The following is a 505,624-nucleotide window of genomic DNA, read 5'->3' as shown; positions in this document are numbered from 1 at the left end:
AAGGCCTAGACCGAGAGTGTCGAACCCACTAAACCAACAATACATCTTAGCATTGCGGGTCTAGTCTCAACCGCTCGGCTATCGTGGCGCCTATCATTCCATATATATTTAAATATTTTCTAGATTTTATGTTATTATTAAAATGAAACACCAGGCAGAGTAATTGTGGCAAGTGTCTAACCTAATTATAGTTGAAGTTTGTCAACATAGACGACTGATCATTAACATTTCACATGGTTATTTATCACTCTGGTGTCCCAGTCCTCCCTAACTCAATATTATTTTGATGCATCATGAATAATAAACTGGCTGGATAATTAGCATCAGGATTACCAAACAGGTAGGTTCCAGATCCAAGTCTGTATGTGCGATAGTTGTCCTTGATGCATTTCATTTATTTTATAATTTCACAACTACTTTATTTTATGTTCATGACGAAAACTTACTGTTTATAAAGTTAAGGGTTGATAAGGATTGAAACGACTAAAGATACACTAATCAGCAAGTATCTAACATTTCATTCGTACTTCAGTTCGTAATTTCAGCCAACCAGTAAAAGCTCATGCTTTTTATTCAAATTTGTTTACTACTATTGGGAAATACTTTAACTTCGCCTGAGAACGAAGTTTTAAATGAATATCCATATGGAAGATAAAAAAAAAAAAAATCCATTGTACTTTTAGAAATATTAACACATTTAATATCACTCAAGCAAGATTTTGCTGTATTAAATTTTCATTAATATTTTTTAGACTATACTGGATGTCATAAAATTTTAAGATGGCAGTTTCCATCTATTTATAAAATCTTTTTGCCCAGGAAAATGGTAAGCAAATCTTGATATTTCTCTTTGTTTTTTTTTAAATCGAAGTTTTTAAACTTATTATGGGCAGATTTTTGGAACATATAATATTTAGGTAGGAAATGGTACCTAAACTCTTCACAGTTTAAAATATACCCAAAATATCACTTACAACCTCTTGCTCTCCATTTATTGCTACGAGAATATGCTCTAGATTTTTAAGAGAAATTTGGGAATTTGATTTTTTTTTTATAGAAAATGAGAAGAATACATTTTTTTAAAAGTTGGCAATTTTTTGGGCAGTTTTTGACTTTTTTTGACATTTTGACATGTTTTTGACATTTATTGTCATTTTTGACATATTTACATAGTTTTTGACATTTTGACATAGTTTTTGACATTTTGACATGTTTTTGACATTTATTGTCATTTTTGACATATTTACATAGTTTTTGACATTTTGACATAGTTTTTGACATTTTGACATGTTTTTGACATTTATTGTCATTTTTGACATATTTACATAGTTTTTGACATTTTGACATAGTTTTTGACATTTTGATATAAATGTACAGCTGGAAAGTTTCAATATATAGTTTTATATTAAAATAAATAAATTAAACTTTGAAAACAAATTGTTCAGACATAATTTATTGGTACTTTTTTTATAGCTTTTATTTTTTTTATTCTTTATTTATTTATTTATTTTTTTTTAGAATATGAGTTTATTTTTTATAACCTTATCGACTGTAATTTCGAAAGTTCATTTTAAGCTTTACTCAGAGAGATCTTAATTAAAGTACAGAAAGTAATGATTTTGATTGCACTTTTTTGTTCCTTAGTTTTGCTCAGGTGGTTTATTTTTTGCCTAATTTCTTCAATTTAGTTTCCTCTTCCTGGAAAAAAGAAAAAGAAAACATGAAAAATTCATTTTCAAACTTTTTTTTTAAAGTTGTCTTAATTGTTACAAGTTTTTAGTAACCTCTGGTTTCTTCTTCAGTGACTGGTTTGTGGAGGTAGAGAAGATGAGAAAGATTACTCAAACAATGTTTACTATCCTTACTCCCACAAATCCAGGATCCCTGAAGAAGGAAGTGGTGTCCAAAACATTACTCAAAACAATGTTTACTATTCTTACTATCCACAAATCCAGGATCCCTGAAGAAGGAAGTGGTGTCCAAAAATTGCGTTTTATCCCAGCCAAATATTAAATTCTTATTTTTATTGTTAAGAACGAGCCAAAAGTCAAATTTATTCATCAGTTTATGGAAAAAAAATATATGTTAAAGGCGGAAGAAATTTTTGGATAATTCACCGGAAAATGACCGAGATCAAAAAATAGAAGAGGGATGTGTTGGCCGGAAGGATAAAATATACAAATATATTGTAAAGTTCTTCTTGTCCTTTTACTAAGAAAGAAGTTTACTTACACAACTAGTGCCTGCCACTAATTACTTTAAATAATATGTGGGTTTGATAAAATAATAAAACTCGCTAAATTTGTAAGTAATAACCTGATTTATTAACACATTACCTTTACTCACATTAACATGTACTAGCAACTAACGCTATTCATTACAGTCACCATTTACAACAGTCACAACAGTTTACTGTTACTTACTCACTACGTAACGCCACAAAACTGTTCCCCCACTGACCACTGGTCCGCACTGCACCGAATTGCACTAGTCTCTGCTACACAAACACAGCTCTACTCACTGACTGACTAACCGCCTGACTAGCTATCTCTGAAGCACTCCGCAACACTGACTCTCTCAAACTGTCACTTCCAAAGTGTCTCTCCAAACTAACGTCTCTCCAAGACTCACTCAAAACTAACTGATTAAAATTGATTAACAACTCTAATAACTCCTTAAAACTCGATTAAAAACTCTAATAACTCCTTTAAAACTCGTTAAGAACTGACTTCTCCAGCTGTGTCTGCCTCCTTTTAACTGCGTGCCTCCCTCCAACTGGGACTGCCCTCCTCCAACTCTCTGAGCATAAGTTTCCACGCCCTCCTGATGTTCATTGGCTGGAGAAAACATACTGCCACCACCTCAGCTGGGGCCGCCCTCCTCCTACTCTCTGTCTCGCTCCTACCTGTCAATCACTGGCTGGGAAAACACATATGCCACCACCCCAACTGAGGCCTTTCTCTTAGCTGGCTTTTACACAGGTCACTAACTCCTTGAACAATCTAGCCCTTTCCTTTCTAGTTCAGGTAAAGACCGGCCCTTTTGTCTACACAGTGGTGGCCTGATACCGACTTTGATCGCTCAACCCCTAGAACAATCTAGGCCTTTCTTCTCTGCCACAGGTAGATACCGCCCTTTTGTTTATGCAGTGGCAGCCTGTTACTGACTTTGATCGCTCAACCCCTAGAACAATCTAGGCCTTTCTTCTATGCCCAGGTCAACTTCGTTACAATATTTATATCTAAAAATATAACCTACGAGCTTTACCATAAAAAGCTTCGAAATTTCCTCCGTTTAATCCAATATTGAAATATTTAAGTAGAAATTTTCCATTTTCATAAATACATTTTCAATGGCGTGAATGAATTTTGAATAATTTCTACAATAAATTACGAGTGTTCTAAAATAGAAGACGCTACAGTGAAGTTTGGGTTTTACAATAAATCATCTTGATTCATCTATATATTTAGCAATCTAATTATACATTAATTTCGGGAAATACGTACCGGAAGAAGATTTATGGATAATGTTATTAATGGATATTATTGGATAATTTATGGATTTGTTTTGTTTTTTATGAGAAAATATTTTTTATTGGCTATAAATTATTTAATTATTAATACCTGATAGTCTAGTTCAAATCGGATATATTTTTGTGGGATAACTGTTACGAAATAACAACACAGCACAATCCTTCAAAAAAACTAACTTCCACAGATTGTAAGCTGTAAGAAACTGATAGGAAGAAAAAAAAAATCTAAGGGCTAGGCAGCTCTGGATTCGAACCCATGGTCTCCGCATTGGAATCCGCTAACCACTAAGCTAATTTTGCTTCCCCTCTCTTATCGAAGTTTAGGTACTTAAAAACTCAGGATTTGCTCGGATAAACTGGATATTTCCGGTTACAACTCAAACTCAAAATGACGTAGATCTTGATAGTTCCTGTTACTGATCTAGGTTAGAGGAAGTGTAACCCAGCGCCAAAGAATACCTCATAATCAACAGTCCCCACGAAGAGCAAAACCAATCAGAACATGATTTAACCAGAGTTTAAGTAATACTTCTTCAACCAGAAGTAATAATTTTGCCGGAAGTTAGCAGCATTCTAGGACTATACCAGGAATACTCATTTGAGGTGCTTCATAGATTCCGCTTAAAGTTTGAACACAAACCTGATTGTTTAACTGACCTTTAGTGAAATTAAAGTAAAGTAATGCCTATTTTTTCAGGCGGGCTTTGCGTCCTAATACCAAATTAGGTGTCGCGAACGGAGGCGACTAGCAAACTTACTTTACTGTAAATTTCTCATATTAACTATTAAATAAAGACCAAGGCCTAGACCAGGGAATCGAACCCACAAAACCAACAATACAACTTAGCATTGCGGGTCTAGCCAATAACCGTCTAACATACATTAGTATAAAGTTCTCAGATTAAACATTAAATAAATAACCAAAGCCTAGACACTGGGAATCGAACCTACTAAACCAACAATACATCTTAGCTTTGCGGGTCTAGCAAATAACCGCCTAATATACTTTAGTATAAAGTTCTCAGATTAAACATTAAATAAATAACCAAAGCCTAGACACTGGGAATCGAACCCACTAAACCAACAATACATCTTAGCATTGCGGGTCTAGCCAATAACCGCCTAATATACTTTAGTATAAAGTTCTCAGATTAAACATTAAATAAATAACCAAAGCCTAGACACTGGGAATCGAACCCACTAAACCAACAATACATCTTAGCTTTGCGGGTCTAGCCTATAACCGCCTAAAATACTTTAGTATAAAGTTCTCAGATTAAACATTAAATAAATAACCAAAGCCTAGACACTGGGAATCGAACCCACTAAACCAACAATACATCTTAGCTTTGCGGGTCTAGCCAATAACCGCCTAATATACTTTAGTATAAAGTTCTCAGATTAAACATTAAATAAATAACCAAAGCCTAGACACTGGGAATCGAACCCACTAAACCAACAATACATCTTAGCTTTGCGGGTCTAGCCAATAACCGCCTAATATACTTTAGTATAAAGTTCTCAGATTAAACATTAAATAAATAACCAAAGCCTAGACACTGGGAATCGAACCCACTAAACCAACAATACATCTTAGCATTGCGGGTCTAGCCAATAACCGCCTAATATACTTTAGTATAAAGTTCTCAGATTAAACATTAAATAAATAACCAAAGCCTAGACACTGGGAATCGAACCCACTAAACCAACAATACATCTTAGCTTTGCGGGTCTAGCCTATAACCGCCTAAAATACTTTAGTATAAAGTTCTCAGATTAAACATTAAATAAATAACCAAAGCCTAGACACTGGGAATCGAACCCACTAAACCAACAATACATCTTAGCTTTGCGGGTCTAGCCAATAACCGCCTAATATACTTTAGTATAAAGTTCTCAGATTAAACATTAAATAAATAACCAAAGCCTAGACACTGGGAATCGAACCCACTAAACCAACAATACATCTTAGCTTTGCGGGTCTAGCCAATAACCGCCTAATATACTTTAGTATAAAGTTCTCAGATTAAACATTAAATAAATAACCAAAGCCTAGACACTGGGAATCGAACCCACTAAACCAACAATACATCTTAGCTTTGCGGGTCTAGCCAATAACCGCCTAATATACTTTAGTATAAAGTTCTCAGATTAAACATTAAATAAATAACCAAAGCCTAGACACTGGGAATCGAACCCACTAAACCAACAATACATCTTAGCTTTGCGGGTCTAGCCAATAACCGCCTAATATACTTTAGTATAAAGTTCTCAGATTAAACATTAAATAAATAACCAAAGCCTAGACACTGGGAATCGAACCCACTAAACCAACAATACATCTTAGCTTTGCGGGTCTAGCCAATAACCGCCTAATATACTTTAGTATAAAGTTCTCAGATTAAACATTAAATAAATAACCAAAGCCTAGACACTGGGAATCGAACCCACTAAACCAACAATACATCTTAGCATTGCGGGTCTAGCCAATAACCGCCTAATATACTTTAGTATAAAGTTCTCAGATTAAACATTAAATAAATAACCAAAGCCTAGACACTGGGAATCGAACCCACTAAACCAACAATACATCTTAGCTTTGCGGGTCTAGCCTATAACCGGTCGGCTTTTACCTTACCTTTATTTTGTTCTGTAAATATTGTGTCTTCAATTTTTCCTGCTCTAATATCTCTTTAGTGATTAATATGCGTATTTTCTGCTCTTCTTTGGCAATGTTTCGCAATTCTTGATGATTTTTCGTCTTTGCCATTAATCTTCTTTCACGCATTCTCGCTGCTATCTGTATCGCTCTGTTTTCTAAAGGTTTTTTGTTGTACTGAAACATATAATATTTTTTCTTTTTTAATCTATTTTTTTTTTGTGATTTGATTACATAAAAAAACCATTCTGTATAATAGAATTTAATTAGTAAATAGAATTACTTTATGTATTCTCCCCCCCCCCCCAAAAATACGATTATAACAAATACATGCGGTGTAAGATTTGTAACGTAGGCTTACTGTACCAACAAATAACGCACACCTGGGGCCCTACTTAAATTAACGCTCAGTTTGGGGTGGGGGTCGCCTAAATCCTTACTAAGGACATGCGCAAAAACGGAAAGAAATGTTTTTGCTTTTAAAAAAAAATTATTTCTCTGATACCTAGGACATGAGATCTAAATTTGATTTGTAAGTTATAAACTTTGATGTTCGTTATAATCAATACTTAAAAAGTCAATGGTAAATAGGAAATGTTTTGCTTTGCTTTTGCCAGCTTTGCGAAAAAAATTACCACATTTTCAATAACATTTTAGTTTTCGTGTTCATGGAATGAAAACCAAGACATTGTTGGCCATAATTCCGCTTTCCCGGGAATAGAGAATAAATGGAAATACTCGTACATAGCATAGCACGATGAGTATTGGAGTTTAAGATAGGACTTGAAGAAATCAGTTTTTCTGAAGAAAGTACAAGGTAAGAAATAAGGGAATATATATAAAATAAAAAAAAAGGAATATTTAGACATGGAAAAGGAGGTAAAATTTTTGCATATAGCTAAAAGAATGCCCTAGGGATGAAAAAGTGACTGATAGCAAATGATTTTATATCCGTATATAAAACATGGTGCCAGCATATCTTGTGGCTGGTTGCTTTCATTCTTCTGCAACGTGAAAAGGAGGTCGTTACGTAGAAGGCACATGTATGATGATGTAAGAGGGAATCTGTAAAGGAGAGGGAGAGAGAGAGAGGTTGAGATTGAGACAGAGAGGGAAATTGGAGAAGAAAAAGGTTGTTACATATGTCTGCGGTGTTCATGTGATGGATGCTGCGGCATCATCATCAGCCTGATCATAGCGAATGATAACTAACTATAACAACATAACCAATGGCAATGCTTTTTTCTAATTATTTATGTAAATATTTTTTATTTACTTTTTACTAAACTTATCATTCACATTTTGTTTTCATCGTTTATAAGAATTCTGACGTCACTAATGATTATTGAATTATCGCATCATGAAATATCCTCTCTACTTTTATTAAGTTAAACCATAATTGAAGCGTTTTAGGTATATAACAATTTATGATTATTGAAGCGTTTAGGCATATATTTATGATTATTGAAGCGTTTAGGTATCTATATTTATGATTATTGAAGCGTTTAGGTATATATTTATCTTAGTACCTTGATAAGCGGACTTTAAGCGGAAGTCTATAATTATAAAAAAATTTATTGTATTTTACTTATTTATTTATTTTTATTGTATTACAGTCTTTCAATTCTCTAAATTGTTTTATTTGTAATAACCAGGCCCTGAAGAAGGCAATATATTTGTAGAAACGTTGGCAAAAAGACGATTTGTGGTTTTTTATTTGGACCGATTCTTCGCCAATTTGAATCCTTAATATACGCTTTTAAAAAACGGTTATGGGTTTATTTACAAATTATTTATAGAAAAAACAAAACAAAGTCACCGGAAACTTTATATTTCAAGTTGCTGCCCGGACTGTATAACATGGCGACTAAAGTCCCATTAAACCCGCCTTGTGCTTGTTTAACTGAGAATGTCTATTGTCCACTTTTTTTTCTTTTCATTTTGTTTGTTCTTATTGTGATAAAACGTAAGTACCACAAATACTTTTTATACTTCCTCTTCGTCCACAAAGTAAGGGAAGTTATTGTAATCGTGCCAAATTTTCAATTTGGAGTATTCACCGGAAATGAGGTCTCCTGAGTTCAAAAAAAAAAAAATTGCAGGAAGTCCCATTTAGCTGTTTCCTTAGATACAAACAGAGGCTAAAACAATAAGGTTTTGTACGGAAGTGCCATTATATTCTGCTAAATTCGTTTCCACCTTCTGTAGCATTTTCCAAAAAACAACACCTTTCGATTTTCTTTAAGCTTAGCGCACTAGTTGCATAACTTTTGCTGGAAAAATCGTTCCAGGAAAATGCGATTAAGGAAAACTTTTGAGAAAGAGATGTACGAGTGCCATTACTGTTTATTGTACTAACTAGTTACCTGTATGGTAGCAATAAGAATGAAATGTAGGTCTAGAATTTCGATTTTTTGAGAATATCAGTTGACACGGAAGTGGCACTTTTATTGAATCGGAAATAATTATTTTAATTTTATCGAAACATCACAAATATAAAAAAGTACATCGCTTATTAGGCGCCACGATAGCTGAGCGGTTAGAGGCTAGACCCGCAATGCTAAGATGTATTGTTGGTTAGTGGGTTCGATTCCCCTGGTATAGGCCTTGGATTTTATTTATTGGTTAATATGAGAATTTATACTAAAGTATGTTAGACGGTTATAGGCTAAACCCGAAATGCTAAGATGTATTGTTGGTTTAGTGGGTTCGATTCCCCGTTCTCTAGGCCTTGGATTTTATTTAATGGTTAATATGAGAAATTTATAGTAAAGTATGTTTGGCGGTTATAGACTAGACCCGCAATGCTAAGATGTATTGTTGGTTTAGAGGATTCGATTCCCCGGTCTCTAGGCCTTGGATTTTATTTAATGTTTAATATGAGAAATTTATAGTAAAGTATGTTTGCTAGTCGCCTCCCTCCGCGACACCTAATTTGGTAGTTGGACGTAAAGCCCGCCTGGAAAACTAGGCAATTACTTAACTTTCTTTTTTCTTTTTTTACATCGCTTACTTAAATCCCGTAAATATTGTATTCCGACGCGGAAATCTTGGGTTGGATTACGAGAGAGCGCGCTATTCGGATGCTGGCTTTGTACTGAAAAAAAATCACTGCTTGCTAATGTTGACTCGTCTTAAATAAAAAAAAAAAAGACAAAACACTTGTGGATGTTTACCCCAAGATTCATCGTGATTTTTTGTCAGCTGTTATATGATTCGTGGCTTTAAACGGATATTAAATGAAAATAAAACAACAAAATAAACAAATGATGCAATACTAGGAGGAAGTGCACTTTTTTATTATTTTCATCAATTTGCATACTAAAAGCACGACAATGAAACTTCCAAAACATTTTAGTAAACCCGGATTTTCTTCTACTTTCCTTTTTCCTCCATTTCCATGGACATGGACATCAATTTGGTGCGTAATTTTTCTTGATTTAACTGTTCTTTAGCAATGGCCACACGCAGCTTTTGTTCGGTCACATCTAAACCGTGTAACTCCATCTCGCATTGTGTTAGCTCTTTGATTTTCTTTGCTTCCAGCAATAGTCTTCGTTCGGCAAGTTTCCTTATCTGTAGAGAATAAGGTAATAATATTAAATTCTTGGATATATTTTTGATTAAAATCCTCAATTTTTGTTTTCATTACATTTGTTTGTGTGTATATTTCTTCATTTTGTACACAAATTCGAGGGTCATTCAATAATTCAACAGACTAATAGCTCTGTACATCAAAAATGGTTTATTAAATCGTAACAAATTTTTGTTTATTTTTCCGGGAGTAATCCCTACCAACTTCCTGAGCAATAGTCCCATCTTCTTGGGAGTTTTCTAATAGCCTCAGCGAAGAATTCTTTACCTTGATCTCAAACCCAGTTTTGTACTTTTTCCTTTACCTCTTCGTTGACGTTCATCTTGATGCAAAGCTCCTTTCATCTGTTCAAACAGTTCAAAATCCGATGGCGGAAAGGCGAGGACTGTAAAGAAGAATGAGGAGCTCCCAACCAGCTGTGCCAAGAGTTTCCAGGGTCAGTTGTGTAAGTATGAGGTCGAGCATTGTCTTCTTGAAGAAGAAGCACGCTTTTTTCCCTGCCATTCTGGTCATCTTCAGCGCGCGCTTGCTTTTGTTCTTAAAAACCATGGCTGTTGATGGCGCATTGTTACTCCATTAAATCACAGAAAATCTGTCCAAGGCCGGTGCCCATATCGCTTTTGCGGCCACTTTTTTAATCTTTTCCAGGAAAACTCGCCCGGTTCATGCAACTAAAGCCGTTTTTATGTGTATTTCTGACAGTTGTACACTTGCCGAAAAGTAAGAATCACGCCACAGAATAAAAATAAGAACTTTATTCGAGCGGCCAACCTAACTAAGACCTTAAAGGTTATGTTTACGTAAATATTAATCGAAACAGCTGACTGATACTCTTGGCAATGTTGCCAACTTACACCTGTAAACTTTTCATTTCCCTGCATTAAGCATCGTCATCACTAACTATGTTAGTCTGTTTATTTATTGAATGATCCTCGTAAATGGAAAATATTATATTTAATATTATATTTCCTTACTTCAATAGGAAAAATGTTTATTTGATTTTCTTTTTCTTTTTTTTTCATTTTAACATTAAAACTGCACGAAACTAAACAAGGAAATAGGCAGTAAAAAGGAAAAGTGGGAAATGGTGAGGACATAAAGCATACACCTTTACATACGTACGAGCATTACGAGCAACAGCGACATCCTGCGTTAGAAGCCATTAGCGCTGGTACCAAGAGCAGAAATGGCTAAAAGGCGTCCTAAGTCCTCCACCAACAAGCCACTTAGAACCACCCCAAATATTCTTATATTTTTAATACCTTTTTCTTTTTCATTTTTTTTCATTCATAAAATTTTCAAAAGATTTTTAAAAGCTTACATTCAATTTTTTTGTTTTTATTTTTAATTACTTATAGGCTCGTTAGACAATCAATATATTTCTTAAGATTCCGTTATTCTCAAGAATTAAATTACTTACATTATAAATTTTAAACTGGACACAATATCTGAATTTAATGCAATGGCTTTTTGTTTAAAAGAGCGCCTCTATAGCCAATAATGTTTAGAGGCTAGACCCGCAATGCTAAGATGTATTGTTGGTTTAGTGGGTTCGATTCCCCGATTTAAATCTTGGTTTTTATTTAATGGTTTAATATGGGAAATTTATAATAAAGTATTTTAGGCGGTTATAGGCTAGACCCGCAATGCTAAGATGTATTGTTGGTTTAGTGGGTTCGATTCTCTGGTATAGGCCTTGGATTTTATTTAATGTTTAATATGAGAAATTTATAGTGAAGTATGTTAGACGATTATAGGCTAGACCCGCAATGCTAAGATGTATTGTTGGTTTAGTGGGTTCGATTCTCTGGTATAGGCCTTGGATTTTATTTAATGTTTAATATAGGAAATTTATAGTGAAGTATGTTAGACGATTATAGGCTAGACCCGCAATGCTAAGATGTATTGTGTTGGTTTAGTGGGTTCGATTCCCCGGTGTCTAGGCCTTGTATTTTATTTAATGGTTAATAAAAGAAATTTATAGTAAAGTACGTTTGTTAGTCGCCTCCGTCCACGACACCTAATTTGGTAGTTGGACGTAAAGTCTGCTTGAAAAAATAGGCAATACATTACTTGTTTTTGATAAAAAAAAAAAAAAAAAAGACCCGTGTGACTCATTACGCCCAACAGGGGAAAACCTCCTGTATCAAGACCCGGGGAAACGAGCGAATCATGTGGTGAAGTTTGAAGCACATTTCACTATTAGACCTGTATAAAAATCCTCTTATATCACTGACATTGGGATCACCAGCTCTGATAGACTGAAAATTGGGTGGTTAGATGCTCGTAATCTTATTTGATTACGTTCGTTTTCTTAGTAGCATATTTAGCGACCACAGTTCACCGTATAAATACTTAGAGTCACGTAGCAGTCTTTTTATACAAAAATTTGGTTAGTAAACTAGTCATATTAGTCAAAACGTCGAAATCTCCACACAAAAAAAAAAGCACATAGCCAGATATTGGTTTAACAACGACGATATTAGCATTGCGGTTAATATGGGAAATTTATAGTAAAGTATTTTAGGCGGTTATAGGCTATACCCGCAATGCTAAGATGTATTGTTGGTTTAGTGGGTTCGATTCTCTGGTATAGGTATAGGTATTTTTTTTGTGTGGAGATTTCGACGTTTTGACTAATATGACTAGTTTACTAACCAAATTTTTGTATAAAAAGACTGCTACGTGACTCTAAGTATTTATACGGTGAACTGTGGTCGCTAAATATGCTACTAAGAAAACGAACGTAATCAAATAAGATTACGAGCATCTAACCACATAATTTTAGTTTCTACTGTTATCCGTAACGGTTTAGAAGGCTTTGACAGAGAAGTCTGTACTGCACGAACCTACCAGGAACTTACTATTAGTGTCCAAACACCGGGGACGCGCTACAGTGTCCAGTGGCGGACATCGGTGATTCCTGTAGATTTCTATGGATCTCTCGATGGGTACTGAATCCAGGAAGAGTCCCAAACTGGTGGTGGCACTTTTACAAAAAAAATAATAATAATGAAGAAGTTTAATATTCTATTACTATATAAAAATGGTAAACTTTAACGATTGGATTTTGTCCATCATAAAAAAAATATGCACGTTTTTATTGAAGTAATAACTCACTTTATTATCTCAGCCGAGATCATTTAATTTGTCCTTTTAAAACTTGCCTTTTAAAGTAAAGTAATCAAATTTAAGGAGGATAAAAAACAGAAATGGATTTAATTTTATTCTCCAGTCTAATTACGTATATTCAGTAAGGCTGATTTGGAGGAGTTTTATTAATTACATTTCCTTAACGTCTTCTTAACTTATCTGGGAGGGGTTTTTCATCATGGAAGTAAGTTTCAATTATGTAATTAAATTATAGAAAATTATTATTTTCTTTTCAACGCAAGATCTTTTGCAAAACAGATAATTAACTTAATATTAACCAAAAAAAAGTTAACTTGAAAATCAAATTACAAGGTACTTAGGCTACGATTATTATAGTCCGGGTACTTAACTAGGTTATCTATAGAGAGTGTTCCATTCCAGTTAAACCTTGGTTTGGCTGGAATTAACTGGAGAAAGGCAACTTCTACACTCCATAAGGCTTAGCTTTAACCATAATAACTCACTAAACCAGTACTTATAACACCAAAATAAAGCTACCATATTGTCCCTAATGAGATTGGGGTAATGGTAAGTTTAGTGACGTCAATGGCTACAAATATTTTGTGAACTGAAATATGTGTGTACGATTTTCTCTGTAACGTCATAAGTGTAAGTTGTTTACTCTGAGAACGGAGGCAGTGTTTTTCATGTATTAAGTTCATTAAATGGCCATGTAGAGAGACAGAAATTGAAAAATGCTATTAAGATACAACTTAGCATGAATTTTCAAAGATTTAGAAGGCTTAAAAGGAAGTAAAAATAAAATGAACTTGTGGTCAGATCTGTAATGCTGGATAATATCTTCGAGCTCCCTGTATCCCTGAACGGTTTCTAAAGGTAAATTAATTAGTTTGGAGCAGAGCTATGGACTTCCCTTTGGTTTCTGGCCGCACACAACACTAGCTCACTAATGAGAGTCGGAAACATAAATGAAGTACTCAATCAAGCTACACTCTGATGGTGGATGGAAATCCATTATCCGAAACCAGTCAGGGGATCCAATAAACACGCTTCTATATAACGATAAAATTCGCGGAAGCAGAAACGAGATCCTGCAACTTTCAAGACGCCCTTGTCCAGCTGGAATGGAGACGATAAACTGGGCAAAAGGTTTCAGAGGTTTTCGAAAGTCCATGGAAAATATATTGTAAAAAAGCTAACAGAAGAATTATGGGTCAATATGCTGATTTTATGAAGTCATACATCAAAAAAATAGCATCCAAATAATTAAGCTGTAGAAGAAAACAAAAAAAAAAGTAACATACTTCACGGCAAAAAGCTTGGGTACAGAACAAAAGAGTGGAAAACTGTGTTTTAAAGGTGGTCCGCAAAGAGAGTATGGTAGTCGTTAGAGATAAGAACATCATGGGGGTAAGAAAGATAAGAAAGATTATGGGGGCGTATTGAGAGGAACTTCCTGGTTTTTGGTGGAGTTCAAGAGTTTCTGAAAGAGAATTGGTCAGTAAAGATAAACCTACCTAGTATGATGATGTACAGTAATAAAGATGGTCGAAGATCCAGGGGGAACGTGTGGAGATTATATTGAGCAGAAGACGACACAGGGGGGGAAAAAAAGGAAAAGAAAAATCCTACAGGTCCTGTGAAAGCTTGGAAAACAGGATTAGGTGCTTACAAAGGATGAAAGAAACTACTCTATCAAAGGGTAAAAAAAAAAAAAATACTTGAGGAAAAACTAACAGTACCAGAATTATAAACAGGTATTTTTAAATAAAAAAAAATAACAGTTCCTAGTTTTAAAAGTAAAGTTATGCCTATTTTTTCAGGCTACCAATTAGGTGACCTGGACGGAGGCTATTAGCAAACATTACTATAAATTTCTCATATTAACCACATTAAATAAAATCCAAGGCATAGACCAGAGGAACCGAACCCACTAAACCAACAATACATCTTAGCATTGCGGGTCTAGTCTATAACTGCCTAACATACTTTACTATTAAATTCTCATATTAACCATTAAATAAAATCCAAGGCCTAGACTGGGGGAATTGAACCCACTAAACCAACAATACATCTTAGCATTGCGGGTCTAGTCTATAACCGCCTAACATACTTTACTATTAAATTCTCATATTAACCATTAAATAAAATCCAAGGCCTAAACCGAGTATAGAACCCACTAAACCAACAATACACCTTAGCATTGCGGGTCTAGTCTATAACCGCCTAACATACAATACTTTACTGTACATTTCTTTTATTAAACATTGTTTAAAATCCAAAGCCTAGAGACAGGGAATCGAACCCACTAAACCAACAATACATCTTAGCATTGCGGGTCTAGCCTACTCGTATAACCGCTCGGCTGATCTATATTATATACTATAAAACTTTATCACTGCTTTTAACAGAAAACATTCTTTGGTGTTTTCCGTTGAAAAATAAGAATAATAGACGTTTAGTACTAAAAGAAAACACATTCTAAAAACAAACCGGAAGAAGAAAACATTTAGCTTGGAAAAGGATCGATTGAGATAACTGGACCGGTTTTAAGGTTTACTTATCCGATGGTGGAGTATTTGAAGAAGGGAAAAGTACACAAAGACAAAAAGGAATAGAAGAATATTCTGGTTGAGTAAAGGCGGCCGACAACGAGCTTCGGCTATTTCCGCTTTTTCGTTTTTAAGATTGCTTCATTCTTAATTCTAATAACAAAACTTTTCAACGGAGAGTTCAATGATTAGTGCACCAGACAATTTGGGTTTAAATACAAGTGTGTGTCATTCGAGTTTTTTCTTATGAGACGCGATGGGGAAGCGATTAGCTATGCGGTTAGCGTATTGGATTCCCTCGCAGAGATCACAGGTTCGAATTCAGCTGCTGAACCTTAGATTTTTCTCTTTCTAGGAGCTTCTTACAGCTCCCTGTCTGGAGATTGGACAGTATCAACTGTAAAGAGATAAAACACTGTCAGGAGTCCGGCAGTGCATTGAAAAAAGCTTCGGGCGCCAATAACCTCAGATGAAAATGGTGCCCAGTGGGTGATAGAGCTCAGAAAATGGTCCAAGGGTGCTAATAACCACAATGTGCCTCAATTTGTGTGATTGGTCAGCATGACTTAAAAACGACAAATTGTTGAAATATTAAATTCAAAATCTGGTTTATGTATAACACGATGAGATTTGACAACAATAAACCATTGGCCATTCCTATTAAGCTGATGATAAGCTCCTACTAGTTAAGCTACAATTCTACCAGATAAGACTAACCCCAGTCTGAACACAGAGACAAAGAACTGTACGATACGTCTAAGCACTCCAATCTTAACCGCATCCAGTCCCACCCCAATTGAAAACCCTACGCACCATCCTTAGCAATCGCTGACCTGAAAATCCCTTTTGTCCTTTTGACCTTGCCAAATCCCCCTGACAAACCAAATTTTCCCACTCATCCACAATCTGTTCCAAACTAATCTCCCCTAGGAATCCAATCCCCAGAACACCAAAATATCAATGGCTACGCGATCACCTGATCACATGACATAGAAGGGCATCCATCCTTCTTAGGCACTTCTTTGACGTCATCGTTGGATGGCCCCTCATTCAGTTCTTATTCAATTTTAGTTTCTTCATGTTTTTTTTCTTGTAAGCAATCATATTTACTTGTTGCCAATAGGAAAGTTTTGTAATTTAAATGAAGTTTTACAGGAAAGATAAGATCGTACATTATTCTGAAATGACACTTTAGAGGTGCTTCTCTACTACCTTAAAATGGGGTCATTAAATGTCAGAGAAAATCGTTGAAGCCTTTTTTCCAGAAAATTAAAAAAAAAAAAGGAAAGAAAAGCGATTAGAGAATCATTTAGTTAGAATTTTTAATTTTCACATTGGAACTACATCTGTTTTTTGAGTTTCCCTAGGGATTCAAAATGGCTTCCCTTTATTTTTTTTTTTTTGGTCCAATGTTTAGTGAAGTTCAAATTTTAATTATTTAATGCCCCGGAAGTCATGAGAGTTTCATACAAAATTTTTTTTGTTTTTCGAACATTAAATTTTAGTAAATCTAGATAAAAATTACAACTAATATGTTTAAAAGTGAAATATGCATTCATGACTCCTGAAATGTCGATTTAGCAATGGTTAGTGAGTCATCAATTAGGCATGCTGTCCATTAGCGTGGTCCATAGTGTATTAGCGGTTAGACACTGCCAGCTCTATTGTTTGGTTAATTTTGAAAGGAAAATTTTGTTTAGAGCATTTAAGGGTCCTTTAGTCTGAATATATATTATTGTACGAGGGTCGTTTGAAAAGTCCGTGCAAAAATAAAAACTACTTAATTTTTTGGGGTAAACCTTTTTTATTTTTCAACACAGTCTCCTTTTAGGCTTATACACTTCGTCCAACGCTGCTCTAGTTTGTTGATCCCTTCCGAATAATAGGATTTGTCCAAGTCTGAAAATTAGCCATTCGTTTCTGCAATCACCTCCTCGTTTGAATAAAATCTTTTTCCCGCCAGCCATTTCTTCATATTGGGGAACAAATAGTAGTCCGAGGGAGCCAAGTCTGGAGAATAGGGGGAATGTGAAACGAGTTGGAACCCTATTTCCATTAATTTTGCGACCACAACTGCTGAGGTGTGAGCTGGTGCGTTGTCGTGATGGAAAAGGACTTTTTTTGTGGGCCAATCGTGGGCGTTTTTCTTGCAGCTCGGTTTTTCAAACGGTCCAGTAACGATGAATACTATGCACCTGTAATAGTTTTACCCTTTTCCAGATAGTCGATGAGGATTATTCCTTGCGAATCCCAAAAGACAGTCGCCATAATCTTTCCGGCCGAAGGAACGGTCTTCGCCTTTTTTGGCACAGATTCCCCCTTGGTAACCCATTGTTTAGATTGTTCTTTGGTCTCAGGAGTGTAGTGATGTATCCATGTTTCATCCACAGTGACGAAACGACGCTTAAAGTCCTGCGGATTACACGATTTCGTTTTTGGTTCAAGCGTGAGCAATCGCGGCACCCATCTTGCGGATAGCTTTGTCATGTCCAAATGTTGATGCAAAATATTATGTACCCGTTCATTCGAGATGCCCACAGCACTAGCAATCTCACGCACCTTCACTCTTCTGTCATCCATCACCATATCATGGATTTTATCAATGATTTCTGGAGTAGTAACCTCAACAGGGCGTCCAGAACGTTCAGCGTCACTTGTGCCCATATGGCCACTCCGAAAATTTTGAAACCACTTATAAACTGTTCTAATCAAAGGTGCAGAGTCACCATAATGTTTATCAAGCTTCTCTTTAGTCTCCTGAGGCGTTTTGCCTTTCATAAAGTAGTGTTTAATCAACACACGAAATTCTTTTTCGTCCATTTTTTGAAAATCACTCGACTTCCTCGATTCAAACGAGTGCCAAACACAAAGAAATAGACCGATCTGGCTGAAACTTGGTGTGTGTTCTTCCAAGAGATGCTACTAACTAAACATAACCTCGATACGCGCCAGTGGTGCTATCTCTCTGACTTTGCACGGACTTTTCAAACGACCCTCGTATTGCTGAAAATGTTTCAATAGATTCAAACTAATTACATTGTGATATTAACCAACCAGAATTCTCTTTTCAAAAACTCTTTCATAAGATCTACTTAAATCTGATCAAAATTTTGTATTTGTATTTAATTTTAAAAATACATGTATATTTAATGTATAAAATCGAAAACACATCTGTGGATAACAAGAAAGAAAACGATTTTGTTTTGTAACATTATTTTTCATTATCCTAAAAACACACACAATTTTATAATTATAAAATAATCCCACCATTAATTTGTGTGTTCTTTTATTTTTTAATTTTTTTTTATTTATTTCTAAAGATAGTCTCAACAATATGGCAGGGTAATTGCTAATATTACCTCATGTTACCCCAATTTGGTTTTGTGTTTTTCCCCCCCAAAGCATATTTTATGTATAATTAATATATTTTGAAGGATATTTTATCAGAGGATATTTTTCAGAGACTGAAAATTGGTAAATTAAGCAAGAAATGAAACCGATTAAGGGCACTTTTGGTTTCACTTTAGTTAGCGGAAAAACTATAGGCTCCTAATGATCACATCGGTGACGTGGTAAATGAATTAATATTCGACAATTGATGAGGAGTCTAATTTATTTACTGTATAGGAGCTTTTATTTAGGCAGTAACACTCAGGCCTCTTATTGTGTTTGGCATCCTAGTTTATGGTTCAAATTAAGAAAGAGCTTTTCTTCCTTAAATTCTTCCTCATTCTGTAATCCTATTTTCCTAGTGATGTTGTTCCATGAATTGATAGTGAGCTAAAAGTAAACAACAACTGGGATAGGCCTTCTTATTTTTTTTACTCATTGTCCTGAAAAACTGAGGGACCTTTTTACCTTTTTTCAGGAAAAGATGGTTTTGAGCTGAGAAAAACATGTGAAAAAAAAGGGGGTTTTTGAATTAAAGACAACGGTTATTTAGGAAACTAGTTTTCACTTTATTAGCCACATTTACAACTACATCAAATGAGGCATCAAGTAAATTTGATCATTACTGGTTCACAGTTCACTTGTAAATGTCATGGTTAGAGCAATCACTCATTGGTGAAAGTCTTTTACAATGAGTTAATCACCGCAATAGATCTCTTGGCCACTTTCGCTTTAAGTGACGTGGAGAATTGTCTGGAACGTTAGGAGGAGTTGTACAAGAGGATTAGGATGGAGAGAGCTAATAGGCTGAGGAATTTGTGGTAGCCTAGACTTTATTAGGTCAATCACAAAAGGGATGTGAAGGTCAGTGTGTATTGTAAGATTAGAAATGTAGTATGGAGCATTCAGGATTTTCTGTAGGATTTAAGGACTATAGTGTCTGCAGGCGTTTTGGAGCTGGGACAGTACTTAATGTTAGAATTATAGGGTAGACCTTTTCCAATGCACTCGTTGCGAAAAACTAGGGAAAGCTAAGAACTATCATCTAGTGAGGCCTGGGGGGGAAAAAATGGTGTTTTTGGGGGTAAGGACATCGCCTATAATAGACCAGAACTAAGAAATAAGATGAGCTTTCAAAAGATCTGTTCTTTCTAATTCAGAAGTGCTCAAAAAAATATATTTTCAAAAATTGTTCGTCAACGAACAGTTGGCAAGCGGAAGAAAATACTCACGGTTGCCTAACTTCTTTCCGCAGCAATGTAAATTTGTATTGTCTGTCTATATTCCAGAAAAAAAAATTCTGTATGTTCACGACGACATAAAAAAAGGACGGGGTAAATTTTGTTTCTTTGGCGGAATAGAATTCACTTTCGAACGCAGCATCCAAGTAGAATATCTTGGCTAGTAATCTCATACTATTCGCGACGCAAAAACAATCATTGATTTCTTGGTGAGAAAGAGTCTGTTTGGCCAAGTGGTTTTGTTAGCTTCCAGCTTCCAGACCAACATCTCGCAACCATCAACTGATTTTCTTTGTCTATTTGTGTTTCCCATATGGTGGTACTATTTTCTCAGAGGAGGAAATTTCACTGAATCCAATTGGTTTTCCACTTTTACTTACTGCAGTAAAATTAATTTTATGAAATCTATATTTTCCTTGATAACCCCGAGGAGTGAAAATATAAATTTATATATAAAAAACACAATCTGACAAAAGTTGACACTCTTTCGGGCTAAATGGAAAAATTAAATTTCCAACAGAAGCTAATAGTACGTATTACGCACTATGGAATGGAATTTTACTATTAAATTTAGAAAAGACTTATGCATACTATTGGGCAGTTTTGACTAATAAAAAAAGATTTGTGGCATAAATCTGACTGGATACAAAGGGGAATGTTGATAGGTTTCCATACTGGGTGTAAAGAGGAATGTTGATAGGTTTCCATACTGGGAGTCAAGAGGAATTTTGATAGGTTTCCATACTGGGTGTCAAGAGGAATGTTGATAGGTTTCTAAACTGGGTGTCAAAAGGAATGTTGATAGGTTTCCATACGGATGTAAAGGGGAATGTTGATTGGTTTCCATACTGGGTTTCAAGAGAAATGTTGACAGGTTTCTATACTGGGTGTCAAGGGGAATGTTGATAGGTTTCCATACTGGGTGTCCAAGAGAAATGTTGAAAGGTTTCCATACTGGGTGTCAAGGGGAATGCTGATAGGTTTCCATACTGGCTGTAAAGGGGAATGTTGATAGGTTTCCCACACTGGATGTAGGGGGTAAGATACTCGTATCTGGATGGGAAAAAGTGTTAGATCTCCCTCTTAAATTCTGCCATTTCCTGGATCTCTTGGGCTGAAGTGCGTGAGTACTTCCTAACGTCTTCCCTTGAAATCTGCAGATTCCAAATATTGTAATCCAATTGTAATCTGCCACAGTTTGTTTCTAAATCCTTTAGATCCATGTTTATTTGACTTCTTCTTCTTTCAGGGCTACTGTTTGGGGGAGAGGGATTGAGCACTTTTTACCAAGGGATTCCGCGGACCCAAAGAAGTCATTAAATAAAATCCAAAACTGGTACCATTAAATAAAATCCAACACCTAGACTGAAGGAATCGAACCCACTAAACCAACAATACATCCTAGCTTTGCGGGTCTAGCCTATAACCGTCTAACATACTTTACTATAAATTTCTCATATTAACCATGAAATAAAATCCAACACCTAGACTGAAGGAATCGAACCCACTAAACCAACAATACATCTTAGCTTTGCGGGTCTAGTATCTTAACCGTTCGGCTATCGTGGCGCCTGTATTTTTATTATTTAAATACTAATTATCCCAAGATTGGCAGCAAAGTCTCAAATTAATTGTGAGAGATCTATTCACTTCCGGTGCCGTGAAATTCTGTCACAGTATTTTTTTTTTTTTTGAAAATGAACTTTTATTATTATGTAGGTGGTAAGTCAGTACAGTAAACAGTAATGGCACATTAGAGAAAACCTTAACAATACCTCTCTCCCGGAAGTAACGACAATCAAATTTTTCTAGAAAAATGTTTTTCTAGAAAGAAAAAACTTTATTAAATGTTAAAAAACTTTGAAGATACCTGTATACAGATGTTTTAGAATAAAAATGTTCAAAGGAAACCGCGAAAGCCGTTTTTGGGAAAATCCTAGGAAACTGGAAAAACAATTTCGTAAAGTGATACATCCGGTGGACCCATTTGGTCGAAAACGTTTGTTTTTTTGTGGATCATTAACTAGAAGTCCTAAGTTAGGGTGTTTAGGAATACGAATCGAAAATAGGAGCACTTATCCCCCTGAAATATAATTTTACAAACTGAGAATATAATTTTAAAAAAATAAAAGTAAATGTTAATATATAAATGTTAAAGTCTGCGATTAAGTACAGTTAATAGTTTTGTTCAGAACGTTGAAAGGTTGTGAGGTAAGATGTAAACAAAGGTTACAATGGTGAAACCTCCCAACTCAGCTGTCAGCTGACATTCCCCAGCTGACAACACAGTCTTTGGAGAGAAACAACAGTTATCAGACGTCAAACTTACCCTTATTGAAGGGTGTAAAAGGGATAAACCTGTCCGCTTGTAACAGAACGTATAGATTTACAATTTTATACAATGTTCCATACGAAAGGTATTCTGCTTCTGCATCTTGGTGGCTACAAAGAAGCACTTCGTAAAGTAGACTGGTGACATAGTTACTTACTGCCAGCAAAATCTCTCAATCCGTTTATACTCGATTTTCCGATTTCCATCTGTGATTAAGTTACTTACTTTCCCTTACAAGGATAGGAAAGCGATCAAGTTAAATTTTCCCTATTCAGTTTTTTCCACGAAAATATCCGTTTTTAGGTTTTTCCTAAGATTAAAACAATGTTTTTTTTTTTTTTTGAAAATGGTCTGTGTTTTCATAAAATTTCCCAAAAATGGGAAAATTGCCGGAAGATAAAACTTCCTATTTCGATTTAGTCCAAGGAACCTCAATGTAAAGAAAAAATGAATCGAAATTACCACTTTATAGAATCGATTTTTCCCCTTTTTTTATTTTTTTTTATCGATTTTGACACCAACGATTTTCTTTGACTTAGTACTTACTTTTCTTACTTACCTACCAAGTTTAATTGCCTAATTTTTCACGTAAAATTCCATTTAAGGGCATTAAAACTGATTTACAACTACATGATAATTTCGTCGTTTGTGGAAAAATAAGCCCATGATGTCATGTGAAAGAAACATTCTAACATTCATTAAATCCAGATCAGAATCTAGAGTTTAATGAAACAATGAACTTATGGTAAACATAGATGGGTTAGGAAATAAGAGAACTGTGTTTAAAAAGAAGTAAGCACAGTAAAGTATTGCCTATATTTTCAGGCGTGCTTTACGTCCAACTACCAAATTAGGTATCGTGGATGGAGTCGACTAGCAAACACACTTTACTGTAAATTCCTTTTATTAACCATTAAATAAAAATCCAAGGCCTAAAACCGGGGAATCGAACCCACTAAACCAACAATACATCTTAGCTTTGCGGGTCTAGCCTCTAACCGCTCTGCTACCGTGGCGCCTAAAATGCGTTTTCAGTGAGTTTTAACCAAATAAAAGCCCATTTCTATCCAACTATAAGCGCTCGATCGCTATTTCTATAAAAATTAGTGCTTGTAGGTAAACAAAAAAAAAAAAAAAAAAAAAGAGAGAGAGAGATGAATCAATCTAGGCGCCACGGCAGCCGAGCGGTTATAGGCTAGACCCGCAATGCTAAGATGTATTGTTGGTTTAGTGGGTTCGATTCCCAGTCTCTCTAGGCCTTGGATTTTATTTAATGGTTAATAAAAGAAATTTTTCAGTAAAGTATGTTAGGCTAGTCGCCTCCGTCCACGTCACCAAATTTGGTAGTTAGAGGTAAAGCCCGCCTAAAAAATAAGCTAATTTTTTTAGTGGCATATTACTCAAAATATCAACCAATCTCACCAATATCTGGAAAAGATAGAAATTTTTACACCAATAACAGTGAGTTTAAAAACCAGTTCAAGCCAATCGAAATATGTAAATTAAAAAAAAAAATTTCACTTACCTCATTTTCATTAATTTTCATATTGCTGCGTCTTAGTTTAGTCTTAAATTTGTCTTGCATGAATGAATCATCGGTAAGATATTGGTCGCCAGAACCATCGTTATGTTCGCTGATTCTCGGATCGGTAGTCCACTTCTTTGCTTGTTCCCAAGCTTTACGCATTTGATCGATAGTTCGCTTTAAGTATAAATTATTTATTATTATTTTTTGTATATATATACTTACTTATAAAACTTTAACATCGATATTATACAATTAATAATGATCGATTTACCAACCTTTTTTTCTGGAAAATGAGCATTATATTCATTGGTAATTTCTGCCCATTTTTTACCTTTAAGTGCTACACTTTGGGGATCATTTTTAGGACTATCTAAGATATCGCGGTTTTTCTGGAAAACAAACAAAAATGTTCCAGAAATATTGAATAAAATTAAGAAATTTGTTACTCAAAAAATCAATGAAAACTATCGATCAATAATCGAACTAAATTATAATTACCATAACTAAATCGACAATCAGTTTCTTTTCATTTTCGGAAAAATTATGTTTATCCATTTTTTGCACAAATTATAACTAAACTGATATTTAATGAATTAACGATTGTTTCATAAATTTGTTTGCTTTCAGATGATTTGCAAGTTAGTAAGATATAAAACAAAACATGAAAATTATTAATTTCTTTAAAGTCATATGTTATTAGTTTAAATAAAGTTTAAATAATGTTATTATTCTATGATTTATTTCTAACATATGCCAACTCATTTGATTCTAGCCAGTACGACAATGGGGAATTAAATATTATATAAAACTATAAATAGATTCTGAATAGAATGTTTCAAAACTTAAAATAATAACATAATTGGGTTAAATCCGACTGTAAGAATCGGTCTTAATGTTAGGAAGTAATCTTATCTGGGCGACTTAAAACAACAAGTTTTATAAATAGCAAAAATAGTGAGTCTATTGAGAAATTAAACTAGCTTAAGCTTAAGATACGATGGGGGGACAAACTCTGAATGGACTACGCCTTTGGCATCAAAAAAGCAAATCAGCATTGTTTGGATGTTTGACTTGACTTGACGGCATTTTTTTGGTCGGGGTGAAGATGACGTCTTCCATTGGCTCGACTGTTGCTTTGTTTCTGGGTCATAACCATAGCACCATGGCTCATCACCAGTAATGATGACCTTTGACAGAAAGTCTGGATCAGTTTCAAGCTGTTGTTTCAAAGCACGACATGTTTCAACTCGATGTTCTTTTTGATTGTCAGTCAGAACTCGAGGAACAAACTTGGCAGCAACCCTTTTCATCCCCAAATCTTCCGTTAAAATTCGCTGAACCGAGCTCCAAGATAACCCACTACTCTCTGACAGTTGATCAATTGTCGTGTCGACGGTCTGTGAACACCAGCTCTCGAATTTTTTTTCAACATTTTCGTCGATTCGGGCAGTTGATGGACGTCCAGAACGAGGTTTGTCATCAATCGATATGTCGCCATTTTTAAACCGAGTAAACCACTCGTATACTTGAGTTTTTCCCATAGCGTCATCTTTGTAGGCTGTTTTCAACATTAAAACACTTTCAGCAGCATTTTTGCCGAGTAGAAAACAAAATTTCAGAGCTGCACGTTGTTCACTTAAACTTGCCATCATAAAAAACGAAAAAAGAACAAAACAGCGCTGGTAAAAACAATCACTGCAGATGAAAAGAACAAGCCAGGCAGACAACACAGGCAGGACTGAACTGGCAAGGAATTGCGCTATACACGTCTAGCGGCAGAAATGCGTACTACATAAGCTCCATGCGCGGCAACGCAATTCCGGTTTTTTTTTGGGTACCCCCTCGAACGTACGTATTTAGCTTAACTACACCTTGAGTAGTTTAACCCGAAAAAAACAGTAGCATTGTAGTTTTCATGTAGCCACAAGATCAGTTTGAAAACAGGGAAATGTAACAACAGGAGAGAGGGGAGCACCTTTGAACATATTTCTCGCCAAATATTTAAAACATTTATGATTGGTAATTTTCTCCATATGTTGTGGTAGACCTGTTGTATAATTGACAGAGTTTCCCTTCGTTTTCATTGTTTTGGTAAAGTCCAGAATTGAGGAATGTTACATTTTTTGTAAGGTGGAAGTAAAATTTTTTGTTGCAGATTTTGGAAGTGTATTGTGATAAGATTGTAGTGGACAAGGTGTAAAGTATTGGTAGTCCATATTAACATTTGGAATTCTTATTTTTAAATCTAGTATTTACAAAAATCTATTCGCTCACACAAATTGTTGGATATTATATTTTCTTTTATGGAAGGGGAGGGGGCACCACATTTCTACATCACCAGTTAAAATGTGCCGCCCTAACCGACCTGCAAGTTTGTGACTTTCTTTGTTTAATCGCCGAGAAGGGGAAAGTGGTCCGAACCTACTACATTAAGAAGCGCAACAAACCCGAATATTTTGTTCAAACTTCCTAAACCCATCAACACTTCGGGTACAACATCCCGAACTGAGTCATTCTTGATTTTTTGGACTAGATTTCACAGTGGTTTAAAAGAGAAAGTAATGTAGTAGTCGAGAGAGAAATACGAGTAACTGATAGAAGGTAGATTCAGAGTAAAGTAATACCATTTCTTTCTATTTTATATTGTGTTCAAAGCTACCCCACCAGTGGGGCAGATATTAACATTGGACACAAAAATTTTTAAATTAAAAAAAAATATAGATATGTATGTAAAGTACCGACTGTTTATTGATATAGATCTGTTAAGAAGACTTGAAAGTTGTAGAAAACAAAATAAAAAGGTTCAATAATACGATTCTGTGCGCACTCTGTAACAGAAAATGTGAAACCTGTTCAAATGTGCCCCCTCTCCACTACTTTGCTCGCTTCTTTAAAATGTATAATTCCAGTGTAACAGGGATGCTGTATAACCACTCTTCTCCAAGAAGGGCTCTTAATGTATCAACTGCTCCACAATAATGAGGTACTTCCTGTAGCAAAAGTTTCGGTCCCTAAGTTATAGCCACTTCCTCTGATGGGAACCAATAGAAATGTTACACTTACATCTTTCTGCAATCACTCGTTATTTCAGATATTTTCAAAAAACATACTGAGGCCCATATTTTTCTGCATTTCCGGAGAATACGTAATTTCACCAAAAGATAATTGCTGATAAATGAATGATAAAATGCAAAATAATATTACGTACAAAAAAAAAAAAAATTGTAATCTTGCAAGGGGCCCTATCATCCCTTATCTTCCTGCAGAAGAAAATTAGGTATACGATAGACTCGTGCTCCGATTATTGTATTGAGAATATCGCAGACCGGAAGTTCGAATCATTAACAATGGAGAGCAGTACCAGAAGAAGGAAATTGAAGAGATCATTACCCTCTCGTTGGAACTGGAATGGACCAAAAAAAGAAATCCGTGCCCCTCTCTATGTATTGTGTCCATTATCATGCAAATCCTACTTCCGCTATATACTTGCATAATCAGCTGTTCCTAGTTTTATGTAATTTAATTTTTTTCTTTCTTCTTATTCTTTTCATTAGTTAATTCTTTTTCTTTTATTTAGTTCATTCTAATTAAAAAAACAAATTTAATTAAGTTAATTTGAAGTTAATGCAAAGTTTTCGTACTTAAGATGTGAGCTTTATTATATTACTTTTTGAAAACTTTTTGTACGTAAATATGTACGAATATTTTAGTTAGATTTTCTAAAATTCTTAATTTTTTTTCTTTGAATTTCTTTTGAACTTTACATTTGTACTTCAAATTAGTAAATTAAAACTGTCCGGTAGGACAGTTGTACGAGGGTCGTTTGAAAAGTCCGTGCAAAGTCAGAGAGATAGCACCACTGGCGCGTATCGAGGTTATGTTTAGTTAGTAGCATCTCTTGGAAGAACACACACCAAGTTTCAGCCAGATCGGTCTATTTCTTTGTGTTTGGCATTCGTTTGAATCGAGGAAGTCGAGTGATTTTCAAAAAATGGACGAAAAAGAATTTCGTGTGTTAATTAAACACTACTTTATGAAAGGCAAAACGCCTCAGGAGACTAAAGAGAAGCTTGATAAACATTATGGTGACTCTGCACCTTCGATTAGAACAGTTTATAAGTGGTTTCAAAATTTTCAGAGTGGCCATATGGGCACAAGTGACGCTGAACGTTCTGGACGCCCTGTTGAGGTTACTACTCCAGAAATCATTGATAAAATCCATGATATGGTGATGGATGACAGAAGAGTGAAGGTGCGTGAGATTGCTAGTTCTGTGCGCATCTCGAATGAACGGGTACATAATATTTTGCATCAACATTTGGACCATGACAAAGCTATCCGCAAGATGGGTGCCGCGATTGCTCACGCTTGACCAAAAACGAAGTCGTGTGAAGTGTTGCAAGGACGGTTTGCAGCTGTTCCAGAAGAATCCGCAGGACTTTAAGCGTCGTTTCGTCACTGTGGATGAAACATGGATACATCACTACACTCCTGAGACCAAAGAACAATCTAAACAATGGGTTACCAAGGGGGAATCTGCGCCAAAAAAGGCGAAAACCGTTCCTTCGGCCGGAAAGATTATGGCGACTGTCTTTTGGGATTCGCAAGGAATAATCCTCATCGACTATCTGGAAAAGGGTAAAACTATTACAGGTGCATATTATTCATCGTTATTGGACCGTTTGAAAACCGAGCTGCAAGAAAAACGCCCACGATTGGCCCACAGAAAAGTCCTTTTCCATCACGACAACGCACCAGCTCACACCTCAGCAATTGTGGTCGCAAAATTAATGGAAATAGGGTTCCAACTCGTTTCACATCCCCCCTATTCTCCAGACTTGGCTCCCTCGGACTACTATTTGTTCCCCAATATGAAGAAATGGCTGGCGGGAAAAAGATTTTATTCAAACGAGGAGGTGATTGCAGAAACGAATGGCCATTTTTCAGACTTGGACAAATCCTATTATTCGGAAGGGATCAACAAACTAGAGCAGCGTTGGACGAAGTGTATAAGCCTAAAAGGAGACTATGTTGAAAAATAAAAAAGGTTTACCCCAAAAAATTAAGTAGTTTTTATTTTTGCACGGACTTTTCAAACGACCCTCGTATAAGGGTTGATCGTCAAAAACTGCACGAAAAAGCTGTAACGTTGAAAAACACCCAACTTTGACAATTTTTTTTCTCTTTTTCTATAAAAGATAAAATTCCCAAATTTTCTTTAAAATATTGGGAAAATCCTCCTTTATAACTGTAATTTTTTTGCAACAACATAGATATAATAGTGTTGCATTACTGGAGTAATAGCCTTTGTAAAAACTATAATGGAAACTGTCCAAAATAGCTGTTTGCAATTGGGTTAGTTAAAAGATAGTTTCAGTCGAATTTTTGGTACTGTTAACTATGAACTATTAACTAATAAATGGGTTGTTACGACAATAAGCAGGTTGGGAGGAGCGAACCACGCGGTGTGTGGATCGTATCTACACAGGATCAACAAAAGGGCGATGAGGAGGAGGAGGATTTCAAGGCAATATAATAAGGATATGTCCCCGTTATGTAGTAGAAAGAAAACACAAATGTTTGACGACTTATACAGGCATTTAGATGCACCATTTCGCTACGAAGACATAATATTCTCCACCAACATCTTAAATTTGTAGCAGAGCTAGCTGAGGAAATATGAGTGTATTTAAAAGTAGATAGCCGAATTAGAATGAATGGAAGAAAATGATTAGAGAAGGATTACGGTGATTTTAATTTCGGTTAAGCTATAAGAATGGCAGGAATATAGAGTGTACTGATCCATCCATTAGTTGTAAGTTTGTATGTAAATAGTTGTACATATAGTAGAGGGATGAATGTGTGTGAAGCGAATGTATTTATAAGTAAGAATGGAGAAGAACTATTAACTAACTAACTAACTAACTTGGGAATTTGCTACAACCACCAAAATCTGCATCATGATGACTCTACTCCTATCGTAAAACTATCATCAATTGGAGGAGGTCTCTTAAGCCAATGACTGAAGTTTTCCTTTGGTGTGAGAGGGAGTTTAACTGCAGGATAAGAGGATTTGTGTGCACCGCAAATCCTATGAAGTTCCTGAGGGTCCTCTATATATATGTGCCCTTCACTAATTCACAAATCGATTAACTTCACCTTTTTTGCGATATCTTAAATTTAAGGGTCAAAGCACACTTGGGTTCATAGTTTTTTTTGGTATTTATAATAAATTTTCCGAATTAATAAAGATTAATACCATTAAACGACAAAAACATTGTTTTGATCGCTGAATAATAAATAATTTATTTCAGAAGCCATTTTGATTAACTCAGTGCTCTAATGTTAATCTTTGCAATAATTCAACTCAACTTCAGTAGCAGGCGCTAAAATGATAACGGCTTTATATTATTTGAATTTATATTTTAAACTGTATAATATATAGTTATTTTTGTTGTAAAATTATATAGCTTATTTTGTTTTTTCAGTATATTTCATTCTAAATTTTGCTTATTTAACTGTTCATTTAATTATTTTAATTGCTTTTCTGTTTTTTCTTATTATTTTACATTCTTTAGAATTTTGTTAAAATTGAATTGTACAAATCGAACTCCAAAAGGAGAGCTTTTTCTCTGTAAAGGTGTCAATAAAGCTTTATTATTATTATAAAGAGGTATTTTTAAAACAATGTACAATTATTTCATCGTATTTCTCCATTTTTTTTTTGTTTTATGGTGTTAATCGAGTTGCGCAGTCAGCGACTTATTTAATAAGAAAGCAAAAAAAATAATAAAATAAAAAATAAACCAATAAGAAAAAGAGCTTTTTTCGGTGCTCTGCCAGCCTCCAGACAGTGTTCTCTCGTAACAGACAACGCTGTCCACAATCGGACAGTAAGCTGTAAGAAGCTCGTAGAAAGGGGATTTCCGCTTTTGAATTTGCGGAAAATAATTAGCTATTCCACTTCCCAAATTTTAATTTTTTTTTTTTTAAATATTAACAGTCAAATGTTCAGTTTAATACATAATTTACAGCTGATCTGCTAGGAATAAGATAACTCTAGCTGTCAGCTGATTAATGGATTTAATTATGATGACGAAGCCGTTATCAACTTATCGCTGTTAATACTCACCTAATTAATTTAAAATCATGAAGCAACTCGATCAGCTGTTGAGTTTGTCAGTGAAATTATCGGATGTTGACATAGTTGTTCAGATATTTTAGACATATCAATGTGGCTAAATATCATTAACTTAGACAACATCTAGTCAATGTTTTTTTTTTTAATACTTCAATTTTATTGGCTATAACTTTAGTATTTTTAGTAAGTATTGAGCCAGTAATAAAGTTTAATGGTGCTCAATAGGAGAACAGTTTTTTCCATTTCATTTGCCATCCATATCGCAAAGATAAGTTGGATTGATATGAAAATAAGAGCATAAATGATGCTGCAATATTCCACTGTCATGACAACATATTAACATGGTACTTAGCGGTGCGACATAATGGCGGAGGTTTATGTTTTCGTTTTTATTTATTTCATTAGGATACTTCTACAAGTGGTACAAGTACCATGGTCTAGACGATTCCGGTGCTCAATAGCCTGGATACTGCTTCCGGGCCCCTACTTCTCACTAACTATTTACAGCAGAATGGTAGTGATAAAAAAAATGACTTACAGCCAGTAAAAGTGTGTATGTATATGTCAACGTTGATCCCTACGGAGGAATTGCCTGTCCCAAGCAGGACGGGGACCCATGGGAGATGTTAGGGCTGTTTTGTAGGACCACCCACTCATGTAGTGTGGTCTAGTGTGACTGAGAGGGGGGGGGGGTCGACCACAGCTGGGCACAATTTCCAGGACCATCCTAGCCCCACTAGATGTGCTAGGTCTGTTAGCGGAGGTTTTAGTGCGAGCGTCCCGTTTGGGGAATGCCAGGCGACAGGGTGTGCTATACTAACGGGGAGGTCCTCCTCTTTAGATTTATATGGTTTTTAGAAGTCTATTGTCTGCTCATCCTCCTCCTTGATGTCCCTATGTCTGTCTGCGTTCCCAGTTTTATTTCCTAAAGGATTCTCTCTTCACCCTCTAACAATTTTTGACGTTCAGAAAACGAAAAAAAAAAATAAAAATCTTGACATCAACACTCAAACAACTTCTTCTTTTTATCATTTCCAAGACTCCAACTCATAAATATTTCCCAAAGTTGTGATAATCCAGCCACATTTAGTTTTCTCCAACATTGTAATTTGTAAAACAGTAATGTACTTTGAAATGCAACCTTACAGGAAGTCTAGTCCAAGCGACTTCCTGAAAACTGTCTTATAAAGACGATTTTTTTTTTTCTAGAGAATCTTTAAAAAAAAAGTCTAGGAGTAAGATTTAAGATTGAATTTTCCAGGTTTCACCTGGAACACTGACAAAGTTTACAGGAAACAGTAGGAACAGTTGTGCTGAGATCTCAAAACACAGGGGAAAAAAAAAGGCTAATCCTGTTGGAGTTCATGCCTTCTGCAAATATTCCAAAATAACATATTCTACGATCCTGGCTTTCCCTTGAGTACTCTTTGCTCCCTAAACAAGATGAATCCTTTTCCATTATCTATTTTTTCAGGTTTTATCTCTAACCTCTATATCTATCTTGTAGACAAAAGTTGGCTCTATAAATTGTATAAATTACATGGTTTTAGTGATAATGGTGAGAGAGATATAGAAGGTTGAATTTTGGAGGTTTTCAAATGCGTTAAATTTCAAAGCTCTATATCTATCTTCCTATTATTTAGAATTCAATCATTTCTCTCTCCAATTGTAGAGAAAAGTTGGCTCTATAATTGGTATAAATTGCATCGTTTTAGTGACAGAGAAATAGAAGGTTGAATTTAGGAGGTTTTCAAATACGTTAAATTTCAAACCTTTATATCTCTCTTCCTATTCTTTAGAATTCAATGATTTCTTTACCCAATTGTAGAGAACAGATGGCTCTATAGCTGGTATAAATTGTATCGTTTTAGTGATAATAGTGATAGTAGGTCGAATTTAGGAGGTTTTCAAATACGTTAAATTTCATACCTCTATATCTCTCTTCCTATTCATTAGAATTCAATGATTTTTTTACCCAATTGTAGAGAATATTTGGCTCTATCACTGGTATTAATTGCTTCGTATTAGTGATGATAGAGACAGAGAAATAGAAGGTTGAATTTAGGAGGTTTTCAAATACGTTAAATTCCAAACCTCTGTATCTCTCCACTTCCTATTCTTTAGAATTCAATCATTTCTTTACCCAATTGTAGAGAAAAGTTGGTTCTATAATTGTTATAAATTGCATCGTTTTAGTGATAATTGTGACAGAGAAATAGAAGGTTGAATTTTTGAGGTTTTCAAATACGTTAAATTTCATACCTCTTTATCTCTCTTCCTATTCATTAGAATTCAATCATTTCTTTACCCAATTGTAGAGAATAGTTGGCTCTATAACTGGTATTAATTGCATCGTTTTAGTGATAATAGAGACAGAGAAATAGTAGGTTGAATTTAGGAGGTTTTCAAATACGTTAAATTTCAAACCTCTATATCTCTCTTTCTATTACTCTGAATTCAACGAATTCTTTACCCAATTGTAGAGAAAAGTTAGCTCTATAACTGGATGGATGCGCAATGTTCTAGTGAACTTTGTTTAGAAATCAATTTCTTTATTATTTTACCCAGTTTCGAGTACCATTGTTGCCGTTTAGCAAGATCTTCATTGGTAATAGCAACTTTTGATCAATGTAATCGGACTGGTTTAGATTGATTTCTTTGATTTTTTTGTCGTCCCAAACATGTTTTTTTAGTGTTCTTGGCTGGTTTCGGCATTTCTTCCTTCATGAGAGATTACTTACGTTACCATCTCGAAATTAAACTTGATAAGAGCTATTAAATTATCCAGCACAGAGGAAGTACCTAATCGCATTCCCAGCTAAATCAATTCTTCATTGTCAGTCACAACGTACGTGATCTTCACACATACGCTGAAATGGTACCAATGGTAGCTCAGAAGGAGAAATGTTAAAGAAAGTGATCTTCAAAGACTACTTGCACTTCTTCAGGTACTTCATTGGATGTGCTTAGAAGCGTGGTATGATACGATGCTGTATTGATGGCATTAATAACGTTATGAAGGGTGGTAATACAGAAAATATAAAGCCACTAGCCGAATACGAGTATGAAGAAGATATTGGGCCGGGCAACTTCCAGTTCACAGTATCCATCATCCCAGCTCCTAGAGTGGAGGGAGGCGGTCTGTCAGTCAATGCACCTCCTCGCTAATTCTCTACTCTAGCATTAAGCTGGTTCTACATCCAACATCTCCAGTCGACTACTTCCTAAAATGTTATTATACTCAGCATAGTTAGTTCGCCTCTTTTCACTAGCTGTCGAGTGGAGGCGGTATATGTGCCCCGCCTCCAATGCCTTAATGACTATAGCCTAATTTATCTAACACCCACTCCAATCTTAGTTTGTCTTGCTTAACATCATTCTGTTTGCCTATTATATAAGACTATTATGTACTAGTAGAATGCTCTATTGTCCTATTTTCTAGCATTGTTCTGAATTTATATGTCCCTTACTTTGGAGCAGTGAATAGACAATGGAATTAGGTTTTTTTTTTGTTTTTTTGTTCTTTAACCTAAAAAGATGAACAAAAAAACATTTAGAGAGAAAACCGTGTAATGTTTTAAAAATCAAAAGGAAATAAATCAGTCTAACCAACTTGAGCACTGTAATTTTAAAAATGTACATCGACAAAAAACGTGGAATCCGCACACTAAACTGAAAAGACTTGAACTCAACCGACGAAACAAATTACTGTTACGACTAATTGGCAGACAATCCAAACATAAAAGACTAACTGACTGAGCGGAAGTGTTCGCCAAAACCCTCTCTCAGAGAACTGCCTTAAATCTCTTACGTGAAGGGATTACTTCCGGTAAAACTTTTAAACTTCTTTTTAAAGTAAAAAAAAAAAAGACATTTTTGCGGGGAAAACGAAAAAAAATCATTATTTGGAAAAAATTATATTACCACCAGGTGGAAAACAATGAAAATTCTCTAACACTATAAATTATCTGGATAGGAGAAATGAATCATTTTAATGTTACGAGGGTCGTTTGAAAAGTCCGTGCAAAGTCAGAGAGATAGCACTACTGGCGCGTATCGAGGTTATGTTTAGTTAGTAGCATCTCTTGGAAGAACACACACCAAGTTTCAGCCAGATCGGTCTATTTCTTTGTGTTTGGCATTCGTTTGAATCGAGGAAGTCGAGTGATTTTCTCACGCTTGACCAAAAACGAAATCGTGTGAAGTGTTGCAGCTGTTCCAGAAGAATCCGCAGGACTTTAAGCGTCGTTTCGTCACTGTGGATGAAACATGGATACATCACTACACTCCTGAGACCAAAGAACAATCTAAACAATGGGTTACCAAGGGGGAATCTGCGCCAAAAAAGGCGAAGATTATGGTGACTGTCCTTCGGCCGGAAAGATTATGGCGACTGTCTTTTGGGATTTGCAAGGAATAATCCTCATCGACTATCTGGAAAAGGGTAAAACTATTACAGGTGCATATTATTCATCGTTATTGGACAGTTTGAAAAACCGAGCTGCAAGAAAAACGCCCACGATTGGCCCCAAAAAAAAGTCCTTTTCCATCACGACAACGCACCAGCTCACACCTCAGCAGTTGTGGTCGCAAAATTAATGGAAATAGTGTTCCAACTCGTTTCACATCCCCCCCCCCTATTCTCCAGACTTGGCTCCCTCGGACTACTATTTGTTCCCCAATATGAAGAAATGGCTGGCGGGTAAAAGATTTTATTCAAACGACGAGGTGATTGCAGAAACGAATGGCTATTTTTTCAGACTTGGACAAATCCTATTATTCGGAAAGGATCAACAAACTAGAGCAGCGTTGGACGAAGTTTATAAGCCTAAAAGGAGACTATGTTGGAAAATAAAAAAAGGTTTACCCCCCAAAAAATTAAGTAGTTTTTATTTTTGCACGGACTTTTCAAACGACCCTCGTATTGTAGGTAACAGAGCGACAAACATCGTAGTGAACTGTTAAATTAACAATCATCATTTTTACCTTAAATATTAGCTGTAAATTTTTGTGATCATCCCATTACTGCTTTTAGGCTATTGTTTTAAAAATACTATGATAAGGGGGGGTCTTATTCAGCGTACATTTTGATCATCAATATTTAGAGGAAAATGTAATATGATTACTATGGAATGATGACATCATCGTTAAATTGGATTAAATTAATATGCTGTGGCCATGATTATGTAGCAAATTACCTGTCTGCATGCATATTTGCCCCTGACTGGGGCGAGAACAAAACCAAGCGATGGGATTTGATAGGTTCAAATTGAAATAGGAAAAGTTTAAAGTAAATAACTTATTTACCACATATATAAACATTTATTTTTCCAAACAAAACAAAAACTTTTCCACATTTTCTTTTCAACACTTATATACTCGTGTATATATATATAATTTACTTACAATGTTAAAAACTAGGATTCTCGCATAAAGATGTTTTTTCATTTTTTTTTTTAAACTTTTATATGAGAAAACTTAACCGCTTATAAGATACTATATACAGCATCACTGGGGTATTATCCAAAGTCGAGTTGGCATAGTATTTTCCCAAATAAATATGGGAAATTGGCCCAATACTCGATAAAAAAACTTAAAACCAAAAATAATTCCAAAAGTATTTACATTTTATATACAAAAAAAAAAATTTTTCTTTGATATGTGTCTTTCAAAATAAATATTTATTATTCAAACATATAACTATTTTTAATGAAAAACAGTTAAAAAATAAATGAATACATAAATCCATATCTATTGCATACATTTTTTATTCACTCTGAACTCAGTTCTAAAATAAAATTATGGGTTAAAATTTCTGTGCGTGCGTGAGTCCCCATATGTATCATTTCACGTGGAAACTGTAGGCTTACATTATTGGTAGATTTTTTGTACCTGATTTATTATTTATTGAAAGAGGATATATATAAGAGATTTACACTAAATAATACATAAAAATTTATTTCAATGAATGTATTTTAAATACAAATAATTTGGGTAACACGTATTTTTCCGCTTTGTTTTATTTGCTTTGTCATTTACTATGTTAATCTGAAAATGAAAGGAAGTGCCCCAAAAAGTTTAGACTATGTATTTTGATTAGGTTTTAAGCTGCTGCTGATTTTTGGTTTACGGGAAGAAATAGCTTGGAAGCATCTTAAGTTGTGCGTAGAGCTTCTTCTTCTTTTTTTTCAGGCTGATTTTTATTTTGAAGAATCAGCAATCCAAACCTAACTACATTCCAGTACTGACCAGAGCCATTCATAGAATGGCTGCAGAGGTGGGTAGTTTGATTTGACGCAACAAATTTTTGGGTTTTAGTGTACGGGGCTAGAATTCTCATAGTTCAACAATACACAAAATTTTATCGCTTTTCAGACGTATTTGCATCTTGTGACAAACCTTCTCTCACAGGTAAAAGAAAAAGCTCTATAACTGGCATAAATTACATCGTTTTAATAATAATAGTGACAGAGATATAGAAGGTTAAAATTTGGAGGTTTGCAAATACGTTCAAATTTCAAAACCTCTATATCTTTCTTTGTTCTTCAGAATTCAATGATTTTATTACCCAATTGTAGAGAAAAGTTAGCTCTATAACTGGTATAAATTGCATCGTTTTAATAATAATAGTGACAGAGATATAGAAGGTTTAATTTTGGTGGTTTGCAAATACGTTAAATTTCAAACCTCTATATCTCTCTTTCTATTGATCAGATTATAATGATATTTTTACTCAATTATAGAGAAAAGTTAGATCTATATCTGATATTAATAGCAACGTTTTAGTGATAATAGTGACAGAGATATAGAAGGTAAAAATTTGGAGGTTTGCAAATACGTTCAAATTTCAAACCTCTATTTCTCTCTTTCTGTTCTTCACAATTCAATGATTTCTTTACCCAACTGTAGAGAAAAGTTAGCTCTATAAGTGATATTAATAGCAATGTTTTAGTGATAATGGTGACAGAGATATAGAAGGTTTAAATTTTGGTGGTTTGCAAATACGTTCAAATTTCAAACCTCTATTTCTCTCTTTCTGTTCTTCACAATTCAATGATTTCTTTACCCAATTGTAGAGAAAAGTTAGCTCTATAAGTGATATTAATAGCAATGTTTTAGTGATAATGGTGACAGAGATATAGAAGGTTTAAATTTTGGTGGTTTGCAAATACGTTAAATTTCAAACCTCTATATCTCTCTTTCTATTGATCAGATTATAATGATATTTTTACTCAATTATAGAGAAAAGTTAGCTCTATATCTGATATTAATAGCAACGTTTTAGTGATAATAGTGACAGAGATATAGAAGGTTTAAATTTTGGTTGTTTGCAAATACGTTAAATTTCAAACCTCTATATCTCTCTGTCTATTGATCAGATTATAATGATATCATTACTCAATTATAGAGAAAAGTTAGATCTATATCTGATATTAATAGCAACGTTTTAGTGATAATAGTGACAGAGATATAGAAGGTAAAAATTTGGAGGTTTGCAAATACGTTCAAATTTCAAACCTCTATTTCTCTCTTTCTGTTCTTCACAATTCAATGATTTCTTTACCCAATTGTAGAGAAACGTTAGCTCTATAACTGGTACAAATTGCATCGTTTTAGTGATAATAGTGACAGAGATATAGAAGGTTGAATTTTGGAGGTTTACAAATACGTTTTGCATGATTTCTTTATCCAAACAGTTTTACAAACAGGCTTTACAGTGCCGAACAAAAGTCTACATACACCACAATATTTCGGGAATTTTCAAAATAAAGAATTATTAGAGTAAAAAATGTGTTACTAAATACGACTATATATATGAGAGATGAAAAGACCTCTGCCATCTCCCATTGCATATAAATAAAAAGATCGGAGTTCATGCCTGAACAAAAGTCCACATACAGAATTCATAAATTCAATATTATTGTAATACTTACTAGTTAGGGTAAATCTTAATATTTACAAATTTATTAGTTATAGTTGTAACGTGAATATAGGCGGATCTCAGTTAGTTAAGAATTTATTATTATTTAAAATGGTTCACCAAAGAAAGGAAATCCCTGTGTCAGCACGCAGATTAATAGTTAAATTAAATAATCAAGGATTTTCATATCGTAACATTGCAAACATTATTCAAAGAAGCCACGCGAATGTCCAGACTGTGATAATTATAAAAAAAAAACAAAAAAAATTTTGAAAGTAAGCCGAGAAGTGGGCCATCCGTCTAAGCTTTTCGACTGAGATAAAAGACAAATTTTCAGAGTGTATGCAGACTTTTGTTCGGCACTGTACGTATACCAGTTATATCTGGAAGACCTACTATGGGGGGAAAGATCTCCCTTTAGTTACGAGAAATTTTTAGGCAACTCAACTTTCAACATGTGTGTATTTACACCAAATTAAAACCTGGGCTACCTGGATAGCCCTCAAACTGGACCTGTTGAAACTGTAAACAATGATTCATTCATAAAACTAAATATTATAAGACCATTTAAGAGAATTAAATAAAGTGTTTGAACCCTTACTTGTGTTTAAAAGTAATGGCTACCTTCAATTTTCTATCACAAGTGATAAAATGTATCACTTTCATCACATTTACTATATGATTTCAGAAAAATAAACATTAAGTGATTATAATGTTCAACAAAATTAATTAATATTATGTTTAAAATCTAATTAAAACAAAAAAAATAGGGTTACAATTTATGTACACATACAAAAATGGAACTTATGTGTGCACAACTTAGCAAGTACTGAATACTTAATTTTAAAAAATAATTTCTCTTTTTATGATGTAATAAAACATTTAAAAATTCCAACATTTATAATCTTTAATAATGTATAAATATTATTAATTTATTAAACATTTGTTTTTATTAATTCTCTGTATTTGTTTTACATAAAATCTTCAAGAAATTGTTCGTTTAAAATATATTAATAGGAAAATTTTATATTGATTATTTATTAATAAATTTAGGCTATTTATAAATTTACCAAGAAAAACTTATGTATCTTACATATTACCTAGTATATTTACAAATTTATGAGCGAGTTAATTTATTTACATTATTATTGTAGCGGATTATTTTAATTGAAACTTATAAGATATTAAGTTATTTTCAAAAATAATTAAATGTTGTTAAATTAAAATAAAAATATCGCGCCAAATTATAGTGGCAGGGTGATACAGAATTTACTTTTTAAAGAGATCTGTTTGTCTGGCGCCATTTTGCTGATAATATGAATAAGTATACATTGTAGAAAAAAGTTTAAAAATAGCTATGCACTCTCCTTGAATGCTGTACATGACCATGAATAGTGCTGCAGGATGATGGACCCAGTGGTGTCTAAATCCAGTGCTACTGGGCTTGCCTTTAAATGAGTAACGTTTCCCAACTTTTTTTTTATAACATTCCATGAGTAGAGTAATCGGCTATTTTTGCAAAGCTGGGCTTAGCGTCCAATTAACTAAATTAGGTGCCATTGACGTCAGCGGAAGCTATGGTGTTCTTTTTTAGTTTTGTGTCGTAAGAGTGTTGGTACAGTCTTCTTTTTTTTAAATACTGTGAAGTTTTGCCTGTATATATATATTTTTTTTTTTTTTTTTTTTTTTTTTTGACAGTCTTTACATTCAATTTCTTATATACTAAGGTTTGATTGTTTGTCTTTTTTTTAGTCCAGTCTTTTAGATTCGAAAAAAAATTCGTCTTTTTGAGTTATTGGTGTATTTTTTGTAGTGAATATTGTATTTGTCGAGTTCTGTAGTAATGTTTTTTAATTTGTTTGTGAGTGGTTGTAAATGCAGTAGTGAGACATATTTTTTTTTGGTTCTCTGGATAGGTTGGTGTCGTTTTGTGTTTCTAAGTTTGTTGTTCTTTAAAGACAGAAAACAGTGTGAATTTCAAAACTGACACTAACAATTTAAACAACATATACGCCCAACTTACTACAAAATACTTGGCAATTGGCAACACTGACTTCTTTACAACCAAACACATATCACACACAGACCGATCACACTCAGTCCCATGAACAGACAAAACAGAAGACATACCCAACCCTCTAATGATGTAAAAACAGTACACTGTAAATTACGTAAATATTTTTGTAAATTTTCGTTACATTATCCCATATTCATTGTAATATAATTAATTGGTTAACACACCGTAAATATGTTCCACAGCCCTGTAGATGTGACCTAGTCACCCTAGGTCGAAAGCTCCGGCATAATTAGGTTTATAATGACTGAAACTGGCATTTATTTTTCATCCTATGCGATACTACGATTGATAGATTTTAACAATATTATCTACCACTTCATACCTAAATTGCCATTTTAAAGGTAGAAGCATTGGCTTTGATTGGATGAGAGTTGAGACTTAGAGAAGTTTTAGAGAGCCACTTATTATTAATCTCCAGAGCTTATCTCAGCATTCAATTAAGCAGGAATCAAGAAGGCCCAGGATAAAATGTTACTGAATAACATCAAAGTTGACTATTAAATTAAACTTAATTATGTTACAACATTTTTTTGAGGAGCAATGTAGCGATAAATTGCATTATCATGAACTAGGGATGGGGTTAAAAGGATTGATAAAAAAAACAGGCGTTTTACTCTTTTTGCTCAACAAAAAGTTAACCACCTGGGTGTCCTCAAATTCCCTGAGCTAATTTAACATTTTCTAATAGAGTTCGTACCTTTTTTCTCGCTTATTTTCTGGAACGAAATACAATTTCTATTAATTAAAAGTAAATACGATGACAAATAGACACAATATTGTACTGATTGGTCCTAATCACTAAGAGGCTACTTCCCTTCGATGCCCTTAGGGATTCCAAGCTTAACGAGTAACAATGTGTATGTGTGCGTTGGGTAGAGAGTTGTTCGTTAAATACCCAGTTTCATCTGCAAGTGAAGTAACACTTCACTTTTATTTGGCTTAATTTTTTTTTTGGAGTTAGCAGAAGGGTTTTTTTTTAGGGTTTAAAATATTTTAAGAAGGGCTTTAGGAAGTTATTGTTGTTAAAAATATGATATAGTTGTTTCTATTAAGCCAAGAAAATATAAAATTAGTATGAAAAGTTTTTTTTAAAAAAAGAAAAACTACAGACTGGGGTAAAAACTTTATTTTTTTTTTTTCAAGTTTCTTCATAAAAGCAGATGGAAACTATCTTATGTGGACTTTAGAAGTAAGAAGCTGCTTATGTTCTTGAAGGTTTATTAACTAACATAAAAGTGAAGTCCGCGTAACTGCAGTGGTGGAAGATTGTAGTAAAGTTACTAAGTTTTTAATGAAGTGTCAAAGCATTGGCAGGTAGCTAGCGACTTTCTCTACCTTCTCGGGCCAAAGAGAAGGCTGTGCTCTCAGATTGCTCAAGAGGTCTCTCTTCGAAGGGAAAAAATCGGTGCAGCTTTTCCCACTGAGGAAATTCCACACGATCTGTTCCTGGAAAATTATTGGAAGTCTAGTTAATAGATTTTCCTCATACTTGGAAGTTTAACTTTTTTAATTATCGCTGTTTGTTCTAGTAATAAGTTGTTTTTGTTATAATAACTCGCTATTTTGTTACAGTATTCTGAAGGGACACGCGGCAGTGAAGCCCAGCAAGAGCAGATCCCCGATTAGCCGGATTTCACAAAAATGAATTGATATTTTGAAGTGCAAACCCTAAGGAACATCCATGAAGCCAAACTCCAGAAACTAGTCTTGACGAAACTTAGCCAATACCTTAAATGTCTACCACAGATCAAACTGCACTAATTTTTGAGATATTATATTGAAACTCCCATTCTGACATGCGCTAGTAAACTTAAACTTTTTTCAGGCAGAACTTTACGTCCAACTACCAAATTAGATATTGGAGAAGGCGACCAGCAAACATAGTTTACTCTCAGAGTTCTCAAATTAAGTATTCAATAAAAATCCAAAGCCTAGAGACCGGGGGAATCGAACCCACTAAACCAGCAATACATCTGAGCATTGTGGGTCTAGTCTCTTAACCGCTCGGCTATCGTGGCGCCTTGCTACTATTAATTGAAACTAAATATAAAAAATTGGGAACATTTCAATGAGACATTTACGAAATAATTACGAGTATCGTATTATTGAAAAATAGCTCAATTAATTTTAAAAGATATTTTTTAAAATAATGTTTGACAATCTGTGTGTTAAAAGTGAATTATTTGGGAAAATTAAACAATCATATTTAATATGTTTAAATTAATAAGAAGCCATTAAATAAAATTAATTAATACAAAACGTAATATACAATAAATTTACAGTACACAATTTAATTTATTATACACATATTATTTAATATTTACATTAGGCATAGGTTGAGCAATATAGCAACGATCAGTGGAAACCTTATATGTGAAGTTACCCCATTGTTATAACTGTTTAGAAAATGGGTCAATGGAAACTCAGGAGAAGCACATTGCAATAATGGCGGCTGGAAAGATGTAGGCCTTTCTTTTAGACCAACTTTCCTTTCTTCAGATTGGCCTAATAATAATAATACATTACCATATTGATCCGGCTCTAATCTCACCAGTTCGTATTCCGTGGTGGGCACAACTATGCCAAGCGCTGGACATCCACCAGCTGGCGTTAAATCTCTGGCTACGCCAACCTATAAATAACAATAAGATTTATGGCACTACCAATAAATGGAATAAAGCGATTATTAATAAAACATTCATGTTAGAACATGTATAAAGTGCATAAGCTGCATAATCCTGGCTTAGTTAACTTTAATCGTATAATCCTTTGGAGTGTTGGCAAAAAAATAAATAACCATTCACTGAATATCGGATTAGAGTAAAACATTGCATTAAAAATATGCAAAGCTCTCGCATTGAGCTTTTCTCATTTACTAATTAAACATACAACATCAATTAACGTGAGCTTATTTTATTAAATAATATATTTATTTATATTTTCTGCTTAATTTCACATTTCGCCGTACACAAGATGTAAGGAGGACATTTACAGAAAAATGGTACCTTACAGGATATCCTAACAATCACCCTCTCTCAAAAAACAAATCAAATTTTTGGTAACACATGTTTTAAACATAAGTTATACGTTTAATTAAATGTTGGTATCGCTGTCACTATCAAAATACGGAAAAATCTTTTCCATAAAGTGGGGCCCTTCCAGACAGACGATTTTAAGTGAACTAAACAAATAAGCCATTTAGGAAAACGCCTAAAAGTGGCACTTCTGATCGATTTTTCATGAGAAAATGTTTCCCAAAAAGGGGAAAAAAAAATTTATAGATCTTTATATTCACCAAGAATATCGTTCGTACTATATCTGTGAGGAAAATCTACCAAAAACTGAGAAATTGATTTTCAGTAAATTGGTATTTCCTGTTTGAATTTTCTAAAATTTTTTATGACAGACAGACAGAAAATTATGTAAAAACCATTTATTTATTTATTTATTTATTTTTTTGCTGACTCAGCAGACCTCAAATCGGATACTTCCACTTAGAAACACGAAAGTCTGTAATCAGCACGATTACAATACCACCTCTTAGTGTAGGTGAGTGTACGAGAAGTAATCATTAAGCTTAAAAATAAACTTTTTACCTATTTATTATCGATGTTTTAGTTATTAATCTTGTTTAGTCTAGACCAGCGGTTGGTAAACTTTTTGACTCGCGGCGGGTCACCTAGTGACCCACTGGGAAAATTTTGGTGACCCAGAAAACAATCCTTAACTACGACGAGCGGTAGTTATTCTTTCCAACGTATTTAGATTTGTTGCAAAATGTGATTAAATTATTATTATTATTATTTTTTATTTATTTATTTTTTTTTTTGGCGCATCAACAGCTGAGGTCATTAGCGCCCGGAGCTTTTTCCAGTGCACTGCCGGCCTCCGGACAGTGTTCTCTCGTTACAGACAACACTGTCCATCACCGGACAGTGAGCTGTAAGAAGCTCCTAGGAAGAGAAAATTATTTTACTATTATTATTATTATTATTATTTTACTATTATTATTATTATTATTTTACTATTATTATTATTATTATTATTTCACTATTATTATTATTATTATTTTACTATTATTATTATTATTATTTTACTATTATTATTAATATTTTACTATTATTATTATTATTATTATTATTATTTCACTATTATTATTATTATTATTATTTTACTATTATTATTATTATTATTTTACTATTATTATTATTATTTTACTATTATTATTATTATTATTATTATTATTCAGGCGGTTATGTAAAAACCATTTATTTATTTATTTATTTTTTTTTTTGCTGACTCAGGAGACCTCAAATCGGATACTTCCACTTAGAAACACGAAAGTCTGTAATCAGCACGATTACAATACCACCTCTTTACGTCCAACTACCAATTAGATGTCGTGGACGGAGGCGACTAGCAAACATACTTTACTGTAAATTTCTCATATTAACCATTAAATAAATTTCAAGGCCCTATACCGGGGGAATCGAACCCACTAAACCAACAATACATCTTAGCATTGCGGGTCTAGCCTATAACCGCTCGGCTATCGTGGCCCTATTATTATTATTATTACTATTACGCAACGAATACACGTTTAAACATGTAATTTTGTGCTAACATTTTATGATTTCTATTAAGTTATAACTTAACATAGAATTTGATGATAATAAATTTGTAATTATCTATAGTCAGGTATATTAGATTATCCCATCGGTAATTTTTTTATTTTTATTTTCTGTACTCTGAGATAATACGTAATCTAAAATAGAAGTGATGTGACCCACCAGAAAACATTTTTTGTGAAAAAGTTTTTTGTTGCGTTTTTTTGGCCATGGCTTTCACCATACAGCCAGCATCGTCTGGGCGAAAAAAAAGTTGAAAAATGACTCTTGTAAGAAACGTTGCCGTCCAGTGCTCTGGAATAAATAACTTATTATGGAATAAATAATCCAGAAATGGATTGACTAATGAAAGGTCAGATAGAAGATAAATCTTTATTCATACTACGAGTATTTATTATTAATGACTAAATTCTCTTGAAGAATATTATCAATCGATTTAAACAGTAAAATAGATACTTATGGGAATGGTTTAGACATTACAGCGGAAGTGTCATTTAACAGATTGCTAGAGGATACCCAGACTACGAGGCTGCTGGTACTCTCAGTCGATTTTAAGATTGATAGTCGATAGCTACACCGCTGAGAGAGAGCGGCAGCAGCGCTGGTGGCTGAGTGAGGCTGAGAGAATTATGGGGGCTTAAGTTGAACGATTTAGTGCGGCCAGGGGTGTGTGGAGGCGATGGCGGAGGCGGCGGATATGGTTCTAGACTTGCTTGTTCTGGGTAATAAAAGAGTATGACACACACACACACACACACACACACCCACATAAAATGCCCATCACAAAACGATCGCTTCAATAATACTTCTATCGACGAAACGATAACAGCAAACTCTTCTACACCCCTGGGTGAATGATTGTTCACCAGATAATATCGGGAAAAGTTGCCTTTTTAAAGTTGGAAAAAAGGTGCGGGTAGTTTTTCTTATTACTTTTCTGTATTATAAAGAAAAGTTCCATTTATTGACCTACTTGAATGTAATGTCTTTGTTCATAAATTTTTTTTTTTTTTTTTTGTTATTACATGTTATAACAAGTTGAGGACAAGCATTCATGTTACAACAAGTTGGAGGACAAGTATTACGATCTTACCAAATTTTTGAAATCGAGTTTTCGACAGAAATACCCGCTTTGAGTTCCCCTCAAAATGGTTTTTTTAAGAAAATGGTAGGGATTTTGTTAGTTTTCGAAATTAATAAGGCAGTTCAAAAGCTCAGTTTGAAATACGTAATCCAGAAATTAACAATGAATCAACCCAAAAAAGAAATCAATGAATCAAAAAAAAAAAAAAAAAAAAAAAAAAATATTTTCTACGAGGTAAACTAAAGGAAAGCAAGGAATATAGACACCTATATTTTTTCAGGCGGTCTTTACGTCCAACTACCAATTAGGTGTCGTGGACGGAGGCAACTAACAAACATATACCTATAAAGTCCTCATATTAACCATTAAATAAAATCCAAGGCCTAGAGAATGAGAATCGAATCCACTAAACCAACAATACATCTTAGCATTGCGGGTCTAGCCTATAACCGCCTAACTTACTTTACTATAAATTTCTCATATTAAACATTAAATAAAATCCAAGGCTTAGACTAGGGAAATTGAACCCACTAAAACAACAATACATCTTAGCGTTGCGGGTCTAGCTTACCACCTCTCGGCTACCGTGGCGCCTTATACACACACCTATATTTGGTGCACAAATATAATAAAATTAGAAGCAATAAAAAAAATAAATAATGAACCCTACATGTACTAATAAAATAATCAAATCACCAACCTGCCAAACGCCTGGCGGACCACAGTTTCCATCATTCTGCAGACTTTCCACGAGTCCTTTTTCAAATAAAGTGAGAAATGCTCTTTCTAGATCAAAATTGAAATCTACCGCCCCTGGTACACGGCCAGTTGATTTCTCGGCTAGAGCGTACTTGCCTTCAGCAGCCGCCAACAGTGAGGGTGTGACACAGGTAGGATCGGAGAAGAAACGGAATTCTGCGTGCCATGATCTACCTGTTAACAGAGATTGGTTTTTGTTATTATGAGGGGATCCTTTTTTGTTCAATACAAATTTATTACAATTTAGCATTCGTTTTATTTCTGCATAAAGAAAAAAAGTTAAAAACCATTATAATTATCTCAATGAGCGCCAGAAATCGATTTAGATTAGTCTGCTACCGGAAGTCGAACGTTAAAATATTAAAATATAACGTTTCAGCTTCCTGCCATTTATCTTTTTGAAATATTTTGCTCACGCACATAATTTTCTAAAAATCACTTGTTGCGGAATCAATATTTCCGGATACAGCTTGATCGCAATGCTTTCTTTAATAGCACATTAAAATGTTTGTAAATGATTTTTAGGGTCCGACGTAAATACTGAAATACGCCTTGGATCGACTTATTGATTTTTTCAATTTCATACAAGAATCTTTAATAAATTAATGGAGCACAAAAAATAACTTTTATTTGTTTTTTTGGCAAAAAAAAACGAACGAACAGACAAACAAACGAGTCAAATTTTAATTTGATTTTTATAGGAATTGTTTGTATTAAAACTGTGAATGACTGAACAAATAAAAAAAGTAACAGACGAACGATCAAACAGACAACAATGTAATTGAATATAGTCACCATAGAAACGGCTTAGTGTAAACTCGCATCTCAGTTATTCAATATCATCCGCTAAACATGAAATTTTTGAGTAAAAATATATTGCTTATAGTCGTATTCAGATGGCAGTGGCTCCCCCAGGATAAAGAGGATCTCGAGCTGATGATGAGCAAATTTAAGGAAATCTATGCAGCCTGGTTAATTGAGAAAATTGAGACTGCAGCGAGAAAATGGAGAAGATGATCTTGTATGTGTGGGACACGAAAAGAAATGTGAAAGTAAAAGAGTCATTGTAAATATCCTGGTCAGAAGTGGAAGGATGCGCTGAGGAATCAGCTTGGCCCCGGAAAGATGTGAGAATGCTGCATCCAGAGCTGTGGATTAAGGAGTAATTTCCAATGAATAGGACAGGATTTCCTATTCATACCGTGGATGGGATTTCCACATATAGGATAGAAAACTCGGACGGTTTTGTGACAGAGTGAAAGTAGTGGAAATGGATTATTGGAGTATTCAGAAGACCAGAAGCGATAGGAGTAAGGAATGAGGGAAAATGGGATTTCAGAACAACAATAACAGAAAAATTGAAGAAGAGAAAGCTTATAAGTGGTATGTACACCTGCACAGATGACCAAAGGAAAAGGAACCATTCGAGTGGTACAGAGACGGGAGGATGAAATCGTCAAGCAGATGTCGAGGCGATGGTTACTAATGAAGTACAGCGTTTTGGAGACAGCTGGTGACCCTGACGGAAACCCATAGACGGGAAATCAGGTTTAAGTTAGTATAGTAAAATTTCTAAAATTGACTTAACTGTTAGAAACTTACAACCATCTAAAAAAATCATTAATTACTTAATCAAATATTTCTTCTAAGAAATCTTAATATGGGACAATATTAAGCGAAATGCTAATGCAGCATTTACCCTGGGAGTTTGTTTATACAGAGTGGAAAAGAATGCACATATTATATGCCACATGCATAGTCTTGCATTAGAATTGCAAATGTCTTACATGACTGTGCACAAATAAAAAAAGATGTTAGAATCTAGTTATTCTACAAACGGAGCTTAGATCTAGCACACTATTTTTTGAATAATATTAATGCATAAATAGTTTTTACAGATCAAAAAAAATAAATGTGCTAATAATTTTTTTTTTTTTTGTTATTCTGAGATATCTATATTCTTTTGAGTGGTATTTTCGACTTTTTGAGCTATATATTTTTTTGGGGGCAAAGGTAGCGAAATGTTTTTTTGATCCTTATTTAAGGCACATCAAGATCAGAAGTCACTGGTGCCCATAGCTTTTTTCCGGTGCAATGCCGGCCTTTAGACAGTGTTCTGTCGTTGCAGACAACCATTGTCCGTCACCGGACACTGAGCTGTACAAGAAAAAGAAACTCCTTGGAAGAGAAAAATCTATGAGGTTATCATAGCAGCTGGATTCGAACCTGAATGTGAAAACATATGTGAAGTCGAAATCTCTTCAACAAACTGATTAATCTAACTCTGATGATGGACGAAAATTCGAAACCGATCAGAGATGAAAAAGCAAACAAAAAATTCAACAACAATTTGACGTTAAGTTTTTTTTACAAATTTAGAGTTTCTAAGTCAAGCAATGGAAATTAGTCTCCTTCTAGGAGTCTGATACAAGTTCTCATTGTCCGATGATGGACTTCAGTTCGAAGGCTAATAAAGCCTGTTAAGTCTTAGCACTAGGAATTGAGCAGGACTTTGCACATCCTTAGAGATTACGACAAAATTCCCACCGCAGCTTATTAAATCATCCCGAACGCTATGGAGAATATTCAGAGTGTGCTTGATAACTTTTGTCTCCTCCTCCATTTCCGGCATTCGTAAAATAATTTACATGAATTTTTACAGGAACTTCCTTTTCTTTTTTACGCTTTAAAATTAATTTCCTAGATACTTAGAGCTCAAAATCAATGACTGTTGCTGGCTGTTATCATTAAATACATACCAAGGAAATTAAAAATTTTTTCCCTTTACAATTTTCCTCTAAGTAACTTAAGTTCTCATGAATAAGATAATATTTTCATGTTGAGGAAGGAGCAAAAAATTCAACAATCCAATTAAAGGAAGCCAAGTTATTAAAATGGTGGGTAGTACGATGGTTCTGCCGTGGCCTTACATAGTTTTTCATTCGACTCTTTTCACATTCAAGTAATCACCTTTTCATAAATGTTTTCTTTTTAATTGAAGGTTTTTCATTTCAATTTTTTTTTTTTAATTAGAATTTTCTTTGTAATGAAAACTTTTAACTCATTTTTAAATGGCTTGAAGTAATGAGCTTAATTATTTTAGCTATCAATATTTTACCATTATATTGATTCTGTGAAAAAATGTATTCTGAAAACTTAATTGGTCTCAATTAGGTTACATTATTAATAAATCTATTCTTAGACTTGTGGCATAGAAATATTAAAAACATCTGTTTTAAGTACTTCCAGCTAATGTTAAAAGTTTCAAAGAGATATTCAAAAAATGGAAAGTTTAAGCTACTTTGCGTTGTGCCTAGTTTTGAAGCCTAAGGACCCAATTACACGCAAACTGTAAACATGAAGTTGTTGTTTGTCCAGAAGTATGGATGAGAGACATGATTATTGAAGTATGAACCATTGCTGAACCCATATTTTGTACCAGGACGGTAGAAGTTTGCATAGAGCTTGGGAGAGAAAGATTTTTTAAAGGAAAAATGGCCTTAAAATTGAGGATGCAAAGAGAGAGAGGAAACCAAACAGGATCCTTCTACTGCAAAGGAACCAAAGAACCCTTCTACTGCAAAGAAACTAAAGGATCCTTCTACTGCAAAGGAACCAAAGGATCCTTCTACTGCAAAGAAACCAAAGGATCCTGCTACTGCAAAGGAACCAAAGGATCCTTCTACTGCAAAGAAACCAAAGGATCCTGCTACTGCAAAGGAACACCTGCCGCAACATAGTCTTCTACTGATCCCTGAAGACATAAAAGACGTAGCCATTGATTCACTCCTCGAGACATAGCTTCCTACAGATCCTTCTATCCCCTACCAACACAAAACACTAAAACACATACTTCTCTAACTTTCTACAATAGCTGCAGGTTTTTCCTCTCCTTTTTCTCTGCATTCTGTATCCTTCACACATCAAGCTTTCCCCATACTATTGTTATGAAGGTCGTCATGTATTGTTCATTGGTACTTCATTTATTGTACACACTGTACATACTTGTAATAAAGATTATCTATCTATCTATCTAAAGAATACCTACAATAGGGACTAATAGCACGGTTGTAAACACAGTCAAGAATCGTGCTCTTCTTCTTCTTGTTCGTCAAAAGAGTCGCTAAGAATCATTTGTGCAAGTAAGGACTTCCAAAGAGCAAGGATTTCCATCACTTTCGTCCATGTGATCGGCCCAAAACTGTAATCTGCTTGTTTTTATAGAAGTCACAGTATTATACAGTAAAGGGAATTTCCCGTCCTCGGTCAGTTCTTTGCCTTTAGGACATCACCATAGCTACTGGCTCCATAATTTTAGTTAAATCTATCCAACTTGAGAAAATCATTGTTTCTCATTGTCCAACATACTGAAGCATTCGGGATCATTGGTTTGATTACAGGATGTTAAGGATGTTAGGATTGTTCGTGCTGTTAAACTGGCATATCCTTGACAAAGTGGCCAGTCTACTTCTCCTCTTAGAAGTTGGTCAGCCAGATTACAGCAAACAAGGATAACAACAGTGTACAGTTTATCCTGGCTAGATAAACACAAATATATTTCAATGCTTAGCTCAAAAGGCCTTTTTGTATGAAGTGAAGGGATAGGAAATAATTCTTTGTTTTCTCCCTGGAGGAAAACAAAATGAAACTAGATGTGGACAAAGCGGGTAGGTGGTAGTTAGTGTTGGTTTATCTTGGAGATGACGGAGGTTTAGTCTTGGAGATTTCAAGTTTCTCACAATGACAATCATGAAGTTCACACACAAACGTTGTTGGTGTTTCCCTTTTCCTTACAACTTCCTCGGGGAACAAAACAAAACTTAATCTTTTGTCGCGCCCAATTCATAAACACTTGGCGAATTACTCACAACCACCACTTTAAGATACCAAGTTTCATTTTTTAACAAAACATTAGTTTTGCCAAATTGCAAAATTGTTTTAAAGTGGAAATCTGGGTTTAAATAATAATAATAATAATAATTTTTTTTTTTTCCGAGGGGGAAAAATGCCACAGGCACCTTCCAGATGAAGTCTGGGTGTGTGGGGTTCTACCCACTAAAAAACCCCCTCCTCTTCAGGCATGACGTCCACCCCGGAACCGCCATATTCATTACTTCAGGGTGGTGCCTCGTATGAAATGCATCTTAGATTTGTCTAATTGTCTGGGCCGTAGATCCTATCGACGGTCTAGCTCCCTCTTCTTACTTCTTAGCACAGACCTAACAAAGTACGAAACTTCCTCCCATAGGTCTGAGCGGACTAGTCCTTTCCTGCAATCTCGCTCTTTCCTCCGCCCATCTTTCACACTCGAAGAACGTATGATACGCATCATCGTTAGCTGAGCCCCCGAAAATACAATCCTTTATGGCTAATTTACCCATTTTGCCAAGATAAGAGCAAAAGTATCCATGGCCGGTTAGGAACTGGGTTAGGTAGTAGTCCACCTCGCCGTGTCTCCTATCCGCCCAAGCTGCAGGACTGGCTGTCCATCGACCCCGAGTATCAGCCAGCCATCGTTCGCGCCAAGCCCGTTTAGCGAACTCTCTAGCTTGCGCCTTAGCCTCGCTTTTCCCCAGAACATCCTTCTGCAAGTAGATTGACCTTCTAGCCTGAGCGAGCAGATCTATAGGTGTCACTCCAGCCACCACTAAAACCGCCGGTTCAGACACCGTTCTATATGCACTAGCAATTCTAAGTGCACCCCTTTTTTGCACCACAGCCAATCGCTTACGGTACTTTTCTTTGCTGAGTGCATCAGCCCAGATTTCGCTACCGTACAGCAAGATGGCATTGACAGTAGACATCAATAAGCGTCGTCTGCTAGCAATAGGTCCTCCTGTGTTCGCCATCAACCCGCTCAATGCGGAAGTGACTTTAGCGGCTTTCATTGCTGCATGATAATAATAATAATAATAATAATCGGTTTCAGTTTTTCAGATTCAGGTCCTTATCGGTTTCAGATAGAATAAACTAAGGATAAAATCAAAGAATAACTAAACATGAATATTTAAAAACCAAAAATTAAAGAAACCTTCATTAAAAACAAAAAAGTACATACTGACCTGAGACCCTGAAACGTCTTCTTAAGAAAAGACCCATGGGTCTGACCTCACATCTTGTGGAAACCCATTCTCCAGTTAAATGTAATGGCAATGCTTTACGCGGGCGTAGAACAGCTGGTCCGCCCAGGGTAGAACTGTAAACTTTGCTGCATATCTCGCATTCAGCCGTCTGAAATCAATATTTATATCTTAGGTCTGGAAATCTCTATAAAAAATATGAGAGAAAAGTTGTTAAAAAAAATTATTCTACTCTCTCTCTCTCTAAGAAAGCTTAACAGGATTATACTTTATGGGTTTTAAGCGTGGCTTTTCTTGTTTTTCTTTGTTTATTTCTTTACAGCTGGACAAAGAAGAACAAGTAAAATAGATCGCTGAGATAATAATAACACACTTGAAACACTTGACGAAGTACCCCCCCAATGGAATGCCTTCCTAACTAAAAATTTGCTTAATTGTAGTCCCTAGGCTTAATTGTAGTCTTTAGGCGAAGCTGAGAGTTTTTTTGGAAGAATGGTAGATGATAATGAGGATACTAAGAGATTGGCATAGATATAGATGTAAGGCTGGAGTGGAATTTCCTGTATCTAGATATAACCAGAGTGAAAACAAAAGGGATATAAAGGTTGTAGATTATAAAGATAAGAGTCTATAATTAGGAGGTGGATTTAAGATTAGGATGACTTGATTGGCGACAGGAATAGCAAGTCTTAGTTCAGGCTCCATAATTCCAGATAGGTGGAATAATAGTCAAGTAAATAAATCATCTGTTTCTATAGTATTAATATTTTCCTAGTAAACATTGTGATAGTTTTGTAGCGTATTTGTCTAGTAAACATTGTGATAGTTCGTAGCGTACTTTCCTAGTAAACATTGTGATAGTTCGTAGCGTACTTTCCTAGTAAACATTGTGATAGTTTTGTAGCGTATTTTCCTAGTAAACATTGTGATAGTTTTGTAGCGTATTTTCCTAGTAAACATTGTGATAGTTTTGGAGCGTATTTTCCTAGTAAACATTGTGATAGTTTTGTAGCGTATTTTCCTAGTAAACATTGTGATAGTTTTGTAGCGTATTTTCCTAGTAAACATTGTGATAGTTTTGGAGCGTATTTTCCTAGTAAACATTGTGATAGTTTTGTAGCGTATTTTCCTAGTAAACATTGTGATAGTTTTGTAGCGTATTTTCCTAGTAAACATTGTGATAGTTTTGTAGCGTATTTTCCTAAGTAAACATTGTGATAGTTTTGTAGCGTATTTTCCTAAGTAAACATTGTGATAGTTTGTAGCGTCTTGTCATATCTTGTATTCCAAGTCTGATTTTGAGGTTTCTCCTGAGTCGATAGTCTAAATGTAATCCCGGATATCTTTCTTACTTAATAAGAGAAAGAGTAATATGAAAGAGTGGAAACATGAAAATACGTTGATTGTAGCTTAAGATTTTGAAGCTACATCAAAATAAAGTAATACCAAGCACGCTCCGAGAAATTCAGTCAGAATGAAATCAATTACAAAATTAAATCTATTGTGTATTAATCCTTCTCCCCCACATGCTAAATCTATGTTGAGGATACCGCAATCCCTCGAACTCTAATTCTAAAGAGCCCGTCAGCTCAATAAAGCTTGGTGTACGAACTTGAATATAAAACATTACCTTAAACCAAATCTGTTCAAGCTGCTATCACTCTTCAAATTAACAAACATTCCATCTGGAACATATTTATTCTTGTACAGATGCTGCGTTAAACCCAAGGACCCTACTTAGACAGTGACTTAGTCTCTCTCTACACTAGCACTGAATAAACGTTACCATGTCTCCTCAGGACATGAATCTGCCACAGTAGATAACAAATTCACACTCTACCCCAGTACAGAAATGGGACATAACAGAAGAGAATTGTAGGGTTTTCCACCAACCCTTCATGTACAAAACCCTATTCAACCCTTTCAGGCCCAATGCCTTCGTCGAATAGTTAATGACACCCTATTACTGTGCTCTTCAATAGCAACCTCAAATGTACCATTTGTTACTGAATTAATCCAATTCTAGTTTCCAAAATTTCCATACCCGATCTTCAAGATCATCCTGACTAACCCTCTATAGACTGGCAGACACTCCTTTACCCTGGTAATCTATCATGATAAATATATTTTTATGAAACTATAAATATACAATGTCCCTAAAAAATCAGAATTTCACCCAGTTCAGGAAATATTTCTTCCCAGAAACTTCCTGATAGATTTTAGAAAATTTATGGAGGTAAAAGGGGAATATTAAATTGGCTCCAGGGAGTATTTACCACCCCCCTATTGCTAGCTCTCATTTCTCCTTGAAATTAGCTACGTGGTTCAGAGTTTCACCATCTGGGACGTTGCAGGATCTCATCAGGGAGTTTGGGGGGGGGTCATAATAGATATAATGAGCGGTAGCTATGCGAATACTCCAGAAAATAAATAGGGAATTAATATTTTATACAAAGATTAAGAGTTAAATCAATTAAATTAAAAATGCATAGAAAAGAAAACGCTGTTCTACACAACCTCTGCGATAAACACTGACAATTAAAAAAAATAAATAAAAATCTGAATACAAGCTGAATAAACGATAAATCTTTTTATCCCCTTTCAACGGTACGAACTCCCACAGGATGGTCAACAAACATGTGCTGACTAGATTTGTATGCTGATCTAGGATGGAAGATATTTAATTCCATTCAATGTAGCCCACCATCTGTGATCAGATTACTAATACATCCGCTAGGGGTTCGGGACCATGCCAAACTTCCGCCTCACCTCTTTTCGCCGCCCCCGTGGTGCACGCGCACACACACACACACACACGCACGCACACAATGGTTGACCTCATTCCTTCTTTTTGGTTGATCGAGTAGGCTGAATATGAAGATGAGACTAGCACACTGGAGTATCTCTCCCCTCCAGAGGATGTAGTTATTTGATTTGTATGGAATTTTTCAATATTGTAACAGGTGTCTTGCATAAAACATTAGACTGTAAACTGGTGCTCCCTGTATATTCACCTAATTTCCTGGAGCGAAACTAAAATTAAAATAGAAAAAGGAAAAAAATTTAGGAATTTAAAAAAAATTGAATAAACAAATTTCTTTTAAATTTTTTTGATTATTTTACGGGGAAGGGCCCCATTCCCTGGCCCTAAACAGGCAAAGGGCTCTTATTGTACCTTCCAAACGGTTTCCACGACTTCCTTCATGTTCACAATAAATTGTAGCATCTCTCTGCTTTATTACTTTTAATTAACAGTTTTAATAGTTTTAGAGAACTATCATCATTCAATAGTCTATATTTTGGAAAAGTTCTTAAACTTAAAAAAAACTATGATTTCTAGCAATAACTAAAGTTCCAGCCTTCAAATGTTTTCTTCAATTTGGGAATTTGCATATAAGAAGCAAAATTTGTTAGTGTACATCAAAATTTCCTTAAAAAACTTTAGGCATAAAGTAAAAGTAGTAAAGGTAAAGTAATTGCCTATTTTTTTTCAGGCGGGCTTTACGTCCAACTACCAAATTAGGAGGCGACTAGCAAACATACTTTACTACTAAATTTCTCATATTAAATAAAAATCCAAGGCCCTAGATCAAGGAGAATCGAACCCACTAAACCAACAATACATCTTAGCTTTGCGGGTCTAGCCTATAACAGCCTAACATACTTTAGTGTAAATTTCTCATATTAACAATTAAATAAAATCCAAGGCCTAGAGACAGGGGACTCGAACCCACTAAACCAACAATACATCTTAGCTTTGCGGGTCTAGTCCTTTAACCGTTCTGCTACCGTGGCGCCTAACTTTAGGCATAATAATCAGTACATTGCCTTGAAAATTTTATAAGCAGCAGGTTTATAATGAATTTCCCACTGTGGCCAAAATATCATTTGGGTTGGCCAACTCTGATCTAGCCAACTGATAATATAATCCAGCAACAATTATCACAGGAAGACTTATCGCTAATTTACTGCCAATCCCATTGCTCTATTCAATCACAAAAAAAGGTTATTACCATTATTTACATAAAATGTTCCAGAGTGTACTCAGAAAGAGTTGAAAAATGGGTTTTAGATTGGAGTTTCGATTCATCTAAAAAAAAAGGCAGAATATTTTACTATATAATGAAAATTTCTTATAATTTGTATTTTGATTTATGAGCATCTTTATGCGCAGATTCCTTTGGTGTAGCATTAAGGAGTAGAGCGGTAGAAGAGACTGGTAATCCTGGAAACTATTCATCACCCAGCGCCTCTACCTACAGGATCACCCAGCGCCTTACCTACAGGTTTCCTCAGTCTTAATGTGGAGGTGTAGGAAGGGACTGAAATTTGTCTTAAACGAAGCAAAGGAGGAGATATTTTATTTTATTTTTTGTTCACTTCGTACATCCACCATCTTCTTTGGTTCACTACTCTGCTAAGCTCAAAATCTCTTTTTGCTACGGCTATCTAGCAGGAAGTCTGTTTTTTGGGAGGGGGATTTATTCTAGTCTTTACCAAGTTTAGCATTAAAAAAATCTTTACAAATCGAAATACTCTTGTTATCTCATTAGCAAAGTAGACGAATTACACAAAAATATAGTTAAACAGAATTTCAGATAAAACTTACTCAATTTTATTGATCTGAAATCATTTAATATCCTGGACAACCATTTCACAGATCCTTGGAAGATCTATAGGAAATATCGTGTTAAGAACAGGACCATGCTATTTAAAAAAACAACATTCCTAACTTCAGAACATGTAATATTTTCCGAGAGGCTTGCTAAGCAGAATTTTTGCGTCAGAAGACATGAATATAGCTCTATTCGGGGTAACAGGACAACATATCAACAGGTGGAAGCAATCGCAGTAATAATAGAAATTTCTTCCTTCCTCTTCGGCGCTACAGTCCTGAAAGGAAGCAAGGCCTCCTCAACCAAGGCTCTCTACTGAGCTCTATCCAAGAGCCTTCCGATCTCCACCTTCGCACACCCGCCTTCCTCAAATCCCCCTCGACGTCATCAAGCCATCATATTGAACTTCCTTCCTTCCTCTTCGGCGCTACAGTCCTAAAAAGGACCAGGGCCTCCTCAAGCAATGCTGCTCTCCTCTGAGCTCCATCAAGAGCCTTCCGATCACCACCTTCGCACACCCATTTTCCCTGAAATCCCCCTCGACGTCATCAGGCCATCTCAGTCAGTCTTGGCCTACCTCTTCCTTCTGACGCCTCTAGGGGCCTTCCATATAAAAGGCGTTTAGGGATATGTGGTTATCCACCATCCTCTCCACATGTCCTAACCAACTTAATCTTCCTTTTTTTAATACATTGAACGATTCTGTTTTCCATAAAGAGTTAGCAGTTCCAAGTTGGTGCGGATTCTTCCCTCGTTCACAGGACCAAGTAAAAATAGAAATTACCCCCTGGATACAATTTTCTAAAAAGAACTTAGGTGGGAGTAAGATATTTAGCAGAGTAACTACAGAAAGGATCATCCTCAAGATTCCAGGAGAGTAAACTAAGAAATTCTTTATATAAGATGCGTTTTATCTGAAAGCATGAAGAGGAAGAAGTGAGTGTGATCCAGATATCCAGGAAAAAAAAAATGAATTTCTCTACCCTGGAGGTATGAAAGTTACAAAATGGAGGAACATCAGTAAAGTAAGAAATAACCAGCATCTGCCGTACCTACTCTGAGCCCGAGGGTGTACACCCACTAGTGACATAGATAAGAAGGTGGTAGGTAATCTTAGAAATGCTGTTTGTGGGCGGAAATTAAAAAAAGGAAAAAGGTTATGTGATTCCGGTGTCGCAACAGCTGTAATCAGTTAAGTGTATGTATGTATGTTCGTCTTTGGAATACCAACATATGGAAGCGCATAAAATATTTATGTATTTTTGTCATTTACATATCTAGTTTGCCATTATCATCTTCCTGTAACCCCTTTAAAAGATGGGAACTTGAAATATTTATTACATTTTAATGTTCCCAACTTGAAATTAATTTCAAAGTTTTCATTTTGAATCCATCCAAATCTCTCTAAGACAGTATCCTAGCAACCATCCTTAATTAGATACAATCTCCTAAACTAATTAATCATCTCAATATACACCTTTGATCCGAGTCAATTTATCCCATTCACTTGAAAATCACCTGAGTCCTATCTTTTAACTAGAAAATTATTGGAATTAAATAATATAAATATGCAACGTTAACTTTAAACAAGACAAAAAACAAAAATACTCCTTTTTAGGGATCTAAGAGGAACCATCAAATAATTACAATTAACTCCTGTCAATACATATAACACTACAAAATAATTTTATTTTTAACGTAGTACAAAAAGTGACAGCTGACACCGTCCACCAGAATGTGGCAAAAAAAAGTGAGAGGGGCACCTTTGAATAGTTTTAATTTCTCTCGCCAAATATTTAAAATAATTTATTATAGGTAATTTTCTCCATATGTTGTGGTAGACCTGTTGTATAATTGACAGAGTTTCTCTTCCGTTTTCATTGTTTGGTAAAGTCCAGAATTGAGGAATGGTTATATTTTTGTAAGGTGGAAGTAAAATGTTTTGTTGCAGATTTTGGAAGTGTATTGGTGAAGATTGTAGTGGACAAGGTGTAAGTATTGTTAGTACATATTAACATTTGGAATTCGTATTTTTAAATCTAGTATTTACAAAAAGTCTATTTGCTTGCAAAAAAGTGTTGGATATTACATTTTCTTTTGTGGAAGCAGAGGGGGCACATTTCAACATCACCAGTTAAAATGTGCCGCCCTAACCGACCTGCAAGTTTGTGACTTTTTTTCTGTTTATCGCAGAGAAGGGGAAAGTGGTCCGAACCTACTACATTAAGAAGCGCAACAAACCGAATATTTTGTTCAAACTTCATAAACCCATGATCACTTCGGGTACAACATCCCCGAACTCATTCTTGATTTTTGGACTAGATTTCAGAGTGGTTTAAAAGAGAAAGTAATGTAGTAGTGAGAGAAATAACTGATAGAAGGTAGATTCAGAGTAAAGTAATATTATTTCTTTCTATTTTATATTGTGTTCAAAGCTACCCCACCAGTGGGGTAGATATTAACATTGGACACAAAATTTTTAAATTAAAAAATGTAGATATGTACGAGTATGTTAAGTTAACTGTTTATCTGTTAAGAAGACTTGAAAGTTGTAGAAAACAAAATAAAAAGGTTCAATAATACGATTCTATAATAATTCTATCGTCTAATCTTTTACCCACATTCTTCTACAAGAGATTCCAATTTTGATGTTCCTGTTCAATCTGACAATTAGCACTGACACTTTTCACATTAAGCCCACAATGACGAAGGCCCCAGCCAACTTAAAACAGGTGGTTATCAATAAATGATTACCAATCAAGACAGTCAAGCTTAGTATCAACTTAAGTTCATCGCACTTACACAGTACAATTTAAAAAAACGAAGTTCTAAAACTGAAAACTAGATAATAATGGATTAAATTCATTGTTAGACGTAGACTCAAAGACTCTTTGTCATTGTCTCATTGTCTTGCCAATCTTTATTTCATCATCCCACGTTTTATATATAAATTCGCTGTGAGAACTAATTTTATTGATTCTGCCAATCAAATCAAACGAACAAATTAAGGTTACATCTGGTTAAACTTTATTGTACTCTATCGTACTTTAATAGAAGTTACTTTATACACAAAGGGATAGATGGAAAGAGGCAGTTAATGAAAATCGCTTTGAACTTCCAAAACTCGTTATCTATCTGGAATTTTATCCAGATATGTTGGTGATTATCTTTTGTAGATTGGGTAAAATTATATTAAAATGTTAAAATCGAAATCAGTTATTTGATAAAAGTTTCTTTAGTCATGTTTCTTACATTTTTTTGGTAAAAGAGATGAAATTAATTGGTAAAGTAAAGTAATTGCCTATTTTTTCAGGCGGGCTTTACGTCCAACAACCAAATTAGGTGTCGTGGACGGAGGCGACTAGCAAACATACTTTACTATAAATTTCTTTTATTAACCATTAAATAAAATCCAAGGCCTAATACCGGGGGAATCGAACCCACTAAACCAACAATACATCTTAGCATTGCGGGTCTCGCCTCTAACCGTTTTGAAATTGATTGGTTTATGGTAGTTTTTGTTCTTGTTTATTAAAAGTATACTTGACTACCGGTTCCCCTCACTTTCTAGAAATTTCCTGGAGATTTTTGTTTTGGATTTGATTTGATAGAAGTTATCCTTAAAACATTTGGGAACATTGGGAGATAAATGGGAATGTGTTAAGGCGTTTTTTTGTTTTTGTATGTCTAATAATTGATTAACTTAAGACATATTCTATTTTCTGTTCAGTGAATTTACGTAGTTTACCCGAATCTCAGTTTTTATTAATATTATAGGTTCCCGGAGAGTCTGGGTAGTTACCATGAGTTAGATGGGGAATATGTTCAGTTCTATTGTAGAATCCTTTTAAAGGGTTTTTAAAAGGATTTTTTTGCAGAAATTTAGGGAGAAAAAAAGGACGAAAAGTGTGGGTTGGCTCTCCAGGGAGAATCTCCAACAGCTTTCACTTCACTCTACAGTAATTCCCCTGGGGTATCCAGTAAACTGTTTCATCCCCTGGGAGTGATGTAGGATTTCGCCCAACTCTAGGTACCGTTTAAATTTTTTTTCTCTCTCTTTTAAAGCACAAACGCTAATCTGTAAGATTGCTATAAACATACAGAAATTTAAGAAATTTTTTAAAGAGAATCGAGGTTTTCCGATTTGATTTGATAATTTTTCTTTAACTCAATTTCACTCAATAATGTCACAGTAATTGTACACAAGAACAACTCTAAATTTTTCTATTCAAATTCAGTAAATTAATAAGCAGTTTTTTTTTAAAAAAAATAGTTAAATTTGGGGTTGTAGACGCCTCTACAAAACTGTTCAAAAATTTATAAGCAATAGTTTCAGTTTAGTTCATTCGGCCAACGAGTTCTGGACGTCAGTTAACCAGCTAACGAGAGCTTAAAGGAAATTGTACAGCCTAACGGTTAAGCGTTTACTTTTTATTGTGCTGAGCTCTGCAACTTCAAATGTCTGCAACCACACATTTAAGTTTATGTAATCACCAATCAGAAATGCAGGCTGTCTGTATTATACTCATCAGGAAATTTCTATTGTGACAGTTTATTGGTTAAGTTGTAAAATTTTTAAGCTTCTTAAAGCTCAAATCCCGGGTCATAATGAACTTTTTTAATTATTTATCTGTAAAGTAAAATTTAAAAAAAAAAAAAAAATCTAAAAGAACTTTGCACAGAACTTTCGTCTTACAAAGTTCTCTTTAAACTTAAAGCTCAACTTAACAAAAATGTCATCGTGGTAGTGAAGTTGGTAATAAATTAAATACTATCCGAAATATGCCCTGAATGTTTGGGCCAATTAAGGGCTAATATACGAGAATGCTTTCACCTGCCTCATATTTATTTCGGCCCTAGAGTATGTCCGCCCGGAGGTACGCGTCATAGCACGCTCAGAGCCTGAGCTGAAAATGGCCTTTCTCGCCCATCAATAAGCTGCAACCATTTGGGCCTTGTCGTAAGCCAGTACAATATGAAACCTAAGTATGTTGGAAGTGACAAAATCCATCTATTTCGGCTGGCAAGTCACGTCCACCAATAATATCTAAAGTATTATTATAATAAATATATACTATAAAGTAAAGTAATTGCCTATTTTTTCGGTTGGGCGGGTTTAACGCCCAACTACCAAATTAGGTATCGTGGACGGAGGCGGCTAGCAAACATACTTTACTGTAAATTCTCTCACATTAACCACTAAATAAAATCCAAGGCCTAGACACCGGGAATCGAACCCACTAAACCAACAATACATCTTAGCTTTGCGGGTCTAGTATCTTAACCACTCGGCTATAGTGGCGCCTATAAACATAATATTAGAAATCATTAAGAGCAAACTCGTGTGTGTGCTGAAAACTCCATCATTGCAGCACTTCCACTTACACCTGTAAGAGGAACGGTGACGAAAATAACATGACCATTACTCCGAGCTGTGACTGCAGCGTACAGACATACTATTAAGTATTTCATGAAGTATTTCCTTTCTAAACTCTCCCATAATCGTAAATGTACCCCATGTTCATCTACTATTTAAATAACAATTGTTGGGAATTACGTCAGTAAGTGCCAGGTGTATGATACCCAGTTAAAAATAATTGCACATTCTAACAAAACAAAAAAAAATTGTTTTTTTTAAACCTCTCGCTTGGTTATAAAAATTACATTTTCACACGCCAAGGCCATAATGTGTATGTTATTAAACCGAAAAATGCAATTTTGTAGTTGTACGTTAAACATCGTGGAGAGGGGAATTGGTATCATGTGTTGGGTTTTACTCCCCCAAACTCTACTGGTACAGACAGCGGGATCTTGCGATTTACGGTATTAAGTTCGTACCGGAAATATCTGCTTTTAGGCCGGAAGTTCAGTTTTATTTATTGAAATTTTCTAGAAAACGGATTCATCGATTTTTTTTTTTTAAACAGATTGATAACTTTTACTTGATACATCCCCCCACGATAGCCGAGCGGTTAGAGGCTAGACCCGCAATGCTAAGATGTATTGTTGGTTTAGTGGGTTCAATTCCCCTAGTCTAGGCCTTGGATATTTTATTTAATGGTTAATATGAGAACTTTATAGTAAAGTATGTTGGGAGGTTATAGGCTAGACCCGCAATGCTAAGATGTATTGTTGGTTTAGTGGGTTCAATTCCCCTAGTCTAGGCCTTGGATATTTTATTTAATGGTTAATATGAGAACTTTATTGTAAAGTATGTTGGAAGGTTATAGGCTAGACCCGCATTGTTAAGATGTATTGTTGGTTTAGTGGGTTCGATTCCCCCGGTCTAGGGCCTTGGATTTTATTTAATGGTTAATATAAGGAATTTACAGTATAAGTTAGGCGGTTATAGGCTAGACCCGCAAAGCTAAGATGTATTGTTGCTTTAGTGGGTTCGATTCCCCCGGTATAGGCCTTGGATTTTATTTAATGGTTAATATGAGAAACTCATAGTAAAGTATGTTTGCCAATCGCCTCCGCCCACGACACCTAATTGGTAGTTGGACGTTAAGCCCCTCTGAAAAAATAAACTATTACTTATCATCTACTGCTTCCTTTTATTTTCTGGTTATTGATTGGAAGTTGGGTGTATTACGCACCTGATGTAGTAGGCATAGTTTCACTTTTCTCTTAGACTAGAGATTTCTAAGAACCGTTCCTGGACTCACTTCCCCTGAAATGGAAGGACATCCATTGTGACACACATTCATCTCGCAAAAGATCTGGTACTTCAGAAGATCTAGTAGTAATCTGAGGGCTGTAAAACTTTCTGCGCATTGAACTTCCGATCTGGATTAAATTGTTTTAATTTCCACATCAAAATTAAGGAAGTTTTTCCTTTAGATGTAGAGCTACTTAATGCGTAAAGGAGTAACTGCATCTCTCGGCTTTGCAATCTGTGAGTGCAACATAATTATGCACGCTTTGCCATAAGCGGAAGTTGACGGGGGCGCCTTTCACTAAGTTTTGTTGCAATGAAATCATTAACTGTTTTAATAATATATATATTTTTTTTTTCCAACGCCGCTGTTTGCAAATCCCAGGAATTGAATGACATTGAAACCATTTATTCATTCATAAAACATTTCGCAGACAATTCATAGAATTAATTACTCGCCTCCGGAAATTTATATTTTCAGTAACCTAGGCAACCATTTCCATTAATAATACTAACCTCAGCAATTTAATGAATTTATTTTCCAATATAATAGCAGTAATATAACTTTTAGTTGTGGTAACTTTATTTATGTATTTATGTATTTATTTTTTCCCCCATCAAAATGAAGGTAAATAAAAGTTTGTTTTCCAAAACTCAGCTTGTTTAAATATCTTTTATTTACATGGTGAAATGTACAACCTAATGTAAATAGTTGTTCACGTCCTATCTTCAAACTAATTCTGTATGTTTTTTTATTCAGCAAAAAAGAAAAACGCCCTTAAATTTCCATATAAATTTTCCATTGCTTGTATTATCCAATCAGCTTGGAATTCGACTTCATCTACGTTACATTACCATAACATACTTCACTATAATTTTTTAATATTAAACACATTAAATAAAATCCAAAGCATAGGCCAGAGAATTGAAACCACTAAACCAACAATACATCTTAGCTTTGCGGGTCTAGTCTCTTAACCGCCCAACATACTTTACTATAAAGTTCTCATATTAATCATTAAATAAAATCCAAAGCATAGACCAGAGAATTGAAACCACTAAACCAACAATACATCTTAGCTTTGCGGGTCTAGTCTCTTAACCGCCTAACATACTTTACTATAAAGTTCTCATATTAACCATTAAATAAAATCCAAAGCATAGGCCAGAGAATTGAAACCACTAAACCAACAATACATCTTAGCTTTGCGGGTCTAGCCTATAACCGCCCAACATACTTTACTATAAAGTTCTCATATTAACCATTAAATAAAATCCAAAGCATAGGCCAGGGAATTGAAACCACTAAACCAACAATACATCTTAGCTTTGCGGGTCTAGTCTCTTAACCGCCTAACATACTTTACTATAAAGTTCTCATATTAACCATTAAATAAAATCCAAAGCATAGGCCAGAGAATTGAAACCACTAAACCAACAATACATCTTAGCTTTGCGGGTCTAGTCTCTTAACCGCCTAACATACTTTACTATAAAGTTCTCATATTAATCATTAAATAAAATCCAAAGCATAGGCCAGAGAATTGAAACCACTAAACCAACAATACATCTTAGCTTTGCGGGTCTAGTCTCTTAACCGCCCAACATAATTTACTATAAAGTTCTTATATTTACCATTACATAAAATCCAAAGCATAGGCCAGAGAATTGAAACCACTAAACCAACAATACATCTTAGCTTTGCGGGTCTAGTCTCTTAACCGCCTAACATACTTTACTATAAAGTTCTCATATTAACCATTAAATAAAATCCAAAGCATAGGCCAGAGAATTGAAACCACTAAACCAACAATACATCTTAGCTTTGCGGGTCTAGTCTCTTAACCGCTCAACATAATTTACTATAAAGTTCTTATATTTACCATTACATAAAATCCAAAGCATAGGCCAGAGAATTGAAACCACTAAACCAACAATATATCTTAGCTTTGCGGGTCTAGTCTCTTAACCGCTCGGCTATCGTGGCCCCTGATACAGAAGACGTGGTAAGTTTAGTGTGGAGACGGTAACATCAATCAGTTGAATCTACCGGAACCAGTTAGGGATGTCAATAAGCATGCGTGCTACTCCGAATCAAATGAAAGATATGGGTTAAAATTTTATTTCTTGTTTTCCCTGTGTTTTTCCAGAGAGAATATCTCAAAACGAAAATTCGGGTGTAGCTCGAACTTGTAACCAATTTTTTTTTTTGGTACTACTGCTCTTGCGATACCAAGGCTATGGAACAAGTCAGTTCATCCGCCATCTGACTACGTGATTTCCTTAAAAGACCTACTACGATGTTTACCTTGAAGACGATCATTTCAATTATTATTAAAAGTTCCCAAAGAACTTTAAACTTAAGCACCTTTTTAGGGCTAGAACTTAATATTGTTAAATAAGATTTTAAGTTTAGATGGGTAGCCCCCATGTTTGAAAAAAACTTGGTTTGGTCGAAAGTTTTGAACTTCAAAAAACTTAAAAACAGATAACTTTTACTTACACTCTTGTATAGAAGCCATGCATCTTGATATCTCTTGAAATAAAACTGAAGAGAAATCAAAGATAGAGTATTCCAAACTTACGTCACAAGTGAAATGATAAAAGACAAAGAACATTCAATACAATAAAGGAGAACAGTTGAAAGAAGGTTTAAAGGAGAAAAAAAGGGGACTAGATCCCTGGAGAGATTTTGTTCTTCAAAGTTTTCCTTTTTTATTTTTGTTCTTTGTGTCTATCCTTACAAAGGGACTGGCATGGACACGTAGAACAACATACGGCCTGCGCAATGTGCAGCAGTACACAAGGTAAGAAGGTTATAAAGGTAATGCATCGTATCGCATTATGGCTGTCCCTAAATCTTCATATATTGGATACAATGTGGGGCCAAAAATGTATTTCTAGAGACTTGATATCTGTCTACATAGAATAATGTAGTGACTTTTTAAAAATATTTTTATCTTCAAACGTATTTATGTATTTTATTATAAATAAGAGAAAAATATTGTAGAAGTGTAAAAGGTAAAAAATATATTAAAGTACCGCTTATTATTAATTCAGGCGGGCTTCGCATCCAACTACCAAATTAGGTGACGTGGACGGAGGCGACTAGCTAGCATACTCGTACTTTACTATAAAGTTCTCATATTAACCATTAACTGAAATAAAAGGCCCAAAGACCAGGGGATCGAACCCACTAAACCAACAATACATCTTAGCGTTGCGGGTCTAGCCTATAACCGCCTAACATACTTTACTATAAATTTCTCGTATTAACCATTAAATAAAAATTCCAAAGCTAAGACCGGGAGATTCAAACCCACTAAACCAACAATACATCTTAGCATTGCGGGTCTAGCCTATAACCGCTCGGCTATCGTGGCGCTTGATACAGAAGACGTGGCTAACATTCAAATGTTATTACTTTTGTTGCTTTTGATACAAGAAACGCTGCCATTAAAAAAGAAAAAGCGAAAAAACTGAAAAGTTAATTCAGTAGAGTAATATTTTTGGTCGACCGATTTTAAAATCAATGCTGCATTTTAGCCTACTCTGGCGCATAATTAGAACCAAATCTCATCATTCTGTGATTTTTTAGTTCTTGAACTGCGGAAGACAGACACAAATCTGTTTTTGGACCACTTTTTTTTTTTGGCACGAAACGAGTATTTCCGGTTTGCAAAGTATGCACCAATGAAATTACCTTCTCTTACTTTGTACACTAACTGGTAGTGAAATAATGAAGGTAATTAATGAATCAATAAATGAAAATAAATTAATTTTCCTCGCTTATGTCAGAGTTCTATTCAATCTGTTTTCCGAGAAATATTTCTCCAGCAAAAAAGAAAAGCCTTTAAGTTTTCATTACAAAAAAAAAAAAGAAGGTTATTTTTGGCTCTAGAATAATCCAATTGGAACAACTGCTAATTTTATTAACCATCAAGCCAGCCCATCTTCGATTGGATAATGGTTTGTGGTGGTGAAAGTGTAAAGTTTCCCAGAGTGGATTTTTAAGAAAGGAATGTTTGATTAGGAAACTTCGACAGGTACAGAAAGGATCTCTCCTTTAAGGATAAAGGAAAACTTTACAGACAGGACTTTCAACACACATGAAAAGGGGAGAGCATTGACTTTGCTAGTAGTCTGTAATTGAATTCAATTGAAGTTTCGAACGAGATTTAGGCCACATGTGATTTACGTCTTCAGTTTATATATTTGATTTCAGTTAGTGCATTTGGCCTAAAAAGTTTCTATTTGCACTTTGGCTTTTGTGCTAGAGAATTGTTTATATAAGTATATGAAATATATGAGGGCATCCTTTGAATTCTCTTCAAAAGACATCCTGTGTTAGTCGACTCTTGATAGTCTTACGACTTAATTTGTTTATAGTACATATTATTATACGATATCATATTTACTTCTTGCAATTGGCAGTCACAAACTACTAGCAAAGTCAATGCTCTTCCCTTTTCATGTGTGTCCTGTCTGTAAAGTTTTCCTTTATCCTTAAAGGAGAGATCCTTTCTGTACCTGTCGAAGTTTCCTAATCAACTGCCTATTAGTTAGTTTTATAGAAAAATCCCAGCATCAAAACAGGCCTCATTTATAACTTCTATGATTGCGTTAAAGATTAAGGTACTGAGAGTAATTTACTCAGAACTATTTCTAACTGCTTTAAATATTTTCATTTCCAAAGCTGGTTTTATCTTTTTCAAACTTCTACATTTAACAGCAAAGAGAAAAGTAAAAACAAAGATGTAAGATAGTCCAAAAGAAAAATATAAAGTATTAACTGTGTAACAATATTACTGACAGAATTTGTTGTTTTTTTTTCCTTACTTTAAATAAAAGAGGGAAGTGGACAAACTTTTGTCAATACTTTGGAGTATACTTGACTAAGAGTGCCTAACTTAAGTCTTAAGACTGCTTTTTATTGTTACTGTTAAAGTAAATTTATTGTTTTTTAAGTTCAGCAAACTAATTCATTCCTCTGCTCTACTAATAATACAAAATATTGTTTAAACTCATTCACGACCGTAATTCGCGACAATTATTAAGTATTCTTATTATATTTTCTAAATTAACAATTTTATCTATTAATAAATTTTACTGGGACAGTGTGTTCTCTCGTCACAGACAACACTGTCCATCACCAGACAATGAGCAGTAAGAAGCTCCTAACAAGAAAAAAATCTAAGAGCTATAAGGCTGGATTCGAACCCATGACCTTTGCTATGAAAACCAGCAATCGCTAACCACTCAGCTAATCTGAACGTTCACAGCTACCAACAGGTTTTGAATAATATTACATTGGCCACTAACTTTAGAAATTCAAATTTTATAATGTTAAAACAAATGTTTACAATTATTAATCTGCATGATTAGAAAAATTCATTGCAACAGAATTAAAAGCTATTTTAATTTCGAAATAATTACGAAACAAATTACTCTGATTAAACCAAATTCTAATCTCTGTTAACTATATTTAACCAAATTGTTAAGTAATTTAGGCAGAAATTGAAAATAATTAACAGCTGATAAAATTATTCAACTCATTAGGCACTTTTTCATTACACAACATCTAATTATATTAATGAATTAGTAGAGCGAACACATTTATAATTACGATTTGCTCATTTATCGGCGAGGCAAGTTCAAAGTTTATGGGCATGGTTGCCATATATATGTATATATATATTAAAGGAGTTTTGCTGATTCATATAACACTATTACATAATTACATTGTAATTAATTAAGCACTGTAATAAATCAAGCTTATTAATTACAACAAAAGGAGAGAAAGCTTAATGTACTTAGTGTGACTTAGTGTGTTCTCTGACTTCTGGCGGTACATTTTCCAGGTCCCGGGTACTGCCAATACATAAGAGTAAATCATAGCTCAATGTATTGTAAACAAAAACAGAATAAATAATATTTCTCTATTCCACAGTAGCCGAGCGGTTAAGAGGCTAGACCCGCAAAGCTAAGATGTATTGTTGGTTTAGTGGGTTCGATTCCCGGTCTGTAGGCTATGGATTTTATTTGATGCTTTAATATAAGAAATTTATAGTAAAGTATGTTAGGCATTTATAGGCTAGACCCGCAATGCTAAGATGTATTGTTGGTTTAGTGGGTTCGATTCCCCCATTAATATAAGAAATTTATAGTAAGGTATGCTTGCTAGTCGTCTCCGTCCACGACACCTAATTTGGTAGTTGGACGTTAAGCCCGGTCTGAAAAAAGAGGCAGTTATTCACTACTATTGAAAACTTTTTGGCAAGAACACGGATTCTGCCCTTAAGTATGCAAAATAATAAATTATTTATAATTTATAATTACAAGTGTTTTACATTTTTACTGTTTTTTTTTTTCTCCTCAGATTTACCATTTATGTAAATTTATTGTTTGTTTTTCCAAGTTTTCACACTTTAGAGTAACAATTTCACTCCGTAATGTTATTTTAATGACCGATAAATTCGCAGTAAAAAGTATTCTATAGAACTTCTATTCTAAAGCTGATTCTTCATGTGACTATTTTACAGCTCATTTAAACTGCTTGCGATGAAAAATAGGTACTTATTTATTTTTAAGTAAGTAAAGTACTTTTTTTTTTACAAATAACTTAAATTTGTTTCTTTGTAGAGCATTTAAATTAAAATAATTTAGCGCTAAAACTCTAGTTTAGCACCTACCCACAATTCTGGCCCTAAGGGGTCCTGCATGCAGCGCAGAGCTAAAAGTATGTTATACCATCACCATTATTTTATCAGCAAGTATGAAATCAAATTCGATAAACCAAGTTCCAGGATAGTTTATACTTTAATTTCTTGAAACAAGACTTCAATATTAAATTAGCCACAAGTATTGAACAATAGTTTGAAAAGTAGTTGGGAAAAATAGAATGTTAAAAAAAAAAAAAATCTGACATAAACCTTAAGTCGCCTGTCAAAAACTATTTCCTCAGGAAGTGGTATAAGATGAAAAACGAGTGTACCAATATCTGTTAAGAAGGCCATATCCGGTTACTTCTTTTCAGCAAATTGTTGCCGACAGCAACACAGTCCACAAGCCAATTTGATACTGCAAAGATATATTTACTGGAGCAAATTTTTTGTCTCTTGTTATTGTAAATAACAATTTGTCTTGTTATTGTATTCTCTGGAATATAACTGTCTCAGGAAGGAAAAGAGAATAACAACTAATATGATTATACGTTAGAATTCAACTACAACTCATTCAAGAGTCATGCTGCTTTTACAATGTATTTTTGTTTTGAACAGTTTGAACCCACTAAATTTTTTGTATTTGCTTTTTGACGTTGATGAATTAGTAATAGGCTATAAAGACCACGAAGGCGCTACGGTAGCCGAACGGTTAAGAGACTTGACCCGCAATGCTAAGATGTATTGTTGGTTTAGTGGGTTCGATTCCCTGTGTCCTAGGTCTTGGATTTTACTTAATGGTTAATACAAGAAATTTATAGTAAAGTATGTTAGGCATTTATAGGCTAGACCCTCAAAGCTAAGACGTATTGTTGGTTTAGTGGGTTCGATTCCCAGTCTCTAGGCCTTGCATTTTATTTAATGGTTAATACGAGAAATTTATAGTAAAGTATGTTAGTGCGGTTAGAGGCTAGACCCGCAAAGCTAAGATGTATTGTTGGTTTAGTGGGTTCGATTCCCAGTCTCTAGGCCTTGCATTTTATTTAATGGTTAATATGAGAAATTTTATAGTAAAGTATGTGTGTTAGTCGCCTCCGTTCACGACACCTAATCGGCCTACCTAAAAAAATAGGCAATTACATTACTTTGCAATAAAGACCACGATATCTTATAAATCTTGGTCATTTTAAGTCAACAAGAACACTAATATTAAAATGTCTAAACCAATGGTTCATAACTTTTTTTTTGAGGGGACAGTCCCCCCACCAAATCACCTCCAACATACTGTAATGTATATCCAAAGTACACTTCTGTTCAAAATATTGAATTCTAAAAACTTTAAATTTATGCTAGTGTGTAAAAGAACTTCGGTCTACGTTTAAAAGAAAAAGTAATGGCGCTCTGTAACAAAGTGTAGAAAATAAATAAATCAAAATGAAATAAATAATTTATGCAGGGAAGGGATTAGCTATGAGGTTAGCATACTGGACTCCCACGCGGAGGTCCCGGGTTCGAATCCAGCAGCTGACCCTTAGATTTTCTCTTCCTAGGAGCTTCTTACAGCTCACTGTTCGGTGATGGACAGTGTTGTCTGTAACGAGAGAACACTGTCCGGAGGCCGGCAGTGCACCGGAAAAAGCTCCGGGCGCTAATGACCTCAGCTGTTGATGCGCCAAAAAAAAAAAAAAAAAAAAAAAAAAAAAAAAAAAAAAAAAAAAAAAAAAAAAAAATTTATGCAATAACAATAGTATTAGGGAAGAAATCAGCTCAGTGGTTAGTGTAACGGGATCCCAACGCGGAGATCTCAGCTTGGAATTCATTCACTCTTCCTGGGAGCTTTTTACAGCTCACTGTCCGGAGACCAGCATTGCACTGAAAAAGCTCCGGATCCCAGCAAAACCAGCAAACTTTAATATAAATAATTTTATGGATGGTTAATAGCAGAACATTAAAGAAAGATTCAAAACAATGTAAGAAGTGAATGAAAATGTGTACAACGAAAATTGATTTGAGTTTTAAATTCTGTTTCCATAATAGGTTATTTGAACGCCAAAAGTTGATTGATTAATTATAATAAAACCATTTGATGATGATAATAATCACGAGATTATATTGTACCCAGTAATATGAGATTAAAAATACAACAGCTGTTTATGTACACAGAATATGAACCGCTGGGATATACACACAGAAGCCAGAGACCCAATGGGAGAGCGAGCTTTTTAACAAAAGACTCATGGTTAGTGTACATAAACCCAAGTAACATTAAGTATGTACACTGTACATATATACAGTTTGTTTTAACTCTCATACATTCTCGTGCACTTTAAAATGAAAAAAAATAAAAATAAATAAATAAATAATGTAAATAACTTAGTTCTAAAACGCTCCACCACTTAAAAATTAAATTTCCTTCAGCTGTTCGCCTACGTTCAGGAATCAATGACAACGAATAATTTGAGTGTGACTAAGGATTGAAGACGTAAGAGAGTGGAAAAGGAGAACTCATGGATGAAGAGATAGGAGAAAGGCGTGTCACTACTGCCGAAAGTAGAAGATAGAAGGATCGACTCAGGTGGGTATTTCCCATCGAAAAAAAAAGAAGTTAAAATGTCAAAGCTGCGGAGGTTGAAACAGACGAGATTTGGCGAGAACCTTAGACTCATCTGCGAAACACAGATGTAAGGAAGAAGAAGAAGGAGTAAGCACCAGGATAAGAGAATACTCCCGTAAAAGGAATTATATCATGGAACAAAAGTTGGTTTTTAAGGTCTCGGACAGAGTCAAGGAATTGTAATACAGAAAGGGAACCTCAGGACTGCCCTGGTCTATAAAGAAAAAGAAATAATTTTTCCTCCATCAAATACATAAAATGAACTACATTTAAAATGTACATAGAAAAGCTCGATTCAAGTATTCCTTGGGACTTTATAACATTTATATGAACATGTTTTGCAGTGAGCTGTAACCAGGTGGAATTACTATCATTCTACATCTGGGAATAGTTGAACGTAAAACCAATCTAAGATTTTTCTTCTCCTGGACCATATAAACAGGTATTCTTTAATATCATAAAAATTACTGCAGAACTCTGTACAAAGGATGAACTAAAATATATTTTTATGTCCATTCTCTAGTGGCAAGTAGAAAATCTCCTCCAACTTTATAGATCCTTTTAAAGTAGTTGCTTATATTATGCAAATATTCTTCTAGGATAAAATAAATTACTTTTTTTTTTTGCAATAATATAACAATATTTTAAAGTATTACAAAAAAAGAGTGGCTAGGCAAAAGAATGGGTAGGCGCCACGGTAGCCGAGCGGTTATAGGCTAGACCCGCAATGCTAAGATGTATTGTTGGTTTTTTAATTTACTAAAAAATCTAATTTTTCCCCCATAGGTATTTGATAAATTATCAAATAATGCAATAAAAATTGATATCCTAAAAGTATCCAAAATAAACATGTTTTGAACATTATATTTCCGGTTTCATACTTCAAATGTAATGAGAATCAAAAAAGTTAACGAAATATTTTCCTGAAGTAAAAGAAAGTAAAATCTACAACATTGAATGAAAGTGAAAGAGCACCATCTTATGTATTGGATAACTGTGCTTTTATTGGTGAGGGAGTGGCTTACTGCGTCACTACGTCATCAGCTACTCCGCCCACTTCACACATCTCGTTCGCCAATGAGATTAGTCAATCGTTTTTGGTAATTATTTCTAAGAAAAATAATATTTAAATTTTTTTAAATAATTTTTCCCCCATAGGTATTTGATAAATTATCGAATAATGCAATAAAAATTAATATCCTAAAAGTATCCAAAATAAACATGTTTTGAACATTATATTTCCGGTTTCATACTTCAAATGTAATGCAGAATCAAAAAAGTTAACGAAATATTTTCCTGAAGTAAAAGAAAGTAAAATCTACAACATTGAATGAAAGTGAAAGAGCCCCATCTTATGTATTGGATAACTGTGCTTTTATTGGTGAGGGAGTGGCTTACTGCGTCACTACGGCATCAGCTACTCCGCCCACTTCACACATCTCGTTCGCCAATGAGATTAGTCAATCGTTTTTGGTAATTATTTCTAGGAAAAATACTATTTAAATTTTTTTAAATAATTTTTCCCCCATAGGTATTTGATAAATTATCGATTAATGCAATAAAAATTAATATCCTAAAAGTATCCAAAATAAACATGTTTTGAACATTATATTTCCGGTTTCATACTTCAAATGTAATGCAGAATCAAAAAAGTTAACGAAATATTTTCCTGAAGTAAAAGAAAGTAAAATCTACAACATTGAATGAAAGTGAAAGAGCACCATCTTATGTATTTGATAACTGTGCTTTTATTGGTGAGGGAGTGGCTTACTGCGGCACTACGTCATCAGCTACTCCGCCCACTTCACACATCTCGTTCGCCAATGAGATTAGTCAATCGTTTTTGGTAATTATTTCTAGGAAAAATACTATTTAAATTTTTTTAAATAATTTTTCCCCCATAGGTATTTGATAAATTATCGATTAATGCAATAAAAATTAATATCCTAAAAGTATCCAAAATAAACATGTTTTGAACATTATATTTCCGGTTTCATACTTCTAATGTAATGCAGAATCAAAAAAGTTTAAGAAATATTTTCCTGAAGTAAAAGAAAGTAAAATCTAGATCATTGAATGAAAGTGAAAGAGCACCATCTTATGTATTGGATAACTTTGCTTTTATTGGTGAGGGAGTGGCTTACTGCGTCACTACGTCATCAGCTACTCCGCCCACTTCACACATCTCGTTCGCCAATGAGATTAGTCAATCGTTTTTGGTAATTATTTCTAGGAAAAATAATATTTAAATTTTTTATCCAAAATAAACATGTTTTGAACATTATATTTCCGGTTTCATACTTCAAATGTAATGCAGAATCAAAAAAGTTAACGAAATATTTTCCTGAAGTAAAAGAAAGTAAAATCTACAACATTGAATGAAAGTGAAAGAGCACCATCTTATGTATTGGATAACTGTGCTTTTATTGGTGAGGGAGTGGCTTACTGCGTCACTACGTCATCAGCTACTCCGCCCACTTCACACATCTCGTTCGCCAATGAGATTAGTCAATCGTTTTTGGTAATTATTTCTAGGAAAAATAATATTTAAATTTTTTTAAATAATTTTTCCCCCATAGGTATTTGATAAATTATCGAATAATGCAATAAAAATTAATATCCTAAAAGTATCCAAAATAAACATGTTTTGAACATTATATTTCCGGTTTCATACTTCAAATGTAATGCAGAATCAAAAAAGTTAACGAAATATTTTCCTGAAGTAAAAGAAAGTAAAATCTACAACATTGAATGAAAGTGAAAGAGCACCATCTTATGTATTTGATAACTGTGCTTTTATTGGTGAGGGAGTGGCTTACTGCGTCACTACGTCATCAGCTACTCCGCCCACTTCACACATCTCGTTCGCCAATGAGATTAGTCAATCGTTTTTGGTAATTATTTCTAGGAAAAATACTATTTAAATTTTTTTAAATAATTTTTCCCCCATAGGTATTTGATAAATTATCGATTAATGCAATAAAAATTAATATCCTAAAAGTATCCAAAATAAACATGTTTTGAACATTATATTTCCGGTTTCATACTTCTAATGTAATGCAGAATCAAAAAAGTTTAAGAAATATTTTCCTGAAGTAAAAGAAAGTAAAATCTAGATCATTGAATGAAAGTGAAAGAGCACCATCTTATGTATTGGATAACTGTGCTTTTATTGGTGAGGGAGTGGCTTACTGCGTCACTACGTCATCAGCTACTCCGCCCACTTCACACATCTCGTTCGCCAATGAGATTAGTCAATCGTTTTTGGTAATTATTTCTAGGAAAAATAATATTTAAATTTTTTATCCAAAATAAACATGTTTTGAACATTATATTTCCGGTTTCATACTTCAAATGTAATGCAGAATCAAAAAAGTTAACGAAATATTTTCCTGAAGTAAAAGAAAGTAAAATCTACAACATTGAATGAAAGTGAAAGAGCCCCATCTTATGTATTGGATAACTGTGCTTTTATTGGTGAGGGAGTGGCTTACTGCGTCACTACGGCATCAGCTACTCCGCCCACTTCACACATCTCGTTCGCCAATGAGATTAGTCAATCGTTTTTGGTAATTATTTCTAGGAAAAATACTATTTAAATTTTTTTAAATAATTTTTCCCCCATAGGTATTTGATAAATTATCGATTAATGCAATAAAAATTAATATCCTAAAAGTATCCAAAATAAACATGTTTTGAACATTATATTTCCGGTTTCATACTTCAAATGTAATGCAGAATCAAAAAAGTTAACGAAATATTTTCCTGAAGTAAAAGAAAGTAAAATCTACAACATTGAATGAAAGTGAAAGAGCACCATCTTATGTATTTGATAACTGTGCTTTTATTGGTGAGGGAGTGGCTTACTGCGGCACTACGTCATCAGCTACTCCGCCCACTTCACACATCTCGTTCGCCAATGAGATTAGTCAATCGTTTTTGGTAATTATTTCTAGGAAAAATACTATTTAAATTTTTTTAAATAATTTTTCCCCCATAGGTATTTGATAAATTATCGATTAATGCAATAAAAATTAATATCCTAAAAGTATCCAAAATAAACATGTTTTGAACATTATATTTCCGGTTTCATACTTCTAATGTAATGCAGAATCAAAAAAGTTTAAGAAATATTTTCCTGAAGTAAAAGAAAGTAAAATCTAGATCATTGAATGAAAGTGAAAGAGCACCATCTTATGTATTGGATAACTTTGCTTTTATTGGTGAGGGAGTGGCTTACTGCGTCACTACGTCATCAGCTACTCCGCCCACTTCACACATCTCGTTCGCCAATGAGATTAGTCAATCGTTTTTGGTAATTATTTCTAGGAAAAATAATATTTAAATTTTTTATCCAAAATAAACATGTTTTGAACATTATATTTCCGGTTTCATACTTCAAATGTAATGCAGAATCAAAAAAGTTAACGAAATATTTTCCTGAAGTAAAAGAAAGTAAAATCTACAACATTGAATGAAAGTGAAAGAGCACCATCTTATGTATTGGATAACTGTGCTTTTATTGGTGAGGGAGTGGCTTACTGCGTCACTACGTCATCAGCTACTCCGCCCACTTCACACATCTCGTTCGCCAATGAGATTAGTCAATCGTTTTTGGTAATTATTTCTAGGAAAAATAATATTTAAATTTTTTTAAATAATTTTTCCCCCATAGGTATTTGATAAATTATCGAATAATGCAATAAAAATTAATATCCTAAAAGTATCCAAAATAAACATGTTTTGAACATTATATTTCCGGTTTCATACTTCAAATGTAATGCAGAATCAAAAAAGTTAACGAAATATTTTCCTGAAGTAAAAGAAAGTAAAATCTACAACATTGAATGAAAGTGAAAGAGCACCATCTTATGTATTTGATAACTGTGCTTTTATTGGTGAGGGAGTGGCTTACTGCGTCACTACGTCATCAGCTACTCCGCCCACTTCACACATCTCGTTCGCCAATGAGATTAGTCAATCGTTTTTGGTAATTATTTCTAGGAAAAATACTATTTAAATTTTTTTAAATAATTTTTCCCCCATAGGTATTTGATAAATTATCGATTAATGCAATAAAAATTAATATCCTAAAAGTATCCAAAATAAACATGTTTTGAACATTATATTTCCGGTTTCATACTTCTAATGTAATGCAGAATCAAAAAAGTTTAAGAAATATTTTCCTGAAGTAAAAGAAAGTAAAATCTAGATCATTGAATGAAAGTGAAAGAGCACCATCTTATGTATTGGATAACTGTGCTTTTATTGGTGAGGGAGTGGCTTACTGCGTCACTACGTCATCAGCTACTCCGCCCACTTCACACATCTCGTTCGCCAATGAGATTAGTCAATCGTTTTTGGTAATTATTTCTAGGAAAAATAATATTTAAATTTTTTATCCAAAATAAACATGTTTTGAACATTATATTTCCGGTTTCATACTTCAAATGTAATGCAGAATCAAAAAAGTTAACGAAATATTTTCCTGAAGTAAAAGAAAGTAAAATCTACAACATTGAATGAAAGTGAAAGAGCACCATCTTATGTATTGGATAACTGTGCTTTTATTAGTGAGGGAGTGGCTTACTGCGTCACTACGTCATCAGCTACTCCGCCCACTTCACACATCTCGTTCGCCAATGAGATTAGTCAATCGTTTTTCGTAATTATTTCTAGGAAAAATACTATTTAAATTTTTTTTCATAATTTTTCCCCCATAGGTATTTGATAAATTATCAAATAATGCAATAAAAATTAATATCGTAAAAGTATCCAAAATAAACATGTTTTGAACATTATATTTCCGGTTTCATACTTCTAATGTAATGCAGAATCAAAAAAGTTTAAGAAATATTTTCCTGAAGTAAAAGAAAGTAAAATCTAGATCATTGAATGAAAGTGAAAGAGCACCATCTTATGTATTGGATAACTGTGCTTTTATTGGTGAGGGAGTGGCTTACAGCGTCACTACGTCATCAGCTACTCCGCCCACTTCACACATCTCGTTCGCCAATGAGATTAGTCAATCGTTTTTGGTAATTATTTCTAGGAAAAATACTATTTAAATTTTTTTAAATAATTTTTTCCCCATAGGTATTTGATAAATTATCAAATAATGCAATAAAAATTGATATCGTAAAAGTATCCAAAATAAACATGTTTTGAACATTATATTTCCGGTTTCATACTTCTAATGTAATGCAGAATCAAAAAAGTTTAAGAAATATTTTCCTGAAGTAAAAGAAAGTAAAATCTAGATCATTGAATGAAAGTGAAAGAGCACCATCTTATGTATTGGATAACTGTGCTTTTATTGGTGAGGGAGTGGCTTACAGCGTCACTACGTCATCAGCTACTCCGCCCACTTCACACATCTCGTTCGCCAATGAGATTAGTCAATCGTTTTTGGTAATTATTTCTAGGAAAAATACTATTTAAATTTTTTTAAATAATTTTTTCCCCATAGGTATTTGATAAATTATCAAATAATGCAATAAAAATTGATATCGTAAAAGTATCATGTTTTCATTCATAACTTGTAAAATATCGCTCACATAAAAAAAAAACCGTTCAAGTAAATTTTTCTTAAAAAAAAGAAGGAGGAATCTATTTCTTAAATAAAAACCGCTCCTCCCCATTTGAAAAAATGAAGTTGGTGCCTGTATCTCGCTTCTGGAAGCACCGAACAAAATTTACAAATTAAATTTGGATTTTTAACAAAAAAAACTAAGGGAACACGTATTTTTTAGTTTTTTTTTTCTAGCTATCTTAGTTTTCGAGAAAAAGTCGTCATCCATATAGCTTGGGACATACGTACGATATATATATTGTATATTTTTGTACATATTTATGTTGTTATAAAAATTTATTCTATTCTAGTCTTTAAATGTGGGAAACGAAAATGAAGTTAATCATTGAAAACAATTTTATAAATGACCTGAAAATAGGATATTCCTTTTAATAAGTTATTAATATTTAAAGCCCTCTTGCAAGGTTTCAAAGTAAAGGATGTCTGCGACATTAAATCCATATGATAAAAAGAAAATTTCAACAGAGATGAATGATGAAAGATGGGGGATGCTGTAATAGATAAATCATCAACTGGCTCACATATATATCCAACGAAGTTGGACGCCAAGTTGGATATAAATCCCAGCGCTCAGTTTGGCCGTCTCACTGAACCCACGCACATATTGTCCTACTAACTTTATCCTTCTTCTTTTGTTTTCCGCTTCCTTGGACTATTTCCGTTCTCCTACTCACTCCTTCTTGTAGAAAAGTCACTCCGTACTAAAGTACATTAATTGTTCACTGACGTCACACAATCCTGTTGAGAACTTAACACTATAGCGCGCCAAGTTAATATCATTTCACCAGTAATTTGAAAAGTTATTGCAGCTTCACTAACTGGCAGCTGGCTACTCTCAGTGAATGATCACCAAAGCGCAACTTTGTGATAACTAATGCTCCAGAGCAGAATAATAACTCCACTTTACCATTTATTCTATTTGTTAATAGATTCAATTTGCTCGATTATACTTAGAATGCAGCCTATCTAGTTTATTTATTTATTTGATTAAGGCGCCACGGTAGCCGAGCGGTTATAGGCTAGACCCGCAATGCTAAGATGTATTGTTGGTTTAGTGGGTTCGAATCCTCCCGATCTTTAGGCCTTGGATTTTATTTAATGGGTAATATGAGGAATTTATGTTAGGCGGTTAGAAGCCAGACCCGGAAAGCAAAGATGTATTGTTGGATTAGTGGGTTCGATTCCCAGTCCCTAGGTCTTGGATTTTATTTAATGGTTAATATGAGAAATTTATATTAAAGTATGTTAGGCGGTTATAGGCTAGACCCGCAAAGCTAAGATGTATTGTTGGTTTAGTGGGTTCGATTCCTCCCGATCTTTAGGCCTTGGTTTTTATTGAAAGGTTAATGTGAGAAATTTATAGTAAAGTATGTTAGGCGGTTGTAGGCTAGACCCGCAACGCTAAGATGTATTGTTGGTTTAGTGGGTTCGATTCCCCAGTCTCTAGGCCTTGGATTATATTTAATGGTTAATATAAGGAATTTAAAGTAAAGTATGTTAGGCGGTTATAGGCTAGACTTGCAATGCTTAGATGTATTGTTGGTTTAGTGGGTTCGATTCTCTCGGTCTAGGCCTTGAATTTTATTTAATGGTTAATAAAAGAAATTTATAGTAAGTATATTTGCTCTTCACTTTCGTCCACGACAACTAATTTAGTAGTAGTTGGATGTAATGCTTGTACCCCGAGGTAAAAGAGTCACTCTTTCATTTTCTAGGCAGCATCTCTTAAGATTAAGGGAGCTCCGCATTAGGTACTTGAGTTTTTCTGTACGATTTCCAGTTATGGCCAGATATGGTCCAACTGCGACCCTTTCTACCCAATTGTACTCTTACGAAATTTCACTATAAGCACCTCTAGCTTTAGATATAGCCACTTCTTCACAGATCTGCGGGTTCTCCAGTCTAAACAATTCATTTTTACTAACACCTAGCACATTCATTCAAATACAAATGCAGGCCTGCGCAGAGAGTGGCTGATGTGGGCAACTCCTGTGGGTTTAGTGAACCCACACCCACAACCACAGTACCCATTACAGGGAGGGGTCTACAACGTACGAACAATCACTTCTAATTAAGGAACTTGCAATAGATCTTTTAAGTCACTTTGGACTAGGCTTTATTTAACTACTCAGTACATAAATTTAAATTTACTGTAATTACTCACTACATTACGATTTTATGCTTCATGATTCTGAATTATTCAAGGAAAAGGTAATCGTATTAAGAACAGAAAACTGAAGGGCTATTATTAAACTGAACTATAATAACGCAAGGTCTATGGCATTTACAGGTACTATTCACGTTAAATGGTTAGATTCATTTCGCCCTACCAAGTAATTGTAAATGATATACATAACACTGTGGACATGAGCATCACAGTAAATTGTGCCTAGAGCTACACTAAACTCAAATAGAAGCACCAACTAAACCATACTTCTACAAAGCCCTTTGTGTGTACTACGAGTGTTAGGGCTGTCAGTGTTGAGTTCCAAGTTTTCCATATACTTGAAACTTAACATCACTTGAAACTTGTTAATGTTTCGCCCGCATGGAATCCCTTAAAATAGAGTCTAAAACTATAGGATTGTGTTTGTGAACCCTCTAGTATTCAATAATGAATGAATAATTTAAAAAAAAAAAAAATCACAGCTAAATACTTTAGAACAAAACTAAAGCACAATTACAGTTAACAAAGTTTTAATTTCCGTTATAAGAATTTTGGCATCATTAATGCTGGGAAGTCTGATTTTTTACACTACCATAAATTATTTATTTCAGGTCTCCTGGGTTCAGAAAAGTGGTGTTTATCTTTGAAAAAATAGGAAATCTCATGGAATTCAGATCGTTTTCTTAATATCTCCAAAACTACAGAATAGGCAAATCCTTGTTACATCACTTTACATGCCTTTACTGTGCTGTCTCGTATAAGCTGGCATTACGATAAACAGGAAATAACGGTACAGCCATTAGAGGAAGTCAGAGCACTAGTACAAGATGTGAAGCAAAGAGGATCAATTCACTGATCCCAGGTCAAATAATAGAGAAAAGAGAAATAATTCCCATAAATTACTGAAATCAGACAGTTGGAGGCGCCACGGTAGCCGAGCGGTTAAGAGGCGAGACCTGCAAAGCTAAGATGTATTGTTGGTTTAGTGGGTTCGATTCCCCTGGTCTAGGCTTTGGATGTTATTTAATGGCTAATAAAAGAACTTAATAGTAATGTATGTTAGGCGGTTATAGACTAGACCCGCAATGCTAAGATGTATTGTTGGTTTAGTGGGTTCGATTCCCTGGTCTTAGGCCTTGGATTTTATTTAATGGCTAATAAAAGAACTTAATAGTAATGTATGTTAGGCGGTTATAGACTAGACCCGCAATGCTAAAATGTATTGTTGGTTTAGTGGGTTCGATTCCCGGTCTAGGCCTTGGATTTTATTTAATGGTTAATATGAGAAATTTACAGTATAAAGTATGTTTGTTAGTCGCCTCCGTCCACGACACCTAATTGGTAGTTGGACGTTAAGCCCCGCCTGAAAAAAATAGGCGATTACTTTACTTTTTTTTATTTATTTTTATAAGACAGTTAGAATTAAAAACTGAGACAATTTAATACTAAAGCTCTATTTCGAACTGACTTCGGACCAGAATACAACATTATCATTAGAGTTTGTACTTTATTGTATAATCAGGTTATATTAATTTTTGTAAATATGTATAACAGCTGTGACGGCCCTTAAAAGGTTTTAAACAAAGAAAAATAATAATAACATAAAATTTATAGTGGGTTTTTGGTTTTGGATAATTTAAATCAGTTGTTTCGGATCGGTGGCGAACAGCATCAAATTTACATTTCAAAGTTTTAATTAAAAATTGAAGTTGGGAATCGAACTGTTAATCTCAAGTTATAAATTAGTTTGGCAACATCCCCTGTAACCGTTCGGTTACCTTGGCCCTAACAATTAATGTATTTATGCAAATATAATTTAGAAAACTAACGATTTAAGCAAATGGCAGATACAGCACTTACCTTAGAGATGGTTGATGTCTACGGTGTGTGCACAAGAACAGAAATGAGTCTCGAATGCATATTGAAGTTACTAAACTGCATACTGACTAGGGCCTGATTGAAGCCCTTAGGTAAAGAAGCCCATTATCGTCTTCCCCCACCATACAGAATGACTGACAGGTTAGCCCTTCTTTTAAACCATGTACCTTAAAAGGAGATGTAAACCAGCACCCTACCATGAAGTTCCTAAGTGCCTTGCTACCTACATACCAAATAACCGTGCTAAATAGGCTGTGAATGTCCATTAGTTATAGCCCCTCCAAGGGTCCCCTGTCAAACTGGGTGGGCGGGCCTATGTTCGACAAACTATAAATATTATAATTCCAAGAAACTTTAAAGTAAAACTTGATCTCCTTGATTCTGAGAGTTCTGACTCACCAATTTACCTGATTTCCCTGTATGGATTGTGGCTAGCATAAGAACGTAAATGGACAAGTTGCGAACACTTCAGAATAAAGTACTACTTATCACCTGGGTAGCACGTGGTACATACGAAACCAAATACTGATCATATCCACAGAGAAGTGGACCAAAAAAGAACTGGTATTAAAACAAGTTACAGACTGTGCTGGTAGGGCTATATTTCATTTACTTCTATCGTCACTATAGCCCTACAAAAAAAAAGAAGTGATGTTTGTAATCTTAGTACATTATTTATTTAGTTACTCATGGTAGACAAAGTTAGGTGATGAACAGTTTGTCGGAAAAATATGGAATACATTTTTTTTTTGGCGTTTATTTGTGCTACAATCAACGCTTAAGCGCTATAAGTAACAATGATAACAGAGCAACAAATGAAGCAAACGTGTGGAGAAGTTACCACAGAGGTAACACTCTAAAACATTAGACTATTAGTCAATCACTTCACTAGAGATCACGAGGCCACACTGTCTTTTAAGACGTCTTGCCCGGGTTATCAGGAAGAGTTCTTGAAGAAAGATTTTGTGCTAGAAGATTTATATGAGATTGGCAGGCTGAAGTGGAAGTTTTCTGTATCGTGTTTTCAGCGACTTGTGTGACAAAAAGGAATGTTAAGGTCAGTGTGTATAGTCCAGGTTGGAGACGTAAAAATGGAGCGTTTACTATAGTTCGAAGTATTTTATATTGAAGAGATTGAATCTTTTAGGAGATTGGAGCGTTTGGTTGAACCCCACAGCTCTATTCCATACGCCTAAGATGGGTTTCAAAATAGAAGTATAAATCGGTCTTTTGTTGTCTAGAGACAACTATCGTCTAAGAGTCTTTAGTTATGTTATTGTTAGTGTTTAGTTCTGTTCTTTCAAGTTTAGTGTAAAATATGGATATAAATTAAAGATTGAATATTGTAAATTCCAAAAATTATTCTTCCATTTCCAAGAAGCTTAGTATTCAATCAATCTTCTATGAAAACTGTTCAATCGAACAACAATGTGTTGCTTATTTTTAGATGACATCAAAACTCAAATTCATAAAAACAATCAATAATAAAGTATAATGTCCTTTTAAAAAGTAAAAAAAAAATTTATAACTTCATTACAAGGACGCCATTATATTATTAACTAAATAACATAGCGAAATTCTAATTTATTCTTACCACGGTACAGCCTATTCAAGTTGAATTTGCATAACGCAATTCAGTTTTAACTTCAAGAGTTCTTGATTTTCTATTATGGTAATTTACTGACATTAACAATGATGAACCAAAGATCTTCTCCAGCCGGACATAGTAATAATTTTGTAGACTATTTGTTTTGTTGTTTGTTTAATTAAACCAAATAATTTTTGTTAATTAGAGTAAATGCGGGTTTAAAGGAAAATCAAGGCGCGTCACGATAGTCGAGCGGTTAAGAGACTAGACCCGAAATGCCAAGATGTATTGTTGGTTTAGTGGGTTTGATTCCTCCCGATCTTTAGGCCTTGGATTTTATTTAATGATTAATATGAGAAATTTATAGTAAAGTATGTTAGGCGGTTATAGGCGAGACCCGCAATGCCAAGATGTATTGTAGGTTTAGCGGGTTCGATTCTCTGATCTATGCCTTGGATTTTATTTAATGGTTAATATGAGAACTTTATAGTAAAGTATGTTAGGCGGTTATAGGCTAGACCCGCAAAGCTAAGATGTATTGTTGGTTTAGTGGGTTCGACTCTCAGTCTCTAGGCCTTGGATTTTATTTAATGGTTAATATGAGGAATTTATAGTAAAGTATGTTAGGCGGTTATAGGCTAGACCCGCAAAGCTAAGATGTATTGTTGGTTTAGTGGGTTCGATTCCCGGTCTTAGGCCTTGGATATTATTTAATGGTTAATGTGAGTAATTTATATGAAAATTTCTTCTTGAGAAAGATAGTACAGCTGATTTAACCCGTCTTAGTGCGCATGTGCATTGAATTCCTGACTTCGTCCATGCTCAGAGATAGATCAATCAGTTTGCAGTTTGATGCAGTTTTGTCTTTGAAGTTTCAGACTACATTTGTCAGCAAGATCCCTTCGCAGAGAAAAAGTGGGACAAAAGACTGGACTCGAACTAGTACTTTGTTTCAGCAAACATGTTTCAGTAAACAAAGGAAAACTTAGGAACTTGTTTGGTCAGAGAAGTGGCATTTTGGGGGAATGACAACAACTACTTAGGCCAGTACTAATTGTTTCAGCTAGGTTTGATCCCTTTGCTGATTACTCTTAAATCTAATTAAAGAATTGATTCCTCTTTAGCCTTGGTGCCCAATACTCTATGTAAACATTCTAAATATGGTCCCCTTAAAACCAGTTCCTGCTGCTAAATCTCCGTTTTACTTCATTCGTATTATCTTTTTTTGGGGGTCCAACGATATTTACTTATCTGAGCTACCGCTCGTAAAAATTCTAACTTTGAAAATGTTTCTCTTGCTAAAATAGTAATATCTACTATCGAAGAACTATTATGAGAACATTTCTCACGAGACATTTTGGTTTTCTCTTTGACCTTTAATTTCTAACCCTTTCTATACTCTCAAAGAAATAAGGTTGAACTTGGAAATTGAGTATGTTTATTTGGTACATCTAGGTCCTCGTCCCCATCTTTTAAAGGTGGTTCCAAGATGAGGTTGACCTACTTCCACACTAAAAGGGATTTCCTACCCTGGCCCAATGCATTACCAGCCTCTACTAACAAAACATTCGCACAGACAAAGTACCTCTACAGCTATTTGTGTAACCGGAAGGGCAAATTCTTGTTCCGTTCCATCAACACGAACACCCACTCTCAATTTTCCATCAATACTTTCCTAGTCCAATCTATTGAGTGACTACACAATGATGTACACAAAGAGAGGAAATTAGGGCACTTTCAACAACACACAACTACTTGCTATAACAATTTGTGTTCTGGAATATTTTTAGATAAGGATGAGGTTTCAACGTTGAAATTGAGGGTCCCTTAAAGGCTAGAGTTCGAAACCATCCTAAAATATCATTTAACGACAATGCTGTTGTATCAATATCACCATGTTAGTATTTTTTTTAGCAGCTTAAGAAGAATAACTCCGGACATGAATTTGAAATTTATTAAACAATTTAAATCTGGACATTACAACAAAATGGCAATCATTGGTCTACAAGTTTACTTTATCATTGTTATTATTGTTATTTATTATCGTTATTATTGTGCAGATATATACCAATCGACCCTCATACTCTTTTCTGCACGATAAATGCAGAGATCGACACTGCCATCCTCTCCACTGTTCCTGACCCAGTAATCTCTTCCACAGAGAAATATGCAGAATCATCTTACAAGTTTAAGAGAAAGTAGTTTCTTCTTAGGTGGAGAATAAAAAGAATTTTTCGAAAAATAACACTACTTCCTCTACATAACTACGTTTTTTACCAAAAAAAAAAAAAAGGTAACAACAAGAAGATCGAAAACATTTTCAGAAAATGCCGTTTTTCCTAATTTTCGGCAATTTTTTTCTGGAAATCTGTAAGATCTGGTTTGTCAAAAAAAAATAAAAATAAAAATACAGTTATAAAGTAAGATTTGCCCTATATTATAAAGAAAATTTGGGAATTTTAACTTTTATAGAAAAAGAGAAAAAAAAAAATGGTCAAAGTTGGGTGTTTTTCAACGTTACGCTTTTTCGTGCAGTTTTTTGACGATCTCAAACCTTGTACAACTGTCCTACAGGACAGTTTTAATAGCCAAACTTCTCTCCCAACCTGTGACGATCCATTATATGCCAACAGGTTTTTTGGTCAATGTAATTTTAAGTATAATTTTTCTTTGCAATAAACCAGATCTTAATAGTTATGTAGTAGAAAGGAAACACAAATGTTTCGACGACTTATACAGGTATTTTAGATGCACCCCTTTCGCTACGAAGTCATAATATTCTCCAGCAACATCTATGTGCTTAAATCTGTAGCAGAGCTAGCTGAGGAAATATGAATGTATTTAAAAGTTATAGCCGAATTAGAATGAATGCAAAAAAAATGATTAGAGAAGGATTACGGTGATTTTAATTTCGATTAAGCTATAAGGATGGCAGGATTATAGGAATTCTGATCCATCCTTTAGTTGTAAGTTTGTATGTAAATAGTTGTATACAGGGTGTCCCAAGCTATACGGATAACGACTTTTTCTCGGAAACTAAGATAGCTAGAAAAAAACTAAAAAATACGTGTTCCCTTAGTTTTTTGTTAGGAATCCAAATTTACTTTGTAAATTTTTTTCGGTGCTTCCAGAAGCGAGATACAGGCACCAACTTCATTTTTTCAAATGGGGAGGTGGGGTTTTTATTTCAGAAATAGATTCCTCTATTTTTTTAAAAACATTTACTCGAAAGGTTTTTTTCTGTGAGCGATATTTTAGAAGTTATGAATGAAAACATGATTCTTATAAGAAATGTCAAAATGATAATATTATAACGGTTTTTTGATTGAATAAGAAGAAAAGTACTATTTTATCATAAATTTTACTCCTCATTAATATTACAGATCATGCTCGAAATGGCCTCCACCATTAGAGATGCATAGACATGCACTTTCCTGCCCCTTACTGCCAAAGAAATAGATTCAGCTTTAACCGACTTACAGGCATCTATTATTCTCTGCTTTAGTTCATCTACAGATGCAATCCCTGCTTAAGAAAGTACTTTTCTTCTTATTCAATCAAAAAACCGTTATAATATTATCATTTTGACATTTCTTATAAGAATCATGTTTTCATTCCTAACTTCTGATACACCTAGATTTAGAAATGCTTTTAGGTAAGCAGAAATAAGAAAAGAAAGAAAAAAGTTATGAATAAAAAGTTATCTAAAAGCATTTCTAAATCTAGGTGTATCAGAATCAAGCAGGGATTGCATCTGTAGATGAACTAAAGCAGAGAATAATAGATGCCTGTAACTCGGTTAAAGCCGAATGTACTTCTTTGGCAGTAAGGGGCAATTGGCAGGAAAGTGCATGTCTATGCATCTCTAATTGTGGAGGCCATTTCGAGCATGATCTGCAATATTAATGAGGAGTAAAATTTATGATAAAATAGTACTTTTCTTCTTATTCAATCAAAAAACCGTTATAATATTATCATTTTGACATTTCTTATAAGAATCATGTTTTCATTCCTAACTTCTAAAATATCGCTCACAGAAAAAAACCGTTCCAGTAAATTTTTCTTTAAAAAAATAGAGGAATCTATTTCTGAAATAAAAACCGCACCTTCCTATTTGAAAAAATGAAGTTGGTGCCTGTACCTCGCTTCTGGAAGCACCGAAAAAAATTTACGAAGTAAATTTGGATTCCTAACAAAAAACTAAGGGAACACGTATTTTTTAGTTTTTTTCTAGCTATCTTAGTTTCCGAGAAAAAGTCGTTATCCATATAGCTTGGGACACCCTGTATAGTAGAGGGTAGATATCTGCCCAATGTTAGATGTCTTAAGATCCAAGTAGCTACATATCACAACAACTATTCTTCCTGTATTCAACCAAAAATTGTGGAGAGTCTCTTATGTTTCGACTCGGTAGACAAAGTAAAATTATGTACTTTTTTATAATTAACTCTGTAAAATTTAGAAATTTGTTTTCATTAATTTAATAACTTTTTTTATTATTATTATTATTTAATTTTATTTGCAAAAGTGAATTTATTTTTGTTTTAGTTTTCTTTCTTTTCCCTTTTTTCATGTATTTTATCTTTTGTATTTTATCAATGTGTAAGAGCACGGGTCAACCCCTTGCTACAATTGTAAAAAAAAAAAATAAGTAAAGTAATCGCCTATTTTTTCAGGCGGGACTTAACGTCCAACTACCATTTACTAGGTGTCGTGGATGGAGGCGTCTAGCAAACATACTTTACTATAAAGTTCTCATATTAACCGTTAAATAAAATTCAAGGCCTAAGATCGGGAGTCGAACCCACTAAACCAACAATACATCTTAGCGTTGCGGGTTTAGCCTCTTAACCGCTCGGCTACCGTGGCTCCCTTGCTACAATTGTAAACATTATAAGCTAGTTACAATAAATAATAATAAAATATTAATAATAATGTAGTAGAGAGATGAATGTGTGAAGCGACAGTATTTATAAGTAAGAATGGAGAGTGAGTGATATTCTAGTGATAAGCACCTAGACGATGCTGGCTGTATGGCGAAAGCCAATGCCATAAAAAAAAAGGGGGAAAAAAACAGATCTTACAGATTTCAAGAAAAAAGTTGCCGAAAATGAGGAAAAACGGTATTTTCAGAAAATGTTCTTCTTCTTGTTACCTTTATTTTTTTGAAAAAACAACATAGTAATCAATAAGGAACGGATTTTTATGTATTTAAAAATGCCAAATATTTAATTAAAATATGCATTTATTTTCGTCAATTATGTGGAAAATATGTGATTTTCTTAAAATATTTTCTGGAATATTTAAGTAAAATGGACATTTTTTTTTATCAAAATGGATTTTGGGGGGGGAAGTTATAATTATTTATACAAGAAAAGAACATTTTTACAATTTATAATAATTTATTAGGAACAAAATAATTTGTTTTTACAAGTTATAATGATTTATACAACAAAGAACATTTTTACTATTTATAAAAAGATGTGTTAAATTTTCAATTTTGAAAACTTCACTCTTCGAAATTGTTTGCAACCACATGAAATTTCAAATGTTGGAACGTAAAGTGACGACGATCTGGGCGTAAGATGGACTTGTAACGACTAAAAGATCGTTCAACATCTACAGATGTTATAAGGTGCCTTGCTGAAAGAAGTTATCTCGTTGGTTGTAAAGGGTACACGATGTTCTGAGGTGACTTCTGTTCCACTGATAATATCAGAAATCAGGCAGATGGTCTCCCACCCTTTGTTCTTGCTCAGTACTTCTACCAGTTTTGATCTGATCAGATCTCCCTTACTCCCAGGTATTCCTTCCACCTTTTCGATGACTTTTTTAACGTTGGACACGTTTTCTGTCAGTCGAACATTTTGGGACTCAAGTTGGGTAATGGCTTGTGCAAGAAATACGCAATTGTCAGAAATGAATGCAAGGTTGTTCCTTAAAGTAGGTTTCTCGAATAAAGACTTGGCTGATATTTAGCAACCAGTTGTTTGTTTGAGGCCGATGTTCGTGGCATTTCACCCAAAAAAGAATACACTAAGTGACCGAACGAAATGAATTGGACACTTCAACGAACGAGCTGAAAGAACAGACAACGTCAGACAACTTCAAAGAACTAACAAGTGCCCGTCACTGTTTAGCAGCATTCTGTGTAAATTACAATAACCATTCACAGTTCCTGTCAACCACCTCCCAAATATGAAAATATGCCCAAAATGAAAAATTTGAAAAAATATGTACATATTTTGATTAAATATGTAGAAATATTTATTTATTTTAATCAAATATGTATAAATATGCGATAACATCCAAATATGTGGAAATATGTGAAATAAAAGTAGACTCAAACGGCTTAAAAAGTGTTAGTATGAATACTTCTAGTTGAAAAACGTCTGTAAATTGCCTAGAAAAAAATATGTAAATACATACGAATCCGTTCCCTAGTAATCACACTTTTTAAACTAATTTTAAACCAGCTCAGCATAAAAGCAAAACATTTAAAAATGATTCGTTTATTAATCACCAAAAATTAATAAAAAATCCATCTGCAGAAGAGACAAGAGCAAAGCCTAAAATAAATATCCACCCACCCGCCCCCCACCGGTGAATGGCCAAGAGCTTCTTCTCGGAGATAATAAAATTGTTAAGCACAATTAAAAGCACCATTCCGCGATGCTGCGCCACTTAAGATAATTGTTCTCCATGGTGAAAACAACTTCCATTTAATACTTGAAAACATTGGTAAGAAGGACGAGGGGGGGTGGCCAGGTTGGAGGCGGCAAATGGCAGTATCTTCGGCTAAAATATCGCTGACTTAAATAAACTGCTTGCATAAATTTTAATTACATTTATTATCTATTTACTTAAATGGTATTTTCTGCAATTGTGAGCATTCATATTTTATTATTATTATTATAGCAAAGTTGAGCTTACTTAAGAAAAGAAATAGTAACATAGGAAATACAAGAATTTACAACAATTCTCCATCTTAGCACTGTGTGTTTAGGTCCAAAATCCGGAATGGAGATTCCACATTTTTAAAACCTATGTACACGTAGCAAATATTTTTAAGCACATTCTCTGAATGAGCAGAAATCAAATGTGTGATTGAATTTCCCAAATTTTAAGATTTTATTTAAAAACTTTGTACAGTGATTACAAATACATAAATCTACAAAGAGATATTTATCCCGGAAATTGGATTTAGGGTGCCTAATGAGAGAGGCGTTAGGTGGATACCTTCTAAAGGTGATAAGAAAATTAAGGATAACACAAAAGCTCAAAGTAAGTTCAAAGGAACTTTGAGAGTTCGAACTTTGCGCTTAGCAGCAAGAGAAAGTAGCAACAGATTTTTCACTTCTTCTTCTAAAAAAAGTAACAAGTTCTTCTTTCTCTTACTAGCTGAATCGGAAGTGGCTCCCATGGCATATAAACTAGGCATTCTCCTAGAACTTAATTTAGATCAACACCTTTCTCTTGAAGGAAAATTCTATTAAGTACACCTTATATAATAGTCTATACTTAGAAGGCTAGCCCAGAAATTGTTCTACGGTCATTTCCGCTTTTCATTTTGGTTCTTCGAACTTTTTTTTCTTCTTTACGCGAATTTATTGTAATCACACTTGTGGCAATGCTGAAGATTTTGAAAAATCAGGAACGTCTTATACTTCTCAGGAAATTGGTAATAAGTGAAATGTTAACTGCATTACGTCTTCGAAAGTACTTTCTTCGGCTTCAAAAATTCAAGGAATAAAGGGAAACTTACTCGATAATGTTTTCCCTTCTTTTGATTAAATAAAAGCCACATTTTCTCAGATGGCTTCATTGCTTTCAAGCTTTGCGATTGGTGGCGCTTAGCTAATTCTCTAATGAACTTCGTATACTAATATAATAAAATAAAATTCAAAGACAAGATCGGAAATCGAGTCCAGTTCCTCCTTGGCTTAGCGATCTAAATTAAAAGAATCATCTAAGAATATTTCAAATAACCATTTTTCAGCACTGTTTTCTAAAATAAAAACTAAGATTAAGAGCAAATTGAATTTATTATAATAAATAATTTGAGATTTCAATTAGGTGACATGGACATGTATGTGTGTTAACATAGTAATGTTACATACTTTACTATAAAGTTCTCATATTAAACATTAAATAAAATCCAAGTACTAGACTAGGGAATCGAACCCACTAAACCAATAATACATCTTAGCATTGCGGGTCTAGCCTATAACAGGCTAACATACTTTACTATAAAGTTCTCATATTAAACATTAAATAGAATCCAAGGCCCTAGACTAGGGAATCGAACCCACTAAACCAACAATACATCTTAGCATTGCGGGTCTAGCCTATAACAGGCTAACATACTTTACTATAAAGTTCTCATATTAACCAGTAAATAAAATCCAAGGGAATCGAACCCACTAAACCAACAATACATCTTAGCATTGCGGGTCTAGCCTCTAACCGCTCAGCTAACGTGGCGTCTCAATTTTAGATTTATTAATATCTTATTTTACAGAGATCTATTCCAATTTTTTTCTTTATTCATTTTTATCAATAAATTAAATTTGAAATATAAAGAGAAGATTATTCGCATAATTTTTTTTATTATGTATCAACAGAAGTATGATGGGGGGGGGGGGAAATAGGAATTTTTATTAAGTGTAAAATTAGCTTTCCAGCATCGTTCGAGATGATGTTTATTAAAGTTACTTTAGAATTCATAAAGGGCCGCCATCATCAGCCCTATTCAGAATCTATGTCAGTAGTAAATCTCTTACAATTAATTTCTTTACTTATTAATCCCAACTCAACCAGAGGACACAATAAGCCTCTTGTGGCTGCGGTGCCGTGCTTTATCGGCCCCGTACCGCTTTTCTATTCCATTAATCCACTTATGCGGATTTCCAGTTTAGAGATTTCACCAGAAATATCTGTTACTGAGTTCCGCTGAGCAGGAAAAACTGTTGTTTCCTTTGTAATACAAACCTTTAGGGAAATTGCAGAACGTCCAAGTTTGGTATCTCCCTTACGTCATCATCAGAAGGAGAAGAATTTTGGTCGAAATCAGTCGACCGGAAGTATCAATTTATTGACTCTACATTTCAGATCTACAAATAAGAATTTATTGTGCAACTAAATTTACCATTGTGAAGAAAAACAGCTTTAGAGTTTTTCTCCAGAACCACTTTCTGCGATTTCCCATAACCTTGGCGAATTAATTGTTTATATGTCGATCTATCACTAATATCAAAATTTGTGCCGGAAAATTCGAACAAAGGTATATTTCTGGGAAAGAATATAGATAGATTTTCTTTGACGTGCCATTTTTCCTTAGTGTACTGTTAAGCGGATTAAATGTGTTACTAAAATCGAGGTTTAAGAAAATTCTTCGAACGGAAGTACCTCCGGTATTTTTATTTTTTGGAGTGTTGCGGAACTGCGTCCTTAAAGGTCTACTGGGCCCCCTTTTTTGAAGTGGCGAATAAATCCACAGAATATTTAAGAGGTTTTAAGAAGAGTACGTAGATTCTACTCTAACACTTGGTAACTGTCCAGCTAACTGAAATCTTTCTTAAATAATTACTTTGCACTCAGTTAGGAAGTGTATTTTGGAATTTCTTCCATCTCTCTTCAAGGGGCCAATCACGATCTAGATACAACTTCTTCAAGGGGCCTTCTGAGTTTACAATGCCCCTTGAGGGGGGGGAACACATCAGTTTGTGAAATTTCTCTTTATTTTTCAGGCCACTGTTACAGTTATGAATTCCATGCGCAGATTTTCGCCTGTCTCTGACCAGGACTTTCTAGCCTATAGTGTATGCCTCTACAGTTCCTCTTCAACACCTCACGAAGAAAACTACCATTAATAGAGTTAAATATACTTTACTCAATAGATTGCACGCATTTTTTGTAACTTCGTGTGTACATTACATACACATGTGGGATAAATATTTTAAGCGCAGTTTTCGGGGACGTGTATAGGCTACCTGCCTTGTAAGGTTCAATTACAGTGTAATATAACAGTTTTACAAACTGTATACACTGACTAGAATTAAATTCGATTTAAATTGCTAGAGTTAAAAAAAAAAATAGACTTCTAACCTTGAGAATAGAAGTTAAAGTCGTATGAGTGTGACATAAGATTATTTCCCCCTTACGACCCTTAAATTCTATAAGCTTAAATGTCTTCAAGCTTAATCAAGGGAGAATTACAGCTCTCCTAGGAATTCAGCATCCTTTTTTAGAATATCAACTTCTCTCTTAGGAATGGTAGTAATTTAAAAAAAATAGCATCCGTATTCTGGACCATATTCGCATATCCTTCATAGCATTCCGGAGTTTTCTTCATTCTAGCGGTTTCGAAAGTTCGATTACCCGGTCTCGGGTCTTGGTTTTTATTTAATGGTTAATATGAGAAATTTATAGTAAAGTATGTTAGGCGGTTATAGGCTAGACCCGCAATGCTAAGATGTATTATTGGTTTAGTAGGTTAGATTCCCCCGGTCTAGGCCTTGCATTTTATTTAATGGTTAATATGAGAAATTTATAGTAAAGTATATTTAATAGTCTCCTCTGTCCACGACACCAAATTTGGTATACTTGGATGACGTATTAATAAATCAATGTTGCCTGAAATAGTTTCCAATGGCCTTCAATGTTTTCCAGATACTTGCTCAGCACCCTCAGTGACATTTTAAAGTTAACAGACCAGTAAAGTTTTAGTGAGCTACTAAACATGTACCAGTTGTAGCTGAATTACACCCAAGGGGGCCATTATTTCGCATCAATTTGGCACTGCAAATTGGTTAAGATATTATTGCAAACTTTCTAATGGCGCAGGATTGCAAACCACTATAACTCTCCTCTATTCAATGATTTCTTTACCCAATTGTAGAGAAAAGTTAGCTCTATGATTGATATTAACAACAATGTTTTGGTCAAAATAGTTGATGAGATATTGAAGGTTAAATTTTCAAGGTTTTTAAGTACCTTAAATTTCAGACCTCTATAATCTCTCTTCCTATTTTTCAGAATTCAATGATTTCATTTCCCAATTATAGAGAAAAGTTAGCTCTATGATAGGTATTAATTGCAATGTTTTAGTCATAACAATTGATGAGATATTGAAGGTTAAATTTTGATGGTTTTAAAGTACCTTAAATTTCAAACCTCTATATCTCTCTTCCTATTTTTCAGAATTCAATGATTTCTTTACTAAATTGTAGAGAAAAGTTTGCTCTATAACTGAAATGAATTGCAATGTTTTAGTCATAATAGTAAATGAGATATTGAAGGTTAAATTTTGGAGGTTTTAACGGGAATAGAAAGAATATCGTAGCACTAGAAGGAAGTAGAAATAGCCTGGATTTCGAAAGGGTCTTGTCCCTTGATTTTCATGAAAATCTATTAAATGAAAAATTTAAAAGTAAAAGAATATATTAGACCAGTGACGTAATATACAATTTGAAGCCAAGCCCTTTTGTAGGAGCGGCAAGACAGTGTAAAGACGTGATAAGGAAAATGACAGTAATTCATCAAATGTTTGCTTTGTATGTTACTTCAATATAATGTAAAAACCTTCATTTGGCCCTTAAACTAATCTTGCTTAGCTAAGGGCGTTTTGGGGGCTACTAAGTAAACTAGTTGTAATAAGTTTTTAATGGTTTTTAAGCTTTAAACAGGTGATTTAGTTCTTGGTTAAACACGCTGAAAAACTACGAGTAAGTGAGAATTTGGGGAATTTAAAACTAAATAAATTTTGGAGAAGCTGCTAAGGGTTTTTTTAATTAAAGAGATTAAACCTAAGCAAACATCTTTGCCCTAGTAAAATTTAATAATAAAACGCTAATTTACAAAAAAAAAAAAGAAAAAAAAAAGTTTATTCTAGAACAAAATATAAGTTTAGAAAGTACAAACAGAAGCAATAATTAATCAACAAGGAAAGTAAAATACGATATGAAAAACTGGTCTGGACAAATTTAAACAAAAAGATAAAAACTAGCGTGCAGAATGCAGAAATATAAAAACTAGAGCGATAAAGTTTTGACATCAGTCAATAACAGCGTAGATAAATGCAAAAAAATGTTTCATACATGTCATCTGAGGTACAGATCAAAATACAGGCAAAGTTATCAAACAATAGATTGTTCATTTCCTGTGCCCCTTAAAATGGAAAAAGTAAAGCAACAATTTTGAAATCAAAGCTCGACTATTTGACAAGCGTAACGCTTTGAGGCAAGAGTAACCAATTAAATATTTTCTAAATACAAGGTTTTCCCCACATTTTCCTTTTTTTTTTTTATCTAAAACTTCCAGGTTTCTGAATTTAGAAAATTAGTGTTGCTCACATGAATTAAGTAGTTACACTAAAAGTAACCAAATCTTAACTTCCTTTGACTATACTTGGAAAGCGGAAATATTGTGGCAAACGTTTTATGAATCGTATTTTTTTTTTTTTTTACCTGAAATTTACCTAAACTGAAACTGTTGATAAGTTGGGGAAACTGAAAATGAAATGACTGAATGAAACTGAATTTAATCATAGTCAACTCTTGAGTAAATATTTTCCAAGTTAAATTTTATTTACTATTAATGGACTATAACTTATTTAGGCGCCACGATAGCCGAGCGGTTAGAGGCTAGACCCGCAATGCTAAGATATGTTGTTGGTTTAGTGGGTTCGATTCTCTCGGTCTAGGCCTTGGAGTTTATTTAATGTTTAATATGAGAACTTTATAGTAAAGTATGTTAGGTGGATATAGGCTAGACCCGCAATGCTAAGATGTATTGTTGGTTTAGTGGATTCGATTCTCTCGGTCTAGGCCTTGGAGTTTATTTAATGTTTAATCTGAGAACTTTATAGTAAAGTATGTTAGGCGGATATAGGCTAGACTCGCAATGCTAAGATGTATTGTTGGTTTAGTGGATTCGATTCTCTCGGTCTAGGCCTTGGAGTTTATTTAATGGTTAATATGAGAACTTTATATTAAAGTATGTTAGGAGGTTATAGGCTAGACCCGCAATGCTAAGATGTATTGTTGGTTTAGTGGATTCGATTCTCTCGGTCTAGGCCTTGGAGTTTATTTAATGTTTAATCTGAGAACTTTATAGTAAAGTATGTTAGGCGGATATAGGCTAGACTCGCAATGCTAAGATGTATTGTTGGTTTAGTGGATTCGATTCTCTCGGTCTAGGCCTTGGAGTTTATTTAATGTTTAATATGAGAACTTTATAGTAAAGTATGTTAGGTGGATATAGGCTAGACCCGCAATGCTAAGATGTATTGTTGGTTTAGTGGATTCGATTCTCTCGGTCTAGGCCTTGGAGTTTATTTAATGTTTAATCTGAGAACTTTATAGTAAAGTATGTTAGGCGGATATAGGCTAGACTCGCAATGCTAAGATGTATTGTTGGTTTAGTGGATTCGATTCCCCCGGTCTAGGTCTTAGATTTTATTTAATGGTTAATAAAAGAAATTTAAAGTAAAGTATGTTTGCTAGTCGCCTCCGTCCACGACACCTAATTGGTAGTTGGACGTTAAGCCCGCCTGAAAACATAGGCATATTATAACTTACTATAACTTAATTAAATATGTAATTAATATTCCAATTTTGAAGCATATCAGCTGACAGGAAATTTTTTACTGAATCAAATTTTCAAATTTTTCTAGCGATTTTATAGAAAATAATTATTACCTTAAAAATGAACATGTATTACGATGAAGTCAGTCGTGAATTCAATAGTGACTTTTGTGTGAAGTTTTAATGACGTAATCTGATGTAAAAGGAAGTCGTGAAAGTGTTCACATCAGATTTCCTCAGACTGTCAATGTTTAGAAAAGCTCCATTTAAACTTAAGTACGAACCTTAATGCTCTTAGAATACTTTGCCGGAGATTTCTTCAAAACTATCGTACTAATGTTGAAAAGGGAGAATACCGTTATATTGGCCATTTAAAGCTAGTCCAAAATCCTTCTTATAGAATAGAAGGGATATTTTAAATCTTCGTGTACACATGGGAAAAACGGTTACAGAAATTCTTCTTTAACTGTACAAGGAGATTAAAGTAGATAATCTCTTTAACAAAAACTTACAGTTTTAAAAGTGAAGTATAAAGGGTTGATCAAACGACAAAAGGTACGCAAATCAGCAATTACCCAACATTTCATTAATACTTCATTGATATCATTTAAATAATTTTACTGCTTTAACTTTTTATTAATATTTTTTAGAATTTATTACATGAAAAAGGCACTTTATTTTAACTCTCATCAAATATTAATATTGTGATTATTATTTTTTTTGTTTATGCACTTTTGTTCTGAATAATCGTCATATATATCTTCCTACATTTCCCTTAAATTACCCAGATTCCCCCATTATTTTGGGGAATGTATATAAGTTTGGAGAATTTGGGTAAAGTAAAGTAATTGCCTATTTTTTTCAGGCAGGCTTTACGTCCAACTACCAATTAGTAGTCGTGGACGGAGGCGACTAGCAAAACATACTTTACTATAAATTTCTTGTATTAAACATTAAATAGAATCCAAGACTCTAGACTGGAGGAATGGAACCCACTAAACCAACAATACATCTTAGCATTGCGGGTCTAGCTCTTAACCGCTCGGCTATCGTGGCGCCTAATTGTGGATAGGGTATTTCAGGTAATTTTTGAGGAATGTGGGTAATTTTGAACAATAACGTGGGTAGGCAATACTGGCGAATGTGAGTAAATTGTGAGGAATGTGGGTGGGTGGGTTCCTAAAAATGACCCATATTCCCCTTAAATTATCCACATTCATCACCCAAATTAACTCAAATTCCCTACAAAATAACCACATTCCCTAATATTATTCAAAAATTAACCCAAAATTACCTACATTCTCCCATAACTACCCACAAAAGCTGAAATAGACTTGAAACTATAATAAGAATAAACCAGATTAAGACTTTTGTTGGGTACATTCACTAGCGTAGGGTTTACTCCGCCCACTTCTTTACCAGTTTTTTAGCATTGGTTTTATTTACTCCATATAATATGATGTTAATGGAGAGTTAAGGATTTGACAGCTGAAAGAGACTATAGTAATTATTTTTTACTAAAGTTAATTCGAATTGGACTAGAGTTTATATGGCGCTATATAACTGGTTTAATAATATTAAAGTGCTGTAAAGAGCGTATGTGTGTAGAGGTGAGGAACTACTCAACAAGATAATGTAATAACAGGAAACTCTATGAGAACAGTTTGTGCGTGATATGGACGGAGGCGAAGAGATGGCATTCTAGGAAGTAAGTTTCAGCCTTTCCGGTCGGATTTATGACTGCAGCAAATTCACACCTCCTATGCGGGGTGGGTAGGGATTTGTAGGCTGCGCAATGGAAGAGGAGGTGGAGGCATGGTGGTCGAAACGAAAGACCAAGTGTTAGTGCTAAGAGTTGGCTGGAGTCCCAGAGAGGAGTCGTGGCTGTTGGTGGTAACGTGAGACCTCCCTCTTCCTGGAGCGGCTGGACTATGCCCTTTTGTGTTCTACTGGATTGTGACTGAGTTTGCTGGAGAACTTGCTCCTAGTTGAAGCTCCTTTTCTTTCTAATAGGAACATTCTCTCTCTCTCTCTCATTCTCCTTCTCTCTCACTCTCTCTCTCTTACATACACACACAGCCAGATAACATACATTAACTATACTTATGTACACATTACACAAAGAAAGTTCGGTCAATCATGTACCCAGAATCTCTAACATAGATTTACTAGCTAGACGCCACGATGTATACATCCTCTTTTAGTTTTAGTTTTTACTATTCTTTTATTTTTTTTTGCAATAACTATGATTTAGAAACTACATCACTATAATAAATCATATTCATGTTAACTAAAATTATTTATTACTCCAAACTACTAAATAATATTCCTAAACAGAAATTGCCTAGCCTTGAACGTCACTTTCAAGCCCAGACTTACCAGTTTGAATGAAATGGTTTATGGGCTAAAAATGATTTACTATAATGTTCATTTCATTTTGAGCACAATGGTTGAAATAATAATTTTAGAAGACACATGAATTAAGTCTGTAAACTTAGTATATTCTTTACATATACATATATTAAGTAAATTTTTTAAATTATTATTATTTTTTTTCTGAAGGGAGTCCTTGGAGAAGAATTGAGGGAGGCTTCCCTAAAAAATTACATTTAAGGGTAAATTACGGTTAAAAACTACATGATGTTGGTTAAAATTACATATGACTTAAATAATTGAAGTTAAAAAAGAAAAAAATATAAGTTGGTATCTTGAGCAAAAGATTTAAAAAGAAAAATTCATATGAGTTTGTTCACAACAAATTAATTCAAATAGTCATCAAATAATTAAGTACATTAAAAGATAGTATTTCTAGTAAAGTAAAGCCAATTTTTTTCAGTCAGGCTTTGCGTCCAACTACCTAAATTAGGTGTCGTGGACGGAGGCGACTAGCAAACATACTTTACTATAAAGTTCTCATATTACCCATTAAATAAAATCCAAGGCTTAGACCAGAGAATCAAACCCACTAAACCAACAATACATCTTAGCATTGCGGGTCTAGCCTATTACCGCCTAACATATTTTACTACAAATTTCTCATATTAACCATTAAATAAAATCCAAGGCTTAGATATAGGGAATCGAACCCTAGTGGTTTAGTAACCAACAATACATCTTAGCATTGCGGGTCTAGCCTATATACGCCTAACATACTTTACTATAAAGTTCTCGTATTAAACATTTAATAAAATCCAAGGCTTAGACCAGAAAATCAAACCCACTAAACCAACAATACATCTTAGCATTGCGGGTCTAGCCTATTACCGCCTAAGATATTTTACTACAAATTTCTCATATTAACCATTAAATAAAATCCAAGGCTTAGATAAAGGGAATCGAACCCACTAAACCAACAATACATCTTAGCATTGCGGGTCTAGCCTATAACCGCTCGGTTACCGTGGCGCCTAAGTATTTTGTACTAAAAATATTTTCAAATATTCCACAAATTAGTAGCATCTCTTGAACAGAATAACAAAGAAGTTTGCTTAATTTTATCACCAAAAGAAATTAGCTTTTAGAAATTATTTTTTAAAAAATATATAGATACAAATAATCAAATAAATAATTAAAAATCCCCCGGTTATGTAATAAAAGCTGGTTAACAAAGAGGATACGCTCATGAAACAAGCTTTTTTTAAAAACTTTTTTAACAAAACTTTAAAAGTAGAAATTTCAACATTAATGAACTTTGCCCAACTTTAACCATAATTCATATTATATAATAAAACATTGAGCCAGCTTACCCAAAGTCCTGCTCAACTTTTCCTTTTTTTTTTAGTGATTTTACTAATTTTTGTTTTTCCTTCTTCCAACTGCCGCTTTCTTTTCTTGTTTCTTTTAATTAAATAAAAAAGGAAGTTTTCCCAAGTTGTGTACAGTTCACTTATGTCTAGAGTTAGGCGGAAAAGCCACAACGCCTTGCTTAATAGATTTTCATAATTATATTATAAAAGATTCTGGGATTTGTTCCCAACTTTATCTCTTTCTAAATACCGAAAGTAGGGACCGTATTAAATGTAAATTCAATAAGCGCTGCCATTCATTCCAATTATAAAAATCTGGCCAGCAGCGCTCCTAAACTTAATACTTGAATGTAAATGTTACTGGAACGAGTTTTGTGGCTTAAAATTCCGCACTGCTGGAAAATATATTTAATTTTAATAAACTTATTAAGTCCTACCTCTGATGATGGGTGAATATTCGAAAACGGTCAAGGATACCAATAAACAAAACCAAAAAGTAAACCTGCAAAAATAAGTCAACACCCTAAAATAGTCTTGAAAAACAGCTACCATTGTAGTCATAAATTTTGTCCAGTTACTTTCAGTATAATGATGGCTAATAAATGTCAATAAACATGTCCAAAAAATGTCAACTGAACAGTTCACAAATATATAGTTAATGGAATAGACCAAGTAGGTAAAGTCTATATATTTTTAAAGTTAAGGTACATAATAAAAAGTCAGATTTATTACTTCAAATCATATTGTGTCAGACTAGTTTAGTTAAAGAATGACATAATTCTTATTTTTCAAACACGTCATATATTTGAGATGTCACTATTTAAATTGTGTTCTGTCTTGTTGAAATGAATGCTCTGCTTTGTCGTGTTAACCGGGTCACGAGGAAAAAAAAAAAAAAAATTAATTTAACTGGCTGTTAAAAAAATTAAATAAATAAGTATATATAAATTTTGGCTAAGTAGGGAATGATTTCCGTGACATGACAGGTTTGAAACTTCAAAAGGTTGTCATTTACCGTAATTCGCATAATGCTAATTTCATAAAACGTAAGTATTATCATCGAAAAATAATCAAATTTGTGCAAGAAAATGTTACTTCTTTTCGCACATTAAACTTAAATGAGGCGCCACGATAGTCGAGCGGTTATAGGCCAGACCCGCAATGCTAAGATGTATTGTTGGTTTAGTGGGTTCGATTCCTGGTCTAGCCTAGATTTTATTTTCATGGTTAATATGAGAAATTTATCGTAAAGTATGTTTGTTAGTCGCCTCCTCCCACGATATCTAATTTGAACATAAAGCCTGCCTGAAAAAAGTTAGACCATTGTTTTACTTACCCGCTTATCCATACTTTTACATATTATGCCAGACTTTTTTTCTTTTTTTGAAGATTACTATAATATTGGGTTTAGTTCAACTGCGTTCATAAAACTGTAACACCAAAAAAATAAATAACGCTCCATCATAATCGAGCGGAAGTATGCAGTTTTGTAGGAGAGAAATAAAAACAGGCCTAATTTCGAGTGTCTATCTTTTGATATGCAATCAATATCCGTTCTCCAGAACCCTCATCCGTGACAATCGATTGGAGACAATGAAGCTGGAAAAGTGAACCTGAAGATTCTTTTAGCTTTTCTTTGCGATACTTGAGATACTATTTTAACATTGGATCCCAGGAAAATTCACTTTTCTTTAATGGCTGCCTTGTGCAGAATAAAAATAATTATGTTTGGAGAGCTCTACAACGTAAGTAGGATCAATAAAGAAAATACTGCCCTTTTTTCCTTATATTTTGGTCATAACTTCCTCTTGGAGCTGTCAGAAAGGGCTGTAAAGGTTTTATGCAAATAATCTATTAATTTAGACTGAAGAAGAAAGAATTCATAGAAAGTTATTTAAAAAAAAAAAATCGCATAGTTAAATTTCTTATTAACTCGGATTTTCCGAATGAAAAACTCAAAATCTCAAAACTGTTTGTGTCAGAATTATTTTCTCTTTAAACGGAAGTGAAAAGAACTAAGAATTTTGAGACCTCCCAAAATTCTTTTAGTGAATACCTTTTCAAAGTAGGCCCGAGTTTCTCTTTGCCCTAAATTAATTGATGGGGAGAAAAATCTATTTTCATTAAAAAAGAAAAAAGTAAGTGAAGACAGATTAGTTTTTTTAGAAAAAAGAAAATTCATTTTCTGCATGGTTTAACTTGCAGTAACCCTATCCGTTTCCTGTACAGTGCACACCTGGAAAGAAAAATGGTTTTTTGATTGAAGCTGTTCATACAAGATTTTCCACGCATTGAAGACCAACTAGTGGAGGGGGGATGATTCCTTGATGAGGAGGTGAAGGATCTGGAGAGTCACGTGACTTTCTACTTCCGCTAAATTAATTAACAAATTAACTGCGATCAATGAAGATTGTCACGATCGTAGGGCTAAGCAATAGAAAATGTCACAGAATGAAAAGGCTGGACATTCTTAGCGCTTATATTCTTTATAATATTAATTTGGATACAATATTTAAGGCAAATTCTGAAAATAGCTTCAGAAACCTATATACTCGTATTCGTATTTCCATTCATCATCAGAGGTTGATTTCAAGGAGGTTGAAGCTAAATTCCCAACAATGAACTGATTAATCAACGTCAAATGATGGATGATACCGATCAGCGTTCTACGACGATCCAACGCTGCTGATAGTACCAACACTTATGATGAACGAAATCGCACTTCCAACTTCATCCTATAATATGTTTGTGGTTTCTGGAGATTTTTCTGTAAAAATCTTAATAAGATACTTTCATCATGGTAACAGGAAATCATGAGAATGTGCTTTCACTTAAGCAATCATTGTTACATAGTCAATATTTTTATTATTCTATTTTTCCGGCCACAATAATTGAATTAAGACTTTTTTTTTACGTAAATTAGAGTCCTTCAACAACTCTCACTACAAAAGTAAAGTAATTGCCTATTTTTTCAGGCGGGCTTTACGACCAACTACCAATTAGGTGCCTTGGACGGAGGTGACTAGCAAACATACTTTACTGTAAATTTCTTTTATTAACCATTAAATCAAATCCAAGACCTAAGACCGGGAATTGAACCCACTAAACCAACAATAAAGTTAAAGTTAAAGTTAAAGTTGCCATTTATTAAACATTATACATTTGAATACATAATATTTAAGTCAGCCGAAGCTGTGGCCACCATGGGTGGTGAAGTTGTTTGACTTTAACACAGATCTTACAATTTTTTTTTTTTTTTTTTTTTTTATAATAATTATTTATTTATTTATTATTTTTCTTATTTAATCGAATTTCACACATTTTTAATTTTGTTCTTAATATTATCATTCTAAAATTTACACATAAAATTAACGTATTTTTCTTTCCAATTGAAAATAAAGACAATAAAATAATTAACATTCTTACTTAACTGACTTAGCTCTCTCATTAAACACAATTTTTTTTTTTTTTTTTTTTTTTTTTTAATTTATTTATTTTTCCTACTTAATCGTATTTCCCAAATTTTAATTCCATTCTTAAATTATTATTCTAAAAATTTAACGCACACAAAATTAAAGTATTTTTCTTTTTTTAAAAAAAAATAAACAGCAAAACCAATAATTCAATTGAAAATGAAGACAATAAAATAAATAAAACTTACTTAACTGAGAACAGCTCTCTCTTTAAACACAATTAACTAATTTTTATTTTATTTTTTTTTTTTTATGGATACTATTGTACGACATTAACTAATAATTAATTTAGGCGATCATTCTGGTGGTAGCCATGCCTCTGCATATACTTGGCACATTCTTCTCCACTCAGATCTTTCGAGGGCCACTCTTTTCCAAGTAACACCACCGCAGCATTTCATCATCTCCTGGTCCCAACCGATTTTTGGTCTCCCACGTTTTCTTTTCTGTTCTCTGGGGTACCACTCCAAAATCTTCTTAGTCCATCTACCATCCTCCGACCGTACAATATGACCAGCCCAGTGCCATTTCCTCTCCGATATCACCCTCACTATATCCACCATCCCAGTCTGATTTCTGATCCACCTATTACTTTTCCTCTCTTTTCTAGTAATTTTTAGCATACTTCTCTCCATGCTTCTGACAGTTCTCCTCAGTTTGTTCATGTCTTTTCTTGACAGGCTCCAAGTTTCACTAGCGTATACCAAAGTAGGCCTCACAACACTGTTCCATAGTTTCTTTTTAGTTTCTATATTCACATTTGACCTGAACAGTTTTCTAAATTTATTATATATTCCCCAGCTGATTCCCACTCTTCTTGCTATTTCTTTTTCATACTTATCCTCTTTATCTATTAGCTGTCCTAAGTAAATAAACTCCTCCACTTCATCAATTGTTTCTTCATTTATTCTTATTGACATAACATCGCTACTGTTTATCCTCATTAATTTCGATTTTTTCGGGTTTATTTTCAAGCCTAATTCTTTTGAATTCCTGACCAAGTCATTCAACATATTTGATAATTCATTTTTAGTTTTTCCTATTAGAACCAGGTCATCTGCGAATTTCATCGTATTTAACCATTCGCCATTAACGTTTATACCATATTTCTCCCAATGGCAGTTTTTAAATATTTCTTCCAGAACAGTTCCAAATATTTTCGCAGAGGGAACATCTCCCTGTCTTAGGCCTCTTCTAATCTTAACGAATCTCTTCTTGTTTCCCAGGTTTATCTGCATCTCAGCTTTCCTATAAACGTACTCAAATATGTTGATGTATTCTTCTGGAATCCCATTTTTTCTTAAGGTCTTCATTATTACTCCAGTATAAACGCTGTCGAAAGCTTTTTCGAAATCAACAAATAGTAAAAGAAGCGTACTCTGATACTCCTGTGCTTTTCGTATTAAACTCCGAATTACTAAAATTGCATCACAAGTGGAGAAATTGCGTTTAAATCCTACTTGGTCCACAGGAGAATCCATATTCAGTTGGGCCTCTATCCTTCTCGTTATAATAGCCATAAATATTCTATAGATCACTGACAGAAGGTTAATAGGCCTATAGTTTTTAATATCATTTTTATCACCCTTCTTGAACAATATTATAAGTTTTGACTTAAGCCAAGAAAGGGGCACTCTTTGTTGTTGCAAACAGACATTAAATAGATGGCATAACTCTTTCTTCAATTTCTCGCCACCCATTTTTACTTGTTCATTAACTATACCATCTAAGCCACCTGCCTTTCCACTTTTCAGTTTATTTATAGCGAATTCAATTTCCTGCGGGAGTATCTGCGGCAGTTCGTGAGTATCATAGCTACCATTGTATCCTACTTCTTCTTTCTCTTCTTCTGGAGCACTATATAAACAGCTATAGAAATCATGAATAATATCGAGTATCTCCTCTTGATCCGTTTGAACAAAACCATTCTTGTCCTTCATCGATGTGATAATTTTTTGTCCCATTTTCTGGGATTTCATACATTTCTTTAGGCTGGTTCCCTTTTGAATAACTTCTTCCATTTCTCCTAAGTACTTTTTTGAGGACCATTCACTCATCATTTTTCTAATAGTCTTAGATATTTCAATAAATTCCACTTTTTCTCTTCCTTGTGTCTTCAACCTTCTTCTTTTTTGCATCAATTTTTTAATTTCTTTTGGAAATTTGGAGATTCTACTCTTATTCGGAGTATTCTTAAGTATATCTTGAGTACAGTCTGAAATGGCCTTTACTATTCTGCTTTCTAGAATATCAACGTCTGCTGTAACTTCATTTTCCCTGTTCAGGTATGAAGATAGTTTGTTTTCATAATCATCTACTTCAAGTTGGTTTTTATTAATTTCTCTCTTCTTATTCTGTTTGAAATATTTCCTTCTAGATTTCAATTTAATTATTGTTCTAATTACTTTATGGTCGCTGCCAATATTAATATTATCTTCGGTATCAACATCCATTATTATTTCTTTATTATTTGATACCACATAGTCTATCTCATTAAAGGTTTTCCCATCTGGGCTGATCCAAGTCCATTTTCTCTGTAGGTCTTTCTTGAAGAAGGTGTTCATGATCATCATATTATTTGCCTCTACAAACTCTATCATCTGATCACCTCTTTCGTTTCTTTCTCCCAATCCAAAGTTTCCTACTGCAGTATCTCCGTTTGATTTTCCGACTTTTGCATTCCAGTCCCCCATTACAATAGTGAATCTACATAAGTCTTCGTTAATAGCAGTCTGAACTTGATTATAGAATTCCTCTATTTCTTCTTCTGAGGCCTCACTTGTAGGAGCATACACCTGTATAATTTTTACTCTCCCATTTCCTTTTTTACCTGGTTTCCATATTAATTTTGATACCCGATGAGAGTAGTCTTTGAACGAGGTTATTTGACTTGAAATATGTGAATTCACCAAGAACCCAGTTCCTCCCATACTTCCTTCTCCGTTGTAGTAAAATTTCATTCCGTTTTTCAACATGATACACTCCTTTCCGCTTCTTCTAACCTCGGCCAAACCTATTAACTGCCATTTTACATCTTCCATCTCTTCTAAAAGTTCCCGAAGTTTATTATTATCTTTTAAAGTTCTGCAGTTGTGCGTATATATACAAACAGTCTCCTCTTCATTATTATTTTTCGTACTCTTAGTAATATTTTTCTGTAATTGCTATAATTCATTAGTTTCATTTTTCCTTCCCAATTGATTTTGATTTCTTTTGATTTTTGGTGTGTTAGAGACGTCAGTCAGAATTCTTTTCTTTTCCTTTTCGATTTTCAATTCTTTATCATAAACATTTATTTCAGACTCTTCCTCGCTTGTAGTTTCACTTTTTATAATCTCAGAGAAAGGCATGTACTTCCCGTCTATTAACAGTCCATGTTTCTTTATAATACTTGAATGCCCAGATTCTCTCAACTTAATATGGGTTTTAATCATACTTCTTCTCTGTAATAATTCTTCTTTACTATAGTCTTCAGTAATAAAGACATTAGATCCTTTCAATTTTTTTGAGTTTTGTAGAAGTTTTCTTTTGTCAATATTAGAAACACAAGACACCAATACTGGACGTATTTTGTCCTTATCTCTTCCAAACCTTCTCACCTAGTTCACTCTAGACTTGTCAATCTCCACTAGTAACTTATTATTACATACATCTAAAACAACATTTTCTATTTTCTCAATATTTTCGTTTTTATCCTCTTTTATTCCAAAAAATATTAGATTATTCTTTCTTTTAATACTTTCTATTTCCTTTTTGGATATTCTTAGCGCTTATATTCTTTATAATATTAATTTGGATACAATATTTAAGGCAAATTCTGAAAATAGCTTCAGAAACCTATATACTCGTATTCGTATTTCCATTCATCATCAGAGGTTGATTTCAAGGAGGTTGAAGCTAAATTCCCAACAATGAACTGATTAATCAACGTCAAATGATGGATGATACCGATCAGCGTTCTACGACGATCCAACGCTGCTGATAGTACCAACACTTACGATGAACGAAATCGCACTTCCAACTTCATCCTATAATATGTTTGTGGTTTCTGGAGATTTTTCTGTAAAAATCTTAATAAGATACTTTCATCATGGTAACAGGAAATCATGAGAATGTGCTTTCACTTAAGCAATCATTGTTACATAGTCAATATTTTTATTATTCTATTTTTCCGGCCACAATAATTGAATTAAGACTTTTTTTTTACGTAAATTAGAGTCCTTCAACAACTCTCACTACAAAAGTAAAGTAATTGCCTATTTTTTCAGGCGGGCTTTACGACCAACTACCAATTAGGTGCCTTGGACGGAGGTGACTAGCAAACATACTTTACTGTAAATTTCTTTTATTAACCATTAAATCAAATCCAAGACCTAAGACCGGGAATTGAACCCACTAAACCAACAATACATCTTAGCATTGCGGGTCTAGCCTATAACCGCTCGGCTATCGTGGCGCCTAACTCCCACTAGAATATGTGGTAATTTAGCGTTACTCCTAACTCCACAGATCCATTAGTGAATCCTGACTGTGGTTTGTACCTAAAAACAGTAGGATAAAAAGGGTAGATAAAGGGGACTAACCACTTCGGAAATCGTCCAGTTTCAATGGAAGTATCCGCTTCCTAAGAACACGAACAACACTCAATACAGATACCATCAACAGTCACACCCACAGAGATACATATGTGCAACTATTTTGGGGCTTAGCGAGCCCACAGGCAAACTGGAACTCATCACTACACACTACCGCTTTATACAGTTCACTGGCCTCTTCAAGCTAAGATAAAACACGGTAATTTAGAGGAAGCTACAATAGATCTTTTAGGACGTAGTGGTTTATTTTAACATTTTAGCCATTCATTCTACCATAAAGTGGGCTAACATTAAATAATATCTAAGCAGAAACATGTTTGTACATGTTTGTTTGAGATTTAATTCTCTCTTATGAAGTTACTATTGAACACCTTCTTAGAAGCAAGAAATAATAAGAGAAGGCGAAGCTGAATTCTATTTTACTTATCTAACAATTGCATTTCCTCTCTTAACCAGTTAAGCGTGGAATTTAGTTTTGAAAACCCCCGGAATTAAAATCAGACAATGACGTATGTATACACGTCGAACGCAGGGCAAAAAAACTAAAAGTTTACAATGTCGTAATAGTCACTGCAAGCGACTTTTTCTGCAATCTCTAGGGCTTGAGATTACCAGAGCATTCTGTGCTCTTTCAAAATCTTGCACCGCTTCTTCACGTATGCATTGCTCTAGTTAACTTTAGGGACGCCAAGAGCTTTTACAAGTAAGAAAAAAAGCTTTGAATTCTGTGCAAAATGAAATCATTCTCGTACTAAGGTCTGAATCTCTATCTAAAAGGTAAAAACGGGCATTGCACACGGGTTGAGAGCTTCTATTTGTGTGCGTAATTCCCCCAATCTCTAATGCGGAGACTAAACATGTGACAACCACTTATCATTTGGCTGGCTCCCACCAACCCTCTCTGTATAAAATACTAGTTCTGTTGGTAAGATAAAGGAAACATCCCACCAAATAATATTCTTATTGTATTTTTATTAAAATTTCGAGTTTTTATAGTAAATGGCAATTATCGAGTGTATACGTCGAACGCACTGTAATGGAGATTTGGTTTGACGTGTATACACGTCCAAACACGCTTAACTGGTTATACACTCAATAACACTTCTTTCTTTAGAATATCTTATTACCCGCATAAAACTTCTTGGCTATAATACTGTTATTAGGAATTCTTTGTACTATTAATTAACTTTGAAGTACAACTTTAATATAAATACTGAATCTACGAATTTACAAAAAAAAAAAAAATCTCTTCTTTCATTTACTTGAAAAGAAGCAGGTAATAGGCACTTCCTTTCCTCAGAAATGTGCGTGACCACTCACACGACATCCCGTACCATGGTTTAGTAATTAAATTTTCTAGAACACACAATTTGCACTGTATACATAGAATAATAACTGGAACATAGCACAAGTTCACTTCAAAGAAATCCACTGCCAACTAAATAGAAAAGAAAAACGTAAACAACAGGTATTTCCGGTCTGTCGATATTTTAAGAATTTAATATTTCATTTATAACTTTAATTAATATTTCATCTGAGGAAAGAAATTAGCTTAATGGTTAACGTAATAACATCTCCTCCATCTCTTTTACTTATGCTATTACAGCATCTGTGAAAATTAAATTGTTTTTAAAATAAATAATAAAGATTTTATCCAGAAACTGGATCTCTGTTAAATTCTTTTCATTTTGTCCAGTACATTTTTTTCTGAACTCCTTTATTAATTCTTGTTCCAGCTGGAAGAAGCACACGTTACTGACGGGTTAAATTGAAGTATTGCAAAGACTATGATTGATGAAGGTGCCCCTTTATTTTTTTTTTCTAGGACTTTCTAGGAGGCGGTAGTTCAGTTGGAGGCGTTAGTTTAAAGCATCAGCAGCACCTACAGCTTGACATTGACATAGAAAAATTCACTTAGATGCATACTTCAAAATTTAGTTTGGAATTCTCTTTTTTTTACAAAAAAAAAATTTCTGAAAAAATAAAATCTTTTATCCGTCGAATTCCCCGGAGGAGAAAGTGGATTAGCCACTTCTTCAGGGTACTTGGCGACCCTGCGGATATCTCAGCCTAACAACATGAACATGAGCAACATATACTGTTTACACCCCCAATACAATGAACACAGTACACATTGGGCATAGTCATCCTGTACAAGGTGGGGGCAGCTTATTAGCTCGTCGGAACCGTTGTGCAGATTATGGTCAGGATGAGGAGGAAACGGCCTCTCCAGCAGAGTTGGGCAAAAATTTAATCGATTAAAAAACAATTGAATTAAACCGAAATTTAATTTTAATCATGATTAAAATTAAAAAATTTAATCGCCCAAAATTAGTTGATTAAAATTAAATTCACTTCTAATTTAATCGGAATTTAATCAATTAAAATTTTTAATCATAACTAAAAATTAAGATTAAAATTAAAATTAAATAATCAGAATTTTAATTGATTGAATTAAATTCCAGATTTAGTTTTAATCACTTTAGACGATTAAATTTTTTAATTTCATCAAAATTTGAGAGATTAAATTTTTAAAACCAAACATTGCCAATGGTTAAACCAGAATCGGACCGATGCATCTTTATTCCGCCTAGCTGGTGCCTCTTCTCTATCAATATTATCACCTTTCCCAAACTTGGCACCTTCATTCTACCAGTCTGGTGTCTCATCTATACCATGTTGGTGACACTCAAGACTTACATAGGACCACTTTACACTCACATTTAACCATGTTTACCACTCACTAGACTTGGATAGGACCACCTTACACTCACATTTCACCATGTTTACCACTCATTAGACATAGATAGGACCAACTTACACTCACATTTCACCATGTTTACTACTCACTAGACATAGATAGGACCACCTTACACTCACATTTCACCATGTTTACCACTCACTAGACTTAGATAGGACCACCTTACACTCACATTTTACCATGTTTGCCACTCACTAGAATTTATATCTTCTAAAATTATAAATCTGTGCACAAAATAACTATAGTTTATAATTGAGAAAAACAAAATGTACTAGAGAACAAAATTCCATAACAATACGTGGTTCACCGTGGGAGATATAGAACGGCCACAATTTTACAGAATTTCATGACCCAAAAAATTTTCAACCCTTTATATCTTCTACATTTATAGATCTGTGCACAAAATAACTATAATTTATAATTGAGAAAAACAAAGTGTATAAGAGAAAAAAATTCCATACCAATACGTGGTTCACAGTGTGAGATGTAGAACGGCCATAATTTTACAGAATTTCATGACCCAAAAAATTATCAACCCTTTATATCTTCTACATTTATAGATCTGTGCACAAAATAACTATAGTTTTTAATTGAGAAAAACAAAGTGTACAAAAGAACAAAATTCCATACCAATACGTGGTTTACATAGGGAGATATAGAACGGCCATAATTTTACAGAATTTCATGACCCAAATAATTTTCAACCCTTTATATCTTCTACATTTATAGATCTGTGCACAAAATAACTATAGTTTATAATTGAGAAAAACAAAGTGTATAAGAGAACAAAATTCCATACCAATACGTGGTTCACAGTGGGAGATATAGAACGGCCATAATTTTACAGAATTTCATGACCCAAAAAATTTTCAACCCTTTATATCTTCTACATTTATAGATCTGTGCACAAAATAACTATAATTTATAATTGAGAAAAACAAAGTGTATAAGAGAAAAAAATTCCATACCAATACGTGGTTCACAGTGTGAGATGTAGAACGGCCATAATTTTACAGAATTTCATGACCCAAAAAATTATCAACCCTTTATATCTTCTACATTTATAGATCTGTGCACAAAATAACTATAGTTTTTAATTGAGAAAAACAAAGTGTACAAAAGAACAAAATTCCATACCAATACGTGGTTTACATAGGGAGATATAGAACGGCCATAATTTTACAGAATTTCATTACCCAAATAATTTTCAACCCTTTATATCTTCTACATTTATAGATCTGTGCACAAAATAACTATAGTTTATAATTGAGAAAAACAAAGTGTATAAGAGAACAAAATTCCATACCAATACGTGGTTCACAGTGGAGATATAGAACCGCCATAATTTTACAGAATTTCATGACCCAAAAAATTTTCAACCCTTTATATCTTCTACCTTTTTAGATCTGTGCACAAAATATCTATAGTTTATTATTGTGAAAAACAAAGTGTATAAGAGAAAAAAAATCCATACCAATACGGGGTTCACAGTAGGAGATATAGAACGGCCATAATTCTACAGAATTTCATGACCCAAAAAATTTTCAACCCTTTATATCTTCTACATTTATAGATCTGTGCACAAAATAACTATAGTTTATAATTGAGAAAAACAAAGTGTATAAGAGAACAAAATTCCATACCAATACGTGGTTCACAGTAGGAGATATAGAACGCCATAATTTTACAGAATTTCATGACCCAAAAAATTTTCAACCCTTTATATCTTCTACCTTTTTAGATCTGTGCACGAAATAACTATAGTTTATAATTGAGAAAAACAAAGTGTATAGAAGAACGAAATTCCATACCAATACGTGGTTCACAGTGGGAGATATAAAACGGCCATAATTTTACAGAATTTCATGACCCAAAAAATTTTCAACCCTTTATATCTTCTACATTTATAGATCTGTGCACAAAATAACTATAGTTTATTATTGAGAAAAACAAAGTGTATAAGAGAACAAAATTCCATACCAATACGTGGTTCACAGTGGGAGATATAGAACGGCCATAATTTCACAGAATTTCATGACCCAAAAAATTTTCAACCCTTTATATCTTCTACATTTATAGATCTGTGCACGAAATAACTATAGTTTATAATTGAGAAAAACAAAGTGTATAAGAGAACAAAATTCCATACCAATACGTGGTTCACAGTGGGAGATATAAAACGGCCATAATTTTACAGAATTTCATGACCCAAAAAATTTTCAACCCTTTATATCTTCTACATTTATAGATCTGTGCACAAAATAACTATAGTTTATTATTGAGAAAAACAAAGTGTATAAGAGAACAAAATTCCATACCAATACGTGGTTCACAGTCGGAGATATAGAACGGCCATAATTTCACAGAATTTCATGACCCAAAAAATTTTCAACCCTTTATATCTTCTACATTTATAGATCTGTGCACGAAATAACTATAGTTTATAATTGAGAAAAACAAAGTGTATAAGAGAACAAAATTCCATACCAATACGTTTTTTACGGAGGGAGATATAGAACGGCAATAATTTTACAGAATTTCATGACCCAAATAATTTTCAACCCTTTATATCTTCTACATTTATAGATCTGTGCACAAAATAACTATAGTTTATTATTGAGAAAAACAAAGTGTATAAGAGAACAAAATTCCATACCAATACGTGGTTCACAGTGGGAGATATAGAACGGCCATAATTTCACAGAATTTCATGACCCAAAAATTTTTCAACCCTTTATATCTTCTACATTTATAGATCTGTGCACGAAATAACTATAGTTTATAATTGAGAAAAACAAAGTGTATAAGAGAACAAAATTCCATACCAATACGTGGTTCACAGTGGGAGATATAAAACGGCCATAATTTTACAGAATTTCATGACCCAAAAAATTTTCAACCCTTTATATCTTCTACATTTATAGATCTGTGCACAAAATAACTATAGTTTATTATTGAGAAAAACAAAGTGTATAAGAGAACAAAATTCCATACCAATACGTGGTTCACAGTGGGAGATATAGAACGGCCATAATTTTACAGAATTTCATGACCCAAAAAATTTTCAACCCTTTATATCTTCTACATTTATAGATCTGTGCACGAAATAACTATAGTTTATAATTAAGAAAAACAAAGTGTATAAGAGAACAAAATTCCATACCAATACGTTTTTTACGGAGAGAGATATAGAACGGCAATAATTTTACAGAATTTCATGACCCAAATAATTTTCAACCCTTTATATCTTCTACATTTATAGATCTGTGCACAAAATAACTATAGTTTATAATTGAGAAAAACAAAGTGTATAAGAGAACAAAATTCCATACCAATACGTGGTTCACAGTGGGAGATATAGAACGGCAATAATTTTACAGAATTTCATGACCCAAAAAATTTTCAACCCTTTATATCTTCTACCTTTTTAGATCTGTGCACAAAATATCTATAGTTTATTATTGTGAAAAACAAAGTGTATAATAGAAAAAAAATCCATACCAATACGGGGTTCACAGTAGGAGATATAGAACGGCCATAATTTTACAGAATTTCATGACCCAAAAAATTTTCAACCCTTTATATCTTCTACATTTATAGATCTGAGCACAAAATAACTATAGTTTATAATTGAGAAAAACAAAGTGTATAAGAGAACAAAATTCCATACCAATACGGGGTTCACAGTAGGAGATATAGAACGGCCATAATTTTACAGAATTTCATGACCCAAAAAATTTTCAACCCTTTATATCTTCTACATTTATAGATCTGTGCACAAAATAACTATAGTTTATAATTGAGAAAAACAAAGTGTATAAGAGAACAAAATTCCATACCAATACGTGGTTCACAGTAGGAGATATAGAACGGCCATAATTTTACAGAATTTCATGACCCAAAAAATTTTCAACCCTTTATATCTTCTACATTTATAGATCTGTGCACAAAATAACTATAGTTTATTATTGAGAAAAACAAAGTGCATAAGAGAACAAAATTCCATACCAATACGTGGTTCACAGTGGGAGATATAGAACGGCCATAATTTCACAGAATTTCATGACCCAAAAAATTTTCAACCCTTTATATCTTCTACATTTATAGATCCGTGCACGAAATAACTATAGTTTATAATTGAGAAAAACAAAGTGTATAAGAGAACAAAATTCCATACCAATACGTGGTTCACAGTGGGAGATATAAAACGGCCATAATTTTACAGAATTTCATGGCCCAAAAAATTTTCAACCCTTTATATCTTCTACATTTATAGATCTGTGCACAAAATAACTATAGTTTATTATTGAGAAAAACAAAGTGTATAAGAGAACAAAATTCCATACCAATACGTGGTTCACAGTGGGAGATATAGAACGGCCATAATTTCACAGAATTTCATGACCCAAAAAATTTTCAACCCTTTATATCTTCTACATTTATAGATCTGTGCACGAAATAACTATAGTTTATTATTGAGAAAAACAAAGTGCATAAGAGAACAAAATTCCATACCAATACGTGGTTCACAGTGGGAGATATAGAACGGCCATAATTTCACAGAATTTCATGACCCAAAAAATTTTCAACCCTTTATATCTTCTACATTTATAGATCTGTGCACGAAATAACTATAGTTAATAATTGAGAAAAACCAAGTGTATAAAAGAACAAAATTCCATACCAATACGTGGTTTACGGAGGGAGATATAGAACGGCCATAATTTTACAGAATTTCATGACCCAAATAATTTTCAACCCTTTATATCTTCTACATTTATAGATCTGTGCACAAAATAACTATAGTTTATAATTGAGAAAAACAAAGTGCATAAGAGAACAAAATTCCATACCAATACGTGGTTCACATTGAGAGATATAAAACGGCCATAATTTTACAGAATTTCATGACCCAATAAATTTTCAACCCTTTATATCTTCTACCTTTTTAGATCTGTACACAAAATATCTATAGTTTATTATTGTGAAAAATAAAGTATATAAGAGAAAAAAAATCCATACCAATACGGGGTTCACAGTAGGAGATATAGAACGGCCATAATTTTACAGAATTTCATGACCCAAAAAATTTTCAACCCTTTATATCTTTTACATTTATAGATCTGTGCACAAAATAACTATAGTTTATAATTGAGAAAAACTAAGTGTATAAGAGAACAAAATTCCATACCAATACGTGATTCACAGTAGGAGATATAGAACGGCCATAATTTTACAGAATTTCATGACCCAAAAAATTTTCAACCCTTTATATCTTCTACCTTTTTAGATGTGTGCACGAAATAACTACAGTTTATAATTGAGAAAAACAAAGTGTATAAGAGAACAAAATTCCATACCATTACGTGGTTCACAGTGGGAGATATAAAACGGCCATAATTTTACAGAATTTCATGACCCAAAAAATTTTCAACCCTTTATATCTTCTACATTTATAGATCTGTGCACAAAATAACTATAGTTTATTATTGAGAAAAACAATGTGTATAAGAGAACAAAATTCCATACCAATACGTGGTTCACAGTGGGAGATATAGAACGGCCATAATTTTACAGAATTTCATGACCCAAGAAATTTTTAACCCTTTATATCTTCTACATTTATAGATCTGTGCACGAAATAACTATAGTTTATAATTGAGAAAAACAAAGTGTATAAGAGAACAAAATTCCATACCAATACGTGGTTCACAGTGGGAGATATAGAACGGCCATAATTTCACAGAATTTCATGACCCAAAAAATTTTCAACCCTTTATATCTTCTACATTTATAGATCTGTGCACAAAATAACTATAGTTTATTATTGAGAAAAACAAAGTGCATAAGAGAACAAAATTCCATACCAATACGTGGTTCACAGTGGGAGATATAGAACGGCCATAATTTCACAGAATTTCATGACCCAAAAAATTTTCAACCCTTTATATCTTCTACATTTATAGATCTGTGCACGAAATAACTATAGTTTATAATTGAGAAAATCAAAGTGTATAAGAGAACAAAATTCCATACCAATACGTGGTTTACGGAGGGAGATATAGAACGGCCATAATTTTACAGAATTTCATGACCCAAAAAATTTTCAACCCTTTATATCTTCTACCTTTTTAGATGTGTGCACGAAATAACTACAGTTTATAATTGAGAAAAACAAAGTGTATAAGAGAACAAAGTTCCATACCATTACGTGGTTCACAGTGGGAGATATAAAACGGCCATAATTTTACAGAATTTCATGACCCAAAAAATTTTCAACCCTTTATATCTTCTACATTTATAGATCTGTGCACAAAATAACTATAGTTTATTATTGAGAAAAACAATGTGTATAAAAGAACAAAATTCCATACCAATACGTGGTTCACAGTGGGAGATATAGAACGGCCATAATTTCACAGAATTTCATGACCCAAAAAATTTTCAACCCTTTATATCTTCTACATTTATAGATCTGTGCACAAAATAACTATAGTTTATTATTGAGAAAAACAAAGTGCATAAGAGAACAAAATTCCATACCAATACGTGGTTCACAGTGGGAGATATAGAACGGCCATAATTTCACAGAATTTCATGACCCAAAAAATTTTCAACCCTTTATATCTTCTACATTTATAGATCTGTGCACGAAATAACTATAGTTTATAATTGAGAAAATCAAAGTGTATAAGAGAACAAAATTCCATACCAATACGTGGTTTACGGAGGGAGATATAGAACGGCCATAATTTTACAGAATTTCATGACCCAAAAAATTTTCAACCCTTTATATCTTCTACCTTTTTAGATGTGTGCACGAAATAACTACAGTTTATAATTGAGAAAAACAAAGTGTATAAGAGAACAAAGTTCCATACCATTACGTGGTTCACAGTGGGAGATATAAAACGGCCATAATTTTACAGAATTTCATGACCCAAAAAATTTTCAACCCTTTATATCTTCTACATTTATAGATCTGTGCACAAAATAACTATAGTTTATTATTGAGAAAAACAATGTGTATAAGAGAACAAAATTCCATACCAATACGTGGTTCACAGTGGGAGATATAGAACGGCCATAATTTCACAGAATTTCATGACCCAATAAATTTTCAACCCTTTATATCTTCTACCTTTTTAGATCTGTACACAAAATATCTATAGTTTATTATTGTGAAAAATAAAGTATATAAGAGAAAAAAAATCCATACCAATACGGGGTTCACAGTAGGAGATATAGAACGGCCATAATTTTACAGAATTTCATGACCCAAAAAATTTTCAACCCTTTATATCTTTTACATTTATAGATCTGTGCACAAAATAACTATAGTTTATAATTGAGAAAAACTAAGTGTATAAGAGAACAAAATTCCATACCAATACGTGATTCACAGTAGGAGATATAGAACGGCCATAATTTTACAGAATTTCATGACCCAAAAAATTTTCAACCCTTTATATCTTCTACCTTTTTAGATGTGTGCACGAAATAACTATAGTTTATAATTGAGAAAAACAAAGTGTATAAGAGAACAAAATTCCATACCAATACGTGTTTCACAGTGGGAGATATAGAACGGCCATAATTTCACAGAATTTCATGACCCAAAAAATTTTCAACCCTTTATATCTTCTACATTTATAGATCTGTGCACAAAATAACTATAGTTTATTATTGAGAAAAACAAAGTGCATAAGAGAACAAAATTCCATACCAATACGTGGTTCACAGTGGGAGATATAGAACGGCCATAATTTCACAGAATTTCATGACCCAAAAAATTTTCAACCCTTTATATCTTCTACATTTATAGATCTGTGCACGAAATAACTATAGTTTATAATTGAGAAAAACAAAGTGTATAAGAGAACAAAATTCCATACCAATACGTGGTTTACGGAGGGAGATATAGAACGGCCATAATTTCACAGAATTTCATGACCCAAAACATTTTCAACCCTTTATATCTTCTACATTTATAGATCTGTGCACAAAATAACTATAGTTTATAATTGAGAAAAACAAAGTGTATAAGAGAACAAAATTCCATACCAATACGTGGTTCACAGTGGGAGATATAGAACGGCCATGATTTTACAGAATTTCATGACCCAAAAAATTTTCAACCCTTTATATCTTCTACATTTATAGATCTGTGCACAAAATAACTATAGTTTATTATTGAGAATAACAAAGTGTATAAGAGAACAAAATTCCATACGAATACGTGGTTCACAGTGGGAGATATAGAACGGCCATAATTTTACTGAATTTCATGACCCAAAAATTTTTTAACCTTTTATATCAGTGGTTCTTAACCTTTTCATAGACGCTCAACACAATTATATGTATATATTTTTCTCGCGGAACACTAACATTAAATAATTTGAAATTCGGTATTTAGCAAGAACTTAAAATTTAATTCGAATTAAAAAAAAGGAACAATTTTTTGTTTTTGTATCTTTCCTAAGTTTCTAAATTTTAATACATTTAAAATTGAAATTTCGTGGAACACCGGTTAAGAACCTCTGGTCTAGAGACTCGTGAAGAAGTCGAAGTCTACAAAAATTAACCGAAAAGTATTTATTGAAGACGCTTAGAAAAAGGGCCTCGCCAAAACGTGGTTCGAACCATTGGTTGAAAAGCCATAAAAGTGGATGATTAAATTAGTTTGATTAACGATTAAATCTGAAATTTAATTGATTAAATAATTGTCATATGATTAAAAAGTACGATTAAATTCTGATTAAAATTAAAAATAAATTTAATCAATTAAAAAATTTAATGAATTAAATTTAGAATTTAATTTTTTTTTAATCAGTGCCCAACTCTGCTCTCCAGTGGCTGTTCGATTGTGCTATGAAACCTTTGGATCTTTATCGACCAAAGGAGATAGTAGCGCAAAGAAGAACTAGTAGGGAGGTTTCGTCTCCTAGATCCAGAAGTGGAGGGCACAATAAGCCTCTTTTGGCTGCGGTGCCTTGGGGCATAGGTCCCATCCCGATAATCTAGTTTAATCTAATCTAATCTACGTATAATATTACTTGGGTCATTCATTGCACAACTCGATTAACTCCATAAAACAAAAAAAAAAAAAAAAAAAGATGGAGAAATGCGATGAAATAATTGTACATTGTTTTTTTAAAATTCCTGTTTATACCTAATATAAATGCAAATAATATAAAACCGTTATCATTCAGCGACTGCTACTGAATTTGAGTTGAATTATTGCAACGATTAGAGCACGGAGTTAATCAAAATGGCTTCTGAAATAAATTAATTATTCAATGGCCACAAAAGTTTTTGGTCGTTTAATGGTGTTAATCTTTATTATTTGGGATTTTTTTTTTTTTTTTGGCCTTATTGTACAACGCAAATTAGCCATTGGTAACGTGTACTTGCGATTAATTTAAAGTTGAACAGTCGGATTTGTGTTGAAACGTACACCTTGAAAGATGTTACGAGGGGATATAATTTATTTCTTTTATATTGTTATTTTGTTTGCTCGGATGTAGTTGTATAGTTCTCGGTAGATGTAATTCAATTACGTTAAACTCAGAAAAAACAAAAATTATCCCTTTTTCAAGATCAAATAAACCGAAAGTTTTAGGAGATGTATTTTACGAAGGTCAGCTAATACAGTTTTGTAAAAAATACGTTTATCTAGGAGTTCCATTCACATTTAATTGTAAATATAAAACAGCTGCTGATTATTTTGTGAGCAGGTCAACTCCACAGATGGGAAAAGTTTTGAGTATTCTTTGTAATGGTAGATCTAAATCGTGGGAAACTAAGATCAAACTGCTAGAAACCATAATTTCATCAACTCTCCTGTATGGATCAGAAATTTGGGCAAACAGATATTTGTATGTTGTTGAAAGGGTGCAGCTCAGGTTTATGAAAAAGCTGATGTGTTGGCCAAAGAACACTCCAGACTGGATGGTGAGGCTTGAATCTGGCAGGTTGGCATCAAGTGTACAGGTGTTTAAGAGGATCCTGGGTTACTGGTTGCGCATCATGAACATGAGTGACAACCGATTGCCTAAACTTGCGTTATGTAGAATGAGGGGTTTGAGTCAACAAGCGGGTAACAAAGTTGAGTGGAATTGGTTCTCCCAATTGCAGCAATGGCTTGCTGTTATTGGCGAATCTGACTTCGTTCTTTGTGATAATGAGAGGTGCTTAAAACAGAGGGTACCAGATTTGATCGAAAAGTGGACTAACCATGTTCTTTCGCTCGATGTCGATAGGGCTGTTCATTCTGGCTATAGTCGCTTGTATAGAGATATAAGTTTATTAGGTCTAAATGAGGATTATATTTACTATACTTGCGCTTTAGACAAACTCAGAGTGGTGAGCCAGATTCGAGTATCGAGTTGCAAGGCATTGAGAATCAGATCTAGAAATGGTTATTACCACATAGATACCAATTCAATCTGTACAATGTGCAATTTAAATAGAAATGAAACCCTGGAGCACTTTCTCCTAGTCTGTCCGCTGTATTCACCGATGAGAAGACACTACCTGGGAGAGTTTCTTCAAAAAGAGTCCCAGCTAATAAACATTCTAAAAATAAACACATATGACCGCCTAAATCAGATCTACTATTATATAATAGAGTCTTTAAAGCTGAGATCATTTGTGAAGGATGAATAAAGAAATAGAAATAGAATTTATTGCAGCTAAAAATGTTATATCAGTATGATTATTATTATTTTTTATTTTTTGTTTACAAAGAAAAGTTTAATTTTGTTTAATTATTTTATTACTATATAACAGTGGTTATTTAAAATTATTGTACTTTTCAGAACCCCTGTAATATGTTAATAACATCAAATACAGAAGTTTATCTATCTATCTATCTATCACTTGAGTGATTTTGCCAATTATTTTTTTTGTTTTTTTTTAATTAAAAGCAATCTGAAATAATTAAACAATTATATATGCAAATGAATGTAACAGATTCATATTAATGCGAACGAGATTCAAACCAGATTTGAGAGGATATGCATTCCCCCCTAACAGAGACAGGACACGCAAACTGCTAGCAATTCATGTAATTCAATTTTCAATAATATTCATCAGCCCACTTGCGTCTCTATTTCCGGCCGGTGAAATTATTTTAGCTTAATTGCCGCGAATAGCTTGAAACAAAGCTTTTCTTCAACTTAAGATTGACTTTTCATCATTTCCACCAGTCGATTTGAATGAATTTCAATCGATAAATTCACCCCCGTCAACACGAATTCAGTTTAGCACAATGCCCCTGCCTAGGAAATATAGACAATGCTTTATCTATTTGGTGCAGAGATGTGTGTTTAGAAAGATGAAATGATGAAGTGAGATAAACTAGATATTATTAAACTTTGGACAACGATACTATAGGTCAGTATTTGAACTGATGAGCACAGAGTCACGGACGGCTTGACTAATCGTGCTTAAAATTGAGCTGAATTGAGAATAGCAAATGATTGATTGTTAGGATTGATTGCACTACTCTAATTGTGAATCTGTCAGAGCAGATGGTGGCCTTTATTGTTCTAGAGTGGAGTCTTACTTTTCTTAAACCTCTGGTCTTCTTGTCTAATCGTTTCCCTCATCTTGGTAAGGGCGCACATTAGTTTCTGCCTTAACATGAAACAAAACAAAAGAATTAGGATTGCCTGTATAATTGGAAGAATTAGATCTGATAGAATTAAAAGGGAAGTATATTTCTTAAATCATTTTAGGCGTAATTGTACAGGAAGTGAAACTGAGAACATTTTTGCGGGTAAAGGTGTGGGTTTTTGCGGGTAAACTAACTTTATGAGGGTTCTGTCAGAAAGTGAATGAATCACAACTACGCAATAGTGCGAGCTATCCTATGGCCGTGCATAGCTTTCTCCAACGTTGAACTATGGCGCTTTCCTCCTCTTAGCTTTGTATGTTTGTCCACACGGCTATCTATCCCACGGCTGTGTCCTCCAGTCGTGTTTCTCCTGGACATGTAACTTTGAACTTAACAGCAGCAGTGTTGTACGGGGGATATAGTGTGAATTGGATCTGTCTCCGCCATGTACATGAATCATAGAATTGCGTCCATTTTCATGTGGGCTCCCTTGGGGGGCCGCGTACAGCCATTAGTTATGTATTGCAGATTTCCCTTGGGTAGTTCTACCACACGAAACAACCATTCGAAATTAGGTTTGTATAAATATAAAATTTAGGTATAAAATATCTCTGTATATTTAATATAATAAGCGTAAAATAATCTTAATTATTTTAAGTTTTATCTGATCTTAAAGTCTTACTTAACCGATCGGTACTGCCGCGTTCGTCAAGGGCAGGCTCTCTCGTCCTTAATACCTATAAAAGCTGGAGTCCCGCAAGGAAGCATACTTTTCCTTCCCTTTTTCTAATATATACTGCTGACTTACCTCTATCCCAAAATACAATAATTTCAACATTCCTCTGACGATACTGCAATTCTTTCATCCCACTCCGATCCGGTCCAAGCCAGTCAGAGCATTCAAATCCATTTAAATTTTCTCGAAACCTGGTTCCGGTAAAATGGAAAATAAAAATTAATGAGCAAAAATCAGTACACATTACGTTTACTCTACGAAAATCTGCGAGTCCACCTAGTTCGACTGAACGGTGTAACGATTCCTCAAGCTGACGTAGTACGATACTTAGGACTGTACATTGACAAGAGACTCACGTGGAACCCAAATACTCGACTGAAACGTGAACAGACGCTACAAGCTACTTAGTAGACTACTTGACCGCAGATCCAAACTCGACTTGAATCATCACAAACTGACTATTTACAAGACACTGTTAAGACCGATATGGACATACGGAGCAGAAGTGTGGGGCTCAACCAAACTCTCTCTAACTCCAAACGCCTGCAGACTACGGAAAATCTTGAATGCTCCATTTTTAACTTTACCATACACACTGACCTTCACATCCCCTTTGTCTCTGAACTAATAAAGTCTCGCTACCGCAAATTTCACAGCCTCCTAGCTCTCCATCCTAATCCTCTTGTGCAACAACTCTCCTTCCAGACAATCCTTCTAGTCGCTTGAAGCGGAAGTGGCCTAGGGACCTATTGATGTGATTGTAATATCCACCGAGAAAGAGTTCCACCGATGGGTGATTACTCTTATCACGACTTTCATGTGAATTTAAACTGTATGTTTTGTACTAATCTCTCTCTAAATGCTCTAATTCATTGTATCAGTTTCTCGCAAACAATCCCTGACAACAATCACATCGAATGAAAAGCCAGTGGCCCCCGAGACTTCCTTGAACATCGTCTTCATCGATTTAGAGTAGTTTCTCTCCAACTACTCATCACGCACCATTTCCTTCTTCAAGGCTCATTTAAATTTAAGGCATGTCAACATCACAGTTCCGGCCATCACTAACGGCTTCTGGACAGCATTCTCTCTTTACAGACAACATTGTTAGCCTCAGAAGCTCTTTGAAAGAGAAAAAAAAAAATCTAAGAACCAGCAGCTGGATTCGAAACCCGGGATCTCTGCGTGAAAATCCAGTACACTAATCCCTGCATATTTACTTATCGTATATATTTACATATAAATTACTAAATAAATAAATGCTAGTTTAATGTAATTATGCACAAATATTGCTTTCATAAAACGTTTGAATAAAACAGAAACAAGTAAAATAAAGCCCTTAGCTAGCTAATTATGGATTCATTTAAGGGAACTATCCCAGTTTCTGCGCCCAGATTTTCGTTTAGTTCTTCTCATGCAAATCACCTGGATGAGTACGTGCAGGAATAGAGAAGCTTTCAATTAAGGGCGCTCTTATTGTAGTTTCCTTCCAAAATAATTAGAGCTTCCACACATGTGACAATACAAAGCAATTGTGAATTTATAGTAAAGTGGGATAGTGGATGTGATTGTGTCCCCTGGGCGGTGCACAGGAGGACTTTGTGGGAGGATACGGAATTAGGATTTTAAATGAATGTTTTAAAGGAATGGGTTAAGTTGTTTCGAATCTCATCCTCCTTGGTTACATCGTTTTATGAAATCTTTTCCATTCATTAGATCGATGGTGAATGGGGAGGAAGATGAATAAGATTGTGTAGAAGGTGGTCCAGTTTGGTAATGAGCCTGTGCAAAAGGCAGTAGCAATCCCGCCATTGTGATCACCAGATTTTAATGTTCTACCACGCATAAATCATGCGCCTCTGACATCTCACCATAACAGCCAGTAATAAGAGGGATACATCTGGGCCCAAAAAAAAAAGATTGTGGCTGTGTCATGGACACGGCCGTGTGTTGTACGTGAATACGCTACTGGCTCTTCAGGGAAAGAATTATTAAGCGTGGTGTTTTTCTTTTGTTAGCTTCAATGAGCGCAGAAACCATAGACGATCACACACATCACACTTATGTCCGAATGGATTGTTGTCAAACGTCGCAGTGAAACGTGCACTAGCTGCTGCCCAATGTGCCTTCATAATCGACGATCGAACACAATCTATTCCTATACAGTCCGTTGTCGATGTAGAAGCGATTTCATCATCCACTTGCATAATTTCAACTGCCTCAGCTGCAGATGTACTGGACACCGTCGTTGATCCGTTAGGCCGCATTCATTTTTTTTACGTTCCCGGCACAGCTTGACTCGGTCATATGGTGTTTTACTATTACCATTCGATTGTTCTTGAGAAGCCCTTTCGATCTCTGTATTTGGTTTTGGCCAATAAGAGAATGCTTACAACTGACCAACCAGATTTCAAAACATAATTTTACCAAATTCTATTGGTTAATACGCCAATCCCTTTTTGTTTACAAAAACAAAAAGCCAATTATCCTAATTAAAGGCTTCTTAACTTTTCACTCTTCTGCAATCAATAAACGATAATAAAAACGAGCTTTTTACAATCTAAGTTGCTTATCGCCTCCTCTGGATCCGCGTTTGAGATCTCCGCGAGCGATTTCCGAGCCAAAAAAGGAGTTAATCCCTTCTCCTTAAAATCCGCTCTCTTGGTTTTTTTTTCAACGCCTCAAATGCTCTCTCAAGATATCCCATTATTTAATATTCGCTGAATACAAGAAATGGAGAGAAATATATTGAGATGTTTTCTCTTCTTTAGCAAAGTACCTTGGTGCATGATTCTTTCTTGGAAATGTAAGCATCTTTCTGTAAGGAAGGGATGGATGCAACAGAGATGGAGTCTGTGAGTGCGTTTGGACTTAAAACTGCCAGTTTCCGTTATTCAAGTGCTTTGAAGTCAAGAAAAATATCTAAGTATAACTTCTTGTATAAAAGTTTGTTTATTTTTTTTAACAGTTTACTAAACTAAATGATCATAAAAATGATCAGACAAAAATAAAGTAATAAGATAAGTTTACTGGAGGACGCCATAATCTTGAGAGTAGAGTTTTGGAGAAGCCCTAACAGCTGGGACTTGCACCACCTGTGTCCTACAGCCCATCAGCTAGTCCAAGACAGATAAACACTCACTTCAGACTGATTCCTGATTAAGCTACACTGCAAACAGCTGGCGCATTTACACATCTGTATCAGAAAATTGCGAGGAAATTAATAAGAGTTTTTTTTTATTACTCCTCAATTTCCGCCTAGAAGCTCTGCGAGTAATCTATCAAAGTCCCCCGAACATTTCACGCAGTACTTTATTTTAGTATATTTTACTGGAAGAACATATTATTTTTTCCAGTAAGCTATATTCTGTCCACCGAAGAGCCGAAAAATTCCAAGAACAACAGTGAAACGGAAAGAACTACTTTTTCCAGTTCTCTGTAATTTTGTGAGCAGTCGACGAAAAACTATTTTTGTAAATGATTGTAAAAGCCGTTTTTAAGGCAAAATCCATTTGTAACAAAAAACTATATTTTAGAAGGCGCCACGATAGCCGAGCGGTTAAAGGCTAGACCCGCAATGCTGAGATGTATTGCGGTACTAGTCTAGGCCTTGGATTATATTTAAAGGTTAATATGAGAAATTTATAGTAAAGTATGTATGTTAGGCGGTTATAGGCTAGACCCGCAAAGCTAAGATGTATTGTTGGCTTAGTGGGTTCGATCCCCCCGATCTAGGCCTTGGTTTTTATTTAATGGTTAATATGAGAAATTTATAGTAAAGTATGTTAGTTATAGGCTAGACCCGCAAAGCTAAGATGTATTGTTGGCTTAGTGGGTTCGATCCCCCCGATCTAGGCCTTGGATTTTATTTAATGGTTAATATGAGAAATTTATAGTAATGTATGTTAGTTATAGGCTAGACCCGCAAAGCTAAGATGTATTGTTGGTTTAGTGGATTCGATCCCCCCGGTCTAGGCCTTGGATTTTATTTAATGGTTAATATGAGAACTTTGTAGTAAAGTATGTTTGCTAGTCGCCTCTGTCCACTGTACCTAATTTGGTGGTTGGACGTAAACCCTGCCTGAAAAAATAGGCAATTACTTTACTTTATTTTCTACATTTTAAAGTATTCTCCATTGTTTTTAGTGACTGATTTCATATTCCAAAAAGAAGGAAAGATTATTTCTTTATTTATTTTATTTTACCAACCTTTCGAACTAGAAACTAGGCCATCTTCATTTGTTTTACAAAAATAGGTTCCAATGTTCTTGGTATTAAAAATAGTTTCACAATAATTCTTTATCTTATGCTTATTTCTTTTCGAGGCGGGCTTTACGTCCAACTACCAAATTAGGTGTCGTGGATGGAGGCGACTAGCAAACAATACTTTACTATAAATTTCTCATATTAACCATTAAATAAAATCCAAGACCTAGACCAGAGAATTGAACCCACTAACCAACAATACATCTTAGCATTGCGGGTCTAGCCTCTTAACCGCTCGGCTATTGTGGCGCCTTTATGCTTATTGACAGTTACAATATTTTTTTACATTGTTAACATCAAAGATTGGTCTCCTCTTTCCTAATAATTGTTAACAAGTATAGGACCCTGAAGATGAACTGTTCTAAGGAAGACAGATTAGGGGGAAAACAAACAAAAATTGATGCCTGAAATAGGCAGTAAGCTCCTTCCTGTTTAAAAGATCTACTGCAATATGGCTACTATGTTTGTTTTTGCCCGTAATTCGTCTAAATGAGATTGGATAACCTGATGGTGAGCTAGAGTCTGCCACTGTAGGTTCGCTAAACCTGCATCTGAACTATCTCTGCAGGACCAAATACGTGTATTTGGTGAGTGTTTGGGGAGGTTTTTAAGGGTAAATGTTTTACCCCTTCCCTAGTTGATGGACTGATATAACCTGTAGGGATTTCATGGTCTCAGAAGAAGTGACTAATCCGCTTCCCTCTCATGGGAGGATGAACCAAGTTAGAGTTTCCATTTAAGCTCATCATTAGGGTGTCCTCGTCAGTCTTAGGATAAGGGAAGTTTGTGTGTGTGTGTGTGTGTGTGTGTAGGAAGAAAAAACTATTGTCCAGAAATACTCATTCCCTTAGACAGGCCGGACTAGGTCCTAGAACCTAACTCCAGAGTACCTGCTCATAACGGTCTGTTTCTAAAAGCTGCAGTAAGATTGAAAAACTCCCTAATTCGTTAGCCGCACTTTCAATAGGTATAATTTTACAAAAACTATTTACAAAATAAGTTCATTACCCTTATTTTTTGTAAAAAATAAATAAATAAATAAATAAAAAATCCTTTATTTCTTTTTTTACGCCATTTTCTTTGAACGTTGCATTTTTTAGTTTTTTTAAATGTTATCAATATTAACTTTTATAAATTGATACTTATGAGGATAAACGTGACATATAAATTCTTCCAGACACTATTCCTGATAAAACTTTTAATAGAAAAGTGATAATTTATGATAGTTACGTACTTACTAAGTACACAAACTTAAAAGTTCGTTGGAGTTGTTACGAGAAAAAAAAAATGCAAACTGTAAGAATAGTTCTAGCAATTTCATTTTTCAAACAAATAGTTTCCTTCAACCTGCGAAGCTAAGATGTATTGTTGGTTTAGTGGGTTCGATTCCCCTGGTCTAGGCCTTGGATTTTATTTAATGGTTAATATGAGAGATTTATAGTAAAGTATGTTAGGCGGTTATAGGCTAGACCCGCAAAGCTAAGATGTATTGTTGGTTTAGTCGGTTTGATTCCCAGTCTAGGCCTTGGATTTTATTTAATGGTTAATATGAGAAATTTATAGTAAAGTATGTTAGGCGGTTATAGGCTAGACCCGCAATGCTAAGATGTATTGTTGGTTTAGTCGGTTTGGTTCCCAGTCTAGGCCTTGGATTTTATTCAATGGTTAATATGAGAAATTTATAGTAAAGTATGTTAGGCGGGTATAGGCTAGACCCGCAAAGCTAAGATGTATTGTTGGTTTAGTGGGTTCGATTCCCCTGGTCTAGGCCTTGGATTTCATTTAATAGTTAATATGAGGAATTTATAGTAAAGTATGTTAGGCAGTTATAGGCTAGACCCGCAATGCTAAGATGTATTGTTGGTTTAGTGGGTTCAATTCCCCTGGTCTAGGCCTTGGATTTCATTTAATAGTTAATAAAAGAAATTTATAGTAAAGTATGTTTGCTAGTCACCTCCGTCAACGACACCTAACTGGTAGTTGGACGTTAAGCCCCGCCTGAACAAAAAGACAATTACTTTACTACTTACTTTTAGTTTCCTTCAAATTTAAAATTTTGGCTACAATATTGATTTTTACCAATATTAAATACGATCTTATATATTAATAATTAAATATTAAATTTACAATAAATAATAAATAGTAAAGTAATTGCCATTTTTTTTTAAGACTGGCTTTACGTTCAACTAGCCAATTAGGTGTGACATGAACGGAAGTGGAAAACAGGTACAATACTAAATTTCTTTTTAACAAAAAACAAAAAATGACACGCAGGATTCGGTCTAGGGGATCTCCCTCTTACAAAGCCATACTTAATAACCATTACACCAACACCCTGTTTATATGAGCTTCATCAATTTTTTTTTGCTAGTTTCCTGTCGATAATTCTGATATTCTCGGAAGTAATTTAGTTGTTATATTTACGTAGCGGATTACTGCTTTATTGCGGATTAGATATATCCGCTCCGTATAAATGGCCACAATGCAGCCAACAGACAAACGGTTGTTGAATCCATTAGTTAATTAATATTTCCGCTTAATCTTTGTTTTAATTTTATATTTTTTTTATTTAATTTACAGCTGGCGATTGGCAAGAAGTAAATATAATTGCGTAAAAGGGCGCCACGGTAGCCGAGCGGTTAGAGGCGAGACCTACGAAGCTAATACCTCTGATAATGGATAAAAGAACGAACCTGGACATGAAATACCATAAACATGCGTGTTACAATGGATAAAACAGAGAAATTATGGTTGCAAAATTTAGAAAATATAATGTCTCAAAAGGATTTTCATTTTATTACTAACTTAATTAAATCAAAATAAGAGACTTAGCACTTAGGCATGCTTACTATTGCAATTTTGCTAACATTGAGAAGAAACATAATGAACAGGATGGATTTCCTCTAATGACTTAAAAAGATGGATGAAAATAAAGGTCAAGGGTTAGCCAAGTGGAAAAGTGATTTCCTAAATTGAGGTGATGAAGCAGATTTTTCTCAATATGGAACAAGAAAATTAGATCAGATCAAAATAAAGAAAAATGGATTTTGTTTTTGTAGTGGATATTGAGGAAAATTATAAATTTACCTGCTAGGAACTTTCCTTTAACGATAAAAGATTTTCCACTCTCCTTTTAGGACAAAAGAGTAAAATTCTTCTTACTTTCCTTTTCTTTAATGAGATAACATTCAATCGATAATCTTTCAGCCACTTATTGTTCGGTTAGTTAAAGTCTTTATCAGCTAAAGATGTTGTAAAGTACTTAAAATTTAGAACTTAAGTCGAGAAGCTGGTTTTTAAGACTGTATTAACTTTCAAGAAGGTATCATGATAGTTATTATTCAACGCAACTAATAATAACAAAAACAATGAAACTGAGTGGTTAGCGCAGTGAATTCCCTCCTGCTCGCCAGCTCCAGATTTTCTGCTTTTTAAGAGCTTCTTGAGGCACACAGTCTGGTGATGAGCAGTGTCACGAATGAATAATGTACAGAAGTCTGTATTACGTATATACTGGAAAAGGTGCGAGCGTATTTAAATAATGAAGCGGCAAATGTAATATGTAAAACGCCACGATAGCCGAGCGGTTAAGATACTAGTCCCGCAAAGCTAAGGTGTATTGTTAGTTTAGTGGGTTTGATTCCCAGTCTAGGCCTTGTATTTTATTTAATGGTTAATAAGAGAAATTTATAGCAAAGTATGTTAGGCGGTTAAGATACTAGACCCGCAAAGCTAAGATGTATTGTTGGTTTAGTGGGTTCGATTCCCAGTCTAGGCCTTGTATTTTATTTAATGGTTAATAAAAGAAATTTAATGTAAAGTATGTTTGCTATCCGTCTATGTCCACGTTACCTAATCGGTATTTGGAAGTAACGTTAGGCAGAAAAAATAACCATCAACTTTACTCTTCTGCTTTACTTACAAAGTTATTTCAACTATTTTTTCTTCATTCAGAAATGTACAATCTGTATAAAGATATAGTAAGTAAAGAAGTAGCAATGGTAGCACTCTCTACGTGAACTAGGTATTCTGGTCAGTCCCGGGCTTCCTGGAAGTTCATTCAGCCAAGTGGATTGTTAGGAATGTAAGCAGAGGCGAATGCTGCATGAAAAGATGAGATAGAGCCGTACGGTATTTACAGTATTTTTATCTTGGCGAGTTGTTACACGCAAGGAATGTTGAGATCAGTATGAAACGGAAAGATCCTGAGGTAAAAAAAGGAGTACCAACCATCTTTTGGTGTAACATAAGATTTAAATGTTTTTTTTAAATATTCGTATTGGTACACACAGCTCTAAGTTCTGGAAGCCCGCTGACCAAACATTGTCGCTTAGAAGCTGAGTAAGACTCGATCTGAACAGGTGGATGCAAGTGAATTCTCTCTCTCTTTCTAAAAAAAGAAAGAAATAAGTCCGTACCATACGGATTCTTTCTTTTATCTAAAAGTTGGTTAGTATATACAGTTCCTGGTGCTAGTAACTTATAAATGATAATTGAGGGGGTAACAATATTGCTGAAAATATGTGTCCTGTTATCCTGAAGGACGTGAGGAAACTGTACAAAAAAGGATCAGCAGCCGAAGACGAGGAATAGAGATGTTCTTCTGTTAATAAATCTTTAAAGCCAGTTACATTAAACGGCAAAGGTGGCCAACACTTACATTCCACAGATATTATATGATAATTGCACTGTATATTATCATCTTTTCAGTGGTGCTGTTAATTTAGATCGTCTTCCAAATATTGTAATTAGATAAAGAAGTTTGGAGCGTTTGGTCATTGCTTGTCATTTAAGTCTAGTGTGAGGGTTCTATGTCAGACGATTGTCAACAAAGAGCCTAAGATAGGGGATAACCAAGTGTGCGCCTAGAAAGATGATTTTTTTTAGAGTAGAAGACTGGAGATTGAATTACCGCTGTCAATATAAATTTAGTAGCCGCTATAAACCCGGTTAACTTTTCTTAAACAATAAAAAGGCCCCCCAGCGCATGGATTACTGCTTAAGACGAGATTATCCTATTAGAGCGCCGGGAACACTGTACCGATTAGTGACTGCCATATGAGCTTAGAGAGATAACAGGATGAAATGAAATTCTAAATAATAATTTTATTAAAAACATTCCTCTATTTTTCATACCCTGATAATCCATCCAGGATTATCTGATCAGACTTAGTGATAATGACCTTCAAACTTCACCCAAGAACAACGATGATAACACCGTCAAAGTACTAAGTCTTAAAATTTAATTTAGAACTATCAAATTAATTTTCTTCTTATTAAAACAGTACACAATATTTAGTAATGGAAAAACAAAAAGGTAGCCATATTTTGGAAAATGTAAGGTAAAATACAAGGGAAAAACACCGAATTGGCTTCCAGTACGTCTAGATTTCTACTTGTTTTGTCACTGTTATCTAGTTTTGAGACCAAAGCTAAAACAAACACAAAAAGTAGACTTCTTCTGGAAAATGTAAGGTAATATAGAAGGGAAAAACACCGAATTGGCTTCCAAATTTAAAGATTGCTGGGGGAACATTTAAATAACGTCTGTTCTGAGTGTGGGAAAAGTTTAGGCTTTCCTGCTGAATGGCAACGTGCCATTTCCGTAAAATGTATGCACTAATCACCTATTAAATATTAATAGAAATAAAATATGGATTTTTATTAAATAGCTTACAGAACTTTATAGTTCATAGTGTTTACTATAGGATTTAAATTGAATTAATAATTAGCAATTATAATAATAGTATTAATTATGGAAACCTATTTTAAAATATAATTATTTATGTACTTGATAGTTAGGTATAATTGAATATTAATTAATATTATAATAATATTATTTATGAACACTATGTTATTGTTTTCTCTGTATTATTATTTTCATTGATATTTATGCAAATAGATATTTGCAACAACTTAAATAGACTAAAATTGTTATTTTTTTTTTTCTTATTCCTGGAAAGAGAGAGAGAAAATAAAGCAGGGGGGTCTGATTTTTGGAAATGAGTTTACCAAAAACAGAAGAAAATATCTTAAGGTTCCCTGAAAGGGTTTCAGCGTAAGGTTCAGAAAAAACAAAAAATGGAACACGCGTGCATACCATTGAAATAACAAATATTGCTTTAGGAAGCTAGGCTAGGTTAGTATAACTTTCCAAGTGGAAAAACAGCTAACTAAAAGCACCTTAATGAAATTTAGCGTTTAACGTTATTCAAATAACGCTGACTTGTCTAGAAAAAATCGTACCCACTTGTTGATTAAACTAATTGTAAAGGCTTCCGAATACAGATCAATAAACAGAACTTTAAAAGCAATTTAAACGGAAGTCATGTAAAAAAGTACAAGTCGCCTATGCAGGAAAAAAACGTTTGTTGATTCCGGAAGTAAATAACGTGAACTGAAAATTAAAAACTACGCGGAATTTTTTAACCTTACTTAATCCTAGGCATCATGTTCAGAAATTAGACGAGATCGAATACTTTCTTCTATCGGACAAAAGAGAATAGAATAGAATAGGATAGCGGCATCTATAAGAAATGGATAAACTAACGATTCAAATAGTGTCGTAAGAAGAAGCAGTTTTCATAGTAAGTAAAAAAGTAAAGGTAAAGTAATTGCCTATTTTTTCAGGCAGGCTTTACGTCCAACTACCAAATTAGGTATCGTGGACGGAGGCGACTAGCAAACATGCTTAAATGTAAATTTCTCATATTAAACATTAAATAAAATCCAAGACCTAGACCGGAAAACAAACCCACTAAACCAACAATACATCTTAGCTTTGCGGGTCTAGCTTCTAACTGCCTAACATACTTTACTATAAATTTCTCATTTTAACCATTAAATAAAAATCCAAGGCCTAGACCGAGGACAATCGAATCCACTAAACCTATTTGGCTACTGAGGACCGTTTGGCTCACTCCTCTATAAGTAAAGTAATGCCTACTTTTTCAGGCAGGCTTGACCACCAATTTAGGTATTGTGGACTGAAGCGAATAGCAAACATACTTTACTATTAAATTTCTCATATTAGCCATCAAATAAAATCCAAGGCGTAGAGACCGAAAATCGAACCTACTAAACCAACAATACACCTTAGCTTTGCGGGTCTAGCCTCTAACCGCCTAACAAACTTTACTACAAAGCTCTCATATTAACCATTAAATAAAATCCAAGGCCTAACCGAGAGAATCGAACCCACTAAACCAACAATACATCTTAGCATTGAGGGTCTAGCCTCTCTACCGTTCGGCTATCGTGGCGCCTAGCAGTTTTCATAACAGATATAGTTTTCAGAAATCACTTGTGAAGTAGTAAGTTCTTGTAACAGTGTGTAAATGACGTGAATAAATGATCAAAATGTAATTATTTTATATAATTTATTAACGTCTGCTATTGATTAATTAGCATTTATATTATTGGCTCTAATCTCTCTGATGACTGGAAGCGATAAATAATTTTAATTATTGACGGCAATAAAAAATCGCATTATATTCCATTAATTATGGGCACTTCAATATCTTCATTGTTCATTGGTGGCTATAATGTAATCAATATAATACGCACTGATGCAGTCGCCTGGAACGGATGGTCGAAATAAATGTATTCGATTCAAGTTCATGGCGTTTTGGCGAACGCTTCTACTTAGTACTCATCTGTTTGTAAAGAGTTAATCATGTGTATTACATATTATTAAAATGACCGGTTATAGATTTTACAAAATGCTTTGTGCGTTGTGGTGTGGGCGACATTCTAAAGGAAAAACAATAGTCAAATTTCATAAATTCGATACCAGAGTGCAGTGGAGCATTACAGTGCAGTGGCATACCAGAGTGCAGAGCATACCAGAGTGCAGTGTCACATTAGAATGCTGCGGTGGCACTCTAGAATGCAGTGGTGCATCGGTTGTGGAATCCAGGATAACATTAATTTTCAGAAAATGAGAATTTATATTTTGTTATGGTTTAAAAGTTTATTTGTTTGTAAGTTCAGAAGTTAACATTTCATTCTGTTTGTTAAAGAAAAATTATTCTAGGGAGACTGGGTATTCAAGTATTGGCAGGAGAGAGAAATGAATATCTGGGCCACGAAGTTACGGCTAACTTCAACATACTTAACTAAGTATAAAGAACAGTACGGTGTCAAGTTTCAGACACACGTAGAGCTTCGCTGAACTAAAACACAAGACGACTCCAGCAGTAGCAGCTACTTGAAGCTGTGGAGATTCAGTCGCTCATCTGGTGAACATTCCAAAAGTAAAACTAAAACTTGAACTGTACTTCTGCCCCCCCTCTCTAAACACAATGAAAACCAGACAAAGATGGAATGCACAGGAGTTGCACTTCATGATGGCACTGGTGGCCAACAAGTGATGGAAATGTATTCCGTGCTTCTTCTCCATCTTTGCAGCTATGACGTACATTGTTGTGATCATAATTTTTTTAAATTTTAAACAGGAAATATCCGTCCGTTTTGAGATTCACTGAAACCGAAAAAAAAGCGATTTTTATAGAAAATTGTTTTTAAAAAAAATAATAAAAACGGTGTGAACGAAAACCAAAATCGCACAAAACTGAAATTTTAAATTTTTAGAGTTAAAGTTATTTATGGTCGTTCCTAATGTTTTTTTTAGTGAGTTGGCTTTCTATTTGTACGTTTCTATTCTCTCTAAGATGTCTTCCTTCCGGTATGTAACAGCATAATTGTGTTGTTGATACTGTACAGGGTCGGTGACTATTTTTGATAAGGAGCTTTGCGTAACTTGAGTCTATCTTGAGTTATGTTTGTACGAACGAATAGCGTTCTTTCTATCTGGTTGTTAATTTTTTTATACAGCCCCTGGCCTTTCTATAATTTAGAGGTTGGATGTAAAGCTGGCCTTAAAAAAAAAAAAATTGTTACTTTACTTTGATAGTCAACAAAAACAGAGCTGAGGCGCCACAGTAGCCGAGCGGTTATAGGCTAGACCCGCAAAGCTAAGATGTATTGTTGGTTTAGTCGGTTCGATTCCCGGGGTCTAGGCTTTGGATTTTATTTAATGGTTGATAAAAGAAATTTACAGTAAAGTATGTTTGGCGGTTAGAGGCTAGACCCGCAAAGCTAAGATGTATTGTTGGTTTAGTCGGTTCGATTCCCGGGGTCTAGGCTTTGGATTTTATTTAATGGTTGATAAAAGAAATTCACAGTAAAGTATGTTTGGCGGTTAGAGGCTAGACCCGCAAAGCTAAGATGTATTGTTGGTTTAGTGGGTTCCATTCTCCTAGTCTAGGCTTTGGATTTTATTTAATGGTTGATAAAAGAAATTCACAGTAAAGTATGTTTGGCGGTTAGAGGCTAGACCCGCAAAGCTAAGATGTATTGTTGGTTTAGTGGGTTCCATTCTCCTAGTCTAGGCTTTGGATTTTATTTAATGGTTGATAAAAGAAATTCACAGTAAAGTATGTTTGGCGGTTAGAAGCTAGACCCGCAAAGCTAAGATGTATTGTTGGTTTAGTGGGTTCCATTCTCCTAGTCTAGGCTTTGGATTTTATTTAATGGTTGATAAAAGAAATTTACAGTAAAGTATGTTTGCTAGTCGCCTCCGTCCACGACACCTAATTGGTAGTTGGACGTTAAGCCCCGCCTGAAAAAATCGGCAATAAATAATAAAATAAATAAAATCAGAGCTGAGGTTATTTTATAAAAGTAAAATAATTAATTAAATCCTTATATTTTAGACTGGCTCTAAGACCAAGCACCATTTTGGAGTGGTAGATGAAGTAATTGACAGGGCGTTTCAGGACGTCTTATAAATAGAAGAACTTCATAATTTTAACATCCCAATAAGAAGATGTACCGGGAGAATCGATTTAGCTGATAATGATAATAAATTATCCTTGGAATATGGCTGCCATGATAACCATCACCGGACATACGGAATGAATTTGCCCTCTCTTACTGCGCGAAAGCATTAGCCGTAGAGCGTCATCTTGTGGGAGTGGCTGAAGAATCAGAAGACAAATGGCGCCCCTAGCTACATACTGTCACGTACTGGGGCTGACTGAGATAATTTACAGAAGCACTCCAATTACCAATTTTGCCAGAGTTCTAATCACAGCACACTAAGGAAGGCCTCATTCCAAGTTTTGGGCGCGCAAGCATTAAAGTAGGTGATCCAATTTAGTCGTATGACAGACGACACACTTGAGCCAGTCGACGGATCTGGGTAAACTCCTAGAGTATATCTTCTGTACATTCTGCATGAATAATATTTAATAGTGACAGTAGGGCTGTCCTAGAAGGGAATGGATTTCTCTACTCTACTCTGTGTATGTAAACGAAACAGAGATAGCGGCAGTAGAACATACTGCGTAGCGGAAGCGACACCTCCCCAGCCACACAGGGTGACACATATGTTAGGTGGAACCTACGAGTCCAATATATGATTCCTCTAAACCCCCTCCGCTCACTCATCGCTACCCAACTAATCCCACACGTACATATCCATTCAACTGTGACCCGCTTCCGGCGGCCGAATTGCCAAAACCTGGAGCTGCAGATTAAATCTGAAGCGCGCACTACAGGTGAATGATTGTTCTACTGTGGGTCCAATGTGTTCAAGGAGTGTCCTAGACAGGAAACATCCTGGGAACACGTTTTTACCTGCCACCCACCCATCCATACCCATACACATTAATGCTGCACACGTGTGCACTGGGTTAATATATCAATGGCAATAGTTCGAAATTTCATAATTATTTACTCTTAATTTATGATGTAGTCAAAACCCATTTATGTGATAATAGTTCTTAAGACATTACTTAAACTTATTACTACAATTACTCGTTGCCATAGCATTAACGAGAACAATAAATTATATAGATCATTAATGATGATTAATAAAATACAAACATAATTTTTGGGTGTTGTAAAACTCCATTTCCAGACAATCTTTTTATAAAATTATTTGAATTTAATAAGATTTAAAGAATTATTGTGTAACGGTAGAAAAACAGGAACTGATCCAAATGCTGGACCAGGAAACATACTAGGCGGTGCTCAGAACTGACCAGAAGTCTGATAACGTTAAGTTTTTGCAAATGTTAATAACAGGGCTAGTTAGAATGTTACCCAGACTGTTGAATGTCAAGGAAGTCTATAGAGATGAAGATAGGTAGACGAATTGAAGATCAGGTCACCCTAGGCTGCATTGTGGTTTAATGAAATAAGATAGGATCTAGGCATGCAGAGAACATTGCAGTATATCTTTAAGGACCGCGGCTACTGAGGACCGTTTGGCTCACTCCTCTATAAGTAAAGTAATGCCTACTTTTTCAGGCAGGCTTGACCACCAATTTAGGTATTGTGGACTGAAGCGAATAGCAAACATACTTTACTATTAAATTTCTCATATTAGCCATTAAATAAAATCCAAGGCGTAGAGACCGAAAATCGAACCTACTAAACCAACAATACACCTTAGCTTTACGGGTCTAGCCTATAACCGCCTAACATACTTTACTACAAAGTTCTCATATTAACCATTAAATAAAATTCAAGTCGAATCGAACCCACTAAACCAACAATACATCTTAGCTTTGCGGGTCTAGTCTCTTAACCGCTCGGCTATTGTGGCGCCTCCATATTCTATTCTGATATCTTGGGCAATGGAACTTGAACGGCGGCCGCATTAAATCCTAAGACATCAAGTTGAACAAGAAGTTTAGAATAATTTATGATGCGCTGTGTAGGAGGAAAAAAGTTATTTTTCACTCATCGAGTCCAGATTTCGCCCACATGAGCTTAACGATGTAATGTCGTATTTTACAATCCATTAAGCCAACGATAATGCATTAAAGTTTGTAAAGATTAATGGAAAACTTTCTAATTAATTAATAGTTCACAAATCAAAGGTTAAACAAATTGTCAAGTCATCAATGATTGAATGTTTCAAGTTCCATTGTTAAATTCAGTGTAACAATGGGCCCATTATTTAGTGATTTCGGAGAAAAGAAAAACCTACTTTACTCACTCATTAAACTTTACCTTTTTACTATTTTTATAACCGCGTTAAATTGGTTGATTGGGTTACATGAATTGTTGAATTGAACAATGCAAACATTGTTACAGTATCTCTTTGTTTAATCAACGAAAATTTTAATTAAAACATAGGAGAAATAAGAATAAAAATAAATAAATAAATAAATTTACATGGTAGTCAGTTGCCATTACATTTTATCATATGTTAGTAAAAATACTAACTTTAGTCTCTACTAATGATAGAGTTATTGGACGCAGTTGCTGAGAGAAATAATTATGTAACAGATAATAGTTTAACTAACTAGACTAGAAAAATGGCCACGACTTAAATAAGTCAGATTTTGCCAGCTTAGATGTTTACAAGAGAAAAGTTATTGTTATCAAGACAATTAACATTAGGCGCCCTCTAATTCTTGTTTTATTTTTTTAATGAAGTAGTTTTAATCTGTGCTTTGGATGAGACACGTGGAGAAAATTGCGTTGAAAGGAAGTAGAAGAGCAATATGCTGAAGGAGGAGAGGATGCTGTATAGAGCATAGAGAGAGAGGGTGAAAACAGGCAAATATGTGGGCGAAGGAACATTCAGGAGCTTTGGTATTTAGTTCATCAAGACCTTTCTCATTAGAGGGGAGGCCCCTTTCCTGGATGGTTGTATAATGGCGAAGAAGCTCTGGTATTATACTTGCCTGCTATTCGGTGGTGTAAGCGGATAATGGCAATGGTAAACTGTGGAAGGACGTGTGAGAGAGACAGGCGTTACCAGACTACAACAGGAAATCAACAGTATGGTAGGTAGATGAGCGTCTGAATGGCGGAAAACGGAAGTACTATTTGACAAGATTAGCTCGGCAGGAAGTTCCCTGACACTCAGTGTTGCCCGCCACAATATGGTTATTTAGAGGTGAGACCTACTCCTATACAGCAGCACTCTCTTTGTCCCGAAAACCAAACTAACATCCGGTGCTCAGAAGCATGCTCTTTAAAATACGTTTTCATACTGAGTCGTAAAATAGAATTCAGCCCACTAATATTCTCTTCTACAGAATTTAGTCTTTTTGTTTTTCCTAATATAATGAAGTCGACCAAGAATTCTGAAGTCGATTATTGTTTTTCATTATCTCCTTACATCTGAAAAGCAATACAACGCCTGCTCTCAATTAATCTTAAGTTCTAGTTTCACAAATGTTTGAATATAATTAACCATTACACGTGTAAATTAGCAAGATTAATGATAGTGATTCTGCCCCTGAAATTCACCCAATTTTGGTTTGTTTTAATCTATTTTGTGCAAAATGGCACTTTTACTTAATTAACCTTCTTCCAGTTTGAAATATGATGATTATGTACTGGAATTTCTTTTCGTATTTTAAAGGTCACCTTCACTCTTCGTCGCATTACTCTTCCTCCAGTCATCTATAACCTAACACCTCTACCAGTAGTGAACGTTGCCCCCGCTACCTTGGGCTTTACTTAGACCGAACACTTTCTTACACTACCCCCACACTACACTTAAAAGAACAGAACTAAACAGACCGCTATCGACTACTTTAAAGACTCTAAGACGCTAGATCAAAACTCTCTCTGGACAACAAAAGACTGATTTATACTTCTATTTTGAAACCTATCTGGGTGTACGGAATAGTGCTGTGGGGTTCAACCAAACGCTCCAATCTCCAAAGGATTCAATCGCTACAATCTAAAATACTTCAAACTATCGTAAACGCTCAATTTTATGTCTCCTACACACTGACCTTAACATTCCTTTTGTCACCCAAGTTGCTGAAAACACGATACAGAAAAGTTCCACTTCAGCCTGCAATCTCATATAAATCCTCTAGCTAAAAATCTTTCTTCTAGAACTCTTCCTGACAACCCGACAAGACGTCTTAAAAGACAATGGCCTCCTGATCTCCTATCAAGTGAAGAAAGTGACTAACCATATAATGTAAAGTAAAAAAAGTGCTTTCCTCAAGTGCCAAATGCCTTTTATATTTTCATTGAAAGTGTCGCAGAATACACATAGTTTTCTGTGCATTACGAAACGTGATATTAACACTTTAAGTTTGAATGTGATGAAACATCCCTAAATTTTTAACATCCTGTAACTTGCTCCCTATTTCTTGATTTCCGTTGATATTCATCTCAATTGTAGAGTTTATAGTTATCTTTGATTGAGCAAAATTACATAGTTTTCTGAGCACTACGAAACGAGATATTGACACTTAAAGATTGTTATTAAAGTTGAAAGCAGGACTGGTGCCTCACCCCGAAAAACAAAAATAAATCAAATTTATAAATTGCAAAAAAAATAATAATTTTTTTAAAAGATAAATTGGATATATTCAAACAAAGTTAACATTATTGCTAATTATGTAAGAACTTAGAGAAACGAGCTCTTATATCTGAAAAATTTATTTCTTCAATTCAATTTATACAAATAATTTAGTAATATCATGGACTCTTTGGAATAGAAGCACGAATAAACCAACTGCACTGCGACAAGCAATAATTTCTACTGCAGCTGCTTTGCAGGCTGAATATGCAGTAGAATAGTGTAAGAGTGATGTTTCACTGCTGTAAATTTATGGGCAAAGTTCCTGGTTATATATGGGACAAACCCGAGTGACCAGAATAAAGAGGGAAATTTCAATATAAAGGCAATTAAAAATGTTATGAATTGATGTGATTCTGTTGATCTGCTGGCTAAGTAGCCACAGACCAGGAAATGGGTATTTATTGAAATAGCGTCCATAACGTCCATCATCATTCATCAAGTTGGAAAGGAGCTCGGGGGCTCAGTACAGTGAGTTGTAAGGAGCTCAGTACAGTGAATTGTAAGGAGCTCAGTACAGTGAGTTGTAAGGAGCTCAGATGTTGACGTGTCTTAAATTAAAATAAAAAATAACTCCGTTTTTTTATGTTATTTTTTCCTTTTTCACTCTAGAAAGCAGAAGCCATCTTTTTTTTTTAAACAGAATATATTGTTTAACATAAAAACATAATTACAAAGATAAGTTTTTCATTGAAAATGAAAATAGGATAATAATTAAAGAAAAAAGTGTTTATTCTACTGAATTTGTTTGGAAAAACTTTTTCAAGAAAAAAAAAAGGAAATCGAACGAATTCTAACGACTAGAAAATGAAAATTCCTGACGCCATCTCCTGTTGACTATATTTCAGTAGGAAGTAATCCAGTCGCAGTTCCAATTGGTATCAGGTAACCTTATTATCCTGGACTTAGCGCAAAGAAAATGTTTCTGAGAGAAAATGTCCTTCTAAAATTTTGTTAAGGAAATCTTCTTTTCATTGGTGAACAAGACAGGCTTTTCTTTAAGGAGATGGAAGTAAGAAGTAGGTTTCCTTTTCGATTTTTTCCCTTGTTCCTTTATTAGATCTTGGACTCCTCGTCCGCATAATTCAAGGAATTTAAGTTTTTCTTTAGTATTATTTAAAGAAAACCCTTTTGTATTAGAAAATGGACATCAACATATTAATTTATGAACAAACAATTAATATTATTTACCACTCATTGCAGCAATTATGTATCCGGATGGGGGGAAAAAAACGTGGATTTTAAAATTTGTAGGATTTGCGAGTAGCACCAATGATTTTTGAACGTAAGGGATTATAAGGGATTAACTCCCTATAAATCAATTTCGGTTTTTTGGCATCTCATTTCACAGTTCAATCACAATTCAGCAAACTGAAGAAATATCCTTCTTTCGAACGAAGTACCTTGCTCCTTTATCTCTTTGTATTGATATAACCGATTGCATCTTCCCAAATCAAGCAAATTCTGCAAAGAAGTAGCTGCCAAAGGGGTTACTGATTGGTCTGAGTTACTGTCACCGAAGATTGTGGAGAAGAAGAACACTTCTTAGATCAAGACTGTACTCGAATCTTCTTATTTACCTCAATTTTATTTCTACGTCAATCTTCTACAAAGATATCTTTAGATTCTGGAAGAAGAAAACTTAATATTATTAGCAAGTAAGATTTAGTCCTAAGAAAGCGCAGAAGGTCCACGATATCGGCGAATCTGTTAAGCTTGCTCGCTAAGCTCCAGTATGTTAACAGCCGGACAATATCTCTTCATGTAGATTCTGAAAGAAATAGATCAGTTCACTTCGTTCCCAGTTATGGATTATAATACTGCAAACAAGAGAGCACTGTCCAGAAACAGGCAGTGCACCGGAAAAAAAAAGCTCGGTGTGCCAGTAACCCCAGATTAATGCTACTTCAATTAAAATAATAATAGCAATAAATATCTATACCACAGGATGCTGACGTGGAACAAGTTCCTTGGAAAGGAAGAGCAATCTATAACCTACTCTAAAGAAAAATAACAATCACTGCCAGAGATGAATGTAACGTGAAATGTAACGTTCTTTTGTACAAACTTATTACTAATCTCATTGTTCAACGCATTTACACCGGAAGTAACTGATTTAATAAAAGAAAAAAAATATTCAATGATACAATGAACCAATGAAACGGAAATAAAATGAATTCAAGCTGTATACAAACTGTTTGAATACTGAATTATTCAAGCGAAAATTTTCCAAAGCAAGAATAAATTATAAATAAAGTTTAGCGAAAGCAGAAAAATTAAAAAGAAAAAGAAAATATGCATTTATTTGTGTTCTTTGGCCATGTACAGCGAGGAGAATGAACAAGATACGAGAACATCGCTGATAATATATTTACAATAGAAAGGAGAATGAAGGTAATGCTCGGATCAGAGGTAGAAGAATTGGATATAAAATGTATAATCCGATTTAATAACAATGGAGCTCTACTTTCTACAACGCGGATGACCCTAATGCTGTTTCTACGTTAAAAAAAAGAAAATCCTTATTTGTAAAATCCTTTTTTTTTAATAAAAAAAAACAATGAAATGAACCTAATTCCCTAAGGATATCTCTTTTTTTTGTAGTTTCATTCCTGATTTTAGGAGATCTTGTTAGGAAGCAAATTCCGATTTCAGTTGCCTTAAGGTGTCGTCTGGCAACACAGGCGGTTTGTTCCGCAGACGCAATCATTTATCACATCTATCTATTTTGCTTAGTGGGTGGGCAAAAGGAATAATTTTCAGGCCATTTTGGAAGAATATTCAAGATGAAAGTAGTCTACACACCCTGCAGGGATAAAAGTAAAGTAATTGCCTATTTCTACTACCAATTAGGTGTTACGGACGGAGGCGACTAACAAACATACTATACTAATTATTTGTTTAATTAACCATTAAAAAAATCCAAGGCCTAGACCGAGAGAATCGAACCCACTAAACCAACAATACATCTTAGCTTTGCGGGTCTAGCCTATAGCCGCCTAACATACTTTACTTTAAATTTCTCATATTAACCATTAAATAAAATACAAGTCCTAGAGACCGGGAAACCAACCCACTAAACCAACAATATATCTTAGCTTTGCGGGTCTAGCCTAACATACTTTACTACAAATTTCTCATTTTAACCATTAAATAAAAATCCAAGGCTTAGACCGGGGGAATCGAACCCACTAAACCAACAATACATCATAGCATTGCGGGTCTAGCCTATAACCGCCTAACATACTTTACTATAAATTCCTCATATTAACCATTAAATAAAAATCCAAGGCCTAGAGACCGGAAAAAAATAAAACCATGGTGGTAAACAGGACAGAAAAAAGGAAATTCGATTAAGTTAAAAGAAAAGCCAATGGAACTGAAAGATAAAACTCGGTAAATATTTAAGGGTATTAATCCGTTCCAATGGCAGAGTTAAATGCATAACGGCTGCTTGGTCAGGAAGGTTATTCTAACCCCATTAATAAAAAATTTGTCCTTAAAAGGGAGTTAGCGAAGAAGAAGAAGAAAAAAAAAGAAGCTGAGACTATGGATGCATCCTAACCATAAACCTATAGATGTGAGTACTGGGTTCTCAAGAAAAGCTGTGTGAAAATCGTGTCCAAGTGGTGGAAATGAGATTCTTCGAAGAAAAAGTGGTAAAAGAAGAAGAGACCATTTTAGGAACACCACTTTAGGAGCAGTTTGGGATACAAATCAATAACCGATCGAATTAATTTATTAAAAAGGAAGAAAACGGAACAGTAATAACGGAAGACCTACAAACCTTTACTGTTAGCTATGTAAAACAAATAACAGTTGTTAATGAGTTCTTGAAGATGACCCAGTCCGTAGGTGAAAGGCTTAACAAAATGATAATAATAATAATGACTGAAATTGGCAATATTCTCTCTTCCGTCGTAGCATGCATATTTACGAGGGGGTACCCAAAAAAAACCGGAATTATTTTTTAAAAGCTATTTATTGACAAATTTTTTACAGAACAACCTTATCCCCTTCAAAATACTCTCCATTACAACTAATACATTTGTCCCACCGGTGCTTCCACTGTTCGAAACATTTTTTGTAGTCATCTTTAGAAATGGCTGACAGCTCCTTCTTCGTTTTTTTCTTGACCTCTTCAATGTTGTCAAATCGGTGACCTTTCATGCCCTTTTTCATGCGTGGAAATAAGAAAAAGTCGCACGGAGCCAGGTCAGGCGAGTAAGGTGCGTGGGGCAGCGGAACCATGCCATTTTTAGCCAAAAACTGTGTAACAGAGATGGATGTGTGTGCAGGTGCATTGTCGTGGTGGAAGAACCAGTCTCCTGTTTGCCACAAATCGGGTCTTTTTTGGCGAACACTATTGCGCAATCTTTTCAAAACTTCCAAATACAAGGTTTGATTGACGGTCTGACCTGGGGGGACAAACTCTGAATGGACTACGCCTTTGGCATCAAAAAAGCAAATCAGCATTGTTTTGATGTTTGACTTGACTTGACGGCATTTTTTTGGTCGGGGTGAAGATGACGTCTTCCATTGGCTCGACTGTTGCTTTGTTTCTGGGTCATAACCGTAGCACCATGTCTCATCACCAGTAATGACCTTTGACAGAAAGTCTGGATCAGTTTCAAGCTGTTGTTTCAAAGCACGACATGTTTCAACTCGATGTTCTTTTTGATTGTCAGTCAGAACTCGAGGAACAAACTTGGCAGCAACCCTTTTCATCCCCAAATCTTCCGTTAAAATTCGCTGAACCGAGCTCCAAGATAACCCACTACTCTCTGACAGTTGATCAATTGTCGTGTCGACGGTCTGTGAACACCAGCTCTCGAATTTTTTTCAACATTTTCGTCGATTCGGGCAGTTGATGGACGTCCAGAACGAGGTTTGTCATCAATCGACATGTCGCCATTTTTAAACCGAGTAAACCACTCGTATACTTGAGTTTTTCCCATAGCGTCATCTTTGTAGGCTGTTTTCAACATTAAAACACTTTCAGCAGCATTTTTGCCGAGTAGAAAACAAAATTTCAGAGCTGCACGTTGTTCACTTAAACTTGCCATCATAAAAAACGAAAAAAGAACAAAACAGCGCTGGTAAAAACAATCACTGCAGATGAACAGAACAAGCCAGGCAGACAACACAGGCAGGACTGAACTGGCAAGGAATTGCGCTATACACGTCTAGCGGCAGAAATGCGTACTACATAAGCTCCATGCGCGGCAACGCAATTCCGGTTATTTTTTGGGTACCCCCTCGTATAGTATCTCTGACCGGGTTCGCACTTTCATCCATCAGCAGAGAGATAGAATAATCAATTTAGTGTAGAGATTTTGGACTTCACTTCCGTTTCCGATTCGCACTATACTTGCTAAGGGTCTAACGTGTTGAGTGAGCACTAGAAATCGGAAATGAAAAAAAAACATGCGTACTACGACGAAAGATGACCGAAAGATATCATCCAGCCCTGCGGACCAGCAAACAATACTCTAGAAGAATGACTTATACAATGGTTTAGATTCATAACAAGAATGGAACAGATGGGACATCCTGAAAGAGTGTACATGGCCAGTTTTGGTGGAAAGGAAGAGAGAAGAAGATGCAGAAGAAGAATGGTTTGGTTGGATAATGTAATAGAAAAACAGGATTTGTACATCATCCCAGGAAGTCAATAATAGCAAGAGAAAGTTTGGCGCCTTAGAGCAGGAAGTGAGTTAGTACCAATTCTTCGAAGGATGCTCAAAGCAAAAAAAAATAACAAACTAACGATATCAAAGTGAAGCTTTCTTCAACATTTTTCTTTTTTCCTGAAGAAAATTCGTTTATTTATTATGTAAATCAAAAACGCTCTGTAACGTTTTATGAAGTTGGATTTTAGCAAGAAAGTTAACACTTTGTGAACTTTAATACCCAAGTAAAAGAGCTCAGCTGGAGAAATATTACAAGGGGAGGGGAAAAAGCAACAACAACCACAACAAACAAAACTTTGAAGAAAGAAAAATTAAATTTACTCCAAATTTCTCTTCACACTTTCACATCAAAGTGAAAAAGATCTTCGGTTAGAAGAAAAACTAATTCGTGTTTCTGTCGGCACTCTTTGAGTGACGAGTCGTTTGGTTTTTCTTTTTAAACATATCGATTCTCACTGTAAATACCACCAGCTGAGTCTTTTTGTAACTTGTACCTACCACAATAAAAAAAATTATCAGCTGATCTTTGAATCTACTTCAAACTCTTTATTTATTTTTTTTACTTTGACTTTTTAATGAACTCTGAGTATTTATCTTTGGATCGTGGCTAAAGTTTTATTTTATGTTTACTTCATTTGAAATTAGGAATTCTTAAAAAGCGTTAGGGGCCAAACTTTCAAAATAGAAGGTTTATTCTGGAAAAACAAATTGCCGAGTGAAAGATCAATGTTAGTCTTTTCTCGATGAAAATTATATTTCTTGGCACTCCATCGTACTCTATCGTACTCCATCGTACTCTATCGTTCTCCATCGTATTCCATCGTTATCTATCGTACTCTATCGTTCTCCATCGTATTCCTTCGTTATCTATCGTACTTCATCGTATTCCATCGTAATCTATCGTACTCCACCGTACTCTATCGTACTCCATCGTATTCCATTGTAATTAATCGTACTCCATCGTACCCTATCGCACTCCATCGTTATCTATCGTACTCTATCGTATTCCATTGTAATCAATCGTACTCCATCGCTATCTATCGTACTCCATCGTAATCTATCGTACACCATCGTATTCATTTGTACGTATCTCTTAAATTCAAGTGATACAAACGAGCGCAGGTTATAGCTTCTTATAAATATCAATGTAGTAGATAAGGTTGTTGACGATGTGTACAGTCACGAAAAGAAGTAAACGTAAAATGTTGTTCTATTTACTGTTATGGTGGCCGAGTGCTAGACAGAGGAGACTCTGAGTTACAAAATACAAGATAAAAGAAGACGAATTTAAAAAATAAAATTAAAAAGTAAATATAAAAATAAAATAATAATTTACAAATTAGGCTAGAAAAATTAGCCTAAAAGCCTTTAAGTCATTATCCAAACTTAGCCTAATGTTACCTAAGTCAATAAAAAAAAAGACTTCAATTTAGAGAAATCAGTTGAAATCGAAAACCACAGTAAACAGGAAAAAATACATAAAAATGGATAGTCTTTCTCATCCATTTTGACAAAAATTACTTGGATCAAATTTATGTTTTGGCATGATTACTATTAAAAATCTAGAAATATATTTAAGTGCCAGACATTCTTAGATGAACAGAATATTTTTAATCGATTGTTTGACTTAAAAGTGTCAGACAAAAATATCGAATTTTCTGAATCAATCTCTTTTTAACAATAAGTTATTCTTGTGTGGATGTTATTTACTCCAAATCAATAGATTTTTAATTATTAATTTGTTGTTAGCTGTAGATGAGGTTGTTGTCGATGTGTTCAGCTATTTAAGTAGCGATTAAATTCAAAAGCACGAGCGGATAATTACATTTGTTTAGGGAGGCTGAAGGGAACCAAAGATAATGGCTAAGAGTTTAATGGCGTTAACACTAACTTAGAAACGAGCTAAAATTATAGCTAACTAGGGGTAAATTAAATACAAAACTATTCCTAATAGAATTGGTCTAAAATGAATGACTGAGTAGAGTTGACGTCGTTTAATCCTGCGAGAAGAATGACTGCAAGGAAGAGTGATGTCATTATATACTCTGATCCTTGGGCAGCTTCCACTGGTTCTGAGCCCTACCTGAACCTTTAGCCCTCTTTAAACCTTTCACAGCCACTTTTTTTCCCAATCTTTTGAAATTCCTAATTCTGGGGCAACATCAACTTCGAAATGTGTAAGATATAAATATTTAATTAATCATAAACAGAACAAAAAAAGATTTCTTAATTATTGCTGCTTACATCTTCAAACGGGAAACTTATTTTCTAATCACTAAGAATATTCAATAGTAGAAATGAAAAAGCCTGCTCCACAATATAACGCCTACCGACCAATAAGCCTGGGAGAAGCTATATTTGCTAACGGGGCCCAAAGTCGATAATATAGGATACGCAATTCCTGCAGGACCTCAATTTTACTTTTCATTTCACTCTGTCACACAACACTCTGGGATGAGGGCGGTTTGGAAATGGGATGCTGTGGCCCTTTATTAATACTGCCTCCCACCTCTAAAAAAAAACTGCCCTTCTCCTAAGGTTCCGTTCCTGTTCTAATGATGGCACACAAAGACGGTAAGTTCGTTGATAAACAGTCAGTCCTTCAAGGGCAATAGCATTAGCAGAGTTGAAGATTTTACTGAGGACTGAAGATGTTACTCAGTGCAGGACTGAGAATTACAGAACTGAGAATAACAGAACTGAGAATTACAGAACTGAGAATAACAGAACTGAGAATTACAGAACTGAGAATTACAGAACTGAGAATTACAGAACTGAGAATTACAGAACTGAGAATTATGGACTATGGTTTACAAGGATGATTTTACACGCTAGAGCTTTTAGAAAGAATTGAATATTACTTTCTACTCATATTAAAGTTTACAATCACAATACAACGAGAGGAATTAAAGAATGAGAATTACAGAACTGAGAATAACAGAACTGAGAATTAAAGAACTGAGAATTACAGAACTGAGAATTACAGAACTGAGAATTATGGACTATGGTTTACAAGGATGATTTTACACGCTAGAGCTTTTAGAAAGAATTGAATATTACTTTCTACTCATATTAAAGTTTACAATCACAATACAACGAGAGGAATTAAAGAATGAGAATTACAGAACTGAGAATAACAGAACTGAGAATTAAAGAACTGAGAATTACAGAACTGAGAATTACAGAACTGAGAATTACAGAACTGAGAATTACAGAACTGAGAATTATGGACTATGGTTTACAAGGATGATTTTACACGCTAGAGCTTTTAGAAAGAATTGAATATTACTTTCTACTCATATTAAAGTTTACAATCACAATACAACGAGAGGAATTAAAGAATGAGAATTACAGAACTGAGAATAACAGAACTGAGAATTAAAGAACTGAGAATTACAGAACTGAGAATTACAGAACTGAGAATTACAGAACTGAGAATTACAGAACTGAGAATTATGGACTATGGTTTACAAGGATGATTTTACACGCTAGAGCTTTTAGAAAGAATTGAATATTACTTTCTACTCATATTAAAGTTTACATCGAGAGACACCCCCTCAATAAAAATCCAAAATTGAATTAAATAAATCTTACTCAAAACAACTAAACTAACACTAACAAAGCACACATTCACATACTCTCAGAATTACTTCTTTAAAATAGGATTCGCAAATTCCCTAATGGACTGAATTTCAATTTAAAACATTTAAATTACAATTTGTTTTGCCAGTAATCAAGTGAATTTAAATTAAAATTGACATAAACAACAACAACAAAAAAACATGAGTAACATAAAAACAATCGATGTTAACTTTTTATTACAATCGATTTGCTGATTATGGTTTGATTGAATCTTTAAAAACAATTGCAAGATTTACATTTTAAAATGTTTTATGACCGAAATTTTGTTCCTATTTTTTTGTCATATTTGATCTGCTTTATGACTGAAAAAGTATTGAACAATTTGCTGTCCTTTTGAATAGTAACAAAACTGACGTAACAACTCGTTAAATTTTTTGCCCAATTCACACAACACTTAACGCGAATGGTAACTTGATTAAAGAGTCAAAGCCTCATACCTAAATGGTTGATTGATTAATTTTTTACTGTTGCGATTCTGTTCCCACTAGGATTCTAAAAGAAACAGGAAACAAGTAGCAGAGATGGATCTCAAATGACCGAATTACTGCAGGATCTGAAATTACTTAGCTTGGAAATTTGGGGCTGAGTCAGTCTTCCAATCAATGACCGGGAAGTACACAGAGTTTGGATCTGGCTTTTCCCTATGATGAAACAACTTGTCCAAGTATTCTAAGAATGTTCTAGGGAATGAGAAGTGGATGCCCACAGTAAAGCATGACTCTCTGGAGTTATCTACGCCTCCCTCGCCCCATTATCCTCTGCAAATGTTTGGTGGTAGAAATCTTACCGAAGAGAGAGGATTTCTAGATAGGGTACATTCCCGTCTATCACCTGGTTACTTCTCAAGTTCTACAGGAAGAGTGGGAGATCTACACTCCCACAATGCTGCCCCAGATGTTCCGAAGGATGGCTTCCTTAAATCAAGAAGAGAACGCCAAGCTCAGAGAAGTTCTAGGAAAGAGAGGGATGCTGTGGTCTGGAATAATATCCCTGGTGCCACATGCACTCCCTAGATATTCCAAAATTTTAGTCTAAAAATAATAATAATAATAACAAAGAAAAAAAATCTATTATCAGAACCTGGCCGAATAAACGCTGAACATGTTCTTGCATTGCTATTATAGAAATCTGCAAATAGCGAACTGTTCTTGCAGACGAGCGCATGCCAGACATTGGTCGTTGACCAAACTATCCAATCAGTTATCCAGCAAAAAAAAAAAGAAAAGAAAAAAGGACCTTGATGAAAATAAGATGAGGACCTAAAGAGCCTGGAACGTACCCAGTTAAAAAAACCCGAAGGAATGGCTAATAACTCAGATGAAATATTCGAATCCTGCCCTAAAGGCAATCACAAACCTAAGATGAATTTAAAACTACACCTATCATTAACTGTATTCATCAATTCGTATTGCTGCTCACTGTAATTGTAACCATTACTATTCATCCAGCGTTCATACTGTAATGAACACTGAAATTACAGCTTAAAATTAGGGCGAACCCAACTTTAAACACAACTGTGCTCATTGCAAAGGAAATATGATGTTCCCATTTCACATTTAAAGTAAAGCAACAATTGTTATTGTGGGGAATCAAACCCACTAAACCAACAATACATCTTAGCTTTGCGGGTCTAGCCTATAAGCGCCTAACATACTTTACTATAAATTCCTCATATTAACCATTAAATAAAAATCCAAGACCTAAGATCGGGGGAATCAAACCCACTAAAAACCAACAATACATCTTAAGCTTTGCGGGTCCTAGCCTCTTAACCGCTCGGCTATCGTGGCGCCTTTCATGTATTTATATGTTTCAGCTTTATTTGTTGCAGAAATGTACAGCAAGTCGTGGAAATTAATAAAGTTTAATAAAGTAATATTTTATTGTATTTTTAGGGGGCTCTCAAAATTTACAACTCTTTTTTTTTTAGAAACCTTTTCATCTTATTTCAAATAATAGGACTTTTTACTGGTTTACATTCTCACCATATTGTCAAAATCATTTAATACACAAATAACGCTAAATGTAAAGTGTTTACAACAACGTTTTACCTATTAAAGTTTAAAATCTAATTATCCAAGTTAACTAATAAAAACAGACAGTTATTGTAATGTAAACTTTGTCCTTAATGAACGAACGAATGAAAAGTTAATTATTTACGAAGTTGAATTTTAAGAGAGTTAAATATTTTTAGATTAGTTAAGTTTATGGTCTACTGTTTATAAGTGGATTAACCAAACTAACTTAACATTACTATTTTAGCCCGGTTTTAGTTTTACTATGTTTGTTGCTCGTAACTATTGTTGTTAGTTCAAACTTTGCGCTTTTCTACGCGTGCGCTCTGTGACAATGTTTATAAAAATAGATGGTTATAAAATTTTATAATCATTCTACTGTTTTTGTTTTACTTAATTGAACGATATTCATGTGAAAAGTTTTACTGGAATTAATTACGTAATAAAAAGTTTAAACTAGCATTTAGTAATAAAAATAAAACATTGAATGAATATAAAAGTTAATTAAAAAGTTAATTTTTTTAAGTATTATTTTAATTAACAGATTTGCATTAACCTAACCTATTTTGTGTCTAACAATGAGATATAACTAAATAAATGTATTAGTCTACAAAAGGTCTTGTCAAACTGGTTGCGAAGTTGGTTCCCTTTTGACGTGAATACGTCTTTAAATTTTCTATCATATGAAGGCAAACCAAAAAACCTAATGATAACAAAATCGGGAGATACAGTTTGGTATTATAGTTTCGAATCTATCGTCTAAATCCAAAATTAAATTAGACCACTGGATAGCTAAAAGATCAAAGAATTCATTACGATAAGCGAGGAGTGTGACGCATCGCGCGCGGTGGAGTGGGAAGCGCCGCCATTTTGAGATCATTTTGCTGCGTATCGAGATTTGCAATTTAGTATAACTTTTGACTCGGAGAAGCTACGATGTTCGTTTAAGTTTTAATCGTCAGCCGTCGTCACAATCTATCGATTGTATATAAAACATTAGTGTAAAATACTGACAGTGAATATAATAAGGTGTTAGAATAAAAAAACCTTTGTGTTCAGTTTGTGAGCTGTAGAAAGCTTCAAAGAAGACGAAATGTGGACAGCTGCACTCGAGCCCAGCATCTCCGTGTGATAATCTCCGATCAGGAAAACATGTGCGCTACCACGGATGAAATCAGCGAAAAAGGTGCAAGCTCGGACATTCCTTAAATTCTAAAATATAGTAGTAGTAGATAGCTTTATTTACATACAAAATATAAACATACAAAATAACTTATAAAATTTAAAAAAAAAGATTGCTCTAGGCATGGTATAAAAAACCGTCTGCCAGGAGTTGTTATATTGAACTAAACTCAATAACTCAAATAAAAACTATCGCTTGTATATGAAACATTAGTGTAAAATAGTGGACAGTGAATATAAATAAGGTGTTAGAATGAAAAAATATTATAATGTCGGCCTATACGCGTCGAAAAGCCAAAACCAAATACAGAGATCGTATACGGTTGGAAAAAGGGCTTCTCAAGAACAATCGAATGGTTATTAATAAAACACCATATGACCGAGTCGAGTTGTGCCTGGAACGTAAAAGAATGAATGCGACCGAACGGATCACCGACGGTGCCCAGTACATCTACAGCTGGGGCGGTTGATATTATGCAAGTTCGATCGTCGATTATGAAGACACATTGGGCAGCAGCTAGTGCACGTTTCACTACGACGTTTGTCAACAACATAAGTGTGGATTTGTGTGATCGTCTACGGTTTCTGCGTTCATTGAAGCTAACATATAAAGAAGAATATTTTATATAAAAAATATAACGTATTCACGTACAACACACGGCCGTGTCCATGACACATCCAACTACCAATTTTTTGTTTCAGTATTTGTTCATAGAATGTTGGTAGCCCCTGAAAAAAGTGATTTTTTTTTTTGCGCGCAAGCTAACAAATAAATGTTGAGCTAGAGTTTGCTCGGGGATTTTTGTTAAACCCAACTGTAGCTTCCGTTTACGGTCATCTTTTAAATTCTACATTCAAAATTGTGGAAAATAAAGTTATTCTTCCTTTTTAAAAGAGTTTCTCAAGTCGATTATGCTTAGCTTACTTTTCCTTTTGAAAACTTGTTTTTGATAGAAATTAAGTCCATAATGAAAACCGCGGAAAAGCTTTGTTCTTACAGTTTTTCTTTTGAGAACCATTCCTCTCAATAGCTGGCGTCGACAGTTATTCCACAGAGTTTCAAACAATAAGAGGTAAATTTTGGTAATAAATCCCGAAATAGAACTTGTTTGGAGAACAAGTATATGAAAGAGGTAATACGAGCGGAAACAGGAAGTTAACCAAAGGCTTTAGTTAGCTTGAATTTGAACAAAACTTTATAAATTTGTTTTAAAATAACTTTGTAATATTACATTCAAGCTGGTATATGTACATTGAATGGTACATGTTTCACGGGCTACAGATGTGGTAGTCCTTCTGTTTTTTTTTTTTTTTTTTTGCCGTCTCCAGTGTTGGTTTGGAACTTGAATGAAGGTGTCCGGGAGAGGCAGTGTCAGGATTAGCGGCAGCTAGCGGCTGTTTAACATAACTTCAGGCCCAACTTTTTGGAGCAAACTAACACCCACCGTCCCCGCCGCTCCCATTTCACTTTGGCCCCTTTGCATATAATACAGATACACCCTCCAACTAACTGGAGAACTTTGGAGCTTTAAATGAAAAAATACCTTGCCTACAGTATACAAACAGCACTTCGCTCCTGCTTTCTTTTATCTCTTCCGCCGCCGCCTCCGCCAGAAACTCTTTTCTCCTTTCCGCAGTACATTTACACACAAATACAAAACCCTTCAAGATCTAACTTCCTGTTTAGTCGCACCTGTTCGTCTATTTCTCTTCCACCTATACAGACTCTCTTAAAAAACTTATTTTGTTTGTAGCTTATTTTGTTTCCAAGATGAATGGCAGTTCTATTATTTAACCCAGACATTCTTTCCGTGGCTTCAAACTAGAACATATTTAGGGATAATCTAATTAAGATTTAAAGTGCTAAACAGGAAAATATAGTGGAAACTCATATGATATTTAAAGTTAAAGTTTAGTCCGTAGATACATATTTGGTTTGGGACTTTTTTTTTTTCTTTTTGTAATTCTATAATAGTCTACGTATAGAGAAAAGTAATAGTCTATTTTTTCAGGCGAGCTTTACGTCCAACTACCAAATTAGGTGTCGTGGACGGAGGCGACTAGCAAACATACTTTACTGCTAAATTTCTCATATTAACCATTAAATAAAATCCAAGGCCCATACCGGGGAGAATCGAACCCACTAAACCAACAATACATCTTAGCATTGCGGGTCTAGTCTCTTAACCGCTCGGCTACCGTGGCACCTAAAAAAATACGTATGTTGTATTATTATAAATAAATTCATTTTGATTTATTATTTTTTTATTTTTCATTTATTAAATAAATTCAAGTTTAAATTCTTCCCTTACAAAGAACAAAATGAATTGGGGTACACTTATTATTAAAATAATAGTATTATTATTTGTAAACTGTAAATTATAAATAACATAAATTATTTGAAATTATTAATTTTATTAAATACAATATGCAAATTCATAAACATTTTGCTAACCTGTACATGTGGAGAATAAGAGTTGGAATGGAATTAATAATAAGGTTATAAATTATTAAATGATAAATCAACAAAACAAATACTTTTTTACTTCTGCTTTTCAATAGATTCTATTGGCTGCATGTGGGTGAAAAGTTCACCATTTGTCCAGAAGGTAGTGCGTATATTATTAATTATGGTTGCTTTTATAATAATAAAGAAATAATTTTAATAAATAATTTTTCGCTAGAATTTCATATTCACGAAATGGTAAATTTAATTAAAATAATAATAAGTATAATATATGTATATGTAACGGCGGAATGTCCAATCGTGGCATCTTGTCTAACGCTTAAGTTACTTTGTAGAAAGATTTGCCGATTAAAGCAGTTTAAGCTAAGCAACTAATTCAGCACATTAAAAGAATGTTTTCAAATTACAGTAGTAATTAAGATAAAACTCATTGGAAAAGACATTTTAAACATAAACTTTATTGCAAATACTTGTAAGAACTAATAGTTATTAAATCTGTCCTGTAGCTCGGTTGTATAAAGATTGGTACTTAACTTTTTAAGTTTTTTTTTTTGTTAAGGAGATAATATTTACAAAATTCAAGGCTCAACGGTGAGTAGCATTAGGGGAAGAATTCACCCAATGGTGAATCGGGGCACTTACTTCATTAAGAATAAGAAGTTCGCATGGCCATCGGCACTTCAATCGTTTCTTGGAGGATGTCCTGGCAGAGCTGTAAGTTATGGGAAAACTAGAGAGTATAGACTGTGAGGAGAGGATACTAAGGCGTGGACTTCGGCATAGCGATGTATTTTATAGTTTCAGAAACAAAATGGAACAAGTTCACGATATGAGTTTGTAACAAAGTAAGGGGTGGCAATATCGTTTGGAAAAGAGCGTTTTAGTTTTGGGAAGGATTAGATTTTGTAGGAACTGCAGGATTGGATTCTATAGGATTTGGATTTTGGAATGATTCGAATCAATATTTAAAAACCAGAATTATAAATGTAGAAAATATCTAAATACTTAGGATGGATGATTTGCGAGGAATCGGTCAAATAAAACAACTCGTCTTTTTGCCAACGTTTCGACAAATATATTGTCCTCTTCAGGGCCTAAATATTACAAATACACAAATACACAATTCAGTAACACAGAAAATCAGTAAAAAAAGAGTACTATAAAAATACAATAAATTCCTTATAATTATTGAAAACTTACGTGGCTATTAGTGCTGCACGAGACCGAGACGAGGCGAGACTTTATGCAGTCTCGATCTCGGTCTCGGTCTCGGTCGCTCAAGTCTCGATCTCGGTCTCGGTCACGGTCTCGTCGAGATATCTCGGTCTCGGTTTTTTTGAATTTTTGTTTAAATATTAAAAGCGGTTTGCTATTAATAATCTTTTCAAAAATGTTATTATTTTCTAATAATTATTTTAATTTATATATTGGTAATGAAAATGTGTGTAAAAGAAGACAACTACTTACACTTCAATGCATCATATGTTACTATTACTGTTATATATCTTTATATAATTTCAAAAAGATGTTAAAAACGCGCCAAATGAAAGACCCAAATAACATATCTGCCTCCTATAACAAGTCGATTCGTGAAATAAAAAATACAACTCCCAACAAACTTCCCGCTCCATTAGTTATGGCTGTTGGTGAAGATAAAGAATCTGGTGATTCACCTTTTGACGATGACGAAGACTGCATCAATATTTTTGCACCATTTGCTCAAAAATCAGCAAATATCACCGAAGCATGGAAGACAGAAATAATTAATTATACCAAATTAGACCAAGCACCAGTAGACGTTGACATTTTAGAATGGTGGAAAACACTTGAGAATTCCTTCAAAAATTTGTCTAGAATGGCGAAAGATATTTTTAGTATCTGTGCAACTTCAGTGCCATCGGAAAGATTATTTTCGCAAGCTGCGATGATAATGACCAATAGAAGATCTTCTCTAACTTCTGACTCAGTAAAAGCTCTTTTATGTATCAATGCTTGGGCAAAGTGTAACTTAAAAACGAAAATTTGTGGCAATATTTTTTAGGTGCATAGATGGTCTTTTTTTCAAATTCATTAATTCTAAAATTCTAAAATATAATTCAAATAATATCTAAGTTCAAAGTATTAGATTATTAATAGTGAAATTTATGAAATTGAATGAATGAATGATATGAATAGTAAAATTTAGTGAATTTATGTAAAAATTAGGTAATTCGAAGGGGGCCGCCACGGTAGCCGAGTGGTGCGAGACCTGCGAAGCTAATGTGTATTGTGGTACTGGGTTCGATTTCCGATCTTAGGCCTTGGATTTTATTTAATGGTTAATATGAGAAATTTACAGTAAAGTATGTTTGCTAGTCGCCTCCGTCCGCGACACCTAATTGGTAGTTGGACGTAAAGCCCCGCCTGAAAAAATAGTCGATTACTTTACTTTGCTTACTTTACTTATGTAATTCGAAGTCAAATAGATGTAGTAATATTGAACATATGTAATAAAATCGTATCTTTTAATAATTAATTCAATACCCGTAATGATTATTTATTAATAAAGAACACAATTTTATAATTTTGTAGCTAAAAATTAATATTTGAAAAACCGAGACGAGACCGAGATTTCTCGACGAGATATATATCATGTCTCGATCTCGGTCTCGGTCTCGGTTGCTCAAGTCTCGTCTCGGTCTCGGTACCGAGACCGAGACCGAGACCGAGATTTGTCTCGTTTCTCGTGCAGCATTAGTGGCTATGCGGGTTGGTTGAGTTACAGAAACTAAAAGCCAGAACTGGAGAACAGGTATATATATACAGATATAGTGGGACTTACACGGGAATTTTGGTAATGACAATGGGACGGATACAATAGACTAATTACAATTTAGGATGGATGATTTGCGTGGAATCGGTCAAATAAAACAACCCGTCTCTTTGCCAACGTTTCGACAAATATATTATATATATCCAGGCCCTGAAGAGGACAATATATTTGTCGAAACTTTGGCAAAGAGACGGGTTGTTTTATTTGACCGATTCCTCGCAAATCATCCATCCTAAGTTTAACAATTTGCGGTCACGAAACCAATATATTCATATCTAAATACTTCAATTTTCATTACTTTAATTTCTGTACATGCTTTATTTACTTACTTATCATCATTAGTGGAACTAACTCTGCCCAAATTACTTCTGAGAACGTTTTGGACTTACGGAGTCAGTCTGTGGGGTTCCGCGAAACTACTTTTATTGAGACTATTTGATTATATTTATTAAAACTTCTCAACTTTTGTGTAACCATTTGTGAGGTAAAATAATGTAAATGTATCAAAGAATTTATTAAAGATAAAATGATCTTAATAAAGTCAAAAAGTAAAGTAAAACAATAAGATGTAAATTTTGATTGTGTATTACAACTTAAAGATTAATGTGGCCCAAGTAAATTAAAGCAGGCGAAAGTGTAGTTGAAGGTAACGAGACTAGAAGCGGCGAAGTTCAGCAGAAAGGGTGGCGATAATGATGTAGACTGGAGCAAACATCACACATTGCGGCTTCCCTCAACCCTGATGCTACTACTGCCGCTATACTGTTCATCTTAATTAATTTCATCCTCTAGTAAGCAGTTCGCAGAGTAGAAATCGCCGGTGGTAATGGAAACGGAGGCGCTAAAAACATACAGCCAACCTTTCAGCCTGGAATACATTGTGCCTTTATCAACTAACTGCCTAACTTTTAAACGTTATTAGCATCAGTAGCACTTAAATTTTCATCTGTTGGAATTTGTGAAATAATGTGACTTTCTAAAATGTGCCAGTGTTTTGTTATGTTTTGTTTGTTTGTTTGTATTTTAATGAAAGAATAAGGGCATTTGTAAAGTTTGGAAATGTAGTGTTTGTGCGTGGTGATGAACTTAATTTTGTCGGTGATTGTTCTAAGCCCAAATGCTTGGCTACAACAACCATCTTTGCTGGCCTAGAGTGTCTGTGATTGTTCTAAGCCCAAATGGTTGGCTGCAACAACCATCTCTGCTGGCCCTATGTGTCTGTGATCGTTCTAAGCCCAAATGCTTGGCTACAACAACCATCTTTGCTGGCCTAGAGTGTCTGTGATTGTTCTAAGCCCAAATGGTTGGCTGCAACAACCATCTCTGCTGGCCCTATGTGTCTGTGATCGTTCTAAGCCCAAATGCTTGGCTACAACAACCATCTTTGCTGGCCTAGAGTGTCTGTGATTATTCTAAGCCCAAATGCTTGGCTACAACAACCATCTCTGCTGGCCCCGTGTATCTGTCATCGTTCTAAGCCCAAATGCTTGGCTACAACAACCATCTCTGCTGGCCCCATGTGTCTGTGATTGTTCTAAGCCCCAATACTTGGCTACAACAACCATCTTTGCTGGCCTCCCTTGTGTCTATGAGTATATATTGTTTCAGTGTTAGCGCAATCAATGAAAATGGTTGTGTTGTAAAATCAGAAGCGGAAGTAATGTCCTCAGTATATACGCCAATATTACTAGAAGAAAAAGTAAAACCTAAAGAAGAAGAAGAAGGAGTTTACTTGAATACACTCCTACGTCTTCCTAAATTTTGATCAAAGGAAATTACTTTTTAATTACTAAGACTAATTATAAAACATCTAAAAATAATAATAATTGGGGAAAAACCCAAAATTAATGAATTATGGAAAAAAAAAGTTGATTGTATAATCAGATAGCTTCAATGAGATCTCATTATCTTAAATAAAAAATGATATAACACTAATTGCTTTCTTTTACAAATTCGATTGTACCATTAATAAATGGTACAATGGAAACGCAATTAATAATCCTTTAATCTTTGCAAACAATTCTCCTCCTTTTTTTACCCAATCCTATTTCATTTGATTAATTATTATTTCTTTTACTGAATAATTGGTAAGGGGCAGTTTTACAATCGTGTAAATGCTTAAAATGATCTATTTTTTTTAATCGAAAAATTTAATAATTAATTTTTACAAATTGGTATTAATGTGGGTAGTCCCTCCACCACCTAGGAATAGTAACTCTAACGTACATGTTCCTCTGCGAGGGTAACATTAATCAGAAATGTTAGTAAGTTAGATTATATTTGAAAACTCCTAGTTTAAAAAAAAAGAAAAAGTATGACGATGAAGATTGATTATTGCAAAATACCGAAAGCCTTGTAAATGATAAAAGTAATTTTTTATTTCTTTTAACAGCAGATTTATATTATTTATTCCAATAGGATGAAAAAAATAACTGCCAGTTTCAGTCATGGTAAACTTTATTATGCTGTTAGAGGAGCGGCTAGAGGCGATACCTGCGAAGCTAATATGTATTGTGGTACTGGGTTCGATTGCGGGTCTTAGGCCTTGGATTTTTATTTAATGGTGAATAAAAGAAATTTACAGTAAAGTATGTTAGGCGGTTAGAGACTAGACCCGCAATGCTAAGATGTATTGTTGGTTTAGTGGGTTCTATTCCCCCGGGATTTTATTTAATGGGTAATACGAGAAATTTGTAGTAAAGTATGTTAGGCGGTTAGAGACTAGACCCGCAATGCTAAGATGTATTGTTGGTTTAGTAAGTTTGATTCCCCCGGGATTTTATTTAATGGTTAATATGAGAAATTTGTAGTAAAGTATGTTAGGCGGTTAGAGACTAGACCCGCAATGCTAAGATGTATTGTTGGTTTAGTGGGTTCTATTCCCCCGGGATTTTATTTAATGGGTAATACGAGAAATTTGTAGTAAAGTATGTTAGGCGGTTAGAGACTAGACCCCAATGCTAAGATGTATTGTTGGTTTAGTGAGTTCGATTCCCCCGGGATTTTATTTAATGGTTAATATGAGAAATTTGTAGTAAAGTATGTTAGGCGGTTAGAGACTAGACCCGCAATGCTAAGATGTATAGTTGGTTTAGTGGGTTCTATTCCCCCGGGATTTTATTTAATGGTGAATAAAAGAAATTTACGGTAAAGTATGTTAGGCGGTTAGAGACTAGACCCGCAATGCTAAGATGTATAGTTGGTTTAGTGGGTTCTATTCCCCCGGGATTTTATTTAATGGTGAATAAAAGAAATTTACGGTAAAGTATGTTAGGCGGTTAGAGACTAGACCCGGAATGCTAAGATGTATTGTTGGTTTAGTGGGTTCTATTCCCCCGGGATTTTATTTAATGGGTAATACGAGAAATTTGTAATAAAGTATGTTAGGCGGTTAGAGACTAGACCCGCAATGCTAAGATGTATTGTTGGTTTAGTGGGTTCTATTCCCCCGGGATTTTATTTAATGGTTAATATGAGAAATTTGTAGTAAAGTATGTTTACTAGTTGCCTCTGTCCACGACACCTAATTAGGTAGTTGGATGTAAAGCCTTCCTAACAAAAATAGGCAATTACTTTACTTTTTTACATCATTAGAGGGTTGATGTGTCTTCTGTCTTGTCTGTTCATGGAGTATTTTTCTAGTTAGGAAAAACAAAAAAAAAAAATTCTGATGAAAATTGCCTTTAAAAAGAAAAGCGGAGTGCAGGTGACTCTGTGTGCAGGAAAAAAAGAAGGCTTTCATTTTGAAATAATTATTGTATTTTAAACACTTTGGTTATGTCTCAAATTATCTGATAACATTTTAAGATTATGGTACTGAATGGCTGGGGACTAGATGCATTGAAAAAGGACAAAAAGAAAATATTTAGCGACTATTTCATCATCTTTACGATATCATCATCACACAATAGGCGATAATCACATGATTGGGAAATGTTCATCACGTGTTTCCGTTATGGCCCGGCCTCAGAAGAGAAAATAATGGATATGGGAGTTTTCTTCCATTTTATCCAAATGCTGCTGTAGCTGTTTTGTTAAGTTGTTCCAGTTTCATCAGTGGAAGAAGTAGAAGATATATATATATATATATATTTAGAGAGAGAGAGATAGCAGGAGGAATGAAAGCTTAGGGAATGAATGGCCATGAAATGAAGATGGAGTTAAGAAACTCGTCGACGCCAAACATAGTGTCTGGAGTACAAGCGGGGAGCAAAAGTGGAGGGAACAAGTGGGATGTTCCTGTTGGCTACGGAGTACGCTCTCTACTTCCTGCCACAGTTGATTGCTTTTTCATTTCTCACCAAAACAACCTTGCAGGAGGGTGGGTCTTAAACCATCTTTAAACTACAAACCCGGGGTGAAAAAGCTTTCTTCATTCTTACCAATCTTATTGTTCTGCCGTTACTCGATATCAGATTTAGAGCCAGTAACAGAAGGAGCAAGGGCGTCTATTTCTCACAATATTGTGATTAGTCTCCCACCAATTGTCAAGAGGGAAATTATCAGATGCTGAGGAATAAAAGTGATTAAAATTTAGTAACATCTTTACAAAGATTTGGGTATTCATTGCAGGAAATTAATATTAAATTATTGTCTTCAAGGTTCCGGATACCTAGGCATTGTTCTTGGACGCGCAACTCGCACTACAATTACTCGACAAAAAAGCCTTCATCAAAAAAGCTGCAGATTTCTTTCTACACATTCCTTGACAACCGCTACAGACTTTCTCGACTGGGCAAAGAACGACATTATACTTCACAGCTTGCAGCCATCATAGGATGTACGGAACATTACGGTGCTACGAAACAGGCCACTCTTAGTGAAGGAAGCGAACCCTAAAATTCTAAATCCTCCGACATACTACACAGACAAACATTCCATTCTAAGTTACTGAACTCACAATTAACATAGCCCACAAAGAAAGAAAAAGAAACAGTTCTACAATAACTATTTTTATCACTTTGCCCAGTGAGATAAAAGTTTTAGTACGTAATTAAACAAGACAGTGATAATGGAGGTTTCAATAAAACGTTTTCAAGTATCCATATCATTTTTTTTTAGGCGCCACGGTAGCCGAGCGGTTATAGGCAAGGCCCGCAATGCTAAGATGTATTGTTGGTTTAGTGGGTTCGATTCCCCGATCTAAAGGCCTTGGATTTTATTTAATGGTTAATATGAGAACTGTATAGTAAAGTATGTTAGGCGGTTATAGGCTAGACCCGCAATGCTAAGATGTATTGTTGGTTTAGTGGGTTCGATTCCCCGATCTAAAGGCCTTGGATTTTATTTAATGGTTAATAAAAAGGAATTTATAGTAAAGTATGTTTGCTAGTCGCTTTCGTCCACGACACCTAATTGGTATTTGGACGTTAAGCCCCGCCTGAAAAAGTAGGCACTTTATTTTTTTACTTTAAAAGCGAAATTCCTTAAAGAACAGATTCTGTAGTAAGCTCTCGCTTCAACCTGAAACTGGGCGCATCTCAGTGGAAAAAATAATCAAAATCTGCAAATTTCCAAAGACTTTTCCTTTTTGAGTTCAACTCGACACAGATAGACAAACACACAGACCTTCTTGTAAAAACCACTTCCTCTGACTGAGGGTACCTTAAAAATGGATACTTCTGATGAATGCTAAATCGGAAATCTTCACAATTACGATGTCAAGTGAAGAACAGTTCGCTACGTATCTAACATGAATTATTCATATTATTAGTCTATACGGGACGTATTATAAGTTCTTCAACATCTCTTGTCAACTAAGAAACTGATGAAGACAATTCAGTGAGGGTGGCTCTCAGACCCTAATACAGTCATTGCAATAACACTGAAAATCCATCTGACGGAAATGTTTTGACTAATGCAGTATAACCAAAAAAAGCTCTTCAGATAAAAGTTATCCTTCTAAATATATCCTTATTAGGTTAAAACGGAAAAAAGGAAGCCGTTTACTAGCCTTCACTTCCTGTGTTTCCTTCCCGAGCATTCCCTGGCGGTTCAAAAAGTGCAAAGTTATGTTTCATGGAAATCCAACCTGTCACATTGATCCCGAGAATTCTTTTATAAAACTAAGTTATCATAACATCTCAACTTATTTATCAAAAATGTTCGTCTTGTAAAAGAAATACAAAAATATATCCAGGAAATAATAATAACTCTTTTATCGCATACACCAGGTGTAAGTCTAAGTAAACAATGATGTGATAAATGCAATCAGTGTTTAAACTTAAATTTTTTAGATAAAGTGAAAGTAAGGATTCCGTGTTTAAAGAAATAAAAATCCCTTTCCAGCGACTATTATCTCTTCAGAACCTTTGGTCTCTTGCTTTCCAATTACTTAGCTCAGTCCTCGAACTCACAAGTTACGAGTATATCATCCAGATATCTCTTTTTTTTTACACTAAGGCATTTAACATCTAAGGTCATTTGGCTCCTGGAGTTTGTTTCAGTGCACTGCCGGCCTCCGGACAGTGTTCTCTCGTTGCAGGCAACACTGTCCATCATCGTACAGTGGAGCTGTAAAATAACTTCAAGGAAAACAGGAATCTAAGAGAGCCAGCAGCTAGATTCGAGCCCAGGAAGTCCAGTACACAAAGCACTCAACTTATTTCTCTTCCTTTCAGCTGCCGCATATTAGTCTTTCCTAATTCCAAGCGTTCCACAGGGAATATCCTAAACTTTTGTGCCTTCTATCCCCGATCATGTCTGGAGTTCATACTTTGCCCATCGAGGTTAGACTATTTTCAGTAATTTTTTTCCTACATATGTTTTTTAAAAAAAGGAAAAATCAGCTTTAGTTTCATTCCCAAAATTGATGCATTGGAAAATAAAGCTAAAGATGGGAAATTTCTTAGGCCTTGTCTTTTATTTAAAGGTTAATATGAGAAATTTATAGTGAAGTATTTTCTAGTCGCCTCCGTCCACGACACCTAATTGGTAGCTGGACGTAAAGCCAGTGTTGTCCATAGGAATGTTATTCCCATGGGAAACGTCCCATGGGATGGGACAGCACACATTTGTATTTCCCATGGTAGTAGATACTTGATATTGTAAAATAAATTTAGGCTGAAATTTGCAGTTGCGTAAGTGCAACAAAATAGAATTCATTCATCATCTATGTAACTGCATGGTGCTGTGAGAAGGATTTCGAGTCTAAAGAATAATTCAGGTTTTCCTGGATTTTTTAAAGGCTCTGTCTAGGTATTAATATTATAATGGGAATCCCATGGGATGGGATGGGATGGGACAGAAAAATATGTCCCATGGAAAGCCTGCGTAAAGACCGCCTGAAAAAAAGAGCATTACTTTACTGCAATATAGTTTAGTTTACGATACTACCACACTAAGTCACTAATCACAACAAATATGATGACTTTTTACGTTAAACTTATGCCTTGCCAATGTTTGTAGCAACGTTCCTTTGTGGCTTTCCTTTTTGCTGCCCATTATTCCAGATTAAATGTACAGATTTCCACTGGCGTGAACGTCACTTCACATAGCATAACCTCCAGTTAGGTTACCTTAAACAATCCCGGCCTTAGAAAGAAGTCTTAAGGATCATATTGTGCTGTGATACAGCCCCGGTCTACACTCAATAACAATTGAGGCAGAAACATTATTCTCCTATTGGCTGGTAGAGAATTGAGAATTTTATAGAGGTTAATATTCAATACAGTGTCTATGTTAGAATTATAAGTAGCCTGAAATTATTCAGGTCATGTATAGCTGAAATCTTTTGTAATGTTGGTGGCTGGAAATAAATAACAAGTATACTGCCTCTTTATGACCAAAAACGGATGTATAAAGAGATTCAGTTAGCGTGATGTAGATGGGGGAGGGGTTTTCAGGCAATATAAAGATTTTTTTTAAAATAGCTTTATAACTGAATGAAACCTTATGAAACCCCGATCAGGTTTTTGGCCGTAACTCCGCCAAAAGTGAAGATACAGCATCGGGGGTGGAAAATTTGAAAACTAAACAAAAAAAAACATATAGTTTATTTAATGGGTTTTTGCGGATTTCCGCGTTCCTAAAAAGTTATTAGCGATTGGTGGGTTTTAAATGGATCACCCTGTATACATATAAATATAACGGGACTTATACGGCAATTTTGGTAATGACTATAAAGAGACGGGACAGATACAATAGACTAATTACAATGTTTAGTTTAACAAAGAAGTAAAATAGATAATGGAAATTTCTTTTTTTCTGCAACCATGCAGGAATGTTCTCATTACTCAATTAAAATCAGTTGTGTAATGCCCAACTTTACCTCACTAGTGGGGAAAAATTCCCATTAGTGTCACTTTCCTCACTAGTGAGTGAAAAAACTTTATTGTGCTTCCTTGATATAAGAAGTTTTGTTATTAAATATTTTCTGTAAAACTTTAATATTTTTTTAATATTTACATTAAATACCTCTTCAAACCAACCTTTTATTACTAATGCCAATAATTGTAATATAACAATAAATGTTTATAATAAATAAATTACTTTTTGTAGGCTGTAAAAATGAAATTTTTAATTTTATTAGTTAATAAATCTAATGGTCGCAGAAAAAATATAATATTTAACTCGAGTGTAAAGTATTTTCCTCACACTCGGCAATTTGCACTTGCACTCGCCTCGCTTCGCTCGCTCGTGCGTGCGTGCAAACCCTGCCTCATGTGAGGAAAAGTACTACTTTCCACACTTGTTAAATAAATAACTATTAATACACAAACATTAATGAAAAACATAGGAAAAACCAAAACTTTTATGTACAAAAATATGGAATACATATGAACTAAATCATTTTTTCTAAATTTAGAAATATGGTCCCACTTGAGTGGGGGGGCGAATAAGTTTCCAAATTAAATTTCATTGGCTTAAGAAGTAGCTTAATGGAGATTCAATGGTTCCAGCCAAAAAAAAATGTTTATAAAGTGAGACAAAAACAAAGACAAAATTTAGATGGATATTAAGTCCAGGATGGCTTCTCAGTAAGATTCAGAACAAGAAGCAATTATTCTACCATCTTCTTAAATTAAACAAAAAAGGTTGAAAAGGTAAACGGCCAAGATAAATGGAGAATTAAGGAATTGGAAGGTACTGGTAGACGGATGGAATTTAGAAATTAAATTAAAAACGTAAGGACAACTTCCGTTGAGTGTTAGCTTTAGCTGAAGAGAGAGAGAGAGAGAGAGAGAATAGAAAATTGGAGGATCCAAGAAGATAGGGGTGATCCTCACTCAGACAGGATGATGAGCAGTCGGCTGAACCAAGAAGGAGGAGATTGGCAGGATGAAGAGATGTTGGTGGTAATTTTCGCCATCTGATATAGCAGCAACGATGGAGGACTTGAACTGCTCAAGCTAAGGACTTGAGAATAACAAGAAAATGCCGATTTTCCTGGGTCTCTGAGGGGGGTACGTCTAAAACCAGTCATTCGCCGGATTATTCCGCATCACTGATTCATTCACTCAATTTCAGAAAACTCTTCACTGCCTTCCAAAGTTTAATGCTAAATCTTCCGGAGTTCCAAGTTTATTCATTGTCACTTCCTATTATAAATAATCTTGTGATTCAAGTTTCACTCAGATCGTTCAATTTTAAATTTCATGTCTCTATTTCTTGTTCATAGATAATTTTATCAGTCAAACTGTTTCTTTTTTACTTTTACGAGGATTAAAAAAAACGGAAACCCAAATTCAAAATTTGAAATCACCTGATTGGAGGTTAAGTTCAAGGATTAATTACGTAATCTGCGATAAGAAAATGTGGGTTTCCGGTATTATTTTTGTTTAATTAAAATTCCATCGTAATTTTTTTTTTTTTTTTATCTAAAAATATATATAAAAGGAAAGGCAATTATATCGTTCCATAAGATAAGAATAATGGCTTAACAGGAAGAAAATAGTGACGTAAAAGTCAATGGCGCTAATAAGATTTTCTGCATAATAACGGATGTCGCCAGAATGGAACAGGATTACATAAATTCTTCTCATCACTTCTTCCTTTTTACAATAGTTAATCTCTTCTTTACTAATTAGATATTATGGTTATTAATTTTAGGTTTATATAAAAAAAATAATAATAATTTTATTTATTGTTTAAACATTGAAAATGATTTATGGGGGAGGGCAACTTAACGACGTGACGTAATACTCTTAACGTGTTTAGGAGACAAAATGACAATTTTTATAACAGTCCCAACAGGTGAAAAACGACACAGAAAACGTCATAAGAAGGGGGTTTGATCTGGCTCAGATCGACCCCCAACTTTTGTTAAAAAGACCCCTCGGGGTCAATACAGACCACTTTGGCGACCTCAGAATAGAACCCACTCAGAGTAGAGTAGTTACCCAATTGGGTAACATCCCAACAACATTTCACTTTCTATTGACTCTCGGAGAGAGGAGATCTCGAGACGACTGCCTCTTAAGACGTCTTAAGAGTGTTATCTGAAAGTGTCCAGGAAGAAAAGGTTGTTGTGGATTGTGATAAGATTGTTTGTTAATATGGAATTTCCTAATAAGGGTCCATAAGGGCATCGGGTTTCAGCAACTTGTTTAACAAGAGGAATATTTAAGTCTGTTTGAACGGTTTTGATAGGTGACTTAAAAAAGAGCCTTAATTTTAGAGCGAAGAACTGCAGTCTGCAAGGATTGCATTCTTTTGTGGTTCGATCATGCTTATCCTTTAATATCTTCACTTAAATAAAGTCCTTTGTTTCCTAGGGAGAATTTTGATTTGTCTTTTGAGTTCTGTTCTCCTAATTTGAATATGGCGTGTCCAAGTAAGTCTTTCGTCTTTGTAAAGGTAAAGGACCACGGTGACTACAAGTAAAGGAATTAAATTGAAGAAAAACAGGTGTTATAATGATACGTATGAGCTAATGAGTTGAGAGTTTGTCTCGTACAATTTGATGGCTCTTTTTTTGTCCTGATAGAGGTCAGCTGGAGGTTTCTATGTACCAATAATGGATAAGGCTGTTGTATCTTCGGCTTAAGTAAGAAGAGCCGTCCTGAAGAGTATATATTGTAAATAGAATAAGTCCTAGAATGCTGCCAAGTGGAACTCCTCCGTGTTGGTACGACTGAACAAAGAAAGAATTTTCCACATGCGCTAGAAAGCATCTACCAGCAAAGTAAGACTATAAAATTAAGAAATCGGTAGCTGGAAGGACTCTATTGAGCTTCCAAAGAAATCCAGAGTACAAAACACGATCGAAGGCATTCTTTACATCAAGAAATCCTTAAAATTAAAGGAGATAAATAATAGGATTCTTTTACTTAAATCCACTGAACAGTATACCCAACTTGTTGGAAGTTGTTAAAGAGCTTATTTCATTCGAAAAACTTTATATAAAGATTACTGCATCCGTTCAACATACTTCCGGCGGTAGTACGTATAACAGGTGTGCCACATACTTTAATAAGAGCTAAAATTAATAATAATTTCTCCCAAGTTTTAGACTTAGCGGTCACCATGACTTTGAAAGTAAAGTTTTTAGATGAAACGGGTCACTTATAAAGCTCAACACGCTTTACCTGGAGCAAACTTTCAAGTTTGGGTGGTAGGATAAACCCCCACCACCACTGTCCATTACCTTTACAGGAAATTCCCATTAAAACTAGACGGAAGTAGTGATTACGCCTGCCATGAAGGGAAGTTAATACTTTGACCATTTTTTGGGTGAGAAAAATAAATTTACCATTAAAGTTTATAAATTTTTTGCTTTGCCCGTTGTAAAATAATAAACTCAAATTAAAAATAAAAAATCCCAAATTATTACCATATTTAGTTTTATTTAGTATTCTGTTAATTTTGTTTTAAGACGAAATATAAGTACTCGTATAATAGCTGAAGTATGTAGAAGAAATGTTGGGTACTTGCTGATTTAAAGTACTTTTAATCAATTTTTATCATTTAACACTTAACATTTTAAAATTGTAAGTTGGTTAAGGAGATAAAAGTGGCATTAAGAGAGGAGATGATGGAATGTTCCACGTTTCTTAAAGCATCTTATTCATCACTCTACTCAATCGAGTATGGACCTACGAACGCTGTGTTCGATCAAGCGTTCCGATCTTCTAAGGATCGATAGCTTTACAATCGAACAATCTTCTTCACCTTCTCTGTATCCAAGCGAACCAATCACATTGACCTTTTACAGTACTTTCCTCTCCTACTTAACCAAAATCCGCCAGTAAGAAATCCAACAATAAGCTTATCTACACACCCCTTAAGCCCGTCACCTCTTTCTCACTACAGCCACACAATACCTGACAATCCTCTTAGTGGACTTAAGCCACACCTCACACCACAATGGGCTTTGCAATTTACTAGCGTGAACTATTGTGCTTTAAAGTTATTAAAACACTTACGTAGAAGACGTATTCGTTTTAATATATCGATTGAGGTCATATATTACAAATTGGGAAGTTGAATATTACGGCAATTTGCAGAGATTGCTAATCCGGAAGTTTCATATAATAAATCGATTCAGTAAACTGGCACTTCGCTGAAAGCCTATTAACTACGTCTGTCCTATTACTGCGTCACGCTAGCCGAGCGGTTAAGAGACTAGACCCTCAAAGCTAAGATGTATTGTTGGTTTAGTGGGTTCGATTCTCAGGGTCTAGGTCTTGTATTTTATTTAATGGTTAATATGAGAACTTTATAGTAAAGTACATATGTTATACAGTTATAGGCTAGACCCGCAATGCTAAGATGTATTGTTGGTTTAGTGGGTTCGATTCTCAGTGTCTAGGTCTTGTATTTTATTTAATGGTTAATATGAGAACTTTATAGTAAAGTACATATGTTATGCAGTTATAGGCTAGACCCGCAATGCTAAGATGTATTGTTGGTTTAGTGGGTTCGATTCTCAGTGTCTAGGTCTTGTATTTTATTTAATGGTTAATATGAGAACTTTACAGTAAAGTATGTTTGCTAGTCGCCTCCATCCACTGCATTTAATTGGTACTTGGACGTAAAGCCCAACTGAAAAAATAGGCATTACTTTACTACGGCTCTAAATCTGTGCACGCAAATTTGTAAAAATCCTTTTTTTTTTGGATCGTAGGTTCCTAAAATCTGTATTTGCCTTGAAAACTCAATTTAAAATTTATGCCCAAAATATCTGTCGAGGAAGTAGAATATGAAAAAGTGAAAAATTAAATATTACCTGATATCCTCTTTTCAGACTCAAGTAAAAAAAAAAATGAAAAGCGGAAAAACTCTTTTAGAGCCAATCACAACGCTATATAGTAAGGTCTTAAATTACTGTAGACATGGTGATCTCACCAAAGCAGATGAGAAAAAGAATTCAAGACTTTCCCATCTGATTATCCATTTTTCCTTTTCATTGTAAAAACAGTGTACACGTCTTGGAATTTCCTGGAGATATCCGTGATAAAATCTGCATAATAATAATAAAAGAAAAGAAGCGGAGAGATATCCATTTTGACTCCATAACGAGTACCACGACTCGGTAACAGAATAATAAGCAAGTAATCCTCCTCTGTTAGATTTCTATTCTCCTGTCCATTCCCATCTCTCTCTCTCTCTTTGCAGGAGGAGAGAAAGCTCTTACTGATTCTGCGCCCCTTTTCCCGAAAAATTGCCTCAAGGTATTTTTTTCCCCCACCCTTTTATTAAAAAGTAGACTTTACGCGGAAAAGTGAAAGTTCTATCGCTTGAAAATTGTTGAGAGATAAACAAATATTTTGAATCTAGAAGAGTACTTTAAAAGTACTAAGGTTCAACAAGTATTTATGGTTATCCTGATACAGTATCAGGATGAATAGTAATATAGCATTGCATCATCATTTAATTATAAATACGATTTTAAGTTTTCACCGGAAGTATACATTATAAGGACCCCACTGATTCCGGAAACGTGATTTTTTTTAAGAAATTAGTCTGTGTGAGTTTGGACAAACAACAGACTAAAGAAAAATGGCAGGAAACTATAACCTAATAATTGTTGTTCATTCTTTTTGGTGACTGATTCCTAGTTTCAATAGGATGAAAAAATAATTGCCATTTCAGACGAGATACATTTATTCTGCCGAGCTTTCAACCTAGGGACTAGGTCATCTTCTGGGCAATTTACTGTTTTACATCATTACAGGGTTGGTGTGTCTTCTGTCTTGTCAGTCCATGAACAGACAAGACAGAAGATACACCAACCCTATAATGTAAATATATTACTTTGTAAACTAGCCCTGAAGATGTGACCTAGTCCCTAGGTTGAAAGCTCGGCAGAATAAATGTATCCCGACTGAAATGGCAATTATTTTTTCATCCTATAACCTTATATTTAGACTGGAGCCTCATCAGCGGACTTGACACCAATCTCGTGATGGAAACTCCTTCAAAAGGGAAGTACGAATTCAGTAAAAGCGGATATTTGCCTTTTTGGTAATTTTCTCAAAAAAATGATTCCAAAGATTTTTTTTTCTTTCAATTTCCGGCTCACACTGTAATTTTTGGTCTACAACCAGGGGGGGGGTAATAAAGGCTTACCCCTAAAAGGGAGCATTTTAGAGTAGGGAGTAGGGTTTTAGGGCTAAACATTTTATTTAAATATGGTTCATAATTTTTCAGGCATTAAATTACAGAAGAAACATTTTTACTGGGCAAAAGTCTCAAATTTACATTATAATTCTGCCCAATAAATAAATCGATTCAGTAAACTGGCCCTGCCCTGAAAGCCTATTAACTATGGCTTTCCTATTACTGCGCCACGAAAGCCGAGCAGTTATAGTTAATCATTAAAATGTGTCCTAAACATTATAAAGGAGAATTAAATGAGTTGTTTCAATTTTGAGTTTGATGAGAATTCCATTACCGGAAGTGCCCACTTTTCTGAATGGATTATCTACTATTTTAGGATTTTTTAAATTATTTATAGTTACTTAAACTATTTATAGGTTATAGTTAATCATTAAAATTGTGTCCTAAACATTATAAAGGAAAATTAATGAGTTGTTTCAATTTTGAGTTTGATGAGAATTCCATTACCGGAAGTGCCCACTTTTATGAATGGATTTTGGGATTTTCTTAAACTATTTCCTTTAAACTTTCTCTCCTTGTTGCTCTAGTCTTGGTCTACTACTTTTTTTTGGGTGTGAGGGATACATTTATCCAGGATCTTAAAGGACTCATAGGAAAGGGAGGCTGTTATTCATCCCTTTAAGTACCATTTCGGTATACTGTACGATTCTCCGTGTTTCGTACCATAAAGAGGAATTAAATGTCTTGATACATTCTAGTTCGTAGGGCACGCCAATACTACCGGAAGGAACACATTACTCAATAGATTTCTGAGATTAATTTTTTCGAAAATGTCTACTAAAATTTTCTTTAAATTTCATTTTAGAAGATTTCATTTTCTGGGGGAAATCCGTTTTGGGCAGTTTAAGGTTTGTTAAAAATTTTCTTGGAAGACAAGAACTTATCTTCTTTATTGAAAGAAAGTATGATCTCAAAAATTTCTTTGTTTTAATTTTTGTATTTACACATTTTAAATTTGTGTAAATAAGAAAATGCATAATTTATTATTTATTTACAATTTATCAACACATATCTTGTGTTTTCTTTCTTCTTTCTTCAATTTCTATTTGTGGTAAAGTGTACAAATTGAAGTAGTAGTATAACCTATTGGGAAACAAGAACGGCAATCCGGACAAAAGCAGGAACGTCTGCTAGCAGTTGAAGTGGAGTGTGCAGATGTACCACAGCTAAAGAATAAGAAGGGTAGTGGGGAATTTATTGAGTTTTGTGGATGCAGAGGATACTAGCAGAGGATAGTATAAAGGATAGAATATAGAGTTAGTGGTATGGGAGGATAAGAGGAAGACTCTGGGTTTTGTATGAAACGGAGAGCATGGAGCGGCAGGAAGCGACTCGGTAGTAAAGGCAAAAAGATGCTGGAGTAGCAGCGCTGGACTAGGAGAGAGACACGGGGTGGTTTCATTTATATCCGATTGTCGTGGCCACTCTGAGATCTGGTCACGCCTGAATCTTTCTGTTCTTTCATATAGTGGTATATTCCCGGGGGACTATTGTTTAAAATTTGTTCCATCCCATTTTGTTCAAAATCCTGGGAGATAATTATTACCTCAAATTGATCCACGCTCCAGAATTAGGGCATTCGGAGTTCACGCTTTAGATCTAATAATAATAATGCTGCATCTAAATAATATATATTTTAGAAGGCGCCACGGTAGCCGAGCGGTTCGAGGCGAGACCAGTAAAGCTAATTAATTAGTATTGTGGTACTGGGATCGATTCCCGGTTTTAGGCCTTGGATTTTATTTAATGGATAATATGAGAAATTTATAGTAAAGTATGTTAGGCGGTTATAGGCTAGACCCGCAAAGCTAATATGTATTGTTGGTTTAGTGGTTCGATTCCCAGTCTCTAGGCCTTGGATATTATTTAATGGTTAATAAAAGAAATTTACAGTAAAGTATGTTTGCTAATCGCCTCCGTCCAGGACACCTAATTGGTAGTTGGACGTTAAGCCCTGCCTGAAAAAATAGGCGATTAATTTACTTTTTTAATTTTTATATATTTTAGAATTTAAGGAATGTCCGAGCTTGCACCTTTTTCGCTGATTTCATCCGTGGTAGCGCACATGTTTTCCTGATCGGAGATTATCACACGGAGATGCTGGGCTCGAGTGCAGCTGTCCACATTTCGTCTTCTTTGAAGCTTTCTACAGCTCACAAACTGAACACAAACGTTTTTTTATTCTAACACCTTATTATATTCACTGTCACTATTTTACACTAATGTTTTATATACAATCGATAGATTGTGACGACAGCTGACGATTAAAACTTAAACGAACATCGTAGCTTCTTCGAGTCAAAAGTTATACTAATTGCAAATCTCGATACGCAGCAAAATGATCTCAAAATGGCGGCGCTTCCCCCTCCACCGCGCACGTCACAGTCCTCGCTTATCGTAATGAATTCTTTGATCCTTTAGCTATCCAGTGGTCTAATTTAATTTTGGATGAAGACGATAGATTCGAAACTATAATGCTAAACTGTATCTCCCGATTTTGTTATCATTAGGTTTTTTGGATTGCCTCCACATGATTGCAAATTTAAAGAAGTATTCACGTCAAAAAAAAAAAAACAACAACAACAAGTCATTAAATGTAATCAAAATTAGTTATGCCTAATTCTCAAGCTATGCCATATTAAAGTTGAATAATTTTAATATAGAATATTCAAGGTTCCAAATAAAATGTCAAAAGCACATGTTATTCAAGAACTCATTTAAGACTTCATCACATCATAACTAATAAAAGTTAAATGTTAGAAGTACTTAGAAAAGTAACATAAAACTTATTACATTAAGCCTTCTTGAACACGTCAGGTGAATTCTGTAAGTCCATTTTCAACGATCTCGCTAAACTTACTTTAGAAAATTCATCATGATTGACGGTTTCTATCTTTAAGTCTGCATTTAAGAAGAATCAAGTTGTAAATGTGAAATAATGAAGCTTTAGTTCTTACAAAACATTTGTGAAAGAAGTAAGATTTTTATATGTTTCTATTATATAAAATAATGTAAAATTACTTATATAATAATATTATATATAAAATTATTATATAAAAAAATATCTCTGATTAACTGCGACGGAAACAGGATGAAAAATAATGTTTGATAAAACTTCTCCTCAAGATGAAATTTCAATTGCAAACTACTGGAAAGTGGCTAAGATCAAGACCTGGAGATTGCTGGACCATAAAGGGCTGAGATTCATGAATGCTGAGATTCTTAGTGTAAGGAAGTTCAGAAAACGAAATGATGCATTTGACACTCTTCCCTCGATTTAACCAACATTTAGAAGATCAAAATTCGTGATCAATTTTATGAAGATTCTTGATTGGAGGGATTGAATGTAATTTAGATTGGAGCAGTTCCGTATTAGATTAGATTGTTTTAGACGGGCGGCTCCACTAGAAAGGGGATGTTCCCCGCCCACAACTAATCTCATAAGAGATACCGGGGCTTTAAAAACAAATCCGGCTAAAAGTTGCCAGATGCTAATATAATAAACTAATAAAGTAGTAACAGGACACTAGGGAGCATGGCGTCTCAATCGCCCAGTGCACTGAATAAACCTAGAAAGTACTGGTAAAGATTACCAGATGCCACAATCACAGGGAAACATTTAACCTCCCGAAGACGAGGAATCTAGTTTTAGAACAAACGTGAAACACCTATACAAAGTGCCGCACAGTCTCATCGGACTCACCACAGCCAGCACAATTTGGCGAGACTGGGTAAGGCCGCATTTGGAAAGATGATACGCTAAATTCGCATGTCCACTCAACACCTGAACCAACTGGCGGATCCGTATACGGCCAGTTAGACTATGAAGACCTTAGTTCTGTTCAGTAGAATCAATTTGGTTTAGTTTACTGGTATGATCATTCGGTAACTAAAGTTAAGTTTACGAGAGTATACTAGAGTCAGGTGAAGGAGATCTAGCTGAGGAGTATATGGAGGTAGAATTCCAGATTTCTTCTGGAGAAATAGGAATTGGTTCAGATAGATTGGAGTAAAAGCAATCCCAAGCATTACCATTTCCAAGCAAATGGGATTTCTCCTCGTTGGCGTTTGTCCTTGCTCTGGCAAAATCAGAGTTCGCGGATATGAACAGCGGAGTAGACTAATCGGATAAAAGTTGTTGATTGAAAGTAAGATGCTGCAATGGTTTTCTGCAATTACTGACCTTTCTGAGTCCAAGTTTCCGTCTAGCCCATTGTCTCTCGGTATTTACAACATTAAACTCGTTTGTTTTTCATAAATAACTTATCTAATAAATTCATTGATGTCCTTCTTATTTGAATCCCAAGTTTCGTACATTAAAAAAAAATATAAATATTTTTAAAAAAGTTAGCAGTACTTACCTGGTTTACTCTGACCAACGGGTCTTGAAAAATAGTTCCTTTACCACGTGTTTCTCCAACAATAAGCTCGTGTCTCCAGGCTGTCCGTTCGGGTGGTCCTGGAGGGCGAGATTGTACCCTCATGAAACCGACTTCCTCGTGATCCATTCCAACGGATCGCATACACGCTAGCTCCATTTCCAGCTCGTCTAGAAGTAAATATTACTAGATCAGCGTAGATTGTAATTTGTTTTTTTTTTTGTTTTTTTTTTTGTTTTAGGGAATTAATATAATTATTTTGTGTTAGACGCCACGGTAGCCGAGCGGTTATAGGCTAGACCCGCATTGCTAAGATGTATTGTTGGTTTAGTAGGTTCGATTCCCTGGTCTCTAGGCCTTGGTTTTTATTTAATGGTTAATATAAGGAATTTACAGTAAAGCATGTTTGTTAGTCCCCTCCGTCCACGACACCTAATTTGGTATAGTTGGATATAAAGCCGGCGTTCCATCTGTTTATCGGGGGTTTATCTTTATTGGTTAGCTTTGAAGAGCGGTTGTGTGTAGCAGTGTCAGTGGACATTCAATATTACAATATTGTCTATTGTAGTCTAATTAATTAGGTAAATACAGTGTTGTCTGTTTTTGGTATAATGAACTAGGTAATTCAGTGTTGCCATTTCAAATTGGCACGCCATCCCTTTTATAAAATAAAAACCTTACTTTGCGATTCCCAAACACTACTTATGGACCAAAATACTACATCACATTAAAGAGCAAGCTCATTGGTTAGCATATTCTGGATTCCAACGCGGAGATCCCGAGTTCGAATCCAGGCTGCTGCCCCTTAGATTTTCTCATGCTATTAGCTTCTTACAGCTCACTCTCCGGTGATGGACAGTCTGTTCGCCGGCAGTGCACTTGAAGTTCGAGACAATTCGAATAAGTACTCATCTTAGAGAATCAGGTATGGTCGGCTCACCCCTAAGTGTAATCTTAGGTCATATACTTAAGATTGATGGGTTAGTAAAAATGATGGGTTAGTAAAAGTTTTCAACTAGCAATAATCGCACCTCAGGAGACCTTCATTGGTTACAATATTGCCACTGCGCAAGGTTATAAGGCGATAAGTGATAAGGTACAAGATGATAAGGCGCCACGATAACCGAGCGGTTTAGAGGCTAGACCCGCAAAGCTAAGATGTATTGTTGGTTTAGTGGGTTTGATTCCCCCAGTCTAGGCCTTGGATTTTATTTAATGTTTAATGAAAGAAATTTATAGTAATGTATGTTAGGCGGTTGTAGGCTAGACCCGCAATGCTAAGATGTATTGTTGGTTTAGTAGGTTTGATTCTTCGGTCTAGGGCCTTGGATTTTATTTAATGGTTAATGAAAGAAATTTATAGTGAAGTATGTTTGCTAGTCGCCTCCCTCCACGACACCTAATTTGGTAGCTGGACATTGGTAGCCTGCCTGAAAAAATAGGCATTACTTTACTTTATTTTACACATACCTAAATGATGAATAAATGTTATGCTAAAATTTCGAGTATGACTTGACTTAATCAGTGTATAGTCAGCAAGTTCAACGCGAAACGGAAACAGAAATAAAGTTGAATGTCTCCCGCCAACTCTCCAGATTGATCCGCCCCTGACGATGAATCCAACTCCGAAACCAATCAGGGATTCAATAAGCGGAAGTATTACGACGATGACCACTTTTCACACCTTTCTAAATCTTAAATTAATCAAATAATCTGTAATCTAGTTTTTTAGCAGGTAGCATTTAGATTTAAATTAAGAAGTACATTTATCTTCTAAATATTATTGTGTCTGTTGCAGAAAAACATTAATATCGAACACTTTGAGGAAATTTATTGTTTCCACAATAATAAATTGTGCCAAAAAAAAAAGAAAAATTGAAATAATGTGATGGAGATAAATCGGAGTAGTTTTACCACTAAAATAGAGATCACTGACGGCCAGGTGTATTGGATATTGGAAACGAATAAAGGTGCGTTTAGAAGTAATGTAGGGCAAGTTGCGTTCCAAATAATAAAAATGTTTCCATTGATATTTATCTAGCAATGTCAGTTCTTTTTCTTTCTTTTATTAATTTTCATAAATAATTAAGAAATTTTGTAAAATTTTAAAATAATGGTAGATACTTCAATCAGTATTATAGAATAAAATAACATTGTTGAAGTTGATAAAACTTTCGTATAAGGCATAAAATTAAACATATGTTACGATGTGCTACCAAGCATTATAAGTATCTTTTATTATATTCCACAAGTTTATCCTGTTCTGCATATTCAATACACAAGAGCAAATGAAATATTCTGCAAGAATTATCATAGTAGCAGCTCTTGTCATACTTTAATTATGCAACCGCTTGTAAATGGCGTGCTCAAACTAGAATATCTTTACATTAATATCCACATGCTCATTATTATTATGGTACAACTTCATGCTCTGAAAAATTAAAAACAATTTTTTACTGCAGACGACTTTTTTTTTTGCAATAACTTAACAAACTTAAGTTCATTAAAATATCTAAATCAGAGTGAAATTAAAAGTACCCCCCCTCCCAGAACAACTTTGAATTTTCATGAATTGAATTTCCTCTTAGCTTACACTGGATACTGAAAAGAGAGTTGAATTTAATATTACAGGTCTTATTTTTAAGTTAAAATAATGATGTAACAACTAGGCGCCACGATAGCCGAGCGGTTATAGGCTAGACCCGCAAAGCTAAGATGTATTGTTGGTTTAGTGGGTTCGATTCCCCCAGTCTAGGCCTTGGATTTTATTTAATGGTTAATATGAGAGAATTTATAGTAATGTATGTTAGGCGGTTATAGGCTAGACCCGCAAAGCTAAGATATATTGTTGGTTTAGTGGGTTTGATTCCACGGTTTCTAAACCTTGGATTTTATTTAATGGTTAATATGAGAGAATTTATAGTAAAGTATGTTAGGCGGTTATAGGCTAGACCCGCAAAGCTAAGATATATTGTTGGTTTAGTGGGTTTGATTTCACGGTTTCTAAACCTTGGATTTTATTTAATGGTTAATATGAGAGAATTTATAGTAAAATATGTTAGGCGGTTATAGGCTAGATCTGCAAAGCTAAGATGTATTGTTGGTTTAGTGGGTTTGATTCCACGGTGTCTAGGCCTTGGATTTTATTTAATGGTTAATATGAGAGAATTTATAGTAAAGTATGTTAGGCGGTTATAGGCTAGATCTGCAAAGCTAAGATGTATTGTTGGTTTAGTGGGTTTGATTCCACGGTGTCTAGGCCTTGGATTTTATTTAATGGTTAATATGAGAGAATTTATAGTAAAGTATGTTAGGCGGTTATAGGCTAGATCTGCAAAGCTAAGATGTATTGTTGGTTTAGTGGTTCGATTCCCCTGGTCTAGACCTTGGATTTTATTTAATGGTTAATATGAGAAATTTATAGTAAAGTATGTTTGCAAGCCGCCTCCGTCCATGACACCAAATTTAGGTAGTTAGTCTGGGTAAAGCCCGCCTGAATATATAAGACATTACTTTTCTTTTTAAAGCTGTAACATTCAAGCCTGTTTTTATAAAGCTTTATTAATATTTTGAGAGACAAAAACTAATTACTGTTAAAGTACAAAGGAAAGCAGAAGAATTAAGAAGCTAAGATTCAGGAAGGAAGTGGTTGACAAGTGAATATACAGGTCCAAAGCTCACCTGATTGTGTTTGATACAATGCGTGTTATAATTTATAGCTAAGGTAATGGATCTGATCTAACACGGCAATAATAATAAGATCATCTTATGAATAGGGTGATGATCTATAATATACCGTGCTCCATTGAATAGACAATGGTTGAACATTCTGCGAACATCATTACTCCGACAACTCCAGAGCACAACAAAAACAATGGAGCTCAGATTTTCCACCCACAATAAGTGAAAAAAACACAATAACCGGCAAAAGGTAAATCTTCCTTTTATCTTAACTAGTCGTTTGGAGGATACGCCCTGCGCCTGTAAATCTAACTCCAGTTTGACGAGTATTTCTGATTTTGTGTGGGTAATGTGATGAGGTTGGACCGTTCTTTGTGTGAAGGAATCCAGTGTAAACGTTGACAGACTGGGAAATGTTGTTGTTGCCGCACTCTATGGAGGCTCTCTAAGTAGATGAACAGAGAGAAGTCACCAGTGTAATAAAGTAAATCAAAGGAAGTGAACTTGGAACTCGTCATTGGCTATCATTTCATGAGAGTCTGCTAATGCCAAAAAACATGAGATACTTCTTCAGCTTTTTAGCCATCTTTTTTTCGAGGACGAGCCAACATCACTTGTATAGGAAGCCATGTAGTGGATGATTTGGCTAACGTGCATTCTATTTATGTGGTATGGATACGCTCTAAGATGGCCATCTTCCCTTATAAAAAGCTTTAAGGCGGAGTAGAATACGAAGCTCTAGAAAGACTTGATGGTATAAATCGATCAAGAAAAATCTGGATAAATAAGTAATTGAAGAGCTTGATGCAATAAGGAGTTATCTACATTTTTTTCAGAAAATGTGTTTAGTGGCGCCCCCTATTGTATGTTCAATTCTACATCTTTTGGTGCATAAACGAGTCTTTGTGCAGACTCGTTTATAATTACTTATATTGCTTATTCTCTTACCTAGGTTAGATTTGGAGCAAAAATGAGTTTTCTACTGCAGATAACTTTCTTTTGCTCCAAACAGAAAAGATGACGCCATCAATCAAACAAAAATTTTTATATTAGGTATATTTAATGTTTATATTAGGTAGATATTATTATTTTTCTTTTTGACAGGCATAATAATATAACTAACATTCGCTCCGACAAGACACAAAGTGCCACTTAAAAGCTCAAAAACAAGAAATCTGTTGACTAAAGATGACCCTCAATATGTACTCAAGTTTTACTGAAAATTATGATTTTGGTACAAAAAAGAGTTAGCTGCCAAATAACTTTTGCTTATAGCAAGCTTAAAAAATGCCCTAGAAAGTTCAAATTGATCCCCAAATGACCCCATCACATTATATTAACTAATCCATACAGCAGACACAACGTAAGGAATACATCTTAAAGCTTACTTTAGTTTTTTGTACCTATTAAATTTTTTAAAAAACTGTAGATAACTTCTTTTTGCACCAAACTCTTCAATTAAGAAATTGACTACAATCATACTCTGTAATTAAGAAAAAAGTGCGCCTGTTACGAAGGAGTTAATAACTTTTAAACCTCCATGCAAATCAAATCTATCCAGATTAGGATAACTTGAGGAACGATTACTACCAGAATTCTCTAAAGATAATTTCTGTTAATGACGGAATCAAAAGAAATGGAAAATAGGAAAAACTTTCAATGGAATTCAGTCGCAGTTGATTTTATACAAAAGTCTTTGTTCGTTAGACGGCAGGCGAATTATTAGATCAATGATCTCACTATGATATCTCTCTCTCAGAGAGAGCACGCTCTCTTTCACATAAAGAGAGAGACAAAGCTTAACACACACACACAAAGTGTCATTTACTTTATTGGTGACAGAGAGAGAGAGAGAAAAGAGATTCAAAACTTTGGATGCTCATTTTAACTTTGATAACTCAACATATTCACTTTTATAAGGAAATATAATAAGATCACTTCCGCTTGAGATAAATCAAAATGGGAAAACTAATTTACGAATTTCCCATTCTTTTTCTTTAAAAAAAGCCTAAAATAATGGCAATAAAAACCAGCTAACTTACCGAACAATCGAACAACTCAGCACTATTTGCACTAGCGGAATACACTGCAACAACAATACAGTAAAATAAATTTAAGCCAAACTAGTTAACTACCCATGCCAATCTGTAGACACAAGGAAGTGAATTGGAACTGAATCTAGCACCATTTAAGCGTAAATGTTGCCAATATAGCGTTAAAATAACATTTCTATAGCCCTGATGTAAACACGAGTAAACCGTCCAAATAATCCTATCCAACGGGGAGTGGTACACGCTTACTGTGCCAATCAAATGTATTTGACAATGTTCCAATTCGTGACAATTTCACTATAAACTTGTATTACAAAATTTAGTGAATCGATAGATTTTTTTATGTATGTTCGTAAGTACTTAGGAAGTTTGTTTAAAATCACACTAAAGTAAATAAGTAAAGTAATCGCCTATTTTTTCAGGCGGGGCTTAACGTCCAACTACCAAATTAGGTGTCGTGGACGGAGGCGACTAGCAAACATACTTTACTGTGAATTTCTTTTATTAACCATTAAATAAAATCCAAGGCCTAATACCGGGGAATCGAACCCACTAAACCAACAATACATCTTAGCATTGCAGGTCTAGCCTATAACTGCCTAACATACTTTACTATACAGTTCTCATATTAACCATTAAATAAAATCTAGGTCAGAAATCGAACCCACTAAACCAACAATACACCTTAGCATTGCGGGTCTAGTCTCTTAACTGCTCGGCTACCGTGGCGCCTAAAATCACACTATATTGTTAGCCAGGAACTACTTCTGGAATTGGAACGTTTGTTCCAAAAATCTGATATCATACAACATCGTATTTAATTGTGTTGCTCGGAGATGGGTATGTTTTGTTTGAATAGTTCTATCACGAGCATTTGTTTTGAGGGTAGTTCTGGGGAAAATTGGGGGTAGGCTTCCCTCTAGCCATTTCATTGTTCGGAGTGAAACAACCATACTATGATTTAGCATTAAGTTAGAACTTTGGGAATTGCTGTGAAAGAAGATCATGTCTTTACACACCAGATATGTTTACTTAAACAATACCTAGTTTCGGTCTGTATAGGCATTAATATCTTGAGGAGATACAGTAGGATGAAGAGGTGAGGTACTCGGAGTCTTTGACTGTTCAATGTTAGCACCCGGATAGTGTTTTCAATCTGCACTGTCCATCACCGACTAGGAGGCAGTAAGAATGCATAAGGAGAGGCAATCTTGATTAGATTCTGCGAGGTTAGGTCCGATCTAGAGGATTTATTCTGGGTATAAAAGAAAAACTAATCGTCCTTTGGCGCTTTTATTTTAAAAAATAGCGAAATAATTGCCTATTTTTTTCAGACGGGCTTTACGTCCAACTACCTAAATTAGGTGTCGTAGACGGAGGCGGTTAGCAAACATACTTTAATAAATTTCTCATATTAACAGTTAAATAAAATCCAAGGACTAGACCGGGGGAATCGAACCCACTAAACCAACAATACATCTTAGCATTGCGAGTCTAGCCTCTAACCGCCTAACATATTTTACTGTAAATTTCTCATATTAAACATAAATAAAATTCAAGGCCTAGACACCGGGGAATCGAACCCACTAAACCAACAATACATCTTAGAGCATTGCGGGTCTAGCCTATAACCGCTTAACATACTTTACTACAAAATTCTCATACTAACTATTAAATAAAATCCAAGACTTAGACTAGTACCGCAATACATCTTAGCATTGCGGGCCTTGCCTATAACCGCTCGGCTACCGTGGCGCCTAAGAAAAAATGATATGGATACTTTAAAACGTTGTTTTATTGAAACCTCCATTATCAAAAGACAAGTTTGAAAGGGAAGTTAGCCACATTGCAGGTACATTGCCAATGCTTCAAGTTTTACGTACGTAATCTCTTTTGCTAGGCCGTGACGTCTTGTTTAATTACGTACTAAAACTTTTATCTCACTGGGCAAAGTGATAAAAATAGTTATTGTAGAACTGTTTCTTTCTTTTTTGGAATGTAACTTTTATCTATTTTCTTTTTTTTATGCATGCTAGGTGTGCTATCTTTAGTTGGGAAAAGAAATGGCAGAAAAACGCTAGAATGGTTTGGAAAACATGATAACAACAGCACTACAGTTGCTGCAAAAAGAATAAATGAACCCTTCTTTTATACAATAAATTCATTAAAATTCCCACCATTTAACGTGTTGTTTTTTAGTTTAGCTTTATTTTCAAAATAGAATTTTTGCCGTAGTAATTTTTTGGAATTATTGTGGTTTTATAGTCATGGCGAACTTTATTAAAATATTTCTCTTCAAAATGAGACATTCATTTTAGTTAATGTTGGCGTTAACATTAAAAATAAACAAAAAAGCACAATAAGCATTCCACTTCTTTGATGGAATCAAGAATGCTTTAAAGCTAAAAAAAGCTTGCTTGAAGGGTGGGGTGGGGGTTAGTTCCCAAAGCTTGTTGTACCATCCCTTGAAGGGTACACGTTTTTATTTGTAGTCTATTATTATAACCACTAGTTGTTTTTTTGGTGGTCTAAACTAGCAAGATCTTGCAATCAAGGAGGAGGTCCCACTTCCTCCTCTGTCTGGAGCACAAAGGCTCCAGATTGAACATCCCTATCCTGTAAAGAAAAGAAGTAGTCAAGTTATGATCCTGCCTTTCAATTAGTGGGATCCTGTCTTTCAAAACTGGTCTTCTTACAAAGGTTCACCTTTACCCAAGTATCGGTTTCAAGCATCATTTCCACTTGCCTCTAAGTACTGGAGGCCTAGTTGGAGGCCAACTAACGATTGCGGCGCAATCTGACAAGGGCTGGAACCCACCCATGACGGAAAACTCGGAAAAAAAAGGGTCGTTTAAGACGGTTTTAGACTCTATGGGGTCTAATGGCATTTTCAACTACCATTGCGTTTTACTATTTCAAGATTTCAACCAAAATCTGCCCCGGCCCCCCCCCCGCAGAACCTAAGGCCTAAGTCTTGGCTCTAACAGAACAGAGTTCATCAATGTGATCAAGTAACTCAAGTACAGTTTATGGTTTTATTTTATAAGAAGATAATGGGTATGAAGCTACCCAAAAATGAATTCATCAAAAATTGATGCATAAGATTTTGGAATGTGAATTTAGGTTGAAATAATATGGGATACATTATAGGAAGGAAATTCGACTTTTCTTTGTTGACAGGAATTTTTGAATAATTTGTATGAAATATATTGTCGAAGAAAGTACGACTCTTGATTCTAAGATTTCGATTTTTGATCGATTTAATATTGTCCTATTGACCTAAAACATAATATTAAAGAAAATAATTCTGATGTAAAGCTGAACAAAATCTTAACTCAAATTTCCTTATTGTTTTGATATATATACATACATATAACAAACAATACGAGATGTATACATTGTAAAAAGAACCTAAACATTCAAGTATACAACGACCTTAATTTCATCCATTTATTTATGTGTATGTATGGTTTATGTAAGCATTATGGCAAAACACAACTAATACGATACAATTACCTCATAATATGGCTTCCTCACTCCAAACCGACTTCTGAAAGGAATATTCCATATTGAGGAAACAATGTTTAATCAATATTCAATTGTTTCTACAGCTATGATTGTTGTTTTTTTTTTTTTCATCACGAAGCATGATTCTGCGCAACTTCGCTTAAAAGCAGTAACTGTTGCAGCTGATTGATCCTAAAAATTTATTTATTTATTTTTTTTTTAATTTGCAAATACTGCCTTCGGCATCCTGTAATGGCTCACAAGAAATCTGCAATCTCATCTCTTCTCATTAGAACACAGTGGTCCAAGAAATTGACTATTTGAGCTAAGTCTCGAAACATCACCTTCACTCTTCGTCGCATTACTTCTCCTCCAGTCTTCTATAACCTAACACCTCTACCAGTAGTGAACGTCGCCCGCTACATTGGGCTTTAGCTTAGGCCAGAAGACTTTCTTGGAATTTTTTTCCATACTAGAATTAAAAGAATAGAACTAAACTAACGCTTTTGATAACTTAAAAGACAATCATTAGAAGAAGAACTATAAAATACTAATTTATATTAGGCGCCACGTTAGCCGAGCGGTTATAGGCAAGACCCGCAAAGCTAAGATGTATTGCGGTATAGTCTAAGTCTTGGATTTTATTTAATGGTTAATATGAGAGAATTTATAGTAAAGTATGTCAGGCGGTTAGGAGGCTAGACCCGCAAAGCTAAGATGTATTGCGGTATAGTCTAAGTCTCGGATTTTATTTAATGGTTAATATGAGAGAATTTATAGTAAAGTATGTCAGGCGGTTATAGGCTAGACCCGCAATGCTAAGATGTATTGCGGTATAGTCTAAGTCTCGGATTTTATTTAATGGTTAATATGAGAGAATTTATAGTAAAGTATGTCAGGCGGTTAGGAGGCTAGACCCGCAAAGCTAAGATGTATTGCGGTATAGTCTAAGTCTCGGATTTTATTTAATGGTTAATATGAGAGAATTTATAGTAAAGTATGTCAGGCGGTTAGGAGGCTAGACCCGCAAAGCTAAGATGTATTGCGGTATAGTCTAAGTCTCGGATTTTATTTAATGGTTAATATGAGAGAATTTATAGTAAAGTATGTCAGGCGGTTATAGGCTAGACCCGCAATGCTAAGATGTATTGTTAGTTTAGTGGGTTGGATTTCCCCGGTCTTAGCTTTGGATTTTTTATTTAATGGTTAATATGAGAAATTTAATAGTAAAGTATGTTCACTATTCGCCTCCTTCCATGACACCTAATTCGGTAGTTGGACGTAAAGCCCACCTTAGGCATTACTTTACATTACTTTAATAATTTATAATTCTCTTTTAAAACCCATCTGGTTTTATGGACTAGAGCTGTGGGGTTCAACCAAATGCACTAATCTCCAAAACAATCTTTACCAAGTTAAAATACTTAGAACCATAATAAAAGCTCCTTCTGACGACTGTGTTAGTAAAAAGTCACCACTTAATTAATTATTTTATTAATAGAACAATACCATTGGAGAATTATTGTGGTCGTGGTTTTCGATAGTGATAATTTACCGGAAGTACGTATTAATGTAAACTTTATTTCACATTCACGTACGTTCGTATGAAATGAATTCAATACTTCTTTTTGCAATAAACAAAAAAATAATAATAATTAACCTTCTCCAAAAAATTATTTCGAATCTAAATTTACAAATACTGGCATTACTTTGTAACATCGCCATTTTGTTTCTGCGAAATTGTTTACTAAATGGTAAAACTGGCAAGCGGGCGGTGTAATTAGTATTTCACTAGAGAGCGTATTGTTGCGGGTTTGTATTACAACAGAAAATGGCTGCTTAGTATCGAAGAATAGAGCAAAATTAGCACATTTACTGTGTAATTGTGGTTTTAGTCTCTCTGCACTCTGTATATTTTAATATTTACCTGGTTTCACTTCTCGGGAGATGTTTCTCTCTTCCCTTTTGTAGACCGTGTACTCGATATTTCTTAACCACTTTTCTTGTATGGCATCTCTGCAGCTGCTGTTCGCTTTGTGTGACAATATATCTACCATCTGAAACCATATAATTTAACAAATTACATTTCATTCTCATTCATTCACACACAGCAACATATACGAGTATAAAGGGGTAAAACAACGATAGAGGTGCTTAAACATAAAATTGGTTTAATGCTGAACGAGCAGCCTATCATGTTCTAAGCCAGAGTTCGCCAAAGTGGTCGATATAGGGTCTATTTAACAAAAGTAGGGTGTTGGAACCCCAACTTCACTTTGCTGCATAATTGAACAGCTACATAATTTTTGTAAATAGAAAAAAATAATTTTTATATGTACATATGATTGCTTATCAAAGAAAAATAAAAAAGGAAAAGAGGCAAATAGCCCATTTTAAAAAGTCTTTCTCAAGACTCTGGAATGGCAATGTGGTTCTTTGGACGGTACAGAGATAGCGACGCAGTCGCGACGCCAGGGCGCAGCACGGTCGACTTCGCTATAAAAAGGGCAGAATCGGCCGTGTCTGCATCAGTCCAAGATAATTTTTCAACGGGAAAACATCCACAATAGCTACCTTAGCTGGAAGATTGCTGACTGGGCCTTACTCTCAACCTGGATCTCTGTACCGGCCAAAGGACCTCACTGTCCGGACCAGAACAAAAAATCGATCACTTAACCCCTGTATTGTGAAGAAAGAAGAAAGAAGGAAGTGCAGCACACGAGACGCCTTGGTTTACCAGCTACGAAGGCGAGCCGAACGCCAGCGCTGCCGCAGTGCGAGACAAGAGCCCATGGGCCAGCCCACTGCATGTGGTTGAGAAGAAGGATGGAACATTGCGACCTTGCGGTGACTACCGCCTGCTGAATAGCAAGACCGTGCCAGACCGATACAATGTGCCTAACTTGCACGACTTCACGATTCAGTTATACGGCACTAAGATTTACTCGGCTCTGGATATAAACAAGGCGTACCATCATATACCAGTGGCGGAAGAAGACATTCCGAAGACGGCTATAATCACACCGTTTGGCCTATTCGAGTTCGTCAAGATGACGTTCGGTCTAAGAAACGCAGCCCAGACCTTTCAGCGATACATGGACCACCTTTTTAGGGACCTACCATTCGTGTTCGTCTACGTAGACGATATACTCATTGCGTCCAAGGATGAGCGAGAACACGAAGCCCACCTAAAAGTAGTGTTCCAGCGGCTGAGTGAGCGAGGGCTGACGCTAAGGACTGATAAATGTGTACTGGGACAACCGACAGTCAGCTTCTTGGGGTACACCGTGTCACCAGACGGGATCTGCCCACTCCAGGAGAAGGTGAAAGCTATTCGGGAACTACCAAAACCAGCCACCATCTATGATCTAAGGAGATTTCTTGGGATGGTAAACTTCTACAGGAAGTGCCTTCCCAACGCAGCCACCGCCCAGAGAGAACTCAACAAATATCTCCACCACGCTAAACGCAGGGATAAGACGCCTATAGTGTGGTCGAGGGAAGCAGAAGCGGCTTACGAGAAGACCAAGGAGGACCTTGCGAATGCAACATGCATAGCACATCCTTCACCGGACTCTCAGCTATCAGTAGCTTGTGACGCCAGCAACATCGGCATGGGAGCAGTGCTACAGCAACAGGAAGAGGGCACACTACAGCCGCTAGGTTTCTTCTCTAAAGCGTTCAACAAGGCGCAACAAAACTACAGCACCTACGACCGAGAGCTTCTGGCAGTGTATGAGGCAATACGCTACTTCAGACCCATGATTGAGGGCAGGCATATCCTAATATACACCGACCACAAGCCACTCACCTACGCAATGCTACAGAGCAATAAGACCTTGTGTCCCAGGAGATTACGGCACTTGAACTACATCTCTCAATTCTCCACGGATATACGCTACCAGCGGGGAGAGGACAACACCGTGGCTGATGCTTTATCGAGGATTGCGGAGGTAACTGTACTGAACAACTTTCAGAACCTAGCTGAAGCTCAGAAACGGGACGAAGAAATCGATACCCAAGAGAAAAGGGAGACTCTTCGCCTCCAGCTAGTTCCGGTACCTGGTGCAGAGCACAGTCTTTTCTGCGAGACCACAAAGGGAACACCCAGGCCATACGTACCAGGGGAATTAAGGAAGCCAATCTACGAGAATCTGCACAGCCTTAGCCATCCAGGGATCAGAGCATCAAGGAAGCTGGTGACCGCTAGATTCTTCTGGCCAAACATGGAAAAGGACGTAGCATATTGGGCAAAACACTGCATACCCTGTCAACGGGCCAAGGTCAACCGACCCACCTCGACATCGCTTGGGTCCTTCATGCCGTCCAAGAAATTTGAACACGTGCACCTGGACTTAGTTGGACCACTCCCACCATCAGACGGGAAAGAATATCTCCTGACAATGGTCGACCGAGCGACCGGGTGGCCGGAAGCGATACCTCTGACTAGCATCACCGCTACCGCTGTGGCAGAGGCCTTCTATCGCCACTGGATAGCTCGATATGGAGTACCAGTCCGCCTAACAACTGATAGAGGAAGGCAATTCGAGTCGACGCTGTTCAACCAGCTAGCGCAACTTCTAGGGATCACGCATCTCAGAACAACGGCTTACCATCCACAAAGCAACGGAATGGTAGAACGATGGCACCGTTCCCTGAAGAGCGCACTTCGGACGAGGCTAGAAGAGGCCAGCAAATGGACAAAGACCTTGCCTACGGTCCTGCTAGGACTAAGGTCGGCTCTAAGGAGAACCACCGGGGTAAGCGCAGCAGAGGCAGTGTTGGGACAGCCACTACGTTTGCCCGGAGAAATATTCATGCCTCCTCGAACTCAAGAACCCACAGACGCCAGTTTGCAACTGTTACGGCAAGAATGGGCACGAACCATCGGTCCAACGCAAACAAAATGTTTTGTCAGCCCGGACCTGGAAAAGTGCACACACGTATTCTTACGAGAAGAGGTTCACAAGCGGTCACTGACGCCACCTTATTCAGGACCGTACCTAGTGCGGAAACGGGATGACAAAACGGCTACAGTGCAACTACCCGGCAGGGAAGACCGAGTTTCGTTGGACCGCCTCAAGCCAGCCTACCTACTGGAGGAGAGCCAACAGGATGCACCAAAACCTCCGGAGCCTTCCACCGCCAACGATGAAGGAAGCGAGCATCGGTCAACTAGACCATCGAGGACCATCAGGCGGCCAGTGCGATTTGCAACGTAGCTCTTCAATTAGGGCGGAGGCATGTTGGAACCCCAACTTCACTTTGCTGCATAATTGAACAGCTACATAATTTTTGTAAATAGAAAAAAATAATTTTTATATGTACATATAAAATAATGCTCGGTCGACCATTGTCAGGAGATATTCTTTCCCGTCTGATGGTGGGAGTGGTCCAACTAAGTCCAGGTGCACGTGTTCAAATTTCTTGGACGGCATGAAGGACCCAAGCGATGTCGAGGTGTGTCGGTTGACCTTGGCCCGTTGACAGGGTATGCAGTGTTTTGCCCAATATGCTACGTCCTTTTTGCCGTCCAAGAAATTTGAACACGTGCACCTGGACTTAGTTGGACCACTCCCACCATCAGACGGGAAAGAATATCTCCTGACAATGGTCGACCGAGCGACCGGGTGGCCGGAAGCGATACCTCTGACTAGCATCACCGCTACCGCTGTGGCAGAGGCCTTCTATCGCCACTGGATAGCTCGATATGGAGTACCAGTCCGCCTAACAACTGATAGAGGAAGGCAATTCGAGTCGGCGCTGTTCAACCAGCTAGCGCAACTTCTAGGGATCACGCATCTCAGAACAACGGCTTACCATCCACAAAGCAACGGAATGGTAGAACGATGGCACCGTTCCCTGAAGAGCGCACTTCGGACGAGGCTAGAAGAGGCCAGCAAATGGACAAGGACCTTGCCTACGGTCCTGCTAGGACTAAGGTCGGCTTTAAGGAGAATCACGTCGGGGTCACCACTTATTGTATACTAATGCGGCCGAGGGATGAAGTCCAGTATACAAGCTCTTCTTCTCACCGCTCGCAGGTACAAGTGACTGGATGGCCCTGAAAAGGACCGTTCACAAAAAAATGTGTCGGCGCTTGACTCGCCTATGGCGCTCCCCAGCGGGGTAGCCGTACAGTTGGGTGGCCCTGAAAAGGGCCGTTCACACTGTTGGTTGAAGTGACTGCGCCGCTCCGAGAATGGCTTGCTCCCAGCGCGAGGCCACAGCAAAAGTGATGTGAGAGGCCCTGAAAAGGGCCGTTCGCTAATACCAGTCAACCGGCTTTGGGAGCCCCGGCAGTGTGGCCAGCACCCCGATAAACCCCGGTACCAATTGGCCTGGTCCTCGCTCGTATCTCACACTGTGGCAGCGCTGGTGATTTGGCTTGCCTCCGTAGCTGGCGAACTGCAGCGGCTCGTGTGCTGGGCTTGGTCCTCGCTCTTGTCTCGCACTGCGGCAGCGCTGGCGTTCGGCTCGCCTTCGTAGCTGGTAAACCAAGGCGTCTCGTGTGCTGCACTTCCTTCTTTCTTCTTTCTTCACAATACAGGGGTTAAGTGATCGATTTTTTGTTCTGGTCCGGACAGTGAGGTCCTTTGGCCGGTACAGAGATCCAGGTTGAGAGTAAGGCCCAGTCAGCAATCTTCCAGCTAAGGTAGCTATTGTGGATGTTTTCCCGTTGAAAAATTATCTTGGACTGATGGTTCGTGCCCATTCCTGCCGTAACAGTTGTAAACTGGCGTCGGTGGGTTCTTGAGTTCGAGGAGGCATGAATATTTCTCCGGGCAAACGTAGTGGCTGTCCCAACACTGCCTCTGCTGCGCTTACCCCGGTGGTTCTCCTTAAAGCCGACCTTAGTCCTAGCAGGACCGTAGGCAAGGTCCTTGTCCATTTGCTGGCCTCTTCTAGCCTCGTCCGAAGTGCGCTCTTCAGGGAACGGTGCCATCGTTCTACCATTCCGTTGCTTTGTGGATGGTAAGCCGTTGTTCTGAGATGCGTGATCCCTAGAAGTTGCGCTAGCTGGTTGAACAGCGCCGACTCGAATTGCCTTCCTCTATCAGTTGTTAGGCGGACTGGTACTCCATATCGAGCTATCCAGTGGCGATAGAAGGCCTCTGCCACAGCGGTAGCGGTGATGCTAGTCAGAGGTATCGCTTCCGGCCACCCGGTCGCTCGGTCGACCATTGTCAGGAGATATTCTTTCCCGTCTGATGGTGGGAGTGGTCCAACTAAGTCCAGGTGCACGTGTTCAAATTTCTTGGACGGCATGAAGGACCCAAGCGATGTCGAGGTGTGTCGGTTGACCTTGGCCCGTTGACAGGGTATGCAGTGTTTTGCCCAATATGCTACGTCCTTTTCCATGTTTGGCCAGAAGAATCTAGCGGTCACCAGCTTCCTTGATGCTCTGATCCCTGGATGGCTAAGGCTGTGCAGATTCTCGTAGATTGGCTTCCTTAATTCCCCTGGTACGTATGGCCTGGGTGTTCCCTTTGTGGTCTCGCAGAAAAGACTGTACTCTGCACCAGGTACCGGAACTAGCTGGAGGCGAAGAGTCTCCCTTTTCTCTTGGGTATCGATTTCTTCGTCCCGTTTCTGAGCTTCAGCTAGGTTCTGAAAGTTGTTCAGTACAGTTACCTCCGCAATCCTCGATAAAGCATCAGCCACGGTGTTGTCCTCTCCCCGCTGGTAGCGTATATCCGTGGAGAATTGAGAGATGTAGTTCAAGTGCCGTAATCTCCTGGGACACAAGGTCTTATTGCTCTGTAGCATTGCGTAGGTTAGTGGCTTGTGGTCGGTGTATATTAGGATATGCCTAATACAATGGGAAATAGCCCATTTTAAAAAGTCTTTCTCAAGACTCTGGAATGGCAATGTGGTTCTTTGGACGGTACAGAGATAGCGACGCAGTCGCGACGCCAGGGCGCAGCACGGTCGACTTCGCTATAAAAAGGGCAGAATCGGCCGTGTCTGCATCAGTCCAAGATAATTTTTCAACGGGAAAACATCCACAATAGCTACCTTAGCTGGAAGATTGCTGACTGGGCCTTACTCTCAACCTGGATCTCTGTACCGGCCAAAGGACCTCACTGTCCGGACCAGAACAAAAAATCGATCACTTAACCCCTGTATTGTGAAGAAAGAAGAAAGAAGGAAGTGCAGCACACGAGACGCCTTGGTTTACCAGCTACGAAGGCGAGCCGAACGCCAGCGCTGCCGCAGTGCGAGACAAGAGCGAGGACCAAGCCCAGCACACGAGCCGCTGCAGTTCGCCAGCTACGGAGGCAAGCCAAATCACCAGCGCTGCCACAGTGTGAGATACGAGCGAGGACCAGGCCAATTGGTACCGGGGTTTATCGGGGTGCTGGCCACACTGCCGGGGCTCCCAAAGCCGGTTGACTGGTATTAGCGAACGGCCCTTTTCAGGGCCTCTCACATCACTTTTGCTGTGGCCTCGCGCTGGGAGCAAGCCATTCTCGGAGCGGCGCAGTCACTTCAACCAACAGTGTGAACGGCCCTTTTCAGGGCCACCCAACTGTACGGCTACCCCGCTGGGGAGCGCCATAGGCGAGTCAAGCGCCGACACATTTTTTTGTGAACGGTCCTTTTCAGGGCCATCCAGTCACTTGTACCTGCGAGCGGTGAGAAGAAGAGCTTGTATACTGGACTTCATCCCTCGGCCGCATTAGTATACAACATAGGGTTTTTTCTGAGCCAGGATCTAAGGGGGGGGGGAAACTGTGGCTGTGTCATGGACACGTGTTGTACGTGAATACGTTCACGTAACGGGTTATATTTTTTATATAAAATATTTTTATTTATGCATATAGGAGAAAATCAAATTTGTCATTATTTATCAACGTTGTTGAAATTAAACTCATTGAGTCGCGATTTAGAACCCAACAATGGTGCGATACAGTCCGTTGTCGATGTAGAAGCGATTTCATCATCCACTTAATTTCAACCGCCCCAGCTGCAGATGTACTGGACACCGTCGTTGATCTGCTCGGCCGCATTCATTGTTTTACGTTCCCGGCACAACTCGACTCGGTCATATGGTGTTTTATTAAAAACCATTCGATTGTTCTTGAGAAGCCCTTTCCAACCGTATACGATCTCTGTATTGGCTTTTCGACGCGTATAGGCCGACATTATAATATTTTTGATAATATTTTTTTATTCTAACACTGTCACTATTTTACACTAAAGTTTTATATGCAATCGATAGATTGTGACGACAGCTGACGATTAAAAATTAAATGAACATCGTAGCTTCTCCGTGTCAAAAGTTATAATAATTGCAAATCTCGATACGCTGCAAATTTATCTCAAAATGGCTGTGCTTCCTCCTCCACCGCGCGCGATGCGTCACAGTCCTCGCTTATCGTAATGAATTTTTTGACCCTTTAGCTATCCAGTGGTCTAATTTAATTTTGGATGAAGACGATAGATTCGAAACTATAATGCCAAACTGTATCCCCCGATTTTGTTATCATTAGGTTTTTGGATTGCCTCCATATGATAGCAAATTTAAAGACGTATTCACGTCAAAACAACGATAGAGATGCTTAAACATAAAGTTGGTTTAATGCTGAACGAGGTGCATGTTATGTTCTGTCAGAGTTCGCCAAAGTGGTCTTTGGACAAGGAGCAAAAAAAAAAAAAACCTGTAAAAAATATTAATACGTTTATTAAGACGAGATCGGTTATTACAAAACAATGGCCATATAGTAGTATAGGTTAGTTTAGTTATTAGTTTTTACATGACGTTTAGCAATCGATGTTTACACTAGTCGACTAGTCCACTCTATCGGTAAAACAGTTTGTGTTTTACGCTAAAGGTTCGTCCAAAGTTAATGTACACAGAAATTTTTTTTCTAAACGATTATTTGCGAACTTATTGTAAATTTATACTATATTTTTACATTCAAATATTAAATTTGAGTATAATTTAAATTTCATTGAAAAACAGTACAAATAAATAAAAAAACAGGACATTTATGCTAAAAAAAAAAAAAAAAAAGAACAGCGTCTTAAAAAACAGTACTGTCCTGTCAAAAACAGTACGAATGGTCACCGTATCTATATAGACCCCCAGGGGTCTTTTCTGAGCCAGGGGGTCGAAGGAAAAAAACAATTTCGAACCCAGTATAGCGGAACCTTGCAAAGAAACACCATTGCAAACCCATCTCATTAATTAAGAAGCAATACCTGAGGTTAATTTACTTATTTATAATTTACTTATTATTTAATAAATATTAAGGTATTTAAATTTCAACATTAAGATATTTTTCTACAACAACACTTCCTTCTGGCCCTCAACGCAGACTAAAGCGGCGGTGGCCACGCGACCATCTCAACACATAACGCAGACCTCCTAGGATGGTTGCTGTGTAAGCTTGCCAATCTAGCGAACTAACGGCTTCCAACACTGGATGGTCGTCGTTCACTCTACTCATGCCTCTTGGCGCACATGCATGTGCGCGCACGTGTATGTAAGTGCGTGCGCGTGTATTTGCGTCATTTCCTTACTCTCATCTCTTTTGCTTGTTATATCTATTATAGTTGCAAAATAAATGAAGATAAAAAACAAAAAAAATTCATAAAACTATTGTTACACAATGTAAAATTACTTTAATAAATCTTTAAAATCATAAGATAAATGTACAAACACAATACCTAATAGAAAGTTACATTTTAATTAACTGAAGATTACTTTTATGAGGGTCGATGGAGATTTCTGAAAAATTATATTGGGGGGTCCATGATCAGAAAAGTTTCGCGACCCCTCGAAAGCAGTCAGTCATGTTCAGGAGATGTGAAGGCTAGATGATGTATAAAAAGGTAGAGGATGAATTGGAACGACAAGATGGTACACCTGTACGAAGAGAAGAAGCAGGATAAACGAGTAAAAAAGCATTCCCCAAAAATGGGTGACCAGAAAAAGTAAAATAGTTTAATTTTATTAATTATATTTTCACCAATTCTGAGTTTGTCTTTGTTATTTTTAGAAGCGAAACAAGAAAACGCTGGAATTAAAATGTCTCTAAATGACAAAAAAAAATCTTCTCTATTCAATCAAGTTAGCAGGTCAAGATGAAATAATATACTTTTATTAAATCCTTGTCGGCAGGAAATTAAATATCCTTCTCATTTCCGGCCATTTCGCGTTCCAGTAATCTTTTTTAATATTTTTATTTTTTAAACTTTTATTTATTTAATAAACCTGTATAAACTACAATATGTAAAGTAGTCTATTTCGTGTAATCATGGATAGTTGCTGAATCGTGATGGATCCAACGCCACAATCGAAGAAGCATGATGAGAGGGGCCCCCACCAATGCTGGAACTCTCTGGAGGTTGTAAGGAAGGTTAGAAATGGAGATAAAAGATCGTTTCAGGCGTCGTGGAGAACTGTCAGGATGGGCTGTTGTGGATAAGGCTTGTGCTGTTGAGATTAGGATGTATGGGTTAGGCTTGTGTGGCTCTTCAGCCTGTCCAAAATATATTGTATATTTTAATTTTATTGAAATAAATGAAAAGTTCATTTATTAAAGATATTTTTCCAAAAAGAATTTTAAATGAGATTTGGTTAGAAATGGAATAGAATTATATTAAAATTAAGTACGTAATATATAGGACTGTCGCCATTTTCATCCAAACACAGGTTTAGTTATTATTTATTTGTTTATTTACTTTGCATTATGTGAAAATAAATATATAAAACATTTAAATGTTATTGAATATCATAAAATAATGAATTGTGAATACAAATGATCTACAGAGTTTTGTTTACACTATCTTCCTTGCGGCTCTTGGTAAGATTTATTAAAATTATTTAAGAAGAAATGGCTCTCTACTTAAAATAGGTTGCCGACCCCTGTATAGGCCATAGGACAAAAGGACCTCGTATATTGAGGTCTTGTATGGAGGTCTGAAATTGGATACATAATAAGGAGCGTTGACGATATGTCGAAGGACTTTAGATTGAATGGATTTGGGTTTCTTTGGATATTGGATGGTTTCCACAGTTCAGCTCCTTAGGTTCAGAAGTGTCTCAGTAGTGTCTTGTATAGTCAGTTTCTTCCGTACATTCATAGCGTATCTCCACCCTAGCCAGTCTTCGAATTTGTCCGTATCGTCAAACTTTTTATAATTAAAGTATCTTTCTATTCCGGAACAAAATTAATGATGAAAGAACAGACAAGGCACAAAAAAAAAAAAAGAATCATCTTAAAAGTTCAAGAAATGATTAGTTCTCGTAATATAAGAAACAACGAAACTCGTAATATGATTATGATTAATTAATTATAATACCAGCGATAAAAATCGATCTTTCTAGGATTATGGATAATTAAAATTGGTAATATGTAAACTTATTCAATTAAAATTTAATTAGTAGAGAATTCAACGAGAGGAAGTTTTGTCAGATTTCCGGTAAATGAATTATTGGGCCAATCGAATTAGCAAGTTAATCACATTAAGAACAGCTGGTAGACGATCATCCAATATTGGGCCAATATTATTGGCTAATTGTAACCGGCTCCAAGCGACGGAACTTCTTCCGCAATCGAGCCTAATTTTACTCATTTTTAATAAATACAAAATCAACCAAAAGTATTTTAACGCTTTTAGTTTAGCTTCTGATTACAGCCGCATAATATTGTACCGCGCCAGTAGCAAGATTATTAAAATAAGAAAACTGATGAGATCAAGTCGACTTTTTTTTAACTAAAAAAGAATTTAGGCCGGATATGACCCATTTGAGGGTTTCCTGTGTTCGAGAAACTGATTTTTTTTTTATAAAATGGTAGGTGTGTAGAATAGGCAAATTACCCAGTGATAAAGGGATAATGTTCAACCATCTGAAACTTAGTGATAAATGATTTTTTACCTATATATTGTACTCACGTTGCCCTAACAATTTTTAAGGGCCCTTCTCACGGTGAATAGTGGGGATGAGTACACTTTCTAGTGATTTAAAACCCCCCAAAAAAGGGTAAAGTCTCCTTTTATATTTTCCAAACTGGGACGCTAGACTTTTCCTGGCCGCCGTTCCAGTCATATCCAGCTGGATGAATTCCTTTCCAGTGACGCTAGAAATTACTTCTTTTTTTATTTCTTTATGACAAATATTGTCTATAAATTTTCAGCCAAACGAATTAAGTAAACATTAGGTTAAATTTTGGAGGTTTTCAAATACGTTCAAATTTCAAACCTTTATATCTCTCTTCCTGTTCTACAGAATTCAATGGTTTCTTTACCAAATTGTAGAGAATTGATAGCTCTATAACTGATATTAATTGCAATGATTTAGTCATAATTGTTAATGAGATATAGAAGGTTAAATTTTGGAGGAATTAGTCATAATCTTTACTGAGATATAAAAGGTTAAATTTTGGGGGTTTTCAAATACGTTCAAATTTCAAACCTTGATATCTCTCATCCTGTTCTACAGAATCCAATGATTTCTTTATCAAATTGTAGAGAATAGATAGCTCTATAACTCATATTACTTGCAATGTTTTAGTCATAATCCTTACTGAGTTATAGGAGGTTAAATTTTGGAGGTTTTCAATTATGTTTATATTTCAAACCTTTTTATCTCTCTTCCTGTTGTACAGAATTTAATGATTTCTTTACCACATTGTAGAGAATAGATAGCTCTATAAATGATATCAATTGCAATGTTTTAGTCACAATCCTTACTGAGATATAGAAGGTTGAATTTTGGAGGTTTTCAAATACGTTCAAATTTCAAACCTTTATATCTCTCTTCCTGTTGTTCAGAATTCAATGATTGCTTTACCAAATTGTAGAGAATAGATAGCTCTATAACTGATATCAATTGCAATGTTTTAGTCATAATTGTTAATGAGATATAGAAGGTTAAATTTTGGAGGTTTTCAAATACGTTCTAATTTCAAACCTTTATATCTCTCTTTCTGTTCTACAGAATTCAATGGTTTCTTTACCAAATTGTAGAGAATTGATAGCTCTATAACTGATATCAATTGCAATGTTTTAGTCATAATCGTTACTGAGATATAGATGCTTAAATTTTGAAGGTTTTCAAATAAGTTAAATACTATTTATATTTTGTGACTGCCTCAAATAAATTTATTTAGTGTTCTGTTTTTCCAGGCTTTTCGTGAAGCTATTTTTCAAGTTTGATATTGTAGCAACCTGCTGACTACGTCATAGTTATTAGTACCCTGGAGCAGTTAGCGTCAATAGAGAAGCAACAGAGCTTACTAATTAATTGATCTACTAATCAAACGTCACAGAACATGCAATTACACGGAGAACACGCTTGAAGCACGCTGTAATTGATTTTCGTCATACGGTTTTTTACTATATTGTTACTTTCATTCAATGAATGAAATAAATATTTTTTTGTACAAAACATAGAAGCTCCTTTTGTTTATGTTTTATTCATTCTTAAGTAAGTGGTGTTGGAACAGATTTTAAACGGTAGTAGATTTAGGGGCTCTTGTGCTTCCAGTTTTCCTGGTTGAATGTATGCGTGTGCGGTCAGCCTAGCCAGCCAGCCAGAGACTGTGCGACAGATGGGTGACATATCCGGACCCCGACTAGGTCGTTGCTAGTTTTAATGCCATTCGCATACATTACACGCTATAAACCCTTCGTAACCGCTGACAACGGGCCTACCCCACCGTACTCTTCCCACTAAAATCTTCAAAAATCTCTCCTCAGTTTCTCACTTTGCTGAGCACAATCGCCGGAGTGTCCCTTTGTTTGCTTCACGAAATATTTCAAATAACTATTTAAAAAAATATTTTTAATTTTATTTTATATTTTAAATTTATTTCGTTGTTTACAATCTTCAATCTGCACAATAAATAAATAGAGAAATTGAAGGATAAATGGATGCGTGAAAGGCAGGAGGAGAGAAACTACCCAGCGGTAGCACTCTCTACACTCTACAGGATATTAATGACAATGTTTATTATCTTTAGACTGTAAGGAGGTCGCGGAGCCATTGGCTATTCAGTCGGCGTGGAGTATTAAGGATGTCAGAGGAGGCGAGAGACTGCAAAAGTGAATTAGGAGCTAGTCGAGAGAGAGCTGTATGGAACTTTTGGTATTTAGTCTTGGCGAGTTGGTCCTACGAAGGGAATGTTGAGGTAGTTGTGAAGAGTGATGTTAGTCACCGTAGAAAGGAGCGTCAACTATCTTTCACAGGAGTTTTGATTGGAATGTTTTTACTCAGAGCCACCTCAGGGATAGTGGCTCCTAACCACCTAAGTGGTTTAAAACTGTAGCGACACGGTGACGTATATTTATAAAAAAAATATTAAAAATGTTTACCTCTTTGTAGATTGATTGATTAAATAGCTGTACTTGATTCATGTATGGGCTTAACGAATCTAAGTCGCAAAACATCACCTTCACTCTTCGTCGCATTACTCTTCCTCCAGTCTTCTATAACCTAACACCTCTACCCAGTAGTGGACGTTGCCCGCTACCTCTTAGACCGAAGACTTTCTTGGAACCCCCACATTAGACTTAAAAGAAAAGAACTAAACAGACATCTCTGGAGAACAAAAGACTGATTTATACTACTATTTTGAAACCCATCTGGGCGTATGGAATAGAATTCTGTGTGGTTCAACCAAACGCTCCAATCTCCGAAAGGATTCAATCGCTACAATCTAAAATACTTCGAACTATTTGTAAACGCTCCATTTTATGTCTCCCAACCTGGACTATATATGCACTGACCTTAATATTCCCTTTTTGTCGCCACAAGTCGCTGAAAACACGATACAGAAAAGTTCCACTTCAGCCTGCAATCTCATATAAATCCTCTAGCTCAAAATCTTTCTTCTAGAACTCTTCCTGACAAGACAACCCGGGCAAGACGTCTTAAGAGACAGTTTGGCCTCGTGATCTCCTCTCAAGTGAAGAGAGTGGGACTAACCATATAATGTTTTGGAGTGTTACCATTGGGTGGTAACTTCTCCACTCGTTACCTTATCATTTATTACTCTATTGTATCATTGTTACTTGGAACCCCCACATTAGACTTAAAAGAACAGAACTAAACAGACATCTCTGGACAACAAAAGACTGATTTATACTTTTATTTTGAAACCCATCTGGGCGTATGGAATAGAATTCTGTTTGGGCGCTGATTGTAGAGCACAAATAAACGCCCCCCAAGAAAATTTAGTGTTTCACAAATCCAAAGTGTTTATAATCCATCCCATCCCATAAATTTGAAATTTTATTTATCTGTTGAATCCGTATTTGTGTTCTAAAGTTGATGAGCACTAAAATGACCCTTTATTCTGAAGCTTAACCGCTAATTCCCTCTTCCAGAACTGCCTTGATAAGCTATAAAACATCCCCCCCCCCCAACTGCAGTATAATTTTGCAACAAGTGAAGCTGATACAATATGATACATAGAATAAATACAAGAATAGCATGAGGGGAGAATTCACCCATTGGTGAAACTCCCAAAGAGGTACAGTTCCACTATTGTACATTGGCTTCATACTTCATTGGGAAGATCGCGTGGCCACCGGCGCTTTAATCGCCTGGGAGGATTCCCTGATAGAGTAGTAAGTTGTGATACTAGTGGATTAGGGATGTGAGGTGGATTGAAGTATGAAATTTAATGTAACGGAATCTTACAGCTTCTGAAGCATAGGGGAACAAGGAAATCTCGGTGCAAGGTAAGAATAGAAAGAAAGTAAGGAGCATTAGCGATTCTACGGAGTGTTTTTGACTGGAAGGATTGGATTCTAATTTTTTCTATTCTATGTTTCTGAGGATTCGACTGATGTTGGGCGTCTTTAAAAAAGAAAACATTTAAAAAAATAAAGGGGTGATTAAATAATAAAGTTGGACATTATTTCCAGATCAATAAATACTTTTAAGAACTCTTGCGGTCAGAAATGGTACATTCCTTTTTTTCAACATGATTATGGTCTATTGGCTTCAAAGAACATAACTCGGCTTTATAGTAGTAAAACTGGATTGAGTAAATATTTCTTTGGAACCCAAACCATAATATACAATAAAAGTGGGTACATAAACAAATTGTTCTTGCCCCTCCCCCTAAAGTGACTTAAAAAACCGTTTTACTCTTTCAATCTATTTTCGCTCAACCAACCAGCATCCATTTATTCTCCTATCTCTCTCTCTCTCTCTTTCCACTTCAATTCAAACATTTCTCCCGTCAAAAACACTCTCTATTCACTTACTTCAACAAAAAAAGAATCAAGTAAAGGAGAAAACTATTGACCGAAAGTTACTTAGAAATGCGCTTTTCTTTTAAGCGCATATTCTTTTGTCATTGGCCTGGCTACAAAGAATATGCCAAAAAAAAAAAAAATGAAAATAAGATAAGATATGTAAAAGAATTATTGAATTTATTCCACGTTCATTATGGCTAATTCAATAAAAGACAGAGAGTTACTGACTTTACTGGCATCCTGATAATTCCTTGTTAAAAGCGATAAATGATCCCTAGATGATCATGGTAAACAAAAGATTTGAACTACGATACTACCTCTGCTAATTTTAGAAGACTAAAATCCAAACTACGGCTACATTACAAACGACTTATCTACTTATCCGAACTACAAAACCATCTTTGACATGGCCTTACATTTAGACAAGATCTAAACAAACGATTTGAACAACTAACTCTTCTATTTTTGGAAGACTAAGACTAAGATCAAAACTACCGCTACATAACAAACGACTAATCTAGTTACCTCACTGAAACAATCTTGAAAAATTTAGACAACAACTAAACAAACGATTTGAACTACTACCTCTGCTATTTTTAGAAGACTAAGATCCAAACTACCGCTACATTACAAACGACTTATCTATACTTAACCTTACTGAAACCAACTTGGGCATGGCCTTACATTTAGACAACACCTAAAAAAACGATTTGAACTACTACCTCTGCTATTTTTGGAAGACTAAAATCCAAACCACGGCTACATTACAAACGACTTATCTATACTTAACCTTACTGAAACCAACTTGGGCATGGCCTTACATTTAGACAACACCTAAACAAACGATTTGAACTACTATCACTGCTATTTGGAAGACTAAAATCCAAACTACCGCTACATAACAAACGACTTATCTATTTAACCTAACTGAAACAATTTGGGCATGGCCTTACATTTAGACAAGACCTAAACAAATGATTTGAACTACTATCACTTCTATTTTTGGAAGACTAAAATTACCAAACTACCGCTACATTACAAACAACTTATCTACTTATCCTAACTACAAAACCATCTTTGACATGGCCTTACATTTAGACAACACCTAAACAAACGATTTGAACTACTAACTGTGCTATTTTTGGAAGACTAAAATCCAAACTACCGCTACATTACAAACGACTTATCTACACTTAACCTTACTGAAACCTACTTGGACATGGCCTTACATTTAGACAAGACATAAACAAACGATTTGAACTACTGCCTCTGCTATTTTTAGAAGACTAAGATCCAAACTACCGCTACATTACAAACGACTTATCTATACTTAACCTTACTGAAACCATTTTGGACATGCTCTTACATTTAGACAATACCTAAACAAACGATTTGAACTACTACCTCCGCTATTTTTGGAAGACTAAAATCCAAACTACCGCTACATTACAAACGACTTATCTACTTAAACTTGGACTTGAACTTACACTGTTAAACTTTGGGGTACAACTAAACGTTTTGATTCCTTCAAGTTTAGTATTTTCATTTAAAATAAAACTCCAAGAACGGTTTCCTTTTTTTTTAGATTCCCTGACTAAGACTAAAATATTGTTTTCCATTCCGAGGTAGTCATAATTAAATATAATAAGTTATAAATATTTATTATTCTGATGCTTATTTAGCTATATTTCAGACAATTTCAGACAATCAACCAACCAGTTATTATTATTACTTTTTAATTATTTATTATCATTGAATTTATTAATTAGAGCCAAATATTAAATTTATATAATGAGTTTGATTGAGCCTTTTCTTTGTCGGAGGGGGTGTGTGGGGGGGACTGAAAATTTGTTAATTCACAGTGTCTCTCATTTGTTTGGGAAATGACAATGAATTTCATCGAGCACTTCTCACTTAACATGGCCGACTACCCCGTTTGCCCAGAAAGTATCCAATTTCCCCCCCCCCCATCACTATATATTTCAATTAAGGTTTTCTGTAATCAAAGTCACAAGTAATTAATTTAAAAGTATTTTATTGCCGGATGGGCGTTGCTATTAATGTCCAGAATGTAATTTAATTTAATCAAAAGTAAAGTGGACTGAAAGGAAGGAAAGATGGAAGGAAGGATTACTTTACGGAAGTCAAGTGAGTAACTTTTCTCAGTTTAACAGGAAGAGGGTTCCCGCATTCTTTCTTCAAAATTCTCATTTCCTGCTTTTAAGGAGGATAAAAGTTAATGAAGCAGATATTTTGGTCTGGGAATTATTTATGGATTATTACTTAGACTTGCTACACTGATAATTGTCATCCACCTGAAAAAGGTAACCCATCACTGGGTTAGGGTGTACAAACAAGCTCAGGTTCGCCAACAATGCAAAAAAAAAAAAAATAGCCGCTCTGATAGGTCATTTAAGCACAATAATTGCCTCAGCATGATAAAGCATGATTTAACCAGTTGAACTGTTTATGACGAAGATATTCGTCATGAAAAAAGTGTTAAAATTTTGTGTTATGACGATGTGATATTCGTCATGCGTTTTCAGTAGTGACCATCGGCAGTTAATTTTGCAATTTTAGTTAAAACTAAAATATATTCGTAAACTGCAAGAAGTTTCGAATATTTTAGAGGCCATGTCGAAATAAAAAGAACTAATAGTATAGATATAGTATGAATTAGTAAATGTATCCTTGTCTTTTATTAGTAATCACTGAATCAATAATGAATACATTTTATTGTGTTAGGCTAGACTATGCAGTAAGTGGCGCGCCTGTTGATAAAAAAACCAGGGATGAGCATCCTTTTGTTCCCTACTTACCTGGTATTCAAGAGGCGGAGCTTTTTTTTTTTTTTTGGCACATGTGCGGGGCTCATCCAAAATGCTGAGTCGCGGGGCTACACTAACCTGCCAAGATATTTCCCTGCATAACTGTTTGAACTGTTTGTACTTTTAACATCTGGTCGTCAGGGATTCATTTGCATAAATACCAGGTCTGTAATGGTGCGACCCTACTCGGGATAATTGCAGCAGTGTGCATTCTTTGTAATTTTGGTAATTTTTTCAGTCAGCTGTTTACATAGTGGCACAGGTTTTTTTCCCCAAGTTTTATGATTCTTTGTCGGATTTCCTCATAACTCTTTCATCATTTGAATGCGTATTTCGAGATAATAAAGTAATTTAGAAAATATTTTTGTCCAATCGAAGAAAGTAAATCAGCGTGTAGCAAGCTGTTACCAGATCATAGTATATTCCAGTGCAACGAAATTTATTTTTGATGTTTTTGGTTCCTATTTATGTTAATTTAAATAAATGTACATGAAATAAATAAAGAAAAAAAAAATATAAAAATCATTTCATTGCAACCCAATTTCATATCAAACATATTCTGGGTTTGACGAATATATTCGTCATCGGTTAATTTGTACGACGCACGTAGGGGACACATTTTCCAATAAGGTCGAAACAGTTAGCTGGTTAACTAACTTTGATGAGCGGAAGTGATCCTTTTTATTAAATAATTTGGTGACTTTTATCGATTTCTTTTCCCGTATAGAATAGTTTAACTAAAAAATGTCACAATAGATATCTAATTTGATTGGACAGTACTAACTAGTTACTATAAGTTCAAAAACATCCGTTTAACTCATTAAGAATGGAACAATTCAATTGGGTTCCTCACTAATCATGAGTATAGTCAATATGGCAAGAGGAATGGCCCTAAGGAGTTACCGGAAGGAGGCGTATCCCTTTGGGCTTTAACGCTGGTCTGAACCGTACATGTTCTAGCCCTTCCCTTCTTGAATAATAAATTGTAAGTTAGACAGCAAGCATGTATATACAGACACCTGCTGAAGAGCGTCTACTTGAGCAGGATATCAAGTCCCCAGGTACATGTGTCAACTTTACATATGTAACTGACGTCATCGGAGTGCACACAGACAGGAAACAAGGCGCCATGTTGAGCCTAATTTAAATTTTATTATCATGTTCATTTACAGAGAGGAAGGCAAAGTAACAGGTCTAACTAATTTCGCACTGAATAATCCGATTAGTGCACATATCGATGGTGAACAACAAAGTGTGGTCCCTTACCGCTTGGGCTGTTCAAACACGTAGCAACTTCCGTTTGCTGTATTATTCATCTTAAATTATTTACTCTCTCTTTCCATCTTTCTTTTTGCTACAAAACGCGAGAATAGCAGCTATCTTCATTCATTTAGTAAAACTTTGGGTTTTAATTAAAGTAATTGATTTTCTTTTAAAAGAAGAAGAAAATTATACAATTATCTCGCCTAAATTAACGCTTTTTCCGTTGCTTTGTGCAGCTATTTTCGCTTCTGCGTATTCCTTCTTTTTTTTTTTTTTTTTTGTATTCAGGTTTCCATTTCCAGCCTTGAGCTACAAAGTAATCATTAGCGGGAGCGAGAGAGAAAGGGAAACTCTACAAAGGCTTTTCTTTTAATTTTCACACTCCGTTCATTGGAAAATTTACGTTGAAAAATGGAATTTGTTAAATGCTTAACGGCTTTATAGTTTACTTAAGCGAAACGTCTCGTTTCTTTTATCTCTCTCATCGGCCAGTAAAATTTAAACTAAAAAACATCGGTATACGTATATACAGGGTGAACCAGTAAGTAATGTCCACAGTCCTACTGTATGTAGTACGTCTAAAGTGGAGTTCAATGAGTATTGGCCAACTTCATATTTACCACTGTCCTTGAGTGACGACACTTTAATTTTTTATATATAGTATTAAATAGTACTTGTTTAAAATATTTCCTACCATTTTCTCAAATATTTCGAATTTTTTTTTTTTTTTTTAGTGCAATTTGTAACCTTGGACTTCCTTATTTTAAGACAGCCTACTTTAAAATTGACTACTGGTCCATCTAAAAGAGTTTTCAATGAATTAAACAACTTGATAACTTAACACTGTTGAGAGCTCGTGAACACGTTTTCTTGCAAAACAAAACCTAATTTCTCATACGAAGATAAAAGGAATCCTGGAAACTTTTACTAAAAAGTGGCCAGCACCTACGTCTGATAATGATCCCCATAAGAGCCTAATGAGTTTTCTTAAAAATTTCGATTACTTTTATTTTTCCAGTATCCAGGAGGAAGATTGAGGCTGTTTGGAGAATAACTTATGCTTCGAAATGGTATCAGTTTTTAAGAAAATTCATCTGTCTTTCTAACCGTGTCATCAAGAATCGAATTCGGACTAAAACTTTCTGAGTAATAACATTTTTATTGCTAAAAAAAGTAATGTTTTTAGGAAAAAAAATTAAAGTGACGTCACTCAAGGACAGTGGAGAATATGAAGTTGGCCAATAATACGTCATTGAACTCCACTTTAGATGTACTGCACACAGTAGGCCTATGGACAATACTTACTGGTTCACCCTGTATATAAAAGAGGAAGTGCCTTCAATTGGTTTATATAAGGTAAAAAACTGGTGAAACAACTCCCACTCAATTCCCTTTTACTATACAACTTGAGCTTTCATTTGACACCAATGAAGAACTAGAAAGCATCCTGCTAGAAAGCACAAGAAATCTATGAAATTCTAAAAAAAAAAAAAAAAAAAAAAAAAAAATCTACCAAATTAAAGAAGCACTGAAATTAAGCAAATACTGAATGCGCTCACCTTGACACTATGTAGAATGATGCTGGCTATTTCCAAAGCAAGTTCAACTTGGCTACCACCCTGGGTGAGCAACGATTTCCCACGGACACCGCACTTTCCTTTCGCTTGCCGGGACATCAATGGCCTGGAACAATCTTCGTCAGCGTATAAATGTTCTATTTGTATATAGGTTCCGTTTTCTACATACAATTGTTTGCGTAGAACGTATTCCGGCCCGCTGCGTGTTTCACACCTGTAAAAAAAACCATGAAAAGGAAAAAATTTAATTACTTTGGGTAGAATTTAAATTCACGAATTTCCATTTATAGAGATAAGAAAAAGTTTTCTCTCACTGTTACGGGAACTTAAGGATGTAAAATTGAAAATTGTTCATTGATTCATCAGCTCATTTTTTTAGAAATTTATGATTTTGAAATATATTACTTACAGTAATATTGTTTATAAAATTTGAAAACTCTAAATTAGGTCATTTTGAACAGATAAATTTAGAGCTTTCCTAAATACCTCATACAGTGAACATTGTACAAAATATATGTGATAAATAAATAAATAAATAAATGAGTTTCCGGTTGATTAAAATTACGTAAGAGACTCGCTGCGGCGGTACATAAACTAAATTTATCTACGCAACGATCAATGGTTACTTAAGTTGGGAACCAATAATTCGATTACCAAAACTGGGATTACAAATATTTCGTGACATGGTGTCAAGTTTTTTTTTTTGTTTTTTTTTTTTGGCATTGGCTTCCGCCATACAGCCAGCATCGTCTAGGTGCTTATCACTAGAATATCACTTACTCTCCATTCTTACCTACAAATACATTCGCTTCACACATTCCTCATTCTACTATATACCGCTATTTACATAAACTACTGCTAATGAATGGAGCAGCACTCTGTGCTCCTGCCATCCTTCTCGCTTAACCAAAATTAAAATCACGTAATCCTTCTCTAAGCATTTTGTTCCATTCATTCTAATTCGGCTATAGCTTCTAAATACATTCATATTTCATTGCTAGCTCTGCTATCAACTTAAGCACATAACTGTTGGTGGAGAATATAATGTCTTCGTAGCGAAATGGTGCATCTAAATAAATACCTGTATATATCGTCAAACATTCGTTTCCTTTCTACCACATAACGTGGACATATCATTATTACATGTTTGAAATCTTCCTCCTCATTGCAATCTACGCAAAGAGGAGAGGACCTTTTGTTGATCCTGTGTAGATACGATCCGCACACCGCGTGGTTCGCTCTCAGCCTGCTTATTGTCGTAACAACCCATTTATTAGTGACAGTTCCCTTAAACCATGGTTGTCTAGGTAACTGATCTGCCATAGTTTTATAGAATCTACCTTTATCACCATTATTGTAATCTGTCTGCCATTTTTGTAGTGCTGCTTTTGCAATTATACCCTTGATATCGGTGTGTGGTAATTTATAATTAGCCATTTCCCCACTATTGGTGGCTTCCTTTGCAAGTGTATCAACAATTTCATTCTCTTTTATACCACAATGACCTCTTACCCACAAAAAATTAATGCAGACTCCCTTCTCTTTAAAAATGGCAATAGTTTCTACAATCTCTGCGATAATGTGATTCATTCCTGCAGACTGGTTGTGTATATGTGATAATTTACACAACGCACTCGGGCTGTCACTAATAATGGTATATTTTTTCTCCGACAACGAATAAATATATTCGTCATCCAGTATTAGGGTCGCCCTAGGTAAAAATATACACTTGGAGCCCAGTATTCCTCCCAGTATAACTTATATAATACATACAGTGGCTCACAGTCAAAATGATACACCAGGTTATTTGTTAGAAATTGTTGAATAAGTAGATCAAAATTATATTTAATTGAAAAAAAATTATTTATTTCAATTAATAAACATCCTAGTAATATGTTCTTTGTGTGAAAACAAATGAGTCAAGTTGTTGAACTGAATAAGGCTAGATACATACAGTGGCTCCCGGTGAAATTGATACACTTGAGTAGATAAATAAAAAGTCCTAAAACACCATAACACTGCCACCCCCAATGTTTCACAGTTGGGCGGAAATTTTGATTTGGCAAGTTCTTCTCCTGGTTTCCACCACAGATAGGAACGTCCATCGGACCTGAAAATATTAAATTTACTATATTACACTAGTACAAAACTCGGGGTCGTTTATTAAATATTCATTTGAAAATTATACCCTAACTGAAAGGTTTCTTTCGCGCTACTCTTCCATGAAATTTGTTTGTTCTTAGCACATGTCGAACTGTTTCTGGACTTACTGAGTGACCTAAATGTTTTGATAGTTCCACGGCTAATTTTTGGTGCACTCAGGAATGGATTTCACTTCTCTAAGGATCCATGACTCATCCCTATCATTTAATTTTTTTTTTTTTGTAGATTTAGTTTTTTTTTTCCTGGCAATGCGGTTTTCCTTTGTGTACCTCTCCGTTCAGCCATTTTCCATCATTCAAATGTTTAATTCACGTTCTTTAAGAGTTGTATGTACTCCCATTACTGGAAAAGTTCAAATAAACGGCAGATATTGTCTCTGAAGAGAACCAAATGATTTCGCCAGAAGAGTTTAGAAAACAATTTAAACAATTAAACCAGAGGAGAAAACAATTTAAAGTAAACAAATACATACAATATAGGGGCAAAGAACGTTGTATCATTTTCACTGTGATTTTAGTCAATTGTAAACAAATGTGTTTATTCTTATTAATAAATCATTGGTTCATTTTCATTTGTTTTCACACAAAGAACATATTACTAGGATGTTTATTAATTGAAATAAATAATTTTTTTTCAATTAAATATAATTTTGATCTACTTATTCAACAATTTCTAACAAATAACCTGGTGTATCATTTTGACTGTGAGCCACTGTATGTATTATATAAGTTATACTGGGAGGAATACTGGGCTCCAAGTGTATATTTTTACCTAGGGCGACCCTAATACTGGATTATTAAATAACATAAGGTCGGAGGCGACTAGCAAACATACTTTACTATAAATTTGTCATATTAACCATTAAATAAAATCCAAGGCCTACTAGACCCCAGGAATCGAACCCACTAAACCAACAATACATCTTAGCATTGCGGGTCTAGCCTCTTAACCGCCTAACATACTTTACCATATAGATTTCTCATATTAACTATTAAATAAAATCCAAGGCCTAGACCCAAGGAATCGAACCCACTAAACCAACAATACATCTTAGTGTTGCGGGTCTAGCCTATAATCGCCCGGCTACCGTGGCGTCTATAACTCAATTATGTTTATATACATATATATATGTTTTTTATAAAGAAAAAGTTCTACTCTTTTATCAATGTCCAAAACAATTACATTAATTAAATTCTAAACAACAGTCGAAAGAAATAAATGTCAAAAAGAATTTGTGGGGAGGGGGAGAAGTTTAGAAAGCCAACCAAGACTTAGCTTCCAAGAGTTTAATTAACTTTTCTTAGTTAACATTAACTTTTGTTTGACTTAGCATTCCATTCCGCCATTTACTTAATTCCCAGTTTTCTATTTTATTATTACAAGACTTGCGTCACTTCCGCCAAAGTAAGACGTGAGAAAACAAGAGATTATAATTTGGTTGTGCTTTCTTCTTCCTTGACATCATTCTCAACTTCTGATAGATTTAAGTTTACAGAGAGGTAAAATAAGACCGACCAGTCAAGTATTTTAACAAACTTCTTTCACATTCTTTTTACTGAACATTAGTTGGCATCAATGGAGTTTCCGCTTCTTACATATATACACTACGTCAGAATACTGCCAACAATACAGTACTACCATGGCCACCCATTCCATACAAAAAAAAAGTCTTTTGTACCTACACAAGTTCAGGGAATAACCTGAACACAGCCCTTAAAGGTCTTGAACCTGAGCCATTTAGGGCATTTCCATTTTCTCTCACAGTCTTATTCACTTAGTCTTATTGGTTTACAGAGGAAAATGCTTTATTTTCTATTTCCCAAGATTTGATCTCTTTTCTATGGCCAGCAATGATCTTAGCATCCCCTGGAAATGCTATTACCGACAATGGTAACATCACTTCAAGCATGTAGCTATCATTTTTGTTTTTATTTTCTAAAGGAAAACCAAGTTTCCAATGAAGAGTTCTTTAAATGACCCCCACCCCCAAACTGAGGTCGTGAAAAATCGTAATTGCGTGAAAAATATTTCTTAAAAAAAGAAAAAAGAAAAAGGAAAACTCACAGGATACTGAATCCTATATATTTCCATTTGAACCCACCAAATCCGGAAAATAGATTACGATAGAAACTTTCAAACGGAAAAGCCATTTTGCTTTCTCCCTTTTCTTCTTCTTCTTCTTCAAAGGACTTTGCCGAAAATGGTCTTATGCTGGACTTACCAAGTGTAAGAAGATGAATGTAGCAGATAAAAATGTATCAAAATTACACGTTAGAAGTGAATGCTTAGGGAATTATCATGAAAGGAAGTCCTGCGAGTGTTGACCACAGATTTATTCGTTATTCAGCCGCAGACATGCGCCACTACCATTTCCGGCTAGTTTCTAAAAATCCAATTTTTCCTGGCCGCTAAATCTCTTACCGAAATTTCCACGAAAACACTGATAAAGCCAAAGTATGAGCATATACTTTTTTTATTTTACAGCATTTCCAAAATTTAGTCCTTTTTTTTTAAGAAAATAAAAACTGAAGTAGAATTACTAAAAGCAACTCCTTGAGTATGGCTACAACAATCTGCTACAACCGACGGGTCCACCCTCCACAACTTGAAGTGAACATGCTATCCAAGTGGCACTGCCATCCATCACTGTGCCCGTACATCAGATCCTCTCCTGTTGGGTGATATACTATGTATGTACGAGCAATGTTGGTCCTGGTTTCTAAAGAGGCTAAGCTCAACTTGGACTTGGAAACTAGTCGTAAGTTCAGTGCACAAAAAAACTATCACAAGAACGAGATTAATCCAACTCAATTTTACTCTAACTGCAGTTTACGCAATTAAATGTCAACTATTTATACTGGATAAGCAGCTGATTTCAAGGTCGTGTTCACTTTAAAGAAACTATTTTCCGGAAAAAAGAAATCTTTTCAGCTAAATGGCACTTCCGCTCGGCTGATTCCCTCCTAATTTGGAATATATATATCTGTTTCGTCGCATTGAACCCCTCCCATGGCGGTGCCTTTGATCTTTCCTTCTCACTATTTCTCTCTCCTCTCTCTTATTTCTCGTATTAGACGTTATCTCGCGTATTCTCGCGCTATAGCCTTTTCTTGTAGCCCCCAACTATTTTATTTTCTTAAACTTTTATTGTGTTTATTTCTTAGTTCCCACGGTATCGAACCTTTCCTTCTTCTACTCTTTCGTAACCATATCTGTTCATTTCCGTTTGCAGTTAGTCAGTCGTCTCTTGGATCTGCTCTCCTCGATATATAGTGCGCATCCGCTGTACCACTGCTTCGTAAAGCATCCAAGAGTTAGCGGTGGCCGCCTTCCAGTACCATGCAGCTCATTAAAGAAAAGTAAAGTAAAGTAATTGCCTATTTTTTCAGGCGGGCTACCGAATCAGGTGTCTTGGACGGAGGCGACTAGCAAACATACTTTACTGTAAATTTCTCATATTAACCATTAAATAAAATCCAAGGCCTACAGACTGGGCATCGAACCCACTAAACCAACAATACATCTTAGCATTGCGGGTCTCGCCTCTAAACCGCTCGGCTATCGTGGCGCCTCGCAGTGCAGCTCATTATTTGCTTCGCTTCCCCCTTTCCCTCCTCAAATAAACGTCCTACGAACCACTTCTGGTCTATTTCCGCCTGCTCCGGTATCCCTTCTCACTAAGCATCTCTGTTCTAGACATACACACGCTCGCACATCCCTACACAACTGTATATCGTACATAAGCTCCTTAACAGTTCCAATTCCTTTATACCGCTTATTTAGCGTCTGCAGAGATCCACCTAGGTGGTGTTTGGTACTTAGTTCACTTCCGGTACTTCAAAGGTAAGTGCTTTCTTAATCTTCTCTTTGCTCCATTCCATCTATATATTTTCATTGCCTTATTTATTATAAATCGATTGTGGTACCTCCCTTCGGGCAGATTATTGCTCGAGAAAGATTATTGCCTATTTCAGGTGAATAAGTTTTTATTCGTTTTATTGGCAAGTTTACGACTTAGTCCCTAGTTCATCTAGTTCCAAGCCTGGCAATAAAACGAAAGAAAAATTATAAACTAGCAATAATCTTTCATCCTTATTAATATTTAACAGGTGGCTAAGTTCTAGGCTGTAATGGAAATTTACGAGGAAAGCCCAACTTGCTTAGAAATGCACATATAATACGTTTTACAGCTTTTCAATGAGTTCGCTAAGATTAAAGAAAAAAAAAAAGTAGAGATTTTCCGGTAAAAAGCTCAAGAAACTGGAAAATTGACTCAGTAAAATGTGAAAATTGATCTTCGATTGGCTGATTTTGTTCTAAAGCTTATTGACTGGTCAAATGAACGCATCTTTAGGGATTGGCAATCAATAGATATGTTAGGGGTTGTAGGGAGAGTTAAATTTAAGGTTAAGTTTAGTTAGGTTGTGTTATGGAGAGTTAGGAGTTAAATTTGACGGTTAAGGTTTCTATTGAGTAGGTTGTGAGGCGCCACGATTGCCGAGCGGTTAGAGGCTAGACCCGCAATGCTAAGATGTATTGTTGGTTTAGTGGGTTCGATCTCCCCCTGTCTAGGCCTTGGATTTTATTTAATGGTTAATATGAGAACTTTAAAGTAAAGTATATTAGGCGGTTATAGGCTAGACCCGCAAAGCTAAGATGTATTGTTGGTTTAGTGGGTTCGATCTCCCCCTGTCTAGGCCTTGGATTTTATTTAATGGTTAATATGAGAACTTTAAAGTAAAGTATATTAGGCGGCTATAGGCTAGACCCGCAAAGCTAAGATGTATTGTTGGTTTAGTGGGTTCGATCTCCCCCTGTCTAGGCCTTGGATTTTATTTAATGGTTAATATGAGAACTTTAAAGTAAAGTATATTAGGCGGTTATAGGCTAGACCCGCAAAGCTAAGATGTATTGTTGGTTTAGTGGGTTCGATCTCCCCCTGTCTAGGCCTTGGATTTTATTTAATGGTTAATATGAGAACTTTAAAGTAAAGTATATTAGGCGGTTATAGGCTAGACCCGCAAAGCTAAGATGTATTGTTGGTTTAGTGGGTTCGATCTCCCCCTGTCTAGGCCTTGGATTTTATTTAATGGTTAATATGAGAACTTTAAAGTAAAGTATATTAGGCGGTTATAGGCTAGACCCGCAAAGCTAAGATGTATTGTTGGTTTAGTGGGTTCGATCTCCCCCTGTCTAGGCCTTGGATTTTATTTAATGGTTAATATGAGAACTTTAAAGTAAAGTATATTAGGCGGTTATAGGCTAGACCCGCAAAGCTAAGATGTATTGTTGGTTTAGTGGGTTCGATTACCGATGTCTAGGCCTTGGATTTTATTTAATGGTTAATATGAGAAATTTATAGTAAAGAATGTTAAGCGGTTAGAGGCTAGACCCGCAAAGCTAAGATGTATTGTTGGTTTAGTGGGTTCGATTACCGATGTCTAGGCCTTGGATTTTATTTAATGGTTAATATGAGAAATTTATAGTAAAGAATGTTAAGCGGTTAGAGGCTAGACCCGCAATGCTAAGATGTATTGTTGGTTTAGTGGGTTCGATTCCCCGGTCTCTAGGCCTTGCATTTTATTTAATGGTTAATACAAGAAATTTATAGTAAAATATATTTGCTAGTCACCTCCGTCCACGACACCTAATTGGTGTTTGGATGTTAAGTGGCAAATTATAATCGTCAACCAAATTAAGGTCTTCCGAAGAGCGGTTATCGCTAATTGGAAACTTTTACGATTGAAGTAAGCTATTTTGAGCTTAAATCCTTAGACTATAATATTCTGTGATTTTCCTTTCAAGAATAAAGCTTTTCCACACTTTAGCTGGAAACAAGTACAAAAATCAGTATAGTGAACTGGCTTTACACATTCAAAATTTTGGTTACATATGTTAAAACGTGATAAGTTTATACATTATACTGTAAAAGCACTTTTGCAAAAAAGCTCTACCATAACCTTCTGTGCTGACTACAAAACTCTGGAGAGACAAACAAACAGACCCAAAAGAGAGAACGGAAGTGACCATTTTGTAAAATCACTTTTCCGCTCCTCTAAACAGTTACTTCTGGTGGAAAACTCAATTTTTGGAAATTTGACGCGCTCGTAACTAACTTTTTCTTCCCGATGTAAGAGAAAGTACAATGATGAGTTCATCCTATAGAAGAGAAAATTAACAAAGTACTTTCCCACCCAAGAAAAGGAAACGAAATATTTGTTTTAGATGTCGCCAGTAGGCCAAGTTTTACAATGGGGCTGACCGAAATGGATATGTGCCAATCTTGGATGTTGGATCTGGTGCCAATGTCAGCAACTTTTCCATTCTTCTGCCAGAGTTTTACCTTTATTGTTATGCTTTCTTTATAAAAAACAAAAAAACTATAATTTATAATTTTTATAACTCAAGTTATTTAATGAACTAAAATTGTTTCACTAATTTATGTTTTTTTTTGCGTTCCCCCAAACTGATTTTGGACGTTTCATGCATCATCAGAGGTAATCAGTTTGGTGGAGAGCAGAGGTTCTCAAACTTATTTCGTCTGCCGCCCCCACTTTGAGAATCAATTATTTTCTAGCGACCCCTGAAATTTTTAACTTTGCCATCTTAAAAAGTCGCAATCGTAACTATTACTTTCATTTAATTATAGCGTGCCATATGAGACTTATCCTGTTTCTGAGTTCGAACTTACATTTTAAATGAGACTGTTCTAATGAGAGCAATGAAATGCAACTTTATAAATAATATTTAGCAAAACTTTTATTTAAATTCATAACTGCAACAGCTGTTGCAACAAGAAAGAAATCGATATAAGGTAGCAATAACAGGAGTATGATCGGAGAAGACACTCAGTAGAGTTACTCCATTATTCTGAATATAGTAAGTACTACACCAGGGCGCCACAGTAACCGAGCGGTTAGAGGCGAAGCTACTATGTATTGTGGTACTGGGTTCGATTCCCGGTTTTAGGCCTTGGATTTTATTTCATGGTTAATAAAAGAAATTTGTAGTAAAGTATGTTTGCTAGTCGCCTAATTGGTAGATGGACGTTGATGAAAAAATAGGCGAATACTTTACTTACTTTACTTTTTTTAGTAAGTACGAGGGTCGTTTGAAAAGTCCGTGCAAAGTCAGAGAGATAGCACCACTGGCGCGTATCGAGGTTATGTTTAGTTAGTAGCATCTCTTGGAAGAACACACACCAAGTTTCAGCCAGATCGGTCTATTTCTTTGTGTTTGGCATTCGTTTGAATCGAGGAAGTCGAGTGATTTTCAAAAAATGGACGAAAAAGAATTTCGTGTGTTGATTAAACACTACTTTATGAAAGGCAAAACGCCTCAGGAGACTAAAGAGAAGCTTGATAAACATTATGGTGACTCTGCACCTTCGATTAGAACAGTTTATAAGTGGTCTCAAAATTTTCAGAGTGGCCATATGGGCACAAGTGACGCTGAACGTTCTGGACGCCCTGTTGAGGTTACTACTCCAGAAATCATTGATAAAATCCATGATATGGTGATGGATGACAGAAGAGTGAAGGTGCGTGAGATTGCTAGTGCTGTGGGCATCTCGAATGAACGGGTACATAATATTTTGCATCAACATTTGGACATGACAAAGCTATTCGCAAGATGGGTGCCGCGATTGCTCACGCTTGACCAAAAACGAAATCGTGTGAAGTGTTGCAAGGACGGTTTGCAGCTGTTCCAGAAGAATCCGCAGGACTTTAAGCGTCGTTTCGTCACTGTGGATGAAACATGGATACATCACTACACTCCTGAGACCAAAGAACAATCTAAACAATGGGTTACCAAGGGGGAATCTGCGCCAAAAAAGGCGAAGACCGTTCCTTTGGCCGGAAAGAATATGGCGACTGTCTTTTGGGATTCGCAAGGAATAATCCTCATCGACTATCTGGAAAAGGGTAAAACTATTACAGATGCATATTATTCATCGTTATTGGACCGTTTGAAAACCGAGCTGCAAGAAAAACGCCCACGATTGGCCCACAAAAAAGTCCTTTTCCATCACGACAACGCACCAGCTCACACCTCAGCAGTTGTGGCCGCAAAATTAATGGAAATAGGGTTCCAACTCGTTTCACATCCTCCCTATTCTCCAGAATTGGCTCCCTCGGACTACTATTTGTTCCCCCAGTATGAAGAAATGGCTGGCGGGAAAAAGATTTTATTCAAACGAGGAGGTGATTTCAGAAACAAATGGCTATTTTTCAGACTTGGACAAATCCTATTATTCGGAAGGGATCAACAAACTAGAGCAGCGTTGGACGAAGTGTATAAGCCTAAAAGGAGACTATGTTGAAAAATAAAAAAGGTTTACCCCAAAAAATTAAGTAGTTTTTATTTTTGCACGCACTTTTCAAACGACCCTCGTACTACACCGCTCTTATGAGGAGAGTAGAACGCGGGGCCATCTTCTCTTCAATCTCCTTGGAAGATTACCTGGTTATATGGAAGAAGATAGGTGTTCAGTTAAAGGATTAGGATGAGCTGATGTAAAGGAAGGAAATTTTAAGAAATCGAGTTTTAGCAAGATCTTTAACGAAAGGGATTTTGTGATCATTATGGATGGTGAGATTAGAAATATAGAATGGAGCAAAGTAGTTTCCGAAGTATTTTTGATTGTAAAGTCTCTGAATGCGTAAAGAATTGGAACGTTTAGTCGATCCCCAATACTTTGATGCCGTACGACCAAATAGGTCGCAGTAACAACTGGTAACATATAAGAGTCTTTTGTTTTGTAATTTAAGTTTCGATCGTTTTTCAAGTAGTCTTCAAATTAGTCTTTATTCAAATTAAAACAAACATTTAAATATAAATTTTAAAACTAATCTCAGGTGAAGGAATGAATCTGATGATTTTTAACAAGTTTGGTTAATATCAGGCTCGAATTTACTCCAAAAAAAAAGTAGCTGTAAGACACCGCATTCGGTAGCATGCAAACGATTTCTCTTTCTAGTTAGCAGCAGTAAGTACTACACTGAATTCACATAAGAATGAGAATGCTAAAAAAAAAAAAAAATCGATGAACAAATCGACTCACAAATCCAGGGTACAATAGCGGAATTGGCCTTTGTAGCCCAAAAATTAAAGAAACAACGAAATAATCGATTTAGAAAAACTCCATCAAAACTGTCTTAAGAAGTGTTTTCCTGGGGAAAATGCTTTTAAAACCACTGTTTTTGGGGAAAATTCCCGAAAAAAAAGAAAAATCAATTTTGAAAATTAGAACTTCAATGTGATTACTGTTTTATTAAAGCTTATTACGTCACCGTGAGTAATGGTGGCGCTAACCGGAAATAAAAATTTGATCTTTCTACGGATATTCCGCTTTGACATGAGCACCGACACAGAGATCAGATTTGAAAAATCTCAGAGGAATCAGCAAAGGATTACTTCCGGCGGAAAAGAAAAAAAAATGTCAACACGTTATTATTAGAAATTCAAAAAAAAAAAAAAAAACGGGACCTAAGCCTTTCAAGGGTCTAACCCTAATAATAATAAAAAAAGAAGAACTTCATTGAAATTGAATGAAACTAAAGAATGCTCAATTTCAAAAGAAAACTTTGATTTATAAATCATAATTATAAGAAAAGGTTGACACAACTAGAAAATGGGATATGTCAACGGAGAGCCAGAGCCATTACTTGAATTCAAGGGAAAAAAATCTAATTGGTTTTGGTGCACAACGGCCGGAAGTAATGTACGAAACTTTCTAAATAGACGAGAAAAACTCTGTCTAACAAGAATCGGGTTCCAGTCCGGAAACTTCCATGACAAGCAATTTAATTGACCATGTTACCGATAATGGAACTTATGTAGTGAACTAAGAGGCAGGCACTCAGAGAAAAACTTATACAATTACCTGTCTCAAAGCAGCTGGAATAAATTTCTACAGGAAAAATAAATAAATTGTTTTAAATAAAAATTATAAATTAAAATCTCTCGATTTATTGAATTTAAAGTAATCATTGTGATCAACTTTAAAGAAATCGATTTAGTACAAGCACTGACAGGATGCCCTTTTTACCCAGTTCTATTTACCATTGTAATTAAGGCTGCCAAAACGCTCTTATCTTAACCCCCCCCCCCCCGGCAACCAATCCCTTAAAGTTTCGATCAGTCTCCCAAATCTTCATGTAATATTTGAGCAAGATCATTGCCCTTCAGCTGGCTGAGATTCTCCCTTAATATCTGGTTAATACCAAGCATATTATGTCTAAATTACAGGAAAGCGAGGTCACTGAACCAGATATTGATACAAATTCGCCCGCACCACAGCCTCACAACACGTCCAGATGTCGTCTTCCTTCTGATGGTATCGAGGAGCACAGCTACAGCAGCATGCCCAATCATTACCGCTAGATCCAACTTATTAGTGTCCAGTTTAATACTTTCTATAAAACTCAAAAGCTTATCGACATCTTCTTAGAGTCTAGTAAGTAAAGTAAAGTAATCGCCTATTTTTTCAGGCGGGGCTTAACGTCTAACTACCAATTAGGTGTCGTGGACGGAGGCGGCTAGCAAACATACTTTTACTATAAATTTCTCATATTACCCATTAAATAATATCCAAGGCTTAGACCGAGAGAATCGAACCCACTAAACCAAAAATACATCTTAGCTTTGCGGGTCTAGCCTATAACCGCCTAACATACTTTTACTATAAATTTCTCATATTACCCATTAAATAATATCCAAGGCTTAGACCGAGAGAATCGAACCCACTAAACCAACAATACATCTTAGCATTGCGGGTCTAGCCTATAACCTCTCGGCTACCGTGGCGTCCTATTTCGTATTAATAAACCATTCTTTAGCAAAAATGTGGGCTTATAGCTAAAGTAATGAGATTCAAAATAAGCAGAGAACAAATAGTGCCTTATTTTCCTTACGCAGTAACAGTAAGGACCAATCATATTCTCCATGCATATGATCAAGATTAAATAACTAAACACCTGCTCTCAATAAATTGAGACGCGCTCTCAAATTATCCAAAAAAAATAAGAACTATCTCAAAGCGGCTTTATTATTGGTAATAAATAAAAGATGTGTCAGAGAATGATTTTTTTTTTCTATAAATTAGATTTCAGCAGATGGGATACTTCTTGAAGATTAAAGGCTCAGTATTAAAGCCAACGCCCTTTATATCCTGGTCTCCCGAATTATTTCTTCTTCAACAGCTCATCCTCCATGTTCCTTTAATATTACTCTGGCTGGAAAACATATTTTCTTTACAATTATTTATTCCTCTCTCTTATTTTATTTATTACTTTATTTCTTTTATTTTCAATCATTTTATCACGTTTTAGTGTTCAATATTCGAAATATATTGATCAATAATTTCAATTTACGTTTATTTATAACGAAATCGGGCGAAGATTTACAGAGTTATTGGTAATACAAGTTTAAGAATGGAGCCTTACACAAATGGGGCTAACTTCTGAATCACGAAATTCCGAATCGAATGACACGTGAAAATCATCAATATCAAATATTCATTTAATAAGTTAGTACTTCCGGTTACAGCAACAAAGAATCAAACATTACGGAAGCAACATTAGAATCAAAACGGAAGTTACAAAATTAATTGTACCTGTCACCGGTTTCGAACTTTCATCGACATTAGCAGAGTAATTAGTTTGGGGTTAAGAATTCGACAATATTTATCTTTCCATCTCTCACTGAACTTGTTGACTGCATCAAACTGTTTAATCTACTTTTGAAGATGGATGAAAGTCTGATACTAGTCATGGATCCATGCACCGACAAATAAAATCAAAGATATTATCCAGCCTTGCGGACCTAACCAAGTTTTCAGCTTATAAGACATATTGTTATACTGGGTCCGATTCCCAGTCTACGGCCTAGGATTTTATATAAAGGTTAATAAAAGGAATTTATAGTAAAGTATGTTAGGCGCTTATAGGCTAGACCCGCAATGCTAAGATGTATTGTTGGTTTAGTGGATTCGATTCCCCTGTCTCTAGGTCTTTGATTTTATTTAATGGTTAATATGGGAACTTTATATTAAAGTATGTTAGGCGCTTATAGGCTAGACCCGCAAAGCTAAGATGTATTGTTGGTTTAGTGGGTTCGAGTCCCCTGTCTCTAGGCCTTGGATTTTATTTAATGGTTAATATGGGAACTTTATTGTAAGTCGCTTATAGGCTAGACCTGCAAAGCTAAGATGAATTGTTGGTTTAGTGGGTTCAATTCTCCCAGTCTCTAGGCCTTGGATTTTATTTAATCTTTAATTATGAGAACATTATAGTAAAATATGTTTCCTAGACACCTCTAGAACGACAAAGGGAATGGAATGAAATGGAGTCATTATCCCACGCAACAATTTTAGCCAAAACTTCTAAACTTTAACGAAAATGTTAACTTTAATTAACTTGTAATAGTTTGAATCCAATATGAGAAATAAATTTAAATTCAGGGCCGGTGATTATTTCAGGAGAAAGAAACCTTCAGGAGGGCAAACAAATAATTACATAAAAGGGAGCTAAAAGAAACAAGATTTATTTATTTTTTGTTTTCTCCCTTTCTGTCGTACTAGAGGTAGACACAAGAGGTAGCCATATCGATAGAACATGTGAGTAAGTACACGAATGTAGCCATAACTTACAAGTATATTTAATACTACAAGCCTAACAGGAGTGTAGTGGAAATCTAGTATTGACAGAATTATGACGATTCGTTCGCTCTACAAACGGCCACATACTAGAAATATACTTCCATAAACTTTAGCAACATAAACCGATCTGAAGCACGCAGTTTCACAGGATTTATTAGTTTCAGTTCTGTGGGGGGGGGGGGAGGAGGAAAGGAATTAATTTGTTCCCGCTCAAATTTAAAGCACAAAACCTGGAGTGGACACTCATCATTCTCTCATCCAGGAATTTATTGATTGGATTTTCTTGGAACTGTATTTGTTGAAGTGAGTAAAGTAATGGAAGTGAAGTAAAGTAATCGCCTACTTTTTCAGGCAGGCTTTACGTCCAACTACCAAATTAGGTGTCGTGTACGGATGTGACTAGCAAACATACTTTACTATTAAATTCTCATATTTACCATTAAATAAAATCCAAGCCCTAGACCGGGAAATCGAACGTACTAAACCAACAATACATCTTAGCATTGCGGGTCTAACAAACTTTACTATAAATTTCTCATATTAACCATTAAATAAAAACCAAGGCCTAAGACCGGGAATCGAATCCACTAAACCAACAATACATCTTAGCTTTGCGGGTTTAGCCTATAGCCGCCAAACATACTTTACTATAAATTTCTCATATTAACCATTAAATAAAAACCAAGATTTAGACCAGGGGAATCGAACCCACTAAACCAACAAACAATACATCTTAGCTTTGCGGGTCTAGTCTCTTAACCGTTCGGCTATTGTGGCGTCTAAAATCTAAGGGTACTAATAGCAGCTGGAATCTAAGCCGGAATCACCGCATTTGAATCCAATTCGCTTAGCACTGAACTAATCTCTTTACCTTACAGTAAGTTCTGATTTTGCAATATGTGGTTATTTTTTGATGGTTAATAAAATTGTAAAGAACTGTAAAAGAAAAAAGCTCCGGGCGCTAATGAACTCAGTTGTAAGCGCGCCTAAAATAAATAAATGAATAAATAAATAAATAAATAAAACCTTATGACCAGCTATTAGCAGTGAGTCCGAACCCAACCCCCAAGCGTGTACGCTCTATATACCATGTATAGTAATACATAGAATGGTAGAATGTATTTTTACAATGTTAGGTTTTTACATAACAAATGTGTAGGGCTTCAAACATAAAGTAATTCCCTTTTTTTTCAGGATTAACCGCTCTTTGTGCGCCCTGAAAAAGTCCCCGTACTTTGTCTGCATGTATTTAAAGTCCTTCACAATTCTTTACTCTTATTTTTACTTGTGATGAAATTCAATGTATCTCGCTACTTCAATTTTTTCAGCAGAATTTTTTTACAGCTTAGAAACTTCTAATGAATACATACGTATTTTCTTGACTGAGTATTCGCTTGTGAAATATTTGGAACATTTACGAATAAAAATTAAAAAAATTCAAAATTATTGCATATTAATTCGTTTATAACATTAACTACAAATATATATATATATATATAATATATAATATTATATATTTAATTCTAACGTGTAGGCTTTCAAATAATATTTCGATGGGTAAATATCACTTTTAGTTATTACTGGATATGTTAGGTACACTGAGGCGCCACGGTAGCCGGGCGGTTATAGGCTAGACCCGCAATGCTAAGATGTATTGTTGGTTTAGTGGGTTCGATTCCCCCGGTCTAGGCGTTGGATTTTATTTATTGGTTAGTAAGAGAAATTTATAGTAAAGTATGTTAAGCGGTTATAGGCTAGACCCGCAATGCTAAGATGTATTGTTGGTTTAGTGGGTTCGATTCCCCCGGTCTAGGCGTTGGATTTTATTTATTGGTTAATATGAGAATTTAACAGTAACGTTTGTTTGCTACCTCCGTCGACGACATCTAATTAGACAGCTGGGTGTATAAAGCCCGTTAGGCATTACTTTACTTTTACTTTGTACACTTAACTTGCACATTTACGCTACTCCAGTGTTCCAGCCGAATTCTTCATTATAGATACAAACTGTGTTATATTACTCAATCTTTTCTGTATGTGTTACTTTTTGGTAAATTTTTGTTAAAATGAATCAATGTCACTGGTTAAAATGAACTCAATTCACTAAATTCTAAAACCAAAAATTAAAAAAAAAGAAGAAGTGTACGATTCACTAAAACAGTTAAAGCAGTTCACTAAATACGTAATTTAATCTGTGAAAACTTGAATAATAAAAATACTAGAAAAGAAATTTGATTTAGGAAATTTAATTTTCTTAAAATTTATTATTAACAAGTTTACGGAAGTTAATAAGACTCTGACATCTTTTCTTTCAGGTTGGCTGTTTGTCATTTAGTAAGTAAATCTAATTAAAAGTTACAATAGCTCAGCAAATTTGGTCTACTTTTTTTCTTTTTTTTTAATTTTTATTTGGGGGCGTTCTTTTGTTTTCCGGTCACAGAAATTTCCTGTTTTACAGTAACAGTCAAACTTTTTTTTTTTTATTTTTTATAATAAAGTAACTCGCCAAATTTAATTATGTCGTGAATAAAATTGCCCACTAACATCTGCAATTAAATTATTCTTTAAATTAAGAGAAAAGAAGATAAAATATTATATCTTCGCTTTTAGAGATACTATTTAAAGATCTAACCTTTCTTGTTTAGATAAGCCTGCAATAGATAAATATCCTTTTAAAATCTGTGAACATTTGGAGATCAGGTACACCCAAACTATTAGTACAGAGCAAAGGAAACTAAAAACAGGTGGCCGGAAACAACATCGATTTTCACGAAAATGTGCAGCATTGAATTTCCCCCCCCCCCTCATGAATCAAGAAATAATCCTACTTTTTTAGGTTTCCTACTTCCGCTCCCCGGATTTGTCGTCTTTCACCAATTGGTACCCCCCCCCCAGTATCAACATTTTCAAGTGAAAAACTACATCATGTGTCCCCCATCACATCAACATCAGTGACATGTCGTTAAGTTACCGTCAACCAAATCACCAACCCATAAAACGTCACTAACCCTAACCAACAATACATCTTAGCTTTGCGGGCCTCGCCTCTAACCGCTTGGCTATCGTAGCGTGGCGCCTATTATTTGTACCTCCATTTCCAGAGTTAAAAGAAAAATAAAAGTTTTTGAAGCTCAAATAAAACATTTCCACAAAAGCGTCATGGCCACTTTATTTTGAAGATAATAAATAAATAATAAACAAGAATAATACAACTTACATTTATTGAGCTGGATAGGAATAAGCTACTGCACCTTCTACAGCTTGGTTATCAAAAGTTAGTAACTTTAACCAACAAAACATCTTTACTTTGCGGGTCTAGCCTACAACCGTCTAACATACTTTACTATAAATTTCTCATATTAAACATTAAATAAAATCCAAGGCCTAGAGACCGGGGAATCTAACGCACTAAACCAACAATACATCTTAGCTTTGCGGGTCTAGCCTATAACCGCCTAACATACTTTACTATAAAGTTCTCATATTAACCATTAAATAAAAATCCAAGGCCCTGGACCAAAATTCGAACCCACTAAACCAACAATACACCTTAGCATTGCGGGTCTAGCCTATAACCGCCTAACATACTTTAATATAAAGTTCTCATATTAACTATTAAATAAAATCCAAGGCCTAGACCGAGAGAATCGAACCCACTAAACCAACAATACATCTTTGCTTTGCAGGTCTAGCCTCTAACCGCTCGGCTACCATGGCGATTAGCATACATACTTTACTGCAAATTTCTCATATTAACCATTAAAGGAATAGACCGGGAATCGATCCTACTAACCAACAATACAACTTAACTTTGCGGGTCTAGCCTCTAACCGCTCGGCTATCGTGGCGTGGCGCCTACTATTTATACCTTCATTTTGAAAACCTATCTGGGCATACAGAATTGAACTTTAGGGTTCAACCAATCATTCATCTTCAAAGACTATATTCTATACAATCTAAAACTCTGCGGCCAATGTTCTATTTAATGTTTACAAATTTACTAACGCCAGAAATCTTTCCGACTTCTTTCGTATGTATCTATCTAGTAGCCTAATCCCGTCACAAACATTTCCATAAACCTAATCCTTGGTCCATGACCTATCATCCCGCATCTTACCAGATGATCCTTACAAAAGATTAATAACCTTTGCGATTTACTTTTTTTTTCTTTTTTTTTCAAGTTAAGAGGACAACAGTTCAGTTTAAAGAGAGAGTAAGTTACCACTGGCTATCTTTATCTCTCCGAGCGTCTTCATGCGCAAATGCGTGCATGATGGGGTAAGTGCAGTTTTAGCTGTGTTACCTTCATTGCAACAGCGACAAAAAAATAAAATTAAAAAGAATTAAATAATTCTTTTAATAAGAATTAAATAATAAAGACAATGACAAACAACAGTGTTACAGTTATAAAAATTACTAATTTGCTAGCAAGAAATTCAGAGATAGGAGATGATTTTTTTTCAGGATTTAGGCATTTTTTTTGTTTCATTTTGTTTTCACTCTCCACGCACCTGTCACGCAGTGCATCCAACAATAACAAACGCTGTAACAACAAACCGGTGGTACTGCCACTACCTGAATGTACACCCAAAATAACAACTCGCATCAATCATGGCTCTCCACTATAGTAATTACTTCCTCTAGCTGTATTTGTTTTAGTCTTGTATTTTTCCGGTTCATGTTCATACCATGTTTTTCCGCTTTCAATTTTTCTGCACACTATTGACAGGTTAAACAAAAACAGCGATATCCCTCGGGGTGTACAAAGCTGGTTCCAGCCAGCTGACAAGATAAGATTGGCTATTGATTTAAATTATATTTTAACTTAGTTCCGATAAGAAATGTGTGTGACGTGTCTAATTTAAGAAAAAGAGTTTACTCCGGCAATGGAAACTCTCATTAAAAAAAAAAGTCGAAGGAAAAGAAATCAATCTTGATTTTCCGATTTGATACACTTGTTGCTTCCGGTACTGTTAGGCTGAAATCTGTTAAACCGGATTACTAAACGTGTCCAGTAAAATTACATATTAGCATGAAAATATTGGTATGATTAATACCGAATTCAGTCATTTTTTTGTGTTGCTAAACTTTCGACTTACACTTATCAACAATTGTAATTGCATTTACATGGTAGGTGTTAAGCGTTAAGGTTAGTGTGTCTTCTATTCTGACTCAGAACCCCAACAGCCAGAATAGAAGATACACTAATCTTTAAGCATTAAGCTAACCCACCGTCTAAAACCAATTACAATTGCTAATAAGTCACAAATTAACATAGTGGTTAGGTCTGCAGGGTTAGATAATATCTTTGATTTTATCCATGTATCTCTAATCGGTTTCGAACTTTCATCCATCATCAGTGTTTGATTAGTTTGGCGTAGAGATTTCGACTTCATTTATCTTCCTATACACATCTGACGGCCTGAGGAAGGTAACGTCGTGTTTATACCATGTATTTAAAATGTATGTAACTTGTTCAAGCATTTCATTAATTTGTATTCTTTATTAGACCAATTACGGATATTAGACCAATCGTTAGGATTAGGATGTTAGATAAATGGCAGAGAGAATATGATTCGATTGATAAAGGAGTTTTCTATAAGAAAAGTAATCCCCTAGTAGGTGTTAAACCTTGGTTTCTTGACCTCAATTTAAATAGAAGAAGCATCAGGATAATTAATAGAATCAGATCCAATCATGGACTCTGTGGTGCATACTTAAATAGAATAGGAAGAGCTAATACTAATGTATGTACAGTATGCGGTACACTTGACGATCTGGAGCACATTCTAATGGAATGTGAAAAATATAGTAGCTATAGAGTCAAACTGTTCAGCTCTCTTCAAAAAAAGATAAAAAGTCCATTTAATTATATTAACATTATACAGGAAGTTAGATCCACAAGTGAAGAATTAACAGAATTTATTAATGAGGAATGTATTAAAGTGTAAGCTTAAATGATTTAATAGTGGAAATGATAGTTAAATTTAAATATTGAACATACTGTTCTTGAATCGTTGGCTAATGGCCACAGGCATAGGCCCCCCCCCCAAAAAAAAGTATTCTTTATTCTTATAAAATTGTTTTACTGTCCACGGCGCCACGATAGCCTAGCGGTTATAGGTGATGCCCGCAAAGCTAAGATGTATTGTTGGTTTAATGGGTTCGATTCCCAGTTTAGGTCTTGGATTGTATTTAATGGTTAATATGAGAAATTTATAGTAAAGTATGTTAAGCGGTTATAGGCTAGACCCGCAATGCTAAGATGTATTGTTGGTTTAGTGGGTTCGATTCCCCAGTTTAGGGCCTTGAATTTTATTTAATGGTTAATATGAGAACTTTATAGTAAAGTATGTTTGCTAGTCGCCTCCGTCCACGACACCTAATATTGGGTAGTTGGACGTCAAGCCCGCCTGAAAAAATAGGCAAAACGTTTTACTGTTCATAAACATTTTGGACTACAAACACATACACACCGTGTAACGTTCCTCACTCAGTCAGCAAGTGTAGTGTGAGCCGGAAACTGATTAATGTAACTTTGATGATGGATGAAGAAAATCCCGCCAGAGTGCTACAAGCGTGCTGTGGTGGATAAAATCTAAGGAGATACAATTAATTGTTGTTACAATTGGAGTTATGCAGGTAATTTTTTTTGGACCCAGAATTCACATGTTGATACTACTTTTTGGATGATTTAAAGCATTAATTCAATTTCTCTTTAACATGAAAAATTCAATTTCGTACTTCTACTTTTATTTTTGTTATAATTTTATTCATATTGTGTTAGTTCTTTTTGTTGTTAATTGGGAGAGATTTGAACAAAATCCCTACAAAGAAATTACTTTTTGACAAAATGACAATTTGTGGGGGGCGGGCAAGGTTTTAGTAACCTCTTAGTTACTCAATAATGTATAACGACCTCCTCAGCTGATCATGCCTAGGCGACTGTTGATATGCTAATTTCTTTGAAAGTATTCCCCAGGTCTTGGAACTCTATTTGAATACCAGATCAGTATTGCTCCTTCTCACTATCAATCAATAATTCTCCTAAACTACCCTCCTGTTAATTGCCCGAATTCTCCAAAACCAATATCAGGTAATGTTCCCTATATTTGGAAGATATTTAAATGAAGAAATTTCAAAAAATTAATCAATAACTAGCCCAAATTCTCCAGAGATTTATGGAAGTTTTTGTTAAAAAATAAATAATAATAATGTAACAATTTCAAAATAGCTGCAAGCATGTCCAGTTGTAATATTCTATTAGTAATACTGATTGCACTGAATGCACCCCAAATGCACTATGTACACTCCTAGGGGTGAAGCTAACCCCAGCAGTAACTCTAACTGCTGAGCTAAATGCGCTCATCATTCATTTTTTCGAGAAAAAAAAAATCACGAGGCAACTGAAGTTTTCATCGCCAAGAAGGGTCATTTGATTAGAGGTGGCAAACCAAGGGATTAACCTGGAAATGCAGGGATTGGTAAGATTTTTCTATAACATAGTCGGGCTCCTATAAAGAATTTTAATATCTCTGTGGATGGTTAAATTTGGGAAACGTAAAAGGGAGCATTTACTATTACTCTACAAGAGAATTTCGGATTGAATCTGTAGAAATTTAAGATTAAATTATTATCAAGTGGTTGGTTGTCCCAGTTGGAAATTTATTCCAGTTTCCATATGTATATAGGTCATCTACAAATCTTTTAGTGCGTTGCCGAAGCTGTTATAGGTGATGCCCGCAAAGCTAAGATGTATCGCTGCTTAGTGATTCCATTCCCCTGGTCTAGGCCTTGCAGTTTATTTAATGGTTAATATGAGAAATTTACAGTAAAGAATGTTAAGCGGTTAGAGGCGAGACCCGCAATGCTAAGATGTATTGTTGGTTTAGTGGGTTCGATTCCCCGGTCTAGGCCTTGGATTTTATTTAATGGTTAATATGAGAGAATTTATAGTAAAGTATGTTAGGGGTTATAGGCTAGACCCGCAATGCTAAGGTGTATTGTTGGTTTAGTGGGTTCTATACTCGGTTTAGGCCTTGGATTTTATTTAATATTTAAAATGAGTAATTTATAGTAAAGTATGTTTACTAGTCGCGTCCGTCCTCGACATCTGATTTAGGTTGTTGGACGTAAGGTAGCCTGGAAAAAAAACACGCATTACTTTATTTTCATTACTTGTTACTAGTGCTTAATTTTTGAAAGAGTTGTAGATAGTTTAATTATTGATTACCTTATTAGCCTCCATTCAGACTGGGCAGGTGTCTGTCTCTAGATGTGTAACTATTGTAATGTAGAGTAGTGTCTAAAGTGTGTGGTTTCTGTGGTTTTGAGGTTTGAGTGAAGTCTGTTAATTATACAGTAGAGCTGTCTAAGGATCGGTTACAAAGGTGGTCTTATTGTTAATTTTCTTCATGTAGTGTCGAGGTATTGTATTTCGAGGTATAATTGACCAGCCATCCGTCATCTTTAACTATTCCTACGATTTACTTAGCGGTGCAGTTCAATAATTGACTCAAAGGAGAGCTAGTGATGGAGGTGTAATTTCTCTCATAACTGACACGCAAGTCATTTGATTTACTCGTTAAAAGGCGCAATTACAGTTGCAAAAAAAAAAAAAATTGTTTAGCGTAAAATATTTTGGGTAGACTCAGCCTTTGAGTTTCAAATTGAAAGCTACGCCACTGTTTAAACATTAATAAACGTATGCGCACAAGTCGGCGAGATTACTTTTTAATTTTTGCTTTCCCAGAAATGTAATTGATAACGGAATGCGTCCTCATTTTTTGTATTATTTTTTATTTTTATCTCCCAACCAGGAGGAAGGCCTCGTTTAGTAAGATCATAATCAAAAGTGGAGTGCTCATTTCCTCTGTGGAGCCTAAATTAAACAGTTTACTCCTGGATGTTCCCAAGTAAACTAGACCAAGCAAGCTTCCCCTTCACCGCTTGCAGATTGCCAGAATACAGACAGAAATTATATTGTGAGCTTCTGCAAATATTTCACCTACACCCGACGTCATAATATACGTAAGAGAGGAAAAAGTAATTTAACCAAGCAAGGAATACGTGCAAAGTTTTATCTCCATTTCTCTCTTATCTTTTATTTTTTGTTCTTTACATACGGCTTACATTAAATATTCCAACTGAAATTGTCTACTTCAGGTGGTGCATTATTTAATACGAATGCACTCTGGTTAATACGACAAATTAAAATAAATAAAATATTATGATAATAATAATTTTTAATATAATAAAGTGGAAATCTAAATGATGAAGAATCAATAATGAATTCATTGATTTGTATGGCGATATTAAACGCCAACCTATTATGGCGTTGAATTCAAGTGTATAGGTAAAGAAATTAATAGATGGAAAAACTTTTCTTTTTTTTTTTTTAAATTATCTTCTTGGAAGTAATCTACAGGTAAGATTGGTGGCCCAAGGACGAAGCAGTGATTAATGAAGGTTATGTGGCATGAAGTGCAGTTTGATAAGGGTCAGAAGAAAAAGGGCTGTTTTTTTTTATTTAGAAAGGTATCAAAGGGTTGCCACTTTGTTGCTTTCTCTGGTTAACAATAATTCCCTCTCCTCCATCCCCCACCCCCATTCAACTTCTAAGGATGAAGGAAGAGTTGAAGGAAACTTATTGCACCAAAAAAAAAAAAAAAAATTATCTTTAACATCTTTTAAATTAGGCGCCACAGTAGCCGAGCAGTTATAGGCTAGACCCGCAATGCTAAGATGTATTGTTGGTTTAGTGGGTTCGATTCCCCCGGTCTAGGCCTTGGATTTTATTTAATGATTAATATGAGAAATTTATAGTAAAGTATGTTAGGCGGTTATAGGCTAGACCCGCAACGCTAAGATGTATTGTTGGTTTAGTGGGTTCGAATCCTGGTGTTGTATAGGTATTGTATTTTATTTAATGGTTAATATGAGAACTTTACAGTAAAGTATGTTTGCTAGTCGCCTCCGTCTACGACACCTAATTGGTAGTTGGACGTAAAGCCCGCCTGTAAAAATAGGCAATTACTTTACTTTTACATCTTTTAAATTAATGAAAAAAAATTAACCTTTATTTTTCTTAATTTTCCGATAGAAATTTGTGGATACCAGTGATATCCTGATATTACAATCTTAGTGCTTGTGTTTGTTTAGCTATAATACTGTATCCTCGACTTCCGGCTGGCAACAAAAAAAAATCAGGAGCGATTAATCCACGATTCTCTGAAAACCATCCTCTTCTCGCCAGGTTCTTTTCTCATTAATTTTCGTCAAAATTCAAACTTTTCATTTTTTTTTTTTTTTTTTATTAACTTCATAGAGGTTTTGGAAGAATCATATATTACACTAAAATGAAACTTTACACGCAATACGACCCGCACACGCAAAATACCCTTTTCTCCAAGTAGTTCCCTGAATCCAATGTTTCTGGGAAAAAATGTTTTCTAAATAAAAATTATAAATCAAAATTTATACACGATTTGGTATATCAAATTTTAAGAAAATAATAAGAAATTATTTCGTGAAAATCTTTCCAAAAAAAAAATTGGAAAAATCAAGGCAGTACAACAGCACTTTAGGGAAAAGCCTAAACAACCCCAATTTTCCTAATAGAATTTTCTTGCAAAATAAATAAAACTTGTAAGATAACTACGCAATCGGACGATCAAATTTAGAAAAAAAAAATTATTGGAAAATTTTGTGAGAAAACCCCACTAAAACCAGTGGTGGGCAAACTTTTTTTAATGGGGGGGCCACAAAGTTTAAGAAATTCTAGAGGAGGGCCAGAATTATAGAAAAAATGCATTTTGTGTTAAAGCTTTTAATCATAATATTATAAAAACATTACAGCATTACACACTTGTGTAACTACGCGGCTAGTTTAGCTTCACCTATAGGTTATGCATCTATTATTCTACTAAGTAGAATCTACTTTATATTTCTCGACCGTCAAAACGTAATTATAGCGGGCCATATACTATCCATGTCGATGGACCCTCGGCTGGCCGGATTAAATACTTTCGCGGGCCGGAGTTGGCCCGCGGGCCGTACTTTGCCCATCACTGCACTAAACCAACAATACAACTTCAGTTTTTCAACTCCTTAAGTTTAAATCCTCCATCCATTCCCGTAACACTAGATCTCGCTCATCTGATCTTTATATTCCCTCTCACCGTACCTCATCCTTTGACAAGTCCTTCCTCATACGTGCTACCTCTCTATGGAACTCCTTGCCTTCATCTGTCCTATTATTCTACTAAGTAGAATCTACTTTATACTTCTCGACCGTCAAAACGTAATTATAGCGGGCCATATACTATCCATGTCGATAGACCTTCGGCGGGCCGGATTAAATACTTTCGCGGGCCGGAGTTGGCCCGCGGGCCGTACTTTGCCCATCACTGCACTAAACCAACAATACATCTTAGCTTTGCGGGTCTAGCCTATAACCGCCTAACATACTTTACTATTAAATTCCCATATTAACCATTAAATAAAATCCAAGACATAGACTAGAGAAACGAACCCACTAAACCAGTGGTGGGCAAACTTTTTTTAATGGGGGGCCACAAAGTTTAAGAAATTCTAGAGGAGGGCCAGAATTATAGAAAAAATGCATTTTTGTGTTAAAGCTTTTAATCATAATATTATAAAAACATTACAGCATTACACACTTGTGTAACTACGCGGCTAGTTTAGCTTCACCTATAGGTTATGCATCTATTATTCTACTAAGTAGAATCTACTTTATACTTCTCGACCGTCAAAACGTAATTATAGCGGGCCATATACTATCCATGTCGATAGACCTTCGGCGGGCCGGATTAAATACTTTCGCGGGCCGGAGTTGGCCCGCGGGCCGTACTTTGCCCATCACTGCACTAAACCAACAATACAACTTAGCATTGCGGGTCTAGCCTATAACCGCTCGGCTACCGTAGCGCCTACATCCTCTGATGACCTAGTGAAATATAATATAATTTCAACTTCTAGCGATTTACCAATTTTGAAATACTGAATATAACCTAAAAATAAATAAATAAAATTTAACATTTAGTTTGAAGTAAAAAAAAAAAAAATTCAAATCCCTGAAGATGAGAAATAAATAATCCTAAAATTTCTATGCCTAAATAACAATTTAATTTCAATTAAAATCATAAAATATTAGATGTAATTAAAAAACTACTTAACAAGCAATAAAATCTAGGGGAAATTAAAAACGAATTAAGAAAACAATTATGGCGAAAAATTAAAAGATTGTGAAAAAATACATTTCGACTAATTTTTCTTTGCAATACTAAAAGAAACATTATGACCATAAAGTATTTTAACAACCATTTAATCTCTAATTAGGAATGATTTAGATGGGTTCTGGGTAAGTAATAATTAAGTGTTTCAAAAAGAGAAGAAAAAAAAGCTTGTAATTTCATTCACGATTATATCCTGTTCCAACCTTGACCATTTCTGGAAAATCCATTGCAGTACACATGTTTTATTGTTACTGTCTTACATCCATCATCAGAGGATTGATTTATGAATTTCATGTAAAGAATTCAACTTTCACAATGATTCACTTTTATGGATTTAAGAGTCACTAAGATTAGTGTCTTCTTTTTTTCACTTTCCAATATGTATTGTACCATAGGATTACTTTCATATTTTTGGTGACTCAGGCACTCTGAAATGTAGGAGGCAAACAACTACTTAGGCTACAGCATATTTTGCTGTGCTCTTTTAGGCTGTTCATATTGTAACGAAGTTGACCTGGGCAGAGAAGAAAGGCCTAGATTGTTCTAGGGGTTGAGCGACCAAAGTCGGTAACATGCCGCCACTGTGTGAACAAAAGGCCGGTCTCTACCTGAGCCGAAAAAGAAAGGCCTAGATTGTTCTAGGGGTTAAGCGACCAAAGTCGGTAACAAGCCGACACTGTGTAAACAAAAGGCCGGTCTCTACCTGAGCAAGAGGAGAAAGGGCTAGATTGTTGTAGGAGTTTAGTGACCGTAGCCTGTAACGGACCACCGCTGTGTAAAAGCCAGCTAAGAGAAAGGCTCCAGTTGGGGTGGTGGCAGTATGTGTTTTCCCAGCCAGTGATTGACAGGTAGGAGTGAGACAGACAATTGGAGGAGGCGGCCCCAGTTGGGGGTGGTGGCAGTATTTGTTTTCCAGCCAATGAGCGGCAGGTGAGAGCAAGGCAGACGGAGTTTGAGTGTGACAGAAGGTTGGAAGAGGGCGGCCCCAGTTGGGGTGGTGGCAGCATGTGTTTTCCTCAGCCAGTGACCAGCCGGTGGGCGTGACACAGACGGAGTGGGGCAGTCGCAGTTAAAAGGAGGCAGACACAGCTGGAGAAGTGAGTTATTAGAGTTTAGAGTTTTTAGTGAAGTCTTTGAGTGAGTTTTGAGTCAGTCTTGGAAAGTTAGTTTGGAGAGACACTTTGGAAGTGACAGTTCTTGAGAGAGTCAGTGTTGCGAAGTGCTTCGGAGTTTGGCTAACTGGCTGTTAGGCGGTTGTCAGTTAGTGAGTAGAGCTGTGTTAGTGCAGCTGAGCCTAGCGCAATTCGGTGCAGTGCGGACCAGTGGTCAGTCGTGGAACAGTTTTGTGGCGTTACGTAGTGAGTAAGTAACAGTAAACTGTTGTGACTGTTGTAAATGGTAACTGTAATGAATAGCGTTAGTTGCTAGTAAATGTTAATGTTAATGTGTGAATAAATCAGGTTATTACTTACCAATTTAGCGAGTTTTATTATTTAATTAAACCCACATATTAAATTAACTAGTGGCAGGCATTAGTTGTGTAAGTAAAGTTTTTAGTAAAAAGATAGAAAAACTTTACAATATATAAGTTACCATTTCCATTAGTTTGCTCGATAAATCTTAATTTGTTTCTCTAAAATGTTTGAGGAAAAAAAGTGAAGTAATGCCTAATTTTTCAGGCAGGTTTTAAGTCCAACTACCAATCAGGTGCAGTATAGCAGAATCGCAAATATACTTTACTATAAATATCTCGTATTAACTGCTAAATAAAATCCTACAGGCAGAATCGTACCCACTAAACCAACAATACATCTTAGCATTGCGGGTCCAGCCTATAACCGCCTAACATACTTTACTATAAAGTTCTCATATTAAGCATTACGAATTATGCAGTTTTTGCTTCATACGAAGTACAAATGAATACCAGAGTTTCAAAGTATCCGTCCATTTAGGACATCAATATAAAGGTGTACGTGAAAATATCGGACCCTCTAGAGGGTCTAATTATGTTCTCTACACTAAAATGTTCACTATAATTACGATATATTAACCAAAAAATAAAATCCAAGGCCAAGATTCCGGGAAATCGAACCCCCTAAACCAACAATACATCTTAGCATTGCGGGTCTAGTCTCTTAACCGCTCGGCTATAGTGGCGCCTAAAACACTCCGTAATTCTGTAAAGCTGAAGTACAACTCAAAAATTAATTTAAAACTAAATATTTTATTCTGTAATCAAAAGATTTTAAAAAAAACAAATAAAAATTCTTTAATTAGTTAAAAAAAAAACAAAAAACATAAAAACGGCGTTTAACTTTATTTTAAAATATTATAAATTAGTTTCAGTTGACCGATTGCGATAAAATTATCTGAAAATTCAATATTCTCATTAAATTTATACTGTTCAATTACGTTTTCTCACTAAATTTAAGCTAAAAAAAAAGTGCTTTTTTTCTCCAGCTATTAGAACATGACCTTTCTGGAGCAAATTCGTTGTGGAAAAAAATCCTAAAAGTGACAATTATTGAAAAAATGTAACAAGCTAACCATTAAAATCCATCTATCATAAAACAGGTAAAGATCTTTTATACTTGAAAAGATATTTCCTTACCTTTCCGATACCCAATAGCCAATAATTGGTGGGGGGTTCAATATTTGCGTCAATCTGTCGGTGTCTGCTACCTTCTGCACCACCTCATCACAAGAATGTGCTTCTGGATAACCTGAAATTTTTAATTTCTGTTTTAATCAATAACTTGTTGTTAGGTTAGTAAGGGAGTCTTGTATGCGAAAATACCATTAAATCGTTATAAAACAGGGGGAAAAAGCAACACCAGGAACTTTTTTAGTTCACTTCCAGCCTCTGGACAGTTCTCTTGTTATAGGCAACACTGCCCATCATCAGACAGTGAGCTCTAAGAAGCTCCTACGAAGAGAAAATCTAGGGGCCAGCAGCCTGGAATTGAAACCAGAAGAAAGGGAATCCAGTACCCACTGAGCTAGTCCCTTCCCTTGGTGGGCTCTCTATCCACTGCACTTTCCGGAATAGAGAATCTTTACTTTGTCACATCGTAAGTTACTCAAAAGGGAGTTATAGAATAGAATAGAATAAACTTTATTTAACATTTTAAGGTATGTACGTACATATGTACATAAGAAGTGCCAGTATAAATACTATAACCTCCAGCTAATGGCATAAATTGTTACAGAATATAAAAGTATAAAAGTAAGTAATGAGGGGAAAAACAATGATAAACCCTCAGCCTCTAAGGAAAGTTCTACCTCAGGGAATCCCTAACTCTCCTGTGGCTGTGCACCGTGTCCAAACTATAGTCCTCTATTAGTCTGCATAGGTGGTTGTGACTTAATACGCACTTACTGAAGAAACCAGTAGCGAGGTACTTGATGTAGTGTTCTACATAGTCCATGTTGGTGTTAGAGTGTGTCTATAATACGCGTGTAGCTGGGGGAAGTGGTCGAAAGCCTGAGGAATTTATTTTGGATTATTTGCAGCGAGGCGATATTGGATAGACATGTCAGACACCAGGAGGAACAAGCATAAAGTAACATGGGCCTAACCACTACCTTGTACAGGAGGAGTGCCATTCCATTCTCTGGGTATAGTTTAGAGTCCCTGCAGAACATCGGGAATAGCTCTCGAATGGCGGCCTTGCCTTTATTTACTCTGTTCTTTATGTGAGGGGTAAAGGTCAGCCCACGATCCAGTAATATCCCCAAGATACTTGATAGTGGCAGCCCACCGCACAATCCGTACCCCGAAGTGGACATGTCGATACAAGATCGGCCTGCGCTCAGTGAAAAGGATAACCTCTGTTTTTAAGGGGGTTCAATTTTTATTTTCCACTTGGTGAAAAATCGGTCCATACATGGACATGGCCTTAGTAAGCCTGTTGACTATCGGTGTCCAATCTCCAGGACGAAGCATAGACAGCGACATCATCAGCATACAAGGCCAGTCGAACATCGTTTGGTCTAGGCATTCAAAAGGGAGTTATCCTCTACTTAACTTAAAAAGTATTTATATGATTTTTGCTGCTGTCCCTTTGATTTCCTCTTCCTAAGAGCTTTTTACAGCTCAATGCCCTGTAACGGACAGTTATTTGTGATGAGAGAACACTGTCCGGAGGCCAGCAGTGCCCTTGAAAAAAAAGCTCCGAGCACAATTGATCTAAGATGACGCACCTTAAATTGAAAAAAAAAAAAATTGCGTGTTATTGTTGTATTTTTTAAATATTTATTGAGGTTCTTATTTCAATAACTGAAATAACATCACGACATAGTTGTTAGTTTGTACGCATAAATAAACCAAATATTAATTAACAGTATTTAAATGAAATAAACATATTTCTAAGTAGAATACCTGTGAAAAAATACGAAATAAAATAATAATGACGAATCGATGTACGAAAGTGATGGAATTAATTTATAATTTAAAAAGTTTATAGTTGTTCTCGTTAGATGTAATGACGGGGGGGTGTACCAAATAATTACTTTAATTACTATTTCCATAATTATACTAACTTAGTTTATAAAATATTTACAAAAAAAACCCAGGGGTCACTGAGGAGTGATGGCGATATACTAGACAGAAAGATCCCAGTGAACTCCTGACCCAGTAATAACACATAACAGCGATGAAGTTCATCCAGAGAATTGACGCTGAAACTGATGATATAGTTTTGGCTCAGGCGATGAAGGAATATAGTTATATGTTACAGTTGAGTGCTTTGTTTGTAAACTTACGTCCAAAATGGCGCCTCTTCTCAGTAATACAATTTATTGTCTATTATTTACTAGCGATTTTCTTTCTCATCACTCTGCTAATCACGGCAACAGAATGGGAGAACGATATTAACAATACAACACAGGCGATTCATATTGCTGGCTTTACAATAGTTGTTTTGATTATTTTAACTGAATTTTCCGTGAAAAGAGCCGACTTTGTGGATTATCTAAGAATTGCTGCAAATAATTATTATATCTACAGCGATGGATTTCAATCGAAATACGCAACTAAATGGAAGAAAGATATAAGAAAAATGAAGATAATGGTACTAATCTTCTTACCTCTATATTATCTATTTTGCGCCTTTACAGCCATTTATTTAGCACCAATTATTGACGACCTTCAAGGATTCACTATCAAGGAAAGCTACATCAACAGCATTTACACAAGGCTTCCGGTTCCACTAGTACTTCCTTTCGAAGTGAATAATAACGCACTACATTATCTAGCATTTACCATGGAAGTAATAATGGCCGTACTTCTCGCGTCGGTGGTGGCTGGCGCTGATTTGGCCTTAATTTTCTACGGACAAGATATTGCTATACAACTTAAACTATTGAAAGAATCCGTACAGGAAATTGAGAACAGAGCTTTCTATCAATATAAAGAAATCAACGGAAATAATAAAGTAAAGAACTTAAAACAACTATATAAAGACGAAAAGTTTATGAAAATTATTAACAAGTGCATTAAACAGAATGTTGAACATCATAAAATAATTTGCCAGTAAGTAAGAGAATTAATTTATATTTGTCTTAAAAGTTATATAGTTAGTTTCCTTCTTTTTTTAAAAGGTGAAAGGATGTGAATAAATATTAGAGCTCTAGACCAAGAACGAGTGCGGGTAGCAATAACAATAAATTCTTCTCCATCAAACAATGTATGCACAAAGTGCGGTAATAAAATGGAACCACGTTAAATGAGGATTTTCACGTACTAAAGTAATCGACTAATTCTCCAAGCAGGGTTTTGGGGTCAAATGATCAAATTAGGTATATTGGACGAGGTAGGCGAAATATCACATTTTACTGTATGGTGGAAATACTATCTAATGTAAGAAAGAATTAAATATGACTTAAAAAATCGATTAAAGAAATTATAAGTAAAGCAGGAACAATGGGAATCGCTGTAACAAAAAGTTGAGTGCTTTGTTTGTAAACTTACGTCTAAAATGCCAATGGTGTCAAGGTGTCAATCTTCAAATTAATTTTCTGGGGTATCGATGTTGTTACTATTATTATTAAAGTAAGTAAATAAAGTAAACTAATATCTATTTATTTCAGGCGGGCTTTACGTCCAACTACCAAATGAGGTAACGTGGACATTTACTTTACGGTAAATTTCTCATATTAACCATTAAATAAAATCCAAAGCCTAAAGACTAGGAATCGAACCCACTAAACCAACAATCATCTTAGCTTTGCGGGTAGACCTAACTTTGCTTATAACTGCCTAACATACTTTACTGTTAAATTTTCATACTAACCATTAAATAAAATCCAAGGCCCTAGACTAGGGGTATCGAACCCACTAAACCAACAATACATCTTAGCATTGCGGGTCTAGCCTACAACCGCCTAACATACTTTACTCATATTAACCATTAAATAAAATCCAAGGCCCTAGACTGGGGGAATCGAACTCACTAAACTAACAATACATCTTAGCTTTGCGGGTCTAGCCTATAACTGCCTAACATACTTTACTCATATTAACCATTAAATAAAATCCAAGGCCCTAGACTGGGGGAATCGAACCCACTAAACCAACAATACATCTTAGCGTTGCGGGTCTAGCCTACAACCGCCTAACATACTTTACTCATATTAACCATTAAATAAAATCCAAGGCCCTAGACTGGGGGAATCGAACCCACTAAACTAACAATACATCTTAGCTTTGCGGGACTAGCCTCTAACCGCTCGGCTACCATGGCGCCTTACTATTATTATTAATTTTATTTTATTTCAGTCAGGCCTACTTGGATGTGTATTTATTTTTTATTTATTCAGAAGTCCATTACTAATGCCAGAATATCTGGTTTGTTTTTGCCCTAAAAAAACTTTATCTAATCATAAATTTCTTTGCAGTGCATTTGACATTATGTACACATTGTCAAAATGGCCGACCGCAGCGGCGTTTATGGTCGGATCAGCTGTAATTGCGTTGTCTCTATTCTCAATTGTATCAACCGTAAGTAAATACGATTATCAAACTTATAAAACGTAGCATTAGCTTAAAACTAAACTTTGTAACCAGTTTGAAATAAAAAAAAAAGAAAACATGGTTTCCGTAACGGTTAATGATGGAGTAAACCTGAAAGTTGGTCCGGATATAGCATCATATTTCGATATTTACAGGTCAAATTGCTAGTCACACTATTCGCTAAGGCGATTGCCCTAAAACATTGTTTGGCCGCCCTAAATTTTGAATTTACATTTCCCTTGAGGTGTCTCAGCTTGCTACTTTATTAGCCATCACAGATTTCGCTAAGTGTCTGCTCTGAGCCACCCTTGGGTCTTATAAGCTGCACTACTGAATGGTAAGCCTCATCACAAACTAAGTGTAGGGAGGGGGGAATATTGGCTAAGTCACTGAACTCTCTCATTCATGGAACCTTTTGTCCAGTTGCACATGCAGGGAATTTCTACTGAACTACTACCATTGCTAGACATAGATCGCTAGTCTAATTTGTATCCGGCAGATCAGCACACTTGAAGGTTAATTATTATTGTTATTAGGGTGTCGGCAGAATTGCCTCCCAGCTGTTCTCTATGGAGTTACTGTTGATTGAAATTGGAAACATGTTCATTATATGCTGGATAGGACAACAGCTAACTGATCTGGTCAGTGGAATTCAGAAAAATCGCTGGACTATATTTAAGAAAGTCTACTGCACAATATTTATTATTAATATTTTAATTTTCACTTGCAGAGCGCTGGATTATCTTATGAGCTGTACAATACAAATTGGATGCAATGGAATAAAAGTTGCAAAATGTCAGTCTTAATATTTAGAGAAAGACTGAAACGACCATTAAACATGAGCGCTGGCGGACTGACGCCGATCAACATGGAAACATTTGGAACGGTGAGTAGCTAGTACGAGTAAGTGATAAATAGCGCTATCGTTTTGCGAGCGCATGGGTATTTACCGAATTTCAATTCTAATTCGAATCCAGTTGGTGGCCATTGGATTTTCCCTATCTAAGTATAGTAAAGTTAAGTAATGCCTATTTCTTGTCAGGCAGGATTTAACTTAAATTCTCTTATTAACCATTAAATAAAATCCAAGACCTAGAGACCGAGAATCAAAACCACTAAACCAACAATACATCTTAGCTTTGCGGGTCTAGCCTATAACCGCCTAATATACTTTACTATAAATTCTCTCATATTAACCATTAAATAAAATCAAAAGGCTAGACACAGGTAATCGAACCCACTAAACCAACAATACATCTTAGCATTGCGGGTCTAGCCCCTAACCGCTCGACTGCCACCAAAAAATGTAGAAATAAATACTGACCTAAAATGTTTTTATTTGCATTTTTTAAAAAAGGATATTTCCTGTAAATTTGTTTTAATTTAATATTAATAATAATATTATTATTCTATTTGTTGTTTTTACAGATAATGAATACATCATACTCTTATTTCAATTTGATATTCGCCTACACGGACTCAAGCAAGTAGTGATAATATGAAATAGTAATGAAATGGATATTATTTAAAGTTTTTATTATGTTTAGTAATAAATTTGTAGTTACTGTAGGCAACAAAATAAAGTATGTATTTTATGGATGCAAAAATTTCAAAAAGATTTGTTGCATATTCCAGTTTTATTATGTCTTCATTTGCAAATTAATGGATTATTCATTATAAAATAGTATTGCAATAAATTTATGAATTGGAAAGTTAATTTTATCTCTCGTTACAGACAACTCAGTGAGCTTTAAGTCGCTTCTAGGATAAAAAAAAAAAAAAAAAAAAGGCCAGCAGCTGGATTCGAACCTGTGATCTCCGCATGGGAAACCTGCGAAATCTACCTGGAAATTGTTTATCACATCCCTTTTGACGTTCCATGTTCATCAGGTTTTTAACTAATAGTTTTTAGTGCAAAAGATAAAATACAACCTCCCCTACCCACCCAAAAAAAAGGGCCTAATTGAGGATATGGTCCCCGTAAACCCATCTAGAGATACCCAAGTATCCATGCGAGGGGGATAAACTGTAAGTTTTTGTTAAGGAGATTTTTGTACCTTTTGGATAGATTTTCCTTTTTGTCTATTAGCAAAGTTAGGTCTGCTTTACAGATTTTTTTAAAATTTGGAATAAGCTATTCTATCATTATAACCTGATAAGGTGTTAAATCGGAACCGTAACTACCACTGGAGAGATCTTTTTAAAGAATGGTTATAGTTGCGGTCCCCAAACCATCCTCAAAGGTAACCCCGTAAATTCTATAACCAGCCTCAATTGAATTATCCACTTGAAGTTTCACGTTCACTAATGCGTTCCAATTAATAAGTCTGAATATCCACCTTATGGCATTAAAGTCTCCAATAATCACTTTTACGTAATCCAATGAAAGGCGGCCATAAACTCTTTCTAGAAGATTGTAGAAGCTTCTCTTATTACACGTCATCCTCTCATTCAAAAGTAGATCAACTTTCATTGATAGCTTTATAATTTATCAGGGCATTTTTTTTCATTTTCCCGTTAACTGTAAACACTTTTCCTAAGAAATTTTCTGTACACTTTCGCGATTAATAATAATCTAATCTTTAGGCACCGAGCGGTTAGAGGCGAGACCTGCGAAGCTAATATATATTGTGGTACTGGGTTCGATTCCCCGGTCTCTAGGCCTGGGATTTTATTTAATGGCCAATAAAAGAAATTTACAGTAAAGTACGTATGTTTGCTAGTCGCCTCCGTCCACGACACCTAATTGGTAGTTGGACGTTAAGCCCCGCCTGAAAAAATAGGCGGAAAAAATAGGAAAAAATTTACTTACTAATAATCTAATCTTTTAATTCCGTTAATTTCCGCTTTTTCCATCTAATTTTTCTTTTTTGCGAAATCCAACTCTTGCTCCAATCATTACAAATATCTTTCCCTTTTAAAGTGGTTTCCAAGGTTCCAAGACGCCATTAAATAAGTCCTTTAGCCTCAGCAAAATATATAATTGTCATTGTCCAATCATTTCTTACTAATTTAGTGCAACAAATTAAATATAAAACCGAATAAAAAGAATGAAAAAAGAACAATAACCTAAAATAGATTAATTAAATTTTAATTTTTGCATGTACGACTATAGAACATGTTTCTTTTATTTGTGGCGAACTGACAAATGTACTTCGTAGAATTGTTTAAAAGGAGCTGAATATTTGATTTAGCCGTAGGTGACCTTGCTTCACCTGTCGGCCGCCATTAATAAGTAATAACTGAGATTTACATTTTGTATTGGTATCAGCCATACTGCTGTGATTTCAAACTAGGTATCTCCATCTTTCTCTCGCTCCCACACGCTTTGAGTGTGAGTATATAATTATATGAATATATATTTACTTATAAAGTATATACTGGTTGTGTATACACAGTGTAGAGGTCGCGAAACTTCGGGAGGTGATTCAGCAGCTCAAATGATACAAGAAAAAATATACTATTCACCTTGTCCCACATTCTCAATAGTGTCCAAGATATTTGCATTTTTAACTTTTCAGTCGATATTCGCCTTTTTCACTTTATTAATTATAGTAGCCTATAACTGTTTCCATTTTGAAAGCTGATTTTTAGTTTTCTCATCTTTCACTTTCCCGTCATTTCAAAAAAAGTTCAACCTCAAGATGGCCAACTTACTTCTTAGAACAATCACAAAACAGTTATCATTCTATCCATCCTTGCATCCAGAACATTAGGATGATTTAAAACAAACTAAAACTAAATCTGGTTTCCTAAAAACGCCAAGTTTCAAACTATGTTCTCAGCTACTTAGTCAGTAGAAGTAGTCCGACTAACTATGCTTACTCAAGTCCATACTTAAACAGGTCTTCCATTCCCGCAAAAGAAGTTTAATTAATTTGTGTACAACAATGGCAGAGTGAGATAATACCCTACTTCCACAAGAAGTGCTGGAGAACTATGGAGAAGAGAACGAAATAAGCACAAACTTCAAAAACGTGACCCATCCTCTGAAAAAACTTGCACTTTACAAATATAATAATTTTATAATTCAAATGAAATATCTAATATTATGCTGGAATAAAATTAGCAGGAGTAAACTCTTACCCAGCCTGGATTAAGGTGATTATCCTGTAGCCAACATACTAAAGACTAGTCCCGGTAGTTACCGACAACTGTTTATCCCTGTTCATACGCTGTAAATTCCTTTCTAAGGCTCACTTAGGACAAATGTTAATTTTGCTTGCTTGGTATAATGTGGCCAAAAATCAATTTATCTATAATAATCAAACTATTGATTACAGGTTAAAAAGAAAACGTTATAAAAAATACAAAAATATGAGGCTAAAAAATTCATAAATTTTTTTAAAAAATGCTTACACCAACAAACATCAATGATTTTATTTATTTATTTTTATTTTGAAATAAAAATCGTCGGTTTAAGTTCTTTCTTCGATTAAAGTAATTGTTATTTTATGTAGTAGTCAAACGTTTATAATAATAGGTAATAATTATCTGGCTTTATCGCAAATAATATAGTTTTCTTCAATTACATTCTCCATCTAGGTGTTCTTCCCACAATGTTGTATATATGTAATATAAAGTAAATAAGATATGCATATTTTTAGGACAGATAATTATTCCAGGATTTTACTATAAGTAAAATTAGGGGGACTAAATTAAATTACAATTGAGAAATGAATAATTGTTGTTGAATAATCTACTTGTTATTATCTGTGTGTTATTTGTGCTCTCGAATATTTCGGTAAGACGAATTCAAGACTGAAATATTGTTTTAAATCCTCCGTGATTCAAATTTAAACAGTAGCCGACTCTAAATTTGTCTTTTTCTAATTTAACATGCATGTATATGTGACAACTTCAGAATAAAGGGCACATTAAAGAGAAATCAGAAGAATAATTTGGAATAGAGTTAAAATAAAGTACCTATTTATACGAAGATATAATATACATTTTATCACAATTATAACTATTATGAATGAACTGGCCAGCATAAGGGTATGTGACATCTAATAAATTCTTAAAAAAATTAATGAAAATTAATGCAGTAAAATTACTTAAATAATATCAATTAAGTATTAATGAAATGTTAGGTACTTGCTAATTTGTGTACCTTTTGGCGTTTAATCAACCCTTATACTTAACTTTTTAAACTGTAAGTTTTTGTTAAGGAGATTTTTGTACCTTTTGGATAGATTTTCCTTTTTGTCTATTAGCAAAGTTACGTCTGCTTTACAGATTTTTTAAAATTTGGAATAAGCTATTCTATCATTATAACCTGATAAGGTGTTAAATCGGAACCGTAACTACCACTGGAGAGATCTTTCTAAAGAATGGTTATAGTTGCGGTCCCCAAACCATCCTCAATAACCATTTTTCTGAGAAAGCGTTTTGAATAAAATAGGAATGTATTTGTACGTAAATAGCAAAATTAAACTGCGATTTCAGTACTTCCTTTTAAGAGGAGCAAGAAAAATAAACTGCGATTACAGTACTTCTCCCTAAAAGGCAAAGATTTTGAATTGAACGACAATTCATTGATGTAAATCGGTTCACTCATTGATAATTTTAACGATTGCAGTACTTCCTCTTAGTAGGTGTAAGAGCATGATGGCACTTCACAGCCACGTAGAGGAGCTTTAATCACTTCTTCGTGCTAAATTTTATCAAAATCGGACTAAGCTTTGTAGAAATATTGGTAATAATAGTTTTAGAAAGGGCGTTATTTGGGTGGGGCGAACTCCCCTCCTTATGAGGCATAGCGTCATGACTTTTAAAGTACAAATCTGTACAAAATTTTGATTCGAATGACACTTCATTCATGAAAATCGGTTCACGTGTCGATAATTTGAAACGATAGCTATACTTCCCCTTAACAAGTGTAAGAGCAGATCGTCGCTTTATTGTTAGGTAGGGCAGCCCTAACCCTATCATCCTACCAAATTTTATCAAAATCGAGCCAAGATTTACAGAGTAATTAGTAATAATAATTTTGGAGGGGGCCTTACATAAAGGGGGCTAACTCCTCTCCCATTGATGTACAGCGTCGAGACCCCCAAAAGGCACATCTACATAAAATTCCCAATCGAATGACACTTCATTCATGAAAATCGGTTCACGTGTCGATAATTTGAAACGATTGCTATACTTCCCCTTAACAAGTGTAAGAGCAGATCGTCGCTTTATTGTTAGGTAGGGGAGCCCTAACCCTATCATCCTACCAAATTTTATCAAAATCGAGCCAAGATTTACAGAGTAATTAGTAATAATAATTTTGGAGGGGGCCTTACATAAAGGGGGCTAACTCCTCTCCCATTGATGTACAGCGTCGAGACCCCCAAAAGGCACATCTACATAAAATTCCCAATCGAATGACACCTCATTCATGAAAATCGGTTCACGCGTTTAGGCGCTACGTTGTTTACAAAAAAGGTAACAACTACAACAACAACAACAACAAGAACATTTTTTGAAAAAGCCGTTTTTGCTCATTTTCGGCAACTTTTTTCTCGAAACCTATTAGATCTGGGTGGTTGCAAAAAAATTACAGTTATAAAGGATGGTTTGGAGTAGATTAGATTAGATTAGATTCCATCGGGGGAATTGGCTATTCAGCCTACGCCACCGCGACACCCCAAGGATCTATTGTGGCATCCCCCTAGTTGAAGACCCTCTCCCTATCCTGTCCTTAACCAAACTATGGAATTGGGAGGGGGGGCTCCCAGGTGGTCGATCAGAGCACCTGCCATCAGAGCACCCTCTCGAGTTCTGCTTGCCTTAAAAGCCTTAATAGGTCCGAGAGAGTGCCCTGGCTGAGGCTTGTTGGCACCAGTTTCTCTTTGCCAAAGAGTCGGTACCTTAGCCAGACCAGCCCCTCGCACTGACATACCACATGCAGTGCCGTCTCCTCTTCTTCCTGACAAAACCTACACAGGCTATCCGTTGCCAGGCCCATGCGATGCATGTGCTTATTTAGTCTACAATGGCCAGTGAGAATGCAAACTGCTATCCTTATGGCCACCCGGCCTAGTTGGAGTAGTTCTGCAGTTAGCTTGGGCGAGTAGCTATGGATAAACTTTTTCGCCTGTCTCTGGCCTGGAGTTTTGACCCACCATTCCCTTGATCGGTCCTGCATCCATAGCTTAATGGATGTGCTCCTGAGGCATCTTGAGACACCGCAGAACGGCTCCGGCCCGATAAGCGCTCTCATTGAACCCTCCCGGGCCAGGCGGTCCGCCGCCTCATTGCCTCTGTGACCCGAGTGCCCAGGTACCCAAACCAGGAAGACCTTATTATGGCTACTGATTTCCTTCAGTGCACCTAGGCAGTCCCACACCAGCCTTGAGCTGATCTCCCACGAGTCAATTGCCCGCAGAGCAGCCTGGCTGTCCGAATAAATGACAACTCTGGAGTTATACACTCCCCGCCTTCTTATTTCGGTAGCGCAGATAATAATCGCGACTAGCTCCGCCTGAAAGACCGTAGCTAGCCTTCCCAGGCTCACCGAGATATTACATCTCGGATGAGCCCCGTACACGCCGGCTCCCACTCCGTCATCCATCTTAGACCCGTCCGTGTACCACATAGATTCGCCTGTAATTGGCGGCCCATTCTTCCATGCCCCTCTGTCTAAAATCAGGACTTTGAAGGGTTTTTGGAAGTCATGCCTAGGAGTCATTATGTCCGTAGGCAGGCCCAAAATCGGGTCCGCCTCCAGCTCCTCCCATAGGTCTTGATATTTCCCCGTATGCCTGGGATAAATGGGCGCTTGTCCCTGTTGTAGTCGTGCCACAACTGCTCTTGCCACGCCTTGGACGTGAATGTGGAGTGGTGGAAGGTTTAACAGGACCTCCAAGGCCGCAGTGGGGGTAGTCATCATGGCACCCGTCGTACTCAAGCAGGCCAGCCTTTGAATACTTCCGAGCGCTCCCGGCCCCCCCATCTGCAAGGTCTTCGTCCACCACGCCACCGCCCCGTGGGTTACCATTGGTCTCACGACACAGGTATAAATCCACAGAGTCATCTTCGGGCTTAATCCCCAACTTTTACCGCATAGCCTCCTGCACCTACCCATGGCGATTCTGGCTTTGTGTGCGGTAGCATTAATATGAGAATTCCATGTCAGCCTTCGGTCAAAGATAACTCCCAAATATTTGGCTTCCATGGCAAAGGGGATCACAACCCCTCCGAGCATTGGCTGTTGTAAGCCTTGTAAATTTCTCTTCCTTGTAAAAGGAACCACTTGAGTTTTGTGGGGATTGATGGAGAGACCCTCCGTTCTACACCATTTGTTCACAATATTGAGCGCCCCCTGAGTGCGCTCCGAGACGGTTACCGCGAACCGCCCCCTCGCCACGATCGCCAGATCGTCCGCGAACCCAAGGCAATGAAAACCTTCCGCGGTTAATTTGGTCAGGATTTCATCGGCTAATAACGTCCACAGCAATGGCGACAAAACGCCTCCCTGCGGACAGCCTCTGCTTACCCTGGCCACAAGAGATGAATTGTCGATGGTGGCTATATTAGTCCTTCCCAAAAGACTAGTCCTTATCCACTGACTAATCGTAGGGGGCGTGCCCCTTCTTGTCAGTGCACCAACAAGAGACTCTGAGGACACATTGTTAAAGGCGCCCTCTATATCCAAAAAGGTGGCTACCGCGATTTCCTTGTCGTCAAGCGACTTCTGGAGTAGCCTATTTAGGTCGTCCAGAGCCAAGTCTACGGACTTCCCTGCCTGATAGGCATATTGGCGATTATTAAGAGGCATGGTTTGGAGTAAGATTTAAAGAAAATTTGGGAATTTTATCTTTTATAGAAAAATAGAAAAAAATTGTCAAAGTTGGGTGTTTTTCAACGTTACGCTTTTTCGTGCAGTTTTCGATGGTCAACCCTTATACAACTGTCCTACCGGACAGTTTTAATACTTTCATTTATTTTAATGCATGAATTTGTTTATATTGAAAATGAGGTGATCGTTGAATGAAAATGGCGTAATATTTTCGGAAAAACTAAACATTCACACGCACATACAGCATAACATCGTAAAAATACATACATTTTTATACCTGCATGTCGATGCATGCCCGGTGATGTCCGGTGGTAATTTAACGTAAAAGTCGTCGTCCATCGTTAATGACCCCGACAGTAGTATTGTTTCAACTTCTGTAGCTGGTATGGTGTAAAACAGGTATTAATTAAACGTGATTATTACTTAATATTCCAAGAAAAATATATTATCGTAAAAACAGAGCATATCAAATTATTAAAGACGATCAACAAGTACCAGGGAGGGGCCTTCCACAGCCAATCAAATATTCAGCAGCTCTAAACGATGTTGGAAAACTTGTGACCTTGTGATCTAAAACCAATATTAACTTAGTAATTATCTGTATGTTTACATTGTAAGGATCTATATAGAATAATAAAATATTTTTAAATTATGGATTTACTTCTGCTACGCCTATAAATTACTTCTTCATTTAGTGTCAATTTCTCTGTCACTTGAGCAAGTTAAGTGAGTCCTAGATCAGTGGAGTACAACAATTATGGACCAAGATCAACTAATTTATGATACAGCGAAGAGAGAGTTCTGGTATTTCCTGCAAATTGGAGGAACATTTATTAATTTGCAACCAAAATGGAGAAGATATTCTATTCTACAAGTGGTCATATATTTAATAATTTTAGTATACCACGTTGGATTATTTGGCAAAACCGTAATATTGTCTTTGGAGAACCACGATATAGCCACCTTTGCAATGTCAGTCCATTTTTTTATGTTATCAATTTTAGTAATTATGTTTCTAATTAACATGAGTAATAACAGAGAAAATGTATCTATTTTCTTAAAAAATATTAACAGGGAATGGTACAAATATGGTGACAGCACCACAACGATTCTACAACAGGAATTGAATTTGGGAAATAAAAAATTTAAAATTAAATTGTTAGTAGCTCTACCATCATTCTTGATTATCCTAGCCACAGCTTGGATAGTGGTGGTACCAATAGTGGATCAGTATCAAGACGAAAAGAAAACGTATGAAAATGGTATCTACAAGAAAACTCCATTGCCCATGTGGTTCCCCTATCTGATCGACAGCAATTTCAAATATTTATTGTCAGTGGCATCTCAAGCTTCATTTGCGTTCGTCTTAATTGTTAACATAACATCCGGTAATGTTGGCATGATATTCTTTTCATTGGATTTGATAACCCAATTGAAAATACTGAATTATTCCATAAAATCAATGGAAAAAAGAGCCAGAATATTGTATGAAGAGAATGGAGGAAAATTTAAAGAAAATGCATTGAATTCAGATAAAGAGAAAACAGCTTATTCCAAGATTATAAATTATTGCATCCGTCAAAATGTAGAACACCATAAAGTTATCATAGAGTGAGTATTTGAAAATTATTAATTATTTAGATGGATTCTGGAGTAATTGGTTTTGATCTTGATTTTCTAGATCTTTCGATGCTCTGCATGCAATCGCCAAATGGCCGATGTTGTTCGTCTTCTTAATAGCGGCCTTGATTGTTGCGTTGTCATTATATATAACTGTATCAGTAAGTATTCTTTAGTTCGCCTAGTAAGAATAAAAATTACTGTTCAAGGGTTTTTTGGAGATGGCCGAGAGCTTTGATAAGTTATGCATCTGGTTGTCTACAAGCTTAAGAAGTTTCTTCCTCACTTATATTGTAATCGTTCGATTCGATTTAACCGGACATTTTAAAGCGCAAGTTAGCTTTTCCGGATATTCCCCAGTCGAACCCATCTTCACACTAGTTACAGAAGGCAATATCCTTGGTCCCATCTCTCACACTGCTAATACTACTCATTTCATATTTCTACTTCCAAGAATGAAAGGAACTTTTCAGGAGGTCTTCCTGGTGATCGTTCTGAGTTTTGATAAGTTATGCATCGGTATTCTCCACCAGCTTAATAATTTCCTTCCACTCACTTATTTTGTAATCCTTCGAGCCTATTTTAACTGATGGACATTTTGAAGTACGAGATAGGTTCTTTCGGATAATCTCCATGTTTGGGCGTTAAAGCGGAAATCAGAAAAGGTCTTTAAACGCTGTTTTGGACTGGGGTGTATGTGGCCCACTCCGCGCCGCTCGCTCGCCGTTCCTTCGCTTATCTTTGCCTAGAGTCGCCTAGTCCCATTACGCACTGACGACTCTCTACCTACCTGCCTACAATCAGTACGCTTGCTGCTAGTCCTGACGGTGGAATGGCATTCAGGGACATCACCCCAACTATTCTACGCTTTGCGGGCCCTCCGTAGACCAATTCCAATTCTCCCCAATTCCTCTCGTGCTTCACGTTTTACCAGGTGTTTCCCTCTTCCTCCACGGAACGCAACTTCCTTTAAATCTTTACATCCTATACAGTCCACTTCCGTCTCACGCCTTGATCTCCGATGGCTACGCAACGGAATAAAGGAGTGAGTGCAGTTTCGCACACGACCTTAAGCCGAGTGGTGCAAGGCGCTCGAATAACATTAAATGGTTTTCGAGCACAAATAGCTGAGATTTCTAGCGAACACCCGTAGGCGGCTGCGCGGGTCGCAGTGCTCCGCAAAGTGTCCCGCGGAGGTGCTCGCGGCCTTTATGCAACGCGCAGAAGCATAATATGAAGGTGGGCCCCCTCCCTGAGGGTCTCTCTGAGGAGCAGGTACTGGAAGGTTTCCGGCAGGTGAAGGCGCTGCACCAACAGATACGCTGCCTTCTCACTGGAACCTGCCCTATTGTGCCAATCCCCTTGCTACGCATATCCCCGTCGGCCACTTCCCGCAGATTCTTCTTCCTCTTTTTGATGGGGATTTCCGGCGCTGGATCGCTTTCCACGACACTTTCACCTTGCTAGTGGTTAACCCGCCTGGCCTCACCGACGTGGAAAGGCTGCTCTACCATTGCGGTGCGCTGCAGGGCGACGCTAGGGCCACTATCCAGCACGTCCCGGAGGGGGAGCGCTAATTTCAGACGGCTAGGCACACGCCAAGCGTACAACATCCGCCGTCAGTTCGCCCCTCTCTCAGCTGCTGACCCAGCCTCCCTTTTGCAGGTAAGACGACTGTTTACTCTATTACAATCTGTTACAATTCAGGAGGTTTACCTTGTCAACACATTAGCAAAAGCCTTGTCCGCCTCCTCGTCCGCCACTTTACATCTCCCCGCTGTTTGTCTCCAGCAAATCCTGCTTCCCCACTTTGATGGGAATTTTCGGCATTGGGTCGCTTTTCAAAACTCTATCACCGGTCTGTTGGTATGAATGATAAGTTACCACATTGCTTAGTGAATTTTTAGAATGATATGTTACCAAATTGCTTAGTGACTTTTTTAAGCAGATCTCTCAGACGTCGAGCGGTTACACTATCTGCGCAGTGCCCTGCAAGGCGAGGCTATTTAGCATATCATTCTAAAAATTCATTATCATTCTAAAAAGACACTGAGCAATTTAGTAACTTATCATTTTAAAAATTCACTAAGCAATATGGTAACTTATCATTCTAAAAATTTACTAAGCAATATGGTAACTTATCATTCTAAAAATTTACTAAGCAATTTGGTAACTTATCATTCTAAAAATTCATTAAGCAATATTGTAACTTATTTCCTTGAAAATTCACTAAGCAATATGGTAACTTATCACTCTAGAAATTCACTAAGCAATATGGTAACTTATCACTCTAGAAATTCACTAAGCAATATGGTAATTTATCACTCTAGAAATTCACTAAGCAATATGGTAATTTATCACTCTAGAAATTCATTAAGCAATATGATAACTTTTTATTCTGAAAATTCTAGGGTAAAATCCAGATGACACATCAGTTACTGTCATTAATGGTCCTGTTCACAGAGATATGCGATGAATTTATAGTGTGCTGGCTGGGACAACAAATATCTGATCTGGTTAGAATCAAGAAACATGATCTTATGATTTTTAGAAATCTCACCAACAAATTTGATACTCTCACTTCTGCTTACTCAATAAAATTGATTCACTATTTTATACTTTTTTTGTTTTACAGAGTAACTATCTATTTCACCAATTTTATAATATAAACTGGTTTCATTGGGATAAAAGCTGCAAATCGTCTATTATGATAGCGAGGGAGCGATATAAACAGCCAATGGTATTGACCGGTGGTGGCATGATTGCTACGAACTTCAGCACATTCTCTGATGTAAGTAAAAATTAAGTTTTATCATCAAAATTTGGAGCAATTAAGTGTAGAATAATGTTATTAGTTTAGTTTGGCGCAGCTGTCAAAGTATTGAACTATTTTATTCTTCATTGTTGAGAGTTTTAAATCTAAACTATTTTCAAGAAATGCATTTATACTGGGTGATCCATTTAAAACGCACCAATCGGAAAAAACTTTTTAGGAAAGCGGAATTTAGAAAAAACGTACGAAGTAAATTTTGCCAGGGATGGGTGGGTGTTCGTCTAGTGGTCAAGAGCGTGGCTTTTTAAGTGGGAGATCCCCAGTTCGAATCCAGCATATGACTACACTTTATTAAAAAAAGTATTATGATTCTTTAAGTAATAAGAATAACTGCATACGCGAGATTTGAACTGGGGATCTCCCTGACTTACAAAGCCACGCTCTTGACCACTAGACCAACACCCTGGCAAGATATTCTTACCGTAATCATAGGTCAAGAAGTCTTGCATACTGGGTACATTAAAATGATGTGATTATTGCTTTTATTTGATGATAATACAAATTTATTCTGATCCACCCATAACCATTACATTACACTACATGTTTTAAAATCTCCAATTCTTATTATTTTTGTTCTTTGCGTCACAAACAACATTTTTTGTAGTCAGAGGACCTTCTAAAACGTGTATTTCTGGTAGAAAATTAATATTGAAAACCGTTCACGAATAGATAAAATTGTAACTTTGATCTTAAATATCTCGACTAATATTAGGGATATCGAAACAGGGTTAACGACATTTTTCACAGTTTTTTATGTAGTTTTTATAACCATTGTCAAAACCAGTGGTCCTTATGTAACCCCAATCGGGTTTTTAGCCGTAACTCCGCCACAAAAAAAGATACACCATCGGGAGTGGAAAATTTGAAAACTAGACCAAAAAAAACATATAGTTTACTTCGTACGTTTTTTCGAAATTCCGCTTCCCTAAAAAGTTATTAGCGATTGGTGCGTTTTAAATGGATCACCCTGTATATTGTGAAATCCGAGAAATTTCATTAGAAGATAAATTGTTATTACAAAGGTGGTTTCAGTATAACTATTTTTGTTTTTGGCACCTTGGATATCCATCTCAGCTCCAGGATGACATTAAATATCACCAACCACTCAGGAGCCATAAATAAATAGTTGAAAAAGGACCGAACGTAAACTGAGTACTTGCGAATGGATTTCCCATTACAGAAGATTTTAACCAAGCTTTTCTCTTTTATTTTCCAGATAATGTCGTCAGCTTATTCTTATTTTCAATTAGTGTACGCCCTGGAAAATGAAACTAAATAAAATTTTATGTATTATTGACTAATGATTTAAGCCATAAAATAATGATGAATTGTTCTTTACTGCGCTCGACAAATCTTATGTATTCAATATTCTTATGCACTAAATAAAACTGTAATTTCTTGAAAGAACGAAATGTTGTTGATAATTTCCAACTCTTTAGACAATTTAGATTCCTATTGATTACAGCAGCTTATAACTGTTTCCATTTTGAAGCTAAACATTTTCATCTGCAAGTTTCCAGTCACTTCAATTGAAGATCAGAAATCACTAGATGATTTAAAACAAATTAAAACTAAATTTGGTTTCTTAAAACAGCCATGTTTCAACCTATGTACTTAGTCAGTAGAAGTAGTCCGTCGCACTATGCTTAAATCCATGCTTAAACAAATCTTCCACTCGGGCAAAGGAAGTTTAATTAATTTGTGTACAACAATGACAGAGTGAGATAATAGCCTACTTCCAGATAGGGCAACCTACAAGAAGTGCTGGAGAACTATGGAGGAGAGGACGAAATAAGCACGAACTTCAAAACTTGGCCCATCCTTTGAAAAAAACTTGCACTTTACAAATATAATAATTTTATAATTAAAATGAAATATCTAATATTATGCTGGAATAAAATTAGCAGGAGTAAACACTTACCCAGCCTGGATTCAGGTGATTATCCTGTAGCCAACATACTAAAGACTAGTCCCGGTAGTTACCGACACCTGTTTATCCCTGTTTATACGCTGAACATTCCTTTCTAAGGCTGACTTAAAACAAAAGTTAATTCATTCTTGGTTTTACAGAAAAGTAAATCTTTTCAATAACCAATTATTACAATAAAATACTATTATTTTCAAACAGGTTGCTGTTAAGTAGAAGCTAGTATAAGAATATTTTCATTTATTTTAATGTATGAATTTATTTATATTGAAAAAAGGTGCCACGGTAGCCGAGCGGGTTAAGAGGCGAGACCTGCAAAGCTAATATGCATTGTGGTACTGGGTTCGATTCGCGGTCTAACAGGTACAATGGAGAGGCTAGGCTACAGTCAATCAAATATTCACCAACTCTAAACGCTGTTCGAACACTTGTGACAATGTTATCTAAAACCAATATTAATTTAGTAATTACCTGTATATTTACATTATTAGGATCTATTTAGAATAATAACATCTTTTTAAATTATAGATAACTTCGGAAAAAACTAAGATTTTATCAAAACACGAGTGGCTGAACCTGATACCTTGTCTGACGCTACATTATTAACAAAATGGTGTATCCGAATGCGGAAACCACGGTGTCGAGCAGTGCTCAAAGCGAGGGCCGGTCAATAGGAGGATGAGGAAAGAAAAAAAGGGATAAGAGAACGTGGAGTAGACCAAAGCGCTTCCGGTGCAAACTAGGTGGGAGTAGAGCCTGGCTAGCCAACTTAACACTGGAATAGTAAAAAAAGCTTTGCACAGAATGGAGATTCTTTCCTCTAATGGGATCAAAGTCCATCTCCCAAGGAGCATTTATAAAAATACGTCAGAAAATAAAAATCCCAGGAAGCTAAACCATCACAACCGGATATCTACCCACCATATCACAAAGGACCGTAAGAATTCTGAACCTAATCTTTTCAAGGATCTGATCACAATTTAGGACTACCTAAATCTTAATTTAGAATACAATGAAAATAAAGACCTTAATATTTTATTTCTACTGCGCACAATTTTCAAACTATAGCCGCCATTGCGTCAGACACGAATTTCTTAGGCATCAATAATTTATAACAGAAGCGCTAAGTGGGAGAAAAGATTGGAAATCGCTCGATACTTCCACCACGACAATAAATGCTTTGTTTATTCAGTATTAATATCTCTGTCATTTGAGAAGGTTGAGTGAGTCCTAGATTAGTGGATTACATCATGGACCAAGATCAACATATTTATGATACGGCGAAGAGAGAGTTATGGTATTTCGGGCAGATTGGAGGAACATTTATTAATTTGCAACCAAAATGGAAAAGATATTCTATTCTACAATTGGTCATATATTTCATAATTCTGGTATACCATGTTGGATTATTAGGCAAAACCGTAATATTGTCTTTAGAGAACCACGATATAGCTACCATTGCAATGTCTGTCCATATTTTTACATTAGGAATTGTAATAATTATGATATTAATCAACATGAGTAAACACAGAGAAAATGTATCTATTTTTTTAAAAAATATTAACACGGAATGGTACAATTATGGTGACAGGACCACAACGAATCTACAACAGGAATTGAACTTGGAAAGTAAAAAATTTAAAATCAAATTGTTAACAGCTATACCATCATATTTGATAGTCATGGCCATAGCTTGGATAGTGGTACCATCACTGGATCAGTATCAAGGCGAAAAGGAAACATATGAAAATGGTATCTACAAGAAGACTCCAATGCCTATGTGGTTCCCGTATCTGATCGACAACAATTTCAAATATTTATTGTCTGTGGCTTCTCAAGCTTCTTTTACATTTGTCGTATGTGTAATCTCAACAGCCGCAATTGTTTCCATGATATTCTTTACATTGGATTTGATAACACAACTGAAAATATTGAATCATTCTATAAGATCAATTGAAGAAAGAGCTAGAATATTGTACGAAGAGAATGGAGGAAAATTCAAGGAAAAAGCATTGAATTCAGATAAAGAGATTGCAGCTTATTCAAAAATTATAAATTATTGCATCCAGCAAAATGTAGAACACCATAAAGTTATCATAGAGTGAGTATTTACAAATAGTTAATTATTTAGATGGATTCTGGAGTATTACCTGTTTTGTTCTGGTTGTTCCAGATCTTTCGATGCTATGGTTACAATCACAAAATGGCCGATGATGTTTGTCTTCATAATAGCGGCCTTGATTATTTCGTTGTCATTATTTATATCTGTATCAGTTAGTATTATTTACTTCACCAAGTCAATTCTACTTTAAAGAATAAAAAGTACTGTTCAGGGGGTATTGCAGGGGCTTTGATAAATTATGCGTCTGTAAGCTTAATAAGTTCCTTTCGCTCACTCACTTTGTATCCTTCGACCCTATTTACCCGATGGACATTTAGAAGTACCAAATTGCTCTTCCGGATATTTCCCAATCGAACCCGTCATCACAACAGTTAAATAAGGCAATATCCTTGGTCCCATCTCACATCACTAATGCTACTGATATTCTTACAGTACCCCAATTTAACTGATCGAACACTTTCCCTTTCATAAACCATCCTGAGAATAAAGTTGCGACGCATAAATTATAAAATTTAGTACGGTGACATCTAAACATAACCAAAATTATTATTATTAATTTTTAATTAAGTATAATATAATGAAAAATTAATTTTTTAACATTTCAATTTACTATTCAATATGGTAACGTATCACTCTAGAAATTCAGTAAGCAATATGGTAACTTATCACTCTAGAAATTCAGTAAGCAATATGGTAACATATTATTCTAGAAATTCATTAAGCAATATTGTAACTTATCACTCTAGAAATTCATTATCAATATGGTGACTTATCACTCTAGAAATCCATTAAGCAATATTGTAACATATCGCTCTAGAAATCCATTAAGCCATATTGCATATTAACTTATCACTCTAGAAATTCATTGAGCAATATGGTAACTTACCACTCTGGAAATCCATTAAGCAATATTCTAACTTATCACTCTTGAAATAAACTAAGCAATATGGTAACTTATCACTCTAGAAATCCATTAAGCAATATGGTAACAAAACACTCTAGAAATCTATTAAGCAATATTGTATGTTAACTTATCACTCTAGAAATTCACTAAGCAATATAGGAACTTATCTCTCTAGAAATCCATTAAGTAATATGGTAAATTATCACGCTAGAAATCTATTAAGTAATATGGTAACTTAATACTCTGGAAATTCACTAATCAATATGGTAACATAACACTCTAGAAATCCATTAAGCAATATGGTAACTTATCACTCTAGAAATTCATTAACCAATATTGTTATTTATCACTCTAGAAATTCACTAAGCAATATGGTAACATATTATTCTAGAAATCTATTAAGCAATATTGTAACTTATCACTCTAGAAATTCACTAATCAATATGGTAACATAACACTCTAGAAATCCATTAAGTAATATGGAAATTTATCACTCTGCAAATTCTAGGGTAGAATCCGGTTCACTCATCAGTTACTGTCACTAATGATGCTGCTTGCAGAGATTTGCATTATATTCATATTGTGCTGGCTGGGACAACAAATATCTGATCAGGTTAGAATCATGAACTAGGATCATATAATTTCCAGAAATCTCATAAAAAAAATTGATTTTCACACTACTGTTATATAAATAGTTCATTCACTATTTTATGCTAGTTCTTTTTATTTTTAGAGTAATTATCTATTCCACCAATTTTATAATATAAACTGGTTACATTGGGATAAAAGCTGCAAATCGTCCTTTTTGATAGTAAGAGAGAGGTATAAACAGCCAATGGTATTGTCCGGTGGTGGCATAATTGCTGCGAACTTCAGCACGTTCTCTGATGCAAGTACATATTAAGTTTTATCATCAAAATTTTGATAAATTAAGTGTAGAATAATATTTACTGCGATTCGGGAAAATCCACTTAAAAGTAGCAATTTTGTTGCTTGTTAACCATAATTAATATTTAATAGCACTGTTTTTTGAAACGGAAAAAAGTTGATTTGATTTTGAAAAAAGTTTGCAAATTGATTGAGTCCGTCGCTAGTTTTTTACGTTATCCTTATATAGCGGGCGAAACAAATGATCTTAATTTTAGTTTGAAAAGGAGATGACACAAAAAACGTATCAAACCGATCCAACATTTCAACGAGTTCATTGTGATTCGCCAAATAACTACGATAAACAAATAGAACCCTTACTGCACATGTTTCCAAATACAGGAATATAGGGTTTAGCGATGTCCTCGAGCGGACTTAGAAAAAGGATTCTTACTTTTTCGGCTAAGACAAGATTTAAGGTAAGCACATCTATTTCGTAATCTTCCAGTATTGGGAAGACACAATGTTCTAAGACAACGGTTAACTTTTGGTTACCCGAAGAACGTTAAAATAGATTCTTGCAGGCCACAGTGACTGTGGGTCGATTAACTCATTACTTCCTTGAAGTTGCTGGGTACACTTATCTATGTTGTGATATTGTGGGTTTGACTTAGGCGGAAGTTCAGGGATTCCCTTGACGAGTTTTGCTTGGTGTAGCTGTATCTAATGCTTTGTAAGAATATTGAAAAATTTTATTCTTTATTGTTGAAAGATTCAAATCAAATCTATTTTCAAAAAAATGCAATTACAATTTGCGAATTCCGTGGCATTTACTGAGGAGATAAATAGTAATTATGAGGGTGTTTTGTGTCCAACCATTTATTTATGGCACCTTGGATATCTACCTAAGCTCCAGGATGACATTAAATATCTCCAACCACTTAGGAGCCTTAAACAAATACAGTGGAGTCTCGGTTATCCGTCATGACCGGGACCGGACACGTGACGGATAGTCGAATAGACGGATAATAGAAAAAAACAGGAAAATTTCCACATTCTTTTGTTTATCGTGTATAAAACTTTGTATTAACTGGTATACATATTTTATACGTTTATACGCTTAAGCCTTAAAGGGCAGGTATCTTTCATTATTCAATTCATTCTATTGTGTATTAAAATTAATGAATACAATGTCTGCGACATCTAATCGGTCTTGTGGGCGGTTTTGTTTTTAGTTGATCTTTTTAGGAAAAATACCCACAAACAGTCGAGTGATGGACACCGAGTATGTACCTAAAAGACAAAGGAAAAAATCTCAAAAGAAAGTTTTCTTTTTTTTTCTTTTTTTTTTTTAATCTTTTATTGTAATTTACTACTGCAACAGTTGTTGCAACAAGCAAATATGGTGAAAGAGAAAAGAAATAAGGGGAAATCATGATTGGAGAAGGCACCCAGTGGTGCCACTCCAGTAACGTGCTCTTGCTATTTACTGCTCTCACGATGAGAGAAGATCACGAGGCCATCTTCTCTTCAATCTCCTTAGAGGATTACCTGGTAATGTGGAGGAAGATAGGTGTTCTATGAGAGGGTTAGGATGAGCTGCTGTAGAGGAATGAAATTTGAAGAAACGAGTGTTAGCAAGATCTGTAATGAAAGGAATTTTGAGGTCATTATGGATAGTGAGGTTAGATACATAGAACGGAGCGTTAAGAAGTTTCCGAAGTATTTTTGGACTGTAATGCCTGGAGACGTAGTGAATTGGAACGCTTAGTCGATCCCCCATACTTCGATGCCGTATGACCAAATGGGTCGCAGTAACATTAGATATAAGAGTCTTTTGTTATCTAGGTTAAGTTTCGGTCGTTGGTCAAGTTGTCTGGCGAGAAGTTTGTAGCGCTGGTTAGTTTATTGTCTTTTCCAGTCTAGTATGGGGATTCCATGTCAACCGTTTGCTTCTAGGTGAAGTCCAAGGTAGCGTACTTTGTCCACAGTTGGTATAGGAGTTTGGTCCAAGATGACAGGAGGTAGGATTTCCGTCTGAGAGTAAATACTATAAACTTAGACTTCGTAACGTTGGTTTTGATTCTCCATTTGAAAAGCCAATCCTGTACGTGGTTGATGTGTGTTTATAGAGTTCGTGTAGCGATAAGAAGTTCGGAATGTGGACATAAGATAGCAGTATCGTCAGCAAAGGTAGAGAGGATAGTATTAGGATGTTGAGGTATGTCTGCTGTATACAAGGAGTAAAGAATAGGACCTAGGACACTGCCCTGAGGAACACCAGCTCGAGCTAGACGGATATCAATGTCTACTGCTCCACAGTTGACTCTGAAATATCGATCTTTTAAGTAAAATTTGAGGATGAGGTAGTAAGTATGAGGAAGAATCTTCCTCAGCTTAAACAGTAGTCCCTCGTGCCACACCCTGTCGAAGCCTGAGCGACGTCAAGGAAAACACTCGTGCAATACTGCTTTCGCTCGAGGGAGGTAGCAATAGTGTCTCCAACGCGAAGCTTTTCTTTTTAAAATAATTTTTTGGGTTTTTTAAATTTTTAAATACTGAGGAGAGTGACGGTTAATTGGAATAGACGGATAAAAGGGTGACGGATAACCGCCGACTCCACTGTAGACGAAAAAGGACCGATTTATCGTAAACCGGATACTTCCAAATGGATTTCCCATTACAGAAGATTTTAACCATGCTTTTCTTTTTTTTTCCAGATTATGTCGTCAGCTTATTCTTATTTTCAATTACTGTACGCATTGGAAAATGAAACTTAATAAAATTTTATGTATTAATGTCTAAGCATTTTCATAATTCAGATATACTTAAGCAATTTTATGTGTTTGTTTTTTCAATTCTAAAAAAATTATGATAACTGAAATGAAGGAAGGGATTATTAGCTGAGTGGTTAGCGAATACAGGATTCCAACTCGCAGATTCCGGGTTCGAATCCATCTGCAGGCCCTTAGATTTACTCTAGGGGCTTCTTAAGCTCACTGAACCATAGTAGACAGTGTTGTCTGTACCGAGACAACTCTGTCCAGGGTCTGGCTGGGCGTTGAAAAAAGCTCCGGGCGTCAATGATCTCCGGGATTTACCATCACTAAAATAATAATGAATTGTTCTTTACTGCGCTCGACAAATCTTATGTATTCAATATTCTTATGCACTAAATAAAACTAATTTTTTGAAAGAACAAAATGTTGTTGATAATTTCCAACTCTTTAGACAATTTAGATTCCTATTAATTACAGCAGCTTATAACTGTTTCCATTTTGAAGCTAAACATCTTCATCTGCAAGTTTCCAGTCACTTCCAAAATGTCCACCTTCAGATGGCCTTCCTACTTCTTAGAACGATCACAAAATAGTTGGCTCGCTAACCAAAATTTATACTGATTTCTATTCTATTGTGCTTTTCACTACACTGCTTTGGGAGATACAATATATATATATTTGTGATTTCACAATAAAACCGAACAAACAGTATGGTTTTAGTATATACAGAGTGTTCATTTTAAGACGGCATTTCATGCTTAAACGGTTGGTCAGAGCGAAAAATGGTAGAGGAAAAATTTGTTGCCTGTCGCCTCTAGTTTCAGAATGTGTGTTTTGATTTTAGATTCCTGCCCGCATACGCTGCTGACGCGCGACCAGAAGTTGACCTCCATTTTCATATAAACCGCTTCAAAGAGTATAAAAAGTTATGAAAGAAACCGGAAACCGCAATTCGATATCTTCAAAATTAAAGGTGCTAGGCCATTTCAAAATCTGGTATTTATTAATCATGTTTCAATTTTTGTAACTTGTTATCAAAGAGAAAGAAGAGCACGTGATTGGTCATTTTTATGTTTTTTTTTCATACCCTTTCTACTAAAAATATTGCCAAGGGAGTAAAGCTAGTATTTTTCTTAATATCGGGAAATAAGTCGTTTTCCGAGTGATTTTTCTTAGAAAAATCAAATGTTAATAACTTTAGATGTTCTCAAGCATACACAAAATGGCTAAAAATTAATTTTACATCAGTTACAAACAAGAAGGTTTAATAATTATTTGGTAATTTTGGGAGAGTTGCGTTTAATTACCAAAAAATTGGAAACCTCCTGCCCCATATTTAAGTGATCAATATCTTTCATGTAAAGGATCAAACTTATTCCTTAATTTATCAAATAATGCATTTTACTCAACTTTAGAAGCATGTACTGTGCCTTCAAAGGTGCCTTCTCTGACTCGCAAGCCAGGTTAGCCAGGAGGTTATCAACTGCTCTCTGTATCTGAAGATCACTCGGAAAACGACTTATTTCCCGATATTAAGAAAAATACTAGCTTTACTGCCTTGGCAATATTTTTAGTAGAAAGGGGATGAAAAAAATACATAAAAATGACCTATCGCGTGCTCTTCTTTCTCTTTGATAACAAGTTGAAAAATTGAAATATGATTAAAAATACCAGATTTTGAAATGGCCTAGCACCTTTAATTTTGAAGATATCGAATTGCGGTTTCCGGTTTCCTTCATAATTTTTTATACTCTTGAAAATGGTGTATATGTACCTTACTTTTGGTCGCGCGTCAGCCGTGTATGCGGGCAGGAATCTAAAATCAAGTCACAAATTCTGAAACTAGAGGCGACGTGCAACAAATTTTTCCTCTACCATTTTTCGCTCAGACCAACCGTTTAAGCATGAAATGCATTTGAGCCGTCTTAAAATGAACACCCTGTATATTATTTATCGGCAGTGGAGAGGGAAACCATTTAAAGTCAGTCTGGCGTACCCTACAGGGGTAATAACCCAGCAGGAGTGTAGAATGAGAATGCACTCCCAGTGTTGAGCGACCTTAAGATATAATAGTGATGAGATATAACCTAAAATAGTTATTGACATTTGTAATTCTCCTTTTATTTGTGGCGAACTGACAAATGTACTGCGTAGAATTGTTTAAAAGGAGCTGAATATTTGATTTAGCCGTAGATAATGTTGCTACACCTGTTGGCCGCCATTAATAAGTAATAACTGAGATTTACATTTTGTATTGGTGTCAGCCATACTGCTGTGATTTCAAACTAGGTATCTCCATCTCTATAGCCGCCATTGCGTCAGACACGAATTATTTAGGTGTTAACAATTCATAACGGAAGTGCTAAGTGGAAGGAAAGATTGGAAATCGCTCGATACTGCCGCCAAGTCAATAAATGACTTCTTTATTCAGTGTTAATATCTCTGTCACTTGAGAAGGTTCAGTGAGTCCTAGATCAGTGGAGAACATCATGGACCAAGATCAACATATTTATGATACGGCGAAGAGAGAGTTATGGTATTTCGGGCAGATTGGAGGAACATTTATTACTTTGCAACCAAAATGGAAAATATATTCTATTCTCCAATTGGTCATATATTTAATAATTGTACTATACCAAGTTGAATTATTGGGCAAAACCGTAATATTGTCTTTGGAGAACCATGATATAGCTACCATTGCAATGTCTGTCCACATTTTTACATTAGGAATTGTAATAATTATGATATTAATCAACATGAGTAATCACAGAGAAAATGTATCTATTTTTTTAAAAAATATTAACACAGAATGGTACAATTATGGTGACAGCACCACAACGATTTTACAACAGGAATTGAATTTAAAAAATAAAAAATTTAAAATTAAATTGTTAGTAGCTCTACCATCATTCTTAACGGTGATTTGCTTAGCTTGGATAGTGGTGGTACCAATAGTGGATCAGTATCAAGGCGGTAAGAAAACATATGAAAATGGTATTTACATGGAATGTCCAGTGCCTTTGTGGTTCCCGTATCTGATCGACAACAATTTCAAATATTTATTGTCAGTGGCATCAGAAGCTTCCGATGAATGCAAATTCATCTTCTGTGTAACCATTGCAGCCGCAGATGTTGCCATGATATTCTTTTTATTGGATTTGATAACACAACTGAAAATATTAAATCATTCCATAAAATCAATGGAAAAAAGAGCCAGAATATTGTATGAAGAGAATGGAGGAAATTTCAAAGAAAATGCCTTGAATACAGATAAAGAAAATGCAGCTTATTCCAAGGCTATAAATTATTGTATCCAGCAAAATGTAGAACACCATAAAGTTATCATGGAGTAAGTATTTGAAAAACACTTAATTATTTAGATGGATTCTGGAGTTATTGGTTTTGTTCTTGATTTTCCAGATCTTTCGATGCTCTGCTTACAATCACCAAATGGCCGTTGATGTTGGTCTTCTTAGTAGCGGCCTTGGTGATTGCGTTGTCTTTATATATATCTATATCAGTAAGTATTCTTTAGTTCGCCTCTAGGCACTTCACTTCTACTTAATAGAATAAAAATTACTGTTCAGGGGGTCTTGCTGGAGATTGCCCAAGGCTTTGATAAGTTATGTATCGGTGTTCTCCACCAGCTTAATAAGTTCCTTCTGCTCACTTACTTTGTAATCCGTAGACCCTATTTACCCGATGGACAATTTGAAGTACGTGTTGGCTCTTCTAAATATTCCCCAATCGAACCTATCTTCACAGAAGTTATGGAATAGCAATATCCTTGGTCCCATCTCGCACCGCAAATGCTGTTGATATTCTAATTCACCCTAGCATCTATGCCTGCGACACGGCCATCCTCTTTAAAAACTCAGTACCATCCGAAACCTCTAAATTTCTTGAAAAGCATCTCAATATATTGTGTGCAACCCACTCAAGACAACCACTAAGCAAAAGGATCTTAGTGACTTTATATTTATTATACTGGTAGAAATAACCGAAGAAGGAAAAATTTAAGTTCTAGAATATTTCATTTATTATCACTATGGGAATTCATTAAGCAATATAGTAACTTATCACTGTGGAAATTCACTAATCAATATGGTAACCTATCTTACTAAAAATTCTCTAAGCAATATAGTAACTTATAAGCCCCATTGATAATGCCGTACATTGATTAATTACGCTAGCCTTGCCTTGACCCATAGATATCGCGCACTTCATCAGATGGACCTTATTTGAGATAATTATTTCTGAAAATAGAAATAATATTTAGATAAAAAAAGGAAGAATATTGTGTTTAGTTTCTTATTTTTTTCTTTTATTATGTTCTGTTTGCACCTTATATTGTAACCTCTTATTTATTTCTTATCATTTACTTATCACTTATTTATGTTAAGATTTAATTTTTCACCAGCGTATATCATAAATTTAGTTATGTACATATGTGTCGACCCCGGCTGACAGAGTATTCCAAGGAGTATAGTATTGTTTTTTGTATTCTGTTTTCTTTTTATTTTGTACATAAATGTATTAATAAAATGCTATTAAAAAATAAAAAAAAATTATCACTGTGGAAATTCACTAATCAATATGGTAACTTATCTTTTTAAAAATTCTCTAAGCAATATAGTAACTTATCACTGTGGAAATGCACTAATCAATATGGTAACTTATCACTCTAGAAATTCACTAAGCAATATGGTAACTTATCTCTCTAGAAATTCACTAAACAATATAAGTAACTTATCACTCTATAAATTCATTAAACAGTATAATAATTTATTATTCCGGAAATCACTGTCAATAATGATCCTGTTCGGAGAGATTTGTAATGTATTCATATTGTGCTGGCTGGGACAACAAATATCTGATCAGGTTAGATAATATGATTTTTACAAATCTCACAAACAAATTTGTTAAAATTACAACAATCTGATTTCGAGGTTTTCGATCTTTTATCGAAACTCACTTTAGTGTTATGGATATAATTGATTCACTATTTTTTATTGTTTTTTTTTTTTATCTGTTATTTTTATTTTTATGTTTTTTAGAGTAATTCTCTATTTTACCAATTTTACAATAAAAATTGGTTTCATTGGGATAAAAGCTGCAAAACCTCCCTTTTAATCGCAAGGGAGCGATATAAAAAGCCAATGGTAATGTCCGGCGGAGGCCTAATTGCTTCGGACATCAACACTTTCTCTGATGTGAGTGCAAATTAACTTTTATCATCAAAGTTTGCAGTAATTAATTGTTGAATAATGTTAAATTAGATTCGGAATAATCCATTGAGGAGCTAAATTGTTATTAGCTATTACTAGGATGATTCAAATATTTACAGTCCTACTACATATTTAATTGTGGCACCTCAAACTCCAGTTTGCTGGCCATAAATAAATGATCGAACTACAGTAAAAAGGACCAATTTAAAGTAAACCCAGTTGCGATTCGACTGTTGAACAGGTAACATCTAGTCTCATATTTTTTTCGAATTTCTCATTAAAAAGAACTCTGATTAATGTGAAAGTTTGTGAGAGGTACCGTTAGTAATTTAGTAACTTGGAAATTAAATTTCAACTAAAATACTAACGAGGGGTTTTCGTTTAATTCAACGAAAACTGAAGGTCAGCTTTTTGAAAGAAGAATGAGAATAGGTGAGTTTTGTGTTGGTGAGGGTTATGTGTTGGTCTGTAGGGGTTCACCCTCTCCTTCCTTTCCCCCCACTACATAGACTACCCTAAGGTATAATGATGCTCTCTAACTGTGTTGAGCAAGGGCAATGCTCGAATATGATAACTGGACCAAAACATGTCAGTTGAATTTGTGGAAGTGCCTTTTAGAAGAAAAGCCAAAAGAAAATTTTCCACCTGAAGAGCATCTGGTCAAAGACTGTAAATTAACTGAAACTGAAACTAATTTGTATGTTTGTGCGAACTGTGGAGGTAAACATCGTTCATCTGACACTAACTGTGAAGTCCTCCAGTTTGTAGAAGCTAGAAAAAATGCCAAAAATAAACTATAAGGAATACCCAAAACATTTGCATTGAACAATATTGAATTTCCTCAAATTGGAAGTGAGTATCAACATCCTACAACTAGCGCTAACAATGCCTGGACAAATAGGACAAACAAAACACTCCAGCGTTCACCAGAGGACTCAACAACAGCAAGAAAACTTTAGTTTAGCCACACTTTTACAAGATCTGCGAATATGTTTTGATTTCAAAAAAAAATTGTAAACACTTTTACAAATACTGTAAATAAATTAAAAAGCTCACCTGATTCAATATCCAAATTGTTGATTATAACAGAAGCTATTTTTTTTTTCATTTTTTGATTAATGTGTTCTAACTCTAATTATTATATGAACAATGATTGTAAAATACTTGAATGGAATGCAAACTCTGTAAAAACTAAAACACATGAACTGACACATACACTTACTGAACTAAACATAGATATCTGTGGTATAGTGGAGACTAAATTAAAACATACTGACACACTGACCATCCCAAACTATAGACTGTACCGCAGTGACAGAAATTCTAGAGGAGGAGGTGTAGCACTTGCTTTCAAACAAAATATTGACCATGAATACGTTCAACTAACGCAGGTAAAGTCCATGGAGATCATTGGCATAAAAGTTTACTTTCAAAACAAAACAATAATATTTATAGCTTGTTATAAACCACCTAACAGAAGAATCATTTCAGAGGAATTAATTAATCTTGTAACTATGTTTGACAAGGTAATCATTATGGGTGATTTAAATGCCAAACATCTAGCCTGGAACTGTCCCTGCAATAATGCTGATGGCGAACTAATTCTCGATCTGTCTCTTGATTACAATTTCTGCATTGCTGGCCCAGAACACTATACTTATTTTCCGGCTCCTAGTCATCGACCCAGTGTTATTGATATTGCTCTAGTTAGGAATGTCTCGCACTATACTGATCCTGTTTCTCTAAATATTTTAAGCTCCAATCATAATCCGATATTCTTTAGTATCCTTGCGAACAAAGTAAAACTTCCACCTAAGTATATTTTTGATTTTAAAAAGGCAAATTGGAAAAATTATAAGAAATATATATAGATAAAGAAATAAATCTCTTGAGAAATATTAACGATAAAGATGTTTTGAAGAGTGAAATCTTACAGTTCTCCTGGCTAATAAATAGAGCGGCAATTGCCTCTATCCCGTTACGTAATAATGCGTTGTACCCTAAGATATTGCCTGATTAAATAGGTAATTTAATAAAATTTAAAAACAAGATACGTAAGTTATATCAAAAATACAGAGGAAGTGCTTGTAAAAAACTGCTTAACTTTCTTCAAGATTTAATTAAAAAAATATTGATCTGGTGGAGAAACACTGAATGGAAAAAATATTTGTCCTCAGTAGACACACGTGACAATAGTCTGTGGAAGGTGACAAAGAGGTTTAAATCTAGTAGAGACTATGGTGAGTTTCCGCTTAGTGTTAACGGAACACAGTTCTATTCCGACAAACAAAAGGCTAAAGTTTTGGCTGAACATTTTGAGAAGGTGCATAAACAAAACGATGATCTAGGCACAGCCAGTCACATTAACAAAGTTAGTCGTTTTGTGCGCAACTTTATCAATAGTCATGATATCAATCCCGAAATATGCTCGCTTACTTCCCCTTAAAGAGGTTTCCTCTATAATTAAATCTAGAAAAAATAATAAATCACCAGGATATGATAAAATACAAAACATCTTACTCAAAAACTTACCTCGTAGGGCCATTGTCTTTGTAACTCTACTTTTTAACAAAATCATATGCTTAGGACACTTTCCAGAGAGTTGGAAAATTTCTAAAGTTATTAGTAACTCGCAAGCCCGGTAAACCATTTAGTGACCCCGCCAGCAAAATTCTAGAAAAAGTAATACACATTCGGATCTATAACCACTACAGTAATATGCCGCTTTTAAAAGAAGAACAATGCGGATTTAGGCCCGGTATGTCCACCATTACTCAGCTTACTCGTTTAGTTGATGACATTACGAGCAATTTCAATATAAAAAAGCACACTGGTCTTGTGTCACTTGATGTGGAGAAGGCGTTCGATACTGTCTGGCACGAGGGGCTACTCTACTGTCTTATTACCTACAATTTCCCCCCATACCTAATAAAACTAATACGAGTAGCTTCCTATCTGAGCTATAGAATTTTTTTTTGTAAATATTAATCAGAAAAATTCTTCCCTAAAACAAGTGAATGCCGGTGTACCTCAGGGATCAATTCTTGGCCCCAATTCTTGACATCATATTCTTAAATATGTTACCCAACCCTAAAGATGTAAAGCTTGCTTTATAAGCCGATGACATGGCTGTCTTCACCTCCTCATGGAGGACGGACACCATCGCAAAAAAGCTGACCAAAGCTCTCAATCAGATAAATCGGTTTTGCAACAAATGGAAAATAAGAATTAACGATGACAAGACTGTGGCCACAACTCTTTACAAAGCGAAGACCGGTGCTTAGTAAATCTGTCAAAATTAAAAATCTAATAATTCCCTGGAAGGCAGAGATTAAATATCTAGGTCTAATAATGGATAGGAGGCTGACTTTCACAGCTCACATTAATGATCGTGTGAATAAAGGGAAAGTAGCTATCAGGAAATTATTTCCTCTGCTATCAAGGGACTCAGATATTGATACCCAAAACAAGCTGTTAATGTACCGTGTAATTGTTAGACCAATGATGCTATATGCCTGCCCTGCATGGAACTTGACCTGTAACACCAACATCAAAAAGCTACAAATAATCCAAAACAAGTTCTTAAGACTGGCCACCGACTCACCCAGGTACACTTACATCGAGACGCTCTACAAGAATACAGACTCCACTTACATCAAGGAAATAGTTCGAAAAAGCACACACAGATTTTTCACCAAACTACATGACAGCGTCATACCTATTTACAGCCAAACAGGAACATATGACAGCAACTTACAATACGAACATAACAGAGTCAAGCACATACTTAGCCTATAATTTAGGATCATAATTAGGCTTAAACATTTTATTTTTACCTTTTTGAGGTTTTTATTTATTTTTCCCTCTAATTAAATTTGTACTTTCTTACTAACCTGTGTACATATCCGAAAACTGTGTAGGAGTTAGAATACACAGAATTGGTACTCCTGTAAATATTTTGTACTTACTTTGTAAATAAATAAATAAAAGGAAAACCGGATACTTCCAAACGGATTTCCCGCTAGAGATCATTTTAATCAAGCTTTTTCTTTTTGTTCCAGATAATGTCGTCAGCTTAAACTTATTTTCAATTACTGTACGCGCTGGAAAATAAAAAATGAAAAAATTTGTATTATATTTATATCAATTATAGTAAAATTATATATATATATATATACAGGGTATAAACAAGAAGGTTTAATAATTATTTGGTAATTTTGGGAGAGTTGTGTTTAATTACCAAACAAATTGGAAACCTCCTGCCACATATTTAAGTGATCAATATCTTTCATGTAAAGGATCAAACTTATTCCTTAATTTATCAAATAATGCACTTTACTCAACTTGTGAAGCATGTACTGTGCCTTCAAAGGTGCCTACTCGGATACAGAGAGCAGTTGATAACATCCAGGCTAACCTGGCTTGCGAGGCAGAGGAGATTAACCGTTTAAGTATGAAATGCATTTGAGCCGTCTTAAAATGAACACCCTGTATATATATATATATTTTTAATACCTAATGACTTTAGCATTTTTATAATACGCGTTAAAACTAAAAATAAAATATTGTTCTCAACTATGCACGACAAATCTTATGTATTCAATTTTCTTATACACTGAATAAAACTGCATTTTTTTTTTTTGGAATAACAAAATGTTTTTGTTAATTTCCAACTGTTTAGACAATTTAGATTCCTATTGTAACTGTTTGCACTTTGAAGATGAACATAATCATTTTCATCTGCAAGTTTCCCGTCATTTCCAAAAATGTAAACCTCAATATAGCGCTAAAAAAAATTTTTCATTAAGAATTAATAATTGAAGATCAGAAATCACTAGATGATTTAAAACAAAATACAACTAAAGGCAGGACACGAGTACTTAGTCAGTCGAAGTAGTCCGACACACTATGCTTAAATCCAAGCTTAAACAAATCTTCCACTCGGGCAAAGGAAGTTTAATTAATTTGTGTACAATAATGGCAGAGTGAGATAATAGCCTACTTCCAGATAGGGCACCCAACAAGAAGTGCTGGAGAACTATGGATGAGAGGACGAAGGTTAAACTTCAAAACTTGGACCATCCTCTGAAAAAACTTGCACTTTACAAATATAATAATTTTATAATTAAAATGAATTATTCTAATATTATGCTGGAATAAAATTAGCTGGAGTAAACTCTTACCCAGCCTGGATTAAGGTGATTATCCTGTAGCCAACATACTAAAGACTAGTCCCGGTAGTTACCGACACCTGTTTATCCCTGTTTATACGCTGAACATTCCTTTCTAAGGCTGACTTAAAACAAAAGTTAATTTTGCTTGCTTGTTTTAATGTGACCAAAGATTTTATAAATTCTACGTTATTTTTGGAGACGATAATATTAAAATGATGAGAATTTAGTTCAAGAAAAAGTTGTAAACGACTAGAATTGTTATTAAATGAAGGATATTATAAGAAATAATATGGCGGTAACTTAAAGCTCATTGGAAAGTATTAAACAAAAAGATTATTAATCAGCAGAATGTAGGCTGAGGAAATCAGAAAACAATAATGGTGTCAGTTCAGGACGTCTGGTGTGTCGACGTTTACAGCTAAATTAGCGTTCAAAATCAATTGGAATTTGATAACCTTAATAAAGATCAACCTGCTAATTCATATTTTAATGCAACTTTTTTTGAATTAATTATAAAAAGATAGTACTGTAATCTATGCGCTTCATTCTTTGTTTTACAGAAAAGTAAATCTTTTCAATAACCATTTATTACACTAAACTGCTACTTATTTTCAAACAGGTTGCTGTTAAGTAGAAGCTAGTATAAGAATATTTTCATTTATTTTAATGTATGAATTTATTTATATTGAAAATGAGGTGATCGATGAATGAAAATGGCGTAATATTTTCGGAAAAACCTAAACATTCACATGAACATGCAGCATAACATAGTAAGAATACACAAAATACATACATTTTTACATCAGCGTGTTGTGACATCCGGTGTTAATTAAGGTAAAAGTCGTCGTCCATCGTTAATGTCCCCGAAGTAGTATTGTTTCCACTTCTGTAACTGGTATAGTGTAAAATTGGTATTAATTAAACGTAAATATTTAATTAATAAGGTAAAACGTTTTCTCCGTTACATTCCAAGGGAAATATATTTATCGTCATAATCAAAATATATTAATTATTAAAGAGAGTCAACAGGTGGAGAGGAGGGGCCATCCACAGCCAATAAAATATTCACCAACTCTAAACGGTGTTGGAAAACATGTGACAATGTTATCTGAATTTTAGCGATTCCATTGTTAAGTTGGCAAGCCAGGCTCTACTTCCACGTACTGCGGACCGGAATCTGAGCGCCTAGGGCAATTTCACTTTATATTATCCCTTTATTCTATTCTTATCCTCCAATTGTCCGGCCCTTGCGTTCGTTTCCGTGGTTTCCGCATTTGGATACACCAATTGGTTGATAATATTGCATCAAATTATATTTTTTTCGAAGTAATCTATTATTTAAAAAGATGTTATTATTCTAAAAAGATCCTAATAATGTAAATATACAGGTAATTACTAAGTTAATATTGGTTTTAGATCACACGGTCACAATTTTTATCGTTTAGAGTTGGTGAATATTTTATTGGCTGTGGATAGCCCCCTCCACTTTACCTGTTGACCGTCTTGAATAATTAATATAATTTTGTAATATAAATGTTAATGCGATTTCCTTTGGAATAAAACGGAGTAAACGTTTCATTTTATGATATAATATTTACGTTTAATTAATATCAGTTTTACACCATACCAGCTACAGAAGTCGAAACAATACTACTTCGGGGACATTACCGATGGACGACGATTTTAACCTCAATTACCACCGGACATCACAACATGCTGATGTTAAAATGTATCTATTCTTTGACTCTACGCCTCTAACCTTTTCTATAAACCGGAAGTATTGCATTCTTGTACAGTTCGATTTTTCACTAGGACCCAATACATTTTTATTGTTTTATTTGTGCCCACCATATAATACAAGTCCTAAATTATTCGCAATCTCCTATTTTCAAAAAAACTAACCCAAAGTCTGGACTACGTATTATAATTTAGAATATAATTGAAATCAAGAACTTAATATTTTATTGCTACTGCGCACAATTTACAAACTATAGCCGCCATTGGGCGTGACACGATTTATTTACATAACAATTTCTATGGGTAAAGCGAAAAGTGGGAGAAAAGATTGGAAATCGCTCGATATTCCCACCACGACAATAAATTCCCTATTGACTCAGTGTTGATATCTCTGTCACTTGAGAAGGTTCAGTGAGTCCTAGATTAGTGGAGAACATCATGGACCAAGATCAACAAATTTATGATACGGCGAAGAGTGAGTTCTGGTATTTACTGCAGATTGGAGCACTGTTCCCTAATTTCCAACCAAAATGGAAAAGATATTCTATTCTCCAAGTGGTCATATATTTAATAATTGTAGTATACCACGTTGGATTATTGGGCAAAACCGTAATATTGTCTTTGGAGAACCACGATATAGCCACCTTTGCAATGACATTCCATTTTTTTACAATAGGAATTTTAGTAATTATTTTATTATCCAACATTAATAATCACAGAGAAAGTATAATTATTTTTTTAAAAAATATTCAAGCAAAATATTACAAATATGGTGACAGTTCCACAAAGGTTTTACAAGATAAATTGAATTTGGAAAGTAGAAAATTTAAAATAATATTGTTAACAGCTATACCAGCATACTTTTCTCTCATTGCCTTAGCTTGGATAGTGGTGGTACCAATAGTGGATCAGTATCAAGGAGGCAAGAAAACATATGAAAATGGTATTTACATGGAATGTCCAGTGCCTTTGTGGTTTCCGTATCTGATCGACAACAATTTCAAATATTTATTGTCAATGGCATCAGAAGCTTCCGTTGCATTCATCTTCAGTGTAACTATTGCAGCCGCAAATGTTGGCGTGATATTCTTCTCGATGGATTTGATAACACAATTGAAAATATTAAATCATTCCATAAAATTAATTGAAAAAAGAGCTAGAATATTGTATGAAGAGAATGGAGGAAAATTCAAAGAAAATGCCTTGAATTCAGATAAAGAGAATGCAGTTTATTCCAAGATCATAAATTATTGCATCCAGCAAAATGTAGAACACCATAAAGTCATCACCGAGTGAGTATTTGAAAAACCCTTAATTATTTAGATGGATTCTGGAGTTATTGGTTTTGTCCTTGTTTTTCCAGATCTTTCAATGCTCTGCTTACAATCGCCAAATGGCCGTTGATGTTGGTTTTCATTGTAGCGGCTTTGATTGTTGCGTTGTCATTATATATATCTGTATCAGTAAGTATTCTTTAGTTCGCCTAGTAAGAATAAAAATTACTGTTCGAGGGTTTTTTTTTTTTGGAGATGGCCGAGAGCTTTAGTTCGCAAAGACACTTCTTCTTCTAAGAATGTTCAGGGGGTCTTGCTGGAGATTGCCCAGGGCTTTAATAAGTTATGCATCGGTGTTCTCCACCAGCTTAATAAGTTCCTTCTGCTCACTTACTTTGTAATCCCTCGACCCTATATAACCGATGTACATTTTGAAGTATCAGTAGGCTCTTCCAGATATTCCCCAATCGAACCCATTTTCACACTAGTTAATGGAAGGCAATATCGTTAGTCCCATCTCACGCCACAAATGCTGCTGATTTTCTTTGAGAACCAAACTAATTTAACCTATTGAACTCTTTCCTCTTTAAAACCATCCTGAGAATAAAGCTGCGACTCGTTGATGTCTCCCAAATCTCAAAATTATTCTAAATTCAGCTGCAGGCACTCAGAAGCCCTAAACCCCCCTTCCCGCGATTAAGAACTACTGCTCTAAAGTACTCGATTATCATTCTTTTCGCGAATTAAAGTTATTGCCTTACATTACTACTCTTGTGAGCAAAAGTGGATAATTTTCATTGTGTGATTATCAAATTAAGTGAGCTGAATGTAAGAAAAAAGAATTAATTTTTTTTTTAATAAACTATAAATAATTGAAACCCTAATTAAATAATTTTGTTGGTTAAACTTTTAATTTCACTAAGCAATATGGTAACTTATCATTTTAGAAATTCATTAAGCAGTATAATAATTTATTATTCCGGAAATTCTAGGGTGGGGTCCGGATCGCTCCGCAATTACTGTCACTATTGATCCTGTTCGGTGAGATTACCGATGTATTCATATTGTGCTGGCTGGGACAACAAATATCTGATCAGGTCTGAATCAGGAAACTGGACCAAATGATTTTTAGAAATACCACACACAAATTTGATCTTCACACTACTGCTATCAATATAGTTGATTCACTATTTTATACTTTATTTTTTTTTTTTCAGAGTAATTATCTATTTCACCAATTTTATAATATAAACTGGATTCATTGGGATAAAACCTGCAAATCGTCTATTATGATAGCGAGGGAGCGATATAAAAAGCCATTGGTAATGTCCGGTGGTGGCATGATTGCTGCAAACTTGAGCACATACTCTGATGTGAGTGCAAATTAACTTTTATCATCAAAATTAGGGGTAATTAAATGAAGGATCATGAGTCGGAATAACCACTTAAAAGTAGTAATTACATCAGTAATTACGTCAGCAAAAAAATTAAATTTAATAGCAATGTTTATTGATATATTTGTTGGTTAAATTCAGGAACGAAGTACTAACTGATGCCTAGCGGTTAGAGGCTAGACCCGCAATGCTAAGATGTATTGTTGGTTTAGAAGGTTCGATTGCCCAGTCTCTAGGCCTTTGATTTTATTTAATGGGTAATACAAAAAATTTATGGTAATGTACGAGTATGTTTGGCGGTTATAGGCTAGACCCGCAATGCTAAGATTTATTGTTGGTTTAGTGGGTTCGATTCTCGCTTTCTTAGGCCTTGTATTTTATTTAATGGGTAATACAAAACATTTATAGTAATGTACGAGTATGTTTGGCGGTTATAGGCTAGACCCGCAATGCTAAGATGTATTGTTGGTTTAGTGGGTTCGATTCTCGCTTTCTTAGGCCTTGGATTTTATTTAATGTGTAATACAAAACATTTATAGTAATGTACGAGTATGTTTGGCGGTTATAGGCTAGACCCGCAATGCTAAGATGTATTGTTGGTTTAGTGGGTTCGATTCTCGCTTTCTTAGGCCTTGGATTTTATTTAATGGGTAATAAAAAACATTTATAGTAATGTACGAGTATGTTTGGCGGTTATAGGCTAGACCCGCAATGCTAAGATGTATTGTTGGTTTAGTGGGTTCGATTCTCGCTTTCTTAGGCCTTGGATTTTATTTAATGGTTAATATTGAGAAATTTACAGTAAAGTATGTTTGCTATTCGCCTCCGTTCACGTCACCTAATTGGTAGTTGGACGTAAAGCCCCGCCTGAAAAAAAGGACTCTTCCTCTTTAGACTTGAGCTAGATTCAAGTAAGATTCAAAAATTTCGTAATCTTCCAGTTTTGGGAAAACAAAGTGTTCTAAGATATCGGTTAACTAGGTTACCCGAAGAATGTTACAATAGATCCTTAAAAGCCACAATGATTATAGGTCGATTGATGACACCAGGTATCTCCGTCCAACGAGGAGCCTTAAATAAATGCTTGATCTATAATAAAAGGACCGATTTAATGTAAATTGATTGATTTTCCAAAAGGTTTTCCCACTACAGAAGATTTTAACCAAGCTTTTTCTTTTTGTTCCAGATTATGTCGTCAGCTTATTCTTATTTTCAATTACTGTACGCACTGGAAAGTGAAAAATAAATAATATTTTATTAAATTTATATCAATTATATTGTAGTCAACAAACACCTTTACAAATATTTTATTGACTAAAGATTTAAGCATTTTTATTATTCGCGTTAAAACTAAAAATATAATAATGCATTGTTCTCAACTGTGCATGACAAATCTTATGTATTCTATATTATGTATTTATTAGTATTTATGCACTAAATAAAACTGTAATTTTTTGGAATAACAAAATGTTGCACATAATTACCTTCAGCCCTCTAAGAATGAAGATCCCTATTGATTATAGTAGCTTATAACTGTTTTCATATTGAAGCTGAATATAATCATATTCATCTGCAAGTCAGTTCCAGAAATGTCAACCTCCAGATGGCCTTCTTACTTCTTAGAACGATCACAAAATAGTTGGCTCGCTAGCTATTCGTTATGCTGATTTCCATTCTGTTGTGCTTTTCATTCTACTGTTTTGGGAGATATAATTTTTTTTTTATTATTATTATTATTTTACAATAAAACCGAACGAACAAGATTGTTTTTATAATATATTATTTATCGACAGAGGAGAGGGAAACCATTTAAAAACACTCTGGCGTTGCACACAAAGAAAATAACCACAGCACAGACTGAAGGACTCAGGTCTGAGAGACGTGTAATTCACTGTAGTCAAGATGTTCTATGGTTGGTACCCCTAGTTGAAAGAGGAACCTAACATTCCTCGTAAGTTCTAGACAGGTAGGAAGAGGTATCTGCGTAATGTCGGGGTTTCATGACGTATCTTAATTATTGTACTAATTTCAGTTTAAGTCTTCTGTCGATACATTTGAATGCTTAACAGCACTAGCCAATCTAAAAGGCAGTATTAGAAGTTAGCTTATTAAACATCGTCTTCCCCGAACCCCAAGCAATCCTCTAATCTACCTTAAGAATTATCCTTCTGTTTATCTTGGAATTGTCTATTATCTATCTTGAATAAATATAATATAATTGTGGCTTAGAGGCGCCACGGTAGCCAAGCGGTTAAGAGACTAGACCCGCAATGCTAAGATGTATTGTTGGTTTAGTGAGTTCGATTCCCCCGGTCTAGGTCTTGGATTTTATTTAATGGTTAATAAAAGAAATTTTACAGTAAAGTATGTTTACTAGTTGCCTCCGTCCGCGGCACCTAATTGGTAGTTGGACTTAAAGCCTTGCCTGCCTGTCTGACAAAATAGGCGATTACTTTACCTTTTTTTTACTTTTACAGTTGAATGTCTCAATCAGTGGATTTATTCCAACTATCTCTTAGCACGTAAGTCATTAAAGGATTTTCGAATTTTCCTTTCTTTAGACCCTCTATCAGTCATATTTTTCCGGTGATTCTATCAAATAAATGGTACCTATTCTTCATCGTGAAACTTATGTTTTATGTTTATCTAGTATTTAATCAATTGTAAGCTTAGTTATTAAAACTGCCACTACCTTTAATGTAAATTAAAATCTTAAGTTCATTGCCCTTAGGCAATGATCCTAGTTTTTCAGATTCTCTGATTCTATATTTCGGATGTTATTATTTGGAAATATCCATTAAATAATAATGGAAACGTTTTCCCCGCAGGAGATAAGGAGAACATATTAATTATTCAAGACGGTCAACAGGTAAAGAGGAGGGGCCATTCACAGCCAATAAAATATTCACCAACTCTAAACGGTGTTGTGGAAAACTTGTGACAATGTTATATAAAACCAATATTAACTTAGTAATTACCTGTATATTTACATTATTAGGATCTATTTAGAATAATTATTATTATTGTTTTTCTTACGTAATGGATGTTGGTCTCTAGTAATAGGATTTATCATTATACATCATTAAACATTAAACGTTTGTACTCCCTAAAGAAGGTAAGAGTAGCAGATACTTGGGTCCAGTCATAGGCACCAACAAAAAAAAAAAACGTAGATTCTAACAGTAACAACGTTATGCGGGCTAAACAGTGGCGATACTATAGTTGTGGCACAGACAGACAAAATAGATGCCATATCGTTGACTGTGTCAATGGTGAACTGATTTGGATGCGGTGAAAAGCAGTACTATATGAGCTAGATGCGTGCACTAATAGATGCGCTAAGTAGAAGCGGGAAAAGCGGTCGCGCGCATTTGACGTGTAGCATAGCGGACCCAGAAATCGACTCACACTATACAAAAGAACGTATATGGAGGACTAAGAAGGCAGTAGAGTGCGGGGAAGGTTTTCTTAGCGTGGGAACTAAAAGCAATAATATATTTGGCGGGAACAAGAAATGAAAAGATTGAAGCGCGGGAAAGTTGAAGAGGGAAAGATAAAAGGAAGCCGACAAAAAACATTGTGTATGACCGGAACTATACGTACGAGTATATTGAACATGAATTCAAGATCTATAACTTCAATTTGAATAATTTTGAAGGAAAATTTGTTTTAGGCTATTTCCTGTTTTAGGGATTTAAAAAAGAAAACTATTGTTAAGTTTTCCATTATCTTCTAAACATAAATTATGGCCTACATTTCACTTTGAAAATTTTGTTATAACAGTAGCCAAAATTCGAGTATAAAATGTATTAGCGGTATTCAATAAAGTTCGCCTATATTAAAATGAAGCTAAGCTTGTATTAGTTGGAACTTGAATATTGTAGAGAGTTTTGTAATAAACAGGCCTCTAACTTTCCTTTGTAAATATTTACGAGATAAATATTAAATTTAATAACAACATCTCTATTAGATTATCTTATGGGTAATTAGAACCGGCACAAAATCTTCCAAGTTTTAGTATTTTTGTGGCTATAAATTGTTTATCGATTCGACCACAAGATTTAAATATCTTTTCAAAAAAAAAAATCGATTAATGGTACTTCCGTTGATATAGGGAGGGTAATGGGTGCCACTAAAGTGCAATTTTCTTGTTTGGGGCGCTGCTATCTCTTATGCACTGCTAACCAAATCTTGTTTGGAGAAAATTCTTCAAGCGGAATGTAGCCCTTTCACTTCCTTGAAACTTGCCTACTAGGCTATTCTGTAATCATTCGTATTAGTTGCGCTTGGCTTCTCTAAGATGAACTAATTCAGTGTAATTTCCGGTTTTACTGGAAAAACTGTAATGTCTATTTCCTCGGCTCTGGAACACGAAGAAGTACTGCCTGGGTGTCTTCCTCTTCGTGGCCCAGGCTTTCGACAGAGTTTGGCACCCAGGACTACTTATTTAAACTTAAAAAATTCCTCCCCATTCCTTTTTACCTACTCCTGCAATCCTACCTTACCGATCGTTGTTTCAGAGTGAGATGCGGTGGAGAGGTCTCTGATCTTCATATGCAATATACGGTCGGCGTGCCACAGGGCAGCATACTTGGACCGATCCTATACACCATCTATATACTGCTGACATTCCTACCCTTCGCCAAACCCTAATCACAACCTACGCCGATGGATACCGTCATACTATCTTCCCATACTGATCCTCTGCAAGTCTCTAACATTGTCCAAGAACACCTTGAGCTCATGGAAGCTTGGTGCAGAACTTGGAGGATTAAATTTAACACTACCAAATGTACTCAGGTGACATTCACATTACGAAGACGGACCTGCCCTCCACTAACTATTAACAATATTGACCTACCGACTTCCACACAGGTTTCTTTATCTAGGGCTCTACCTAGACAGCCGTCTAACCTGGAACCCTCACACAAGACTTAAAAGGACAAGAAATGAACAGACGTTACGGACTACTAAGAAGACTCCTTGAATCGAAATCCTCCATGAACGTACAAAACAAACTTACACTTCACAAAACACTATTACGACCAATAATGGACATATGGAGCAGAATTGTGGGGCTCCACTAAAACCATCCAACATCCAACCTATCCAATCTTTCCAGTCTAAAGTCCTCCGCCGAATCGTTAACACACCATTCTAAAGTCTCCAAACGTACCCTCCATCACGATCTCCATATTCCGTATGTAAATGAATTAATCCACACCCGATTCCTGAAATTTCCACAGCAAACTCTCGCGATCACCCAAATCCCCTGGCTCAATCACTATCCACATCGTCCCATCCTGCACAATCCTACACGTCACTCTTAAAACGGCGTTGGCCACGTGGACCTCATTGCTTCCTAAACCCCCAATAAGTTCCTAGAGAGAGTTCCAGCGCTGCATGGTTTCTCTCATCCCGTCATCCTGGTTGTGCCACTGAGCCATTTGCTAGATGTATATTTTGTACTGTTGCAAATAAAAAAAAAACTGTAATGTTGATTGAGAATTAATTTGGGTCAAATATTTCGTGTTTGAGGGAATATTAATGAGTTCGAAACTTTGAGAATAGTAGTAAAAGGTAATCGTGTATTATTGCCTTTGTCCAAATCTTCGAGTTTGGTTTTACCAATAACCATTCAGAGGTTTCCTTTTTCTCTTAAACCAACCATTGATTGATTTGCAACTGTAAAATTTGCCAACAAAAGAATGTGATAATAATTTAAAATGAGATGAGTGACAATTGAAGAAGATACTCAGTGATGGTGAAGATGATCACGAGGGCTACTGGGAACATTTTGGTAAGATAAGACTTGGAAGTTGTTAAAGCAGAAGAAGGAATTTGATGATAGGATAAGATGTGGGAATCATTGATAACGGAATTTAATCAGATCGGACTCAAAAAGAAACGGACAGATCATTATGTAAGAGCATTTTTATTGGAGCAGGACTTTTTGGATTGTAAAGGATTAGATTCGGTAAAGGCTGGTAAATGCTTTGTACGAGGGTCGTTTGAAAAGTCCGTGCAAAGTCAGAGAGATAGCACTACTGGCGCGTATCGAAGTTATGTTTAGTTAATAGCATCTCTTGGAAGAACACACACTAAGTTTCAGCCAGATCGGTCTATTTCTTTGTGTTTGGCATTCGTTTGAATCGAGGAAGTCGAGTGATTTTCATAAAATGGACGAAAAAGAATTTCGTGTGTTGATTAAACACTACTTTATGAAAGGCAAAACGCCTCAGGAGACTAAAGAGAAGCTTGATAAACATTATGGTGACTCTGCACCTTCGATTAGAACAGTTTATAAGTGGTTTCAAAATTTCCAGAGTGGCCATAATGGGCACAAGTGACGCTGAACGTTCTGGACGCCCTGTTGAGGTTACTACTCCAGAAATCATTGATAAAATCCATGATATGGTGATGGATGACAGAAGGGTGAAGGTGCGTGAGATTGCTAGTGCTGTGAGCATCTCGAATGAACGGGTACATAATATTTTGCATCAACATTTGGACATGACAAAGCTATCCGCAAGATGGGTGCCGCGATTGCTCACGCTTGACCAAAAACGAAATCGTGTGAAGTGTTGCAAGGACGGTTTGCAGCATGTTCCAGAAGAATCCGCAGTACTTTAAGCGTCGTTTCGTCACTGTGGATGAAACATGGATACATCACTACACTCCTGAGACCAAAGAACAATCTAAACAATGGGTTACCAAGGGGGAATCTGCGCCAAAAAAGGCAAAGACCGTTCCTTCGGCCGGAAAGATTATGGCGACTGTCTTTTGGGATTCGCAAGGAATAATCCTCATCGACTATCTGGAAAAAGGGTAAAACTATTACAGGTGCATATTATTCATCGTTATTGGACCGTTTGAAAACCGAGCTGCAAGAAAAACGCCCACGATTGGCCCACAAAAAAGCTCGTTCCAACTCGTTTCACATCCCCCCCCTATTCTCCAGACTTGGCTCCCTCGGACTACTATTTCTTTCCTAATATGGCTGGCGGGAAAAAGATTTTATTCAAACGAGGAGGTGATTGCAGAAACGAATGGCTATTTTTCAGACTTGGACAAATCCTATTATTCGGAAGGGATCAACAAACTAGAGCAGCGTTGGACGAAGTGTATAAGCCTAAAAGGAGACTATGTTGAAAAATAAAAAAGGTTTACCCCAAATAATTAAGTAGTTTTTATTTTTGCACGCACTTTTCAAACGACCCTCGTAGAATCCCCACGCCTCAAGTCTGTAGATCCACACAGTTCGCAGCTTAGATTTGTACAAAGTAAGTTTATTTTGTAATATACATATGATTAGAACTATGCTGCTTTTTATTCGAGAAAATGCCAAAAATTTTAAATAAATCAAAAAGTTTATTCTTTAAGCACCCCCATCCCCCAAAATGCACACTCAACATTAGACCTTTTTCTGAGAAGCACTTTTTCGATGTTTTTTTTTTTTATATATTTATTTATTTTTCATTTACGCTAAAAGATGAGTTTCCATTCCAGATGAAACAAATTCTTTTAAGTGAAATATTAAAATATTTTTCTCTCAAAATGAAATAAATTATTAAACCCCTTTTGATTAAAATTTATTATTTATCTTTGTGAACGGAAACGTGTGTGATCATTAAAGCGTTATTTAAATAGATCTTGCAGTCAAAAATAAAAAATACATTAGTGTATTTATCTAAAATGGAAATAATATACTTAAAAGACCGGGGAAAAAAAATCTGAAATTTAAAGGTTAAACTCAACTGTGATAATATCCGGTCAGGATTGTCAAATAAAATATTTAACTGTTTATACTCACACAACTTTCAACTTTATAATAACTCATTCATCTCAAATTTGGCGGTTTGGAAGTACAAAGCTCTAAATTCGGCCCAAAAAGGAGTGCGGAGAGTGAGAAAAACGAAAAATGAGGATTTACTTGCAGGTCTTACGCGTGGTTAGATTTAGATGATTGTAAGGGGTCAAATGGAGAGGATGCTTCAGAGCAGACTCCAGAGAAATTTTTTTAACATAGCTTGAGAACATAGAGGAAGACTTGCCGCAAGAAGATGGCACATAAAAAGCCAAAGATCGTCCAGTGGAAGGAAACTTATTGAGGAGGTCCAGTTACTAAGCTAAGGACCGATTAACTAAGTAAATAATAGAATGGGAATATTCTTAAAAATAGAAGGAATTCAGTCATCGCTCAGTTATGGCGGTTAATAGGGACCAGAGCCGGCCGCGATAAGTGAAAAACCGCGAAGTAGAGTCACCCTCTCATTTTTAACATACGTACATTTTTAGTGTATGTATAATATCAGTAAGTGTATATGAAACCATATAAGTGGATATGTTATCATTAGAACATTAAAGAATAGTTTCAAACGTGTAATTAAAATATTAATAGTATAAATAACATACATAAAATAATGTATAAATGATATTAATATGATACATAGATGAAACTAAAGTGTACATATGTTTTTAGAACTCTTTTATTTAGATTTTGAATTGTGCGGGCACTTCCTGCCTTCTGCTGGCGTGCGGCGGGCAACTTTCGCCCCATAATTCCTGAATTTTGAATTTTTGAACAATCCGCGATGTACTGGAGGCCGCGATAAATGAATCGCGATGTAACGAGGTATGACTGTACTAAATTAAAAAATAATAATAATAATTAGATTTAGATTAGATTAGATAGATACTGTATTTTATGTATTGACATATAATAGGGGGGGTTCTGTTTGTGAGTTAAATTTCATTAACAATCTTAATGGTTAGTGTTCAGTAAACAAATAAAATTATTCCTGCAGATACAAAAATAAATTATACATAAATAAATAATAATAAATAATATGCGTACATATAATGACAAGTAAATTAAATAATAATATAAAATAAGAATGGAGTAAACCGTCTCTCTACAAACAATTCTTAATGTTCCTTGAAGAAAAAGTAATAATAAAATACTTAACTAAACGCACGACTTACAAAATAAATAATATAAAAATTAATAAATTAATTCTGACCAAACTTAAAATATTACCATCATGTTCAGACTTGAATACATTGATTGTTCAATCAAAATTTCTAATTATTATCATTATTATTGTAATATTATTCATTTATTATGAAAGATCTTAACTTTAGTATTTCTATAATCAACTGTCCCTACCCAGTGGTGGTGGCAAGCCACCACTCCTGAGACCTAGTCTGCACCCATAGTTTAATGGCCGCCGTCTTCCTGCCATCCTTATAGCTCAATCGAAATTAAAATCACGTAATCCTTCTCTAATCATTTTCTTCCATTCATTCTAATTCGGCTATAATTTTTAATATTTCATTTGCTAGTTCTGCTACAGATTTAAGTACATATATACAGCGAAAGGGTGCATCTAAGGGTGCATCTAGTGATTGAGCAGATTGAGAGTATAGCAGTCAAATTGGTGTAATTATCTACATTGAATATTATATTTAGATAAATGATGTTTTCTAAGAGGTGAATATATTGGGCAGACAAAGAGTAAATAATAATAATAAATAATTAGTCACTTTATTTTGTATGCGAATATGAGATAGCCATTAATACGGAAATGATTCGCATTTTATACCCGGGGGTCTTTTAAGAGAGTCATTATGGTACATTTTGTTAATCATCACCCCCCACCACCAGCGTTGTCTTGGCGAATTAAAAAAGGGAGTTTCATTCATAACATGAATAACATAATGAGGAGGGATTTGTTCTTTACTATCTATTCTATCCCCTCTCACCCTCTATCCATTAGGCTGCTGTTTAATTACTATGTTGTGGGTGAGTATTATATATGTATATAACAGGGTTGGGATGGGTGGATAGAAAATTACGAGATAATGGTGGGTTAGCAGAGCAGAACCCTCGGGAGAGGAAGGCAAAGGAGGAAGCAGATGGCTCAACATGCGCAGGATTCACTGGAAAAAAAAGCAGCAAGTGTGTATGTACAGGACAAAGAATCCCCTCCTATCCCTATATATACTACTATCTTTGTTTATCTACTTAAAATTTATGGTTATACCGAATATTCAACCTACCATACCCATATTAACCGGAATGGGCCTAAAAATGCTCACAGTGGAAAATGTGGTTGAAAAAGTTGGTAATTGTAGAGAGACGCTCATATACATCCGTTCAAACTATAATATAATGACGTCATACAGGAAACTAGCGATCATATTACACCAGTCATGATTTATCAATAAAATGTTGATAGCTCTGTGATAAACCGCACAACATAATTTTGAAGCCACCATCATTTTAATGATGTACCAACGGACAACTTAATGAATAGTTCATATTTAAATTACTAGATTTTTCAATTCTGAGTTCCCGCGTTGGTTGCAAAAGTGATCATTACTTGCGGGAAAAGCAAGTGCCCTAATCTCTGTGTCCATATCTAGGTATCCCACCAAGCGGAATTGATATAAACCTCGAATCTCTTCTTGCTGAGAAAGAAAGACTTCCACAGAACATTAGAGGAAGATGTTCAGGAGAAGGAAAAGGAGTAGGTATATATGTTAGTGCTAAGCACCGAGATATTCCGAATAAGTTCTCATCACGTAGTCTTCCATTTGAATTCCCTTCTGTGTCTTGTTGACATTTTGTATTTTTCCCTTAGGAGCACGAAGATTACAAGAAATTGAAGTTACGCCATGGTTTATGTAGTAGAAAGAAAACAAATGTTTGACGACTTATACAGGTATTTAGATGCACCATTTCGTTACGAAGACCTAATATTCTATGTGCTTAAATCTGTAGCAGAGCTAACAAAGAAATATGAGTGTATTTAAAAGTTATAACCGAATTAGAATGAATGGAAGAAAATGATTAGAGAAGGATTACGTGATTTTAATTTCGGTTAAGCTATAAGGATGGCAGGAATATAGAGAGTACTGCTCCATCCATTAGTTGTAAGGTTTATGTAAATAGTTGTATATAGTAGAGGGATGAATGTGTGTGAAGCGAATGTGTTTATAAGTATGGAGTGTGAGTGATATTCTAGTGATAATGGCCTACCTATGTGATGGGCGCCACGGTAGCCGAGCGATTATAGGCTAGACCCGCAATGCTAAGATGTATTGTTGGTTTGGTGGGTTCGATTCCCCTGGTCTAAGCCTTGGATTTTATTTAATGGTTAATAAAAGAAATTTACAGTAAAGTATGTTAGGCGGTTAGAGGCTAGACCTGCAATGCTAAGATGTATTGTTGGTTTGGTGGGTTCGATTGCCCCGGTCTAGGCTTTGGATTTTATTTAATGTTTAATATGAGGAATGTATAGCAAAGTATGTTTGCTAGTCGCCTCCGTCCACGACACCTAATTGGTAGTTGGACGTTAAGCCCCGCCTGAATGGCCTACCCATGTGTATAGTGTATACTGTTTAGTGTAAATATGTATACATATAGAAATGGTCGTGCTTGTGTAGCTGTACATAGCTTCTAGTTTCAGTTATTAGGATGAATGTAATTTATTGAGAGAATGTGTTCGAATAAGGTTAGTAAGCACCTAGACGATGCTCTGGCTGTATGGCGAAAGCTATGCCGCCCTGGAAGGGCTTCTTGGAGTACGAATTGTGTTCGCTCCAGGCTTTAAGCCTCTGAACCGAACCTTTCCCACGATTCTGTATGGTATGGACCAGCAGGTTACCTCACAGTATGTAACTAATTTGACCTGGAAGATATTCTATTGAACAGTGAAATAGCAATCGAATATTTTAGAGGGGGGGGGGAAATAAATAAATTGAAATCAACTGAACGTGAATATTTTTCTTTACAAAATCGATACCTTAAATGATATTTAAATTCTCTCGTCTATTAGACATTTAAATTGTGATCAATGGTGAACTGGTTTGTCATAGAGCTTTAAAAACAGATTAAAAAGCAAATCGTTTAGTTATTACCGAATAAAAAAAACTACCACTGGAATTTACAGGTTAGAGGCAAATATGGGGTAACCAAATCGGGATTATTTCTGCAGGTATCCCTTCCTTTTTTCTTTTTTTGGATTTGCATTAACATTTCCCAAAAATTGTATTGCGTCCCTACGCCCGAACTGGCTTGAACTGAACTGGTTTGAACGGAATTGCTTTGAACTGAATCCTATTTTTTTTTTTTTTTTTTTTTTTTTTTAAAATCTTGTTTGGAAACTCATACCAATTCTATTTTACTCAAGATTCTAACTCACGAATTAATTTTAAAAATTTGAGTATTATCTTAATTCTTAACAACACTACAGTTTGTAACCATACAATTCACTGAAAAGAAACCTATCCTAACCCACTGAACAATGCATTAAGTAAAAAAAAAGATGTACTTACTTCTGGTTTAGAAATTTCCTTTAAATCGATTTTAACCACGTATTTAATTTCGTTAAACAGTAATAAACAAGCCTTAAGAGACGTGCATTACACAAAATAGCACTTTAGCCCTAATCTAGTCCACGCCCTTTTATCACTTTTTTACACTTAATCGAATTTTCCTGGAAAATTGTTTCAAATAAATGTTATAAATCTAACATGAATACAATTAGCACATCGATTTTAAAGAAAATCGTGTGAACCGATTTCGAAAAAATCCTAAATAGTGAATAATCGATAGTTTAATTGGTACTTTTAAAGAGCTAATTATTTTTTAATTTGATTCTTATTATTATTATTCAAGTGACAAGATAATAAATGTAAACTAAAAGAACACTTTAAAGAAATCATGAAAACTATCCCCCTACGCTCCTTAATAGAACCTGCCCTTAATCGATATTTCCCTTAATCAAACTTTCCCTTAATCGAACTTTCCCTTAATCGAACTTGCCCTTAATCGATATTTCCCTTAATCAAACTTTCCCTTAATCGAACTTTCCCTTAATCGATATTTGCCTTAATCGATATTTCCCTTAATCAAACTTTCCCTTAATCAAACTTTCCCTTAATCAAACTTTCCCTTAATCAAACTTTCCCTAAATCGAACTTGCCCATAATCGATATTTCCCTTAATCAAACTTTCCCTTAATCGAACTTTCCCTTAATCGATATTTGCCTTAATCGAACTTTCCCTTAATCGAACTTTCCCTTAATCGAACTTTTCCTAAATCGAACTTGCCCTTAATCGAACTTTTCCTAAAAGTTTCCAATAAAAGTTGTACCATTGATTTTTATCAAAATTACCCATTTATTATTAATCATCCATCATCAGAGGTAAGATTATTAATTTTAGTGATGAGAATACAATATATAATCGTACTTCTGTAATGGTTAGATGTAGCGAATAGAGGAGTAGTGGGGGCACATGCATATGGCGAGAGAGTGGGGACAGCGAGGTGCTGGTCAGAAAGGCCTAGGCCAGAGAGACGTGCAGATGTCTACGTGTCCCTAGACGCTATAAAAGATAAAAAAGGTTAAGAGAGAAATTAAGAGGAAGTCCCGCACTGGTATCCGACTTGAGAAGGCGTTATCGGCGGCGGTGGTTGAGTTCTATGTGGAGGTGGAGGATTGGCGAGAGAGACTTGGACTTTTCGCGTGTTTCTGTGCAGTTCTAGTATTCGTTATATTAGTTATTAGTTGTTGTAATATTTAAAGAGATGGTTTTCAGTTAGCATTAAGTTTATGTCATGTAATTAAATATATTAGCTGTAATAAGTAGTATATATTAGTCAAGTAAAAAGTACGTAGGTTAGTTAGGGCCGTAGTGTGGATGAGTGTGTGTCTGTCGGTCGTCGGTTAGGGCGGTGTGTTTGTTACTAATTAACTTGTAAGATAAGGAATTATTTGTAAATATTGCAAATAAACTAACTGATATAAAAGAACTGTTTTGTTAAAAGCCCTTGGCTCCGTAACCGCTAGTTTGGTCGAGTAGAGAGGATTTGGCGGTTCTGGCACACCTAAAATACAAAATGGCGGCCATCCCCTCCCCCTCCCCCCACCCCTCCTTATTGACCAATCATCGATTTCGACGACCACTTAGGCCACGCCCCCTACCCCCACCCCTACCCTTATTGACCAATCATCGATTTCGACGAGGGTTTAAGCCACGCCCCCTACCCCCTCCCCACCCCTTTTTGACCAATCATCGAACTCGACGAGGGTTTTAGACCACGCCCCTACCCCCACTCCACCCTTTTAATCGACCAATCAGCGAATTCGATGACACCCCTTTTACCCCCACTCCTTCCCCCACCCTTATTAATTGACCAATCAGCGAATTCGACGACACCTCATTACCCCCACCCTAGCCCTACTCCTATTACATGACACCTACCTTTACCCCCACCACCTCTAGGTCGTCGTATTCGTTGGCCTCTTAAGCTCCTCCTACAAGATGGCGGCTCTCCTAACAGCTGTAGTACACAAGATGGCCGACCTCGTACCAGCTGATGACCACAAGATGGCGGACCTCATACCTCCACCCCCCTCGCCCACTGATAGACAGGAGGGGGATTTTTTTTTTTTTTAATTATTTTTACTTACCTGGGATTCGATCCTACAACCTTCGTACTGATAGACACGTCATCTGCACCAGTCGGCCACAGTGGTAGTCTCGCTTACTCTAGTTTTGAATGTTCTCTTATGTTTTAACTAGGAATTATTTTTTTAAAAAAATCTAACCCCCCTCACCAATAATTTTTTTTTTTAAATTTAAATTACCCCCACTATCACAAAAATATTCAACTTAAATAAAAATGGATAACCTCACTTTAGGTAATAGAAAAAACTATTTACTTACCCCCTCCACCTGGACTGCTTCCGTTGCTGATGACGCGACCTACACTCACTGAAAACTAAACCCGAACTGACACTTGGACTGCGATACTAGCTATTACTAGCATTAACCCCCCACCACAATTACGTCACACTCTAACTAGCCAATAGAATTGCATCTTTTTTTCCAAATGATTACCTCTCTGGACAGGTCTCTGTAGCAAGCCACCCCCTTTCCCTTCCACATCTTTTATCATACCTGTTAATTTATATATATGCCAACATAGCTGAACATGCTCCAACAAGTCTGGACATGTAGCCAGCTGCCTCTTTCGCTTTAACCGTTTTTTTTTTTTGTTCTTATTGTTTCCGTTTACCAACTATACAAACCTGTATGAACATATCGTTATAGTCTCAATAGGGTGACACGTATGATTACCTGAACATGCTCCAACAAGTCTGGACATGTAGCCAGCTGCCTCTTTCGCTTTAACCGTTTTATTATTTCCGTTTACCAACTATACAAACCTGTATGAACATATCATCGGTGTAGTCTCAATATGTGTGATTACCTGAACATGCTCCAACAAGTCTGGACATGTAGCCAGCTGCCTCTTTCGCTTTAACCGTTTTTTTTTTTTTTTTGTTATTATGAAGTTAAAAGTAAATTGAACTTTGAACTTATTAATAAAATATAAATAAGTTTTAATTTACTTTTCTTTATTTATAAGTGTATAAAGTAAAAATAAGAATGAACAAACATTAATTAAAACATTTTATTTTTATTTAAAGGAAGTATACAAGTAAAATAATAACATTTATTTCACAGTATAAATTTTATTTAAATTCTATGTCATATCTTCCATTATTAAAGCCTTTGTACATTATTAACAGTTTTTTCTTTGATTGTTGGTAATCTTCCACCATTTCATCAGTTATCACTGCCGCAAATCTGCGTGGAAGGAAGATCCTCGTTGGGTAGTCCATTGTCGGGCCAATATAATGTAAATGGGCAACGATGGCATCTCCAAATTTAGTGTTGATTCTTTCGAATTGCTTCACTTCGTATGAGTATCCGGTTCTCAGATCTGATAATTTGCCAATGCCCACAGACCTTGTATTCACATCATTTAAAAAGCTTGCCAACTTAGACATCTAAAAGAAGAATATTATATGAAAGTATCACATCATTATCAATATATTGTTTCAATAAAAAAAAGTATTATTACTTACCTTTGAAGTATGAAGTTAACCTCTCGAGCTGTGGGCAACGAATGACGAATTACCTTACAAGCTTCACTACTCTACCGTTACGGATGTCCCCCCCCCACTCTATGACGTCACTTATAGTTAGCCAATAGAATTGCGCGCTTGTCTTCCCTCTCTCTCTCTTGCAAGTGTCTCTCTCTCTATAAGGTGAATCATACCTCCCACCTTTGATGCAGGACTCAACCTGTCCGTTAACTTCATATATGTTTCTTAGAAAAAACAATATTTTTAAAACTGAACTTTGCCCTTATTAGCTTTTATTGCTTTATAAATAATAAAACTTTGAATGTTTGTAGACTTAATAACTTACTTTTTAAAAAATGTTAACACGCTTGCACAACATGTTTGAACAGGCACTTAATAACTTACTTTTTAAAAAAATGTTAACACGCTTGCACAACATGTTTGAACAGGCAAGTAAAAATAATGATGACTCATACCATTGTCATATCCTCAACGAGCACAAACATGCTCCAACAAGTCTGGACATGTAGCCAGCTGCCTCTTTCGCTTTAACCGTTTTTTTGTTATTATGAAGTTAAAAGTAAATTGAACTTTGAACTTTTTAATAAAATATAAATGTTTTAATTTACTTTTCTTTATTTATCACATAATTTGTATATGGCTTAATATTGCTCAACTTGCATGTCTGAGCTTGCCCTGTTTGAATTGGTCAGTAACTAACTGATGTCTCCCACCCTTGGGCATGACGTCACTTATTGTTAGCCAATAGCATTTCGTGTTTTTATGAAAATGTATTAATTTTCAAATTATCTTCAAGAGAAAAAAAAGTTAAATTACCTGTAAAAAATATAAGTAAATCTATCTTCGTATTATTTATATTCTTATTTGTTTTTTATTTTTAGTATCTATATTGTATATCAAATATGTATATGTAATTGTTTGTGCAATATATATAACTTGATATATTTTGAAATATCGGAGCTCCGAACGCTAAGGAGTCAAGATTAAAAATGAACTATATTGTGCCTAGCAAGAGATTAACATGCCTGCACATGCCAGGCAAAACATGCAAGCGCAGGTCTGAAAAGTTTTGTGTCTGTGCTCCACTAAAAAAAAAAAGGCCTGCTCTGACATGCCGTTTTCAGACTTTTCTTTTTAAATATCATTATTCTTTTTAATAATTTATTTTATTTCATTATAATGTATTTATTCAAATATTTTATTATTTTATTTTCATGTTATTCATTTTTTTTTTTTTTAATGTATATTTTTTTATATAAATTATTTTATTTTATTATTTATTATTTTATTATCATTAGCAAGAAAACAGGGGAAGAAAAAATGAAATAAAAATTTTCTAAATGCATTTTTTTTTTTTATTATTAAAAAAAGAAATTAGAGATATTCACATTTTTTTTTTAATATAATCATTTACATTATCAGTTTAACCATTACTTATATACAAACATCTTTTATACAAATACAATACATATATTAAAATTAAATTTTTCTTAATACATTTGAAATTAATATCCAATGTGAAAGAGCATATACATGAAAATGGGTACACATCGTCGGAGTCTTGTTATGAAGAAGACACTGAGTACCATCGTTAAATGGTCTTAATTGGGAAATTTGAGGGCAATCGAATTCTTCTAGGTTGATTACGTTTCCACAATAATGATTTAAAAATTGTTTTTTCTGGAGTCCTTTTACAAAGATTTTGTTGTAATGGGTAAGATGTTTGTGTAGAATAGCATCTAATTCCACATAGTCCACCTCTCCTTCTTCCCATTTAATTTGATGAAAATTTCTAGTTAACCATGAATTTACTCGATAACTGAATGCATTTAATGACAGATTTTCTGGCGGTTTAAACAACCAGTGTCCACTTGAAAGATTCTCCATGTCTAAAATAGACAATTCTTTCACGATATACAGTTTTGAGTTGTCTATGAAGCACTGCATGTCTACGACACACGCACCCGACGAGGTCATGATTGCAATTGATACAACTGAATGAAATTTTTAATCGAACTGGCTTGTCTTAACATGTCCCAACGTGCACAAACATGGTATTGCAATTGATACTTCTGAATGAAATTTATAAGTAACTGGCTTGTCTTAACATGTCCCAACGTGCACAAACATGGTATTGCAATTGATACTTCTGAATGAAATTTATAAGTAACTGGCTTGTCTTAACATGTCCCAACGTGCACAGACATGGAATTTATTACATTTTCCTCTAAATAATTAAAATATTTTTTTTTATAAACTTAATTTTTCTTTCATTTTTTTTTTTTTTTTAACTAAATTATTTTTTTAATAATTTTATAACAGAAATCTTGCACTAAAAGTATTATTTTAAAAAAAAATATATATATATCTTCCAGTTTTACATAAATTAATTTCTTTCATTTTTTTTTTTAAACTAAATTATTTTTTCTTTTTTAATTTTATAACAGAAATCTTGCTCTAAGAGTATTATTTTTAAAAAAATATATATATCTTCTAATTTTACATAATTTCTTTCATTTTTTTTTTTTTTTTTTTTTTTTTTTTTTTTTTTTTTTTTTTTTTTTTTTTTTTTTTTTTTTATATATATCACATAAAAATAAAAATAACTTAAATAAAAATAAAATTAAAATAACACTTAAAAGAATTCCAAATCATATCGGCGATTTTTTATTCCTTTATAGAGCAAAGCTATTTTTCTGTTTGTAACATCATACTCGTCGATAATTTCTTTCGTAAACATGTCGGTGAATCTATTTGGCAGGAAAACTATATTTGGTTCGTCCTCAAACTGTGTAGGTCCAACATACGATCTGATGTGTGCTATTATGGCTTTTCCATATTTAGTGTTAATCTTATCAAATTTAACTATTTCATAGCTAACTCCTACGCGAAGGTCGGCAAGCCTACCAATCTGTGAGGAGCTTTGGTTAGCATCGTTGAGGTACGCTGCCAAAGTCGACATCTGAAGGGAATTTTGAAAAAAGTACATATGTAATTAGAAAAATAATATTTTAATTCAATCACTGTGAAGTGTATAAAGATTTATGTAAGTATAAAATAGTAGTATAAATACTTACTTTTAAGTATTGATAAAATTTAATTTAATCCGCCTGGGTCGAGTTCTAGAGAAGAAATGATGTTGAATCCTTTATCCTATACCCCCACTACCAGTCACAAAGCCGACATGTCAGTGCAAGTCTAATAACTAGTTCAAAATTCAATTGCTAATACAGTTGTGCATAAACATGTTTACACCTGCATAGACCTGATTAGCTTCAGTAATCATTTAATGCATGGGTTTTGTAAATTGTACGGAATACAAAAGTAATGATAGTAGTTTTAAGCACTCATTGTACATAATTTATTTTGTCTCTCAATTAAGATTACAAAGTAGAATATAAATATAATTACCATTAAAACTTGAAGTTGCTCAAAGAATAAAATAATGTTATTATCCAGAATATGGTCAAATATTATGGAATTTTGTACAGATTCTTAAGATTTAGCAATAAATGCAAGTGCTTATCATCGTCGTTGAAGGTTAATACTACTTTTTTCATGTCTCACCAGATTTTATTATAGGTGCTTGGAAAAAATTATGATAATAATCGGTATTGACAAATTGAATTTCACAATATATTATTTTTTATGAAAGACTTGCTTCTTTTTTCATCTCATTTTGCTTGGAGTAATCAATGACAATATAAAATGTTACAAATTAATTTGGTGAAAAGGATCTAAGAACTGTGAGTTAGCCTGTCTTTGAATTTGAACTATACATGACAACATAAAATATTCCCAGTACTACACAGAAGTACTTAATTATAATCTGTAACGTAATATTATATAAGAAAAAGTTTTTAAAAGAGGGTAGGCATGAATGAATACATAACTCAAAAGGTAGCGTACTATTTTTTCATATCTTAGGAAAAAACTGTCACTAAATATTTTCTTCTTCTTTTTTCTGGTGTTCGTGTCGTTTATGGCGAATGAAGAAGGCTGGATGAGATCTAGCAGTTGTTGCCTAAAGGTTGGAAATGATTCACTCTTAAGAGGACTCCATCGAACTTTTTGATTGTCCATCCACTTTCCTTAAGTGAGGATTCCTCCATTTCGGAAATCATCTTATCAAAGCCTTCTCTTAGAGACTTTTCAATAGAGGAGTCTTTGCAAATTATCTTGTTTTTTGTCTTGAATGCGCAATTAGTTGTTTCCTCTTTCATATTTTCAAATGTAGCCTCCAAAACCAAATTATATTTTATTGCGGTTTTATCGCCATCCATGGCACTTTCAATCAGTCGATGCAATGTTTCTTGCTTACCTGCTAGAAACTCCATTACATCAACTTCTCCAGAGCACGGTATGAAGAAGGTTCTCAGAGTTCCACCAAACGACGATTCCACTTCGTATAATTGTCCTTGTGCGGCGTCCAATCGTGCTTTTTTGGTTAAGTTGGCCGGCGCTTTCTGTCCACAGCTACGAATGTGACAGTTTAAAGTTTTCTTAGTAGAATAAAACTCGCCGCATGCCACACATTGGAAACGAGTCTGACGCTTCAGACATGTTTTTTCATGGCGTTTATTGGAAAATGCTCTTGAAAATATTTTATTGCAATGGCTGCATTCAAAAGACATAATGATAGAATTATTTGAACAAAGTTTAAAAATTAAGAAACAAATCTGTAACAAATTGTATGCTCAACTTAAGAATGTATGAATGCTGTAGCTTAGTAGATATAATTGCGGTTCTTGAAATCAAAGGGTTTAAGTGTACAAGTGTCTAACGAATTAACAGCTTGCGCACAGTCATAGAACTAATAAAAAATGCATACTTCGCAACACTTTTATCGTGCAAGGGATTAAAATCGATATTAGCGTTTCTGTCGGCAAAAAAATAATAAATAAATCTAAGATCTGAACTGGTGGTAACATGCATGTTATAGCCCCCCCCCCCCACTAACTTAGGTTAGGTTATGATAGTGTAAGTTGCGTTTGATTAGGTTGGATTAGGTTAGGTTAGGTTAGGTTAGGGTTCGGCTAAATTATCGAATTTACAATTAAATAGGCTAAATTCGATAACTTAGACTAACCCTAACCTAACCTAACCTAACCCAACCTAATCGAATTTAACAGTACTAAATTGTATTTAATTGTAAATTCGATAATTTAGCCGAACCCTAACCTAACCTAACCTAACCTAATCCAACCTAATCAAACGCAACTTACACTATCATAACCTAACCTAAGTTAGTGGGGGGGGGGGCTATAACATGCATGTTACCACCAGTTCAGATCTTAGATTTATTTATTATTTTTTTGCCGACAGAAACGCTAATATCGATTTTAATCCCTTGCACGATAAAAGTGTTGCGAAGTATGCATTTTTTATTAGTTCTATGACTGTGCGCAAGCTGTTAATTCGTTAGACACTTGTACACTTAAACCCTTTGATTTCAAGAACCGCAATTATATCTACTAAGCTACAGCATTCATACATTCTTAAGTTGAGCATACAATTTGTTACAGATTTGTTTCTTAATTTTTAAACTTTGTTCAAATAATTCTATCATTATGTCTTTTGAATGCAGCCATTGCAATAAAATATTTTCAAGAGCATTTTCCAATAAACGCCATGAAAAAACATGTCTGAAGCGTCAGACTCGTTTCCAATGTGTGGCATGCGGCGAGTTTTATTCTACTAAGAAAACTTTAAACTGTCACATTCGTAGCTGTGGACAGAAAGCGCCGGCCAACTTAACCAAAAAAGCACGATTGGACGCCGCACAAGGACAATTATACGAAGTGGAATCGTCGTTTGGTGGAACTCTGAGAACCTTCTTCATACCGTGCTCTGGAGAAGTTGATGTAATGGAGTTTCTAGCAGGTAAGCAAGAAACATTGCATCGACTGATTGAAAGTGCCATGGATGGCGATAAAACCGCAATAAAATATAATTTGGTTTTGGAGGCTACATTTGAAAATATGAAAGAGGAAACAACTAATTGCGCATTCAAGACAAAAAACAAGATAATTTGCAAAGACTCCTCTATTGAAAAGTCTCTAAGAGAAGGCTTTGATAAGATGATTTCCGAAATGGAGGAATCCTCACTTAAGGAAAGTGGATGGACAATCAAAAAGTTCGATGGAGTCCTCTTAAGAGTGAATCATTTCCAACCTTTAGGCAACAACTGCTAGATCTCATCCAGCCTTCTTCATTCGCCATAAACGACACGAACACCAGAAAAAAGAAGAAGAAAATATTTAGTGACAGTTTTTTCCTAAGATATGAAAAAATAGTACGCTACCTTTTGAGTTATGTATTCATTCATGCCTACCCTCTTTTAAAAACTTTTTCTTATATAATATTACGTTACAGATTATAATTAAGTACTTCTGTGTAGTACTGGGAATATTTTATGTTGTCATGTATAGTTCAAATTCAAAGACAGGCTAACTCACAGTTCTTAGATCCTTTTCACCAAATTAATTTGTAACATTTTATATTGTCATTGATTACTCCAAGCAAAATGAGATGAAAAAAGAAGCAAGTCTTTCATAAAAAATAATATATTGTGAAATTCAATTTGTCAATACCGATTATTATCATAATTTTTTCCAAGCACCTATAATAAAATCTGGTGAGACATGAAAAAAGTAGTATTAACCTTCAACGACGATGATAAGCACTTGCATTTATTGCTAAATCTTAAGAATCTGTACAAAATTCCATAATATTTGACCATATTCTGGATAATAACATTATTTTATTCTTTGAGCAACTTCAAGTTTTAATGGTAATTATATTTATATTCTACTTTGTAATCTTAATTGAGAGACAAAATAAATTATGTACAATGAGTGCTTAAAACTACTATCATTACTTTTGTATTCCGTACAATTTACAAAACCCATGCATTAAATGATTACTGAAGCTAATCAGGTCTATGCAGGTGTAAACATGTTTATGCACAACTGTATTAGCAATTGAATTTTGAACTAGTTATTAGACTTGCACTGACATGTCGGCTTTGTGACTGGTAGTGGGGGTATAGGATAAAGGATTCAACATCATTTCTTCTCTAGAACTCGACCCAGGCGGATTAAATTAAATTTTATCAATACTTAAAAGTAAGTATTTATACTACTATTTTATACTTACATAAATCTTTATACACTTCACAGTGATTGAATTAAAATATTATTTTTCTAATTACATATGTACTTTTTTCAAAATTCCCTTCAGATGTCGACTTTGGCAGCGTACCTCAACGATGCTAACCAAAGCTCCTCACAGATTGGTAGGCTTGCCGACCTTCGCGTAGGAGTTAGCTATGAAATAGTTAAATTTGATAAGATTAACACTAAATATGGAAAAGCCATAATAGCACACATCAGATCGTATGTTGGACCTACACAGTTTGAGGACGAACCAAATATAGTTTTCCTGCCAAATAGATTCACCGACATGTTTACGAAAGAAATTATCGACGAGTATGATGTTACAAACAGAAAAATAGCTTTGCTCTATAAAGGAATAAAAAATCGCCGATATGATTTGGAATTCTTTTAAGTGTTATTTTAATTTTATTTTTATTTAAGTTATTTTTATTTTTATGTGATATATATAAAAAAAAAAAAAAAAAAAAAAAAAAAAAAAAAAAAAAAAAAAAAAAAAAAAAAAAAAAAAAAAAAAAAAAAAAAAAATGAAAGAAATTATGTAAAATTAGAAGATATATATATTTTTTTAAAAATAATACTCTTAGAGCAAGATTTCTGTTATAAAATTAAAAAAGAAAAAATAATTTAGTTTAAAAAAAAAAATGAAAGAAATTAATTTATGTAAAACTGGAAGATATATATATATTTTTTTTTAAAATAATACTTTTAGTGCAAGATTTCTGTTATAAAATTATTAAAAAAATAATTTAGTTAAAAAAAAAAAAAAAATGAAAGAAAAATTAAGTTTATAAAAAAAAATATTTTAATTATTTAGAGGAAAATGTAATAAATTCCATGTCTGTGCACGTTGGGACATGTTAAGACAAGCCAGTTACTTATAAATTTCATTCAGAAGTATCAATTGCAATACCATGTTTGTGCACGTTGGGACATGTTAAGACAAGCCAGTTACTTATAAATTTCATTCAGAAGTATCAATTGCAATACCATGTTTGTGCACGTTGGGACATGTTAAGACAAGCCAGTTCGATTAAAAATTTCATTCAGTTGTATCAATTGCAATCATGACCTCGTCGGGTGCGTGTGTCGTAGACATGCAGTGCTTCATAGACAACTCAAAACTGTATATCGTGAAAGAATTGTCTATTTTAGACATGGAGAATCTTTCAAGTGGACACTGGTTGTTTAAACCGCCAGAAAATCTGTCATTAAATGCATTCAGTTATCGAGTAAATTCATGGTTAACTAGAAATTTTCATCAAATTAAATGGGAAGAAGGAGAGGTGGACTATGTGGAATTAGATGCTATTCTACACAAACATCTTACCCATTACAACAAAATCTTTGTAAAAGGACTCCAGAAAAAACAATTTTTAAATCATTATTGTGGAAACGTAATCAACCTAGAAGAATTCGATTGCCCTCAAATTTCCCAATTAAGACCATTTAACGATGGTACTCAGTGTCTTCTTCATAACAAGACTCCGACGATGTGTACCCATTTTCATGTATATGCTCTTTCACATTGGATATTAATTTCAAATGTATTAAGAAAAATTTAATTTTAATATATGTATTGTATTTGTATAAAAGATGTTTGTATATAAGTAATGGTTAAACTGATAATGTAAATGATTATATTAAAAAAAAAATGTGAATATCTCTAATTTCTTTTTTTAATAATAAAAAAAAAAAATGCATTTAGAAAATTTTTATTTCATTTTTTCTTCCCCTGTTTTCTTGCTAATGATAATAAAATAATAAATAATAAAATAAAATAATTTATATAAAAAAATATACATTAAAAAAAAAAAAAATGAATAACATGAAAATAAAATAATAAAATATTTGAATAAATACATTATAATGAAATAAAATAAATTATTAAAAAGAATAATGATATTTAAAAAGAAAAGTCTGAAAACGGCATGTCAGAGCAGGCCTTTTTTTTTTTAGTGGAGCACAGACACAAAACTTTTCAGACCTGCGCTTGCATGTTTTGCCTGGCATGTGCAGGCATGTTAATCTCTTGCTAGGCACAATATAGTTCATTTTTAATCTTGACTCCTTAGCGTTCGGAGCTCCGATATTTCAAAATATATCAAGTTATATATATTGCACAAACAATTACATATACATATTTGATATACAATATAGATACTAAAAATAAAAAACAAATAAGAATATAAATAATACGAAGATAGATTTACTTATATTTTTTACAGGTAATTTAACTTTTTTTTCTCTTGAAGATAATTTGAAAATTAATACATTTTCATAAAAACACGAAATGCTATTGGCTAACAATAAGTGACGTCATGCCCAAGGGTGGGAGACATCAGTTAGTTACTGACCAATTCAAACAGGGCAAGCTCAGACATGCAAGTTGAGCAATATTAAGCCATATACAAATTATGTGATAAATAAAGAAAAGTAAATTAAAACATTTATATTTTATTAAAAAGTTCAAAGTTCAATTTACTTTTAACTTCATAATAACAAAAAAACGGTTAAAGCGAAAGAGGCAGCTGGCTACATGTCCAGACTTGTTGGAGCATGTTTGTGCTCGTTGAGGATATGACAATGGTATGAGTCATCATTATTTTTACTTGCCTGTTCAAACATGTTGTGCAAGCGTGTTAACATTTTTTTAAAAAGTAAGTTATTAAGTGCCTGTTCAAACATGTTGTGCAAGCGTGTTAACATTTTTTAAAAAGTAAGTTATTAAGTCTACAAACATTCAAAGTTTTATTATTTATAAAGCAATAAAAGCTAATAAGGGCAAAGTTCAGTTTTAAAAATATTGTTTTTTCTAAGAAACATATATGAAGTTAACGGACAGGTTGAGTCCTGCATCAAAGGTGGGAGGTATGATTCACCTTATAGAGAGAGAGACACTTGCAAGAGAGAGAGAGGGAAGACAAGCGCGCAATTCTATTGGCTAACTATAAGTGACGTCATAGAGTGGGGGGGGGACATCCGTAACGGTAGAGTAGTGAAGCTTGTAAGGTAATTCGTCATTCGTTGCCCACAGCTCGAGAGGTTAACTTCATACTTCAAAGGTAAGTAATAATACTTTTTTTTATTGAAACAATATATTGATAATGATGTGATACTTTCATATAATATTCTTCTTTTAGATGTCTAAGTTGGCAAGCTTTTTAAATGATGTGAATACAAGGTCTGTGGGCATTGGCAAATTATCAGATCTGAGAACCGGATACTCATACGAAGTGAAGCAATTCGAAAGAATCAACACTAAATTTGGAGATGCCATCGTTGCCCATTTACATTATATTGGCCCGACAATGGACTACCCAACGAGGATCTTCCTTCCACGCAGATTTGCGGCAGTGATAACTGATGAAATGGTGGAAGATTACCAACAATCAAAGAAAAAACTGTTAATAATGTACAAAGGCTTTAATAATGGAAGATATGACATAGAATTTAAATAAAATTTATACTGTGAAATAAATGTTATTATTTTACTTGTATACTTCCTTTAAATAAAAATAAAATGTTTTAATTAATGTTTGTTCATTCTTATTTTTACTTTATACACTTATAAATAAAGAAAAGTAAATTAAAACTTATTTATATTTTATTAATAAGTTCAAAGTTCAATTTACTTTTAACTTCATAATAACAAAAAAAAAAAAAAAACGGTTAAAGCGAAAGAGGCAGCTGGCTACATGTCCAGACTTGTTGGAGCATGTTCAGGTAATCACACATATTGAGACTACACCGATGATATGTTCATACAGGTTTGTATAGTTGGTAAACGGAAATAATAAAACGGTTAAAGCGAAAGAGGCAGCTGGCTACATGTCCAGACTTGTTGGAGCATGTTCAGGTAATCATACGTGTCACCCTATTGAGACTATAACGATATGTTCATACAGGTTTGTATAGTTGGTAAACGGAAATAATAAGAACAAAAAAAAAAACGGTTAAAGCGAAAGAGGCAGCTGGCTACATGTCCAGACTTGTTGGAGCATGTTCAGCTATGTTGGCATATATATAAATTAACAGGTATGATAAAAGATGTGGAAGGGAAAGGGGGTGGCTTGCTACAGAGACCTGTCCAGAGAGGTAATCATTTGGAAAAAAAGATGCAATTCTATTGGCTAGTTAGAGTGTGACGTAATTGTGGTGGGGGGTTAATGCTAGTAATAGCTAGTATCGCAGTCCAAGTGTCAGTTCGGGTTTAGTTTTCAGTGAGTGTAGGTCGCGTCATCAGCAACGGAAGCAGTCCAGGTGGAGGGGGTAAGTAAATAGTTTTTTCTATTACCTAAAGTGAGGTTATCCATTTTTATTTAAGTTGAATATTTTTGTGATAGTGGGGGTAATTTAAATTTAAAAAAAAAAATTATTGGTGAGGGGGGTTAGATTTTTTTAAAAAAATAATTCCTAGTTAAAACATAAGAGAACATTCAAAACTAGAGTAAGCGAGACTACCACTGTGGCCGACTGGTGCAGATGACGTGTCTATCAGTACGAAGGTTGTAGGATCGAATCCCAGGTAAGTAAAAATAATTAAAAAAAAAAAAAATCCCCCTCCTGTCTATCAGTGGGCGAGGGGGGTGGAGGTATGAGGTCCGCCATCTTGTGGTCATCAGCTGGTACGAGGTCGGCCATCTTGTGTACTACAGCTGTTAGGAGAGCCGCCATCTTGTAGGAGGAGCTTAAGAGGCCAACGAATACGACGACCTAGAGGTGGTGGGGGTAAAGGTAGGTGTCATGTAATAGGAGTAGGGCTAGGGTGGGGGTAATGAGGTGTCGTCGAATTCGCTGATTGGTCAATTAATAAGGGTGGGGGAAGGAGTGGGGGTAAAAGGGGTGTCATCGAATTCGCTGATTGGTCGATTAAAAGGGTGGAGTGGGGGTAGGGGCGTGGTCTAAAACCCTCGTCGAGTTCGATGATTGGTCAAAAAGGGGTGGGGAGGGGGTAGGGGGCGTGGCTTAAACCCTCGTCGAAATCGATGATTGGTCAATAAGGGTAGGGGTGGGGGTAGGGGGCGTGGCCTAAGTGGTCGTCGAAATCGATGATTGGTCAATAAGGAGGGGTGGGGGGAGGGGGAGGGGATGGCCGCCATTTTGTATTTTAGGTGTGCCAGAACCGCCAAATCCTCTCTACTTGGTCGGTTACACTTCGACGGATTAAATCAAATATATTATTCAGCACGGTGGAGTTAAACTTTAAAAAAAATATAATTTAGATACATATAAATATTAAAATAATTAATTATTAATTAAAATTAGATTAGATTAATTTAGTTTAAAAAGAAAAAAAGTTAAAGCTAATTTAGAGGGAATCTCAAAGTACTGGAAAAACTGACAAATTAGTATTTCCGGTTGGTGAATTTTCACCTAAACTTAATTGAGGTACTTTCCGGTGTATATGATAAATATCAAATCTCCATTTGCTACAATTTTCCTGTACATAAATACATACGCACACGCATGTCCGCCGAGTGAAAGTCTCTGGAAATAATAGAATGACCGGAAATATATTAGCGGAAGTGACCATTGTTCAGACCAATCAAAAAAACAGATTTGTGATATTTTTCAGTTTAAATGTTTTTTTTTATATAAAAAAAAAGAAGTTATATGAACAAAGCGTAGGAATTTAATTAAAAGGTTAGCGTGCACTAGATTTTTAACGCAGAGATCGTAAGTTCGAATCCAACAGGATGGCCCTTAGATTTTCTCTTTCTAGGAGCCGCCTTTTTTTTTTGACCACCAAAGCTCTGGGCGCTAATGACCACAATCGTTGACGCGCCTTATATAAAAGAATAAATATAAATAAACTTGAAACTGAAATTGTTGCTATTTTTTTTACATAATATGATATGTAATGTTACCTTTGTGGCTAGTTATAACACTTATGTCGGTTATTGTTAACAGTGCCCAAGAGATTATGATATCAGAGAGTGGGGGGAAAATGTAGTAAAACTTGCACAATAACTGCAAACGACACTTATCTTCTCAATGCGTATAAGTTTGCTAGTTAGTGGTACTCAACGTCAGTCTGTCTGTAATGGTTATTTCAAAGCTGTCCGCGTTCAGCCGTTTGTGCCTATTTTTGGCAACCCTTTTTTTTTGATCTATTTAATCTACGATGTTGCAAAAAAATTGCACTTATAATCGAGGATTTGTTCTACGTTTTAAAGAAAATTTAAAAATTGTATCTTTCTTAGTAAAAAAAATGGCAAAGTTGGGTGTTTTTAAACAATATGTTTTTTTCTTACAGTTATTGTTAAGTACCATTTTTTATACAACTATCCTATTGGCCAGTTTGGTTATGAAAGAAAAGTTATGATTAAAAGATGCAATTGGTTTGAATTTCCAATACAAAGAATTATTTGAATTATACATGAAAATAACAGATTATTCTCGTACGCTGCCGACAGTACCACGCCCAGTTCGGCAAATAGAATTGATATAAAAGGATCAGTCACTGTGACAAATATATATATAAGATATACATAAGAACAACTGAGAAAGAGAGACTCTGTGTGCGAGAGAGAGGGAACGAACGGAAATTTGAATATGATAAAATGAGACGTCTGAAACAAAACTACTTCAAATGCTTTTCCGAATAGAGATTAAGAGAGATTTTTCCATCATAAAGACGGAATGGCGGATATTAAAAAGTGAAAATGAAAAGGACTGTAAAGGAACTGATAGTTGACGGAAGTAAGAAATTATATACGCTAATGAAAAAAATGGAGGGAACAATGGGCATTTTGGATTACCTGCGTTCCTTCCCCCTTTTTGGTAGAACCGCCCTTCTAATAACAATCTACAATGGAAAATGGATAACAAAATAAATTTCACTTTTATATCAATTTTATTGCACCCCACTGGCGCCCGATTACGATTATCCATCCTAGAGCACCGGATGTGATGAAAACATTCGGCCAGATTCTTTACGGAAAGTTCCACTCAAAGTGAGCGATGGTACCAAAACATAACTATCTCACGCGCCCCAGTTGCAATTGAGCGACTGCGCTACCGATATCTTTGGAACTTTGAGGCAAAAAGGAGATTGTATTAGACTCAAAAGGGGAAGGCACAATAAGCCTCTTATGGCTGCGGTGCCGTGGGGCATGGGTCCCGTCCCGTTTTATAATCTAATCTAATCTAAGCGCCCAGTTATCCCGAAAAAGACTTAAAAGAAACTTAAGAGGATTCTAATGAGGGTATATCCTCCAGATTTACCAGGTAACTTCCCATGCGCGTACCTAGGATACCCTTTGGAAGTACCAGGAAGTCTGCAGCTGGAAATAACTACTGCCTGATGCCAACACACCTTCTCCTTTTAATGTCTTTTAATGTCTTTTAATGTATATACAAGCCATCTCGTAAGTAAAGTAATTGCCTATTTTTTTCAGGCGGGGCTTAACGTCCAACTACCAATTAGGTGTCGTGGACGGAGGCGATTAGCAAACATACTTTACTGTAGAATTTCTCATATTAAATAAAATCCAAGGCCTGGACCGAGAGAATCGAACCCACTAAACCAACAATACATCTTAGCATTGCGGGTCTAGCCTATAACCGCCTAACATACTTTACTATAAATTTCTCATATTAACCATTAAATAAAATCCAAGACCTAGGCCGGGAAATCGAACCCACTAAACCAACAATACATCTTAGCTTTGCGGGTCTAGTCTCTTAACCGCTCGACAACCGTGGCGCCTAGGCCGTCTCGTATCGTAATATAACAAACTGGAACCACTCCTTTAAAAGCCTCAACACACCCCTCCGCCCACCCCCCAAAAAAGGGAACATCCTCAAATAGACACTTAAAAAGGTCATATGTCCTGTTAAGTTAACCATAGCTACTAATGACACGTGGAGAACCCGGTAACTAGAAGGCATCGTTAACAATCCAGTTAAATCTGATCTAACATATTCATTCAGCGACATGCGTCATATAAAAGAGCTTTATATTATCCCTTGGGTGGTGGTGGACAGCTGGAGGTCAGTAATCTGTGGATGTCTACAACTTTGTGCTGTACGCTCCCCTCCTACGCATCAAGGATCATCATCCCTTTGAGATCCGTTTGGCAGCTTCCTCGTTTCTGTCCCCATGATTAACTATTGCAATGAAAATCAAAACGAAACAAAAAAGAAAAAAGTATTTTCATTTGCAGTATTCTAATAATACAAATAGTTATAATTAAAAAAGAAAATAATAAAAGAAACGAACGCTCTCTGTTTGAATCTGTCAAGGGAAGTAATGGAACAAAACATGAAGGGAAATACCATATTTTGTGGCTTAAATAACATCATTTAGACGACTGACAGTGAATTAGGTCGTTTTTTCAACCTCCAACGCACACCGGACCCATGATGTATATACTACATGGTGTATATACTACACACACCCACACACATGAATAGAGTTCTCAATTCCCTCCAAAAACTTGAATGAAAGAAAGCGAGCTTACAAACTTTACAAAGAGTACTTCCGTAATTATTCACAAAAACAAAAAACAAAGAAAGGGAAAATTAACAAAACCTTTTGGTAATGTTGGTAAAGTTTCAATCAGTATTTTGCATAACAAAATTACTTTCTGCATACAAAATTTGTGAAAAGATTTTATGACTTTCACTGTAAATGTTATGATTTACATAATGTCTGCGTTGTAAATAAAGTAAATATTTGGGAATCGTTTGTTTTTTTTATCAAAGCATTTATGAGGCGCCACGATAGCCGAGCGGTTATAGGCTAGACACGCAATGCTAAGATGTATTGTTGGTTTAGTGGGTTCGATCCCCTGTGTCTAGGACTTGGATTTTATTTAATGGTTAATACGAGAAATTTATAGTAAAGTACATATGTTAGGTGGTAATAGGCTAGAGCCCGCAATGCTAAGATGTATTTTTGGTTTAGTGGGTTCGATTCCTAGTCTCTAGGTCTTGTATTTTATTTAATGGTTAATATGAGAACTTTATAGTGAAGTATGTTAGGTAGTTATAGGCTAGACCCACAACGCTAAGATGTATTTTTGGTTTAGTGGGTTCGATTCCTAGTCTCTAGGTCTTGTATTTTATTTAATGGTTAATATGAGAACTTTATAGTGAAGTATGTTAGGTAGTTATAGGCTAGACCCACAACGCTAAGATGTATTGTTAGTTTAGTGGGTTCGATTCCCAGTATAGGCTTTTGGATTTTATTTAATGGTTAATATGAGATAATTATAGTAAAGTATTATATTTTTGCTAGTCGCCTCCGTCCACAACACCTGATTTGGTAGTTGGACGTAAAGCACGCCTGAAAAATTAGGCATTACTTTACTTTTTTTACTAAGTATTCATACTTTTTACTTCCTGTTAATAGGTAAGGGAAGTATTGCGATCGAGTCCAAAGTTTTTGATTTTGTGTTTTTTTTTTAAACCGGAAATATCCGCTTTGAAGTCTCCAAAGCCAAAATTTTATATTTTGATCAAGACCCTTCATCAAAACACCTCAACTAGATGGAAACTAATTTATTGAGTGGAAATTTAAAGTTTTCCAAGAAAAAGCTCCAACCATTCTTTTTGATGTTGTTGATTTGCAATTTGGTTTTCCTAGAAATATTCTATTCAAAGGATTTCTTGAAGAGGAAATTGAATGATTATTTCTGCATACAGTATGGTTAAAGAATGGTTAAATGTGTTACTGTGATTCGGGATTAGTAAGTAGAAAATCCCAACGGCAGAACTATAATCAATTTATACTTATTATTTAAGGATTCCTTGTTCCAAATAATTCTTTAATACCAAGTCAAAAGCACTAAAGAAAAAGAGCCGTCAGACTTGGATTTGATAAAGGTGTAACCCATTTAATATTATTATTTTCTAACAGTGTTACAATTGTTCGTGTATGTACAATGGTGTAAATTGGGTGTTCTGAGAGCACAGGTGTTGGAATCTGGAATTAGTTGGCTAGTTGTATTGGGGTTGTCAGGGCGGCGCGGGGCGGTTTGTGGAATTAGAATGATGTTCAACGAGGGATGAAGTAGGTCAAGATTTCAATCCTTCTATCTCTGTAAAGTTGTAAACAATGTATCTATCTATCCGCTGTAGAGTGGAATTAATTTGGAGAAAATCAGCTGAACTATCCTGGATTCTGCTTAATTGATTAAACAATATAACTGGCAACTTCAAATTGATGAGAAGTAGATGTTAAACTAATAATAATTTGTAAGATTTTTGCGGGAAGTTATTATTATTTTTTTACGCGGGGAGAGATATTGCGAAAAGTATTAGAACAAGACCTTACTCTATACTGAAATGTTATTAAAGAAGTAGACCTAAGTACCCGGAAGTTAACTTTATCAAATTTAGCTCAATAAATATTTTAAATATGTGCGAGTAAAATGCACAAATTTTACCAAGCATGGCCTGTAAATTGTTATGGTTTTTCCACCGACCACTTTGTGTCTTAAAACTGTTGTTCTAGACAAATATCTTTCTCTCTAGATTGAAATTAAAGAAATTTTCCATCTGTACTGCTAGTATAACAAGTACAAAAGATAGACTTTATCATTAAGTATATGTGTTGACTTAGCGCCAGACTTGATTTCTTAAAAGGTGGCCATCCAGTGATGACAGCCGTAATAGGCCCTTAAGGCGACAGGGAGTACTGACTCTCTGGATAGCCGACGTCACAGGCATTCCAGTACAGTAAACAGTACAGTGGAGGGGAGATGTGTGGAGCTTGGATAAATTGATTTGAATGGGTGGTGGATACTTTGGAATGAAATTTTTAAGTAACGGAGTTTCGAGTTTGCCTGAAAAGAAGGGAATTTTCAAATCTGTATGGATGGTGAGATGTAAAAGGAGAGCATTGACAATGGTACTGAGGATTTTGGATTGTAAGGATTGAGGTTTGAGCGTTTGGCAGTCCCATATAGTTCAAGACCATAAGTCCATAATGGAGTTCCATTATGTTTAACTCCATTATCCATTATTGTGAGGGTTTGAGTTCAGTATGAAGGTTTGAGTTCTAGTATGAGGGTTTAATTCTGATATGAGGGTTTGAATCTAATATGAGGGTTTGAGTCTAGTATGAGGGTTTGTCTGATATGAGGATTTGAGTCTAGTATGAGGGTTTAAGTCTGATATGTGGGTTTGAGTCTTGTGTGAGGGTTCAAGTCCAATATGAAGGTTTGAGTCTAGTATGAGGGTTTGAGTCTAGTATGAGGGTTTAAGTCTAATATGAGGGTTTGAGTCTAATATGAGGGTTTGAGTCTAGTATGAGGGTTTGAGACTAGTATGGAGGTTTGAGTCTAGTATGAGGGTTTGAGTCTAGTATGAGGGTTTGAGTCTAGTATGAGGGTTTAAGTCTGATATGAGGGTTTGAGTCTAGTATGAGGGTTTGAGTCTAGTATGAGGGTTTAAGTCTGATATGAGGATTTGAGTCTAGTATGAGGGTTTAAGTCTGATATGAGGGTTTGAGTCTAGTATGAGGGTTTGAGACTAGTATGGAGGTTTGAGTCTAATATGAGGGTTTTAGACTAATATGAGGGTTGAGTCTAGTATGAGGGTTTGAGTCTAGTATGAGGGTTTGAGACTAGTATGGAGGTTTGAGTCTAGTATGAGGGTTTGAGTCTAGTATGAGGGTTTGAGTCTAGTATGAGGATTTGAGTCTAGTTTGAGTCTTTAGTTAGTGAAAACTTAAAATAGAAAATCTACACGATTTCAATACTTTTTCTCACCATTTAGAACAGAGTGAGAGGAAATAAAATTTATTTCAGTTGAGTAAGAGAAACTTTTTTGAATTAAATAGAAAAAATGGTCTTTTTCTTATAAATTCAATTTAATTAACTAAGTTCTATTTAGGGTTAAAATAATTTCTAATGGTTGAAAGACGTCAACACTGTCTTTGCTTTAAATCTCACCCATAGATGAAAAGTACAATTTTAGCCACTGATGTGGCAACGTGCTCACTTTAATCAACTGTAGCTGAATGAGAAAAAGAAAGGAAAAGTAAAAAGAAAATCATTGAGAGAAAATATGCATCATTTGGTGCGGCTTCAATCAATTGATTGTGACTTTCGTCGCCGCTCTAATAAATGAAAGCAAGAAACCGCTTTCTCCAATAATTTATACAAACATGGCACCTTCTTTTGGCTGTAATTTCAATCTTGGTACTGCAAGATTTAGAGTTAATGATGTTACAAAGTTGTCGGTAATGCGTACAAATTGCGCTTCTTCTTCTTTCCGGATCCGGTCTTTTCTTTTTTCTTTATTTTTTTTTTTTTAGTACTTCCGTCCGAACTGACTGCCTAGCTCTTATAAGTCTAGATAGATATCTTGGAAGCGGACATTGAACTATCCTCATCGTAACATTTAGTCTGGGCAAAGTGCCATGCCGGATATACTTTAAAGAAAACGTTAACCAGCCGAGTTTTCGCGGGCCTACTTAAAAAAAAGAACTGCAGATATTTGAGACTTCTTTTCTTTTTCTTTTTAATAGTTTTTGAAGTTAAGATGCCTCTTGAAAAGTTGTTATTTTTATTTTTTAATTAAATCTAGCCAAAAATCTGAGGTTATTGGCTTCCGGTGCTATTTTACTGCCGTTCTCTTGTTAAAGACAACTCTTAGCTAATTCTTTATTGTTAATTATTTCTAAGAAAAACGCAATTACAATTTTTCTTACTAATTTTCCCCCATAGATATTTCGTGAATTACTGAATTACAATATTTTTTTCTTTTATACTTAAGATCAAATCAAGAAGAAAAAAAGTTAGGAATAATGTTAACTTATCGAGTAAAAAAATGAGTATAAGTAAACGTGTTTTTTTTTGCTCAGTAAAAAATGCGCCATTTTCTAAGTTAACATACTTATTATTAGTGTGTTAGCTCACAATCGATTAATCTTCTACAAAATTCTTGGGCTAGTTTAGAGAGAGAGAATCCCTCTATCTGTTTTTAGGGTTAGGGGTACAAGGAACGTAGAAATAAAGCCAATAAAGTGGTCATAGTTTTTGGAATAGAACTGTAAAGTAAAGTAATCGCCTATTTTTTCAGTGGGGCTTTTTACGTCCATTTACCAAATTAGGTGTCGTGAACGGAGACGACTAGCAAACATATTTTACTGTAAAGTTCTCATATTAAACAAATAAAATCCAAGGCCTAGACTTGGGAATGGAGCCCACTAAACCAACAATACATCTTAGCTTTGCGGGTCTAGCCTAACATACTTTACTGTAAATTTCTCATATTAACAATTAAATAAAAATCCAAGGCTTAGACCAGGGGAATCGAACCCACTAAACCAAGAATACATCTTAGCTTTGCGGGTCTAGCCTCTAACCGCTCAGCTGCTGTGGCCCCTCATTTCATCATAATCTCAATTTTGAAAATTTTAAGTAGGAACAAAATTCGATTTAATCTGTAAAATGATACTTGTAACTGATTGGGTGTACGGAATGAAAGTTTGTGGCTCAGCCCATAGCTTCTAATAGATTCTGATTCCATAACTTTGAAATGGTTTCTCATGTTTTAGAAGCTGCTAGATCCAACCCTCAATTTCCTCACATTCTCAACTCTCTAGTTTTTCCCAACCTTACCAGGAAATCTTCAAAGACGCGCTCGAAGCGCCGGTGGCTATTTTGATCTTTTTAATTGAACTAAGTGCCATGCCCAGTGCAGAAGTAGAGTAATTATTTTCTTAGAAGTTTCACTATTGGCTGAAATCGTCTCTCATGCTACCCATGTATCCAGCTTCACTTGTGGCAGATATGTACTGCAGTTGTGGAAATAATTAAAGATAAGAAAAATCTTTTGAGGATAATCTTTACTTTCTCTTACCGCAGTTCCCTGTAATTCGATTTTCTCAAAGTAAAGATATTGCACCGGAAATGAAGTTGACTTCAACATGATCACTTCCATGAAACGGATACTTCCGATGCAAAACTCAAAACCGGAAATTAGCCCCAATCGCAATTCCTCTCAGACGAGGATGTATTACCTGAGTTTTAAACCAGCGAATAATTATATTTGTAGACTTCCTAGAGAATTATTATCCTGCAGGTATTTTTTCCCCAAATAAGAATGCCATCAGTTACTTATAAAGTTCTACGTAAGAGTAAACCAAAATGTTTCATGACAATTAGTGGCAATTAATATTCCTTGAAACTGCAGACTGGCCTTGTTCTATGCGCCTTTTACCACCACACTATCTACCTGCTGATTTCCGGTCTGGTAACGCCCGTCTCTCACAGTTTACCATTGCCATTATCCGCTTACACCTAGCCGAATAGCAGGCAAGTATAATACTCGCTTCTTCGCCATTATACAACCACCACCCAGGAAAGGGGCCTCCCCTCTAATGAGAAAGGTCTTGATGAAATAAATACCAAAGCTCCTGAATGTTCCCTCGCACACATATTTGCCTGTTATCACCCTCACTCTCATACACTATACAGCATCCTCTTCTCCTTCTTCAGCATATTGCTCTTCTAATTCCTTTCAACGCAATTTTCTCCACGTGTCTCATCCACAGCACAGATTAAAACTACTTCATTAAAAAAACAAGAATTAGAGGGCGCCTAATGTTAATTGCATTGTTAACAATAACTTTACTCTTGTAAACATTTAAGCTGGCAATGTCTGACTTATTTAAGTTGTGGCCATCTTTCTAGACAAGATAATTGTTGGCTGGTTAGTGAAGCTATTATCTGTTTCATTATCTAATTTGGGTAATTAACTAGGAGCTTCTTACAGCTTACTGGTACTGGTCCACCGGCGATGGACATTGTTGTCCGCATAACGAGAGAAAACTGTCCAGAGGCCGGCAGTGTACCAAAAAAAAAAAGCTTTAAGTGCCAATGAGCTCAGATATTGACGTGCCTTGACCCTATATTGCGCAATTTTTTATTTTTGCATGAAACAATGTTATATAATTTAAACATAGGAAAGTGATCAGGGGATTAAATAATAGAAAAAAATCTTTGTTTAGTATTTTTATTGAAAAATAATAAATAAAGAAGTGATTCGTATATGCGTCATTGCCCGGAAGTTATAACTTAAGTTGTAATTAGATTAGATTAGACTAGGGCGGCCTCAAGGCCTACGCCACTGCACGACCCCTTTGGATCTATTGTGGCTCCCCGCACTCTAGAAGCTTACCCCACCAGACACGTCCTTTTAATCAGGCTCTTAATTCTGGAGAACGAATTTTCTTGGGTAAAGCTCACCAGGCCTTGCTTTTTCCTCCCCGAGAAGTAATATCCTTAGCCCAGACAAGCCCCTCACACTGACACAACACGTGCAGTGCCGTTTCCTCCTCTTCCCTGACAGAACCTACAGAGGCTTACATCAGCCAGGTGCCCATGAGATGCATGTGTTTTCTGAGTCTCAGTGGCCAGTTAATAGGCCTACAATCATCCTTATAGCCCCACGAGGGGCCTTGACGGATTAATTCTGCAGTCAGCCTCGGCGAATAGCTTTTAATAAACTTCGCAAGCCACCACTCCTGAGAAATTAAGTTGTAAACATATCATACATTATTTCGAGTGGAAAGATTTGAAGCAGTTCTTATCTTTATTAAAACACAGTGCTGTCGAAACATTTTTCGCACATTACAAAGGTTTGAGCTTTGCAGTTAGGCATCTTGCACCGCAACCGTGTGCCATTCCAAATTGGGAAATGGTTGACGTTGTCCACTCTAAACGTTGGGACTCAAATATTCCTACTTTTAGATGTTACCTTTATGAGGAAAAGTAACATTTATGTCGGTTATTGTTCACAATACCCCTAGAGATTATGACATCAGAGTGGGTATGGGAAAATGCTATAGTTTTTAGGTATTCTTGTGCAAGAGATCATTTTTGGAGTGGCCAAAATTTGAAAAGCTGTAGTTTTTGACGTATAGCGTTATTTCATTTTCTAAAAACACCTTCTTCTTTTTTCGCCCACTCAGCGGATATTCCCTGTGAAAATGCGGAAAATCTAAACTTTGGCGCGAAATTTGTGGTTAGAAATATTCCCAACCACCCCTCACCAACAGAAAAAGGAAATGATACCAGATGTTCAGCATTTAATGTAAGGTTATTCAACTGCTGAGTGGTACTCACTGACACACACGCTCACTGACCCAATAAATATACAAACTGGAAAAAGACTTCCGGCAGCTCTAGAGCTACTCCCACTAATTCACTTGCCAGTCTGGAAGCAACATATTTTACAAACAATAGACTTGCCACCTACTTAGAATTCTAAGCTTACTGGGTTTTTAAGCGCCTATACTGGAGTTTAAATGAATATATGAATGTTTTGGGAGTTTCTTGGTGGTTGGGGGGAAGTTAGAGTGAGAGAGAGTGAGTGTGTGAGAGAGAGAGAGATAGTGCGTGGGGAGGGGCGATTCCTGTAATTGCTTAAAGAGAAAGTGAAAGAATAAATACAATGTTAAATGCTAAGAGGAATTCAAAAAGTTTGGCTAAAGTCTTTTAATGTCACTTCACACAAAGCATCAAATAAATAACTTCAAAGTATCCCCCCCTCTCCGCCAGCGGATAAACAAAAGATAATTCCCTATTAAGACTAAACTAGAAGACTAACTGAGAAAATGAGCGCCCTGATGAGTGACCGAGTAAATTCCTTAGTAGTAGTCCAGAAAACTATAACTCTGGCCATTTAATAGCACTATAAACAATTTAGATGGTTAAATTGCCGGAAACACAATAGCCTAGAATATAATTTTCCTTAAAATTAGCAAATATTTTTACTACCATACCGCGGAAGCTTTCTTTCAACATCTTTCTTACTAATGTCTTACTTCTTCCGTTTGCGTTTTTAAACTTCGTGTTTACTTGCTGATGGTCGAGAGCCCCCCTTAAGATAGAGGAATTGTAAGGGCCTATTACTGTATAGCTGCTTTGGCCCTTTTATACAGTAGTTGCAATTAAGCAGCTACAAATCAAACAAAAGCTATGTACTATGAACAGTTACTAAACAATGTAGCGAACTGAAAACAGGAAAGAAATAATTAAAACTAATTAAATTCATAAAATCTAATTACGTAGAGTTCCTAAAATAATGATTTATAAGACCATTCTTCTATCAACAGTAAACAGAACTTCTAAAGGGTTTGATTAATCAAGTTTGATAAACTTTGATTTTAATCATTTCTTAAAGTATAAAATATCACAATTTTAAACTAAAATCAAAGAAATCCCAGATTGACTTAAAAAAAAAAAAATGATTTTTTATCGAATTTTACTTAAAATAAACCGAAACTCGATTTAATTGACAGTATGACGGAAAAATCGACTTATCATGCTGTCAAAAAAAAACTGACTCCTAGGTACTTAACAGATTTGCTAACATGTACAGTAATGCTCATTATTCTAGGAACTGAAAATCCTTCCAAGAAAATAATTTCTGGGTCTTCCTAAGGTTTTTAGGAAGTCTCTTCTTTTCCCTTGACCACATGTAGTCAATTATACGTAGCCAACCAGCCTTAACATAATACTAACAAGTTCATGCATGATTGGAATCAGCACTAAGAAACCATTAGTTAAACAGAAAGCCTAGTCCGTGGGGAATCGAACCCACAAAACCAACAATACATCTTAGCATTGCGGGTGTAGTCTCCAACCGCCTAACATACTTTACTATAAAGTTCTCATATTAACCATTAAATAAAAAATCCAAGGCCCTTGACTGGGGGAATCGAACCAACTAAACCAACAATACATCTTAGCATTGCGGGTCTAGCCTATAACCGCCTAACATATACTTTACTATAAATTTCTCATAATAACCATTAAATAAAATCCAAGGCCTAGACCGTGGGGAATCGGACCCACTAAACCAACAATACATTTTAGCTTTGCGGGTCTAGCCTCTAACCGCCTAACATACATTACTATAAAGTTCTCATATTAAACATTAAATAAAAAATCCAAGGCCTAGACCGGAGGGAATCGAACCCACTAAACCAACAATACATCTTAGCATTGCGGGTCTAGCCTATAACCGCCTAACATATACTTTACTATAAATTTCTCATATTAAACATTAAATAAAAAATCCAAGGCCTAGACCGGAGGGAATCGAACCCACTAAACCAACAATACATCTTAGCATTGCGGGTCTAGCCTCTAACCGCCTAACATACATTACTATAAAGTTCTCATATTAAACATTAAATAAAAAATCCAAGGCCTAGACCGGAGGGAATCGAACCCACTAAACCAACTATACATCTTAGCATTGCGGGTCTAGCCTATAACCGCCTAACATATACTTTACTATAAATTTCTCATAATAACCATTAAATAAAATCCAAGGGCTAGACCGTGGGGAATCGGACCCACTAAACCAACAATACATTTTAGCTTTGCGGGTCTAGCCTCTAACCGCCTAACATATACTTTACTATAAATTTCTCATATTAAACATTAAATAAAAAATCCAAGGCCTAGACCGGAGGGAATCGAACCCACTAAACCAACAATACATCTTAGCATTGCGGGTCTAGCCTATAACCGCTTAACATATACTTTACTATAAATTTCTCATATTAAACATTAAATAAAAAATCCAAGGCCTAGACCGGAGGGAATCGAACCCACTAAACCAACAATACATCTTAGCATTGCGGGTGTAGTCTCCAACCGCCTAACATACTTTACTATAAAGTTCTCATATTAACCATTAAATAAAAAATCCAAGGCCCTTGACTGGGGGAATCGAACCAACTAAACCAACAATACATCTTAGCATTGCGGGTCTAGCCTATAACCGCCTAACATATACTTTACTATAAATTTCTCATAATAACCATTAAATAAAATCCAAGGCCTAGACCGTGGGGAATCGGACCCACTAAACCAACAATACATTTTAGCTTTGCGGGTCTAGCCTCTAACCGCCTAACATACATTACTATAAAGTTCTCATATTAAACATTAAATAAAAAATCCAAGGCCTAGACCGGAGGGAATCGAACCCACTAAACCAACAATACATCTTAGCATTGCGGGTCTAGCCTATAACCGCCTAACATATACTTTACTATAAATTTCTCATATTAAACATTAAATAAAAAATCCAAGGCCTAGACCGGAGGGAATCGAACCCACTAAACCAACAATACATCTTAGCATTGCGGGTCTAGCCTCTAACCGCCTAACATACATTACTATAAAGTTCTCATATTAAACATTAAATAAAAAATCCAAGGCCTAGACCGGAGGGAATCGAACCCACTAAACCAACTATACATCTTAGCATTGCGGGTCTAGCCTATAACCGCCTAACATATACTTTACTATAAATTTCTCATAATAACCATTAAATAAAATCCAAGGGCTAGACCGTGGGGAATCGGACCCACTAAACCAACAATACATTTTAGCTTTGCGGGTCTAGCCTCTAACCGCCTAACATATACTTTACTATAAATTTCTCATATTAAACATTAAATAAAAAATCCAAGGCCTAGACCGGAGGGAATCGAACCCACTAAACCAACAATACATCTTAGCATTGCGGGTCTAGCCTATAACCGCTTAACATATACTTTACTATAAATTTCTCATATTAAACATTAAATAAAAAATCCAAGGCCTAGACCGGAGGGAATCGAACCCACTAAACCAACAATACATCTTAGCATTGCGGGTGTAGTCTCCAACCGCCTAACATACTTTACTATAAAGTTCTCATATTAACCATTAAATAAAAAATCCAAGGCCCTTGACTGGGGGAATCGAACCAACTAAACCAACAATACATCTTAGCATTGCGGGTCTAGCCTATAACCGCCTAACATATACTTTACTATAAATTTCTCATAATAACCATTAAATAAAATCCAAGGCCTAGACCGTGGGGAATCGGACCCACTAAACCAACAATACATTTTAGCTTTGCGGGTCTAGCCTCTAACCGCCTAACATACATTACTATAAAGTTCTCATATTAAACATTAAATAAAAAATCCAAGGCCTAGACCGGAGGGAATCGAACCCACTAAACCAACAATACATCTTAGCATTGCGGGTCTAGCCTATAACCGCCTAACATATACTTTACTATAAATTTGTCATATTAAACATTAAATAAAAAATCCAAGGCCTAGACCGGAGCGAATCGAACCCACTAAACCAACAATACATCTTAGCATTGCGGGTCTAGCCTATAACCGCCTAACATATACTTTACTATAAATTTCTCATATTAAACATTAAATAAAAAATCCAAGGCCTAGACCGGAGGGAATCGAACCCACTAAACCAACAATACATCTTAGCATTGCGGGTCTAGCCTCTAACCGCCTAACATACATTACTATAAAGTTCTCATATTAAACATTAAATAAAAAATCCAAGGCCTAGACCGGAGGGAATCGAACCCACTAAACCAACAATACATCTTAGCATTGCGGGTCTAGCCTATAACCGCCTAACATATACTTTACTATAAAGTTCTCATATTAAACATTAAATAAAATCCAAGACCTAGTGACTGGGAATCGAACCCACTAAACCAACAATACATCTTAGCATTGCGGGTCTAGTCTCTTAACCGCTCGGCTATCGTGGCGCCTTACTTTATCACCACTATATTTTGAATGTATTTTTGACTTTTTTTTCCCCTCCCTTTTATAATTATATTTTCCGAGAATATTAAATTTTATTAATTCATTAAACCAAGTTGCATAAAATAAATTTAGAGAAATTAATTAATTAATAGAATGTAGGAATTAATAAAATGTCACCCAAGGCAAAAAAAAACAAAAAACAGTTAAATCTTGTTTTTGTAAATTGAATTTGTTTTTAATTGAATTTATGTTTGTTTTACGAAGTAATATGAAAATTAAATTAACAATAAATGAAAAAAATACAAATTAATAATTTAAAAAAAAATATTCAATTTTTGTTTTTACTTTATTCTTTTAATTTATTATTATTATTATTTTTTAAATTAGTGACCACTAATTTCCTCTTTCGTGAAATAAACTTTAAAAAAAATTGTTAGCGTTAACATCTAACACTGACAACAAGGAATTTTACAGGTTAGCCTAATATTGCCCAAAAAATCATATCCCTAGACATATGGGACGTTTGGAAATGAATGGGGACAATTACATTATAATCCCTGAACCTATAGAAACGATGTAACATTCTCAGCTCAAACGTACCTTAAAAAACCTATCTAAAATGCGTGCCTCATGTCCATGTTCTATGATGGTAAACAAAATGGCTGCTGAAACTATAAACATCTATATCTTTGTTAGTAGACATCAAAATTACACTCAGAATGCGCAGAATTTAGGTGGGAATTTCCTATTGAGGCTGATAAAACTAGCTAGCCACCATAATTTTCTCTTGAATGATAGCACCTTAGTCTTTTAGAAGGATGCAGGAGGCCCATTTTTTTCTCTGAATAACATGAGGAAACCATATTATCACGCCATCTGAAGCAAGCGTTCTTTTCATGGTTACTGCCCAAACAAATTTTTCCTCAATTCTGGAAGATAATTGCAGAGAATATCAAAGGTGAATTTCCATCTTTTCTTTAGCAAAATTACCTGAATACAACTGTCACTTTTCTTGAAAATGGTACAGCATCTTACCTTGCCAGGATGCTGTCAATTGGTCTTTCCTTCTTAGTCAATAATTAACAATTGATTTCTAGTTTGTGGCACCAATTTACGATATTGAGATTCAGTATTTTTCATACCAGGGCTGAAACACCATCACCCCGCACCCAATGGAAAATTAAAAATCATTTTCTTATCAAGAACCACTAAAAGGAAAGTTTTTGGGGGAAATGTAATTTTGGGATCTTTTTTTGAGATCACAATGTTGATCCTGCATCAAAACACGTTGCGCAAAAAAGAACAGATGATTGAACAAAGATCTGCAACAGGAAGGAAACAGGATTTTTGAGCTTTAAAGCGTACTTACTGCCATGCGAAGGAAGAGGAATCAGCAAAGTTTGGACGTACGCAATGTTCTTAACAACATATTCTGCTTATCATATTCAAGCTATAAAAGTACAATGAACTTAAATAAAAGTTTAGTTTGAGAACGAAAGGAATACATTGAGATACTAGTTTTCTATCAGGAAGTTAGAAGCTGTTTTAGAACAAAATTGGAACGCGACTAGTTAGGGGTGCCTAGAAACTATCGGACTTCTTGGCAAAAGACCGGTCTGTAGTTCACATCTTCTTTGCAAAACTTTTCTACAGCACCAAGTATAGTGCAGGGGTTATGTGAATTTTCATAAAGTCTCCGTCCAACGATTTCCACTTCAACAATTTTTTAAACTTTTTACCGGAAGTTGAAAGTGAGTAAATCAACAATTTAATATTTTTATTAAGAAATTCATTTACACTTTAGTAGTTTGTCAATTCCAGCGTAATGTTTATTTTTTAATTAGTATTAATGTTTAGCAAATGTTAATATCCAAACAACACCACAATCAACCAGTATAAAAGGAGATAAAGTGACGTAAGAAGAAAATGCCAAAGGATACCATTTCACTGCTTTGGATTGGTTCAAATAATCACCAAGTTACCTAGTCTGAAAAGATTTAGGCTTGACAGCTGTGATGATTAATTGTGATGATTAAACTAGGACTATGATGATTTAATAAAGAGTACAGAATCTTTTGATAGCGGAATTTTCTCAACAAAGTTTACAAATAGAACGGATAGAAAAAATTGATGTAGGATGATTTTTGGATTCTCTTGAAATATTTTGAAACTCTTTGCAGATGGCAGCACAGGTGGCAGCTTAGTTTTTGTACAGAGCTTGTTTTGTGAATTAGGATTGTACATTTTTAAAAGGGGAGTGGCCACTGCTATCTAAAAGAACTAATATATCTATGTATAAATATTGCCGTCTGTTAACTGTTAAATACGAGGGTCGTTTGAAAAGTCCGTGCAAAGTCAGAGAGATAGCACCACTGGCGCGTATCGAGGTTATGTTTAGTTAGTAGCATCTCTTGGAAGAACACACACCAAGTTTCAGCAAGATCGGTCTATTTCTTTGTGTTTGGCATTCGTTTGAATCGAGGAAGTCGAGTGATTTTCAAAAAATGGAAGAAAAAGAATTTCGTGTGTTGATTAAACACTACTTTATGAAAGGCAAAACGCCTCAGGAGACTAAAGAGAAGCGTGATAAACATTATGGTGACTCAGCACCTTCGATTAGAACAGTTTATAAGTGGTTTCAAAATTTTCGGAGTGGCCATATGGGCACAAGTGACGCTGAACGTTCTGGACGCCCTGTTGAGGTTACTACTCCAGAAATCATTGATAAAATCCATGGATATGGTGATGGATGACAGAAGAGTGAAGGTGCGTGAGATTGCTAGTGCTGTGGGCATCTCGAATGAACGGGTACATAATATTTTGCATCAACATTTGGACCATGACAAAGCTATCCGCAAGATGGGTGCCGCGATTGCTCACGCTTGACCAAAAAAACGAAATCGTGTGAAGTGTTGCAAGGACGGTTTGCAGCTCTTCCAGAAGAATCCGCAGGACTTTAAGCGTCGTTTCGTCACTGTGGATGAAACATGGATACATCACTACACTCCTGAGACCAAAGAACAATTTAAACAATGGGTTACCAAGGGGGGAATCTGCGCCAAAAAAGGCGAAGACCGTTCCTTCGGCCGGAAAGATTATGGCGACTGTCTTTTGGGATTCGTAAGAAATAATCCTCATCGACTATCTGGAAAAGGGTAAAACTATTACACGTGCATATTATTCATCGTTATTGGACCGTTTGAAAACCGAGCTGCAAGAAAAACGCCCACGATTGGTCCACAAAAAAGTCCTTTTCCATCACGACAACGCACCAGCTCACACCTCAGCAGTTGTGGTTGCAAAATTAATGGAAATAGGGTTCCAACTCGTTTCACATCCCCCCCTATTCTCCAGACTTGGCTCCCTCGGACTACTATTTCTTTCCCAATATGAAGAAATGGCTGGCGGGAAAATGATTTTATTCAAACGAGGAGGTGATTGCAGAAACGAATGGCTATTTTTCAGACTTGGACAAATCCTATTATTCGGAAGGGATCAACAAACTAGAGCAGCGTTGGACGAAGTGTATAAGCCTAAAAGGAGACTATGTTGAAAAATAAAAAAGGTTTACCCCAAAAAATTAAGTAGTTTTTATTTTTGCACGCACTTTTCAAACGACCCTCGTATGCTGATGAACTCGAGTTTGCCTATGGGGTTCGCTAAGCCCCAAATACGTAGTTGCACACATCAACTAACTGTGCTCTAGACTGTGTAAGTATTTGTGGTACAGGTTTTTTTTTTTCGTTTGTTTTTATGTTAGACTGGAATACCATCGAGGGACGCCAAGAGTAGTGGCTAGTCAAAGTTCCTCTCCAAGGAGTTTTCTAAAGTAGAAAGTGTTTGTCGCGTAGTCCACTAAGCATGAGAAATCTACTTGCGGTTTCCATTCGTTATAGTAAGATGAGAGAAATCCTAGGCTAATCCTTTGGCCATTTAAATCCTAGGAAATTAATTAATGTATGCCTTATTGAACTCGTTCAACATAATGGTGCGTAAAAGTGGTATTGATACATTTTTTCTTATTTTATTCAAAAAATACATTTTAAATTTCAATGAGAAATGCAAACACTGAAATTTAGACATGGCAGAAACGTTAGCAAATATATTTTTTATTTGTCCAGCTTACCGTCTGTATAGAATACATTAACAGATTGGTTGTTATAATGATTTAAATTTACTTTTAACTGATTTGAACAAAAAACAGATATGGAATGTTTACCATTTTATCATTTTTGTGCTTAAATTTAGGGCGCTACTTTCCTAAGTTAGCTGGTAATTATAACTTTAGTAAATATCTTTTACTTTATTTTGAGTTTTGTTTCTGTTTAGTAATCAGTTTAAGCATTTGACAAAATTAATTTTAAGTTTATTTTTTGTTTTTTTCCCCATTCATATTATAAAACTACATATATATTTTCTTTTCTTGGAATGATTGGAATCAGCACTAAGAAACCATTAGTTAAACAGAAAGCCTAGACCGTGGGGAATCGAACCCACTAAACCAACAATACATCTTAGCATTGCGGGTGTAGTCTCCAACCGCCTAACATACTTTACTATAAAGTTCTCATATTAACCATTAAATAAAAAATCCAAGGCCCTAGACTGGGGGAATCGAACCTACTAAACCAACAATACATCTTAGCATTGCGGGTGTAGTCTCCAACCGCCTAACATACTTTACTATAAAGTTCTCATATTAACCATTAAATAAAAAATCCAAGGCCCTAGACTGGGGGAATCGAACCTACTAAACCAACAATACATCTTAGCATTGCGGGTGTAGTCTCCAACCGCCTAACATACTTTACTATAAAGTTCTCATATTAACCATTAAATAAAAAATCCAAGGCCCTTGACTGGGGGAATCGAACCAACTAAACCAACAATACATCTTAGCATTGCGGGTCTAGCCTATAACCGCCTAACATATACTGATATATAACATATTTGTTATTTTCATTGTATAGTATCTTTTTTAGTTGTGTTTTCCTTTGTATTTTTATAAAATGTATTTAGTCTGTATAAATATAAAGGCTTCATTTGTTTGACATGCATCACTTTCTAGAAGGACATATGTAAGTTCTTCCTGTCAGAGTCACAGGATCAATTTTTATCAAAACATCCACTACTGAGACCCAAAGAATATCAGCATTTCTTGGATACGAGATGATTTAGAGGGTCCAGCTGGATGAAGAAAAGTTACTTTTACTTCATCAAGTTCTTCATTTTTTCTCTAAAACATATCCAAGCCACCAGTTTCTTTATAGACTACACTGATATAACCTGATATGTCGGCTAATTTTAGTTTATTAGGGAATTTTGAAACTTCCATTTTGCAAGCTTCTGAGTTCATAGAAAAGTTTTTAACCAATATTTTAGATTTACTTCTGGGAATTTGATTTTCATAGGGTCGTTGCAAACTGGCATGAGCTGCCAGTCTCTTTACCGAACCCCCTACGCCATCACAAGGCCCTTTGCCGACTTAAACCAACTTAAAGAGGCTGTTATCTCAGCCAAAGAAGACTGTTCTTGAACAAAGATATTGAATTGAATTAATTTTGTATAATTTGATTAACTGCATAATTTCATTAAAATAATATATTATAATTAATATGAATAATTACTGTAATCATAATTATTAATTCTAAAAATGATTTCAAAATCAATATTTTAAATCTTAATAATTATTAATTATGATTCATTGATTCATTATTACTATTTTCAATTTATTTATTACTTTAATTTTATTAAAATATATTTTCCATGAAAAGGAGCTTTAGTCTTAAATTTTTTTAACAATGAAGCCATTGTCGTCCCAAATTAATGTTTTGGCCAGTGATTCATAACACTACTAGCTATTCATAGAATTAATTTTAAAATATGTACTTTTTAAAAAATTTGAAATTTAAATTTTAAATTTAAATTTAACAAACTTTTATATCTTAACCCATATGGTGTCGCATATCACAGGAAAGGGCATTATATATGCTATAAAATGACACCAATCCCAAGTCTGTAGCTCAATTAGGAAAGCTTCTACAGTAATTCAAAAACACGGGGTTCCCTGTTTTTCAGCCCATTTTTGGCAACTTTACAGCCCTGTAACTCATAAACCAGTTGACATATCACAGTAAAATTTCATATTTTTCCAAGTCTATACCAATAGTACACATGTGCCAAATTTCAAGAAAATCCGAGATGGTGAGGTCAAAAATGGTCTTTTTTTGTGTTGATTTGACATGGAATGACCCTATTGCAAGTTTCACTCCCTTGCTGTAGGATGTACATTTATGTATGAAACAGTCAATAAATAATAATAAAATTTTTATTTCATTTTATTCACCCTTATCTTCCATTTTTGCACCTCTTTTTTTTATTATTATTAAGGACAGATGTTCCTGAAGGTGTCTGGAAGCTCAGCTAGGTTCGGAATATTCATTAGTTAACAACAATAACGATACTTGATCGATCAATTTTATTCTTGTAACATATTTCCATGGAAATTCGATTATAAGGTCATTCCTGGGAGTATTTCCTTTTAATAATCCTTTGTGGGCAGTTAAGTAATTAATATAGATTTCCTGAAAAACATACATTATACACATGGATATCCAATCTGGATAATGTTAGTAAAAATTAACAGTTTGAAAAAAAAAGTGTATAAGTTAGTAATTTGACTATTTTAATTAGTGAAAACCGTGTATGTTCGCACCGGATTTCCTATTCATTAAATTTTCCATTTCATGATGATTTTTAACGACAGGAGAAAATCAAGATTCTAAAGATTGAATAGAAAGAAACCGACATCACTTATCGGACCACGCTGTCACATTGAATAATGGAAACGCATATCTCTTCTAGTGTGATCTATATTGGGAACCACGCCCTAAGAAAAAACCTATTGGTAACATCAGCTGTTTTGTCGCAGATTTTAGTTTGTAATATGTACTCTTTGGATTTGATAATTTATTTAAAAGCAATCGAGACCCGCAAAGCTAAGATGTATTGTTGGTTTAGTGGGTTCAATTCCCCTGGTCTTAGCCTTAGATTTTATTTAATAGTTAATATGAGAAATTTATAGTAAAGTATGTCAGGCGGTTATAGACTAGACCCGCAAAGCTAAGATGTATTGTTGGTTTAGTGGGTTCGATTCACAGGGTCTCTAGGCCTTGGATTTTATTTAATGTTTAATATGAGAAATTTATAGTAAAGTAAGTCAGGCGGTTATAGGCTAGACCCGCAACGCTAAGATGTATTGTTGGTTTAGTGGGTTCGATTCCCCCGGTTTAGGCCTTGGATTTTATTTAATGGTTAATATGACAAATTAACCATAAAGTATATTTTCTAGTCACCTTCGTCCACAGCATCTAATCTAGTAGCTGGACTGGTAAAGCGGGCCTTAACCTAAAAATAGGCATCTTTTCATTTGTTCAGTATTAAATTTTAATAACGACCAACGGTACAAAAACATGACTCGGTTAGTAAAATATGTTATATATATAAATATATATATATATATATCATATTTATTTACTGTATAAAAGTGGCGTTGACTTTTTTATGAGTTAGCTTGCGAGTACATGAACTGAAGAAGTACCTACTACATATTATATGTCAAGTATGTGCCCTTGTGTCAAGAATGTGCGTAAGTATGTTTCTGCTAGACATCAGGTGTAGAAACAGTGCCAGACTTAAGGTAGGAAAGCTTTATACTAAAATATTTTATTTATCATTGCTAGATACATTTTTTATGAAGAAAGTGGTTGCAAAGAAGTTCAACTAACTACCAGTTCATGTATTCCATAATACATGTGTACATCCAGGGCACACGCGTACACACTCAAAGAAGAAGGTTGAAAAATCCAAGGCTCCAGCTAACCCTCCAGTAGTAACTGGTAGCTATCACTTTAGCAACATCTAGGCCCTTTTACAGGGCGCGCCTGGTAATCGCATCACGTATTCTATTTCCAGCAAAGTTAATTTGGATGCCCTATCAACTGTTCACCTGGCAGCATCCAAATAAATCTTCAGCAGCCATCCATCCAACCAATCCAATTGACATTCAGTCTAATTCCAAATAATCGCTTCACTGTTTGGATGTAGCTTATTTAAAATAATGACTTGTTGGGGTTTATTTGGAATTACTGTTCGGGTTTTATTAAATAATAAATAAATAAATAAATGTTTTGTACGTTTGTTTGTTTTGTTTTGTTTTGTTTTAATTTAAGGCGCGTCAACATTTGAGGCCATTGGCGCCCAAAGCTTTGTTCAGTGCACTGCCAACCTCCGGACAGTTTTCTCTCGTTGCAGAAAACACTGTCCATTAGTGCTTTAAATATTTAATTGGAAGAACAACTAAATAAAATAATAATAATAATAATATGATAACATGCAGAAAAGCAGGGGCGAAAAGATCCGGAAGTACCAGGACCTTAGTTTCCAACTAAGAGAAATGTACAACCTGGACAAAACGACGATTGCGCCTATAATACTTTCCACGAGTGGCCTCGTGCCCAGAACAACGGTGACTGCGGTCAATGAGTTGGGCCTATCCACTGATCTGGTTGTAGAGGCGCAGAAGGCAGTCCTCCTAGATACGGTCCGTATCGTCCGAAAGTTCCTGAGTGCTGCCCATTAAGCAGATCAATACAGCCAATCGCCGCGTGCAGTCCGTTATTATCTAGATTTAGTTTTTAACTCCGAGAGATAGAATATGTAATTTAGATCAGGGGTTGTGGCAAAGTCCACCCCCCTTAAGTGATTTCCCTAATAAGGAGTCAGAAATGAAATAATAATAATAATAATAGTGTATTGGATTCCCACGCCGAGGTCCCGGGTTCGAATCCAGCTGCTGACCCTTAGATTTTCTCTTCCTAGGAGCTCCTTACAGTCCGGTGATGGGCAGTGTTGTCTGTAACGAGAGAACACTGTCCGGAGGTCGGCAGTGCACTGAAAAAAGCTCCGAGCGCCAATAACCTTAGATGTTAACGCGCCTTAAATCATTATAAAAAAAGTAATAATTATAAGAAATGAGTACTATTTTTAAAGCTTTGATAAAGATATTATATTTTATGAAACTAAGAGGTTATATTTGATAGAAAATCAATATTTTGGAAAGGAACATTATCGATTGAGCAGATCATTATCATTTGAGTGTGTTACAGGCGATAATTATGCAAATCCAGTCAAAACATAACTGACCGAGCCACAAAGTAAGTATCTAACTTCACAAATAATGAACCAATCTGCAAGGGCTTTAACAAGCTATTGATGTTTATGAAATAAGATACACTATATATTTAATTAATTTTACAGGCTAGACCCGCAACGCTAAGATGTATTGTTGGTTTAGTGGGTTCGATTCCCAGTCTAGGGCCTAGGATTTTAGTATTTAATGGTTAATATAAGAACTTTGTAGTAAAGTATGTTAGGTGGTTATAGGCTAGACCCGCAATGCTAAGATGTATTGTTGGTTTAGTGGGTTCGATTCCCCCGGTCTCTAGGCCTTGGATTTTATTTAATGGTTAATATAAGAACTTTGTAGTAAAGTATGTTAGGCGGTTATAGGCTAGAACCGCAATGATAAGATGTATTGTTGGTTTAGTGGGTTCGATTCCCGGTCTAGGGCCTTGGATTTTAGTATTTATTGGTTAATATAAGAACTTTGTAGTAAAGTATGTTAGGTGGTTATAGGCTAGACCCGCAATGCTAAGATGTATTGTTGGCTTAGTGGGTTCGATTCCCCCGGTCTCTAGGCCTTGGATTTTATTTAATGGTTAATATAAGAACTTTGTAGTAAAGTATGTTAGTCGGTTATAGGCTAGACCCGCAATGCTAAGATGTATTGTTGGTTTAATGGGTTTGATTCCCCCGGTCTCTAGACCTTGGATTTTATTTAATGGTTAATATAAGAACTTTGTAGTAAAGTATGTTAGGCGGTTATAGGCTAGACCCGCAATGCTAAGATGTATTGTTGGTTTAATGGGTTCGATTCCCCCGGTCTCTAGGCCTTGGATTTTATTTAATGGTTAATATAAGAACTTTGTAGTAAAGTATGTTAGGCGGTTATAGGGTAGACTCGCAAAGCTAAGTTGTATTGTTGGTTTAGTGGGTTCGATTCCTCTGGTCTACGCCTTGGATTTTATTTAGTGGTTAATATGAGTCGCCTTCGTCCACGACACCTAATTTGGTAGTTGGACGTAAAACCTGCCTGAAAAAATAGGCAATTACTCGTAACTTTACTTATTTAAATTGAATACAGGTGGAGCTCTCAATAATTGTAACTTTCTTGGTTTTAAGCATAAAAACTATTGGCGCGAACATTGACACGACTTTCTTGTACCGGTATTACGTAATGGGATTTTTTCAGGACAGTTGAAACGGAAGTCACAAATAAAATAGTACAGAACGATAGTGAGTATAATGCAACAACAACAAAAAAACCTAGTAATAAATCAGGTAAAAGTCATTAAACTTACATTTGCTCATAATAGAGGGGGGATGAAGTAACTTAGGTAAGAAAAACAGACCCACCTGGGTAGGTGGGTACATTGCTCTGGCCCAAAACCCACGCAATCTCAGCGCACCTCTATGTAACAAATGATTCACATGAGTAGAGAATATGGGTCTGTTCTTCTTATCACACAAGAAAAAAAAAATCTTCTTTTCTCAACCAAAAATTGAACACGCCAAATCTGAAACTGCTTCAGAATCTTCTGGTGTAACCGTAACCATGGAATTACGCTCTATCTTCCTTCTATCTGAGACCAATCATTCGATGGTACCAAAACATTGAAAATCATTACGGCAACTTGTTAATTCCGAAAATTATTTACAATCTCGGATATTGTCAAATATGCATTTATTCCCTCTCTTTTGTCTTTAAAACAAAATTACCAAAAAAGAAGCCATTGAAATGGGGTGGGAGAATATATAATACCAAAATGGCGCCAAAGAAAATGACAAGAAGCTCCTACATACCTCTCACAGCCTGTTATTTATTTCTAGTTAGCATTATTAGAGCCGTCGTCAATTTACTGAAAGCTGTGTTGAATTTAGAGCATATATTTGATTTACAATGCGGAAGTTGTGCTCATGCGGAAGCTCTATGCAACGTAAGCGAATGTATCATAAGCTTTACCGACGCTGTGCACATTATAATCCAAGAAGATGACTAAAGGGAATGCATGTCTGCAATACAAGTGCACCAAAAGAGATAAAGGATTTAATTATAAAGAAGCAGAATATAATCTAATAGAATTAATTACCAGTAATAAATTTTCAAAACTGATGAATATCTAATTGCTTTCATAATCCTCCTGGGACAAATAATTTAAATTCCCTGGGAATGTTTTAAAGGACAAACGAGAGAACAAAAGGGGATTTTAAAAATGGCCGAGGAAATTGCTCCCTTGAGGACTTGCAAAGTATTAAGGATATTTCCCGTCCCTTTTAATTTTTTTTTTTTTTTACAAGCCTTATCCATCCTGACAGTTCTTCACGGATATTATTATTCTTGCATTTATGAGATTTTATGTTAAAATCTTTGACTTATTTACTTTTTTTTTTTATAGGCGCATCGACTGCTTTGGTCATTAGCGCCATATCGATGGTAGTCTTTTTCGCGAACATCCATCAAGACTTCTTTACGAAGTCGTGATGGAGCCCGAGAATGGTAGCATCAGCCGTATTTCTCGTTCACTTGGCCATCGAAACCAATCGAAGGGTGTGAGAAACGACGACAGGATATGCCATCTTCTTTCTTTATCCAATTCGGCAGCCATACTTAGATCTTAGATCAGTTCTATCTTCCCTCTCAGTTCGTTTGTTAAATGCATGTTAGGTACGGTTGTACCTAATTATTTTCTAAGACCCTAACCGAATGTGTAATTACTATACCTATAACTACTTTACTATAACTATAGTTAAGAGGCGTAAGTACTTTGGTTAAAATATTCCTTACACCCTCAGTTAAAATACTAATCTAGACATTTATTCTAACATTCTCGCTCATAAAAACACTCATCTCAATAAATACGATTACACCTATAAATACAGTCATCCCAATAAATACAATCATACCTATAAATACAATCACTCTTACAAATACAATCATACTTATAAATACAACCATACAATCGTACAATCTCGCTTATAAATACAATCATATCTGTTAAAAACAATCATGCCTTATTTTAGCCTAATCTTATATCATCTGCACTAACATTCCCTAACTTGTACGTTAACATTCCCTAACCTGTACTAACAAGTTAGTATAATTACAATGTTAACACAAAACTTTTTATTATTATTATTATTTGATTAGTCTGTACATATCTACAACAAGTAAAAATGTGTAATATATCGAGTTAGGCACAGATTGTTGGCTGAATCCTGGTGGATGCAGAGCCATAATCGGGAAACCATGTTGAGAGGGGCCAGCCAATGCTGGAACTCTCTGGAGGTTGTAAGGAAGTTTAGGAAGTAGATGAAAGGTCGCGGGGCCAACGGTTCTTTCAGGCGCCGTGAAGGACTGTCAGGATGGATAAGGCTTGTGCTGTTGAGATTAAGATGTATGGTTTAGGCTATTATGGAAACTGAGGAAGCCGAGAATGTATTAGGCCATAGGACAAAAGGGATATTGAGGTCTGTATGGAGGAGTTAAATTGGATACATAATAAGGAGCGTTGACGATATGCCGAAGGACTTGTAGATTGAAAGGATTGGATTCTTTGGATGTTGGAAGGTTTCGCAGAGCCCCACAGCTCAGCTCCGTAAGTCCAGGTGGGTCTTAGTAGTGTTTTGTATAGAGTCAGTTTATTATGTACATTCATGGCTGATCTCCGCCCTAAGCAGTCTTCGTAGTTGTCCGTATCGTCTATTGAGTTCTTTTCAGTCTAGTGTGGTGGATTCAAACCTAAACCAATCATTTGAAATCATTAGAGTGTTACACTTAATTTCCAGATCAGTTGTAGCAACTGAATTATTAGGGTAATAATTGGTGAAATGTTCATTTAACTGTAAGTATCCTTTGGGGGGAGTTTGTCGTGAGACGTGCTGGAGTGAACATCTCTCTTTATAGTGAAAGAAAGAATTACAGTAGAAAACATAGTAAGTGTCAAGCAAGTGTATTCATTTTTTGGTATACAAGTAGTGTTGTACATGGTGAATAATTGGGCTTAATTTTATAAACTTTTACCGGACCAAAATTGAGAAATTACGGTGAGAAATTAATAATTTTATTAAATTAGAATTAAGATAGTTCTGGTATCAGTGAGACTGTAGGCGGGGCCTAGTGGGGATAGAAACCATAGTACACATTTATTTACCTAGCTACTAATCAAGGTCAGTTCTTTCTTTGTATTTTTATTATTATACGAAATTGTGCGTTTTATTTATATGGATATGGATGAAACAAAGTTAACTGAGTTATTAATTAAATTTAAAAATGAAATAAAAGAAGATTTTGAAGTGAAAGTTAATCAAATTAAAGACAAATTGGAGGAAAATTGGACTGAAGTAAAACAAAGAATTAAAGCCTGCGAGAAGAAAAACGCTAATATTGAGAAAGAAATAAAAAGAAGAAATTTAGTTATACATGGTATGGAGGAATTCAAAAACTGTACCTATTTTGAATTGGAAAAGCAGGTTCTTAAGTTAATAAGAGATGATGTAAAAGTAGAGATAAAAGAGGAGGAAGTAGATTTTGTTAGGAGGATCGGAATGAAGGAAGATGGTAAAACTAGACCGATTTTATTCGGTCTGACTACTTATAGAAAAAAGATAATGATCCTGAAAAATAAAAGAAACTTGAAAGATAAGGATATTTATATAACAGAGGATTTTCCCAAAGAAGTTATAGATAAGAGGAAGGAATTAAAGATACAGCTAATAGAAGAGAGAAAGAAGGGAAAATACGCTATATTAATGTATGATAAATTAATAGTAAGAGAAAACAAAGGAAATGAGAGAAAAAAGAAACGAGTTTCAGATCATACTCCTAAAAAAGATAAAGGGGAGAAACAGAAGGGTGAAACTAGCAGAGTTAAGAGAATAAAAGATAAAGAGACTGTAATTACGAAAGATATAGGTTCCTTTTTCAGAGATCGAACAACTTCGGAAAGCAGTACAAGTTCTGCTTACTCCACAAGAAATATAACTAAAGAAAAATAGGAGTTGGAAGGAATTAGGCTCTCACGGCAAACCGACATCTGCAGAACTGGATTTGATTCGATTGGAAATACTATAGTATTAAGCTGCCAGAAAGGCTGGTCACCGAGGCAGTATCAGACCATTTCCTCCCAAAATATTAAAAATAATAATAATCTATATATTAACATTGGAACACTTAATGTCAGAACTTTATCTACAGAAGATCGTCTTATAGAACTGGAACAGGCTCTCCAGGAAACAGACTTAGATGTTCTAGGAATGTCAGAAATTAGAAGAATTAATGAAAACATAATTGAAAGACAGAGTGGTTATATTTTTTATTATAAAGGTATTACAAAAGGTATAAATGGAGTAGGCTTTATGGTTAAAGAACACCTAAAGAAAAATATTAACTACTTTGATTCGGTAATGGATAGAATAGCTATTTTAAGTATGAATTTTGGCACTCGTAGAACTCTTTGCATAATACAAATTTACGCCCCGACATCTCAGTCATCGGAAGAAGATATTGAAATATTCTATGCAAAACTAGAGGAAAAGATGAAGAAACTTCGGGAAACATCCAGATGTAAACTGATTATTTTAGGAGACTGGAATTGCCAAGTAGGATCGAGAAGGAAAGAAGAGCAGGAGGTGATGGGACCTTATGGTATCGGGCGGCGTAGTAAGAGAGGATGGAAGTTAATACGCTTTTGCCAACAACATCAATTCAGAATAGTTAGCTCCTATTATAAAAAAAGGAAAGGAAGGAAATGGACTTGGCAATCACCAGACGGAAGATGCAAAAACGAAATAGATTTTATCCTCGTGCAAGATATAGGTATAATTCATAAATTCGAAGTTTTAAATAAATTTGGATTCTTTTCCGACCACCGAACTGTAACCTGTTCTCTTAAGATAAATAAAAATAATCCCCATCCAAGTAAAAACAATCTGGAAATACAAAGAAATTTGGACGAAGAAAATATAAAAATAGAAATAGAAAATTTCCCAAAACTGCTACATTTAACAAAAGAAATGGATGTACAAACAATGTATAATAGTATAGTAAGTGATGTCAAGGAATTGATAAATAGTCAATCGGGTATACACAGTAAGAGAAAATCAAAGCTAACCAAAGATACGCTAGAAATGATACAAAGAAGAGATCAGATGAGAAGAAAAAAGAAAAAAACGGCTGAAGAAAGAATTGAAACTAATTTAATTTGTAAGTTAACAAGATGCAATATAAGGCGAGATATAGAGAAATATAATGAAAGGATTACACGAGAAATTATAGAAGAAGCTAACTCAACGAAGAAAGTCAAGAAGGCTCTATTTCCGGATAAGAAATGGATGATGGGAGTTCAGAATGATGAGGGAAGGCTAATCTTAAATCGCAATCAGATCGTTGAAAATGCAACATTTTTTTACAAAAAGTTATATTCTATGTGCGAAAATCAAATATGTGAAGGGGTAGGTGAGACAATAGAAAATGAAGAAGAGAAAATAGAAGATTTCTTGGAAGAGGAAATTATGGCTAACATTAAGAAGTTGAAAAAAGAGAAAACCCCGGGTAGCGATGGCATTACTAATGAAATCATAAAGTTAACTGCACCTTATCTTCTTAAATCGTTAACCTTATTGTTTAATAAAATTCTGTCTTCTGAAAAAACACCGGAGCAGTGGAATGAAATTAATATTATACTTATTCATAAAAAAGGAAGTACTCAAGATTTGAACAACTATCGCCCAATCAGCCTAATTTCGAACTTTTGCAAACTTTTTATGATGACTTTAAAAGAGAGAATAATAATCGTACTAAACGATAACCAACCTGTAGAACAAGTGGGGTTCCGCTCTGGCTACTCAACTATAGACCATCTACAGGTGATAAATCAAGTAGTTGAAAAAGCTAAGGAGTATAACATTACTATGTATATCGCTTTAATTGACTTTGAAAAAGCCTTTGATAGTGTTCGGCACGATTTTCTTTATCGAACCTTGCTTGATCAAGGTGTACATCCAAAATGGGTTAGAATTCTCTACAATATGTATAAAGATTTAGTAGCACGTATTGTGATGGATAGATCTGGTCCTACTTTTAGATTGGCTAGAGGAGTTAGACAAGGAGATCCATTATCCCCCAACATATTCAATGCCGTCCTAGAGCAAGTTTTTAGAGGTCTAAACTGGGAAGAGGTTGGTATTAATATTAATGGAGGCAAGTTGAACCATTTGAGGTTCGCAGATGATGTTTGTCTTTTCGCTTCCTCAGTGGACGAATTATCTCTCATGATAAAGCAACTTCTTGACCAAACAGGTAAAGCGGGCTTGAAGATAAACGCCAAAAAAACAAAGTTGATATCAAACGGACCGGAAAAATGCATCACCATAAATGGAGAGAAAGTAGATTGGGTAGAAAGTGCAGTGTACTTGGGACAACTGATCTCTTTTAGGAATAAAACTACAGAGGAAATTAACAGGAGGATTTCTATCAGTTGGAGTAAGTATTGGTCCATGAAGCACATTTTCAAATCTAATTTGAATATAGTAACTAAGAGGAAGGTGTTTAATGCCTGTATAATTCCCTGCCTTCTGTACGGGTCGCAGACTTGGTCTATGACCAGAAGAAATGAACAGCAGCTGAGAAGCACGCAGCGAGCTATGGAAAGAAGTGTTCTAAATATTAAAAAGAAAGATAAAGTAAGGAACACCGAGATTCAGAGCAGAGCTGGCTTTTCACAAGCAGTGCAAACAGCAAAAAAGTTCAAGTGGAGGTGGGCAGGGCACGTATCTCGTGCTAGAAACACCTGGACAAACAGGGTAACTGAATGGTGTCCAATGGATAAGAAGAGGAATAGAGGTAGGCAGTTCTTAAGATGGAGAGACGAGATCCAGAAATTCGTGGGATCTAACTGGAGTTCCAGGGCTAGAGACAAAGAGGTATGGAGAGAATTGGGAGAGGCCTTTGCCCAAAAATGGGCCTAATTCCGAAAACAGAAATTTATTTATTTTTTTTTGTGTTATTTGGTTCTATTTTTGTTCTCTATTTATTTTTATTTATTTATTTTATTTTATTTTTATTATTTTTTTCTATGTAATCAGAATTTAATTTAATTTCAGTATGTACTATATATAAGGATTTATAAAAGAAATAAAAATGAAAAATAAGGTAAAAACACAAAAGGAAGGAAAAATGGTATTATTATAATTTATTTTTTTGTAATTTTTTGGAATAAAGGCTTTATTTATTTATTTATTTATTATCCTTTGGGGGTAAACGTAAATCATGGAACTATATTTCCGAATGATCAAACGCTTTAAATTTGTACAGTTAAGAATTTTCAATTAAACCGCTAACCTCGGCTAAATTTTAAAAATTTGTTTGATTCAAAATATAAAAAGCCACAAAGCATATATGGTCAGTAAAAATGGGAAAAAGAAAATTTCTATATTGCTTTTTCTGAGAATGGGATACTGCGCTGTTATAGAGTTTTTTTTTTTAATTTGTTCAAAGAAAAAAATTAGAAACATATTTTCATTAACTTTTAAAGAGATACAGAACTTTCCACCACAGACATTTTAACCACATTTCGCTGAAAATAGTTACTCAAGATCTGAATGCTGAACGGAATTACTGATCAGATTACTGAAAACACTGATGGAAAAACGCTCCAAACTTATTTTGCAAATCCAAAAAGTAGCTACATAACATTCGAATTATAGAGACTGCCAAATAAAGAAACCAAAAATCGTATATATCTACAAAAAAAATTACTAATCTCCAACAATAAAGGAAAAATAGTGATATAATAAATTTGAATCATCCAAGAAAATAGATATAACTGAATAATACTTGAAAAATAATAAGAGAATGTCAGTAGAATTTGTATTTACTGAGATTGTACAAAAGGATTAGGGCTATTGAGGAAGTGTAGTATGGTATTTCCGGTATTTTCCCTTGGGATAGATGCTGTACGAACCGAGATCAGTGTGTAGTGTCAAGGTTTGTGAAGTAGAACTGGGCACCATTTATTTATCTTATAGGCGCCACGATAGCCGAACGGTTAAGAGACTAGACCCGCAAAGCTAAGATGTATTGTTGGTTTAGTGGGTTCGATACCCCGGTATCTAGGCCTTGGATTTTATTTAATGGTTAATATGAGAAATTTATAGTAAAGTATGTTAGGCGGTTATAGGCTAGACCCGCAAAGCTAAGATGTATTGTTGGTTTAGTGGGTTCGATTCTTCCAGTCTAGGCCTTGGATTTTATTTAATATTTAATATGAGAACTTTATAGTAATGTGTGTTTACTAGTCGCCTCCGTACATATCACCTAATTTGGTAGTTGTATGTAAAGTTCGTCTAAAAAATAAGCAATTACTTTACTACGTATTTGTCGTATTCAAATGGCTGTATTGTTCGTTTAGCAGAGCTTAGAGTTCTAGTTCGTAGTTCTGTATAGATTTCATTACAACTAGTCTTTTTAGATTAGACTTTCGTCCAAGTAGTTGGTAAAAAAGATTGGCCCGTTTCGTCTTGGCTTGGTCTTCTAAGTCCAGTGGGTGAGTAATTTAAAAAAGTATATATGTAAAAGTATTAACACAATGATCAATGATTCTTAGAGATAATGAATTTAAAAACTATTAGTACAGTTATAAAAGTCTTGAATAGATAGAAGTTGCACTTCCTGCTCAAACCGGAACCAAGTACCGTGAGCTTCCAAACTAGAAATAATGAGTTTGAGCCACCTACTATGAATATTCTTCGTATTTAAAAGAAAACGAACAAAAAACACAAAAGCGAGCATTCGCTAAATACCTTTAAGCATCTATCGAGTATTTCCGGTTGGGAAATTTAATTAGAAAAATATTTTCATTTTATCAATACATCGCTTCTTTTTTTCATGGACTGAGAGTTAATTATTTTACTTAAATTACAATTACAAAATACCTTGGAAACAAAAATATTATAGTAATTAAACAAATAAACGTTTAAATTAAATGTTACTCTGGTTCTAATTAACAATTTGCAAATATTACTCGTAGTTTCTTAAAATAATAAATGAAATTACAGCTAGTAATAAAATACACAAGATTTAAATCTGTGCGTTTATAAAGTTTAACTGTTTTATTTATTCAAGAGTTAAAGGAGAAGACTAGGAGAGAGAATAGTTTGATGTATAATGGGCTCTTTTCGTCTGTGAATTAATAAAAAACATTCAGGAAGGCATGGTTATTATACAATGAATACATTCTAATAAAAAGGATAGACTTCTCCGTTTATTTCTGGATCCACTACGCTGGAGGGTAGGTTTGTGTCCGGGATTGGCATACCCGACATAAGTGTGAATGGGTCGTATGAATGTTCTGTAAATAATTATGTAAGTATGTAAATAAGTTTTTTTTATCTTAGATTAGGTTATTAATGTGATGCGAGGAATATCAAGTACTCCACCATCACAAATTGCGATTATTAAAGGAGAAAATGTATTTTAGCTAGATTTAATGTGTATAGTTTCATTCAGCAACATTGTCAGGTGCGATATATAAGATGGTAACCAGAAGACTTCATTAAATCAAGATATCTTGATTGAAGACCATGTGCCATCAGCGTACTTTTGAGAAAAAATATAATAAACCATTCACTTTGAGCACACGCCCCAAAATTTACTCACACACCGACATTACAAGATCCGCTGTGGTTTCCAAGCATCTATTGGATGCCAGGGCCTTAGTTGTTAATTAAATTTTGTAGGCTTCTTCCGTTTTGGGAATGAATCAGCTTTGAAATAAAGCTATTATAAGGTTAGCTGAACTTCAAGTACATTTTGATGCCATTATGGTTCTCGTTTGACCTTTAAAGTAATCACATCTTAAGCCACAATTAAGTAGTAAAGTAAGGTAATTTTTTAAGGCGGGCTTTACATCCAACTACCAAATTAGGTGCCGTGGACGGAGGCGACTAGCAAACATACTTTGCTATAAATTTCTCATATTAAACATTAAATAAAATCCAAGGCCTAGGCCTAGACACTAGGGAATTGAACCCACTAAACCAACAATACATCTTAGCATTGCGGGTCTAGCCTATAACCGCTTAACATATTTCACTATAAATTTCTCATATTAACCATTAAATAAAAATCCAAGACCTAGGACACAGGGAATCGAACCCACTAAACCAACAATACATCTTTGCATTGCGGGTCTAGTCTCTTAACCGCTCGGCTATCGTGGCGCCTCTAAGCCACAATTATTTACAATTATAACATATTTATTCAAGATAGATAATAGACAATTCCAAGATAAACGGAAGGATAATTCTTAAGGTAGATTAGAGGATTGCATGGGGTTCAGGCAAGACGATATTTAATAAGCTAACTTCTAATATACTGCCTTTTTATTGGCTAGTACTGTTTAGCATCAGATTTGGCTACTGCATTAAGCAATCTCAAATCAATTTCGATCAATAACTTCATAAAGCATTTTCTCATAACAAAAACATTTTATGTCCGATAAAAAGAGTTCCCTAAATTGCATAGGATTGCGAAATTTTCTCTTAATGGAGGAACAAGACTGTGGTAAATATGATTAGTAAACCGAAGCACAGAATATGGCCATAAAAGCTATAAAAATTACAACTTGAAAATGTAATAAACATTAAAAATAATTAAAACCATAAATATGAGGTTCAAACATCGAGATTACTATTCACTAAGCAACCTCGCTAACCCCAAATCCTGCTTGCTCATTTTTATTAATTAAACAGATATCCAGATTTGGGCCTAACATTCAGTTACAATGGTCCATTAGCATGATTAATGGGAACTGTTAAGTATTCGACAAGTTTTTACCCTCTCTCTCTTCTACCCCCTCTCCTTGTTGTTACCTACACACTGTCATGCACCATCTAGGGATGGAAACCTTCTATGAGGAAACCTTCCTCATGCTTAATGGAGTATTCAAATGAACCATGAGAAGACCATACTCTTTACCAAACGCAGATTTTTCCTCAACCGGCCAGTACGATAATAACTCTGATCCCGTGGTCTAACCACGTCAAGTACCTAGGCTTAACTTTGGGCAACCAACTAACTTTCACAACACACGTCCGGGATAAAGTGAATTCCGGTAAACCGACTTCAAGACTTCTATTTCCTTAACTCTGCCGAGACTCGAAGATGACGCCTACAGTACAAACTCCTCATCCATGTAGTGATCATCAGGCTAATGTTACACTACGCCTGGAGATTGACCGGTAGCAGTAATATCAAGAAACTCCAGACAACATAGAAGAACCACTAGAAAACAGCCATCAGTTCAACATTACTCTGCTTCTGAAGCTTGGCCTGCAGCAGTAACATCAAGAAACTTCAGACAACATAGAACAACCACTAGAAAATAGTCATCAGGTCGACATTACTCTGTATCTGGAGTTTGACCTGTAGCAGTAACATCAAGAAATTCCAGGCAACACAAAACAACCTCTACAAAATTGTCATCAGGTCGACATTACTCTGTATCTGGAGTTTGACCTGTAGCAGTAACATCAAGAAATTCCAGGCAACACAAAACAACCTCTACAAAATTGTCATCAGGTCGACGTTACTCTGCATCTAGAACTGGACCTGTAGCAATAACATCAAGAAACTCCAGGACAACATAGAATAAATTCCTCAGACTTGCCCCTGACGCTCTTCGACGTACTAGGAATCGACTCCCTCCATGAGACAGCTTCCATAATCCCCGTACACTCCTTTATTCTAAAACCTTCCACTGAAACTTTTCTCCAGAATCCTTCCAATCCCTATACACCCGAAACAAAACATGTCCATCTCTAACTTTCTCTTCTAGCTTCAAGTTTTTCCATCCTTTTCCTCTGCAAACTCTGTTCTTCCCGTACTAAGCTTTCCGCTAGTCTTTACTGTTATGTTTTGAAAGTCGTAATGTAATTACTCTTTGACAATTCATGTCTATAATTATTGTACATATTTATTATAAAGTTTATTTATCTATCAGTTCTTTAATTTTATATTAATTAATTTTGGTTCACTGGACTTTTTTTTACGCTGGCCAATAACCAGCGAGACAATTTACATAAAAGCACAGGTTTATACAAATAAAAAAAGCTTCAATAAAAAAAAGCTCTTTTCAAAAAAGTTAAAGCGACATGTTTGGTGGAGGGCTTAATACCCATCATAGTCTGACATCAAAAAGGGTCGCTCATTATCACTAATCAGGGTTTCTGTTCTCGTTACTCGTTAATAAATGGACAATTTGATAATGAATCCCCTTCCTCCGCCTCTAACCCCCCCCCCACAATAAAATCTTTCCAGAAGACAGAATCCAAGAGATTACCAATGCTTATTTGCGAAGTCTGTTCGCTTTATAGGCTTTGTCATGTAAAAAAAGTCAAAAACCATAATTTACAGAAACTGTAATATAACCGTTTCGAACGTATACTTTGTGAGACATGGGTATTGGTCCTATCAGGGGAGCGAAAGGATGCTGCGGTAGAGAAGGATCCTAAGAAACAAAAAAAATTTGATCCATGCTTTTTTTTTTGGGTGGGTATTCTGTGGAGGATTTGGGAAAATCAAGGAATTGTCTACCCTTCCAGTAAGGAGGGAAGCATCGTGACTTTTAGAAAGAAAGGTCCCGGTTTCCGCTGGTTAGATTTCGTAGGTTAGGGGGTATAAAGGATCGCAGACTGCCTAAAAGGATGCTCACTCACTGGTCGCATGCTGTTGACTGGACGATCTGTAAGATGACCACTCTTCAATCAGGCGGTGGCGGAATGAAGGCCAGTGACAGGATGGACGAGGCCAGGAACTACTGGAAGTTATACTTGTTATACTCCAAGGAGTATTTCATTTGAAAGGAAGTTGTTTCCAATATTTCTTTAGAATAGAAGAAAGAAAAGTAGATTTTTTTTTTTTTATTTTGCAGAAAAGATTCATAATTAACCATTGTTTTTGCTGTTAAAGTGGGATAGACAGAAAGTCCTCCCTGGGAACTAATTTCTCTTTAAGAGCAAACTTTTGCCCCCCTTCTTCCCAAGAACATCCTTTAGACAACAGCTAACAGCCACTTTACCCCATCCAACTTTGTAAAGTAAAAAAAAAAAAGAAAAAAAGAGAAATCTTTAACGTATATTCTTACCCCAGGACCACGACGTGGTTGCAAAACCTACCGCCAGGCGAAACTACTTAACTGTAGCTTTCAAGAAGTTAAGAACCAAAAGTTTATATCTTACAGCTTTACTTTGTTCCTAAAATCTATAATAGGCACAAAGTGCAAATAAGTTTCACCTTAAACTTTCTCTACTAAAGCTTTTATTTAATTTATTTGCATTCAAGTATCTTTACTGTCTGATTTTCGGGGGGTTTTGGACTTAAACACACACACACACACATACTCCTGTTTTTTTTTTAGACTCAGATCACTTAAAACCGTGTCCTTCCGGTGTAAATCCAACTAGATCGCAACGTTTCCGGTCACCAGTTGTAAGAAAAAGTGAAAATTCTTGAGTGAACCCACCAATTAATTCTCGAGAAATTTCCACAAAATACGGAAGAGGCATTTTCAATAAAAAGTCGTGAAAAATCCATTTAGTGAGTAAAGTGAAGTACTTTGTAACTAAATTTTGTAACAACTCTTAATTATTATTATTTTTTGTTTATATTTTCTGGCGGCCTTTACGTCCAAATCAGATGTCATGGACGGAGGCTATTAGCAAACATACTTTACTATAAAGTTCTCATACTACACATTAAATAAAATCCAAAGCAAAGAGATTGGGAATTGAACCCACTAAACCAACAATACATCTTAGCTTTGTGGGTCTAGCCTATAACCGCCTAACATACTTTACTATTAAGTTCTCATATTAACCATTAAATAAAAATCCAAGGCCTAGATCGGGGGAATCGAACCCACTAAACCAACAATACATCTTAGCATTGCGGGTCTAGCCTATAGCCGCCTAACATACTTTACCATATAAATTTCTCATATTAAACATTAAATAAAATCCAAGGCATAGAGACCGAGAATTGAATCCACTAAACCAACAATACATCTTAGCATTGCGGGTCTAGCCTATAGCCGCCTAACATACTTTACTATAAAGTTCTCATATTAAACATTAAATAAAATCCAAGGCGTAGAGACCGAGAATTGAATCCACTAAACCAACAATACATCTTAGCATTGCGGGTCTAGCCTATAGCCGCCTAACATACTTTACCATATAAATTTCTCATATTAAACATTAAATAAAATCCAAGGCGTAGAGACCGAGAATTGAATCCACTAAACCAACAATACATCTTAGCATTGCGGGTCTAGCCTATAGCCGCCTAACATACTTTACCATATAAATTTCTCATATTAAACATTAAATAAAATCCAAGGCGTAGAGACCGAGAATTGAATCCACTAAACCAACAATACATCTTAGCATTGTGGGTCTAGCCTATAACCGCCTAAACATACTTTACTATAAAGTTCTCATATTAAACATTAAATAAAAATCCAAGACCTAGACCGGGAGAATCGAACCCACTAAACCAACAATACATCTTAGCTTTGCGGGTCTAGCCTCTAACTGCTCGGCTACCGTGGGTGGCACCTAACTCGTAATTTTTAGCAACTTAATTAAACTCTCTTTAAAATATAGTAATGTGTGGCACAGGACTACTATGCCATTTACCTTGAAATGATGCTTTAGGGACATGTTAGGGAGATAAGCGACTCTATAACATGCAGCAATAAAGTTCTTAATGTTCTAGTAAAAGGTATAATAACAAGCAAAGCTTATTGATGATGATGATAAGGAAAATAAGCTCTTGCGTGGGAAAATCATTATTTTCTACACAACCGCAGGAAAAACTAGTTGCTGTAAGTTAATAACTCCAGGGTCGTGTGAGTGTGCACAACCATTTTTTTTTTAAACATGAGAAAACCGGAAAACAGAGTTGGCTGTTTTTTCCTTCAACTTCATAATTTTATTTTCCAGAAGTAGCTAACAGTTTTACTGTTCTTCCTGCTCATACAAAATTCAGAAGGCATTGTGTCGAGTTGAGCTACCTTAATTCACCTTCTTTGGGTAAGAAAATGAATTTATAAAAACCAGTTCTTGTGTTTTCTTTTGGGTGGGGGGAAAACAAAATTGAAGAAAATATTAAATAAAAAAAGTCCTTTTTGTGTTGGACTTAACAAAAATCTTTCTTTCGCAACTTTACAAATAAACTTCATTTGGAGATTTGGTTCAGAATAAATGGTGATCCAGTTTTGGATTTTTGGACAGCTTTCGATCTTTTAGCATCGACTGAAATAGCTTAAATGATTAGATGTCCCTTTTTGAAACATAATTCCTGTGTAGACAAGTATTTGTCCTTAAATTCTGGATTCCGACCGGGACACTGGATTCTTCACCACGAGGTAGGTGAAGAATTAGCCTAGGACATGGGAAAAGAAAGACCGGTATGGTTTTTAGTCGATATCAGTGAAGGAATTCTAGTAAAAGAAAAGGAAGGTTTTTGATATCTTGGATTGTTGAGGGTTGGCCAAGATGCTGCTGGCTTGTTGTAGATGCAAAATCCCCTAGATAATACTAAGAGAAAAATAGAACTCAGAACTAAATAGAATTGTATGTTGTCTAGAGTTTCTTGATGTTACTGCTACAGGTCAAGCTCCAGATTCAGAGTAACGTCGACCTGATGACTATTTTCTAGTGGTTGTCCTATGTTGTCTGAAGTTACTTGATGTTACTGCTACAGGTCAAGCTCCAGATGCAGAGTAATGTCGATCTGATGACCATTTTGTAGAGGTTTTTCTATGTTGTCTGGAGTTTCTTGATGTTACTGCTACAGGTCAAGCTCCAGATGCAGAGTAACGTCGACCTGATGACTATTTTCTAGTGGTTTTCTAGTTGTTGTCTGGAGTTTCTTGATGTTACTGCTACAGGTCAAGCTCCAGATGCAGAGTAATGCCGAGCTGATGACTATTTTCTAGTGGTTGTCCTATGTTGTCTGAAGTTACTTGATGTTACTGCTACAGGTCAAGCTCCAGATGCAGAGTAACGTCGACCTGATGACTATTTTCTAGTGGTTTTCTAGTTGTTGTCTGGAGTTTCTTGATGTTACTGCTACAGGTCAAGCTCCAGATGCAGAGTAATGCCGAGCTGATGACTATTTTTTAGTGGTTGTCCTATGTTGTCTGAAGTTACTTGATGTTACTGCTACAGGTCAAGCTCCAGATGCAGAGTAACGTTGACCTGGCTAACGAAAGAGGTTTTTTTTTTTCAGCTTTCCTAGCTAAAAAGCCCAGAAACCTTCCTGAAAATAAAATTAAGCTACAGAACTCATCTACGACCTTTTTTTTAACTCCCAGGTATTTTGAAAACTCTTTCTCCAGTCGCGGAACTTATGATCATTAATTTTCAACTTAGTTCCTGGCTAATCTTATTCATCTCTTCACACAGATACATCATACAATGGAATACAAATAAACAGTAGATGCAATTAATTAGAACGACTTAATTTCTAAGTGGACTTAGCAATGAATAAAATGTACTTTAACCATTTAGTAAAGATCCTATCGCTGATATCATTCACTTGAAAGTAACAAAGCCCGCTTTAATCGATTAAGCCGCGCCTCAATAAAGCGCTCTTCTCGGCTCAACACAATGTACGAGCATAAATAAGCGTGGTAAACATTATACAGCTTTCTAAGCACTAAGCTTAGAGAGGCCTTTATAAGCTTAACAGGCTCCTTTAAATGAAATTGAAGTTATAAAACTTGATAACAGTTCAAGGAAAATATTGTTAAAAATCACCTCTTTAAGTTGGTTGAAAAGAATGGATATAGGACTTACAAAGCTGGGCCACAGTCAGCACGATCTACACGTCTATTGTGAACACGGAAGGACTTAGAGCCAAGCAGTCTTAAGCCAACAAGGGCCGGCTAAGATTTTTTTCTCCAGCTTATACAAGTAGTTCAGCGCCGCAGCTCCAAAGCTCTGGCCAAGTCCTTGTATGTGCTTTTTTTTTTTTTTTTTTTGTAAGTTCTAAGGGGTTGATCTGAACTTATGCTCATACTAAAGCGAATGCTATACTGTTAATCGATGAAATTAACTTTTGAAATTGCCAAAGACAAGTTGTGACCACAATTACCCCCTAAAAAAATATTAATAAACTGTAAGTTCAGCTTAACATCAAGTGTAATTTGCTAAATTTACACCAAAATAAAAAAAAATTATAAAGTAGAAAAACATCAGAGTAACAGGAGAACATAAGGGCAATTAAAACAACCGGCTCCTGGTGCAACCAGGAGACCAGGTTAAACATCAACTGTTTGTTGTCGTATTAACTCTGATTCTGGTTGGCCAGTACTACAATGCACATTGTAGTCCATGATTGTGTATGCAGCATTCCACCTTGATGACCACATCACATCATGTTAGCACCGTAAATATTTAGACGAAAAGTCTAAACATGTGGAGAGTAATTTTAATTTCAAGAAATATTGCCAAGTCTCTCAATTTAGACCAATTTAACAAGAGCTCTGGTAAATTCTGAGCAATTCGAATGACTGTATTACATTGTTACACTTCAATAAATAAAGGATATTATTTTTTTGATAAAACATCACAAATTACAGAACACTGTTTTGTGATGAATAAATTATTTATAAATAATTTAAAATTAATCATTTGAATAAAACTGAACGATTTAAAATAAATAAACAAAAAAAGGCAAGGAAGTACGATAATTTATCATCCCAAGAGGAGCAACGACACCGGAAGTTTTAAACCTACTCCCAATGGGAAACTTGACGTCCGGAAATCTCTGGAGGCATTCTCTTACTGCATAAAGAGCAACACCATTGCAGTAACCATAAATTAATATAATATCAGCTGTTTCAGCTGCACTGAAACCCTAAATTAATAAATTCTCCATTAATACTAAATTATTGTTTATAGATGACCCTGACATTCAAAACTGACCCTGACGAACAAACATTACGAGTCGTGGCTATTAAATAACGAGACTATTGCTGTAAAACATTTTATTTTAAATTTATACATATTTAGTTATTATCACCTTCAATATACACCCCCTCCCCTATCCCTAAAACGCTCCATGCGAATTTACCATTGTTCGAAACAGTGCTGTAAGTCTTTTTCTGTGAGCTCCTGCATGACGCGTACCGCTTTTTCTTTTACAGCTTCAACGGACCGAAAAATCGTGTTCCTTTTAATGCAGATTTGACTTCGGGGAACAGATAAAAGTATGGGAAGGCCAGGTCAGGCGAATAAGGGGGGATGGCCTAAAACTGGGATGTTGTTCTTGTTGACTAGAAACGTCTTGACAGAAAATGCAGTGTGAGCCGGCGCGTTTGTCTTGATGGAGAACCCATGAACCCAAAAATCGAGTCGTTTTTTTCCTTACTCTTTCACAGAGTTGAGCAAGCACCTCACGGTATATATACCGTGAATAAAACTGAACGATTTAAAATAAATAAACAAAAAAAGGCAAGGAAGTACGATAATTTATCATCCCAAGAGGAGCAACGACACCGGAAGTTTTAAACCTACTCCCAATGGGAAACCGTATAGGTATACCGCTCTACTTGCCCCAATATGGACGTACAGAATACAGCTCTTACGGAAGTGCCAAAAAATCGAACATCAACCGACTTCAAACCTTACAATCAAAAATTCTGAAGAACAATAATTAACGCTCCCTTCTACGCCTCCAATCTATACAATACACTCTGATCTAAATATTTCCTCTCGTTTCTAGAAATAGCCCCAATCTCGATACACAAAACTCCACTACAAATCTTCACAATCATTACAACCCTCTGATTCACACAACATGTCTACTGCAAACACTTCCTTCAAATCCACAGCCCAGACTAAAGCGGAGGTAGCCAAGCGACCATCTTAACACATGACGCCGATCTCCTAGGATGGTTGCTGTGTATGCTTGCCAACCTGGACGAACTAACGGCTTCCATCACTGGATGATGGTCGTCGTTCACTCCACTCACGTCTCTTGGCGTATGTGCATGTTCGGGTGTATGTTTGTATATCCATATACGTACAGACGTACGAGTGTATTCGCGCTGTCCTTATCTCCCATCTTTTTTGCTTATTGTAATTAATTACAGGTGCAAAAGAAATTTTACTAATACTAAATTATTGATTATAGATGACGTATGAGTTTTGATTTTTAAATAACAAATGATTGGTAAATTGATAAATCCATTGGTAATAAATGCTATAATTTTGATCTGTTGTAGTTCTGCTATTGGTCGCAATACAATCTTACGTACTTCATATAACTTTTGTCACTAAAAAAATGGTATCCATAACAAGTTACCTAAAATGTTTACATCCGCATATTTCAACAATAAATCCCCATCATGAGAAATAGCGGCACAATACAAAAAAATAAAAATAAACGTAAAAATAAGTTACGTCATGACTGTCATACGGTTGATGGAATATATATATATAGATATAGAAGTAAAGCAGACCGCCTGTACGCTGAGAGGATCCCGGGTAGATAATAGTTATACGCTTGGGTTCCCGATGTATATGTATGTATGGTATGTCTGTCACACGCTTGAATTCAGTTAGTGAAGTTGTAGCACTTCTAAACTCATACATATTAAGTGGAAGCTAAGCTAAAAGTTAAGCCCGGCCTTTAACGCTTTAGCTGGTCATATAATAGGAAACAATTCCTCGTTTCTCAGAAGTTTGTAGGGAATAGGACTCAGAAAAAAGAATATTATCGCCTGACTTCCTGTCAGAACTTGAACGAAAACAAAATGATAACGATGATGAAGATACGTACATAGGTTTTAACGCCTCAATTGAAACACAGTCATACCCACAACTTATCTATGAAATGCCTTTTAATTACAGCAAATTATTATTCCAACCTAAGACAAGTGGAAAGTACTTAATAAAGTTAAACCCATCATCGATTAATATGCAAAATAGCTCCTCAGTTTAGATGGCGGGGTATGTCAGTTACAAAAGAAAGAGGATCTGGTAAATATTCTTGTTGAATGCCCATTTTTATGAGACCATTAGAGAGCATTACTATTCCTGATAAAAGTAGGGGAGTTAATATTGAAAAATTGTTGAATCCAGACACTGTTAATTCGGCTTATATCTGTATAAATATGTAACATCCATCTTGAAACTAAGACATTTTCTCTCAAAATAAGTATAAATAGATTTTTGTGGGGCTCCGCCAAACCATCCAACATCCAACCTATCCAATCTTTCCAGTCTAAAGTCCTCCGCCGTCATGATCTCAATATTCCCTACGTAAATGAGTTAATCCACATCCAGGATTCCTAAATTTCCACAGCAAACTCTCTGTGATCATCCAAATCCTCTGACTCAATCAATATTCCACATCGTCCCATCCTGACAATCCTCCAGGTCACTCTTAAAACGGCGTTGGCCACGGTGACCTCATTGCTTCCTAAACCCCCTATAAGTTCCTAGAGAGTTCCAGCGCTGGCTGGTTTCTCTCATCCTGTCATCCTGGTTGTGGTACTGAGCCAGCTCAGTGGCACAATCGAATGTTTATTAGTATTTCACTTTTGCTAAATGTATATGTATTTTTTTTTTTTACGGCGGGAAATAAAAAACACGTATTTAACCATTTTTAGTCTAGTTTATTTTCAGTGATTGACCCATTTTTTTAAACTCTTGTATCTCGAGATACAGCATCCAACTTTGTTTTTTCAAATGCATATTTTTATAGTATTTGAGCTCCTAAAAAAAAACAAAAAAAAATTTTTGAAATCGGTTAGGTTTTTCAAAAGTTATGGTAATTTAAAATATGAAAAACAAATTTCACTTTATTGTCAAAATTACGTAATTTTATTTTTTAAAGAATCTGTTCAAACTGGGCACAACCAACGGATAGGCAAGCCAAAATTCTGGAATCCCACGCTTTGCGTGTAGCAGCACATATGGTGGCGAAGTCAAGATCTAGGCAGGCTAGAGTTATTCGACGTTCAGGTTGTTGTTTTTTTCTACAAACGTTTGGTGTGGAGAATTTAACTTCACTAAATGCCTCTTCAATTACATAAAACAACCACTTGTTTGTTAATGATGTTTGAATGCATTTCATTAGAGAAATCAAATGCAATTAAAATTGTAATAATTTTGCAAAATCAGGCTACAAGTTTATTATTGATTAATGATTAAGACACAAAGAGCTTTAACTTATCATGAACTATTAACTATCAAAACTTTTAATTAATAATGAAAAGTAAATAAAACTAAGTCTAATGTACTTAAAAAGTTTTGACCAAACCGTGTTCCTTACCTCTACAGTCAATAGTTAAACATTGAGTGAACTAAATTAAGTTTAAAGTAAACTTAATTCAGTAACTTTGACAAGAAGCTAACACTAAACAAAGAGAAAACTTACAAATGAAGTAAACAACATTGTACGCATAGTTACCACCCAGGGCGATGGGAGGGGTGGGTTAGTTATTTGGGGTTACTCTTCCAAAAATATATGGAAAAGCTACCGGTATGAAACCCTTGCACGAGTTTTTCTTAATAATTTTCTCGAAGTTCTAACAAAAAGAAAAAAAAAAAGAAGAAAATTACAGAGTTTAAACAAAAACAATAACAAAAATATCATGAAAGCCGGTTTTTGCGGGAAAAATCTCAAAATGCGGCTAAATTAGAATATCCGGTCAACCGTATTTTCTTCCTGCAATACCCTAACAGTAAAGGCACTCAAGAGAAAAGCTTATCCCTAAAATTATAGAACCACACACACACGCACACATCGTAGATTTTATGAAGAAAAACAGTAAAATGAAACAGCATTTGTCTGTCAGTAGTATCGTACTTCCTTTTTTTTTTTTTGCTTCCATTTCCAGAAAACCGAGATTAACAGTTTCCAAATAATCGATCTGCAAATTTCCGTTGCCAATATGCGCAGCTCTTAACAAATTAAATCTACTTGAAAGAGATTCGGCACCCAACCGTTGCTGCATGATACATTATAACAATTGGAGTATTATACAAAAAAAAAAAATAAAATAAAATAAAAGCAAAAGAGAAAGTTAGCGGCCACTGATGAAGGTAAACGCGAGAGATTTCCAATAAACACATATAGATAATAAATTTTAGGAACGTAGTTTAATCTTCCGATGGGTCGAACCCTAACCTTATCAGTCTTGATTAAAAAGGCCCTGGCTAGAAGGTTACGCTCTAAACCAATGGAATCCTACTCCATACTGGGTTGTGCTGACGCAATGTCCAACCCTCTTTACTAATCTCTGATCTGCGTAGTCTCTCTCTGATTTGCAAAAAAAACAACAAAAAACAAACCCTACAGATCAATAAAACTTTGGTCGAATCGTATTTAAATAAATTACAAAATTGGTGCTGACCATTTATTTGTAAAATTTGCCCCTCCCGGTGCTTTAAATATTTACTAAAGTTTGTATATCATTCTTCCTATGTTTGTCCCGTGAATGCTATCAGATTTGATTCAGTCATGGTGAGGCGGAAACACAGTTGAAGTCGAAATCTCTACACCAATCTGATAACTATGATGATGGACGAAATTCTGAAAACAGAGGGAGATAAAAGAAGAAAAAAAAAACATGTGTACTTCGACGGATAAAACGAGCGATATATTTGAAACGATCCTAAAGCTCTAGCGTCCCTAGTCTGATTCGACCAACTATCATTGTCCTAGTCTGCTACAAGCTTTAGCAAAGTTCTACAATTCGACCTACTTCGACTGTCCTAGTCTGCTACAAGCATTAGCAAAGTTCTACAATTCGACCAACTATCATTGTCCTAGTCTGCTACAAAGCTTTAGCAAAGTTCTAGAAGTCGACCAACTTTCATTGTCCTAGTCTTGTTACAAGCTTTAGCAAAGTTCTACAATTCGACCAACTATCATTGTCCTAGACAGCAGGCAAGCTTTTTACAAGACCTAACTTTCTGGATAAGATTCAATAACATTTACTGTACTCGACGACAATTCTAGCGAGTCTGAGTGTGAATGAATAATATGAATAAATTCATAACACTATTCGCACTAAAACTGGTATATCACGCACTAAGTATAACTTAAACACAATTTATAAAGTAGAACTTCACTTTAACAGGCACTTTTTATTTACTTTTAAAAAGACACGTCACTAACAAGTTAAAGATGGCCGCCGGTAACTGGCCAGTCAAAACAGCTGATAAATTAAGGTTATGTTAGCAGTGCGACTAAACTATGTTTTTCATTTAATTTCATTCATAATCTATAAAAATAAAATGTAATTAGTAGCAAGTTCATTTCGTTCGATTTATTTAAAAATTGACTTGAAAATATCGAATAATATTTAATTACAATAATGCCAATTGAGATAAATGTAAACATTTATACGGATTAAATTTTTTTTAGAATTGTATGCTTGACTTTCAAAAGTTATTGTCTTTCTTGATTTCAAATCCTCTCCCTCTCAAACATAAAAGCTGTAATTTCTATCAGCATCTCGGAACATCAACCAGTGATTGAATGTAAAATTTGATATTTTTTTTTTACAGAAAAATCAACAATTTTCCAATTTTTCATTTATATAATTTTTGACGTCCAATAATTCAGAGAAAGCTATAAAACTAATTTTCCAGGACGATAGGGAATACTGCCAGTACTGGAGGTAACTGTAATTATACAACGGATAATGATTAAAACAAATATGTCTTCAAAGAAAAGGGCGATCTTCGTTAGAGAGTGCCAAAGGTAAAGGGAACAAAGGTAATTAACATTTCAGACGAAAGGGGTTGGGGGTAGAGTGGACGAGGATGATGAAATAGTGGATATCTCTTTGAAGGGCTTCATCTATATTAAAACAGCACTGGGCGACATCAAATGGTGGAAGGTTATTTTGGAAACAGTCAAATGTCAGCACACTCAGATAGTCTGCTGTTAAGTCTGTAGGAAAACAGCAAAGTAGTCATGACAACCGCTTTTCATTAAACGTTTAATATTCCCTTCAGTTTTCTGGATGACTTTGAGCGGTGATCCAGCTAATCCCATCTTAGGATGAATATTTTAGACGAGACAATATTAACCTTTTAAATCTAACACCATTCTCAAAATCATTTAATAAACACACTATATCCACAATCTGCAACTGTAATGTATTTTTTCGAGTATTGAATTGTATTGTACCCAGGCTGGCAATTAAGGATTATGAGTGAAAAACCTGTAGGATCAATTTGGGAAATATTTTGGGTTGTCTGGAATGACTTAGAATATTTGTAGGGTACAGTGGGCGATTAGGTTTCGACGACATCTGTTTGGCTCAAAAATGATATTTGTTTTTACTTTTCAATCTGATCCTTCCATAATGGGCGAATTTGTCCAATGATGAAGCTACTCCTCAAATTGGTAACATTATATTTTTTTGGCCAGTTGCGATGTTGGAAAGTCAGACCTGTGTAAACGTATTAGGTTACTTTCACAAATTGAAGCTGTGTTGCAATTAAAAGATAGATTGTTTCGTTTTGTAACCTTTATAGGTCATTGGCTCCAGGAGAATTTTTTGATGTGCACTAGTGGCCTCCGGATAGTGGAAAGTAAAGTAATCGCCTATTTTTTCAGGTGGGCTTTACGTCCAACTACCAAATTAGGTATCATGGTCGGAGGCGACTAGCAAACATACTTTACTATAAAGTTCTCATATTAACCATTAAATAAAATCCAAGGCCTAGAGACTGGGAGTCGAACCCACTAAACCAACAATACATCTTAGCTTTGCGGGTCTAGCCTATAACCGCCTAACATACTTTACTATAAATTTCTCATATTAAACATTAAATAAAAATCCAAGGCCTAGACCGAGGAATCGAACCCACTACACCAACAATACATCTTAGCATTGCGGGTCTAGCCTATAACCGCCTAACATAATTTACTATAAATTTCTCATATTAAACATTAAATAAAATCCAAGGCCTAGACTGGGGGAATTGAACCCACCAAACCAACAATACATCTTAGCATTGCGGGTCTAGCCTATAACCGCCTAACATACTTTACACTTAATTTCTCATATTAACCATTAAATAAAATCCAAGGCCTAGACTGGGGGAATTGAACCCACTAAACCAACAATACATCTTAGCATTGCGGGTCTAGCCTATAACCGCCTAACATACTTTACTCTTAATTTCTCATATTAACCAATAAATTAAATCTAAGGCCTAGGGACCGGGAATCGAACCTACTAAACCACAGGGACGTTAAGATGTCTGAAGAACTGGCTGGCCAACGTTTTCCCCACATTAATTTGGTAAATCCATTGTTCATCCTTCTTGTAGTCCTTCTTAGTACAGGCAAACAAAGACTAACTTGTGGACTCTTAACCGTAGGGAACGTCAGCTTATCTAAAAGAAGAAAAGTCTATTGAAATGCAAGCTGATCTCTTAATTAGAAGTTTTTTGCTGGAGGGACAGCCAGACATTGTAGCAACTGTCTCACAAGCTTTTTTCCGTCCCATTAGAGGAAAATGTTAAAATCACGCTAATTAGTCAATAACTCGAATATTGTACTTAAAGGATGTCGTGTGAGTTATTATACGATTTTTTTTTTTTTTTTTTTAATTCCGTTCAAACCATGAGCTCCTTAATATTTTCTCAATAATAGAAGACCCAATTTCGATAATTTGTAATATTAATCTTATTTAAAATTCTACGAAACGAATTAACATTTAGTTTCACCAACAGACTTTAATGTTCATTAATATAATTATTAATAAACCATTAATAAATAATTTTAATTAAATTTAACAGTTAATTATTTAAACCAGTTAATATAGTATAAAGGTTGCAGTCGGGGAAAGCGATTCAACCATTTATACTTCCCTCTAAAGTGTGGTAGATTTCTAACGAATTGAGGGACCATACTAATTCCAGATCCAATTTTGGTCCCTAAGCTAGAAGTTACAGTTGGCCAACTCTCATTATCTGTACAAATTGAATTTCCCTGGAATCTCACATTAGACTGTACACTCTGTTTGCATAGTACAGTCGCGCTGGCCTTACCCAGATTTGTACAAATAAATTTATTTATAAATCTTTTCAAATTAACAAGGATTCACTAAACTCTTAGGACACCAAGTAAATGAAAATTTCAGCGCTAAATAATTAAATAAAACTAAAAAGTAAAAAAGTAAAGTAATTGCCTATTTTTTCAAGCGGGCTTTATATCCAACTACCAATTAGGTGTCGTGAACGGAGGCGACTAATAAACAATACTTTACTGTAAATTCCTTTTATTAACCATTAAATAAAATCCAAAGCCTAGAGACCCGGGAATCGAACCTACTAACGAACAATACATCTTAGCTTTGCGGGTCTAGCCTATAACCGCCTAACATGCTTTACTATAAATTTCTCATATTAACCATTAAATAAAATTCAAGGCATAGACCGGGGAGTCGAACCCACTAAACCAACAATACATCTTAGCATTGCGGGTCTAGTCTCTTAACCGCTCGGCTACCGTGGCGCCTATTAAATAAAACAATCTGAAAAGGATTTAACAGATCGAATTATGGTTTAAAAAATATTATTTTTTTGGGATTTATAATTTATAATAAATCATATTCTTTTTTTTCCTCATATTAGCCATACGAGGTGTGGCTAATAAATAACGAGACTATTGCTGCAAAAACATTTTATTTTCATATTTATACATATTTTATACATATACATATACATATTTAGTTATTACCACCTTCAATATATACCCCTCCCCAATCCCTAAAACGCTCCATGCGAATTTGCGAATAATTAATTTGGAAGTCTTTTTCTGTGAGCTCCTCGGCATGACGCGTACCGCTTTTTCTTTCGCAGCTTCAAAGGACTTCATCATCATGTTCCTTTTTAATGCAGATTTGACTTTGGGGAGGAACAGATAAAAGTCGCATGGGACGGCCAGGTCAGGCCAGGTTAGCCTAAAACTGGGATGTTTTACTTGGCTAGTAACGTCATCTTGACAGACAATGCAGTGTGAGCCGGCGCCGGTTGTCTTGATGGAGAACCCCGTGACTTGTTCTTCCACAAATCGGGTCGATTTTTTTTTTCCTTACTCTTTCACGGAGTTGAGCTAGCACCTCACGGTAGTAATGTTGTTGATTAATTATAATCGATATTTTCATCCATTTTTGGACGTGGAAGGGTGACCCGGGCGGTCATCATCTCCGACGTCTTCTCCGGCCATCTTGGAAACGCGCACTTGATTAAAATTCATCGCCATAAACTTCTTTTAATAAAAGATCAAGTTTCAGTAGCGGTTTTACCCAAGTTTTGATGTGAAATTTCACGACAATTCGTTGCTCTACTACATGTGTAGTATCATGTTTTGCGGCAAAACGAAACTAACACCTCTTACACAAACGACGGTTCCGGTCAGACACAGATTTCTTTACAAACACGCTGAGACGCTGCAATCGATAGAGAAGGCTTTACGCTGCACAGCTGTCGGTCGTTAGGGATTTGGCGTATGCATAGTTTTCCTGTAGCAGGATCAGTCTCGTTATTTAATAGCCACACCTCGTATTTACAACTACAACGAAAGTTATTGAAAAAAGCATTAATCGCCTATGGTTTCTAATATTGACGCGCCTTGAATTTGGGGAAAAAATAAAACAAAGGAAAAGCTGTAATTTCCATTAGAATAGAAGATGATAAATTTAGGCAGATTGGCTGCTGATGAATGAAAAAGAAGCGTTTTATCTCGTGATCAGCTAAACTGAAATCGACACGATAAGTCCATTCGTATATGCATATATGTATATATCGTTAGAATTGGTTATTCATGTTCTGAATTAACAAGTTTTCCTCTCACACTTTATTCGTTTTTCTTTTTTTTATCCACTGACATTCTCAATTACAAACTCAATTCGTTTTGAAAACAAATATTGGTTAGAGAAAATTTATACTGAAATGAAATTTCACAAAAACGGAAATTGTTCTATACTTTATCGCCATTTTTTTTATAATTTATTGTTTAATTTTGTCACTTTTATTGTCTCTATTTATTAATATTGATTTTATTTTGGACATTATTCAAGTTCTAGTCGATTTTGATCTACAAACGATTTTTTTTGGTTATTCACAAAATGTTTTTATTTATTATTTATAGACGTGATTCATTTAATACAGGAAGTTAAGGCATTTGAGCATACTATTTACTCATTGTACTTAGGGTCCACCCTAAGGGAAAGGAAGCATATCCCTTAGAGGGAAGTTGCACGCTTAAAATAATCTGCTCAAAAATAAAAGGTTAACAGAAATGGATTACAATGATAATGGAAGCAGCAATCTTTTAGTTCGGGAATAAGGTACAATAATGGGATGAATAGTAAAAAGCAAGGAAACAAAAATGAAAAATGGCTAAAAGAGATTTAAATGAAAAAGGAGAAGGATTGGGAAAATTACGTATTTTAACTTTTCACTTTACGAGGGGGTACCCAAAAAAAACCGGAATTATTTTTTAAAAGCTATTTATTTACAATTTTTTTACAGAACAACCTTATCCCCTTCAAAATACTCTCCATTACAACTAATACATTTGTCCCACCGGTGCTTCCACTGTTCGAAACATTTTTTGTAGTCATCTTTAGAAATGGCTGACAGCTCCTTCTTCGTTTTTTTCTTGACCTCTTCAATGTTGTCAAATCGGTGACCTTTCATGCCCTTTTTCATGCGTGGAAATAAGAAAAAGTCGCACGGAGCCAGGTCAGGCGAGTAAGGTGCGTGGGGCAGCGGAACCATGCCATTTTTAGCCAAAAACTGTGTAACAGAGATGGCTGTGTGTGCAGGTGCATTGTCGTGGTGGAAGAACCAGTCTCCTGTTTGCCACAAATCGGGTCTTTTTTGGCGAACACTATTGCGCAATCTTTTCAAAACTTCCAAATACAAGGTTTGATTGACGGTCTGACCTGGGGGGGACAAACTCTGAATGGACTACGCCTTTGGCATCAAAAAAGCAAATCAGCATTGTTTTGATGTTTGACTTGACTTGACGACATTTTTTTGGTCGGGGTGAAGATGACGTCTTCCATTGGCTCGACTGTTGCTTTGTTTCTGGGTCATAACCATAGCACCATTACTCATCACCAGTAATGACCTTTGACAGAAAGTCTGGATCAGTTTCAAGCTGTTGTTTCAAAGCACGACATGTTTCAACTCGATGTTCTTTTTGATTGTCAGTCAGAACTCGAGGAACAAACTTGGCAGCAACCCTTTTCATCCCCAAATCTTCCGTTAAAATTCGCTGAAGCGAGCTCCAAGATAACTCACTTTACAAAACAAACGACAACTATACCAAACTCTGCTAGCTCCATTATGGGCTTACGGACTCGGAACTGGCAAACGTACAATCCTCAATCGCATTCAATCCTTACAGTCCAAAAATCCAACCTACCATAGTCCCCAAATCTCTCTATCCAAAGCGACTGAAAAATTCCTTGTCGTTTCCGCCAGAGCAAAACCCCCTTGTCACTTGAAATTGCATTCCAAAGTATCTACCACCCATTCAAATCCACTTAGCCAAGCTCTCTCAACCTACAAAATCTTCCCCTCGAACCCTCCTAGACGTTTGAGGCACCGCTGGTCATCTGAATGCCTGTGACGTCGGCTATCCAGAGAGGCAGTACTCCCTAACGTGCCTTAAAGGGCTAATTACGACACTGTCATCACTGGATGGCCGCCGTTCAAGAAATCAAGCCAGTGTACGCGAGCTTGCGCTAAGTCAACGCACATACTTATTGCACATTGCATCTTTTTTTTTCACTTGTTGTACTTCCTATACAGCCGCAAAATTCTTAAATAAAGTCCAAAAAAAACTTTCTGTTTCGGAACTTAACCACAGTACCGGAATTTGGTACAGGACAAACGACCAGACCTGCGAAGCTAAGATGTATTGTTGGTTTAGTAGGTTCGATTCCCAGTCTCTAGCTCTGAGATTTCATTTAATGGTTAATATAAGGAACTTATAGTAAAGTATGTTAGGCGGTTATAGACTAGACCTGCAACGCTAAGATGTATTGTTGGTTTAGTAGGTTCGATTCCTCCCGGTCTCTAGGCCTTGGATTTTATTTAATGGTTAATATAAGGAATTTATAGTAAAGTATGTTAGGCGGTTTTAGGCTAGACCCGCAATGCTAAGATGTATTGTTGGTTTAGTAGGTTCGATTCCTCCCGGTCTCTAGGCCTTGGATTTTATTTAATGGTTAATATAAGGAATTTATAGTAAAGTATGTTAGGCGGTTTTAGGCTAGACCCGCAATGCTAAGATGTATTGTTGGTTTAGTAGGTTCGATTCCTCCCGGTCTCTAGGCCTTGGATTATATTTAATGGTTAATATAAGGAATTTATAGTTATTAAACAATTTATTTATTTATTTGTTAGCAAAGGATTCCAGAGAAGAATTCGAAAAGTTCTAAAAGAAACATTTATAAAATTTGTGAATATCGAAAGGACGCGATGAATAAGTCTAATAATCAATAAAAAGAAAAATTAAATTCTATTGAAAGCGAATCCAGGATAAATCATCACTTTAAATAAAAGCCATCCAATCATTTTAAACATTGCAATTAGTGAGGTTTTTCCAAGTACTGGATATTTCCATATGAAGAAGTTTCAATATTTTCTTTCAGATAACAAAATCTGTGAAGTGAAAACACTGTTGGCCGCACGGCCCCGGAGGGAAAGGACCCGCACGTATTTACTTAGCTTTAATATGCAATCCCGCCTCTCCTCGCCTCACCACCCACACCGCTTTTCGCGCCTTTTCCCTCTCACTAACAATGTTAAATTTGGTTTACTGATTTTTCCTTTCCACCTCCCTCTTTAAACAGAGTTTACGTATTAAAATAACTGGAAAATTTTAAAGTTGTTTACCAATCCGGCTGGCGGGCGTTGCTGAAAAACTGTTTCCAACTGTAACTAACTTCCGGAATAATGGTAATTTGGTGATGTGTTAACATTTTGCAGTAATTTCAACCTTTTTAGTTCCGTTTTGCATACATAATTAGAAAATATTTATGCTACTTTTTTTTTAAAAAAAATCATTGCGGTCAAATGAGTTTTTCAGGGTACTCACTCACTCGCTGAGACAGTGTCCTCTCGTTGAGTGAACATAATGTGCTGAAACACAACGGAAGCGTACATCTAGGAGCAGCCAAGATGGTGGTGGATACTAAACCGGAACTGTTGGATTTTTCTATCCACTGTACTTCCTCTCGAGATAATGCACTTTCTTATTGAACTGTTCCGCTCATAAAAGGAAGTCTTTGCATTTGTTTATGTGTGTGCTTGTGTGTTTGTAAGTAAAGGTTTAAAAAAAATAAATAAATAAATAAATAAAAATAAACTTACCGGAAGCATAAAAGTTTGGTAATCTTGCGGGAAACAGTGGAAACTTAATGGCCGAAGTTCCTGAGCCGGAAGTAGCTTTGAATCTTCTTTTCGGTTGGCACCTCTGCCCCATGAACTGTGTTGGTTTCCGTAACCACTTTCTTTCAAAGATCACCGTCCTGGGCAACCTGTCTACCTACTTCTCGCATCTAATACCCTTAGGTTCTCTTCCAGGTCATCCAGTCAATGTAAACGGGGTGTTCCTCTATTTTCTTGGATTTTATCTAATGGTTATAGTGAGAATTGAATAGTTTGCCAGTCGTTTCCGGCGTAGATAGCAATTTTTTTTTAGTTGGATGTAAAGCACGTCTGCAAAACTAGGCCTTACCTACTTTATTTTACTTTTCTGCCATTTCAGATGCTGAGTGTTGAACTGTGCGCTGATGAAGGTAAACATATATTTAAAAAAAAAAAAATTCCATTTTCAAGAAAATGTTTCAGAAACTTGAGAATTGGAAGAGAAAGTTACGTAAATATTGGAAACCGGAAGTTTTCTATATTTCTAATGCTGATAATTGAACCTCACTTTTTACGCTCCAACAGCTGACATTCAACGATCAATTTGTTGACAAAAACTTGGAATGAACGAGACGTGATTTTTTGGCTGTAACATGTTTGAACAAAGCTTGATGTAAACACGTAATTTGATTTGAATTTCTGCGATGATTATAAATAGAAACCATGGTACAGCTTTTGTTTCCATACCATTTGGTATGAAACGGTATGGGAACCAATTTCGGCCAATTTAAAATAAACTGGCCAACAATATGGGTGAGCAAGCGGGTTTTTCAGTAATCGTTACAAAATGGAAATGTTCAGAACAATAATCGTGGTTTTGTGTTTCCTCACGCTAAAAGGCGAGAGAGAACAAAAAAACGAATCGAACGCTCGTTAAAATATAAATTAATCGCTAATGAATAATTAAATATCAACACTCACACATAGAACTTGTTAATTTGTATTTTCTCTTATCGTAATCTAGATTCTCTCTAATACGAGCAAACAATATTACCAATTGCAGGAATTAATTTTTTTTTTTTCCAAGCTTTCGACCTGTCATTTCAAGTGCTGAAGAACATATGTTCAACAGATGTAACAGATGTTTAAAATGTTAATTGATTTTATCTAAAAGAAAAATAATTGACGAAAACTATTCACGTTATGCTTATTGACAAGTTATAATATTTATTACATTGTTGTAGTACAGTATCAAAGTACTGTATTATGGAACTGAATCAGTACTTAAACAGTCAGGAGGCACTGCAATAATGTTAAAAATGTAATAAATATTATAATTGTTAATTATTTATAAGGTAAATAATTTTCATAAACTATTTTTAAAGTCAAATCAAAATACCGGCGGGTCTCCTGTCCACCTGTCCACTTAAACAGTAATCCACTTCCTTGTACAGGATCTGGGTGCGCTACCTTGGGGGCTCTACATAGGACAAACAACTCACGTGGAACCCACAAGACTAGACTTTAAAGACAAGCAATGAGACGCAAAAACGAGCGAAACTGCTTTACAGATTTTACTTCGACGTCGCTCCAAATTGCTTACAGAGCTCAAAACGTTTAATATCCGCAACACTATTAATTTTCATTGTGGCGCTGGGTCGATTCGATTCCTTGGTCTTAGGCCTTGGATTTTATTTAATGGTTAATCAAAGGAGTTTACAGTAAAGTATGTTAGGCGGTTATAGGCTAGACCCGCAAAGCTAAGATGTATTGTTGGTTTAGTGGGTTCGATTCCCTGTGTCCTAGGTCTTGGATTTTTATTTAATGGTTAATATGAGAACTTTATAGTAAAGTATGTTAGGCGGTTATAGGCTAGACCCGCAAAGCTAAGATGTATTGTTGGTTTAGTGGATTCGATTCTTCTGGTCTAGGCTTTTGATTTTATTTAATAGTAAATAAAAGAAATTTATGATAAAGTATGTTTACTAGTAGCTTCCGTCCACGACACCTAATTGGTAGTTGGACGTTAAACCCCCCTGAAACAATAGGCAATTACTTTACTTTACAACACTATCCTCAAACCTATGCGGACTTACGGGACTAGAGCTAGATGGGTTCAGCCGAACCTACAAACATACAGACCGTCTTTGAAGATTATAATGTTTGGTTAAACCCCCCAAAGTTCAGTTCAGTTAGTTTTTTTAAAATTGGTATAGTTCGTTAAGTCGTCTGCAGTTCGTTGTGAGACTAGATTTCCGGTCAAGTAGTCTTTGCAATTCTGTTTTGAGTCACAGTTCTTTTCAACAGACACGATCGGAATTCTTTTACCGGAAAGAACCACTTCAACTATTTGAGAACTTCCTTTGCGAACAGTGCCAGCCATTTCCTTTAAACCAGGTATATTTATTGTACACTTCCAGGTATTAAACTTTTAATTGAAATATGCCCTCAGGAAAATTCAATTACGCTCTTAAAGAAAGGATTACATAAAGCTTGCTTGTTAAGTACTGTAACAGATCCATATTATGGAATTCAAGGGAATTCCAGATTTTCCAAGGAAAATCACTAAACCTATAAAGTGAGCAGTGGATTTTCAACTTGTTCGGGATTTCCTTAGAAACTTTCTATGTACTTCATACAAGTAGATCTAAAACTTTTATTTGAATAAATTTCCAAGGAGACTTCCGTTTTGAAGCAGTTTTCCGGAGAGTGGTGGATGAGAAGGTGAAGGTAGACATATCTCTTATATCTTTTTTTTTTTCTTTTTTTTTTTTTTTTTTTTTAAGTGCAATTTGTAACCTTTGACTTTCTTATTTTAAGACAATCTACTGTAAAAATTGACTACTGGTCCATCTAAAAGAGTTTTCAATGAATTAAACAGCTTGATAAACTAACACTGTTGTGTGCTCGTGAATACGTTTTCTTGCAAAACAAACGTAATTTCTCATACGAAGATAGAAAGGAATCCTGGAAAATGATATACCGTTAGAAAGCCATTAGACAAGGAAACTTTTATAAAAAGTGGCCAGCACACCTAGGTCTGATAATGATCACGTAAGGGCCTGATGAGTTTTCTTAAAAAATTTCGATTACTTTTATTTTCCCAGTATTGAGGAGGAAGATTAAGGATGTTTGGAGAATAACTTATGCTTCAAAATGGTTTCAATTTTTAGGAAAATTTATCTTGTCTTTCTAACCGTATCATCAGAATCGAATTCGGACTAAAACTTTCTGAGTAATAACATTTTTATTGGAAAAAAAAAGTGATGATTTTTAGAAAAGAAAATTAAAGTGACGTCACTCAAGAACAGTGGAAACTATGAAGTTGGCCAATACGTCATTGAGTTCCACTTTAGATGTACTACACACAGTAGGCCTATGGACAATACTTACTGGTCCACCCTGTATATAGTTCCACTTCATTGTAATGTTCAGTTCTTCAAAACTGTACGGGGTAAAGGGGCTTTGTTCCTTAAACTCAGTTTTACGAAGCCTTAAGCCTTAAGTTGGGCGAGCACTAGGGCTTGCGGAAGTGCCGTTGGTTAACTTCTGTTAACCGAAAGGTAGCTACAATAGAGTTTTTTGCCAACTGCCTAAAGTTGAATTGCATTCATTAAGACAGTACCAGTTCTCAGGATTTTTTTTGTTCTTCTTTTCTTTTGTAGCTCTGGGAATGAACTAAATATAGTTCGAAACGTTGGTGTGAAAGTTGTACATTCATTCATAAAGTGATCAAAACTCAAGATTCCTGAACAATAATACCCATTCCTTCATTTAATTAGAAGTCCTGAATGAATGGAACAATAAAACAAACCAGCAAAACTTCCACAATGAGGAACAAACCGGAAATAAAGAAGGAACTGGTTATAAAAAGGATAAATAAAATAAAAAAAGGGTTTCATTTTATCTTCTGTATCCTTTATCCTGCTTTCTCCTGGCACATAAAGTACGCGGCTACCCAATTATAAAGGGCTTCTGCTTGACAAAGCTCATCCCTTTTTTTTTTCTTTTTTTTGGCAGGAATAGGGGTAGATTCCCCTTTGTACTTATTATGTTAATTTTCAGAAATATAACCAACTCTGGAGTCGGATTTCGAATGTAGTTAACGTCACCTCCAGACTCCCCAAAAAAAAAGCTACGATTTCACGATTCAGTGCCTTTAATTTCCTACCTGGCGTTCTTAATTCAATCACTTGGTTATCTAAGTTTCAACATTTCGACTCGTCAAGAAGTAGCAGAAGATTGTCGGTTTGAATTTAAATTGATTTTTTGAGATTCCTAAACATGCTACAGATAATATGGCGTGCCATAAATAATAAGTATATCTGTGTGGGGTAATTAAGTAATTAAGTTTATGTTTGAGTAATTAAAGCAAAAAGAAACTTACTTAAGTAAGGAAAATTGAGTTTCAAAAAGACAGCAACTCACCTGAAACAAAGAAAAACCATGTAATCAGTATTTATTTTAATACTTCCTTTAAATTTGTGTACCCTGAAATGAAGGTCTTTAAGGGCCCAAGCTAGAATCTTCCTCAGTGATGAAGGGAGGGAATTTCCGGCAAGCGTAGAGACCTTTTTCTGCAGCAGCCTCACCACCAAAAGCTAACCTGGATAACTGAAACGGCAACAGGTTTTTTTTTTCTGGTATCTTGCTAGTCATCTGCCTGAAGTTTTAAGATTTCCTGAATAGAGCAACTTATTCTTCCTTGAAAGTATCATAGTCTGGTTATTTTGTCTTTATAGTTTTGCTTTAAATGCATTTAGGCACTAAATTAGGACACGATTTCGGAGTCCTTTGAAGCTGTGAAAGAAAAAGCGGCACTCGTATTTTTTTAAAATTTAAAATAAAGTGTTTTACAGCAATAGTCTCGTTATTTAATAGCCACACCTCGTATTTCTTAACCACAAAGATTTCTACGCATTGCATTACAAAATTGCATACTTAATGCATTGAATAGGCATGTATGTATTAAAATAAATATTAAATACATTTGACTGACCCCTCAAAATAGAGTAGAACAGAATGTTAAATAGACGAAGTAAGCTAAACGGCTCACAGGCACCTTTAAGGATCTCTTGCAACATCCTTCGGTTAGCTGAAGCTAAACAGAGCTTAAGATGTAATACGCAGGCCGCAAGCCGCCTTTGTGGAGCTCACTGGGAGCAGTCCAACGGCAAAAGACATTAAACTCTTCAGTTAAGCAAAACCTACAATGACTACCACAGGATCAACAGCCCAAGGAGGCTAGTGTGTCTCACTGAGACAGCTAGTTCAGAGCATATCTTCCAAGACTTTAGGATGATTCCTGAATTCCTGCATTCTCTAACCAACTCCTTCACTTGTCTCTGGTAAATAGTAGGAGAACGTAAGTGATCGCCTATACTACTAATTTTGGTGTCGTGAACGTGGACAGAAGCAGATACTTTACTATTGACAATCTAATACAGGGGTCCCCAAACTTTTTACACAGGGGGCCAGTTTAGACCGTTGGAGGTCCAGACTACCAAAAAAAAACTATGAACTAATCTCTATGCACACTGTACATATCTCATATTTAAGTAAAATAACAAAACGGGAACAAATAGAATATTTCAAATAAAGAACAAGTAAATTTAAATCAACAAACTGCCCAGTATTTCTGTGGGAACTATGGGCCTGCTTTTGGCTAATGAGATGGTCAATGTCCCGGTTTAGTTTTAGTGCTTTGCCTTTCTTCCTACTTCTGCTGTTATTTTTCAGAGCCGTGACGCGTCCGTCCCGCGTCATCGGAAGTAGTACTGTACGTGAGCGACGCCGCCACATACCACCAATGAATGAAGTTCCCTTCCGGAAGTGTGACGGGGGCCGGATAAGTGGCCTCAAGGGGCCGCATGTGGCCCGCGGGCCGTAGTTTGGGGGACCCCCTGGTCTAAGATTGGTGCGCTTAAGATTGTCATTGGCCGACCGTTTTGGTTTTCTGGCGGGCAAGAGTCATACTATAGCGGACAGTGGCTGCCAAGCTCGTAAAAGTAACGGAAGTCAGAAGGTTGGCATTTTAAATTCGTGTAAATATAAATATTGTATTGTTAATATCTTACAACTGAGCTGCCACATTCAACAAACAGGATATAATCTTTCAACCGGATGTGCTACTTCTCTAAGCGCTTTTTTTCCTTTTTTTTTTTTAAGAGAATTAGCCCCTGAAAATGGATGACCCTACAACGTTGCGGCTATAATCTGCCGTCAATGACAAAGGTGATTAATAAGCGGTGTGTTGTAGTCTTGAGTGCAGTTTTGTAAATTTAATGATTTATTGGATTTCACCGTTGTCTTGAATAAGAGGGGGGCCATGGATGAGCGCCACAATGGGGCTGCACAGATCATGGTGCTACTTGCAAAGTTCAGTAACACTCTAGGGAAATCTACGGATCTATTTAAATTTAAACTAAAATTCGCTGGTGAGAACTTTTACGGAAGTAAGAGGAAATCTTGTGAGTAGTTACTCCACATTATTCTGAGGCTCTAATAATTACTTATCTAAGTAATTGCTGCCTTTAAAAAAAAAAAAAAAATCGAAACAATTAGCCAGTTATACGATGACGTAAGATAAAGAAAATTAAGCGTTATTTAGATGGCAGTTGATCTAAAACGAGTTTAATTGTGTAATAGATGGTGCCATAGTTTAAAAGTTAGTTGTGATGATGGTAACAAATCCCACTGCCAACTACAGTAATTAAACAAATCAATTAACCAACAATTAGAACAGATGTACCATTTACTTTCTTTGTCTTCTTCTTTATAGTGTAATTTCTTACGGTCTCACTCTAGCCTCCCCCTCTTTGACTTTATTAGGAGAAAGTGTGCTTACAAAATTTCTGCTTATTATTAAAACTACCCAGTTCTTAGTTTGCACTTAATCACTTTATGACCCACCAATTAAAACTTTATTCAAGTACTACATTACACGAAGTTTGCCAAATGGCGGACATAAATTTATATTAATTATACTTCATTTTGATTGGGTACTTTTGTTTTTACGTACAAACAGCTGGAAGCATAAATTTCATTGTTTCTCCCGCGTTGTTCTTCCCGCGGATCTCTGATGGGGATTTTTTTTTTTGTTTTGTTTTGTTTCCGGTCACTGTTATTTTAGGAACTTGAAGGAAAGTTTAGCTTATCTTATAGTCTGGATGCAAGGAGCTTTGGGATATTTGAGCAACAAGGAGGACGAAGGGCCAGGGAAAGGTACTAGTAGTCAATCTCCCATTTGTCTGGATGTTCCTCTTATGCTGCATGTCCAGAATTTGCAGGACTGTATTCGCCTCATCCCTGGGTACACAACAAATATTTGTGGCCTTGTTGTGTCTAGGGAGGAGATCCCCAGGATTCGAATCCTGCGTATAGCCACTATAGTGTATAGAAAAGCAAAGACTAGATACGAAAGCTTAAAGAGAAATATGTGTTAAGCACAAGCTAAATGTCACTCTTGTCCGCCAGTGACAATCTTAAGCGCACCAATCTTAGGAAAGCAAAGACTGGATACGAAAGCTTAAAGAGAAATATGAGTTAAGCCAGGGGTCCCCCAAATTTTTTACTCAGGGGGCTAGTTCACTGTACGTCAGACCGTTGGAGGGCCAGACTTAAAAAAAAAACAAAAACGAGAACAAATAGAATATATCAAATAAAGAACAAGTAAATTTAAATCACCAAACTGCCCAGTATTTCTGTGGGAATTATGGACCTGCTTTTGGCTAATGAGATGGTCAATGTCCGGTTTAGTTATAGAGCTTTGCCTTTCATCCAGGTTTTAGGAGCCGTGACGCCGTGCATCCCGCGTCATCGGAAGAAGTACTGTACATGAGCGACGCAACGCTTTGCGGCACCGCCAGATATAGCGCTCCTCCTCTCACTGACCACCAATGAAAGAGTTGCCCCTTCCGGAAGTGCGGCGAGGGCCGGATAAATGTCCTCAAGGGGCCGCATGTGCCCCGCGGGCCGTAGTTTGGGGATTCCTGAGTTAAGAAAAGGTTCATCTTCACCAAAAGTAAAAGAAAAATGGAATTAACTAAAAATAGATTTAGATTATACAAAAGTAATTTTGGTTGAGGAATAATAGTTTAAAAAAATTAATAATAATAACCAATGCGCTATCAAAATTAGATCATTATTCTTAATCACGAAGGCCTGCCGCTGAGATGCTAAGCCCTTTCATCATCATCAGTCATGCTAAGTAACCACAACCACCAACCAACTCTTGGACCTAATTGATCTCAAGAGCTCTGGTGAGGAGGAGACTTCCTGTGTGTGTGAGAGAGAGAAGATAACAGGAATTTCGGTTAACATCTAAAGGCGGTAAGCTTTAACTTTAAACCATTCATAGAATTAATGAGTTGGCTAATTCAAGCCAAACTTTGCTAAAGAAAAATATGTACGTGGGACGTGGGTACGTATATCATTGAGCTTTTCTTCTATAGTTTTTCTACTTCTTTTATCTGTTCAGTTGTGTTGTTCTGAGCTCGATGTATTGAAAAGAGATCTTCAAGCAGGCATAAACCTTCACAAGGCTAACACTTAGTGTTCTTCGGCACATTAGCCATTTATACCAGCTATATGTATAGTAAACTTTTCTCTACAATACGGTAAAGAATTCATTGAATTCTGAAGAATAAGAAGAGATATATGAAGGTTTGAAATGTTAAGGGATTTCAAAACCTCTAAAATTTAACCTTCAATATCTCATCACTAAAACATTGCAATTTCATCCAGTTATAGAGTTAACTTTTCTCTACACTATGGTATAGAATTCATTAAAATGTAATGAAAACGAAGAGAGATATAGTAGTTTGAAATTTGAAGTAGTTACAAAACCTTCAATATCTCATTAACTATGGTCACTAAAACATTGCGATATCATCAAGTTATAGAGTTAACTTTTCTCTACATTTGGATATAGAAGTCAATAAAATGTAATGAAAACGAAGAGAGATATAGTGGTTTGAAATTTGAAGTAGTTACAAAACCTTCAAAATTTAACATTCAATATCTCATTAACTATTGTCACTAAAACATTGCGATTTCATCCAGTTATAGAGTTAACTTTTCTCTACACTATGGTATAGAATTCATTAAAATGTAATGAAAACGAAGAGAGATATAGTAGTTTGAAATTTGAAGTAGTTACAAAACCTTCAATATCTCATTAACTATGGTCACTAAAACATTGCGATATCATCAAGTTATAGAGTTAACTTTTCTCTACATTTGGATATAGAAGTCAATAAAATGTAATGAAAACGAAGAGAGATATAGTGGTTTGAAATTTGAAGTAGTTACAAAACCTTCAAAATTTAACATTCAATATCTCATTAACTATTGTCACTAAAACATTGCGATTTCATCCAGTTATAGAGTTAACTTTTCTCTACACTATGGTATAGAATTCATTAAAATGTAATGAAAAAGAAGAGAGATATAGTGGTTTGAAATTTGAAGTGGTTGCAAAACCTTGAATATCTCAACTATTATCATTAACTATTATAGAGTAAACTTTTCTCTAAAATTGGGTAATAATTTGATTGAGTTCTGGGGAATACTATGAGAAACGCAATGGTTTTAAATTTGATTGATATGAAACACCTGTAAGCTTTAACTTTCTACATCTCAATAACTATTATCACTAAAACGTGGCGATTTATACCAGTTATAGTGTAAACATTTCTCTACATTTTGGTATAGAATTCATTGCATTTTGAAGAATACGAAAAGTGTTATGAGCGAATCAATTCTACAACCCCCACCTGGAGCGAAAATAACGACAAATATTCTAAACGAAACTTGATTCCCCCCTCCTCTTCACCCTAGGTAAAATGGAAAACCTGCTATTAGGAAAGCTGTGAAAAACCAGTATTTTTGCGGAAGTGTGTGCTCATCTGATTTTACGTCTGGCACTAATCCTGCTACTCTTGTATAATTTTGTTTCAGTTCCTGTTTACATTTTATTTATCAGGCATAAATAATGATTTCTTGATTCTTCGTAGATTATTTGTGCGGAAGGAAATGAATATTTATTGTATAAAATATAAAATACTTACAGAAAGATAAAGACGTAAAGCGTGACTCATTTAAGTAAAACTAAGGAAGCGAGCAAAGACCGAGTTAATTTGCTTTAGCTCGTTGATTTTTATCGAGAGAGAGAATATATATTTTAGAACAACAGGAAAGAGATTAAACCGGATATAACGCGTACTAAACCAGTTTTCCACCAACGTTCAAACTAAATTAAATAGTATAGTTGGAGGTAGCTTTCTTTTCTTTTTTATATAGCTTTAAAGCTAATTTAAAACTGGGATTAGCGATAAAAGGTTTTATAGTTTTAAAACGGTTACGCCGATGCATTGATGCAAAATGCTGTTGCGAATTAATTTATAGCTTTATTCAATATATATATATATATATATATATATATATGTAATTAAAATAATAGCTATTTTTTATTTACTTCTACCGGAACCCCAAACGTCTAATAAACAACAAGGTATTTATTCCAGATCCAGACTGAACTGTGAGGTACAACTTACGTTCACCCAAAAAAAATCCAGTCGTTTCAATCAAAACGTCTTCTTTAGATTACGGATGATCCATTTTACCTCTTTAACACACTACCCTCCATAATGACCACAAGATCTTATTGGTAGCCGAAGAATCAAAATTTAAATCACGTTCAAAATCTTGTATTTGCAATTCCAGATTGTCCATCGCGTCGATTGAAACACTGTTGGGCCTCCTATCCATCTCTGGTAATAATATAAGAAACTCCTCCATGGCGCCACGATAGCCGAGCGGTTAAGAGACTAGACCCGCAATGCTTAAATGTATTGTTGGTTTAGTGGGTTCGATTCCCTCTGTCTAGGCCTTGGATTTTATTTAATGGTTAATATGAGAAATTTATAGTAAAGTATGTTAGACGATTATAGGCTAGACCCGCAAAGCTAAGAATTATTGTTGGTTTAGTGGGTTCGATTCCCAATCTTTTTGCTTTGGATTTTATTTAATGGTTAATATGAGGAATTTATAGTAAAGTATGTTCGGCGGTTATAAGCTAGACCCGCAATGCTAAGATGTATTGTTGGTTTAGTAGGTTAGTAGGGTTAGTAAGATTATTACCAAGCTTTTGACCAAGGGACTAATTCATCTTCAGGGCTTCTTGATAGTTACATTATTTTTATAAAAAATTTTAACATCATTATAGAAACATAACCTTTGACGTTATTGTTAAAGTAATTATTGTTAAGACCCACAAATAAGCGACAAATAAAAAAAAGATTTTGCAGCCGACGTCTGCAGAAAAAGATGAAATTTACTGTTGTTAAAAAAGCGGAAGTTTAAGCAATAAATAAAAGAAAAAAAAAAATTACAAACAGTCCAACAGCATGTAAAGTATCATGATAAATAATTCATGTGCATGAGATATTAGCTTTTAGTAGTAAGATGCTTTAAATTCTAATAGAGCTATTTCATGCTGTATGTATTTATGCAACATTTGTGTAGCCAACTCTGATAGCATTACACCATGTTCTTATCATATTTAATGATATCATCTACTACACAGTTTGTTAAAATTGGCAACACTGTTTATTACTCCATTATAGTGTGTTGCAATCGGGCAGATATTTTATTTTGAATTTTTAACCCGGAAGTATAATCGTTTCCAGCTTTTTCGGCTCCGCAAAAACACTTTTTATAAATTCATTTTTTATTTTTGACCAGGTAGAGAAACTTTAATAAGTTAAATACTTATAATCAATTATAAAAAAATTAAGCACAAATGTAGATTTACAATTTAACCTTCATTACTGTTTAGGGAACGCTTGGCATAGGGTCTAGGATAAAAGGTTACAAAAATTTAAATAAAAAAAAAAGTTAGGAGGACATGTTGAATTCTTTTAGAGATAGGATGAAAATCTAGAGAGGGATAGAAGTTTCAGCAGAGCCGGTTTTGGTTAAGGGGCCCTTACATAAAGGGGGCTAACTCCTCTCCCATTCGATGTACACCGTCGAGACTCCAAAAAGGCACATTTACAAAAAATTCCGAATCGAATGACACCTCATTCATGAGAATCGGTTCGCGCGTTTAGGCGCTACGTTGTTTACAAAAAAGGTAACAACAACAACAACAACAACAACAACAACAACAACAACAACAAGAACAAGAACAAGACCAATTTTTGAAAAAGCCGTTTTTGCTAATTTTCGGCAACTTTTTTCTCGAAATCTATTAGATCTGGGTGTTACAAATTTTTTTTAATCTTTTATTGTAATTTACCACTGCAACAGTTGTTGCAACAAGCAAATATGGTAAAAGAAAAAGAAATAAGGGGAAATCATGAGTGGAGAAGGCACCCAGTGGTGCCACTCCAGTAACCGTGCTTTGCTCTCACGATAAGAGTAGATCACGAGGCCATCTTCTCTTCAATCTCCTTAGAGGATTACCTGGTAATGTGGAGGAAGATAGGTGTTCTATGAGAGGGTTAGAAATGAGCTGCTGTAGAGTGGAATGAAATTTGAAGAAACGAGTGTTAGCAAGATCTGTAATGAAAGGGATTTAGAGGTCATTTTGGATAGTGAGGTTAGATACATAGAACGGAGCGTTGAGAAGTTTTCGAAGTATTTTTCACTGTAATACCTGGAGACGTAGTGAGTTGGAACGCTTAGTCGATCCCCATACTTCGATGCCGTATGACCAAATGGGACGCAGTAACAGTAGATATAAAAGTCTTTTGTTATGTAGGTTAAGTTTTGAACGTTTGTCAAGTAGTCTGGCGAGAAGTTGGTAGCGTTGGTTAGTTTCTTGTCTTTTCCAGTCTACTCTGGGGGATTCCATGTCAACCGTTTGTCTAGGTGCAGTCCAAGGTAGCGTACTTTGTCCACAGTTGGTATAGGAGTTTGGTTCAAGATGATGGCAGGTAGGATTTTTTCTTCTGAGAGTAAATACTATAAACTTTGACTTCGTAACGTTGGTTTTTGATTCTCCATTTGAAAAGCCAGTCCTATAAGTGGTTGATGTGTATTTGTAGAGTTCGTGTAGCGATAAGAGAGGATCGGAATGAGGAGATAAGATTGCAGTATCGTCAGCAAAGGTAGAAAGAATGGTATTTTGATGTTGAGGTATGTCTGCTGTGTACAAGGAGTAAAGAAGAGGACCTAGGACACTGCTCTGAGGAACACCAGCTCGAGCTAGATGGATATCAGAGTCTGCGGCTCCACAGTAAGATTTGAGGATGAGGTAGTAAGTATGAGGAATTTAAATTAAAAAAAAATAATAATAATAACAAAATATTTGTTCCAAGTACAAAATACGTAATTGTATCGCTGGAAATCCAGGTCTAATTAATTTCCCCACCCCCATTCAGAATCAGCGCCCCCCCCCTTAAAACAGATGTTATCAGCGACCACAACACAGTACCATTTCATTGGGTAAGTTATTTAGTAACTAATATGTGTAAAACTAACTTACATAATTAAAATTAAAATTAATTATAATTTTTATATAGAATTTCCTGTAAAACAGGAAATTGACAACAAAGAAAGGAAGTCCGTATAAACAACAACAATAACAACCAACAAGGGGGAAAAACGAAGTAGTAAATTAATTAAAAAATCTACGCCAAAACAGGAATATTAATTAGGTCAACCAGTATTGAGATCAATCCCTTAGGAGCTTATTAATTTATATATTATTATTTACAAAATTGTTTTTATAAGAAAATACAAAAACAGAACTTCACTACAAAAATTGAACTATTGACTTAATGACGTATCATATAAAAGAAAATAATATTTTCTAATTTGAAATCGCTGATTTCAATGTTCCTGTCAATATTCCTGGCAAGCAATATTCCTGTCGCCATTGATCCCATACCTTCTTTTTATACACTAAAAATTACCATAAGAACTTATTCATCCACTGGTGAAGAAGTAATAAAATAAAAACAAAGAAGATATATTCTAACAAACCCATGTCCCCACGGCTTATGGAACACAATTCCGGAAGTAGGGTAACAAATTTATTTCCTGTTACGCTGAAGGTAGCTTTTATGACCGGATATAATAAAAACAAAGGAAAACTGCATTGAAATTTCCTTATAACCGGACAAAAAATGTGTTTCTTACAAGGAAAAATATTTTATTACTTCAAATATCACAAAATAAGAAGAATTTGAGTGAATTTCAATGGTTTACCAATATTAATTAGAATTAATAATATTTAATTATTAAATATTATTTTCATTGGTGAAATTAATAAAGAATTTATGCTTATTAATTACTAAGATATATATAGTTTAGCAGTGTTACAAAGTGTTACTAAAGTAGAATAAACAATTTCCTTTTGCAAGAATTTCCACAGCCATTTAGATTAGAGCTTTTAGCTTTCAAAGAGTATTTTCATTAGGAACATATCCCCTGCCTCCGGACCACCCCTCGTAATGAGCTCCAATCTCTTTGGGCTGATTCCAAACCCAAACATTTATAAACATTTTAACGCTGGTCGTTTTTGATTCTATATTAACCATTTCTGGCAGTAAGACAGTTTTAACCATTACAAACTATTAGTAAGCTAATTATAAGAGAAACTTTGTGCTTAATTTTTTTTTTTTTTTTTATCCACGATAAGCTAGTACGAGGGTCGTTTGAAAAGTGCGTGCAAAAATAAAAACTACTTAATTTTTTGGGGTAAACCTTTTTTATTTTTCAACATAGTCTCCTTTTAGGCTTATACACTTCGTCCAACGCTGCTCTAGTTTGTTGATCCCTTCCGAATAATAGGATTTGTCCAAGTCTGAAAAATAGCCATTCGTTTCTGCAATCACCTCCTCGTTTGAATAAAATCTTTTTCCCGCCAGCCATTTCTTCATATTGGGGAACAAATAGTAGTCCGAGGGAGCCAAGTCTGGAGAATAGGGGGGGATGTGAAACGAGTTGGAACCCTATTTCCATTAATTTTGCGACCACAACTGCTGAGGTGTGAGCTGGTGCGTTGTCGTGATGGAAAAGGACTTTTTTGTGGGCCAATCGTGGGCGTTTTTCTTGCAGCTCGGTTTTCAAACGGTCCAATAACGATGAATAATATGCACCTGTAATAGTTTTACCCTTTTCCAGATAGTCGATGAGGATTATTCCTTGCGAATCCCAAAAGACAGTCGCCATAATCTTTCCGGCCGAAGGAACGGTATTCACCTTTTTTGGCGCAGATTCCCCCCTTGGTGTAACCCATTGTTTAGATTGTTCTTTGGTCTCAGGAGTGTAGTGATGTATCCATGTTTCATCCACAGTGACGAAACGACGCTTAAAGTCCTTGCGGATTCTTCTGGAACAGCTGCAAACCGTCCTTGCAACACTTCACACGATTTCGTTTTTTTGGTCAAGCGTGAGCAATCGCGGCACCCATCTTGCGGATAGCTTTGTCATGGCCAAATGTTGATGCAAAATATTATGTACCCGTTCATTCGAGATGCCCACAGCACTAGCAATCTCACGCACCTTCACTCTTCTGTCATCCATCACCATATCATGGGATTTTATCAATGATTTCTGGTAGTAGTAACCTCAACAGGGGCGTCCAGAACGTTCAGCGTCACTTGTGCCCATATGGCCACTCCGAAAATTTTGAAACCACTTATAAACTGTTCTAATCGAAGGTGCAGAGTCACCATAATGTTTATCAAGCTTCTCTTTAGTCTCCTCTGGCGTTTTGCCTTTCATAAAGTAGTGTTTAATCAACACACGAAATTCTTTTTCGTCCATTTTTTTGAAAATCACTCGACTTCCTCGATTCAAACGAATAGCCAAAACACAAAGAAATAGACCGATCTGGCTGAAACTTGGTGTGTGTTCTTCCAAGAGATGCTACTAACTAAACATAACCTCGATACGCGCCAGTAGTGCTATCTCTCTGACTTTGCACGGACTTTTCAAACGACCCTCGTAAAGTAAAGTAATCGCCTATTTTTTTTCAGGCGGGGCTTGAAGTTTGTAGCGTTGGCTAGTTTCTGGTCTTTTCCAGTCTAGTCTGGGGGATTCTATGTCAACCGTTTGTCCCAGGTACAGTCCAAGATAGCTTACTTTGTCTACAGTTGGTACAGAAATTTGGTTCATGAAGATGGGAGGTAGGATTTTCCGTCTAAGAGTAAATACTATATATATTTTGAACTTCGTAAGGTTAGTTTTGATTCGCCATTTGTGTAAGCCAGTCCTATAAGTGGTTGATGTGTGTTTGTAAAGCTCGTGTAGCGATAAGAGGATCGGAATGAGGAGATAAGATTGCAGTATCGTCAGCAAAGGTGGAAAGAATGGTATTTGGATGTTGAGTTATATCTGCTGTATACTGCTGGTGGAAGTTCATTTAAGATGGTTGAGGTTATGAGATCGTAGCCAGGGGTTCTATTAGTTAGAATATAAAAATAAAAAAGACAACTTTAAATAAAAATGAATGAATTTAAACTTTGAATTAACTTTAAATGAAAAAAAAAAAATTAAAAAATGCCACTAAATGAATAATATAAGGATTTTGACTAACTACTTCAGAGAGGAAGTAATGCTTTCATAAAACGGAAGAGACATAGTCAGGAAACTAAAGAAAGGATAATGGAAATTCCTGGTATTTGTCCCCGAATGGACATCAGGGATTTTACGGTTGAATGTTATTAGTTTACAAATCTTCGGCCGAGGAAATCTATGGAGATCGAGGTTATGTTTACTCTTGGAAGAAGGGTATAACAACGGTAGGGCACAGTATTCGCTTTTCATTTCCTAATTTTCTGTTTAGATAAAATAAATAAATAAATAAATGAACTTCATAAAGTTCTAGTTAAATGTAGTATTCTCCAAGAAGGAAGTACTGTAATTTTTTTCCCCCCCAACGTTTTTGCGGTTGAGTTTTTCCCTTAACTTGACGTTCCGTGTAGTTCCGGCCGAAATTGAATCAAGGACCTTTGGATGCTGCGACTCTACTGAACATTTTATTTAATTTAATTTAATTTTTCTTCTTCTTCTTCTTCTTTTCCTTTTTAATTTCTGTCGTGAAAATAATTTTCACCCTAAAACTGGTTGGTTCACCCCGAATGGCGGCCGGAAATTGGTTATTTAGCGTTCCGCCTGACAGTCTTTTTTTAGTTGTAGTTCGCGAAATGAACATATTAAACTTAGCTTATTTTCTTCAAATGAAAAATGAGAACGTTCTTAACAATAAAAAAAATAAAAATATTGTACTTAACCAAAATTATGCTTACCAAAATTTTGAACTTAAAATATATTTACGAATTTAAAGAATTTTTGAAACACGACAGTCGTGTATACGTACACAAAGTTTTCTTTAAGCTTCAACATTTTATTGGGTAATACAGAATAGCTTTGAAATTCAATAATTTTTTTTTTTACATTTACAATTTACTAAATACGTACAATAAGGTGGTGGATGATGCGTGAACATCTGAAGGAAAGAAACTACGATACTAACCAGAGGTAGCGGTACATGAAATCGATGATCTTTACGCCACAAGGAAGTCTCGCGGCCAGTGGCGATTCATGATGGATTGTCAGGAATGACAGTAAAGACGAGAGACAGAACAACGAATGGATTACAGCTAGTAGAGGAGAGCAGTATGGATCTTGTGATATTTCGTCTTGGCGAGTTGAAGTCATTTTGAAGAGTAAGGGGTTAGTCTCCGTAGAAAAGGAACGTCAAAGCTATCTGTCGGCAGTAGTTTTGATTGGAATGTCCTGTACAGTCAGTATGTTTGTAGGTTTGGCTGAACCACCATTGCTCTAGTCCCGTAATTCCACAATAGATCTGAGAATTTTAGGAATTTACTATCGTTGTATTAACAACATCTCTACTACATTAACTACATTTGGCACGTTTAGGGTCATGGAGAAAGCCATTTTCTTGTTCCATTTCGTTTTCGTGTAGTTTCTTGTTCAAGGTAGGACTATAAAAATGGTTTTTATACAAATAATTGTTTTTTATAAATGCAACAGTAAGGGCAAGTCTGGTGAATGTTTCAATGTAGTTGTTTTGAAAATTACTGTTCATTATTTTTGGTGACTGAATCATAGTTTCAATAGGATGAAAAATGAATGCCACTTTCAGTCATTATAAACTTTATTATGCCTAGCTTTCGACCTAGGGACTAGGTCACATCTTCAGGGCTAATTTATAAAGGAATATTTTACATCATTAGGAGAGTTGGTGTGTCTTCTGTCTTGTCTGATCATGGACTGAATCAGCCCTGAAGATGACCTAGTCCCTAGGTCGAAAGCTAGGCATAATAAAGTTTATAATGACTGAAACTGGCATTAATTTTTTTCATATTGTTGTTTTGAAAGATAAAAACCCAGCCCAAAGCCAACACAATTAACGGAAGTTGCTGTAAATCGTGTCCTGATTTCAGGAAGACAAATATTTATCACTTACAAGTGGTAATTCAAGAGAATTGAAAATAAAAAAATAAAAAAATGCAGAAAATAACTAAGTCTCCCCAAATGGTTTCGCAGAATTTGTAAGGCACTAAATTAGAAGGACCATTCCCGGCAATGGAAATGGGGAAGTCACAAAGAGGATTAAAAATTAAAAGAGGTTAGAATGCAGGGTGAGTGGGGGGGGGGGAGGAATTCGTGGCGAATCACGACCATGTATAATTTATAAAAGGGGAACAACATTCTTCGTGTTCTCATTAATGGAACAGAAGCACCGCCTCCATGTTGGGCTCCTGCAGGATGATAATTACCTTCTGGACTTTTGTTTCTTTCAAAAAAAAAAAAATTCATAATAGTTTTCCCCCCCCCCTTAATAACTCGGGTATACTTAGCAAGCCTTGGTTTATTTCTAAACACAACTTTACATTCAAATAAAGCTCTCAGGTCCTATCGTCAAGTTTAAGCCTCGCTTATTCCATCCTCTTCTTCAAAAAACAAACTTCCCATTTCTCCGTGAAGTCCACAAAATTAATTTCACCAAACCGTGTCTCAACATCCGCTTTCACAAAGCTGGTCTAGGTTGTAACCTGGTCCCTTATTTCTTTTCACTACAGCTCTCAGTAATTCCTCCTTTCTTCCAGGTTAATTGAGAAGCTTCCTTGAAAACTGTTCCCAGTATATATAAGTACTGTACTAAAGCACCAAACTTTAAAGCCAATCATTCGAATATCATTTTCTAAAATTAAAAAATTCAAAAAACTACTTTAAAAATCTATTTGCTTTCGAATATCTATTGTCACATTCGTACAATCACCTTTCTTCATTTTTAATTTGATTATATATTTTATTCCTATTATTATTGTAACGGAAATTGCATCCTAGAGGAAAGCTTGCTTCTTCCGATTTGCCCTCAAAGAGTGTACCTTAGAAAATTTCAAAAAACGTAAGTAATGTGTTACTTCCGGCTAAGGGGCAATCAAAGCTAAAGGGTTGATATATAACTCGTAACACGTCAGATCTCGTCAGGAACTAATCAGATCAAAAATTAAAGAACATAAAGGCTGTCGGAAAATAACTGAAAGATTTCCATAATAAAAAGAAAACACAAGAAAAGAAATAAAAAAGAAAAAAAAAGTACGTCTCTGTGAGATGAAAGATATTCCAAAGTTTATCAGTGGAAAGTTTGAAGAGATGAGATGAGAAGTCTGGAGATGTAAACGAGGATGCAAAGTTTCCACGGTATATACAACCTCAGGGAAGTACATTGTTTTTCTTTGGGAAATGCAATATGTTGTAAGGGATTTTGGGCTACATTCTTTTCCTCATTACAATCGTAAGTAACAACTATCGATTCGATTTATTATTATTATCCTTCAGGAGCCCCATGAGTGCATTAACCCTCACCGGTCTTTGATCACTGGTTACCTTTCTCAATAATGTTTACGAGCTTCAAGAATGATCTAGACCAGTCATGAGCTGGGTATTTTGGAAGGTAGAAGTTAAAATTTTTCTGTAAGAAGTCAACAACTCAAGATCTGCAATAAAGGAGTTCACACTAGTTTTCTTTTTGTAATAATATTTTGTTCAATAAAAAAGAAAAAAGAAAAACCACTGGAGCCATTTACTTCCCTGGACCTTGGTCATTTTTCCGCTGGAAATGCTCTCCATTCATCTAGGTTTTCCTGGCTCCAGCCCAACAGTTCCTAATCCCCCTAACGATCTTGCAACGAGTCTTCATATCTAATCGTCCATCCCAGTCCAAAATGACTTCAGATGAGAAACATTGCACAAGATATAGCAGCTAAAAGTAAGTAAAGTAAAGTAATCGCCTATTATTTCAGACGGGGCTTAACGTCCAACTATCAGGTGTCGTGGACGGAGGCGACTAACAAACATACTTTACTGTAAATTTCTCATATTAACCATTAAATAAAATCCAAGGCATAGATCAGGGAAGTCGAACCCACTAAACCAACAATACATCTTAGCATTGCGGGTCTAGTCTCTTAACCGCTCGGCTATCGTGGCAGTTAGTTAACGCCAATATGAGTCAATTAATTTTGTAAACTACAAAGCTGTTGTGAATTATGGATTTTTTTATTGATAGCAAATAAGTTTTTTGTTTCAGTAAAAAAGCCACGAAGCTTTTATTTAGGTATTCGCATCTGTAAAAACTACGAGTATATAGAACGGCGCATTGATACTTGCCCAATATGTATTCAATGGGTATGTTTCACTGAGAGCCATAGGGAGCTACCAGCCTGCGCTGGAAGTCCCTAAGTTGGGATAGAAGGGTAGGAAATCAGGAGATCGTCTTAAGCGTCACATTTGATTGGTTAGTACTGGAGGATGCTGGACCGACTGTGAGAAAAGGTTAGAATGATCTTTTTTTTCTCTCTTTCTCAGGTTAGTATGGGAATATTTGAAAGAGGAACGGACTACTTACCAATAACATAAGAGAACATTGTGGTGTTATGAATTATGATACGATAGGAGTCATGTGGTTATGAATTAGGATACGATAGGAGTCTTGTGGTTATGAATTAGAATACGATAGGAGTCATGTGGTTATGAATTAGGATACGATAGGAGTCATGTGGTTATGAATTAGGATGCGATAGGAGTCATGTGGTTATGAATTAAGATACAATGGGAGTCATGTGGTTATGAATTAGGATACGATAGGAGTCATGTGGTTATGAATTAGAATACGATAGGAGTCATGTGGTTATGAATTAGGATACGATAGGAGTCATGTGGTTATGAATTAGGATGCGATAGGAGTCATGTGGTTATGAATTAGGATACGATAGGAGTCATGTGGTTATGAATTAGGATACGATAGGAGTCATGTGGTTATGAATTAGAATACGATAGGAGTCATGTGGTTATGAATTAGGATACGATAGGAGTCTTGTGGTTATGAATTAGAATACGATAGGAGTCATGTGGTTATGAATTAGGATACGATAGGAGTCATGTGGTTATGAATTAGGATGCGATAGGAGTCATGTGGTTATGAATTAGGATACGATAGGAGTCATGTGGTTATGAATTAGGATACGATAGGAGTCATGTGGTTATGAATTAGAATACGATAGGAGTCATGTGGTTATGAATTAGGATACGATAGGAGTCTTGTGGTTATGAATTAGAATACGATAGGAGTCATGTGGTTATGAATTAGGATACGATAGGAGTCATGTGGTTATGAATTAGGATGCGATAGGAGTCATGTGGTTATGAATTAGGATACGATAGGAGTCATGTGGTTATGAATTAGGATACGATAGGAGTCATGTGGTTATGAATTAGGTAGGAGTGCCATTAACTATTCTGTGACTCACACTTCCTTGAGCACATGTAACCAGGTGTTATAAGCCCCTAAAGAAGATGGGTCTGATGAGTAATGGTTCTTGCAGAATTGCAAGAAGATGGAGGAAACTCCAATACTCCTTTTAACTGACTGCGTTGTCATTATTTAAGGAAGATTTAAATAAAAGGTGCTGGTTAAGGGTATACGCTGCATAGAACCCTCTCAGACATTGAGATTTCTTGGACAGGAGAATATGACCCAGTTCAGAAGCGGCATATTAGCTCTTGAACATCATGATAACCCGATAAAAAAAAAAAAAAAAAAAAAAATAGAGAAAGAAAAATTTGCAAGTCATCGCTCCACTTCCACTTCTTTTAAAGAAGAAGAATGAAACGATAAAAATATAAATTTATGGATCGTTGAGAAGTAAGAAATTGAGAAGATGTTACGCGGTTCATAAGTAAAAGATGCGGCGGGAAAAATCTCAATTGCGAGGGAAAATAAGCGTGAAAAGGAGATGGCAGAAAGTTTATAGAAAAAAAGATGGCAGTGAATATAGCGGTGGGAGGAGGGGGGAGGAAATAGGTAAGCCGTGCGGTTGGAGGAAGTAATGTCAACGCAGATATAGAAGGATTCTTTTTTTTTTTATAGACAGCGAGGGCTGAGAAGCGTCTCAGTTGGAGGCGGTGGAAATTATTTCACCTCTGACGTCTTTCGTCTCACACACCCCCCCCCCCACTGAAGGGAGCTGCTGAAATCAACCCTAATGGTACAGCCTGCCCTTTTAGGGAGTCTTTTTATTTAGGATTATGTAAACCGTTCTATAATGGTTCAAGGTCTTCATTTGTAAGAGCCTACAATTGCATCTTTCTTCTCATTAAAAAGCTCAATTTTCGGTGCCCTTATAGTTATCTAAAAAGTAAAAGTTCTAACTATAAAACCCTTTACAGGTACTGAATTACCCAAAAGTTCTTTGCGTCTAACTTCATCCAGTTAATTTATTCGAAAAGCTCTAAAAGGTGCTCTTTTTTTATACAATCATTTGTGCCGTCAGTGGGTTGCAACTTCAATTAGAACACAGTTTCTACTCAATAGCTCAGTCGATGATAATATTTCCATAAATCAATATCTGGGTTTATCTGGGACGAAATTTCAGGAGCTTTACATTTTATCTATCCCCAAAGAAGTTTAAGGCTGGCTGCGCGACAAATCTTGATCGAAAATGACCACAGAATATAATGTGCAAGATAATTATCTGAGATACATCCACATAGGTTCTAAACGTCTGCTTTCAGACGGCTGTTTCCGAAATAGTATTTAGAATTTGCAGCTAAATTTTTATTGCAAAATCCATAATATTCTCTGCCATAAGTTTAGATAATTACAATTTTGTTTGTTTGTTTGTTCTTAAGGAGCGTCAACATCTGAGGTTATTGGCGCCTGGAGCTTTTTTTTAGTGCACTGCCGGCCTCTAGAATGTGTTCTTTTGTTACAGACAACACTGTCCATCACCGGACAGTGAGCTGTAAGAAGCTCCTAGGAAGAAAAAAAAAATCTAAGGGTCAGCAGCGGGGTTCGAACCCATGAGTAAATGTTAAGTAAAGTAATCGCCTATTTTCCTTATCAGGCGGGGCTTAACGTCCAACTACCAATTAGGTGTCGTGGACGTGGTATAATCACATACTTTACTATATACAATTTTTTTCTGACAAATAAAAAGTAGTCCATACACAGGGGATTCGATCCGGCGATCTCCCACTCACAAAGCCAAGCTCTTGACCACTAGACCAACACATTCGCTAACCATTCAGCTAATCTTTTTCCCCACCATAATTTCTATTACGCCTATTTACTTAGCCAAACCCAAATCGATAAACGGGTTTTCCGATGAATACTTGAAACAGTGTATTTGACCTGATTGCAATGACTTCCTTATCTAGAGAGAGAGAGAAAGAAAGTATAAAAATATAATTTAAATTTTCGTTGAATAATTTTTAAATAGAAATTTTCTAATCCTGACGAGCAAAAATTCAGGAAAGCATGTTTTTTCTTGTTTAATAATGGAATAAATTCCAAACTTGTGCTGTGGAGAAAAAGTTGTGGAGGAACTAGAACTGAAGTAAAGAAAAAAAGACGAAGGAGGCTTTACTTTACGGTAAAGTAAAGCCACAGAACTGAGTTTTGCGGTGTTTGTTTTATCTCATGAATAGCAATACATAAATATGAGGGTCCAAAATAGGAGGGGGACTGTTTTATATTTATTGGGTACAAGCTGGATGTAGATTTAAATGTGGGCGTTATTTATCTCAAAAAAAAAATGAGCATGAGTTTAGCAATACCACAAATCGCATTATCCCGCGTTTTACATACCTTTATTTTTAAGCACCTATTTTGATTAGAGTGTTTTTCTCCGGGAAAATCAGGATCTATTGTGTTCCCCTTTAGCGCCAGATGAGATCCTGCAGATCCTCTAGTGATGAAACTATTCACGCAATCGTTTCCGGGAAGTTCAAAGAGGATTTAGTGAGCCAGCAAAAAGGGAAACCTCAACCACTGCCATAAATTGCCTTTCTTTAAATATTCTTAGAAAACTCCTACAACAAGTTTCTACGTACAGTAGTAGTACGTAGTAATTGCCTGTTTTTTTTTAGGCTGGCTTTACGTCCAACTACCACAAATTAGGTGTCGTGAGTTACAGCAATGTTCACAGGAGCCCGACACCTCGAGCTGACTCCGCAGAATCACATTAATATATACACTTAGTTTTCCCACATTACTCTCTTATGCTCTTATGCTCTTATGCTCATGTTCTGATGTTCTCTTAATATTTTTACACGCTCTCCTGCAATTGTATTCTTGTCAAACCCTCCGAGCTGTTAACATCTAATTTTGCTGTTAAATAAATTTTTTTTAAAAAGCTCTTCTCTCTTTCAAATATCATAACTGTGGACGGAGGCGACTAGCAAACATACTTTACTGTAAATTTCTTTTATTAACCATTAAATAAAATCCAAGGCCTAAGTATCGAACCCACTAAACCAACAATACATCTTAGACTAAGGATTCAAGATTGGCGAGGAATCGGTCAAATAAAAAAACAAATTCGTCTTTTTGCCAACGTTTCGACAAATACTCGTAAATTGTCTTCTTCAGGGCGTGGCTATGCGGGTTGGTTGAGTTACAGAAACTATAAGAGCAAAAAACTGTCAGAGTTACAATGTTTCTGTAACTCAACCAACCCGCATGGCCACGCCCTGAAGAGGACAATATATTTGGCAAAATGACGAGTTTGTTTTTTATTTGACCGATTCCTCGCCAATCTTGAATCCTTAGTTTAACAATTTACGGTCACGAAATTTACATATTCATAATACATCTTAGCTTTACAGGTCTCGCCTCTAACCGCTCAGCTACCGTGACGTATCTGGACCAATTTAACTGATAATTATTTGAAATTGTTTTTTTACTATTTAGATATTAATTTATTCTAAAACAGAATTATATTTGCTAGTAAAGTAATTGCCTATTTTTTCAAGCGGGGCTGAACGGCCAACTAGCAATTAGGTGTCGTGGACGGGGGCAGAGAAGCTCATACTTTACTACAAACAATTTTTTCTGACAAATAAAAATTAGTCATACATGGGATTCGATCTGGCGATCTCCCACATTCGAAGCCATGCTCTTGACCACTAGACCAACACACTCGCCCCAATATTTACTAGTACGCATAGTACAATAATAAATAAATTTTAACATAATAATTTATCTTTCAAATTAAGTTTTCCAGATTTCCCAGAATATTAGACAATATCAATTATTTTACACAAAACCTTTGTTTTGAACATACGTAATGTAAACCTGGTTGATATTTGTAATATACAATTTATTTCACGTTATATGGAATTAGGCGTAATTTAATATCCTAAATTATGAAATTTCGAAGTTTATTTTAATAATATATGGAGAGTGGACAAAATAATGGAACAATTGGCGGTTAGAATTCCCTGACCTTCTGTTATACAGAAACAATAAACGCATTGTTCGTTAGACTGTAAAAGGGTTATCCTTTGTGCAGGTTATAAAATCTCTTCAAAAATTATTTCAATCAAATTTTACCCAATTTATATTAATTCATTCCTGAATATGTCCTCTTCACTTGTTTTTCTCCTTTCTCCAGTGAAATGAATTTTAAAAAAAAAAACCTCATGAAAAACTCTTTGGACAAATCTCCAGTAATTCAATTATTCTTCAAAAAAAATAATCATTGTCTAAAATATTATTTTAATCATAATGTAGTCACTGAAAAGGCTTACATCCGGTCAACCTCTATTTCATGAAAAAAAAGTAAAGTAATTGCCTATTTTTTTCAGGCGAGGCTTAACGTCCAACTACCAAATTAGGTGTCGTGGACGGAGGCGACTAACAAACATACTTTACTGTGAATTTCTCAATAAAATCAATTAAACTATTAAATAAAATCCAAGGCCTAGAGACCGGCAATCGAACCCACAAAACCAACAATACATCTTAGCATTGCGGGTCTAGCCTATAACTGCATAACATTCTTTACTATAAACTCATATTAACCATTAAATAAAATCCCAAGGCGTAGACCAGAGGAATCGAACCCACTAAACCAACAATACATCTTAGCATTGCTGGCCTAGCCTATAACCGTCTAACTTTTTACTATAAAGTTCTCATATTAACCATTAAATAGGGTCTAGTATCTTTACCTCTCGGCTACCGTGGCGCCCTTATTTCATGAATATTTTCTCTCTGAAATTAGCTCGAAACCTAGAGACCTTATCGCTTTCACTTCATTTCAGGAAAAAGAGGAAGTATATTGATAGAAGTTCACAATATTACAAACGGAAGTAATCCTCTGACGTTGTAAGTGGTTTATTGGACCACCCAGTTCCTGGAAAAGAGAAGGAAGTGGCAGGATCACGCTTGAGATGATTTCAATGATATGGAAAAAAGGATTTAAATGAACTGTGGGGGGGGGGGGGTATAAAATGCTGGACAGGAGGGTTGGCTAAGGATAAAGAAGAGTGGAAAAAGGTAGTTGAGAAAGTCGAGGTCCTTCTTGGAGTGTATGTACAGAAGAAGAAGAAGTACTAATTCATTCGATCGTAAGGAATAGTGAAAGATGCCACCTGTCAATCAAAAGCAAAACAGGACGCAGATAACCGAAGAAAAATAAAAGAAATTCGAGCATTTTTCCAATCAGTGAGAGAGAGAGAGAGAACATCGTTATTTTCTGAATTTCCCTTTGTGACACCCAATTACTAAAAGAAAACCTTTTTGTTAATTTCCTAAACACTTCGTTTGTTTTTAAAATTTTTCAATTAATTTTCAATCACAGTTTAATGGCATTTATTGTAAAATAATGTGTTTTCTTCACAGCCTACAAAATCTGTACACTCACGTTGACGTTGACGTTGTTGACGATCGTTGACGATTTCTATAATAAAAGTACATAAAATGGTAATCATATTTTAGTAAAATACTACTTCAAACTCAAACCACACAATTGTATAAATGCAAAGTGTACTGGTGCAAACGGAAGTTCACACTAGAATTCATCGATGTATCAAGCTTTTGGTTCTTCTAAAACGTTCTTTGTCCTAGTTTTGAGATCTCTGAAGAAAGTAATATAGTAAAGATTGATTTTCATATCCCTACTTAAGGTAAGAAATTTTAAGGAGGTAAGTGTTCAAAGTTGTAAGCACATAAAGAGAATTGTAATAATTTGGACGCTCAATTAGAAACACTTAAGCATCATCCTCGGCAGAAGAACATATGGGAAACGAAGACCGAACTTGCATCTTTTAAACTTTTTCTCGAAATAGGTTCTCAAATTGAGGACATAATCAGCGGAAATAGTTTTATGTTGGAGCTAAATTTTATTTTATTTGCGACCGCAAAAAAAAATATCCATCTTCCCGTGTACGTGAACAGAGGACAACCACATCAACATCAGAATAGATGAGATGTTGGCGCGCAAATATTTTTAAAAGCGTGGGCGTGAAATTACTCCAGTTCTCAAGAAGAAGAAGAAGAAGAAATTGCGGCCAGAGTAGTGAGCAAGACGATCATTAGATCTGGTGAAATACGAGATCAAAAAAAACTTCTGAGAATTGGTAAGTACAGGAAAATGGCGCTGTAACAAAAAAAGATTTTCTGCGGTAACACGGTTACAGATTTGCTATATTTTGTATTCAAACGCCAAATTGTTGGCCGTTTAACTTTAGATCGTTCAAAGATGGACTCTACACAATCTTTATGTTGACTAAATTTCCCATAATTCGGTAAAAAATACTAAATATAATTCCTATAATACCTTAAAACAAATTATAACTTGAAAGAGTTCATTTTATTGAAAACTTATTGAAAATAATAAATCATTACAAGATAACAGCAACAAAAACAGCCTTAACACTGAACGATTATGCAACCTAATTGAAGTTATCCTTCGAGTTACTTGGGTTTATATCATGTCCACTACTCAACAGAAATGGAGTTGTATGTAAATTGGGTACAACTACGTACATTTGGACATGATACCACAATTGTACGTGATATGTTTTTTCAACTTGTTTATCATTTCCTTTATCCACTAGAAAACTTTGAGCGGCGGAAAAATTGTTCTCTTTCTTGTTATTCTCGAAGAACAACAACAACAAAAAGTGTTAGGGAAATAGATTTTCTTTTGAATGAGACTTGTGGTGGACCAGTTTTCTTCATTGTAAACAAAAAAAATAAGCAACAACTGTTTGTCGGGAAAACTGAAGAAATAAATATTTGAAAGCTTAAACTAATATTTTCAACAGCAAATAATTTGTTTACAGAGAACAAAAAGAACAAAACAATATCTAATATCATGAACAATAAGTTCCTCACAATAGAAAAACAACAAAAAAAGTTTTGTAACAAAATTTAATCTCAGCTGGACTAAGTTGTAAAGCAAAACAGATGTTAACAGGTCTGAAAACACGTTCATTAACTTTGAGGCGCTTTCTGCAAAGTGGAACGTTCTTTAACTTTCGAGGCATATTCTACAAAAGTAGAACGTCTTTTAACTTTTAGGCACATTTCGTCGTTTAACTTTGAGGCGCTTTCTGCAAAGTGGAATGTCCTTTAACTTTCGAGGCATATTCTGCTAAAGTGGAACGACCTTTAACTTTGAGGCACTTTCTGCAAAAGTGGAACGACCTTTTAACATTGAGGCACATTCTGCAAAAGTGGAACGACCTTTAACTTTGAGGCACTTTCTGCAAAAGTGGAACGTCCAATGAAGATTGGTCATTTTTTTCTTTCTCCCAACATTTTAAGGAGACTATAAATCTATCTAGTTAGGTGATTAACATAGACAAAAAATAAGTTCCCGAGAAATTTGTAAGTTAGGTTTTAATGATTTAAATTTAATTTAATTTGATTACAAAAGGAGCCATTAACTTTTATACCCAATTATCAGAGCGCTGAGGCAATCAGTCCCGAACAGAATCGTACGGTATTAATTTAAACAAGGTTTAAAACGCTAATCATTTAACCAGGATGAAATTCAGCGCACAAGTTTAATCAGTAATCAATCTGTTGGCCTGGTAGGAGCTAATGGTCTTCCCTAACATCTGTTGTCCTGATTACTAAGGCTAAGCTCTACCGGAACTACACTTAGAAGATTCTACGTCACAGCTTTGGCATAGTTTAATTGATAGCTATTTGTATCAATTTGGCCGTTTTATCTTAAAATGACCCTGATCAATTATTTTCTCCTGATCTACTACTACGGTTAGAGAAAGAATTGTAATTGTGCAGATTTTTGATTCTGTGTTTGAATCCTGATTGTGAAAAGTAGTTTTCAACAAATCGGTCTGTGTGGCCATGGATACTCCGAATTGAGCTCTATTAATTGAACTCGAATTTTTCTCGGAGAATTCAGAGATCTCATTCAGGATCTAAGGGAACTTAAGCTTGAATTATCAGTCGTATGAGTTAAGCTTTTTTTTTTTTTTATTATCCTTTTAATGAAATTTACACCTGTACCTACAGGTACAATAGGTAAATGCGATGAATGTAGTATGTGAACAGCGTGGCAGACGTGAATGACGGTCATCCATTGATGGCCGCCGTTAGTCACCCAGTTGGTCACGGGGCCAACGGCGCCTCAGCCGTCTTCGAGGATTGGAGGGTAGCGTAGTTGTAGACAGGTTTGCAGCTAAAGGGTTGGGATGCAGTGAGAGTTTTTGGTGAAAATTTTTGTATCGAATTTTGGCAAGTTCGGAGATAAGTGGAATTTGGAGATCTGTATGTATAGTGTGGTTGCTTACATAGAATGGAGCGTCTAGTATGCGGCGGAGTATTTTGGATTGCAGTGTTTGTAGTCTATTGAGGTTGGATTTTTTAGCTGTACCGTAAAGTTCGAGTCCGTAAGTCCATATTGGTGTGAGAAGGGCTGTATAGAGTCGTCGTTTGTTCTGTAGTGAGAGTTTTGAGCGTTTGTCGAGCGTTTATATTTTTTTTATGAACTTTTTAGAAAAATAAAAGCATCTCCAACATTATCTCCAAGAATCGTAAGCTATTTCCTCTTGTAAGCTCGTGCTTTATATTCGCCAAACCTGCTTACTTAATGGACTTACTTAACAGACCTTATGTCCTCGGCGACCCAGATAACATTCTTTGTACTCCACGCTTTTTGTTTTTAAATTTATTTACTTGAATTCTACTCTTTCTTTTGGGCTTAACTTTCTGCAGTATTATCTTTATTATTACTTCTTAAAATGGGGATTTAACCTCCTACGGGGGGGAGGGGGTAGGCTAAATCCAATAAAGCTAGTTCAATGTTCTTTTGAAAGTTGAGAAAAACTATGAAATTTTATGTTTCACATTAGTTTGCTGTTTAATTATGCTACATCAACATCTAAGGGCATTGACTCCCTTCTCCACGTACTTTGCGATCCTGGACAGCATTCTGGGCCACAAAAAAAAAAAGTCCCAGATAAATATTTTAGATTTCCTCCTCATTTTTATTATTCCTAAATTGCCTCCCGAGCTTCAGTTTTATATTTAGACCTACTTTTTGCCTTTCTAAAGAGAAATTTAATTGAAAAAGGAAGACGAAAAAAGTACTTCCTTGTTTAACATTTCATGATTGGAAAAATAAAATTAGAATTTCCGGTGTAGTTTCCTGTTTATAGGCTCACACTGCTTATGCAGGAAGTGGAATATTTCTAAAAAGAAACTTTTGCGCTCTATCTAAACATTTGGAGAATTCACGTAAATGTAGATTTCAATATTGGAAATCGTAAAAGATCGATACACCTCTGCACACTGTATCGTACCAGTAAAGCAATATAAAACTATGTAAAACGTAAATATATATTATATATATATTTTATTCTCTGCACAAATTTTATTCAATTCATTTCTGTATATAAATGTAATATCATTCGACCAGTCTGGTGGTATCTTATTTCTCGGCAAACCCTTAGTGCAACGTTTGATAAGGTTACCTCTAAGATATTCCTTACTAGGGCATCCCGACTGCCCTAAAAACCTTTGCTAGTACCATCCCTAATCTCTATCGTAACAACCCCCTACCGGCAATAACTCTTTCCCTTAGTTTGGGTCTTCTCAATAAAAAAAAAAAAAAAAAATGTCAAAGATGTTATAAAAATTTTAACGACCTCACGAATTTTTAATGATTAAACGTTACTTTAAAATTAATGAATTAAAAGAAGAAGTGATTCTGTATAAATATAAAACAGTTAATTGAAACGATTGCTATACTTTCCCTTAACAAGTGTAAGAGCAGATCGTCGTTTTATTGTTACGTAGGGAAGCCCTAACCCTATCATCCTGCCAAATTTTATCAAAATCGGGCCAAGATTTACAGAGTAATTAGTAATAATAATTTTGGAGGGGGCCTTACAATAAATGTGGCTAACTCCTCTCACATTCAAAGTATAGCATCGAGACCCCCAAAAGGCACATCTACATAAAATTCCTAATCGAACAACACCTCATTCATGAAAATCGGTTCACGTGTTTAGGCGCTACGTTGTTTACAAAAAAAAAAAAGGTAACAAGAACAAAAACAAGAACATGTTCTGAAAATGCCGTTTTTTCCTAGTTTCGGCAACTTTTTTCTCGAAATTTATCAGATCTGTCTTATAAGAAACAAATTACTGTAATAAAGAAGGATTTGCCCTATATTATAAAGAAAATTTGGGTATTTTATCTTTTATAGAAAAAGAGAAAAAAATTGTCAAAGTTGGGTGTTTTTCAACGTTACTCTTTTTCGTGCAGTTTTTAACGATCAACCCTTATACAACTGTCCTACCGGATCGTTTGCTGGTTGTATAGCAGAAGCCAAGGCTACAAAATTTAAAATATATAATGCATAATGTACATGGACTTTATCTCAAAACCATATTCATTAATAATATCCCATTTTTACAGATAAAATCTCCATTGTAAAAAGCTTAGACAGCGATGTGAAAAGTGACTCCCAGCTGCCTGTTGGGACTTTACAGAGACTCTCTACCACAACTTTTAATGTTACACCCACAACTTATATAATAATAAAAGAGATTAGTATAAATAAAATGAAATTAAAAAAAAAAAAACAAGAACAAAATGGCCATTATGATAAAATTTAATTAGTTGGTTATACAAAGCAAGAATCCAATCGTTAAATCTTGACAACTTTGACTCAACTATGGGGTGATAACAGATGTTGATAGGCAGGAAAAGGAGAATTATTGTTAGAGCGGAAGAAGAGTATGAAAACGTGTTTACGAGCACTCAAGAGTGTTAGTTATCAAGTTGTTTATTTAATTTTAGATTAACCAGAATTCAATTTTAAAGTAGATTGTCTTAAAATAAGAAAGTCAAAGGTTACAAATTGCACTTTAAACATTTATTTCTGGTCACTCTCTCTCTGAAATATTTAAGAAAATGTTAGGATATATTTTAAACAAGTTGGCTAATACGTCATTGAACTCCACTTTAGATGCACTACACACACACAGTAGGCCTGTGGACAATACTTACTGGTTCACCCTGTAGAGTGTCAAAAGTGATTGGTATATTGCATAAGTCATGTAAAAAAAAAGCCAAAAAAATGGCCTACAAAAGTCTGTAGAAACCATAAGTGGTAATGCCATGTGAGTAAATAGTTGCGCTGGGTAAATATAAATAAAATCGGGGTAGAAAATACGTCATGACATGATGTACTAATTCCCCCCCACTGCTAATTAAATACGTCAATTTCAGTGTCTCCCTCTTTATGGCAAAATGGGGATGTTTAAAAGAGCCTTCCTTAAATGGAGCCTTCCAGGTTTGAAACATTTTCCTTCAGGACTTTAGGTAACTAAGTTATTCCTTTAATAACACCATACTTCCTTAGTTCCGGCACAAGACAACCTGCTTCTTCCGCTCTTAGTTTGACAGTTTAACTTTAGACGCAACGTAGTTTTTCTTCTTTCTTGAAAGATATTCTATGCAAGATGCAGTAAGAAGCACCACCGTTAATGTTACCATTTAAAAAAGAGACAAACACAAAAGCTAGTTCATAAAAATAAAAACCTTATTTTTTAATTAGCCGTTGAAAATATAATCTTGGAAAGGAAGATGCTGTTAAAAGCCAGAATACAATATACAGATGTAGTAAAACTGGATAAAGCTTGTCTCACAGGATGCTGCGTTGAACTCTGGGTAACTTTAATTCCCATTTTTATTTCCTCCAACAACTCATTCTCTTCAAATCTTCTCTCCCTAAATTACCCTGCTCAGTCTGTCTCCTAACCCTAATTTATTTATTTATTTAAAAAAAAAACAAGATTTGTCAATGTTAAGGCGCGTGTCGTCCCCTCTTGGCGGAGCCGTTTGACGGTTTTCCCTCTCACCTTTTTCTGTTTTTGTCTCTTTCTCATTTTTCCTTTTCTCGCACTACGCGTTATTTCGCGATAATCTTTTCCTTTCTTGTCGCCGCTAAATATATAATTTTTTTTATATGCGAACTTACTGTACGTGTTTTGGTGTGCAGTACTGTAAAGTAGTATGAAATTTTTATTACAGTTCACTATTTTTCTTTATTACTGTTTCATTTCATTATTACACGTACTGTACAGTATTTTATGTGTTTTTTTTTAATAATTATGTAGGGTAATACAGTACTGTACTGTATATGGTACAGTTTACGTTTGTTCCGACTACACCACATAGAAACGGATCAACGACGTAAGTCGGGGACTACCTGTATATACTAGGTAGGCGTCCAAAATTTAGGGATCGGGATACACTGGCGACGGTAAATGGTTATCCCAATTACTGATTCCACTCTCTTTTTTAGGTATTCCTTTGTAGAGCCTGGATACACTTAACCAAATGCGGGGGCCGTAGCTCACACATGCTTTACTATTGAAATTTTTCAAGCAAATAAAATGTATGTAGCTATGCAAGGGACTCGTTCTGCTGAACGCCTAACACTCAGACTGTTACTAGAAGTTGAAGGATGTGACACACATGGTGAGAAGTAATTTCGTAGGAGAAAGTGATTGTGCTAGCAGCCCTTTCTTTGTAGGAGCTCCCGGGTAGCTACAAGAAGTTGGAAGAGAAGAAAATCCAACATGGAGACGCAGGAGGAGAAAATGTCAGAAAAGAGAAAGAAAAATAAACAACCACAACAACAACTACACAAAAAATTGCCTAAAATGGTCAACAAATTCTATTTTATAAACAAATAAAGTACCAAATGCAAAGCTGTTGGGGAGAGAAATGGCGGTAGAAATGATGAGCATTTTGAAGAAGAGATTTATACGGCTGTTGGATGCATACACCTGGACCGAACATTAAACACAACTGAATGAAATCAACCCAAATGGCCTTCCAACGTTCATTTATAAATCTCAGTAATCTACCAGCTGAAAATGATGTTCCATTATTCCCATTCAAACCGACTGAGGATCAGAAATGATCTATTTGGTCCTTTCAAAACAACTATGGACCATAAACGGAGAAAAAAAATTGCCAAAATTCCTCCCTTAAAACGGGTTAATTCGCATTCCCTTACAATAACTTATAGGAGATTAATGTTTTTAATAATTTTAAGGGTAATCCTGGAAGATTTCTCTGCCTAGCACTTCCTAGGGAAATCTAAGAGGAAAAAGAACCCACATTTAAGTTACTAGGTAAGATAAGCTGACTGGTTCACATTATGGTGGATTGTCGATATACGAGATTGCAGCTGCAAGATCCCTTGGAAAATGCAGGTGGAAATTGCAATACATCTTTGTCTAACTGTCTGACGCCAAGAGTATTTATGCCCTTGCTGTGTAAACAAAGAACCAAATAGACTCTGGACTTGGTCAGAAATCAAGATTACTCTGATTACAGGCCTACACACGGAGCACGGCAGGTTCAGAAAGCACCTTACAAGGTAGGGCTTGTCAAGCTCGGAACCGGTGTCGGCAGATTGTGTCAGTAAGAGGAGGAAACGGCCTCTCACTTTGTTGTTCGATAGCGTTGCATAGCGAGCGGTTGCGCTATGAAACCTTTAGCTCTTTGAGACCAAAGGAGATAATAGCGCAAAAAAGAACTAGTAGGGAAAGTCCTCCACCTCTTTAGTAGGGGAGGTTTCTTCTACTAGATCCAAAAAGGGGGGAAGGCACAAACAGCCTCTTTTGGCTGCGGTGCCGTGGGGCATAGGTCCCACCCCGATAATCTAATCTCTTGTCTGACTGTAATGCAATTACCCATGGAAGAGCACCTATGCAAATTATCAGGTCCTGGAGGAGGATATACCTTCTTGAATCCTGACATTCAAATGTTTATTTACGGTTGCTAACTGACAATAATTATTTGTACAATCATTTAAACTTGTACAATTTAATTTCATGTATAGTTTAAAAAAATAAGTATTTGTGACTTTATAATAGTGTATGTTCAATTCAAATAGAGGTAGACCCCATACAAAGAAGCATGGCGGTGTTAAGATACAGATTATAAACAACCCAAAAATTAATAATTACAAATACAGATTAAATAAATGAATTACTTTATGCAAATCAAACTTATATATAAGTTTATATAAAACTATTCATACTTACTCGTATATTGAGAGAAAATGTCTTAGTTTCAAAATGTATGTTACTTATTTGTATAGAATATAAGCCAAATTGACAGTGTCTGGATTCAAGAATTTTTCAATATTAACTCCCCTACATTATCAGAATAGTACTATTCTCTAAGGGCTTTGTAAAATGGGCATTGCACAAGAATATGTAGTGTATGTATTAATTAATATCTTCATAACAAATAATTTGGATTTAAATTTTTTTGTCAAAATAATTATTAATAATAATTTTAGAGACGCTTCAGATGTGTGGAGAAGCCAACTGTTTTTCCATAGGATGCCAACGTCGAAACTCCCAAACAAAAGTACATCTACCCAGAATTTCGAATCGAATGACATTTCATCCATGAAAATCGATTCCTGCGTTTAGGCGCCACGTTATTTACAATAAGAAAAAAAAAAAGTAACAAGAATAACAATCGATTCCCCTCGAAATCTAATCAATCTTAAATTGTTGCTAAAAATTTAAGATTGATTTTAAAAACAAAATTTGGGATTTTATATTTTATAGAAAAAGAGACAAAAAAAAAATTGTTAAAGTTGGGTGTTCCATAATGTTACAGCTTTTTCATGCACTTTTTTGACGATCAACCCTTATACCGACCAACGGCCGTGGTACTGGATTAGAACCAGTTATATGCCCAGGAAGAAATAAAACTAAGTTTTGAAAAGAAGAAAGAGGAGACAAATGATTCCAAGTCACCTTTTTTATTCTATTCGCCGCTTCTAGAGAGCCGGTGAGTAGTTTAGTTTAATGCAGTAGAAAGATTGGGTCTTTCTTTTAAAAACAGTATAATTTTTACTGAGCAGCAACAGGTGTGGCAAAGATTGTGGCAACAAATATTTTATGACCCCCCCTAACTGCTCAACTTAGATAAAATTATTGAACTGTTTAATAAAAATTATTTCTTCCCTCACAAAATAAAATTATTTATTAGACGTTTGGCTCTAAAGCTTCTTAACTGGAAAGGAATCAAAAGATGTTGAGAAAAATATTTGCAGACTAAGGAAATTGATCGCCGGTTGTATTTAATCAGCTAGTATTCATTTTCAACAAGAATTTCTGAGAGGCAGATTAATGTCATTAGGCATTATAGATTAAATTCCTTTTAAGGGTCACACAGCTAAATGAACTTGATCTGTCTTTAGAAGACGGAGCCATTCATCTCTGTCGTAACGCAGGATTGCTACTGATTTGCAGTTTTTGCATTATTTTGCAGGAATACCAAACCTTAGCAAATAGTCAAGCCTTAGTATAAAACGCCTAAGGTATTTGAAGTTCTACCCAAGAAGAAATTGTCCAAACTTTTGGGTTGACATATAAAAAAGAAATGAGAATTAAAAAAAAAAGAAAAACCTCTTTAGGCTAGCTCTGTTTTTGCAGGAGGTCTCAAGGAGTCAGCAGAAAACTTAAAAAAAGCATTAAGCGAATAATGTTGTTTGTAAAGTCAGGATGGAAATGATTTTCGCTTGAATTTCCGAAGCGATGATGATGAGTCAATGCTAAGAATATCCTTCACCAACAGGGTCTCAGGGCAGTTTCCAACTCAGCTTTACAAAAAGACTAAAGTGTTTTCCTCTTCTCTATTAAATAAAACAATTATTTCATCCATAAATAGTTATGGAGTGTACGTATACAGGGTGTCCCAAGCTATATGGATACAGGGTGTCCCAAGCTATAAGGAAAACGACTTTTTCTCGGAAACTAAGATAGCTAGAAAAAAAACTAAAAAATACGTGTTCCCTTAGTTTTTTGTTAGGAATCCAAATTGAATATGGGCCCCGTATCGATCTAACACGCCCATCAAATTTCCTATCGAGATATCTCTTTACATGCCTGATGGTGTTATATCGACACGGGGGCTATTCAGTGGCCACCTCGTTCACCGGTTTGACACCTTTGGACTATTTCCTTTGGGGATACCCGAAAAACAAGGCGATTATTCATAACTTTTTTCTTTCGTTTCTTATTTCTGCTTACCTAAAAGCATTTCTAAATCTAGGTGTATCAGAATCAAGCCGGAATTGCATCTGTAGATGAACTAAAGCAGAGAATAATAGATGCCTGTAACTCGGTTAAAACCGAATCTATTTCTTTGGCAGTAAGGGACAATTGAGCATGTCTATGCATCTCCATGGTGGAGGCCAGTTCGAGCATGATCTGTAATATTAATGAGGAATAATATTAATACTTTTTTTCATATTCAATAAAAAAAAACCGTTATAATATTATCATTTTGAAATTTCTTATAAGAATCATGTTTTCATTCATAACTTCTGAAATATCGCTCACAGAAAAAAACCGTTCTAGTAAATTTTTCTTTAAAAAAAATAGAGGAATCTATTTCTGAAATAAAAACCCCACCTCCCCGTTTGGAAAAATGAAGTTGGTGCCTATATCTCGCTTCTGGAAGCACCGAAAAAATTTACAAAGTAAATTTGGATTCCTAACAAAAAAACTAATGGGACACGTATTTTTTAGTTTTTTTTTCTAGCTATCTTAGTTTCCGAGTAAAAGTCGTTATCCATATAGCTTGGTACACCCTGTATATAGGCACTACAGCCTGAGGCCTTCGGCACACAGAAAGCGGTCTGTCGCGGCGGGCAACGATCTCCGACCGAGGCGGTCAGGCGGTCTAGTCTAGTATTACACAATGTTGCATCATCTCTATCAAACTGAACGCGGTCTACCGCCGCTGGCTAGTCTTTGTCGCGACGACAAGGCGATCTGGTAGTACAAAATTACAGATTTCAACGTGACCGCCACAGCCACCTAGTAATATGAAATAAAGATTCCAATGTTAAGAAACTTTATTACATTCTCGCGACATACGAAAATACTAGAAGAACCTATCTTCATGTGACTCCAGTTCGATACATAAGCGATGGTATTCACCCTAATTGTTCTCGCTTCTTATTGATTTCTGAGCACCCAACTTCGTCTATTTTTCCTTTTGCTTTGCAAAGCTAATGGCAGAAGGAGTTGCTCTCCGTCCGAGCTCATCCTCAATACATATATAAAAATTAAAACAAAGAACAAAACGCGCTACAACTTCTCAAGAAGAAAGCGACCAAACAAGGACCGCTCTAACAAAGAAGAATCGCGTCCTGTGTGACGTCCCCATATCGCAGATCTCCGCGACGACCGTTGGATCGCTGCCCGCCGCGACAGAAGGCTTTCTGTGTGTGTGCCCAAGGCCTGAAACCTCCTTTTGTATAATTTGTATTTGTACTCTAATTTAAACTGTAAATAAACTTTTTCAATTCATTTCAAATTCATTCATAAATAAATTTTCTTCGCACTACAACATAAAAGCAAACATAAAATAAGTAAACCAAAAGAAAGAATTTTATAAAACTGAAAAGAAAAGAAAAAACAAAACAAAACTTAAAAGTAGGAGAAAAAAAGGACATCAAAGGATTAAAAAGAAACACATTTAGACGGACACAGCCAGGATCTTGTTCTTCAACACAAACATTAACAAAACTTTCAAAGGAGCGAAAACATTTCCAACTTCAAACTAAAGGCAGGGATATTATCTTATTAAATAGAAAGAGAAAACTTTTAAAACCAATCTAATTGTCTGTGGGGAACATTGTATAGGAGGCGGCCACTATCAAAAGGAGAACCTTTTATTTTCAAAATTCTGGAGTTAAGTTTGGGTACTTTCTTTTTTTTTTAATCCAAAATTTGACCCTCGTATTTTTTTTTTCTTTTGTGTCGCACTATTGGAGGAATAAAACTGTAAACATCTCCTCTTCTCTGAATTCTTCACCTTTTCATCTTCACCAACAATCAATCGTTAAAATCGACTCGTTCTTGAGCAGTGCGAGTAAATAAAAAATACAGGTTTTGGGTCAAAATTGATCTGACAATACCACTTAAGTTGTAAGTTTTTTTTTTCTTAATAGCTTTTTATTTTTATTATTAGCTCGGCATAATAAAGTTTATAATGACTGAAACTGGCAATAATTTTTCATCCTATTGTAACTATGATTCAGTCACCAAAAATAATGAACATTAATTATTCTATAATATTAAATATTATACAGTAAGTTGTTGATAACTGGTTCTGTTCAGTTAAGTAAGCTGGTCCATGAACTAGGAAAGCTAAATTTGTCTTACTCGGGGACATTACGAAAAAAATTAACCTGTGGGGCTGTGTCATGGACACGGCCGTGTGTTGTACGTGAATACGTTTACGTAACGGGTTATATTTTTTATATAAAATATTTTTATTTATGTATTTAGGATGAAATCAAGGAAATAAATCGGACGATCGAATACAATCGAAGCCTAATACAGTCCGTTGTAGATGTAGAAGCGATTACATCATCCACTTGCATAATTTCAACCGCCCCAGCTGCAGATGTACTGGACACCGTCGTTGATCCGCTCGCCCGCATTCATTCTTTTACGTTCTTGGCACAGCTTGACTCTGTCATATGTTGTTTTAAAAATTACCGTTCTATTGTTTTTGAGAAGCCCTTTCCAACCGTATACGATCTCGGTATTTGGTTTTGGCTTTTCGACGCGTATAGGCCGACATTATATATTTTTGATAATATTTTTTTATTCTAACACCTTATTATATTCCCAGTCAATATTTTACTCTAATCTTTTATATACAATCGATAGATTGTGACGACAGCTGACGATTAAAACTTAAACGAACATCGTACCTTCTCCGAGTCAAAAGTTATACTAATTGCAAATCTCGATATGCAGCAAAATGATCTCAAAATGGCGGCGCTTCCCCCTCCACCGCGCGCGATGCGTCACACTTCTCGCTTATCGTTATGAATTCTTTGATCCTTTAGCTATTCAGTGTTCTAATTTAATTTTGGATGTAGACGATAGATTCGAAACTGTATCCCCCGATTTTGTTATCATTAGGTTTTTTTGGATTGCCTCCATATGATAGCAAATTTAAAGACGTATTCACGTCACAAATAAAAAAGAAAACCCCTCTTATATAATTCCAAAATTAAAAAAAAAACTACAATCGGAACTTCATTGTTTGTTTTTACTGACAACAAAACGTTGGTTTTTTTTGTACCAAAACAAAACAATTATGTTATACTCACATCATGATTATGTAAATTTTGCTCTTTTTATTATTTTGTGTTGCGAAATATTTAAATAAAATAAGTAATGATTTACTAAGTAGATTATTCAGTTATCTTAGATTTTTCCCGCATAGAGTTCCTAAGATTTTATTTAAACTGTATGGTGAGTACAAACCCTTACATCTATAACATTTATTAGAAAAATTAGTCCCGGAGACTCCGATACGGGACTTCTAAGATAGCGGTAGATTCCTTCAAAAATGTGATAATTAAATGAACCGTTCACTACACAAAAACTATTAACTCCACTTTCTTGGAAATATCTTAAATTTAAGCGTCAAAGCACACTTGGGTTCAGTCATAGCGTTTTATATTTTATAATAGATTTCCCAAATAATGAAGATTAATACCATTAAAGGACAAAAAAATGTTTCTGGCCATTGAATAATAAATAATTTATTTCAGAAGCCATTTTGATTAACTCCGTGCACCAATTTAAAATCGTTGTAATAATTCAACTCAAATTCAGTAGCGGGCACTGAATGATAACGGTAAATTTATTGAATTTATATTATAAACAGGAATTTTGAAAAAACAATATACAATTATAACTTCGCCTTTCTTCACTTTTTGGTTTAAAGGAGTTAATCAAGTTGCGCATTGAACGGCTCAAAATGAGTCACAAACTATTGGAGTTTAAAAAAAAATTCTAAATTGGAACGTTAACGATGTTTTTCCTCCTCATTTTGGCAACAATAATCACCACTCCTCCTCGTGTAAAGTAAAACAACTTTTACTCGTATCTCTTGGGTTTTATAATTCTTTCATATTTATCGAAGAAGACTGTCTTATTACATTTTTCCAGAAATAAATTTTGTTGCAAGCCAAATTTTCTCATCCATAAATCAATTTTCCTTTACCAGTAAAAACAGCTGACTCCGTTACATTATTCCCTGCAATAAAGGAAACTTTAAACAAGCAGTAATTCTCTTATAATATATTCTAACTTGCTCAGCTTTTCCTTTTTCTTTTCTTTTTCCTTTAAGAGAGAAAAAAATAAAGCTAGGTAAAACTGGGAAATTTTAAGATTATATTAAGATTGGAGAATATGAGTGATAAGATTTTGTCCTGTGGGATCTCAAATTATTGATTGTAGAGCATTGGAAGTTAAAAAAAAAAAAAAAAGATACTGGCTATTAAATAACGAGTCTATTGCTGTAAAACATTTTATTTTTAAATTAATACATATTTAGTTATTATCACCTTCAATATACTCGTACACCCCACCCCTATCCCTACAACGCTACATGCGAATTTACCATTGTTCAGAAACAGTGCTGGAAGTCTTTTTCTGTGAGCTCCTCTGCATGACGCGTGCCGCATTTTCTTTCACAGCTTCAAAGGACTCTGAAATCCTGTTCCTTTTTAATGCAGATTTGACTTTGGGGGGGAACAGATAAAAGTCACATGGGGCCGGGTCAGGCGAATAAGGCGGTTGGCCTAAAACTGGGCGGATGTTGTACTTGGCTAGAAACGTCTTGTGACAGGCTATGCAGTGTGAGCCGGCGCGTTGACTTGATGGAGAACCCCCATGACTTGTTCTTCCACAAATCGGGTCGTTTTTTTCCTTACTCTTTCACGGAGTTGAGCAAGCACCTCACGGTAGTAATTGTTGATTAATTATAATCGATATTTTCATCCGTTTTGGAAGCGGGAAGGGCGACCCGGGCGGTCATCATCTCCGACGTCTTCTCCGGCCATCTTGGAAACGCTTGAACCATTCAAAAACTTGCGCACGTGATAAACATTCATCGCCACAAACTTCTTTTAATAAAAGATCAAGTTTCAGTAGCGGTTTTACCCAAGTTTTGATGTAAAAATTTCACGACAATTCGTTGCTCTACTACATGTGTAGTATCGATGTTTTCGGCAAAACGAAACTAACACCTGTTCATTCTTTTTGGTGACTGATTCATAGTTTCAATGGGATTGAAAAAATAACTGCCATTTCAGTCTAGAAAAATTTATTTTGCCGAGCTTTCGACCTAGGGACTAGATCATCTTCAGGGCTAGTTTAGAAAGTAATACTATTACATTTCAGGGTTGGTGTGTCTTCTGTCTTGTCTGTTCATGGACTGTTCATGGGTCGGCAAAATAAATTTTTCTAGACTGAAATGGCAGTTATTTTTTCAACCCCATTGAAACTAACACCTCTTACACAAACGACGGTTCCGGTCAGAACAGATTTCTCTACGAACACGCTGAGACGGCTGCAATCGGAAAGAGAAGGCTTTACGCTGCACAGCTGTCGGTCGTTAGAGATTTGGCGCATGCATAGTTTTTGCTGTAGCAGCATCATTCTCGTTATTTAATAGCTACACCTCGCATATAGGGAAATTTTCTTTAAACAATTGTGTGCTGCGGAAAAAAAAAACAAACGGAAACGATCTTTGCTGCCACCTATAGGAACCTGCGGAGTAGAAGTGTGGGATTTCGCTTAAGCATTCCAACCTTTGGCGAATTCAATACTTAAAATCCAAAATCACTGTGAAAAATCACTAATACTCCTTATTACGCCTCCAATCACGATTCTCTTGTGACACAGCTTTCAAGCCTAGAGACAATTAAAGACACTCATCTTTCGATCTCAACGGTCCTAAAAAACAAAAAACTTACATTAAAACAAAAACCGGAAACCAGCGGTTAACAAAATGAGGCACAACTATTTCCTCTACAAGGTCTCCATTGTTTGTTAGAAGCTATAAAATAAATTTACTCCTAACCGTAACCTAAGAGAGGCCGCAGTAATCTAGGAGCAGCTACTGTCCTTTTAGTGTACTAGGGCGGCCCTTTAAACCATTCTAGGACGGTGATAGTGTGGATAAGTACTATCGCTGAACTCACATTGTATCCGTCCGTATATATGCTGCAGAGCCGAGTCGCCCGCATACTCTTGGTATCTTCTCGGTCGAATCATTGCCACAATGACGCACACCTGATACTGACAATGTTTTAACATGTAATATTCAAATGTACTTATCTTCTGCTTGTAATTCAAGGGAACTAGCATTCCTCTAGCAAGTGTTAGAAGTTTTAATAAATATTAAGTAACCAATAATACGTATACCACCACAAAAGATATCTCTAAAATTACTGTAAGATTGACAGGCTTCTGTCAAATTAGAGTGTAAACATATTTCAATTTCCGTAATAATAAAGAAGAGCATGATTGACAGGGCTCAGCTTCAAGTATAAACTGAGTTGATCTTAGATTTATCTCTTCCCAGGAGCAGCAATAGTCCTTGGATCGGTGACGAGCACAGAAAACGCCATTATGATGGTCGCCAGTTCTCTGTGAAGAATGTTCAATATCTTAGAATTGGTAAAAGTTTTCAACTAGCAATAATCACACCTCAGGAGACCTTTCTTTGGTGACGATATTGCCACTGCGCAAGATTCATGTTTAATCAAGCGACTGTAACTTTCTCTAAATTCTGCTAACTTTCCCAAGCGTGTTTAAACTGATCAATATGTGAAATAGCTGAACTCTTGATTATAAAATAAATTATAATCTTTTGAAGCCAACTCTTTTTTTGCACCAAAATCATAATTTTCAGTAAAACTTGAGTACATATTAAGTACTTTAGTCAACAGATTTCTTGTTTTTGAGCTTTTAAGTGGCATTTTGGGTCTAGTCGAAGCGAATGTTAGATATATTTTTAGGCCTGTCAAAAAGAAAAATAATAATATATATCTAATATAAACATTAAATAAACCTAATAAAACAAATTTTGTTTGATTGCGTCATCTTTTCTGTTTGGAGCAAAAGAAAGTTATCTGCAGTAAAAAACTCATTTTTGCTCCAAATCTAACCTAGGTTAGAGAATAAGTAATAATAAACGAGCCTGCATAAAGACTCGTTTATGCACCAAAAGATGTAGAATTGAACTTAGAATAAGGGGGGCGCCAGAAAAACACATTTTCTGAAAAAAAAAATGCAGATAACTCCTTTTTGCACCAAGCTCTTCAATTATTCATTACAATCTCAATTGAAAATGATCATTTTTCAGAAAGCCTCAAAACCCAAGAATCGCCATTGTTTCTGGAAATACTTTAATCTGGCCTAGCGGCCAAGATTCTTGGTTGACGGATTCAAGATCTGTGCAGGTTAAATTATCCCAACTTTGGCCACTCCTTTTCCATTCTATTCGATTCAAAAAATAAGCTCTTTTCAGTAATATTGGATTTCCAATTAGACTTCTCATTCCCAATATTTCAGCCAATTATTCGCCAACAATTCGCCTATTAAAATATAATCTCCTTTGTCTTCCTTATTAAATTTCTTTTTCTTGAAGTGGTATTTCTTAAATTAGGGTTACACCAAACATTTGAACCGTTCTATCTCTTCATAGCAACAAGTACAAAATAACTGACTGTTTCTTAAATTCTTTCTTCTATTAGCGGGAAAAGAAATTTGGAAAAGAAACGCTTTCCAGCGTCGTCTAGTTAGTTTCCAAAATTTAATTTAAATAATTAGGAAACCCTAAGGACACTTTAAAATTCATTAATCTAATTAATTTACTTCTTCCCCCTAAAAGTTAAGCAATCCAGTAGGACTACTTTCAAAATTAAAACTCATAAAGTCTGTTAGCAGAGTTTAGGCATGAGGAAAAACTTGGGAAATTGGTAATAATTTCAATAGGAGCCGGATGTATTAAGGAAATTCATACTTAATGAACTTTGTGGAAACTTTCGTATTAAAGGGGAAAAAAAGGGAATGAATAAGTTTTAAGCTAAAAAAAAAAAAAAGAAAAGAATATGCTAGACCAATTAAATCGTATCAAAGTTGAGCTTAATTAGAACAGTACTACCTCGGGGTATATTACGTGATCTTTATACTTGAAAAAGAAGAAAATCATGCTAGGAGGGCTCAGAAAAGCATGAACTTTTGACGGTGATGCTAATCAGCATAAGATGAAGGCCTAAAATATAAATAACGTTTACAAATTTTCCACTAGCTTAATGTATCTTTTACTCTTATGAATTTTAAACAGGTATTTAGAACCGTCAATATGCTAAAAACCTAACCGCTATTAAAACCAGAAAAAAAAGCTTAACTTGAATAAAAGTTTAATTTTTTCCTATAAGATATGCACAAACTGAACAGCATGTTCATTCCACTGTGCATAAATAGGACAAAATAAATAAGACCACACTCGCAATCATTTCAAGTTTAATTTGATCACAGTTTATGTCCAACAAATCTTAGATCAAGCCAACGAAGCGCCAATGGTTCTTGTAAAATGAACAACAGGGTGTTTAGCAATATTCCCTGACTGGATACTACAAGAAAGGATTGTTCCAAGATTTACAGACAACTCTACTAACTACTATGGAAACTGGAACACAGACTATGAACTGGGTCAAGGCTGAACTAAAGTTCAAAGTTTGCTACGTCCAGATATAAAATTAACATCTATACATATTTTATGTACTCATAGTTTGTTAAGTTTTATGCTTTTTATGGTAGAGAAATAGCTAGCGAGTAAAAAAGATTTATTTTTTTAATAAATTGTACAGAAAATGGTTACGAACCACTGCTAACTTAAATTTAATGTGCGTCAAACAGAGGATATTAACTTCCGTGACTACCCAGTCTGCTTCAGTGTACTGCTAGCCTCAGGGTCACTGTTCTGTAATTACAGTCAATAATGCAGATCCCTGGACAATTAGAGGTAAAAGGTTCTAGGACCAAAAAGAAAATCTAGTCCAGCAGCTGCTTTAGAAGCCAGGAACTCCAATGCCGCCAATCATTGCGCTTAATTCCTTTCCTCAAAAATATCTTTCCGGTTTGGGCATAAATGTAAGCAAAAGAACGGCGTTAAAATATGTAAGTAAAATGAGGCATTCTGCTTCTGATGAGCTTGAGACAGTCTTTGGCCTCGCTGAACCCAAATTGTTTTGCCTAACAGTGGGAATGTGGTTCTGGTGAAATTTTAAGTGTTACTGGGCTGGAATATCCGCAGAGATGCCTATATCTCTGAAGCAGGGACTAGTCCACTACCCCCTACGGAGAGGGGGGGGGTTGTCTGAGGAGTAAATGAAAGAACAGAAATGATTAAAGACAAAAAAACACTGTCATCAAACAGAATTACATAAATGGATTAGAGGGGAATGACAGCGGTTAAGTTTCGACCGTTACGTTTGACTCAAGAAAAATTAGAGAGAATGTTCTTTTCGCTTTAACATTCTAAAGTTTAAACTTCATTTATATTCAGAAGTTTGGCCCAAAACTTCTTCAGCTGTAACCCACAGCACGCTGTCTGTTTTTGTCCCCATAGTTTAATGTTTTGTAACATCAGCTGTAACAAAATAGAACGTTTTCAATTAATTCGACCAATCTAATTATATTTAAATTGTTTAAAATTCGTAATTTGATGTTTTAAAATTGAAAGTAGCTTGAAAAGCTTTTAACAGCATTTAACAAAATTAAAAAGATGTTTACAGTTTTATATTCGTATTTAAGAAAATCGTGATCTTCTGGCATCTGAGCTTTTACAGATCTTAAGCTCTTTGGAAAAGCTCAAGCTAGTACAACTTGAGTGAATATAAGGAGAGTACAGCTGCAAAACATTTTCCAAAAAAATGTGGATAAATGATGAAACAAAAGTAAGGCGTGACATTCTTAGAGAACCTAGGTTTCGTCTTATGGTTCCGGAGATAAGATCATAGGTGGCTACTACACGGCAGAGGGAACTAGCATGTCCATTTAGCTAGAGTGGAGTGGAGAATTTTGCCAATAGTTAACATTAACTTCCCACTTTGTGACACTTTTAATCAGTGTTTTTATTGCTTAAGTAACTCTGTTTGCAATAGTGTCGATTCTTGATAATAATGAGTAATTTTTTTTGTTTTTAATCTTTTATTAGAATTTACAACTGCAACGATTGTTGCAACAAGCAATTGTGTGGTACATGATAAAAAAATACGTGGTAATCACGATTGGAGAAGGCATCCAGTGGTGTCACTCCAGTAACGTGCTCTTGCTATATACTGCTCTCACGATAAGAGTAGATCACGAGGCCATCTTCTCTTCAATCTCCTTAGAGGATTACCTGGTAATGTGGAGGAAGATAGGTGTCCTATTAGACGTTTAGGATGAGCTACTGTAGAGTGGTATGAAATTTGAGAAAACGAGTGTTAGGAAGATCAGTAATGAAAGGGATTTTAAGGTCATTATGGATAGTGAGGTTAGTTACATAGAACGGAGCGTTAAGAAGTTTTCGAAGTATTTTTGGACTGTAATGTCTGGAGGCGTAGAGAGTATTGGAACGCTTAGTCGATCTCCCATACTTCTGATGCCGTATGACCAAATAGGTCGCAGCAGCGGAAGATATACATAGGTTTTTCAAGAACCTCTCAATATTTATACGGTCAATCAACACTTTTGTTCTTGAAAAACTTCTCTAAAAGGGTCCATTCGTGTGAGACCCAAACATCAAGAACAAGTGGGTATTGCATCACGATAATGCTCCTTGTCACACACAGCAAATTCAATAAACCAGAGTTTTTGGCCAGTAAAAAAAATTCCTGTGGCTCCTCCAGCCTCCTTATTCGCCTGACTTGAGTCCTTGTGTCCTTTTTTCTCTTCCCGAAGTCTAAACAAAATTACAAAATAAATTGTAACCAAACAGTTCATTAAAAATGGAATTCAGAGTGGAGTTCTTCAGTTTATTGTTCTATAAAATCCATTTCCGTTGGAATTTTTCAATAAAATAAACGAAGCCATTTTTGTTTTGTTTTTTTTTTTGCTTTTCGAACGACTTGGGTCACCTTAGTGATATGAATCTGTTGAAATAATAAAGAGCTCATCTCCAGTACCGCTTTCCAGTAAAATGAAAACAAAAAACTCCCAAATTTCTCCTGCTACATAGGACAAGAAAGTGTCTCTCTTCCCTTCCCCCATTTCCTGTCTTCCACAATAAAATTGGAAGAGCCATATTACACCCTTTGTAGGGTGGCATTATGCAAGAGAAATCTGGTTGCCCTTAGAACATAAACAGAACCTCAACAACCTTTCCCCACTGGCAAAAACTATGTAAATAGGGGGCAAGAAGGGATTGTGTGCCGGGTAACCTCAAGAAAAAAAAAGTAGCCCTTTAGGGCTTACATAATAGATTCTTTATTGAGTGAAGGCTCCTTGATGGAATAATTTACTTTTCTGAAGGATGCTACTGGCCTGGGACAATGTCCTTCAGCAATGTTGTAACTTGGCCATGTTTGTGTTTTGTGATAGCCTTGCTAAAGAAATCTGAAGAAGCACTGAACAAAGATTATAGTTTTTAGCTGGAGAACTGCCCATAATATTTTTGGTAATAGAAATGAGGATTCTTGTGATGATAAGAATTAAATGATAAAATGAACCCAACTGATTCACAGATTAACTGCCCGAACGAACATTTTTGGATGATCTGCAGTAGCAATAGAGAGATTGGTGTTGCCTGCTTCAAGTGATAAGCAATTAGCGTTAGTGTTAAAATAACGATTGCCTAATCGGAACTCAACTTCAGAACTATTTGCTGCAAATAAATATAAAAAACACAAATTAAATTAAAAAGGAGATGGTACAAAGAAAAGGAAACGGTGCATTATCTTACAGGATGTTGTCCGTGTTTATTTTTGCAGAATAAGAATTAAAATTTTGTTCGATCCTCGAAAAAGATTTGCGGCCCCCTCGCTTATAATTTGACAGTTGGCTGTGGTCCGTCTACAATTGGCAGAACTGGTGAAGAGGATGGAGTGGGGGCCTTCAGCTTGTGCCTGGGAGTTTTAAGCTAGTTGCCCCGGGGGCTTGTCACCTAGACCTTACGAAGAAGTTCAGCATCAGTTAGCACGTGGTCCAGGACTTAATAGCCAGAGACCATGCCATCCGGTGTGTCTTAAAGCAGAAAACAGAATGGGAAACTCTGTCTTCGTTTTATGTTAGATCAGGTGCTAGTGTCAATTATTATTGTTGAACAAGACGGTCTGTGTTGCAAATTGTAAAACAAACGAAAAGAACTGTAAGTTTTATTAATTATATTTTAGATCTAGACCAGTAATTGTATCTTTTGGTGTTCTTGTTTTGATTGTAAAATAAAATTATATTGTTCATCTAAAGTATTTGGTATTCTGAGTGTCCTTTCCTTTATTTTATGTTATTTGTGTTTTACCACTTGCTCTCCCAAATTGTACTTTTTCAAAGTTTTTTCAAATTTGGTATTTCCTTTTTTTGATTGTTTTTTTTAAATAAAAAGAACAACGATGAACGACGTGTGATATAATTGACTTTTTAAAATTAGTTCAGCTAAAGTTAAAAACAATCGTTTCAATGTAATAGATTCTCTTCTAAGTATTAAACAGAAATAAAGTTTAGTAGAAACCCGCATGTTACTGACAGTAATTATTCCAATACTATTTCGTAAGTTCTCTAGTTGCTAGCCCGGAAATTAGATTCCTGTTTAAATTCATATTTGTAGTTGACAGAAGTAAATTGGTCTTCTACAAGCTGGTTATCCAGGGTTTTCACAAAGAGAATCTTTAATGGTACTTGGGAGTAAAGTGCACACACAGTCTTCTAGATTAGGAATTCACCGGTTTTGGATTTTATCCTTTACAATAAACATTGTGAAATTATTTAAACATGAATTGGCCATGATTTAATGACATTAAAAAAAAAAAGGTTATGAACAGTCTAAATATTGTGACACTACTTTGTTCCTTGACAATGTTCAAGTAATAGTTTAAAGACACGATTTAAAATGAAGTTTGCTCAAGATAGAGTCAATTGTGAACAAGACAAACTTCGTGTTTATACTTGATGCTTCAGAAACAGTGAGAGCAACTTCATTGGATTAAGTACTTCACATATTACTTATATTTATTCTAAATTTTCACTCAGAATAGAACTTATAGCTGGCTAAACTTGAAGAACATCTCACATTCATAAAGCTACAGTTATTCCAAAACCATTTATTCTTACAAAAAAAGAGGAAGAAGATTGAATATTTATGGAATTGTAACTTTGATTACAGAAATAACAAAGTTATCTCCTAGTAAAAATCAAACCTTTAACGCTGTTGTAACATTGATGATTTATAATCCAATCACTTTTTATTTGTAGGGATATAAAAGGACTTAACAATAAAAATGAGCGCCTTCCAAAAAGAAACTGATTTATTTTTACAATATACAAAATCATTTCCCTTCTTCTCCACCACAATAAAAGCTACCCTTCATTATGTACATTTACTTCTGAATACTACAGTATAGTGTAACTATTATATAGTAAAAAATAATGTAAAACTTTGCAAATTACTTGGAAGTTACAATAATGGTCGCATCAAGTTTTAACCTAACTATGCCGACAAGTAATAAATAAGTATTTACACTTTCTCTTTTTAAAACATTGCCACTAGAATGTAACACCGATAGCAAGGTAAAAGCGTAACACTTAATTTATAGCGATTAATCAGATGCTTTAAGGTGTTCTAGTCAATGCACATGCACAAGATTAAGAACTTACTTGCTGTACACTTAATTTTCTACTTAATGTTTCTTCACTTTTTAGGAGCATGTACTTTAAAACTGCCTTCTGCGTAGTGTGCTTCGAAGTCGAGAGTAATTGCACAGTCTTTGGGCCTAAATTGGTCGGCAATTTATTTTACTGTAATCCAAATTTTTCTTCTTGCCTTCACTGGAGGAATTCAATAGTGTTATTTGGCCACCAGGAAATCTGCACCAGATTCCAATGGTTGGGGTTAAATGAGTTTCCCGACGATTCTTGGCTAACACATAAAGAGTTTGGCCAGTTCCATAGATATGATACACTATTCTACAATATTTCGTATACAATCAGATCTGATTAAATAGAGTATATAAACAAGAAACGAGAAAGGTACGTTCCAAACTAAGATAAGAACAACATGAGACGACATAGGGTGCGTTCCACTTAGCGACCACAACGACCACGACCACGACCGCGATTTTGGCCGTTCCACTTGCTTGTGGGCGTTGCGATCGAAAACCCAAGTGGAACGGACTGTGGGCGTTTTAACCGTTCATGTAAACATTACATATGGCGGCTTCGAAAATAAGTTAGAAGCTTGAAGAGGTTATTTATTAATTTAAACCCCATTTATAAGCAGTTATAATAAACTTTATTAATTATTGGTAAAGTTGACTTATATTAAAAGAATATATATAATTCAATTTTTTATATTACATTTTAGTGGAGTATTTATAAAATTTACGTTTAAATAAAATTAAAATGTCTTTTGGGGCAACAGTTTGATATTTATTAATAATGCTTTAGAAAGTTCTTTATCTAGTTCCGATTAGAGTGGAATGAAATTTTACAAAATCGCAATGATAAAAAGCGAAAACTTAGGCCACGTATTATTAGCTATCAGAGTAATTGATCTTTATTCAGATGAAGAATTTAAAAGTTATTTCAGGTAAATGATTTTGTTATTCAGTGATTTAGTATGTAAAGGGATAAGTAATTATTTATTTATTTATTTATTGTAGACTTTCGAGAAACACATTCTATTATTTACATGAAATAATACTTTCATTTACATGAGATAATTTTTTCGGTCGCCATATTTTGTTTTAAAAATTGCGCCAACTCTGAACGCCCACTTCGACCCAGCTATTAAGGTGGGGCGTTGTGGTCGTTGTGTGAGCGAAAATAGTGACGTCATTAGTGACGTTTTCGCCACGACCACAACGACCGCGGTCGCCAAGTGGAACGCCTGAAAGTATGTTTTGGTCGTTGTGGTCGCCAAGTGGAACGCACCCATAGTCAAGTTACGTAGATGTAACCTAGTGCTACCTTCCTTCACATTACCCAGTGTTGCAATTAGATTTTAAGATATACAGCAAGATTGGTTTTATTTACGGAACCACGATTACCAGATATCAAGATAGTACTGAAGGGATCTATTTGCACTAATAATAATAATAATAATTAAATCAGAATATTATGAAGCGAAGGCATAGCTACTAAGTATATATTTTTGTCAACTGTATAATTTAATGTATATGAACATTATCAAATGCTTGCGGAACACCAGCAAGGTTTAAGAAGTAAAGAAAAAGATTTAGAAGAAGCTGACGAATAGGTATGCAATTATAGGGGCTAAAAAGGGCCTTTTTGAGTTTCAGATTGAGTTCTCGGTGCCATCCCATTATTGCTAGCTTTGTGACTCACCCAGAAAGACTCCAAGGCAGTACTACTTCCACCCAAGAAAGATGGCATTCTATCTACAACGCGATGGGCTTCGTTGATTGCAAAGTAAAGATTGTAAAGTAGGTTTTTGAAACCGAACTTATAAGAATAAAGATAATTTTTAGTTTATTAATACTTAATGTATAATATAGTGAATTTTGCATAAACTGTTCTTGTATATCTTTTCTCATAATGGATGGGATTTTTATAAAGTAACAAAGAAAAAATAAATAAATAGAACCGCCAAGATTGTTTGTTAAAAAAAAAGCAAAAAAACAAGAGATATAGAGTTCTAACTGAATTTAAGAACACATTTTTGTTGCAGATTTGAAAGTAAAACATGTTACATTCAATATGGCTATACATACATAAGTTTTGTATGTGGATCAAGATAGAGAACAAAGTCTTTTATAACCACCTACAAAACAGTCCCTTTCTACATGTGCGCCGGGGGTAGGGGCCAAGAAAAAACCTTTCTCTAAATCGAATATCATTTTTCTTATAGAATCTTATCTTTCAACTGATCAATTGGGCCTTGTTCATTTTTTGTTATCATTCTCAAACTTTATTCGAAGAAATATTGTAAATATTTAATATTTTTCTTTGTGAAATTTAGATCCAATCTTCGTGTTTGTTCTTCCTTGACGAGGAGAAATCTTTTTCAATTTCTCTCTCTCTTAATATTCATTCTATTTTGAAAATTACTAGAGTTCAGATCCCCTATTCCATACATAGTATCAGCAAAACGTTTGGGTGTCACAATCTCACAATAATGTTCTTTAAAAGTGATATTCGAGAAAATATTTTGGTAAAAGCAATTTCGTTGGTGTTATATTCTTCGTATCTTGGATGTTTTTTCTTGTATCCCTAACTGGTTTCATCAGAGATGTATCGATCAGTTTGATGTAGTGAATTCATCTTTATTAATCTTCCCGTCTTACACAATACTTGCTGAGTTCGAAACCGGTCAAAGATACAGTAAAAATACATGCTAAGACGGATCCAGGAATGTATTAGTTCAAGAACTCTTAATGAAGCTGCATAAAGCTTGATGCAGTATAGAGGAATGTCCGGAGGAGATATAAAGTAGACAGAACTTAGAAACCTTGAAAAAAGTGCGTAAGGCCTACAGAAAGGCAACGACTCAGGTAGTTTAAGTCACCTGACTAAAAGTATAAGAAACTGGACTCCGCTACCTTTGGCATCATAATTGGTTCGAGATCATTCAGTTCAGAGATTGTTACTCGCACAATCATCAGTCTCTTCTTTACTGTTTAGCCAATTCTTTTATTTATAATTTTATAGTTGGTCCCCTAAATTAGTATAGTGATTATCCCTCCTAAGTTTAAGTTGAACTTAATTTCAGTCATTAAACCCTTAAGTAGTACTTCAATGGTTAATTCTATTTAGCCCTTAGCCCCCCTTATAATATAAATTATCCGCTCGGTTTAATACCTAAAGCTATCTAGAGCAACTGTCAGCTACATAACTCCAGCCACATCACTTTAACTATCCGGGCTACAGCAAGAAGAAGTTGGGTAGACCATGAAGCAAAGAAAGTTCCCTCCTAAATTAAGATGCGCTTAAAGTACCCAAACCTTGTTTATTAGGGTACAGGAGGGGCCAAAAAACAGATCAAAATTAAATTGTTCCAGTTTAAAAAATCATGCATCATTTCTGAAGAAACTTAATTAACTTAATTCTCATAGTTTACTTGTCTTGTGTTTTGTTTTTTTTCCCCTGAAATATGATTTTAGGAAAAGCTAAAGGAAATCAGCTTACAATGGTGTCCTTGTTGTTCTCCAAACAAGAACTTAGGGAATGCATAGAATTTGGCAGGGATGGTTGACTTAACTCACACACCCAAACACACATTTACACAATTCTGCCTGAATAAGACCTTAATTCCATTGCCTTGTAGACATAAACATGTATAGTTGATGCGGTTGATGTTTGTAGTGGCTCTCCCATTGTTTTAGGGTTGGTCCAGACAGTTTCTACCCACCCAGTAGCATTCTGTACAGATCACTATAAATACTAGCCAGCCTGAATAGAATCCTCCAGGTAGCAGTGGATTTGACCATTGCATCTAGAACCATTTCAAATATTTGTAGAACCTAGAATGTTAGTACAATTAATCTTGTCAAATTCAATCAATAATGCTAATGGTTTTTCTTACTGTTCTTTACTAAGATGTATTGTTGGTTTAGTGGGTTCGATTCCTCCCGGTCTAGGCCTTGAATTTTATTTAATGGTTAATAAAAGAAATTTATAGTAAAGTATGTTTGGCAGTTAGAGGCTAGACCCGCAACGCTAAGATGTATTGTTGGTTTAGTGGGTTCGATTCCTCCCGGTCTAGGCCTTGAATTTTATTTAATGGTTAATAAAAGAAATTTATAGTAAAGTATGTTTGGCAGTTAGAGGCTAAACCCGCAACGCTAAGATGTATTGTTGGTTTAGTGGGTTCGATTCCTCCCGGTCTAGGCCTTGAATTTTATTTAATGGTTAATAAAAGAAATTTATAGTAAAGTATGTTTGGCAGTTAGAGGCTAGACCCGCAACGCTAAGATGTATTGTTGGTTTATTTCGATTGCAAGTCACTTTTCCTAATGGTTAATATGAGAACTTTATATCAAAGTATGTTAGGCGGTTATAGGCTAGCCCCGCAAAGCTAAGATGTATTGTTGGTTTAGTGGGTTTGATTAGACCCGTCTTAGGCCTTGGATTGTACTCAATGGATAAGAAAAGGAATTCACAGTAAAGTATGTTTGCTAGTCGCCTCCGTCCACGACACCTAATTTGGTAGTTGGACGTAAAGCCCACTTGAAAAAAAAGTCTTTATTTTACTTTATGAATTAATCAGTTGTCTAAATTTCCAGTCAGCCGAAAATCCAAGTTGGCCACTTTTACAACCAGACAGGAAGTCGTGTGAGTGTTTAAAATTTAGATATATAATTTTATGTAAATACAAAACAAAAATGTTGCGCAAAGAATAATACTTGATATAAAGAAAAGCAGGAAATTGAAAAGAAAAACTAAGCAAGGCTGGGCTTGCACAATACGTAATCTACCATCTTTGCTAGATTTTATATCTAAAAATAAATAAAAAGTACGAACACAAACAGATAGTTCTTACAAAGGTACATATAAGATATCCTTTCCTTTATCCCGGGATAATAAACCTCGCCCTTTTGTGAGGGTTTACCTTCACAGGAACGGAAACAAAATAAGCAGTTATCAAAAGAAACTTTTTGCCATCTGTTCTGTTCTGCAACCCATTATCTGGTGACAGCCCCCGAAGGATAGAGATTTCCTTTGACTGGCAGCTACTTAGCCTGGAGGTGTAACTTAAGTCTAGCATGAGTTACACAAGTTCAAATTCCAGTTTTACTTCTGTTGTTCAAAAAAAAGAGGACATCTTCTTGGTCCCGCATGTTGTAATTGATATTTGATCTTAGACTCTGGACAAAACTAAGTGCCTATGTTGATATAATCTGGGCCGAGGTGTTACTCTCATAAGGGTAGAAAACTAGGCGCTGCGCTGGGGATGAGCAGAGTCTCCTTGTGAGAGCTAAGACAGTGGAAGAGAGGAAAAGTCTCTGGAGATTACACCGCAGGTATGCGATTTAATGGTCTCTGGCAGTTGGAGGCCAGAAAAGACAATTCGCAAAAAGGACTGACGAGAAACAATGGACCTAGAAATAAAATTAATAATAACCGCTATCTGTAACTTAAAAATAATTCTCTAATCTAAAAACTGGGAATAAGTTTAAGTTGAGGTAAGATTTCATGGATTAAAAACAATATTTCCAATATTGTAACGAAGTCGACCTGAGGAGAGAAGAAAGGCCTAGATTGTTCTAGGGGTTGAGCGACCAAAGTCGGTAATGGTTCATCACTGGGTAAACAAAAGGCAAGACTTTACCTGAGCTGGAAAAGAAAGGGGCTAGATTGTTCAAGGAGTTTAGTGACCGTAGCCTATAACAGTCCACCGCTGTGTAAAAGCCAGCTAAGGGAGAGGCCCCGGTTGGGGTGGTGGCAGTATGTGTTTTCTCCAGCCAGTGAGTGGCAGGTGGGAGTGAGACTGACGGAGTTGGAGTGGGGCAGTCGCAGTAGCAGTTAAAGGGAGGCAGACACAGCTGGAGTCAGTTAGTTTTGGAGAGGCTCTTTGGAAGTGACAGTTTGAGAGAGTCAGTGTTGCGGAGTGCTTCAGAGTTAGCTAGTTAGGCGGTTAGTCAGTCAGTGAGTAGAGCTTTGTTAGTGCGGTTGAGTCTAGCGCAATTCGGTGCAGTGCGGACCAGTGGTCAGTCGTGGAACAGTTTTGTGGCGTTACGTAGAGAGTAAGTAACAGTAAACTGTTGTGACTGTTGTAAATGGTAACTGTAATGAATAACGTTAGTTGCTAGTAAATGTTAATGTTAGTAATGTTAATGTGTTAATAAATCGAGTTACTACTTATAAGTTTAGCGAGTTTTATTATTTATCAAACCCACATAAATTAAATTAACTAGTGGCAGTAATTAGTTGTGTTAAAGTTTTTAGTAAAAGGACAAAAACTTTACAATATTTTCGTTCTCTTCTCAAAATATATACATAATAAAATCGTTTTTTGAAGGAAAACGGATTAGCCGTGTGGTTAGCGAATACTGCATTCCAACGCAGAGATCACAGGTTCGAATCCAGCTGCAAGCCCTTTAGATTTTCTCTTCTAAGGAGCTTCTTACAGCTCATTGTCCGGTAATTGACAATGTTGTCTGTAACCAGAGAACATTGTTCGGAGGGCGGAAATATACTGAAAAAAACCTCCTGGAATCGATAACCTCAGTTATTATTGACGCGCCTTAAAATATATTCTAAAAAAATAATAAATCAATTTGTCTCTTTCTAAAAGTAAGCTTTTAGAATGTAGATACCGAAGAATTGGATAAAGGATAACAATAAATTTAAGATAACTGCTGACATAAATCTGTGACATATTCAAGTGGTGATATGTTACTCTGGTCGATTCACCATATCGATATATTATTGTAAGAGTTACAATAGGTGGAAATGGTTGGCAAACCATTTATCTAATAATAATGGAAGTGCTGGCATAATTTACAAATGTTATAAATCAAATTTTGACATTTGAATTTCCACGGGAAAAGCTTGAAAATGATGGAAAAACATTGGGATTGAATTCAGACCAAGATTAAAAACCTCTTAATGAACCTCTAATTATACTTAGAGAGTGTTTTTCTCGGAAATTAAACTTTTTTTTGCCGACAAAATGAAATTTTTCCGACGAAATTAAAATTATTTAGACTTCCTTTTAAGCCCATGAGAGGAAAATATCGTTTTCATGCAGTTTTTCGAAAGACCCAGTATTACCATACATGTATTGGGGTTCGAAAATGGTAACTTTGATAGTTTTTTCTTCTTTTTCAGTGCGTTTACGCCCATCTTTCGATCCAATCGATGCTTGTGATCGAAAAATCGATCCTAAATTAAAAGTAAACGTTCTTCCAAGAGTGGTTTGATAAAGCTGAGATCAATTTAAATCTTCCTTACAAAGAAAAAAATTGGATTATGGTGTGATAGACGGCGGGAAGTTAAGTGTTATTCCCTCCAACATTTTTTGAAAACCGGTTTGAAAATCATCAATACAGCGACGGTATTGTCAAGCAATCAACGAAATGTATCGGAAATTATGTCAACAATAGACGAAAGCTGACCTTACGACAAGACAACGCCCACCCCTTCGTTTCCACCAATCATTTCAGTCCATGAATTGGAAGTAACTGCTGGAGAAAGAAAGTTCATCCGTGACCTACCGTAACTCCATAGACTACTAGCTTAAACCAGTTCACTCTGATGTGATAAATCGATTTGTTTCTTGTTGGTAGAGATGAGCCCCTGGTGCTTATTTCGATTAAATTGTAACAATTGTATGCACTCTGAAATCCATCCTACCTTATATACATTCAAACTATAATCTATTTCTAATTTCCCGTACGAAATCACAATCTTTAAATCTAATTTGATTTACTATCACAATCGATCATTAAATTTCTACTCTCTACTTACACTTTTTGGGCAATTTTGGATTTAATACTAATTGACGCAAATTTGATTGATTGATTCAAAACATCGATTAGTTCTCTTTAAAATACAATTTCTTTGTCCACCAAAAACTATGTTCAACAATAAGTTTATGCTTTAGCTTTGTAAATTCAAACTAACATGTAACTAAGCTCTAAAAGCTCCAGGGCTGAGCTTATCCAAAAATATTCTGCGAAGAAAACAGTATATCACTTTTATAGTTATTTAATATGTAATTAATTTTGGTAATTAGATATAATTTTCCTTTGTTTGATCTTTGCAAACAAACGCGGTAAGTGGACTGTATAGAATAGGGTGTAGTTCGTTAAGCGGGCAATCAAATGAAATTATACAAATAGAATGAAATAATAAGGCTTACCTTGCAAGATGTGGACACTGGCGTGACAAAGCTCTAAGGAAATGGAAACCCCAAAGGGAAAAGAGAGTCGACTCCCCCACCCCCTGGCCCCAGATACCTTTATGAGCGTAGATTATGTCCTCTTGACTAAAGGCGAGCTGATTGAAGGCCAAATAGGCATTAATATTCTTTATAGCGGTGAACATGTGGTGTAGCGAGAATAGCGGTGAACATGCGGTGTAGCGAGAATAGCGGAAAACTGCGTACCCGTGAACATGCGGTGTAACGAATAGAAGTGAACACGGGATAACACTTGAAATTGCGGTGTAACAGGAAGAGTAGTAAACTGAGCACTCGTACAGTTTCGGTGAACGTGCGGTGTAACGAGAATAGCGGAAAACGGAAAACACTTCCGTACGAGCGCCAGAGAACCAACGTTACGAACAGACTGCGTAAACGACGAAGAGAGACTCACTCACATACTGAGAGGTGACTGCACAGAGCAAAGAGCAGCCGAGAACTGTCGTAAGCACGACAACTGCCGAGGTCTATGCGTGCGATGCGGTTAGCATACATTGGAGGACAGAAAGGAGTAGGAATGAGCTTGAACATCCTTTATTACAACATTTTGTATAATGCTTTTAAAGCGGGAAAAACCAAACCTTCATGAAACTCGATCTTGCTGCCTTCTTTGAGAATGACTGAAGAGTTCAGAGCTTTGCAGAGGCGTCTCTTTCAGGCGGCTTTGAAAGCTGCTATTGAGCGAAGGAGCTTGTACCTGTACTCAGAGCCATCGATTCTAACATGGGGAGGTTATTACAATCGATCTTTATGGATCATGGTGATTGTAAGCCTAATTAATATTCTGATCTGCTCATAATCTATCACAAGCTGGAGGCTTATAATTATTTCAGGCAGCCATTAAAAGAGAAGTCACCTACCCAAGAAAAAAATGTTACTAGCCACTGGCTGTTTCACAAAATTTACAAAAATGTAAAAAAGAATTTTTGAGATAATTTTCATGCTGAGCTAAAAATGAATAACAAGTTATAAAAGTGTAGCTAATAATTCTCTAGAGTTAAAAAAGAGGAATTCAATTTTGTGCTAACAATAGAACGAGGGCAACGCTGGTTGGTGGAAACAGGATCAAAGTAAAATTCCCGTGAAACAGTGGCGAAAGAATTTGTGGCATTTAGGGAAGCCTATTTTATTAACTTACTGCGTCTCTCAACTTGATATTGGTTTAACTAAGTGTACCTTAGCATTTATTGGAGGCAAAAATAACAATTCTGTTATTTTACGAGTACTTAATAACTGTTGTTTTCCTGCCAGAAACGAGCAACAAGTAAATGAAATGAATTGCTGCAGAATTCAGTAAAGAGGGCTCAATTGCAAAGTTCAGTTTGGAAGTGCCCAATTACAGTTTCAATCAGGAAATGCTCAACAGCAGATTTCAGTCTAGAAGTGCTGAATTACAGAGTTCAGTAAAGAATGCTTAATTACAGAGTTCAGGTAAACCAAAATAAGTACAACTTCATTCAAAATTAGTGGTTTAAAAAAAAAAATACTAATTTGTAATGACTACAGAATCAGACCAAAAAAGCTGAGAATCTGAAATTAGAAATCACATTTCATCAATAGAATAATTTAAAATACTTAAGATTGGAGGTTTTGGTAAGTAGAAGGTCAAGAATAAGGTCTAGAGGGTTTTACCCAATAACCTCAGGGTCTACTTTCTAAGACATCTATTGAAAATATAGGACCATCAAAAAGAGTCATTCCACTATTATCACGCAGTATCTACAGTAATTTGTCTAGCCGTTTTTAATTGTTGTCTAGCTCTATTATTTCTATTTGTAAATAGCTCCAAAAATCTCCTACCCTAAACCTCTTCATATCATTCTTGCTGTACGCTGAAAACATAGCTTTAAACCTGCGTCACCATGGAGAACCAACACTATCACTAACAACCCTAGCAACAGACGAATTACTACTAAAAACTAACTACGCCATACTCTTTATTAGACGCAGAAGACCCTTTCTCATCAGGCAAATGCTCTGATACCGTGGTCGCTAACCACGCCAAGTAGCTCGGCCCTAACTTCTTGGACAGCAAACTGATCTTCTCTAGAACAGTTCAGGACAAAGTGAATTCCAGTAAACTGTACTACAACACTACTTAGCTCCTTTACTCCCAACTGGAAGATGTCTGTACAGAACAAACTCCACATCCACGTAGTGATCATCAGGCTGATGTTACACTACGCCAGGAGCTCTTGACCTGTAGCAGTAACATCAATAAACTCCAGACAGTATAGAATGAATTTCTCAAACTTGCGATACACTCTCCTCAACGTAAAAGTCAAGTAATTGCCTATTTTTTCAGGCGGGGCTTTACGTCCAACTACCAATTAATTGACGTGGACGGAGGCGACTAGCAAACATACTTATTGTAAATTTCTTTTATTAACCATTAAATAAAAATCCAAGGCCTATACCGAGAGAATCGAACCCACTAAACCAACAATACATCTTAGCATTGCGGGTCTAGCCTATAACCGCCTAAAATACTTTACTATAAATTTCTCATATTAAACATTAAATAAAATCAAACACCTAGACCGGGGGAATAGAACCCACTAAACCAACAATACATCTTAGCAATGCGGGTCTAGTCTCTTAACCGCTCGGCTATCGTGGCGCCTCTCTCCTCAACGTAAATGGTAGATAATTCTAATTGAATATAAATCATACTGTTTTAATATTCTTTTCGTATTGCCAAGATTTTTTTTTTAATATAAGTGCATGCATTAATAAAATGAAAAATTAAATAAGAACCTTGAAGCCTGCATTTACTACTCGCCAAAGAGATGTGAAAGTGTTTTCTGCGCTGCAGTAGTTTACTTTTAATTGCTTTGCTCTTTGGCCGAGTTCTCCATTATAAAAGAATTGTAAGGTTCCATTAAAGCTGTAGCCGGGCTGTCGTAATTTTTTTTTTTTATTACTATTTTATTATTCCGTTTTTTAATTTTTCATTATTTTCTTATTAACCACAGTTTTCACAATTTATATTTTAACTATTCATTCGACAAATCATTTATTCCTATAAATCATTTCGCTAAATCTTTTCAATCGTGAAGCAAGTTAGTTTGCTCTGTACACATTATCGCAGAAGAAGATTCTTTTTCACAATAAATATTAATCCTAAGCAAGAGCGATTTAACATCAATATTACTACGAAATCTTTCATCAATTATTTCTTATATTTCAAATAAGATGAATGTTAGTGAATTATTTTGGAAAAACAGACTGAAAGCGAGATGTCACAGAAAGAGTTTTCTTCAGTAATATCCAATTTTCTTTTTTCTTTTTCTTTGGAAACTGTTCACAGTTACATCACAATATTTTTTCCACAAATATAGAATTAAAAAGAAAAGCAGCGTAAATAGTTCACGTACCAACAGAATTCTACTACCTCTCAGGCACGTGTGCTGTAATTTCCTAATCTTGTTGGGAAATTTCTATTTTGTGATTTCTTTTTATTTATTTTGGCGAATTTTGTAGGCTTTGATTCATCCATTTTTTTCCATCTTAAGACTTTTCACAAATCATTAAAACTTATTTCTTACAAAAGAGAAAAAATGAATTTCTCTGAGAGCCATTTCCGTGTAATTTAAGGCCCTCAATCTTCATTTTACTCCAAGGAATTTTTTTCGAATGGTATCAGATTTTCTCCGAAATCGCTTTTAAGATTCTCATTAAGTTACAAAATCATTGATTTTAAAGTGAAGATTTGAAAATGTTGAGATAGTGCGAAATTAGTAAATTTTGTGATGAATTATATGATCAGTTTGTGGAAAGGTCGCCCCCCCCCCACCACAATCTATGGATTGCCATAAATTGTGGCACAGTTGAGTTGGAATATTCACAGCCAATTAGTCCATAACTAATGCTCTATTAATAGGCTAGCCAAATTAACCTTGTTACTAGTATTCTATTTGATAGGCTTTTATTCTGTTGATAATTGCTTCTTAATGGGCTAAACAGCTGTTTAAAATTTAAACAAAGTTAATTAAGATTCTTTTTTTTATTTTAATTTATTTAGTTATTTAAAATCTGTAAATTAGAAGGTGGATGAGATATATTGGTGCAGGGGAAGAGCAGGAGGAGAGAAACTACCCAGCGGTAGCGCACTCTACAGAAACCGATTATGATGGTGATGATGGTCTTCAGACCTTAAGGAGGTCTTGGGACCATCGGCGATTCAGTCGGCGAGGAGGATTGGTCAGAAATATCAAAAGAGACTGCACAAGAGGATTTGAGCAAGTAGAGAGAGCAGTATGGAATTTTTGATATTTTGTCTTGGCGAGTTGGTGTACGAATGTTGTGATGTTGGAGGTCGTTGTAAAGAGTGAAGTTAGCCACCGTAGAAAGGAGCCGTCAACTATCTGTCAGGATAGCTTTGATTGGGATGTCCTGTACAGTCCGTATGTTTTGTAGGTTTAGACTGGACCCCACAGCTCTAGTCCGTAGGTCCACATAGTTTTGAAGATAGTATTGTTGTATATCAAACGTTTTGAGTTCTGTGGGCAAGTTGGAGCGTCGTCCAAGTAGTCTGTAAAGCAGTTTCGCACACGTTAAAGCTAATTAAGCTCAAATTAAAACAAACAAAAAAGGATATCTATCAAAACTTTAATTGTTATTACTTTAATTGACAAGGTATTTTTTAAATTCAATTTAATTGAGCCTTTAACTTACCTTTACTATTTTTCAGCTATCGCAGGGACTAAACAGCCCTCAATTTAGCGCTTCAATCAGTCCACTGTCTTGACGAGAAATATTGGATAAATTGAAGCGATAAGTGAAGTGTCCTGAGATAAAAAAAAAGCGAGAGAATAAGGAGAAACATCCAATATCTTCTCTTGAGCTTCAAGCTCTACCTAAGCTTTCTCTCTCAGGTGAAAAGCTACCCTTAAAAGCTGCACTTCATTAACGCACGATGAATTTTCTTTTCACTTCCTACTGGAGCAGGAAACGGATAAGAACTTTTCTCCTTTTTATCCGCCCCTCCCCCCACAAAAGCTTCGTCTTTCTAAAAAAACATGACGCATACCCAATTCCACGTATCCTGGAATTTTCCCTTCACAGATTGTATTTTTAATTTCTTTTCCTCCATGTTATTTACTATAAATCCCTGGAATGTGCTTATTTTCCAGCAGTTTTCTTGCTGCTTCCACTTTCTGTTTATTTACAACTTTTTTTTATGTACTTTATCGCTGAAATAACTTTTCTCTTTTAACTTTAACTATTTCACGAGAAAACTTGGTAAGTATTACACAACTTGATGCAACTTTGAATTCTTAATAAAATTTTATTAATATAAATTAAATATTTAATACATGGTGGTTGAGAGGGGAAGGGGGGGGAATAATGATTACATAAATCATCCGAGAATGATGATAATTAATATCTTAGAGAAGATGTTAAATCATTTTGAGGAAGCCGCCAGTACGGCTGCCGTCAGAAATGGACCACGGTTCCAGCGACACTCTGGAGACATCCAGAGGTATATAGACCGACATAACTAATGATGCTTACCATTATTAATATGTTACTCTTCCAGTTAATATAATTCCTGGATTGTTTGAAGACATTTGTGACGATATATTGTTTGGTTAAGATTTCTGGATAGATTTTAATAGAATAAATTAAGTATTTCTTATATTATCTTATTTCTGTTAATAAGAGGGTTTGGGTATTCATTTAATACGTGATTTCAGTTGATGCTGAACCAGAAAAAAAGTTTTTTTTTACAAACTGTTGTTAGTTTTTGGGCAGTCAGAAGCTGTAAAAAAACTACAAAATACAATGTTTTATTTATTTAGATGTCAAGGGCTATAATATAAGAAATAAAATAATAAAATAGATAATAAAAAAAATCATTAATGGAAAATTTACAAAATTTTAGTCAGAATTTTGGTACTTTTTGAGATCAAAAGAAAAAAATCAACTGGACAATTTTATTACTTCCATCTAGGGCAGTAAATCTCACAATGAAAACAACTTTATATTAAAACTTCTCTTACAATAACGTTACTATAAACAAAACATACAATTTTATCCTTACCATAAAAGTTAAAGTCCACTAAATGTGTTGACAATTTTCTTTTGACGTGAATACGTCTTTAAATTTGCTATCATACGGAGGCAATCCAAAAAACCTAATGATAACAAAATCGGGGGATACAGTTTGGGCATTATAGTTTCGAATCTATTGTCTACATCCAAAATTTAATTAGACCACTGGATAGCTAAAGGATCAAAGAATCCATTACGATAAGCGATGACTGTGACGCATCGCGCGCGGTGGAGGGGGAAGTGCCGCCATTTTGAGATCATTTTGCTGTGTATCGAGATTTGCAATTAGTATAACTTTTGACTCGGAGAAGGTACGATGTTCGTTTAAGTTTTAATCGTCAGCTGTCCTCACAATCTATCGATTGTATATAAAACATTAGTGTAAAATAGTGTCTAGTGAATATAATAGGGTGTTAGAATAAAAAAATATTATCAAAAATATATAATGTCGGCCTATACGCGTCGAAAAGCCAAAACCAAATACAGAGATCGTATACGGTTGAAAAAGGGTTTCTCAAGAACAATCGAATGGTAATAATAAAACACCATATGAAGCGAGTCAAGCTGTGCCTGGGACGTAAACGAATGGATGCGGCCGAGCGGATCAACGACGCTGTCCAGTACATCTGCAGCTGGGGCGGTTGAAATTATGCAAGTGGATGATAAAATCGCTTCTACATCGACCACGGACTGTATAGGCATAAATTGTGTTCGATTGTCGATTTGTTTCCTTGATTTCATCCTAAATACATAAATAAAAATATTTTAAATAAAAAATATAACCCGTTACGTAAACGTATTCACGTACAACACACGGCCGTGTCCATGACACAGCCACAGTTTTTTCGATTTGGCATAGTTTCCGCTGACTGCAAATAGCTTGTAAATTAGGGTGCGCGTCCGTCCATATTTGCCCAGTTGCCGACAAAAACAAATATTACTGTGCCATATATTTTAGTCGATATTTTACAATAAAACATGGAAAAAATCCTGATGTAAGCAAAATTCAAAAAAATAAATAAGTAAATAAATAAAAGGAAAGTTATAATAAAACGTTAATAAAGTATAGTTATTTTATTATTTATTTATTAACTTTTATAGCTGTAAATAAATAAAGAAAATCTTTAAACATTTCAACATATTTTAATGTTTACAAAAAGTCATTTAAATTTTTTATTATATTGTATTTATATTCGTATATCAGTGACAGAAAGCAAACATCGTCTAGACAGGGGTGGGCAAAGTGCGGCCCGCGGGCCGCTTGCGGCCCTTCTATCATTTTCCTGCGGCCCGCGACACAAAACGGCAAATAATAAAAAGTTAAATCATAAAATATGTCAAATTTGATGTTATTAAAGTTTGGTAATTTTCAAAGTACAATTACTATCTCAGTGTTACAATTAGTATCACGTGACTTTTAGTACGCCATTTTGTGACCAGACAGAGCGTGTTCTCGCCGTCGAAGCTACGGATTTTCGCTTCTTCTCTAGTTATTTATTTTATGGTGCTACAGTTGATGTATAACTGTAAATCCATCGAATTATTTTTTTCTTTCGTCTGGCTTTTTATGTTTTAATAGAAAAAAATGATGAAGGAAGATATGAAGCAATTTCACAGAAGTCGCTAAAGCCGTTTGTATGTTGATTTGTTAAATTAATAATCTGTATTATAAATAAATAAAAACAATTAATAAATAAGAACCCAAAATAAATATAAATTAATTCATTAAAAAAAGAAATGTATACATGCTTACTGCGGCCCTCGGTGATAAACCAATAACCTATTGGGCCCTCGGAAATAAACCCATAACCTCATGTGGCCCTTTACAGAAAAAGATTGCCCACCCCTGATCTAGAAAGTATTAGTTGGTAAACCGGGGAAAAAAAGTTAAAATCGGGACAAATCCGGGAAAACTGAGACTCATGAACTTTCTAGTCTGTGCTGAAAAGTCTTTAATGCCGAGTTTGGCGAGATATTCTTCTCTGGTACTTGGTAAACCGAGAGAAGAAAGTTAAAATCTGTTTGGGTAAACTGAGACTCATGAACTTTCTAGTCAGTGCTGAAAAGTCTTTAATGCCGAGTTTGGCGAGATATTCTTCTCTGGTACTTGGTAAACCGAGAGAAGAAAGTTAAAATCTGTTTGGGTAAACTGAGACTCATGAACTTTCTAGTCTGTGCTGAAAAGTCTTTAATGCTTTTTTTTGGGCGAGATATTCTTCTCTGGTACTTGGTAAACCGAGAGAAGAAAGTTAAAATCTGTTTGGGAAAACTGAGACTCATGAACTTTCTAGTTTGTGCCAAAAAGTCTTTAATGCTTAGCTTGGCGAGATATTCATCTCTGGTACTTGGGAAACTGAGAGAAAAAAGTTGAAAGTACATTTTAGGACCTACAAACCGAATCAGTGCAATGGCGTTTCCGTTTACTGTTTTTTTTTTTTTTTTATCCAAAAGCCTCAGTTCTGGGTGATGGGAGAACTGAACTAAAGTTTCAAACTGAGTCTTCTTTGAAACTATGCTGACTACAGATAGACTGTCCGCATCTACACACAATTTTTTTTGCTCATTTTGAAAGCTAAATTTCGAAAATTTTGACGCAAGCGCAGTATTTTCCAGAAGTCTTCTTCAGCAAGAAAGAATCCTCTTCCTTGTACCTTGGGAGATTTATAGGCAAACCATAAACCCACAAAACTAGACTTGAAAGACAAAACTTAATAAAGACAAACGTGTCAAACTTCTTCGCCGGTTTATTGGTAGACGTCTAAATCACCAACAAAATTGAAAAGACTTTGAAAAAGCATAACTTTGAAAAAGGGATGTTCTCCTTCTCCCTCACTCTCTCACACTCACACACCCAAAACACAAACATCTAACCGGAAATCCTTCTTCAAAAACGTTCTTTTAGCATAACGTCCCGAAAGCAAAGCTCTAATGGTAGAGCTATCAGCTGGAGTCAATAACTTAAAACCACCATTTCCTTGGGCCGCTACTGATTTACAAAGACTCATGTACCTCTTATTGACTTATAAAGCAGTGAGAGCGCCCTACTTGCTATGCAGTACAAGCAACTAGACACTATCTAGGGTAGTTTCCAAGGGTATGTATGTATGTCTGTGGCGCGCTATGCTTATTTCCATAATGCGGAATGTACCAGTTTCGGAGACAGTTGTAGACATACTATAACTTGAAGGCAAAAGGAGTCTATAAAGCTTTCATTTATATAACAAAGCGGTGCCAATTGAGGTAAATCGTTTTTTTTTATTATGGGCCATTGCAGAGCTTCATACCATGTTATTAATAATAGACTTGAGATAATAATGAGATTATTAATAATAGAGAATAGCGCCACGGTAGCCGAGCGGGTTAAGAGGCGAGACCTGCAAAGCTAATATGTATTGTGATACTGGGTTCGATTCCCGGTCTTGGCCTTGGATTTTATTTAATGGTTAAATGAGAAATAGTAATGTTTGCTAGTCGCCTCCGTCCACGACATCTAATTGATAGTTGGACGTTAAGCCCCGCCTGAAAACATAGGCGATTACTGTACTAATAATAAACTTGCCAAAAGCTTAACTATTTATGAAAAAATACTTAAAACACTCGCAGTACCAACGCTTTAAGCTTAACTAACACTTTCATCTATTTCTCTTCAACTATTATCACTAAAACAATGCCATTTATATTAATTATAGAGAATACTTTTCTCTACATTTTGGTAAAGGACTCATTAAATTCCGTAGAGTGATATAGAGGTTTGAAATTTGAAGTAGTTGCAAAACCTCCAAAATTTAACCTTCTATTTCTCTTTAACTATTATCACTAAAACAATGCCATTTATATCAGTTATAGAGAATACTTTTCTCCACATTTTGGTAAATACTTCACTGTTCGACGCATGGTCAAGTCCCTAGGAACAGACACGTCTAAGTGTGAAGATTGTGATTCAGCTTTTATGGGGTCATTAACAATCATTCTCCAACTGCGCAGACCATTGCAAGAGTGTTGTTGAAGATTACTGAAGAAAGGACAGCTGCAACCGAAGCGAAGGTGAAGATCTGCGAATGTGAATGGATAGGAATGAGGGATGTCTGGCTAGATGAAGAAAAATAAGGAATCTAGGAGTATTCCCTGCGGAAACCTTAGAAAGAAACTGACCAGCCAACAAGACTAAAGAAAAAAACTTTAAACTCAAGTTCACAGTAAAACATCTGTCATTTGTTTGCAATATAAAGCAGCCAATGAGTTCCAGCAATTTTGTTTGAAGTCCTCACTATTATACTACGTCACAAAAAATTTACAAGATTTAACGCGAAATCAATAACTACAATAGCATAGTTACTTGTTTTCAATATTAAAATCGTTTTCCATTGTATAGCTCCATCCCTGGAATATAGGAAGAGGTCCTGTGCAATATCCTGTAATAATTAAAATCTTTGGATGTTTTGTAGGAGATAGGTACCAATTGTAGGGACAATACGTGTATGGGCGCCATTGTGTTTTATACGGCGAATTATTCCTTTTTTTTTCTATCTCTAAAAAGGAAATACATATTTGTTTTCCAGGAACATATTTGTTTGAAAAGTGGAAAAAATTCAAATATGAATTTTTTTACAGGAAATAATAAAGGAAATTTAAAAAAAGAGAGAGGGAAAAAAATTTCTTACAAGCATGAAAAATTTTACTCTTTGCAAAAAAACATCAATGAAAATTTAAAAAATACTATTTGTTAATGAAATTTAAATCTATCTTAGTTAACAAATAAAAATATATTATATTATTACCAACTTTTCTCCAAAAATTTTGATAGGTGCCACGATAGCCGAGCAGTTTAAGGCGACGCCACCAAGCTCCAATAAATATGCATTGTAGTTCTAGGTTCGATTCCCCAGGCTAGAGACTTTGGATTTTTATTTAATGAATTACAAAATTGGCACTTCTGTACTTTATTTTCTAATTTGTTTTGAAGCACCCAGAGTACGAAAAAGTAGTTTAAAAAAATGTTCTATATTTGTCTGTATGTTTGAATCAAAAGAAGTCCTAATTTCACTTTTCTTTTTTTTTAGTTTTATATTTATTATTTTTATTTATTTTCTATTATTATTTTATTCTGTACTGTTATTATTTTTTTACAAAAAAATAGGCAGGTTAAGAAAATAAGTATTTAAAAAGAGAAAAAGAACAGGAAAAAAGTTTTGATTTATTACATACATTTTTCGTAATTTATGCAACTGATTTGCCAAGAAATTGTAATATTCTAGAGCAAATCAGCAAATTATTATTATTATGATTCGTTTAGATGCCAACAGAAGACTACAGAATTAGATTTCGGTAATAATCGGTGAACCGGAAATGCCATTTCACTACATCGACTTTCCCGTTTTTATAGACATCTCCTTTAAAAACAATTCTTTAAACATTGTCTATTACTATTCGTATGTAGTGAGTAAAAGTAATTGCCAATATATTTTTGGACGAGGCTTAACGACAACACTATTTAGAGTGACGAAATTGGAAAATCCATTCTTAATATTAATAATATTTTCTTGAATTTCAAAAAAAAGTTTTTAGTGTTACTGACCGGTACCGAATTTTCATTCATCATCATAAAAAGCAACAATAAAACAATTTAACCGTCTATATCTCATTAACTATTATCACTAAAACAGTGCTATTTATATCAGTTATAAAGAATACTTTTCTCTACATTTTGGTAAAGGACTCATTAAATTCCGTTCAATAGGAAGAGTGATATAGAGGTTTGAAATTTGATGTAGTTGCAAAACCTCCAAAATTTAACCTTCTATTTCTCTTTAACTATTATCACTAAAATAATGCCATTTATATCAGTTATAGAGAATACTTTTCTCTACATTTTGGTAAAGGATTAATTAAAATCCGTACAATAGGAAGAGAGATATTGAGGTTTGAAATTTGAAGTAGTTGCAAAACCTCCAAAATTTAACCTTCTATTTCTCTTTAACTATTATAACTAAAACAATGCTATTTATATCAGTTATAGAGAATACGTTTCTCTACATTTTGGTAAATAATTCATTAAAATCCGTACTACACGAAGAGAGATATAGAGGTTTGTAATTTGATGTAGTTGCGAAACCTCCAAAATTTAACCTTCTATTTCTCTTTAACTATTATCTCTAAAACAATGCCATTTATATCAATTATAAAGAATACTTTTCTCTACATTTTGGTAAAGGATTAATCAAAATCCGTACATACAATAGGAAGAGAGATATTGAGGTTTGAAATTTGAAGTAGTTGCAAAACCTCCAAAATTTAACCTCCTTATTCTCTTTAACTATTATAACTAAAACAATGCTATTTATATTAGTTATAGAGAATACTTTTCTCTACATTTTGGTATAGGATTCATTCAATTCCGTACAATACGAAGAGAGGTATAGGGGTTTGAAATTTGATGTAGTTGTAAAACCTCCAAAATTTAACCTTCTATTTCTCTTTAACTATTATTAGTAAAACAATGCTATTTACACCAATTATAGAGTTAACTGTTCTGTACATTTAGGTATAAAAATCATTAAGATCTGAATAATAGGAAGAGAGATATAGAGATATAAATATAGAGATATGGATATCATCAAAAGAAGTTTGTCTGATCATGATTGGTACAGAGAATTTAAATTCCACTTCGTTTCTAACACAGGCTACCATTTCATGTTAACTGACGGATGTAATCAAACGACAATCCGAAACGAACAAAGAACAATATATGCGTGCGTATTTACTTTCGTTAAATTCTATATATTATTGAAAAGTTTGAAATGTCTTGAATTAAGTTTTTTTTAAAGAAAAAAGGTGAAGTTTAGAATTTTATTAACCGCTAAGTGTAAGAGAAATTTTCAATGTACTGGAAACTGTTACTATGGGGGTCCGACAAAGAGCGGAAATGGAGATAAAGGCGGCTTGGTTATATAGTCGCAGATAGGTTGGTTAAAGGGGACTTGAATAGCCAGAGAGAGCTATATACTAGCTCTACAAGCCAAATAGGAGATAAAATTGTTAGCACTTTGTACGAACCACAGGCTTAACATTGAATTTATGTACAAACTCAATTTGCACATGAGATTTCCATATATCTACATACTTTTTCTTTTTCTGCATAATGCTTGTCGGCTTATGGCGCCTACCTTCCTACTCAAGTGCAATGCCGATATCTGGACAATGTTCTCTCGCTACAGAGAACATTGGTCATCCCAGACAGTAGACTGTCTAGTCAAGTGAAGGAATCAAGGTAGATTTTCGATTTTGAGTTTTTGAAGTCATCTAATTTTAAAAAAGTGTGTTTGTGTATGTGTAAGTAAGTGATTTTCTGTGAGTAGAAGTAAAATCGAAGAAAGTTCCTCTTCTTCTCTCTCTGTAAGTAAGTGATTTTCTGTGAGTAGAAGTAAAATCGTAGAAAGTTCCTCTTCTTCTCTCTCTATAAGTAAGTGATTTTCTGTGGGCAGAAGTAAAATCGTAGAAAGTTCCTCTTCTTCTCTCTCTATAAGTAAGTGATTTTCTGTGGGCAGAAGTAAAATCGTAGAAAGTTCCTCTTCTTCTCTCTCTATAAGTAAGTGATTTTCTGTGGGCAGAAGTAAAATCGTAGAAAGTTCCTCTTCTTCTCTCTCTATAAGTAAGTGATTTTCTGTGGGCAGAAGTAAAATCGTAGAAAGTTCCTCTTCTTCTCTCTCTATAAGTAAGTGATTTTCTGTGGGCAGAAGTAAAATCGTAGAAAGTTCCTCTTCTTCTCTCTCTGTAAGTAAGTGATTTTCTGTGGGCAGAAGTAAAATCGTAGAAAGTACCTCTTCTTCTCTCTCTATAAGTAAGTGATTTTCTGTGGGCAGAAGTAAAATCGTAGAAAGTTCCTCTTCTTCTCTCTCTGTAAGTAAGTGATTTTCTGCGAGTAGAAGTACAAACATTTCAATCATAACTTCTCCGACAGATAGCTGACGCTCCTTTCTACGGTGACTAACCTCACTCTTCACACCGACCTCAACATTCCCATTATAGACCAACTCGCCAAGACTAAATACCCAAAAATTCCATACTGCTCTCTCTACTTGCTCTAACATCCCTAATAATACGCGCCGACTGAATCGCCAGTGGCCCCGCGACTTCCTTGTAGGCTGAAGACCTAAATCATTATTCTTCTCTCTCCTCCTCGTATTCTCCTCTCTTCTTTAAAGAGTGCTACCGCTGGGTAGTTTCTCTCCCCCTGCTCACCTCCCGCAACAGTTCATCACTCCCACCATATTTACTGATTGTATACAATGTATACAGATTGTAAATTACAAAATAAATTTTTTTAAAAAACTCCCTTTTTCCAATTATCCGGAAAAATTGAAAAGGAAAATCTCTAAAATGATTGTAGTCTATTGTAGTATAATTATAATGTTTTAACTCTTGATTAATTGTTCTCCTTGTTTAAAATGGGAGGAAGTAGGTACATAAATGATGTGAGCACTTGAATTGATCGTATATTGTGAAGTGGTGGGCTTCAGTGTGTTGTGTTGCTGAAGAGTTTGCACTGGGTACCGTCCGATTGCTGATTGCTGTTGAGTATAACAATCTCCTGGGTTTGGTTTTGAAATGCAAATACTCCGTTTGAATTGAGACATTCTCCTCTCTCTCAATACAATAATAACACTTTGAATTCAATACAAACTCTCTCACTTTCAAAAGTATTAACACTAACTTTCATGCAGAGAGGACCCCAGTCTACATCAAGTATGATCCGAAATTTGAGTGATTTAAATAAACAACAATCCGAAAAAAAAAGAGTAAAGTTGTAAATCCTTTTTGGGGATTTGAGTGCTTAAAGTAAAGGATAGTGTCCTGTGTTGTACTATGAATTAGAGCTTCCTGTGCCTTTCTGAGATCCACACAAACAAACACTCAAAACGAATATTTCCGGTGGAAACATCACAGCAGCAGTCCAAATTGTAACAGATTTTTTTTTTTTAGAATTAGAATATCTATAGGCGCTACGATAGCCGAGCGGTTATAGGCTAGACCCGCAAAGCTAAGATGTATTGTTGGTTTAGTGGGTTTGATTCCTCCGGTCTAGGTCTTGGATTTTATTTAATGGTTAATATGAGAGAATTTATAGTGAAGTATGTTTGGCGGTTATAGGCTAGACCCGCAAAGCTAAGATGTATTGTTGGTTTAGTGGGTTTGATTCCTCCGGTCTAGGTCTTGGATTTTATTTAATGGTTAATATGAGAGAATTTATAGTAAAGTATGTTAGGCGGTTATAGGCTAGACCCGCAAAGCTAAGATGTATTGTTGGTTTAGTGGGTTCGATTCCCCTGGTCTAGGTCTTGGATTTTTTGTAATGGTTAATAAAAGAAATTTACGGTAAAGTATGTTTGCTAGTCGCCTCCGTCCACGACACCTAATTGGGTAGTTGGAGGTAAAATTTACCTGTAAAAGTAGGCAGTAACTTTAATTTACTATTATAATATCTATATAATACTTTATAAATATACTTTACAAATATACTTTATATTTGAATAATGCTACATCTACTAAAAAATTTGGATTAATAAACTATCTGGAAAAATCTTTAGAATCAATCAATAGTTTGGACACCTTTATAACACAAGACTCGCTGATCATTAGAAAAGAAAAAAACAATATAATAAATAAATTTATTAATAAACTCCATAGCGAAGATGTCGAAAATATTCTAAATAGTAAATACAATAATTTATTTAGGCTCGTTTCAAATTTTGGAGTGGGAGAGTTGTATTTAGAAATGAATTGCAAAATAAAGAAAATAAGAGTGATTTCCCAGCTTCGCCTTTCAAATATAAACAATGCCAGGCTACATATTAATAATTCTTTTTATACGTTTGATTCTGATAACGTTTGCTTGTTATGTGATTTGAAATCGCCAGATAATTTGTTTCACTTCCTGTTCCACTGTCAAACCCTAAATCCAATCAGATCTTTCTTTTTAAAACAATATTGCTCTCCAGGTATTTCAGATAAAGATAATTTCGAACAACTTTTTACAATTGACTCAATTCAACAGATAAACAATATCTATAATTTCTGTAATCAGTCTGTTAAAATAAGAAGTTTTGTACTTTCAGAATTTTAGAAGTTACTTGTTCTGTTTTCTTGATTTTTTTCTTGTAAAAGTTCTCTATATTCATTAATTGGTTCTTTTTTTATAATTGTATAGATATACTGTAAACAAGTCAAACTCCCTGCCAAGGGAATGAAATGTATTCCTTATGCAGACACAAATAAATAAATAAATATTATAATATCTATATATAAAAAAAAATTCACTCCTGCCTTTCCACCCATGCCAATCCCCAGATATCCTCATTATCATCTTCAACTCTTCCTGGAAATCTTAGACGTCGATGAAGATGAAGCGCAAGTGGCCTGGAGATTAACTCATTAAATAATGCAGATTTCTAGTTAGGAAGGGCACTCCAATGGGAGTAGTAAATAAAATAAAGAAAAGATAACTATTTTGTGGCCAATCATAGACCGCTTTTTACTTAAACTCCCCATTCTTGATTTGGGATTCTCAAAATGGATGCTCCCAGTGATAAATTGGAAAACTCGACATGATTGCCAACTTAGTAAGAGAGAAAGCAATAAGTATGGATGCTTAATTCAATATTCATGCGTTTTCAGATTTAGTAATCCCCGTTTTAAAATATTCCTTTAGTGCACATGTTACAGTTTATTCAAGGCCAGCGGTCATGAGGTGTACCACATTATATTCTTGTGTATGGAGCATACTAAAGAGCGTTTTAGCATACTAAGCAGCTTAAGCAAACTAACCACCATGCTTCTATAAATAATGGAACAAACCTCAAACAGAATTTATTTATAAAATTTCAGTGGTTTTTTTTTTAACTTCTATTTAAATTTAATTCTAAACGTCCAACAAATGTGGATCGTGGACGGAAGCGGAAGCACATATTTTACTATTAATATTGTTACTAACAAAAAAAAAAAGTAGCTACTCGCGGGATTCGATCTGGGGATCTCCCACTTCCTCGCTTATAACCACTCTTTACTCTTTCATGGTATTACAGCCCTTAAAGGGTCCTAACCATCTTGATTTTCCAATTGTGGTTTCAAGAGGTATTCACGTTTTGCAGGCTAGGGTTGTCGTCCCTACATCGAATCCCCGAAACAATGGAGGGCTTTGGATTTAAAGGGTTTACTACCCTTTGCCGAAGCTATCTCCCAAGGGAAGGTAGCCCTTGAGTGTGTTGTACGAGTATATGTCCCTTGGTGTGCTTGTTTACGTGTATGTAGCGTAAATGTATTGAGTCCCTAAGGTGCAATGAAAATGCATGAGTCCTTGAAATACCAGGCTGGGGACTTTTTTTTCCAGTGTTAACGTGAACTTGGGTATAGTATCTGACCCGGAATTACCTAAAAGCTAAATCCATTGCTACCTAATATAGGAGTCTGTAAAATGATACATATGTAAATGTGCCTGAGTGTGTGTGATGGTGAGCTCGAGTTTGCCTGGGAGTTCGCTAAGCCCCAAATAATTGTTAACACGTCAACTATCTTTGCAGGCTGTGTATAAATGACGTTCATGTTGTTCCGAGGGGGATTACCCGCAGGGGCGACAAGATTCCTGTAGAAGTGGCTAGCCCACTTCCTCCTGCAGGGTAACCATTGGTAGCCATAAATATGTGGGAAAAAGGGGAACTATCAAATTGCTTGTTATAGTTAGGATGGAGGGAGGACGAAAGTTATCCGCGACTCTTGATTATTAATCCCTCATTTTCTTCTCCTCTTACAAGTTTCCAGGAAATCTTTCAAAAAGAAAATTGGGAAATATCAAAAAGGAAAACATCATTAAAGAGTATGTTAACACTTTTTTACGTCGTACTGGGCGTGTCTTAAAATACTCACTTCCTGTAGATGGAGCACAATAGCCGCATTAACATTTAAATGAAAAAAGAAAAACTCATTACAAAGAATAAATCTAATTAAATGAAAATAATATTCAGTAAACACTTTTCAGTTTATGTTTATCGCGATGAAAAACCAACCAGCTTTTCGCACAAAGAGACTTTTCCATTGTTATCAATTCAATAGATCAAATTTCCATTGAAAATTTGATGGAAACAACTTTTCAGCGTTTGGTAATCCACTTATAAGATTACACATTGAAATCAAAAACACCTTTAATGTTATTTATCTGTTGATTGGCAAATTGACAGCGTAATAAGCCTAAAAATCGCTAAAAGCTTTGACTGTTTTCTGAACACTAGGTTAAGGCTAAGTGCAACAAGAAAAGCCTAATCCGGTTTGAGCACTCTCACGAAATTTTTCTTACTCTCCAGAAATTCGAAAACATTATCCTGTTTATAATAAAAATCTTAACCTTCAATCGTAAACAAATATACCATTACCACAATCCTAGCCTCACCTGGAACCCCCATACATCTGACTTAAGCGATATAATCTGGCGTTATTGAATGATCTAAAAACTTAAATCAAACAAAAGCATCCAGGTGACAATCAGAAGATTTAGGGAAAGATCTCATCCAACCTTAAAATTTTGACGAGACTATCTTAGCATAAAGAAAAAAAAGAAATTAATAAAGAGAAAACTACTTTTTCTCCATTCTTTGTATTCCAATAAAGTGAGGGGGCGATTAAGCAGAAAACTCGGTAGCCACGATAGCAGAGCGGTTAGAAGCTAGACCCGCAAAGCTAAGATGTATTGCGGTATAGTCTAAGTCTTGGATTTTATTTAATATTTAATATGAGAAATTTATAGTAAAGTATGTTTGGCGGTTATAGGCTAGACCCGCAATGCTAAGATGTATTGCGGTATAGTCTAAGTCTTGGATTTTATTTAATGTTTAATATGAGAACTTTATAGTAAAGTATGTTTGCTAGTCACCTCCGTCCACTTCACCTAATTAGTAGTTCGACATAAAGTCCACCTGAAAATTAGGTATTACTTTACTGTTTTTCTTCTATATGGGTTAGATTAGCTGAATTCTATTCTGCCCACTAAAATATTTATTGATGCTTCATCTATGTAGTAGAATGTTCTGTAGAAACATGAATTATTTAGAACATAAATGTTGATATTATTATCGATACCGTAATGTTAGTTAAGATCTCTATGATGTAAACTTAAAAAGAGGGCTATTGATGCCATAAACTTGATCTGTCTATCCCTGAGAATTATTACATTCATTAGTATTAGTTGTATTTATTACAATCTTGTATATTTGGGTAATAAATAATTAAACTAACACCGGATAGTTAATATGCTATCATATTGTGCAATGAAAACAAACAATAATACCATACAAGTTGTTCCAATATACCGTTCAAGCTTCGCTAATTATGCATTTATCCATTACGTAAAGCCAGAATATGAATTACATAACAGTTATTACATAGATAATATGGTTTTCAGAAATTACGGTGTTGTTATAGTAAATCTACATTGTTTATGCTGTTACAAACAACTTAGGTATAATCTATGCTCAGATGGGTGTTTGCTTATCGATGGAGAACAGAGAGAGAGAGAGCTTCGTTTGCTCCAGGGCTAAAAATTTAAATTCTCACATCCTGTTTTCAAGAAAGCAATCGATTTACATGACGCACCCTTATCAATACATCGAACATTTTAGTAAAGAAAACCTACTGCAGAGTCTAAAGATGATTAGTATAATATCGATTTTTTTTCCCTCCATGAACTTATATGCATCAGGCAAAGTGTGGATAGTACGGATGCAGAACGCAATCGTTCTGGGACATGGGGAAGAGAGAAAAAAAACCGCCAGTGCTGACCCTATTGAGAATTTCTTGACAGGAATTGTCTAGAATGGGAAATTACGAAACCAACATCGTTTTAGTCGCTGTGGATTATCAGGATGAGGTTTTTAGGATAGGCTTCATTAGAATTGGAGGAATCAAAGGGATAGTTTTGTGGACAAAGTGGATATCCTAGATCCTCTAGTGATGGGTGAAGTTTGGAATCTAATAGAGACCATTAACATTACGTCGGAGAACTTTTTCATTGAATGGATTGGATGAGAGAGATATTGAAGGATTTAGTTGGGCCCCAAAGCTGGGATCCTGATGTCCAGATAAATTCTTAAATAAAGTCTTATAAATCATAAAAATATGTGCAAAAACCACCAAGACGAAGTATAGAATAACAACCAAAAGAGATAAATGACTTCAATGTGAGGTAAATAAGATGAGAATTTATGGTGCAAATAGTAGCCAAATAGTTTTAAGTTTTTGGTGAAGGTTTTATTTAAAAACTATTCTTCCATGTGGGCGCCACGGTGCGAGGCTAAGATGTATTGTGGAACTGGGTTCGATTCCTGGTCTTAGGCCTTCGATTTTATTTAATGGTTAATATGAGAAATTTATAGTAATGTATGTTTGCTAGTCGCCTCCGTCCACGACACCTAATTGGAAGCTGGACGTTAAGCCCCGCCTGAAAAAATAGGCGATTACTTTACTATTCTTCCATGCTTTATGATCAGAGTCTTAGGAAGTGGGCGCTTTCGCGGAAGTAATAAACGACAAGTTCGTCTGCACAGACAAGAAAGGTTTAAGGGCAATGAAAGAAAGAAAGAAAGAAACTTTTATTTTGTCCTGGGACAATATCCCTTAAGGACAACAAACAAAATTTAAATTACAAAATTAATTACAATAAGTTCTCTATAAGTAAAAGCAATATAAAAGTAAAATTATTATAACAAAAATTACATTGAAATACACTTAATTAATAGATATAAAACTAAATAATAAATTCTCTAATGAGAAGCGTCTTCTATGAAAGACCGCATTAAGAAATCATACAATGCATTTTTAAATGAAGCTATTGTACTTTTATGAATTAATGTAAGAGGTAAAGAATTCCAGAAAAGAGAAGATTGCACAAGAAATGAATTTTTATAGGTAACTGTTCGATATGGAGAAATATAAAATTTGAAATTAGCAGTTCTGGTATTTTTTAAATCTAATTGGGCCTTCCTAATAAACAGATTAAATAAATATTACTCTCTCTTTTATTAAAAAGAGAGAGAGAGAGAGAGAGAGAGGGAGTGAGAGAGAGTGAAGCCGGTATTATCTCCTTGGTGTAGAATATTCAGATGACCCAGTCTGAGCCACCCAGAGCAGGGACTACCCAGGATCTCTGAGAATTACCCGAGTGAAAGTGTAAAGCTTATCAGGGGTGACTAATCCCTTTAAAAAAAATACTATAAAAAAATAGAATCTTCCCCCATCAACAGAGATACCTTATCATCCTCTAGATGCCCCCAAACTCAATTAGGCTACCTGAAGAGAACAAATGCTCTGTGTGTTAACTAGTGAGGGTTTCTTAAGTCAAAAGGACGTCTATCCAGTTCTTCGGAGACATTTCAGTTTCAAACACACTTACAACCCCACACGTGCACATCCATCCTTGGGGTGTGTGACACTTAAAATTAGGATGGGGAAGTGTTGGGAAAAGAGGAGTCCAGCAGACTTGGACATGGGAGTCCTGTGTTGTCTTTGCTGCAGAAGATATACGGGCTAGGGTACTAAGGCGAGTTAAAAAATAGAATTTTGCGCCCCATTAATGGTGAACGAATAATGGTGTTTCTTTCATTCGACGAGTTCAAGGCAATACCAATAGCTTAAAGCTTAAAGCTAAAAATAAAATAAAAAAGCTACAAACATTGAATCGAATTTTAAAACATTTTGAACTTCTAGAAAAAGGTGCTTTATAGGGTACTAAGAAACTAAGTGGGTGCTAAAGTTCACAGTTAAGTATATTACTAAAATGAATGATAAAAAAAAATAAAGTTAACCGGTGCAAACAAAAAAGTACTAGCGTAGACACATAAAAAAGTAGTGTTCAATTTTATGATGTTAACAGAGGGTTTTTCAGGCTAAGTTGGTGGTAGTTGACACAGAAAAATTTAGGTTTAAATAGTTAGGTAATACACTGGAATGGCAACTGTCTAGCTGGGGAAGTGCCGGAAGAATGTATAGAGTTTTATTACTAGGGGAGGGGGTTGGAGGAAATAGCTGTGGTCCTGTACTATGGCGTCCGGGGCGGAGCACCTAGCCTTCGGACTACGCCCTAAGAGGGTTCTGGAACTTGGAGCTAGTTTTCTCCAGTCTCCACCTTCAAATACATTAGAAATTTAATAAAATTTAACGTTAAAACAATAAAGTTATAACTATCTACATCAAGAACATTATATAATTTTATGAATGAAAACTCAGATGTTTGTGTGTGTGTGTGTGTTGCACAATCGATTTTCTCTCACATCGATTATCGCAGAGGTAAGGAAAATATCTAGAAATTTTGCAATAAACATTTGTGTTTTCACCATAGGTGGTAGTTTATTTTTTAAGGTTTTCCCCGTACTGGACAAGTAAGTAAAGTAATCGCCTATTTTTTCAGGCGGGGCTTAACGTCCAACTACCAATTAGGTGTCGTGGACGGAGGCGACTAGCAAACATACTTTACTATAAAGTTCTCATATTAAACATTAAATAAAATCCAAGGCCTAAGACCGGGAATCGAACCCAGTACCTTTATTTACATATACAAATTAGTTTCGCAGCTTTCGCCATACAGCCAGCATTGTCTAGGTGCTTATCACTAGAATATCACTTACTTTTAAATACAAACGCTTCACACATTCATCCCTCTACTATATACAACTATTTACATACAACTAATGGATGGATCAGTACTCCTATATTCCTTCCATCCTTATAGCTTAACCGAAATTAAAATCACGTAATCCTTCTCTAATCATTTTCTTCCATTCATTCTAATTCGGCTCTAACTTTTAAATACACTCATATTTCCTTTGCTAGCTCTGCTGCAGATTTAAGCACATAGATGTTGGTGGAGAATATTATGTCTTCATTCTTTGGCTAGATATCTTTTCACTAGAATCTTGTCCTTATCTTATAAGATAAATCTTCCAACCATCTCTGTTCTCTACTCTCAAGAAGCTGATCTTCAGCAAATCTGTCCCAGCATCTTCTACCTAGCCAACATCTTCCACCTAGCCAACAACTTCTACCTAGCCAACATCTACTACGTAGCCAACATCTTCTACCTAACCAGCATCTTCCACCTAGCCAACAACTTCTACCTAGCCAACATCTACTACGTAGCCAACATCTTCTACCTAACCAGCATCTTCCACCTAGCCAACAACTTCTACCTAGCCAACATCTATTACGTAGCCAACATCTTCTACCTAACCAGCATCTTCCACCTAGTCAACAACTTCTACCTAGCCAACATCTACTACGTAGCCAACATCTTCTACCTAACCAGCATCTTCCACCTAGCCAACAACTTCTACCTAGCCAACATCTATTACGTAGCCAACATCTTCTACCTAACTAGCATCTTCCACCTAGCCAACAACTTCTACCTAGCCAACATCTACTACGTAGCCAACATCTTCCACCTAACCAGCATCTTCCACCTAGCCAACAACTTCTACCTAGCCAACATCTACTACGTAGCCAACATCTACTACCTAGCCAACATCTTCTACCTAGCCAAAATCTTCTACCTATCCAACAACTTATCTACGAAATAGATTAATTTTTTGAGGGCCAGTTTCTCTTTGGACGAATACCGAGCAGGTGACTCAGGCCAATGACATCTACCCAGTTTTATTATGACAACCTCCAAAGTCTCATCCTTTCAGCGCTAAATAGTACTCTCCAGCGTTTTATTGGTGACTATGAAATTCTCTTTCTACTTTTGGACCAAAAAAATACATCTTAAATGAGCGTTTCATTCGCTACGCAGTTCAGCTGAGGCAATCAAAGAAACTGCTATTTTCTTAGGAGATAAGAAATACTTCTTTAATTTATCTAATAATTAAGTTCAAAATAAATTGCTAGTAATTTGGAGCTTAAACATGATCTCACAGAAATGTAATTTGCAACTCTAAAAGAGAGTTAAATTAATACAAAAAATACACCTTCTTTTTTAATTTATCATCTCAGAGCTTAGAGCTTAATTCTAGATCTAGTTTTTCTTTCTAAAATGAAAAAGAAAAATACAAACATTAGGGATTTCCAAGTAACCTAATTATCTACAAAAAGTGTGAGTAAATGAAAGAGAAAAGGCTAAGTAAAAGGAGAAATTTTTCTGTTTCTAAATAAGCTCCAGTGAGCTTATTTGAGTTAAGATACCAATTACATGCTTAATCCCTTCTCCAAGATGTAAATCTTCCAAGGTAATGTAAACAATGATAAATTAGATTTGAGTACAATAAGCCGAAGCTGAAGAAATATTCCTTACATTTCCTCCAGTGTTTTGCCTCTCGAGGTTTTATGGATGGATATAAAATAAGATTTATATTTACTGGAATTAAATAGTAATGGTGAATAATGGATACTTTTTAGGGGAAATAAATAAAATTACTGCCAGCAGAAGGGGGATGGTGATTTATTCAGGGGGAGAAGTAATGCTTGGTGCCAAATTTATTAATGCCCTACATTTATAAAGTTTCATATTTTTACTCTTTTTTTCTGACTAAGAGGTAGGAGTTGCCTGAAGAGTGCAGATCCAAGCGCTGAGATTAGTAATAGACACGCCAAGATCAGCTCCTGTTGAAACCATGTACTTGCTGTAAAGGAGGAGCAGGATTGTGATTGGACTAAATGGAAAAAAAAAAGTAAAGTAATCGCCCATTTTTTCAGGCGGGGCTTAACGTCCAACTACCAATTAGGTGTCGTGGACGGAGGCGACTAGCAAACATACTTTACTATAAATTTCTCACATTAACCATTAAATAAAATCCAAAGCCTAGTGACCAGGGAATCGAACCTACTAACCAACAATACATCTTAGTATTGCGGGTCTAGCCTATAACCGCCTAACATACTTTACTATAAAGTTCTCATATTAAACATTAAATAAAATTCGAGGCCTAGAGACCGGGAATCGAACCTACTAACCAACAATACATCTTAGCATTGCGGGTTTAGCATATAATCGCCTAACATACTTTACTATAAATTTCTCATATTAACCATTAAATAAAATCCAAAGCCTAGAGACCGGGAATAGAACCTACTAACCAGCAATACATCTTAGCATTGCGGGTTTAGCATATAATCGCTTAACATACTTTACTAGAAATTTCTCATATTAACCATTAAATAAAATCAAAAGCCTAGAAACCGGGAATAGAACCTACTAACCAACAATACATCTTAGCATTGCGGGTCTAGCCTCTAACCGCTCGGCTACCGTGGCGCCCTATTGGACTAAATGATAGAATAGCTAAGCATTTAACTACTGGGAAATCTACACTCCACCGCACTCCAAAAAAAAAAAGAACCCGGATGTTAATAATTTCTTCATAAAAATTTGATTTTATCGATATTTCATGGTTTTTTTTGCGCCGATATTGACGGTAAATAACTCGTCAAGTTTCTAAAAGAAATCTTGAGGACTTGTAGTCAGGAAAAAAAGAGGAAAGAAAGACATATGAGTAATAGAAATGGAAGCTGTTCGGTTGGTTAGAATAAATCAACCGTAACGAGTAAAGCAAAGGTTCTTTTCTACTTTAAGCGTGGGGGGATGGGGGAAATAACGGCAGCTTCAAAGCAAAGAAAAGAAAATTCTGTTAAGGAATCAAAAGGTCCTTTAGATTAGGTTGTGTGAATACACGTTGGGCCACTTCTCTTTCATACACACTTGAAGAAGAAAAATTCTAAATGCAAGAAAAAGCAAGGGTACAAAAAAAAATCCTGCTACAATCTCCAAGCAGTAATAAATGCAGCCCCTTCCCCTTACTATACGGCATAAGATATTGATCATTTGTAATGTAAGAAAATAAAAACTTAATGACGAAAAATGTAGTAAGTATAATAGCCACAGAGACGAACGAGTGTCTGCAATTTAATACTTACTTGGCAGATTTCTCTAGTTTTATGGAGCACTACGTATAAGCATACTCGAGGAGAGATGCGCTGTTCTTTCTAACTTAACTATTTTATGGCTTTTATGGTTATGAGGTGGGACAGAATCTAGACAGCATACTGTTACTAACTTTAAAAGTAAAGAAAAAAGAGATACCGTTGTTCACGAAAGCAAGATGAAAACCAAAGGAAACAAATGAATTTACATTTTATATCTTCATTTTTCCACATGACCTTTATCTTCTTCTTATTTTTCTCTCATTCTAGCACTCTCTTCAACCTAGTTTTTGGTAAGAACAGTTAACAGAAGTCACCCACTTAATCTTCAAATAAGAGCGTACACACCGATGACATTTGCATAATTGGTAGGTATTCAAACACTGTATAAAGTCAAGAAACAAAAAACACGAGATCTAGCAGAGAATAAGATCAAGTACCTTTACACTGGATACTAGTGAATATCCAGAAAAGGAATAAAACTTTGAAAGAGTTCATGTATTTTAAATAACTGAGATCTGTGATAAAGATAGTTATTGCGAAAAAGAGGAGATAAACTAGAGGCTCAAAAGCCGTCAATAGATACTTTGATGGACTCTTGAGGTAAGGAATTAAGGTATAAAATAGCGGGGCGGGACCTGTGTCCCATGGCCTCGCAGCCAAAAGAGGCTTTGGATCTAGTAGACGTACCTTACTAAAGAGATTGAGAACTTTTGCGCTACTAGTTTCTCCTTTGGTCTCAGAAACTTTGATGGACTCCTGAGGTAAGGAATTAAGGTATAAAATAGCGGGGCGGGACCTGTGTCCCATGGCCTCGCAGCCAAAAGAGGCTTTGGATCTAGTAGACGTACCTTACTAAAGAGATTGAGAACTTTTGCGCTACTAGTTTCTCCTTTGGTCTCAAATACTTTGATGGACTCCTGAGATAAGGAATTAAGGTATAAAATGGCAGGGCGGGACATGTGCTCCAAGGAATCGCAGCCAGAAGAGGATTCCCCCCTTTGGATCTAGCAGACGTACCCTACTAAAAAGATTCAAGACTTTTGCGCTACTAGTTTCTCCTTTGGTCTCAAAAGATCCCCAAAGATTTCATAGCGCAATAAACTCGATTTTGCAACGCAATCGAACAACAAGTAAGAGGCCGCTTTCCTCCTCTTCCTGACCCAATCTACACAACGGATTCGAGCTAATAAGCCCCATCTTGTACAGAACTGCTTCCTGAACCTACCATACCTCGTGGAATAGGACTGTGATCAAAATAATCTTGATTTCTACCCAAGCACAGACTCCAGAGGTAAATGAAAAGCAGAAAATTTATGTAGGATACAAAAAAAAAATTGACGGAAATAAAGCTACTCGATTTTTGAAAGTAAGATTTTTAAGAAGAATGTATGGTCCAGTTAAGGAAAACAGCGTCATATCTTTGGAATTGACTGTTATATTCGGAAGTTGATAAAAGTATAGCCAACTGACGAGATTGCAATGGATAGGCCATGTTGCAAGAATGGAGGAAAATTCCTTTTCCATGAAGAATGCTGTTTGGTAAAAGGAGGAAATAGAAAGGTTGGCTTGCCTGCAAGAATTGGTCGATGGTAATGATGGTAGATGAAATTCCAAAACCAATCAAGGGATAAGATAAACATGCTACAATGACAATCAACAATAACATGTCTCTGCAGGCCATTATGTTTAAGTATTGTGTGTGTTTTTGTGATGTCAGTGAAAATATAAGTGTTGTTAGACTGGGATACCCGCAGACACGTCCGAGATCGCTGAAGAAGTGGCCATTCAATTTCCATCCTACCGGGATACTCAAGTGGTTAACTAAAACCGAAATTTTGAATAAATTAGGCGCCACGGTAGCCGAGCGATTAGAGGCTAGACCCGCAAAGCTAAGATGTATTGTTGGTTTAGTGGGTTCGATTCCCCGGTCTTAGGCCTTGGATTTTATTAAATGGTTAATAAAAGAAATTTACAGTAAAGTATGTTTGCTAGTCGACTCCGTCCATGACACCTAATTGGTAGTTGGACGTTAAGCCCCGCCTGAAAAAATAGGCGATTACTTTACTTTACTTCAATCATTCTTGAAAAATAATTAATTTAATTTTTTTAAAAAAATTTAAAACTAATGCCATTAAAGCGATAAATTTCCTAGCCTAACGAAGAGCAGCCTAAAGGGATAAAGGAAACAGACAGCTTCATAGTTTAATTCTAGGATCCCGGAAGTGTAAAACTACGTGCCCGGAGCCGTTAGTTTGGGGAACGAGATAGCGTTAGATTGTGTTTAATACACGTTCTCTCATAGCCAACCTAGTGAAGCTCCGGCACTGTGTAGAAGATACGTGCCTCTGACAGCCAATTGAAGCGCCTAGTTTATTAGTAGGTTAGCAGAGACGCACGCCTCTGGGCTGCCAAGATACGTGTGTACAAACAGTGGTGGGCATGACTTAACTTACACACGAAATCAGGATGCTGTGCACATTACCGCTCGTTAGTGACGTCAAAACGGATATTAGTGCATCTTTGTCACCACACACAAAACCCGAGTAAATTACATCTCTGGAATTATATTTACTAGGTACCAAATTTAATACATAAAATGTATTTAGTCAACTTTCTAGTTAAACCTTAATTTTTATGAAAGCATTCTTTATTTAATGCATTAAATGAAACATTTCTATTTAAATTCCCATAAAGTTTCCTTCAGCAATATGTTTTTCCGGTTTAAGACTTCCTCCGGAAATTGGAATAATACGAGTAACGCACAGACACACGAAGCAGAACTAAGACACTCTTCAAAAAAATACAACTTTATCCTAAATATTTTTTTCTTTATCAATTTTTAAACCCAGTATCACAATACATATTGGCGGCTTAGTTTGTGGTTAAGGCCAGGCCTGGTAATCACAAGGTTACCAATGTCGCCTTCTTTGAGTTAAATAGACGTCCTAGCTTTATTTGGAAACCAAAATTAAACAGATATTTTAACACATCTTCCTCCAACATCTACTTCTTAAGTGGTAAGAAATACGATTACACTTTTGTCTGTCGTGAGCCCACGCTCAGTCATGATGAGACTTCCCATACTTGGACTTTCCTTCCCTAATAAAGCTTTTCCTTTATTCCTTTTACGTCCAACTACCAAATTTGGTGTCGTGGAAGGAGACGACTAGCAAACAAACTTTACTATAAAGTTCTCATATTAACCATTAAATAAAATCCAAGGCCCTAGACCAGAGAATCGAACCCACTAATCCAACAATACATCTTAGCTTTGCGGGTCTAGCCTCTAACCGCCTAACATACTTTACTATAAATTTCTCATATAAATCATTAAATAAAAATCAAGGCCTAGACAGGGGAGTCGGACCCACTAAACCAAAAATACATCTTAGCATTGCGGTTCTAGCCTTTAACCGCTCGGCTACCGTGGCACCTCACTAATAAAGCTTTATTATTTTATACATATTGATATATATATATAAGTTACAAGACGGCATTTTGCTGACCATGAAGTTCCCACGACGCAGTTGTAAAACAGGATCATCCCTATGAAGGAATTGTTATCAATCCGCCCATCAAACAAATTCTTTATAAGACCTTGTCTATCTCAGGTTACTCCAGGTTACACTCATGACTTAGACACGTCACTCTTTACTTATTGTAGCTAGTTAACTGTTAAGATCTTTTGTATTGTATCAGATTAAGTGTAGACCCAATTCTTGTACTTCAAAATAAAAGTTGTTTTTAAAAAGGGTAACTCTCAAAACAAAAAAACTATAAACCATTAATTATCTGTAACAAAAAAATAAGACATTTACTGCACTTTAAGCGTAACTGGAGCTTGAAGTATACAAAAAAATTTACAAAATAGAAAATTGTAAGTCCTTCCAAAAAAAGTCGCTCTTAAATAAATATGTAAGTATTTAAAAATAAAGTTAAATTCGTTAAATTGTCAAAGTCAATCAACCAAAATGGAAAAGTGTGTGATCGAAGATTTTTAGTGAAAATAATGGAAAAAATCTATCGAATTATTGTTAAAAGCTTTTCTCGTTCAACAGAATAACAATTAAAAGAGGTTTTCCACGTTGGGAAAGTACTTTGCCATTGGTTGGGTGCGCTTAACTATTCTATTAACTTAACAATTTGAGTCATGACTCTTTTTTTAAATAACAATTTTACAGTTTAGTTTACAGAATATACATTTTCTGTCTTCCACTCTCTCTCTCTCTCTCTCTCTTTGTGGTCAACTATCTCTTTCTGCGGTTGTTAAAATTCCAATATCAATATTTTTTTTTTTAAATGTCAATTGGCCCTAACTAATTTGGTGGGATATAAAAGCTGTGTTAAGACATATTATAGTCAATCAAAGAAGGGCGCTCTGCTTAAAAAAGGTAAAATACTTTCCGAGGCCATTTTGCAGAAAAACACAGCAATAAAGCCTGGAAAATTGCACTGCCAGTTAACCAATTTTGGTCAAACATGGTAGGTATTCTATCAACGTTTTAAATGCACCTTTTAAGTCCACGAAATTGCTGGAAAGGATTTGGCCGTTAAGCAGGAAGACTAATACAAACTGTTTGGATGAATTTTCCAGGTGGTAAACTGTACCCTGGTAAAAGTGATTGGTTCTTTTAAAGAAAACTTTTAAAAGAAACTGTAAGTCCAGATCTGGGATTTATGTTAAAACTTAGTACCAAAACCTAAAGCAATGCCAATACCAAAATGGAATACCAAGCTCATGATTTCTTTGACTTTCCGTTTTCTTTTTTTTTTGTTTTTTTTTTTAAGTCACGGAAGTTCAAGACGAGTCATTTCTTGAACACACTAGACCAGGGGTCCCCAAACTTTTTACACAGGGGGCCAGTTCACTGTTCCTCAGACCGTTGGAGGCCCCCGGACAATAAAACAATTTTGAAGTAAAAAAAAAACAAAAAACAAAAACGGGAACAAATAGAATATAAATTCAAATAAAGAACAAGTAAATTTAAATCACCAAACTGCCCAGTATTTCTGTGGGAACTATGGACCTGCTTTTGGCTAATGAGATGGTCAATGTCCCCGGTTTAGTTATAGTGTTTTGCCTTTCTTCCTACTTCTGGCTGTTATTTTACGGAGCCGTGATGTGTGCGTCCCGCGTCATCAGAAGTAGTACTGTACATGAGCGACGCAACGCTTTGCGACACCGCCACATATAGTGTTCCTCTCACTGACCACCAATGAAAGAGATTCCCCTTCCGGAAGTGCGGCGGGAGCCGGATAAATGTCCTCAGGGGGCCGCATGTGGCCCGCAGGCCGTAGTTTGGGGACCCCTGCACTAAACTAAGAGAAATTGAGTTTTTTAAAAAAAAATCAGATCACAACCTTTGGAAAATGTAAGCAAAAACACAAGTAAATATACTTACAATTAAATAAAAGTTCTAAGTTTTCATTGGCCAACATCTTCTTAATCTAACCAGTTGATGGGCTAACTTCAAATTCACCGCCTTCACCACTTTTTACAATTTAAATAAACCAAAGATTTGTAAGTTTGCGATATTTATCGTGATAGGGAGAGGAGATTAGATTCCAAGGATTCTTAGTTGCCCTTCCCTATAAATTATCTGGTTTGTCTTTTTTCTTTTCTTAACGATGCTGGTGGTAAGTTTAAGCTACACACGGGAATTGAACCATGAATTCTCTCCCTGAAGGCTGGGTACGCTTGCTGCACTACAGCCAGAGTAAAAAAGGGTAGGTCGAATTAAACTAGTTTGCACTGATGAGGTTTAGCTTGATGATTGATGATATCCATAGAGATGGTGGATGATGTAATTAGTTACGGCTTGGTTTACATAAATTACAGCATCATCTTTAATGTAAATAGAAACTACATTAAAACAAATTGGATTTATGAGATTTAGATAGCCTTAAAAGTTATTTACAAAATTTACTTTGAAATATATGTATGTAGGAACTAATTATTAAATACACCAACGGAACTTGTGGCTCATGACAAAAGAAACTTGAAAGGATGTTAAGGATATGGAAAAGGAACGGGCTACGCAAAATGGAGGATCCGTACGAGTGGCCTGTTGAAGAATTCCTTAACATGCATTAAGCCAAAAAGTAGCCTCAGGAAAGAAGATTGCTGGAATGCAGAGATATTCCCCAGGCTTATGTTGTCTCGACAGAACGGAAGTAGCCAGAATAAGAGGAAGACCCCCCCCCCCAATAAATGATTTGGAAGAAAATTTGAGACGGATAGATGTGAGGGGATGGAGGGTAGGAGCAGAAGATGAGGAAACGAATTGCGAAGGATTGCAGAGAAGGTACAGGTCCTCTCGGACCATGCATTAAGCAAAAAAAAGTAGACTCTGATGGGAAGGTTGATGGAATGCAGAGATGTTTCGCAGGCTTACGTTGTCTGAGACAGAACGGGAGGATCCCAACAAATGACGTGGAGGAGAATCTGATACAAATAGAAGAGAGGGAAAGGAGAGTAAGAGCAGGAGATAAGGTCGAATTACCGAGTAGCCACAGGACCTGTACCAAGATCGTACTGCCTATGGAAGATGGAGAAGACATACAATTTAGCAGTTCTTCCCTGAGCTTCTGGAGCCACAAAGATTACACAGGTCTACAAAATGAAACTTTTTGAGAGCTGTTTTACTTCTGAAAAGTGATTATACACAATTGCGTACAGCCATTTTCTAAAATAACCCCCCTTTTCTCCTACCACATCAGGTTTTTTTACAAATCGAGAATGAAAAATTCAGCGTTAATTACAAAAAATACACATTTCTTTTCAAATGTTGATACAGTTTTGATTAAAATGCTGGTTGTATTACTTGGAACTGCGCAATGTTGATTCACTAGAATGTTATTTGATCAATAATAACGTTTTCGTTTGCCTTCCAGTGATCTTTTCTTGGAAATTCTCTTATGACCTGCTGCAGAGTCTTCTCTTTGAAGCGTCCAGCAGTAATCTGCTATCATTGATATACTCCATCGTCCTTGGTACCGTCGTTCCATCTCCCGGATGTCCTGATGGAAGCGTTCGCCTTGTTCCTCGCTCACCGCCCCCAGATTCTCAAGAAATACATCCAAATGCGAAAATAGAAAGTGCACCTTAAGACTCATGTTGCATCCGAGAATTCTGAATTTCTCAAGCATTGTGGCTACTAATTTTGCATAGTTAGGATCTTTGGTGTTTCCTAAAAACTTCTTAGTTACATCTATAAAGGCTTGCCAGGCTCCTCAGGTCAACTTCTTTACAATATTAAAAATAAAAGATAGTGTGAAGTATACAATAACGCTACTAAGACTGAAAAATTAAGACTATGACTAAAAAAAAAATGGTATGTGATACAAGTAAACGGGTATCATACTTGGTATCAGGACATGCATATTACTTCAAAATGACTCAAAAACTCAAAACGGCAAAATCACTGTAGACCTGTGATTATCATTGGAATCTGTTAATGGCCCTTTTCCTCTGCGCTAACGGATCTCTTGACGTTACAGGCAACACAGCCTATCATCACCCGACAATGAGCTATTGTAATATATAGGAATTAAATAAGAAATAAAAAATCTAAGTACCAACAGCTTGGATTTGAACCCGCGATCTCCGGCTGCATTTGTTCTTGTTTGAATCAGAGTTAAGTTCATTTTTTTGGTTTTTGAATTAATTTTCCTATTACGAATAAAATTAAAATAACTTTTAGTTTCCTTTAAGTCTACAACTTACAGGAAAGCATTTTTGAATGAAAGCAGCTATAGTGAATAGCACGATAATAAAGGCTACTGCGGTTATTGCAGCTACCATTATCAATGTATGTGACAATCGATACACCCTTCTTTTGAGAGAATTTTATCAAGTTGTTAATATCATGTTGAAGGAGAGAAAAAGTTGCACCCTAAATAATGCTGTGAAAGAGCAAAGGGATTGCATTTGACAGCCTTGGTAGAATCAAAGTTTAATCCAACTGTGTTTCTTGGCACTGAAACTGTATCTTGTATGTGACAAGCGACACCCCCAACCGCCCCACAGATAGGTACATACTAGGTAGGTGTTGGTGTCATAAGGCCATTTCTCTAAAACATACCTTTTTATATGACCTACTTAAATATAAGCATTAAATCTCTCTTAATAACATGACTAACTGTTAAACTGTCATTTAATAAAATAAGAGTATATAAAACATGTTAGCTAAAATATTAAATTTAGAAATAAGTATTATATTAATAACTGCATATTAACTCGAATCATCCCTACTCTAGACATAAAAGAACAGAACTAAACAGACGCTATCGACAACTTAAAAGACTCTTAGACGATAGATCAAAACTCTTTCTGAACAACAAAAGACTGACTTGTACTTCTACTTTAAAACCCATCTGAATAGAGCTGTGGGGTTCATAACCAAACGCTCCAATCTCCAAAAGATTTAATCTCTTCGAACTATTCTAAACGCTCCAATTTATATCTCCAATCAAGACTATACACACTAACCTTAACCATTTCTTTTGTCGCACAAGTCACCAAAAAACCCGATACTGAAAACTTCATTTTTAACCTGTAATCACATGCAAATCCTCTAAGATAAGATATATCTAATAGTGCGGCCTAAGGCCTACGCCACTGCGCGCCGCCTTTGGATCTATTGTGGCTCCCTTACCCCATCAGACCTGCCGTTTAATCAGACTCTTAATTCTGCAGAGCGACTCTTGGGTAAAGCTCATAGGCCTTGGTTTTTTCCTCCCGGTAAGTAACATCCTTAGCCACAACGAGCCTCTCACACTGATACAACACAGGTAGAGTGCCGTTTCCTCCTCCTCCTCTTCCTGATAGAACCTAAAAGGATATCCATTTGCCAGGACCATAAGATAAGATTCTAATAGGGAGCCCAAAACTTTCGCCACTGCGACCCCTTAGGATCTATTGTGGCTCCCACCACTCTAGAAGCTTGCCCTAGCAGACCCGTCCGTTTATTCAGATTCTTAATTCTGGAGAGCAGCTCCTGGGTAAAGCTCACATTTCACCAGAGTCAGCAATGTTTTAGAGTCATCTAGTAAAGTAATCGTCTATTTTTTTTCAGACAGGGCTTAAACGTCTAACTAACAATTTGGTGTCGTTGACGATGGCGGAAGTACATAATTTAATTTTAACATTTTTATGTAACAAAAAAAAAATTTTGTTAAACGTAGGATTCATTCTAGAGATCTCCCACTTAGAAAGCCACTACACCAACACTTTTCCACTTCCACTTAGCTTTTTTTGTGGTTGGGGGGAACATTAGGCAGGCCTTGGCCTTGGCACCCATGTTTTTTTTTACATTTGAGCCAAATGTTGAGGGGTGAGCGATTATGATTAAAACTCAGTCTCCTAGCTGAGTAATTGTGGAACCACGGCTTGACCGGAAATGCTTGAAAGAATTTTGAACTTAAGTAATTTCCTTTTGCAATGTTTTGTTTCATGAAACATATTATTTCTTTAGTGGTTTTAGAAAGTCGAGGGAAGTGACCGAGTAGAATGGATGGTACCCGCAGTGCCAATGCCCTCTTAGCCACGGCTTCCGCTTTGTCGTTGCCAACTAATCCTCAGTATCCTCTAATCCATATTACATGCACTGACCTTCTATTGCTAGTAAGTTAATGCATTAAATTCAAGGACTCCAATGCAAGAAAGAAGGGATCTTTGCCAGGATTTTTTTTTTTTTTTGTAGATTTGAAATTAAAATATGGAATGGCAATTAATTCTGCCATAAATATTGAATTAACAGGTTGAATCTGAATTGGTAACCAGAGTCAGACTTAGGAGTCATAAAAAGTGCAACCTAATCCTTCGATGCTCTCTAGAGCCGTCTGTGTAAAAAGTAATTGGATAGAGAGAATTCATTCTCGAAATTTGGAGAGGAGAAAGGAATCATTCACTGAATCAGGATAAGGCTGGAGTAATTGGTGGAGATGTAGGAGTTATAGTATAAAATTATGGGATAATCAAAATGGAATCTAGGAAGGAATTCATGGCGATTAAGCGCCCAAAATTGGCGTTTTCCTTTTGGAATTTTTCTTTTCAGTGATAAAAAAAAAAACGAGATTTTATAAGTTTCGCAGCGGCACCATCGATTGCCTCTAAATTTTGAATTTGGTTCTTCTAAGTCAAATCTTTGATTTTTCTTTTGAAGAAAATTTGTTCTAAGGCATTCTGAAAATTAAAAAAAAAATTAGTATTTTGAAATTCTTGAGGTCGTGTCATTGTTTACCATAGTTTTATTTTAGTTTTAAAATAATTTGAGTGTACAAGTTTCATTGAGGCGCCACGATAGCCGAGCGGTTAAGAGACTAGACTAGACCCGCAATGCTAAGATGTATAGTTGGTTTAGTGGGTTCGATTCTCTGTGTCTAAGCATTGGATTTTATTTAATGGTTAATATGAGAAATTTATAGTAAAGTATACTATAGGCTAGACCCGCAATGCTAAGCTGTATTGTTGGTTTAGTGGGTTCGATTCCCTCGGTCTAGGCCTTGGATTTTATTGAATGGTTAATACGAGAAATTTATAGTAAAGTATGTTTGCTAGTCGCCTCCGTCCAGACAGACGTAAAGCCCGCCTGAAAAAATAGGCAAGTTACTTTATCTTTTTTTTTTTTTTACTACAAGTTTTATTATTGCTATTAAATTAATAACGAAAGCAATTTAAATTTAAATAAAAGTGTAATTCACAGTTTTCTAAGTAGAAATCTTTCAAAGCAGAGATACTAACATAAAAACTAAAACGGAAATGGATAGTAGATTCAACAGATGCAATCACGTTCAAAGCTTAAATTGGATCATGCCGGAAAATATTCTAAACTTGTCTCTTCTCTAAGACACACAGATCCACCAGCTTGTCTGGACTGAACCATTTCCCTTTGCTGGGCTTTCATGATTGAAATAAATTATTGATAAATGTTGTGCAAATAGTAAATTCCTTACGTGTGCTAGTCATGAAGTGCCTGCCATCAAAGTTCGATTCGTAATGAGGTCTATTTCGTGGTCAGAAAACATTAATCTGCAAAATTGAGATACGATTACGTATTTTTATTTTCTTGAAATAAGGTAAAAAGAAGGCTCTGGAATTATTCATTGAATAATTTATTGAAAATGATCATTCAGCTAGGATGCTGACTGATAAATGCTAACAACATCATGCTCCTCAGCTCTAAATCTTGGAGTAATCCAGTAAATGATGCTCTCTACAACCTTCTAAGATGTATTGTGCGCTCCTCCTTACTGGTGCTAGGCAAATCCCCTCTACAGCCCCAAGATATTCAGAATCTTTCTAGTTTTTTTAAATCTTCCTTGGGGGAAATGAGATCAAAGATTTACTGGAGTTTCCTAATCACCACACAGAATCGGCCAGTTACCTATCCCAGTTTTTTTTTTTTTTTTTCAGGTACCCTTTTTGAGCCAACAATGTGAGAAATTTATTTTAATGTAGGACGAGAGGCATGCCTCAGATCTGTCCCAATTTTATGATCGCCCAGAATAGGAAGACTGATTCAGAGCTTAGCTCTCTGGAGGCCTCCTGCAGAGAGAGAAAGATTGAGAGAGCTGTTGCCTAAGCTGCAAAAGGGTTCACTTCCGAGGAGAAGGTCCATCATCTTTCCTTCCATGCATTATTTACCTTAGCGAAATGATGAATGCTTTTTTTTTTTTATCAGAACACATAATCTCCACTAAAACGCTAGATAAGTTCAGTGAGTGGTTCTGGATCTAGATAAGGCAAGGGTATTAATGGACTTCAGGGATGAGTGCAAGTTACCCAAGGAGGGAACACCGTATCTGGGAGCATCTACACCACAGTTAACGTTTGAAGAGGTTCTTTCTTTTTTTTTTGACGGAAAGCTGATAACCACCGAAATCTGGAGAAAAACTAACTTTTCCAATTATATTGTAAAGAACGTAGAGGCCCATTATCGGCCCAAGTGTAACCTTCTTTGAAGGGAAAAACATAAAATTAATAAACTGAAGGTACGTAATTTTTGCAAATGGAAGGTCTCGTTTTACTGAATTCAGTTTGGACGAATATTGATTGTTATATTTATTTTTAAAGAAGAAATAACAATCAAAAGAAAGGGTAATAATTTTGCAGAAAAAGGGCACATTTTCCTTAAGGAAAACCTTCACCTTATGTTTATTATTTGTATCTTATTACGGTAATTTTTTCCCCGAATTCAACTGGATAATTTTCTTGTTTGCACTGATCAAGGTGTTATATTTCTTTATTCACTGAGAGAGTTAATGATTTTACCATTCCAGTGAAATCTAATACCATCAAGGGGAGAAATCTGTCACAACCAGCGAAAACGCCCCTAGGGATCTTCTGCAGTACGCAATTTACAAATTGAGAATCACATTAAAAGGAAAAAAAAAGGAAGAAGTTTTGGGGACTCTGTAAATATTGTAAACTGTTTATTAGACTTTAACAAAGGTTTCAACAATATTTAAAAAGTGTCAAATAAAATAACTTTAAAAGAGGAAAAGTCGGAAAATCTTGAAGAATTTTAATTCAATAACAATGCACGTACTGAACATTTTCATGGACAATATTGCGACGCAAAGAAAGCATCGATAATGCTGGTACCCAAGTTATTGCCAAGAACAGTGTTTTTGATAATGGTATTTTACATAAAATTAAATCTTTTGTAAACAGTTACATGATTTCCTTTTACTGTTACTATGAAGATACTTTTCCTTTCCAAACTACGAACTATTGAAATACGAAATAGATGCTTAACCAAAAAGTAACGAGAATATAACTTCTCAAAGGGAAGAAAAGAATTTAGAAAAGTTGTTGAACAGTATTGAGGCAGATGGAAAACAGAAGGCAATAGAAAAAGCAAGAAATGGAGTTTTTCATAGACTGTATCCCATATTGAATTATAACTGTAATTATTTTGATTCTTTGCCGTTCAGTAATGTGAAGTTGATTTTTAACAGCTCATTGCAAACTGTTCTATTTAAATTACAGGCCTTTTAAATTAGAATTATGCAATTTTAATCAAATAGTAAATGTAACCCACCTTATTTGCAGTATGTCTAATTTTAAAATATTATTGGAAAAAAAAATATTTTAATAAATATACGCTCAAATGAAAGTGAACTTTGTAGTTATTTGATTATGGTTTAGATTGGCAAGCATTGTGTAAATATTTAAAAATATGCACTCTCCTATAGATCTACATTAGTTGAGAATTTAATTATGCTTACTTTACTTACTTACTTCGATGGCTCTACAACTCGTGGTGAGTCCTGGCCTCTCCTATGGGCGTCCGCCAACCAGCTCTGTCCAGAGACTCACAACAGGCTCCCAGCGTCCACCCTCACACCGTCTGCCCACCTCTCCGAGTTCGGAACAAGATCTCATCCAGAGTTTTCCTAGGCTTCTCGGACTCGTCCATTCTTGCTAGGTGGCCAGGGCAGCTAAGCCTACTTAATTTAATTATTTTTATTACATCCGCCTCCGCATATAGCTCGCTAAGCTCTCTATTTTTTCGGATCCTCCAGACCTCTCTCTATCTTTGACTGGTCCAAATATCCTGCGCAGAATCTTTCTTTTGCAGATTAATAGCTCCCAGGTCTGTGATGCATATGTTAATACTTGGACGTATAAGAGTCTTATACAGCCTGGATTTGGTCTGACGAGATAGGAGTTTGCTTCTCATGTATTTAGCGAGTCCGAAATAGCACCTATATAGCTGCTGCTATTCGTTTCCTTATTTCAGCGGATGCGCCGTTAGATGAGCTTACTAAGGATCCGAGGTACGTAAACTCTTTCACCTTCTCAAACCTAGATGCGCCCACGCAGACATCCGTACCAGTGGGCCCTCCTCCATCTCCAGAAAACATGTACTTTGTCTTTGCCTCGTTTATTACAAGGCCCATGCGAGACGCAGCTCTTTGCAAATTCTGGAAGGCTTCCATCAACGAAATTATGATTGGTTTTAAATGTTATACATTTTTTTTGCAACTCTGCTGACGGATTTGATCCATAGCAAGAAATGTTTTCAGTTTTCTTAGTATAAGTGAAGTATTATGACAAAATAAAAGTCACATTTAAAAATAAATAAAAAAACATCAAATTGTATTTTCTCTTAAAAACTGAGAGAAAATTAAATTTAAAGAAAAGGAACACACCTGTTGAATCCAAACATTTTTTTTTCTGCAGACTGAAGCGACAGGTTAAGAAGGCTAATTTAGCTAGGATTTTTAATTTTTGTTTTTGTAACTTTGAATCAAAGAACGTTATCCATAAAAGATTCTGGGATGCCACCCAAGTCCATAAACAAAGACTAACCCATTAAAAATTATTCCATATTATGTTGAATCTTACTTGACCTTACAGTAAACAATGCAAGTTTTAAGAAAACAAAATTTTGAAAATTGAGAAGAGTAATTTTAATAAGCTTTGATATCAGTGAAAGTATGGATATATTATAATAATAGTTGGAACTATTTTTAAAAAAGAACTGTTAGCATAGAAAAACAATGTAATTCTAAGTACACCTTCGCAGAGTTAAGCAAAGAAGTCCCTTATTTCTCTATAATACGGCTTAACCTCTTCCAACTACCAAACTAAGGCTGCGGATATACCTAAAACGGATATTCAATAACATAAATCACAGCTCATATTTTTCAAGTATAATATTCCTACTATCAAGTCCTTAGCCATAATGTTGATAAATCAGCGTAGAAGGGTTCGTTAAACTAACGATCTACGACTTCCTTCCAAATGTCTAAGTTTATTCTTACTTTCGGTCTGACTTTTCCAAGATGATTTTCTTCCTTCTTTATTTACATTCTACTTTGAGTTGGTAGTTTCCTCATCATGAGTTTTTCTCTAATTTCAAGCCGTATTTATACAAATATGTATCGTACATTGAAGTAATTGTATTTCCTCTCTCGCCGCACTAGGGGAACGGAAGGAAGTGTCCCTTTCTCTCTTGTGAATTACCCAGTGGTAAATGTGAGAAAAAGGCACTCGCGAGGTAGCGTATAACTACACTTTATTAAAAAAAGTATTATGATTTTTTAAGTAATTAGCTGCACACGCGGGATTCGAACTGGGGATCTCCCACATACAAACCCACGCTCTTGACCACTAGACCAATACCCGCCCATCCTTGATAAGATATTTTTACCGTAATCATATGTGAAGAAGTCCTGCATTTATTTGATGATAAAACAGATTTATCCTGATTCACCCACTATCAACTACATTATTTGTTTTAAAATCTTCAATTGTTATTAATTTGTTTACTTTGCATCACCAGTATCATTTTTTCGCAGTCAGAGGACCTCCCAAAACGTTTATTTCTGGTGGAAAATTAATATTGAAAACCGTTCACGAATAGATAAAATTGTAACTTTGATCTTAAATATCTCGACTAATATTAGGGATATCGAAAAGGGGTTAACGGTATTTTTCACAATTTTTTATGTAGTTTTCATAATCATAGTCAAAACCAGTGGTCCTTATGGAACCCCAATCGGGTTTTTGGCCGTAACTCCGCCAAAAATGAAGATACAGCATCAGGGGGAAGAAAATATGAAAACTAGACCAAAAAAAAAACATATAGTTTACTTCGTGGGTATTTTTTCGAAATTCCGCTTTCCTAAAAAGTTATTAGCGATTGGTGCGTTTTAAATGGATCACCCTGTATACTCTTATTTGCCTGAACATATGATTTTTACACACAATAGGCTCGTCAATATGTGGCAGCGATATAATATACAAACAGATAAACTTCGAATTACAGTAAATATTATCTATTAAACACAGTAGAAGTATGGTAAACAATATCAGATCAGTCAATGTTGAAGTGGGTTACATTCCATTTATTATCTAAGTAATCTTCTATTTTATTAAATATGTTTTCAAATAAAACGTTTTCTGAAATGAAACTTTATTTTATAAATTTCTCATTGATTCTGGAACTTTATTAAATATTTTGGCTGCCATTAAGCTCGGTGCTTTATCGGACTTAAACAATCTCTTTTTTTCAGCTATAAGTAAGATATTTTTGCTCCTTATATTATAGGAATGTTTATCACTTCTAAAGACGTTATTCTCGCTGTTTTCTTAAGTAAAGTAACCACCTATTTTTTTCAGGCGGGGCTTAACCTTCAACTACTATTTACTAGGCGTCCCGGACAGAGGCTTCTAGCAAATGTACTTTACTATTTCTCATATTAACCATTAAATAAAATACTTAGGCCTTGTATTTTACCTAAAGCCTAAATAACTTTCGACAAAGTTAATAATCCATTCTCTTTAAAATTTACAGCTGTCCATTTTTTTCTCCGATGAAATATGATCCGCGTAAGGCCTTTTTCTGCATTTTAAATATGATTTTAGAGTGTCTGAGACTGCTCCCCATAGTAACAGTGTATATCTCAGCTTGGACTGTAACAAACCGAAATACGCTGTTTAACAAGAGATCTTAGGGGAAAGGAATATCGAGTACTTTCCCCTAGTGTGAATGCTTAGGATGAGTGTATTATATTAAGGTGAGAATGCATTTATTGGCATGAATGTATTTATTAGCATGAATGTATTTATTGGCATGAATGTATTTATTGGCGAGAATGTCGTATGCTTGTATGTTTAGGTTAGGTTTTTATCCTGGGGTTGAAAGAATTTTTATACAAGTATTTCAACCCCATTATTAGGTTAATTTTATTTAGTTCTAGTTTATTTTAGGATGTGCAGAAAAATTAGTTCAAAGTACTGCACATCCAACTACTAGTAGAGTAAATAGCCTCCTCGGATTAAGTATAAAATAAAGCCAAGCAAACAGTAAATGTAGAAGTTAATAAATTAACCCAGTAATACTTTTGGTTTTGCCGAAAAAGTAAATAATAACATACAATTTAAATTATTAACTCAAAAATAGATATTTATTATAAAAGTTAGTTGATTTACGGGATGACACAATCATATTCCACACTCCCCCTCGTCGACAACGTCGATGAAATAAGAGGGGATATGTGGACACAATCTTGCAGACCCAGGCTCCACCCTACCTTGTTAAGCAAGGTGTAGCGTTTGGAAGCTATGGGTCTGCACGTGTCATCCCAGCTCGTGTAGTATAAGTAAATAAGAAGAGCCTTGGTAGTGAACGCTAATGACCGAGATGTCGATGCGCCGGAAAAAAATAAATAAATAAATAAAAAAAAAACAACAAGAGATCTTCCAGAGATACCTCCAGAGATCTCTCAGAGACGTAAGAGGGGATTAGAACTTTCCAGCAAGTCTTCGTTAGAGTCGGGTGGCGAAGAATGTTATTGATATACAGGGTGACCAGAGTTATATGCTCCACCCACTTTTTTTTTTAACGGCGGGAAATTTTGAAAAAATAAAAAACACGTATTTAATCATTTTTAGTCTAGTTTATTTTCAGTGATTGACCCATTTTTCTAAACCCCTGTATCTCGAGATACAGCATCTAACTTTTGTTTTTCAAATGGAACGTTATATTTTTTTTTGCATATTTTTATAAGTATTTGAGCTCCTAAAAACAACAACAAAAAATTTTGAAATCGGTTAGGTTTTTCAAAAGTTATGGTAATTTAAAATATGAAAAACAAATTTCAGTTTACTGTCAAAATTACGTTATTTTTTTTAAAGAATCTGTTCAAACTGGGCACAATCAACGGATAGGCAAGCCAAAACTCTAGACTCCCACGCTCTGCTTGTAGCAGCACTTATGGTGGCAAAGTCAAGATCTTGGCAGGCTAAAGTTATTCGACGTTCAGGTTGTATTTTCTACAAATGTTTGGTGTGGAGTTTTAGGAAATCAACTAATCGGCCCATACTTCTACAGAGAGAACTTAACTGGTGTAAGGTATCTAACTTTTTTTAAAGAGACATTTTGCCAGTTCCGTTTGAAGATGTTCATCTACAACGTCGGCTAGATATGTATTTTCAACAAGATGGTTGCCCGGCGAGAGTGGTTGGAGGTTACCTGGACAGAAATTTCCATTAAAAGTGCTTAAGGACTCATTGTCCCATCCAATGGCCACCTCGATCTCCGGACTTAACCCAAATGGACTATATTTTGTGGGGATACCTAAAAAAATAAAGTGTAAAGTATCCTTAATCCCGTGGCTTCAGTCGATGATCTGAAACGTCGAATTACTCTAGCCTGCCTAGATCTTGACTTCGCCACCATAAGTGCTGCTACAAGCAGAGCGTGGGAGTCTAGAGTTTTGGCTTGCGTATCCGTTGGTTGTGCCCAGTTTGAATAGCTTCTTTAAAAAAAATAACGTAATTTTTACAGTAAACTGAAATTTGTTTTTCATATTTTAAATTACCATAACTTTTGAAAAACCTAACCGATTTCAAAAAAATTTTTTTTGTTGTTTTTAGGAGCTCAAATACTACAAAAATATGCAACAAAAAAATATAACGTTCCATTTGAAAAACAAAAGTTGGATGCTGTATCTCGAGATACAGGGGTTTAAAAAAATGGGTCAATCACTAAAAATAAACTAGACTAAAAATGATTAAATACGTGTTTTTTATTTTTTCAAAATTTCCCGCCGTTAAAAAAAAAAGTGGGTGGAGCATATAACTCTGGTCACCCTGTATATCCTGTCCTGTTGTGTTAACGTTTTTAGGAGTGGACTTCCGAATTAGCCAGCTTCCCCCCCCCCATTCTTCAAGAGGGTTTATTTTTTTAACCGAGTTCCTTATTGGTCATCAAATGATATTTTTCTCTCATGGAAATGAGAAAGGAATCAGTCAGACGGGACAGGATCTGTGCTTTCGATCTGCAAGCTTCTTAATCTCTAAAATTTCCAGAGAGAGCGATTACCAGTGCTGGTAAGATGTATTCCCCCCTTTGGAAAATTCCCCAATTTGTGGTGCTAATTTTAGAATATCAGGGAGAAGCTCGCAATTATTACACAGTAAGAGAATGTAAAAAAGTGGGGGTGAGAGAGAGAGACGAGACAGAGAAATGAGGGTTGGTTGTTGAAGTTAAGGAGAACTTATCAGCTACAATCAGAGGTTTGTTACTTTGTTCTGGGGCCAGGGTTTGTGTGTAAGTACGGGTGAGACTGTCAGTGTATGGGTCGGTCGATGGACCGGAACTTCCTCTTTTTTTCCTCTCCTTTGTTTTGTTTAAGAGAACTCAAGTTTTACATAATGGCAACTTGCCTCAAAGGGTCTACTTTAAGTCAGTTTTTTCACTCTTTAACTATTCTCTCCTGACCGTAGTTAGTGAATCTCCTTCTGGAACTTGGACATACCCACTCCTACTCATCTGCTAATGAAGCGGCAGTGAGGAAGATATTACAAAACTGAAATCTTTTAGTTTCTAAGAAAAAAGAAAGTGAACACTGAAATATTAAAATAATGAATTCAGTTTAAGCGTGAATTCTTTCGGCATTCATTTATTTACTTCATATAATTTATCTAAGACCATATTGAAAAGACCCGCCTACTATTTATCTTCACCAATCCACCCATGGATCCCTTCTATCCCTGTCAGGAGATCCCGTCCCCCGCCATCCTGTATTTATCCATCTAGCCTCTTTATCCATCAGCCTGTGCTTCATCCAAAGCCATTCCCTATGACTTGCCCCCATACTAGCGTAAAGAATTCTCTTCTATCTTCGCTTCCTGGCTGGTCGCATTTCCTGGCTGATCCTTGTTGTGGCTTTACGTTTCCTGCTTCATCTGGCCACGCTCAAGTCAACCTTTTCCCCAATATTAAATCAACGTTAAATAAATTTTAGGAATCTATTATTTTGTATTAGAAAAATAACATTATTTAAGTTTAATCGATAAATTAACGTTCCTTCGGGTTTGTGCAATATTATCTCTCTTTGTTTATTTAATTAGAATAAACAAGTACAGGGCGAACATTAGCTCTAATCAGTGCCGGATTTCCCTATAGGCTAACTAGGCTTCAGCCTAGGGCTTCAAGATCAAGAGGGGTCTACATTCAAACTGTTAGCAAAATCAAAATTACACTATTCTAGAAACAGTGAACACTAAAACGCTGAACCGAAAATAAGGAGAAATTGTACGCATTTGACTAATAAATAAACCTAATAATGTATTGGTTAAGATCAACGCGTTCGGCTCATTGGGTCTGTTCGTTTGCATATACTAAATTGCACCTAAGTATGGTTCATACGTTCACTGATTGCTATGGCAAATATTGACGTGCCTTATGCTACTAAGCTCTGGTACAATGTTTCATCATGAAACAGGAAACAACATGTTTCGTTTAACATATTGATATACTCGTATATCACACTAGTGATGTATTTTATTATCTCTCATGTAATTTACCAACTTAAAGATGGGAGGTGAAAGGGCCTCATAAGTGGAATAGCCTAGGGCCTCTTTTCATCTAAATCCGGCCCTGGCTCTAATGCTTGAATGTGTAAAGTGGAAACGGAAGTAGATCCAGAGGTTAGTTTAAGAGATTGTCAGTGCTTGATATTCAAGAAAGCATTATGGCTTGTAACACAGTAGCGTAACTAGATCATTTATCTTGGTAGGCAGTTTTCAATTTCTGTAAAAAAGAACTTCTCCTAACGAAACGAACGCCTCTTCGAATTAAAGTCCGATCATAAAGTACAGGTCATGAGAGCATTTCGCTTCACTGTAGAGGAACTCCTTCGTTTAATTTAGTAGAGAAATCCAAGTAACATTTTTCAATTTTCTGGCCAAAGTATGTTTGTTTGGAAATTGTCCCATCAAACATTTTACACCTTCTCATAAGGCACGAAAAACACTTTCCAGTTAGTGTTCAGCTGTAGGTGGACCCAAGAGCATGACAAGAGAAGAAGAACCAGCTTTAAAACCCAATCAGATTGTACCGCTACAGCTAGTACGTGAAGTGAAGCTTCTGTCACTTGGAACCAATAGAAGAGTATTCCCATAATTTATGGTTATAAGTTAGCCGGTTAGGGAACGGAAGCTTGCCAGTTCGAGTCCAGGTGAAGCAACTTTTTATTTTACTAGTAAAGTGTTTAATAGTAGGTATAAGTTTCCGTGTCCATCGACTACATCAAATTTGGATAGATGGACAATAAAACCCGCCCAGGGTGGATTAGGCGGTTATTACTTAACTATAATAACTGGGATGTTGTACTTGGCTAAAAAAGTCTTGTGACAGACAATGCAGTGTGCAAGACGGCGCGTTGTCTTGCTGGAGAACCCCCATGACTTGTTCTTCCGCAAAATCGGTTCGTTTTTTTTCTTTACTCTTTCACGGAGTTGTGCAAAGCATCTGAGGGGTAGTAATGTTGATTAATTATAATCGATATTTTCATCCGTTTTTGGACGCGGGAAGGGCGAGCCCGGGCGGTCATCATCTCTGACGTCTTCTCCGGCCATCTTGGAAACGCTTGAAAACTTCATCGCCATAACCTTCTTTTAATAAAAGATCAAGTTTCAGTAGCAGTTTTACCCAAGTTTTGATGTGAAATTTTCACACGACAATTCGTTGCTCTACTACATGTGTAGTATCATGTTTTGTGGCAAAACGAAACTAACACCTCTTACACAAACGACGGTTCCGGTCAGACACAGATTTCTCTACAAACACGTGAGACGCTGCAATCCGAAAGAGAAGGCTTTCCGCTGCACAGCTGTCGGTCGTTAGGGATTTGGCGCTTGCATAGTTCTTCTTGTAGCAGCATCAGTATGGAACAGCGTAGCCCAAAATGGAACAGCATAGCCTATAATGGAACAGAAGTTTTCAAAGATGTAACTTTGCCATGACACAATAATTTATATAAACTACGTATTGTTATACAATAATAAATGTTTGTCCAGAACTGAAGATAGACAGGAACGGTGGAGCGAGCGAGAGAGAGATATGTCTCCATAAATTGTGAAACGTACAATAAATTCGTTTGACGTTTTCAGCGAACTAATCTTTGTCATAAAGGATTTATTTCTTACCACCGGATATAGATCTATGGCAGAAAGCAAATCTAAAACTAAATCATCTATTAAAATATTTGCTTTCTAATTTAAAACCTAATCTTTATTTCTGGAAAAATATAATTATGACTCCAGTCTCAGATTGTATCTTTCACTACATTAATTAGCAAAAATAATTAAAAGCAAATACAGTTTAAAAAGTTAAATCCAAGATAATACTGAATAATTGTTCAATCCAAACAACCCAGCAATTAGAGGAGATTTCAAAGGCTGAATTCTCATTTGGCAGATGACTCTTCTTGATTAATCAATAAGGCAATCAGTAACTCTTCCAAATTAGTTCTTACGCTAGGTTATACACGTCATCTTGGAGAATGGACACCATCACCAACAGACTTACTACCTGGACAGACTAACCAAATACTGCACTAAGTGGAGTATTTGAAATAAACCACGATAAGACTAACGCTAAACTCTTCACCAAACGCAGACCCTCTTTTAATTGGACACAATAATTCTCTGATCCCGTGGTCTAACCACGTCAAGTACCTAGGCTTAACTTTGGACAACAAACTCACTTTCAATGTACACGTCCAGGATAAAGTGAATTCTGGTAAACTGAATTCTGAAACTCCTCCTTTACAAAGTGGTCATTAGGCCGATGTTGTTCTACGCCTGAAGCCTAGACTTGTAGTAGATAACATCAAGAAACTCCAGGACAACACGGAACAAATTTCACAAGACTCTCCTCGACGTGCCAAAAATTGATTCACTCCACAGGGACTGCATCCATTATCTCCCGGTACACTCCTATATCTAAAAATGAGGAGCCTATAGTCCAGATAGAATCTCCCTCAAGTCCCATGCGTCACTCCGTGCAAGTCTTCCACAGATATTCCAAAAAAAAAAGAATAAAACTTCCAAAGACCACCTCAGACCTTTTGGGCCACACCAAGCAAGAGAAGAGGAACTGATGAATATGGGATTGACCATTTTCTACAGCCTCTTTGTTACATGAGAAGGAGGCATTCTCCTCCTCCTTCTCCTCCTCAAACTAGCCTTTCTTAAAGCTTCTTGGAGACCTTCTAGGTCCTCATTTTCTAAGAAATACTACTGAAAGGGCGCCCTGACTTTCTAAGGCTCTCCATTTTCCACCCAATCACCCCTGGACCATTCATTCTTTAATATGGATCTTACGGCGCCTTGAATATGGTTAGGAAAGTGATGAAAAGAGAAGGAAACTCTAGTCTGGAATATCCTTCCTTCTTCTCCAGATGTTGAGAGGAGGATGGACTCCCTTTTTCCCGCTGTCAGTTGGACATGATTACCACAATCCCGGCTCCTATGGAATAAGTTCTCATATCCACTTCTGTAGGTCTGCACATAGGAAAAGTTTGTCATCGGGCTCTCTGAGAAAGTAGAAATCGGCTTTATCTGATAAGCTTGACTTTCAAGATTATTCACCATAACGAATAAGTCGCATCCAAAATCTAGTTTAAACAAATATTAGTTGTCCAGCGCTCTTTTATGTATAATACTCGTACAAATATACAAAAATCCTGATCAAGAATCGATCTGAACATATTTAACAAATACAGTTAACTTCGTAATTAGCCATGCTTTTCCGGAAAAGCGATTTCTTTTTGTTTTTTTTCTAATGGCGTTCGAGGAAAGAAACAAACCATCCAGGAAAATGTGAGTTTTGATGAAAACTGATTCTATTTTATCGAGTTTCCATATCAGGATTGTTTTACTAAAGAAGTATATAAGTGCCAGGCAATGGTTTTTTTTTTTTTTTTTTTAATGCTACACTCAGTTTTCCTCATCAAAGGAATTTTTCCAGAGGAAAAATCAAATAAGAGCTATATTAAAATTCACAGGAAATTGTTGGTAAGCTTTTTTTTTTAAAAAAAAGGATAAAATACTATGTTGTGCAATTTTCTTTTCGAGAGCTGCTTTTCATTAGGACTCTCACATGAGTACCTACGCAATTACCATTCTGGAGTGCCTAAAGGAAATATTCGCGCATCCAACACCATAACTTCCGCTAAACAATACAGACACTCGTCTGGACTCTACCAGGACATCCTGTTCCTCACATACTTATATGTAATTTACTTAAAAACGTTTAGTTTCCTTCAATTAAATAAATTCATTCAAGAGTTTTTTATTTATTTATTTAGTTTTTCTCTCTCTTTTTATATATCAAGTAATACTGTATTTTGTTTGTGTAATTAATGTACGAGTAAACTCTGGCAGACGGCTATTGCCATGCTGTTAATACTTAGATCACTTTTATCAGTTTTACTTTCTTTACTCATTTATTGTTTCTATATTCTCAAAAATAAATAAATAAATAATATAAATATACACAGATTAGGAGGATAACTGTAGTTGATATTGATCTACCTACAGGAGAATGTTTTATTGCCCTGGTAGTTCAGACATCTTTCTACAGGAATACTTGAACTTATCGTCATAGATATTCCAGGATTCCATAAATACATTTTAAATTTTTTTTGTTTTCTTTTTTTGGCATTGGCTTCCGCCATACAGCCAGCATCGTCTAGGTGCTAATCACTAGAATATCTATCACTCTCCATTCTTACCTAGAAATACATTCGCTTCACACATTCATCCCTCTACTATATACTGCTATTTACATAAACTACTGTTAATGGATGGAGCAGCACTCTGTGCTCCTGCCATTCTTATAGCTTAACCAAAATTAAAATCACGTAATCCTTCTCTAAGCATTTTCTTCCATTCATTCTAATTCGGCTATAGCTTTTAAATACATTCATATTTCATTGCTAGCTCTGCTATCGACTTAAGCACATAAATGTTGGTGGAGAATATAATGTCTTCGTAGCGAAATGGTGCATCTAAATACCTGTATATATCGTCAAACATGCGTTTCCTTTCTACCACATAACGTGGACATATCATTATTACATGTTTGAAATCCTCCTCCTCATTGCAATCTACGCAAAGAGGAGAGGACCTTTTGTTGATCCTGTGTAGATACGATCCGCACACCGCGTGGTTCGCTCTCAGCCTGCTTATTGTCGTAACAACCCCTTTATTAGTGACAGTTCCCTTAAACCATGGTTGTCTAGGTAACTGATCTGCCATAGTTTTATAGAATCTACCTTTATCACCATTATTGTAATCTGTCTGCCATTTTTGTAGTGCTGCTTTTGCAATTATACCCTTGATATCGCTGTGTGGTAATTTATAATTAGCCATTTCCCCACTATTGGTGGCTTCCTTTGCAAGTGTATCAACAATTTCATTCTCTTTTATACCACAATGACCCCTTACCCACAAAAAATTAATGCAGACTCCCTTCTCTTTAAAAATGGCAATAGTTTCTACAATCTCTGCGATAATGTGATTCATTCCTGTATATGTGATATTCCTGTATATTCCTGTATATGTGATAATTTACACAACGCACTCTGGCTGTCACTAATAATGGTATATTTTTTCTCCGACAACGAATAAATATATTTTAAAGCCGTTAAAATAGCAATTAGCTCCGCTGTATAGATGGACGCCTCATCTTCTATTCTCTGGAAATATATTTCAAAAAATGTAATAGAATATACAGGGTGATCTATTTAAAACGCACCAATCGGTAATAACTTTTTAGGAAAGCGAATTTCGAAAAAAACCCACTAAATAAACTATGTATTTTTTTTTGTCTAGTTTTCAAATTTTCCACCCCCGATGCTGTATCTTCATTTTTGGCGGAGTTACGGCTAAAAACCCGATTAGAGTTACATAAGGACCACTGGTTTTGACGACAATGATTATGAAAACTGCATAAAAAAAAACTGTGAAAAATGACGTTAATCCCGTTTTGATATCGCTAATATTAGTCCGAGATGTTCTGTGCTACCGAGATTAAAGGGCGAAGAATTATTAACTCTAAGGTCGTAATTTTCTCGGATAGTCAGGCTGCTCTACGGGCAATTAGTTCCTACCAGGTCAATTCAAGGCTGGTTTGGGACTGTCTGGGTGCCCTGAAGGAAATTAGTGACCAGAATATGGTCTTTCTAGTTTGGGTACCTGGTCATTCAGGACCCAAGGGGAACGAAGTGGCAGATTTATTGGCCCGGGAAGGCTCTGCGGGACACTTCGTTGGCCCGGAGCCCTGCTTTGGGGTTTCGAAATGTGTTAAGTCTGCGGCCATCAATGCATGGGTGCAGAGTAAGGCTCAGGAGTGGTGGCTAGCCACCACTGGGCTGCGACAGGCGAAGGAGTTCATCAGAGGCTATTCGCCGAGGCTGACCGCAGAATTAATCCGTCAAGGGCGTGGGGCTATAAGGATAATTGTAGGCCTATTAACGGGCCACTGCAGGCTCAGAAAGCACATGCATCGCATGGGCCTGGCAGATGATAGCCTTTGTAGGTTCTGTCAGGAAGAGGAAGAAACGGCACTGCACGTGTTGTGTCAGTGTGAGGGGCTCGTATGGCTAAGGATGTTACTTCTCGGGGAGGAAAAACCAAGGCCTGATAGCTTTACCCAGGAGCCACTCTCCAGAATTAAGAGACTGATTAAACGGACGGGTCTGGAGGGTGAGCTCTAAAGCCGGGGAGCCACAATAGATCCATAGGGGTCGCGGTGGCGCAGGCCTTGAGGCCACCCTAATTTAATCTAATCTAATGTAGTCCGAGATATTTAAGATCAAAGTTACAATTTTATCTTATTCGTGAAAGGTTTTCGATATTAATTTTCCACCAGAAATACACGTTTTAGGAGGTCCTCTTGTCTGCAAAAAAAATGTTATTTGTGACGCAATTTCATTTTTATCATTTATAAAATACATCAATCTGTCGGAAATTCCCTCAGCTTCAAAATGCATGCATTGGTTTTGCAAAAAACTGTTTTGTTTTTCCTTATTAGGCTTAACAATGCAAAAAAAGAAAGCCGTTTTTTGATCTGAAAAATAAAAAATCCGCAACGTAAACCGATTTGGTTTTCAGTGGATTTTGGTTAGTTTTGACCCAAATAATAAGGAGAAAGATAAATTTTTAATGTTGGTGAACTTTTCAATTAAAATCGTTCTAGGCGAACCGTGATATAATATATATATGACAATCAAATATTTTAATATTATAAAGAACTACAACTGAAAATATTACATTACAAAACGGAATAAAATAAAAAAATAATAATTGAGAACAAAATGAAATTAATTATAACGAATCATATTCGTAACTTTGTTAAATAAAACTAGTTGAATACAAACAAAGTGACAAAAGTTTGTTTTCAACTGAAACCAAAATGTGGGTGTTGTTCACAATCAGCGAATTGCCAGCGGCTGACATTTAAGGCTTCACACTTAAATGTGAGAGAAACTAAATTAAACTGATTTAACTACATTGGTACATTTTGTTTTTTGTTTTTTGTCCCATAATTATGGGAAGAGGAAGAAGAGGAAGTACTCAATGTGGTCAAATTTTTTATACTCAGTTCTCACACCAGAAATACAAAATTTGAGATCTTTAAAATGTATTTTTGTTTTTGTTTTTTGGTTTGACTCAATTTTTGTTGGGGGGGCCAGAAATTTCAAGAAACGATTTAAAAGCCCTTCGGCATCTTTGTTTTTCCTCTCTCTAGGCGCGAAGATTGTGTCCAAAAATCCATCAACAAAGTTTTTTTTTTTGACTTAACTGAAGTGATTATCTTTAATCTTTGTGTGCCGTCGACTCACTTTAAAGACTCATTAATTCTACTTCAAACTTCGCCTCTTTCTTTTCGGCTTTTTTAAGCTTTACAAAAATAGAAAGAAGAGACCTTCGGCCGTTTGGGGCCTAGAACTTGCTTTCTGTATCAATGTAACTATCATTATTGTTGTTGTTGTCGTTGTTTCCTTCATGCCATCGATATTGTTGCATTTTTTTTTTTTTACCATTATAAGACGCAAGCACAGGGGATGTTCCCTCCCAGGTGATCTTGAGAAGAACCTCAATACTACGGCGAAACCCCCCTAAAGGCAGGCAACTCCTACCACCACTTCATCCTAGCTACTTCAATTTTTTATCATTACTCACGTTTCCTGGTTTGAAATTCCTGCCGAAATCTTGACTTTATTTCCTGGTTGTGTGGTCGTGAAGGTTTGATCAACCCCTTTATTCAAGTTTTCACGAAAAACAGAACCAAGTTTTTTCACTTTATGACTGGAAAATGAGTAAAAAGAAGTAATCGCCTATTTTTTCTGGCGGGGATTAACGTCCATTTACTAAATTAGGTGTGGTGGACGGAGGCGACTAGCAAACATACTTTACCGTAAAGTTCTCATATTAACCATTAAATAAAATCCAAGGCCTAGATTCCGGGGATCGAACCCACTAAACCAACAATACATCTTAGCATTGCGGGTCTAGCCTATAACCGCCTAACATACTTTACTATAAAGTTCTCATATTAACTATTGAATAAAATCCAAGGCCTAGATACCGAGGGAAACGAACCCACTAAACCAACAATACATCTTAGCATTGCGGGTCTAGTCTCTAAACGCCTAACATACTTTACTATAAAGATCTTATATTAACCAATAAATAAAATCCAAGGCCTAGACACTGGGAATCGAACCCACTAAACCAACAATACATCTTAGCATTGCGGGTCTAGCCTATAACCGCCTAACATACTTTACTATAAAGATCTTATATTATCGATTAAATAAAATCCAAGGCATACAGACTGGGAATCGAACCTAGTACCACAGTGCATATTAGTGATGATTTATCACTTTTTTTTCTGGACGCTTTTGTTACTTGAGAGATGATTTATACCAGAAGACTTAAGTGATTAAAGAGTGGTAAGACGCAAAAATAAAAGCAGTTTCTTATTTCTTATTAAATTCTTGACTAAAGAATTATATACACAGAACTCATTATAAAATCTTACTTCCATTTTCTGAAATGAGTAAACCTTGTTTTACCAAGAGAGAAGGTATTCTGCAGCATTCCAGCTGGCTAATTGTTTTTTCATTATTTCTGGATTCCGCAGAGATAAATTAACTTTCTAAAATATTTTTTTTAATGAAAAGAAAAGAGCCAAGTTGTTTTAAATGCAGAATATTTAAGAAAAAGAATTTAAAAGTGAAATTTACATATAATTGATTTAGTAATGGCTAATTACTTCAATGGACTCTTTATTAAAATAAATTCTTTACAAAAAAAGGATCAGCTGTTCGATATTCATGAAAGATGGTAGAGAAGATGTACAGTGAGTTATTTAGTATAACAGTTAAATCCTGTGAATCCTTAATAAATCAATAAAATTCATTAATCCTTGATTACTTCCTGTTCGTCCTAGTAAGAGAATTTGCAACGGAAGGACCAGTTTTACTAGATCTAGCTAGTGGTGTGTGTGTGTGTGTGTGTGTGTGTGTGTGTGTGTGTGAGTGTGTTTTTAAGAACACTAGCCCAAAAATGAAAATTCCCCAAAACTGTTTATTTCCTTTATGAATGCCCAAAACGACTCAAAAGAAATTTAGCTATCTAAACAGCTCCACAGAAAGCACCAATTTGGGCACTTAATTTTTTAAATTTATTTATAAGAACTAAGAATTAAATATATTTGAAAAATTAGTTGTATGAAGAAAACGTACAAGTCGTGTGAGTTTACTCAGTTAAAAAGTAAAGTAAAGTAATTGCCTATTTTTTTCAGGCGGGGCTTAACGTCCAACTACCAATTAGGTGTCGTGGACGGAGGCGACTAACAAACATACTTTATACTGTAAATTTCTTTTATCAACTATTAAATAAAATCCAAGGCCTAAGACCGGGAATCGAACCCACTAAACCAACAATACATCTTAGCTTTGCGGGTCTAGCCTATAACCGCCTAACACACTTTACTGTAAATTCCTTTTATTAACTATTAAACAGAATCCAAGGTCTAGACCTGGGGAATCGAACCCATTAAACCAACAATACATCTTAGCTTTGCGGGTCTAGCATATAACCGCCTAACACACTTTACTGTAAATTCCTTTTATTAACTATTAAACAAAATCCAAGGTCTAGACCTGGGGAATCGAACCCATTAAACCAACAATACATCTTAGCTTTGCGGGTCTAGCCTATAACCGCCTAACACACTTTACTGTAAATTCCTTTTATTAACTATTAAATAAAATCCAAGGCCTAAGAAAGCGAGAATCGAACCCAGTACCACAATGAGGTACTTCGATGACGAGCTTCGATACAGGTCTCGATAATCAGTTAAAATTTTATTACAAAACAATTTCATGATAATTATTAGCAATAAAAAGTTAACAATATAATTAGGCGCTCCGTTGTTTACAAAAAAACGTAACAACAATAACATTTCCTGAAAAGTGCCGTTTTTGCCCATTTTCAGCAACGTATTTCACGAAATCTATTTAATCTATGTTGTTGCAACAAAATTACAGTTATAAAGGAAGATTTGCCCTATATTTTAAAGAAAATTTGGGAATTTTATCTTTTATAGAAAAAGAGAAAAAAAAATTGTCAAAGTTGGCAATTCGCTTTTTCGTGCACTTTTTGACGATCAACTCTTATAAAATCTTTTTGTTGAAAAATTAAATTATAAAATGCTCCTGCTTTAAATAATGCAAGTAGTATACTTTTGATTTCTAACTTATATTTAATAATTTGCCTAATTTTGGGGTTAACAAATAACTAGAGCTCTGGTATGACATAATTCCTGGGTGGCTAAATTACCAAACTGACAGTCAATTGGTTACGTATGAGAGAGAACAACAGGAAACTAGTTAAGAGTTGCAAACCTCAATAGAATTCAATTCCGCCAAAGTTTCAGTTTACTTCTCCAAAAAGCAAATCAGTTTCACACTCTGGAGACCAGTTTCCATGGAATTTGCAAATGCCTGGAGGAGGTATTGATAATTACCACAATCAGGACATTTTCTCTCAATACAAAATACTTCTCTTTGAATCTGTAGAACTAGAAGGGAATAATTGTTCCACGCAAAGTATCAAGATACTTGTATTATTTATTTTCTCTTTCTCTAATAAGAACTTTGAGAAGAGAATTAGTAAGAGAAAGTCGTGTGAGTCATCATGCCAGATTTGACTTCCTGTTTCCTGCTCCGTGTTCTTCACCTTCTAGTGACGTGACAGTCCATTAATGAGCCTAAGTCTCCTTAATCCGCTCCAGACTTCTCCAGTGGTTCAAGCGGCAAACTCTCCAATTTCTAGCGTCTTCTTCTACACCATTACAGGCCCTTCCAAGTACACAGACTTCCTCCTTATTTCTTCGGTAAAATCCCCGCTCATCTCCTATCTGACAAGTTTTTTTTTTTTTTTACAATCTTGACTAAATCCAAAGTTGATCGTATTGGCTTGTAACTAGCCAGTTTGTACCAGTAATCTCTAATCTCTTTGTAAATAAGTTACTGTAGGCTCTTTCATCCTGTTGAATCAGAAAATTCGGCTGGAAGATTCCAATTAAAATTTGTCTTCAATCAGTCATTAATGGTCCAACAAAATTTATGAATTCATGAATTATCTTCCTGCACAATTGCTAAAGTAAGTAAGTAAGTAATTGCCTATTTTTTCAGGCGGGCTGTACGTCCAACTACCAAATTAGGTGTAGTAGACGGAGGCGACTAGCAAACATACTTTACTGTAAATTTCTCATATTAACCATTAAATAAAATACAAGACCTAGCGACTGGGGATTCGAACCCACTAAACCAACAATACATCTTTGCATTGCGGGTCTAGTCTCTTAACCGCTCGGCTATCGTGGCGCCTACAATCGGTAAGTAATAAGTATATTATTAGAATTAAATGAAGCAAATAAAGTTTAAATTTTAGTCACTTTTATGAATTCATTTCTATTGCGCTACTATGGTAACAGATGGTAGTTACTTCTCATGAATACAAATTGTATATATATATTACTGATACTAATACTAATAATTACTAAGAAGTGAAAAAAAGCTCAGTAAACAGAAAGAAGAACGAAAATATCTGTGGTGAGGTATTCACAATACGAATGAATTCAACAATTGTTGAGATAAAAGTAATCCAAAATAGAATGAAAATATAGAAAATATAGAATAAAAAATAAAATAAGATTTCACAGGAGGGGATTATTATTTATTTATATGTTTATTTTTGTCGAGATAAATTTTAGATGAACATTTCACATTCAATAAGGATTAAAAATAAAAAAAGAGAATTAAAAAGTGTAGAACCAACATAAATACAAAAGGAAATAATGAGAACGATTCTCGGAAAAGGCGTGAAAAGGAGAAGAGATCAAAAAGGAAAATACAATCGAAAGATTGGTGAGGAGCTTTTTTTGCTTTTTAGGAATTAAAACCCTACTGAACTAATTAGTAGCCTGTCCGGGAATGCGGGCATAGCTCATTGAGGAGGAACTCAGGCTTGGGGCAAATTAAGAATACTTAGAAGTAGAGGTTCAACGCAGGGTATGTTGACCCAGAAGATGAAACAGAGTAATGAATTGACAGAACAATGCAAAAATTCAGCTGTGAAGAACTTTCTATCGTTGTATTTATTATATAACCTATGATGATGGATGAAAGACCAAAAGATCCGGTCAGGGATTCAATAAACGTAAGCATCTGTAAAGTATACAATATAATATGAGTAAATGATGAGCTAGAGTTCGCCAGTGGGTTTGCTAAATCCAAGAACACGTCATCTATCCTATGCATACTCAGTGTGCATCCCAGGCTGGGATACTCTGCAGGGTCGCCTCCCTGAAGAAGTTGCTAGTCCACTTCCCCCTAAGGGGTACAAAAACTATACAGGAATTTTGTAATTGTATTTCAAGGGCATGAAAGTCAAAAAAGATTAAAAAATAGAGGAAAAATTAAAACTACTAATCTAATAGAGGGAACCGTAAACTGGTAGTGAGAGGCGTAAGCCCTGTGTTTTTGAAACCTGCTAGAGTCCTTAGAATTTCTGGAGGAACCCCCAGTTACACGTTGCGGCTAGGCGACAATGTTTTTTTGGAAGTTAATGGGGCACTGAGAAAGCGTTTTTGAATACTTCAAAGGTAGAGCACCATAAATTAGTAAAAAAGTAATTGCCTATTTTTTCAGGCGGGCTTTACGTCCAAGTACCAAATTAGGTGTCGTGGACGGAGGCAACTAGCAAACATACTTTACTGTAAATTTCTCATATTAACCATTAAATATAACCTTAAGCCAAGAGATTGGGAATCGGACCAACTAAACCAACAATACATCTTAGCATTGCGACTCTAGCCTATAACCGCCTAACATACTTTACTGTAAATTCCTCATTTTAACCATTAAATAAAATCCAAGACCTAGACTGGGGGAATCGAACCCACTAAACCAACAATACATCTTAGCTTTGCGGGTCTATCCTATAACCGTTCGGCTACCGTGGCGCCTCGTAAATTATTTTTAACCATAAGCGTGACCCACTACTGAATAGTATTTTTGAGAATTTCAAATTTACTCAAAAATTGCAAGATTTTTTAATTGATTTTCTATTAATTCTTTGGTGACGAAACTAATACTCTATTATCTGTTTTACATGTTCATGGATAATTTTTTTTAATTAAAGACAAACTGTGTGCTCTTAAATTGGACTAATAACTCTGGATCTGATGCTAGCGCTATGTGGTGGTTATATATATTAAATAACCAGATTAAATTGGACGGCCTCCTAGATCTCATAACTTCGAAATAACGTCCAATTAATAATCATTAAAGAACACTGGTCCAAACAGAAGAGAACGACCTGTGAGTAATTTTATTTCAAATTGAGACAGTTGAACTAGAAAACTATTGACTAGCGCAGTACTGTGGCGAAACCAAGAGAGTAAACCAAGTGAGCGACAAACTTTCTGAAGAGTGTAGAAAATGGAGCTTGTTTGTACAAAGAAAGAGTATATCAGACGAGCTTTCTAAAAGGAGAACTAAAATATAAGAAGTAGAGAGGAAACTGGGTCAAACAATAATTTTAGTTAAAAGACAAAAGAAAGGAAAAGGAAAACTGCACTTTTCCAACGAACAGAACTTTTCTTACAGTATAATTATTAAAATTTAAAGAAACTAAATTTCTTATAATCTAGAATTAACTTTTAGAATTAACAAAACACAATTTTTTTTTGGGTAGGTGCTAATTTAAACCGTCCATTTAATCCAAACTTTTAAGGAAAACTGATAAATGCCGATTGGACTTCCTGCCACAGATTGGCTGGTTGCTTTCCGGTCTCAACAAGCGTCCTTAGTTGCTTTCTCTCTCACTCTAACGAGAGAGGAAAGTAAAGGTTCACCGACGGGACTCCCCTGACTCAAAGTATTCAACCTTTGGGGAGTGCCACGGTCTGGGTAAAATACATTCCTCAAGCTGACCGGGTTTACTCCGGGATTCACTCAGAGAGCACTGAAGAGGCTGAGTCTGGGGACCATGACCTGAAGATTCTGTGTGTGTGAGGGAGATGAAGGAAACCATAGTTGTGTGTACATCTTCTCCTGACTGACTTACTAAGTTACCAAGTGCTATACTCTCGCTAGTATTCTCTCAGATTTTTAGATCTCTCAGATATGTTAGACTACTAAAAGGCGAGATTTCGCTTAACAACTGTACGTGGGGAGGGGGGCACAAAAGATCTTGAAAGCTTGATCATTATCACGCCTTGAACATGTGTTTGTTTTTTTTGGCAGACAAAAAAAAGTAATGCCAACCCAGAGCAAAATAGATTGGCAGCCCAATGCAAATCGATACAGTAATAAATTATGAAATTGAATCGATACTTTGAATGCAGTAGTACCAAAATTTTTGTTAGTCTTCACGTTTCAACTTTAATTGAATATTAAATATTCTTATTTGAAATATTTAAAAAAAACTGCCATGTCCAAATTTAAAAAGTTACATTGAGTTGATTTCATTGTAGGTACATTATAGAAGCGCTTTTATTAAATATATATTTTCCTAGTCAATTTTCCTGTTGATTTCCATTGTTCAATTGACATGACAGATCTCTCGATGGTTGGGTTTTTCAAGGTAGATATTCTATCAAAATGAGCGAAATTTTTCACTGTAACGAAGGAGAATAAAAGCTAAAAGCAAAAAAAAAAACGCACAATACTCCGAGTTTGGATGATAATGGATGCTGCTACAATTAGAAACCTAACTTTTAGATTCGTAATAATAACGCCATCATTCATTTTATTAAAAACTTCAAATGGAAAAAATTTAATTAAGAGAAATAGCACTTTCACATTTTTTTAATTTTTCCCTTTTTTAAGATATTATCAATAATGGCTTTAACGCATGGTGTACTATGTTGCATGCACAAGGTACTCATGTACAGTATCACAGTATTTATTCAAGGAAAAGTCGATTAAAAGTACTTCTGAAAGGTGCTTCACTCTAAAGTACCATTACTAAAGTATCAGTTAATGTAAGAAACTGAATCTTATATTTTATAAAAGAGGGTTAAAAAAAAAAAGTCAAGTTAAAGTCCCAAGTTTGAAGAAGATTACTATCGTAAATCGGATGTCCAACTTCTAGCAGAGGTTCTTTGACAGTAGGAAAGGGCCGCAGAACCGTTTTACAGTTTAGTAAATGGTCACGGAAAGCTTTGACTGTTGGTAAAGGGCCACAGAACCGTTTTACAGTTTAGTAAAGGGTCACGGAACTCTTTGACGGTAGGTAAAGGCCCACATTACCTTTGACAGTTAGTAAAGGGTCACGGAAAGCTCTGACAGTTAGTAAAGAATTACGGAACATTTTGATAGAAGATAAAGGCCTACAGAACCGTTTGACAGTTTATTAAAGGGTCACGGAAAGCTTTGACAGAAGGTAAAGGGCCACAGAACCGTTTTACAGTTTAGTAAATGATCACGGAAAGCTTTGACTGTTGGTAAAGGGCCACAGAACCGTTTTACAGTTTAGTAAAGGGTCACGGAACTCTTTGACGATAGGTAAAGGCCCACATTACCTTTGATAGTTAGTAAAGGGTCACGAAAAGCTTTGACAGTAGGTAAAGGGCCGTAAAGAACCGTTTGACAGTTAGTAAAGAGTCACGGAACACTTTGACAGTAGGTAAAGGCCTACAGAACCGTTCGAGAGTTAGTAAAGGGTCACGGAAAGCTTTGACAGTTAGTAAAGAGTCACGGAACACTTTGATAGTAGGCCTACAGAACCATGTGGCAGTTAGTAATGTGTCACGGAAACCTTTTTACAGTAGGTAAAGGGTCACGGAAAGCTTTGAAAGTAGGTAAAAACCCACAGAACCGTTTTACAGTTTAGTAAAGGGTTACAGAAACCTTTTTACAGTTGGTAAAGGGTCACGGAAAGCTTTGACAGTAGATAAAGGCCCACAGAACCGTTTTACAGTTTAGTAAAGGGTTACGGAAACCTTTTTACAGTAGGTAAAGGGCCACGGAACACTTTGACAATAGGTAAAGAGCCAGAAATCACTTTGTATTATCTCTCGTCGTCAGAGAGAGAGAAGATCGCACTGTTTTTGTTTATGACGTCTAGAAGTGTTATCTGGAAGTGTCCAGGAAGAAAGGTGTTGTGACCAGTGGATTGTGATGGGATCATAACTTAAGATTGCATTTCCAGCAACTTGTTTGACGAAAGGAAAGTTTAAGTCTGTGTGAACGGGTTTGATTGGTGACGTATAAAGGAGCGACAGCTATAGAGCAAAGAAAGGTAGGCTGCAAAGAGTCTTGGATCCTTAGGTTGAATCCCCACAGTTTGATGTTGCCATAAGCCCATTCTGCCTTTAATATCCTTACATAAATAAGTCTTTTCTAAGCCGGAGAGTGTCTAGCCGTAGTCTTTTCATTGGTCGGAAAAGTCTGTTGGTGGTTTCAGTTTAGGGAACATTACCACAAGTTCCTGTTGAACGTGGGAGTTCCAAGTAAGTCGAATACCTTTCATTTGAATAATTTAGTTCCGAGCATTCTTGGGGGGGGGGGGTTAGAGGTTCAAAATGTCATTTTGATGAAAAGCACAGTTTGGAAATTGGTATTAAAATATATAGGAAACTTTGAAGAAAAAAAAGTTGTACTTTACAGCCTCAAGAATTGTCGTAATATAAAGTAGTTTCAAGCTAACATACCAGTTTTAAACATCCAAATCGTTCATATTTAAATATCCAACCGAAATTTCAGTTAAAATAATTACAATAAAAACTTTCATTCGCCCTAATGGAAATGAGAAAACTAAATAAATTATGAGGGAAAAAATGGGTAGCAGAGCAGTTAAATGTCAGTGCATGTAGAAATATTTGACCGTTGTCTCTTTACGTACACAAAAAAAAAAGACAAAAAGACAAAAATGGCCGTTCAGTTATTGGAACATTGCCACAAGTTAAGGACATTGCGGTCCTCGTTGGATGCTAAATTATCAGCTCAATAAACTGTTTCAAGTATCTAATAAAACACATATACAAATTTTCAATTTCATCCACAATTATACTACTAAATATATTGTTTAAAAAAAACAATATACAGAATTTGGTACGTTTTTTTTGCTCGCACTACTTTATGCTTTCTCTTACTATCTCTCTCTATTAAAAGAAAACCGAAATTTTCTTTAACAGCACTAAAGAAATTCTATTGGAGTTATTTTACCCGCAATAATGATTTTTTAAAGTTGGCGCAACACTGCCCTAGATCACATCTAGAAGACGCAAAAAAAAAAAAAGATCTGTTAAATTCCTCCTAGAGATCTTTCAACTTATTTCAGCATCCTTTCAAGCTTCGACTTCCAAAAATCTGTCAATCTTATTAATTATTAAACTATCTATCGAAATAATTTATAAAATTTAAAAAAAAAAAAAAAATCGTTTTTAAAAGTCGATTTTGGACGAAAGAAATCAGTTTTAGAAGCATTTTAACATGGTCAAGAGGAGTAGCTACACTTTCACAATCGATAATTCATGTCAATCATTAAGCCCAATCTATAAAAAAATTGAAAGGATGTTTTACAAAATTTTGTATTTAAATGATCAAAATCACTTGTTTTTTTAGGTAGACCAATTTTTTGTTTTTTCTTCTATTTTTCAAATACCTGACTAGGTGACGTGGACGGAGACGACCGCCTAACATACTTTACTATAAATTTCTCATATTAACCATTAAATAAAATCCAAGGCCTACAGACAGGGGAATCGAACCCACTAAACCAACAATACATCTTAGCATTGCGGGTCTAGCCTATAACCGCTCGGCTATCGTGACGTCTTTTTTTGTGTTTTGTTTAAGGCGCGTCAACATCTAAGGTTACTGGCGCCTTGAGATTTTTTTCAGTGCACTGTCAGCCTCCGGACAGTGTTCTCTCACTACAGACAACACTCACTATCACCGGACAGCGAGTTGTAAAGATGCTCCTAGGAAGAAAAAAAGATTAATGGCCTGCTGGCTGGATTCGAACCCGTGATCTCCGCCTTGGAATCCAAGTATTCGCTAACCACTCAGCTAATCCATTTCCTCTTATTGGCAACAAATATTTTTTATTCTGTTTATTTATTTTCGATTAATTATGTTTCAATTAAGCTGCAACTCGAGTAAGTCCAAAAATACAAATTCTGGCATTTTTACAACATAAAATGCAACTACAAAGATGTTGTAATTCAAGTATTTTATAGGGAGAAGGTACAATAAATTATCACCCGATATTATAACCATGTTTTACGAACAAAATAAATCTAATACTTAAGAGAACAGAAGTTTGGAACAAAGAGGAAGTTCCGCTTTGTAAGGAGGAGAAAAGACAAGCTCTCTATTACAAAAAGAGAGAGAGCCACCATTTCCACATTCTCTCTGTTTCTCTCTCTCTCTCTCTCTGTCTAGTTCTAAACTTCATCGATAGAGCAATTTAGATTGATGTGGGTTAGTACTACAGATGAAGATAATGAAGCAGTATCAGATCCCGTGAAAGATCTTGAAAACAATCAGGATGCCCCACCCAATCTGGACAGAAATTGATCACAAATGATGACGTGTATTTCAGTTCAATATGTTTTAGATCACATGTACAGAGATGCATGTGAGTTTATTGATCAATTGACTTGCTACTTACCAATCAATTGATTCACTTTAGAAATATTGTGAAATTTTTAACTCTGAAAAATTAAATAATCTACCTTGTATACTTTTAAAAATTTGTGTCATTAAAAAATAACATATTTTGAATAATAAAACGCTTGCCTATAAAGCTGTAACGAAAAACAAATTCAATAAATGATTAAGAAGAAATTAAAGACAAAAATTTTACACCTAAGCGAAGAAAGATTATGGCCAATTTCAGTCATAATTTTGTATTTGTTATGATGCGAAGCTTTCAACCTAGGATCTAGGACAACTTCAGAACTTATACTTAGTAATAATTGAAAACTTTTTTTTAGCATTGTAGGTGTTAAAGGTTTTTTGTATGTCTGTCAGGACAGACAGGAGTGTTTAGAAGTATCTAACTAACAGAACTTATACTTAGTAATAATGGGATGAAAAAATAAATGCCATTTCAGTCGAGTAAAATTTATTTTGCCGAGCTTTCGACCTAAGGGACTAGGTCATCTTCAGGGCTGGTTTACAAAGTAATATTTTTACATTACCGGGTTGGTGTGTCTTCTGTCTTGTCTGTTCATGGACTTACTTGCTTTTGGAAGTAATAATTAAAAATTTATTTTGCATTGTAGATGTTAAAGGTTTTTGTATGTCTGTCAAGACAATCAGGACTGTTTATAAGTGCCTAACTAAAAGATAAAGAAGAAAGAAATACAAAAATTTTCACTGAAATTGGGAACTATTTTTCTTCAAAAATCAGTCTCAAAAAAAAAAATGGTGTAGTCTTTGAAAATGTTTGAATTTTGTGTGTGTATTTATTAGAATGAGTGTGTGAATTACTGGGATGACAGTAGTTTATCTTAATGAATGAAGCTGAGTAAAGATTTATTACGCGAATAAGAAAACAGCTTTGTGATGGCCTGAGGCAACTTTAAAGGCGCTAATGATCTTTTGCTGTTGATGGGTTAAATTAAAAATAAATAAAAGAAAATTATGAAAAAACAAAAAAAATTATAATTGCAAAATTTTCTTTTAACTTTTCTTTTTTTTAAGTTAAAAGTTGAAAAAAAATAAATTAATCAATTAAAATTTATTAAATTCACTCACCGTAAGTACTAGCGATGGCGGAGAATAGGCAGAAGTGTGTAAAAAACATAGCTAGATCACATGGTTCAAAAAGACGCGCCGTAATTTTCGCGAAAAAGAAGAAAAAAAAGCGCGCACAAATTTATCCCTACTTGGGGAAACGCACAGAACAAATGCCGGCAACCGACTAGGAAAGGTATAGAAGCAGGGACAGGATGTAACCCTGAAAAGCTTCACTCTCTCTGGCGGGAAGACGAAGTTCAGGGGGTGGCGGGTTATGCACATACACACACACAAACACACACACACACACACACAGGGTATCTGGGCGGGATTTAAGTGAGAGAGGGTGCCTGTCAACTCTGTAAGCGCGCTACTGGACGAAAAAGACCGACTGTGAACGAGCTACAACGATACATAGTGTAGCAGATTAGAAAATTTATTCTATTAATTAACGCATAAAGAGAAAAAAAAGAGTAAAATTCTGTGGTAAATTTTCTCTGACTACTTTTCTCATGGTTTTAAATTCTACATTTTCCAAACTTGGATTTGGAAAACATATTTAATTATTACTAAACATTAACAGGATTATATATATAAAAAAAAGCACATGTTACTTTTAAAAAGAAAACTTATCAGAAAAGTGAAAAACTCTTTTTTCTCACTTTTATAAAAATTTCTGAACAAACAAGACCATTGTCCTGGAATACAGGAGTTTCCTTAAACATTTTCTTGGGGGGAAAAAAAAATGTTTCAAAAATGAACTTTAAAAACCACGGAATTGTACACCATTTTCCTATAAAAATCGATAAGAAAATGTGAAAAATTCATTCAGTAAAATAGTATTTCCATTAGAAGAATTTTTCTTTAAACTCTTTTAAGTTTTCACGAAATCATTGAACCATATTGAAGGGTGTAAACGGAGGAGAGGTTGCGAAACTTCGGGAGATGATTCAGCAGCTCAAATGCAAGAAAAAATATTCTCTTCACTTTGGCCCAATTCTCAATAGTGTCCAAGATATTTGCATTTTTAACTTTTTTTTCCGTCGATATTCGCGTTTTTCAATACATAAAAAAAACGGCCGTAACTTTTCTATCCTTTATCCTACAACAAATCTGTTTATTCCAAACGAAAGAGCATCATTAAATTTCCTACAAAATCTGCTTAATCCAGAGCCTTAAAAACGTTTCTTAAGTTTTTACTTCAATGTCTACTCGTTTTCACAAAATTTCATTCCACTCTACGGCAGCTCATCCTAACCTTCTCATAGAACACCTATCTTCCTCCACATTACCAGGTAATCCTCTAATGCCGTGACCCCGTAATACAGTTCCTCATGTTGCGGTGACCCCAAACCAAAAAATAATTTTGGTGGCTACTTCATAACTTTAATTTTGCTACCGTTATGATTCGGAATGTAAATACCTGATAGATAGATAGATTAGACAAGGGCGGCCTCCAGGCCTACGCCACTGCGACTCCTTTGGATCTATTGTGGCTCCCCTCACTCTAAAGCTCACCCTCCAGACCTGTCCTTTTGATCAGACTCTTAATGCTGGAGAGCGACTCTCCGAGAAGTAACATCCTTAGCCACACGAGCCCCTCGCACTGACACAATAAGTGTTTCCTCTGCCTCCTCCTTTTCCTGACAGAACAATATTTAATTATAACGACGTGCGTTCCGGCTGAATAGCGCTGCTGCAGACGATAGCGCGGCTTCTCCGATGGCTTGTGTTTTGGTCGTTCGAACCCCTCCGGGGTTTACCCGTATGTCAATTTTTGGAGAAGGAACAAAGAGAAAAAAAGTAACCATTTTAGTTTTGAACAATTATTATTTAATAAAACGGAAGTAAAAAAAAAAATACAGTAATAAAGTTCAATAGGTAGGTGCCTACCTAATAAAATCGCTACAAAAATTGTTCGAATTGCCTCCGAATTCGCGATGACTAATTTGTGATGAATCTACACGTTTAATGTTATTGACAATCTTATATTAATGACGTAAATGTAGGTTTTTTTCCTCCCTGTATAATGGCTGAATACAATTTTGGTACGCTCTAGCGGCCAAACTAAAAAATAACTAACTGATCAACCTGGCGGAATTTTGGTGGCATTAAAATATTTATATTATTCTTTGTATTAATAAACAACTTATAAATTATATTTTCCAGCTTTCCTTTTATTGAAATTATTATGTTAATAACATAAGTATTAATCCAATAATTTCATAATAAACGCATAGTGAATAAAATTTTACATTTCCTTTATTTCAAACAAGCACTCTAGAGAAAAGCTTACCACCATTAATAGAATTTTCCTAGTAAATTGTGGCAAATAACCGTAGATTCCAAATTCTAATCGTAGAAGGATTTTTCTTTTATAGAAAATCTCAAAAAAAAAAAGCATTCTGCAAAGTAGTCAAAGTGAAATTTACTGGTCTTTGGTGAGACTTAATCGAAATATACAGATGTCTGTTACTTTTCCTTTTTAAAGATATTTTGTACAGATACCCATACACACAGACCATTTCTTTATGGACTGAGGAAACTTCAAAAACTCATAATTCTAGTGAAAACTTGAAATAGAAAATTAAAAATAATTGAAATACTTTTCGTACCTAGTGAGGAAAAAAAAATAGCAATAATGAAAATAAACTTAATTTTTATTTATTATACATTTTTTAAAATTAAGTTCAACTTTCGGCTCCAGGATAAACGACCGGCTCCAGGATAGACGACCGGCTCCAGGATAGACGACGGCAACTCCAGGACAAACTTTTTTAATATTATTTTCTAGCATCTCCATCCCGCCAACTACGAGCGAATTACTTCCATAATGAAGGTAGCAGTGTCCCATCAGTAAAATAACCCCCCCCCCCCCCAGTTTTACAAATTAAAAAACAACAAATCAGTAAACAAAATTAACAAATTATATGAAGTAAAAAACAGCGGAGCGGAGATAAACCATAATCTTTAAATTAGATTACGAATTAGATGAAAATATTTTACAAGTTTTTTTTTTTTTTAACTAAAGTATTCTGCATTGCGACCCTATCCTGAGCTCTGCCGACTTATAATGAAAACAACTTTACTTAGGGACTTAAAAAAATTCGAAGAAGAGAACGAGTAGTTGGAGATAACTCTCCCAGCAAAACATTGCTCTCCCCACATATTTCAGATAAAGCTCTTCCAAAAAAAAAAAAAATTACAGGAAGAGTACATTTTGCTCTAAAAGGAATTGTGAAAGCTCTCCACCATGATACTTCCCAACAACCTTCTCCAGGAGCGCTAAGGATGGATCCCCAGGGAAGTTCTAGCAAGGAGCCGGTTATACTGGAGCTAATCCTACCAGGCGTCCCATACAATCTTCTCAGCAAAGTTCTCCCCAGATATTCCAAAATTGGCCCTACATTATCAGGGTTCAAAGAAATGAAAAACCACTCCAAACCTTGGTTACCGCTTAACTCTCTAGGAAAAATTCATCTGGTAGCTTAGGATAATATTCCCGCTTGGCTCAGACACCTTCTCCAATTCGCATGAGAAGAATAATATCCCGCAACCAATTAGGCTTTCCGGATAACCCTCCGGGGAAGGCCATTCCCTAAAATCAATAACCTTCCCCCAAGACAACGTGGTCACCCTCCACTATCTGGTACTTATAAAGGCTTTATGGGAAGTTCAAATGTTCTTTAAAGCCTGCTTTAACCAAGTTATTGTCGTTTGCGGCAAAACCGTATAAAATACAAACCAGGATGAAGCCATATTTGAAATTTTGCGGGTGTAAAGACGTCTTTTTTTTTTCTTTTTCAATTTAACTGGAGTCCCAGATTCTGTGAATTGCATTGCATGTTGGTAGCTTCATTAGCAATGTAAATATTAAAAGCTACTAAATTGCCTGGTTAAAATATAGAGAGGGTAGTGCCCCCAAGCCCAAGCGTCTTGTAATCACGCGACACTAAAGAATCAACATTACATTAACATAAGGTTGTCCATCCCTTACTCAGAACATGCAAGCAAGTCTAGTAACAATAACTGGTCCCAGATATTTACTATCTCAACTGGATAAATCTGGGTTTTGACGGCAGAGAACAAGCGACGTATGGTTTCTGTCTCAGTCAAACTAAACCTGTCTGAGCTACTTAGTACGATATAGTCCTGAGTCCATAATCGCTCAATAGACTGCTCTCACTGTCTACGCTAATTCCTTCCGCTGGTAACTGACTTTCAGAAATCACAGACTGTAAAAATACAAATAATTGTAACTTTGATTTTAACATATTTTAACATATATCTATTGTAGCATGCATGTTAATAACAATAATAATAATAATAATAAGGGAAGGGGTTAGCATACTGGACTCCCACGCGGAGGTCCCGGGTTCGAGTCCAGCTGCTGACCCTTAGAATTTCTCTTTCTAGGAGCTTCTTACGGTGTTGGACAGTGTTGTCTGTAACGAGAGAACATTGTCCGGAGGCCGGCAGTGCACTGAAAAAACCTCCGGGCTCCAATAACCTTAGATGTTGACGCGCCTTAAATCATCAAAATAATAATAATAATTGTTATTTAGAACAAAATATTGTCAGAGGACTCTGACTAAATATCAAAATAATCAAACATTCCTTCAATTAAGAAACGAAACACATCTTAGGCATGGACTTAGTCCGTCTGCCAAGTTGACTAATTTATAATTATAACAAACATACTAAATTTACAAATATTTAAATAAATATTATACTAAAACATTTGCTAAACTTCGGAACTGAACATATTAAAATGATTTATTAAAAATTGCCTATGATTCCAAGCTGATACTGTATACTTATACAGCTTGTACCAATCAAGGCCTTTCAAGTAGGGAATATCATTACTTTTCTTGAGTTTTCTTTTTCCCAAGTACTGTACTCTGAACTCCTGTAAAATCGGACAATTGCCAATAAAATGGATGATATCTTCAACCGCTTCAAAGATTACAGAGAGGCCTATTTTCATCCCTGTTTACACTAAAATTTAAATTGAACAGTGCACCTCTCAGCTTCATTATTACATTAATAAATTTCACACTGTTTTTATCATTAATATATCCGTTTTCCCCTAAATCCAACTCTAATTATTTGTAAATACAATGGAATTTCGCGCTATTTGCTTTTCGTAACAGACTGTCTTTAAATTCTGATTTTATTTTTAACATCAATTCATTATTAGACAATTTTATTTTATTTACTGAAATATAATTGATCTGGGCCATGCCATGTTTCTTACACAGACCAAGATCATCTTTATACCAAAACAATTTCTTTTTTATCACTTCATGCATGTTTTATAACATCCCTGAACGGTTTCGACAGCAGATTAAACAGTTTGTCGTAGAGATTTCGACTTCTTCACTTGCTGACGTAAATATAAATATGCATGCTATGACGGGTTACGTCCAAGATATTATCCATTACTGCGCATCTAACCAAACGTTCCATAATTATTGTAATTATTTCAATACAGTAGAGCTCCTAAGGGTCCTAACTATACTGGCCCTTGGGCACTTATATTATAATAATATTATTGAAGACGTCTTAACTTAATGAGCAATCAAAGTTAATTCCAGCTTAGAATTAACTAAGTAGGTATTGATGATCTTAATTACAGCGCGACTGATAGAATACCAATTAGTATCCAATGGCGTATATTCCGATCACGTTACCGATTCCTCTTTTTACATACCAAGGATGTACTCGTAATCATCCCCTCTAAATTCCTCACCATTACTAACTTCTCTCTCTTCTTGTAAACATCCAGCGAGTGAGCTAGAGCTCTTCATTTTCTTCAGATCGTACTCTTTAACGTTTTTATTATTTAACCAAGATCTTCTTCCAATATGACAGCACCATTGTTGCAAAAAAAGAATTTCAAAAAGTGCTTTTTAAATGAAGTGATATTGAAATATTTTTTCACTATCTAAATAGAATAATAGAAATATGTATACTCGTACGAAGAAGTTGACAATTTTGAAAAGGCACGCCTAATGTAGGACACTAACGTCCAATTGTGTCCAATGAAATAAAGGCAACGTACCGTCACTATCTACCACTGCAAATACCTACCAACCATTTGGGCTGCCCGTCTAGTACTTTGAGTCTACTAGGGTTCCAGCAGTTTGTAGCAGGATGGCTGCTACCTTGTCACGATGAAGCTAACTCTACCCATTGATTTCCCAACAATAGGCGCTTTAAAGCGGTAAGGGAAAATGTAATCTCTTGGAATAGAGAATTTGGAAACATCCTATTAAACAGCTCCTATTTCAAAGAACTATTATTTCTAAGTACTCTTATTTCAAAGAGCTCCTACTTCAAAGAACTCCTATTACAAGGAACTCCTACATATTGCAAAGAACTCCTATTTAATTCTTTTTAGAATTAACTTTAGCACTTACTCTGGTTTTCTAAGTATGAAAAATCTGGTTAACACTTGATTTTCTTTTACTGCAACTATAATTACATCTCTAGCAGATAAATTTTCTCTAATAAATGAATTTCACTGAACGTGATTAATTATCCTTACCTAACCAAATAGCGTGAGTCTACAAGTTACACTTGCAAGAGGGTCATTTCTTGTGTAATTTTCTGTACTATTTCTTTTACTCTATTAAGGAGAGTTGCGTGTAGATTCTGGGAGAAAATTCCATCTTCATCTTTACTTCAAGGATTGATCAAATTTTTGAGACTTACCTAGAATTCAATTCCTTAGTTAAGGAGTTGTTATCAAGTTGTACCAGTTAAAGAAGTTCATTTGTTTTAAGTAGTACCTAAAGGAGTTTGTTTTTTTAAGGTTGCTAGGTTACGGATTGTTGTTTTTGAAGGTTGCTAGGTTACGGATGGTTTCGCTTTGGATTATAACCTCTAAGAGGTTCCTTTTTGAGAGTTCAGTGTTTTAGGTTGTTTTTTTTTAAAAAAAGGTGTTTATGTGCGGAATTTATTAAATTAGTTTGATTGAGCTGTATAAGATGTACTACAGGATAGATTCATTGTAATGTTTCCCTAACTTGATAGTGTTGTTAAGAATTAAATATATGTACATAAATGTTGGCATAAAAATCTGTGTGTTAGTACTTTGAGAGTAATAGCAATTCGTGTAAGTAATTTACACCAGATTGTGTAGAATTTTTTGTGAGATTTTAATGTAACTTTGAATCTTGTTAACCAAATAGATACATGTGAAAATGTTACCATTGCCCTGCATTCAACCCCTCAAACTAAACAAGACAAAATAAGTGAGGCTTTCAACTTGTTCTCTCCTTGTAAACTATAGAACTTAAGGTTATGTTCCATCATTAATTCTTAGCTATGCACTCCAGCTGATATAATTACTATAGAAATTCCATTGGCTCTAATTTAAGCCACAGCAATGTGTTTTCAATTACCTTTACAGCAGTGCTTAATCGATTTTCACTCTAGCATTTATGCGCCTTCATGGATGTTTACGTAGTATTAATGCCCGCCTAATTTACATGCAGACATAATGTATAATATAATAATAAAGCCGATATAATTAAAAATAACATTGTACACCATTTTAGCAACATAAGATCATAAAACTAATTCTTTGGTTAGAGTTACTCAGCAGCTTATCATTATAATTGCAATACATCATCAGGAAATCGATGATAATGATGTTTTCCAGTTTTCAAGGGAGCCACTGGCGACACAGTCGGCGTGGTGGATTGTAAGGAATAGTTAGGAGATTGTGGATTACTGCAATTAGAGAGAATTTTTACCAAGGACCTAAAAAGATTGGGGAGTTTTTCATGTAACTTAAAAATCCTTCCAGGTAATTCCTCTCGATATCTAGGGCAATTCCAGGGAATCTAGGGAGAGCCAGTTGATTGGATTTTACCAAACCCTGGCGCCAGACGCCTCTTCCAATTCCTCCAGAAAAAGGCGAAGTTGGTTTGGCTGGTTCTAATAGATTCAATCTCAGGCTACATAATAAAATTTACCTAGTTTAGCTTTTTACTGTTTAGGTCAGGACAGAAAACTCGCCAACCTTCGATGATAGCAATGTAAAAAGTAGTATAATTGTGTATAAGCATAAGCCCAGGAGATGATCTCTAGTCCAAAGGTCGAAACCTTGGCAAAAACGTGAATAAAAAATTAAGCCTGGAATTGGCAATAATATTTTTCGTTTTATTTCTTTCTGATTTTAAGTAGCCACCATTTGAATTGTTGTACTGGATGATTTTATTATTACATCTTTTTGGATTTACTGCAGAACAAGTGTACAGAAAGTTTCAATCAAAATGGAGAAGTTCATAAATAAAAGTTAAGACAATGTTAAATTTAAGGGACTCAAGTTAAATTTAAAATATAATGAGGTTAGAGTTACTGGCCAGTGATTTTGCAGAACTCTCACTGGAATTGAACCCATTGAACCGTAGCAAAATATCTTCCATTTGGCTACACCAATCAAGAGGACGGCATTACTAGCCCTAAGTTCATTATAGAATTAACACAAACAAGCCTCTCGTGCAGCTCTGCAGATAAACAGACGACCACCTGGAGATTGTCAGGAAGAAGTGGAATCATTAGTACATGAATTGTGTGAGGATGAAGCGCTAGAAGGGTCGAAGAGTTCTGGAGTGAACAAACTGTTACCCTTCATGCGTTACCCTCTTTCCTCACCCGATGTCACAGTGGACCCGTTTGATTGCGGGTGGCAAAGTCTAACAAGCAAACCCCGTTCTATTCTACTTTATCCATAAATTCTGATCATTTAATTGCATTTGATTCGATTTAATCTTGTTTAAAAATAAAATATTTCATTTCAAGCAACTTTTATCTCAACTGAAAGATGGCAACTCAGTAGATACATGAGGCATAGAAACGGAATTAACTCTTTAGAAAGGAAAAAAAATGACGAGAAAACTATTAAATAATAGTTTTGTTCATAAGTTTTTGATCAAGTCCAAACATGTCTGCTAATATAGTCAGCTTTGGATTAAAAAATAATAATAATAATGACATTCATCTTGATTTACAAACTTCGGGTAATAACTTTTACAACTTGTTCCTACGACGGATTCAACACTTTTTCTTTTAGCAGCGAGTTTGTAACTTCCAGCGGACAACAGCCTCAGGTAATTTTGCTTCTCATCACTTCTGAAAAGTTTTTTCCTCTCTTTATCTTCAGTTCTTCATCTTTTAATCGTTTTATATCTGCCCAATTTCTTTTGCAAAGAATGTTTAACGAAATTGGTTTCTATATTTTTGAACTAGTACCTTACGGATGGTTCAGTAT

At 35.3% G+C, this 505,624-nt stretch overlaps 8 protein-coding genes, 1 long non-coding RNA gene, 1 other non-coding gene and 1 pseudogene across 14 annotated transcripts; 6 read left to right on the top strand and 5 right to left on the bottom strand.

Moving 5' to 3' along the window:
• Positions 1–1,437: 1,437 nt before the first annotated feature.
• On the bottom strand, positions 1,438–24,622 carry apt (apontic). 2 transcript variants are annotated; one of them, XM_074112496.1, is made up of 5 exons: positions 24,442–24,622; positions 24,219–24,332; positions 23,941–24,117; positions 6,171–6,368; positions 1,438–1,698 (listed from the first exon to the last, which is right to left on the bottom strand). In XM_074112496.1, the coding sequence occupies exons 1-5, from the start codon at positions 24,496–24,498 to the stop codon at positions 1,660–1,662; spliced, it is 585 nt and encodes a 194-aa protein (XP_073968597.1). In that variant the 5' UTR covers positions 24,499–24,622; the 3' UTR covers positions 1,438–1,659. The 2 variants fall into 2 exon arrangements, with proteins under 2 accessions (XP_073968597.1, XP_073968598.1); XM_074112497.1 differs by lacking the exons at positions 1,438–1,698; positions 6,171–6,368 and adding an exon at positions 9,451–9,767 and having other exon boundaries at positions 24,442–24,621.
• A 12,159-nt stretch (positions 24,623–36,781) lies between these two features.
• LOC141446080 (protein APCDD1-like) lies at positions 36,782–496,821 on the bottom strand. 3 transcript variants are annotated; one of them, XM_074112483.1, is made up of 8 exons: positions 496,360–496,821; positions 244,116–244,227; positions 214,406–214,637; positions 193,460–193,589; positions 182,276–182,463; positions 53,616–53,784; positions 47,495–47,727; positions 36,782–43,714 (listed from the first exon to the last, which is right to left on the bottom strand). In XM_074112483.1, the coding sequence occupies exons 1-8, from the start codon at positions 496,406–496,408 to the stop codon at positions 43,403–43,405; spliced, it is 1,425 nt and encodes a 474-aa protein (XP_073968584.1). In that variant the 5' UTR covers positions 496,409–496,821; the 3' UTR covers positions 36,782–43,402. The 3 variants fall into 3 exon arrangements, with proteins under 3 accessions (XP_073968584.1, XP_073968583.1, XP_073968585.1); XM_074112482.1 differs by lacking the exon at positions 496,360–496,821 and adding an exon at positions 276,642–276,898; XM_074112484.1 differs by lacking the exons at positions 244,116–244,227; positions 496,360–496,821 and adding an exon at positions 232,465–232,725.
• Positions 183,231–183,369, bottom strand: LOC141446419 (U4 spliceosomal RNA). The gene has a single exon (XR_012453706.1). It is a non-coding gene; the product is annotated as a U4 spliceosomal RNA (small nuclear RNA).
• On the top strand, positions 246,104–250,458 carry LOC141451585 (odorant receptor 4-like). The gene is made up of 5 exons (XM_074123043.1): positions 246,104–247,037; positions 248,402–248,504; positions 249,053–249,157; positions 249,247–249,402; positions 249,945–250,458. The coding sequence occupies exons 1-5, from the start codon at positions 246,160–246,162 to the stop codon at positions 250,005–250,007; spliced, it is 1,305 nt and encodes a 434-aa protein (XP_073979144.1). The 5' UTR covers positions 246,104–246,159; the 3' UTR covers positions 250,008–250,458.
• LOC141451570 (odorant receptor 46a-like) lies at positions 258,985–263,257 on the top strand. Its single transcript, XM_074123042.1, has 4 exons — positions 258,985–259,085; positions 261,336–261,440; positions 261,560–261,715; positions 262,974–263,257. The coding sequence occupies exons 1-4, from the start codon at positions 259,023–259,025 to the stop codon at positions 263,034–263,036; spliced, it is 387 nt and encodes a 128-aa protein (XP_073979143.1). The 5' UTR covers positions 258,985–259,022; the 3' UTR covers positions 263,037–263,257.
• Positions 264,841–267,666, top strand: LOC141451557 (uncharacterized). The gene is made up of 4 exons (XM_074123038.1): positions 264,841–265,785; positions 265,858–265,957; positions 267,219–267,323; positions 267,444–267,666. Exons 1-4 carry the CDS (start codon positions 264,935–264,937, stop codon positions 267,612–267,614), a joined length of 1,227 nt encoding a protein of 408 aa, XP_073979139.1. The 5' UTR covers positions 264,841–264,934; the 3' UTR covers positions 267,615–267,666.
• LOC141451549 (odorant receptor 4-like) lies at positions 282,670–286,619 on the top strand. 2 transcript variants are annotated; one of them, XM_074123015.1, is made up of 5 exons: positions 282,671–283,788; positions 283,860–283,959; positions 284,763–284,867; positions 284,988–285,143; positions 286,351–286,619. In XM_074123015.1, the coding sequence occupies exons 1-5, from the start codon at positions 282,935–282,937 to the stop codon at positions 286,408–286,410; spliced, it is 1,275 nt and encodes a 424-aa protein (XP_073979116.1). In that variant the 5' UTR covers positions 282,671–282,934; the 3' UTR covers positions 286,411–286,619. The 2 variants fall into 2 exon arrangements, with proteins under 2 accessions (XP_073979127.1, XP_073979116.1); XM_074123026.1 differs by lacking the exon at positions 284,763–284,867 and having other exon boundaries at positions 282,670–283,788.
• LOC141446075 (uncharacterized) lies at positions 302,528–306,132 on the bottom strand. The gene is made up of 2 exons (XM_074112459.1): positions 304,211–306,132; positions 302,528–304,095 (listed from the first exon to the last, which is right to left on the bottom strand). The coding sequence occupies exon 1, from the start codon at positions 305,765–305,767 to the stop codon at positions 305,144–305,146; it is 624 nt and encodes a 207-aa protein (XP_073968560.1). The 5' UTR covers positions 305,768–306,132; the 3' UTR covers positions 302,528–304,095; positions 304,211–305,143.
• Positions 306,188–308,845, top strand: LOC141446074 (uncharacterized). Its single transcript, XM_074112458.1, has 2 exons — positions 306,188–308,260; positions 308,376–308,845. Exon 1 carries the CDS (start codon positions 306,704–306,706, stop codon positions 307,325–307,327), a length of 624 nt encoding a protein of 207 aa, XP_073968559.1. The 5' UTR covers positions 306,188–306,703; the 3' UTR covers positions 307,328–308,260; positions 308,376–308,845.
• LOC141446086 (uncharacterized) lies at positions 348,027–397,621 on the top strand. The gene is made up of 2 exons (XR_012453476.1): positions 348,027–348,337; positions 397,077–397,621. It is a non-coding gene; the product is annotated as an uncharacterized lncRNA (long non-coding RNA).
• LOC141446329 (U4 spliceosomal RNA) lies at positions 414,808–414,915 on the bottom strand (annotated as a pseudogene).
• Positions 496,822–505,624: the final 8,803 nt, after the last annotated feature.

Source organism: Rhodnius prolixus, unplaced genomic scaffold, assembly GCF_049639745.1.
Source record: "Rhodnius prolixus isolate KJV_2025 unplaced genomic scaffold, Rpr scaffold_1, whole genome shotgun sequence".
NCBI classification, from domain to species: domain Eukaryota; kingdom Metazoa; phylum Arthropoda; class Insecta; order Hemiptera; family Reduviidae; genus Rhodnius; species Rhodnius prolixus.
Note: the sequence above shows the minus strand (reverse complement) of the source record. Positions and strands in the feature narration are given on the sequence as shown.

What these genes read in the sequence shown, in the direction of transcription:
- LOC141451570 (XM_074123042.1), top strand. Translation starts at nt 259,023, where the DNA reads ATGTTGTTCGTCTTCTTAATAGCGGCCTTGATTGTTGCGTTGTCATTA. An exon ending in GACAACAAATATCTGATCTG is followed by an intron (nt 261,441 to 261,559) that starts GTTAGAATCAAG and finishes TTTGTTTTACAG; the next exon opens with AGTAACTATCTATTTCACCA. An exon ending in ACTTCAGCACATTCTCTGAT is followed by an intron (nt 261,716 to 262,973) that starts GTAAGTAAAAAT and finishes TTTATTTTCCAG; the next exon opens with ATAATGTCGTCAGCTTATTC.
- LOC141446075 (XM_074112459.1), bottom strand. Translation starts at nt 305,767, where the DNA reads ATGTCTTTTGAATGCAGCCATTGCAATAAAATATTTTCAAGAGCATTT.
- LOC141451549 (XM_074123015.1), top strand. Translation starts at nt 282,935, where the DNA reads ATGGACCAAGATCAACAAATTTATGATACGGCGAAGAGTGAGTTCTGG. An exon ending in CATTATATATATCTGTATCA is followed by an intron (nt 283,960 to 284,762) that starts GTAAGTATTCTT and finishes CGGAAATTCTAG; the next exon opens with GGTGGGGTCCGGATCGCTCC. An exon ending in ACTTGAGCACATACTCTGAT is followed by an intron (nt 285,144 to 286,350) that starts GTGAGTGCAAAT and finishes TTTTTGTTCCAG; the next exon opens with ATTATGTCGTCAGCTTATTC.
- apt (XM_074112496.1), bottom strand. Translation starts at nt 24,498, where the DNA reads ATGGATAAACATAATTTTTCCGAAAATGAAAAGAAACTGATTGTCGAT. An exon ending in CTCATTTTCCAGAAAAAAAG is followed by an intron (nt 24,118 to 24,218) that starts GTTGGTAAATCG and finishes TTATACTTAAAG; the next exon opens with CGAACTATCGATCAAATGCG. An exon ending in TGAAAATTAATGAAAATGAG is followed by an intron (nt 6,369 to 23,940) that starts GTAAGTGAAATT and finishes TATATGTTTCAG; the next exon opens with TACAACAAAAAACCTTTAGA.
- LOC141446080 (XM_074112482.1), bottom strand. Translation starts at nt 276,693, where the DNA reads ATGAAAAAAAAAATAGCTTCTGTTATAATCAACAATTTGGATATTGAA. An exon ending in CAATTTGGATATTGAATCAG is followed by an intron (nt 244,228 to 276,641) that starts GTGAGCTTTTTA and finishes TAAAAATTTCAG; the next exon opens with GTTATCCAGAAGCACATTCT. An exon ending in GGCTATTGGGTATCGGAAAG is followed by an intron (nt 214,638 to 244,115) that starts GTAAGGAAATAT and finishes TTTTTTTTACAG; the next exon opens with GTGTGAAACACGCAGCGGGC.
- LOC141451557 (XM_074123038.1), top strand. Translation starts at nt 264,935, where the DNA reads ATGGACCAAGATCAACATATTTATGATACGGCGAAGAGAGAGTTATGG. An exon ending in CATTATTTATATCTGTATCA is followed by an intron (nt 265,958 to 267,218) that starts GTTAGTATTATT and finishes TGCAAATTCTAG; the next exon opens with GGTAGAATCCGGTTCACTCA. An exon ending in GACAACAAATATCTGATCAG is followed by an intron (nt 267,324 to 267,443) that starts GTTAGAATCATG and finishes TTTTATTTTTAG; the next exon opens with AGTAATTATCTATTCCACCA.
- LOC141451585 (XM_074123043.1), top strand. Translation starts at nt 246,160, where the DNA reads ATGAAGTTCATCCAGAGAATTGACGCTGAAACTGATGATATAGTTTTG. An exon ending in CATCATAAAATAATTTGCCA is followed by an intron (nt 247,038 to 248,401) that starts GTAAGTAAGAGA and finishes ATTTCTTTGCAG; the next exon opens with TGCATTTGACATTATGTACA. An exon ending in ACATGGAAACATTTGGAACG is followed by an intron (nt 249,403 to 249,944) that starts GTGAGTAGCTAG and finishes TTGTTTTTACAG; the next exon opens with ATAATGAATACATCATACTC.
- LOC141446074 (XM_074112458.1), top strand. Translation starts at nt 306,704, where the DNA reads ATGTCTTTTGAATGCAGCCATTGCAATAAAATATTTTCAAGAGCATTT.